The following is a 576716-nucleotide window of genomic DNA, read 5'->3' as shown; positions in this document are numbered from 1 at the left end:
CCCCTGACACTAGTGTAGTGATAATTGCTTGAATTTGCAGAAATTTTGGAACAATTGCTTTGAAGTCTGAATATCCTGAATTGATAGATGCTAACTCCATGTTACTCATACAGAGCAACCTCATTCTTTTTTTTCATCCATGACATGTACAATAAGGGGTCAAGAAAAATAAGAATGGCAAGCATTCATACTCATATACAGAGCACTGACTTGTCTTTTCTTTAGATTCATCTTTTTACAAACTAGCAATAGCATGATTTTTAGTACTGCAAAGTATTATTATTTCTCTTTATGTTCCTCGTTACTCATGTGGGTGATTTTAGATTTTGGCTCTATCATCATGACAGCATTTTCCCTTATGTATTCAGTATGTGAATGCCATTTTGTACCATCTTTTTTTTTTGTTTTTAAAAACATCCTCTCTGTCCCAATTTGTTCACAATTATGTGAACATTAAAAACCAGTGGTACAGCATCGCAAAAATACGTAATATCTTGTAACTCCCAAGATAATGAGATTAACCTTAATCAATAGAATTTTTAACAGAAAAGAGTTTCAGAATTTTAGTACTCCTGAAATTCTTGTTCAGCTGCAGACCACAGTATCTAAAAGATAACACAACCATAACAAATTTCATTTCCCTTCTGAGATAGCTTTAAGTGAAACTGCAATAATCTTCTTGGACTACATAAAGTCTTTTTGATCTACCAACAGTACTTGAAAGCTGGCTTATATCAACAAAGTCTCTTTATTTCTCAGAAGGTAGTCAAAACCTGGGATATCCAGCACAGAATACCATTGAGTTGAGATAGACAGCTCTTGAGCAAGTATTTATTTACTTTCAATGCATAAATGAAAGAGAATAAATAACAAAGCATCCAAGAAGATGGAAAAGTAAAACAAAAAAAAAAAAAAAAAAAAAAAAAACAGGTAAAAAAAGGGAAAAAAACATGACTTTTTTTTTTTTTTTTTCTTGGAGGGGTGGTGTGTGAGGGGAAGGGAAAATAAATTCGAAACAAATAACTACAGGCAAATGACCAAGGCAGATCCACACCCCGACACATAAATAACCAGACAAAATGATCTCTGGATCTCAACATCTTTTACCTGATGAATAGAATAACTTCTTTGTGATGCATCTAACAGGGCTCCTACCAATGGTACTTCAAGCATGCGGAACACCAAATTGTTTCTTCTGTAGAAACAACTGATCAGTGACTAGATTGATCAGTGACTAAAATACTTACAGACCACATATGGGACATGACAGTAGAACATGCTAGGGAAGACTCAATTATATTCATAATTTTCCTGAGAAATTGGTAGATGATGATCATACAACAGGCAAGCATAAACCTTGAGGTAAGTAGTCCTACATCAATTCTAAAAATATTCTAGTGATGAGTATGTATACAGACATTTACCAAATTCAGAAATACTCACTCTTCTTTAATAATTGCAAATGTGATATAAGTAACATGCTAAAACTTAATTTTAGCCACTTAGAAGCTTCTTCCAAAAATACATTGGTTGAAATATGTCACATATGGTTATCCATGATGCCTTCAAAATAATAACAACCACCACCACAAACAGGAAAAGATCTATCCATTTTTTGAAAGTTGAGCTAGTGTTTAAGGATAATTTTGCTAAAAAATTATTTTATTAACACAGTTTAAAGCCCATGGTATAGTGCACAAAGTATTTAGAAGACATCAAGAGTTAAATACACTGAAGACTTCTCCCCTCCTGGTACATCAGTTCCACCCAGTAACACACCTTTTACAAACACTATACCTGTTAAACCTAGCTGCTTACACTGCTAGGCTTTTGCAGAAACCTGTGCCTCTGACAGTTAACAATCTTTAAATTTATTTCCTGCTTATACCCACTTTTCCTTTGTGCCAATGCAGTTCCTTAGTCCATTCATCGCAAATGTTTACCTTCTTGGTGTTATAAAAGAAAACAACGTCTATTCTCAGCCTTTGTTTTTCTAGACTAAGAAGTCAGGCTCTTTGAATCTCTCCATAGAACATAGCTTTTTCTTCCTGCCACTTAGCCTAATATCTCTTTCAGATGAATTCAGATTATTTTATGAGGTCCTAAATGCACAAACTTGCAATTCTCACTCTTGAATTTCATTTCACCGATATTACTTCTCGCCTTAAGGTGATCCCATTTTCCTCCTATATTGTGATCTTTCTCTTCGTTGTTAATCTCTACAAATTTAAGTATCAGGCCATTCTCTTTCACTCTCTCTCTTTTTTTTTTTTCCTAGGGTCACTAATAAAAATACAGTAGGATGGACATTTAGAATACTTTTTAGTAGTTTCTGGCATGATTTTAAGAGGTATTTATTTCTGCCAAAAGAAGCATGCAGGTGCTTGCTAGAATTTTTAGCAGTGTTTAGATACCTAACATGGACTGAATTCTGTGACTGCTGTACTTTTGAATTCTCATTATGGACCCATCGGCTTCTTTAGGTCCTTACAGACAGATTGGTTGCAATTTGAAGTTTTTCTACAAGTTTTGAGAGGGTGGTCTTCCAAAGACCTAAACTGCTTAACTGCTCAAACTCAGGGATCATCAGTCTATCTGGAAATCTGATCCTGAACATGTGAAAAAAAAGAAACCCATCTTTGTCTGAATGTTTTCTAAAATGCCCCCTTTTTTCTTCTTTTTTTTTTTTTTTTTTTTAAGGAATTGGAGTGCACAATAGCAACTTTACCTGTCACTAGTGTGTTTCATAACCTGGTCATCCAAGACTTAACATGCACAGTTTGCAGGTTATTAGCCTGTTGCATGCAGCAACCAGAAAAAAACCCAAATAGTTCTCTCCTGAACAATGTACGTGTTCTGTAATGAAAGCCTTTCCTTGAAGACTGCAGCATGCAAAGGGGGACTACCACCGCTACTGCTTAGAAACAAGGGAAGCCCTGAACCCTCAAGGCTAAGCAGAAAAGACAGCATCTCTTTCTCAACTGAAAGAACAACCTTCTTGTCCCTTCTACACTCTCAAGATTTTTCTGAGACTAGAAATTGAGTTCCCTTGCTTTTAGGCATCAGAGGGGTGACTTGCTAAATGGATTCTACATTTAATGTGAAAGATGACCAATTTTTTTACTCAGAAAGCACGTACTTTTGTTTTGTTAAGAAAGAAATTGCCTGAATTGCCCCTCAATAGAAACATACACAGATAACCCATGGATTACATAATAAACATAGTTAACCCATCCGAAACACAAAGGAAAGCCAAAGAAAGACTGAAATAGGAGAGCTTGCATTCCTATCAATATTCTTCTTGTTACTACAGTAATTATTGTTACTGTGATGTTTTCCATAAATGCTCAAGTCTTTAGTGTACACTGCTAAGGCCCAAGCTCCCACTAAACCTGTAACTGTGGTAAAGTATTGGCTTTTCACCTGCTTTGAATCTGCCACATGACAATTGTTTCACACATTTTCATTCATCATATGTTCTTCACTTAAAGACTCACTGTGACAGTGACAGACTTGAAATTTAATGAGTTTCGTATAGCATTATTCACCTTCTTTGTGTTTGTGCCAAAGTGCTCTTACCAGTGATGCTGACAAATTGCACACCTGGAATTACGCCAACTTTGAGATTACAGAGAGTTGTTTTAAAGGCTCACTAACAGATAGGTAATGTATGGGGTTTAGACTGCTCCTCTTTTTCTGGCAACAGGAATTTTTTTGGTGTTTCATTTGACTGATAAACCAAAATGGTCTGGAGCCGGTTAACTCTTGGACAGGGAGATCTGTTACTACAAGGGTGCTGTGCCTGCGTTACAGTCACAGCATTCATCTTTCATAACAAGCCTTCAGCACCCTTCAAGGCAAGAATGAAGAATATTTCTTCTACTTAATCCTGAGTTATTTTGTTTGCTGTGGCTTTGACTGATAGGAATTCGAGAGATGACTGTGATGGTGGTGGAGAGAAGCATAAAAAGGAAGGATCTGCTTGGTCTCATTTTTCACTCTTAAATTTGGACTCCCACCTTATTTTGATGCTTGCAATTTTGTTTGTAAAACACTGGTAAAACCACAAAATGCCTCAGATATGAAGCAGCAAGAAGGAAAAAAGTTTACTACAAAAATTCTTACTTTCCTGTATGGTTTCTAAGTAAAATTGACTCACACACTGTTTCTTTCTCCTGATAATCCAGCGTCAGTGCTCCGTAATGTTATGTACTTGACCTGGATTTTATTCATCCTTCTGTTGTGTCACTCCCAGATGCTTCAAGTCATCCAGATTTAAAAAAAAAAACAAACACACACACAAAAAAGAAACACCAAAAAAACCCCAACAAACGGTACCTGCTAAGCATATGAAACCAATCTAGACTTTAATCTTTTACAAGCAAAGGAAGGTTGTGTCTGACCAGGGCCTCAATACAGGCCTTCAAAGGAAGAAAAAGAAAGGAGACATATGTGCCATCATTATTCGTCTCAAAGGAAATGTTCTTTGCTCGACAGATTCTTCCTGCAGTTTTGGCAAAACTGCTTTTTCTTCACCTCTTTGTTTTCTCATTAAAACAGAAAGAAACAAACCTAGTTTGCAATTCCTTCCTTGAATTTTAGTGAGAAATTAATAGACCACATAGGTAACATACAAACAACAGTAAGTTAACAATATCTACAGTAACTCTGACTCAGCCATACTGGAGAACTGCTGCGTGAACTTTGGGAATCTGGTTTAGGCTAGCAAAAGAAGTCGCCCCTGAGGACAGTGGAAATACATAGTCTCCTCCAGAAGGTTCAGAACATTCTGTGTGGAGCTTCTCTCCCAGCTTTTTTTTCCAGCAACTGAAAAGGTAACCTAAATATTGACAGTAGCAATGCTTTTCTGTCTGTGTATGTATCACAACAGCTCTTTCCTTGTCAACCAGTTCCCACTGATTATCACTGGTTTTTGTGGGGTAGCTTTCCCAAAGGACATCATGCCCTGGTGATCAAGGAGCCTCCCTCCAGTGTGTCAGTAAGACAACTCCAGAAAGACAACTGGTCTTTGATATTGCTGAAAGGAAAAGGATAGCAACCTGCCGCCAGCCTACTCTTACTATATGATTTAAAACAGAAGCAAACAAAAAAGTCCCAGGCTCAAGCAATCTGTTTATGCCTCAAGCTTGAAGGAGCCTGCAGCTCTTGAGAAGTTGCAAAGTTAAGAAAAACATCTGATTAGAGGTGCAGAAACCATGAAATAATGCCTAACTTTAAGATCAGTATATCTCAAGTAAATAAAGGAACTCCTGGGAGCCCTGTGTCTTTGCTAATAGAGCCATTAATTTAGATTCTTAATTATGAATTTGGAGTCTGCCATGGACACAGTGCTCCTGATCTGCTGAACTGCAAACTGCTTCAGCATTTCTAATTCCTCTTCTATGGCCGTGTAAGTGTGTGCAAAACTAGGTGACATAACAATAATGTTATTCAAACAAAATACTGCACACATGTAAATGAGCTCTGCCAGGACAGTAGGCAGACATTTGGGAATCCAGAGCTTAAAATGTAACAGAACAACTCTGTGGTTTATAAAAGGAATTTTTGTTAGCTATCATTATCTGTGGTTACTTGAGAATAATCACTTGATAAAAATCTGAGGTACTAACGTATACATAGCTTGATTTAGAAAATCTATCCAGTCATTAACCCTAAGCAATATATGCTTATCTTTGCTGATGATGCTGTCAGTGTTTAATTTCCTTTAGATCATTAATTCAATAGAGAATTGACAGTGCTGCCCCGAGTAAGTAAGAGAAAAAAATCCCTTTTAATATCTTATCTTACTGATCATTTTCTTTACTACTGAAACTCTCTGTAAGCCATTGGGACAGCAAGATCATTCCTGAAAGTGCCAAGAGGCATATGATTCATAGTGTCTTTCTGGTCAAAATGAATGGGGCAGGGAAGAAAATGGTTTTCCCTTTCTCTCACTCCCCTTTCTTAGATTCCTTGAATTTTCCAGTTGCTGTTGGTTTTATTTTGTTGGGTTTTAGTTTGATTTTTTTTTTTTCTCCTTATGAGCAAGTAAGTCCTACATTCTTCTGAAAGATTTATCTGCTTATAAAATGCTTTTCTCTGAGAAATCAGATTACTAACATAATTTCTCCTCCATTACTGGGAATTTAATGCAACTTCTTTGGTTCTTTGTTTTATCCAGACTGTTATCCAAACAATGATTTCCACTCTGTGTATTTAAATGGCCTCTTAGACCCACTACAATATCACATAAGACCTGATTCTGTTCTCAAAAAATCAGGTGTCTACTACCAAGATGGGGAACAATCCAGACAGATGGTGCCTGAGCAAAAGTCTAGGAAGGTGAAGAGAAGTCACTCCATTGACTCAGCCTCCACAAGGCATGAGCTGCAGCCTCCTATCAAACATGCTTCACTGAAATATTAGGGAATGGTCCATATGTCTAATGCTCTTGTGCTGGAGATCTGATAATTGGCATATGGCTTAACTTGGAGAGTGGATTCAAGTCTGGAAACTTCAGAGCAAATAGCTCTGGAGTTACCTACTTTGGACTTTAAGACTAAGCAATGTGTATCAGCCCTTTCAAATGTATATTCAACTGGAAACTGTCTGGCTGCTTTTGAGTTGATACATCTGTCAAGTGAAGAGAAATATCAAAATAAACAAACAAAAAAAATGCTGTGTTCAGAGACATCAAAATTATTGCCACATTCCTACAGGGCTATGTTTATAAACCTATGAATAGTTTAGCGACATACATAGTTTCAAAATTTATATAAACCAGCACTACTACTGCAGCAGTCTACTTCAGTATTCAGTACTGTACACAAAAGACCTCACAAAGTTTGGAGAGGCTCTGTTACACTAAGGCTTATTATCTCTAATGTTCAAAGGCTTGCAGCTTCACTGGACAGCAACTCAGCTGTTTTCTATGGGCAAGGTAGCCCCATGTAGCCTTATTAGTTATGTTTCTTATTCTTTGTGTTTTGTGAAACGAAAGTCTTAGTAGAAATTCATTGAGAGGAAGTTTGGACTACTTTGTAGTTTGCTGCAAAAGCCTACAGTCCAATTATACGCCTGGGGAGAAAAAAGTGTTTTATAAGCTTCAGTTGCAGGACAGCAGTGTTTAACCAAGAACAGTTCTTACTGCATCATCTCAATATGATTAATACTCATGAAACTTCTAGACGGGATTGGGATTTTCACTGTAGAAGAACTGTTATAATGATCCAGCCTGAGGATAATATCCTGCAGGGAACTCCAGATCTGCCTCTGAGTTATGTTTATTATGTACTTTACCTTTGACTAGAACCAGAGTCAACAAAACACCTTTTTCATGTGAGTAAGCACCACACTATTACTATGTTTCAAATACAAAATGACTGGTTCTTGCACCTTCAGAGCAATTACAGCATGCCTGTTGCAAACATAATGAGCAATGCCCTGGGTAGCTTTTAATGCATCTTGCATGGGTCTAGCCATTCTAGTTCTACAACCCGAATACACTGACTAACCACACTGACTAGAAAATTTTGACAAATAATATCCACACATTCACCTAAGAAGGAAAAACTTTTAGAAGATTGAATAGTTTTGTTTTTTTCCATCAGAACTCATAAAGCAGATGTGCAACTGATCCACAGGAACACCATGATCAGACAAGCTGGAAGAATAATAAACTTCCTTGGCATAAGGACATACTGGGGGGGTCTTCAGAGTGGGGTATTTCTATCCTCAAAAAAATTATTTCAACAAGTTATATCTTTTTTCAAAAGGGATGGATTCAGGAGTCAGTTTAAAAAAGAAGGACATAAATTCAGATTTCCTAAAAGCTCCTAAAATAAAAAGGGCAAATGCTATTTATGTTACTCTGCTGCTAGAGCTGGGAAATGAAAATCATAAACCTCACTGGTGCTATAGCTGGGCAGTGGGGGAGTCATCCAATTTTAGTAATGCTTCTTGTAAATAACTGCATGTTTGTTTGGGCACTACAGAGCTAGGGCTGTTGCTTTCAGAGGAACATCTGAGCAAAGGGACTACATTTTATGGGAACTCTCCAGCTTGGAAACAGTTGTGAAGCTGCCTAGAAATGAAGGACAGGGTATGTCAGCCATGGAAATGTCTTTCTCTGAGGACTCTTCAGTAACAAAAAACCTACCATACAGGACTGAAAAAAATTAAAAAAAGATTGTGTAATCCCTATTCACTATTACTCCTATTCATTCACCCATGATGATGGTGGATTGTGTGCATTGCTCTTCTCAGCAATTCATCACAGATGACCAGTTATGAAAGAGCTCTGTTCACTGCTGCAAGCCGCACAGTCACCTGAAACATGAATGAAGACAACAACAAGCTTCAAAATCCCAGAAGCTAGAGAAGATAAACCTGTAGCATGACAGACCACAAGGGTAAAGATTTACTGGCACAGCAACAGAAACATGTGCAGAAAGAGTGATAAAAATTAAGGCAGGAATGATGCTGCCCCTTGGTTTGTAAGAAGAGTCATATCCTTAATTTTTTAAACTGACAGGTTAGGATATATCTTGATGCATGGCAATTTGTTTTGTTTAATGGTGATTTTTTTTTTATCCTGCTGTTTTTAAGATGGTAAGTTATGAAAAATGGAAGTTACATAAGAAAAAAACATCACGGCTCCTACAGCATTTCTGCCAAACAGACTTTAGAGCCTAATGCAGTGCTGAAAATCTAGAAGGGACCATCTACATTAATACAGAAAACCTCAGCAGTTCCTGTCAAAAAAAAACAAAACCCACAAAGCCTCCATTAACTGTAACAGATGTTTTTAGGACAACAAACCTAGCTGACCTCAATCAAAGATAACACCCTGCCACACCCATGATAAATGGTAGGTCAGGATTACTGTTTTCTTGTATTATCTGATCATTCTGTATTTCTTTTCATCTGGCCAATGGAAAAGGTCACCAATATTTTACCATGCTACTTACATCCAACTATTTTGTAGATTGTGTAAATGATGCACGCTGCAACAAGTAATCATAATAATAAAATGGGGAATGGCTGTAGACAAGAGGAAACCACTGTATTTTATCAGAATCTACATGAAAAACATTTTTCACTTGGTGGCGTGTGCGTCCACTTCTTTTACTTATGTACAGTTTCCAAAACTGACACTTTTGTATGCAAAAATACAAGAATTCTCCTTATCCCGTCAAGGATATTTGCTTCGCCATGAAACCAGAGCAAGCTCACGAATCTCATAACTGTTATTGATTTTTGTGAGTGGTTTGGGGCCATCAGGGAGTGGGGTTTTTTCTTCACAGATTTTGAATTAATTTAATTTCTATTTTACAATTTGTTGTTAATACAATTACAGCTTCATTGTGCTTTATTTCTTTTGAAAGAGTCTATTGCGAGTGCTTGTTTGAACTCTGCACTTGTTTTATGTGTCCGGTTGTTTTAGGATCAACAAGTTATATTAGTAATGCTCTCATCTACAAGGAAATTAATCCTTTAAGAAAAAAGAATGTACTGAACTAGTAGTTTAACAGCTAAAGAGTCTGTATATTAGAATACACGAGTCTTATCCAGCTATCACCAAAAACAATCTGACCCCCTAATGCTTTATGCAATTCTGGTAAAACTATAGCTCAGGATGTCTAGGGTTTTCTTTGCTCCATATCACCAAGAAACAAGTGAAATAGGAACTGAATTCCATCCTATCCAAGTGATAGCAAGTTCCTCCTTTAGTTAAATCAATATAGTCTTTATTAATTGAATCTGTAAAAAAAAAAAAGATTACTCTTTCCATAAAGAATGCTGACTCTTCAGCCTACTAATGATTCATTTTTTTTAATTCAGAAAACTGTAGCCCTGTCAGCCCATCAACTGATTAACATTGATTCATGGACACCACTGAACATAAGCTAAAAATACTACACTGAAACTTATTAAAACATCAGCAAGGTATATTACTATTACTGGGATATTAAAAGTTTTAAAGCAGCACAAAGCTACCTAATCCCCCAACCCATGGCTCTGTCTTCACCATGCATGGGGCCTGAAATATATTTCCAGCTTATGCGCTAAAGATGACATTATGGGATATATTCCCTGGGAGCAGATGCTTGCACTACTTGCATAGATTCCAGTAAGTCATTTTCATACTTTCCTACTCTCCAAGATGTGCCACTGAGCTGGAAATGCCCCTGACAGAAATGTGGGTTTCTGACCATATTGATTAAATAAACATACTGAAATGTAATAAAATCTTTCTGAAGTTTTGAAGAAAACAGGGACAAAAGAGAACCAATACATTCTAAACACTCCTTTTACAGCTTCTCTAGCACAAAAATAACAGTGAAAGACTAGTACAGATTTCAGGAGGAATTTTTACTGAGCATTGTGCTTAGTAAGCTCTGGCTTGTCTAGGGGTACTGAAAAGAGGCAAGATACTGCAGAAATCTTTGACACAGTCAGGGGCAAGCCAAGGTGTTTAACAGAGCATTTGGTATCTCTATTATTATAACCTCTCAGCATGCTCCCTCTGCTTATCCATGGGCTTCAGGGCTGCAGCACAGCTTCAGCTTACTCCACAAAGGCTTCTGTGAGGCAGCAATTAAGTGACTCTTGGAAAAGATCAGCAAAAGATACAGAAGACAGAGGTTCGAAAAGGAAAATCCTCAATCACTAAGAGAACACATCTTTTTTTCTATGTATGTCCCCTACAAGGTAAAAATGTCATGAACTAATTGCTTATTTAGGTATTTACCTTCACAATGTATCTTCCAGTGTATGCGCTTGTGTGGCTCTGGTTGTCTATGGTGAGACTACACCTGAATAAGCACTTTGCTCTGAAGGCCAACCATTGTGAGCAATCAGTAGTGTCACATTTGCAGCCCATCTCCAGAAAATACATGGCCTGCCTGAGGCTCATATTTGATGGATTTATCCAAATAAATCTCCAGAAAATGCTATGATCATTCAGGAACCGTGTTACTCTGAGTAATCTTTGTCTGCTCTGTGAAGGATTGTTAGATCAGGACAGTTAGTACTTGAAGACCAGTGGCTACGACTTTTGTGTATTACCCAGCAGCCCTGGGCCTTCCCCCCCCTGAGAGGTGAGCACAGCCAGGTTCCAGATCTGTAGTCAGCCAGGACAAAGTCAGCTAGCAGTGGACCTTCCCAGCATCAAATTGCCAAGAAACAGTCCTCCCCACCACAGATGGCAACCTTCAGGACAGCTAAATGTCTGTTAAACACCTTACTGATCAGAAGGCAGATGAGGATAAGGCATGTGTTTCCACCACCCTGAAGATCCTCCTTCATGTTCATGCTTGATGAAACGCGATTGTCTGGCTTATCTGTTTTGCAGGGGCTTCTCTGCACCTTATACAGACATTTCTACAAGCTAAGACTTGAACTATAGCTCCCAGGATCTTATTAGAGCTTTTCCATATATTTTCCAAATTCAGTATTTACATATTTAAAAGGAACGTTTTCTCTCATGAATGCAAAAGCATCACAACAGAAAGACACATCACTTCCTGCTGCTATATGAAGTATCTCCTTAAACACTTTGAAATACATTTGGTCTAGCCATTTAATGGCAACTTTATGAAATCATCATAAAAGACTACTTTTCACAGGACAGATTAGAAAGCAAACTAGCTCCAGATTGTACATATTTCATAAATAATCCCTGTATTTTTAAAACAAATTCTGGCTGATATTGTTAGACAAATTTAATAAATTTTAATGGCCCTCATCTTGGTATCACGTTGGTCTCAGTCCTAACAGAAGCTACGTTCACAACCTGTTTTGTCGTCAGATTGGCACAGATTTCTGGATCCTCCTTTGCATCTATTATTAGAAAATCTCTTCATCATGCACAAAGAGCTAAAGTTTGAGAAAATTCAGTTTATATGAAGCACTTAAGCATAAGGGTATTAGATGATTTCTGTATAAAATGCTCTTTATCTCAAATAAAGCTGAATTTGGTCCTTTTCATTAACCAAAAAAGAACAAAACCCACCAACCAAAAGAAAAACAACCACCAAGACCTCCAAACAAAGAAAAAAACCCAAACAAACAAAAAACCCAAACAAAAAAAAACAGAAAAAAATCTGAACTTCTTACTGTCTCATTTTGAAGACAGCTCCTGGTTTTGTGTTATTTACATTTGTAGTTCTTTGACTGTAGTTACTTTGACTGTAATCTATAATACAGGCTGTAACTTTTGCTAATTGCCATCTTATGCGTGCTAATTATCCGTTAAAGACATAATATCCTTTATATACCTTTCTTGCTTAGGTATTGAAATGTTAAATCCTTCTTTTGGTTATTTAAATTTAAAAAGCACCTTATAATTTCAAGACATTTAACCCCACTAATACAACAGAATATCCTCTGTATAGTTTATGAGAAAAACTATTTCTTTGAAAGTGAATTTCTTTGACAGTGAATTCCAGTTAAACTCGTACAAAGCCCAACCATATAAGATTTTCTTATGTAGGATCTTAAAAAGGTATTTCTGTTGTCAGATTCATCTTTCTCAATTTCACACAGTACAAGAAGTCCAAAGACTTTCCAAGCATACTCCCCCAGCTTTCATGCAGAGTGGGGTGGCATTACCTATTGCACAGAGCAAAGTCGGTTTTACAGAGAATGAAAGAGAAGAACTAAAGGCTTAACAGGGATGAATTTAGTTTCCATTCTAGCAAGGAATCTGCTGAGGACACAGATAGGTAGAGCACCTACCTCCTCCATTCCCCAAAGTAAATCGGCCATTGATCTCGAACGCACATAATGCTCTTGAGTAGTACCTCAAAGTGCCATATGATGTCTTTAAACCATACAAAAATTTGTATTTGCTAGTTTAAAGGTCACTATGTCTAAAAAAGACAAACTTATAAATTACTTTTAAAAACCACTGCTAAAGTAGCTATTTACTGCAGTTCTGTAAAGCAGTGTCTTTGCAAGCACTTAAGAAGTCTTCTTCCCATGCTACCCATACATAACCAATTATACACAGTAGGAGTGATGTGCACGGCTGAAAGGAAAAAAGTCCCTGAATGTGGACTTCACAGTAACACCAGTACTGAAGTGAAGTGGACAGAAAGGTGATGAATGGATCATGCTGAGTTTCCCATAATACACGAATCCAAAGGTTGCTTTGCAAGAACAGAACCAGGATGAAAATTGTCCAGTCTTCATGCTCTGTTCAAAAGCTGATTCAATTGTTTGTTTGACTTCTAAATGAGGTCCTAACTGTGTGTTTCTTTAAATATCCTATGTACAAGACATAATGAAAGACAATAAAATTTGTCTGTTAAAATACCAAACCAATTCACTGTAATGCAAAAGATACATTGACTGTTTTAAGTATACAGTGACAGAAATAATTTTTCCAAGACACTTTTTCTGTGAATTCCTGAAAGAATATTAACTTCTTCGGCACTAAATGACACCTTAAACACTCAAACACCAGACTGAATCACAGAACCCCTCATGTACAAACACACAAAGAATCTCTTAATGGCATAAAGAAATTAGTAATAGCCAATAGCAGAACCTAGCTGTTTTTTGCAAGACATGCCAGTTATCACTTATCCCAGTCACCTGGTAATAGATCTTACAGAAGAAGGAGGCACAGAAAGAAAAACTCTACTAAATCTCTCATACAGTGTACAGAAAGTATCAGCACAAAAATCATCCCTTACAATCGTTTTGATCCTGTAAGAGATTAGGTACAGCATGCAGGGAAAATAAGAACAAGGTTTCTAGGTTTCAGTGCAGTGTGATAGGAGAAGCAGTACCATTACAGCTGGGCATTTGGCATAGCGGGATGCTGAAACCACTCACACATTAAGTCCCTTTCAATACAGAGAGCAAAGCAACTGAGCTGTAGTATGGCTACTGGCAATTAGTGGTGCTTCTACATCTCAAAAGATACTAGCTGTAATGTGATTCAGACCTCAGGCCTCCTGGGAACTGAATGGATGATAGCAACCTCCAAGGATTTTATACCCTGTCTTTGCTCCAAATTACAGCAAAACTGAAGCACTCCCAATAATCTTGTAAGGAAAATTCAAGTCTTTTTTGTTTATTTGTTTATTGTTTGCACTTGTTTCTAAAGAAATCAAAATAGCCAAAAAACAAATCCAAAGAATCCCTTCAGAACTAAGAATTTTAAAAGATGTATTCCAAAACATTAAAATGTGTAATGTCTGACAGCCTTTTTTATTTTTTTGAAACAAAAGTCTACTGCAGTTGACCTGCTTTCGTGAAGTATTTTGATTTCAATAGAGCTACATTTTCCAGGAGAGCTTTCACACCCCCAAAATTTGCAGATTTCTTCCATCTGTCTCTCACTTAGCCAAGTTAAGCATTTAAATTTTATTCATTTCTCATCTTCAGTTCATTAAACAACTGATTCTCATTTTTGCATTACCCACTGCCAATCTATTTATCTCTTGCCGTGTGATAGTGCATGGGTACAGAGTCTGCCAGATGCGTTTTCGGCATGATACCACACCTTGGCCCAATAAATACAGCAATGCACATAGAACATTCGCATTTCTGCAAACTTCTTTATAAACAAATACAAACAAGGGTCCAGGTTACATCTACCAGTCCCAAATAAATCCACTATTTTGTGAGCATTGCAGCTGGCATAGTATAGGAGAAGACCCAGTGAATTAAGTTCCACGTGTACTGTCCACTGCTACCCCTTGCTCTGTCATTAGGTAATTTCTTTAATTCCTCCCTGCTATTAATCGATCTGATCAAACTCTGCCACCACAGATCTTTGCACAAAATGCTATGCTTTTCAGACAACCACTGAAAATGATCTGAAGACACAATTTCTCATGACTCCCCAACCACTGCGCGTGCCCAAGGATTCTCCCTTGGAGGAAAGATCAGGCAGCAGCTACAGAAGGACTCAGATTTTTACTAACAGCACATGCCATCTGAATGTGGCATTCACTGCTACTAACAGGAATTTGTGTTTCTTGGGTATTCCAACTGACTGTTGAGCAGCAGAAAATGAAAGGCATTTCCCTTTCTCCCCCAACATCACAAGCTTGTTAAGAATTCACAGGAAGCATATAAAGTTAAGTACACCTCTGATACACAGAAGATGAATGACTAATACACAGTGAATCATAGAAGTGCCTGCTGGAACAAATCTCTGGAGGTCATATAATCTAACCTTCCACTCAAAGCAAGGACTATCACTAACATGAGATGACATCAGCTGTGACCATGCTCAGCTACCTAGAACATCTCCAGGGACCAGCAAAAAAACAAAATAAATAAATCTGATGGATATCAAGACCATCAGATACTTCAGAGTTAAGAAAAGGACAAAAAGCATAATAATACACATTAATAATAAATATTACACAATCACATTTGAAACAGCACTGCCAACATTTAAATTTAGGCTACTTGATCATCAGCACACCTGAAACCCAACCATGATAAAAACAACATGTCTAAAACTGGGAGATGTCATGAAGGGAGGTGGAGCATGTTCAAGAAGATAACAAAAGCAATGAGAAGACTGCGTGGATTAGGTATTGCAAAATAACACTTTGCATCTGGGTCATATGGTTTTAAACCATATGAGTATAAACACATTCCTCACTGTGGAATAAAGATGTGATAAAAGAATCCTGAAGTAGTGTGAGCAGACCTTCCTTTCATTGTGCCTACCTTCAGAAATAATCCGCTTCACGGAATTCACTCTGATATAGCTACACCAGCACTTTGCGCATACAACCAGGATAACAAAAAGTTCAGTCTGGAGATACATTTTCCTTTAATCTGCCTGGAAAATACTTCTTCTGGAAATTAAAGGGACTCTATTTCTGTATCTCAGTCCACAGAAATTCATCCAGAAGGGAGAAGGAAAGACACCATAAGCAGGACTTCTAGCTTGTCATGTGTCTTCTCTTTGCAGCAAGATCATGCATGTGCAATTGTTCTTATACACAATTCTCCATTCCAGTGTTCATCACATTTCAGAGGTGTTTTATTTGTTCATAGGTTTATCTGTAGCAGGGTAGCAAGAAAATGGAACCCAGAGGCAAGCTGTCTGGTGGCTACAAATAGTCTTGGAAAAAACTCTCCAAGTAAGTTGGCAGACTTTGATAGTGAATTGTAGAACCAGTGTAGAAAAATGCTTCATGAAAAGGTGAATAAAAGAGTTTTGAAGATGATAGAAAAAAAACTGAGCTTATTAGAAAAATTTAAAACGTTACTGATAATTTTTCATATTTACAATATGCATCTTGCAAAAGATTAGGTGAACCAGAGGTCTGAGTTAGGAGACTGTAGTACCTTCAAGCACCCAGCAGCCAGTAACTACTGGAATGGGCACTGCAGTTTGCAGGATCTGCTTGATTCTGAAGCCTACAAAACCACTTTTATTTAATTCCATTTGTCCTATTTTGCTCATACTGCTGCTGAGAAAAAAAGTCTTTCAGATCAGCCTTTCTCCTAGAATTCCAGCTCATTAGCTGTATTAAAAAAAAGTTGGTGGCCACCCCATTTCCTAGCATACAGGTGTCTCCTCCTACATGGCCTTTAGGATAACAACTTATTCAGAGGACAGGTCTTGTGAGAGGACAGTGGCATACCCACTGGGCCGCAAGGACAATTTCTTTCAGCTAGGACCATGAACCATCTGCAACGCTTGCCTGGGAGAAAGCCTGTAAGGCAGCTGGTGATCCTGCCCTATCATTAGACCAAAGATCCCTGCTTTCAAAGGAAGAAAACCCAGCATGATTTTAATCAAAAGCATGTCCTTTAAAGAGAGTAAATAGAACAAACTTTCAAATAATAAAACAGAACCTAGTAACATCATGAGCAACTGTCTTGAACGTGTTAGTGCATAGCCTATACTGTTATTTTTCACAGCATTTTAAAACATATTCCGTTTTCTTCTGGTTAGAATAGGAATCTTAATCACAGGACTGGTGACTGCTGATTGTATGATATCTGCAAAACTGCAGCCACACTCTTCTGAATAATCTCCCAGTTTAAAAAAAAACACAACTCTTTCAAATATATTAAATCATCCTTAAGAAATGCTAATGTTAACCAACATAAATGAAGAGCTGTCCTGAAGACGCTGAATTGTAATGACATTTCATTTATATCTACAAACGAAATGCTTTTCTCCTCTCTAAGCTTAAGTGTTATTATGCCTGATTACATTTTCAGACATTTTTTCCCTCTTTTGTTCCCCTATTGGACAGTCTGTTTTACAAACATGGTTAAGCAAAAACAGTTAACATTTCCATCACGTGGACACTCATCTCACTTAATTGCATAGAGTTCAAACATTTTGGGGATTACTAAAATGTGTATGACTTTGCTTAGTAATGCAAACTTCCTTGATCTGCCTGAGCACAGCCTAAGACACAATAGTGGTTTTGTTCTGTACTTTTAACAACGACAAAAAATTGGACAGATTTAGGTCAAAGAAAAAAGAGTATGCTAAAATGCTATAGAGTTAAAATTCAGCTGCAACAGTAAAAACATATCCTAATTAATTATAAACTTCATGAATACCAACTCAAAGATAATGTCAGTTATTACAGCATTATATTCTTTGCAATATTTTTCCTCAAAATAGTACCTCACTATTCTTAGTGCCTAAACCTGCAGTGAAATTTCCTGTTTATCTCACCTCGCTCATATTTTTCCTTTCCTCTTTGTCACAGTGAGAAGTGAAATTATCATTGTGGCGCTCTGAAGATGTCCTATTTTCTGCTGGCAATAATGAGGTTGACTCAAAACATCAGGAACTATATACTGAATATATTTATCCATTCCTGTTCCATTACTTTATTGTCAACATGTAGTCATTTTCAAAAGTATTTTAACAGCAAAATATCACTGCATGTGCCAACTTTTATACTGGTTCTCCCACAGAACTTTTTCCTCTTCAAAACTGGTTAGCTCATGACAAGTACACACATTCCATCATATATTTTTTTTACACTTAACCATAAAAATGATGGTGAAAACTGAAACTGTTTTCCTGCCTTTTGGATTAAAAAAAAAAAAAAAAAAGCAAGGAAAGAGGAAAGGGGAAGGGGAAGGGGAAGGGAAGGGAAGGGAAGGGAAGGGAAGGGAAGGGAAGGGGAAAAGGAAAAGAGGGGAAGAAGAAGGGGAAAAGGAAGGGGAAGGGGAAAAGGAAGATGAAGCAAAGGGAGGGGGAAGGGGAAGGGGAAAAGGAAGGGGAAGGGAAAGGAAGGGGAAGAGGAGGGGAAGACTGATCTCTGCTGCTGTTCATATTTTGCTGAAAATTCTATTTCCAAATCAAACCAAAGTGGAAAAAAAAAAATTTATTCAGAAGCTTTTTTTCATTGAAAACAGCAGCAGCATTGTTTTCAAAAAGAAAAGAAAAGAGCTATTATAGGAACAGAAAAGAGCTTCCTGCTCTGTGCAATACCTGTAAATCATACATCCTCTAGACATGTCTCTCGGCAGCCAGTTTGCCAGGAAATGGCACATGAAACAGAACAGGAGTTAACAAACGGCGTGGCTTATCAGCTCAGGAGCCAGGCTGGGGTTAGTGCCCTGCTGTGGCCATAGACAGGTAGCCGGGGAGGCAGAAGTGAGAGCACACGAGAGCAAGAGGAGCCAGCAGCAAGGCTTCTGCTCTAGGGTAAACTGCGGGAGAGAAGAGCTGTTGATGTTACATGTGGTGGGAAGAACTGCTTTCACCAGGTCAGTGATGACTGTGCTGCAGAGGAGACCCTTTCTCACTGCTCCTTGTGAGACAGTGAGAGCTGAAAAATCAAAACTCACCTCTTGCCCACATTACCCAAATGCACTGATCGAGGGACCAGCCTTACTTCAACTGGCCAGTGAAAAAAATGTTCTGAGTATAGCATAAACTGTACCAACCTGTAATTCCATGTTCTAGTAAAAGGAAATACATAAAAAATAGAAATATGCTTCAGTTAAATTCACTGAACATTTAGAAGAGGAGCTAAAATGAATTCAGTACTGTTCCCTGCCCTCTCCTAAAATAATCTGCACATCTCCAAAGACAAATTCATGCATTAAGACTGAAGAATGCTCCTAATCAATCCATCTGGCAATGTTAATTTCAGGACAAATCAAGATAGATTTCATGTTATGCTATATACCTAGCAAATTTAAGTTGCTAGTGGTTACAGAAGAAGTACTAAATCCCTGAGTTTTGTCATTAGGTGTTGTCATTAACTATACTGCACTGTGATGCTTCTGAATTTCACTGATGAGTTAAGACTTCCCCAGCATGGCAGATGAAGAAATGCTCCAAATAAGAGTAAAAATCATCAACAAGCAAAGAGATAGGTGATGAAGAATTAAAGGGGAGCTATGCTTAACATTTTTTTTCAGCTGATTGCTAAACTTTCAGAGAAAGGATAGAACTGCAACTCCTAAATTGGTCAACAGCTCTATGCAACGATATGTTTCACAGAAGCTTCCTTCAAGAAAAGGCCACGCTTTCTACGTCATTTAAAGCACAGGACATTAGAAATAACTTGAACACAGTGGTCAGGAAGAATGAGTTTGACAAAACTTGTCAGAAGTTCAAACGACTACCTAGTAGTTAACTTCTGAATTCTTGACAAACAGGATACCAACTTCCTCTTACAACTCTTAGCTCCAGTGTATAGTTTTCAGCATTTCTCACAAGAAGATGAAAAAAGGAAGAATAAAATCAAACAATAAATACATGAAAGTGGTATCTCAAAGTCGGTATACCCTATCTGGGTGCATTCACCAGGGGAGTCACAGCAGACTGACACGAAGGTATTATTAGCTAGCTGCATGAACAAGGTTAGTGAATCAGCTCATTTATCATTACAGTGTTCTAGCCTCTGGTTCACCTAAAATACTGTTTTCCAGGATGAATCACTCAACCTGAAGTATCACTTCATAGTACTCAGATGGATCATAAATCTGCTCTGTAGCAAAAGCTGATCCTTAACCAACAAACCCACCGTATGTAACTGATACTGTCTCTAACAGCCCTTCCCCCCAAAAAAGACAATAAAAACATTATTACATATTAAAATTATTGAGAAACATCTTTTAAAGACACTCTAGATCCTTGCACTTTATCTCAAATATCATTCTTAGCTGCATCTGATCTCCTGCTACATTAATATGCTGTCCACTGCAAAACTTCTTTAGAGTCACTGAAATAGTATCCAGTAGCACAAGACTAATACAGTAGGGAGACAGGTTGTGAAAACTCAGATGAGGTACCCGACCAGATATTAAATATAAACTGAATAAGAACCCTAAAAGCCATATCTAACAGCTCTTCTTGAACTGCCAGTGAAACCTACAGCCTCAGCATCACTATGACTGAATTATGCTACTGAGCCAAATGTACACTGAAATAAAGCATGCCGGCATGAATTATTCATTGTCCTAAGCAGTGTCCTAATATACTCTGTAACCATTACACTGCCTAAAGATTTGAAATAGTGTAAGAATATGAAAATCAAATATTTCTCCTTTGAACAGAGGGTGGACATATATTCAGGGCAGAATAATACCTAATCAGGTGTACAAGGATAAGTAGGAGCAGTAACAGTAGTACGAAAGATGATGCACAATTGCAGGAAGGTTAGTCTGGGAAGGGAAATAATTTATATTTGCATTAGTTCAAATTAGACTCGTCTTAAGACGTTAAAAATGAGAGGTATAAGAACAGGAAAAAAAATGTCATTCAAGCCAATGAATCATTTTGAAATATTTTTAGCAAAAAAATTGTTGGGTCCCATCGCCACCTTTGTTCTGACACAGTCAACAGGACACATATTGTCAGCTTGACTGAAAGTTTCAGGACTTGACATGCAGTTTCAATGCATCAGAAACATGAGCCATCTCAATTACAGAGGGCTGAATATGTCAAAGATTAATATTCTGATGTAAAGCAAAAAAAACCCTCCAAACAAAACTCAACCCAAAGAAAGCATCAAAACCCACTTATATCTTCTATAGGTCACCTCAAAACATATTTAACCAGATGTTCTGCTTTATGATCCATATTGTCCTTTAAAGAAACACTTGAAGACAACAGCTTTAACCCTTCCCTCCAAAAAAAGTTTCAAAACTTTAAAGAAGTTGTGCATGCACACTATCTCATGGTGCAAAAATATTACTTAAGTCTTGAAGTTACAATATTTTTTCTTTTTTTAAAATACTACAAATAAACAAAAGAAAGCATTTATAGATGTTAAGTAAATATGTGAGTAGCTGTTATTTTTATTTATACATGTTTATTTTACCAGGTAGAATAATTTAATGGTTGTCATGGTGTAAAATAAAAAATAAGTGTGAAAGCACCAAATGAGAACCAACGTGGATTTGATTGATTGAATTATAATGATTAATATTTTTCTGAATACACTTAGCTATTTTAAAAGACTGTACAGAATGTGTTTAGAGATAAAACTCTACAATGTAAATGCAGAACTAAGGACTTAACTGCTGCGTTTCTTCACTAATTTCTCAATTCAGTTTTTTTTTCCTTGGTTTCTTAAACTTACTGTTAAGATTTATCTAGGTTCTGTTACACTTACTTATAATCACATCATCCAAGCCATTCCCCCCAAAACAAATCATAGAATCATATAATCATTTAGGTTGGAAAAGACCTTTAAGATCATCAAGTTCAACCATTAGCCTAGCACTGCCAAGTCCAACACTAAACCATGTCCCTAAGTGCCACGTCTACAATGTCTTTTAAACACCTCTGGGGATGATGATTCAACCACTTCCTTGGACTGCCTGTTCCCCAGTGCTTGATAACTCTTTCGATGAGAAAATGTCAGTTACTATTTTATTGCTAGAAAACTAAGGCATGATGCTCATACAAAAACAGCCTGTGACAAAAGTAGACTACAGACCAGTAACCATATCTGCCAAGATTCAGGATCTGAACCATGCAACCATCTCTGGTTATTTATGAGATGCACCTTCCATCCTCTAAAGAAGCATCAGCACTGCCTCTATCATAATTCCCTCCTAAGGAGTTGTAATGATGAAATATGTAATACAATAGGTTCATAAAGAACTTCACTACAAGTGGGAAGATTCAGTGCTCAGAATGATTAATGTTAATTATCATTGTCAATGACCTTCATTCAGTGGATACTGGAACAGCTTACTGAGGTGTCTCACTTGATTGAAACACATATTTTAACTGTTTGGTCTACAGTGTGTCTTCCCTTTAAATGAAATCAGTTTTGGAAGGGGAAAGAAAAAGCTTGTCACTGAAGTTGTCCATTGACTTTGTTAATACCTGTATACAAACACACACTGGTTTCAGGAGACATACTACATCCCAAATCAAAGCAGGATTTTCACAAGAACAGCTAGTCTCTGGTGGGTTCAACATCTGAAATGTTAGTATGTTCCTGATGTCACCTGAAAACTTGCAATTGCTCCCATAAATGCCAGGGACCAGCAGCCCTGATTTAGTTTTGAACCTGAATGCAGAACTCCTTGCCTATGTAGGGGTTATCATGCAGCAGAAACATGAACTACATTTTTTTTCCTGTCAGCACTTCAGTGTAGCAGCACAGCTACCCAAATGCTTTTGTAGGTTTAGGATAAAGAATGGGAGAATCATAGGAAGATTTCAGAAACTTTCTGGATGAGCAAAAAGACTGCAAAGACAATCTGTAGACAGGGTTAGAGAAAAAGTGAGCCACATGAACTCTGACCTTACTTTTTTCATTCTTGCATTACATATTGATGATCAAAGAGAGGCCTCTGAGAACTGAGAAGGGAAACTGGCCAAGAACAGTTCACAGATTTAATAGCCTACAGAAACTACTTCCATGAAAATCCAATGGGTTGATGAAGTGCCATCCCAGAGGGAAGTATCTGTCTCCTGAAGAATTTCCTGGTCTATTTCTGCAGAATAAATCTATGGAGCATGCTTTCACAGCAGTTGAGACCCCAGTTTGACTGCTTACTTTCATGTCCAGCTTTTTATAAAAGCGCACCAGAGTAAGCCCTGATCTTAGACCATGACACATGAAGAGGTTTTAGGTCTTAAGCTCCTTTGAAAAACTGACTATGTGCACTTAAACCTTTCAACACACACACAGTGCACACACCTCAACAGACTAACAATTTGCTCAAATAGCACACCTACTGACTGCTTGCCACTCCCTGCTTTAAGAAAATTCAGGGGTTTGAATCTCTCACCTCCATTAAATCACACCACTCACACACAGTCAGGGTTTATTCCTAGAAGTTATTTCATTGAGGAAGTCTGAGTAGCTGATCAACATTTAAAGGAAGCCATTAACAACCTGAAGAGGAGCCATTCCAAGCGATCAATCTCATCTTCCTCCCCATACATTTGCTCACACAGTTAATGAGGTTTTATAAAAAATTATAAGACCAGTCCATAGCATTTGGTTATTACCAGGTTACCATACCCTAAAAGCATTTCAGAGGCAAAGCGCTCTGGTCTGCTGCATAATTTGAATGGCATATCCATGTGCTAATAAGACAACACATGAATTTGAAGGTCTCCATTTATTTCAGTAGAATTAAACAGCCATTTACAAAGCACACACAAAGCCTGACTCAGACTCCAATATTAAACATTTCCTGTTTTCCAGTTACTAGACATTTGACTTCTTAAGACAACTGCAGTCTCATCAGAAATGTTTCCATGCTCCTGAAGAAAAATAAAAAAAAAAAAAAGAAAAAGGAAAATCAGACCTTTTCAAACTTAGTGCTTGCCCTGTTCAAACACTGGAGATGCAAGATATGGGTGTGCTACCCTGCTGAGTATCTAAAAATAAGGCTCACAGGCCTGCCCTGGCAAAATTCAGCCAGAATTCAGTAGAAAGGCTTGGCTTTTTTAGTCTGTGTATGGAAAAAAAAAAATCTAGGCAGTACTAAATTACCTGTTCTAATGTTTGCTTCTAGTAAAACTAGCTGAATTTCTAGTTAAAAGTTTAAAACCCATAATGCTTCATAAGCATAATTATCACTTCAGGTTAAACTAAATATTGGGATTGCTGTTTTATTTTCCTTTGTAGATTTTCATTTTCTGAACCAATCTTTTTCTTATTCTTCCAGTTCATGTAGTCAATAAAATCAGCTGCCTGCATTGCTCTCTCTACACAGTTCTCCATAAAGTTGCTAATGTAAATTGTGCCTCTTGACTAGTCATGAGAACCTCAGGCAGGGTAATTGTGCACAATTCTGAATGAATGAAAGTAGGAGAAAGGGGAACACTCTCCAAGCACTGCTGGGCAGTAAATAAAGGTGAATCAGTGATCCCTTCTCTGACAGTATGCCTTCAAAACAAATCCTCCTGCAACACCTGATTAAATGCTCCTGCTGCTTTCACTGACTGTGGTCTTCTGAGTTATGCTGCTTCTTTACACATTTTTTTTGCTAGCATTCATTGCCATAAGTGTGAACCCAATGAGCTCAAAGAATCAACCTCTTGAAAAGTTTCACTCTTTACCTACCAGGCAATCAGATGCTACAGTCTTACACACGACTGCAGCTCCACACTCCAAACTTCTCATTTCTCTCTCATAAATGTAAGAGACTGGAAGACCTAACTCAGAAACTCAGAACTATTTCAGGACAATTGGTTTTAGGAGAAATGCAGCTTCAGTTAGCCCCATGAAAATGTAGTCGCATAGGAAACATAACTCCCAGGAGGAAGTGGTGTAAGATCATTATGGTCTCTAGACGTGTGTACAGGACACCTTATAATTTTGAGATATTTAAGGAATATCTTTGTTTGCATCATAATTTAGAATGTTTCTTCAACTGCTAATATCATTTGGCTCTGATGCAGCAGCTCTCTGTGGTTTTCAATGTTTTTTATATTCCCTGATATTTTTCTCTTGAATGAATGGATCGCTAGATAGCAAAATTAAATTTCCTACCAGTGAATTGCATTGCTATTGTTAATTACCTTTCACAGATCCCTCAGGAGTAGTCCAAAGATGCCTGGGGGTCTGTAAGATCACATCTAAAAACTATTATGATTCATGCAACAATTATTATTTATGTTCCCACAGAAATGCTACTTGAGACTTTGCAGGACAAATTAAAACACTCATTTAGCAGGAGCTATCATTATCTTAAAACTGAGGATAACTCAATCCATTTAGTAACTGAATGGCCCACTGGAAGTTAACAGCTTTATTCTTTGACTAACAAATAAATATGCTTAAGGCAGCTGCTCAAGAAACTAAAGAAGGGAAATACATGACCATATAAACAATGGTTGGCTAAACAGGTTTCCCATCCTAAGTTGCATATCCCATTGATGCTAAAAGAAATTTTCTTGTTATAGATGCTGGTTCACAAAATAGTATTTCATTGCAGTGGTTAAAGCTTAAGTGCATCAGTTCAGGTTGGTTTACCAAAAGGGCAAGACTGAGATATTCAAAGGTATTTATGTGAAAGCTCACAGAACACTTTGCGGCAGTTTAGTGCCTTTGAGAGCTTGGATTCTGTATGCATCCTTTTAGGTAACTCTAAACACACAAAGAATTACACAGGTTATGATCAACACAGATTCCTACAGACATTTCTGAGGCATCATGTTAAACAAAACAGTTTATTTTGTACCACAAGGTTAAAAATTAATCAAGAATATTGATGGCTGGGCATCAGCCTCTGAAAGAACTGTCTGCTTGACTTCTTGTGGCACATGCTTTGTGAAAACACTGCTAGGAACTCTGCTTTTATCCAGAAAGAGCACAGAGCAAGAGCAAGGGTATGAAAGGTTATAGTCCTATTAGTGGCGCATGTCTCAAACTATTCATGTCTAAGGTCTTAAGTTTCAGTTGTTTGGATTTTTTACACTTTCTTTCAGAATATTAGTTTTGTTTTGTTTTAAAAAAGGGAGCAATGTGCTCCCTTTTTCTAAGTGTTTTCTCCCTCTGTTTCCCTCAGATGCCAAGCACCAACACACAGCAGGAAATGGATGCTGAGCAGTATAAAAAAGAAGACTCTGGAAAGAAGGATATAGGGGTACACATGTGGTAAGAAGGTTTGAAACGTGGTTATCTATAAGTCTGCTTTATGCATATATGTTTTTGCTAGACATTTAATTGCAAATATTTTACAGGGTTTTTAAGTGAGAATGAGAAGCTGCACTCATTTATACTGCAGCAAGGCAAACCTTGTGTACATTCTTGTAGAACTAACATATGTGCTTTGGAGTGCTAATGTGCTTTCTCAATTGTTTTGCTTTTTGTTAGCTCTATTGACAGTAAGATTTGTGTAGTACTGTTGTACCCAAAGGTCATTATTCAAAACATTTTTACACAGCCCCTACCTTCAAATACAGTTAACTCAACATATGTTGACGCAGCTTCTATGCCAGCTATTGCGCCACAAATAATAGACAATTAAAAAGTTTAAAAATTAATAAATAGTGAACGGAATCTTCAGCTGCAGTTATTTTTTGTCTATATCCACATGAGTATTTGAATGAAAACAAGCATCAGAACAAGGTTACGCAAGCTAGCAGCACTTCTCACAAACAAAACCCTTGACTTTTTGAAGGACAAACAGAAAAAACAGAAACAAATGTACACTACTAACATCAATATTTATATAACTATTGCATTATTGAGAGACCAGATGGGTAATTGTTGTAAGTTTTTATCCTAGATTTCTTGCATTCCTATAAATTTGGGCTGAGAAAAGCTTAAAGGATTAGAAAGACAGTTATGGTGAGGCAATCAGTTCATCTTTATTGAGACAGCTAACAGGGTGTTGCTTCCCTATAGCAAAGTTGACACTTTAAGGGACCTAAAAAACTGCAGTACATTAACCTATAAAAGAGGTGTGAAAAGTTGAGCCCTCTTTACATCCAGGTACAATGCAAAGACAAATACTTAAGACCCAGATTCTGCCTAAATAATTAGCGTAGTAAGAACATTCACTCCTAGGTATGGACTAAAAGGCAGATGAAATTGCCATCACTGCAGCTGTGAAGACATGCACAAATAGAGTCAGATTGCTTCCTCAAACAAAGCCTGCAGTTCAGTTGCACAGGCATTGCAGGTGAGCGTGAAATGGCATTTTCATCATAATGATGAAGTAGGAAGGCATGATAGCCTGGCAGAGGAAGGAGAGAGCTAAGAGCAGATGTCCTGCTGCATAGCTTCAAAAATAAATATGAAAGGAACAACATCAAGAAAGTAGTGGCTCTGAGCAGGGTGTCTTGAGTACCTTCTTGCAAGTCTGAAATTCTGGCATTCACTAATGCATGAAAACCCTTCTGACAGTAAGCATTGAGCAGGTATTCTCCATGTAGGCAAGACTGGGAGTTACTGGGGAACCCTACGGATCAGCTTCCAGGGCTCCCAGAGTGAAAAACCTTACCTGGCATGGAGCACTGAACAGAATCACAGACTCAGCTGGGCTGGAAAAGACCTTTAAAATCATCAAGTCCAACCATTACGCCAGCACTGCCAAGTCCACCACTAAACCATGTCACTGAGGGCCTCCTGTACACAGTTTTTGAACACTTCCAGGGATGGTGATTCCACCACTTCCCTGGGAAGTGTGTTCATGAGACTCTCTGGAAGGCTGTAGGTGAAGTACACGTGCAGACACAAGAATACTTGTTTCACTTTAATTTCCCATTCCTGCCTTGCTCTATTCTGCATTTGTCAAGGTTGGGGTATTTGTGACAAAAGCAGGAGAATACTATTGGGTTATGTGAATTGCTGTGTTCACTATCCCTGAGTTTCTTTCCACAATCTCTTAGGAAAAGTCAATGCAATGAAGACAATGTGTGTCTCCTATTTTCTGGTGAGCACCATCAAGTCTCCAATTCATCAAGTCTGAGGCAGAGAATACCTACCCAGGGCATCTGAAATGTTGCTACCTGGTTATACTGTATGACTGGCAATACTCATCAGCTCTCATCTGAATGTACTTGAAAGAAGAGAATAATTGGTGGTAAAGAGGTGTCTTTCCACACCTTACTAATCAATTGATGAGGAATGAGACACACAATGCTAACAAGATAAAAATTGGTCTCAAAAAGAAAAAAGGAACATTCTAATCTATGGGGAAAAAAAAAACAACCAAAAAACCCCAAACATTTTATCAGAAACCTTTCTAATACCAAATAGCATTGGGTAGAACTCAGATTTAAAATATGCAGACATGAAAATCCAGACCATCTCTAGCTTTGATGTGATTTTTTTCAGTTGTAGTCAAGCATGTATTTGGGACAGCAGCAGTTTCTCTGATTTATGAAGCCTAGGGTTTGGTCCACTGGCTTCAGGAGGAATTGATGGTGGCTGAGCAATGTTAAGCAACCTGCAAAACTGAGCTTTCAGAGAAGAGTTGAAATATACACCAGTGAGGCTGATTTTTCTCTTTGCCAAGTATACTCTATCTGTAATCTCTGCAAGCCTGAGGCTGTTCTCATTCTGGTTACAGAAGCGTCTTCCAACTGGATGGAGTTCTGAAGTCAGGTTCACAGGAACAGGAGTGAGGGCTGGTCACCGAGCCACAAATGTGGCTTCTAGGAATCAAATCCCACAGCTTGAGACTGAGGTTCAAAGTGTAGTTTTTTTCATGGATAATTAGCTTTAAGACCTTCCACTGTATCAAAGCACAGGACGTTTCCCAGTTCTAACTCATCCTCTGTTTCTAATTTCTTGACATACTGAAAACAGAAATCTGTTTAATCTAAAGTTCCTTATAAAAAATTGAGTAAACTTCTGTAAGAGAGGCATCAAGAACAGCAATGCATATCTAACAACAGAATCAAGTGCTTTGATGACTTTAACTTGAATCACCATGTTGATTGTTCATAGCTTGATCACAATCAGCCATCTGTAGTCATTTTGGAGGATGGCTTTCTTAAGTAACAAAAGACATCACATCCAAGCCAGAAACCCCCAATCAGACTGCAGTTAGTCGTTGGAATTAAATGGTCACTTTATGAAACAAGCACACAGTTTTTTGGAAGGCACAGTATTTTATTTCCTTAAATACATTTATTCAACAAAAAAGTTCCCATCTTTGAGCTAACTAACAAAACCAGTAAGGTATAAAATCAATATTTATACACTGAAACTGAAAACTAAAGGGTTTTTAGTATGCTGAACAGCAGAATATAGGTCCTTTTTATAAACAATTCCTACTGAAAAAGTGACAGCTCTGGCACAACTCACAGTAGGAAGGGGGAGAGGTAGGACACACTTTTTTTTTGTTGTGGAGAAAAGTAGTCTTGCTTTGAAGAATGCATGTCAGAGAGATCATCCTTTGAACTTGCTCTTACAGAGCCATTTAAAATATTTCTGCGCAGCAAAAGACTTGTGGTGGAATATGTTAAAGTGCTCAGAATGGTGAAACAAGTAAGAGGGATTTTAACACTGATCTTACCTACACAGTCAGAAGGAAAATTGGGGCTGTTCAGCCTGGAGAAGCGAATGCTGCATGGAGACTTCATAGCAGCCTTCAAGGATCTGAAAGGGGCCTACAGAGATGCTGGAGAGGGACTCTTCATTAGGGACTGTAGTGAAAGGACAACTGGTAATGGGCTCAAACTTAAACAGGGGAAGTTCAGATTAGATATAAGGAAGAAATTCTTTAATGTGAGGGTGATGAGGCACTGGAATGGGTTGCCCAAAGAAGTGGTGAATGCCCCATCCCTGGTGGTGCTCAAGGCCAGGCTGGACAGAGCCTTGGGTGATATGGTTTAGTGCAAGGTGTCCCTGCCCATGGCAGGGGGCTTGGAACTAGATGATCTTAAGGTCTCTTCCAACTCTCTCTATTCTATGATTCTATGTTAGCTACTAGGGTGGACTCTGAAGCAACTATACCAGTTGAACTAAATTACCCTGAATGGCAGTATCTTAGTAATGCTTTCTATTTTATTCCACTGGTTAAAATTTCTGTAAAAAAGGAAACTCAGTATTACTTTAAAGTTTATAGATGAGATTAGGCAAAACCAGATGAGACTAGCAGACTACCACGTCTCATAATAAAACTCCAGCAAATCTGTCTGTGAGAAGTTCTAAAATGAAAATCAGAACCACGGAAGACTCTAACTACACTGGAGTTTGAATAAGGAAATTGAAACCTCATTCTCTACACAGAATATACAAATGTATTTCCATGCAATATCATTGCAGAGAAATAAAGCACACAGTGCTTGTACCCTTATGTGCATTTCTCAAGCTTGAATTCTGTGAAAACTGTGAATATCTAGGCAGATAGCAGATTGAAAAAATCTCAGTTGTAATTGAGCAATTACCAAATACTGGCCTGGGTTATTCTTCTTCATAATAAACTTCACAAGAACAAGCTCAGGAGGTGGAATTTTCTTTAAGCATCTATATGAGGCACTCTTATTCATTAAATCTCCCAATTTATATGAATTTGACTACCCAACCTACTCTCCAACCAGCAGAAAATATACTTCAAGCATTAGAGGAAGTCTCTAGGAGCCCAGGCAGGATGGCAGCCCTCCCTGAAAGAAAATATAATGAAAATATATTGAGGTGACTCCTACACTCACCCATATCCAATTGCATTCTTATACCGAAAAAAAGGAGGGAAACTGCAAATAACACTGCTTATTACACAACAAATATTTGAGACCAAGGTGTCCTACTATCTGCTCTCACAACCCCAGCATAGGTCTAATTTGCATCAGCAGCTGTAAATAACAATATGCAACTAGATTTTTTGAGTGACCCCTTGGTTTCTGCACAGGAAAGAACCTGAGCATAAAGCCTGACTCCTGTTATCTTTTTTGGCCTTGTACCATTGTTTGGGGACTTCAGAAGGGCAGAAAAGAAATTTCCTGTATATATGGTCTGTGCTGATGAGGCAAGCAGGACAAATGAGAAGGGAATATATCTTTGCTGAAGGTGGAATATTATTCTATACTTAGTTCAATTCCAACTTCACATCATCATCTGTGGCCTTAAAAAAGGATAAATACTTTAATAGTCACACCAACCATAGAGTTAACAACATACTTAAGTACGTGGATTAGGTAAAGCCTAGAAATGTTAAAGATGGAAATTAAAGTCAGCTGTATGTCAGGCAGGATGCTCTATAAATACACGAGATCCCTCAGCATCAGACTGCTTCATCCTTTCTGCCTTCCTATAAAGATATCAATAAGGAAAATTCAAAAGAACAACAGATATTCAGAAGTACAACTTTATATCAGGTTACTACATTTCTCTGATTTCTGATATCTGATTTTGCTTTTATTTCATCAGCATATCTGAAGAGCCTTTTTGCTCTTCTGCAGTACCATAGTATGAACAGATAATTTAGTAAGTAAATTAGAAAAAGAGATTTGCATGTCCCGTAATACCAGTACTAGCCTTTAAGACATCTGTCTTCTCTCTCAAATATTCCGATTGGCTGATCACATTTCACTTTCTCCAAGGCACAAATATTTTGGGGCTAATTCCTTTCTTTTTCCTTTAAATCAGATGCCACTTTGCTTTATTTTCAGCCTCCTTAAAGTGCCTTGTACCAGAATTACTTGTTAACTTAAATGAGTGCTAAGCAGAACAGGACATGGCTTTCTATTCTCTCCCCCACCACGTTTCTCCAGAAAGCTGCAATAATTTATTGGTCTGTGACAACAAACTCTTGCAGTGTGTTGAAAAACAGGTATTTATTTATTGAAACTGATCCCTTCCCAGTAAATATTCGATGAATTGGTAAATTGAAGTCAATAAGCAAGCAAAAGCTACTCTTACTTGTACACTTCTGATTAATTCTCCCCATAACCACAGATATTTATTTTGACCCAAATGCTCTTAGACTGGATGAGATACAACCACTCTAGTAAGAAGGGCTTGGTTTCAAGTGCTGTACTCTCTCCCATTAGAGGAGGTGCTCTTGATCATCATCTAACAGTAACTGCTTTCAGCCCTAGCTTAACAAGTTTCCCCTAGAAAACGTGTGGTTGTCAATAGACTGCCAAAACTCCCTTTATGCCATTACTCCTGATTTTCACTGCCTATGTAAACAAGCATCAATTGAAAGCCTATCTGGAATGAAGAGACATGCACCAGGGAAGCGCAATTCCTGCCTTATTCACTGTGGCCAGAGTGGCTCACAGGCCTGTTAGCAGACTTCTGTAGGAAGGTCTTTTGCACCATGGAGCAATACACTTACAGGCCCTAAATCTAGCATATGAGAGTGGCATTTCCAAGCAGGCAGCCCATTCAGGAAAGGCCAATTCAGTGCTGCCTGTATAAAATTTGCTGAAACATCATCTGAGGGTTCAGCAGAAGTGAAAGCGTTAACCAGAAATCTTGTATAAATCACATTTTGCAGGAATCACTCTGTTACAACAGATTGTGCATCACTATTTTTTCCCCACTCTTTCTGATACAAGCACCCTAGGCAAACTTTCTAATTAGAGCAGCAGATGTATGCAGTGCCATGTCTTTGTGAAGTTATTATGCCCAAACCAAATTTTGTCACTAGAAGCCAATAATTCGTTTGTCTACGAAGGGCTTGAAGTGGCTGTATCAATTATTTAAAACATACTAAGAAGAGGAATCCATTTAATGTCTTCTGGGAAGCCCAGTTATAAACCAGTGCATGTTCAGATTTCATTCACAATATTGTCTTTTTAAAAATACAATATTACTAATTAAGGCTTAGTGCATTAGGCCATTAGAACTTGAGTGATTCATGACAGCATAACGATCCTGCTTATCATTTGTGCTTTAATTTATGGGGTACTAAGAAAAAAACAAAGGAAAAAAAAAAACAAAAAACCTAAGTAATTTGCAAAATTGAAACTCATCCAAAAATTGCTTGCAGTAATTTCTCCTGAAAAGTGATTTCACTGTGTCTAAGTGCTATGCTGGTAAGAAAATGCTTCCTATCAATAATTAAAGTATAATGAAAGTTTCATGTGTCAGAAGACACTCTCAAAATAGGGCTACAAAGAAGAATGTTGCTTTTCTTTCAGACCTTCCACATCTTAAAGCTCACAAAAACACCCTTTTCAAAGAAGCTTTTTAAATAAACTATTTAGAGAAATACATGACTATTCAAAGCACACTAGAAGTTGTAACAACAGTGAAAATTAACACAATTCTAACAAAAGTTGCAGCAGAAAATAAATGTCTATACAGTGCCAAGCATCCCTAACTGCCAAGGGTAGCCATGAAAGATGTGGATAGTTACCATATGTCACGGTTATGAACAAAAGCATTACAAAGGGCATTAAAGAAGCCTGTTTTTCTACAAACTTGGGTTAATTTCTAGCATCCTAGCTGTCTACAAAGGTCCAGCCATTGACTGACTCCTGTGGTTGAAGGATGTCAAAGGTCTGCCTAAGGCTCACACCACAGACAATCTGCCGTTTCTTCCTTAGGGTCAGTGTCCTCCTCATCTGTCCAGATGAGGAAGAAACTTCTAGGGACTGGACTAGAGCTTTTCGGCCTCATGGTAGACGTGGCTGATGTCAGCAAATGGACACAAGAGTTACTGGGGACAAGAGGAGGAAGAAGCAGAGTGCCCTCAGCTTTTCAGAAAAAAACAGTTTAACAGTAATTTTGCACACTGATTTAAACATGTACATCTAATACTGACAAAGGCAGAAGGTTAGCAGGATTTTCAGAGAGGTCCTTGGCATAAAATCCTTTTTAATATTGACAGAAGTTAGAGTATGAAATGTGTTATAGAGGGATTTCCCAACAGGTCTAAGTTTTCAGACATCTGATCCCCCTGCTTCTTCACTCTAGTTATTATTGAGCTTCACTGTCTTCAGTGAAAGCACTTATGCTAGCAGGTGGAGGACCATCCGATCTCATGATGGCCAGGTCTGCTGTATCCCGCAGGAGGAACAGTCCTTCCAGTGCCAAGGAGGCACCTTCACCACGACTTTGCTGCTCAGAAAGTTTGCAAACCAGCTTGCAAGTGAGATCTAGTATGTTGGATCAAAATCTTAAGCAGGCTAAACAGCAGAAAGCTAGCCCTCAGAACATGTAGGTACTGTGAGCAAACTGCAGCCAGGACAGCTCAAGGAAGCCTGCCACATTGCTGAATCACTACGTGGAAACACTATTGCAATGCAAACTCTGCATGTTTCCAAAGGGATGCTGGGCTCAGCATGAGTCCACCTAGGAGGTGCCTGCTTCAAAAATAACTGAAGCTATTGTAGCCTGAAGAAGTAACTAAACCTCTAACTAAACATTTTTTATACTTCCATTTTAAATTACTTAATATTACGAAGCTACTCTTCTAAGTGGCATTTAGGTGAACATCTAGATTGATGGGACTATTTATATAAAAATATTTCTCATTGTGGTGAGAAACATTAAATTTGAACTAAACTCTCTTAGTCAGTCTCCCTTGTTCTGGCTATCTAATGGACAGAATCAGACTGGATTCTCCTGTATTCAAAGTCCATAACTTAGGAGGGAATCAGCAGTCCTTTTGAATTTTTTCCCCCAGCATCCTATTACAGGAATAGGAGGTTAGCCTTGCTGCATGGCAAACCCACTCTTTTCTAACACTGAACAAGGACTCCTTGTTCTCCTGATCTTCCCGAGAGCCACTACCTGTCATCCCCTGTGACTTCAGCTGCTCAAACAAACTTGGGAGTCTCTGATCTCTTCTCCACCTCTTCCCATGCGTATAATCAATCTGTAACTACAGTTACTGTTTAAAAAGTGTATAAAGTAGAGCTTCACCTCATGTGAACAGCTTAGGTCATCATATTTCAAAAGCTAGGTAACTTCACTAAACTGAAAACTCTCTTTAACAGCATCTCTGTTTAGCAGGCTGTGGTACACAAGTACTCTTGGTAACGGAGTTGCAGCAATTAGGCCTGGAGCCATCTGAAGATGTCACCTTGCTTTCAATACTCAAATACTTTGATCAGTCTTTACCATGTAGGAGTTTGGCATGCCATTATAAGGCCATAGCTGGCATTTCCAAGTTCTTGCATTCATCCAATTTTATCATGACTTGATCCTAAAAGTCAAAGTGAGTAAACCTTGGTCCACATCCTCCCTCCCTTCCCACTGAAAAAGCTGGAAATCCCTTATTTTGCTTTTCTTCATCTCCATTATCCCATTACATTTTCTTCTGGCTTTTTCTCTTTATATTATTCCTCCTGATTTATAGAACACCTAAAATTTTCCAAAGGAGGTAAGAATTTGCTTAAAGTTAATACAACCTTGTTGACAAAAGTGTTGACTTTCTTGACTTCTTTTTGCCACAAAAAATTAGTCCATAAATAACATGAGAGATGCCACCCACAGTTTGAAAACTCTTTTGACAGGGCTTTAGTAGAAACTCCAAACTGACCTTGTGCTGTCCCAGGAAATGCAAAGCTCTTACAAACAGATTATCTGTTATGATATTACTTGTTATGATACCTCTCCCTGACATGCTGATTCTTACCATAGCAACAGTTTATGGGAAAAAAAAAATAGAAAATCGAAAAGCATCCAAAGCATCCTAGGAAAACATGTCACACTCTGCCTTGACATATTATTTTTCTTTTTGCCAGATAAATAGTTCCTTTTTAATAATAAAAAAATAAAAAAAAAAGAAAAAGAAAGTTTGGTTGTGGAGGTTTTGGGTGTTGTTTTGTTTTTTGATAACAATAACATAAACAACAGTTTTGAGTGCATTGCTGCATTCTTTTCTGCCAGCATAAACATTCTGTTTTTCTGTGAGTTTGTACAAAGGACTACAGGCTTTTTCCTAGCCCCAACCTTTGTGCATCCACACGCTAGCAATCTACTCCCCTACACAGATCTTGAACCCCTTCCACACCCAGGTCTGCAGACAAATATGACTCAGAGCTTACTCCTACAAACACTCAAATGAGAAACTACAGCCCTGTTAGGTTAAATAGGACAAATCTAGTGCGTAAAGATATTTGCCAATGTAAGTATATATAAAACTTAATGCTGTGACACACACCCTTTTCCATGAAGGGATTGTCTACATCAGGGTTAAAGGTTTCTCATTATGATAACATGCATAGTCATTCTGCAGGTGAGGCAAATGTCAAGAGGCCCAGGTGAAAGCAGAAAGGACTGTCTGGTGTTGGGCAGATAAGTTACAGTGCCAGCTGCTTCATTCACTGTGGAATTTTACTGGTTTAGATATTGCTTATTGTGGTATTACTGTAGCATTGCTGTATTAGATAATACTTCTTGTGATATTTTTAAATATTTAATAAATAACAGAACTGTATCTTATTCATCCACATTAATCTTCAAACAGAAGATTAATGACCAGTAATATAGAAAGGTGGCTTTTTTTAAAACGACAAATGCAATAATTCCACATTAGGTAAATACTAACCTCTATGTATAACACAGTAACGTATAAAGTAGTTGCATATACCTAAACTTGATAAACACTGATAGTCATATCAATCTAACTATACAGCATTCACCCTTCCACATGTAATGTTGGTTAAAACATTTCAAATATAGGGACAACGACTTCAAAGTTGCAAATTATTTAAAAGCTTAAATGTCATGACTTTACCGCTTGGGTTTTTTTTGGAGAAAGAACAGAAAAAGTGAACTGAAAATATAAAGAATAGAGTTGAATCGAGTCAAATCAAGTCAAACAAAATGGAATAAACACTGTTCCAGTGTTTGACCACCCTCTCAGTAAAGAAATGCTTCCTAATGCCCAGTCTAAACCTTTCCTGATGCAGCTTTGAGCCATTCCCATGCCTCTTATCACTGGATACCTATGAGAATTGTGCAGGACACCCCCGCCCCCTCCACTTCCTCTTCCAAGGAAGCAGTAGAGGACTACCCCCCTCAGCCTCCTTTTCTCCAAACTAGATAACCCCAGTGTTCAGCTGCTCCTAGCAGGACATTCCTTCCAGCTCTGTCATAAGCTTTGTTACCCTTGCCCTTCTCTGGGCACATTCAAGGACCTTTACATCCTTCTTAAATTATGGGTCCCAGAACTGTACACAGTACTCAAGGTGAGGCTGAACATCACTTTTCAAAATAAAGCCATTTCAAGTAAACTAGAAAAGGACAGCCAATTGTATTTTCTGTCCCCTGTTTACATTATATTTCAAGGAACAAAAAAATTAGAAAATGAGTCCAGAATCAAAACTTACTAATTTCCATCTTCCCAAATGAAGTACAAGTGGTAAATCCACATGAAATTCAGTGCATTCTTGATTAGGACTATCAGATAGTCTGATTTGAAAATAATTTTGCTTAGAGCATAATGGCTACCTCCTATTTGAAAGGTTAATGCTTAGAATAGTGTATCATCTGTTTAAATGTTAAAGTATCAACTCTCACCAAATGAAATTTAATCCAAATGAGAAACAGGTTTGTTTCTTTTTTTTTTTTCAAACTATAGACAAAGGTTCCTAAAAGGTCGTACTTGAACTATTTATAGTAAGAAACCACAACTAAGCCAAATGAAAATGAGTCTGCAAAAACTCCATGGAACATTACACACTGGAAGACCAAACCTACCCCCAAAGACAAATATGGGTAAGGCAACTGACATATCCCTCACTCTCTGAAGGTCAGTACTAAAGACTGGTTTCAGATTAGTCATCACACGAATGACAAGCATGACCAGAACCCCACTGTGTTTAACATTACACCATTGTCTATCATCCACAAGAATTTAGGAGTCCTCACTAGACCTGAGCTCTGTCAGGCAATAACTGTGCTGTTTAAGCCTAACACAGGAAGACAGCAAGCAGGACTGCTCCATACCTTGTGGCAGTTAAAGGCCACTGAAGCTCAAGTACAAGATCAGACCAAGAACAAAGTAATATAAGCAAGCCATGAACATATTTAAGGAGAAACCAGTTTACTGAAACAGCTTCCAAAAGGTAGTATGGGACCTAAAAAAAAAAATCCCTAAATAGTTGTAAGAAGGAGTTTGACCAGTGCATGAAAAGAATTATATGATATCTTGGCTGCAAGAGAAAGAGACTGAAGTGGATAACCAGAAGAATCAGTTATATCTTCTTATGAGTGCACAATTCTCTATAGGTATACCTAAGGGGAGAAAAATAAGCATTTAAAAAGTATGCTATGAAACAACACCAGAACCCAAGATAAAAATAAAATCTAAGATCATCAGCTAGCACTGGTGATTTAGTAGAATTTCAAAATATTTTATTTAAATAAGTTAGCTGAGATTTTAAAAAGTGCATCTTTTATTCTAGTCTAAACAGCTTTGCTTCATCTGCCAGCATTTTATTTCTCACAGGGCTGGGTAAACTATTCTATTTCAACCCTTTCCTTCAAAGAGTGAAATCCATAATGTCATTCTCTGTGTGTGTGTGTATTTGAATATATTCTAATTTCCCCATTTAATATAAAAAAGAAAAAATCATTAAAAAGATAGTAAATAAGACCTAGGAGCTTTATATTTCATTCATACAAAACATTTTCTAATCTCTGTCTCATTTTCTCTGAAAGCATTTTATTCTGAATGTCTTTTTATTTCTCTATATTGTTTCTTCTTTTTCCAAGAGAAACTTGAAGCATACATTACCATTTAAAAGTAAGTTTAACACATGCTGCACATGCACATTGCAGGTGCAGTTATGAGCAAAAAGAGGGAGAGTCATAAATACTGGATTAATAAAAAACAGTACAAGTCAGTATGAAATATGCTGGAGCCCACAAAGGAGGATGTGAGTCCCAGCTACCTTTGGGACTGCTGAGCACTGGACTTTGTCATTATGACCCAATGAGGTAAAGTAAGCTGCACGTCACAGGCACTGCTTTGCTCAGCAGGGGACATGAGGGACATGGTATGGTACTCCTGGAGCCTCAACCACACTGTTCCAAGGGAAAAGCACCCAACTTGATCATTATTAAGGACTACATCAGCAGGCCTGCCTACGGATGCTGAATTAAATACACTGGCAACATAAATAGTGGATTTTGTAACTTTAAAATGTTTGAGTTTTGCCTCCTAAGTGTTTTGAGCATATTTTTACTTTTGCATGCAGCCATCTAAACAGCTCACTCTAAATCCTGTCCCAGGTGGTTTCTTTCTCTGCTTTATCATTCCAAGTCCTCCTTGCCAGACTCTCTTCTAAATAATTCCTAACTCAAAATCTCACCAGAAATTTCAGACCCAGAACACAGACCCATCATAAGTGTAAGCATTTTATGCTGCCTTTTCTTCTGTCTGCTCCCCGCCTCTTTGCCTTGGCAGTTGTAAATGTTGATATGAACAGTTACGTCAGCTGGATCAAGGACCTGATCAGGATAAATACTTCTTTTTTCATATTACCAGTTGCAGCACATCATTGGGAGGAAGGAAGGAGGAGTGTGCAGGATTTCCTTTGCAGAAGCAGCTGGACTCTAAACCTACTTAAGCTAATCTTGAAACTATTTAAACTGATATTATACAGCTCCCTTCCAGCCTGCCTTTTTTGTCTTCTACCATTAATTGGGCTGTCTTTCTTCCAAACCAGCTTCTCTCTCTTATACTTGTCTTGGGCTTTTTCTCTTTTGCATTCTGTTAATCTTATTAATTCCATTTCTGCACAATGCCTTTCCCTCTTCCATCCTCTCTCTTGAGAACTCTCCCATTCTTACTTTTTTGCATTTTTGCTTAGAAATGTACTTTGTAACCCTGTTGCTAAATCCTTTCCTTGATTCCAGCTACTTTGCTATCCTTGATTTTGCCTCCCATTGCTTACATTTCCAGGCTGCATGTATAGGTGCCACATACAAGGAAAATCTGAGTGAGAGTGCAAATTTAGAAGCTGGTTTTAAAATTCTGGCCTTGAAGATCTAGCCTGAGCTTGCCTTTGCAATATGCCCTGGAAACATCTCAGAGGAGTGGATGATCTGATATTATCCATATGGCACTGCAGATTCAAAAGAATCACAAAATCCTCTCCTTCCCAGATTCTTCTGTATTGCCAGGCAAAGGAATCATGCCAATCACAAATGCTAATACAAGCACCAATTCCCAGTCAAAAAGCATAAGCAGTCTTAAAACTAAGCCAGGAAGAGTCAAATGTCTAATACTTTTCCACTCTCTAGCCTACAATACCACTGAAAGCTTGCTAAAAAAAGAAGAAAAATATATTATCCTCTCCTAGTCTCTCATTTTACTATTACTGCTGCTTAATAATTTGTTTATGTACTACAAAACCCAATGGGGTGGAGGGGGAAGGAGGTAGAGGGAAAGGCTGCTGTAATGGCTAACTAGTTAATGTGTGTAACACAGAATCATAGAATGGTTTGGGTTGGAAGGGACCTTAAAGATTATCCAGTTCCAAACCCCCTGCCACGGGCAGGGACATCTTCCACTAGACCAGGTTGCTCAAAGCTCCATCCAACCTGGCCTTGAACACAGCCAGGGATGGAGCATCCACAGCTTCTCTGGTCAACCTGTTCCTGTGTCTCACCAGTACCTTATCTCTGACATGTAAAGAATTACCTATGAAGTATACATCTGCTTCTAGAATTTATAATGTATTTTTATATTATGTGAAAATCAAAATATAGACAAAATAAATTCTTGCACATAGATGGACATCCAGCTAAAACATTACGTTTGAACTATCATATACAATTAATTTATATAAAATGTTCCTATATTTAACAACTTCTTTATTTAGAACTCAGAATTTAGAAGTGAGTTTCAATATATTTCATCCTGCCACAGAATTGAGCAGTGGCGTGTTGCAGAAATCAAGTGAAAGTGCCAAGGAATTTTGGTCTAGTGATGCAGACTGCCTGGAACATGAGCCATCTCATACAAGATAGGTTTCTCTGAGATAATAAAAAAATAATAATGATGATTCTTCACACCTTCCCTGTTGTCAGTGTTCAACGAGCCCGTTTCTGAGTCTCTCACTTAGGCAAGTAATCCCACTGAAGTTGAGAAACTATTTAACATGAATAGAAATTGCTGAATTTAGCCTTAACTACACTATGTGTTTCTACAAGTAGCATCACACAAACCCCACATTCAGTGCCACTTTAGGAGATGTTTGTTGAAGCTACAAGAACTCCCAAGTCACAGATTGTGCCTCTGCAATGATTAAGTGCAAGATAAGCCTTAACTTTGAATTTCCCAGGACACCATATTTTCCTTGTATAAATCATTCCCCAAAAGGTACACAAATGAAACAAGACACTTCTCCATTGGTATCACAACAGGAGATGGAACCATTCACAATCTTACCTAAATAAGTGTAACACTTGCAAAGTTCTCCTTTCCTACTCCTGTTCCAGCCTCTGCTGGACTATATAAATTTCATTAGGATTGCACACTGCTGGTAAGCCCCTGGGATTCTGTTATGTACAGAAACAGCCCTTAAGTCCAAGGAAGCTTAGAAGTACATCATGGACCCATGCTGACCTCTCCTCCAGAAAGACAGACTCGTATTTCTTTCTGAGGGGTTTTCTGAGCCCACCTGAGCGCCCTATTTACTTCCTTTTTACTTCCTGTCTTTCACCACACTGTCATTGAGTACTGGTGTATCTCTACCCAGATGACTGGAGCAGCCATCATGACCTAAAGGTATTGCCCCAGATTGCTAAGGCTAACGTGTAGGTGTTTTATACTGAAATCACCCAGGTGAAATGATGGCAATGGTATGACTGATAAGGAAACCATACATTTATGGCTGGTTTATTCTCTACCACTTTGATTTACTTAAAATTTTCATATTTTCACTGCTTTACCTATTAAACTGTCTTTATTACAACCCATGATTTTTCTCACTTTTACCCTTCTGATTCTCTCCCCTGTCCCACTGGGGAGGGAGTGAGCAAGAGGCTGTGTGGGCTTAGCTGCCAGCTGGGGTTAAACCATGACGATATGGCATTTATATTAACGTAAGAATGATAACAACCAGTCATTAAGAGGGCTAAGTTCTCATCATTCCTCACGTGGTCTACCCTAAAAGCTCGTTATGAAACTAAACTTTTTTTTTTAAATGCATCCAAAGGAGACCATCCAAAATTATTAATAATAAATCCCTTTGTAACTATTATTAAGCAAACTAAGAGACAAATTTTAGTCAAATAAAGTGTAGTCCTGAGCAACCCACACCCCCCAAAACCAAATGAAAAGAACAAATTAAGGGTTTTATCTGTCAATTACAGAAGATAAGCATTTTGATTCCTTGTAGCCTATTAAGTGTCCACTGCATTTAAATATATCTAACACTTAGATATATTAGATAATAATGCATGGATGTTGCAAGGTAAACAGATCCATAATCGAAATGACTGGATTCATACACTCTGTTAAAAGCATTGCCTGTTAGCAGAAATCAATTGTATGTTATATATTTTGCCCTATAAACAAAGCTTAGTTACTGATACCACTGCAGAACTGGAAGAGGTACCCAGTTACAAGCATGGAATTACAGCACTGGATCAAATGGGGTCTCACCCCACTTCAACCAGGAATTAACTGGGCAGCTCCAAGCAGATCCCAGAGGACAGAAGTGGTCATGGGCTCTTACGAATACTGAGTCTCATTCCAAAAAGAGCATTCCCTTTGAATTACTTCTAAAAATGTTTTTCCTCTCCAGAAGTATGAAATCTCATATTCCTGTCAAGCAAATTCTGACTGTTTTACCTACAGTGCCACAGCTATTCTTGCATTTGGTTAGAGTTAGTGGAAGATGTTACACTGTCTTAGCCAAAGCTAACAATAATATTTTTTTCCCCCTTTCTACAAACACTTTCTCCACACAAAGCAGCCTCCAGCCTACACAGGCAGGTAGGGTATAATAGCTGGATGCAAACCTAGGGAAAACTGTTGTAAATGGAAATATACTACAAAGAAGAAACACGGTAGCTGGAGACTCTCCACAATTATTTTCCATTTGACCTCCTACAAACAGTTGTCATCAGGGAGCTGTGTTAGCATTACCAGACTGTAATTAAGTCTCCCATATCTAATACAAAGGGAAAACCAAGCAGATCACTGAACGCAAACTACAAGACAGAGGTTTTTCATACTGTTACGGGTGAGGAAGTGACTTGTTTTTTTTTAGCCCTGAAGTACACAGCCACTCCAGCACCAGATAGTTAGACACTCTGCTTTCCCAAGAGCCATGCTCCTCCTTTCCCTGCCATGCTCCAGCAGTTGTAACCCCTGACACTCATTCGCATTCACTTAGACTGGGAAGGTAACTGTTTGTAGCTCAGCACCTGGCTCTTCAGTTATACACGGCTCCCAGGAGGAAAACACTAATTTTCTTCTGTGTGTAAGGAAGTGCAGCAGAAAAAAAAAAAAAATCTATTTTATTACAAAAACTGTATTTCTAGCAAACAAAAGGCAAATAAAAAACCAGCCTCGCTTAAAGTAACCTCATTCACCTAAACATTTTAAAATTACAAATATACACTCAGACTGAAACTCACACGTAGCACCATTTAAAACTGGTAAAGAAAAAGGGATTTACAAAGAAAAAATGGATTAATTTGTTGTCAGATGGGTTATGCCACTGCTTTTTAATGTATACTGTGATTAAATTCTGCATGGGTATAGATAACACTGCCTCACCCCATCCTCAAAAATCCCAGGCAGCACTGTGATAGGCTTAGTTTCCTTTGTTAAAAATTTAAGAAAATCTGGGATCAACACAGCCTCCTCAATAAGTATGACCAAATGAAACAGCAATTTTGCCCTGCAACAAAATGATACTGAAACTGATAGGTATTTGTAGTTTAGGACAAGACAAAATATACATGTTCTGCCTCTGTAGAAGCACCACATCCACAGAATAAAAACTCCTTGGAATAAGCATTACAGACCAATATTGCAGAATAATAAAGTACAATAATACAAGAAAATAATTTCAGCTGGCAAGCAGTAGAGAGATCCCACCTTACTTTTATAGCAAAAAAGCTCCACAAAGAGAGTGACTTCTGAACTCTCTCTCCATTACTTTGTTTATAGCAGTTCACAGCTTTATCAGGCTTGTTTCAAGAGGAAAAAGAAAAAAAAGGCTTTAGAGGTGAATAAATCCAAGGTTTGAGGTTTTATCCAAGCCTCAAAACATAAATCAAAGGGATGCTTAATCCAGGGTAGTACATTACAAAATAACCTAAGTGTTGGTGTGCTGCCATTCATGTATGTGGGAACGACCAACAGATCAAACTCAGTGTTAACCTTGGTTCAGCATTTTCATATCCATCTGAAAGCGCTCTAGTCTTTCAGTTGTTATGACAAAAAAGCACATGACTTGTTCTTATTTCTTTTTTCTTTTCTGTATAAACATTCCACCCGTTTTTTTCCTTCAGCAATGTCAATAGCTAATCAACCAGTGTAAGGAACTTAGTGCATAGCTTTTAGAAGTGAACACTGCTTTTCATAAACAGCTAAAGGATACCAAGAGAATTCTCTTTAAAAGCCCAGGAGAAAAAGAATGCTAGAAGTTTTCCATTTCCTGACACATTTCAATGTTGCTGTGGTAAAAGAAAACATTTACTTGTAAATACACTAAATGCATCCAATGTAAAATCTAAACAAAACGAGGCATTGCAGATCTGTTGTCAATTGTGTCCCTTGGAAATATCCTAAATCCTGACATGCTGAGGTTAAAACATCTTGATGAGTGCTGAGCAAGAGTAGCTCCTAGTGACTTCAGTAGTTGTGGGTATTTCAGCCTTCTCTGGATTAAAATGAGGAGGCATGATTTTTATCAACAGAACAAGAGCTCTCCTGTGCCACATGTGAATTTAACAGCAAACTCTTATCAAATCAGAAAAATTGGACCACATCATGTGTTTAGCCAGTAGTCAGGGTTCACCAGAACAGCAGCTGACAGGATAACGTGCATCACCCTCATTTATTTATTAAACTGCTAACACACTGTGCTGGTTCTCCATCTCTTTTTCTCAATCCTGCATAGCTTCAGGGATGATGTACAAAGCACATCAGGTGTTTCTCCCCTTGCTGCTATCAAGCATTAGGAATGGCACAACTCACTCAAAGCATGCTTCCTGCTTTCACTACATCAATCAGCCACAGTAGAAAAATAGAAAAATCCCAAGGCAAACTTGTGTAAAATTATATATTTTAATTTAGGCTAGCAAGAAATGATGGAATGACTTGATAGCACATGACTACTTCCATGACAGCTCTTTTTTGCTGAACGTCATCTATGCAGCATGTGGAAAGATAGGTTATTTCAGAATTGGCATTAACTAGACAGGCAACATGCATGTTTCCGTATCCATACAGCATGAAGACCTCCAAACGCAGATGACAGAAACCTTTTTAGTGCATTTGTAAACTTTTAGATGCAAAAATGATTCAACCTGCTAGAAAACTATGTATAGAAAGTGCTCCTCCAGGTACTTTGGAACCACTAGCTTTCATAAACAAATTCAAGTTTCACAGAGGAGTGTTATAATTGAGCTCTGAATATTTGACACTGTGTATCATTGCAAAGCCAGTTTTCCTCCCAAGTTCTTAAGCAAGATCCCGTGTGCTTTGCAACAAGCAGGGGAAATGGGAAAGATCCCTGAAAAAGATCCATGAAAAAGAGCTACGGGCTGTTTTTATTTCTTTATATTAAGTGATATTTTGCAAATGGCACCCTGCAAGTTGTGCCTTAACTCCTTGTTAAAATTCAACTAAAATCTGTATTACCCCACTCTATACACATAGGTAAAATACACAGTTGAAAATCTATGAAACATATATTACTTGATTGATGCTGAAGAATAAAGCATTCCCCAGCAGATTTATTGGTTTACTGTACATCCACAGGACCAGTTAGCTGGAGAGCTGAAGAAAGAAAAACTGTCTAAAACAACTTTGGAATTGGGAAGTAAACCAGTCTGCAATGCTGCTTCTGGATGGCCAAACTAATGTTTCATCTTTTTCTCAGTGAACACTAATATGCGACAGCAAATGATCCATTAGGTCTGGATCACAATGCTATTTTCCCCACTTATCCCTGGAATAACACTGTCTCGGACTGCTGGAGGAACAGAAATGCTATCAATTCACGTTAGCCCTAAAGTTTTCCCTCACAGCACTCCTCTGTTGAGAAGCCAGGAGACGAATGAGAGCCATCACCTTGAAGGTGCCAGTAATGAACTATGGAAAGATGTCCTGAAGCGCAAGGGACCCAACTCTGTGGAGAGCTCTGTAGCTTTCCTACATCCCTGACCAATTTCTCCGTCAGCACTCCCTGCTGCGCTCCTTGCACTATGTACAATGACTGTTTTGGAAGCTTTTATCACTCACCATCCCATAAACATACAATACAAATGCACTTCACACATACATATGCACACACACTCGAGACACACATGTACACGCACACTCGCTCCCCGACATCACATGCAATTCTTCCCAAGTCCCCTGTGTATTGCTTAAAAACAGAAACCAAGCACACACATACTAACATCCCCCCCCCAAAAAAAAAACCAAAATAAACCCCAAACAAAACAAAAAACAACCCAAACCAAACTAACCCCAAACCCCCAAACCAGTAAACAAAACCAACAAAACACACCAAAAGGAGGAAGGAATGGGGGGGCAGAGGGGGTAAAGGAAAAAAAAGCTTTTTTTTTTTCCTGCTGTTGCTGTGGCTCCCAAGCATGTAATGCTAAGGAAGAGTAGTTCCACACTTTCATCAGCTAGCTACATCCTTGGGATGAAAGGGAGCAGACCGGAATGATGCTGAGGCTGCATAAGGGAAAATAAGGTTTTGCAAACATGCCTGACTCCCAGCGAAATTATCTCCTCCACATCCCCTCCTCCCTAAAACCTACCCTGAACGCGGGGGGGGGGAACAAAACAGAACAAAACAAAAACAACACATAAGGAAAAAAGTGATGAAAAGACACAACTCACCTTAACAAGGGGTGTTGGATGGGGTCAGAGAGGAGGAAGGGTATATAAAAAGATCTATTTTTAGCAGAGGTTGTGATAGTATTGAAACACACAGACACAGGGTTTGGAAGCAAGGGAGAAGAGTATAAAAAAAACGAGGGGAAGAGAAATTATCAAGAAGGTGCAAGTCGGTCTGGCACGGGAGAGGAGAATCCCCAAGGAAAAAATAAAAATAAAACAAAAAAAACAACCACAAAATGCCAAGAGGAGCAGGAGGGAGAGCGTGGCGGTCCCGGGGTTTTGTTTTGTTTCCCTTCGCTGGGGGCGGGCGGAGGCGGCGGAGAGGGGGGGGTCGCGCTTTCGGCGAGGAGCCCCTCGCTGCCTCCCCGCGACCGTCTCTCTGCCCGGCGGCTCCGGGCGGCCGGGCTCGCTCCTCGCCCGGCTCCGGCGGCGGCGGGCGCGGCGCTCTACTCCCGCGGCTCGCTGGGGCTCTGCAGCCGCGTTCACGCCGCCGCCGCCGCTCCTCGGCCACCCCCGCGCACCGCGCTCCCGCCGCCGCCCGCGGGCGCCCCCCGCAGCCCGCCGCTACGGGCCGGGGCGCTGGGACGCTCCGGGGCAGGGGCGGGACGGCAGCGGTGGGAAGCAGCGGGCAGGGGTGGGGACACACACACACACACACACACACACACACACACACACACACACACACACACACACACACACACCTCTTCGCGGTGGGTGCCGGCCGCGGAGAGGGACCCGCAAGGGGTAAGTGCCGGTGCGGCGCCCCAGGGACCCCGGTGTGACACACCCCCGGGACCCCCGTGTCCCTGCCCGGCGCCTCGGTGCAGGAGCCAGCTCGCCCTCTGGGCTGTCGAACACCCTCCCCTCGCCCGGCGCCCGCGGGGAACGGGAGCTCAGGTCTGGGGAGCGAAACTCGGGCACGCTGAAAGGCGACGGGCGTTTTATCAGTGGCACATAAGTGTCGCTCAGTGTCATTGAGAGAAGCCCCAGCAACAAGCTGGGAGCCTGAGAACTGTACTTCCATTAAAAGTAGTAAAACTGCATCCAGCTTTGCCTGTCATACTGAAGCGTGGTTTACAGGTAGCGGCGCCAGGAGATGATGGTCATTTCGTGATCCAGCTGGTAGCTACTCCAAGGATTTTGTTGATAAGGACCATCAGAGGGTCACTTTGTCTTAAGCAGCTGCCAAAATCCAGCAAACATTTAGATGTTACGGAAACAACCTTTTACCGGGCTTATCACCCCCAGGAATACTCTCCAACTAAAAATAAATCCTGTGAATGTTGTTTTTAAGTAGATAAATAGAAAAACTTCGTAAGTCCATTTGCGTTTTCATTGTCTAGGTTGAAACAAGTCAGGGAATGAAGTGGAGAATTTAAGTGCAGAGAAATAAACGGGTTTTTAAAAAGTATTATATTTATCTATGGTGCTATTACCAACCATATGTAAACATGCCTGTTTATGACTTGTGATTCGGAATTGGCATTGTCCCATAAATGATGAGAGCAAATGCAGGTCAAGCTGTTGGGTCCACAGCTTGCAAATGATATACAAGCTGTGCCTCTGCACCACTGTTACACTGAGATAAGCAGGAGTACATATAGTAAATAGTAGAACGATATGCTCCTGTATGTAAATCGATGCTAAGAAAGAAAGACACTTCCTCAAAATAGTACCATTTGTTGATGACTGGAAGTAGATGAAACTATGTGGAATGAGAGTTTGGATGTACTGGGGTAGGCAGTGGTTGCTTCTAATTACTACTAGCCTTGGTACCCACAGGGAGGACAGTGGATGAACCAGCTGGCTACAAGAGGACTGCAGGCATAAAAAAAAAAAAGACATAACAATTTCATTATCCTGTATTTGAGCTCCTTTACAGCAGAGGAACTGGAGGAATAATGAGCTTTCCAAATCTCTCATATGAAGTAGAAATAAAAGAAAAGTATGTTGTTCCTTTAGTGAGCTTCTTACAGGAAGTGAGCTTCTCACAGGACTCAGAGGAAGAAGATCTTCTGTCTCAGTGCAGGTTCAACTTCTGCCCATTTCTTCTCCAGTTTCCTCTGAGAGCCCAATTGTTCAGCACTCTAATGACTGCACCCAAGAATTTACAGGGTTTGGATCACATTTCTCTTTTTAAAAAGTCAGATATCTATAGAATTATTCACAGCCACACAAAGGGGAGTAAAGACATTGGAAATAAGCTCTGTGCTGCTTGAAGCCTTGATTTCCACAATAACGAAGTTGGGAAAATGTTTTATAGGTTAAAGTGGAGGTAATGTTAGTGAATATTTTCTTTAATTTCAGTTCATTTTCAAGAAGCTGCATCTCAGTTAACGTGCATTTACATGAACTCTCATTGACTACTATTATTTACGAATCAATTTGCACTGTTGCAAAAGTGCCAATTTACTGTAAAGCACAGGTCTATCCAGGATGAGGGGCAAGGCTCTGAGCGTTACCAGTTCTCTGAGCCACTCTATTCCCGGTAATATCAGGGCAGTTTTTACTGTCAATTATAACTCGTGGCCTTACTGACTTTCCCATATTTGCACAGACCTATTATTTTTAATTCCACTTCTCTGGAAAAATAGCGCCCTTTGATGAATTGCTTTATAGTTGGATTGTGAAAAGCACACACACTGGTGGTATTCGGGAACACCAAAACTCAAAATGCTTAAATGCCAGCGTATCTTTTTAAAACATACATTTTAGTTGTCATGTCACAGGCTCTGCATATTCAATATCTGATTTACAAGCCTAACTTGTCACTCAAGAAATTTGCATGCTTGGAAAGAGTTTTACAGCTTGAACATACATTTAAATGGATGGAAATCATGACAAGGGTTAAAATTGGAGAATTCGATTATGTAAAGAGCTCCTGTAGAAATCCTTTTTCCGGAAGGCAGCATACCTGCATTATAGATAATTGTCTAAATTGCTCAAATCCCAAAGGTAGTCAAAAAGGTTATTGAGAGAACAGGACAGAGCATCCAAACTGACATAAACAAAATCACTCCTCACAGGTCATTATGTTGCTTCAGGGTATCACTGTTGCAGGAAACAGTTAATGCTGGGCACCTTTCCTCTGGTTTTCATTCAGGCAGTCTACAGGAAGACACATGTTGTGTTCGGTTCATTATGAAACACACAAATCATGTACACTGACAGAGCAGCAAAGAATCTTTGAGGAAGGGAGATAAAATCTTCAGTTTGGGTAATGAATTCAGTGGCCTTATGCTGAGAGGTATGAACCAGGTCACCATGAGCTCTTGCCTGCCAGCAGTTGTCTTTAAAATCTCTGCTCCAGGGTAGACCCAGGCAAAGAACAGCTTGCTTCCCCCTCAACCTGGTGAAGATATCTGCAGCTCTCTACTGCTGCTATAGTACTGTTCCCCCAAAGCTATGCTGTAGCCAACAAGAGGTGAACCTTTGGTACAGCCTCACTCTGAGTACTATGTACAGTTCTGGGTCCACAAATCAAGGTGGATGTGGAGGTCCTTGTATGCATCCAGAGGAGGGCAATAAAAGAACTGAAAGGAATGAGGAACAGCTAAGGACTTCAGGCTTATCTAGTTTGGAGGAAAGGAGGCTGAGAGGTAACCTGATTGGTCTCTGCAGCTTCCTGAGGAGGGGAAGCGGAGGAGGAGTTCCTGAGCTCTTCTCCCTGGCATCCAGTGACAGCATGTACGGGAATGGTTCAAAGCTGCATCAGGGGAGGTTCAGACTGGACATTAGGAAGCATTTATGTTTTTAATGAGAGGAAGGTCAAACACTGGAACAGGCTTCCCAGAGAGGTGGTCGATGCCCCAACCCTGGCACTGTTTCAGAGGCATTTGGATAGTGTCCTTAATAGCATGCTTTTACTCCTGGTCAGCCAGTTGGACTAGGTGATCACTGTAGCTCTCTTCCAACTGAAATACTGTTTTCTCTTCCTTTCCCTTCCCTTCTGTTCCCTTTCCTTCCCATTTTCCTTCCTTTCCCTTTCATCTCTTCCTTTTATTGTTTCAATTTATTTGAGATACTCTGACTGTCCCTCTTGTCTAGACTTTTGTCTGCTTCACCCAAGAATGGTGAAGTCCACGTCTCATGCCCAGGTGCGATGGAAGTCCACTCACCACTTCACAGGTTATGGAAGCTTTAAACAGAGCATGTCAAAGTATTCATTTAATACACTCCCAAATTTAATATGGACGTGCGAGTAATAAGTAGTACTTCAAGATGGTTGGGAAGTCCTGAAAGAGATCACATATATGACAATTACTTCACACTATGCCTTTTAAAAAATTATCTCCTGGTTATCTATTACTGCGTAAGGGCCTTGCAACACAAGATAGAAACTTAGGTTCCATGGGTTTTAGTAGTATGATTTACTGCATTTGTGAAAGAAGCTATTTCACAAGGGTGTGATGTTAGAGTTCCAAAAATGTGACAGGGAAATAATGATAAAACAGGTTTTTAAACTGAACAAATATCAAACAACACTGAAACGAAACACTTCAGGCTAGATAACCAACCTAAATAGTCCTATGGTATTGTATATTATTGATAGTTTTGTTAACATTTTCATGCATTTTAAACTTACTGTCAAAAGCTTCTTTTAAAAGGTTTGTATTATACTAGTCGACACGTCTTTAAAATTCTAAACATTCCTAATACTGTGTGATGTTGAATGAGTTGTGTTTGCTATTTGACTGCAGTTCGATGCAACTGACAGCAATTTTAAATATCTAACTACTTTTTAATAGAAATATGTCATGCATTATAATTTTTCCTCTTAAATTATTAGCATTGTGACAGATCTGGATACAATTTTGCATACCAATTTGAATTAACATAAACCAGGCTAATAATGTGCACTTGTGAGCAAACCTTTTGTTCCAGACTGAGGCACAGCAGCTGAGCTAGAAACCAGGCAGACAAATGATGGAGTTATGAAGGGAAATCCCTTCTCCTTCTGCAGAGAAGTAGCTGATATCTGATGTTCCCTATTAATATGAAAGTTTCTACCCTCTAGCAGAGGAGCCTTTTGTGATCACTAGTCCAGAGTCTCAGCTGTATTTAAGTGTCTGCTTCCTGTCAAAACTGCTCAAAGTATTAAGGATTACTTGTGATACCTTGGTTTTGCAGAGGGATGTCATACCGAGCTTTGTCAACATTCATTTATACTGTAGCCATTAAGTCACGAACAGTCCTTTCTGGGCTAAATTGGTAAATATATATATCTAGATCACAGTGATGAGCACTTTCCCCTCCTCCCAGTTAATTGTTTTGTACTACTGAGTAACAGCAACAGTCTATTTATTTTGTGCATCCTTTCAAGAATGTCACACAAGCCAGCACTGATGGACTTCTGTGAAAGCTGTATTACTCCAGTTCACTTTCTGTGTTTCAACAGCTATGTCACAAACTTGCTGGAAGCTATCCAAAGTGACTTGTCTCCCACCACCCAATGTACTTCTTCCAGAAAACAATCAACAAGTTCTCAAAATGACCTTCCACTGCAATGATTTCTGAAATTACAACTGCATTTTAAAAACTGAGCATGGTGCTTATTTTGGCACCTGGCACCATACCTACAAGGCTGACCTCTATGAGCTCTTTCCACTGCGTCACAATGACACTAGCTTTTTCCCCATACTATTAGTTTATTTATTCAACTTTGGTGGCTATCTATTCAGACTTATTGGTAGCTCTTATCTGACCAAGAAGATTATTGACAGGTTCATTCATTTTAAAAGGAGACTAGAATGGATTTCTCATTTGGCTGTCAGTCCGTGTTCTTCATTTGTCAGAAAAAAAGTTAAAGCTTGATCTTCATTTGTCAAATCTGTCTTTCCCATCATATACAGTGAGTCAGAGATTACAACTCATCTCAAGTACTTATAGTAAATAAGCTGTGAACAGTAAGAATAGGATTGCTTGACTTTGAAAGGCATGTACAGTAGCTCATACAGGACACCATCGGTAGGATCAAGCCAATAAAACAGAACAGCAAAATTTAGCAGACTCCTGCTCCACTCATAGGTACACAAGCTTTCCCTATTTGGTCTTGCTTTATTTGTCTCTGATGCTTGTTACAGAAGGACATGAAGTTTCCTCTGTTCTGGCATCATACATGTAAAAAACTATCAATCAGCAGGATTTTCTTAGGGAATCAGTTGTTTGTGTTTTTTTTTTTTTTAATTCTGGTAAGCTTTTTAGATTTTTGCATCTCCATGATATTGATTAGTCAGAAGGTTGTTTGTTTGTTTGTTTGTTTTTTATGGAAGTAGTTCCTTAACCTCTAAGATAAAGCTAGATTTTGTAGAGGATAAGAAATATCCTAGAACTCAACAGGCCAGGTGTCAAGGAGCAGTAAGGACTGGCAGCTCCCTCAAGGACAGGGAACAAGGAGCCAACGGGGATAAACCCTTCTCACACTGCAGCACTCAATCCCATAGCACCCAAATGAGGTGAACAAAACAGGTGTAGAAATTATGGTCAGATTGAAGCACGAGTCCAAATCATCAGGCAAGTTCACTGTGAAATCAACCTGATGAGATCAAGTCCAGTGACTGCTGGGCAGGTTTGTCATGCAGAGCAGCTCTGAGATAAAGCTGGAAAATTAGGCTGCAGATCAGAACCACCCATGGCCAGGCATAACTGTGATGCTCAAGAACAGTACTCCTGTAGCATAGCTGAAAAAGAGATTGAAGGCACTGGGCTGAGCTTAAAAAAGCCTCCGTGTCCATGGGTAGTGGTGTGGATTGAGGTTGCAGGTGAGGCTGGTTAGTGCCAGTAAGGCTTACTTACTAATTCATTCAGAGACAGTGAAAGTAACAAAAGAAGTGTTTCTACTTGCCTTTTGAGTGTTTATGGAAATAAGGGAAAAGTTTATTAAGTACTTATTTTACCTATTCTGGGGGCAGCTGGAGCTTTGTCCTTATAACTGTGCCAAAAAGGGAAAAGAAAATTTTGGTCTTTCATTATATTTCATCTTTTTGCTCTCTCTTTCAAGTTGCCTTCATATTTTGTGTTACTTCTTATTGTCCTCCATGGTGCTAGGGTCTCTATTTCCCCTGTGTGTCTTTCAGGTTTCCTATGAAGAAGGCTATTTCTCCTTTTGCTTCTACCCTCTGCTTTCTAATTTCTATGCCCTGAGCTGTGCGAAGAATTCTTATGGCCAAACTAACATGCAGGTGACTGCATTTTGATTTTGCTTTACTTAGGTATGCATTTGGCTCACTGTACTCTATTAGGAAGTGGTTTCTGACTTAACAGCAGATCAGACTTTGAACTTACCTGCAGTGACATGAGTGCGGTTGTACACCAGGGAGCTTAGATCAGATCATCATTAATTGTCTCTAGTAATTTCTCAACCCATGTACTCAAAATGCTTCTTTTGGCTTGATGATGCCACTTCCCATTTCATGCATCTTCAGCCCTTCCATCATCAGTCCTTATGATATTTTTCTGTCAACTCAGATTTTCTCCATGTCATTTTGCTCCTGCTTCCTAATCATAGCTTTAAGCACAATTCTCACTGTCCTTGACAACCTTGGACCAATGAGCAATTTCATAAAATGAGAATCAATTCCAATATAATTTTATACTCCTACATTTAGAAGTATATTTTAAGATAAATGTAAATTCTTGTTACTCTGTTGTGTTAAAATATCTGACAGTGCCTCAATATTTTACATTATTGTACCTTTTTAATATTTCATGATCTAAATCCAATTAATAAACAGAATATTAGGAAAAACAGAAAACTTACCAAGACCTTTACAAGAGAAGAAATTACTCCTAGCTCTGATCGCAGATTCTTTTTGCATGGAATTTCACATCCTGCTTTCAAAATAATTGAACCACAGCATGACAGAAAATATTACTTACCAGGACCAGTGAAGTGAAAATGTGAAACACAATAAAAATATCTCAGTGGAACGTACATATTACTTAATGGCTGCACACTTACATTGTGTCCTCTGCATGGACAGTCACTTCTGACTATATTTGAAAAGAGATGGCTATCTGTGAACTAATCAAATTCTACTGTATTAAGTGTAGTTTATCCTTATGCTTATAAATCTGACCCATAGCCTAATTTACTCCCACTCCTATATTTAAATTCATGCATGATCTGACAGATCTGATAATCTAAGTTGCCATAATGAATTTCTCCCTTCAGAAAACAAAGCATGAAGCATCAAATTTCTGGAATTGACCTCAAAATTTTAAATCAACTCTCATATAACGGTTTTCAGGAAAAACACAACTTTTTATTTTTAAACTGACATGTGGAAGGTTGATTGCTGTTTCTGGTATGTGATAACAAGAACAGACAGGACACAGTCCTTTAGTATACAAATGGGAGGCACATTCCCAAGTTGCTTTGATTTTAATAATAAGAAATTACATTTATTATTTGAAATTGTAAAATATTGAGTGTTGAGCAGAGAATTTGCAAAATGGATTGAATTAATGAATCTATTTATATTATTTGATTATGGCAATGAGGAAGAAGCTGCTTTCTGTAAATAATTTGAATCTTCCATGTTTTTGCTTCAACCAACAATGAAAACAATTTTTGTTTTCTACCTGACATACCAAATTACATCAATATTTCAAGAGTTCAACCTGAGCCCGATTCCACAAGAACCTTTATCCACCAATTTGACCTTCTTCAGACGGTTTTTTTATTGTCACTTAATATGAACTGTTTTCACCTGTGACTTCTCAGGCAGAGGAATCAAAAGTCAGTGCCCTTTGAGAAAATTACTGTCTTTGTTCATTTAGGAATTCTTCCAAGAATCTCATTCATGCAAACAGAGGCTTCCAACTATGTCATAGACTTCTTCCATTGTGACCCTGATCCGCAGGCAGGATCAGGTCCTAGGGCGCCAGGGGACAGGGTGAGAGCTACCAGCAGCAGCAGTGAGCACTTCCTAATTTGCAAGATCAGCAGGGTTAACATAAACAGTTTAAATGCATTTTCCCTCTTGCGAGGTAGAGCCTGCTCCTATGAACTTTTCCACCTGAAGATTAGTGACTGCAGCAACCCCTAACAGGCAGGCATTGCTACACAGCAAGGATTAGCAAGGGGCAGTTTCCTCCATCTCTGGCAAAGAGGGGTGTAAAGATTAAGGTTCAAGTGAGTGAGTAAGTGAATGCACTTTGGCACAGTGCACTTGTGCAGACTTCTGGATAGGATGGAATAGCTCCTGCTCTTCTTGCCTTAGATTGTACTAGGGCTCCTAAGTCTGCCCTGTGAAATTTTGCACCCATCTGAGATGGTTGAGTGGTTGATGGATTCAGAGATAGTAAGCAGCAGGAACTTCAACGCGGCTTCAAAATCACCGCAGATAAGCTATAACCAGCACTTAATCTACTGAATTTGATGAAACTTTAAACATTTATTTGCCATTCTAATTTGCATTTAGTCCTTGTTCAGGAAATGGTAGGGGTAACTTTTCCCTTAATAATAATTAATTATTATTATTATTATAATGGGGTAATAAATAATAAATTAAACTGAGGTTATAAATTACAATGCAGTAATAAATAAGAGATGACAACTATTTCCTTTCCTTGGGAAAGTCAGTGGTGGAAAACCATCAAAAGCTTCTGGGAACATGGAACACCTCAGACTCGGATTACATAGAATGTGACCATTTCTTATCTGGAAGAGCCCTTTGTGGAGTTTCTGAAAAAGCTATTATGGAACAGGAGTCATGAGGAAGGAATGTGAAAAATTGATTTGGAGGTTTTCTTAAGACACAATTTTTCCGCAAACTTTCTGTGCCTTCGTATTTCTAATAAGAAATGTATTAATAGTATCAATGGAAAGAGTAGTATTTGAGGTGAAGCTCTTTTACCACTTCAAAACCACCATCACCACCAAACAGCATAGAGTCCAATTCAGAATAGTTTCAGGGAAAACAAAGTAATGAAAATGCAGCAGCTCTACTATTACAGAGCTGTATGGACCTTTCGACGTTTCTGGTATGAACTGGTCAATGGGTTTTATGCAGAAACCTGTAATATGCTGTGCTGGTCTTTAGGAATTTGGGTATGGTAAGAAACATTTCTTTGTTAAAATCCTTGGCTCAGAGTGACTGATGGACAGCACATTGTGCCAGAGATAAAGGAGATTTAAAATAATGCCGACCAGTAGCGAAACTCTGGAGTGAACACCACTCCACATCTGTAAGTCGAGCTGTAGGGAAGAAGTCAGGTGCAGGTAGCTCTGTTTCTGATCATAGCAGATTCTGAAGCAGCACATTTTATAGTTTTCAAGTATACCAGACAGAAGTGGCTGGCTATGAAACTGGACTGCAGAAATCTGGGGAGTACTGTGTTTATAGACTCACAGGATGGTTAGGGTTTCAAGAGACTTTAAAGTTCCGGCCCCCCCTGCCATGGGCAGAGACACCTTCCATTAGACCGGGTTGATCAAAGTCCCATCCAACCTGGCCATGAACATTGGCAGGGGTGGAGCAGCCGCAGCTTCTCTGGGCAACCTGTTCCAGTGTTCCACCTGAAAATGTCTTAATGCATTTTAGAAATGTATTTTAGCAGAGATTACATAAAGGAGAGAAAAACATAGAGGACTTTTTGACTGATATAAGACTGAAGAGCTAGACTTGAAATATTGAGTACCTGCGTCTTGGGTAAAAGAACAGGTCTTGAAAAGAGGAAGCAGAGCATATGCTATGATTAAAGCAAATAGAATTTATCAAGCAAAATGAATAAATGTAATACAAGCCCTTAATTTGTGGATGGTGTGCAGGCTGGACATGACAGGAAATCAAAAAAAGTGAAGGAATGGAGGGTTTAGCTAGAAAGGCATGAAAAGCTCAAATTGAGAGCTCACAAATAAATACCACAAGAACAATACGAGCTAAAAGAAGATGAGACATTTCGCACTCCTAACTGCAAAATAGGAGAGCAATTAATGAGCTGTCAGAAGCAGTTACTTCCCAATTGAATGAAAAGCCACAGGTAGTGGAAGCTAAGAAAGTGAAAATCAAGGCTTAGGGAAGGAGAATTACCCCACTAAGTGAATTTATCTTCTGAACATGTGGCTAAATCTGTTAACAAAGATGAAGATTTTAATAGTACAAGGGAAATTTAATATGCCTTCCTGTATTAAAAATGGGCTGAACCCTCAACCAATACCTGAGCTAGTTCTGAGCAAGATATCCCATGCGCCCTACAATGTTATAATGTCATTGTACAGAAATAAAATGCCTTTTGTTTTGTTTTGTTAATAAAGCAGCTCAAGGCCCATGACCCTGAACTGTTTTGATCCAGGGTGGTGGTTTTGGCATAAGCTTGGACATCACTGGGTAATTACTGAAGTTGGGGTAGGGGTGTTCCTGCTTTGCGAAGTGTGAGGCTCAAGGAGGTGGCCCAGGGCAGGGCAATAGAAAGTACAAATCAAAGCCAGGAGGTGAGCAAGGTCATTGGAGGGGAAGATTTTGCAACTTTCCTCACCTCCTCATCAGCAGATTTACCTAGATGCCTCTCTTGGGATCATGGAAACAACCAGGGCTCTTTCTCCCTTCCTGCACATCCGTGCCATGCTCCCACATTCCACTGACTGTGAGAAAGATGGGGGATCTAGAAAGTGGCAATATTTATAGCTACTTCAGTGTGCAGGCTGTGTTTTAAGGTCTTGAAGAAGGTTTGATTGCTACTGGTTGGTGCATTCAAAAGTTAGTAAGAGGTTACCTGGAGGACACAACCACACCAGAGTGTGATTAAAGTGACAACACTTAGGAAATCAGGGTAGTAGACAAACAAAGAAAGAGTCTGCTTTAACCCAAACAATCTTTGCACTCCTAATTTCCTCCCTGCCCCTTGTCTAGTCTCCTCTGACTGACATGTATCAGAAGGCTTAAGGTCAAGTTAGAAACTGAGCACATATCTCCAGAGTCCACCACTTCATTTAAGCTGAAAGAAGTGCTTCTTACACCACTGCTGTGTCATTGCTATGAATTATGGGGGTTTTAAATAAATTGTATTCAAACTCCAGATAATTATCTTATAGCTGCAACTGTTTCTTTCAAAATGATGTTTCAAGTATCTTGTAACCCACATATGTATTTTCCCAAAACTACCTCAGCTCCTTCAGTTTATACACCTCAGTCAAGCATAAAATTAAACAAAAGAAAATTATGCTCAAAGAAAGAAAAAAACATCTGGAAAAACAAATCATCCTATTGTCTTAGTGCATTGTAGTTAAAGGCTGAGAAGTGGAAAATAGAAATCACACTCCACCTTGTGAAAGCTCCAGTGCTGGCAGAGGTGAAACTAATAAGGCTGGTAAATCTTTATTATAAATACTTAATAAAACTTCACAGGTGTATGATTTACTGCATTATAATTCATTGAAGAAAGGAAATAACTAAGACCCTATACTTGCAAAGACTGTGCATTTCCTTTAATATTGCAAACCACAAGCCTCCCCACTGGTCACAGATATGTGGGTGTAAAATGGAATTTTCCTCTATTTTTTCTTGGCTGTAACCCATACCTGACCAGCACTTCCTAACCTAAAATGATGAAAAAATGTGAAAATATCTCCATATTGGAAAGAAAAAAAGTATTCCTGAAAAGAGTAGGTGCTTTTTAGAATGTGAGGAAGTTTCTTGGTAGAGAGGACACCTTGCTTGTAAGTCATAGATATTGCTCTGCTCAGAACAGTCGGAGTTCATGGAGTTAGCACGAGCCTTTATTCCTATTTTAACAGATCTTCCCTATGCACTAGAATGTAATTTCCTTAGATGACATCACTTTATTAATTTGATGTGTACATAAACTTATATTTTTTTTGCATGTAATTAAAAGATTCAGTGAGCAAATTTATTAAAAAAAAACACCTTACAAGGTTCCATATCTCTAAAGAAAAATGGTCAAAGTTGCTGTTTTAAGCTTCATTATGATTCTTATGAAAAAAAAAAGGGGCTTCTGGAATTGTATGGTTCAGTAGAAAAACTTTGATATACATGTTAACATCAATTTACGAGTAGGTTTTAGATGTCTGTATACTTATAGGAGTATTTCATATGCTCTTTTGGAAAGGAGAGTTTATTTAAAAGACTAACATGGAATTAGTTGATGAGAAAATGAACATGGGCCGGCAGTGTGTGCTTGCAGCCCAGAAAGCCGACCGTAGCCTGGGCTGCATCGAAAGGAGCGTGACCAGCAGGTCGAAGGAGGTGATCCTGCCCCTCTACTCTGCTCTTGTGAGACCTCACCTGGAGTATTGTGTGCAGTTCTGGTGTCCTCAACATAAAAAGGACATGGAACTGTTGGAACAAGTCCAGAGAAGGGCCACGAGGATGATCAGGGGACTGGAGCACCTCTCGTGTGAAGACAGGCTGAGAAAGTTGGGGCTGTTCAGCCTGGAGAAGAGAAGGCTGTGTGGAGACCTCATAGCAGCCTTCCAGTATCTGAAGGGGGCCTATAGGGATGCTGGGGAGGGACTCTTCATTAGGGACTGTAATGACAGGACAAGGGGTAACGGGTTAAAACTTAAACAGGGGAAGTTTAGATTGGATATAGTGAGGAAATTCTTTCCTGTTAGGGTGGTGAGGCACTGGAATGGGTTTCCCAGGGAGGTTGTGAATGCTCCATCCCTGGCAGTGTTGAAGACCAGGTTGGACGAGGCCTTGGGTAATATGGTTTAGTGTGAGCTGTCCCTGCCCATGGCAGGGGGGTTGGAACTAGATGATCTTAAGGTGTTTTCCAACCCTAACTGTTCTATGATTCTATGATTTGTATGTAAGGAAACATCATTTGGAACCTTTGCAAGACAGTCTGCCTAAAAGAGGCAGCTCTCGCTAGTGATTAAATACATGAATTTCCCAAAAGTGCAGTGATTCATGGAAATGGCTGGTATTGCTTTTTTACCATACCACTCATTTCCATGGATTGATTTATTGGTGGGTTTAAGCCCATTAATAACTATATTTGAAAACTCCTGCCTTGTGTGTATTCACATCGTATTAAGTAGTGTTGAACTCCAGCAAAAAAGGCATTTTCTAGTTACTTTCCAGCAAGGTAGGGTTTGTCATGTTTCTGAACGGCCAGAATACTGTGAGGGAAGTAAAAAATACTATAGAAAAGAATAAATGCAACATACTGCTTTTTTATCACAAAGTTGATGGGGAACAAGACTGTATTCTGCTACAACCTTGAGACACTGTGAGGGAAAAATATGAGAACTATAAAAATAATGCCAAGTGACATTTTCTCCCAACTTGCACAATAAATACAGTGGTTGTGTAGTAAATACACTGGCTGTGGAATAGCTAGGTGGGACAAAAACATGTACAATGCTTATCTGCTGTTAAAGAAAAGCCTATTTTTGTCCTACAGAATGGAGAAACTGTTCAAGAGTAGTTCATCTATGTGAAAATATGACCCAAGAAGGCCTACCAAGCAAGGTCAGTTTGTCCTAAAATGATTTGTTAAATAAATTCAGCCCTGAGGTGCTGACAGCTACTTTAACGAGCATATCAGGTCTCTTTTCCAAAACCTTTTGAAACAGCATAGGATGGCACAAGGCATGATTAAGCAGCAAGTCTTTCTCCCACGTTTAACTGGAGAGATACCACCCCTGGCCTATTCCAGACAGTTCTGCATGTTATACTGGCACAAAGAAGGAAACAGAAAAGGTATAAAAAAAAACTTCTAGAAATTTTTCTTAGTTTAAGATGTTGAAAATCCAGGGCTAGCTTACAAAGAGAATACCAAATTAGCTGGACTTTTGACTGCTCTTTTCCCCTTTTCCTGAAATTTCTATTAGAAAATGTGCTCTTTTGCTTTTGTGTGGATTTTGCTTTAGCTGTTTGTCCTGGGTTTAGCAGTAGCAGTCAATTTTTCTCCTTCTTGGTAGCTGGTGCAGTGCTGTGTTTTGACTTTCAGCCTGGGAACAGCACTGATAACACCAATGTTTTCAGTTGCTGCTCAGTAATGTTTACTCTGACCAAGGACTTTCTGAGTCTCGTGCTCTGCCAGGGAGGAGGGGAAGCCGGGAGGAAGCAGAGACAGGACACCTGACCCAAACTGACCAAAGAGGTATTCCATACCACAGCATGTCATGCCTGGGGAGGGGGGTGTAACTGGGAGTTACCTGCAAGGGCAAGGGTTCTTCTGTGTTGGGCTCATTTCCGCGGGTGGTACAGTATTCTCTTCCCTTGTTATTTCCCTTATTATTATTATTATTATTGGTGGCAGCAGCAGTGGTTTGTGTTATACCTTAGTTACTGGACTGTTCTTATCTCAGCCCGTGGGAGTTGCATTCTTTCGATTCTCCTCCCCATCCCTCTGGGAGCGGGGAAAGGGGGAAGGAAGGAAAGAAAGAGAGAGGAAAAGGGAGTGTGAGTGAACAAGCTGTCTAGCTGGGTTTAAACCACGACACTGTTAAAACTCACGTCCTAAGCCTAAAAATAAAAGTCAGTCTCTGCTGGCATTTGCAACAAGGCAGCAGGTTTGAAACAATGATCCATAAAGTTCCTTTTAGTGTTCTTTTCCTATTTTAAAGCAAACCTTCCCCAAGAATTATGATGAACAAGTGGAGGGATGCATTCAACAGCAGGGAGTCACTAATGACCATTTCTGTCCTCACCAGTAAATGGCACAGCAGTTAATGGAAATTACTTTTGAGTAATTCTCAAGATAGCTGAATGAAGAAGCCAGCCAAAGAGACATTTAAATCTCCTCTCTCTTAATTAACATGCATCTGGTAAATATATAATACTGTAAATACCATATTATCTCTGATACTGTAAAAGAACAGTGAGAGGATTGATACTGATATAGATAGATAAATTAGATTGTTAAATGGTCTCCTGGTGTTTGTCACTCCCAACCACTGCAATTATAACTACATTTGAATACTTGACAGTATGCAAAACACAATTTAAAGTAAATAGTTTAAAATACATGTGTCTGAAGTAACCTTTCAAACAGCATATTCCAAGAGAGGCAGAGAAAGGGAAAAGATTTTATGCACTCACCAAAAATAGGGAAAAAATACTGTAGGAAAAGCAAAGTGATAGTGCCCCAAAGTTTTCACTCTCCCTTCCTCTTTTTCAATTGCCTCTTTTTTTTTATTTCTCCTTTTAAAACTCTTTTCTTCTTTCTGTAAGAATAGATTTCTAAGGTAGATCCTCAGTAATTTTTGAGGAAATTAATTCTTTACAGTCTTTTTTATTAAGCACCCATAAAATGGAAACCTCCAAAACTACATCACTTTTGGAAACACAGGCCTATGAGGACTGCTGAACATAAACCCCCTTCAGACATGACCTTCAGTGCAGTGTAAAATTCTACTGATTTTCCAGTCCAGCATTGTTGAAATGCCCTGGGCCTTAAGAGAATTAAGTATGCCACAAAGTAAGTCTGGGATGGTGCCACCTGTACTGGGGGTTTTAGTCCAGGCATGGTGTGAGGAACAGAGCTGGAAACTTACCACTGGCATGGGACTTATAGCGATGTGACAATTAGCTCTGTGTGATTGGAAGAAGTCCTGAGAAAATGAAAGAGTGATGAGCATTCCCAAATCATGTGAAAGTTTGCCTGCAGATGGGTATAAATGGATGTCACTCTGATGGAGGAAATAAAACTAAACTAATGGGACTAAACAAGACTATAGATAACCCTGATCAAAAATGAACTTCTTAGGAGAAGGAGCAGACAGCATACATGCAAATAATTTTTAAAAGTCCTGTATTCTTTGTGCACCAGAAAGAACATTAAAAAAAAAATGGCTTCTATTCAATGGTTGTTTAAAAACAATTTTTCTTGTGTCCACCAAACTACTCTGGGCAGAAAAGTCCTTCTACCCTTCATGTATGTGTAGTGTCCATCAAAATGGAAACAATATCTTTAGACTTTGGTATAGTGGGACTGATGTCCCACAATATTGGTAGATACAAGGTGATGACAGATACTGTGATGACTCTAAGACCTGCTTCCAAGACTCTGTCCAGGAATTCCAGGCACTGCCTTCCTCTGGCTACAGATCCTACAGAAACCCCTGTGGCTTCCCCTTTCTACTACCATACTACAACTGCCTTATTCCTGCTATATTCCTGCACAAGCAATGCTGACATACTGATGATCCTTGACCCCTAAGGCCCAGCCTGACTAAATCATTGTCTGGGGCATAATGACACTGGATTAATGCAAGAACATCTTTAGATGCCCATGTCTGTGGGAACAGCAATACTGTTTCCACTGTATTTTCCCATCCGCGATAACACACTCTTGATAATGTGCTGTTTTCTTCTACCTTACAGTACCAAAAGTTTCTTTGTGCCTGGTGCTATTTTTTTTTCCTTCTCCTCAATACAAAAGCTAGAGATTAAGTCATCTCCATTAAAATAACAGTCTCCTAGGCTACCTTTTCCTCTAACTGATGTCAGGACCTGGGTAGACGGGTTTTTTTTGCACAGGATTTGCAATACATTCACTTTTGATTATGCCGTCAAGCCTTGACAGATCAAGAAATCCTCTTTGAAAAAGGAAAGACCAAGAATTGTGACTCTGGGGCAATTCATGTGACTCTCTGACCCTTAACCGAAGACTCCATGGTCCTTGGTGTCCCTCTTTAGTAACCTTTCTAGCTTCTTTCCCCAGATTCACATGAGAGTTTGGACTGTGAAGGAGCCAGCACTCAGCAGTCTGAGGTCAGTGCTCTTTGAACTTCCAGGTTTCTGGCTGTCCACTCTTTTATTGGATGGTTAACAAGGCAGCTTTTCTCCAGCTGTGTGGCTGGTATGCTATAGGTGAGATGGAAGTGCAAGATCTTACAGATCTCTGCATGCAGTCTGCCAGGAAGCCTTCAGAGAAAACAAACAAAGGTTGAGACCTAGCTCCCAGCAGGAAGCTCAAGACAACAAAACCCAGCTCCTGTCTAAAATATGTTCACAGATACAGGTTGGGCTGAGAAGTGATTCAGAGCAGCCATGTGGAGAAGGACTTGGGGGTGCTGATCGACAAGAAACTGAATGTGAGGCAGCAGTTCCAGAAAAGCCAGCCCAGAAAGGCAGCCGTATCCTGAGCTGCATCAAAAGGAGCGTGACCAGCAGGTCAAAGGAGGTGATCCTGCCCCTCTACTCTGCTCTTGTGAGACCTCACCTGGAGTATTGTGTGCAGTTCTGGTGTCCTCAACATAAAAAGGACATGGACCTGTTGGAACAAGTCCAGAGGAGGGCCATGAGGATGATCAGGGACTGAAGCACCTCCCATATGAAGACAGGCTGAGGAAGTTGGGGCTGTTCAGCTTGAAGAGAAGGCTGCATGGAGACCTCATAGCAGCCTTCCAGTATCTGAAGGGGGCCTGTAAGGGTGCTGGGGAGGGACTCTTCATTAGGTACTGTGTGATAGGACAGTGGGTAACGGGTTAAAACTTAAACAGGGGAAGTTCAGATTGGATATACAGAAGTTCTTTCCTGTTAGAGTGGTGAGGCACTGGAACAGGCTGCTCAAAGAAGTGGTAAATGCTCCATCCCTGGCAGTGTTGAAGACCAGGTTGGACAAGGCCTTGGGTAATATGGTTTAGTGTGAGGTGTCCCTGCCCATGGCAGGGGGGTTAGAACTAGATGATCTTAAGGTCTTTTCCAACCCAAACCATTCTGTGATTCTACTGTTCTATATAAGTTACATGGATGTGCTCCTTTAGAAGTACCTCACTTAAAGAAGCAGTTAAGTAACAGTGACCAGAGCATCAGTATTATGGGAACTGTTGCTGCTCTCTTGTCATTGCAGGGCTTGGCAACATCATTCCACTGCTGGAAAAGCACATTACCAACTTTGCTTTTCCTGCATTAAGCAGGATAAGTTTACCATGTCCCCCTGCACTAAGACTGCATAGTAGTCATAATGTAATTCTGAATTGAGTCCAGAGAGAGGATAACAGAATTTCTATCTAAAAGATTGACAGTATTTTCAGTATTTCTTTTGCTCCTAGTCTACTTAAAAGTCTCATTTGCATTGTTTTTAACTCTTCTGACTAGAGGTTTTCATCATGTTCCTTTTTCCTTTTTTATGTATTTTCTATAGCTCTTTGTTTCTAACTTAGATTATTTATATTAATTTAATTCTGGCCATAGAGCCACACTGCTCCACTTAAAAGTCTTACTTTCACTAAGTAAATGCTTATTTCATAAATATTAAACAGAGAAATGAATAGTATTCTCATCAAAATCTTATTATGAGCACTATGTTGAGAGTTTTCCCCATGTTTATACACATTTTAAAATAATGAAACACAGTCAAAACACTTTGAGTACTTATGGATATATTCCCTGTGTTCCATTTTTAAAAATCTTATACATATGTATATAAAGTGAAAACAATTTTGTACCTGTTTTTTTTCCCCTCACTAATTTTCTCTTTAGGCAGTGTGGATGTTTTTCCACTTTCTGGAACAGTGCATTTTAAATATGAAGTTAAATAGTTCCGGTCGTCTCTCAGATATTTCTCTTTATATTTTTTCCCTCAACTGAGTTGATTCATAATTATTTTCAGCGTTTCTAAGTTGGGCCTATTAAAACACCAAGTCTAGCACGTACTAGTTACACAGTTATATATTTGAGCTTGTTTCTACATAAGAAATGTAAATCAGGCTCCATCATTTCCATTGAATTAGACACCACTAGCCTGATAATCAAGCACTTTTTGTCATACACAGTGCCCCCATTTCAAACACACTTACATGTCAGGAAATATTAATCTATAGTTTGACAAGTTCCAGGGGCAGAACCATAGTTTTTGCTGCAATATCTGTCAGTTAGTGAGAAAGCCCCCAAGTTAATTACCCCAACCCACATTATTAAGGAGCACTTTTTTAGCTCACCCTGTGTTCAGATTTGATGGAAGGAAGAACATGCCTACTATAACCATATTGTGATTTTTCTCTTGGAATGGGCGTGCATGATGATTTTAGACCTTTTGGTCCCAGGCAGTCAATGACTTGGGAGTGGTCAATGAACAAGAATACACTTCCTCCATTGCTTTTGCTGCTTCAATTTCTTCTAATATATCAAGATTTTAAACATTCGATTAATATGCCCTCTTACTGCTTCAGTGAATGAGTGAAATGTATGCTTATAGGCAAGCAGTCTGAATATCTCTCACCTGTTGCCTCTACATAAAGTCAGGATATAAAAAGTCTCCATTTCTTCTGGTGTTTTGACTCATTTTGTTCTCAACATTTAGATTTTGAACTAAATAGGAGCTGAAAAAAATGTTCCACAAATCCCAAACCATACTTTCACATATATTAAAATCTGTTAAAATATAAGACTGTGCCATTCCCCCCCCCAAAAGAAGTCATAACATTTAAAGAATGCATTTCAGAATAATAATACAAATATGCATTTCTGTATATACATATTGTTTCTACAAACCTGTATACATGTAGGGCTCTAAATCTGTGTTTCTTGTTATTCCCAAACTTGTATTCTCTCCTTATAATTTATGTATCCAAGGAACAGGGTGATACTTGCATGCAAAAAGTGCCAAATGAGCTTCTAGAACTCAATGAAACGAATACTACCTACATGGAGCACACATTTAGGATGCTAAATCCATAGATTTCTTAGAGCACAGAATGCTTTATATATAGACTTATTTAATTAAAATCTCCTTCAGACTGTTTCAAAATGTCTTCCTAAATGCAATGAAGTCAGAGAGAATGGATAATGAAGATCAGGGGGACACAGAGCTTTATGTTGACAAAAAGTGTAAAGCTAAAACTAATTTCACTCACAATAACATGATACTGTCTCTGCTCACGGTAACACCTTAATCATTTGGCATTTTTGTATTTCCTAGTAAAATGAAGACCCTTGCAAAATTCCAATTACTTACGCTTGAAAGATTTTCATAGCCGAGCTCAGATAGATTAACATTGATGATTTAGAAAATATTACGCATAAGTAATGAAATGTCGTAAAAACTTGCAGCCTGGGGGCTTCCTTATGGGGCATTACTTTATATAATGTGTGTAAACACAGTAAACTCTTAGAAGTACATAAAATGAGGCTTTGATGACAATTTTACAAAACATTTTGATATTATTTTTTATGAAATACGCATTTATTGAATAAAAACAAGTCTCTAGGAAATGCAGTGTGGTGCAGTGGTAAGTATGAGTCAGAAGTTTGCATTCTATTTCTGGACGTGCCAGAAGGCTTTTTCCATAAATATCGGCATCTATATTTGTCTCTTTTTTCTCGCTGTCTTTTGTCGTATATTTGGAAACTCACAAGAAAGACAAGAAATTATTTTTAAAAAAGGGTGTCACCATCCATTTTGGGTTGTGTCCTGACACTTGGAGAAAAGTATAAGTTGCCTCAGTACTTTCAAATCTTGAAATATTACTCCTTTCTGAATCCTGTTCATTCAACTGTATCCACATAGAATACCAGGATTTGGGTATTCCTGCTGGCTCCTGTACCTTCAGCAACTACTTCATGCATTGAAAATTTTTTAAGCCAAAAAACCTTAACCAAAGGTACAGTATTCCAAGTGAGAATCTAAGAAAATCTGTTCATATTACAATAGATATGTTTTTACCAGTAGCTGAGAGATGGAGAAATTTGTAGCTATTCTTATTCCAGGATAGAATGAACAGCTGAAAGCTCCAGTGAATTCAATTAAATTCTATTAAGGATTTCTACAAAGTAGGATTCATTCACCACAAAAGAAGTCAGATGATTATGATTTTTAAATGGGATATCTGGTGGAAGGGGAACAAAAATCAAAACATCAGCTAAAAGTAATAAACTGCACGGTGCTAAACTGAAAAGAAAAATTCTCTATGACATTACAACAATCAAATATCTTTTCAATGATGCAAGCACAATGGGAACAACAATGTTATACCCACTGTTGCATGAAATAACAAAATTTATTGGGGCAATTTATCTTCAATCTGTGTTGTACGAATAATATATTGATCAAATGATGGGCGTAGGCAGCATAGCTTCAGTTATATTTTGGAAATTTCAAACATCTCTATTAGGACAGAAGAACCAGACAGGAATAATTTAGTGAGACATTTGAATATCTTGGTTTACCTTTGGTACCCTAACCTTCATATGCAGCATAATTCTAAAGATATTAGTCCTAAAATCAAGATCAGTTACATAGAGTGGAACATGGGAAGAATGACCAGAGACAATTTATATGATCTTTCAGGATTTTTCTTCTCTTAATAACCAACTGACAAATACTCGCACTAGAAGTAGGCTTTAAAATGTTAGAGTTACCACTGTGTTCCATATGACTAGGTTTTCTTTTCATTTTTTAATTGTAATTTTGATGCACAAATGACGCTGATGTCTACCTTAATTTAAAATCAACACATGCTCCATTTGTGTTCAAGCTACTATTCAAGTTGCTAGACCTAATTGTCCCACTAGAAAATCCTTAGCGATGCTATTATGATCTTAATTGTTGCTGAATCCTTTCCTTTCTGAAGAATATATATAGACTTCTGTTCTTATCAGTCCATTTTATTCTTGTTTACAGCCTTTTGGAAAATTATTTTGTTTTTCACAAATGTAGCAAGTCTCCAAAAGCAGGTCACCGTTTGGTCTGTGTTTACTTCCACACTATGTGTCTGCTCTATTTTTCTGTTTATTTTAGATCTTGGAGCTAAAGTTAAAAAGCAAAGAATGAGACTTCTGGTAGGATTCTCCATGGGTGCCATGCCTAAGCTCTAAATGCCAGCTTTGTCAAGTATCTTCAGCCTCCTGGTGGAAGATACACAGTACTTACAACACGATGGTCCGAGTCAGTCCCTTCAGTCTTGTACTTCACAATATGTCCCAGGTTTTAACTTCTGGACAGTTTTACACAGTTGATGGTGTCTTTTCGGGCCCATTCTGATTTGCTTGATAGGCTTAAAGTGCAGTTTTTTATTTCCTTCCTTTGGAGACGTACCTGAAAAGGCCTCATATTTCTCCTGCTGATTTACCTCTACTTAGTAATTGCTGCAATGAGTGTGCAGGTAACATCTTCCAAAGATGTATTTGCCTTTTGCACCCATGTTATACTGTTTTTTACATTTTCTATCCTATGGATGAAAAAGCTTTAACTTATATTACCTTTTATCACATAATGTGCTTCATTTTCTCATGGTTAATAAAAGAATTCTATACACTTATTAGCAATAGTGACTTCATAAGAGGACCTCCACTTCCTACTGAACTGTATGAAAGTATTTTGTGTAATTATTATAACCATTCCCTGAGACTCTGTGGCATCAAGCAGGGATGTGAATTTCTTCCTATGGGTTTTGAAGTTTTGTTTTTTAAAATATTTTAGCAACGCTTTTATAAGGGCAATTCACTGTGGGTGCCTCAGACACTTGAGCATTTAAAACCTAATTGTTTAGCAGAACTACAGAAACGCTCTTAACAAATCATGTTGTGCTCCATTACTTGTCACTACCTCACTTGGTATGCCATATTTAGCAGATATTGGTTTTACATGCGAAGAAAGAATTGAAACAGCACAGAATTAGTGTTCAGAGTGCTATTTCTGAAGAAAGATATAATTTCAAAACAATGTGTAATATTTCCCAGTGTAAACAAATAAATAAATGCCAGACTTTTACACAGATCTGAAGTTTCCTTTTCTTTGGTTTTGTTTGTTTTTTGGTTTTTTTTTTGCCTTGAACGTTTCTAAATGTTCCACAACATTTCAAATTTTTTTCTCTATGGATTTTTTCTCTTTCCTGGGGAATTTAGTTTTTCCTGTGAATGTCTACAGTTTTTCCCTGTCTCTTTTTTTTACTTTAAGTTTTGGGTATTATTTCTCTCAGCCTCCTACAGTGAAAATTCTTTCAGGAAGACATAACATATGTGAATGAAAATTGTTATCATACTGCCAGGTTTCAGTGTAGAAATGCTGATTCTCTGAAGATAACCCATGCTAAAAGGTGTGTTTAACTGTACAAGATTTAAGAGTTATAGAATCATGGCATACCCAGTTGGAAGGGACCTCAAGGATCATCTGGTCCAACCAAAAGCACAATCTAGACAGCATGGCACAGCACCCTGTCCAGCTGAACCTTAGAAGTGTCCAATGTTGAGGAATACATCACTTCCCTGGGGAGATTATTCCAATGGATTCTTATTATGAAAAGTTTTCTTTTGTGCCCAGCTGAATCTCCCCAAGAGTAACTTGTGCCCATTTGCCCCTCATCTTACCTATGTGACTCCTTGTAAAAAGGGAGTCTCCATCTTCTCTGTAGCCACCTTTTAAACACTGGTACATGGTGACAAGGAGCCTACTTTTGTTTAGACTGATCAAACTCAGACTTTCCTCATGCAGCAGGCTGCCCAGTCCTTTGATCATCTTTGTGGTCCTTCTCTGGACCCTCTCCAGCCTGTCCATTTTGGAGCCCATTTCTATGTTTATAGCAGCATTTAAAATGTGTATTTAAACAAAACGACATTTGCAGCAAGGGGTGAATTAACATTTAAAGGTAATTACTTAGTTATGTTTTTAAAGTAACCTTTCTAATGAATAGATGCCACAATAAATCACATTTATTTTTTAAAAGAGTCAAACTACTCTTCATAGTGGGATAATGGATGCCTGTAATGACAAGTTATGTAGCATGCACATTCACAAATGAATATTCATGCTGCAAGCGTTCACAGATACTGATAATATTTCACTTATTCTATGAGGGAACAAAACAATCATGTATCGCATCTAGTGAATAATCAAAGAGCAAGTAGATCAGAGACAAATCAGGGGATGAAACTTTTCAGATAAGTCAATTGTTAAACAATTACAACTAATGAGCATATTCATAAAAATCAGGCTATTCATTGGTAATACATCGAGTGACTAAAAGTCTATGTTTGATGGCTACATTATTTGCTATGAATAGTTCACCCATCTTCAACTGCATGGCTTTAATTTTTAAGTGTGAACAAATGCATCTGAAATTATCTCTGAAATTTGGAAAAACTGAGCTTTCTTCCTTTTTGTGCCAGCAGGCTTCCTACTTGACTTTGAACAAACCATTTGTAGTCAGAGCCTGCTGTACTTGTTCACAGTAGCCAAGATTCCTCCACTGTTTTGGCACTATTTATGGTTTTAAAAAGATACAGGGGTGTGTGATATCCTTTTGATGGCTGTGCAGGAGGGTGGACTCAAGTTACTTCAGTTGTTTGAGCAACTGATACGCAAGCTGTCTGCTCTAGCTTATGCAGGCTCCTATCCAGTCTTGTCTCTGCTCTAGCTTATGCAGGGTCCTATCCAGTCTTGTCTACTCCATTCTGTCTCAGCAGCCTAACTCTCCAAGACCCTTTTCCTCCTGTGATGGAGTCTGCTGGCATTCTTGTCTAGTTCTGTTTATTCCAATACAGGGATCTCACTTTTGTAGCGAGATCCTTAGAGTGAGATGGTGTGGAAGCAGTGGCCAAGCCTTCTGGGACACCCACTGAAAACCAGGTAATGAGCAATTTTGGGCATGATGCATGCCAACTGCTTGTCAGTGAAGCTTTCAGAATTGAGGCATACCCTAGCCCTACGTGTAAGCTGCCTTGCTTAGAGAAGCAGCTGACACATGCTAGATTACAACTCGGCAGGTAAACAGTGTGTGTGTTGAGCAGGTTGGAACTCCAGTTTGCGTTCTAGTCCCAAATTAAAACGGTGACACTGGTGTGTCCTTAAATCCCAGCTTCAGCTGGAAGTTGTATCATGTTGCCTTAAACTCACCTTTCCAAACCGTGATCTTCTCAATTTCATCTGGTTTCTGTTGTCAGCTAGAGAGCTCGCTTTAAAGCCAGAGCTGTGAGCCACGTCCTTCCCAGCTGCGTTGCTGCTAGCCAGGCTGCCACTTGCATTGACAACATCCCTGCAAGCCCTTCCTTTGCACAGAAAATTAGTGGTGGACTGGGTGTAGCTAACTTATTTGAAGCCTTGAAGACAATTTGCATCAGAGAATAACAACACACATGGCTAGCAGGAGAACAGGACCATCTGGATGTGCACGTAGGCTTGGGCTGAGAATTGCAGGTTTAGGAGAAATTAAATAATTGAATTCTCTGGCCTTGAGAGTGGGATTCTCACTCCTTCTGTGTGAAATGAGGCAAATGATTGCCAGCTGGAGGTCACTCCCTTTTTCAGATCCTGCTTCAGCCTGTGGGATCTGGTTTGCAGATGTGCTGAATATTTGTTATTGTGCTGAATCAGTGGTTCTTGATTTCAAACACCTGCAGAGCTAGCCAATAGATACCAGCCTGTATGACAAGGATGGAGTGTATAGTACAGTGTCAAAGGCAGGATGTGTAAAGGAGGCGAGAGGTTAGAACTGGAAATAAGCTCATCTGAACTGGAAGCAGCACACAAACAGCGCAGTATGCTTGAGCCGCTGTGGTCAGATACACAACATGTTGGAGAATATAGGAAGAATTGACACATGGGTTTGTAAGATTTCTAACAAGGAGTTTGAAGAGAGATATTACGTTACAGGTTTGGGCAGTATAACAAAATAACAAACAGTAAAAATCTTTGAGGCAGGATGGGTATTGTAATGATGTTCATGTATTTGGCCTCCTAAGCATGGTATGTCTTTGCAGAAATATTTGTGGGAAGAATAATTAAAAGCCTAAAGTAAGTGAAAATGGGATAAAATATAACTTGATTCCACTGAAGATGCCTTACAGTATACTGACTTCACACCTTTTGTAAGGGAATTGATTTTATAGATTAGAGATACTGCATTGTCTTGGTCTGTCTTTTCTTCAGCCTGATGTCACATAGGAAACTATTAGTTCAACTGTAAAAGATGAAGTTTTCAAGGAAGAACTGTAAGATTAGTAAGGAAAAAAAAAAGAGAGGGAGCTCTAGATTGTACTAAAAGAGCATCTATCTGGCTGCAGAATGATTGCTTCTCAAAGATCAGTCTTGAGACAGAACTCATTAAATATTTTTATTAACGATCTTGACACCAAAAATGACAGTGTGCTAAATGTGCTGATAACAAGTAGTTGTGAGGCATTGACAATATTCAAGAAGAGTTAGACTATAATTCAGGGTACACTTCAGAATATCACTGGCAACTGGAGTAGCACAAATAGGGTTCAGTACAGAAGCTGGCAGGGGGATTAAGGATGAATAAGACAAATTCCATCAATAAGTTTTGAATTTGTCAATTCTTATAAATTGATGAAGATAAAGCAACCAGCAGTATTAGTCTATTATGAGTATATATGAAACATCAGTCTGACATAAATAGCCTCAAAAATATGTGTGAAAGTTTAAGACGTAGCATCTCCAGTACAGAAAAGAAACCATTAGTGCTAATGTCTAAGACCGTGTCTGCAATATTTTATTCTATTCTGAATGGTTATGAAGATGAATCCAGACTTGAACAGGTGCAGAGCAGGAGGATTAAAATGAATTGGTAATGGAAAACTTTACCTAGAGAAGGGAAATTACAAGAGCCCAATTTATTTAGTTAGAGCACAGTTTATTTAGTTTAGTAAAAATTAAAAAGAGGATGTTCTTGCTGTCTGTAAGTAAATCAATTAACTTGGGGTGGAGATAATATTGGTACAAAGGAAAAGTGTATAAACTGAACCTGGTTAAGTCTGTTCTGGAAATTAAAGGAGGTCTGGATTTTGATCTGGTTTAGGAAGTATGCTTCAGTAAAAAAAAAAAAAAAGACGTCTGGGCTGTGAGATCCATTCCCTTTGTTCCTGTGGGAAAACTTTAGATATAAAATCCTGCAGGACACCTAGTTTGGAACTGGGTATAGAGATAAATTCTGGAGACAAAGACTTCTTATGAGGCTTTAAAGGGATATTGCCATGAGGTACTGGTGAGGCTAAGTAGTAGAAGATGGCACATGGATAGAGGCAACAACATATGGGGGGTGAGATTCTGGACATCTGGTGAAAGAGTGAAATGGGATTGAGGAGACTAGCTGTATGAAATAAGGATGTGGATAATCAGTGTGAACAAAGAAAAAGGCTGTGAACAAGGATCTAGAGGTGGGAAAGAAACTGGGAGCAAGACAGACGTCATAGATTGTGGCCAACATTGACCAATTCTCCTCAGAGCCCAGAAAGGAACCAGCAGTTCCCAAGTCCTGCCATTCCTCTGTTGACACAAAATATCTGTGAAACATCATGTTGCTTCATGCTACACTACAGGTCTAATCTAATATTTATTATCACCCTTAGTCCCAGAAATCTGGCCAAGAACCCTTGTTTGCCTGTCCCAACCAGTGAACACAACAGTCAGTTCAGTGCTCATGATTAAAAAGATATATCTGGGTAATACTAAGAAATGGCAAAAGCTATCAGTAGACTTGTGTTAGAAATTAAGACTAGGAACCCTGTAGTAGTATACTGAATAGTGTAAAGGATGCTCTGCAGTCAGGGTGGTCCAAAAGAGTCCTAGGCATTGGGGAAAACCTGGTATAAGAAAAATAACTCTCAGTTAATTCTGGTCTAATTAAATTACTGTGGAAAGTACCAGTTTATTTTCAACGTAACCATAATTGTGTGAGCTCAGGAGAAAATCTGTCTGTCAAGACTGAGAGAGTTGGGTGTTCGGGTCCTATTTTGTTTTCAAAGCAAAAACACTACTAAAATGATCTAGCTTTTATTTGCACTATTCAATGTTTAGATTTCTTTAGTGCTACTCTGTGCCCTAAGTTTGGATCTCCTAAAATAAACTTAATTAAACCCACACAATTTTCGTGGGGCATTTAAGTTCTACAGATGATCCAAAACGGATGAAGTCTGCGAAAGAATAAGGTTAGCTGCAATTTAGTTCAGGATTTTTTCTGAAAACACAAATTTACTACAACATAAAATGACTGACACAAAAATATATATATAAAAAAATAATTGGAGGGATAAAAAGATGCTGTAAGAATTTTGAATGTTCAGATCTTACTGCATTTTTATTCAGTGCTTTAAAAACATTTGAGACATTTAAGGTTTATTGTTTTTTATTTTCTACAGTGCAGGCAATATCAGCAGGTTGATAAATCTTCCTAAATTCCAGCATGTCTATAAATAGCCACAAGAGAACTACTGAATATTTCCCTTAAAATGATGACAGTCTATCATAAGTCAGCATCTACCTTCCTTATGTTTTCTGTCTTTCTAAAGAAACAGTGGTTTAGCTAGCTGAAAACTGACAAATTACTTGATGAACATTTGTCCTTCATCCAGTGCTGGTAGCAGGTAAAAAAAAAAAAAAATAACATTTTGGGGATCTAAAGAAACTGTTACATTTGTGTTCAGGCAGACCAGGTTCTGATATTAAGGATCAGCTTTATGCATTAATTTTCCTTTGAAGTTCTTTAATCCCTTTGATAATCTGACTAGAGCTTGACATCTCTCATAGAGGGTGTATTCTAAAATAATTTTATTTTAGTTCTGTTTCTATCCTTGCACTGTTACCTTCCTTCCATTTTACTAATCTCCACGTACTTATGTGAGGCAGTTATAATTTTTCTAAATGATTACCTGGAGCGGAAAGGGAATATCTAGTTGCTGTAGGTACCCATATTACCTCTCTTGTGCATTAAAATTCAGGGTAAAACATCATACCAGGAACACTACACCCCCACCCCCCCCCCCCCCAAAATATGGCCTGGAATGTTTGATCACTGCTTTCTGGAAGGGGTGGTTTGCCCTCTTCTTTGGTATAATCTGTTCTGTTGCACAAACTTGTAGTTATTCAATGTTACAAAAACAATAACAAAAGGCATTAAAAAAACACTATGCGTATGACGATTTATCAACATAAAGATTTATTCTCACAAGATCATTATTGACAAAAGCTTCAATTTTGGAAATACTTATTTCTTGGTTCAAAAAAAAATCTGATGTTCATCTCAACAGATGCCAATTTCTACTTAGTATTTAGACACATCCATTCGTGAAATCCAGTATTTCAGAAGAGAAAGCATTGTAAAGACAATAGCAGTGATCATGTTTTACATTATCATTCCTACTGCGTAATTTTTCAACAGTGAAGGCTCTTAACAAAGCCTTTTGAAAAATTAATCACTACTTCTGTTCTGTGCATAGATAGGATGAGTTTGAGAAAATTAAACCCTATGAGTGTCCCACTATTTAAAGAATGGCTATTGAAGAGCATGGGATAGAATATGTAGTCATGTCAAGGGATACACTTATCACTACTACTCTCAGTGTAATCACATGTGGTATGGAAATACAATTAACCATTATGGAGTTCTGCTTATTTTTGTCAAAATTATTCTGTTTTTCCAAGAAAACAGTAAACATGACCACCCATACTTGGAATCAAAATATAAATTTAATATGCCTATAGAAAGTAAACTTTACCAACGTGGGTTTTATATAATATGTATGCTCCATCCCTGGCAGTGTTCAAGGCCAGGTTGGACAGGGGCCTTGAGAAACCTGGTCTAGAGGATGTCCCTGCCTGTGGCAGCAGGGTTGGAACTAGATGATCTTAAGGCCTTTTCCAAACCAAACCATTCTCTGATTCTATGATTCTATGATAAATTACAGAGAGATACACATATGTTCACTCTGTAATATACATCAACAGACATCCACAAAAGTGGGACAGACTCGCATCGTGGCTATCAGTAAAATAGCATCAGTGACTGTTTTTTAGTTGTTGAGATTCTGTTTCATTGTCCATCCAACACACGTTGCCAAGTTTGAGTGGAGGAAGCAGTAGTGATTCAGGAAGTTAGTGACAAAGATGGAGGGACTCTCCCCTTCTTCCTTCAATATTCAGTGAATCTCCTCTTGAAAAGTCCTGAAAAGAAACAGAGCAAGGAGAGACAGGCATGTTCACACACATGCATGTCTTCCAGAACCCAACTTCATCTGAAAGGCTGGATCCTAAGCATCTACCTCAAGACATACCTGTACTGTGTGAAAGTCTTTACAACATGTAGGTTGCACCTTGGCCAGCTGAAAAACATACTTAAGCAAAAAAATCTCATTTCCATCTATGCTATCTAGAAAAGAAATGTACAAAAGTAATTTGTACTGTTTGAGGCTTGAAAATAGCTTTTCAGTCCTAAGCACAAAACAGACAGTAGAGATTTTACAATATGAGACTGAGATAACAATCTTTCTTCTATGTAGCTGGTAAGATTTGTCTGATGCTATGCTTATAAACTTAATTACTGAGGCACATGCAAGTAACTTAGTCACTTGAAGAGCTGAATCAATGAATGAATGAACGAATATAAATGCAGTGGTAGCATAGCTTGGTGAATTCAACTTTATCTATTGTTAGGCTGAATGCTTTTGAGAAAATTACAAGACAAGCCAGTGCTGGATTAGGCATCTTTTGCTGAAGATCTCTGCACTCTTGAGAAGGCTGTGATACTGAAAAATGGAAGGGTCTACAATGAGAAAAAAGACATACAGACCTAGAATGAGACAAATGGTACCACTGTAGTTGCAGCACCATGAAGTACTTTCCAGTTCCAGCTGACCACTGTAAATAGCAGTCTCCTATGTTAACACAGTACAGTTACTGTGTTCAACTTGTTCTCTGATAAACTGTCTTGCCACATCTCCAGAAAGCCATGGGGAGAATGTTATGGTCTGAGCAGAGCCTGAAGACTTTCTTCCAGCTGTAACTTCCAAGAAGATAATAATTAATTCTCAATGAATTCAAGAGAAGTGGCCATTCATTTATTTCTTTTAATCATAAATTTTGCCAGGATTTGAATTTATGTTGTACTCCAGGACAGAGCTTAAAAACTTCTACCTTGTTTTTATAGGAGTTTAACAAAGAGCTTGTTAAAACTGTGTGAGCTGTTCTCGGTTTTGGATCAAAGTCTAGTTTAATGCAGAGTTACAGGTGACTAAGGATGACCAATTCTGTCTCACATATTTAGAATTTACTCAATTGCTTTAATTTATGCAAAAATTGGGGAAAAAAAGCAGCAGACAGAAGTAAAACTTAAACGGGAAATTTAGATTGGATATAAGGAGGAAGTTCTTTACTGTGAGGGTGGTGAGGCACTGGAATGGGTTGCCCAGGGAAGTTGTGAATGCTCCATCCCTGGCAGTATTCAAGGCCAGGTTGGACAGAGCCTTGGGTGACATGGTTTAATGTGAGGTGTCCCTGCCCATGGCAGGAGGGCTGGAACTTGATGATCTTAAGGTCCTTTCCAACCCTAACTATTCTATGATTCTATGATGACAGACCTTGGTTTTATCTCAGTACTGATTCTGGAATGCTGCTTTTAACCACATGACGCTATTTTTTGATGACTATTTTTCTTGCTACGGACATACGGTACAGTTCAGGAGGACAGTGTACTCCAGTTTGTTGCTGAAGTGGGAATAACTGGAAGTTTAACAGCTCCATTAATTTCCCACCAGTTAGGAGTAATTCAAAGTTCTGGACCTCTTTTTTTTTTTTTTTTTTTGGTAGCTGACCTATCATCAAAAAAGTGCTTGAGCAAAATGATAGCCATCCCCACTGGTGAAAATATGTAAATGACACTTCATTTTGGTACATTATCTCTTATCCAGACAAGATGAGCTATTAGGTGAAATGCACGTCATACTGAAGCTTTGCACTGCACTGTGCTGAGCACAAGGGTCAGGTCTAAGCTCCAGGTAGCAATGCATTATGAACAGCAGCAGTAATACATTATTCTTTTTGGCATTAGGATTTTAGGTCCAAAATGTGAAATCTCTGGTTATTTTCCCAGTCTAATCCTGGAGCAGAGCGTCAGCAAGGCTTTAAAAAGTCCCAGTAAACTTAAGCCAATGGGGAGCATAGCCAAAAAAATCCCGTTACTTATTTATTGCTTCATATGTCTTACTGAATAAAGTAAAAGTCACTTGAAGTATAAGCAATCACATTCAGTATTGCTGAAATACAGATTGGTGAAAAACACACTGGTAACATACCTTCAAAGTAAGCTTTAATAAGTATACAAGTTTCAGGATAAACATTAGAGCAGGGCTGAGATTTGCTTCACTCTGAAAAGTCATCCATCTAATGGCTGTGACTCTGAATCAGATATTTTAATCCTCTTAGAAGACTTAAAATGATCCATTCTGAAAGTTACTCTGATATTTCTATATTTAACTAATGGCAAAACATTAATAGGAAATCTGTACTGGTCACAAAATTCTGATCATGAAGTCTCTTAGTGAGAGAAATTTGTCCATTTTATCATGAATCAATGAAATAAGACTTTTAAAGTTTAGGTTAGGAAATCCATCACTCATCTTCAGCAAGATGGGTGAAAAAACCTTTTTGAAAATCTGAATAGTTTGATATATATGTAAGAAAACAAAATATGAAACTGCATGGACTTCTCGTTCAGATATCTCTGTGCTTGACAGAGCAGTCTCCTACATTTATAAGCTTTTTAATATTGCTAGTATTAACATGGAGGTCACAAATGCAGTGACGAATATAGAATAATTACTATGACATCCAATTCCACTTTGTCCCAGAACCAAGTGATAACTCGACACAGACAAGCCACCTTGCTCAGACTAATGGATTTTACTCAAGTCCCTGTGCACCCTTCATGATGTCCACGTTGCTTGTGAACATTTACATGTGCATTTTGTTTTCCAGAATAAAAGCATGGGAAGTAAGACAGATTCGACCTGCAATGCAAAGCCAGCAACTAAATTTTTTCTTCAGTCACTGACATTAACAGAGCAACAATTTTTCTAGTAGCATATTCTTGGTTATACTGTCACTGTACAGACTTTACTATCACTTAAAATAGCAGCGTATGCCAGGCTCCTGACCTACAAACCAGGACAGCAGTACCTTTGATTTTGCACTATTGATACACTAATGTCATACTGTTATTTTTAAACACTTGGAACGTACCATGACACGCAGTCTGGTATTAGCAAATCTTGCCTAGGTGTTTCCTTTTCTTCTGCTGCTCCACTAGAGCAGTTCATGCTGCTTTTTTTCTGTCTTTATCATAGCACTAATATTTGAGATACAATCAGAAAAAATGTGGTTTTGTTTAAAAATGTGTTTGAGTTCTAGATATTTTTAAGTATGGTCATTAAGAATTATTAAAAATAGCAGATATCTTTACAACATAAACCAAATAAGGTCAAATAAAGGAGAACATTTTTCCCCTCTTTGAGAGAGTACTAGCTTGACCATGGAAGTAGTACAGCATTCTAAGAAAATGATGTAGCCTTTTGTATGTTACTTACTGAAGCCTGAAGATGATGCAGAGATTTCACATATCAGTCTCTGAAAATAAAGTTCATGATCATTCAAATACAGGTCCATGATGCATGATGTGTTTACATAATTTGAATAATATTCAATTGGTGCATACAATTTCTGACCATTGATTCACAGCCAGACCTGGTTGGTTAACTTGTAATGACTTTGTCAGCAGAACCATAATACACAGACCCCTTTTCTCTTCAATTAAAGAAGCTAAAATACCCCAAAACATAGAACTAATGTATGACTGATGCATTGCTACACCTGTTTACAAGCCTGACCTCAGCCCTGTCTCTGGCACGAGCAGCACTCTCAGCTTGGTTTCCAAAAGTGGCATCCTCAGATGCACTGAGTCATCTCTGAACCTGTGGGTGAAGATGACAGTGGTGATAGTGCATCTGGAAGCATTTCTAACTTCCCACTCAGTGAACAAAGTTCTCTGTTTCGTTTGGCGTGCACTAAGCAAGGTTACATTGAACCTCAGGGGAAGGAGGCTCTGGAGGGCTCACATTTTCAGCAAAAATGTGTGGTTTTCTTCCCATCTCAGAGAGGTTTTTTGAAGCTTTCACCCATTCACCCTGCATGCAGCTCTGCTTTCTGTGACAGAATTAATCTCTTGCTTATGCAATAAGAGGTTAGTGCTCCTGCTGAAAGAGTTGCCTCCCTTTTGCACTGATCTATACTCCCACTGGGGTCCATGAAGAGGATTTACCAGGCAGAAAGCCCAACAACCCCTTCCTTCCCTTGGCTGCTACCCTCTTCCCCCCATTTTCAGTGCTGGGGAGGCCCATCATGGTATACAGCAGCTGTTCACATTGCACTTTGCGGAGGTGAAGATAGTGTATCTGCATGTAATGGGCAGATAAGCATCTCAGGAGAGGGAAAGATGAGCTGCAGGGAGAGACCTTGTTACCTTCCTTCACAGTCCCCTCAGAATCATCCCTCACAAACATCCCAGGAGTCTTGTAAAATAGGTAGATCATTACAAGCAGCCTTGGACCACAATCATGATCTTTTTTCCACTCTCCTGATGAGAATGGCAAGTCCTATGTGGTGGCTGTTTCTACAGCAGTAGTAGTTTCCTTTCTTCTTGCATTCTTGTTGATGCTTCTGCCTGCTGGGTTTGAGGTTGCCTCTTTCAAATGCAACACCTCAGCAGAATCAGTTTTAGTTCCATGGTTTAAAGCATTCTTGCCAGCAGTACCCTAAAGGCAAGAAAGACTACAGTTTGCAAATCACCATTGCAGGTTTTAATACTGCATTCATGCCACTTGCAAACATGGGACTTTTAAATGAATCACTAAAGCATGGTAAAACATCCAGGGACTGGAGAAATCTAGGCAGGAACTGCAGCAATAAAAAAAATCACATAGCTTGTCATTTTATAGTCTCCGCAGTTTTTGTGGCATGGCAAAATACTCTTCATGTTGATAAAACTTACTTTAAAAATGACACCCTATTTTTGTATAGACGAAAAAGCTACAGCCCTTTTAGATTTTTCTTGAAACAAGTTTCCAGTAAGAAATTTGGAATATGGTCTTCACATCAGCTTTACCTCAGCTATGTCTGACTCAATTGTGAGTCTTAAAGATCAGGCCTTTTTTTAGACATCTTTCCAATGAAATAATTGAATTAAATGGAAAATGTCGTATTATTGAGGTCATGCATTGCTCTACCATGACAGTAACTTCACTATCCATCAAAGTATTGACAGTGGATATCCAGATAAACTTTCAATAGACAGATGTGCTCTGCTTGCTGAAAGACTGAATAAAATACCAGTCTATGTCTCCTCTCTCAAAAATAGGGAGCTTCTCACACTTGGTCAGATATTTAGTGCTGATGGAGGAATTACACAGAATAATTAATGTAATCAGACTTATATGGCAGCAACAGCTAGGGTTCCTGAAATAAGAGGGGATGCTCAATGTTCCATGTGAACTGCAGAAATACAGATTACTCCAGATAGAGTGCTCTCAAATGTTCTCCACCATGTACAGGAAAACACAGGATGTCAGAATTCCCTCTCAGCAAAGCAAAAAGGGTGGAGGACTTTGTACTTAGTCTCTCTTTAGAAAATATGAATGTGTATAAAATCTCTCACTGCTTGTGCTTTACCCACAGGGCTTAATTAGATCTGATGAAGGTTAATAACCAGGAATAGGTAAATCTCAAAGTTTACAACATCTAGGTTTTATCTGAATTATCATCTTTTATTCAGAGGACAATTATTCTGCTCTCCTAAATGGAGATTAATTGGGTGACTTGCTCTCAGGGCATATGCCCGAGTGACCCCTGTGCTCAGCCTTGAAAGGGCTGTCTTCCAGGATGCACCATGAAATCCCTAACTGCAATCTGCTGCTGTTTAGTTCTCTGGGGAAGGGTTTCATAGCATTGCTGTGTCTGGTGGAACGAGTTTTCTCATATACCCAGCATTTTAAGTATGTTATTTAGATGGCAAGAGCTGCTGTGTCCTACTGCACCAGAATAAGGGAATGAACTTTCCTCTTTCCCTGTGAAGAGCTTTGCCTTTGAGCATTTTCACAAGTGATTTCTTTTCTAATCAAATGGGTTTTAGTAAACCTGTTTAAATTCATTGCTTCCCTTTCATATATAATGCTGAATGCCAGAAAGCAATTGGTGTCAGTGGCCTCTGTCCTGGACACTTAGTACTTTCATCCATAAAGCACTTCACAAACATCAGCTAATCCTCATAATGTTCTTGTAGGTAAAGCATTAGAGCTAGGTAAATAACTCACTACCAACAGTTTTAAAGAATTAACTCTCATTTTGCATGTAAACTATTGCAAGACCCTCTGTGATATTTTCTTTTCCCTCCAGCCCCCAGCTATCCACTGCAGAACACATGGAATTAGGGGGGTCCGATACTCTCCCTTGGGAGACATGGCACTATTTGATCCATCGACTACATACAGGATTTTTTTTCCAGCTGGCACAAGGGAGAATACGAGACCTGGATGGTCAAAAGAGATGCCAGGCAGTGAGGAAGGGCCAGCAGTGGGCAGGAAGACAGCGTCCCTTCTGAATATGACTCCCAGTCAGGTATCCTGTGTGGCAATGGGAGCAAGCAATGCTTTTGTATCACTTCCTTTACACTGATGGGGTTGAGTGGTCTTAGTGTTGAAGAGATTCATGGAGAAAGAGGGAAATAAAGTAACAACAAAAAAAGGGAAAAGATTATTATATTATTTGATCAATGGTCTCTTAGCTCATTTTTAGAAGCAAGAAATGGCATGTTGTACTTTTTATTTAAGGAAACACTGGCATCTGCTGATTTCCCATGACCATTCAATTCCTTTGCATTGCACCACTGCTGGTAGTCTTCAGACAGAAAATTCACAAATTCAATACAGACGGGACAGTCCAGAGCTGAATAAAGAAGAAAGCAGTGAAGTGGATAATTTCCTAATGACTCCTCATCATGTTGTAAATATAATTGAAAATCTAAAATGTAGTTATGCATAATGTGGGGCCAAATAACTATTATCTATTGCTCTCTTTAGGTTTTTGCATGAAATTTTATTTACTTTCCTGGCTTATCAGCAAAAGTGCATGCAGAAAATAATTTTGTAAATCATGCAGCCATTGCATGACAGAAAAATACTCAATTATATATTACTGCAAATATGTTGCTCTGGATTGATTGCCTTGTTTTGGAAAGCACTTGTATATGAATTATTTGATGAACAATAACAATAAGAAGCAGGCAAACCAAAACCCAAGAGAAGAAATAAATCTGGAGGAAGTAGAATGCACCAAATAAGGTACAGAAAAATAAAAGAGCTTTTGTCTTTAGGAAAAAATGGTGTATCATCTTGCTAGTCAGTTGACTCAGATCAGATTTTTATGGTGGTTATTATTTGATTCAACAAGATGCTTAAACGTGTCCCTCTGCATCTGAGTAATCCCACTGGGACTACTTACATATTTAAGTTAAACATGTATTTAAATTGTTAGCTAAACCAGGACCACCTTAAAGATACAGTACATAAGTACTGAGTAACAGTTCTTGAGGTGATGCAAAAACAGCCACATGTTCTGTGCCAGATACAATTCTTAGAACTGCTGCATCTGGTCACATATGTATGTTCTGTTTGTTGTTTTTTTGGGTTTGGGTTTGGTTTTTTTTACGTGTTTTTTTTTCCTGCATTAACAGCATCTGCAAATTTTTCTCCTTTTGTCTGGGAGTGAATCCAGGACTCTATTTTGGGAATTACTTTGCTGCCAAAACTCCCCTAGCAAAAACTACCTTCATTCATAACAGGAGATTTCAGATTCTGTTCTTCTAAACTTTTTCTTAATTATAAAGAGCTTGAAACTCTTTGAATGGTACTATTAAGTCATTGAATCTCACTCTTTTTCAGCTAATTACTAACATTATTTCTATTTTGGGGGGGTGTATTTTAATCTTTGGAACTCAGTCAGATTTTCTCCTATAAAGCCAAGTTTCATCATTATTCTCTGCTAAAGGCTGAATTTTGAAGCATGCCAATACAGCTGGCATGACATTGGCCTTCCTAATTCAATGACACAAAGGATTACCCTAAACCATATGCAGAAAAAATCCACATTTATTCTATTAATCAAGATTTTTCTCTTTTGTTAAACAGGATTCATACTTGCCTCACAGCTAGGTCTCTGAGCAACTCAGTGCTTCCTGGAAGCTTTTTTTTCACGAACAGCTAAGCATCGAGCTATGCAGTTCGTCACCTGCCACACTATTTACAGAGCCAATGGATAGGAACAAAACAATGCAGAGCAGCAACTGTCAATAATTCATCTAGTAGTGACTGCTGACATATAAGATATTACCAGGACAACTTCAGCAAAATCCCATCATTTCAGTTTGTAAGCAGTAACTGTCTCTCTTTCTCTCAGCCCTTGTTTCCTCCACAGATTTTTTTTCAGCTATAAAAAAAAAACAAATAAACAAAAATAAAGTAAAATGAAGTTATGGAAAAAAATGCACTGTGTTCCCTACAAAACGCATGGAATTGTAATGTTTGGTGTGGCAGGAACAACGGGGATCATGGCTTGAGGAACAGAAAAAAACAGTGGAGCAAATAGTTCCTTGGGCAGAGGAAGCAAAAAGCCTGGCTTTCAACACACCTCTTTCTTACTCTCTTTCTCTCTCAACTGTTTGAATCTCTGATTACCTAAGAACAATAAGACTCTGATCTTACTCATCTTCTTCACAGTGGGGAACTAATGGCCCCTTAGCTTGCTACCTTGTTTTCACCAAACTCACGGAATCTTTGCCCAAATTGATTGAAATTCAGCGATTAGAAAGCAGGAGACAAGGTTGTACCTACACGTGCAGAATACATGATAAAACAAGCCTTATTTCAGTGGGGAATGAAGCTAAAATCCTTCCACTCAGTGAGGAGCCTTTGAGATTTTACTGTAGGAATTGAGGCAGTCAGGTCTGTCATAGAGAAAAATTTCAAGACCAAAACAAAACAGAAAATGTAAACTGAGGCAGCCCTTTAATTCATGAATTGAATATTATGGGTATGAAAATCTGCTGGTGAGGACAAACATGCCACCTCACAGCACTCACAGCAGCATTTGTACCCTGTAGTGTGTGGGCACAGCTGAACGCATCTGAGGGCAGCAGGCTCTGTCCTCCAGGGTTGCCCACGAGGGATGTCAGCATGGAGTTTGGGTGCTGGAATTGTTTGAGACCACAAGACCACAAGACCACAGCCCCTTACATTCACACAAGACTTGCCAAACCTTATCGTCATTTTCTGACAGTCTTTAGTTTAATAATGAATTTCAGACATGGCTTGAATGAAAGATGATTTCTAATATCCTGCAAAGTCCTGAGTGACTCCACTGAAGGTTTGATGATATCTTTGATGAAAGGTCCCTGGCTATGTAAAAATCTTTCTTGATTAGTGAAGTCAGCTGCTACTGAAATGATTTGGGTGGATTTATTTCTGCTTTTAAATTCAAATTACCCCAAAAAAAGTTTTCAAGGCACTACCTATAGATTAAAGGATAGGAGGAATGTGACACAGAATATTTCAGTAGATCTTCCTTAGAAAACTAATCACTTGGGATTCTGGTCCTGCTAAATGGATTATCTGAACAGGCCCAGAACTTTTAGCTGCAGTATACACCTGGCCCAAAAAGTTACTGAATACAGGCAACATCCCATAGAAGGCAGTACTCAACAAAGGCAGCCTGTACCTCAGGAGGAGCATTTGTGATCCTAGAAATTACATCTCTTGCTCTCTCGTGCCTAACCAATGGCCCAGCCTTCCTTCTGCAGCATCCAGAAGCATTTTCTCACTGATACTAAGGAACAGGAGAGGCTCATCATGACTTAGGAGATCTCAAAGCTGGTTAGTGTAGCTGACTGTCCACCAGCAGCCCTCAGTCCCTCATTCCCAGGCACTTGCCAGGATGTATTAGCTGCTGCAGGTGTAAAAGGAAGGGCTCTGCTGCAGCTGATGGAATGCCTGAAGACAAGAAAGATCCTTGGCAGATGTAAGAAAAGTGTGGTGGCAGAGGAGCAGGGGGAGATACACATGTACCACAGCAAGGCAAATAAATGAAAGGAGGGAGGATGGTAGATCTCAGAGGAAGAAGATCATGCAGAGAAACAGCAGAGGAGCTCTGCAGGCACCTGGAATGGAGAAAGCAGATTTAAAGATTCACTTCTTTAGGGACCTGCATATTCCAGTCTCAGACTTATTTTGATTTTACAGCTTTTGGAAAGGCAGAGCTGTGAATAAATTGCTATACAATGCTCTTCTAGCTTCTTGATTTATTTTCTTTAAAAGAGAGGTTTAAAAAAGACATCTCTTTCAGCACTTTGATATGAAATTGAATAATTTAAGAATAAGGAAGGGCTGCATCGAAAAATACATTCTAACAGAAAAGAGGTAGTAAATAATAAACACACCCATAGGTTTGGGCTACCTTATATAATAGAAAAATTGTGTACATTTTTGTATAGTTCAAAAAGAGTGAACTTTATTCTATTGTAAAATTCTCTTCTGCCAGTTTAAACACATTTTATGAACTGATTTTAGGGCTCTATGTAAATCTGCTTAGAATTCTGAGCAAGGAGAGCATTATTAATCTGGAAAAAGTGTCTTTGCTTAGAGCCAATCTGTTTAAAACTGGAATTTTTAACAAGAGAATAGTATTCCCTCAGTTACCCTTAGATTAGCTTCCTTCATGGGTACTGGGCAGAGTCAGTATAATTTCACTCCCGGAGAAAAGTTTTACATCCCTGAACAGATATTAAACATGATCATCATAACATCAGTGAATTTGATGAGATTCATCCCACACAGTTTGTTCCTCCAGAGCTGACAGAGCTTTTGCTAGCCCTTATATCCCAAACTAATAAAAAAGAAAGACCGAATGAACTCCCACGACTGAAGCAAATAAAGCCAAATACTAGACAATTTTAACAAAAATAATAAGGTTGCAGTCATTAGTGAGCATTGCAATTCTGCTGAAACGAAATGTTCAAAATATGCTTAATTTAATATTATTGCCAAATCTTCACTGACTATGGTGAACCCTATCTTCAAATGTTTGCATCTTACTAGTCTATTCCAACCTCATGTAAGGATACTAGCAGTTGAATTATATTGCAAAAGTACTCACTTTTAAGGGGTGCTGCCTGTGTCAGGTAAGAACTTCCCTTTCTAAAAACAAAACAGTTGTCATAAATCTGAATATGTTATGTTGACTTGATGATTTCAAATTTGAGTCAAAGGATCTAGCAATTTCTTTTATATTGTGGCATGATTTAAAATATTTATTAATTTACTTACTGAAATTGGAATAAATCTGCTTGATACTATTTAAGTTGAAACATTTTAATGGTTTATTTCATATAATGCAGGCAAATAAATGGCTTTTAACACTTCCTTTGGATCCTTGGCATTTGAGGCCACTAGTTTCCCACTCCTGACTGTCATGCTGGTAGCTCTCACAATGTTGGCTGTTGTGTAATGTTTCATTTCCCTTTTAGTTTTTCCTCAAGCCAAAAGCTAAAGGGTATGCAAGAGGTAGAGGTGTACCAGGTCATAGCTCATTTCCATGCTTTCTTCAGGCCAGAACCACCCTGATCACAGAAGTCATCATAGAGTAGGAAGGCACTCCGAATGGCTTTAAACTTAAAGAGGGTAGATTTAATTAGACATTAGGAAAAAATTCTTTGCTATGAAAGCGGTGAGACACTGGCATAGGGTGCCCAGAGAAGCTGTGGCTGCCCCATTCCTGGAAGTGTTCCATGCCAGGCTGGATGGGGTTTTGAGCAACCTGATCTAGTAGAAGGTGTCCCTGCCAGTGGGGTTGGAACTTTAAGGTCCCTTCCAGACCAAACCATTCTGTGATTCCATAATTCTGTGACCCATACCTTGTACTCAGCTTGAGTAATCGCTTTGATTAGCGTATGTTCAGCCTTTATCCTCACTTTTCTGTCCTTTTCATATTGCCACCTTATACTCATTTTCAACATTACTTTCCTTTCTCAGTGTATCAGTGCCTTGTGCTATTCTAAGACATGTCATTCAGGTATCCTTTTCTGTTCCAATTCCACAATGGTAGCTGAGACATTAATATTTTTACCGTGTTTTAACATTTAGAGAACATGTCTTACTTTGTGCCACATCAACTTCACAAAGAAGCGTAAAACCTACTTGCTGCTTCTCTCTGCTCCCTCTTCCTTTGTGAGATCTTTACAAAGGTTATGGCTAACATATTCATTCTTACTGTCAAGTATACATGGCTATGTATAGTAACAGTGATATTTTGTCTGTTATATTGCAGAAAAACTAATTTTAGGGTGCTGCTGAACCTGTGAGAGTAAGCATTTCCTTTTCTACTGAAATCCATGAACAGGTTATCATTAAATTGTTGAAGACTTGCATAGCAACAGGAATTAATTTTCTTTTACTCCTTTGTTCACAGCTGTAGGATGTTCCTTTATGAAGGCTAGGTCAGGTGCAGCCCCTTGGAGGGTGAAGCAGATGGTTCCTGTCTATCCAGCAGCTGGGCATACATGGGTGTATGCAAAGTTTGCAAGACAGCTGAGTATGGCGCATTGAAGAGTTACAGCATAGAGCTGGGAGCCTGCAGATCTGGGGAAGCAGACAGGCAGACTTTGGAAGGTAGCGGAAAGGGGGGATTAGTCAAGATTGTGACAAACTTACTCAAAGCCAAGCCCGGGGAAGACATATTTAGAAAACCTTTTTTTCTTTCTATTCTGCTTGAATTTGTCATTTTGAGATTTTTCTATTCCTTTTTATTTATTTATTTTTTTTTCATTTTGGTTCAAGCACTAATAAAACATTGCTTTCTGAGTTTCACCGACTTTTGGTCTTCTTTGGGGATCTCATTATAAAGAAAAGGTCTAAGCAGTTCCACTGCAAAACCTTGGCTGACTTTGGCTTCTGTCACAGTTAGGTAGTTACGAGACACTAAATATCTCCCTTGCTTATATGCTTTAAACTGCTGATCATAATGAGTGCAACAAAAGACAGAATTTGGTGAAATTCAGTATTTTTATGATTTACACACCTTAATTATACTACCTTACAGGGCCACTGTGGACTGAGCTCTATTCAAAAATCTGCAACTGGCAAGAATTACATCAGTAATGCTTTTGGACTATCCAGTCTGTTTAGGATTTGGAAGTTTCTGCAGTTGGTACCTCAAAAGGAGTCTTGGTCAATAGTTAATGTTCTTATCTAGATCACAGCCTTTGGGGCTGGCAGTAGCAAGCCTTCCTGTTTTTTTCCCTAATAACTATGTGTAGATAAACATGATCCAGATAGTCATAGCCTAGTTGCTCACTGTGCTTTCAGACGGCAAATTTGCCCCGATTGGGTGTTTGCTGCTTGTCCTGGATCCTGCAGTGTTGATTTAATCTCCTGGTATTTGAGTGTTGACCATCTCCTTGGTTTGCTTTCTGGTTTCATGTTGTAGCTGGTGGTCCAGCCACCACCAGCTCTTCCTGTCATGCAGACTGGTGTCTCTGCAAGGGCCTCAGGATCTTGCCATGTCACTCTGATCTGCACACTTCATAGGCTAGTGGATGACAGGTAGACTTAAACAAATAAATAATATTTTAATAATAATAAATAATACATAGTAGAATTCAATGTTTTGTACATTACAGTGAAAATTCCCCATATAGTTCATCGTTAGGATATTTATGGAACACATAAATAGTATTTTCAAAAAACCATTCATTTTATTATGCACAAGGTTGCCTTCCCTCTTTGGGGCCCAACCACAGTGTATAGCTGCTGATTCACTGAGGGAAAGATCAGTTTCTCAGATTGAGAAGCCATCCCTTAGGGGTTGACTTTCTTCTAGTGTGCTAGTGAAAAAAGAAGCGACCAGCCCTGAAATAATTAAACTGGAGCTTTGTTTTCAAGCTCTCAGCAAATGGTAAGGAAGGTGATCCATAGAGGCTTTGTAAACATCTGGTAAAGAAAGAAATGCAATGCTACAAAAATGGTAAATGATAATAGGAATGATAATATCCAGGTGGCTCATCTAAAAATGATATGTTTGCAATCTGCTTTTATGTGATCCAACCCTTAACTGAAGGACAAATAATACAAGCTAGGGATTCTGCGGAATAAAGGCAGCAAATGTGCCATGACTGGAAACAGAATAAAACAAAACAAAACAAAACAAAACAGAACAAGAAAGCTCACCTACAGAATGAAAAGCTGTAATTGATCCTTAATGCATCCTGCACTGTGAGATTAATACTGGTTATAATAAATGGAAGAAGAAGTATATTTCTAGCTGAAAGATGGTCAGAACAGAAGTGGATGAGTTGAAAAATGATAGGTAGGTAGGTAGGAGGTAGGTACATAGGCAGATAGGTACGTAGGTAGATACATATGTGCATTGGCACACATGTACAGATACATCTGGCTAGATTTCTTAATGGCAATCTGCTGTAGTGATGTGTCAGTGGTCTGTACTGTATCAATTAAGTCATACCAAGATACATGTGCACTGAGAAGCACAAGAAGCGCTGTGTGCTGAGCTTGGAAGAATCCATTCTTTGGTTTGGAATATGAATACTTTGTGAGTTTTTCTTTGTTATGCAAAGACTCATGACAAGCTGTGCTGGTTCATACAAAAGCTACTTGAGTATTCTGTCACAGCAGTGGCCATAAATTGACTACTAGGGAAAGTACAGGGCAAGCACATGTTATTTACCCTCATATTCTCCCAGCATTCAACTATTTGCAGCTCTGAAGATTTCTTGAGGTTGGTAAGCTTCGGTGCAGTTTTATTCCAAATACCTGTTTAGGCTCCCCTTGTACCGACATAAAATTTTTGGCATCCAAAATATCTTTTGGGAAGCAGTCTGCAGACTGCTGCATTCTGTGTGAAGAGCTACCTCCTCTGGTTTGTTTGCATCAAGCTCCTATCAACTTTGTTTCATTATCCCAGTTATATCACTGATGCCCAATACTATCATCAACTTTTTGATAGTATGTATAAATATATATATATTTATATAAAAGTATGTATAAATATATATATATTTGCAACTGAGCCCAAACTGAGCCAAAACTTGAGACCAAACAGAGACCAAAATGTTTGGACCCACCATGTGTGTCAGAAACAGGGATCCAAGTATGAAGCTGGGACCTGTGGGTTGTTCAGGCATCAGGCAGAGAAGTCCTATTGAAAAATGTCCCAGGGACCAAGAGTTGCTATGCAGATGTTGCTGCAATTCAGAGTCTCTGAATTGTCCTTGAATGTAGGTTTAAGGAAATGACTCACCTGCAAGGAAATAGTGGGGAAGAGGAGTTATTTGTGAACCTTTTAGTTTAATTGCTAATATTTATACTCCAGCTGGCATAGTCACTTTGGATTTCCTCTCTTCAGAAAAGTTAAGGCTCTTAGTTAATATTACAGTAAAACCTGGCTTTTTTTGACTTTAAAGCTTTTTGTCTCAAAGGAAGGGAGAGTTCATTGGAGATGAAAGCCTGGTCAGATCCACGTCAAAGCTATGGTCAGTATCTATCTCCTCAGCAGCACTTAGTTGTACTGTATCCTGCTTTATCAAAAACGGCCCAGTGTTCCCCACAAGGAGATCCCTGACATTTTTTGCTTATAGGTTTTTCTTATATAACTTCTGCTAAAATCTGCTCATGTCAATCAAGTTATAAGCATTTAAAATACATTCTCTTTAAATACTAGGATTTTTCCAAAGGCTTTGTAAAGAGTATGCTTCCTCTTGAGACTGAGCATAAATTCCCTGCACTCACATTTCTCTATTAATGAATTGGAGTGTGATATATATAATGAAGTATGGAGTAAAGATTAGAAGTGTTCTTTGCTTTGGCTTCTTTGTGTCCCCTTTTCTTTCATAAAATAATATAAAATATTCATTATTTGTAGGGGTCAGCAGGCAGTCTATGCCTAGAGGCATAATTATCTTTCTCATCTGTGATTTAGCAATTAATATAAATGTTACTGATGACATTTTAAGGTGGAACAAATATTTGAATTGAAAAGTAATGATCAGAGAGTGCCAGCCCAACAGAAAAGTTTTGCTCTACAGTACATAAGGCCGTTTCCAAAAAAGCTCATCTCCCAAATGCAGTCCCCAAGTTAAATCTAGAGGAATATAAAAGGCCAGCCAAAACATATCATAGAATCATAGAATAGTTAGGGTTGGAAAGGACCTTAAGATCACCTAGTTCCAACCGCCCTGCCATGGGCAGGGATGCCTCACACTAGACCATGTCACCCAAGGCTCTGTCCAACTGAGAATGTAAAAGCAGAAACTTTGCAAAAGAGGTACTGTTCATAGTCAATGAGTATACAATAAAAGGTTCCAGAAAATTCTATGACTTAAAAACTCTAATGTGATGCTTGGTTGTATAGATGTGTAAATGTATGGGGAGTCGGTTCTATTTATGTGCAATTGGAATACAAATTGAGAAGTGGTTCACAACCGTTCTAGCGCTAACAGATCTAAGCCGATATGATACTAAATAATATTTATTTGGTTTCATTTAGATGAGTAGTATCAGAGTGATACTTATTATATCTTTTATTTTTTCATACATTTCTAGATATTTGTCTTTGTTGCCAAGCTTTCTAAAAGTTGAGAAAGCTTTTTTCCCTTATTTGGCTACTTGCTGAAACCATGGCTACTCTTTTCCTTTTTTTTTTATTGGATCTCCATGTTTGCCACATTCTTGGCAGATAAAATAATCCGTATTTTTATTCAGCTCTAGAATTTTTGAAACAATTCCAAACTTTGTGTTTTCAACACTGTGCCTTACCTTTATGCCCCATTCACATCCACCCACTCTGGGAATAATTTCTGCAATGTATCATTGTCGTATCTTTCCTTATGCTCGCATTTTCTCCTCAAACCTTTCACTTGATCTTTAGATATCTCACTCCCTTGTGAGATCTCCTAAGTGTTGAAGTTTCCAGGTGGTGTTCCAGACTTTGTTTTGAGCAATTATTTCTACTTTGAGCAGCTAATTAATCTATTTCCTTACATACGTATACCTTTTTGTCTCCTTAGGTATTGTCAATGAGGCTGTGCACTAATGGCTTTATTTCTTTGCAAAGAGGTCAATTCTGCCAAATGCAGGTTGATGCTCACTTCTGGGCTTATCTCTGTCCTCTTCACATTCTTTGTTCCAATCTGGAACACACTATTTCTTCTTACAGGTTCACTTTTATTTTGCTTCTGCATATATACTTGGGTTTTGGTCTATTTTGCTTTTAAACCTAGTCCACTGTGGCACCAAGGAGCAGAAAAAAAAAGAGAAATCAAAACTTGTAATCTGATCTGATTACATTCTGCAGGCTGGCAAGTTTCAGTTTCTTATTCTGTTATTTGTAAGCCTGGTTTCAAAAGTATTTTTTAGCTCTGTCCCCTGTCTCTGAGGCCCATTATTATCTGATCTGACATTAGAGATTGTACAAACCCTCCAAACAACATGTCAGACTTGCCAAACTGAAGCCTGTTATAAACATTTTTTTCTTTTAAAAATTTTTTCTTGTTTTGATTTCACATATTTAGCTCATTGTCTTGCAAACAAGTCACTCTTTCTAGGAGTGGAGTATTTTCTGTGTCTGTGTTGTGGCTTGTTCTCTTTCACTCTGTTTCACTATATGAATGAAAATGTGCCCTGGATCCTGCCAATATAATTTATTTGGCTCCAATATATTGATAAATGTAGACCTTCATCTCTCTCTGCTTTTCCACCGTTTCACTTCCTTTTAGAAGAAAGGCAAATTCTTCCCTGAATCACTTCCAAAATACAACTTCCTGTTGCATTTTGTCATTTGACACCTTTTGTCTTGATTCATGATGCTTTGCCCCCTGCATTGAGCATGATAGCAAATAATTATTGGTGGCAATGTATAAACAGTCAATGTCAGACCATGCAACTAATAGTAGCTGAGGCTGGAGCTGGGGACAGAGCCCAGGCTGCAGCTGCTTTGTGTGTGGACTCATATGCAGTTAACAGATTGGCTTTGGAAAGGATAGACCTCTTTGTCAAAACTCACTGACATCCCAGAACACACACCTCAGTGGACTCAAGAGCACAGGCACTAATGACTGTACTTGTCCACAGTTAAACAGTGTGTTACAAACCACCTAAGATCTGTAATTAGCTCCATGTGAGGACTGGAGATCAAGAGCCTCATCTTAGCCAGTGAACCCCATTATACCTGTCTTTTACCCAGATTTAAAATAGGACCTTTTTTCAACAAGTGAATAAAGGATAAGGCAGAGTCAGGAGACATTCACTCGTCCTTAAAAATAAAACAAAAACCCCAAAAGGAATTAAAAGAATGTTGGTTTGGTTTTTTTTTATTAACAGATATTAACCATTATCTGCATAACCATGATCAACACAATGGCTTTGATTAGACTCAGCCCACACAGTTTATTCCTCCAGAGCAGGCCGAGTTTTCTGCCAGCTATCCTGCATTCATTATATCCCAGCCTAATAAAAAAATACTGAACGAACTCTCATGATTGAGCCAAATAAAGCTAAATTGTTTTTACAAAAGAAATAAAATTTCAGTCATTACCAGTCACTGTTCTACTGAGAGTGAATATTCTCAGCAAACCTTATGGAAAATATACCTAAGCCACAACTCTTCTTTTCTTTCTTTGTGTTGGCACCTTTCAAAGCATCCTTCAGGAACTCTGTGCAGACTGCCATGAAGCACAAATTATTCTGTAATATGTTCTGCTCATTCTCAGTGTCAGTATAGCCAACTCCTGCATCTCCATGGGTGCTTTCTCTGAATTTTCTTTATAAACTGTAACATAAATACCTAGACTTTTCAGTTGGCTCTGTATAGGTCAGCTCAGGTTCAAGCAGGGTTCATATTCCTAGTGGAAACTTGAGCATAAGCTTGTGTGATTTGAGCAAAAAAAAAGGTAAGGTAACTTTAGGAGATAGAAGCCTCTAAATCAATCCCAAAGCATGTTGTCAACAGTTTCCTACTAATGTGTAGGTTTAATGTTGGGCAAGAAGGATTTGAGCAGAGGGAGACTGATGTCTAGCAACACTGATGCTAATATATTGCTTTACTCATGGGTTATTTCACTTTGTATTTTATTATCAGTGGAGCGGATAGCACTGCCTATTATTAAAATTGGTGGATGTTGCCCTTGAAACTCTTCTCAGTTTCTTACAACTTTGTCAAGCTTTTAGCTACTAATGTTTAAAGCTTTTGAGCTGATAAGGTGCCTGTCTCTGGCTGCTTTTGTAAGGTTTATTTATTTTCAATACATTCCAGCTCTTTTGAAGAATAATGCCTGAGAAACATAGGTTATTTCACATAAATTGAAAAACAAAATGGTACTTGACAGTGTTTTTCTTTAAGCAGCAGTAATATTTAGTTTCTTTGTCTCCTAACCTGAAGCAAGGTCAATTGGTTTGCTGGGGGGAGACTGTTAAGACAAGGAGGTGCATTTTGTATTTGTGCAAGGAGTAAACAGCTTTTAAATTGACTCTTTAAATATTGTCATTGCTAAAAGGTAAAATTCCCCAAACTTCCTATCTATGATGAGCACAATCCAGAGTGATGTTGTACAATGTCTGCTTGGCAAGTATGGCTGTAAGCAGCAGCGTGTTAGCTTCATTTGGCCAACTGGACTATGAGTAACACGGCTGTTTCAGAGCTCTCCACGCCATTGTGCTGGACCGCAGAAGAAAAATCTACTTCATCTGAAAGCAAGTGAAGAAGAAACCAAGCCTGTGGAGAAAAGGAGAATTTGTCAAGTTGCTCCTTAAGAGAGAGAAAGAGGGGAGGAAGCTGGCAAGCAATAGAAAATAAAAAGATTTCATGAGCGGGATGCAAACAAGGACCGACAGAGCTGGATGAAGAAGGTGAAGGAGGTGGGAAAATAAATGCAGAAAGGTCTTAGGATGCAGAGAGGAAAACTGAAATTTAAGAGCAAAGAAGCAGGAAAAAGGACCGCAGACTGTGCAACTTTAAAAACAGGTTTCATATATGTGTGTTTAATTGCCTTGTGACGTTTGCAAGGTCTAGGTTTTCCATTTCATTAGAGTTTTTGAAATTCCATGATTGGGGCTGGAAGGATTGCTCTGAAAAAAACAAAAGAAACTGAAAAATTGAAAGAAAAAAAAAAAACAAACAAAAGCCCACCCTACTTTTTGGATTAAATTGTGGGGAGAAAAAAAAGTCAAGCCAGGTGACAAATTTCTACCTCACACTGTTCGCAAAGTTAGATATAGTCTTGACATTTATCCTTTTAAACATTGTTACACCATAAAGTAAAATACACCTAAAATAAGTTCATTCTTCAAAATTACTTGCTTTCAATACATCACTGATTTACAAGACAAAAATTTTCATATAGGAAAGCATCAACGAGTTTTAGGTTCAATTTTAAGTTTCCTAGTGCTGTGCAATTTCTTATGAATGAGGCTTCTTTTCCTATAGGATGCCAACCACAGAATTTGAGAGACAAGCAAAATTTGGAAGAGGTGCAATTAATGAAGAAAAGTACTGCAGAAAGAAAATACAGAAAAAAGCACTACTGAAAGTAAATAAAATGGGTATTTCACAGGTGGTCTTTTTACTGTGTTTGCTTCATTTTTGGGTATCTGATTTGATACCTCAGGGTCTTATTTGCAGAAATAGTGATAACTTTCAAATGCTTTGAAATCCATGGAAACTGCCTTTTGATACAGTTGCTGTATACAGTAAATCCTTTAAAAAAGTAGGTCCAAGGTATTTCAAACAGAGCAACCAGAATTAGTGGGTATTTTTTGCCTTAATCTCTCTGGTTTAGGATTTCCCATCTGTAAAACAGTGATACTGATAAAGCGATGCTAATGTGTGGCAAATGTGGAATCTCTTACTGCTGGAATGCTGAGCTGTACAACTTCAGCAGTTTTCTTTCAGCACAAGTTTTCTTTTCTGGACTGAGTATGAAAGAGTAATTGCTTTCTTTCTATGGTGATAATTCTGTGGGGGAAAGTCATGTGAACAATCTCGAGCTTCTCACAGAGGAGGCTTGGAATATATTTTTAAACTACTGAACTCAAGTCACTTAATCTTTCCTGCTTACTGCAGTATATTGAATTTTTGAGACCAAACAGTGTAGACTTCAGCTAGCTTTATAGTCTTGGTTGTTTATACAGCATTTATCTGAAAAAAAAAAAAAAGAAAGAGAAAGTACTGCAAGTGCTTCTTAAATTTACCATAAAATGAATAAATTTATAGGAATATTAAGAATAGACATGTGGATCTATTGCATAATGCTTAATCATTCTCCATGAATGACTAACACGACCTTTATTCTCCAATTAAGTGAATACATGCATAAAGACAAAATTGCAAGAGCTCTGCAAATAAAATATTTAACTTAAATATGAAATAAGAACCTTTCAGATGTTTAACAATGGGAAAACAGAGTCTACTCTCTGAAAAAAATGTAAACCTGAAATATGAGAGAACATCTGAGCATTGCATTTCCCCCCAAAGGAAATGTTCTTCTGTGGGCTGATAAAAAAAGTAAATGATACAAAATGCTGTTGCCATAATTTTTCTTCGTATTCTACCCATGTAATGCATTAAAACTATCAGTAATGACTCTGAAATTGTAAGAAGTAAGGCTAATTTGTGTTTTTCAGTCTTCTCAGTTGTACAAATTGCTGTGACATACAGCTTAAAACTTTTCCAATTACAATCCATATTTTCTACAGTAAGCAATGAAGATGGAGGCTTGATTGCTTCTGACTTAGCTCCCAGCCCTTATCTCTTCCTTCTGCTCTATCCCTGTGGCTGCCTTTTAAAAATTTCTTTTGGATTTGTATCAGCACTCCTGGTACCATGTAAAGATCAGTAATAACTCTGAGCAGCTGTGTTACCTAGAACAACAATAAGGGCCTGTTCTTCAACTCTCTTCAGCAAGGAGGGGACCATGTGACAGCAGCACTTTACCCTAGAATTGTCTGCCTTTCTCAGCATATTGAAGCACAGTGCTATTAAACATACCCCTCATCTCCAAGGCTGGCTGGTGTTGGAGCACAGTCAGAGAGCTACACTGGTTGCTAGTCCCTTCTCACATGATGCAGCCATCCTGATTCACCGAGTGGGAGGACAATATCCATCTTAGCTTGCATGTATGGCTCATCGGGTAAAAATGCACAGGAGTGCCCCTGTTTTATCCCATCTGCTCATGTGTTGCTAAGACACTTTTCAAGAAATGCCATTTATTACTGGGGTTTGTTTATTTGTGGTGTGGTGTTAACAAGAATCGGGAGATTCAGACTCATTTGAAAAGTCTGAGCAGCCAGAACAAAGGCAGAGTCTACAGGCAGAAAATGCACAAAGTGATTAAATGACTGGTGTGTGGTCCCATAATCAGTCAAGGTCCGGGACAGAAACAATGTTGTCCAACAGCCATCACTTCCACTTACCATCACACTACTCACTGGCTAGTTTCAGAGGATTTGGACATCTCTGTGGTTTCTTATGTAAAACTACAGTGGAGCAAAGCAAAGACAGCTGAATAAGTATATCTGGGAACAAAAGAAGTTGGCTGCTACATTGACACAATACCTATTAAAATTGTTGCCTGGGGAGAGTGTGTTTGCAGAGTGTGGCAGCAACAGATTCTGCAAGACAAAGTATTGCACATTTGACCGCTATGGTTGGCAGCTCTTCTGTCAAGTAGGCACTGGCAGAGAATACAGGGTGCATCTCTGAAGAGCCAGACCTAGGACAATTTTTCCCCTTCCAGGGGGCTCATGAGCTGCTCAGTGCAGTCCTGTCAACATTTTTTTCCATTAGGACACTGCCTGTATCCAGTAAAAACAAAACACTGTGCAAGTCCCAGCCAAAAGATAGACTGTCTGATTCAATTCATGTTATGACCCACTGCAGCATCCTATCAGTTTCAGGGAGCTATGAACAGATTTATGTTTTTCAGATACACTCTGAGGTCCATTCATACATGCAGCAGAACATAAAGCAACCTCAGGGCAAATGAGAATTAAGGCCATTACTTCTGTCTGTCACAGTCCCTTCATGACTCATTTTTTGTCTTTCACTTCTTTGTGGAGAGCCTTCATGTGCCTCAATGACTCTGGAAAACACGTGTGGCTGCCCAGCCAAGAAAACAGAGATCTGTAGTCATCTCACCGTCATCAAAGAGAATGGGCTAAGACCAAGTCATTCCTGTTTTGCCCACATATTTTGGTATGGCTTAAGTAATGTCTTTATAAAGACAACTGACAACTGAAGGCTTCTCTGTTGGTGGAAATAGGCTGAAGCTGATCCCTAAGGTGGATCTTTATTACATTTATGAGGAAAATTAAGAAGTGAGTGAAGCAGAGATAGGAGAAGTAGAAGATCCACAAGTTGCATCCTCCTTTGGCAATTTACACCAATGGGCAGGAACAGTAGCTGCTTCAGATCTCAATGCTTTGTTTCTCACTGGCTTTGCATGATGATTGCAAAGGCAGAGAAAGAAGGGTTCCCCACAACAGCAGTAGGATCAAAGTCATTCTGACCTAAGTAGGAGACAAGTCCCATTTTGTGAGATGAGCTTGCTTTGGGCTTGGACATGTGCTCCCAACATACCAGGCTCTCATTCAGCCACTCTGGCACCCGTTCTCCCTACAACTGGGCTATGCTTATAGATGTGTTGGGGATCCGTTTCTGAAGAGCTGCTTGTTTTAAATCCCACGTGGAGCTTACTGCTTGTAAGCAGACAAGTACTGATCATTTTTGAGCAGTCCCCCCATTGTATTTTAGGCTAGACACCATAAAAATGAGCTGATCTCCTTTTTTAGGACTTAGAGGTTCTGGGTTGTTAATAGAATTTCAGGGGCTGAGTGGACTTTAACGGATATATTACAACTAGGACAATGTTTTCTAAACTGCCTATATATATATATATGCAAAGATCCATGAAGGTTTTTATAGCCTTGTCCATTTTTTCTGTTCTGTTCTTTTACCCCATCAAACTTCTATTTCTGCCACTGTTCTGCCACTTTTCTATCATTTTGACGTTTCTAGCTAGAGAAAGGACTTGAGTAGGATGCTTATCTCTGAACTAACAGCATCATAGAGCTCTTCTAGTCAATTCTGCTCTTTTACAAATGCATTTCATGGAAAACAATATAGGAAAAAGAAACGTGCAGGTGCATGTTTTCTGATTCAATATGAGAAAAAAGAAGTACATTTGCATGGTATATGGTTGCTGATGAATGTCTTCAAAGGAGATTACACATGAACACAAAAACTAATGATGTGGGAAAGCATCAGTATAATTCCTTCCAGTTTCCTATGGACCCCCTTTAGATCATACCATTTTTCTTTGTCCGCTTCTCTACATTAATACAGTTAATAATCCTCATCTCACATTTATCGTTTGCAGAAGAGAGCAAAGATCTCAAGGCCATACCTGCATGGAGGCACGGGTGATTCATTAGAAGGGTTTAACCAGAGCACCTCCCCATGAAAGCTTTTCCTTCAGTGGTACTCTGTCCTCTGACAGTAGGTGGTTTCTTAGTTCTCATTGGAGCTCCTTTGCATGGTATGGAAAAATTAAATATTCACCTTACAAAGAGGCTCTGGCCTGGCTCTGTTGTTTAGTAACATGGATTAGGGAAAGCTGAGTGCCATTACCCACAAAAACAAATGCTTTATTTACTTTAATACTAAATAAAACAGTATAGGTTTCAGAGTTAAAACAGCATTCATTGTTGTCTAGATATTTTAGACATGCCACACAAAAGGGAGAAGTCCCACCAGGGATAATGATTAACACTCCATGGTTGGCTACTGTGTATAGTATAATGGCTAGCAGTTGCCTAGATGTGGACTTAGATTTCTTTAGAAAGAGGACTAAATTCAACCCATGTCTCCTATATCCAAATTTTCTAGGTGTGGAGCTGTTTTCCAAAAGCAGAAGGCTGCTTCATGTCCCCTCTCATTTTGAATGGGGCCCAGCTGATCGGGCAGGATTGGCAAGGAAGTACCTGGTTTGAAAATTACAGCATCTCAGGGTGCCCTTGGCAGATCTGTGGGACCTTTGACAATGAGAAGCTGACTCTTTCTGGGTTTCAGGTGTCTTCAGGGTGATTTGGCAACTTAAGCAGGATGTATGAAGTTTCAGTTATGGCTGTAGGTGATCCTTAGGTAGTTTGGAAGACCCTTTTGCAGGCTAAACAGCACCTAGACATTGAGAAGCTTGCCCATTGGTGACACCAATGAGGTTCAGGACATGTAACTACCTTTGCACATTTGCACCATAGCCTCAGGGATGGGCTGTGCCTTGTCAAAGTTGTTGGCACTCATCACATCAGGGCAGGGTGAGCCTGCATGCCTCGTGGCTCACACTCTCTGCCCAGATGCCTTTGGTGCTGCGATATGGTGCCTCTGGTCAGGGGGATTTGAAGCAAATACTGAAATTTTGCAGTGCTGTCACTTAAGCTTCAGTCTTTCAAAGTTATGGTCATTATAATTCAGTTTTATTTAATCAAGTACCTGTATCCAGGCTCCCATACATAAATCAGACAATATCAGCCAACATGGTAGATGCTGCAGGTGAATAACTTAACTCCTGACACAGCGGGGATTTGAATCTCCTATTCATCCCACAGATCAAGGCCTCCAGCTTGGCTGTACAGTGCATAACATGCAACAACAACAACAACAATGGCTTTCTTCTCTAGATTATGATGTGCAATACTTTGAACTATTTAAATTAATAACTGTATTTTCAGCTTTGTCAGATGCATCCTGTACTTCAAAGACACATCTTCACATTTTACATTTTCCAGGGAAGTTGCTTATCAGGCATGTTGCCCCAGTTGCTCATCAGGTATGTTGCCCCACACTGACCTGTGATAGAGAAAGAGAGACCCATTGAGCTAACCAGGACTGCAAAAAAGAAGGTAAGAGAAACCCCTGACCCAAAAGACTGCTTATTGATGGGAAGAGAGAATAGCTAGGCACAAGCTGTCCTGTTTGCATAACTGCTGCATGCTCTTTGCAGCATGTGGGGAGGAACAGCTGAGCTGGGCAGCCCAGCTTTATCTGGACTAATGTCCAAATAGACTTCAAACAAATCCCACACTTGTAAAAGCTGGCTCGACTTCCACTGATCTTAATAACAGCTACAAAAGAACATCAAAAGAGCAGAATTTGGCCCCATGAAAGGCAAGAAATAACCCATTTATGGGTCTCATTGTAAGGTATTAGCAGTTTAAAATTACAGTCATTGTGTGGCACAAAGAACATTCTGAACAATCCATTCCCTTATGGATATGATTTAAAATTAATTCATTCTTCCGCCTCACTCCATTATTGCCAGCAAACCAGTGATGTGGAATTACTTCTAAGCCATATGGTCTTTTGAGGACAGATACCTCCTTAGCTTATTCTAATTAATACATTTAATGTATCAGAAGTTCACTCTGATTTTTAATTTTTTCTTAACTAGTCTGAACAAAAAGAAAAGTCAATTTTGCAGTTAGAGGTTAGGGAGAGTTTTGTTGTTTTTCTCATTTCCTATTTAGTTTAAAATGAAAGGAGCTTGCATCCTGGCATGTCAGTGCTTTCTAGCAAAGCATTACAGTATGTTGGAGAAGAGATCAAATGGTGTTAAAACCCAGCTTTTGATTTTCATGTTTCTACCTAAAAAATGTAATTCTTTAACAGGATTTCTCATGACAGAGTCATTTCTGCACATGACTGAGTGAAGAACAAGGATCTAGACCTTGCTTACTCATTTAGAGATTTCTTGATTTTCTTAGCAGCTCAGGTTTTGTTTTGTTTCTTTCACTGTTTTGTTTCCTGCTGTCAAGAAAGCAAAGACTGTAGCCCACTATGCCTCATCTGCCCAGCTGAACTGAGGCAGGCATAGTAAGAGGGGCAAAATGTGGCCTTAGCAAGTTAATTCATAACATTCTCAAAGACCAGATTCAATGTCCTGAATTATGGAACATTTGAAAATTATTTCCTGAAAAATATTTTTACGTTAAAAAAAAATCTGCGTGATACTTGGTCGGATTTTGGTGTTATAATACTTAGCATCCTGTTAAAATATCAGTGGATGTGTAAACCAGATCAAATATGTCCCACATAAATTCACACATTCCCCTTCAAATGTATTTTGCTACCTTTCCACTATTTTACATCTCATTAACCGGGTACTGTTTCCATCTTCCTTTTTCTTTAGCTATGTAATTGTCCTCTGTGGGAGTATACTGTTTCACAGAAGACCTTTCCCTGGCACTCGGCAGTAGTGACATCCCATTTTGAAGGTTATGCCAACAATTAGGGAAAATGAGAGGTCCTACTGGAACTGCAAATGGACAACTACTCTGGATTTCCTCCATACCTTTTCTTGCATTTATGAAAAATCTGTTTGATGCTTGTCTGTATCAGCTACTTCTATAACAAAATGTAAACTGGAAGGAAAAGCCTTCTATATAGAATCTGTTAACCTTCACTACCAGTGAAAACTAAGCCTCCTGAAAGGGCATGAGAATTGTGCAGAGGTTTGAGTGTGCAGACAGACATTTCAGACCTCTCCTCAGTCCTGCATCAATATTTACTTATTTATTTATTTATTCACTTATGTATTTATTTTAAGGCAATTACTAGTTCCACATGCATGCAGAAAGCCTTGAACTGTGACCCAAATAGATGAGTCTTGAAAAAAAGTCACTTTGTTTAACTTTGGCAATTGCACTGAAGAGGACTAAGAGCACCCACTCAGTCTGTTTATGCAAGTCATCCCTGCAACTCATAACATTCTTTTTGAAAGCAGTGGATGCTGATATCATTCCTTCTCAGCCTCCAGCAGCTCTTCTGGTTGACCCCAGAGCAAAAAATTCTCCCTCACTTCAGAATATGAATGCCCACAGAGAGAGTTAAAGGAACTGAAATAATGCAAGCTAAATTTCTATTGTATGTGAAAAAGGCATAACCTCCCAACATTGACATGGCCCTATAACACATCCTCTTCCTGCCAGCCCTGTGCAAGGATTTTACACCCCATGCCTTGTGGCTATCATCCCTCCCTCTAATAATTCATTCTCCCACAAGGCCTAGGAGAATACTAATTAATTTAATATTAAGAAAAAAACTGTGATACCAGAACCTGCAGGGAAAGAAATCATATAGCTTAATGTGTGTTTGGATGCCCCAAATGATAATCATATGGTCATTCTGATAAGCTGAATACATGTGCATATTTATATTTGTTAACTTAATTCCCTTAGCTGTTCAAAGATTGTAGTTAATGCTCCGCATTTCCTTAAAGAATAATTTATTTCTAGCCTTGAGGCAGGCTCACGAAATAACTGATAGCTTTCTGTATATCTGCAATTTACTTAGATTATAATCCCATTTTTAGGAAGCATCTCTACCAATCTCAGTATGTTCATTATGGTGAAATAACTATGATAGTATTAAAATTCATCCTTTTCCAGTAACAAGCTGCAGAAATCTTGAATGCTCCCTAGGCTAAGGTTCACAATCTGTTTAAATTGGCTTTTCATTGCACAAGTAAGCAGCTTTAATTATCTGGGCAAATAATCAGAGTATTCTTAGTTCTGTGGGTGAGGTTATATTAATCATATCTTACCTCTAGAGAAGGTCCAATTCTCTCAAGCACTTCATAAGAAGGCAGGCGTACTTACTCCATAATAGCACTTATTAGCCTTCACATATTATAAAAATATTATAGGTGCCATAATGTCTATTCTGTGAAGCTGGAGATTCCTAATAACAAATTACTGAGGGTCAGTTTATGCCAATGAGGAAAAAGCACTGAATATGTGTTTACCACCTGCATTTGTCACAGACAAGAGCTGTCACTAAATAATGTATTTACAGTACATACATCTATGATGCATATCACACGCCAGAGGCAGGTAGACCTCTTGTGTAACCAGTTAAGTAGCTTTGGACTTACCCCAAACAATCTGGAAAAGAGAGAGGCCATTGCACCATTAAGATTAATGGTTGGAACTAAAAACCTTTCGTCAGTTCTCTCCCTTGCCCAGTAAATCTGCCCCAGAACTCATTTGCACAATATTTAAGCAGAGGAAATGGCATTGGTCAACAGGTACTATACCAAATCTGAGATTTATTGAGGACTTCATTTATGGTTTTGCCTTGTCACAGGCTTCCAAATATCTTATGCAGCGCTGTATCTATTCCATTACAGGTCTGCTCTAGCTTTCCTGTTATTTCTATTATGTGAACTCAGAGGAGAAATAAGGTAGAAATAAATATACCGTCACTTCCCAGACAAATTGCTCAAAATACTAAACTTGCTGCATGAAATTTATGGCACTGGGAACTAAATTACTTAATAATATAAATTTGGCAACATGGCTTTTTGAACTTCATATGTTGTAATATACTGCCTTGACAGCATCTCTGTGGAGTTAAAAAAATAACCATGTTTTTATATTACCTGTAAGAACTTTGAAAGGAAATTTAGTGAAATGTAAATTCAGCATGTTTGAATTAAGGTGATGATTTATAAGAAGATGCTTTTGTGATTGATAATAAATGGCTGGGTGAAACCTCCGTTCCCCATCCCATTTTTTCTTGACTTCTTTCATGGAGAGGCTGGGAGACAGAGATCCTTATTTCTTTTACATTAGATTTTCAAAGGTCTTGTACTCTTTGGTAGGGACAGATTTTTGAAGTATTTCAGAGCTTATATGAACACCTAATTGAGAGCTGTTCCTTCACAGGTGCTTTAGTCTTATTGCTTTCAATTGTGGTGGCAGACTATGTATGAAGACGGGAGAAAGCATGGAGATAAGAGGGTGTTGACCAGCCCTGAGGATTCACATCTTTGTTCTGGCAAGCTCTGCAGCCTGCCTCTTTTTCCTAGATTTTCAAATTCATTTTCCACCCAGTAACAACTGCTTTTAAAAAACACTCCAGTGGTTAGTCTGAACCTACATTCCTTTTCATACCCAACCTGACTGCAGGCACTGAACACTGACAAAAATCTAGAAGAAATGGTAGATTGTAGCAATTTAACCTACATCCCTAGTGGAGCCAAAACAACTGATGACTACCTCTACAGCACTCAAATGGAGTGGTCTCCAAAGTGGTCAGGAGCAAAGCCCTCTCCATTTCAGGCAGCCCATGTCAATGGCATCACCTGTGAGGCACATGCCTGCTTTGCATAACAGGGCCACATACAGCCTGTGATTCAAGCCAGATCAATGGGTTGGGTGCATTGCTGGTCCATGTAGCTGTTCTTGAGCTACTTTCAGCTTGATAGACAGTCAAACCCACATACCTGGGCACCTTTGAGCATCTGCACTTTAGCCATGAGGCAGAGAAGAAGGAAGCAAAAAGCCCCAGGGTGGTCTGCGAGACACATTCCCTCCCAGTGTGCCCCTCCCTTGTCAGGAAACTGGTGGGATAGCAGCCACTGGGAAGACTGGGATGCATAGGTAGCCTGTTCCAAAGAAGTGTGTGTGTATGAGCCCATCCCTTCTGTTTCCTCATCCACACCAGCTTAGGTTCACAGCAATTCATGGACACGTGATGAAAACAATACCCTTCATATCACAGGGACCTTACTCGGGCTTTCCAGGGTTACCTTGTTCACTCCTTTACTTCCATCAGCTATGTACCCACAGTAGTACCACAGTGCAATGGTCTGGGTCCAGAAATAAAACAGTGAAATTTTGCAATATCAAAAATCTACCATGCCTTCTTAAGGTTTTCTCTGATCTGTCACAGGTAAACAATGGTTTAGGAATAAACATTGAACATATCTTAAATATGAACCAGAAAAGCTATTATTTTTGGACAGAAAATTCTTAAGATCTAACTCAAATCCCTCAAGAAGGCAGACTGGTTTCATAGAGATAGGAATTATTTCACAAGTGGCCTTGTCTTATTAACTTCAGATGTGTTACTGTCCTGGGTTCAGCAGTAGCAGTCATTTTTTCTCCTTCTTGGTAGCTGGTGTAGTGCCGTGTTTTGACTTTCAGCTCGGGAACAGAGCTGATAACAAGCGATGTTTTGGTTTGGCCAAGGACTTTGTGAGCCTCATGCTCTGCCAGGGAGGAAGGGAAGCCAGGAGGAAGCAGAGACAGGACACCTGACCCAAACTGACCAAAGAGGTATTCCATACCACAGCACGTCATGCCCAGGATGTAACTGGGAGTTAGCCGGAAGAGCTTGCGGGGTTGGCGGACAATTTCCTTTATCATTATTATCATTGGTGGTAGCAGTAGTGATTTGTGTTATACCTTGTCTCATTAGTTGCATTCTTCAGATGTGTTACGTACTTCACAATGTGGCTTGTGTTCCTTGATACTGCTTGTGTTTCATAAAGCACGAGCAGTCACATGGCTGTATACAAGTACTCACTTCAATTCCAAAAAACTTTCTATCTGTCACAATTTTGAAAATTAACATTCAGAAGTCATGAAAACCGAGGGTAAATGCAAACCAAGAAACCAAACCCCACTGCCTGATTTGATTTAGATTATCATGATTTCAAAAAGCAGTCTCAGGACTGATATGAATCCCTTGGCTTTTGAATGTGTAAAGTTGGCATCTACTTGGAACCTGACCAAGGTGCAACAAAAGTCAATAGAAAAGAGACCTGGGAGTTAAAAGTAAGTGTGGTTCAAAGTGATGAAAATATAGATATCAGATTACTAAAAATTGCCAAATATATCAGACATGGAAAACAAAGACATTATACAGATTCTTTATTGTTCAGCTTCTTGCTTGTTCTAATGACCTTCCTTACCAATCCAAACTGTACTGTTCTGCTGCTTCTCAGTCTTAAATAGTGAACTGTCCTTAAGCAGAGGGAATAAGGAAATTGAGCCCATCTATAACACATTTCAATAAAGTGTGAAGATGGCATTGGTTCTGTCACCTGTGGTTTAAAGTAGCTGGTTTCGTTATAATTTGATGGCATTTTGTTCTTGTTCTATTATTTCACCTTATTTTATTTAAAAGAGAAAGAATTGAAGATATTTAAAAATACATTGCCTTTGTAGAAAAAGGCAATTACATTAGCTTTCTGCTGCTGTACTTCTGTTTTAATGTTAAAATTTCTCAGGTTTAAAGTGGGTTTTACTTTTCTCTTAAGAGTGGGTATAGACTTTCATTGAATAACCTGTGGATCCTCTTCCTGTTGTTTTTGTGTTTATATATTGCCACCATAGGAAATGAGTGTGAGAGCAAATGATGAAATGCCCATTTATTTCAGTGGAACAATAACATCTTTTCTGGGTTTAATGTTTACTGCCTGATATTCCAGAGGTGTCTAAATTTTTGTGAATGGACAAAGTGATCCATATAAGATTTCCTCTTTGATGACTAAGCTGATGATTTGGTTTAGTACTTAAAGCCTCTTGAGAAATGCCAAGAACGACCTCATTCAAAAGCCTCTTGAAATAAATGGCAAGACTCTCCCTTACATCAACAGACTTAAGTCTAACCCTCACATCTATTAGCAGCATCAGAAAGAGTACTAGACACAAATTTACAGAAATTGGTACTTCAGAACTCATTGCAATGTATCTCCAGATACCCAAGTCAATTTTTCCTGTGGGCCGTATGAGAAGTTGAACCAAGCTATTGTCATTATCTGTTCCTGTAAATTATTGATATCTGAAATGCTGATGCTTCAGGCTGTGGTTACAGTAAGCATTAAAGCTTCCTGCAGTATTATTTTCCTTCTGGCTCTTTTCCCATATTTTGGCCTTGTCCACTTCTAGAACAAGTAGTAACGGGCTGTGACTGAGACATCACTGTTGTCTTTGTATTTATGATTATCTGCATTCATTTCAGGAACATCAGAGAAAATCCAATCTTAATTATTAATTTCAAGCAGGAGAAGGCAATGCTTCCTTTTAACAGCAAAAAATCTTTATGGCTACAATAAGTTTTACTTAAAAAAATTGAAAGCATGTGTTCACCTATCTGCACAAAGCCAGGAATGCTTTTGCTAGGACTCAGGAGCTCTCTCACTCTTCTCTCCGCTGTCCTGATGCTCAAAGAGAAGCAACAGCTACGGAATTCTCTGCTGTTAGTGTGGAGCTGAGAGCAGTAAGTCTGAGCTGGTTGCCTGGGTCAGGAAGGAAGGAATTTCTTCTGCTAGGAAGAGAACAGTTGCTGCAGACCAGGGAGGATACTCCCTCTCACAAAAAAAACCAAAAAAAAACAAACAAAAAACCCACAAAAAAAAAAAAAAAAAACAAACAAAAAACCAACAGCAAACAACAAAGCAGAGCAAAGATTTCAGAGCCTTTCTGAAATGTGCTGTTGACTCGTATGGCAACACCAGAGCTCTGAGACAGTGCATTGTTACTCTTGTGGAGGGTAAAAGAGTATGCATGTATGAGAAGACTGAAAGCGCAGTAGTAAATTATTATGTGTAAAGCTTCTGGGACAGATTACTCAACCCTATTTTCATGAGGAATTTTATCATCTCCTGTGAAGGAGAACATATTACAGAAATACAGGCCTCTGTGTGCCTGCAGACTCCTTCAATAGATGCAAAAACTGAAACTGTGGAATGGTAGGGTAGTGAGCAACCCATTTCACCCAGTGCACATCAAGATTAAGAGTGTTTGCATCTCAAAAGCTCAGGCTCTGAAGTGATTTGAGGTCATACTGAAGCCTGTAGGTGAATTGATACATGATGTTTATATAAAGCTAAAGCTGCTGTTATGTTAGGCTGTCCTTTACCTGATAACCCATGCTGAAGAGGGCAGGGAGCTCCAGCCCCCTCCTAGCAAAGTATTGAAGTACAGAGCACAGTATGAACATAAAGCCCATAAACACAGGGCTTGCCTTAGTAATTCCACAGGGATTCAGATTACACGTGAGTTTTGCTGTAATTGGCATGTGATGGGATCTTCGCTCCTGGTTATAAATGCAGGGAGAGGTACTTACAGTTCTAGAAGGAAACATGAAATCAGCTCCAGAGTGCTGATAATCTCCCTGGAGGTTTTGAACGTTTTGGGGGTAGCAAGTTGTCTATGTACATTCCTGAAACCCCAGTAATGTCGTTTCAAATACAACATTATGGTCTGTCTGAGGCTCTCCATATTCTCTCGTTTGAAGCACACTGCTGCCAGGACAGTTTGGATCCTTCCCTTGGCATCACCCTGCCTCCTGCTCTCCTGCAGCTCCGTGCCATCCATCCTGATCCAGAATCCCAGTGAGCTCTATCTGTGGGCTACAGGGGAAGGGGGAACATTGCTGTGGAAGTAACAGCTCCTGACATTCAACTCGAGGAGTGGGAAATCTGCCACCACACCTTCTGCTAATACAGAGTGAGCTTTGAGACTTGAATTACACTCTCAGTCCTTAATGTCAAGCTTGAGAGTCCCACAGGAAGCTGACATGGACCCCATGATCACAGTACAGGAAGACATCTCACAACGCAACCATATGTTTAAGTTGATGTAGTGGCTTGTGAGGCAAACTTCTCCTAAGGAGAGTGGCAGATATCTTGAATGATGTCTAAAAGCAGTCAGGTTTTAGCTTATTAATCTTACAGAACACTCACTAACATGTGTTGCTTTATTTGTGATAATGGAGCCAGCCTTTAACTCATGCTGATGATGCCAGCTGTCTGGATATGCCAGCCTGCTTTTGACCACTATTTAAAACATTCCATGCTGTTCTTTTTCTCTCCTAACTTGCTCATACTTGCTCCTGTATATGATTATAAAAAGAATTTCCTTCATCTTCTATTAATCTTTTAACTTACAAGAGCCAAACATACTTGCAAGGATCTGGGTCTTTCAGAACCAAAAAGAAAAAAAAAAAAGGTTATTATTTACTATTCTGATATCAGAATTAAACTGTGACTTGCCAGGCTTGCTTAGCTGGCACTAGGAAGATTAATACACCCACATTTGGCTTACTCAAGTTACAGACTGTTTACGCTAACAATTTGGAGAAAATGACACCAGTGGTCTCCAAGAAGTAAAGTGCCAGCACAACAGATTTTAAAACCTGCAAGAAATAAAAAGATGGGTCTCAGTAAGAAGTGGAAGCCTTGCATGCTGGATTAATAAAGAGGAGACTGTTCATGGTATATAAAATACAATGTGTGCAAGACATGCTTGCTAATCCAAAGCTATACCGGAGCTAAAGAGTCTGGTTTCTTCCATTGCTAAATATCTAGGAAACCCAGATACACTACTATATTAAAATGTTCTGCAACATGGCATTTCCTTGCGTATATGAAGGTCCTTTGCTAATCAAATCTCCATTCAAATCTACATATTGCAAATGCTTCTGCACATGCCCAATTCAACTTGTGTACATAAATACTTGCAAGATTATGGCCTGAAAGTATATCATTCTTAACCTTTTAGCTCTGACCTTGGGTGAGGTGAAGAGTGGGATTCTCAACTGTGATTAAGCAAGTAATGTATGCAGTTCTCCTCACTTCTCATATTAGGGACCTGATCCTAAAGATCGTTTAAAAATACTGACCAGAACACTTGAAGGAGGAAGAGAGTGTCCTTAACTGCAAGCCTGAAAACAGTTTTTAAAGAAAAAACAATACTGAAGGAACCACCAAGGGAACAATAAATAACAGTTGTGACTGCAAGATTAAATAGACTTGAGTAAATAGCATAATTGTACATAGTAAGTACTCCAATGCAGAACATTTATTTATATAATCATGTAGAGAGGGGAATGTGTAGTAATGCCTCACCCTCACTACCAAGTGCTTACAGGCCTCACACCATGTTTAAATCTAAATTATTATGATCCTTCCAATAGTCTATGAAGAATATATCCTTTGCACATGATGATACAACTAAAACAGGGGGATGCAAATTATACTTATTTTTATTTGTAGTGAGTTTTCAAAGATCGAATGACCGGTTTCTCAATAGTGTCCATACCACTTGTTTGAACACTATTTTTCATTTATCCCTAATCTTTAGCTCCTTGGAGGCAGTGAAAAGACTTTCACTGAGAACAGCACAGGCACAATCAGCTTCTAACATTCCCATGCTATCCCATGACCTGATCAAAAATAAGATACTGAACATCTTGAAACAGCAATAGACATTCATACCTGTCTGTTTAAACAATACTGAAATGGAAGAGAAAATATATAGAGAAAAATCCACAGCATATGAATTTAGCAGATCTTGCTGAAATACTGTCTTGGGTACTGGCTGGGCTTAAACCATGATAAATACAAACTTGAAGAACAGAATGAGGACTGAATTCAGAAGGAATGCAAATCAAGGTGGAGTTTAACATGCTTTGGGAGAATGACTTCAATAAAAGTTGTAAGATTAAGTAAAACAAAACCTTCAAGTGCATTTTCATTTGGAAAAATGGGAGCTTAAAATGCTCCCTCTTTTTCTTTGCAAATCTTTGCATTGAAGTCTCTGTCTGCTAATTTCACAAACAAAAAAAACATACTGCTTTATTCTCTTAGTATTCTGGTACATCTGGCCTCCACTGCACATCAACAGGACTTATTAACAGCTGTAAATTTTACTCAGTGTCACTGAGAACATAACTTGATGACAATAGATGCTCCATGGATATAACAGACACCTCAATTTATGTCACAGAACTTTGTGTGGAATAACCTTTCCTTTGTTAGAACCCTCAGAAGCTGGTTGAGTTTACAAGCCTGGGATTTAATACCAATAATATATGAACCTAAAATACAGAAATTGAGAGAAAATAAATGTTTGAGATTTATTTTCCAAGCACCTATCCTTTGAACTGCAAAGGAACAATCATACTTAACATATATATGTAAATATAACACAAGTGAGCCAGTGATGTTGACATATTTGAATGGAAGTTCTGGGGAAGTTCTGGTAATTAAACAGCCTAATAAACTCACACAACTTTTATCTCCCCATTTACATTTGATTTTTTTGGCTAGCTTAGATTTATTTAAGCTTTGCTTTTTCCATGTGTTTTTTCCCTTCTTTCTTTAGCACTCTTTTCTGCTTACTTCCTAGACAATCCCATAGCTAGCAGGTCTCCCACACCTTCATGATTCTTGATGAACTGCCTTTTTTCCAGATCACCTTTTCAGTTCATTTATAAGACAGAGGCGATATGTTCTCTCTAGAATCAAATCCTGACAACCAGTTGCTCTGACAGCTCTACCCACAGTGCACATTTGAGAGCTTTGAGTCTTAGTCATAAGGTGTACAGTGAAAAGGTGCTTGAGCAGGGAGGATAACAATGGATCAAAACAACACATGAATACTGCGCCAGCATAATACGAAAAGCAAGAGTGATATTATGTCACACTGTCTCTTTTATAAGTAAGAACTCATTGTTCTCACAGAGTTTCTCACTCTATAATGGATACCACCTTTTTTGAAAGACAGACAAATTGAAGAAAATTTAGATAGCAAAGCATTAGTAAATGGTCTGTAAAATAAGAATGTAGAAGGAAAAATCAGAGTTGGGCATGTCTGGTAAGGAAATAAAATGATCAAGGGAAGATATAATTTCTACATTAAGCATGTTACAGTCATGGATGATTAATCTACAGAGGAAGATAAGAAGCCAAAGGCCTCAAGCAGAGAGGGAAAATGTAACTTTGATATTAGGAAAAGCTTTCTAGTACAAAGCAAATTTGACAAAGAGCAAACCATTTGGAGAGATTGCATAGATTGCTATCATTGTAGAAGCTCAAGATCAGATGAGAGACCCTTGTGCATTTAAACATCAGTTAAGGAGAACTAAATCTTATCTGCCCTTTAGGAGGACGATCCAAACCACAGCCTTCTTCCAAAAGATTATCTTCAACAATCCTTGCAGGTCACCCATCTTTTTTTCTTAATGTAAGCCGTGTGTTTACCATAGGATTAAGTGTTGGGATTTGTAATGCTTAAAGAAATTAAATATTTTCTCTATTGAGACACAGGAACCAATGAAATTCAGATAAATATGCAACCCCATAAACACTCAAAAAGAACATCTAGCAGATGAAGAACAGCACCGATAGCAATTCTTGAAGTTGCTTAGTGGAGTTTAACTACAGCCAGCCTACTTGATAGATCACACCTGACCAATCTCTAAGCTTTAATACAATGCAGATGGCTGAGAAGATGTAAGTGCTTGTGGTGGTCTCCTCTACTTTCTTAGCACTGTGGGCCTGGTGTTAGGTTTTTGATAGTTGTGTTACTTGGATGAAAGTGCTACTCTGGTTTTCTTTGATACAGCAGCTACCCATCTAGATGATGTTTGCTTTATTGCCTGGTGGAATTTTGTTCTCCTTTGATAGGTAATAGTTCTCCTTCCCATTATTTTTATTTATTCATTTTGACTTGACTTCCATAGACTTACAGTGAAAGGGTAATACTGTCTTTATGTGTAGGCATGCCTGGTCATGCCCACGTATCATCAAGTTTTCCAATTCTGCTTAAGTGACCCATGCTGTATACTTTTGTCACAGTTTTGAGGTTCAGATACAATTTCTGAAAGAGCAATAGAGAGAGATATGCTTTTGCAGATGCAGTATACACAGGTGTGCTAGCATTTAAATATGTGTAGCAACTTAAGAAGCAAACTAGCAGAGGAATTAATAGTTTTTGCCTAAGTTACTCACAGGATTCTAGGTATCTCTTATGATGCTATCTCTGCATTGAAACCTTGTTTACCAAAAAGCTAATCCAAATCAGCTGGGATATGCTCTTATTCAAACTGACTATGAACTGTTAGCCAGTTAGTGTAAAGCTTTCCTAACCCTGAGGCTTATTTTTGCAAATTTATTTCTGGAAACACAGAAATCTGGCCTGTGTCAAATTAAAGTGAAAGTCTGTATGTATGCTGAATGGTATAGAACACTGCCCTGTCATCTTTTCATGCCTTTATGGAAAACAAGCTTTCTATCCTCCCCTATCTAGCTTTTTATTTAGGTTTGAAATTTTGAGTCAGACAACACATGATGTTTCAGGGCGATCTAATTACAACCATTGACAACAGGGCAGACTATAAATTCTGTAAGGGAAGATGGAAGTCACAAAGTGTTAATGTCCCAAAGATGTTATAGGCTATCTTCTAATTGAACCCTGTTGGCCCTTGAATGAAGGTAGGAGGAGCAGGGCTAAGACAGGTGGTATTGAGGTTTGTAGTGGTGTAGGAATGAATGTGGATTTACCTAATCGGATGGTTGTGTTTCAGGTGCAGAGAGACTTGACAAGCAGCTAGAGGTTATGCAGTGAATTAACCATTTTACAAATTGAATTAAGGGGTAAGTCTTTCATGCTGAAGGAAGCCTTTTTAGATTGCAAATGAATCATTGAAATTTTACTTGTGCCATTGTGTATCATGTGCTCAGCCTTGTCACCCTGTCAGTGCTCTGCCCATCCTTTCAGTGTTAAACCGTCCTGTACCAGCTGCTGTGTCAGAACTTAGTGTTTCAAGTAAGCAGGGTCAGTCTATGTAAGACGCTGTGGTGTTCACTGACAAAACAGCACATGAGCATCCATAACTAAAGTGAAAAGTTAGTGTGATGGCAACTGTGTGCAAACAAAAGACTCCCCCAGACTGATCTACTTCTCCTCCAGGGAGAAAAAGGCAATTTCTCTTCAAAACTCTTATAAATTTTCTGTTAGGTTTGTGGGCTGAGATCTTTTCTTTTCCAGTGTACTTTTATGAATTCCAAGGTCAAATCATGCAGGTTGAATTAGGTAACGGTGTCTAGAGAGAGGATGACTCAGTTTATTTGGGCTGCACAATATGAGCTCCTCATAGTCCCAAGAGCCACTCTCAGCATGTCAGGGATTTGCAGGCAATATTTATGCTTGTCTGTTTTCTCTTGTAGATTTTCATACTGGAAAAATATTCATAATCTCCACCTGGTTTATTCTGGGAGAGGGTGTGGAATTTAAATGGTTGTCAGTAATGCTGGAGAGAGGTTTCTGTTTTGTGAAGTATTTTACTTATTACTGATTACTTAATGAGCCTATCTGAGTCATAACTCAATACTCCAATTGTCTCATAGTGTCTGTCTTTCAGGTAGAGTGTGATGGAGGCCATGGGTTGGGTATCAGGGGTGACTCCAGGCTGCAAGATTGGATTGTACCTTGTAGCAAGTGTCCCTTGACTTCAGCCTCTCCAGGTAGGTGATGCAGCAGCAGGGTGCCTTTCCCCCACCCTTAGGTCACTCACCAGGCTTACCAGGCTGCTCTGTCCCTCTGTGCTGGGGGAGGCTGGCCTAGCTTCCAGGGAGCTTGAAACTAAAGTCTGCATTAGTGCACGAGGAGGGAGGCAGGTTGTCTTTAGGAGAGGTGGCACTGCCCTGCAGCAGAGACACAGATGGAAGCCACCTTGGCTAATAAGCACATCAGCTGCATTTGCTCTAAGCAGTGCCTCCTCATAGGGGTAGGTGATCTGCATTAATAGTGGCTAAAGCATTTTATTTTGTCTCAGGAGGCAGATGTAAGTATATCTTTGCCTTTTGTGGTTCACAGTTGCTAAATGCAGAGTAGACTTCAGCTGCTTTCTCACTCAAGCCAACCTGGAACTTCCTTTTAACAGCCTAACACAATTAGAAGCTTGCTGACATTTTTGTTAGGAGACAAGCAACCCAATAAATAACCTGGAGAGTTGCTCTATGATAGATTGAGTCATTGCTTTCTGAAATAAGGCAAAGATCATCTAATTTATATGCCTGATCTTCCATCTGGCTGTCTTTGAAACACTTTAAAACTTAGGCTGCAAGACAAAATACGCCTGATCTCATCTTGGTTCTGAGCAAACAGTTTTTATTCCTGGAATTGGTCTCACCATTTAAAAAGGTATCTGATTTTCTCTGAGAGCAGAAGAGGTAGAAGGGGGTTTAAAAGTGGGCATAAGCTTATTGCCATGTCTTATATTTTTTAATATTAAATGCATATCTGTTGATATGTATTCACAATTTATATAGCCATAGGAATAGGTGAAAAGAGAAAGCTTGTTAATTCAATAATTTATTTGCAAAAGCTTGTCATTGATGTGCTTTTTCACTACTGACATTCATTTTTCTTGCGCCTGCAATCTGGCTTCTTTTTGTAAGTGGAGTTAGAGTCTCAGCCTGGATTAAATCTTCTCTGTCATCAGTTAAATATCCTCTACCTCATATTTATTGTAGCCCTGTGATTATCTTTGAAAAGGTTTTTGTGCAGAACTGAATTTTTGTCAAAGAAGCCCTTGATAAATATTTCTCTGGACCCTTTCCTGAGAAATGTCTTTGGCATGTCCCACACTTACCCCAGTAACTTCTGTGACCTTGCTAAGCATGTCATGACAGGCTTGGCTGTTTTGTTTCTTAAACAAAAATCAAACAAACACACTCCACCCCCAAAACCACCCCACAAGCTTTGGAAGCCTTGTCTGTGAGAAAGACATAAGTGGGTCATGGTCACGGTCATAACATCCGTTATAGCAACCAATTTATGTCCTTCCTATTCAGCTCCAATAGGGTTTTCTAAGTTCACATATACTCAGCATCTTTTAGAGTGGAACCCTACCAAATAAAGAAGTCAGTCCTTTTTTCCATATTAGTTATCTCTATTGTGCTTTGTTTTCCTCTAGTAAGCAGAATTTACTTGGACCATTTATTTCTCATCTGTTGGTTTGTTTATTTAAGAATATTAATTTTAAACTTCATATTTTAACAAAATGAAAGTTTTGGCTGTAAAATTGTGAAAATCAAACTGAAAGAACCATTATCATGAAACCAGTAGGTTGTGCTGCGGTAATAACTGGTGTCCTACATTAACAGGAGCTAATGCAATGATATCTTCCTGCCTCCTGGATCTGCCATGGGATGCTGTAATACTTTTCACATAAGCAATTTCCAGATTTTTAGGACATTGTGAGTGGGGTTTCTGAGCTGCAGATGAACCTACACCCATTCTGAACTCCTCAGAATGTAATAAGAGAACTGAGTTTCTAGTTAAAGATGAAAGTCAGTAAAAAAACTGATAGGTTCTGAGTTTTGGATTATGACGGCTGTTCTGTTAATCTGACTCTTTGGATTTCTGAACTGCCAGCTTCTCCCTACATTAAAAATGGGAGGATGGAACTTCCACTTTAGCTCCTGATTAAATTAACATAAAAATGTGACACAACAGCTAAGAAAGCCAGCTGCAGAAGAGGTATTATTAAATATATATTAAAAAAATATAAAAAATGGAAATGTAATGTCTAATACCTTCAGAGAATTAAAGGGGACCTTTAACTAGTGGAGTTGCTCTTGTCCATTCTCTTACTAAAGGAGTAAAAAAGGATTTACTGTAACGTGTCTGATGTATTTGCCATAAAACCCTAGTAACTCATAATTAAAAAGAAAATTGGGAGGGGGGGTATCTTTGCTAAATCACAGTTTTAGAGGTCGGTGGATCTTCTGTACCTTTTCTCCTTGACTTACTGAAGGAATGGCTGTTCCATGACAGTTCATTTCTTATGGTGGCAATGCAAACTTTTACATGTAACTCACACAAATACATTTTCTAACTGTATTTTAACTGGGGTAATGTTTGACTCCAGAAATGGCATCTCTTTCACTTGCAAATTGCATTGTAGGTACAAAATCAGATTTGTTTTACTCGTGACTAAAAATATCATTCCCAAAACTTGAATAAAGTGTTGGCCTATAAAGAAGGCATAAACTAAATCAAATATATTGCCCACTTTACCTGTGAATACAATAGTCTTCTGGTAAATAGCTATTTTAAAATCTAAGTTAAGGTTTTGTCCAAGTAGCTCTTCTGAGTAGATGTGTTACCCAATTATGAAGCAGCCTATTGGGATCTGCATCATGGAGCTAAGAACATGTATGATCTAGCAAAAGGAAAGGAAATGAGAAAAATAGGAAGGAGTTGCTTTTTAAATACTGGAGTTTGAAGTATGCACCATTAGCACTTTCCAAAACTGCAAAGTAGAATAAACCCAGGTTTTAAACTGATTTATTATGCCAACAATACCTCTGACCTAGATGCAGAATTTTTCCTCCTCTTGATAGTTCTGCAGTGCCAGAACATCAGCAGAAGTCACTAAAATGATTAAAGCTTTCTCTCTAGATTCCAGGGGGTGACTAAGCTATATTACACCTGTGATGGACAGGAGTGATTTGTACCAGCTGTGATAAGCTTGATGTGAAACTGGCAAGCCACACTTTCATTGGCTGAAATAAACCATAAGAAAGATCTTTGACAATACTAGTGTGGTCCTGAATGAGAGAAGGGATGTTTTTACCATCTTTGTAACAAAGGAGAATAATTTCCATTAAAACTAGGAAAAAAATCTTAAAAACAAAAAAATTAATACTTTGGAGCTGAATCTTTTCAAATTAAGATTCCTTTCCCTCATGCCATGCAGATACTTTGTACACTGGGCAAATCTTCTCTTTCTTGTTATTGGCAGAGCTGCTGCAATATGTAACACCATTTTTTAACTCCTCTTGGTAAGCTTAGAACTCTTTTTATGAAGGATCCACCATGCTGTTGCAAATCAGTATGTGCACACCATAATCTTTTGAGAAAACAAAACTGGGAATGAACTAAAACAGATTATTGGTGTTTGCATTGCTTTGTATGTTTAGTGCAACCTTAAGCAGTTAATACTGGAAGACTACTCCTGAATTTCAATGATAGTTTACATCTGTGTTACATTGTTTTAAAATTGATTTGCTCAGTTGCATAAGCAGTCAAGACGTGGACTAGTAAATAAATACCCAGTGAGGTTCCACAGATTCCTCCCCTCTCTGCTGAAGTGACCTAATTGAAAACACTATATAGGTATTGACTGGGACACCTAGCCACTATGTTTTAACAGAACCCATAAAACCAATAATGATTTAGTTTAATAGATCAATACAAAATTTACTAAAGCTCTGTTAAAGTTTAAGCAGTTAAAATCAATAGTTAACCTACTGCAAACAGATACGGAGAAGCCCTTGATTCCCAACAGAGCTAAATATCTCTTTTCAAAGGAGTGGTGGATAGCAGGCATACTTGTCAGGGTCATGCTGTTTCTAGAGATCTTATTAGGAAGAAATGCATTTGAGAGCTACTACGCTAATCTGATTTTACAGAAAAAGCATATTCAAAGCTGTGGGCATCACTGGCATTTCAGGTTCAAGCACAGACATCTTATCCTGCCCACTGCTCAGCATTTCCAGGTGCAAGTCTCCTCTTATGCTGTGGCTGCAGCTCTCTAGGCCGCTCCCCGTTCTGTCACTTCTGCATCTTTAAACTGAATCCAAATCCCAGCCTGACACATCACCATAATTTGAGAAGGTTTGATCCTGTACTTGAACATAGTAGCTTAAACATGTGTCTCCAATGTGTGCTATTTTTAATTCCAGACTTTTTTTTACTTAAAGCCCTAAGTACTTGGACATGCTCACAGTGTAAATAAAGTAGTGTCAGAACTGCATTTTTCCATACATTGCCACCTGCTGTACCTGCATTGCTGTGAAAGGTGCTGTGTGCTCATCCAGCTTCAAATTAGAGTGGATTCTTGCAATACTGCATATTGCAACCCAGGCTTTACTGTAGTCTGCAAAGAGTCATTCTGAGTGAACTCTGTGCTGCGGGTATTGCACCAGTATCAGTGCCTGACCTCCTTAGTTTAAAGTTGGTTTGGGTTTGTATGCGAAGCTTGAAGGAGTTATCTCCATGAGTTACAGACTGAATGTGTCCATTCTGAGGATCTAAGTTTTCACTGATTACAACCCATAAATCACAGCTTGTAAACTGTCAGTAATCACAAATGCTGTCTTGGTTGCCCAGATATGGCTTTTCACAGCATTTTTAAAAATCTTCTGTTTCTCAAAATCTTTTAGTTAAGAAACTGCCAGGCAACTTTTATTTAATGCTAAAAGGTAGGCTTAGCTTAAGCAACGAATGTGTTGGAGTCTCTAGTTCTAGAATCTGCTCGGTGTTGGTGGACCCTGTGGTCTCCATGGAGACCTGTATGTTTCCCTGTGGTACAAATCCAGGTGCAGGAGAAGGAGGAGGTAATTTAACAGTAAGGCTTGAGCTGGATCTATGCAAGACTGAAGGAGAATGTGGAACTAAGAGATGCAGTGCCTGAAGTGGGTACGGTAAGGGTACTGTTCATAACAGAGGAGTATCCAACTCCAGTTAGATAAATTAACTCATTCAGAGAGTTGTCATCTTAAAGCCAAAGGGCAATTTGGATCCCCACAGCCAAATCAAGAGTCCCCAGTCTTGGTTAGTGTAATTAGCCTTCTGCCATGCTGAATAGCTTCATAATTCATGGAAATACTGGGCTGCAGGAATAGAGGGAATTTATTATTGAGGCTTCACCTGGGGACAGCAATGTTTTGGGGGACTTTTTTTAAGGTTAATTGTGTGAAACTAATGATACATGTTTTATGCCCTGCTGGAAAAGATGGGTTTATATAATCTGGTCAGCCAACCTTTTAGGGATTCACTCCAGTATGCCCCTGGATATGTACACTGTAACACAAATGCTGTTCTGCTAGGCTGTTGTATGGCTGAAAGCAGAAACTTGCCAACAATGAAGAAAATGTGGGTTGTAACAAAGTGATGGGACTCTCTCCCTTACTGTTAGGTGTCTTACAATAATTGGAAGAGAAATTCTTATTCCCCGATGCATATTAAATCTTTATAATAAAACCAATTTTTGTGGTTAGTTACAATTTAGCTCTAAAACAAAGCCCTGACACTAATCACTTTCTCAAATCCTTTTTCTAGGGCTTGAGTCAACTCCTTTGAAGTCAGTGAAAGCCTGAATTTATTTAGAGTTAGTTGAGGCACCCACATTATAAGCAGGACTTGGTTGATTTGATTAAAAAAAAAAAGCGCCCACTTATATTAGCTGCACTTACAGCACTGAAACTTACAAATAACAGCCTCCTAATAAAAATCTTAATTTCTGGAACATGTGAGCCTAATTATTATTCATCTGCACCCGCATGCTGTGCTACCTCTTGCAAAGCTTTCTGCATCATATATCATGTTGTAATTAGTAAAGTGGGAAAACTCATTCATCTCTTCTTCAAAGCAAAAAAATAGAAACTCACACTTTAATCTTAAGTACATTGTAACTGGCAAAAGGAAAAAGGGTGTGGGAGGTATCTGCAAGTACCTCAAGAATTTTGCATGAGCCAACCTTTATGGCAGGGCATTGTAGCTGCGTAACTCTGCTGTATTCTTATTGTAAAAAAGGGAAAGGGACAAAGAAAGAAGCACAAGAGGAGTATGAGGAGGGAGAATCAATGCAGTTAAATTCACCCTTCATGGGGAAAACCTGTTCACCCCTTCATTTAGGAATAAAACCCTGTAGGCTGTCAAATACCAATGCTACTGATCTTGGTCGCAGTGCTGTCTGCTTAACGCAGCCAGCAGGCTGTGGTAGTATGGCTTATGGAACCACACAGAAAAAAGTGTTTGGGTTTTTTTTTAACTAAAATTCAGATGATGAGGCTGCATGGTGGTCCAGGGGACATTCTGGTGGTGAGCAGAAGTCTATTGGTCTAACATTTGGGAAATTCTGGTTGAAGAATTGCTTCTTGGCAAAAACTTCCAGTAAGACAAAAATGAAATGCATATTTTTACAGCAATGAAACAGGAAGATGTTCAAATCTGTCCCTGTAATAGGCTTGAATATTGCCAGGAATTCAAATGTATAAATCACTTTGGGCTGCAATTTGATGTTGCTAATTTCTCTGATCTAAACACAGTACTGTAAAATGATCAATTATCTGTCTAAGGAATATTCAATTAGGCTGAATATTTAACAATAAGAGCATCAGGGGATACGTATTTTTAAATAGTTTAAAATGAATGCAAGCTAAAATATTACCAAAATGGGAGTGAAGAGTGATACAATATGCTTCCCTGGTGTCAGTTTACTGAAGATCCCAGAATACTTTAAGCAAACACCATCTGAGACTACAACCAACAAATTCTTTAAGCCTTATAATGTGTTACTCTGAAAAAATAACAGTATTAGTCTTGATTTAGGTCTAAGCTTGAAACAACAGGAAGGTGCCTAGGAGCCTAGATTAGCTACCAAGAACCAACATTTTTGTTTCAGGTGTCTTGCCCAAACTTAAACACGATGTTGTCTCAGTTGGAAACACGATTGTTAGTCTTCCATCCTTTCAAGTCCTGAAATGCAAATGTTATAGGACAGTGCAAACTTTGCTTCAAGCTGTGCTTAGTGAGGTTTATATTCTGGACTTCTGGAAGAAAGAAGCAAACTTCAGTGGACAGAGTTGAACGTCTGCTTAGCACAGTAGATAAACTGACTTTTTCACACAGGAGTGGATTGAAAAAGCCCCCACTTCAGACTTCATTTTGTCTGCCTTTTAGCTTTCCAAGTCAGCAATTTTAGCAGACTTCCATCCGTTATGGATCTGGCCCAGTGTTCTCCAGCTCTTACATTTCAATCATCTTTAAAAAAATAGTAATAAAAATCTACATTTGCAGTCAGGTTCTCCCTGGAAATATGTCAGTTTCCACTTAAATAGTCTATGGAGCTGAAAGAATTGGGCAGAAATTCACCTGGAAGGAAAGCCTCAACAAATGAGTCCCAAGGAATTGGCGTGTTCACTCCCTTTGGATGTTTAGTGTTTCCATATTATAATCAGGACTTTGTGGGCATAGGGTTGACTGCTTTACATTGGTTTTAGGATGTTTTCTTGTAAATTCTTTGTTTAAAAATCTATGACTTTGGGCAAACTACTCAGTTGTTTTGCAGCCTGTGAAATCTGCATAACATTTCTGCTGCTTACCTATATTTTATGAAGTGTCAGAAATGTTTGGACAGTATTCCAGTATGGAAGTGGTAGGTGACATAACTATTTTGCTGCACCAGAGTGCACACTTCTCGGAAGAAGCTAGCGTATGATAGGTATTAGCTGTGTACTAAGGCTGACAGGAAGCCCTTCTTGCCTGACTCAGAACATCAGAATATTATACTTTGTCTCTTTTCTGTTTGCTGTACTGAGCTGAATAACTTGCATTTGATTAAATGTATGTTGATTTGTTGAGCAGCAGGCTCGAGCTTGCTTTACCTGTGCTTTGTAAATGTTGTAGTGAGCCTGTCCCACAGCAGCAGGATACTGAGGTGTGCTTGTAGGACAGCAGCATGTAATGGTGGTGGCCTGTGTGCTCTCAGGAGGCTGGTGGACATTGTGGGGTGCCTCCAGGCATCCCTCTGAGCAGTGATGTTCTGCTTGACAGTGATAACAAGTGAGGGTGAAGTCACCTCTCCTTAAAATTAGTTTTGATAATTGGCCAATTTTCAAGGAACATGTTAGTTCAAATACAGGTTTGTTGAGTATCAGCTTCCAGGTATTGACCCTTTCTTATTTCTTATCTTGGCACCTCCTTAACTCTTTTCTTTTCCTGTAAAGGAGATAAGACTGTGTTGTGAAGCTGTGCCTTACAGTTCTTTCTGATATTATAAACTGATGGACTCTTTTCATTGAAAGGCATTTTCTCTGTTCCTTCACTAATTATTTTTGTGCTTCATCTGCTTTAAATTTTTCATTATACTTTTTAGCAAGTGGACACTAGAACTAGAGAGGGATTTTAAAATGGAAAATGATAGATTTGTGGCTGTAATTCAATATATACTATGTGTTTTGGTCAAGAATGGAGCTGCTAGGCAAGAAACATAAGAATGTATAGGTTAAAATATGCAGCATTCTCTGGTTTTCCTGCCTTAACACTCTCCTGTCTTCGCAATAGGTAACTTGCTTGACCATATAACCATTGACCAAATGCTAAATTACATGACAGTACCATGCACATAGCATTTAGTTCTTGGCTCAGTGAATCTTGGTTACCAGGCTTACCCTTTTAACAGGATGACTCTCGTTGTGTATGAATATCTTCATTCAGTAAAATAAAATGAATCAGTAAGTTTTAGCTCATTAGGCAAAATGTTGCATAAATGAAGAGAAAAAGCCTATTTGTTGCTATAAATGTTTCAGGAAGTAAATGTTAAATTGGATTAAACATTTAATAACAGTAACATCAAGGGTTTTTTTTAGACTGTGCAGTATAAATATATTGAGGCACAAAGCTGGGAGCTTTGATTTCACTCCTTTGTGAGGTGTAGAATTGTGAAGTAATATCAATGAGGTACAAAGGATAAAAATATGCATACCATACACCTGTACATCAAAACCACAATGTACTTTGTAGCAATTCAGGGGAAATTACTTTTCCTGGATATTTAAAAAAATGTTGAACCAATTTGCAGGGAATGATATGCCAAATGAACCCCAAGCTTAATTCTTCACTCAACTGCCATGAATCTGTCTTTATAAAAAGTTTCATGTGTTTACAACCACTCTACAAATCTGCCAAAACTCTCTGGGCCAAAATAATGGTGGTTGCAGCTTCCTGTCGTGGGGCTTCTCTAAGTGGGTTTCAGAAGATGTCAGAATTCAGTGGTCTTGGCATGCAAACCTGGAAACCCTTGCCAATGGCGTTTGAAATCAGATGAGGCAATGAGTGTGGATAGCCTTGCCCTAACTGCGATTGCAGGAAATATTCTCAGAGAATGCTGTAAGATGGACCTAAATCTTTTATAACTTTTCTCTTGAGTACTGGCCCACTGGATGGAGTCTTCCTAGCAGTGAATATGGATGTTGTTTTTGTATGGGGGAAGAGCTCAAGTTCCATCAGACATCAGCTCCTTGCACAATGCTGTGAGGTCAAGGAGTCAGGAAACTGGGTCTGTTATGAGTACAGCCCTTGAGCTTCACAACTTTGTAGTAAAGGAAGTATCAAGGAAGTTGTCTGAAAGCAATAAAACAATTAAACATTACAGATTTGATTACAGTTAATTTATCCCACCTTTAAAAAAAAACCACAGCAAATGTTTGACTGGGAAATAAACCAAATATTAACATAAATAATAACGGGTCCTTATTTCCCCCAGGGGGCACAGATATTATAGAATCATTATCATGCAAATGATGACAAAAGTAGAGTTGATGAGAAATGACAAAAGTTCTATTGTTGTGGGAAAGTAGCACATTTATTGCTTACTGACTCTATTTGGGGGGGGGGGGGAAGGGGAAATTTTTTTGAAGATGATACCACAGAAATATAACTGAACACTTATAAAACTCAGTGGTAATCACCTAAATCTTGATTGAACTGTCTCATCCTCTCTTCAATAAACAGAGTTTTTACCTTGCCCTAACACCTCTACTATTTATCTTCTGTGCTCTCCCTGTTTTCTTGTGGTTAAAGAACTTCTCTCTGGATTTCAGTGCTTAGGGTGAAGGGCTTGCTCTAAAATGTAGTCTTTCCCAGCACAGCCATATGTTCTCACAGCTGTATTGGTGTATGTAGGAACAGGCTGGGGCCAGCTTTGCCACAACATTTTGTAGAGAAAGCTCAGAAAAGGTTATTCAGGGTCACAACCTTATCTTTCTTACTGTGGAAATCCTAAGGATGCTTGATTATATAGTAGGAGTTATGGCTTGGACCAGAAACACTAACATATAGATGTAACTAGATGAGATTTCCATAGGACTAATGTCCCCAGTGGCAGCAGCATCTAGTAAATCTGTCCCTTTCAATCCAAAAAAAAAATCCACATCACACACACAGGGCAAGCCGAGATGCTATTTTTAAGATGACTGACAATTGTTACATTTTTTGGAACCTAGTTTTAGCAAACTGTCCTTTGTTAATCAATAATAGTGACGCCCCCTGGTAGCTGGAGTTCAGATTTGTTCTAATGAGAGATGGAAATCATTTGTGAGGCTGTCTTTCACTGAGCTGCTGTCACTGAATAGGAAACTAAAGGATCATTTCTGTTGACAATACAAGATAACTGTAGTGCTGATCATATCCCAAATTCTGAGATCAACACAGCATTTCTCAATGCCCTGTCTACTGCCCTGAAACTGTGCTGAGCACAAGAAATGGGAAAAGTTTTTGCTGGTGAGAAATACTTGGTGCCTATTGTTGAAATTGCTGTTTTGCTGTTCTGTGATGGCTGTTTTGGTAACCTCAGGTTAAAAATAGGTAGCTTCTGTCTGCTTTAAACTCTTTAAAGCTGTCCACTGGTTTCAGCTTTCGAAAATTGATGTGAATGGCCACAGAAGTCCCTGTGTGTGTAGGAGTGCGCATGCACTGCCTTCTCTGGAGTCTGGAATACAAACACAAGTAGTACATGCTGGAGGGAAGCCGACTGCAGGAGGAGCAGGAAGAAAATGCTGATTAGCTTATTTCATATATAGATGCTTTTCTTATTCTAGCAAAATTTCTTTGGTAGAGAGGAAATATACCTAATCTGTGATAATATAGATCTGCCACATGACAGATTGCTGTTCACCAGATTGAGACACGCTTATTTTCATTTCTGTTTAAAACAAAAAAGGTCTAGATTGCCAGTTGAATGCTTCTTGAATTATTATATTTTCTGCATGTAAAGCAGTAACACAGAAGCCAGACTGTAAGATAGTATGTTCAGTATGCCATAATCAGATGAGACCAAATGTGTTCTTAGCAAAACTCTATTAATTTTGGTGGGCTTACAGGAGAGAAAAGCACAGACCATTGACATTAGGTGGAAAACTTTTCCTGGATAGAGAGCTGCAATATCTCTATAGGTAATACTGATGTGATTGTTCTGTGTCTTGGAGGCACAGTCATTACAATTAATGGAGTGAGTCAGCATGATATACAGCACTTTGCTGTATGTCTTTTTTCATTTAGTAGGCTTATACTACGTTTTTACGTGCACTATTTCTGTTCAAGAGTAATAGCCATGTTTTCCATGCTCTCACTGCTCAGTGTGCAGTCCCTGAACTGAATAGTGGAGTGTTTCTAAGGAAATAACATTACCCAGGACAGTAACTGCTAACCAAACAGTACAGGTGGATGTGATTTGCTGCTGACCAAGTCTCACTTGAACTGTTTGGCATACCTCTAAATTAACTGAACAGATGGACTTTTAATTAGTTCTGTCATTTCATTTTCTGCATTCTTAATATATGTCAAGCCGTATGTCAGGGAGTATTAGCATCAATTCCAAGTGACACAAAAACAGTCATAGCAAGAATAAGCTGATAATAACAATAACAAAACATAATTAGAGTACAAATTGGGAGGTCTGTAGCTTTACAAACGCGGTAAACCTAGATTTATGAGACTTCAGAGATTTGTTTAAAATGAAAAATGCATGAAACTTGCTGCAAGCCAATTAGTTCTGTGCAGACATAGAGCAGGATTTTCTAGCTTTCAGTTAGTGGGATGAGCCTTGCTCATGTGACTTGGCTGTGAAGAGCTGGTGAATTTGTGCAATTGATTTATGGGGTTTCACCTGCCCCAAAGAGCATGAGCACTTGCCCGGGCACTAAAGTGCCTTTTAGCTTCGGAGACAGTAGTAAAAAATTTAGTTATTCTTTCCTTTAGACCAAAGTGATATTTGCCCAAATGCAAAATCCTTTCTTTGCAATTTGCAGCCTGGCTAGTTGGACTGTTTTCAAGAGTAAGGTAGCAGCAAAATCTACTCCAAGTGTAGTAATACTGCAGCAACAGTTGCACTACTATATACAATTTAGTGATTTCTGCGCACAGATAAAGCAACAAAATATTACATACTTGTTTTATTAAGACAGTCTTTCAGAATACTAATGATGTTTATATGATGGTAGTTAATGACACAAAGTGCAATCTACATAAAAACAAATTCCACACAACTGTATAGAATTATGATGTTGCACTGTTCATATAGTTTAAACTACAAAGATTGGTTTTTATGCATTTGTAATTTTTCATGGCAAGCTATGATAAAAATACTAATTTCCTCCAGATTTATCTCTGTAAGGAATACCTTAGAATTGTGGCAGGCCCTACATCACAAGTAGGTACAACATCTAAGATAAAGCAAATAACTTTAATCATAGATATCCAAAACATCTTCCTCTTTGGATCTGCAGAAAATAGCTAACATGTAAACAGTCCTAATTAGTGCAATAATGTTTCCAGCAGCAGGATCCTAGAGAAATTAAATAGAAGGCACCTCATCAAGGGGATGTAATGATGCCTGGTAGAATCTCCATCCCTTGGCACTTTTCAACAATATTGCGCAATATGAGCATGGTGGGAACTGTTTTATTTAATATACAACATTAAGACTCTCATGACTCATGTTAATTTAGGAATAACTTTTGATGGCTTCCAATTATCTGGTTAAAACCAACACAGAAAATTGTTGGCTTTTTCCAAAGAATAAGGAAAATATTTTAAGCCTGAATGACTTTATGCAGGTTCCAGCTATTACCTGGATTTCTTATTCAGTCTTAGCCCACTTGCTGTCCTTTGAGCCAAATCTCTGCTTCTCATGAAATGCAATTGCCAGAAACAAGAGATTCTCTTTGCAAAGCAGGCCATACGCTGGCTACTAGGAAATGCTGGTTTAAAATCAGAATTGGGGGAAACACCTAGGTCTTTCCTGGGGCTAATCATAAGGGTACTGGCTCTTCTGTGGTGGGTTTTTTTGCACGACCTCTTTTGCTATGGCCATAGTCAACATCCTGAATATGCTGCAGCCAGCTTTTTGGTTTTGTGAGATGTTTTGTTTCAAACAACAGCACTTTGCAGATTTTGAAAAACTTACATGTGGAAATTTTCCAGTCAAATCTGAGGCTGAATAACCTTAGCTGATGCTTTGTATTGTCAGAGGACATATCTGGCAGTCTTTGAACATAGGAGGGGTATGCTGACCCAGCCCTGAGTATTTCACACATATTCGTGCTGTGATAGATGAGAGCCTTGTGCACAGCTTACCTTTACCCAGTTGAACAGTCCTAGGGAAGTCTTTTCAGGATAGGGACTATTTCATAGCTGATGCTTTAACCTACAGTGGCAGTGCAGGATCTTGTCTTCATCAGCTTTGCTGCCCAGAGGGTTTGACAGATTGATCTGTACCTGCAGGTGAGTGGGCGCGGGTGTTTCTGCTCTGCCTCCTCTGCAAGGAGCGCACTGTACCTCTGCAGTACTTTTCAGTCTGCAAGGTATCCAGAGTCATCTGAGAGAACCAGTCAGCCTGACCTCCTCCTGGGCAGATAAATGAATGTTGCTGTTTTAATGAGGTTTGGAATTTGTATGCTTTGAGGGGAGAGGCAGTGTTAGGGAAACTGTCTTTGGCTGTAAGCAAAACTAATGCTGAAAAGGAATAGTTAGAGTCCTCATATTAGAGCAACAGGCAGGACTTCAGTGTAGCCCTGCTATCACCTCCACCCAGCCTGTTCTTGTACTGTCTGTTTGCCTTTGATAATACAGAGATGACAATGAACTCATTTATAACATCCATTGCGATCCAATATCGTTGTATAAAAGTCAGCTAATATTTATTTTTACAAGAATAAAAGATTTGTGTATACAAAGACTATAGGACATCAAATAATATTAACACCAGCCAGGTTCAAACCAAAGATTTGCCCTGTTACACAGCCTATGGTTGAGCTCTGGAACACCTGGCCACAGGGTGCAATGGATCCTAAAGTTCTCAAAGTTTGAAAAGGAAATGGGTGTGTTACTGACAAGACACTAGTTAAGGTTATTAAATATTAAAAGAATCATCTCTGCTTCAGGTATCACCTGAGGTTAGGAGACGATGCTAAGCCAGTGTTGCTATGTTGCCTCTCTTAATTATTCTGTGGGCATGAGTTATTAGCACGTGATAGGAGGCAGGTGCTAGGCTACACAGACCTTTTAGTATGGACTTTCTTATATTTTTATGTGTTCTCATGATCACTGATTTCCAAAAGAAAATTTTAGGGCAGGGAATCCTTTTGTCTTGTCAAAAGAAGGAAAAATTTGGAGAACGAGCGAACAAAAATCCTTGCAAGAGCGTGCAGCCTCTCTCTTCTCACAATCTATTCAACTGTGAGAGCAAAAAGACAACCAGATGTTGTGAAACAGAAAGTAAAAGTGAAGAAGAGACAACAGGCACTGGAGCTGCATGCTTGCTTCAAATTCTCAATACAGTCAAAATTGTTCTCATCAGCCTGATAGCTAGGACCCTTGATGGAAACAGAAGACTACTTCAGTTGTGACTAACGGGTTACTGAGGTAGCAGCCAGACTTATCACCTCAGTAAAGTGCACATTGCTGGGAAGACCTGCTCCACATTATTTGTGTAACATAAAAGCAGATTCTGAATAATTGTGTTGTGCTAGGCTCAACATCATGTTTGTAATGGTCCGAGGCCGGAGTGAGTGGAAAGATATTTCAAAATATTTTGTAGCAGTAGGGAGGAAGATCCTTATGGGCCAATAAATACTGGATGAAGGAAATGTAGGTTCATCAATGCAAATCTGAATAAATAGGCTTGCTTCATTCTGCGGCTGTTCTTTAACTGTATTATTTGTTGTTTGTGGCAACTGCAAGATACTGTTGAAAATGCTCATGAGCTCTGGATGATTCACAATTCCTTTGTGTAGGTGTTTTTTCATCAAATGGTTCTTGCCAGAGGTGTATTATTTGTTATTAATTCAGTATTTGCTATTTATTGCTTTGTTGTCTTCTGTTTTTAAAGTTTCAGGAAGCACAGATAGTGTCTAGTAACCTAGGACTAGTTATGAACCATGAAGAGCAAGTAGATAAAATGGTACAGTATGCTGACATCAAAAATAGTATGTCTGAACTAGTAAACGAATATCTTTCATTAAGGAATATGTTAATAAAAAAGAATACTTGCTCATAAACAGTTTGAAGCAGAAAAAAAAAACTGATTCTCAATCAATAAACATTCACCTGGTTTTAATTAAATACTCTTACGAAATTATTTTCTTGTTAGAGGTCCTGGAAGACAGTGTTCATGAAAACAAATGTGCTTAGCACGGAGAATAAACAAGTTAGACATGCACACGTCTGCAGGGCTATGATCTTACTGGCATCACGGAGACATGGTGGGATGGTTCCTGTGACTGGAGTGTTGGAATGGAAGAGAAGGAAGGGGTGTTGCCACCTATGTCAGTGACCAGCTGGATGGTGCAGAGCTCCACCTAGGGATGCATGAGGAGCTGACCAAGATCTTAGGGGTCAAGATTAAAGGAAGGGTGGGGACAGGTGGCACTACACTGGGGGTTTGATACAGGCCACCTGACCAGATAGACGAAGAGATGAGGCTCTCTATAGACAGGTAGGAGCAGCCTCATATTCACAAGCCCTGGTCCTCGCGGGGGACTTCAACCACCCTGATATCTGTTGGATGGACCACACAGCAGGATATAAGCAATCCAAAAGGTTCCTGGAATGTGTTGATGATAACTTCCTTCTCCAAGGGGCAGAGGACCTAATGAGGAGGGGTGCTATGCTGGGCCTTGTTCTCACCAACCAGGTGGGGCTGGTGGGGAATGTGAAGCTGGAGGGCACGGAGAATGGAGGGACTGGGAGAATGAAAACCTGCCTGCACTAGTTAACATTAGATTCTATCCTTTGCAGGTGGACTGATGTTTCTTTTTCTGTTCCTTCCTACTCTCTAGTCAGTGACAGGACTTTGGTTCCTCACACAAAGCACTAACATGACATAAAAAACACTTTGCTGAAGAAGTGTATTTTCGTCTCTTCTATCCTGTGTCCTCCCCCTCCAAAACAGCATGTAGCGAGATGTCCTCACTTTCTTGAAACAGGCCAAGCTTCAAAAAACCTCAAATGTGAAGCACTGCAACTGGGCAATTCTAAGGCTGTCACTAGAGAGCAGCACAAGTGAAGTCGTAGACAGAAAGTGATGTTGTGCCAGTTTTTGAACAAACTGTCAAATTACAAGAACACAGGTAATGAAAGTTCTACCTCCAGCAAAGAATGAGAAGCAAGAGACCTCAGGATGCATTGATTCTGATTCCTGACTTTTCTCTCTGCTCAGTTTCAAGCAGACGGTGAAGTATCACGGATATCTAAACCAGCTTATAAAAACCTGATCTTTCAGTCCTGTGATTAATAATCTCTCAGCTTCCATGCACATCCAGTTAACATCACTGTGGGAGGTGCTGATAAGCATCTTTTGCCTTTCACCCGCCTTGGTGATGAATGCTAGAAAATTCTTTGACTTTGAATGTATTTCTGCCATGTAAGACAAATGGTAATGAGAAGTTAAATTCTCCCTCCAGTGAAGAATCAGTCTTCCTGCGCATACTTAGAAAATCTCTTTTCTCTAGTAAATCTTTCATTTAGAGACTACCTTTGTGCTCCAATAGAAAATGATAAGGCTGCGGGTCACCTTGGGAACCTGCCCTTCAGAAAGAGAATGATTTTTTACAAACATGTGCTTTAAATTAGTTTTGCTGTGACAAAGTGGAGAAGCAGAGGTGCTGGCCCCACGAATCTAGCTGCAACGCACTTGTCTCCAAAGTTAGGTATTTGCAAGTTGTGAAGAAGGTGCATCAACTGCCACTGCCTCTTACTTATGCTGTGATAATCTTTTTAACTGGTGGGATGCCAGTGGTGGCAGAGATGCAACTGCTATCAGAAGCAAGAGATTTGTGGAAAGAGAAGTAGAAAAGCAGCGTACTTAGTGTGATGTGGTAGCAAGAGTAAGGTAACACTTTGGGGAGCTATCTGTTCAAGTGGGATCTCCTAAGGGTTGACAGCCTCAGCAAGGATGCAGGAAGATAAAGGGGGATGTGAAGACATCAGATTTCACAATGACCTGCCAGAGCGAGCAATGATTGGTCAACAGGTATTTATTAAACATGTTTTTGTCCACTTGTGTGAACTCTTTCTCTCCTCCAGCAACAGAAACGTGGCAGCAGTGGTATAAACAGAAACCCTTGAATCCAAGAGTGACTATCACCAAGGTATCTGTCATTCTCTTTGTGTAGGAAACATGAACACAGAGATTAGAGGAGGAAGCTAAATATGGCATTAAGTATAACTCTTTAGAGAATGAGATTGTCAGTATGTATATGAGAATAATGTTTCGGAGGGTTCAATTTGAAGCATTATATAGGAAAATACAATATGGAAAATATTAAAACATCCACCCAAGAAAATTTGTGCAATGTTTTTATTATTAACTTCTTTCCCAAAGCTCTTGCAGTTAATGTCAGTCTAACTGTATAAAGGAAAAAAAAAAATAGACATTATTGTAATGTTGAAGTGGTAGGGTATTTTTATGTACGTGTATAGAGAGCCATATTCAGACTGAATTTAAATGGTATACCATAGTCTAAAAGTCATATTAATTGTGTATATTTTAATTATTGTTTTATTGACTCACATTGGCAATAATGTCTTAATAATTCAATAAGCCTCAATTCAGTAGTTCAGTCTTAAATCTTGGACAGCTGGTGGAGATTTTAATAGAATTCAGCGATTTAGTCGATATATGAGAACTGAGATAAGCAAATTAAGATCTACCAGAGATCGGATATAAAATTAGAGACAGCATAATTTTTGATGGGCCATGACCTCAGCAGCTAGGGATTGTCATTTCTCTGTGAAATTAGATTAAGAGATAATGAGGCAATTACCTTGTGAACTTCGAAATGATAAACAAACAGTAATGCTGCAGGACAGGCAAAGCAAGTTATTTCCACAATCAGGAGAACCTGATGAAATTTATCTTTAAATTCCATATAAACTGTTTAAATCTGCATATATTAGTATAAATATAACTAAACTCAAATATGACTTTTTATTCCTCCCAAAGGCATGCACATTTCTTAGTGACACAGATATGAATAAATAAATATATTTATAGCAGATTAACAATTGCAGTCAACCAAGCTGTCGTATGATTTATGTATTGAATTCAGGTGGCCAAGTAATTAACTTTATCATATTTATCTCATTGATATCTGAGATAAGATACACCTTTATGTTTTCCTTAGTTTTCAGTGAAATGACTGCTTTACTTCAGCAGGAAATTAACAGCATCAGAAAGATCTGAATGCCTTTGTACAGTGGCTCTGTGAATATGAAGCTTGTTTGCTTTTTCTTTACCTTGGGCACAAATGTGCAGTCAGCAGATTCATTTTGAGCTTGTCTTGCTGAAATCTAAGGCGTGAGAACGATGCTCTTGTAAAACTCTGATGGACAGGACAACTGGCAAAGTCTGTTATTCCACCCTGGAGGGCAAGAGAAAGATGTTGAGCAAAGGACAGGATAGGCAAGTAAACTGCGTTTTATCCTGTTGTGATTTCAGTAATATAGACTTCATGCATTTTTCACTCTGTGCAGCAGTTGATTTTGATTGACATATTTGTGCCAGTTTTAGACACACTTTTATTGCAAGCAGATTATTTTGGTTGTCTCTGTAGTCACATATGCATTTTCTCTGAGTGTGTAGAAGTCCTCTACTATAGGTGAATGTTTATTTAAATCTTATTTATTGCATTATACATGTACTTAATGAAGTGTGATCTTTCAGTAGGTGCTTATGATAACTATTCCTCCAGCCAGGCAGTAACACATTTGGTGATCACAATTATATTTACTGTCTGGTTCACTCAACTCTGGAGTTATCAAAAAGGTGGGAAGAATTGCATTACCAAAGTGGTAAAAAAAAAAAAAAAATATATATAAAACCTAAATATACTCTATAACGCAATTTCAAACTACAAGGATATCAGTGATAGAAGGCTTATTTCTTTGACTGGGAAAGGTGAGTAGGGTAGGGAAGATAGGGACAGCATTAGAAGTAGAGGAAAAACCTTTATTTGCTTGTTCAAAAACTTCTTGCATATTATAAGCAAAGCAAAACTGAAACTCAGACTACAGGCAGACTAAACAAGATTTCCTCCTCTGAACCTCTTAGGACTCTTACACTGTCTTTTTGAAAGACTTTTATGCTGTGTTACAGACAGTGTCTAGAGGAGATGAATATAAAATGAGGAAGTTCTTATCACTGTTACTAAAACTTACTCAAAACCACAACAAAACCCCCCAGCAAATTCTAATACTGCGTTGCACCACTGCTATTGATTACCTTTGTACTTGTTAGCTATTTTTTATGGGTAGATGCTTCAATCAGTGAAGAGAATGGAAAAAAAAAAATCACTTTTTTTTTTTACTTAGTTTTCCAGTTAGTTTACTTTGTTTACTTACAGTTTCTATCCTGTCATGGTGCTGTACTCACTGGATTGCAAACATTGTGAGGAATCATTCTGATGCAAATGAAGGAATCCTTATTCATTTGCTGAGATGGAACAGACTTTTGGTATTGTTAGATCTTGTAAACTCTAAAAGAAACTTAACTTTGAGAGTAAACCAGCAGTATGCCACCTTACCGGAAGCCATGTGATATATATACTGCTAAGGAACTAAAAATATACAGTAGTTTGGGATATTCATCTTAACAATATTAACCTTTCTCTACAGAGATGTTTCAGTCTGTTCCATCTGCCTATATCCATTTTTATCATACTCATTCCTGTTTCTAAATTGAATTTGGCTCTCTTATTCTAGTTTCTTTTTATTCCTAAACCTAAATATCCATTTAGCTTCCTATGCAAAATTCCCATTTATGTGAAGAGCTCTGTATTACCCCTTAGTTAAGGACAAATGTATCAGATTTATCCCATTACTTTATAATTTCAAGCTACAGTAGGGCATCGCTATTTGTTTCAAAGTTTCAAAAGCAGCTGCCTTCTGTCCAATGAGAAAGTATATTCCATGTATATGGGAACCTGGGTACATAATTTTGACATCCACATGTGTTTCCATCAGCATTTAAATCCTCCTTTTATAGCACAATCCACCTTTTATATACACCACTTCTGTGTTTATAAGCACACAGATGATGATGATAAGGAAATAAATACCACCCCAGTAAATGTTGCTTACCCAACAAACATCTGTATGATGGAGAAGTATTTATATGATTGATGAAAAAAGTTGCTTCAACACTTTTCACAAAGACAGATTTCACTTGATCTGCAGTAGACTGTCTGGAAAATGCTCAGCAGTATCTAGTCTTTGGTGCACAACTCCTGACCTTCATCCTGTGCTGCTTTCTTAACATCACCTTCCTTTCTTGACTTTCCTAACTCTGATGTGCTGAGTATGATTCAATAACAGAATAAAAGGTATTATACTACAGTTTCAAATAACATTTCACAGTGGATAGCTTAAGCTGTGAGTTTACTGTGGAAACAAAAGGAATCTGTTACCTAGCTGGGCAGAAGGGAGGGAAGCTGCACAGTAGCCATGCTCTTCATCTCTTCATTGGCGAAAGAGAGTTTTTTGCTCTCTAAGGGTTCTGCAGATGATGCAAATGAATATAACTCTAACAGATTACACAGAGCTATGCCTGCTTATCCCAGCTGAGAATCTAACCCAGCACTTCATGAGCCAGTTCTTCATGAGCCAGTTGTCTTCTCCCAGGGTTTTCTTTCTTGGCGAGGTTTTGTCATTATCAGTGATGAAAGCACAGTGAAGGAGGAGAGGAGAAGCTGTACAGTTCTTGAAGTACCAACCAAAAGGAGATGAATCCCCAGGGAAGCTACAAATCAGGGAGGGCAAGCTGCCACCAGTGAGGTTGAACTTTTGGCTTGCAGTTTGGAATACATGAATATGGTCTTGACCGAGGAGTTTACAGATCTTATTTACAGGAAACACTCATACTAAATCTTGCACCTTTAAGTGCTTAAAATTCTCACCCTGGGAACCAGATATTTAGGAGAATTGGCCATCTTCATTGCAGTGAAGGTGGAAGTTTTTGCCATCCCTTCCTGATTAAAGTGATGGCCATTCCGATTAGCAACCTCCTGCTCTCAAGTTCATCTGGATATAATAAATGCAACCTCTAGTTAAAGAAATGAAGGGGAAACATTCCTGGGAATTGGACAACACTTTCACTGCTAGTATAAGGCTCTTATGAGGGGAGCAGTATGAGTCACTCACAGGTCCCTTGACAGAAAAGCAGGACCATGAATCTGTGAGGTGTGAAGGGGCTGCCTTATGCCTATGTGGAGGAGATACAAATCTTCCCAGGAAAAAGATGTATTTTCTCACAGAAATATGAAAATGACTAAAAGCAGGTTCACATTTTACTTTTTGGTGCCTGAAGTCTGCATCCCTCAAGGCATCTGACCCCACAGTATCACAGGGGCTGAAAGCTGTTTTGTGCAGTTCCCAATTGGACTTTGATATACTGCTTTTTCTGGTGACTTGGATCATTGGTTTGTTTTGGGGTTTTTTGGTTTGTGTGGGGTTTTGGGGGAAAGAAGGGCTGTGGTTTTTTGGTTGATTGCTTGTTTTTTTTTTTCTAATGAGGTAAACATGTTCCCACCTTCAATGAAACTAGAATGACCCTGTGATGAGCTGGTGTGCAGTATTGAAAGGAGGAAATAAAACCTGGGAGATTTCACAGCATGTCAGTACATACAAAATGAAGATTTCTCTGATTACAAGATAAGGAACAAAAGAAAAGCTACTTAGTTTTTAAATCTATAATATTGATTAAATGATCATAATTAAAGGTTCGTGCTGCAGCAGCTTAGACTCCACAATGTACTGTAGTTGTAGATAAAGGCATACAACAGGCATTTGAAATACTGTCCTAACAAGTAAGTAATACTATAGCAGCTGGCCTTTATTACTTCAAATATTTTCTTTTATATAGCTAAGAATAAACCAAGAAACAAAGGAATAAACAACAGATTAAAATAATCTTTTCATAAACATACCAGTCAGCGTAAGGTAGTCGCAGAACTGAAATAACACTGATCAAATGCTCCCCTCTGCTTCTGCATGGCAACAGTATAAACTCCCTGCCAGGCTCTGAAGTTCCCCACCCAGAGCAGACACATCAGCAGACACTGTGGCTCCACTTGATACATGCTGTAGCAGGTTGAAAGATGTTTTGGAGGGCAAAGGAACACTTTGTGGATGTAATTCTTTGTTTTTAGTTTTTTCTTTTATCCTCTGAAAAGAGAGCAAGCTGTTATTTAGACATTTTAATGGGAAAATCTTTCTACTTTCATAAGAGTAAGTGGAATTAAAAAAATACCCGACTTCCTGTATCAGCACCCTTGGATGTCCCACTTTCCCTTTTTCAGGATACCTTTATGGAAAAGCATGGGGTTTTTCAATCATATCATTTTTTGAAGAAGAGAGCTAAAACCAGTTGAGCTGATACATAGCTCCACATCAGAGAATTTTTCATAAAAAAATTGTCTTTATTTTTGTTGAAGTGCCCTATATTCCTCTTGAAACCAAGGCTTAAAGATTCCTAATTTAAGTTACTCAATGAAAAAGGCATTTCTCAGCTGAAGCACAGAGGCTGACTGATTTTTTTATTTTTTTTCCCTTCTGATTTGGAGAACTGCGTGGTAAGTCTTGCAGAAGGCAGGTGGCTTTGTACCACACACATGCCTGATAAGGCTATCAGATTCTCTAATCTCAAAGAATAGAGGACAGCTCTCAAAATTGGAAGAAAAAAGTATTATTGGCATTGCTTATACTGTATATTTCCACTCCTAATCAATCCTAATATGTCTAAACAGATATATATGAAAAGAACCTATGAAATTTAAATGACTACAGACCAAATCCAAATTAAAATAATTATGGTAACCCCTTATATTTCCTAATAATTAGGAATGATGTATTGCTGTGTATATATTTATAATTACCTTCTTCATGATGGCATTATATATCATTGGCTTGAAATTTTGAAGTGGAATGAAGTAAGATTGGATCTCTTGGTGGGAGAATAACTTCCAAATTGAAAGATGTCTGTCAATGTTTAAAATTTCCATCCACCTAGAATACTTCAGGATGGATCAACTGAAGCATTTTTGTTAAGCTCGAGCTTTTCTTTTGATGTCAACCCTATGAGAAACAAAGGAAAATTTTAAAAATAAAAATTATTTTGCAATTTGAAGTGAAAATTTTTCATTAGTGTACGTTAATCCGCCCTGTGCTTCCTAAGTATGGAAACTTGTTACCCAGGCAAGTGTCCAAAAAGCACACTTGAGAAGTTCAAAACTTTTAGAGAAACAATTTTTTTCTCCAGAACATTTTTCATGGCTGATAAGGATCCCCCAGGGGTATGTGAAAATTAAAGCTGTCCAGAACTGAAGTGATCTCAAATTCTATTCTAACATGGCTGTTTCTAAAGCAGTCTTTATTATGATATTTATGTGCTATATATGTAAATAACTTCATGTACTCTTGCTGGAGGTAGAAATAGAAGCTGTCTATATTAAGGTCTGCCTCTCAAATTCTATTCTAACATAGCTATTCCTAAAACAGTCTTTATTATGACATTTATATGCTATAAATGTAAATAACTTCATGTACTCTTGCTCGAGGTGGAAATAGAAGCTGTCTATATTAAGGCCTCCCTACTACCCTAGATCTGTGATGAACAGTCCTGTTAAAATAAGCAAGAATTCACTAAATCTAGAGCATGTTAATGAGGATGGTAGAAATAGATGCACTGTTGTTTTGCTGACCGGGAGCTTTTCAGGGATTGCTTTGAGGCACTCCATTAGTGTTGCCTCACATGCTTCCAAAGTAGGTTGGTGTTAGTGTTGGAGAAATTAGATCAGTCTTGAGAGATGAAGGAAGAATTGTCTGTTATGACAGTTCTTTCAATTGGAAAAGAGGGAGGAGAACTGCATTAAGACAGATTTGTGTCCTTGATAGGAACTACAGATAGGACATCAGCAGCTGATGATACAGTTGATTGTTAGTGTTGATTGTTAGGGACCTCTGGAGGCTGTTTGCTTCAACCACTGCAAAAGCATTGTTTACTTAAACCACATAAAAGCATGTGTCTCCAACTCTGGAGATTTTAGCAATGGTTTTATGGAGCCAAGTATAAAAAAAAATATAAAAAACCCAAAGCTGCCATCATCTCAAAAAAATAACTTATTCCACTCTGAAAATAACTTATTTCAGTGTTGTGTTACTCTCCTACTGAAGAATTTTTTCCTGTATGCTTTTTGAACTTATCAAACTGCAGGTTTTGGCCATTTCTTCTTATTTTATACCACCTGCCATTGCTGAGAAGAGTTTGGTCCCATTGTCTTCTAACTCCTTCATGCAATTTTAGGTTACTGGCAAATTACCCCTTAGTCTTCTCTTCATCAGACTAAGTCCAGTTGTCTTAGTGCATAACTTCTGAGGAGCAGCTCTGGGACACAGCCACCTTGATAGAAACCTACTGGACCCTCTCTAGCTTTTCAACAACTTTCTTGAAATGGGGGGCTGGAATCAGGGCACTACCCAACTGCAGTCTCAACAGCAATAAGAGTAGAGCTTCACTTTATGTAGCCCAGCACCAGCCTCCTGCATTGATGATGACAGCACAAAGCTGGCTCATGTTTGACCTCATGTTTGCTGCAATCCCCAGGTCCCTTTTTAGCAGGGCTGCTCTTCAGTCAGTTGTCTTCCAGCTGTGCTGACACATGTGGTCACCTCATCCCCAGTGCAATACTTGGTAATTTTTGCTGAGCTTCTTGAGGCTCCCGTTGGCTCAGTCCCCAAGTTTCTCAAGGTCCTTCTGGACTGAACCTCCTTGCATATCTGCTGAGGTTGTGCTCTGTTGGTATCAAATCTGCTGATGAAGATACTGAGCAAAATGGGTCCTGCTACTTACCTGTGGCATACGCTGCTGCTTAATCATCATCTCAGCATTAAACTACTAGTTGTTTTGTTTTGTTTGGTTTTGTTTTGGTGGGTTTTTTCTTGTTCTCCTTTCAATTTGTTGTGGTGCATCCAGTTTACAATCCAGGGTCAATATTAGAGTCAGTTAAAATACTGCTTTTGTATTGTCTTTCTCTGTAACATGGTAGTGATATGTCACTGGTATCAGATGAGTTAAATTACACAATATTCAAATCTGAAGACTAACTGGAGTGGTTTTGAGTGCAGGTGAATATCATCCAGTTCTACTATTTTCTTTCTTTTTCTTTTTTTTTTTTTTTAAATCATGTATTAAGAAAGCTTATATCTGAAATACTATTGATTAAAATTACTGTAGTTAAGCTTCTTCAGTGTACTTTTATTCAGACACCTGTCCAGATGTTTCCCAGGACTTCTGTGATGAAACTGGCAACAAAATGAAGCACTTCTTACTAATTTTTGAATAACAGGCAAGAAGAAATAGCAAGCAAAAGAGATCTTTCTGAGATATGAAATTCAGGTTACCCTATATTCCACTTCTTCCAGATTGTTGAACTGGGCAATTTCTCCCTCTTTAATGCTGCTGAGACAGAGTTCAAATTTTTATGCCAAGTACGATTTTGATGCCACATTTCACATCATTCTTGGGCAGTAACACAGAGGTCTCAAAGGCAATTACCCTATTTTTTTTTCCTTATATTGGCTATGCTTTTGAAAAAAGGTAATTATGAACTCCAGAAATAGTTGTGTTTAGTATCAATGCATGTACTGTTCAAAGGAATCATGTATCCGTTTTCTTTTTTTTTCCACTTCCACCTGTCCTTAAAAAATTGCAATCTATTAGTGTAAGAGCAACTTTTACGAGCCTAAAGATAGTAATTTAGACCTCAAGAAACACATTTAGTGGGATAGAGTTATTTCGCCTAAAGTATAGTGTTTTTCTGAAATGAGCCTACATTAAAGTGGTGGTTTTTCTCACCATCTCTCTTGCAGAGCACTTTCAGATTCCCATCTGCTAATTTGAGTGACACAAACACACGTTTACTGTGCTTTATTCCTGTTTGCCCTGCAGAGGTACCACTGCAGAGAGACGCTTTGATTTCTTTTTCTTGTACTTTATCAACAGAATTGTTTGTTAAGAACCATTCATGGAATATATCAAAGGCAAAAAAATAGGATAACTGTCACAGAAAGCACAATCAGAAACCTTGAGGCTATGCAGGAATACCTCAGGACAAGATCTGGCAAAAAACATTTATAACTGAGTATTCTTGAAAAAGAGCCCAGCAGGATTATAAAGAATTAAAAAAGGAAAAGAGCAAGGAGAGATTATTTGCAAACCAAACAAGCCTGCAACAAATTTATTGAGACATACTAAACAGAGCAAGTTGAAGAACAGAATGCCCTTTTTTTGGCAGGATTTATCAGAATTTAATTTCTTCCCACATCAGGATGAGAAATTTAAACAATGCAATCCACAGTGAAAATGTCTTTTTGCAAGTAAATGTGCATTTTACTTTTGTTTGTGGTTAAAAACAGACCATTCCAACTGTATCAAGATATCGTGATGTTTTTTTTCAGCATTTTATAATATTACTGTATGACAGACTTCTAAATTTTATTGACTTGGCATCTTTCAGTTGAAAATGACTTCCCTGGAAGTTGTTTAGTCAGCCCATACATGAAATAGCAGCTGAAATAGTGCACTATAATTTTTTCCAGTTTCTTTGCATATTTCTCTATATAGTGAGTGTTTGTCTCATCAAAATCAGGGAACTTACTCTCTTATCAGTATTGGTGTTCTCTTGGTCTTTCCTAAGCATCCTGCTTTACCCTCACAGATGATTCAAAGGAGGTGAGGAAATATTAGGCTCCTACAGTAAAACTTTTTAAGAATAGGCATTTAGTAAAAATGAATCAAGAATTCCCTTTAAGTACACTAGTAGACCTGAACGACTCCTAGAGGATGTAACTGTCTTCTGTCTAGTTAAGTGACTTTCTATTTTAACATAAAGCTGGCCTTCAAGACTAGAGATCCAAAGAACTTGTGTGCTGTAGGTCTGTTCTGCCAGACAGCTCGTCAATGCTGACACATGCTGCTCCTATTGTTAGGAGCTTGTCATAAAAATTAAATCCTTCGGCTCCTGAAGGTTCAGAAAAACACTGAGATTGGAGGCTGCAGGGATGTACTTCCCCAGATTCAAACCCAGAAATAATTATCAAAAGGAAAGACTTTATTCTTACAGCAAGGATAAAGGACCATTTGTTTTAAACTTGACATTAGTCTTTACGTTCCTGGACTTTTTAAAAGAGCTCACTCTCTTCAAACCAGGAGTGGAGTTTCATGACTCTGCTTCACTGGCAAGGGTACGAATTAACATTTCCACTGATGTTCCTGATGCCTGGTTCAAGGATACATTGGGCTTAATTTGGAAACCTCTTTTGTCACAGGTTTCCTGGAATCATAAATATTAATGGAGTTAATATTTCATATTAACTTCAGTTCACAAGACTTCTGTAAAATATTTGTTATGAAGCAGCATCTAAAGTGAGTTGAAAGATGAATGCTGTGCTAGATGGGATGATAACAGAGGCAGCATCAAAGATGACATTTTCCTAAGGGTTCTGATTGTTCATGTATTTTTTTCACAAGCAAAAAGACTAAAGGTCTTGCTTATAGCATTTAAATGGCACTAAGCTATGTAGAGAGTTTTCCTGAATAGTATCTCATCAGTATTCAACAGAGCTTTGTGTTTAGGATATTTTCATAAGAATATGATGTTTGGAAGATTAGAAGACTTCTTCAAATATAGACATTTTATCTATTAAATTAGGATTGTAATATTACTATGTGCATTTTGGAAAATAGCAGTTGTACTTGATTGTAGTCTATTATGCTAGAGCTGATCCATTCTTTAGTTTTTACCCATGAGGTCATTGGGAATTGGAACAATTTACCAAAGGTTGCTGTAGCTTGCCCAGAACTGAAAGTTGCCTTATCAAGATTGTGTGGGATTTTACTTTCTTTTGCCACCCTTCCTTTTCCCTGTTCAGAGAAAATTCCCCTGGCCTGCATTGCATAGTATCATAGCCTATAGTATCACTGCCAGTTACTTTTGGTCTTACGACCTATTAATTTACAGTATATTAGGTGAACCTATACAATTGGCAATACAATCAGGCCTCCCAGAAAGTTCCCTGGTGACTTTGAAATGTGTTGTACAGTAGTAATGTCCAATTCTTCTCAAAGGATAGTTGTGCTGATGTTTATAGTGCCAGCATTCATAAAAGATTTAAAAATCCTTGGATTTGATTTTGTGTTCCTGTAAGTAGAGGAGTGGTATAACTTAGTTGTGAGTGATACAACTTAGTTACTTGGAGTTATCAGTAGGCTGTGAAAGCTTTTTGGAAAAAAAAATGCACAGAAAGTTGGTGAGGGATAGGACGCCTTGCTAACAACCACTTCATTTCCCAATCTTAAACCCAAACTGGAGTTATAACCGCCTTTCACTAGCTTTTATCCTCCTGGTTTAAGGAGGTGATAATGAAGTTGTAAAATGTCATCTCTGGTTTGTCTTGCTATTGGTGTCACAGAAGCGAAGGGAGACTATTCCTTTTGAAGGATTTATAATAGCATTTTAGGGTAAGACAGTGGAAAGATTAAACCCTGTGTTGTCAAATTCGCTTGTCTAAAACAAGATACCGAAGTGTGTGTCTGTGCTTACATATAGACAAGTAAATAAATAGCTTACTGTTCAGAAGTGCTGAGCACATTCAAAAGCAATCAAACTCAGTGGGATTAAAAATATTTGCTGCCTGCATTACTATTTTAATATCTGTTTTAAATCCTTCAGGAAAAATTTAGGATCAGGCTTTTATGCCATCCAACTGTAAACTTTCTTGTCACAATGCAATCACATCCCCAGTTGTATTCCATCAACCCAAGAACCATAGAATCATAGGTCACAATAGTTACTGTTGTGCTAGAGTCCTGGGAATGAACAACTTCCTTTCATCCTGAGAAGATAATCTCCTGTCTTCCCAGATATTTGTGTATCAATCTCAAATATTTGTCAAGGTTTCTGGGACAAGTTGATTTTACAGATCTGAATTGCAACTAACCTCAGGACAAGGTGATTGCTCTCCCCTGGCTTTACAATTAAAGCTTCTCTTAAGGCTCAAGGAGGCTACATGGTTTTCTCCAGACTGCTGAATTTCACAGACCAATAGTTTCATGCATCTTTTGTCCTTTACTGTGCTTGCAGGTAAAACTCTGCTAACACTGATTTTCATTGATTTATTTTTTCTGATATTTTAATAATGCATGGAAACCTAGGTCCCAGCATGCAATGTGCAATCTCAGCTCATCAGCATGAACATGGGTGGTGGCTGGTTGGTACAGAGCTTGTGGGTCACCTGAATACACTCTTGTGGAAACATGCCCCTAAACAGCCTGATATCAAGCCAAGGGCTGCCAGGCTTAAAACAAGGAAAGCTTTGGTGGAAGAGATGATGGTAGGGGTGTGTGGGAAGACCAAGTGAGAGACAATGTATTTTAATTTTTGCATGTTGCCATCTCAGTTCTCAGTGTGACAACTCCTGCCTGAGATTTCAAGCCTCTGCACTAGTCAGATGAACTTTAACTTCTGCTTTGACTTTACTGTCTCTTCTCAAGAGGGGATGTTTCACTTGGAAAAACAAAAACAACAACAATGTAAAACAAACACACCCCCCCACCCCAAAGCAAACAAATACCCCCCCATGAACTCTCCTTCCAAAACCATCAAACACCACCACCACCACCACCACCACCAAAAAAATCCCAACAAAAATACACCCGATAACAACAAAAAACCCAAACCCCCAAACCCTACAAGATTTAGCTAAGCTTTGCAAACTTGGAACTCACAGCTTCATTTAATTTTAATAACAGTTCACGGAATTGTTTCTTCCTGGACAAAGTGATGCAACTTCCCAACCTGATGCTGGAGTGTGTGTTGGCAAATGCTTGCTGTGTTTCAGCCAGCATCAATAACAAAAAAGCAACACATTGCATGCTGGATAAGACTTCACTGTTTCTAAAGTCGTTTGATACACGCAAATATATGCAAGTGCATGTGTAATCTCCACCCCCCTATGTTTGCAGATAACTGGATATTGCCATGTTATTTTTCATGCCACATTTTGACTGCTGTTCTATTTCAGTCATAAGAGGCTTGAGGTATGGGACTTAGTGCCTGTTAAAATTAATTACCCTTAACATTATCATCAATTAGCCCCAATTAATGTCAGACAGAAATGCAAAAACATCGAATCATTTTCTGTGATTCAGTACAGATGAGTTCAGGGGAACTGGTAATGATATCTTTAGGCTGTGCATGAGAAACTCAGGCTACCAAAATATTAAAAGCTTTCTTCTAGGTTATACACATATATCACTTGGTATAGGAACCTTTTCCCCTATAGGTGTTGCTTATGGAAGACAAGCATTTGATGTTTTCTGTCACCAGGTCATCTGCCTCTTCAGACTGGAGGGGATATGGGTTAGAGAACGCAGTGGGCAACTTTCTCCAGCATGGCAACATTGACAACCTTGTTAGCATCTTGACACAGAGGATGTGCTACAGGCACAGCCTTTGTTACTTGGCAAATTTCTCTCCAACTTCCAGCATTACTGAGTAATTATCCTAGCACAAAGGACTATGACAAAATCTTCATTCTACAGCAATCTGATAAATATTTAGTATATAATGAAACAAATGTCATTGAGGCTTTTCAGGTTTTGAATTCTGCTCTTCCAGACCAGATTTTTGATGTTTGCTTCAGGCTATAGGGTCCTTTCTGAGTAAGGACTAAGCCTTCTGCTTTACATGACATCATTGGAAATGATGTCAGTGTCCTTGTCCCTAGTCTGCTCCTCATCTTAGTAAATGAAAGGAAATCCAAATCTGTTGCAACGTTCTGTGTGTATGGTGAGCACCTGTTGAGGGAAGGGCAATGGCTGTGAATCAGGAATGAGATCAATTCAGACTGTCTGGAATTGTGCTTTAAAATGAAAACGAAGGAAAAAAACATTAAAAAGAGGAGTAAATGGATTCTGCCAGTTACTTCCCCAACTTGTTTAAGAGCCTGAATTAGCTAATCCACTAAACAATAGGCATTATGACATTCGTGTTTACAGTTTTGCCACATATGCTTTTCATACATAGCTTTGCTGTTGAACTAAGAATGGGGAATGGGAGTCACTTTTACAAGATTAACATTATGATATTTATTATAGCCGTTGTATGTAACAGCATGAGTGTAGTAATGTTGTTGGCTCATGAATGCCAAGACTTACCCAAGATTTAGAGTCCTGGCTGTGGCTCTATATAAGGAGTTTGCTCATAATCTTCACATTTTCTGCAACATTTCCTAAATCAGTGGCTTTATCCTGGCTGCAGTATGTACCTTGGAAACCTAGGGCAGAGCTGTGCATTACTGGGGTAATGCCCTGTTCAAAACATCCACTGACTATATCTGCCAGTATAGCTCCTCTGCAACCCCTAGCATCACTCATCACTTTCTGATTCTTTCTATTGATATCACCTACATCAGGACTTGGAAAGCTTTCAGGGATAATTGTTGCATGTGTGCAAGCCAAAGACGATTGGTTTTCATTATTCTGTTAGGACGTAGCATGATAGTTATGACAAATACTGTGACAACTAGATCTCTTTTGTTATTTGAACAGATTTAATTCTTAATAGAAGGTGAGAAGCCTCCTTAATTTTTCATTTTTTTGTAATACAGCAATGAACAACAGTAATTAAAAAATTTAATATTTTTCTAATGTCAGAAAGTGTTACATGAAATATAACACCAAATTTTTGCTTTATCTTGGTTTTCTACTGTAAGAATGGAACTTGCTTCAGTTCACAGCAATACACAGCATTGCTAGTTATGTTATGGAAGATTACAATAAAAGAGAATAATGTACAGGTCTTTGAAGTATATACATAGCAATACCTCATTTCTTCCTATGCTACAAATAGCCCTGGGCTACAATATTTTAAATCACAGCTGTGAAACTGCTGAATGGCATTAGGCTTTAAGGAGCACAAGTGTGATCTACTAGCCAAAGCACAGGACTGAGATAGGGAAAAATTATACTGTAGGTGTGTGTTTGTGGTGGTGTTTAAATCATTGTATCTGATCAACTCAAAGGCAGTTTGGTTATATGCAATGGTATCTCAGCCATATCTCATGGCTTTCCTATCTAAAAAATGGAGTAGGAACAAAAATCGTTATCTTACTGACCAAAACATTGTTTGATCCTTAAGAAAGGTCAGTAATATATGTTCCAAAGAAAAGCACAAGAATACTAAAGCAAAGAGGTTTTGAAATAATAATTTGGAGTTTCCCCCTCCTGGTCTGTTTTTTTTTTTTGCCTCATATTAAGGCTGGTATATGCTATGGGGTACCAATGTTTTAAATCTCTGCCAAATGTTAAGATTTGCAAAGTATTTTGATAACTTCAGTTGAGCAGCACTATATAAGCCAAAGCATGATGATGATTATTATTAATTGTTTTATTAGACAGTACACATAGATGTTGAGAAATACTTTTTTTTTAGCAGCCATAAGCCTAGCGGGGTTTCCACAATGTGGAATGACAGACTTGGAGTTTTTATTTTTCTGTGTTGTCTGCAGAAATATATGCTTCAAGAATTTAACTTTTCAGTTCTTGCAGCATGAAAGAGATTTCCTTCTGTATCATTGAGATAAGAGCAACTATCACTTTCTCCCCACTAGAAAGGGAAAAAAATATATGAAGTGAACAGAAAGTCTGGCTTTGTCTATTGCCACCATGAAGCTGTCTCTGCCTCTTGAGATGTGTGGGGTTTTGTTTTGTGGGTTTTTTTTTTCCACATTTTATTACTGTCTTATGTAAAAATAAGGATCCTATGCTTGTATTTGTCACATTGTCCTACCTGAGCTTACTGACATGGGAACAGCAAGATCTCAGATAAGTCCTGGTTCTGCATTGCACAGTACTTTACTTATCTCTTTGTGTAAGCATCTTGGTTTTTTTTTTTTACTGTTCATAAAATAAATAGAAGTTTGCAAGAGTAGAACAAAGCATGTATCTGCTAAGCCTTCAATACTATTTTACATCACAAAAATATGCACACCCACCCTGCAATAAATGACCTGTTCTGCTCTTGAATGTCAACTTCACCTTTTGCTCAGTGGAAGTGGTGTGGTCCTGGTCTTGATTCCCTCCCCTCTCCCTTCCAAGTCCCCAGATCCTGTAGATTGCACATTCTTATGATAGAGGTAATGGTCCTTTTGGCTTTTCCCTTCTAGCTTGCTTAACAGTTTGTAGGAATGCCAAGAAATTATTTTTGCCTTCCACAACCCCTGTTTTGAATTCCTGAAAGACCTCATATATTTTTGTAGTATTCCTAATCTTTGTTGGCCTGCAAGGTGAGAGACTTGAGATTAGGAAATATAACCTTGTGTATCTGATTCTTTGAAGTGGTGGGCTTTTTGTGTTGTCAGCACAGAACTGTGAGTGAGCACTGCTGCCAGACCCATGCAGCAAACATGCTGAGATTGCCAGCACAGAGAAATTTATCTATGCACAGTTTTGGTTAGCTACAGAAAAGCTGAGGCAGTTTCAGGTATGTCATTGAAAGAGAAATCCCAGAAGTAACTGCTTGTTGCTGTGGGAAAAAGTTTTTCATTTATATTCATTCCATTCATGTCACAACCTTTATGAGATTGACTTGATTTCCCCCCTTTGTCTTATTTACAAAGCTTCCCTTTCTATCTATTTCTTCATTTGATACTGTCTAAAAGGGCCTTGAAAAGACAGAAAATAAAAAAAATAAATAAACCTGAGCACTATCAGTGTAACAAATTTCTGACTTGCCTGCCAAGGTCTGACATGAACTTCTTTTGCTTATGTGAGAGCTGGCAGGTAGATCTCTCTTTGTTGTTTAAAAGGAAGCGTGTTTTTTATTTCTCCCTGGCCTTTCGCTTTTATGCAAAATTCCCTTATTTCCTTATGCTATTAATATTTTCTCTGAATTTGAAGGAAGCCAGAAATTGCTCCTCTTTCATTTCCTTTTCACAAATCTCCTGATTCTTTGTTGTGTACTATAAATACCGTCTGACTGTTTCCAGTGCTCTACCCGGATATCTCAGCAAGCTGAAGAGCCAACTGAGGGCTGCTGCCTGCCAGTCAGATGCTGTAGGAGGATGTGTCCACGTGCCCAGGACAAGATGAGAGACATCCTGGCAGGGTTAAGTGTGCATGTTCACTTTGCCAAGTGTCAACTCCAATTACAGAATGCTACCTCCCAACATTTTTAAGAATGTAGCCCCTTCTAAAAGTTCATGGAGTACTTCTTAATTGCAAGAAAACTCTCTTACTTTTAATTTTTTATAATGTGAAGCATAAAAAATTTAACTCAAAACTTTTAAAGGGTGTAGCTTGAAATGTAAGAAGGTTTTGAGAGTTGCTGCAACACATCTGACTCCATACCCTGACTGTAAATTGGCACAACTTTTATTGTGCAATAGTTTATGTCATTTCCATTATATATCTTCTTAGATTCAAGAGAAATGATTATTCCTTTCTTAAGCTAGGCAATGTATCCTTGACTATTACAAACCACAGACTTGACTCAAACTCTGAAGACATTAGACAGAGTCCACAAAAGTGTTTTTAATGACCCTCACTGATGCCAGTGATCTTGGGACTTGGATCTTTTTTTTATAAATGGTACAGTCCTTTTCTACCCCAAAATAGGTAATGCACGAAGTTTAAAATGTGTTTGGCAGAAAATATAGACTGAGAAATAGATTCAGGATATACAGTGCTCTGGAGTCAGATTCACCAGGTTTACTGCAGCCCACTAAGATTAAATATTTTTACGGGGTATGTAATCTGTCCCCAGACTATAAACGCTAAGGGAACCTCCACTGCAGAACACCCAGTGAATCTGGTATTTGTAGCAGTCCTGTGCAGCATGCTTTAAAGTCCCTGTTTTGAATTAGGCATTTGGACACTCTGCTGTAACCCTATAAGCACTAACTTTCAGGGTTTGTCACTTGCCAGTGCATTTGCTCACAACAGCAACCAGGGGAGGCAGTTTCTTTTCAGCTGGGCCTGAGGCTAGCAAACTATCTGGACAGAATTTAGTTCCCTATAAACTTAATCTCCCCAACTTCTGTCTGTGATTAATTCCTATTAGTTTAAATTGCTTCCTGACGAGCTGATTTCTGTGACTTTTTCTTTAATTCTGCCCATTGAATGTTAAAAGAAAGAGCCAGTAGGGATATTCGGAAGTAACACTGCCTCTAAGAGGCAGAAGCCTGAGATGACCACTGCCCCGTATTGAAATGCCCATGGGAGCAGAGCCTTTGTGCCAGCCAGAGGTGGATGAGCCGTCTGAAGCTTCACTAGCAAGTCAGACCACCACTTCTTTTCAGCAGTTTTATAAACCATTGTGCTGGTCTAGACAGCTGAGGTTAAATGTCATGGTCGATGGAAAATCTGAGTGAAGATAGCACTTACACAACTGCTGCTGTTCACCAGCTTTCAAACATTTCCTCTGCACAAAACAGCAGGGTAACCAGGAGGGTTTGCTATCAAAGTCTGCTCTGAAATACTTCTGAAGATTCTCTGATTAAGTGAAAATATGCCAAAGACTTACCATGTATTTAGAAACTCAAAACTTCCATATGCTTTTCTAACTGTATTTACAGAACATGAGTCATGGAGGTTTCTGTTTTCAGAGGTGCTCAATTGTTAAATATGAAATCCATGAGAAATGGTGGTGGTCAAGTATTTGGAACTGTCCTTGTTTCAGCTGGGATGGAGTGTATTTTCTTTCTAGTAGCTGGTATACTTCTGTGTTTTGGATTTAGGGTGAGAATAATGTTGATAACACACATTCGATAATTGCATTTACAAAACGATTGGAAAAGTTGTCCAATCCCTCAGCCTCTGGAGGCAACTCCTGAGAAGCATGAAGGAAAAGTATACCTTTAAGGAAGATGTCATGTGTCACCCAGGCAAATGGACCACCATAGAGAGAGGTAGCCAGTACCTAAGGGAATTATCTGTTCTGGAGATGATTTATGATGATCTGGACAATGAGTAGTTATCCAAAGATCCAAATGAAGTCAAGTGTACATGACCTGCATGGCAGAAATATGTACAGAGCCCACCATTGTCCAATGCCAACTCAGTGGCAGTAATGACCTGAAAAGATAGAGAGGGACAAACGATGTATGAATTGGCTGGCCAACTCTGGCAAAACAAAGTCTCTCTTCTTCCCTATGGACCTGCATCTTGGTTATGGAGAAACTGTCCCAGGAGTTTCAGCAATTCAAAGAGGATATGTCCTACTCCCCACATATATGGACTAGTATCTCAGCTCTTAGGGGTAAGTGTTCCTCTTTAGAGAAGAGCCAGCCTGTGGTTTTACCTGGGGGACCACTGAGAGGGCATGAAGTGGTACGGAAAAATCTACCTCAACCCTAGTGGCACAGGCATGTGAGTTGCAAGGAAAAACATTCCTAACCTACTGTGGAAGAGGGAGCAAGTGTCTGTGTGCTGTTTAGTTGCCTGCTAGGTTAAACTGCAACAGGAACCTAAAACCTTCCCTTTTTTTGTTCTTACAATTATTTTGTCAAGTCCTGGTGCCTATATCCCTTTTCTGGTGATATTTATTTCACTGTGCTGAAGAATTACAGGTTCACACTATTGTACGTACTAATATTCTATGTTTTCTTTTAGTTCAGTTTTACCTAATGGATTGCTTACAGGTGAGTGAAACCCTGGCCACAAGTCAATGATGTTCATAATCTGACTTACTGAGCGTTGCTGATGGCATGCATTATTATCATACATAAAGTAGGACTCATAAGCAGTATTTCCAAAGCCATGAATGATGACAACTGCAGTGACTTTCAGAATTTGGTATAGAAGAAGAATTACAGTTAGTTGAGACTCCATCAAAGACAAGACATAAAATGCATTGGTTTTTTTTTTATTTGTTTATTTTTGAATTGCAAACTAGTATAAGTCTCTTTGGAAAAGGCCCAAATTAAAAAGACCAGCAATAATCACTTCATTAAAGCTTCTGGTCCCAAGCTGGAAGTAATCTCTTCTTACAATGTGTTTCCAACATTTTCCAAGGAAAAGAAATTAACACTTAAATCTTATGTCAAATTGTCTGTGTAGATATAGTAAATATTTTTATTTTAATAAGATGTCTGCTATAGCCTGGAACCTATCTGCAAGCACAGAAAAGACTGTCAAAACTCACCAGGAGCTGGATTATTTTAAATTAACAAAGGTGATCTTAATTTTTCCCACCACCCATTTTCACTTCCAAAACTAAGGGTAAATGTGTCTTCAAAGTGAAAGTTCTTGTGTTTGGAAATGCTTATTTTTACATGGAAGATTTTTTATAGCAAAAATTTCTCATGAAAATCACTATTTACAATACCTTGGTGTGCTCCAGAAGTAGCAAAATTGGTCAACAGCATCAAATATACTTTAACTTTGTGTTTGGACAGAGGTGTCAAATATATCATCTAACAGACACAGTGAGTACCTTAAAAAATGAAAAAAAAATAATTCACAACAATATAGTGAAAATTATGAAGCTCAACTGGTAACAACAGCTCATCATCTGTTGGTTTCATTTTGGTTTTTATTCTGCACATGATTCTGAATTTTTTCAAACTGAACAATCAAATAATAATGGAAAGCCTTTAAGAATGGGAAGTGAGATGAGAAACATTATTGCATACTTAGGTAAGTATTTATGTTTGCAAAGCTATTTCAAAGAAAGAAATAAATTTCGGACAAAGTTGCCAGCATGTTAAAGATGAACTGCTGGGAATGTTTTTTGGTAGCTTGCAGTAACAGGCATAAATATAAGTTTCATGGTTATAAACAACAGTATGTGGATGTGTTGCATCTATTATGTAGTACAGAAATCTCTGCACTCCTGCATGTGGATATATCTTGAATATATATGAAATATCTTGGATTTTGTAATTGTAAAAAGCTGTTTGCCATTTAAAGTCTGTATCACTTAAGTCCCAACCAGCAAGATTATAACTCTCCAATCCACATTAATAATTCAGTGTGAAATATCTCTGTGACACTTGCAGCCCTGTCAGAGATCGTAAGTGTTTATGTTTTCTGGATACGTTATATTAAAGCAAAAAGCATTAGTATTCTGCATACATCTATAAGTTCTAGTCATGGTGGATATTCTATATTATGAAATCTACCATTTTTAACCCAGCCCTGTGTTATCACTCATGCTGATTTCTGTGCACAGTACTGATTTGTAACAGGCATCTCATGATTAAACTACCCTATCTTGGGCAGGTGATATGGGTGAGGACAAGCAGTAAAGCCCTGAATCCCAAACCAGATTCACTTCTAGACTCTTTATGGGGTATGAGGTTCCTCAAACATGTTGAGTTTGGACCCTCTTGTTAAAATAAAATTTTGTTTCCTGCTTTCTTACATCCTTTAGCTCTCCTCACATTTCCACCCAGTGCCTCCTGCCTGACTCTTAGGGTGACAAGGGGTGCATGCATCTGTCCACTAAAATTTGCTTTAGCCAGAATGACTTAATGGGATATGGCCTAGCTACTGTTTGTCAAATTCATGCATGTCACACTTACAACACAGTCAGCCTCTCGAAAGTAGAGGCTTATGTGATCAAGCCTTCCTTTGAACTTCTGGATTCTCATTAGCAGCACAAAGCTTCGTCATGCTGTTGCAGTAAATCATATTTTAATAACTGTTAAACCCTTTGAACATAAAGTTTATTAATAGTTAAATAGTTAAATAGTAACACTTGCAAGAATTAAGTGCTTTCATTCGAGGCTTTCGACACTGTCCCACAAGACATCCTTGTCTCTAAATTGGAGAGACATGGATTTGACAGATGGACCGCTTAGTGGATAAGGAATTGGCTGGATGGTCATGCTCAAAGAATTGTGGATAACAGCTCAATGTCCAAGTGGAGATCAGTGATCAGGAATTGGTACTGGGACTGGCACTGCTTAAAGTCAGGCACTGCTTAACGTCAGACAGTGGGACTAAGTGCATCCTCAGCAAGTTTGCCGATGACACCAAGCTGTGTGGTGTGGTTAACACGCTAGAGGGCAGGGATGCCATGCAAAAGGACCTTGACACACTTGAGATGTGGACCCATGAGAACCTCATGAAATTCAACAAGGCCAAGTGCAAGGTCCTGCACCTAGGTCAGGGCAATCCCAAGCACAAATACAGGCTGGGCAGGGGCTGGATTGAGAGCAGCCCTGGGGAGAAGGACCTGGGGGTGCTGATTGACAAGAAGCTCAACATGGGCCAGCATTGTGTGTGTTTGCAGCCCATAAAGCCATCTATATGCTGGGCTCCATCAAAAGCAGCATAGCCACTAGGTCAAGCGAGGTGATTCTCTCCCTCTGGTGAGGCCCCATGTACAGTACTGTGTTCAGCTCTGGGACTCCTACCATACCATAAGAAGGACATGGACCTGTTAGAGTGCTGGAGAAAATCCAAAGGAGACCACAAAGATTATTAAAGGGCTGGAGCACATCTCTTAGGAAGATGGGCTCAGCAAGTTGGGCTTGTTCAGCCTTAAGAAGAGAAGGCACAGGGATAAGCCTTTTTCTAAGGAGAAAATGTATATAAGCCTTCCAGTATTGAGGGAGGCCTAGAAGAAATCTGGAGAGGAACTTTTTTATAAGGGCACGTAGGGATAGCATAAGGGTGAATGGCTCTAAACTGAAAAAGTGTAGATTTAGATTAGATATTAGGAAGAATTCTTCACTAAGAGGGTGGTGAGACACTGGAACAAGTTGCCCAGAGAAGCCGCCCCATTCTTGGAAGTCTCCAAGGCCAGGTTGGATGGGGCTTTGAGTAACCTGGTCTAGGGGAAAGTGTCCCTGAACCATGGCAGGGAGGTTGGAACTAGATGATCTTTAAAGTCCCTTCCAGACCAAACCATTCTATGATGATTCTATGATGGAGCATCAATACTTAGGGCTTAAACCCATTAGATGCTCACTAGCTATTCCCTAATGTGGGGACTGGTGTTGGAACAGGGCTGATTGTTTTGAATACTGAACAAATGCATTAAGTAATAGTAGAAATAAAGGGTTCCTGTCCCAGAATTTACATTTTAAGAACACAGGCCTGAAGAGGAACATCGAAATGAGGCAAAATACACAAACTGTACCATCACAAGATTCCTTTTCCATCTCATGATTGTTGCTATTTTTTGAAGGGATGGGGCTCTCTCTTGGGATTCAGCATTGGCGGGCAAGGATAAGCCAAATTTAAAGACAACTAGAAAAGAAGGTATACTGTAAATGGACTGGATGAGGCAGGTGTTAGCAGACACAGATTGAAGCTACAAAAGAATGATGAGCATTAGTGGAACAGGGGAGCAGAAGGGGCAGGGAACTGAGAGAAAACTGTCCTGCTGGCTGCCTGGCTAGTCCCACCAAATCACCACACTACCTGTGTTTCTGCTGAAGCTCCTTGCTCTGCTGCCTCAGGAGTCTTCTCAACCCGCTGGTCCGGGTTTGTTTAGAAATGCTGGCCCTCATAGGGGAAGGAGTAAGCAGAATTGTTGTGTGTCACTGGGCTGTACTGCCTTGGAAGCAGTTGACCACAGTGGGCTGGAGGATGCAGAGGTTTAGAGGGTTATGACTTTAGTGGGGCTGCATCTTTACAACTGTACCCTGCAGGAGTGTGAGGGGGTTGCTTTCCTGTCTGCTCTAACATTCCCTTCCTAAAATGCTTCACATCAGCTATAGAGGAGGCACTAAGCACCTAATGGGTGCCATTAGTCACAGCCCTAACAGCGTTGGAGGACACACAGCAAGCCAGCAGACAGGGACAGCTGTCTCTCTGTGATTCTTCTGCTAATAAGTTATATAGGAGCAAATCTCAAGTCCCACTGAAGTCCATGGCAATGCACTTGCCAACCTACTTAAAAGCTGGAGTTAGTCCTTTGAGTGCCAAGGCATATTCTGTGATTTGAATCAATAGCCTCCTTCCACTTACACCACCAAAACTATATTTTCATGTTTGGTTATGCTTATGGAGAATAATTGCTGAGGGCTCATGTGTGTCAAGGGCACTTTTTTTTTTTGTTTTCCCAAGTAGATCACCACACATCAACAGTCTAAACAGTTCACAGTGATAAGCCCTAATTCTGGGGAGAAATATGGCTATTTTCATTACTAAAGACAATGATCCATGTCCAAAACAGAATATTGGATGTCAGTGGGAAAATATGAGTTTGTTGGGTTTAGGTGTTTTTGTTGTTTTTTTTTTTTCTTGTGTATAGAAAAAGCTGGTTTAGGTTTTTTAATGTTCAAAGGGATAAACTAGGATTTGTAATCTTGACTTTTGTCATACATGCTCTAGAAGCATTTTATAATTGGTAGTTTCAAAGGTCCATATAAGAAGTAGATTCCATATAAGAAGTAGATTTCTTGTAACTAATTGTAAACATCTGGTGAATTAGATGAAGTTTTCTGTATAGTCAATAAATAACTTTTTACAGTCGGTAAGCAACTGCATTAGAGTTTCTGATACTGCACATCTTTTCAGATCAGTTAACTAATTAGAGACAAGAGCAATGTGTGCACACTGTGCTTGTGCCGACCTCTGTGCAATGATTTAATAGCTGTGGCATTCATTTCCACTAATGCTTTCAGTGTCAGTGGAGGATCACAGCAGAATCTCCCTTTCTGCTAGCAAAAATTCTGCTCGAGAGCAAAACCGCTTCTTTCCAAGACCCTTCTTGCAGTTTTCACATCTACTGCATGATATTGGTTCTTAATATTCTGCATGCTTTGTGTTAAGTAATTCCAAACTGTTTAACCCTTTAATACAATATCCAATCATGTCCATAAGGTCCAAGATTTCATTAATGTATACTTAAGGCTACTACAGGGAAGGGATAACCTCTCCTGCTCATACAGTAGACCAATGGCAGAGATAAAGCCCAAGTTCATGGCTTTCTACAGCATCAGTCTATGCATTTTATACTAGCCTTGTCACTTTATCAAAAGGGAGGCTGTAAGGTGTGTCTTGTGCTAGTCATGCAATGGTAAAGCAAGCTGATGTGACAGGGTTCAGAACTGGAAGTTGGTGATAACTAGGTTTATTGTGAAGTGCAATGGTTTTTGTATAGTAGCTGTCAATTGCTGTTATCATTATAAAAGATGTGATTGTTACTGTAGATCCTTGGCAGAATGGTGAGTAACCACAAATAAAGGGACTGGTAAGGGGTTGGAATAGGTGACCTCTAGAGGTCCCTTTCAATCTCAACTATTCTGTAGCTCTGTTTTTTAAATAATTTGGACAATATGAATAATCCTTTGCTTTATCTAATAAGCCAAATAGGGTATTGTTTTTTTTTTCTCTTTGAGCAGAATCACCTTTATTGCATATTTGCCACTGGTAGAGATCCTGCCTGCATCCAGTACTGTTCAGTTGGTATATATATAGGTAGGATGTATTAGAAATAGTTACAAAGTGTGCTGGAGGGGACAGAGAAAGGTTATGCAATCCATGTTCCTGCCTTAGGACAACCTTTTCTTGTTTGCCAAGCTATCTGAGAGCTGGTGCTAACAGTCAAACATTAATTGCTCAGAAATATTTTGCTGATCATCAGAATTAATTATTATAGAACCACAGAGGTTGGAAAGGACCCCTTGATGTCTGTCCAGCCTCCTTCTCAAAGCAGTTTCAGCTGGAGCAGATTGCTTAGAGAGATGTCCTAGTGGGTTCTGAATCTTCCTAAGGATGGACACTCCACAGCCTTTCGAAGGAATATGCTCCAGTATTTGATCACTTTCATGGGAATTTATTTTCTTGGTAAAGTATCTATTCAGAATTTTCCTTGTTCCAGCTTGTGTCCATAGTCTTCTGCCCTTCCAACAAGCACCATTTTCTCTATCCTTACCACCATGTAGTTGTGTTATGATGATGGTTTATTACTTGCATTGAAATAGACCCCAAAGAACCAATACTGCAGTCTCACTGCTCTTCTGTAGAGCTGCAAGAGAACAGTGCAACCCCTTTATAGAGAAGTGTATTGTTTTTTAGTTGTTATAGAGAAGTGTATTGTTTTATAGTGCCTTTGAATAGTTGCTAGAGAAAATAAAAGAAACACTGTCACACTGCAGTGAAGGGATTAAAAAACCTTTTCCTATTTTGTAACATTTTCCAAGGAATGGCAGCGTTACACATTAACATTTATGAATCAAGAAACCTACTTAACTAGATTACCTAGCAGCATTATTTCACTCTGCTAAAACTTGGAAAGAGCAAGTTAAATTGCTCTGTTTCTATTACTGAGCCTCCATTAAGGAAAAAACCTGCAAAACTCTGCGTGTGTGCATGGGCTGGGGAACGGGGAGTTTAATGCACGCAATTTGTGTGTCTGGTGCATGTGCACAGTAATCCTTTCACTTACAGCATTTTATCACTTTATAGTTTTGTGAACATGACTCTCCAGGCATAACTGTCCATGAGTGTATATAATTTAATGTGCTTACATGGGCTGATCTCCTGGCTCCCCTTAATAACCATAGAAGAGGAAAAGTTACTCTGTAACTACAAATCCCTAATGTGCAGATAGAAAAAATGGAAGAAATTCCAGGAAATCTCGAGCTTTTACCTCAGTCAGCAGTAAAACCTAGTTAGATTTTACAAGTCATGCTAATTTTCAAACACATACTGACAATTTTCAATCTTCAAACTTCCATACTGGCACAGATTGACTTTAATGCCTCTTGTTATTCAGAAGGTTCTCTTGGGCTTTTACGATGGCCCTGTGTTAGAAATCGGTGGCTCCCCAATGATCAGTGATCTCCAGGTTACATGCAAAGTACAGAGTACATTCTCAATTAGCACTATATCTATGCACATGTTGTTTCCAAAGGGCTAATCTTCCAAAATCAGGAAGGAATGAAGAAAAATGGACGTTGATTGCAAAGAACCATTTTATATAAAAAATGTGAAAGGAAATTAAATCTTTATGATTATTGTAAAATCAGGAAGCTGCATTCTGTCATCAAGAAAAAAGACTCTTCATGGGGAAAACTAGTCTTGGTTCAATGAGGAAATAAAAATAACTATTTGACATAAAATATGAAAATGGTGAGGGAAATATGTGTAGTGATAAATATAAATAACTTACTTTGGAAATCGATAACAGGAAGCTAGAACTATGAGGAAAATTCATGGCATTTCCTACATATACTTGCAGTAAAAACAAAAACACATAGTGATGGCATAGGCCTTTCTAATTTGCAATGCACAAATCATTAAAATAAAAAATGTATTTGGTGCAGGGTTCTAGTCATTTTTTTAAAAGTGACTTCAGGAGATTCAGCTAAAAAAAAACATTCTTCCACTTGATGGCAACTGTTATTTTTCAACAGAGGTGTTTTCATCTGGAGGGAAATGAGTAAGGTACAGTTCATTTGGTACCTAGTTTTGGTGAGATCATCAACTAGGCCAAAAAATATACTGCTATGTCAGGGAGTGAGATGCAGTATTACGTACCTGCCCCAAGCATGAGTTGGGAGTCAGGGACAAACATACTCTTATAGCATTACAGAAATACTCCTCAGCACCCTGGAGCCAGGGCAATACGTTTAACTGGGCTATAAAGTAGGGAGTATTTCATGTCAGGCTTATTTTTTAATTTTCTACATGGCTTTCATTCAGTACTGCTTTGTAACTGAAAATCTTTATGGTTCAATTTGGGATGAAGTATTTTCTGGTAGTTTCCCATTTCACTGATGACCAAGTTATAGTCTTTCAAACAATCTAACAAAAGAATCTGCCTCACCAGAATTTTGATGCAGATCCATCCTAACACATGCAGTTCTATTTCAGTATTGGACTGGGGGGTCATTTAACATTCTGCAGATCGCAGAGCTGTGAGCAGAAAAATCCCTCGCAAATACTATGTCTGGATTATTTTTTATTTTTTTTAATATATAAACCCAACAAAACAAATACCAACTCTCCCCCCACAAAAAACATTCCTTTGTCTATGATGTTTTCTGTATATTTATGGTTATAGTTTATGCTACATGGGTGGCTGCCATTCCCTCTACACCTGATGACCAGCCCATAACAGCCCCTACGCCTCTGGCCAGCCATGGTCCTGTGCACTAACCACATAGCATCTATGGGCAGCAGAGCTAGTTAACCCTGATACAGGTGTCACAAACCAAATGCAAGGTGTGAGAGAATGACTTCCACTACCTAACAATGGATAGCATCATCTAGGGGACATAAGGAAAATTTGAACACTGAATTTGAAAATTTTAGGGAAGAGAGATTTTCATGAGCTATTGCTATTTTAAACAGCATGCCTCAGTAGGAGAGGATGCGAGCAGAGGCACTCTTGTTACTGTGAACACAAACCTGGTGTTTGTGTGCTTCCAGAAACTTCATGTAGGACTGGCTCTGCTTGGGTCCGTGGGGGTCTTGCCTGCATGGTTATCCTGCTCTAGATGACTGCTGCCGGGTGGCCGCTGGCTGGAGCAGGGCAAATTCTTTACTGTCAGGGTGTTGAAATAGAGAAGCTGTGGCTGCCCTATCCCTGGCAGTGTTCAAAGCCAGGTTTGACGGGTTCTTGAGCAACATGGTCTAGTGGAAGGTGTCCCTGCCCATGGCAGGGGGGTTGGAACTTAAGGTCCCGTCCAACCGAAACCATTCCATGATTCTATGACCGGTCCAGGCCCTGCTCTCGGCCCGTCCAGGCAGAGCACCCCGTACCCGCCGCCTGCCTGCTCGGGAGCGGCTACCGGCCCAGCTGCCCCCGGAGCACAGCGGCCTCTGTCCGGCTCCAGCACCGCACTGTGCCGCCGCGCCCGGGGCAGGGCGGGCAGGCGGAGCACGGGCAACCCGGCGGGGGCGGGAGGCGGGAGGAGCGAGGCCGGCAGGGCCGGGTCGGCCCGGGCTGTGCGGGGCCGGCCGCAGTGCCTGCCCGCAGAGCTACCGGCCGGGAGGCTCCGTGCCCAGCAGAGTCGAGCTGGTGCTTTAGTCAGACTTTCTCTGCCCCTCTTCTCGCCTGCAGCCCTTAGCATGGCCGGGGCTCCGCTGGGGGACCTGCTTTCCTTCCGTGCCTTCCGGGCCGCCTGCCCCGCCGGGTACGAGTATGGGTATGGGTACGGCGGCGGCCTGTCCGGCCTCCGGGAGCGCGAGTTCCCCCGGCTCCGAGGTACCGCGGGACGGGCACAGCCCAGAGGGGCGGGTGAGGGGCGGGTCGGGGGCGGGGGAGGCTCATGCGGGTCCTGGCTCGCCTTGTCGCCGTGCAGGAAGTTTCTGTCATGAGGCAGCGGAGGCAGAAAGCACCGGTGTCACCTCCCTGCAGGGAGCCACAGGGCGGAGGGGCTAGGAGCAACCCCGCTTCTTCTCTTTCTTCTCCTTGTCCTTCTCTCTGTTCTCCGGCACAGTGCCTCGCAGGTGCCATGAGTTCAGTAGAACAGGATTTAGGTACAGCAACAACACTCAGAGATATTGGGACGGAGGGAGGGCAATTAAATTGGTAAAACAGCCTCTGTCAAGTAAAGGTTTGTGGTTAGATAGGTCTTTGTAAACTACTTTTGCAGGTTAGATTTCTGCTGCCCCCAGTATTAAACATTGCTTAGGCATATTACTTCAAATCTTCTAATGGTAATGGGTATACTACAGTAATTTATTTTACTTGAAGAGATAGCAATGCCTGTGATAATAGCACTTCAAAATACTTAGGGGTAAAAACAGAGTAGGGAGCAGAGTAAATAGCATCAGTTTGGATGCCCTAAGACTGTTATTTAGGCCACTTTCCTATCATGGTTCTTTTTTGTTATGTCTTTGAGTTTTGGTGGTAAAATGCAAAGCAGGCTTTCTCTCCCATGTATTTCTAAATGCACACATGAGTATCTACTAAAGAATGGAGTTTCACTTTGCCTTTGAAGGGATGTGGAAAGAAAAACTTATTTACAAGCAACAGTTCAAGGAACTTTAATATTCAGTAAGTTAATTTCACAGTCTGCTATTTGTCATACCAGTTGCATCACCAAAAGTTTGCTAACAAGAAACTGCTTGTCCTTACATTCAGGGCAGGATTCTGAAAACTGGTTATTTGTAACTGAAACAGTTAACTGGAACATTGTTTGGATGTTTAAGCAGATGACTTTTCACAGCACCTGAGGATCAGGCACATTTATTGTGAGGCTCCCCAGTTTTGAAGCAAAGTATATCTGCTAAGGAATGGTGGCTGGTATGTTAGCCAGGGATCCCAATGGAGGTCACTGCAAAAGCAGAGCCTTAGGAGTTTACATCCATGAAGAAGATCAGTGTCCTTAACTGATTGCTGTACTTACATATGGCGTCCTTTATGGGATTTTTGTCGTAAAAACAGGGGCATATCTGTAGTCACAAACTTGCATCTTCAAGTGTTACCAGTAATGCCACATGAAAGGTGTCCAGAGACAGATTCCTGGGCCAAGAGTGTAAGGCTAAGTGTCCCCTGCCTTACACATCTGTTTGTCTCACAGCTGACCAGTTGGAGTAGTCCAAGACAGAGTCCAGGAAGTGGCTGACAGCAGAGCAGTGTGGATGAGAAACATGTTGTTCATACTTATTCCTTGGCATCCTTTTATTTAGCCATGTAGCTGTATCCCCACTTGCTGAAGGTCTAGACACATTGATGTTGGTGTCTTAAAGCTCTAGCTCTTTGCTGCCTTGCTGAAAGAAGGCAAAGGAAAGGTGGCTGACGTATGGGTTAGCAGCAGCAATTACTATTATATATTACTATTCTGTATTTCTATATAGTAAAGCACCTTCTCCAAGTGACTTATAAAAAAATTAGCGGGCCTTTCAGGCATTTACTACTTAAGCATTTCCAGTGACATTCTAGAACATGCAGGCTGGGGGATGAGGTAGGAGTTTTACACCTCTGATGGCCTTGGGTCAACTTTATAGGTGAGTCCTGAATGTACAAATGATGATTCACCAAGGAACCTGTAGCTGTTCATGAGGTTGGTCTCTGCTGGGTGTTTCCCTGATGTAAAAAGATGCTGCAATTTAATCTCTTCTAGTAAAGAGCAAGCTTAACTAGTTCCACTAGGCAAAAAAGAATGAACTTTATTTGTAGGTAGCTAATAGTAATGCCTTGCTTTGTCTATTTGGGGCATGCCTCATATATCATTTCCATCATTTCCATCATCTCCATCATTTCCATCCGCCTGACCAATTTGGTGGCCTTCTATGATGGGGCTACGGAACTGATGGACAGGGGCAGGACAGCTGACATCTTCTACATGGACTTGTGCAAAGCGTTCAACACTGTCCCACATGACATCCTTGTCTCTAAATTGGAGAGACATCAATTTGATGGATGGACCACTTGGTGGATAAAGAACTGGCTGGATGGCCACATGCAAAGAGTTGTGGTCAATTGGCTCAATGTCCAGTTGGAGACCAGTAACGAGTGGTGTCCCTCAAGGACTGGTGTTGGGACCGGCCTTGTTCAACGTCTTTGTCGCTGACATGTACAGTGGGATTGAGTGCGCCCTCAGCAAGTTTGCCGATGACACCAAGCTGTGTGGTTCGATTGATACGCTGGAGGGAAGGAATGCCATCCAGAGGGACCTTGACATGCTTGTGAGGTGGGCTGATGCCAACCTCATGAAGTTTAACCATGGCAAGTGCAAGGTCCTACACCTGGGTCGGAGCAATCCCAGGCACAGCTACAGGCTGGGCAGAGAAGAGATTCAGAGCAGCCCTGCGGAGAAGGACCTGGGGGTGTTGGTTGATGAGTAAATGAACATGAGCCGGTTTCAGTGTGTGCTCGCAGCCCAGAAACCAACCGTAGCCTGGGCTGCATCAAAAGGAACGCGACCAGCAGGTCCTGCCCCTCTCCTCTGCTCTGAGACCTCACTTGGAGTATTGTGTGCAGTTCTGGTGTCCTCAACATAAAAAGGACATGGAACTGTTGGAACAAGTCCAGAGAAGGGCCATGAGGATGATCAGGGGACTGGAGCACCTCCCGTGTGAAGACAGGCTGAGGAAGTTGGAGCTGTTCAGCCTGGAGAAGAGAAGGCTGCATGGAGACCTCATAGCGGCCTTCCAGTATCTGAAGGGGGCCTTTAAGGGTGCTGGGGAGGGACTCTTCATTAGAGACTGTAGTGACAGGACAAGGGGTAATGGGTTCAAACTTAGACAGGGGAGCTGGTGAAGCACTGGAATGGATTGCCCAAGGAAGTTGTGGATGCTCCATCCTTGGCAGTGTTCAAGGCCAGGTTGGACAGAGCCTTGGGTGATATGGTTTAGTGTGAGGTGTCCCTGCCCATGGCAGGGGGTTGGAACTAGATGATCTTAAGGTCCTTTCCAACCCTAACTATTCTATGATTCTGTGGTTAAAGTTGGATAAAAATCCAGATATTGCATCTCACTTTTTATGTGAACAGAATTTTTTAGAGTCCCTCACCCCCCATGAGTTAAGCCTAATGCTCAATTTTGGAAGTGTCATCTTTGTATGAGGAGCATGTGATAATAATAATTATTGCTTATCAATGTAATTACTTCTTCCTCATATTTGGTGGCATCTGCCAAGGATATCTTGTGCAAATGGTGTTCTCTGGGGAATTCAGAAACCTTTTCTGTGTTATAAACCTTTACTTGCATGGGGCTTGTGCTCTTGTTATAGCTCTAGTGTGAATAATTGCACAAGTATCTGTTGAGAAGGTACTACAGATGCTTGTAGGGAACACCAGTTGCTGGACATACTATAAAGCTAGGATTTTTCAGAGGTGGTCTACTGGTGGTCTTATCAAAGTCTGCAGGAGTTTCACTCTTGGCTCCATCAGAAGTAAAGTTAGTCTCTCAATATGTGTGTTGGAGATTTTCCCTTCAGGTTTTGGGAAGGGATAAGAGGAACTACTTTACTTCCTTGAATCAGCAGGGGTCTGTCTTTTTTTGTCACAGAAGCCTTACATTTTACCTTTTAAACCAAAGTTTATCTTTACTTTTGTAATTCAAGGGCTGTTAGCTGGTGGCTAGAGCAGCCCCTTCTAAAAATATATGTGGAGTCTGTGAAATGGATCCCTGTTTCACAGGCAGCAGCGTATGCACAATATGTGACCTTGACTTTAATCTTGTGAGCAGCACACCCTTATCTGCAATGTAGGACTGTAAATTGTGCTTTAGAAAAGGATAAAGAAATCAGCGGGAGGTTATAGGTTCTGTTGTTAAGTAATAGGAATGAATGTGCTTCTGTGATATTTATCATAGGAAATAAAAAATCAGCTTCAGTTTGTATCATGGTTTTAAAAAAGAAAAAGCTGGCATGTGATTTTCAATGCAGCATTTAATCCCAAGATACCTTTCCAGTTTCGGTTGTGTGCCAATATTCTCAGCTCAGATAGTTGTGTCCATTTCAGCGGGAGCTTTCCAAGAGTGATAAGCAGTGGATACCCATCCCCCAAATAAAAATCAGTGCGTATTAGTGATCACATATTCTTTAAGGCCTGCTGACTATTTGAAGATAGTCTTTAACAGAGGCAAAAGGCATTGTCACATTTAATTTCAAATCTATCACTGTCCCATACTTCAACAAGAGTAATTTGGCAAATCATGTGTTACTTTAGTTGTATGAATATTTGTGATATGTGTGATTACATACAACTGACAATAATAATGTAGCTTTCCTGTTAAACAAAAAAGAAAGGCAGACTAAGCTTTGACTAAGAGAATCAGCCTTTGTTTCTTTGAAACTCAAATGATGTTCCATGAACTGGTCACTGGTATGACAGTGTATTCTGTTCAGGTAAGGAATAGCTCAGTATTGGATCTGCCCTTACAGATAAATAAGACTTTTCACTTACATTGCTGATATTTATTTGCATGGAGACTTTCTTGTAAGTAGGAGAATGGGAAAAGCAAGTCTTCTCCATGCACTTCAATTAGTCCTCAGTGGCTCAGCTAGCAAAGATCTGTCTTCTGAGAACAGAAAAGCCTATCTGTTTTGTCACGTTTGGGGTAACCTGGTGTTTTGGCTGAATTTCAGGAGTAGGAAATGCATTCTGGTATGTCAGCTCAGAGTAATTTTGTTGATAGGTAGCCAATGCTCACATTTCATGAAACCTGTGAAGAGGAGTGTACTCCAAGCTGAAGACTTATGTTCATCTCTTAACAGCAAACATAGGCATGACCTCAGTTTCTCTACTGTTTTGCCAGTTTCCTTGCTTTGTCAAACCAGAAGTTTTACCAGCCTTGTGTCTGAGGGATTTTTTCCTTTTCTGAAAAAAAAAAAAGAATACTGATTTTTGTATTCTAACGTAATTTGATTTTCTTTTTTTTTACATCTTTTTTACATCTACAGAGATTTGAAGGTTTTGCATTTTTTTAAGATTTTGTTGTTTGATCTAGTAGCTGTATTCTACTTCTGCTTGTTTATGTTATCTTCTGCTGATTTCCTAATTATTATTTTTATCTCTAGATGAAGCTTTTTTTTTTAATCTGTTTTTTCTTTTTCTTGAAAATTAAGTGCTGTGTTCAGTAAAACCTTTTACATTTAGGTTCTTTGAGCAACGCTGTTCTTTGAGCAATTTAGCAATATTAGTCTCATCATGCTATTTATAAAGCAGTTTGAAAATGAGGGATAAGTTTGTTTTGATTGATTGTTGTCTAAGGTCTACGCTGAACCAGAAGTAAGGCATGTGCCATTTTATGGTCAGGTACAATACTTGATTGTGAGTTCCCTAAAGCCTTCCCACCCATTGCTGGCAGAATTAAGCTAGGCAGCTACATTCCTGGGAGAGACAGCATTTCCTGGAAAGGTAAAATGATTTCACCCACTTGCAGATATTTCATATGTTAATCCAGTGCTTACATCTCCTATGCAAAGGCAATAAATGCAATGTGTAGGGGAAGGGTGAGGCTGCTTTTGTTGTCTCTTTGCAAGATTCTGAGTAGCTAGAAGAGCTGCTAGTAGTGCTGGAGATTAAGTCTCACTGAGTTACCTCATCTCTCTCTCATCATGAACAGAGAAGAAATTTTCTAAACCTCTTATTTTCGTGTCTGAAGCTGAGAGCTCCTGTCTACCACTTTGAGATCTCTGGCTGGTAACCTGCTCCTGTCTCCTGAAGCCCCTCTGTTACAACAAAATTTCATTTTATGAAACACTTTTTTATTATTATTTTTACTTGGGGGGAAAAGGAAGCAAAAGAAATTATATTTATTGAAGTAGGCTGCTGGTGGACAGTTTAAAATCCTAGAAGACATCTGGGAAGATGCATTTAGTGTGTGGGGAAGGTATCATAAGAAGCAGCTGTGGTATGGAAAGTGTAACTGCATAACCATATGACAATTGTTTTGTAAAAACCAACATAAATGCTCATTTAAAGTCTTAATGCTTCCCGTCGATTTCAAGCCAGCGGTACTTATCTAAATAAGCTATTATAGAAAGAATTGATATTAAAGAGGAAACGTGCGTGGAACATAAAGTGATTTAGTACCAAACACAGTTAACATCAACTGTGTGTTAGTTTCAGATGTTTTTCTCTGCCTTTATAGAAGTAACTGTTAAAGTAACATAGAGGTAACTGTTGTAGTACCCATATAAAGATGTTCACCGCACCATTACACTGGCTCTGCAATCCCCTGTGTCACGAAGTGCAAGACATTTAAAACTCTTGAATGCAGAAATGTAGAGCAAAAAAGCAAAGTACTAAACCCTATAAACGTGATACAGTTGACAAACTCATAATTTTCAGGTGTATCTTAGAAATAGTTGATCAGTTGAGACTAGGTTCGTACAGCAGGAAATAGTCAGCTGTAGACATTAGATTTTTTTTAAATCAGCATGTAGATATTAAAAAAAAAAGAAAAAAGATTTGGAAAGAAACTTTATGGAACTTCATAGATGTTGCAGGGTATCAGCCACCCATTAAAGAAAAAAAAATGCACTTTTAATTCATAGAATCACAGAATAGTTAGGTTTGGAAAGGACCTTAAGATCATCTAGTTCCAACCCCCCTGCCGTGGGCAGGGACACCTCACACTAAACCATATCACCCAAGGCTTCGTCCAACCTGGTCTTGAACACTGCCAGGGATGAGTAATTAAAAGATACATTATCTTTAAAATTAATGTCTGCACAAGAAGTGTATTAGTGTATGAAGGCATTGAAGCAGGCAAATATTTTATTTAGAAAAGCACAAGATGCTTTCTTATCTCTTACTCAAAAATTGGAAATGGACCAAAATCTTATTCCTACAGAATACTGCATCAGTGGTGCTGTCTTCCGTCACCTTTTCTTCCTCTTAGATTCTCCTGTTTGTTCTCTGTTGCTACGATGTTGCTTTATGTGAAACGTGTATTGATTTCTTCTCCATTGTTTTCTGTATATTTCCTTATGGTGTATATCTGACTTGGTTTGGCTTGGTTTTTTTAATATGAAATATAATTTTATTAATTAAAGAGTAGATGTAAATTTTCAGGCAGATGTGATCTGCTTCTTATTTCCCTTCACGTATATTGGAATTTCCTCTGCAGCATCAGAACTTACCCTGTGACGCTCTTGAAATTTCCATTACATGTTATGGTAGCAATTCCCATATCTGATCTGCTCACCAGAATTCAAGGGTACTCTCAGTTTAAGGACAAAAAGATAAACAGAGAGGTGAGAGGTCTGTTTTTTTCTGATCAGCTTGATTCATTGCATACTTGGTATCGGAGAGATTCTGCAGAGACATCATTTGAGTGTGAAAAGACTGTCATTGAACTCAAGAAGACCATACTGCATAATGAAAAGCACTGATGTGAGAGACTGATAAATGGCTAGACAGCACAATATATTTGCAGAGCACGGAGGTTAGTGGGATGTTTAACTCATAGATGATACTTAGGAAGTAGTATGGTGAGCAACCAAATGTCTTAGGCTTTTTATAATAGGTTATCTTGGCTCAAGCCATCAATGCAGATATTCTCCTTTATGTGATGCTAAGTTCTAGTAAGGTGGGGTTTGTTTGTTTTGGGTTTGGTTATGGTTTGCTGTTGTTGTTTGGTTTTGCTTGTTTGTTTTTTAATTTTTATACTTGCCCTAACTTAAAAACAGAACTAAAATTAAATAAATAAATGACGTTTTCATAAGGATATATCAGCTTGGTGTATTTTTTTTTTCTCTTCCAAATTTAATCATGCTGATAGTGTTACCATGTGTGCATTTTGAGAATCACAGGCTGGTTCCTGTCATGTTTGTTAGGAGGAGATGTGATTTTCTGGAGGTATTATGAAAAAGATGATATCAAGAACTGAAGATGTGGGAAAGGAATGCCAGTGTTATGGGGAAACATGGGTATAGTAAGGCAGGAAGGCATAAAGACAGGCCACAAAGGAGTGAAATGTCACACTTAATTAGTTTCATTGCTAATGAGGCAAGTTGTTAACACCCCTGGCAGTATTTGTAGCAGCCCGGTTAGACCCAGTGCTGTGATGCTCTTTACCCCTTCACCTTCTGTCCTGCTGTAGAGAAGCAATGGACTGCCAGGTGCATATGATGTGACAGAATGATCTACAGAGGTCCTTTCCAACCCTAATGATTCTGTGATTCTGTGATGTGACCCCAGGGAGGCAGCTGCTGTGAGAGTGTCATGCGGTATAGTGTTAAGACACATTTTTTTCCTGGTATGTGAAGTGCCCATATAAAATGGGAAGACATGTCTATGTGAGAGAAATCTTTCCCTTCCTACTATTTTATTTCTCCCTTTGTGCTTTTAGGATTGTACTGACTCATTCCTTTCTTGTAGGAGCCAGGGGAATATGCCTTTTACAAGAAAAGTGAAAAAGATGTAGTTTCTGTGCTCATTCACGTTATTTCCTGGAGTAACAGGATCAAAAATTTTTTTAAAAGAAAGCTAAAAACATGACTGGGCAAGATTTATTTGTCGTTTATGGTCTTCTTAAAAGAGAGAGATACCCAAGAATGTGATCTTTTGGTGACATGGTTAGCTGAGGAAGGACAATTGCACAACTAAGCTTACTTCCTCTGGCAATATGCAGAATAATGTCCTAAATTAAAATTTGGAAAGATGACAGGAAGCTCATTTGAGCAAATATTCATTAATTGAATTAATGTTGTGTGAATTTATTTCATTAATGTAATATTAAACACCAAATATCACTGCTGTTTACAAACTTATGAGCAGGACAGGTGTTGGTAGAGAAAGTCATGGAACAGATGATCCTAAGTGAGGTCATAAAGCATGTGCAAGAAAACGGAGGGCTCAGGCCCAGTCAGCATCAGTTCATGAAGGGCAGATCCTGCTGGATGAAGCTGATCTCCTTTGATGATAAAGTTGATGAGGAAAAAGCTGTGGACTTTGTGTATTTGGAATTCAGTAGAGCATTTGACACTGTTTCCCACAGTGTTTGCCTGGAGACACTGCCTGCTCATGGCCTGGGTATATGGGTTCTTCACTGGGTTGGAAACTGGCTGGATGACTGAGTCCAAAGAGTAGTGGTAAATGGTATCCCATCTAGTTGGTGACTGGTCAGTAGTGCTGTCCCTCAGGGCTCAGTGTTAAGACCCTTGTTGTTTAATATCTTCACTGAAGATCTGGATGAGGGGATTGAGGGCATGCTCAGTAAATTTGTGGACAACACCAAGTTGGGTAGGAGTGTTGATCTGCTGGAGGGTAGGAAGGCTCTGCAGAGGGATTTGGGTAGGCTGGATTGATGGGCTGTGGCCAACGGTATGAGGTCAACAAGGTAAAGTGCTGGGTCCTGCATTTGGGCCCCAAAAGCCCCCTGCAATGCTCCAGGCTTAGGGAAGAGTGGCTGGGAAGCTGCTCATGGAAAAGGACCTGCGGTTGCTTATTGATGACTGCTGGACATGAGCAGCTTGTGCCCAGACAGCCAAAAAGGCCAAGAACATCCTGGCCTGTGTGCCCGTAGATGCCCTCAGTAACATAGTTTATTGGTGGACTTGTCAGTGCTGGGGGTAATGGTTGGACTTGATGATCTTGATGGTCTTTTCCAGCCTAGCTGATTCTGTGATCATCAGAAATTTTGTCCTGTAATTTCTTCCTGAGGAAGACATTGACGGCCAGGATTTTCACATTTTTAAATGTATGCCAACAGTGCATTAATTATGTCATAATTCAATAGTTTGGAACTGATGGTATCAGTAATGGGTACAAACATATGTTGCCTTTCTTTAAGAGAAGGACTTTGTATTGCTGTTGAGTAAAATACACTGCTCATCTTCTGTGCCATTCATTTTCCAAGTAACTTGTTAAGGAGTGTAAGTTATCGAGTAACTTATTAAACATCTGACTGAGAGTCACGTTTTTATTATTTGTGTATCTGCCTCTAATTTATTATAATGTAAACAATTAGAATTGTCACAAAACAAAATGTTACTGAGCTGCTCTGGTAGTATGCAACTTTTTAAATCTCTGCCATTGTCTTTGATTCACCACATGCAAGGAAAACGTTTTTTACAGGTTTAATTAATTTAGGAATGTGTAAACCCAGTGAGTGGAATGGAACATTCCTCTTAATACCCTGTCTGATCTCAGTTGTGATGGACAATTTGCTTTGATAATGCATGTTGCCTTCTCATAAGACTGGATAAAAGCAGACAAACAGAAGTGATTAACCTGCAAGAACTCCTTACCCGATGGACTGAATGAAGTATAATTGAAGACTGCACAGAAAAGGAGCCTCTGCCACCTGTTGACATACTACTTTCTCCCACACATGAACTCACTAGCATTGAGTAGCTAGGAAGCTGGCTGAATTGATGTTCAGACAAAACTGTACATAGATTATTGCACTCCATTTTTACTTAATCATAGAGTTTGTGTTCACGAACAAACAAAACACTTGATTAGTGATAACAGCTTTTAAATGCATTCTTTTAAGAATGTGAATACCTGAGAAGCAACATATCCTGGAAGGTGGTCATGAAGTGTAGCAATATGATAATTGTCCTCTTTATCACCTTAGCTGAGATGTTTAGCAACAGCGGCCATGCTGCTGAAAAAACTTAATAGTACAAATGCAGGATGACTGGTTGCGGTTCTAAAAGGGAAATAATGTAATAGTTGTATAAGTGAAGAAAAACATACGCCATTTAAATTTATTAGAAGTTAACTGGAGCAGGGGAAGAGTGTAAGGAGTCCTCCCCTGAGAAGGAAGGAACGGCAGAGACAATGTGGGGTGAGCTGACCACAACTCCCATTTCCTGTATCCCTGTGATGCTGGAGGGAAGGAGGTAGAGAACTCAGGAGTGAAGTTAAGCCTGGGAAGAAGTGAGGATTGGGGAGGGAAGGTGTTTTTAAGATTTGGTTTTATTTCTCCTACTCCAATTTGATTTGGTAATAAATTAATTTCCCTGAGTTGAGTCTGTTTTGCCTGTGATGGCAATTGGTGAATGATCTCTTCCTATTCCTACCTTGAGCCCTTTGTTACATGTTCTCTCCCTTGTCCAGCTGAACAGAGGAGTGATAGAGATGCTTCGGTGGGCACCTGGCATCCAGCCAGGGTCATCCCACCGCACCTTGCCCTGTTTTTTACTGGTAATGAAATTAAGCCTTCTGTTTTAAAGACTGTTAACTGTCCAGTTAATGTTTTATCAGTGAACTGTCTTATTATCTCTTCAAACTCACCAAGAGCAGAAATATAGAAGGGAGAAAAACTATGACACTTGTAATGGGAAAATCACTTGCTGTGTATTGGCTGAAAAGCCATTTTAATTTGCTCTCTCTGCTCTCTCTGCTCCCACTCTCCCCACTTCTCAGAAGCTATCTTTGATATAGGTTTTGTTGAAACCATAGCTATAAATCTGTCATTTTTGGGGGGAAATGAATTGCAGAGTTTAGTGAAAATATTCCAGATTCATGCTCAGGTGAAACTTTTCTAAGGTGGAATTTGGTAAAAAAGTCATGGCGCTAGCAGCTTTATTTGCTCTTTGTCCTTCAGGGTCAGTTCCTGAGTAACAGAATAACTTCCCTAAACAATTAAAAAATGAATAATTTGTTTTTCTTCTGCAGAGTGAAGGCTCTAATTTTGGATTTCTGTGGAAATTCAGCTTTTCATTAATTAGAATAGCAGCTATTGATGTACTCATACGCATCTAATGGCTCTACAGTGCTGAAGGTATACTGTGCATTGAAGTAATTCTCCTATGAACAAACCACTGAAACTGTAAATCCAGCATAAAGGAAATCTATTACTTTGGAAGCAGCCTTTTATTCCCTTTTCTTTTTTTTTTTTTAATCATAGCTACAATTTAGGATTTGATACTGTGAAATGCTTTCCTTGAGAACGGTTGATCATGAGTTGAGATTCTTACTTCAATCACATTCTTTAAAGCCTCTCCAGTGTCAATAAAACACTGAGCTGAAGGCAGATGTGTGGTATGAAGAAGGGAAAAGAAGCAGATGTCTGGGGCAAAGAGTAAGCTTCTTTAATATTCTTTTTTCATGTCACAGACAGTTATTTCAACAATAACTTTCATAGCTCATTGTCAAGTTTACTTTTAAACTTTCCATTTTTCTGTAGAAGCCTAGGTGGTTGGGTTAGAAAATAGAATTTAATGTGATCTTTGGGTATAAACTACTGCTTGGAAAGAAACCAGAGTTCTGGGAGTGAAGAAGGAAGTAATGATGATTTTGTTAGGAGCTGCCTTATGTCCAGGATTGGTGAAGCTCATCTGCAGAGCACAGAAAGCATCACTGCACCACAGGGCTGTGCATCCAGGACTATCCTCTAGTTAGGGCTACTGTGGCCCTGGCTTCATCTGGCCTGCTGGGAGAGATGTAGGGACAGAAGACAAAGCCTTCCTGTGGCACCATAGGAACCTTCCTTGAGTTGCAGGCTGTATAAAACAAACCCTCCCTCCACCTGCTGTTTTTCAATATCAGTTTGCACAGAGGGTGGGACTAGTCCAGTGAAATGCTTTCTGAGGGCTGAAGCCATCTATTTCTCCCTATTATAACTCACGCTCTACGTTATTCTTAGAAGTCTGTAATAGTATGAAGTTGAGTACTTTGTGACTGATGAAAAAGTGTAAATCCTAGTGACTTACAGTGGTTTTCTTTTTTTTTTTTTTTTTTTACTGAGTTTCCTTTCTATCTGGTATTTTTCAAGAGTTGGGAGAAACTGAGAAACCTTCCCCTGCCTGCCACCCAAATGTCAAATTTAAAACCACCTACTTTTATCAGAATATTTATATTCTGATTAGCTCTAATGAAAGGTAAACCTAAACCCAACTTTGTAGCTCATGGGGGCTGAAGCTACCCATTAAAGAAAAATTATGAAAACCCCTGTTCCTTTGAATGTGTGGACTGTTGCAGAGTTCAGTGGGTAATGCTTGTTTGAAGGCACTCAGTCGATTCTCTGAGCTTTGCATCACTGAGCGTGACAGCTCCTGAGAGATTAAATAGCTGTTACCATTAGAACTTTAATCAGTTTTTCTTCCATTTCTGCAAGTACAGAGTAGGATAGGTGTACTTGTAAAGTGGTGAGAGGATTACACTGCAGAGCTTCCTGGATAAACTTCAGTGACACTGAAGTGGAGGAAGCAGTACCAAATAATCTCATGACAGCTGTCATGTTTCCAAAAGTGTCTGATCAGATCTTCAAATCTGAACATTAGATACCTTGTGGGTACATCCATTGTCTAATATCAGTCACTTTTGCTTCGGTTTCCTTCCACTCTAGTGGTGGAAATGTGATTATATGCTAAACTAATCAAATAACAGTTAATTTTCAATGATCTCTTTCAGTTTTTGTATTTCACTGTTATATGTAGAACTAATGAGCGGTCTTTGGGAAGTTAGAGAGGAAAACCTACCTTTGGCTAGATGTCACTTTTTTCAGATGCCTGATAAACTTTCTGTTTGTTGATAAACTATTCTGTCTTTAAAGATTATCTGGGTTCTTACATGAGTTGGATTGAAACAGCATGAGAATTTCTCCAATGAGTAAAATTGGTATTTGTAATATAGTTACTAAAAGCTTCCAAATATGAGGAGTGGGATATGAGAGCTCTCTTGTTTTTTTCTTTTAGAATAAGAGATTATTTTTTATACTTTTTTTTTAAATAATCTATCAACATGAGATCTTTCTAGTCTTGCATCTACTTTTTTTTTTTTTTGCTGTAGATTTAATTTCTCTGTATTAAGAAATATCTGAATGCAACGAGAAACTTTACTGTTTAAGCTCTTAATCTAAATGGGTTCCAGCCAGTGTTGCATGCATTCAATCTACTGCACTATGTGTTCCTTGTGGAATAACTCAGAAGAAAACAGCAGTCTAGTTGAATGTGTATAGTCTCAGGATATATATTGGTTAGGGTTTCCAGCTTGTAGACAGGAATATGCTATAAGAAAAAATGAAACACTAGAGAAAAAAATCATATAAGGAAGAACCTATTCCTATCAAAACTGATTGTTTCTTATTGCCTTTCCACTGAACAGTCATTACAGTGGGTATATATAAAAATGTAAATAAATATAAATAAATGGTTTTTTAGGAATTTTTAGTCTCACTGTGGTGAGAACATGAAGTGCTTAACAGTAACCTTTCTTAGCAGAAGGAAATAAAAGTATCTCAAATTGGAAAGAGGGTAGGCAGAAAAAAGGCATGTCATGGGCATGGGGACAAATTTACACTTAATGTCTTTCTTCTGTCCCTCTGTCAGCAGAAGCTGGGAAAGGAAAGGCTGTAGTTTGCTGGTGGGGGGGAATCATTCCCATTTTGGTATTTGTAGAAGACATTTGGAGGGCAGTTCTTAGAAGTGAATGGATCTGAAGTGAAACACATAGAACCAATTCCATGCAGAGTTAGATGCATTCTTTGTGTTACTGGATTGGAACAGTCTGACCAAAATTTCTCCAACCCTCCTCCCCTTAACTGTTTGAGTTTTGGATACTCTGATTTGAAAGGTGGTGGGGCAGATTGAGACATCTGACTGAACCACATTTAAAATGAATGTGATCTTGCAATTGTTTGAAAATCAGGTCTTTCTTGATTAACTTAACTGTAACTAAGGACACAAATGAGGACACCCTAACATACTGATTTTAAAATTTTTTATTTAAACAACTTGATTTTTGTGCTTCCTTTGCTTAGTTATAATATTTTCCCTTTAATTTTCCAACCCCCTGATCTGCACCTTGGTTTTTCTGTGCTCCACTAGGAACCTTTACTGTTTCAGAAGGTGGTTTTTATATATTTAGGTGTTTCATTTTTAGATTTCCTGGGTGATCCTTTTAGTGAAAAATGATTGTGGAGTTTTGCTAGAAATAAATGGGAATTACAAAGTAATTGCATCTTAATGACAAATAAGTACCTTTAAAATGCAGATGATAAGAACCAAACATACTACTGTTACCTTAAACATACATGATTTGGGGGAATATGGTAGTATTATGCCCTCAAACACAAATTGAACAAAAAAGGAGAAATTTTCAGGATATAATTAGAGTGGATTACAGAAACCCAGTAGTATTCTATCATGTTACTTCTAGTTAGGTTTTTAGACTAGCAAGTCTGAGAAGTAGTTGAAAATGAACACTACAGAAATTAGCTCTGAAATATTAGCAAATTACTATTTTCCATTTATAATAATACTGTTATTAATTTGATCACTCATTGTCACAAATAATGTTCACCTCACTTACAGTTCCTCTCCATCCTCACTTTCTGCTACAGATTCAATTCCTGAATTTCTTAGCTTGCATAACTCTCTACTTGCCACCTGACATCCTTTGCCCATGTAAGAATAGGTGTATTCAACAATCTTGTGTTTTGTACAGTGCTGGGGGAAGTGGTCTATAGAGAACGACCAAACTTTATCATAGGTGGGGAACTCTTACAACTCCAGTACTTCAGTGTGGTTATCATAATTATGGAGGCTCTGGATATGAAAATGGTCCTCAAACTCAGTATCCAATCCTGTAGTAAGTTCTGGAGGCAGAGTATCCTATGTGTGGGTTTACATAGATAGTATTTAAAAGTATCTTGTGTCATAAACTGAGTAAGATATGTTTTATGAACGTTGTGTCTGGTTTTGTCATTTATTAAAATGTAGAAAGATTATACAATTTGTGGGGGAAGACCTTGATTTTTAAATGCATAACATTTTCTCATCTGCATTGAGACAATATGTAATAGCTGGTATTGTGACAGAGTTGTGGTTTTTAAACTCAGAGTTCAGAGATTAGGGTAACTGAAATATTTGTTTTTCATACACAACCTTTTTTATTCATTCTCAAAGCTAGTCTAGTGTTAATGAGGCCATTTGTATTTAGTACTTTGAATAATTTATGTTGAAATTATAATTCTCTTTCATTTCTAATGTCGTTAGTATTGAAAGAAGCCCTTTAATTGAGAGGAATTATACCATGATTTAGCGAAGCACAGCAAAATATTCTTTTGGTGTATGGATACAAAATTGGGATAAAGTTGTAATTGCTTCATTGCTGGGTCTATAAGAAAAAAAAAAGGAGCAAATGCAGAGACCCATTTTTGTAGGCAAAAGTATCCACTGGAATCTCAAACATGAAATTCTGTTCATTTATATCAGTAATGTCTGTCTTTTATTGGATTTATGATACTCATATATTTGTAGTCTCTTAGTACTAGCATAAATTGGATTAACTTCACAGGTGCCCCAAATCCTCTTTTTATTTAAATACAAAGCATCCTCATTAACCAAGTTAAGTTGCAAAGGGGAAGAGTAGTTGACTGAATGGACTTGCATTGAACTCAGCACTAGAACTCAGTTCCCTGTACTGGAATTCTCTAGTGAAGGCAAATTTATTCAAGTTAGAAGCTTGCCTAACTGTCTTCAAAGATACCCACCAGTCACTGTAGTTAATGTGGATATTTTAGATACCTTTTTTTTTTGGTCTGTCCTATTTGGGTTAGAGGGAAGGGGCACTTAAGATGAAGTATCTTTAACAAAAGAAGCCAAGCCTTGACAAAAACCCACAACTTTGGTATGTTACCAAAAGTTCGTATTGTTTTTGTTGAGTGTTGATGCTGTTCTGTAGATTTTAATTTTGAGATGTTAATTTAAATGAGACTGAAAGCAGATGTGATGGCTTCTAGGTTATCACTTTGCCAAAAGTACCAAAATATACAGTTAGAGAAGTGGTAGAGAAGAGAAAGTGTAAAAGAGCTGTAAGGGAAGTCTCCAGATTCACATCTGCTTTTCTTATGTTCTGCTACAAGAAGCAACATGAAAACACTAATTATCTTCTTAAGGGAATACTTACATGCATGTATTTGTATACCCATCTCAGTACTACATACACAGGCATATTTGTGCATATTTATAAATAAAGTTGTATAATATATGCTTGGAGGAAACAGTCACCTGGATGTGCTTCTAGAGTAATCCTTTCTTTGATGTAACTGACTCTAAGTAAGCTGATTTATGTCATTTTCAGATTCCATTGCTGTTGCTTATGTTATTATAGCACTCCTACTCCTTTTGTAAATTTTAAAATTATTAAAAATAACATTATTTTTATTATTAATAAATGTTCTCTTTATTTATGATATAATACAATTTTAATAAATTATTTAAAATGCTGCACTTTTTTAATTGATGCCTGGACTTTGAGAGGATGCGTGCATACCCCAGAGACTGAAGATGTGCTGTAGGCATTGTTTGAGGAGATAGCAATATGAGAGGCCTGGTATTTCTTATTCAAGAAAGAAGTATTTCACTCATTTCAAAGGTCATTTAAGATTCTGTGTGGATCATAACTCATGGTTTTAATGTGGTCTGGAATCAAAAAGGTAATCATTGCTGTATGTTTAGGAACTGCTGATTATAGTGGATTTGTTAATGGTTTAACTCATACAGAGTTCAGCAGAGCCTCATAATTAATTCAAAGGCTTCGAATCAGACCTTGATGCACATTCTTATGTTTGAATGGAGATTGCTTCTTTTCCTCAGAGGTGAGGTCTCTGTGACCTGAAGGTAAAGTTTTGCTCTGGTTATTCCCTGTAGTCCAGCTGGAAACTCAATTAGACTTGGCTTGGGCTCCTTTTGATTCACTGGACCTTGGAAAAGACTTTTTGTCCCATTGCAGCCCTTCAGATGTCAGAGAACCTGATCTCTAAAATGCTAATGTCTGTACCCAACACAAGGTAACATCTCTTGAAGAGCCACAAACTCCTCCTCTTAAACAGCTGTAGAGCAGTATCCAGCAGTAGTTTTTTGTTGTTGAAAGTCATATTCAAAGAGCAAACTTCCAAAAGTTGTGCCTCATATTGACAGTTCCTTAGAAAGAGGGACATTAACTATGTACTTGTGCCAACAGCACAAGTGATTTTTAGTTTTCGTTTAGTAAGCTGTAACATGCTGGACATCAGAGAAGTTAAAAAAAAATGCAGTAGTTGGAAGCTACATGCTGTTATTCCTGTTAAAAGCAGGAATCTGTTAGGTAGGATTTCTCTCACATACTGCTGCATTCAGGCCTAGTCATTAGGAAGCTGGTGTTTTCTTACTTTTGTCAGAACTAGTTAACAAATCTCTGCAGTTGTCATACTGGATTAAAAACTGTGGTTTGCTGTAACATTATTTTTTGTTAAATGTACTTTTTCATTCTTAGCACATTCCTGGAAATGGCAGTTAAAGGCTTTGAATTTATGCTTGGGAAAACACTTAATAAAGGGGAAAAAAGCTGTAGAAACTAATTTAGGTCAAATATAATAGGGTATTAACAGAACTTTTATGCCAATATATAATTACCTTCTTATTGATTTATTGACATAAATGTGTTTGTGTCTGTTAGATTTTTTTTTTTGAGTGAGACTTTTTTCTTTTTTTTGTACTGAAGTATTGCACTGTTTGTGAAGGTATTAGGAAATTACAGTCAGTCCTGAAAAAAATTACCAAATAATTCTCATTTCTAAAAAAATCCCCAAAAAAGAAATAAATTTATTTAATGAGTTGTATTATTGATGTCTTTAATACAATCTGTGAAATTCAGTAAAGGTAAAGCAATTGAGCATAATCTTATCATATAGATTGGTCTGTTTATAGTTGAATAAGTTTCACTTGTGGTAACAGCTTTGGATCAAGTTACTACAAAGTAAAATTTAAACTGGCTTGCTGTGTGGGGAATTAGTGCCAAAAGATTTTATGGTGGAATAACGTTTAGATTAAGCCAATACGTATGCACTGGAAAAGCCTATACCTTGGTTTTCATGCATGCTTACTATCTCCCTAATAAAATCTCACTTCTTCTCTGTCATTAAAATTAAATTCCCACAATACATAGCTTGTTTGATGAGTGTATTTACCAGTTGTAACAAAGGACAGCCTACTGTGGGCCAGGATAATCTTCTCAGACTTCTCATCTTATAAGAGTGGGGTTTTGGCCAGCAGTCCTCACACCCTTGATTTTGTAGTCTTTGAATTTACATCCAGTTTCTACTTGTAATACGGTTCGTTGGTTTTGTATGTTTGTCTCTGACAGATAGTCCAAATTCATGCTGAAGGGAAACTTTTATTTGTTGCATATCCTTGAAACTGATCTTCACTATCTGTTCCTGGCAATGGACTGTTTGCTGGATGCTATCAGTAAATTAAGTAATTGTCTGTGGGGAACGGTATGTGAAGAGGCTCCACTAGAAAATAACTACTACTGGTTTGCAGCAGCAGCATCTTCTCTTTGCCAGAAAAAGCCAGCAGAAGGAGGTACTGTTGCATTTTCCAAACAAGGCATTACACCTCTTCTTGGCATCAGGAAGAAATGATGGCTGGGAAGTACTTCTGTAGGGCCTCAACAGTTGGGTTAACTGACTTTTTGCTGCCTGTCATTCAGCATTTACCAGTTCTCATGCAGGTGTTTAATTATTGCTATGGTTGCATGTTGAACCCAAGCCTCTAGCTCCCAGGAGCTCATAGTGATTTGAGTATTTCTGTGTAGCAAAATGAGTTTTAAGGGAAAGGGGAAGAAAAGGGTTACTTTTCAGTTTTCTTTTATTTTGAACTTAGTTTGTCTTCTGTGTTTTTGGAAACCATAAAATCTTTTAAAATGCTTCCTATACATCACTGCACATTTCATTTGATGTATTTTGCAGTGAATATTTACAGTCACTAATTTGTCCTAGATTTTATGTGAATCCAATTAATTCAGGTCACAGAGAAAGAAATAGAACTGAATAGAAAAGTCAGTTTCAAACGTTATCATGGTATGTTGTTGTAAGCCTGTGGCTGTTTTATGGGAAGAATGGGAAGAAAAGTAGAGCAGGAAAATTCTACTAGAACATTTATCTAATGACTGCTATTATAAACAATTATTATTAAGATTCCTTAAACATCACCTTTTGCCATCATGTTTTCTTCTCCAGTGGAAATTCTGAGTACCTCTTTCCTTCTCAAAAAACAAATGTTTCTGTGAAAGCTTCAGCAAAATCAACAAAAGTACTTTCCAGTTATAGAAGAACAGGGAAAATGTTGTTTTTCAAGTCTTCTTTTGTTTGATTAATTGCATCAGAGAAAAATAAAAAAATAAAAAGGAAACTGAGAGATGGCAGTGTCTTCACTAGGGAGGTATGAAAGCTAGTTTCAGTTTGGGTGAGTTACAGTTGTTTAAAGACTTGCGTAAATATGAATCACTTGTGATTTATATTTCATCCAAAGGAGATGAGACAGTAGGCTGCAGTATGTTATTCACATGTAGCTGAGGTACCTCTGATTCATGCCTATAAGTAAGGCACCAGCTGGTCTCACACAACCCATTAGTATCTGTGGAAATAACATCACTGACTATAGTCAATATTTAATCACGACCCAGTAAGCAAAAAGTGGGCACTGAATAAAGCAATGTCCTACAGGTAAGCCAAATGGACAAATGTGGTCTCATTTAGCACAGGAGCTTTCAAGTGATGAAATTTGAAGGCATGCAATTTTATTTTCGTAGCTGTGAAAGATACGTTTCATAGGTTTGGATGTAACTTCTTAATAAATGTGAAATCCTGCTTTATTTTCCACTCACATAGGCCTCAATATCAGCAAGCTGTAAACTGTGAGCTGCAAGTAGGGGCTCGTGTTCCTAAAATAGTGCCAATGCTTACTGGAATAACCCTAGCCACCTAAACGGCTTTTATGGAGTCAGTGCGTCCCTGCTGAGGAGTACAGCAAACAAAGAGGGTGTATGGTATCGACTGTAAACTATTTCAATGTTCTGTTGGCTTTGCTGTAGGTAATAATGCAATGAGAGCAAATAATGGAAGCTAATAACGTGGAAAAAATAATGGGAACCTATTATGGATAAATTTAATTGCACATTTCATGTTTTGCTTTTTGTAATCAGTCCTTCAAGTCAAACACTAAAATGCATTAATTAAACACTATTTTCCCACAGAACTCAGTAACTTGTTAGTGGCCCTTAAAATATTAATACCATTACCCAGGTTGTTCGCAGTCCAGTATGGATCAGCATTTGGCAGTCTGGTCAAGCTGTGATTACTTCAATTAATGAACTCAGTGGACTGGCAGTGGGAAGCAGAATGCACCCCATAGCTGCAGGCTGATCGCTGCATTATTCACCAGGCCTGTAGCAACTAAGTTAAATCATGCTGAGGAGCAGTGTCTCCTTAACTGCATATTAACTGTTCAGGCTTGGACACTATGGCCTTGTCCATGCCTATGCTTTTGTGGTCATTTGAAGAGTTCCCTGCCCCTAAGCAAGGAAAATCTTGTCTAGCAGAGCAGGAGTGTTTAGGTGAGAGGCACATTATTATATAAAACATACTCTGGTTTAGATAGCTTTTGTCTAAATTGATGCCAAACAGGAACTGAAAGTACAGATAACAATATTCATTAAATGTTTAATCCAGAAAATATCCAATAAAAGTAAATCTCAAGCCGTATTAGAAGGACTTTTTTTTTTCTTTCAATGTACTTCAGCAATGGGCTTACAGAACCAGAATCCTTATCTGTCTGCTGTCTGTCCAGTGTGTGGGCATATCATGCCCTGTATCATTCTGGGATTTCAGGAGCTTTTATAAAGGTTATATGTATTACATAGCTAAAGCTATTTTTGACATTTAATTTAAGAACATCTCTGGGAGTACCTAAGTTCTTATGCAGTCAATGGAAAAAGGGAGCTGCCTCTATAAAGGGTATCTGACTTGGATGACTAAAATGACCAGAAGCTCCCAATGTGATACTACCTGTTAAAAGCTCACTGCTTGTCCAAATGATATCGCTCTTGTCTACAACTTCTGTAGACCCCTTTTCTCCCTATTTTGTGTAGACCCCTCTTCTCCCTATTTTGTCACTTTTTGTTCTTTTGCTTCTAGAGTTCTGGTGTATGAAAATCTCATATTTATCTTGTGACAGAGAACGCTTTATTTTGCCTTCAGCTTGTTTTCATACAATCTATTTCATACTGGTTTTGTTAATATTGCTGTACTTAAGACATATACTGTCTCCCCAGGGCATTGGCTGTATCTACTTTCCAAGTAATATTGTGCTATAAACCTACTGAATTGTAATTATATCCTCCAATCAAAATTCATGACACTGTACAGTTGTTGCATTGTAAACTGCATTTTTCATTTTTCCTTATGAAACTTTTGGCAAGGAAACTGTCAGCCTGTAATCAGCCGGCCTGCATGGGTTTACAGGCGGGGTGTGAAGAGGGAGAAAGCGTACTCTTATCTGCTGCGAGGCCGTTGCAGGAAGTGCTTCCATGGCCCCTCTGTGCTCCTCCCCATCTAGACAATCCTCTTGATGGTAGGCATATGAATAGTTTAATAATTACTAAAAGATTTAATAAGGATGTAACCACCTTGTTCTACTCTCAACTCACCAACGATGTCTTCAAATTTCTTCAAAGTCAGGTGGAGTCACCTTTTATGAAAGTGTGTTTTTGTCAGAAGCAGGTATTTCAGTTCCAAAAGGTAGTAGTTTCTTTTATTTTCCCAGTAGTTTCTTTTTGCCTTGCATGTTTTGCAGGCAGTCAGACTATGTACAGTTGACTGTTCTCTCCTGGTCTTAAACTCTGATTTTAAAATGCTCCAAATTAAATTATCATTTATCTTTTTTCATTAAGAGATAGAAATGTTTAGTTAAACTGAATGGTCCCCTGGCATTTCTAAGGCCCTATGTGCACATGCAGTCAAGATTTACAAAGAGCCAAGGCAGCCACACAGAGATGGCAGATGCTTTATTAAGAGGTGAATTGTAGCACAGAAAGAGAACAGAAAGCTGGGCTGGGGTTTTCTTCAGCAACACCGACTGGCCTGCGTTGGTTTCCAAAGAGTTCTCCATGTAAAATTAATCTGCAAGAATATTAGCATATGAATATTACAGCTTATGAACCAATACTCTTGTTGAATAACTTTCCATAACTAATGCCGACACACTGAATGGTTTTCGATACTCCTATAAAAAAACCTGCTTCTGAAATGTGATTTTATCAAATAGTTGTTATATTACTAGATCAATGAAGTCAGTTACATATTCCAAACATAATGGTATGTAAATTAAACTAAAAGTTAATTTTACATTTTCCCTGAGCAACAAAGTGACGTCCTGATGGATTTTCATTTTAATTTTCTTGGTAGATCATATTATATTTTCTTTCCCCTGTTACTTCCCGTAAACAGTATAATTTCATATTGCTGACAGCATATATACTAAATACCACAGTGAACCAGGGAGAATTGTATTATTCTGTATATACTGACAAATCTCTTTGGTTAATGTGCATTCAATAAAGTTAAAATAGCAAATGTTATTAAACTAGGGGAAAAGCACAATGAATGTTATTAATGTTCTTTGCCAGTGTTATGCATGTGCCGCGTTTTTTTCTTTCCTTTGAAAATAATAGTTTTTTTGAAATAAGTAAGAAAAAAGCCTACTGAATGAAAGTGCAATAGCAATAAAGATATTTGTTTCAGCACAGTCTCAAATTATAAGAGAGCCTATTTCTTTTTGGGGGACAGTGGAGAGAGGGCATTAAATGCTGTTCTCCATTTCCAATTAAACAGCAGCATTAAAGATGAAATAAAAGTTTAAGAATCAATATTTTTTCCTTCCTCAGCCAGATGTCCCCCCATATTTTTGAAGTCATATACCCATAGGAAGAATTTAAAAAATGACCACCTGCTTATTTTACCTCCATTTCACAGAACTGAAATATTGTCCTTCATAAGGAGTTATGTAACAAACCAAAATTGAAAAACCACTTCAGGGAGCCTTTAGCTAAAGCTCTCTTAGTCCCCATTGCCTCACAGGAGCGTCAATCAGTATGGAAAGTGCCCATCCCCTTGTCACTGAATGGTTTGTGTTTGAGAAGCCTCAGCCAGGTGTTTAGTTTTTGCTCGTGCTGTAGTTGTGTTATCATGTCAATGCTGTCAAACTCATTGACTGATCCTTCCAGCCCCAACTTCCATAGGCCTGGAGGTATCCCAAAACAGTGGTTATCTGCCTTTGGAGGAGTATCATGAGATTGTGCTTGTGGTGCCCATAAGAGCTAATGAGCCAAATGGCATCTCTGTGGGCTTTGTTGAGAAAGAGTGTTAGCTGGGATTATTGCCTTCAGTACAGCAGTCTTTCTGCCCTATCTGTTGCTCAGGGCTGCCTCTTCCCTTTCTCAACTCTAAGCCTGCCTTTCCCAACTCTTCCAGCTGTAACCAGTGACCCTGGGTTGTTTATAGCCATTGAGCTGGGCCCCGGTGTTGGTGTTCATTGCTGTTACTCCCGCTTCAACTCCACCTCATGGCAGAATTTTGTGCCAAGCCATTAGCTGCATGGCAGGCCCTGGTCTCAGCACAGCCTTGGTGAGCATATGGCTTGATGGAGGAAGAGTGGCTGTCCCTTTGCTGGTGTCCCCTTTCTGGCAAAGGACATGCTGCTGTGCTGGACAGGGCTGTCTCCTGCCATGATGCAGTATGTGTCTGTCCCTTCAAACCCCCTGCATTTCAACCATGATTGGTTTTATCATTAGCACTGCCTCACATTTTTACCAACTGAATCACTGCTACAGCAGCATAATATATAATAATGTGTAGTTCCAAGTGCCAGGGCTTCTCGTTTAAAGCTTAACTCAGTTTTAAATCCCTTTGGAAAGGCAAAGCCTTTAAAATACTTAATAAATTCTAATCTTAATCATATTCATCATTATTAAAATTTGAAATAGGTTGAAATACTTAAGGTAAGTGAAATGAAAAAACTAATAAAGGGCATGAAACACGCTGGAGAAATGGAAGAATAATTGCTAAAGATTAGGAAATCTAAAATGACCAAACATGAGAAAGCCTTCATTTCCAATAAGCATTTATTTAAAAGTTTTGCAATAGCTTAATAATATAAAAGGAGATTTTAAAAATGAATTGAATGTTAAGTGCAGCAGAGTGGCAAGAAATATTTAAATCTATCAAAACTTAAACTAGTCCTGTCTGTGGGTTTCATGCATGATTTAAGCCTTGTCAGTTCTTGCGAGAGTTGATTCATTTGTCATCAAGGAGACAACACTACTGTTGTTGTTATTAATAATAATTATTACCGTAGTGGTAATCATAGTTTTCATAATTAGTGCCTAGGACTAAAAAAATACTATGGCTGAAGACAATAGATTACTTAGTCTTATAGAGGCAGAACAACAAGATTTTTTTCTTCCAATGAATATGTAATCTAAACATGAAAGGAAGGACCTCTTAAAATATTTTGGTTTCAATTAAAAGTTCTAAAGGTGCAATTGAAATGTCAGGCTCTATTGTATCCTTTTTTTCTTTAATGTTAATGTGCAATTGAAATGTTTTTTAGAGCAGGCTCTATTGTATCCTTTTTGACTTTTTGAGTGGTGTACTTTAAAAATCTATTAATTTTATTTTTATTTTAGGAATTACCTACCTTGACCATGCTGGTTCAGCACTTTTCCCAGAGAGTTTACTTAAAGCTTTTACCGATGACCTCAGAAATAATGTTTATGGTAAGTGCAAAACAGGGTTCCCATCAGCCTTCTCAAGTTTCCATCTAAATAGATCAAAACCATGCCTCTTGTATTGTTGGAAGAGTACTTCTGTGGGTATTTTAATGCTGCTACAGAGCACTTGGAAGACCAGTGATTCTGTAAAGGAGTCATAGTTCCTTTACATTACCCTTGGCTTTGCTCTTTGGTGGTCAAGGACGTGTCTGTATTGGTGAATCAGAAAAATCAAAGGGAGCATAACTCTGCTGCCCAGGGGTTAGGGGACCCTGCTGGGGTAAACAAATACAACGTAGCTCTGAGAACTCTTTGTTCAGTCTTTTTTTTTTTTCTCCCCCCACAGAAAATGCAATAAAACTAATTTCTTATGAAAGGACCAGAATCCAGAACCACCCCCTTCTCAATGAGAGTCATCACAGGGAGCTTATACTGTGGCTTAGTACAGAAGGAAGCTTAGCTAAAAGATGCCAAGTGAATTGGTGCAGGGAATAGGTGCTATACCTCTCCCAGACTATTAGACTGATGTGCATAATCACAAAAAGGATGTGTATTGCCAAAGCAATCTTGTACTTTAAAAAGTGAGCAAAAATATCTACAGAATTGTGTAGTATCTTGGTATAGATTTAGCTATTGCAGCTGTGAATGTGGACACTTTAGCACCATCTATAAGTACTTTGTCCCTAGATCCTCTACTTAAACCTTTCATCTCTTTCTAACATTATTATCTAGCTTTTGCAAAGAAAGGTTGGACCAGATGATCCTTGTGGTCCCATCCAGACTGGTATTCTGAGGCTATGAGCTAAGAACCACACACTGAATGTGCTTTCATACAAAGGCAGCAGCATCCATTGTTTAGGAAATACTGTTACTGTATGAAACAATTTGCATTAGAGTGATACATGCTGAACCAGAAAAAATATATGCTGTTCAGTATTATCTATATATTCTGTTACTAGTCCTACTGAAGAAATCAAGATTTCTTACTGTGTTACTAATCTATGGGCTATGTGTCTTTTTTGCTAGTTTTGTGTCTATCTTGTGCTTCCTGATACCCGGAGCAAAGGGTTTCTTCACTTAGAAACTAGATACAACTGTTTTAAAAGAAAACTGTTCACTGAAGCACTGGCACACTTGAGCTTATCACCTGGGCAAGCCACTTGATACTTCTGGGTAGTTTTAATTTTCAGGGTGCCATTGTACTTGTCATTTCCCTCTCTTTTGTTTTCTGAATGCTGGGAAGGCCAGGATCCAGAGTGTGGATCTGTTCCACTATGAAATAGATGTTGTTCTTGATAGGAATAGGTTTTTTTGCTGTTACAAGATACGTTGATTCGATTACATTCAAAATCTTCTATTCGAGTACATGTCAGTGCTATTAAAATTAATGTTCTGTCACTACAGTCATTGTAATGTGGAATGTACGCATTCTGATTCTAGTTATTTCAAACAACATTGGGCTCAACCCTTACGATAAGTAAGTGCAATCTGTGGCAGAAAAATAAATTAATTTGTGAATGAATTGAGTGCTTGTAAAAAGGAATAGTAGTGCTGCCAGTTCAGAGCAGATTTGCATAGTACCTATAATGCTATGGGAGAACAAACTATAATTTCTAATACTGCATTCATCTAAAATGATAATATGAGCTCTAGTATGGTCAAATCTCTTTTTTTTTTTTTCAGTTATATCTCTGATATGCTGAGGATAGTAAAGAGTTAATTTAAAAGATGCAGATGTGAGTGAGGGGGGTTTGACTTCCAGCTCTTTTTATTTTTTATTATTCTTGGTGCTAATCCACAGGCTTGAAGAAGTGCAGTTTAGCTGTTGCATGTGCAAATGAGGGAAAATAATGCAAGTAAGAGAGATTCTCACTTCTAAATTGAGAATATTTGAATTGGAAATTACAGAAATGCAACATCAGACATGAAAAGTCTAAGTATTAGTTTTGGGTTTGAGCTCTAAATTTATTATTCTTTTCAACACCTTCACTCAATAACTTTCAGCAAGGTGATTTTGAAATTTTCAAGAGTAGCTAATATTGTAGCCTACTGATGAAACTATATTAATATAGCTTTTTTTTTTTCTTGTTGTCTTTCCAAACTTTTTAGGCATGTTCTTTGAGCATTTACTAATAGGAAAGTGTGCTGTGCCTGTGTCGATATTGCTGTAATCTTTTCTGCTCAAGAAGATAAATTCACGCTGTTCTTATGTGCTGTCTTAATTATTAATACGTGCTTGTGCTGAGCTGTGCTAAAGTGGCTCCTAATTTTGCAATAAAACTTATATTTTCATGAGCTATTTAAATTTCAGACACTAAAAACACCAGGGTTAATCCTGGTGTCCAACCAGGAATATCTGTTATCTCTAGATGCTGTCTCTTCTAAATTGCTTCTTAGCTAGTGTGCAAAATATATTTGTGAATGTGTATTCTGTCTGTATTTTTTCATTGTATGTTTGTGCATATGCAATTGTGTTGGTTTTTTTTTTAAGGGAACTATCTAAGTATTAGTAGCTGAATTTTCAAGGTCTGTCATAATTGCTTTCTTCTGTTATATGTCCTTTCTCTTGACTAACCACTCAAAGCAGCTTCAGGGCATTGCTGTGAAGTATGTGTTAAATCTTTCTTTGTCATCTTTTCAGGCTGGCTTGGTGTAATACTTTCATGAAAGAAAAAATTAATAGCAAAAATGTGATTAATGATTAACTTCCATATCTTTGTTGTCTCCTAGGCAACCCTCATAGTCAGAATATCAGCAGCAAGCTGACGCATGACACAATCGAGCATGTCCGATACAGGTAGAATAATCTTTCTTTCAGATGTTGCACGATGCACTTCACAGTTTTCTTTTTGATTAGCCTGTGCTGTTTTGATGACTTTAATGAGAGGTCATTTTCTGAGGGTCATCTATCACATCTAAAGAAAACACCTCACTTATTAAGCACAAGGTACTTGTACAATCAAGTGTTGGACAGTCAGTTCTTTTTCTCCCAGATGCCCCAGTTCTCAAAGTTGTGGAGTTAAATTAGTGCTGTAATATAAGTCTACGGTTTTAATTAAGATATAGAAGTTGCAGTCTCCAAAGTGATTATTGGTAAGATGCTGTGGTAAGATAGTAAGATGGAACAAAATACAAGGGCATAGTTAAAATTCAGATGAAATTAAATAAGTTAAAATGGCTTGTGAGAATTTATAAAAAGCTTATGGGAATGTGTACACTGTTTAACAGCAGGTACTTCTGTTGGAGTAATAAAATACCTGTTAATGTAATTTTAGTGTGATTTTTAAGAGCAAAAAGAAAAAAGGTAAAATTGAGTGTTGGGGCTTCTGTGTTTGGCAAGCAGGAGAACTGTATCTCTAAATAAGGTATTCCCCTGAAAGTTTGGGATAGAGTATGCTGAAAGTACAGTTCTTGCCATTAGACACCATGAAGAAATATACAACTTAGGTACTTTGTTATTGGTTTTAGGGGGTTGTTTTAACTAACTTGCTATTTTATAAAATATGTCTTTATTGAAGGACATGCGTGATTTTAGTTTGTTTGCCTGCTTTTAATGTCACTCTTTGTGCATAAAAGAAGTGTCATGGATTCCTCTTTGTTTTATCATCTTTCTTAAAAGCAAAGATTTCTCCAAAACACATTACAGAATTCAGATCAGTAGTGATGGAGCTATGGCATTGTAATGTTTATTGTTGTAATGAAGAAAATGTGTCAAACACCTTTCTGCTGCTTTTTATCTGACTACGTTTTTATGAGGATGTGAAAAAAACCCGAGATTTCTAGCTGGAAGATGCTTCTGGCTATAACCTGTTTTCACCTTCCCACCCGCACCCCCTTCCAATTTTCTCGAGAACTATTTATTTTTGCTTCTTCTGCAACCCTCTCAATATGCTTTGCAGGCTGACAACCTATTAATGTAGGGCCAAATGAAATGAGACTACCTATAAGGAAGAGCTGTTTCCAAAAGCAGACACTTATAGCCAGGTACAGCAATCCCTGCAGCCCTGCAGAGTCTCCTGAGCCTACCTGTGTGCTCACATGCAATGTTAGCATTCTGGTTTTCATTTACTCTCAGTGGTATTTCAGTGTTGCCATTTCATCATTCTTCTTATGAAGGCACAGTAGAAAGTGTAGCTGTTTCTAGAATAACTACTATTATACTCTGTTCTTCATTTTTAGGGAGTAAGGAAATAGACTTTCACCATGTAACAGATTACTCTAAAAGGGCTGACATCTTCATCTTGTTTTGTATTGGATCCTGCTCTAGAAAAGATTAGGACTTCTATAAGACAAGGATGCAAGATGATAAGAATCAAACCAGAGGGTTTTTTTTTTTGGTTGGTTGTTTTTTGTTGTTTGTTTTTTTCTTTTTAGGGAGAAAAGCCCCCTGCATCCAAATGAACACCTTTAGTATTGCACATAAAAGAATTTGTCACCTATCCCTATAGAAATTCAGTAATTATTCCTCAATAAAAATTTTAAAAGCATAGTCATCAAAAAGTCATACTCATAAAAATTCAGGAAGAAAATGCCCCCAAACTAGTCAGTAAGTCAGCTACCTAAAAGGCAATAAAAGTATATTAAAAATCTATATTTCCATGCTGTTGGAGCTAATCAAAATAAGCAATACGGCAAGAGAGGGAGACAGACATATCTGTCCTGCTTCACAGTGCATAGACTGGATTTCCTTAGTGAAAGAATAATTTAGTGGCTAGTTTCAGAAATCTTCAAACAAATAGCTTTCATATAAATCTGCTTCTGGCACATGGCTGCAGCCAGAAATATGGCTTTTTCCAGTGTTTGACTCCAACATAATATGGCTTTTTTTTTTAAATAAGAATTAATTTGATTTTCTGATGAGATGACACAAGCAACTAATTAAAAACAAACACAAAGCTTAATTTCTGATTTATATTAGTCAATATTGGTGATAGTAGCATCAGAATAGACTTTTTAGTCTGGCAGTGTACACTGTTCCACAGTACAAAGCTGTATTATTCGGTTTTGCCTTAATATTTGCTTGGTAGACAGAATTGACTATTAGAACATGGATTTGCAAGAAAAGAACATAAACGATTAAACATTTGAGTCAATGGATGTTTTCTATCACTTAGGAAATTACAATAATCAAAGCATCTTACCTCTTGATCAGCTGAAGTACAATAAGAGTAAAATAACTATTTTATTCTTAAAAACATTGCTTCTCTTTACTTGAAATGACCTGCAGAGATATTTTTAACATTGTGTGTATCTCTACTTAAGCATGAGTGATTCTGAGAAGAGGAAGCAAGAACTGTAGCAAACCTTACTAAAAAATATTAAATGTATGCACCAAAAGTTTATAGATCCTTTTTATGACTTTGCTTACAGATGTATGGAAATGCCACTGCTCCACTTCCATAGAGCTAAAGAACAGAGCTGTAGTACCTCCTTATGATGCTGCAGATAATGCAACTCAAGAATTCTTTACACTGAGTATTAAATAACCCTTTTCCCATATGGAAGCATTTTAAAATGCTAGCTTTCTGCATATTTTAAAACGTTGTCCTTGTAGATTTTACAATATCAAATTATGTAGCAGCGTCTTCTAGCCAGAGCCAGACTGAAGTTTTAGTGTTGTTTTATGTTTGTGGTGCGTTTAAGATATACAAGAGGACATTTTTCATTTAAACACAGTTTTGTTGAATTTAATAGAGTTTTAATGTCCATCCTTGAACTTTTAGGTACTGTGATATGCTAAACTTAAGCATACTTTGCGAGTTCAAATATATATTAAAAAAGAACCCACAAAATTTCAACTAAGATTTCACTGCCAGTCATCTAGTCTGTGGCAATATGTATCATAGAATATTATAGAATTTTCTCATTGAAGCCAAAAGGATTTGGCATTGACCTAAATGGGATCAAGTTTAAATATGGAACCAAAACATATATTTCTATAAATGCCTCTCTCAAAATATGCCATCTAAGTGAACTGTAAGAGGAGAAGAATCTCTGTAGCCTGTGCATACAAATGAAAAAAGGTGCAGTGGGCATATACAAAATGAATGTAAATGGTTTAGTATTTTAAAAAGTATTTGCTTCTGTGGTAAAACACATAGGTGATACTGGATTTTGCTAAGGAAGCAGTCTTATAAATTCTGTTTGCAATTTCATTTACTTTGTATTTGTACAGAACATTTCATGATAGCAGGGTAAAGCTTTACATTTCCTCTGTAAGCATCCTACATTGCTTATGAAATAAGTTTCCATTCCAAGTCTAATATTTTTTTTTATTATAACATATTCTGAAATGGTGCTATGCACAAGATAAGATTTTATTTTCTTTTATTCCCAGTTTTAAGCAGTTCTGTGTCTGAAAATAGTAACATTAAAACTGGTACATACATGAAAATTGGTTGACCTTTCTTACACAGGAAGAAATAGTAGATACAGTATCTGCTTAGTATTGATTTGTCCTTTGCAAAGGTCATCAACGGGAGACCATACAGATGAGTGACATCTGAGTGCTGCATCCTGTCCTCCTTAATGGTACCTATCAACTCGAAAACCTTGTTTCAAGACTGGGATGGTTCAGCCCTTTTGCATTCTTGTTTTACAGTACCATTTACAAATGATGTTTTCCTCATCCTACTGCTCAGCAGGGCAAGTCTAAAATACCACAGTCAGTGAAGTCTAGCAAAAGGAGTCAGTGCTCACCAGGGTGATGGCTTATTCTGTACATGGCACATGGGAGAATCATTAGAGGTTAATTATGAATAATGGATAGTTTTTTTGGAAGAGCTTGATGATAGGCAAGAGGGATAAACTTTTTCCTCATGGTTCATGAAATGATTTTATGTCGGTGTACAATGAAACAATACCAGTGTGCCCACAGTGAGCTGGCTGATATCGCAACTCCATGCTCTGTTATGCACTGCACAGCAACAGAGCAATGTCTTTAGTGCAGGTGCTTCTTGTTTTCTCCTTGGCCACACCTATCCTGTTCTGCAGCTGTAGGAACCTTTTTTTTTTTTTTTGGTCTCCTTCTTAGCAGTAAAAGGAAAAAAGCTAGTCAGGTGAATAGGAAACTTAAAATGAAGACAAAATTCTCCATTTTATAGACAGTTGTTTTGAGGAGTCAATCCATTAATTTAGGTTGGTTTATTCTTTGCAATCCTATGCAAGGTAGTAAAAAGCTTCTGGACAGGGTAACAGGGACTGTTATTTTTTAATTAATTAGGAGACTGGTTTAAGGACCAATGAAATCAGTCTGTTTTATTTTTGAACTTTACTCCTGGATTTTTCTCTCTGTTTTACTAAACTCATTAACATGATAAACTAAAGCTTTAGAAAGGAATTTGTTAATACCGTTACTCTTCCAGTAGTCAGTTTTATACCTTCACAGTTTGTATGAAGAGACTGCAGTAAATAAAAGTTGTGTATTGTGGTCATGCTCTTTGAGTAATCTCTGTTGCAAAGAAAGCCAAATCTGGAATGCTCCATTTAATGAAAGAAATAAGTATTTCAGTAAAATAAATTAAAAACTGGAGGTCAGGATTGCTACTTTATAATCACAAAGGATTGAATGCTTCTGGGCAGTTCTGAGTTTAATTTGTATGGGTGCTTAGAGGGTGTTTTGCAGAGTTCTGAAAAACAGTGAATACAACCTTTAATTATTTTCCTTCCCAACTCAGGAAAAAACCTCAGGAATCTGCTTTTATAATGTGGCTGTGACAAAGAAGCAATGGAGAATAAGTTTAAAAGCAATCTTGCTGTGCCATTGCTCTCTAAATAGCATTCAGAGTAGGGAGAGTGGTGCAGGCTTACTTGGATTTAGGCCACCATCTCAGCTCATATTTTTTATGTGCACATAACATTGCTGCCTCCTCAGCTGCTCTTTTTGGCAAGGACCTGATGCCCTCTATGTCTGCTGGGAAGGCTGGGAGAGGGCACCTAAGGTGATGAATGAGCTCTTCCAATTGGAGCAAAATACATTGATAAAAGTAGTGAAATTTCCCCAATGCAAATTCTTCTTTTCCCTTATCTTCAGTTCTTTGTCTCTTTCAGGGTTAATATGGAGGCTTTTTTGCCTCACAAGGCTGTACAATACTTGCAGATGAAACACAGTGTTTCTCCCTCTTCTGGATTTGCAGTTACTTCCTAAGAAACAGTATAGTGAGACACTGGTCTGTGACTTTTCTGGGAACACTTGTTGCCCGAGCTGTTTAGTGAGTAGACACATAGTCCTGTTTAGCTGTTTGGAACACTAGCCAACTCCAGGGGAATCTGACAACTTCATTACTGGCCTAGATGATTATTTACATTCTAAATAAGATGGAATATTTAGCACAAAAATAATTTCTGCCATCCCCTGTGTGCACCTGTTTGTGCTTGACAACTTTGTTTTGACTGCTGTGTGCTTCTGTTTCTCAGCATACTTATATAGCGTTGAAGAGGTGCTTCATTTGTTCAAGTCAAGAAATTTTGAATTCCATCTTGAGTTATGCATATTGTACAAAATTCAGCTGATTTTTTTTCTCTTGTCTATTTTTTTTCTGAAGACTTCAGACACCTTTTGTTTTGCTCCACCATCTGAAACTGACTCAATAACCCTCTACCAAGAATCGCATGACAGATGAAAGTTTAACCTAAGACTATTGCCTTTTATGTTATATTTACTATCATAACCCTGGGAAAGACTAATTCATCCATGTTTTTAGAAGCACTGAGATAATTTTTTACTGCACCTTTTTAAAAAGTCTCTAAGAATCTTTCAGTGAAGTTAGCAAATCCAGTATTGAGCTCTATTTTGAATCTTACTCATTTCACTTATAAAGCAGTCTGAATATCTGTTGTTACAATTAAACTGTTGAAGAGACACTACAGCATTTCAAAGGGTGGCATCTGTGTCTCAACGAATCTGAAGTTTCTGGTGTCACTTCTGCTAAAAGGCAGATCTTTTTGCACAAATCCTTATACTTGCTACCTGCACTCCACCTTGCTGCAGTTTTAACCAGCAAACTTGAGTCCTTAAAGGATCATCATTTGCAGTATGAGTCTTTTCCCCATCCAAAAGCATGTAAATTCCGACTACTTACTGTTCTGTTTCCTCAGCTGTTTGGTACTGTTCTTGTTACTCTTCATGATCCTATTTTGATTTTTAGCACTTTAAGCAGCAGTATCCACTGAAATGTTTTTAGTATAAAGTCCACATAAGTGAATAGCTATTAGTGTTGCTTGTATTTTTTATCATTATGAACAGGGGCTAGCTAGTTCATGGCATACTATTTACATTTTGAATTTATATATATATTTCTAAACTATTGGTTAACTTCTGACCTCCTGAATTTAGTGATATGTTCAGGAGCTTCAATTATTTCTCCAGAAGCAGATAAGATCTTCAAATAGTAGTAACCTTGGGGGAAGATGACTCTGCAGTGTTTGAGTGATTTCATTACATTTTTTTCCTTTTAGTTGTGATGTTGCCTGAGAATTATCTCTGTCCCTATTATATCAAGTGTTGCTGTGGCTGCCTTCTCATCTCTGATAATGCCATTGGCTTTTATGTGTTGTTGTAGACTATGTGTAGCTCATCCAGTCTTCTTGCAGACAGACAAAACGCATTTACTTTTCCAAACAATGGCACACACCTTCAGGTCTCTCTTTCTCTAATGAGCAGGCTATTTATGGTGTATCCATGCTAGATGTTGTAGTCCTAATGCTGGTGGATTTTTTTTCTGTTTTGCTGCCCTCTGCAACCTTTTGTCTTGCTGCAAGTCTCAGTTAATATCCCACATCTATTAGTAGTGGTTACCTTTTTTTGTCTCCCCTCAGCACTGAAAATCCACTTGGCCACAGGCAGATGCCAGCTAGCTTTGTTCATTAAATATGTAATGGCTGCCCTGCTGAAAATTTGAACCTTTCTGTGGCAAAAAGCAAGGCAGCTGCCCAGGTCATATGTTAACCAAAGGGACTGGAGCCTGGGGAGTACTGCACCAGCAGTGCTGAGCAGAAGAAACTGACAACAGGGAGTGAAGAAGAATGGGCGGTGGTGACTGGCAAAGGGTAATGATGTGGTGCAAACCAGCCAGCTTAGCCCGAGCAGGAATGAAATGAGAGTGTGAAGTCCCAGTAAGGATTTTAGGAGGTTTCAGGACAGCCAGGTCATAAACGTATCTGGGCTAGTATGGTTCAAGAGTATGGAAATGCATCGAGAATGAATCTCCTTTCCTGCTATTACAGGGTACTTTTCATCTACTATTGGTGATCTTTTCCCACTGGGAGGGATAGAAAAGTCTCTCTTCCACTGGATCCTGCAAAATCAGTGTTCTTTTGTTTCTGCACCAGAAATTTTTGTTGCCTATAGGCTTTTGTGGTCTTTTTTACCTTTACCACCTTCTGATGCATTTATGTAGAGGAGGCCTGTCCCGTTCACCCATTTTTGTAGGCTGAGCAAGATAAGCTCCTCTAGCTTCTACTTCCAAGGTGTACTCTCATCCCCCACCCCAATCTCATTGACCCTGTCTCTGGGCTTGTTCTGGATTGCCTTCATCTTTCAAAAATGTGCAGCCAAAATAGAATGGGGTTGTTGAAGTAAATCCTACAGCATGGCAATCAAGACTATGATAATTAAAACAGACGAAAAGATTCATTAAATGTAGGTGTGGCCTGATCAAGTATTCTGGGTTCTAGGAGAAGACAAAAAGTATTGTAAAGATAAGGAAATGGTAGTGGCATTTCAAATGAATAGGGGAAACCTACAGGCACAATGAATTTCCTGGTTGAAAGAAACTACCTCTTTGTGGGGATTCTTCTAAGATATGATAAATTTGTTGGAAGATGATTTGTCATGTTTGTTTTTGTTCTGAATTTTCATGCTAGGCTGAGAGTGATAATGTGGTCCATAAACTGGTTGATACTGATATGAATGGAGCAAAAATGAAAGAAGACCATGAGATTTTGTACAGGGAAGTGTTATGTAGGAAACTACATTGACTTGAAGGAGAACAAATTATTTGATTATCTTGATAATTTTGAGCATCTAGTTTTTTGAAGCTAAATACACTAGTTTTCATTGGTAGTTTAAAAATATGCAACAAATAAGTGCCTAAAACTCAGAAAGACGTTTGTAGTATATGTTGGCAATATTAATGAGTTCCTTCTAATTTTATTTATTCTTTCATTTCTCTGCTTATTTCATTCAAGTTTCTCACCTGTTTAAAACTTTATTTCTAACAAGAAAGTTGTAGGCAAAGATGTCCTTGAAATTAAAGGGTGCCTAAGAAGCAGCATAAGTCATGGTAATATACAGGAATATGAAAGATAAATGAAGCAACACTTTGAACAGAACTATCTTCTTTATATTAAAGTTAAAAACATCTAATGAATCCAGGTTTAATTTGTTAGATTTTATTAGTATATTTGATCTGTGTCAAGGAAGAAGAAAATTGCATCATTCGTATTGAGTGCCAGTTCAATAACATGTTGCTAATACTTTAGAATTTATTGCAATCTTCTGGATGGTGAGACTGTTTAAATGAGTAAGATGTGTATACTTTGGATTTTATGAAGACTCCCTAGGCTTGTAGTGAATCCAGTGTTCACAGTCAATAACGTTCAGAATAGCTTTTCAACACACAGGCTTTTCTCAGCCATACTATTACCACTTATTTTAGTTTGTGTTTCTTTACCTTTTTTAAAGGTTTTTAGTATTTCACTAGTTGTTTTTTTTTACAATACAGGTTACACAATAAGGAGTTTCTAGAGGTAGGAGTCATTTCTTGGAAAATCTGTCTCTGTTCACATACCAGATTTTTCTGACTTGTGAGTAGACTATGTATGAAAACAGTGTTGTCTTAGAGGAAGTGAAAGAAACCAAACCACCAAAAGATGAAAGATGATGAACAATACTAAAACTGACCTCTGGAATATAATGCTGAGGCTTTTGTGCTAATAACGGAAGCACTGTGCTTTATTGGTGCAAGGCATAATCGTAGTTGATTTTGCCCTGCTAAAAAAATTTCACTGACATGTTGGTTTCAAAATCCAGCTGGAAAATCCTGTGTGGTGTCTACTTGGCCATCTCTAGGAGGCTGGCTCTCTGGTGAGCCTTATGTGAAACCTCTAGTTCACTTGCTGTCCATTCAAGTTCCTTGCAACAAGGATCTTCCTGACAATAAGAGTTTGTTTGAAGATGCCTACAATCTTGCTTTAAATCCATAAAAGCTGAAGGTTTTTTTTATTTCACACAGATTTTTCTTCTTGTGGAAAGTGAAAACTAGAATCCAAAATGTTCTGTTAGACAACAGCTGCTCTGCTAGCCTTTCAAGGCTGGAAACCGTTTAGTCCCACACTGGTACACTGCAAATCCTGTAGTCCCCTTGTACAAGCCTATTGGAAATTACCTATCTGGTCTTCCAGGGACAGAACAGTGGGCCCCATATATTTAACTTTAATTATGCAAAAATGCTGAATGTGAATTCTGTTAATATCATACACACAGTATAATGTGATTTTCTTAGTAACATACTTGGGAAATGTTTCCACCCCTGCAAAAGGTATTTAGGAATGATTCTGATCACTTTATCTGAAATCATTTAAGAACACATTTCCAGTAACTGTATTACAGTCTGCCTTTTTAGCTCTTCAGGTATTACCATGCTTTCAAACTTGAGTGAGATACTACAGACCTCTGAAGTGTGGCTGAGACAGTGTGTGAAGGCAGTGACTGAATCTGGGTCAAAACAGACCTCCTAACTCTTCTTAGTCATGTTCCTCCTATGTGAATAGTGTGGTACAAGTGGATAATTTCTGCACTATTGTCCATGACTGCAGCATAAACTTTGCCTATGTTTATTTGTGATGAGTTAAACACGTTACCATAGTAAATTGAAAGGACTTTGTAAATTTGTCAGCAACTGGTTACCTTATCTAAGGAGGAAGCCTGAACAACCATGATATAGATCAGGTAACCAAACTTGCCTGAGCCAAAACAGGTAGGAGCAGTGCCTCTCCTCCCTCTTACTTGGCAGATATAGCTGTTCAGAAGAAATAGGGAGGCTTCCCCCCCAAGCTTTCCAGTAGCTCTTTCCAGCTGTCTTGATAGTTATCTCAGTAAATGGGATGCTGTTTCTTCTCTTCAACTCTCCCACTTTCTTCTTCAGGTGGGAGAAAGTTTTACCATCTGCCAGCCTTACAGGGTACAGTCTGAGCCATATGCATCATCTGAAGACAGTGCACAAGGGTAAATTTCTATCAGTCAGTGAGAAATCCTTGCTGTGTGGGATATAGTCCACTAATGAGTATAATATGCTGCTTCATCTGTAAGGAAAATAGTGTAATGTACTTTGTAGGCACAGGTACAAGCAACAAAATTCTGTACTTTTTCAACACTTTGAACTATACCTGTGAAAATTTAAAATCAAGGATACATAACATAACTCACAGTAGCAGGTTAATGCAAAAGACTTCATCTGAAAAAGTGTAAAGCATTAACAAGCTGCTCCAAGTTTATCTGACCATGTTTGCCTATTTAAACATCCAAATGGGATGAGATTGCTATAACAAATAGTACTGGTATTTAGCATTTGTAATGAACTTCAGAATGAGTTTGATGAAGTATGCTTTTAGTATAAATTGGAGTTAAGCTATACTGCCAAAATGTGATATTATAGGTGGTATTCTTAACAGTGAAGAGCAAATGAAATTCTGCCTGTTTTTAATTAAATAACCACACACTTCACTGAGTTTTGGAAATTTAATTCTCTTAATCTGAGGTCTCAGGCCCCGAACAGCTAATGTAATTTGAAAGATAGTGCTGATATGTTTCAAAGCTGTTTGTACTTAACATAATATTCATGGTGTTTTCTTTTGTAAATTTGGGGTCCTTTAGATTTCTTCGGGTGTTTTTTCTATTGTGTGAAAAGGACTGAAGATAACATTTTTCCTGGTTGTGGCCATGAAAGTCAGAGCTGAAAGCTATGTATCAATGAAGATGGAGTCAATCACGAGTATCAATGAAAGGGCTAAATCATCTGGATTCTGGTGTTTCTGCTGAGGGGTTGTTGGTTGTAGTTATTCCCTGTGGACAATATGATGAATATGTCTGGCCTAGTGGAAGGTGTCCCTGCCCATGGCAGGGAGGTTGGAACTAGATGATCTTAAGGTCCTTTCCAACCCAAAGCATTCTATGATTTCTACGTACACCAGGAAGGCACTCCTGGCAACTCAAAGCCATTGGAGGCCTTCCAAAGTGGGAGGGATTGACCATAAATTCTTGCTGGGAAGGGTACCTGCCATTTTTAAACTGCATGGGTTTGACAAAGCACTGGAAAGACAGGTAGCTGAAGATACTCTTGTGGACAGGTCATGAAGCTTAGAGGAAAGATATTCCCCTGACAAAGATGCCAGGGATGGATGTAATAAATTTACACATACCAGTGTTAATTACTTCATTCTCAGTGTTGCAAAGAGATCTGCAGAGCTTATTGCATAGAGGAGAAAAAGGAAAAAATAACTTCTAATGTTCATGTTATACTATGCTTTGAGTTATGTGCCTTTTTGAGAGAAATTAATATATGCTTCATCCTTTTCTACTCTACCTAATTACATTATCATATGATTCAAGTTACTACAAACTAAGCCAAAGATGGATATAAAGTCATTTAAGAATGAAAGTATAATTTTACTTAGCAAGGATACATGATCTGAAGGAAGGTCTAGGTAATTAGATAGTACGTAAAAAATGTTGATGTTTCTTGAGTTCAGTATAGTCAAATTTAAATGTTTTGGTGGTGAGTTTCTCATAAAACGACCACATTCAAACCATTTCAGAACTATATATAGGAAGTAGCAATCTTTTTGAAAATGTTTGTATGTGGTTTAAATGCTCTGGAGTCATCTCAGTTTTATTTTCACAGCCTCAGGTATTTTTTGACCTCCATTATAAGTAATTTAAAAACAGTGGCATATCACATTTTCTATGTCACTTCCTTGACTTTCATTTTCAAATCTAATTGAGGTTTACTTGCAATGAATTTGAGCTCTCAAATCACTTAAGCCATTACTGTAGCAGAAGCACTTTGCCTTTAGGGTGTACTTATATTTCTACATTAGCAAAATCGTGTTTTGTACCTGTACAGTGAAATTCCCCATATCAAACTCAAACAAGAGAAATAGAGATTGAGATTAAATCCTATTTCTACGTGGGAGAATTTTGCTGAAATGGCTGTATCGATTTGTTATCATATACCTGACCAGTGTAGTAGCTATGGCAGTAGAATTAGGTAAATGTGAAATTAAGGATTTGGGAAACTATATTCAACATAACTTTTCAAGAAATCAGAGTTATAGTGTGCAATTAACAGCTTAATGGACCTTTACCTCTTCTAGCAGCTCATTTTAAATGAGACAGATTGCTTGGCAGTGTTTAATAAAAAGTTTGATTGCATACAGTGTGTAAAATGAAGACTTTAAAATTAAGCATGTTAGAAGTAATTTCTCTCAAGCACACGTGGGTTGCTAGAAAAAGAACGTGTATGAACTTGGTAACTTAGAATATAATTACTGAGCTGCAAAACATTGTGAGTCATTTCAAATTTGTGAATGGCAGCTCTGTGGGAAGGTCCAATCACAGCAAAATATAAATGTTGCTAAACTTATCTTTACAACCACAGTGAAAGAAATCACCCTGGTGATTTGTTCTGTGTAGCATACAGATTAGTGCCACTTTCTATAAGGAAAAGTAAAACCAGCAAAATCTGCGCAGAGGCTAGCAGATGTATCTTTCATTCATTCTTATATGGCAAAGCTTTGAAGACAGCTTTTAAGGGAGCCACTAGATGAGTCGAACCACAGATCATGCTCTAGCAGCTTTGGCTGAGTGCTACTACTCTCCCATAGCGTCCTTCCATGCCTCTTCTGGAGATTCGCCCTTGTTACTGGAACCAGTACACTTGGGCTGCTGACATTCCTTTTAAGTCCAGATGTTGAATGTGGAGCTGAAGCAGAAGAGAAACTCACAAACACTTGGTGCCAGCTGTGACAAAGATGGGTAGTTTTTGGCAGGCATCAGGGCAGGCAAATGAGGTGGTCAAAATCACTGCTGTCTGACTCCCAGCAGCTCATAATAATGGCTGCAGCATGGGGCATGCCTAAGGTCCCTGCTAGCCTGGTGTCCTCTCTCTGAAAGTGAGTATGTATGATGCCAAGTACTCCCCTGGAACATGCCCTTCTCTCAGTGCTCTGAGTGGATGCTCAAATTATTTGAGACTTGACTTGTGCATCTGGGGCTGAGAAGTCCAGGATCCCGGGTATCACTTGGCAGAGAACAGCTTTCAGAAGGTTCTATGTCTGGGCACATATTTCTCAACCTATCTTGTACTTTACTCCTACCGTTAAATGTGTCGGTGGGGAGTTGTAGGTGGCTTTCAGCTGTATGTGACTTCTATGCTTTTGGGTCTAGTGCAAGCGTGCTGCCAAGGCAAAGCTACTGATACAAGGTAAAGAAGAAAATGAGACTCTTAAATTCTTCCTAGAAATTTGTGAGATTATTACTGTGTTATGCAACACTTTAGGGTCTGTTAGACCTATTAGAAAATGAATACGTTTCCCTGGTGCATTGGTAGTCACATTGCCACTGAACTTTCTGAACCTACAGTGTTTATAGTTTGATAAGCACAATCTGTTATATGCTAATAGTGTTATATTTGTTTGTTTACAGAGGTAATTTTAAATGTAGCCTCTCATCATTATGCCAGGTGCTTTGCAGAAAAATTAAAAACATAAATTACATAAGCTACCTGCAGTGGGTACAGTAAACTAGTGCTGCTGATAAAAATGACCGCCAAAGAACACAGCTGAGTTATCTGAAATAAACACAGAGAAAGAGATGCAAGTCAGATGAGAAGAACAACTACTCAGATGCCGAATTAAATAGTAGGACTTTTTACTCTTCTTTAGTTTGTACTAAACTAAACAGGAACAGTTTGTACCAGGCCAAAATTACTAATGAACTGGAAACAGGGTTCTAGTAAATTTAATTGTATATTTTCTACATTTCTTGAATAGATATTTGTTTCTTCCCTTTTCTTCAGCCACTGCTCTAGATTTTCTGCAGGTTTATCTGCTGGCTCTAGATATTTGCTACAGGTTTATCTGCTGATTTAATAACAATGGAAAGGGATTATTATGTTTTTCTTCTGCTAACATGGACAGATGATACAGCTATAGGGAAGAGCTTTGCAAGGCAAAACAGCATTGCATCCAGAACCCTATTTTTGTGTTTTTTTTATATGTTGCTAGAAGACTGGTAATGTGAAGGAAAAAAAAAAACCAACTACCAAACAGATTCAAATCTATGGGTGGTAAGCTACTGGCAAAGTAAACTCTTTGGTCTTTGCAGATGCAATTTGTCTATTTCTGTGGAGCAGGCTGAGATGAGAAACCACAGAAGGCTCTCTTACTGTTACGTGGTTGCCATGATTTTATTTTTATTGCTTTTTTTTTTTTTTCCCATCCCCTAGCCCACCGTTTAAACCCGCTTTTTTAGAAGAAATTCTGGAAAATTTGGATGAGAGGTTTCTCAGACATTTTCACAGCATTTTGCTGCTGAGCTCCAAATTTTAGGACTTCTGACATTATTTTCTCTCATCTAGTTTTATTACACAGGATAAGACTGATCTCATACTATTATTGTCCAGGAAAGAGTTATACTTTAAGGAGAAAAGACATCCTGCCATTCATTACTATTTTCTGTGAACTTAATTATTTTCCTGCTTGTTTTCTATCTAAAGTGTTGTTTTCTCATTTCACAGGCTACACTGGTTTTACCTGAATATTCTAACTCCTTGTACCCTCTTCAGTGATTTGAATGTCAACTGCATTACTTTGAGATATATTTCCCAGTTAAGAATAGCTATACGAGCTTGCTTATGTCCTGATATTGTCTGTGTAAAATAGATCTTCAGATCTGCCGTGCTGCTTCTGAAGATCTGCTAGAAAAGCAGCAGCCCCTAACTTCTAGCCAGGTAGCTGCCTTGAAAAGATTTGAGAAGGATGCTATGGACATCAGCAAACTTTTAAAAAATACTCTGCATTGAATAATCTGCAAACCAAGCAAGAACAGAACAAACCCAACCCCCAGAACAGAATTTAAGATTCCTGCATTTCTACTTCTCTGGAACTCCAGGCCTGGGCCTAGGTCTGTGTTATGTCTGTGCAAAGACCTGGCCCTTTCTTATCTATGAGAGGAACACTACTTGCACTGACTGTGAAATTAAAATTGTGAGACCATGAGTGTTAGAACCCACAGCTGTGACTTATGCTTCCAAGAGGAAAACAGATGTGGTTGCTGTAAATACCGGGAGACTTGCAGTATCTCCATTTTCATTTTTGAAAGCTTCTGGATTGACAGTACTAGTGAAGTGTACAGTAGGCTTGTTAGGTTCAAATGGACATTTGCTTAACTGAGTAGTGCTTGTGTGTGCCTTGGCTTGTGGTAGATGGCATGCTTCATAGCAGCAGCCTGTCCACTTTACAGTGTTACCAGAGGTACTTATTTGGGTCTATTTCAACTGTAGCTGGGAAACTCAGCATCTTCTTTTTGCTATACCAAAGGTCTCTGAGACCTCTTCCCACCAGTCAGACTGATTCAAAATTTGGCAACATCCTCAGGAGGAGCTTGAGGTAAAGGTGCTACAAAGGTTGTGTCATGGCATAAGGTTACTCTGCATCCTCCCAAGAGGCTAAATTATCACTGGAGTTTGGCTTTTTGATCTGTGCATTTTTACTTTGACAATTTGCTTGTAACAACAAGACGAGAAGTTGCACCAACAGTGGAGAGCTGTGGCTGGATAATCAAAGGGAAGAGAATGCATGAAGTTGAAATATAAAGTACATCCTATATGAACATGTCTAGTGGATGTCCCAAAAAATATTTTTCTAAGCAGTCTTTTCTGCCTGATTGGACCAAGGATTTGAAACTTCTTTTTTTTTAACCCTGAAGATGCCACTAACCATTGGTCAAGAGACTTGGTCCCCTTTCATCCAATTTATCTTTATTATATGGAAAACAAAGTGGAGGAAGAAGATAGACCTACTGTTGTGGGTTTTTTCTTCCTCTCTCTCATCTAGATTGTGTGATACTGGAATTTAAATGAACCTCCCAGTCTCAATCTTGAAGACAAGGGAATTAAAGCTGAGTCTTCTGCATAATAAACACTGTGGTTCATTTTGTAATGGGTTTTTAGCTCTTCTGGGATTCCCCTTTACCTCTCCTAGCATGTTTGGGTTTAAGCTGTGTTCAACATGGAAAGCAAAATCACAAACACTTGTGGGTTCAAGAAACCCTGTTCTCCTCAAACGCTTTCCTCTTCAGCATCTGGTTCTGTAGAAAACCAGGAAGAATTAGCTGTGAAATTTTCTCACTGCGATAACTTCAAGGACTAATACCACTCCCTGGAGGATGTACCCCTTTGCAACTTGCAATATCAGAGTTATTTTTTTTCTGCCTAAGTCACTGGAATTGGTTTACTGCAAGCACAGGAAGATGTACACTGTTGTTCTGGTGAAATATTTTAGACCCCAAATGTACATAACATTATAACGCCTTTTTTAATAGTGGATTCATAAATTGGTACGATGTCTGGGGTTTTATCCAGTGAGAATTAATCTAAACTTGTCTTCTTTTTGTCACTGATTTTGAATTCAATTATCTATATGTAAGCATCTTGGATTTATTGCACAATATAAATGCCACACAGCTTTGAGAACAAATGATTAGATGGTAGCAGTTGAACTACTTACATTATTTGATTATAGCTGCAAGTGTGTGTGTGTAAATCATGAAGAATCCACATTCTTGATGAGAGAAGTTAATTTCTGGTTCTATAGTCTATTGTATATGTATAAAATTAGAGAGACTGCACTGCTGTAAGTGGTCTCTGATTTCTTTTGATAACTTATATGTTCAGTAGTCAGACAGTATTTCTTTTTTTATGTACCCACTGCAGTTTGGATATGCTAGAAGAGGTGGGGTGGGCTATTTCATTTAACTTTTCCACTGAAATCCGTGCAGATATTAAACAATGGATTATCTCCCAGACTGTGTGCTGGTGTGTTGCCATTACCAAATATATACTAATATCCTTTTCCTGTGGTCTCCTTATCTTTCATAACCTCAGTGACCCAAGAAGGCATTTCTTTTTGCAGGAGAACTGAAGCATAAGAGTTCCTATAAATTATAATAATTAATTATACTATATAAATGAAAAAAAGCTTGTTATTACCATAACCAGGAAAGCAAGCAACACCACATGATAAATGAATGCACAACTATATGCATTATCTGAAAATACTTTCACTTCCTTGTTCCTGTACAATATTTGAGTTGATTTGAGCAAGGAAGAAGATGGAATATTTAGCCATGTGGACCAGTGCTGGAGAGTTGTGGAGATAGGGGTTGGAGAATCTTGTTTTCAAAGAGGATTTTGCAGAGTAACAGGAAGACTAGGGTATGTTTTACTGCTAAATAGTATGTTAAGTAACTGAAATGCTTAATCACATTGTATTCATATCACTTAAAAATCCTGGCCTAGATTTAACTTTTCCCTACAAATCTTGAACAATTTAAAAAAGAATTTGAAATTATTTGACTTGAGATGTTTTTGTTATCTTAAGAGTGAACCACGGGATCATAATTTTTAATCATGAAAGTGAAAGCATTCCCCACTGACCTTCCAGACAGAATCTAGTCTTGCACAATGCTGTGACACAGATGGAAATAAACCCTCTGTGAGCTTCCCTAACCCTGCTGCACACAGAGTTAGCAGCAAATCTGACTGTTGTTTGTTGATTTTTGTGTAGAACTTTGTGAGTTTCCAGTGTACAAGTATGTGCGTATTTCCCATCACCTACCTGAAATGTGAAAGCAATTAATATAAAAGCTTTTGCTTTTTTTTTCACATCAGAACATTAAAAAAATCAAATTAATTTGAGACCATTAAATGCGGGGGGAGTGGAAGTGGAAATAATTTTTGTCAAATGCTAATGTTGGGGTATTAACATTTTTTTGTGTGACAATCTGATATAATTAGACATCAACTGCAATAAACCCTCTTATTTGTTGTGACAAACTTCTCACATCATTTTGGCTCTATTCATGTACAAGCTAGCCAGTTTAGTTAGCTGTTTTAACTGCCTCAAGTTCAGATTGGTATCTGAAGTAGCTAGAATAAATAACTTTTTAGAGGTGACTAGTATAGGTTTAAATGTTAAACTTAGGTGGAGTGAATCCAGTCACAGAATCTAAGAAACATGATTTACTGTATGTATTTCTGATGGTGTAAGTGAACTTACTGAAGAAAATATATATTTTATTGAACGCCTGATCCAGAATTTGTAGCTTTTTAATTATGTAGAGTTTCAGTGCAAAAGCAGGATGGTGGGGAGAAAGGTGATGATAAGAAATTTTATTTTTTTTTTTTCAATGGTAGACAGAAATGGTTGAACCAAGGCCAACACTGGCGGCTGTTATTACTGCTGTAATGGTGAAAGAGGCAGAAATAATCATGTTACTGTAGTACAGTAGCCTGAGTGGAGCAGTAACTTACGTGAAAGAGTCTATATCTGAGAAAAGAAGGAAAATGTCTCAGAGTCTTCAATGCAAAGCTTGCCTGTGTTTCTAGGAGGCACTCATCCCAAGCACCATTACTGCTAGCTGAGGATCAGAAATAGCTGATTCATTATAGTCAATGAAAACTGTAAGAAGTTGGTAGGTTTAAGTTCAATGTTGCTTGTTTTTGTTTTTTTTTCAAGGGGATGGGGAGGGATAAAACACTGCTGTTCTTTGTCACTATATTTCTTTTCCTTTCAACTGAGGGCCAGTAAGATTCCCATGATAAGTATAAACAACTTTGGTACGGTCAATATCAACAACTATAGTACATGTGGCTGGAGACAATATGTAGCGTGTACTCTGTCCTTCACAAATTACAAGGTTGGAATGTTATTTAATTTGGAATCCAACTTTTAAAAAGGAATAGGTTTTGCTCACCAAAAAGCATGTGTGTTCAGGAAAGTGTAAAACTAGAGTTTCATTCCATTTCACAAACATCCTTAAAGCTTACTTTTGCAGAGGCTGTGAAATAACACATTAGTAAGAGACAATATAATTCTCATTGCAGAGCTGATGTTTTAAGTAGCTAGATAGGAATATATAGCATTACCATCCACCTCTCTGCTGAGTAAGTGAAAAAAAGAGAGGTGCTCTTTTTTGTAGAAGCCTATGAATTGTTTTTGTCTGTTTTTTAACCCTTTTAGGGGAGAACAAGTGGTGCTAGCAGCATATTTGGTTGTTTCACAGCCTGCTTCTTGGCTTCTTCTGAATTTACAAATTTTCAGAGAAACTCAAAATTGTTGGAGAAATAAAACTAATTATTGAGAGCATATTATTTAAGTTTTAAGACAATCAGATGCATAGTTATTTTTATACATGGTTCAGTATAGATGTTACAGTTCTGGAGAGAGTTTCGGATACAATAAAATATTCCTTCCTTGAGAGAATATGCTGGATGTTTTATTAATGGTGGTGTAAGATGAGGTTAAGGGCTCTTGTTTTGTAGTTACCCACAGCTGTTCAAGCCGTGAAATGGTAAAACTTTAGCCCCACCTGTCAACAGTGTAAACTAGACTTTAGTATTAAAAATGAAACCAAGAGGTCTGCCTGCTCACTTCTTATTTTCACAAATGCCTTCCTCACTGCAACTTAAGCAAGCATGTATGAGAAAGAGGAAAGACAAATTCACCTGTACTGGGGCTCCCAGCATGGTTCATAGATCTACAGTTCAGCCAGTGTTAATTAAACAAGGAATGCTACAGATCAATCTTTCATTTGCACAGGACAGCTGTCTTATAAGAAGCAAAGAAATTGATATATGCAATGAATAATATTTCTCCATGTATTGGCATAGGAGAGAGTAAAATTTTTTTTCAGAGAATTCTGGGAAGAAATTTTATAGAGGGAATATATTTCTCACCTAAGAAAACTCATTAAAGGAAAATATTTAGCAAGTGATCGTGAAGGTGCCCCAGCTGCAGTGGTGAAATGTAGAATAAGAAATATTGTACCAAAGGAATTGCACCCTCATCCAGTATTCTGCCTAATTAGCATTAGACATGTTTGTGCGTGTAAATATAAGCTTCCCTCATGTATACTTTGCTGTTCACACTCAGGGTTAAACTCAACCATGGGACAGCTACAAACGTGCCAGCTGCATCATTAGTACATTTGATACATCTAAAAACATAATGCGGAATGTACTTCAGTGAATAATAAGTACTGAAGAGGTAGGGGAATATGTAGGTTGTATTTTTATTAGCATACTCCTGTCTGAGGTGTTCTTTGAAAATTTGGTAGTAGCAGAGTCTAGTCCAGCAGCACTTATGGTGATCCACAGGTTAGACTGCTCAAAATACAAATTTAGGGTATGTCTGAAGTTAAGACACAAACCAGAAATGTGGTACTGTAGGTAATATAATCAGCACAGCAGTGCAAATGAAATTCAGCATATTTTAGTTTGGCAAGTGTACACTTCACTGAGTTGCTGAAATTTAATTCTCTTGGATTAAATTCACAAAACCTGAATAACTCTTGTGCCGCACAATTAAAATACTCTCTTGTTATATTCTTAAGTGATGTTTCCATATTGAAGCAGCCTTGCTTTTTGTAGCTTTCTAGGTCAAATTTTTGAATCCTCTACTTATTAAGACCTTTTGGGGATTTTTATGTTACATTGTCCCTTAAATGTAACACAAGATAGTTTAATATTATTGGTAAGATATCTTAAAAGTCTGCAGATTTTACATCTCTGTGTATGTAACCTTGTAATATTCCAGGTACTGCAAATCTGTGAGATGTTGATTAGCAAGGTCAAAACATTAGTTATATTGGAGATTAGAGAGCTAATCACTTGTTTCTAGTTTGCTAGAATTAGAATTCTTCCTGATACACCAAATTATGTGATGCTAGGTGTTTGGTTTAGCTTCTTGGAACATGTTTCTTGCTGTGAAAATGTGAAAATAATATCTCACTGAGGTATTCTAAGGCTTAATAGGAGGATACTTTGTATGATTTTAAGACATCTGGGTGGGAAATATTATATTGGAACAAATTCTTAAAAAAATAAATCCCGAAACCAACCAACCAACCAAATAAAAAAAAAAAACGACAAAACAAAATCCCAAGATTTAGTTTTGGAAGTAGTGCAGGCAAACTTTATAATGATCAATGTTATAGAAGGAATCTGACTCATCTTTGGACAGATCAAAACCAAGGTTAGAGACTGACATTTTCTTAGTGTAAGAATGTCTCTCATGCTTATACAAGCAGCACATACTCCTTCTGATGATTTGCTCTGAATTAAACACTGCTAAAATTCCCTAAGGTCTGCACACAAGTGCAGTTAATAAGGCCTAGGGCCCTGTCTGCACTCAAAATTTCACTTTATATCATTTGAAAGTGTGCTACACCATTGTAAAGCATCAGACATATAGTTGAGGTTTAGACTGTTCTGGTGTTACTACTGTTTGTTCTTCTGAAATCTTGTTCACAACCAGTGATGTTTTTGCCTTCATGAGAGCCCTTCTGAAATATTTGCTTGAAGTGGTGATGAATGAGGCATCCAGGAGGCTCATGGAAATGAACCACCATTTTCTGAATTCCCTACTAGTGTTCTAACTCTTGGACCTTGCTCCCTTCTCTTTGGCTTTTAAGCTAGCAAATGCTAACAAAGTGTGTGCAAGTTTTACTTTATTTTAATTCAGCCTTCTAAATAACTGTATTTAAAGCTGTGTGCCTTTGAGTATGGACAAGATATGCAAAGCATATTGGCTTGCTTTTTCTTTTCCCCATCTGTGAAATTTTGTTCCCCTTCCACACCTTAAAAAAAAATAAAACAGCCTTAAGGGATTTGCAGTTTACAGTGATGCTGGCTGGGAGGATCTGTCTTGTTACTTGCGCTGCTGAAATGCATTACATCTTTTTTTTTTTATAGCCGTTTAGGGGGAAAAACCCCACAGTCTAAAATAGCTCTTTTTTAGGTACTTTTTGTTCTTTTTTCAGCTTATGTAGGAGGGAAAGGTGCACAGGTACTTGGGATCTATGAAAGCCTCAGCTTAGAAAGAATGGTACAAGTTAATAATTATCAGCCACATGGCAAATAACAATGGTTTCTTCATGAGCTTATCTGCATGTCTCTGTGACCTGGGCATTTTGGTCTCGGCAACGAGGTGAGGTCAGAGTTTTGTCACCAGGACCTCTTGTACCTTGATTTCCATTACTTAATGCACTGACTGGATATACTCTTTACTCCTTTCATGTTCTTTCCCTTCAAAGGGTTAAGTGAGACAGCTTGCATTGATAATTTCTAAATAATTCAAGTCTGATTGCACACATTGTGAAAAATGCTGGATTTTAAATTGCACACATTTGGAACTAATTTCTCCAACACACAGATGGTTTGATAGACAAAAAGAAAAAGTGAACCTAATAACTTATTAAAGAAGAAAATATGTACAGTACCATTCTGACATTTATGTTGTTTGTTGGGGGACTCCAAAAGTGTTATTTAAAATGCCCAGTCTTTGAACAGTTTAGAAGTATTCTGCTGTGAAGCTCAAGTAGCTTTATACCAGTTAGCTTGGCATCTGTACTGAGATATATATGAAAGGTTCAATCAGTGAAGTATGAAAGGATAGCAACTTTATTAATGTAAATCAACACGTTTTCATGGAAAACATCTTATTTGCTTGAGAACATTTTCTGAATTTAATTGTTAGAAAGATATAGTAGACTTTTGATAGGCATTTGACTTAGAACTGCACAGTGTTTTCATGTCTTTATGATTTAAAGGTTCTGCGCCCAGATATGAAAAGCAAATTTTCCTTCTACAAACTAAAGATCTGTAATTTGGAAAGACTCAAAAAGGTTTGAGACGCATGAAAATAATGGACATATGCTGCACTTCTGCCACTAGCATGTATAAACAGGGGGGATTTTAATCAAAAGAGATTGTTCAGCCAGTTGAGGAAAACTGGCATGTGGATATGCCAGAAAGAAAAGATGCATGTAAAAAATTAAAGTGTACATTTTTGTTTGTTTGTTTTCAACGTAGGCAGTTTTAAATAGCAGCAAAGAAAGCTGAGTTTGCAGGATGCGAAATGGTATGTAGGATGCAAAAGAACCATGGCATGGACTGAAATATACTGAAACTTGTATAGTAGTGAATATACTCCCATGGAACACACACATTTATAAAAAAAATATTTTCTAAGATGGGGAGACAGCTTAGAGGCCCTGACACACGTTTTGTATGGTTTGCTTCTACCAATAGTTCCCACTGAAATCGATAAAAATGCATATGGACCAAGATAATACTCAATATAAGCTAGAGTGTCTTAACCCACACCAGTACAGATATGTACCATATGAAACAGTGGAAAGTACAAAGCTTGTTTGTAAGCTGAAAAGGTCAAAGTCTCAGATCACCTCCTTAAGCCATATGTGTTTTTTTCCTCTTCTTAGATCATTTAAACTGTGTGTGGTTTTTCCCTCCTGGCAAAAGAAAACATATATTATGATAATTCCTTTCTAATTTTTTTCTTTGAATTACAGTGAGGAGTGTGTATAAAAATATAGAATCATAGAGTCGTAGAATAGTTAGGGTTGGAAAGGACCTTAAGATCATCAAGTTCCAACCCCCTGCCATGGGCAGGGACACCTCACATTAAACCATGCCACCCAAGGCTCTGTCCAGCCTGGCCTTGAACACTGCCAGGGATAGAGCATTCGCAGCTTCCCTGGACAGCCCATTCCAGTGCCTCACCACCCTTACAGTAAAGAATTTCCTCCTTATATCCAATCTAAACTTCCCCTGTTTAAATTTTGACACGTTACCCCTTGACCTATCACTACAGTCCCTAATCCTAATCCAGCATCCTTATAGGCCCCCTTCAGATACTGGAAGGCTGCTGTGAGGTCTCCACAGTTCTGAAAGTTAATCCTCTGAAATGAATTGTGTTTTTTTCATATGGCCATCAACAAAGAATCTTCTCCACCAGGAAACATGCTCTGTATCTGTTGCTGAAAAATTGCTATATTCTGAAAGTTGGGCAAAGCTTCTTGATTTACTCAGGCTATCTGCAAACGACTGTTGAGAGGATGAAAAAAGAAATGGTGACCACTGAAAGCCCCATGGCATTCTGTGACACCTGAAAAGTTGTTTTTCTTAATGCCTTGGAGATCCTCACAACTTTCTCTTCCCAAAAACTATGTACCTCTGTGATACTTGAGGCTTGACCTGGCTTGGTTTTTAACAGCAAAGAAGTAAATAAATAGAAAAATACTATTTTCAGGTGACACCCTGAAACCATTATTTAAATATCCTTAAAATCCCAAGAATGCTCTCCTTTGTGTGGAAGATGACAGATTACAGTGCACTCTTAGGAAATATTTTCCTTCTTAAACAGCTATGAGCAGTAAGATTTTCTCTTGATTTGTTTCTAACAAATTGCTGGAAGTGTCTCTTTGGGTAGCATAATTGAATCATTCAAGATAGAAGGAAGACATTGGCTGGGAAAAGAGCATAAGTAATACTTGAATTTCAGTCCAATTTGAATTTTAGTGGCTTTGGGTAGAATGATAAGAAGTCAAAAATTGTCACCTTTGCAAATAAAGGTGATCCATATTCTTTAAAATATTTCTGTTTTCTAATCATGTCTATTTACATGAAGTAGGTTTTATAGTTCACACCTTATGTTGTGTCCAAATATCTTGTTGTGAAAATCACAGTGTCCTGTTGCATCAGGAGCTGTAAGTAAGCAGTGTCTTTTGGCACCTGATGAGGATTATGTTAACTGGAATTAAAAACATATTTCAAACATTATGTGGGCATGTCTGCTTATAATGACACAGGACTTCCATTTCCTCAAAAGAATTTTTAGTTCTGCTGTATCAGGGAAAAGTGATTTTGAAGTTCATGTTCATTCACAACCAGCATACATCTAATTCATTGCCATTTGTTACTTAGATGCCTAAGTAACAAAAAGAAGACAAAATACCTTTAAAATTTGAAAAGCTGCCTTTAGGGCTCGTCTGTATCATGAGATTACATTTTATTTGTATGTACAATTGTTTGTTTATTTACAACAATGCAGTGATCTGTTACTGCAAGGAACAGATGTATCTCCATGAAACACTGAAGTCTAATTGTTGGCGATACGAGTATTAGATGTTGAAAAGTTCTCAATTTTGTTTACTGAGCTGGAAATTAAGAGTTTGGAATTACAGGCAGTATTCTCAGGTAGAAGCAATTGTTTTTCCACCCCTTCAGTGAATCTCAAGACGCTTTGCTCACTTTTCACAATGATCCAAATAGGAATTTAGAGCTTTTATTAATTTGGGCGTTAATAAAAAGCTACCTTTTCTCAGTGTCATGAACTTCAGTGATTTTTGAATATGGCACTTGGGCAGAAGTCAGTGCCACTGTTCTTACTGATTTAATGGTTAGATGCTGCTTTGGCACTATTTATAGGAATACAGTCTTTTTCCAAAGAGGGAAGGATTTATTCACATATCTGCCTTGACCTCATCTTAACATTCACTATAGTTTTCAAGATGCAAGACATCAGTGTTGTTCTGAGAGGTTTTTACATGTTGAACAATCACAGAGTACATGTGTGAGTTTTTTATCCCATTGAAATCAATACATCTTGTCTAGTTTTCGTCACTCTGTAGTATTTAATTATCTACAAGCAAGTCAAATTGATTACACAATATAAGAATCTTACAGCTTTGAACAAAAATGACTGAGCCTTTAGATGTGGCTAGGATAGCTATCAATGCTAGCGGCAAAGTATAATTAATACCATTTATTAATATTTTTGATTGGGAAGAACAACTTTAACAGCTTTGGAGGACTTTATATAGCTGTAGCTTAGAATTAAAACCCATGATAAGAGCAAAAATCATTGTTAGGGGTTGGTGGGGTTTTCTAGGTCTTCTGTCCTGCGTTCTTCATTATTAAAGGTTCTGGCTCACATATATCTTCTTTATATTTTGCACTTAAAGGAAACAGTCTTACAGTTTGGTCCCTTAATTAAACTTTTGTGATTATTGGCAGAGGAGGTTTTAAGCTTCGGTCAAAAACAGAACAAAGTATCTGTACATATGTACCTAAGAAAAGGGTTGAATGAGCCCTATTTGCAAACAAAAAACGTACAACTTGTATACAGTGTACATACATGCATGAAATCTCTAGATACTAATAGAAATCCTTCAGCTAACCAGAAAAAAAAAAGTAGATCTTGTCCCTTGTTTCATATATCCTTACAATGAAAGTGAAAAAGAAGCCTGTTTAAGGTAAAACCTAAACATATTGAAAGGAGAGAGAGAATAAAGGTCATCTAAAATGCCAGTGCAGCAAAATGAAGTAAATTCCAGAGGGAAAGAGGATCTAAGGAAGGAAGGAGAACTCTTGGTCAGGTAACAGATGTTTTCCCTCAAGGTTAGTGATGGAATAGACACCAGAGGAGCAAAAAAAAAAATATAATCCTAATGAACAGCAAAATTATTTTTTTTTTCCTTCTACTCCCAATGTCAGAACGATCTGCCCAAAGAAATGTGAAAAGGACTGTCTCCTTCTTTGATATTCAAAGAGTATCTAAGCAAACAGATAGTTAATTTCAAATTTCCATGTAGGAAGAGATGAAATTCTGCCATTAATCAGATGACTAGATATATCAAGGGAAGATCTATTGCATTTAGTTGAACCACCTTTAAAGGGAGTGTTGAATGGGCCAATACTGATCGTTTTCTCCTTTACATAGCTACAAATAGAAAAAGTAGCATCAAAACGCTTTACTCCCTAGAATGCTCACTAATATAAGATATTAGTAGAATATTTATTAGCAGTTTATCTACATTTGTGTTGTGCAGGATACTTAGGAATTTAATGTGCCTTTGGTACTTTTCTAGTTATGTGTTTTATTATCAGGCTCCCTTGCACAGCCTTCCTTTTTGCAGTTCCTGTGCACTAATTTGCAGAAGAAGTGGATAAATGCATTTAACATGAAATAACAGACTTTGACATTTAGCATGCAGAGGTTTTTTAAAAGGACATTGCCAACAATTCAGTCAGTTTCCATGTGAAAAAAAGCATTGTTTCCAATATTAGAAGAATCATCAATTTATCAGAATAAAAGGTCATCACTGAGTCAGACATATACCCATGAGTGCATGTCTTTTTCCTTTTTTACTTTGTTTCCTCCTTTTTATAGCAGCCACTAGTTAATGCAACGGTAAGCTGGGAGCCAAATTTGCCCTTTGACACAGAACTCCTGTTGGTTAGAAACCTCTGGAAGCCATATGCTTCAGAAGTTAAAACGTGTTTCTTTATGTTTATGCTGTTTTAATGTAGGCTATGATCCTGCAGTCATTTATGCAGTAAAAATTCCCATCAAATTCAGCAGCAGCATGAGGATCAACAGTGGCAATTTTCTCTTAGTAGGGCTTCCAGCAAGAGGCTGCCTGCTGCTTCCAGCTATTGCAGAATGCAGTCTCACGCTGCTCATGGGACTGAGCAGCTGTGATCACATTACATCCACCCAGCGGTCTTTTCACTCACTGCCTATGAAATGACAATGGATCAATTTTAAACTGACCCTGTTGACTTTTAAAGCCCTTAGCGTAAAAGGAACTGGTTTTCTGCAAGCTTCCCCCATTCATTTGGCTCTTGAGTCCTCTTAGTTTTCTTCCAGTCAGAGGTTGTTTGCCAGAATTTCTGTTGTTGTAACCCCAATGGTTTTGTAACTTGTTTCTTCTCAAACACCTGTTTTTTCTCCTTCCATCCTTTTAAAAACATTGCAGGAATCCGAATTCCTGATACACCGTTTTCCCTCTCTGCCTCCCAGAAGTGTTAATTTCAATTGCTCTTCTACAAAGCAGCAGCAGCCTCTTGTCTCCATATAGGTTTCATGATTTTGTGTAGTTTCACTTTTAAAATACAGACTTATACAATAATTCAAATTAGAAGAGATCTCTGGAGTCAATCAGGTCTCAAAAGAGGGCTGGCTTCAAAGCTTGGTTACGTTGCTCAGGGCTCTGTGTCCAGTGGAGTTCTGATTTATCTCCAAAGGTGGAGATTATGCAGCCTCTCTGGGAAACCTGTTGCAGTGATTGACTGAGCTCATGGGGAAGACTTTCTTCTTTATGTTTGATCAGAATTTTCCTTGCTCAGTTGTGATTGCTGCCTCTTATCCTTTGACTGTGTAAACCTGAGAAGAGTCTGGCCCCGTCTTGTCTGTAACTCTCCTCTCTTTGAGAACTGAAGACAATAATGAGGTCCCCTGAAGCTTCCTCTTCTCTAGGCTGAGCAAACACTTTAGTCTCTTTGTAGGTCATGTGCTTCAACCTCCTGACAATTTTAGTGGGCCACTGCTGAACTCGCTCAAGTATGTGAAGACTAAAGACAGACACAAAACTGTAGACAGTCTTCCAGACATCTTTTGAGTGCTGGACCGTAGGAATAATCCTGCTATCCATACTATTAATAGTTCTGCCCAGCATGTGGTTGGCATTCATTGCCACACAAGTGCACTGGTTGCTCAAATTCAACTCTTCGGGGACCAAATGGTTTTCTGCCTAGTCAGCTGGTCCTCAGTCTGTGCTGAGTTGTTCCATTTCAGGAGCAGAACTTATTTATCTCTGAATTTTGTGAGGTTTGTCAACTTGTTTCCTCAGCCTTTCAAGGTCCCTTTGAACAGCAGCTCTGCTCTCTGACCTATCAGCCAATCTGTACTACAGTATAATTCATGAGCTTTTCTAAGGGTGCGTTCCATCCCACTCTCCAGATTTTTGATGAAGATGTTGAACAGTATTGGTGCCAATATATTCCTTTTTTCATGTTTCAAAATGTTTCCTTAGAGTTGGGAGCACCTTGGTAGGAGAAAAATAGATTATTTATAGTAATGTTAATCTTGTAGCAGTATAAAATATAGCAAGTCTTACAAATGTTGGAATACCATTTTATGATAATGTGTTGGATATATCTCCACCAAAACCAGACAAAAAAGAAGGTTTGTCTGAATATTCCCATCCTGGGGACACACGGCTGAGACCAGGCTTTTGAGATAGGACCCACTTTGCATTAGAATTTTGTATGTATTTGTGGCTTAAAATGTGGCTGCTTAAAAATTAAGAAGGTGGCAATGATTCATATTGCAGTCACTGATCCGCAACACTTGGACTTGGAGATGGGAGTCTGGCTACTATAAACATTAATGAGATATGATCTACTCTCTACTCATCAGATAGAGAGTATGATGCTGATAACAGAGTAGTTTTTAGGGGAAAGCAGAAAGAACATGTGGTTTGTTCAAAGGTGCATAGGAAATTAAACTTGCACTATTTGACCTAAATTTGATCATCTGAGTCCCAGACCAACACTTTAATTTCAGCATAAGGCATTAGCACAGCATCAGTAGCAGACACCTAGGGAAGAATAAGAGGATAATTTTGTGGTGCTTTCTTTTATCCAGTATCTATTGACCTCTGGCTCAGAAACTCTTGGGACAGATAGGGTGTTTTAGAATTTTAATACCTTTTTGTGTTTAGTGGTATCATTCATAGTTAAATAATGAGTTGATTTCAAAGAGCTTTGGCACTTGCACCTCCAAAGTCCTTGTTAAATGGTAAGGTACCTGGCAGTGGATTTTGAAGTGATCCTGATGTTAGGTACCTGACAATTGAATCCCACTGAACTATCATGTCTCATGTCAACTGAAAACTAATTTTGACAGATATTGACGTCTCTGTCTGTGCTGTGGTGATGTGTCATTTAATCACAATCGCAGCAAACAATGAACATTTTTGTTGATGTTTGCTTCTCTTTTTCTCATACAGTCTCATTGGTTTTGCTGTCTTTTTAGTGTTTGTTAAGAGTTGAATTGACTGTTGCTGTTTGCTCAGAAGAAAATTTCCACCTGATAGAAACATGAAAACCATGGGGCAGTATTAGGAAGAATTACTCCCTAATAGCCTGCAAATTCATCTTGCTGGAGAGAAAGGCAGCACCACAGAAAGGGTTTCTATGACCATTCTATAGTGTTTCCACCTTTATTTGCCTCTTTATTCTTCTTGCCCTTGGTTCTTTGTTCACATGCAGTAGAAATGCTGCCTGTCATGAATCTGACACTGAGTGACTGAGTTCTTCAAAATCAGAACGTTTTAGAATTGTATGTACAGGACATTTAATTAAACACTTGAAAGATAAAATGAAAACTTGTGCTTTTTGTTTCAGTATCTCAAAAGCGAATTTCAGCTCAGGAGACCAGGTTCTGAAGCTCTCACCACACCATACCTTCTAGGCCCTTAGTTCTCTCTAGAAAGAATCAAAGGAAAAGAGGAACATGTTCTTGGTTCTTCTTTTTGTACAAACGGTGGTCACACTGTGTAAACACAGCAATATGTCCACAGACATAGTCATAGACCCTGATTATTTTTTGCTTAGCTAGATGATTCTTTCCTTTTTTGAAAGTGTAGAGTCACTGTGGTTGCTCAGGTGGCTGAATTTAATGCCATGAGTAAAGAATAATGGAAGAACTTATAAATGATAAAGAGAATTTTTGCCATTTACAGAAATCTGTTCACATAAAGTATGCAACAATTACTTGCAAAAAGCTTCGATAAGCAAACTCAGGAATAATTTATAAACAGACTTTGAGGAGAAAATGTGTTCTTGTCAAGCGTTTAACTTGTAATTACAGATCCTGATTGCTTTATTGATGATTCTAGGGTTAGAGTTCCAGGTAGCACCAAAGGAATGGAAGTAGCATTTGATGAGAAACGTACATTTGCACTCAGTAGGAACATTTTCTCCCATCTATGCATTGGTTTGTGAGCCGGGGTATGCTGAAAATGTGATTTGCGTTTTCTTTCTTGTTTGGGAGTGTGAATGTTATTCTGTGTTGTGAGTAATACCACTGAGAAATAGCAGGGGAATGGTGTATTCCTCTGTATAGGGAGCTGGTAGTGAGCATATACCCACAGTTCTGAACAGCTTCAAAGAATGGAGATGTTTTGAAATCAGATAGTCCTGTTGTTTCGGACAAGTAAAAGAGGTTTCTCAGGCAGTACACTGGATCTTAGTGCTGGTCAGTACCATAGGCAGGCAAGTCCAGAGCTTGTTCTTTTGGTGTAGATTGCCTATACATGAAAAAGTCTCTAAGACTCTTAACAGCTTGTCCTGCTTGGTTGCTGTGGAAGTTTTGCAGGATACTTTTGGCTACATATACATGTGCTAAAATTGACTATACAAGCACAGTAGCAAAGCTTAGCATCTTTATGAACCTTTTTTATTATTACTTGAGCAAAATAAATGGCTTTCTGTATTATGCATGAGCATGCTGTGATGCTGCATTACTCTGTCTTCCATCAGTATGTCTTGTTCTTTTCTTTTCTCAGCTAATACTCATGATAATTCCAGACATACATCTTAAAGCTCAACCAAATGAATATCATAACCCGAACAGGTGGAAGAACATGATATTAGACTGTTGAATATTCTAATACATGAAACAGTCAGCTGTATAGTTATGTTTTAACAACATAATCAAAACAGAGATTTATCTGTGTAATAAAATTGACTGTTGCTATAACCAATAAATTTAGAATAATTACATGATTATAACAAAAATGTGGTGGTTATTTGCTAATTAATTAGCTGTTGATTTAATATTATACAAATGTGCTTCCTTTCTAGTAATCATATTTCTTGCTCACATTTCCGAATAGGACTATCAATTAGTTAAACATGGGTAAGCCAAGGTGTTGATTATAGGCAGAACAACAGAAGGCAATGGAATGGGGCTTCATAATTTTAAGCTGCCAGCATGTACTATCCAAAGCATGTTACTGTTAATACGAACTTTTGGTTTTATTATCAACACCTTTTAAATAAGCACACATCTTTTGTATCCATGTCACAGCCAAAGTTGCTAAAGAAAGAGGTGTTTCTTCCCTATGCTGAACTTTTCTGTGAGATCCTATATTCCTGTATCTACGAACAAGTCCAGCTTCCAAAGCACATGCAGAAATATTTAGTGGTTTACCCCACTCCATTTCAAGGTGAAACCGAGGGAGTTTTTTTGTGTTTTAGACTTTATTACCATGTCATGATGTCTCTGTAGGTGTAGAAAATTACTTTGACTTAATGAAAAGATAAATAATATAATTAGAAAGTAAAAAAGTGTCCAACTAAACTTTCTTCTTGAGTTGAACTTTCTCAAGTACACAAGACACAGCTTACCCTATACTAATGGGGGTGTTTCATAAATCATCCTCATAACAAGGATGCTTGCAGAATCCCTCTGCCTCTTGCTTACCTGTGCAAGCCAAAGACACATCCTCAACTGATAACAGGGCCTGCTTTCAGGGAGGATTAATTCTAAAAACTTGCGTTTGACTTGCTGTATCTGAGGACTAGACCCACAGGATTTCCGTCTGTAGTGATCCTGCACTTAAGTAAAATTAATGAGCCTGAAAACTGACATGTTTAAACACATTTTTTTGCTTCATTGGTGGATTCCTTAAATAAAAAAATGAATTCCTTGATCAAGTTTCTTTTTCGTGGTGACTGTACAACCTCTTAAGGTATAAACTGGAGGTGATTTGGAGATTAACAGTATGTGGTGTTTGCTGTAGATGTTTTTTCAAAAGAATCTTTTCTTGTGCCATCTCTTGTTTTCCTTAATAACTTTCGATCTGTCCCCAAACCACACAAAGTGCAAGCCCTTCTGTCCTCTCCAAATCTGTAATGCTCAGTATTTAAGAATTAACTTGCTACCAGAACTCCTCATCTTGCACATGCAAAATTACCATGTTTTTTTGTATCTGGTTTCAAATTTTCACAGTCATAAATCACAAACTCATACACAAAACTGACGCAACAAATCCTGGGAAACTGATTAATGCATTAAAAAGCTATTATGCAAAATATGGTTTGGTACCAGATTTTCTTCATTGTTTTATTAGTTCAAAACAAGAATTTCCTCTGAAGGACTGATTGATGAAGAAAAATATGCTCACACACAAATCGCAGGCCATAGAAAACTTAATTCCAAACTCTTTTGATTGGATTTTGTTCTTGGCAGAGAGAACTAAAGCCATCAGAAAGGAAGGAGGTAGACAAGAAGTGAATAATGATTTTATATGCTGTGTTTTGGAAGGCACCAGTGGAAGACTAGACCCATTGGTCTTGGTCTTTTTGCTGCCTTCTTTTTTCTCCTGTAGGACTTCCAGGTAGCTGTGGTGGTAGATGCCAGAAAGATGTAGACAGATATGGACAAATTTTAATGAGCTGCTGCTGGCCTACTTAAAATTCCCTCTACCCCAGAAAATAATTCCTTTTATTTGTTGCTCTCTGATACTATTCATAAGCACCAGTTAAAATCTGAAGCCTCTTCTTCAGTGGGACACAAGTCCCCATTTAATACTTTGCACATGTTTAACTGCTGTTCAGGATAGATTTTATTATTGCAAGCAGGCTTTGTTTTTTGATTACACAAGACCAAAGAAATACAGCATTGGGTTGTTTTTTTTTTTTGGTTTTGTTTTTAATTTCTGACTTGGTTTACATTCTGGTAACTTAACTTAAATATTTTTAAACGAGTGGTTTGGTCATATCATAGTGCCAGAGACTTCAAGATTTTCTAAGTCACTCCTTAAGTACTTCCTCCACTACACGAACACAATTTATTATTCCCTTTGCTAGTAAGAATGGTGAGTAAAATTGTCTGTTCTTCCCTCTGCATTATTGCGCTTTCTTCATGTCATCTAACAGCCATAAGGGTGAGTGGATGTCGAGAATTGTCCGCATGCTTGCTCTATCAGTCAGCTTTGAAAACAAACCAACCAGACAGTGGCCCATCCAGTTGGAGTTAGTAGCCAGATTTCAGATTCTTAATTATGTAATACTTAACCATTTTTTTTTGTTGTTGTTGTTGTATGGCAGGTATCAAACCAGTTTTCATACTGAAAGGAGGATAGCAGTATTTCCTTTGGGAGGCATTTTTGCTCTTGCTTCTTGCTTTCTTGTTTCTGCAAAGTGCAAAAAAATCCAGCCAAAAATATCGTTATCCCTTGTGCTTTAAATGTAGAAAACCTTGACTGAAGGATGGAAGGAGAAGGTGTTTGGTACGTGGTGAAAATGGTGGGACCTGTACTGAGGAGGAGGAGATAAGGATGAAATGAAGAAAGTTTATGCTGACTTTTTCTTAGTCACAAGTTAGTTCAGGTTGGAAAGGATCTCAGGAGGCCTTTATTCCAACCTCCTGCTTGAAGCGGGTCAGCATATTAAACTAGATTGCTCAGGGATTTATCCAGTTCTTGAAAGTCATACCAATTCGAAAACCTCCATGAACTCCAGACTGTTCAATACCTCTCAACAGCCCATTTCATTGCTTTACTGCCCTCATGGTGAAAATGCTTTTCCTTCTATAGAGTTGGATCCTCTCTCATTTAATTTGATATCTTTTGCCCCATATCATCCTGATGAAAAACTGTAAAGCGCCTGGTTCTGTATTCTTGATGATCTCCTCACAGGTAATGAAAAGCTGCTATTAGATTCCCCCTAAAGACTTTGCTTTCATAGGCTAAAACCCTCTCCCTGCAGGGCAATGTGTTCCACCTTGATGTCCCTTCACTGAACTAGCTGCATTTGATCATCACCCTTCCTGTTCTAGGGGCCTAAAACAGCAGTACTCCTGGTGTGGTCTAATGATTGCTCAGTACAGGAGGATGATGGGCTATGCCTCTGTTAATCCAGCCCCAGATGCTGCTTGCATTATTAGCTGCTGGGGCATCCTTCTGGTTTATATTCCCTTTTGTAGATTTTTATCTTTATCTGAAAGGGAATGCTACTCGATTAATAAAACTTTATAGAGCTAACCAAGTCCCCAGTGATTGGAGCTGGTTAACTACTTACATTTGATAGAATTACCTTGGCCTCACTTAGCAATAAAGTGCTCAGTTATTCTCTTAGGAGACTTGGCTGACCCTGGCACATGTAAAGACTGTGCAGTTTGGTCTGTCGTATATTTGGTGAATTGTGAATGTTCTGAGCTCATTTTTTCCCAGATCACCTGCTAATCCCTGGTGACGGTGGCTTGCTATTTTGAGCATGGGGTTGATGCATTATTGATTAATCCATCTTAGACAGCAATTAAAGTGGTTGTATTTTAATTACATTTGGTATCTAGAAATAATAGCTTAGCATTTCAGAGGCTTCTTGGAAGAGATGGGTTTTTGTAGACTGCAGAACGTTTCTTCTGATGGCATTTTTTTATCAGAAAAAAAAGTTTATCTATTAATGGAGTATTAATTCTTTTAATCTGGTTCCTTTTCTATTGTAATAATAGAATCATAAAATGGTTTGGGTTGGAAAGGACCTTAAAGATCATCTAGTTCCAATCCCTTGCCATGGGAAGGGACACCTTGTTTCTGATCCACAACAGGGACACCTTGCTGTCCAACCTGGCCTTGAACACTTTCAGGGGAGGAGCATCCACAGCTTCTCTGGGCAACCTGTTCCAGTGCCTCACCACCTTCAAAGCAAGGAATTTCTTCCTAATGTCTAATCTAAATCTACCCTCTGTCAATTTAAAGCCATTCCCCTTTTACTCTCATTACACGCCCTTGTAAAAAGTCCCTCTCCAGAATTCTTGTCAGCCCCTTTTATGTACTGGAAGGCTGCTATAAGGTCTCCCCTGAGCCATCTCTTCTCCAGGCTGAACAAACCCAACTCTCTCAGCCTGTCTCCATAGGAGATGTGCTCCAGTCCTCTGATCATTGCAGTAATTTATCATGAGAAAGCTTCTTTTTCCTATGGATGTCTTATTTTTAAAATACAATTTGTTGCTTCCAGAGAAAATAATGCATCAGTTGAAACCAATATGCTGTAATTTCAAAATTAAGATTTGTTATTGAACCTTATCCTTTTTTGGTCAGTTGCTCCTGTTTTATTATTTCTGAATTCTTTTATAATAATTTATCTTCATCATTTCTGGTTGCTCCCAGTAGTGTACTCTCTTGCTTTTTGATATTGAGAGCGAAAAGTACATGATGTAGCTAAGTTTCATGATTTAATAGATATTATGGGTCTCTGGGTGGCTTTCACATAAAAAGGTTTTATATTCTTTTCTGGGTATTAATAAGTAGGTCTTTAGCAACATTCTGATTACGAAACATTTCAGATTCTACTGCTGACAGAAGCGGGCTTTATCTAGAAATTTGAAGAGAGGAGATCTACATTTACACACATCTTCTATGTGATTTATTAGATGAATCACTTCAACAAAATTATCAGTAAAAGTAAGATCAGTTTAAAATATAATCAGTTATTGATTAAAAAGTAGCTAAACGTGTTAAGCTGTTATCAACATTAGTAGGTACTAGAAGTATATTGCTTGAGCCTGAATCTCAGAGGGGCTACCAAATCAGGCATCCTGAATCTTCACATTTTATATCATTTTAGATTGCATTCAAACATTAAGGTTACAAATATTTATCATATATCTCTTTTAATTTGTGCTCTGATAGTGCATAAAATACCTGATGCATGCGGTGATATGTGGCATGTTAGTGTCTGGGGAATGTAGTCTCTTTCCTGAAAAATTTATTATCTACATTCAAGAGCAGAGACCACAGGTGGGCACAGTGTTTAAGGGAGGATAGTAGACTCAGTAAACTAGATGAGATCAACCTGGGAATTAACAATGCCAGTGTCCCACTTGCTGAAAGAATATTTATTCTGGGGAATGGCAGGGGTAGAATGCAACAAGGGGAACTTACAATCGAATAACTGTAAGTGGATTTTCCACTAATAGATGTTTGATACAAGGTTTTTCTAGAGCAGAAACGGGACTATTTGAAAATGTGTGAGTAAGCGGTGAGGTTCATAACACAGAGCCAAAAGTCAAAACCTTGGCAATGGATGAGAAGTACAAAGTAGCAAGATCACAGTTACCCCAGAGAACCAAGTTCAGCTCAGTTGAGACAGGTGAGAGATACTTGAGGACAATGAGTCCTCAAGTAAAAAGTGCCAAGGAGGAAACTGTTTCTTGTGGTAGAATGTGGAATAGTGGGCAGTGGGAAAAGGAAGTTGTGGCAAAGGCAGGGGAGAGCATGCCAAGGAAGTTGTGTTATATTACAAACCTTGCCCTTGTGGACAGGTAAAGACAAGCATGCCTTGGAACATTATAGTAAGTTGTGTAAATTTAATCTAGTTCAAGCTCAGAGGAATTAAAAGCAGCATTTTATTTATTTATTTATTCTTAAAAAGATTTAGTGGAAAGAAATGCTTGAAATGAAATAATACTGTTAATTTTGGGGGGACCAAAATAAAAATATCTGATCGTACTCACCAAATTTTTCTTACCTTAGCAGTCTTTATTTGGCACAAATTAAGTGGAATTGCTAGCAAGAGTGTCAATTTGCAGGACCTAGCTCATGGCACTTGATAGAACAAATGTCTAGATGTTACCACCATGCAGAGAAAAGGCAAAGAAAGACTTTAGTCTATGTGAGGACTTCAGATTGCAGCTTTATAAGAATAGCAAAGGATCAAAGTGCAGCATTCCTTGGTTGCTGTAGGTAACAGTGGATGTACAAGAGCAACAGAATATGTGTGAGTACATTGTAATGCTTCTGTTTTTCTGCCCTCAGTTTCTGAGCATCAGTTACCTTCTGCAAAAGCACAAGGGGGGGAAAGAGATCAAGGGGAGGAAAAAGCCATCCAAATTGTTGCACTCCTGATTGTTCACTCATTACTCAATATATAAGGTAAAAATGCTTACTGAGTTATTAGCACCTGTGTATTGTGACTTTCTTCTCTTAGATGGATGGCCTTACAGAGCTAAACAAGCTCCATCTGCCTGTGTTTGAAGTTAGAGTTGTCCTTCTCCTAGGATGGTTGCCCGAAGGCTAGTGAGCCCATCCTGCCCATGGGCACACTTTGTCTGACCCTTCAGTTGAGACCTGCCTGGCATGGGAGACCCTATCGGAGGCATATGCCACCACCAGCATAGCTCCCGACCTCACAAGGGCATGCAAGCTCTTTCCCCACAACAAGGGGCTGTTCCCAAATGTTCGTTTGCGGAGTCAAGCCATGGTGATGATGATGGTGATGATCGTGACTTAAACCTCTGTTTCTCATTCAGAATGATATAAGTACTTCTGTTGATCATGAATACAACTTTGTGGCAGGTGCTTATTTTTTAATTCCTTTGTAATATTGCTGAGCAGTATTGAAGAATAACAGTAAGCTTAATGCTTATGAAAACAAGGACAATAAAGCCACAAATGATATCTATGTGTCTGTATGAAGTCTTATGCACTGAATGAAGTAGACAGCATAGGAGTGTAAGTTTTTACTTTCTCTTAAATCAACAGTCAATTAACTTTGCCTGGGGAGCACGTAAATCTGTTCCTTTGCATAGTTGTGTTTTTCAAGGTTGTGCTATAAACCTGGATGATATAAACCTGCAGGACACGCAAACTTTCCTGGGAATCAGAAGGTGACCAGGGCCATCCCCTAGTTCTTTGGGGAATTTAGTTTGCACTGTGTGCATACAGCATCTGTCATAGTGCCATCTTCTGGGTGAGCTGAGCTTCTTGTGTATTCAAAGAATGAAAATAATGAAAAAAACAGTGACCACATGGGTCTGTACTACCAATTCATAGCAACAGGAAGTGAGATTTTGGGAGGTAGTTTTGGAGGTGGTTCTTTATGAGTCCTTATGTGTTAAACTACGTATGTCAGATGAAGGATGAAGGCAATGGAAACAGTTACCATTTTCAAAAAGCTTACAATAAAAAGTAAATTAATATAAAAATATAATATTTTATATTAATATAACAAATTATTAAAATAGTATTATCAGCTAGTGAATGGCATTATTTTGTTAAAAATTAACTTCAAATGTTGTATTTAAAGAAATGTATAGGCACAGAGATCTTAGGAGACATCTGCACTGCAAATTAAAGGAATTTTATAAGCAAAGTAGGTTTTTTTATCTAGAAACTCTCTACCTGTGTTCCTTAGAATCCTGCACAAGAGGACTTTCATGCAAAGAAACAAACAAACAAAAAAGGCCATGCCAAAAGCCATTACGAGTTTGCTCAATATCTCCCTCCTCACTGTCAACCTGCTGGCAATAAAAGGAGCAACAGCCAACTTTCATGTTGCTGCTTGACCTGTGGCTAAATAAAAATAATCAGTATGACTCAACACTGAATACATAAATGTTGAATTGCTTATGAAATTGTTATGAGATTTAAGACATTTGACTAATTTGGGGGCTTTGAGGAAGTATGAGGAGAAGCTTACGTGTAGTATCTCAGTTCAAGAACTTTTTTACACATATATGTAATTGTAAACAAATTTAAAATAATGGATAAGCATCAGGAGTTAAAGACATGCTTAAATACTCTCCTGAACCGAGGCTTAAGCACCCAATAAATCTGCAGTGATCCTGTAGTACAGATATGTCATGTCAATACTCCCTTACTAACTTTAGTGAAGTGTTATGGGTACATCTGCTGCTTTGAGTGAAAAATAGATGGGATTTGAAGTGATAACTGTTGCTGCAGGGGGTTTCTGTAATAGCTGCCAAATGGGAGGGAGGAGGGGAAGACAGCAGCAGAGGAAAGAGTAACCTTCCTGTTTCAAGAAAAGAAACAAATCAATCAGTAGCTCTGTGCAGAGAATTGGAGAACCTGGCCAGTATCTGTCAGATTAAAACTGACACACTGCAGCAGAATCTGCTTTATGACCAACCGTTGTGGGTGTGCTGCCTTCAGAGATGTATTCAGAGCTCTATATGGAGTTCTTTACATGGTACAAAGGTGGGACATCAGCAGTAGTGCATCCTTGCATAAATTTGCAACAGTACCTCAGCAATAAGTATAAACAGAGCTTTATATCTTTCATATTCTTTTGTTAAACTCTTGTGTCTGGATTACTACAAGCAATGTGACACTTTGATATAAGTGGACCTCTAATCAAAGTGTACAGCAAGTACATCAAAAATAGCAGTGGTTGTTTCAGAGGGAAAAAGTGGTTTAGAAGTATACATATTCTCCACAGTATGCAGACATTTCCCAGCTCATCGTAGCATGTAAAAACACCCCATTAACCTCAGGAGGTCTCTGGTAATTTCAATACCCTGGAACGGGGACATCCAGTAAATGAATCCCACTGCTTCTGGTTTCTGCTGGGAGGGAGCTGCTTTATTGTAAAGATAACTCCTTGGATTTTGGCTAGTGGAAATGAAAAGATGAAGGAAAATACTGTAGGTTCCTTTAGAACAGAAAGATTTAGCGTGCAAGTGGGGCTTTTAGGTTCCTGCCTCTAACCGCAGGAATCTAACCAGAATGCACTGAAGTCTCAGCAATCTTTCTATAGGGCCAGTAGTCTAAACAATATTGTTAGACAGGTGAATGGCTCTGATTCCCAGTTCTGACTCTTTGCTGGTGAGCCTGATAGCAGCCTTCTAGTAAGTAGCACAGATTGAGCACCCAGGAGTAAATTAGCCAAGGCTACTCTAAGCCACACAGACTTGTAGCAATATATGCAATGTCAAACATACTGTGATGAGCACTGTCTCAGTGGTCAACATCTGCACATCTTGAATGACAAACTGATTGATGTCTGCCTAATCTCAACAAAGCAAGGCGTTGCCTTATATTCTGGGCTAAGTGAAGATGTTTGCTTTCTTGAAGGTTTTGTGCAACAGGCTGTCACAATACCTTTATTTTTATACTGCTATGAAAATATTGTTATGCAAGGGAATGGCAGAGTTTCAATAGGCAGGGTGATACAAGAGTTAAACTGCAAGTTTGAAAATATATATGCGACTCTTGCCCTTTTAAAAAGCTTGTTTAAAAATCATGCATAATCAGAAAGAGCCCAATAGGCCTATCATGTGAATAAGCAATAACAATACAAAGTATCTTGTACCTATCACATTTAATTGCCTTTGAATCACAAGTGAAGTACATTTGGAAAGAGCTCTTCTACTTTTTATAGTGGACCACTTACTGTGTCAGTCTCCTTCTGCTAGTACTCATAGGTAACTTACTTTGACAATTCATGCATCTACCTTTGTTTTAGGCGCGTGCAGTGTTGAGCCAGATGGTCTAGACAGATGATAAAGAAGCATGAAATGATACACCAGAGCACTTATCTCCTGCTGTCCTGTCACACTGAACAAACACTTAATGAAATCTGAAATTGTAATAGCTAAAAATACATACTGCAGTAAAATGGGTTTTCACACATCCCTCTGGGATTTAATTGTCTTTTAAATATGGTTTCTGCAAAAAAAGTTTCCCTTTGGTGTCTGTTTCTGGGCAAATTCCTAGTGAGCTGGTGGCAGTGAGCTGGAGAAAGGACACATTTATTTATTCTGTGTTAGGAATTCCATATCTGTGATTCTGGAAATTGCTCAAAAAATAGACTGCTTTTCAGTGTGGTTTGTTATTCACCAAATAATTTCTGCTGGCATGCTTGTTGGATGGAGTCCTTGCCAACGATTCGTTTTGATGACACACAGGGTGTGTGTTAAGCTTCTGCCTTTGGCTTTAAGAACATGGCCCTTAGAATCAGATTTCTAGTGTACAATTACAAGTTCAATATTTACTTTCCCAGAACATTCTCTAATCATTCATACTCACTGTACATTTGCTGGGATGTTTGCAGAAAACAATGTACAAAGGGCACAGACATACGTAAAATGAGTGTCTTCAGAATTCTAAATAAATATTCATCAAATATATTCTGCGCTTTTCATTCTGGTCCTCGTGATATTAGAATTTGCCAAAGCTAATATCAAAGCATCAGAGTTGTGACAAATCTGCAGAAACAGTGTTGAAATCATGATAAGTAGAGTTAAAAAGTACATAGAGCAGAAAAGTCAGTAGATTTTATCTGAAAAACCTTTGTAAAGTAAACATCTTGAAATGCTGCTCTCCCGCTTTGTGGGCATGAAATCGGACTTCATCCTGCTGGCATTTTAGGCCAGGGCTGTGGAGAACAGCTTTGGTAGATCTCTAAATCTCTGATCAGATCATACTACTCACATCCCATATGATTTATATTTAAGAAGAGATCACTTTCACAACAGTTAGCCTATTGTAATGCGATGCTGCAGTGCAGCACAGAGGCTACTGCAATTTCTAGGTTTTGTGGAATATTTTTTTTTTAGCCATTAATAAAGCTTTCCAATTTTGTGATTTTATAGAAAGCTTAAATTCACTGATGCAAAAGGGTTATAGGTTAAATCCATGTTTACTGTCAGATTTATTCACTCAATATTTTTTTTTCCCGAAAGTGTTTAATCACTGTACAAAGTAATGCGTGAACGTACCCAGTCTTTTGTTTTAGTTTGAATACACTTTCAGGACTTTTGAATCCCAGCAGCAATAAATTCTAGACCATATTTTTCCCAGAAAGTTAATGAAGGGTACAGGGCTTCCTTTCATGAAACTGTGAATATGTAATAACACATGTGCCCCTACACATGCATACACTGGTAGGAATTGCAGTATTGATGTCACAACTATTCTGTTGCAATGACCACGAATTTTCCAGTAAAACCAAGAATAATTAATCCCTCCCCTCAACAACAACAAAATTTAAGAAAATCTTGTATTGAGGAAAAATTTATTTCACAGGGATTTTTGATGCATGATAACGGACTGACTATTATGAAGTTAGCCAAGTCTGAATTTGGTAGTTTCTGTGTATGTATGTGTAATCGAGAAAGAGAAGTTTTTTTGCTTTCCTAGCTTGACACATTTAGGTTTCAACTGAAGTACTGAAAGGCTACAATACAGATTTCAGTTGCGAGCTGCAACATGTTCCTTTTTGTTTTGTTTCCCTAAGGTACTTGATATCTGGAATCAGAAAGAATTCTGTAAATGTTCTTAACTGTTTATCATCCCACTCAACCATTCAAAGAAGTAAACCATGATGAGGTTTTTCCATCCTAGCTTTTTTAATGGCTTTATTCTGTAAAAAATCTTGAACTTAAAGAGCCAACTTTACCACTCTTCTGAAGGTGTGATCTGTGGGTCTTTTCTCACAAGATGTTACGCATTTTGTCTCAGCTGAGCAGGTTATGTTATGCTGTACATGACTATATACTATGCATATGGTAGTCCTCTGCTCACTTTGAGAATCTTTCCCTGACTTGTTTGTTTTTTTTTCTGGGGCTTTCCTATGCAGGGTGTCATACTTGAAAAGTCAGAAACAGGTTCAAAAGTATTTTTCCTTACCTGGTGCAATAGGCTCTAGTGAGGTTGTATTGTTACCCAGCAATGTTGAATTTGCTCTTCAGAGTGTTTCCCAGAATGGATGGGTTATAGGTGTCTATTCCCATACGGTCTGACCATCTCACGTTTGGATTTCCTGACCTCCTGGGTCAGGTTTGTATCTTGTAGGAGACAGAGAGTGAGAAAAAGAGAAATCCAGGGCAGCCATGTTTTCTGGCTCAGGTTTTCTGCCTAGTAGCTCTATACGATGAAGATGCAATGTAAAAAGATTATAGGAAATGATGGTTGTTAGTATACTCTTAAGTTACTTTTGATTTCATGAGGGTTTCTGCTGCCAGGCAGCACAAATTGCAAAAAGGAAAGGTTACTTAATGTACATCCTCTGGGGTGAACTTTCTAATCAATAGCGGCCTTACTTTATATCAGAATTAACTAATGGGACACTTTAAACAGCATTACTTACTCTCAGTTTATAATTTCCGTGTCCATTTCTCTAAGATCTCTCTCACATATGCAGTGGCTGAGTTTGATTAATATTTTCTGTTTAATTAGTAAAGCATTGTCATTTATATGGAGGTTTCATGTTGCTCTGGGTTTTAAATTGTCTCTAAGCTGCTTTTCTTGTACAATTCTAAAAATGCCACTGGTGATCTCCTTAAAATGTTTTTATTGTTCCTTGTTCCCTAATGTGTTTGTTGTAGATTGCTACCAGGTTCTGTTTTAAGTCAAGCCAAGAGTATCCCTCAACAGTCATTTATGCCTTGTTGTATCCATCACGTATAGAATAATTTCTCCCTCAACTGCCAAGATCACTGGAAGCACAGTTGTCAGGATTTAAAATGAATGAAGAGTAACTTGACAGGCAGAAATTACATTTCCCATATGAGCAAACATCCATTCATAGTTTCTGGGAAATCTTGGGTCTGTTTTAGCCAAAACGTGAACGTGGCTCAATGCAAACAGAATGCAGCAAGGACACACTGACACTGAGAATCCTTTGGTCAGCTCAACAGATAAACAGAAAAGACTTTTTCTCTTGAGTATTTCTGCAATTATGGTCATTGGGGTAGTTTTACTAACAGTCATGGTATCATGTTATTTCTAACTCATAAGTTAGTGCATGAGGTAGTGCACTGTTTTACCAAAGTGTGAGGGTCTGGCAGGTTTCAGGAGCAAAATATGCCAAGGGTTACTGGCTCTGCTGTTCTTGCTGTTCTCACTGCCCTTCATACTGATAGGAGGGTTTTTTTGTGGTTTTGTGTAAAGTGCCTCAGTGCTCTTTCTAGAAAGCAAAATGAGAGCTACACTGCTGAGGTGGGCCATCACACCATTTGAAAAGCAAATAAACTGTGGCCAGCAGTCTTCCAGACTCCTCTCTTGTGGCTTTTCGCCAGAGCAAGTGGAAGTACAAACTGCTTTTGAGGATTTGTCTAATTTGCCTGGGATACCTATGCCATGTAAAGTAAAATGCTGTTGAAGTGCATTAATGGGTTTATGTAAGCCTCTGTATTTTGAAAGCAGACTGAAATGATTGAGGATTAACATCTCCATCTAAATCCACTTCCAGACAAAAGCATAGTACTTGAAAAGCAACCCTTGATGAAATAAGGCTCATTTTTGTATGTGTTTGCTGTAGTCCCTGTCACCATAGTAACTGAGGCACAAATTAACAAAATAAACTAATTCCCATTTAAGCACCTGAGTACCTCTGAAGTTCTGGGCTTAAGTGTTTCCCAAGTAAATGTAAAGTCACTGTACAGGTCATTTATGAGTTGCAAAAATTGATCCCTTCTTCATTCTTTCTTTGTTTTTTGCCTCCCATGAACAAGAAAGTTGTGGGTAGGGGTGTGCTGATATTTTGTAGTTGGGCCATCATTCATACTGTGGAAATACGTTGAAGAGGTGGATCAAAAAGGTTATGCTGTAAATGGTCAGTTTCTGAGCTTCTGGACATGTGAATCAGAGTACTTCATCACTGTCTTCCATCCACTTTATGTAGATGGCTGCTTTTGACATGAAAGTGTTTTGTCTTTGTCTCCTTTCACCCTGCATTTTGCAATTTTTTTTCCAGAGGAACAGGTTAATATAAAAAGTCAGCAGTAAATATGTAATCGCTGATATAGTTATCTTTATTTGCAGTTGGTATGTGTCAAGATTAGGTTCAAGGCTTTGTTTCAGAGCAGGAATAATTGGAGTAGGAACCATCAGAGGGCTCTCAGCATTGAGAAGATGTCTGCCACGTGGTGCATCCTACCAAGGATGCAGGCAGCTATACTCCTCAAAGGCTATATAAGCTCTAATGTATCCATTGTTTAACCATAAATAACAGTGATTGAGGCTTGATGTCTCAGACCTGTTGTCCTGGGTTCAGCCAACACATGTGAGTCTTTAAACTTCAGAAAGAAGAGGGTAGAAGAAGGTTGCTAGCTGTCTGGGAGTGTTTGGGACAGGGACACCTTGTCACAACTGCTTTGATCCCCAGCACAGCACAGGAAAGGACTTGCTTAGAGCCAACATAGAGAAGCTCCCAGTACACAGGAGCTGCACAGGCTCATCTACACGACTGCTTTCCTGCTGCTTCTCAAACCTACTTTAGTCCAGGCAATACCACCCCAAAGTAAAAATGCAAAGACTAGGTAAGTAATGGAAGAGTTAGTAAGTAATGAGCATATGAATGTACTTGACTCCCACACCACAGAATAAGCCTAGCTGTTGCTGGATAGTATAAGAAACATGGGTCTGTGCTTTAGAAGCTATGCTTGGTTACTTGCTTGTTATATTCCAAAATACCAGGCAACATGCAAATAAGCCAAACTTACTCTAGTTTAGATGGCAAATCCATTTTGTAAATGGGTCGTAGACAGTTACTAGTTGTCAAGTCCATCCTCTGGCACTAACAGGGAAAAGAGATCGACTAGGGTCACAGTGTCCAGACTACATGATGTACTGCTTTAGGAAAAAAAATTGCTGCATTTTTTTAACTGGTTGCAAAAGCACTGCCAAAAAGCCCCACTCCACCACAGCTGGAGAGATTACATAAATACACAGTTTAAAGGCCAAAGCTGATCTAGAAACAAACTCATGTAATGAAAAGTTAAAGAACTGGGAATGATGGCATATTATTAAAAAAAAAAAAAAATGTGTCTTTTATGAAGGTGTTTTTAACACCTTAAAGAAGATGTGATTTCTTATCTGGGATTACTTGAAAGGTAAATCTTGAGAGTATGGAACTATTGGAACAACTAAGTGTGCTTCTTTTTTTTCCTTTTCATTTATTTTAATTTTTTTTCTGAAACAGCCTTTACAACTTTATGCTTGTTATACTTCTGGAAAACAGCCAACTGACATGCTCTGCTTTCCAAGAATCAGAAAACAAAGTGAAGTAACTGCTGACCAGTTACCAGCAAATATCCCTATGGGAGGTTGGCAGGCCTCAGGCCAGTGGTGCTTGTTGGCATTAGCAGAATTTATTAGACACTGTATCACTGAAGAACTAATCTCTCAGAACTTGCAGAAAGGTTAGAGATTAGGACTCACTGAGTAAGACTGGGAAGAGGGACGATGATGCTCCAAAGGTACTGAAGCTGAGATAAGCTTCCATAGATACTAATATAATTCTTATTTATTAAGCTAGATAAGAATAGCTGTGTATGATGCACAAGGCATTTAGATGCCTTTGGCACTCAATGGAAGGAATTGGACATGTCCAGGATGAGACATCTCAGCCTGAGGTAGACTAATACCTTAGGTCAGATGAGTTGTTTGATGTAGAGCATGTGGCTTTTGAGTGTCTCTAAAGGGTGATGTTCTCTGTTGTCCACAGTGTAGCTGTCTTGAGGTGGTATGAATTTATATACACCCCCCTGTAATTTGCTCACATAGCTTGTGAATAGGGTATTGCACTTACTACTGGTAGAAATTATACCTCTGGCTGGTAGTGTGCTGTCTTGAGTGTTCACTGTTGAAGTCAGTGCATTCTTTGTTTCTGCTAAATAAAAAACTTGTGGTCTGTGATAGGTAAGAGAAGTTTGGAAAGGGAAAATACAGTGACCTTAGTTTTTTGGTCTATCATATGAAGAAAATACTGTGATGAAAACATCCCATGCTGAAGTTGCCTAGACAGCAGCTGAGGCAATATTCTAGTCTATGTATAAAATCTTCCTATGTTTGGTTTTGATTTTGCTTCCTTGTAGTAACTGCTAAGATCTGCTGCAAAAATTACTTTGAATTCTAATACAAGAATTATTTACAAACTGATTCAGATTTTTATTTGGCAGTTAATTTGCGCAAATACTGCTTTGGAATGGTTTGTTCATGAGCTGTTTGCTGTTCATATGTAGTCCAATGGTTGCCTAAAATATGGTTTATTTTCTTCATTTCCTTCCTGGTTGACTTGAATAGCAGGTGGTGAATTTTTATTTGAAGGACCTATGATATAAATTTTCAGAGTCATTTCTGTCCTAATTAATGAAAATACCAGGATTCACAACTGTTTTACAAATATTTGGCAGTTGTTCAAGCACTGGAGTAAAAGGATCTGGCTGGTCTTACTCACAAAAAAATATCCACAAAGTGGTTTTAAAACCATGTAGCTATTGATTGTTCCTCTCTACACAGAAAAATAACTATTTAATTTCAAAGGAAACAGTTACCCAGGGGTTTTTGCCACATCTAGAAAGTTATAGAAGTTATAGGCTCTGTCAGCGAGAGGAGTTATATTTGTGTGTTAGAACAAACTGTACCAACAAGTAGCCCGCAGTGTCAGATTTTATGGTTTTCATGATTCCTTCCAACTGCTTCACTCCTCTGGTTATATGCGGTGCCATAATATCACCCTGCAATTTTAGTTTGCTCTGTCAGTATGCCTGCTGTGACACTGAAGGTTTTCTGGATACGTGCTTTGTAATGAGGATCAACACCTTTTGGACAGGGTGTGTGCTTTTTATAGGCTTTGTTCATCACAGCATCTTTTCTTGAAAGAAGACATTTTGTAGCCATTAAAGAGTTTCTGCTCTTCTAAAGATGTTGTGCAAAGAAAACTCAAGGCATTCTGCTGTGCTGTCAGCTTTGCAGAATTGGAGAAGGGATTTATTTGGTGAAGATCAACTATGACCCTTTGTAAGTAAACGGGTATTTCCAGTTTGTCTCCAGTGAATTGGGCAATGCCTAGCAGAATAAATGTAATGTATTATGATGCTTCGATTCAGATGGCTGAGCATGAATGCCTAAAGCAAGTAATGTTTTCAAATAGAAAGGGAGAAATTTTTCCATCACATACCCATGCCAAGTAGATCTTAAGAGGTGCATTCCAGGTAATCATTTATTTCAGGGAGCTGATTTCAGTGTTACCATAAGCAGTAGTTGTGTAAATGAGTGAGATCCTAATCACTCTGATGCAAGCAGAAATGGGAAGAAACTGGGTTCAGAATGTGTGCCTTTTGAGTAAAATGGTCAGAAAATAAGTATATGTGGATATAACCAGTGAGGATAAATAGAGCAGTGGGTACCTATCTCATAGTTAGCATGTACTCTGAAAGGTTTAAATTTGTGTCTTGTCAGTATGAGAAAGAAAATTGAAATAGAAAAGGGGACTGAGTGAACTTTGGGAGAGAACTATAAATTCTTATTTATCCCAGTGCTCTTATGCAGCTATTAATCCATGGGCAAATCTTTCAATCTGATGGACCTCTGCTGGGTTAGCTACACAGGTTGAAGAAATGATATGGCACAGATTTCTGCTGAAAATTTTTCTTTAAGAGAAAAACCCCAAAAACCTTTACAAAGGTTTTTTCATTAAATTAATGCTTTGCTGGAAGAGGACAGACTTGATAGATTTTTTTTTCCCCCCTGCTTAAATACATTTGATCCTTAAAAATATTCATAGATTTCAGTTTGATTTTGCTTGGATTGGCAAGTGAAAATGTGAATTTGACTTGGTGCTGTAATATGCTGGTTGAATAGACCTTGTCTTTACAAAACAAAATATAAGATATTTCCTACCCAGAAGCCTTGTCTTTTTAGTGTGTTAAACCAGAGCATTCCCCTTATGGATGTAGCTGTAACTAGTTAAGCTAAGCTGTCACTTCTGTCAGTGAGAGAATTTAAGAAAAATTGGTTTGTATGTTAAGCAGTATGTGCTTCTTTACAGTACCATTCTGTGTTGGCTTGAATGAGGATACCCACATCTTCTGTTCTTTTTTCTGCATATGCCTAGAGAGAAAAACATGTTCAGAAGAACTACTGCTGTACATTAAGTTAAGCCTGAAAGCGGGGTTCAGGTCCTGGTGTCTGTATCAACCACAGCAGTTTACAAGACCTTAAGATCCCTCACCAAAATTGATGGAAGTTTTAAAATTTACTGCATTGATAGCTGGACCTGACTCCTAATTAATAAATGAGGAAGGTTAAAATGCTCTTACTCAGAAATGTAAATGCAGCCACTGTATATATTCCTCTCTTGTACTTGTGTGTGGAAAGAATTAAAACACCAGTTATGAAAAGTGTTGTTAGCCCCTAACTTAAAAAACAGACAAAAAAGACAAAACCTAGATCAAAATCAAACACTTTGATTGACTCAGAAGTCTTTTTTTATTATTATTATTTATTCAAAACCTATTCCTTAAACAATGTACCATCTTTTCATAGTTTCTGTAGAGCAGAAAATGGTGTGATGAAATTTTTGAGGCCCAGGCTAAACACCTCTCAGTACAAGTCCAAACTGGATTTGTGCTCCTGAGTAACACAACAATGGAAAAAAATTATAATAAGAAATAATTTTTATATATAAAGGTGCAGCTGAAAAGTAGCCTTTATGAAGTGCTACCTAAACTTGTACTGTTAAATGGATAAGTATGCTTCTGTCTTCAAATCTGAATCTCTTGTTACAATGGCAGTACTTAAACTTTTAAAAGGAGTCTTTTTTTAGCTAGGTAGGCTACTGGCTAGAAAATCACTGTAGTTACGAAAGTTCACATACAATCTAAATAAAAATGTGAATACAAATATAAAACGTGAAAATTAGAAACTCCTTGGCCATATTTTGATGTTGCCAACTAAAAACTGAAATGTTTGCATCAGTTGGAATGAAAGTGTGAAAGGACCCAAACCTAGCAATAGAATTTCTTGTTCAGCTTTTGTAGGTGTTTGCAAAATGGTGATTTTGAAGAAAGTGGAGAAACTGATACAAAGCATATTTTAGAAGTATTTAAAGCTTAGAATCCTGGAAGAAAAGCCATATAAATCAACTGAATTTTAGGTGGCTGTAATGGAAATGGTATAACATGGACATCTGTGCATTCATGGGAGCGCTACTACTGATCTGCTACTGAGAACCACAGATGAAGAGCTAGTGCCAAGGAGGAGCATGGGGTTTCTTGCATGAGGTAATAGCAGCCAGACAGCAGGTTTGGAGATCACCCCTTTCTTCTAACTTCAGGTGACACTGTGTACCTAAGGTAGCTGAACAAATCAGTAGCCTTTACCTTCCACAGAGCTGTCAGTAGCAATGTGAAGTATCTAGTTCTAATTAAACTATTAATTCAGGCTGTTGAGTTAGATGGGTTAGATACTAGAACTGCACCCTCAAGATATATGGCTTGATTATGCATAGGTTTAAATATAAACCCCATTATTAAATATGTGTGCATTAAGTGTATAAAATGAGACAGGAGGCTTGGTTGAAATTTAATTGGTTTTCGCTAGCAATGTTTACCTTAGTTTTGGCTCAGCTGCAGTCATGAAGATACAAAACTTTCATGGCAACATTTTAAAAGTATTAAACACCAGCTAACAGGGAGGTCTCAGGATACAAGCATGCCCAGGGAAGTATGGTCAAGTGGGGGCATTTTCAGTGGCTTCTCCCTGGACAGGCTTCTTGGCTATGCATTATTGACCTCCTTGTGTTGTGATCTGTGTGCTCTTGGGGAGCATTTGAGGAGGGGGAGAAGAAGTGGCCAGTCATGGTGAGTCTTTGATATAATGCAATGATGGAGCATGCAGCTTCCTTCCCCTCCTTGCCAGTCTGAATGCAAGGAACTGGGTCGAATTTCTCAGCCTTTGTGCCGACTTCCCCGTGATGGCACATATCAGTATGTCTAATGAAACAATTATTTTTTCAGTCTTTCGTTCCAAAGAATCCTTTGAAAAGTGGAAATTTGTAATACTATAAAATACCTTTGCTGTTTGCAGCTGTGAGCTATAATAGATCAAACTATCAGTTTTTCATTGCAAGTCTTTAGTCCTGCTGCCAAGAACAACCTTATATATGGCTATAAATCTTACAGGAGTGCAATAAAGGTGAACTGCATTTCACTGTAATAAGGTATGTGTTACTCGCAGGCAGAGAGCATTAGGAACTGTGTGTAATAGCCAGTGCTTCCCAGTATTCATGTCAGAACAGAGGATATAGTACTGTGGGCTGCAGAAGTCATTGAGATGTATTGCAGGTTTCTAGCCCTGAGTACTCTGACTTCATCATAACACTGCTGCTCTGTTTCAGGAGTTTGTGGTATTCATTTTATAAACCTTATTCTGAGGTGCTTGCAGCTCTTCTGCTCTGCACATCAGAAGTCATTCTGAAGAAGGAAATTTCCTTATCTCTGTCGCTATTGCCTTATTTATTTATTTTCCTTTTTTTAACATTAGAAATAGTTCAATCAAAATGTAAGTATGACATTGTAAATTCTAACTCTTTTTCAAGTACTGGAATCATAGCAATTTTATGATGCATTTAGAGACCCAAAATGCAAATAGGTACCTAATGAGATTCACAAAGGAGCCTGCTTCTTATTGAAGGTAGTTTGAAATGTAACTTCATTGTTTCTCTGACTTTGGGAACTTAAATATCTTTTACAAAAAAAAAAAATGGCTCTAATTCATTTGGGCACTTTTGAAAATCTTATCCTAAAGCTTTATTTTTTTCATGTGAAAATCAATGTCTGGTACTGAACTGAATAGATAAATATATCAGTGTCATGGATTTTATTTCAGAATCTTTCAGCTGCTTCCAGATTTGCGTGATTTAAAACTAAATACAGTTGAAATACTATCAGCATGCATAAGTTTTGTTCTTTCACTGTTTGTGAGCTTAAAGAACCCATGCTAATAGTTTTTATTTTATAAAGTTGGGAAAATGTTTGAAAAAGTACTCACTGGTTCTGGTATTCATGGTTGGGCAACAGCATCTCATTATTAAATCCTGATCACCATTCCTGTATTCCAGCTGTTGTCATCTTATGGCGTCTTTTGGTCAAATTAAGTGCTGTGGTAAGCGTGTACAATTCCAATGGAGAACTGCAGGTTGTTATTCCTGAGCAAAATTTGGCATTTTGCCTAGATGTGTCTCAACTCCCACTCAGCTTGCGGGGAGGAGGGTAAAGAAAGCATAGAAGAGAAGCAGACTTGATAAGTCTTCACAGTGGTTTTTGTTGCTGCTCTTGTCAGCTTGCTTATACGAAAAGATGTTAAGTATTAAGAATTTGCTTCTGTCACCTACGTTATTAACTCAAAAGGTGTTCTGTGTGTGTTCATACATGTGAATACATAACTTGGCCTAATGCTTACAAAAGTTGAATACTTAATTGTTGATTTTTCTTGGAATTGCGCATTGTTGTAATTTGTGTTTATATTAGTGTAATGATTCCAAAACCTATCCAATATGACTGTAGTGCATACAAAAATAAGCCACATCATAAGATAATGCATACAAAACTATGTCCATAGCCAAAAAGACCCAGCCCCCTTATTAATCCACTTTCCACAATTCCTTTCCCCTAGAAACAAGAGTCTAGTGCTCTCCTATTCTCTCCTTGAAGAAGTTAGGACTCTTGCTTGCCTTGCTTTCCACCTTTTCTGTATCGAGGTGAATGCAAGAAAAGGAGAATAAAGGCAGAAATCTGTAAGGGCTGAAATTCATGTCATGGCTCTGACTAGTAACCCTTCACTTCAGTAGAGGCTGCTGTCTGGATTGAGTGTTTCTGATTTGTTCAGTCAGGTGCCCTGTAGGGCAAAAGTGTGCTTCAAGCTGCAGTATGGGGAGTGGTGGGAAAGGCTATACAGCTCATGGCAGGGGAAGGGGGAGTACGTGATTCAGCAACTAGACAAGAGCAGGTCACCATGATGAATGAGGCAGGCTGACAGTTCAATACACAATACAAAAACTTCACTCTTTGTTCCCATCTTCCTTCCTAACATGGTTTCTAAAGTCTAATGGAGAAGTTTGGTTTCTCTGAGCACAGCCTTTGAGAATTATGTCTGGAGGTGTTAATGCTTGCAACATCTATTCCCTGGCAGATCTATTTCAGAAAGATCCTTATAAACGCTTTCAAATGGTTTCTCAGAATGTTTAAAGCTTAAAACCATGACCTGCTGATGTCTTTCTTAAAGGCTGAAATTCTTTCTTCATTTCCAGAAGACATAACATGCGTACCAATTGCACCAGATTTTAAAAAATTAAGTTCTGAAGAAATCAAGATTCATTTGAGCTTATGAATCAATCTGTTGCACTCTGTACTTCCCAGTACAATAAGACTTTCCTTCAACTGAGAAAAATATTAACAGTATCATTTCAGTGGGCCTTTACAGGGTGGTTTTTAGTCCTGATAATCACAGTCACTTCACTTTTCCAGTGTTTAATCTTTGGCTGCTGCACCCCACACACCCAGCTTTACCACCCTTTGCCTGTAGCATTTGTGTTTCAGACTAGATACATAAAACTTCCAGGCATTCCTCTCTGCTGCCTTATGGCTCAGGAAAATTTAGCTTGAATTTGTCACGTAGCCTTTTGTGTAACCTACATTTAAATTCAACTGTGTCTTCAGTTTCTGCCTGCTCCAGTAAGGGAATCTCCTGTTACATAAAACATGCAATCTTTTAATGGTACACATTAGGAACCAGTGTTCATAGACTCTCCAAATGCTGGTCTGTACCTTGGAATTAGGCAGATCAGAGTGTCAGCTGCTTGAGGAGCATTGATACATTATGCTGCTCACAGAAGCGCCATGCCGCAGAAGAGATGCACTGAGAAACCCTGTTACCTCTTACCTTCCTTTAAAACCACACAGCATTGCTAAGCAGTAACATTTATGCCCCAGTTCAATTTTGTTTGCCCTGCCCCACGCACTGAAGCTGGTGTCTCTCAGTTGGTTGTAACATTTCCTGTTAATATTAGTAGGAGTTTTCTAAAAGTTAATTCAGAGGAAGTTCATCACTTGGAAAAGAGAAGAAAGGTGACTGAATTAAAGCTGTTCCTCAGCCTCTGAGAAGACCCATCTTGCAGGCTGCAAAACTGTAATTGATGCACAAGCTAGCATTGGCACCAAAAGGTGCTTTAGATGGGGTTCACAAAAGGTAGTTTAAAGCCAACGAGGTGCTGTCCAGGCATCAATGAGTGCGTAACGTAGACTGGCTTGCTTAAGTTTTCATAGTCTGGCATGTTGGAAGACATTAAGTTGCTACTGGTTCTTTGCAGACTACAAGTTGCTACTGGATCTTTGCAGACTACAGAGATTACAGCCTTATGTGCATAAGACACAGAGGAAGCATATGTTGCTTCTCCTGTCTTCTGTTTCTATTGTTAATATAAGCAATGAGAAAAGCTGTATGCTAAGGTTTTCCCACTGAATCCTGTGGTCCTTGATTGGGATGCCCAATATTTAAGTAGGTTATTTTGTTTTAACTGAAATATACTTTGTCTGCCCCAAATCCTTTGTAAACTAAAACCCCTAACGGTTTGTAAATAAAACTGGGTTCTCTCAAGGGCAATGTAATTTTAATCATAGGCAGGCTTGATTCTGATCCCACTAAGGGACCAGACTGGCCAGTCTATTCAGAGCCAGGCAGAACTGGCTTCTACCCTTGAAAACACAGCCTTATTCACTTCCGCATTGGAAAGAGTCTGTTGTGGGCAAAATGATTTGAGCTACACTTGTTGAAGTTTATTGTGCTATTTGCCAAAACCTGTCTACTTCTATTCATATCAGGTGTCAGAGTAGAAGAATATATGCTGGGGAAAAAAAGTATTTATACCACACAGCAATAAAATAGAAAAATCAGAAAATAACTGGTTGTTGTTTTTTGGTGTTTTTTTTTTTTTTTTTTTTTTAATTTTTCAGAATATTACAACACTTTCACACTACTCCTGAAGACTACACCATCATTTTCACATCTGGATGCACAACTGCACTTAAACTTGTAGCAGAAGCATTCCCTTGGATACCTGGAGGCACAAAGCAGCCCAGCAGTCGATTTTGTTACTTAACTGACAGCCACACATCTGTGGTCGGTATTAGGGGGATAACTGGCTCAATGAATGTCTCGTCTGTTCCAATAAAACCAAAAGAAATCTTGTTATCGGAAAAGAATCGGTTGTCAGCTGAAGAACAAAACTGCACGACGCCTCATCTTTTCTCTTATCCAGCTCAGAGCAATTTTTCTGGTACCAAATATCCCCTTTCATGGATACAGGATATAAAATCTGGAAAACTTTGCCCCATCAAAATACCAGGGAAGTGGTTTGTTCTCCTAGATGCAGCTTCGTATGTGAGCAGTTCTCCATTAGACTTGGAAGTTCACCAAGCTGACTTTATCCCCATCTCATTCTATAAAATCTTTGGATTCCCAACTGGCTTAGGAGCACTATTGGTAAACAACCGGATTGCCCCCCTCTTGCGGAAAACTTACTTCGGAGGTGGAACTGCAGCTGCCTACCTTGCAGGAGAGGATTTTTATTTTCCAAGGAAATCTATAGCTGAAAGGTAAGGTTTTGTTTAACAAAAGGGAGGGGTGGGTTTGCTAATACTGTTTGTGTCAGACAAGCGTCTTAGGGTTGGTGCATGCACTGGGCTGTGACAGCTGTATTTCCTTATTGGAATAGTTGCATAGATGTGCCACATCTAACTGTCTTTTTTTAGTATTAATTTTTCCTATCTAAAGAACATAATCTGAAATATCTACCTTCCTTCCCTGATCTAGTCAAAACTAGTAAAAATATAAGGCTTCAGTCAGTGACTTACAGGTCAGTACATGCATTTTTTAATTTATATTTAAGGTACCTCAGTGGAACTGTGATTTGGTTTTGGAGCAGCCAGGCCAAGGTTGATCACGCAGTATAATGACCCTCAGTGAAATTGGAAAGTAAGGTCCATGTATTTCACTGGAAAGATGGCATGCTTTACCCTCAAGAGAAGCTATCAGAAGGACGTGCATTAAGATAAATAACCTAAGACAAATATTTGTGGCTCTCTTATTAACCTGACTGAGGTTCTGGAGAAGCTGTGAAGCACTCCTACAGGAAATAGAGGACACCTAAAGGAGGTTAAGCATACACACATAAGGAAATGCAGGGCAATTGATATGTTTTCTCCTAGTCCCTTAACACATTGAAATGCCACTCTTAGTGGCACAAAGGAAATGCTTAAGATCAGCCTTTAATATTTAATTACAGTACTTTGGGAGAGGCTAGAGGTGGAAAGAGGAATTGATAAGAAAAGCCATTCATGCCTTGCATTTGTTTATGGATGTACATTCAGCAGCACAATATTCTACATCTCCCAGGATGAAAATGTCTGACCTTTCACTGTACATGTAGCAATGCATAATGATGCTTCATGTGTGTGCACCTCTTCTAAGTGTGTGTTTTGAGCATTGCCGTGGGGTTTTGATTCTGGACTAGTAAATGCAGAGACGGGCCACATTAGCATGGCTCTTTTGCCAAAAGAAGCCATACATTATTTCTGAAATGGAAATTGGTACAGTTAATCTTTCAATTTAGAAATAAAAACATCAGGGAAACATTTGCATTATGACCACTGTTTCCGGTTCTTCAAACTGAAAAGGCTTTGAAGTGCAGCATTCACAGAAAGCCAGGATGAAAGGACATAAAAATCATGAGATCCTAGAGTGCTCTTGAATCACTTTCAAACCAAGGAGAAAACCTGCTTTAATTTGACCTGGGCAGGCTCTAATTTCTCAGTGGCTTTTCTAGAGATAATTGACACATGACCCCTGAGATTGCATAGCAGATAAAACTATCTGAAACACAGCTTAAGTCTCAATTCTGCTTTTATAGGTTTTTTTTTAGTAAGAGGGGAAGTGTATGTGGGAACCTGGAAGGGAGCACTACCTCTGGTGTCTTTCTCAGGAGTTTTCAGAGGTTGATACCTTTCAGGTATCTGAGGTACGCACTGCTTTCAAGGGCTTTTTTTACTGGATCAGAAGGGCCTGCTTCAACCATTTTATACCATTTTTATACCATTTTATAAACAAAGGGATTTGTCCAATCTAATTTCTCATTCAAGCTCAGTACAGACTGTCTAATCTTGGTTTGAGGAAACCTAACTAAAATAGTCAAATCTGACAGCTGGATACCCAGGCATGGGACATGAGTTCTTATTACACACCAAAGTGTCAGGCAGAGAGTTTGAGTCATTGTATGTACATATATATTTACAGTTGTCCTCATCTTTGTTTTTTATTTGTAAACCTAATATTTAAAAGTTCATGTTTAGAGTATTATTGATGCTCTCTGTAATCTCAGTGAACTGTGGATACTTAAATCCTACCTGGAGATGCTTGAAGTTTACAAAGATAGATTAGGAATGAGGATAACCACTTACTTGAAAAAACAAAAGCAACAGCTTTGAAATTTTCCCTCAATTTCCTCCAAACTATGTCATCCAAATTTGTTTTTCTTTTTCTCTAATGTTACGGGTTTTTTCCTTTTTATGCTTTAAAGTGTTTTCCTGAGAATAAAATACAGAGAGAGAGCAGTTAGGAACAGAACTACTACACCTGAAATGCCAGGCCACCGTGGCCAGAGCTAATATGATTACCTTATCTGTGGGCCATGTTTCCATTTCTTTGCCAGTGACTGAAACCTGGGTCATTATTTCTCATATAAGTAGCAACTCTACCTAAAGCCAGGTTTTATCCCTGACAAATTACAGTAAGGAGTCTCTATCCCTAGAGGTATCCAAACCCAACTGGAGAAGGTCCTGAGCAACCTGCTTCAGCTGGATATGCTTTGAGCAGGAGATTGGAGTTGAGATCCCTAGGGGTCCTTTACAGCCTCTGGGCTTCTGTTGTTGATTCTGTGTACCTCTGCCAAACCCCATCTGCATTCTCTCTTTAGGCATGTCTTTGTGATTTCAAAAATTTGGTTTCTTAAAACATTTTTTTTTAAAAAAAGCTTGTTTTCAGTGCTGGATTAGCACTGGGATTCAATACACTGGAACATGTCATTTAATGTGGTTATTCATAAGGAAATGTGAACTCTAACAAATACTATAGAAAAGTGAATTACAATATGTGTATCCAAATACCCTTAGCAGAAGGTATTCCGCATCTATGCATAATCAAAGTGCAGTGCACTAAAGGAATTAGATTTTTCTAAGTCAAGTTGAAACTTGAGTGGTGATGTGTAATGAAAGGGTGTTTCATCTTTCCTTCCCAGGACTGTCAAAATGGTTACCTTTTGTCTTAATAGATACAGCTTTTCTTAGTGTTTCCTCTATTTTATTTTGTTGTTCTTGCTATATAAATTATTCTACCATGGTTTCTTTTACAATCCTTTAATAACCTTAAATCACTTCCACATTTTCCCACTTCATAGCAGTAGCCAGTCTTCCTATATCAACTTTTAAAATCATGTTTATTGTATTTTCATCCTTGTATCAAACAGCTTGACAAATTATTATTATCATTCACAAATCTAGCCTCATTTCCTATCTTTTTTTCTGCACAGCATGAGATAATAAAATAATATGATTATGTATAGCAAGAATTCAGCGATAAAATATTCATCATCTGCCCTATTTTTCTTTTGTATCTGCAAGTGCTATTCAGAATCTGATCATCCTGGAATTTACGACTAAGGGAAAAGAGGCTGTTGTGTTATCTGTAAATTGGATATCTGCATCTTAGTCTACTGGTGTGAAATATCTAGTGCATTAACTGTTGTGTGTTTTTCATTTCCAAATGCATTTTCAAAAGCTTTGGAAATCCAGATGGCATGACTTTGTCCCTGATGAATTTTAGTAGCTGCTGCTTGAATGATTTGACAGCCCCAAAGCAGCACCCACACTTTTATAGTCTGTGATGGATTTTACTTAAACAAAGCAGGTTTCTTTATTCTTGATGCTGTAGCTTTTTATTTTTGAAGTGATTCCATGGCTGATACTTTTGACCTGCAAATGAAAGATTAGATCCCTGAAGCTCTGCAGGAAATGTCCTTAATTAGGGCCCACACATGTACTATAGTGCAGAACTATGCTAGATTTCCCCAGCAAATTCTGCACATGCCTGTGCAGGTATATGTATAGAAGCATGGTTTGGATCCTCAATTACTTGCTGATTTTGTGCATGCTGATGGGAAGGGAGGGAAGGAGTGGAAAATGAACGCAGAAAGATAGGGATGAGAGCTTTCGCTAGGAACCCAAGATCTGGAGCTGGCAACAAAATCCTGAGGCAGTGTAGTGGATGTGGAGCATGGGAAATCCCTTAGCAAAAAGCTGTTCTTCAGCTTGAAGTTGTTTCTTCAGCATTACTGCATCTTTCTCTCAACACAGAGAAAAAGAATACAGTGACAGGTGCTGGTTCTATTCATAGTGGAAACTTTTCATAGTGCTGAGAAACTACTTAAGGGCTGGACCGTGTTTAGAAGAGCACAATACTTTTGCACATGCTCACCTTGTAGTCCAGTGTATGCGCATTCATTACACATTCAAGGGTTCTGTCCATCTGCCCATGATTACTTTAAAGTGGTAAGTGGGTTAAAATATCTCCCTGTTGACTAGTACCTTTTGTTCAGGCATTTTGTTATGCTGCTTCCAAGTGTTATATTATGCCGCTAAACATGATGTTTTGATATCTCCAAGCAGTACTACTTCCTGGGAAATATCTAAATCTGTAAAATTCCTGTAAAACCTGTTTTGAGACAGCCTTTATTCTCGAAATTTTGTTTGAGCAGCTGGTGTTGCAATTTTTTTTAGCTACACAGCTGGAGAAGATTGGTGGTTAAGGTCTTCCAGGTTATACAAAACCCCAGTTCAGTGTTACCCGCAGAGGTTCAGACAGACACCTCCTGGAGTACAAAATCAGCTGTAACTACCAGGTTCTTCCAGCACAGATTTTGGGGAAAAAAAGAGAATAAGCTTCCATTCAACTCTTGAACTGCTTGCTCCCATGTTTTACAGAGTCCAGAGACATAGAAGAAGGTGTCACCTGATTAAGCTCTTCAGTATGTCCCAGGGAGAGGTTATTTGAGTTGTGTTTTTATCCTTAGTTGCACAGTTGGGAAACCCGAATCTGAAGTGGGTCATATGTAGGGCTTAGAGTTGCAAATGTTAGGAATGAGCCCAAAAGAGGGGCATCATATTGGTTAATGCCTAAATGTTTGGGTCTATCACAGCATGCAGTTCCAGTGCACAGATTCCCAAACTACTTTTAATCGAACCAGTTCAGGACCCCAGTGCAATGTAGCCACAGTGCCACAGACATCCATGCTGGGCAATTTACATTGCCTCTGAGGAAGATAATACATTTAGGCACACTGGAATGTCTTTGTGCTAAGCTTCCCCTGTATGAAAATACATACAGGGGAAAGTGGGGTTTTTAGGCAGAGGAGGTAGTTGACTTTGCACACTTTTTAGCAATATTTACCAAAATGAAATTAATAAAAAACATAAATGTAAATAATTTTAAATGCTACTGAGGATTCTTATATTTGGAAACAGACTGAACTAAACTAAACATTTTTCTTCTTTCATTGTTAAAGACTCGCTGAAAGCCAGTAGTAATCATGATGTGCCTAATGCAGTCACATGCCTAGCGCACAGAGGTTCATGTAAGTCAACTACATCCCAGTATATGACTGGCAACAAATTATTGACTTATGAAATAAACCTTATAAATTGCTAGGAGGTTATAATGCATGCATTTTTAAATAAAAGAAAGAAATTTGGAGCTCATTATAAAATGCATTTTTCTTAAAATATAAAATGTTTTGAGAAGATAGCAAGAAGGAAAGTAATTCTGTTATATACCAGGACTTTGATCAAATACAGAAAAAATTCTGCCTGAACCAGGATGTACCTTTGCAGTCATTGTGGCTAGGACGTTTTCATGATGTAGTTTTACCCTAGAGAGTTCTTATATTCAAATATAGAATCAAGCCTTTTTCCTAAGTCTTCTTCAAGAGGTTTTGTAAATTTCTAGCATGAGCGATTCAGATTTTACAGCATTTGTTTACTGTTGATAAATCTATTTCGCACTTTCTATTGTGCTTTGTAGGTTTTATATTTGTGATTGATTAACCTGTTTGATATATGAGGAAAAACAATGGTAACTTGATTGGCATAAAAACCCAGGTTTTTTTCTTCACTATTTATACTGTGTATTTAGAATATCTTGATATTAGCATGTAAAAGGGTGAGGCTGGCTTTTTGACCCAGGCAATATTTATCTCATACAAGTCCTGCTCAGATAATGTTAAGGGATTGATTTACTTCAAAGTGCAGGAATTAAAGCTTTTGCTCTCCCTTTTTACCTCAGGCAGTTCTTAGGAACAGGAATTGCTGTAAATACTCCATGGTATAGTATATAATTAGTATAATGCTCTTCGTCTGACTCCTGAATTCTTAGAGAAAAAAAGCATGAGCTAAGGTAGACATACAGAACAGCGGTAACTAGTATCAGGGGGTCAATTTTGATATTTAAGATTATTTTAACCTAGGTTCTTTTATGCTCTGAATCTTCCAGCATGAGTGTGTGCATTTTAAATACTTTCACAGTGATGCTGAAATTGTTCCGAGTTGGCTACTGAAACTTTATTGGCTTTTTTGGAGTGAATTTAATCTTGGTTTACAGAGTGCAGCCGGAGATGTGCAGGAAGCACTGAACCCGGGCACAAGCGTGTGCTGCTTGTGGGCCTGGCCTTGCATGGGACATATATCCCTATGCCTCTCCAAAACCAACCAAAAAGGGGTGAATCTTTCTCACATCTTCCCTCCTGCCCTAGGGAAGCAATTACTGCTCTTTCTGACCTTGTGGAAGGGGTGTGTCTCTTCTCCTTCCTTGTGCTATAGTAGCTCTGCTGCCCAAGCAGGCGAGGAGTGGTAAGAAAGTCATCCGGGTGAGGAATGACCATGACAATGGGTTTATTTTTTCCATTTGGGGATTTCTTTAAAGCATGAAATGATGTGAGAGGGAGATGGGTATGAGAAATGAGAAAAACTACAATGAAGATGACAAACATGGAGGAAAGGTTGAAACAACATGTCTATAAGGTTGGTCCCCCAGGCCCCAGATGTGGTGATGTGAGATTGCTACTGAGAGGATGGCAGCTCTTCATGGGGAGAGGTGGGTCTGCTCCTGGAGCTGACCCAGCACACAAGGGCTCCTTCAGGCAGAATGGGGGGCACTGCCTTGAAGGGGCTTTCTTCATGAACCATTAACACCAGGCAGGGAAATGCCTGACGCATTCTAGCAATATGGCTCAATGTCTCCATCTTTTCATGTGTCCCAAATCTGCACATGGGTAGGGACAGGTCTTTCTGTTTTGTGGAGTAAATGAACCCAAACTGCAGAATGCTACTGCGCTCATCTGCTGTACTGCCCAGGCCCTCTGCCAGCTGAGTGGACTTTGCACCACAGACCGAGATACTTGGGTCCCCATGTGGAGTTAGGGATCCCAGCTGTGAACATGAAGTTTAATTTCCCATGTCTGAATGAAAGCTAAATCCCTTATGGCTCTTTCTGTTGCCAGGTAGAGGAAATTAACTGAGGTCATGAACCCCATATCAGTCCATTTGCTAGGTCTAATGGTGAACTGATGCCTTTGCAGCTCCATATCAGGCCATGGCAACCTCTCCAGAGGCAAACACTGGTAGCAAGGTTGTCTGGCTGCATAAACCCTGCATTTTGAACCATCTCAATATCAACACTTCTGTCATTTTCCTGTTGGAACCTGTCTCATGGTAAAATCCCATCCAGCTCTGCCGTGCATCTCCCTGAGCTGAGTTTCACACAGAACTGAGGTATTTGTGTTGGGTAAACCAAGGACTGTTTTGGTTTTGTAGAGGGGAAGGTATGGAGGGAGGAAAGCAGGCATCACCCTCCCGGGCCTCTCTGGGGGAGTGGTTACAGGGAGCAACTTTTAGACTTAAGAAAGAGATCTGAGTTGGGGTTTAAACCAGAGTAGTGCAGAGTGATGGAAGTGGTGGGGAGGGGAGTATTGGTGTCTGTTCTCCACTTCAGAAAAGGACTGAAGCATATGTATTTAAGTCAACCTCTACTTCAGAAATGTCTCTGAGCATTAGTGATGACTTCAGCTTGTACTAGAAGTAGAATAGATTTATGTTAATTGCAGTGCTGTGTTTTTTGTGTGGATCCTTTTGGAAGCAAAGCTCTTACAAAATACTTATTTTCTTCCTTTACAGCAGAGCCTGTCTCCTTTTTACTTGTGTCAGTTTGGGCTATTCTTTTTGGAGGGCAGGGGGAGGACAGAGACATAGTGGAGTGTGCGGCAATTAAAATTACTGGCTGAATGCAATACAAATTTAGTGTGATGGGTCTAAGTTTTTTCCTTTAACATTCTGTCCTTACTGCAAATAACCATTATACAATGAAAAAGTGTACTTCCTTGATAGAAACTGAGACTAAGTTTATGTCAGGAAATGACTGACCACAAATAGCAAGTCATCTCCTCTACTATAACATACTAATGCACTATAGCGTCATATGAGTTGATGTTAACTGGTTTTGCTTATTTTTCAATGCCCTTTTCAGTAGAAGGTGCTAAAAATCAGTGGTGTTCAGCATGTTGTGCATGGATCCTTTGAGACCCATGAAATCACCATAAAGGCTCCACGAAAGGAGACCAAGGCACCTTCATATATCATGTAGCAGTCATGTGCGTGACATTTCAAAAAAGATCTTCACCTTCACTGGATTTTTGCAAGTCCAGTGACTTCCATCCACTCAAAATCATGCTTCTAAAATCTTTCTTGGAAGTTATTCTGGGTCAGACATATTCTTGTCCATATTATCAGAGACAAGTCTTTTAAGATAAGGATGTATTTCTGCAGCCTGAGTAAAGTCAGAATACAAGAGAGTGAGCTGAAATGACCATTGAGGCTTGTCTGTTAATAGCAAAAGACTCACAAATCCATGTTAAATTTAATGACTCAGATTATGTGACTTCCTATGTGATACCCATATATTTTAATGATCACTGGCTTCCTAGTGAGGAAAAAGAGAGATAAAGGAACAGAGTAGTTTAAATGTTTAGATGATACCACTCAGGCTTTACTGGAAAATACCAAGTACAAGCATGGGGTTTTGGTTGGGGTTTTCCATTTTTTTACTAGCCAAATATATGCAACAGTGCATCTGGTAGTTGTGCTCTTGGGAACCCATGAAAGAAACATCTACAGGCTTCTCAAACAGATTTAATTCAGAAGAAAAAGGAAAATATTGATGCTCTTGAGAAAAAAAAAAGGTTTTACAGTCTATCTGTCTTGACTTTCACATATAAGCAACAGTTTCCAAAACAGGAAATACTCAGATTTGATTAAATACTTGGCTGTCACATCTCAGTCTGTTCATGTTCAATTAAAAAATTAAGAGGGATTCTCTAGCATTATTATAATCTACTTTTTCCATATCTAGGCATTTATAATATCAAATAACATCTGCTACGGCTTAATAACTGTGTCAAATTATTGTAATAGCTTCATTTTCAGTGAATTTTATGATAAAAAGTTTTAGAGTTGCAGCAGGGAAAGTACTTATGCTGAAAGGATTGTGTCTCCTATTTCATACTTTGTGGCAGAAATTGTGCAGTGATGTTTTCAGGTAGTACTTTGAAGTAGCCCTTTTATTCTTTTTTTTATTTTTTTTTGCTACTGATACCAATTTTGATACTTTTGTAAGCTCAGCGATACAGGTGGAATTGCTTTTCTTCATATCATGCAGTGCTAAAATGAGTTTAGTATGAATCTAATTCTTATCACTCACTTGGGCTTAAATTAGAGGTATCTTGGTTGATCTTAAGTTAGCTACACTAATAGATGACCAGTATAAGTGAGAAAAATGTCACGCTTCTTTTCTCAGTGACAGATTTAGCATGGTCTGTCCTCTTTTTGAGAATGATAAATTCAGGCTAAGTAACAGTAACCCAGTTAACCCTTCCTACAAAAGCGAATGTTGGGGTTTTTTTGTTTTTCTTCTCTCAGTATATACAAATGAAAGCAGATCTTTTGAAGTCCTCATCAGTGTTAAAGAAGAATTTTGTTCATGACAAATTATGCTTAGATCTTGTTTGTTTTGTGTAGCCATTTTTCCTGTATTTTGTCGTGATGGGTTAGTTTAGGACTTAATCAAAATAAAGAGCCAGGGTCAGAGTTAGGCTTAGATTTTCTGACTTTGTCTTCAAAAAGATAAAAAAGCCTTGCATGACATATTATCAAATTAAACACAACATGTGTATACATATAAGAAATAAAATCATTCTCTGTAATGGCTGAAAAAGGTATGCCAAGGGGAGCACGTCACTGTGCCAGCATTGCTCCTTTAACAACATTCTCATTTGAGACACCCATTTTGGTGGAGCATGTCAGCATCAGCAACAAGATGCCATGCAAAAAATGGTGAGGGTTAAGCATAGGGTTCAGAAAGACAAAAAACTACAGTGAGAGGGACAGTGGTGCTGTCAAAGCATACCAAGGGGAGCTTGGCACAGCACCAACATTGCTTCTTCCACAACTTTCCCAAGTGGCCCAGTCATCGTGCTGGGGATGTAGGCATCCCCTCTGTGGTGGTGGTTAAATTATGTTTAGGGTTACAGATAAGATCAAAGTCCAGAGATCCAAAAGGCCTACAGCTCCTGGGACACTGGTGATACCAAGGGAATGCCAAAGGGAGTACGCCACTGCACCATTGCTCCTTCAAAACTTTTCTCATCTGGGACACACATTAGGGTGGAGGACGTCAGCATCAGCTCCAAGATTCCATGAAAATTATGTTAGGGTTATGGATAGGATCAGGTTTTAGAGAGAACCACATATCCTACAGCTCCCAGGATACTGAGGTTTCCAAAGACATGCCAAGGGGAGCTTGGAGAAGCTCCAGCATTGCTCCTACAACACCATTTTCATCTGGGCCACAATTGGTGCTGGGTATGTAGACCTCACCTTGGTGGTGGTGGCTAACACTAGTGTTAGCTTTAGGGTTAGTCTTCAGAGAACCCCAAAACCTACAGTTCCAGGGACACTGGTGATACCAAGGGCATGCCAAGGGGAGCACAGCACTGCACCAGCATTGGACCTTCAACAACTTTCTCATACAGGACACACATTCATCTGGAGGATGTCAGCCTCAGCTCCAAGATGCCATGCAATTAGGGTTAGGGTTGGGTTTAGGGTTCAGAGAGACACAAAACCTACAGCTCCAGGGACACTGGGGCTGTAAAAGGCATGGCAAGGGGAGCTTGGCACAGCATCAATATTGCTTCTTCCACAACTTTCCAAAGCGGTTCTGTCATGGTGCTGGGGATGTAGGCAGAATCTTTATGGTGGCGGCTTAATTTAGAGTTAGGGTTAAGGTTAGAGCTCAGAGATCCACTAAGCCTATGGCTCCAGGGACACTTGTGCTGCCAAAGGCATGCCAAGGGGAGCACGGCACTGCACCAACATTGCTCCTTCAGCACCTTTTTCATCTGGCACGCTTATTTGGGTGGAGCACGTCAGCCTCAGCTCCAAGACGCCATGCATATTAGGGTTAGGCTTAGGGTTAGGGCTGAGAGAGCCAAAATGCCTGCAACTCCAAAGACATTGGTGTTGTCAAAGGCGTGCCAAGGGGAGCATGGCACTGCACCAACAGTGTTCCATCAACACATTTCTCATCTTGGAAACCCATTTGTTTGGAAGACATCAGCCTCAGCTCCAAGATGCCATGCAATTAGGTGTGGCGTTTCACAACACGGACTCAAATTGATGAGGAGATTCAAATCCAACTTTATTAAAACCAAGCCCTTTTTATCCCCCTGTTCAGTACTTTCCCAACCTGCACGAACATGCCATGTTCAGTCTCATTGACCCCTGTAAAAACCTCCAGGTAAATAGTCCAATCACAATGCTGCAGACCCTCTCACAACCCCCACATCCTCTGGCCTCCAACTGAGATTCCTGCCAGAATTACATTCTGGCCTATCCCCCAAAGCTTGTTTTTTGAACTTTCCTGTCCTTCAACATTCCAACTCATTGTCCCAGGGTTTGTAAAGCACCAAGGCCTCAGAGCTCATTCCCAAACTCTTTTTCACACAAATCTTATCACCTTCACTCCCCACAATTAGGGCTAGGGTTAGGGTTAGGGTTCAGAGATCCACAAAGCCTACAGCTCCAGGGACGCTGGTGCCGTCAAAGGCATGCCAAGTGGAGCATGGCACTGTACCAACATTACTACTTCTACACCCTTTCCATCTGGGCCAGCCATAGTGCTGAGTATGTAGACCTTGTCTCCGTGGTGGCATCATAATTTGGTATTAGATTTAGGGTTTGTCTTCAGAGATCCACAAAGTCTGTAACTCCAAAGACTGCTGCAGTCAAAGGCATGGCAAGGGGAGCTCGGCACTGCACCATCATTGCTCTGTCAACATTTTTTTCATCTGGCACACCCATTAAGGTGGAGGATGTCAGCCTCAGCTCCAAGATGCCATGCAAGTTACGGTGTAGGTTAGGGTTAGAGTTAGGGTTAGGGTTGAGTTTAGGGTGCAAAGAGCCATAATGACTGCAACTCCAGGGGCACTTGTGCTGCCAAAGGCAGGCCAAGGGGAGCACAGCACTGCACCAACATTGCTCCTTCAACATATTTTCTTCTGGTCCAGCCATGGCGCTGCTGGGGGCTGTAGACCTCATCTGCACGGTGGTGGCTTAATTTAGGGTTAAGGTTAGGGTTCAGAGATCCACAAAGCCTACAGCTTCAGGAACACTGAGGGTATAAAAGGCATGACAAGGAGAGTATAGCACTGCCGCAACATTACTTCTCCCACAGCTTTCCCAAATGGTCCAGTCATGGTGTTGGGGATGTAGGCATCAACTCTATGGTGGCAGCTTAATTTAGGGTAGGACTTAGGGTTAGGGTTCAGAGATCCACAAAGCCTACAGCTACAGGGACACTGGATATTTAAAAGACATGGCAAGGAGAGTACGGAACTGCACCAACATTGCTCCATTAATAAGGAGGAAATTGCTCCATTATAAGGAGGAAATTCTTTCCTGATAGGGTGGTGAGGCACTGGAATAGGTTGCCCAGGGAGGTTGTGAATGCTCCATCCCTGGCAGTGTTCAAGACCAGGTTGGACAAGGCCTTGGGTGATATGATTTAGCGTGAGGTGTCCCTGCCTATGGCAGGGGGTTGGAACTAGATGGTCTTAAGGTCCTTTCCAACCCTAACTATTCTATGATTCTATGATTCTATGATTCTATGATTCTATTCTATGATTCTATGGTTAGCACCTTTCTCATATGGAACACTCACTTGTCTGTAGCATGCCAGCCTCACCGCCAAGATGCCATGGAAATTAGCTTTTAGGTTAGAGTTAGGGTTAGAATTGATAGAGCCAAAATTCCTACAGCTCCAGGGACACTGGTGCTGCCAAAGCCATGCCAAGGGTACCACGGCACTGCACCAACATTGCTCCTTCAGCACCTTTTTCATCTGGCACACTTATTCAGGTGTAGCACATCAGCCTCAGCTCAGAGATGCCATGTAAATTAGAGTTAGATTTAGGGTTCAGTGCCACAAAGCCTGCAGCTCCAAGAATACTGGGGTTGCCAAAGACATTCTTATGGAAGCATGGCACAGCACCAGCATTGTTCTATCATCTACTTTCTCTTCTGGGACACCCATTCTGGTGGAGGACATCAGATGCAGCTCCAAGGTGGCATGCAAATTAGGGTTAGTCTTAGGGTTAGGGTTCAGAGAGCATTAATGCCTACAGATGCAGGGATATTGCTGCTGGCAAAGCCATAACAAGTTTAGCATAGCACTGCACCAACATAGCTCCTTCAACCCCTTTCTCGTCTGGGACACCCATTCAGGTGGAGAACATCAGCCTTCAGCTCTAAGATGCCATGCATATTAGGTTTATGGTTAGGTTTCAGACACCAATTTATCTCTAATAATTTCTTTATTTCTGATACTCATTTGTAACATTTTTTCTAATGTCACCTTGACTACTTTAGTGTAGTTTTAATCACTCTCTGTGACAGAAATCCTTCAAAATATTTTTCCCACATCACTTGTTTGCAGATTAGGCTGTCTTTCTTTTAAAGAAATAGGTTTCATACTGATCTGACTGCCAGTATAATTCAAAATCATTGAGATATTAGCATTTTGATCTCAATGTTAGAGCTTGTTTTGTATAAGAAGAGTACAAGAATGTTGTGTGTTGTTTTGTCGAGTATCATAAACTTAGCTTTGTCTCTGTCTTTGGATATTGCACATCTGAGTAGGGAAGTCTCCTCATTATCTAGCTTTTCACTGTTACAAGAATCACCTTTTAGAAGCACAGGAACAGGCAATTACACTCTGTCTTAATTCAAGCACATGTGGCAGAAGACCATCTTTGCTGAATAGGAAACTCCTTTTGGGGTTCAAGAAGGAAAAGAAATTGTATGATCTCTGGAAGGGAGGTCAGGATTTGCAGGAAGATTACAGAGCTGTTGTTTGTATAGGCAGAGGGAAGACATGAAGGCCAAAGCTCAGAGTCAAAACTAGTCAGTATTTTTTCAGATAATAAGAGCATTAAGAATGCCAACAGTGAGAGGGGGTCTAAAGAAAACACTGGACCAATACTTGTTGAAGCTGAACCTCTGACTAATAGGGATGAACAAAAAGCAGAGGCATTTAATGCATTTTTTACGTCGGTCTTCAATAATACTGATAGACCTTGGGCTGCCCTGTCCCCTGAGTCGAAGGATCACAATCATGGGAACAGTGACTTTCCATTTGTGGACACTGAAATTGTAAGGGACCTGCTGTACCCTCTGAATGTTCACAAGTTTATGGGGCCTGATGAAATTCATCTCAGAGTACTTAAGGAGCTAGTGGATGCTATAGCAGGACCCTCGATCATTAGACAACATTCTTGGGGGTTCGGGGAGGTCCCAAAAAGCGAGCAAATCTATAATCTACAAAAAAGGTCAGGAAAACTCAGGGAACTACAGACTTGAGATTCCTAACCTTAATCTTATTAGTCAGACATCAAATTTTTTGGATACAGTTGTTTGTTTCTGCATTATATACTGAAAACACATGGACATCTTTCTGAAGGTATTACATATTCCACAAACAGCATCATGTTTCACAGAATCACAGAATCCCAAGGGTTGGAAGGGACCTCAAAAGATCATCGAGTCCATCCCCCCTGCAAAAGCAGGGTAACCTAGAATACATCACACAGGAACTTGTCCAGGTGAGCCTTGAATATCTCCAACGTAGGAGACTCCACAACCCCCTGGGCAACCTGTTCCAGGGCTGTCACTCTCACAGTAAAGAAATTTTTCCTGATGTTCACATGGAACCTCCTATGCTCCAGTTTACACCCATTGCCCCTTGTCCTATCACTGGACATCACTGAAGAAAACCTAGCTCTATCATCCTGACACTCACCCTTTACATATTTGTAAACATTGATGAGGTCACCCCTCAGTCTCCCCTTCTCCAAGCTAAAGAGACCCAGCTCCCTCAGCCTCTCCTCATAAGAGAGATGTTCCATTCCCTTGATCATCTTTGTAGCTCTGCGCTGGACTCTTTCAAGCAATTCCCTGTCCTTCTTGAACTGAGGGGCCCAGAACTGGACACAATATTCCAGATGCGGCCTCACCAAGGCAGAGTAGAGGGGGAGGAGAACCTCTCTTGACCTACTAACCACACCCTTTCTAATGCACCCCAGGATGCCATTGGCCTTCTTGGCCACAAGGGCACATTGCTGGCTCCTGGTCATCCTCCTATCTACCAGGACCCCCAGGTCCCTTTCCCCTTCACTACTGTCCAGCAGGTCAACCCCCAACCTGAACTGGTACATGGGGTTGTTCTTCCCCAGTTGCAAGACTCTACACTTGCTCTTGTTTCACTTCCTTTTTAAAAGTTATTCATGGAGTTGCCAGAATATTAGGTTTGAGATCTTATAATTCTGAAAATTGTTATTTAAGTCTTCTGTTGAAATTTTGACTGCAGTTTCACTAAAATGCAACTATTTCAAGAGAAAGCACTTTAGGTGACTTCTTAGGGAGACATCTTTCAATCAAAATACAATATTTGGTTGAAACTTCATGGTTCTCCATTAATTCACATGTAACTTGTATTTTGTGTAAGGTTTAATACTTGGTCATATTTGCATGGCTAACATAAAAATGTTCAATATTTACTAAGAATTTCATGCTGAAACTTCTGTAGTGTTTGCAAAGTCGAAGTAATTTTTTTTTTGTTGGCATGCTTTAAACTGTGCTGCTGATGTAGGTTCACAACAGAGCACAGGTAAACATCATTAATGGAAATGATGTAAAACTTTGACTTCAGACGAGGCATCTGAATGTGTTCAGCTTCTAAACAAAATGTGAATCAAATTGTGCTATGTTTCTCTTGCTAAAGGAGAATGGTCTTCTAAGTTGTTCATGTGGCAGTTTGCAGCAGACATCCTAAATATTATGGAATAAACTATATAAAGATTAATGTCCACAGCACAAATACACCTGCAACCTTCATTTATATGAAGTGTATACAAGAATGTAGATATATTCATTGTATGTTGCCTAAAAATTTCTCTAATACCTGCATGCTGTTAACATTGTCACCAAAACTTAATGTGATAGTATGCATTCCTCGGTGGATGTGCTACCTTTTAAGATCAAGTATATGAAATTTTCAGAAATTCAGATATTTGATGAATTGAATCTACAGTATAACTACATTTAAAGTATAGCAAATATGGAGTTTATTTCAGTTCCCCGTGTGCAAGAAAATGTGAACTGACACATACTTCTTCCATGCAGAGAGCTCTGAATAGTTCTCATTTAATCTCCCTTTCTGTCTGATGAACACAAATGCTTGGCAATCAGGACTATGAGTCAAAGATAAAGGAAGATTTCTTATCCTAGACTGGTTTATTTAAATGATGAGCTAACAGAGAGAATGTGAATCTTGAAGAGATCATTTTGTAGTTAATGAGGCAGTTATAACAGCCAACGAGACCTACCTTCAGCTATTTAAATGGCTGCAGGAATGTTAAAAATTTATATGATCATAAGAATTCTCAGTAGAATATCTTATTTAAGTAAACTTTTCTTATCTTTGCTGCTTTCCCATGTTAAGGATTAATAATCTGTTAATTTAACAGTTTTGAAACTTTTTTCCTCAGGTACACAAAGAATTTAACAAGGAAAACCTAACTGTCATTAAATAGCATTGGGGTTCATTCAGATACTTTTTAATCTATAGTGGCAAATTGAAGAGGTGTGAAAATACTTGACAAGTCTGTCAAATGTGCTTTTGTGTGGGTGTCCTGAAAGAGGTGGAGGAAAAGTATTATTCCTTCAATATATTAATGTCTGCAAATTGCACTGTCAACACACTTTCAAGTGCAAATGACATGTACGAAAAGGAAAACTGCATACACACAAACAAGAAGGAGAGTATGCCTCTAGAGAGTTTTTTCACTGAAATACTGAGCAAACAATATCTAAGCCGTAAGTATGGATGCAGCATATTGCATGACAAATATTTTTTCCTGCAAATTAAATCGGGACCTCTCTCTTCATCTCAGCATAATGGAGATTGAAGCCTGTAGCTAATATCCAGAGTAATCTAGGCATGGGACCCCCTGCTTGTGACAGGTTAATTTTTTTATTCTGCATGGTGCTGTGTGAAAGAGCTATTTTACATCCTTTGCCTTTAAATTTTAGCTGGCCAAACAGCATCTCAGGCAATGACCTGGCAAAAAATACTGATCAGCGTGCAGGGTGAGCAATAGCTGTGATGTTGTATTCTTCACTATTTCTAATTTTATTAGCCTCTTTACCGTGCCTTGCTGTCAGCATGTCTGTAGATGTAACTGTACAGAAGTGAAAACAGAAGCCACGTCTTCTCCTCACTTTTTCTCTGGGCTGTGCTGAGATGCATATTGATTATAGCTACAGATTAAAATTTAGAAAACATCAGAACTTGATGTTATAGAAAACACCAGCATATCAGCTCAGTAAACTTGTAATGACACGACTGTTCCAGGACTCCTCATGACTCAAAAAATCTTTAAGTGATGATGTCCTTGGAATAAGTAATGTGGATCTTATTTCTTGCTGTAATAACAGCTAATTAATCACTTTTAATTTCAAACTGATAACTTTGCAGGCATGTACTGCCTAATATAAGATTATTTACACTTCATTTGTGCCCACTTAGTTTCCACTGAAAACCTAAAGTCCATGACGAATTCTCTAATCCAAAGTTTTCATTCAGGGAAGAGGCCAAAACCCATCAGTTTTCATGTCACAAACAAAGGAGTAGCAGGTTTCAAGCCTGCTTCTGTGGTCCAGGATGGCCATGGCACTGTAACCTGAAGTGTTCAGCCAATTTCTTGCCCCTGAGACTTCGAGGACATTGGAGTTGTTGTAGTTATAATAGTCTAAAATGCAGGTGAGGCAATGCTGATGAGTTGCAGTAACCTAATTTATTGGACCAACCACTACAGCTGTGAAATCTGTTTAGCTGTCTTTATAAAACTTGCCTTACAAGGTTTAGAAACCATTATATTAGGCAGCATTTGCTGGTATTCCATTGAAAATAAAAAGATACCCAGACACTGTCTCCTGCTTTTTGCCTGTTTCTCCTTAAGCCAAAACCAGAATTCTAACTAAGCTTAATTTCTAGGGAATAGTCTTATTGTAGGGATGAAATTTGAAATAAAGCACAATATAACTTCATTTCTACCAAAACATAAAGTTATCAATTGCAACAGAGAGTTTCTGGCTTCATATACCACAGTGATTTGACATCCCATGGTGATATAATTACTATATGCATTACAGATCTGCAGGAAAAAAAGAAAGCAATGACAGTACCATTTGTCTGGTTTCCATAGGGGAAAATATCTTTGGCATCTGTTTCAGTTTGCAGAAAAAAAAAAAGGAAAAAAAGAAGACTTTGTCAGTCTTTGTTTGACATTAAGCTAAACAGCGCAGTAAAAGCAAGATAATCTCCTCCTTAATACAGCTTTCAATAAACCCTAATCATAAAAGGAAGAAAAAAGTTGTTACCATTTTAGAACTATGGGGATTTTTTAATTTCACTATAACTAGTATAAGTGAACACTGTTTAGGTTAGTGATTGATTTTAGACAGCATGTTGCACTCAAAAATGAACTTGATTCTCAACCTCAGGCAACTAAAATTCAGTGAGGCGTGGTGTATACCCTGTTTTCTCTATCTAATAACGTACGTACCTAGACAACCCCAGTTAGGTTTGGAAGTTCAGCTCCCTGCTGGGTCTGAGAACTGCCCAGTTCTATCTCCACCTATTTCCAACATTCTCTCTTAATATTTTTATTTCAGTTGCTTCCCTAATTGTGGGGGAAATTTAGTCAACAGAATGAGAAAACCTTGAATCCTTTTCATCCTGGCAATTCGATTACCATTTAAAATGAGAATTTCTTTATGACTGAAAAGTTCAAAGTTTGTATTTTCCCTTTTAGCATTGCCTTATAGCAGCATCCTAAGAGAATAAGATCATCTTGGCATATATGAGAAGTATCAGTAATAATCCTGTTTGCAGAAACCCTGCATTGGAAGAAAATGTTGACATTCAGACTAAATGTGACAGTTTTACAGGTTTTTTTTTATAAATTATATTTTCATGATCTTCCTTGTAAGATTATCCCAGTGAAACATTGGCTCATTCTGTTTTCACTCCATTGTTTTTCTGGTTTTGTTTTGCAATCCCTGATTATACTTGACTCTTAAGAAAAGCTTTAGAGAATGCCCTGTATTTGCAGTGTGAATTACGATTGTGCCAGTGTGCATAACAATTACATTATAAATATTTCCTCAGCCACTTGATAAAGACTCAAATTAAGAAAAATAATTACCAGTACAATTACAATTATATATAATTACTCTATATTCAATTTAGTTTATCTCTAACCTCCTCTTGCCATAATGTGTTCATTGTTGAAGAATGAGATTTTAGCTGAATGTGTTGGAAGTAAACATGAATTTTTCTGTGCTTTATGGCATATTTTTATTAAATGAACACTCTTATCAGCATGTTTTCTCACTGGAAAATAATGCAGTTTAGCTGGTTCAGCTTCAAAGCAGCCTCCCAGATGAAGATTTTTTTCTTAGTGATCTTCCATTAGACTAGAGAGACTATTTCCTCCTAAATATGCTACTTCCTTAAATACAAATTATTTGTATCTAGGCAATCATAGTTAACTTGCACTTAGCACAGTAACAGAGATGTATGGCCACTGGAACATCAGATACTTTTCCAGAGAAGCCCAGTCTTCCAGAGCATTGTGAACCCTGTGTTTTGGAGAGGGATCAGTGCAAAGTCTTAACCCTTATTTAGCATAAATAGTAGCCCTTGGCTAATCAGTATGTGTCAAAACTCCTCAGGAGGTAGAACACCTAAGCTGTGTAAGCTTACTTTGTTTTAGAGCATGTACGTACCTGCTGTTCCCAAGAACTGCACCTACACTGTCTTGCTTTGGAAGGATTCATCAGCCCTTTATAAAAGAAAAAGAGAACAAGTGATCTTGAAAAGAAAGGACTGCTTATTTCGCATCTTACAAATTAAGAAATACTCTGTGGTACTCCACTGCCGCTCCTTCTGACTCAAAATACTCAATAGGTATTAACAAGAGCATGTTATCTGGTCATATGTCTCTCAAATGGTACACAATTTTTCTGGTAAGAGGCTAGGCAGAGCATAGTCTGTATGGGGGTATTGTTGTCTATAATGCATTTTATTTGGTTTCTTCTTTATGTTGCTTTCAAATAGTCCCTTGATACATTAAAGCAATCCTCGCATGTTAAGCAGTCATGTTAATTGTGCTTTTCAGGGACTCTGAGACTAAATATTTTTTCTTTTTCTACTCACTTTAGGGGATTCTTGCCCTATTCCAGACAAAACCCTGGTCTTAGACAGTCTCTCTGTGCAGCTCTGTGTCTTAGATGTATGTAATACTGATTACTTGCTGCTCCTTATCCAGTATACAATCTGCCAGTGTACTTTGACTCCATAAAGGAGTAATAGCCTATGATTAAAGGAAATTCTTCAGATTTAAGATATCTGAATCATATTTCTTTTTCGAGTTACATAAAATTCTTATTTGTTTGAATTTAGGCTAAGTATCTTTGCTGTTTAACACAATTTTTGAAGGTGGCTGCCGGTTTTATTTCCCCAGCCTGTGTTAAACTCAGAAAACCAACACTGACATTAGTTGGCAGAACATTAGCTCTTCCCAGTGCCTGAAAACAGAACCCGTAATGCCTCAAAATAGGACCTGCAGCTCTTTTCTTTTTAAGCTGCAGGTCACCGTCATAAAGCAGGAGAGCAGTATTTATCTTCTGTATGTGGGTACTGCAAAAACATCAACCAGAGCTGCAGATTTGGTTTTAAATAGTGACTGAGGAAAACATGCAAAAAAGATAATAAACTTACAGTTGCATTTATGTTAATGTACATTGCTTGTTTTTCATTATCATCTCTTTATGGGGATGTCCATGGTAGGGCAGAAGGTATTAATTTATAACCTGTTAACTGTAGCTAGTAGCATTGAGCTGACCACAGAGTAGCTGACTTAGTTGAATGGTTGAATGTATTCCTGAACAGATGCTTGTAAGCAATAGTTTGGCAAATGCTCAATATACTCTAATCAAGATAAATATTGAGGATATATATTGAGGATATATATCTCATAGGAAAGACATCTGAAACAACTCCAGTCACTCTTCATATCAGTGGATGATTTGCAGGGATTTAGCTTGGTCAATAAACTGAACTAAGTGCCACATATCTGCCCAAAAGCAGGGAAGTCAGTCAAGATGACTCCCTTAACATTAATCAAAACATTAAATTTTATTTTTTGTTAATTAGAAATTTCAGCTTCCAGTTTTTGGAGGAAAAAGTGGAAGAAAATGTAACATAGCAGGTGGCATCTACTGAGACCAACGGAAAATGCAAGATCTAAAGGACAGAGAAGTTGCATATAGGCACCAGTATTCCATAAGGACATCCCATGGTGATAGTTGGTAGTGTGTCTTGGCCAGTCTCCCCAGGAAACCAATCAAGCACCATCTTCCCCTGCAGGCACGCATGCTCTGAGAAACAAGCAGCATGCTGCTCTTTCCTCAGCCTACCTGCACAAAGACTGCTTGGTGACATCCACCTATTAGTGTAGGGAGGAGGTCAGGCAGAAAAAGCCACAAATTTTGATTACAGTCCTTGTTAAATTAGCCTACAGAGCTTGCTGCTGCTAGCAGGAGTGCCATTAGAACAATTCAAAAGCTCTGGGGCTCACCTTTAAATGAGTAGCCAGACTCTCCACCTGGGACCAAGTGCTTCTTGAGAGTCAAATTTTACCAGGATCTCTCTGGCTAATCAATACCCATTTCTATGGATAATCAGTGTTATCTTCAGTCTATTCCATCATTTGCATTTCTTATTACGGTGACAGAAGGTGGTAAAAAAATGCTGATTCTTTTCTCATAGATTAAAACTTTCCAAGCTTTTTGTGATGATGGATGTGCCAATATCAGATGTTGTACTTCTTAAAAATCATCCACTTCCCTCACTAATGTATTCTGGTTTTCTCAAAAGAACCTTTGAAATGGCTCCAGTGAGTTTGAACACCAGAATTTTAATAGATGGAATGATAGCTAATTGAACAAAAATATTAGTCAAGTTCTATTAAACATGGTATTTGCAGAACTCAATTCCAATAACAAATGTATCTTTAAAAACATTAGTAAACTCAAAATTGCATTAGGCAAAATGTTCTTAACATTGTATTATCAGGTATATCCCTTCTCAAAAAGAATATACAATGTCAGACACAAAATACCAGAAAAAGATCTAGTTTGCTAGACACCTTAAAATTTAAAGAATATAGTTGTCATGAAAACACAGATGATCAGTTATTTTAACAGGTTACAACCGAAAAGGAATTACAGATAGGGTTTTTTTTTGCATTTCAGATGTAGCAACAAGATGCTACTAATATTTATATGCTTATACTAATGAATGATGGTTTAGAATTGTTTCCACAAGAACGGCAAAACTGGATGAAAGATTATGTGTGTTTTATATCTCAGTTGAGCTGCAAATACTTTTAGTATTTGGTTTGTTTTCAGAAGGATTTGTAGAGAATAGTGACTTTTAATCAGAGACTAGAAACTTATTCCAGAAGTATATTTAACTTCAGGAGTATAGAATTACAACGTTAGTAAATTGTACGTGCCATGTCATATGTGCACAGAATGCTACAGCACAGTGAGAAACTACAGCAAGAGAAACAAATTCTGTTATGAAGTTTGAACTTTAAATATGAGTTTTCAACATGTCACAACTTGAAAACAATATCCCAAAATAGACTGATTTTTCTATATACCTGCACAATTTTCCTTGATCTAGACCTTGCATCTAGATTTAAACTATTAGATCTTTTCCATTTTAGTCATGCTAACTACAAAAAAAGACAAGATATTATTTGCTGTTGCCCACCCTGCCTGATATTTTCCTGGTAAAAATATGTAGCAATCAGTTATCTTTGTTTAGTCATCACAGGCAACACATGTAAAACTATTGCTTTCCCTTCAGATCTGAGGTCAGTGAGAGCAGCTTTGTGCTGTACTGGGACGCAGCTCCCCAGGGCGCAATTGCACGTTCATTCATTGCAGAAGAAAGCCTAAGGCCGGAGACAAGATTCATAAGCATACAAAGGAATATACAACAGAGACCCGCTGAGATCTGAAAATTCTTTAGAGCTACACCTGAGCTGAAAACAAAATTAATTTAGTGGCTACAAAGAGAAAAAAAAAAAAAGAAAACAAACAACAAACCAGGACAGTTAAGACTTACCTTAAAATACCCTAAGCTGTCTGCCTATGGTACCCAAAGTTATTACTTCCCCCCCCCCCCGGATCTTAGGTTTCAATTTTTTGTGTGTATGTACATATTGAAAAGGAAGATCTCTCTTCTGAAATTATATGAGAAAGAACAAAGACTTTTTTCTTCACATGGTTGGGCTTCCCTATTAATGTCAATTCTTAATTTTATCCTTTGGATTTCTCATTAGCTTTACAACATGTCTAGATTATTTAATTATTATATTTCAGCTTGTAGATGACATAAGATTTAAGAGCTTTTGCTGGGCTCTAGAAACTTGTCTCTACATTTTGCCTGAAGCTGCTTTTGTATATAATAATCTTCCCCTAGTTAGCATTCAGGATAATCTGCAGAGCATTTTAAGAAGACTTAAATGCTAAATAACTGTCACATAGTAAGTCTTAGTATTATTGCACTAAATTACATTGCAAGCAGTGTGATAAACAACGTCATAATACTTTGACACATTCATCATCAATTATAACTGAAAGCCAATCTCAACTGGACTTTTTTCAGTAATTATATCAAGTAAAGCAAACATTAAGCTATATGGGGAAGGGAGGGTGGAGGAAAGAAACCTTCTGAAAGCATGGGTGATATATTAAAATACTGAATGGCCTGACAAGTCTAATTAGGTTTTATATCGGGTGTTCTACTTATGTTAAGGGATTAAAATATCTGAAATATATTTGGAATTCATTATGTGAATAATTGTTTTGAATGCAAACCTTTGCAGTGACCTACTGGTTATGTCATTTTAAGGTGCCATGTGAGACTGTCATATGGAATCCCAGATTTCCAATCTGTAACATAGAAGACTAGTATTTAACTAAATTTAAAATCATGGATTCCTCTGACCACCAAAAAAATCTGGATGGGTGGCATTTAGGCTTTACACCACTATGCTTTCTGTATTTCCCTAAAAACTGTATATGATATTTGCGAATGGCAACTCCATGTACCTTTTGTCTTCAAATTCACTTTTCCACTAGGGAACTTTCTGAAGTCATGGAGCTCCCATTCTGTTAATGCAAGCTATTTTCATTTGTACCAGGAAATTCAAGAGTCTAGCAGCCAAGCTGTGGGCAGCAATGCTGTGGGCTGCTTATCATCACACTGTGATACAACACCCCAGCACCCTTTTGGCCAGATCAGAGTCTATGTCAGCAAATGTGAATTTTCTTTTTGCTTTGTTTGCTATCTTCCTAAGACTCTGTTTTTTGCAAAGTGCTTCATTGTTTGTATAATACTAGGCATACTTTAAAGTGCAATTTTATTTTCCTCTGTATATTATTATGAATTCCCTGCATGCAGAGCTACCTGTTTTCTGCCATATTTAGTTCTCTCCAGTGGTTAGCAAGTCTAAACAGGCAGTACTATATTTAGAGCAACCTCAGCTGGTTCTTTTACTGTATTTTTCTACTTCTACCAGACATCTTCACTGCCTAATATTTTACAAGCAGAGTTACCTGGCTGCATGTCCCTGAAATATCTACATACCGCACTTGCAACATCATAGCTGTGGAAGAGCAAGTAGTTCCATCTCAGCACTAGTTAGTCTTTGGTTGATAAATGAACTACGAGAATCTCTTCTTCGGTGGGCTTTTAATGGAAAATATATCTATTTTTCTGTGGTGGGGGGATGCAAATGTCTGAAACTTGCATACAACCATTTTCTCTTTTACTTACTGGTAGACTCTCCATAGCATATAAAGAAACTCAGTATATTTCCAGCCAGAAGGATTATACACTCATTGAAATCTGAATTTTGAAAGTGTTTTTATTGATAAGAGATAATAAATGACTTGCTGTATTAGTTCATGTTGAGTTTTTCAAATGGGTACTTTGTATTACAATGTTACCATACATTTTTTCTTTCTTAGCAACTCTTATGTGTCTAGTATGATTGAGGCAGAGAGTTTTTCTGTGTTTTTAGATAAAAACCAAACATTAATGGAGGTGGATATTTCTATTTTTACTGTGTTAACATCATTTTATAAAATCAGTCAACTGTCGAGATCACCTTCTACTTCCATGAAAATTAATCTGTATAAAATTATTTTTCTTTTCTTCACCGCCATCAACAGGGACCCTCCTTACTGGAAGCATATGAAACTAGTCAATATGCCCTGTCAGGCTGATAGAATTTACGTGCAAATTTATAAGAGAAAAAAAAGCTGTTTGTTAGTAAGTGGATTTCTGTGTGCAGAATAAGGAGGAAGCTTTTGACAAAGGAGAGGGAGCGGATGTTGGATTTGATTTGTTCCTGCTACTCCTGTTGGAGAACTGTTCTGTCATCTAACATCTTGGGTGGATACAAGACTTCTGCTTTGCCGTCTGTATCATCTTGTTTTCAGTTTGGTCACTTATCTGTGTTTTGTGCTGTAGCTCTTTTTCCTCCCTGGTTATTACTCACCTTTCTATCTCTAGAAGTACCAAGAGCAATTCTAACTGAGCTTTGAATTTCCATAGTAAGTGAAGATGGGTTTTCCTTTTCTCTGATCATCCTACACAGCATACCACAGAAAATATTACCAGACCTTTATTAATGGTGTTAATATTTTTCTATCTCTAAGTTCTAGCATGTTTTCTTGTCTGTCATGCTGATGGCTGATAACTGATCTGATCAACTAATAAATCTGACGTTTGAGATGATGCTCCTCCAGTTCATGGTAGAAATTAATGTCGGTAATCCCTAACTGCATAATAGGGTGTCGTGGTTTAAACCCAGTCAGGCAACTCGTTCACTCACTTCCCCCCCTTTCTTGCCCTCCCCCTGCTCCCGGAGGGACAGAGAGGAGAATCGAAAAGAATGCAACTCCCACAGGTTAAGAACAATTTAGTAACTAAGGTATAACACAAATCACTACTGCTGCCACCAATAATAACAATGATAAAGGAAATAACAAGGGAAGAGAATACAACACCTCAGCACCAGCCGACCGATGACTTGCGCCCCCTCAGCCCGACCAAGCACCGACCGATACCTCCTCTAGCCCTGCAGTCTCCCAGCCCTTCCGGCTAACTCCCAGTTACCTCCTGGGCATGACGTGCTGTGGTATGGAATACCTCTTTGGTCAGTTTGGGTCAGGTGTCCTGTCTCTGCTTCCTCCTGGCTTCCCCTCCTCCCTGGCAGAGCATGAGGCTCAAAAAGTCCTTGGCCAAACCAAAACATCGCTATCAGTTCTGTTCCCAGGCCGAAAGTCAAAACACTGCACTGCACCAGCTACCAAGAAGGAGAAACATGACTGCTACTGCTGAACCCAGGACATTATCCACCCCTTATTCCATACCATTCACGTCATGCTCAGATCCCCCATTTTCAATATACTCTTATCTTAGTGCATAGACCAGTCCCTATAAAGCTGCTGAGTCCATCTGGTCCATGATGTCAGGCTCCATCTCTTGTAACAGTCAGAGCAGGAGAGACTGTGTGCAGTGTTCACACTCGTGAATAACCTGGGCAATAGTGTCCATTGCTAAGTCCATCCCTTGATCATGAGTCCATCTCTCTGTTGCATCTCTGTTCTGATGGCCTGAAGTGCCATGGGCCCACCAGGCTCAAAATAATTCACTGTCCCCTTCAGCAGTTTCTGCAGCTTGTTGCTGGGGACTCCATACAGCTGCCTTCCATCTCCGATGCTTCCAAAGCACTGGAGGGGCCCAGTGGACTAGATACTTGCCCATGCTGTCCCACACACCCTGCCACTCATCACTGTCCAGCCTTGGAGAAAACCTTTTGGTCCCCCTACATCCTCGTCTAACCCCAGACAAGACCCAAACCTGACTCTGCTTAACTTTTGAGATCAGGCAAAATGGTTGTGGGTAGAACACAGCCTGTGTGTGTGCCAACATGCTGATCCCCATCACAATCAGCAGGCAGGTCCCAAGGACACCCAAAGCCCATTCAAAACCTTCAGAACTCTCAAACGATGCTGCTGTACTTGTCACTGGGGCTGCTGTAGCTGCTGTACTTGTCACTGGGGCTGGTGTAGCTGCTGTACTGGTCACTGGGGCTGGTGTAGCTGCTGTGCTTGCCGGCTCTCCCACCGCCAGCTTCTCTTTTCCTGAGTCCAGCTCTTCCTCCTCTGCCTTGCTGGGAAATGCTGCGTGGTCTCCTGCATCCTCCTGGGGCTCGGCAGGCGGCTTCCGGGGGATGCTCTCGTCCGTCGCGGGGCTCGGCTCGGCCGCGGGGCTTGGCTCGGCCGCGGGGCTCGGCTCCTCCGCGGGGCTCGGCTCCTCCGCGGGGCTCGGCTTCTCCGCCGCCTTCTCCCGCTGCTCGGCAGCCGCTTCCTTCCTCTCCTCGACCGCCCCGACCTCCTCCACCGGCAGCCGTCCCCTCGCGGCCTCCGGCTGCGCTCCCGCCACCGCTTGGTCCCCGGGGCCGCTCTCCCGGGCCGGTTCGGCTGCCGCCGGCTCCCGGGGCCGCTCCCCCTCAGCTCCCCGCAGCCTCACAAAGATGGAGAGTAGGGTGAGGGCCAGGACGGTGAAGAGCAGCCGGACGGCCAGGTACAAGTCCACGGCCACGTCCGTCCCGCCCTGCTGCTGGAGCCCGCCCGTATTACAAGTCATTGCCATAAAGCACAGTGAGACAAGAACCTTAGCCCAGGCCCCACACTTGATAAACACTATCACAGCAAATACCGGCTCTACGTAAGTTACAACATTCTGAAGCTGTGAGATCAAGCGAAACAACTCTGAGAGCCAATAAATCAGCATTGTGACGAGTGACTATTAATCCAGTCAAATCTGTCGTTATCTCAACCCTTCGTGCCCCACGTTGGGCGCCAAAAAGAACTGTCGTGGTTTAAACCCAGTCAGGCAGCTCGTTCACTCACTTCCCCCCCTTTCTTGCCCTCCCCCTGCTCCCGGAGGGACAGAGAGGAGAATCGAAAAGAATGCAACTCCCACAGGTTAAGAACAATTTAGTAACTAAGGTATAACACAAATCACTACTGCTACCACCAATAATAACAATGATAAAGGAAATAACAAGGGAAGAGAATACAACATCTCACCACCAGCCAACTGATAACTTGCACCCCCTCAGCCCGACCAAGCACCGACCGATACCTCCTCCAACCCTGCAGTCTCCCAGCCCTTCCGGCTAACTCCCAGTTACCTCCTGGGCATGACGTGCTGTGGTATGGAATACCCTTTGGTCAGTTTGGGTCAGGTGTCCTGTCTCTGCTTCCTCCTGGCTTCCCCTCCTCCCTGGCAGAGCATGAGGCTCACAAAGTCCTTGGCCAAACCAAAACATCGCTATCAGTTCTGTTCCCAGGCCAAAAGTCAAAACACTGCACTGCACCAGCTACCAAGAAGGAGAAACATGACTGCTACTGCTGAACCCAGGATATAGGGTTTATGCATGATGATGTACCTATCAAATATTATAGCATATTATACATTTAATCTTGTTTCTGTTTTCAGGGTTTTCAGCATTATCTGTTTCTTACTGCACATAATATACAGCCCCAACTTCTGCACTGACTATCTTCAGATTTCATTTCAGCAGCCCGTTTTATCTTCACATTCTCGTCTTTTATGCAGGATCATTACTAAGATATTACTAAAAGAGATACTTGTCCCAAAACCAGTGCTTGAGGAACTGAACAGGTAACCTTTTCCTAGCTTAACAGTTCCCCTTTTAGCATAATTTCTTAGCCTACTGTAGCACTCTTCTAATATTCCCTGCTCTGTAATAGCTTCTCATATGGCATTAGAGGTAATGGTTTCTGAAATCCAGATAAATTAGTTCAGCATTTCCTTTGCCTAGCAAGATAACGTGCTTTTAAAATGGCAGCCTCTCTGGGCTTGATTTTCCATTGGCGTAACCCGTGGTGCATTTGAACATTATTTGCTCATTTAATTGATCCATTCATTCAGAATTTGTTTTAAGGATGTACAGAACACTTAGGACAAGCTAACAGATGTGTTGCTGGCTGGGTCTTTCTACTTTCTTCAGCAGAATTATTGTGTTTCCTGTTTTCCATTCCTGATCTGACAATTTTTTTTTTACTGGCCAGCATTATTGGACTTGGGAGATTTTCATGCCACTTTCTTACTATTCTCAGACATAGTTGGTCTGTCTGCCTGTGTTCAAGTACATTAAATCCTTTGAAGTGAGTTTCTACACCAGTAGAAATAACTTCTATTTTCACACTTTCCACAAACTTTCAGACATGACACACCCTGTCCTGACCTGTTTTATTCATGAGAGTACCAGTTAAAATCTCAAGCTAAGTATTCATTTGGTTTTGAGACCTTTTTTTCTTTTCCATCTCTTTGCTTCTTGAGTGACAGTCATTGTCATGAAATCATAGCATCATAAAATGGTTTTCGTTGCAAGGGACCTTACTGATGATCCATTTCCAACCCCTCTGCTGTTGGCAGGGACATCTTCTATCAGACCAGGTTGCTCAAAGCCTCATCGAGTGTGGTTGTGAACACTTCCAGTAATGGGGCAGCCACAACTTCTATGGGCAACCTGTTCCAGTGCCTCATGCCCCTCACACTAAAGAATTTCTTCCTAATATCTAATATCCAGATATTCCTAATATCTAATCTAAATCTACCCTCTTTCAGTTTAAAACCACTATCCTTTGTCCTATCCCTCCATGCCCTTGTAAAAAGTCCCTGTCCTTTCTCTTTTTATTTATATTCCTTATTTCATTATATATTGTGTGTTATTATTTATATTTTCCTTTGATTTTATATGAAGAAGAGTTTGCTGTTCAGTTATTTGCTTTGTCAGAGCTTGGTTTTGAGGAATTCTCACTATATCCCTGTACTTTCTCTTTCCGACAGTAGCTTCCTTCACTGAGCAGCACTTTTTCTGCTTTTATGTCAGCTTTTATAAGCAGTGCTAAAACCTCTCTTCAGAGGTTTATTTTGAGTGCAGGTTATTGCTGAAAGCTTTCTTTAAAAGTTCATTTTCTTTCCTTTTTCATCATTTTGCGATGAAAATTCCATGCATTTTTGATCCTTAACTTCAAGTAATTTTAGGTCTCCTCTATATTTAAGTACTGAAGACTTCAGTTAGTTTTCCTGACCAAGTAATTTCACTTATATTTCATTTTGCCCTAATCATATTCAAAACCTCAGTTAAGGTGGCTTATCTGTCTATGCCACATAAACTAGAAATCCCTCTGAACAGGGTTTCTATCAAAGTCTTCAATTATGACTTGTATAATTGTTTGTAAAAGCCAATTTTCAGATAACTATTTTATTTATGGCAGGTTTTGTTTGGGTTTGACTCTGATGTTAAGAAATAATTGAACTCGACCATTAGTTTTAATGTTACCTTGGTATTGCTTGTAGGAAAGTTAAGGTAGTATTTATTTCTGTGAGAATGTTAGGAACGTATCTGTTACCCAAAAATGTGTTTTTTAGCTATATAGGCTATGGCAGAATCTCAGCAACTAGTCCTGCTTGCTTGGAACGCCTGACCAATGATATTTCAATTCAAAACATTTCTGTTTCCTTTGCCACCATCTCTCTTATGTGTTTACTTTTCTTTAACAAGTGTTTTCTTTAGCAAATGTTTTCTATTTGTGACTATTTTTCTACCACATAGTGAGTGTCATGCAGAAGCTTTAATCCCTCCCACATACTTTGTCTTAACTTTCAAATGTCTCTGGCTTTTTTACCCACTCATTATTCTGTTTTCTATTTGGATGATACCTGGGATGATATTACTTACATAACAAATACTTATATGAATATTAATCTTATTTCTCTGTTGATCCTAACCCTCTGCACATACTCCTACCCTTTGCTGTTTCTTTACCTTGCTGTTTCCTCACCTTGCTGTTTCCTCATCTATCTGACTCCTGCTCTTTTTTTGTCAGAGGCAGACACGTGAGTCATCTCTCTGTGCTCCCTATTTCAAGCATCAGCAATGCCAGGTAACATGCTAGAATTTTACTTGAAGGAATCATTAGTTGAGGTGATCCTCTTTCTTCTAGACTTGCATGACTGGGAGGCCTCCAGAACTTCCTCCAGTTACTGACCTTATCTATGCAGCTCCAGGACACCTGTGACACCAGCCCCTACCTTTGTTTATAGCATGAGTACATGATATTCCTGGGCTCTCCATCACTGCCCTCCTATTGAAGAAACAATTGGACAAAAGGGTTCTTTCCTTTCTGCAGTATAAACTGCAGATTGCTATTATACCAGTGAGAAAATAGGAGTACTCACTAGTTCAGTATCATTGTTATAAGTTTAATTTTCCGGAAATCTGGTAGCACACAATATCCAGACCAAGCTTTACAAATAAGTCAGAGAAGATCCTTGGAAAGAAAATTCACTAACTTCAACTACTGTGTTCTCATTTTATGAGTGAAATGCTACCAGTTAACCTCACAGGGTAGTGTGAAGTTTTAGGAAGTTGCATAACAATGCTGGAAAATGTAAAATATCATTGGAAGAAGGCTGCATATTAGTCTGTCTAGTAGTAATGAGGTCCCAGAGTGGAAAGATAGCCTGGTAGGTTTTGAAGTAATAAAGCTGATTGCCAGGATGCAGCTGGTTTGGTGTAGCATAACTTTCCATGCAATATTTTGTTCAAGCATGAGAGTGGGGCAGAAAGAATAGGTTTTTTTCCCTTGTGAAAATCTCAGTTGGTTGCAACCCCTAGGGCTAAAAAGGTTACATGTATAGCTCGGAATGCCTTATTAGCTGTCTTCCTTGTGTCTGTCTCATTCTGCTTTGACAATTTTCCTGCTATCACAAAGGTCTCAGCATGCAAACTAACTAATCAGACCTTATTCTGAACCTAAGTTGGTTTATAGCAGTAATTTAATAATGCCAGTCCTATTAAGCTGCCAGCATTTCTGAATACTTAGGGTGTCGCTGGTACATATGTCATACATTAAATGGATTTTAGCTGCTTAGTGCTTACTTGTTACTACTTGTAGTTGGCATATGCCACCAATTACAAGGTGCAGCCTTTTCCTGGTTTCAGCTGGGATACAGTTAATTTTCTTCCTAGTAGTTAGTCTGAGAGCAATGCTGATAACACACCAATGTTTTAGTTGCTGTTCAGTAGTGCTTACCCTGATCAAGGACTTTTCAGTCTCATCCTCTGCCAGTGAGGAGGGGCACAAGAAGCTGGGAGCATCTGACCCAAACTAGTCAAAGGTATATTCTATACCACAGCATGCCCAGTATATAAATTGGGGGAGTCACCCAGAAAGGAACAAATCACTGCGCATCAGGATGGATGTTGGTCAGTGGGTGGTGAGCAATTGTATTGTGCATGACTGTCATTTTTTGTTTTCTCTTTTCCCATTTATTTTTGTATCTCTCTCCCTGTTATTTCCATTATTAGTATTATCATATTGTACTATATTTTGCTTATTAAAATGTTCTTATCTCAACCTGTGGGTTTTACATTATTTCAGTCCTCCTCCCCATCCTATGTGGGGAGGGAGGAAGGAGAGGGGTGAGCAAGTGGCTTCATAATATTGAGTTACCAGCTGGGTTTAAATCATGACAGGCCTCTCCTGTGCTGAGTATAGTGGAGCAATCATTTCCCTGTTCCTGCTGGCCATACTGCTGACACATGCCAGGATGCTTTTGGTCTTCTTGGCTACCTGGGCTCACTGTTGGCTCCTATTTAGCCAGCTGTTGACCAACATCCTCAGGTCCTTTTCTGCTGGGCAGTTTTCCAGCCACTCTTCCACAAACCTGTTTTTTGTGGCCTAAGTGCAGGACTTCACTTTCTAAGTGCACTTCACTTTATTGTACCTCACACAGTCGGCCTCGGCGCATTGATCCAGCCTGTTCAGAACCCTCATAATCATGAACACATTTTTAGCCTCTGTCTTATTGACAGTACCAGCATTTGAAATTCTTTAAGTTAGTTTTCAGGTTGCCATGAAGGAAGAGTAAGTCTGCCCCAAATGGTGACTTAACATGAAAGGGGCTTAATAGTGAAGAACCTGTTTTCATTCACAGCTCACAATGAATTCTGCTAATCTTGGGTATATATTGCCTCTGAAAATTAGGTCCAGAAAAAAATTTTACTTCTAGAGAAATAAGCTTTCTGGATGGAATCAGAGAAGTGTTTTCACATCTCTAACTGAGGAAATACAGTGCTCAGAAGTTTCGCTTTTATCTGCAGTGGAAACAGGGCTTGTGTATTGCAGTAACCCCTGTTTTGAGGCGCAGACCTTTCTGTAAAATGGAACACACCCATGGAAAGCAGTCATAGGGATTTTTCTCTATTATCAGAGGATAAGTTGCTACTAATAGTACCCAAGTGTTTGATCTTGGTCTGGCACACATGATTAGCTAGCAGTATTTCTATGTGTGTTTAAGAATATATTCATGTTCAAATGGAGTCTTTTTTGTCTGCCAAATTTTAAATTGATTTGCCTTTAGCAGTTCATTACAAAATTATTCTTTATCCCCAAATGCACTTGTGGAAGGATGAAAGATTGCATCTCAATCTTCATGAGAAAATAAACAAATCTGTTTATACTGAGTATGGACAAATGATTACAGCTGGTCAGGTTATTGCCTATGAAAAATTTATCTCCAAAATGTCTTTCATCCTTTCTTTCCTCCTAAGGAGAAAATCAGAGAAAGGGCTTTGAATTTTTATTAATGATTTATTACTCATAACTGATCAGTGAACAGTTTATGCAAATACACTTTGCAAATTGCTCATTTTAACTACTACTTGGAGTTATATCTGGATATTAACCATCCCATGGGAAGCAGAGGTGTGAACATTTGGATTATTGATATTTAATCATAGCAGAATGACACATATCAAACGTTAAATAGACAGATACAGAAATCATTTGCAGTACCCTTGCTCACACGGGAATGCACCTTAATGGAGTTCTTGTTGACATTAATAAGTTAAGATGAATGAATATAAATTGCAGGGTAACTAGCTGACGGTTGAACATATTATTCTTTGAGGCCAGTTAACCAGCAGGCCCCAAGTTCCTGCAGGTTAAATTTAATGTACCTCAAAGAAATATCCCTTTGCATAACGGAATTTTAAAGAGAAAGATTATTTTGTTTACCTCGCTCCTCCCTGTCAGTGCAATGAAACCACATTGGCCTGTTTTGGGACTTGTGGAGGGAACCTTTTGCCAAGGCCAAAGGCGGTGCAGGTTTTTTTGTGAGCAAAGACTCTTCTTGGAGGGGAAGAGAAGTATTTTTATTATTATTTGACTTTTTAGGCGTAGGGGCTGGTGGAGGGAGTAGTTTATCCCTGATATGTAACTTATTAATTGTTTAATGAATTTAAATGCTTATGGGCAAAGCTCTTGTGTAAATGTTGTGTTCCTATATTTTAAAGCATTTATAAAAAAAATTATATTAGTAGAAAAAATCTATTTCTATTTAAAAATTGTGTACAGCTGAAAGTAATTGTGATATATAGTTGTCAGAAGTGTATTTTTACTGAAACGCAGAGACCTCAGAAAATTATAATCTGCAAAATCAGAATGTGTGATTCAGATGGATTTGAGTACACACTCAAGGATTGCTAATCTTTTAGTGGAAAAGTGGAAGATTTTTTCAGATACAGGTAGTGAGCAAAATTGCCAGTTAGAAGCTCACAAAATTGTACATAAAAGAGAGATGCACAAGGACATTTGAGAAATAAAAATGGGTTGGTTTATTCATTCAATTTTCTCCTCTACAAAAGGCAGTTGTTCGGGCACTGGATAAGCATTCTTCTTTCATTGTGTGAGAACAGTCATCACTCATGAACCACTAACTCATGTGCCACATACAGAGGTAAAAAGGAGTTGATGAAGTAGTGAGAGTAGGTGTTTTATTCAGAGGTCTATGATTTATTACTGCCCTCCTAGTATTTTAATTTTTGGCTTACTGTAGTATGCTCCTGTGCACACAGTTACACACAAGTTAGATTATTATGAAAGCATAGTTTAATGACAGCACACATGCCCATTAAAACAGGCTATCTATCTCCTAATTTTATTTACTTGATTCAGTGGCATCTACCATGTGAAGCAAAGATATTTAGTCCAAAGGGAGTGTGTGCCTGAGGTTAGTGGTTTAGGGCTCAGATCCTGTTTCAAAGGTTTTTACTAGTAGAGGATCAAAAAAGCACCACGGTAAATGCTTGGTCGTGTGTCATGTTGCCTTAAAAATCAGCTGTTGGTGTCAACATGACCAGGTTTTCACTCACTTAAGAAAGTGTCTCATATGGAAAAATATCAGACTGCTAGAAATGAAGAGCATCATCTGTGGGAGACAAAGCCAGACCAAGGGCAGTATGTCCCCTGGAGAGCCACAAACATCCTGGAAAGGTACCTGAGAACTTGGTCTCAGGAGCTGATAGATGTGCTATAAGAACAAAACAGGGCCCTAAAGGTTTCATAGACCAGTAATGATGCATTTTAAGTTCAAGGAAAGCAAAACAAATACAGTTAATTTTGAAAATGTTGTTTTTTGATGTTGGAAAGCAGTGAGACCAATTAACATCCGTTCCCCTGCTAATATCAGAGATGGCAATTACTAACCTAAGAACTTGACAATGACTGAAAACAGCCTGTTCCTACAGCCATAAGCTTGACACTGTATACCCTTAGTGCTGTTATAATTACAGCAAATGTCAATTTAGAATAAACAAGTAAATGTAGAACATGTAAAAATTAAATTTTGCCAAGACAGTTTATTCATGTAGAGGTGATACGGAATATCTCTAAGAGGTGAAAAATAGGATCTGAGTGAACTACTTTTAAATGCACACCAAGAACCTCTTTGTGTTGTTGTACTTCTTAATTAGATGAAAATAAATGAATTGAAAAGATGAAAGGAACTCATGTAACATCTCACTTCAAAGGGCAACTCAACTCTTGAGAAATGTTAAAAAAAAAAAAAAAAGAAAAGCAGCTTATTCAAGAAATATGCGTTCTCTGTGGATTTGGTTTCATTTTTACCTGCTTTAGACACTCAGAAATGACTTCTGCTTATTTGACCTAAATGGAGTCATTACCCCACTGTAAAGGAGAGTGGAAGCTGGCTGGCACTGATGGTCCCCCCTGCCATGCTCCTTCATTGCACTTTGCACTGGCTCAGTAATGCTCTCAAGTGAGTGGGATTATTTTTGACCTTGTGATGTGATTTTTATCAGTTTCAAAGCTCCAGGCTATATTCTGGTTAGAAATTGCACATGTACAAATGTTCCTTAGCTGCCTCCCCAAATGAGAATGAGAAGATTAACCACCTCAAGTGTATGTGTACCAATGCATGCAGCCTGGGGAACAAACAGAAGGAACTGGAGCACCATGCCCAGACAGAAAGTTAAGATATCAAAAGATAACTGAAACTTGGTGAGACAGCTCACATGACTGGAGGATCATGATGGATGGCTACAGGCTGTTCTGTAAAGAAGACAGGGAAGAATTCTCTTACGACTCAAAGGAAATATTGCTGCTTCTAGAAGCAGAGATCTTGTGTGACTTGAAAAAGAAGAGCAGCTCATCAGCTTCATAACTCCTTGATAGATTTAGGCAGGCTGCTCTGTTTTTTCTTATGCCATGAGCTGTCAGATAGCAGGTTGACGTGAAATGGTATCAGCTTCTCGCAAACACAATCAGCTAAGCAACTGAGCTCATCCCAGATGTGATTAAGTAGGATCAATTATAAAAGGAACTAGCTAAGAGAGGTAAGCTTGTTTCTTGGGTTGGTATTCTGGCAGTATTAGCCTTTGTAAGTATACTTCATACATAATCAGATGCCAAACCATTATTGCTTCAGGAAATGGCTTCTAGACCAGCATTCAAATGAACTTCATCCTAAATTGATTATTCTAACACTGAAACTGACATCAAGTGGGGAAACAATTTATTTGAAGCATCAATTGCATCTAACAGAAAAGTAGCCGTTGAAGTCAATTTTTTTGCAATGCAAGTAGCGTGTTTCCTCTCAAACAGAGTTAAACATTCTGTGAGAGAGCTCTTTGTGTCCCAAGAGATTAATAGCTACCCTTCATGGCATTATAAGTTTTGCCGTGGTACTAAGTAAAATTGCTATAGCACGTAATGCTTAATTTGCTAAATATCAGAATTTACATATTTTTCCTGTAAAATTTACATGAAATTGCACATCAGGTGTTCAGTAAATCTGAAGAATATATGTGAGAATCAAGTCCACTGGTGTCATGGTTTAAGCCCAGGCAGCAATCCAGAACCATGCAGCCGCTCACTCACTCTTCCCCCTTCCTCCCCCCGCTACCAGAGGGATGGGGAGGAGAATGGAAAGAATGTAGCTCCCACCGGCTAATGTAAGAACAGTCGAGTAACTAAGGTATAACACAAACCACTGCTGCTACCACCAATGATAATAATGATAAGGGAAATAACAACGAAAGAGAATACAACTGCTCACCACCCACCGACCGATACCTAGCCCAACCCGAGCAGTGATCTAGCCCTTCCAGGTAACTGCCCCCAGTTTATATAGTGGGCATGACGTGTTGTGGTATGGAATACCTCTTTGGTCAGTTTGGGTCAGGTGTCCTGTCTCTGCTTCCTCCTGGCTTCCCCTCCTCCCTGGCAGAGCATGAGACTCAGAAAGTCCTTGGTCAGATTAAACATTACTGAGCAACAACTAAAATCATCGGTGTTATCAGTGCTGTTCCCAGGCTGAAAGTCAAAACCACAGCGCTGCTCCAGCTACTAAGGAAAAAAATAACTGCTACTGTTGAACCCAGGACAGTATCCACCCCTATTCCATACCATTCACATCATGCTCAGATCCCACGTCTTTCAATATGCCATCACTCTTGTCTCAGATATAGACAGATAGATAGATAGATAGATAGATAGATAGATAGATAGATAGATAGATAGATCTGTATACATGTACACATCTACACACACACAAAGAGAGAGAGAGAGATCATTACTTAGTGCATGGACCAATCCCTAGAAAGCTGCTGAGTCCATCCAGTCCATGATGTCAGGACCCATCTCTGGTAACAGTCTTTCAGAGCAGGAGAGGCTGTGTGCAGTGTCGGATTGTTGCCTGCTGATGATACCGCAGAACTTGTCTGGTTTCATCAAAGTTCGTTCTCTGTTGGGCTGATGGTCAGAGGAAAGTCAGGGCCAGTCACTGGTGACCTGAAGGCATCTAGTTGGTGGGCTACAGAAGTGCTGCATAGCAGGCAACAGCATATAATTCAGTTCATTGGCTGTTTTCCCCTGAAATCAAATCCCCTTGAGGTATACATCGGACTTCCCCATCTTCCTTCATTAGCCAACAAGTATGCCCTGGTCCCTGAGCAAAAGCAATCTCATGAGTGGGTTTGGCTTTACCTGAAGCAGGAATAACCCAGACTGTCTTCCCCAGCAAATTCTTTATGTGCACCACTGGAACTTTATCCCCCTCTACAATATGTAAGATTTCTGACTGGGCTGGACCAGCCTTGTTGGCAGATCCTTTGGTGTTGAGCAACCAGGTGGCTTTTGGTAAGTGTGTATCCCAGTGTTTGAAAGCCACACCACCCATTGCTCTCAGTGTAGTTTTTATCAGCCCATTGTGCCGTTCAATTTTCTCAAAGGTGGTCCATGGGAGGGGATGCAACATACCAACTCAATGCCATGCTCTTTGGCCCAAGGGTATATAAGGCTGTTCCAGAAATGAGTCGCATTGTCTGACTCAGCTCTCTCTGGGGTGCTGTGTGACCCCAAAATCTGTTTCTCAAGGCCCAGGATAGTGTTCTGGGCAGTGGCATGGGGCACAGCGTATGTTTCCAGCCACCCGGTGGTTGCTTCCACCATGGTAAGCACATGGTGCTTGCCTTGGCGGGTTGTTGGTAGTGTGATTTACTCAATCTGCCAGGCCTCCCCATATTTATACTTCAACCATCATCCCCCATACCAAAGAGGCTTTAAACGTTTGGCTTGTTTAATTGCAGCACATGTTTCACACTCATGAATAACCTGGGCAATAGTGTCCATTGTTAAGTCCACCCCTCGGTCACGGGCCCATCTATATGTTGCACCTCTGCCCTGATGGCCTGAAGTGTCATGGGCCCACCAGGCCAAAAATAATTCACCCTTATGTTGCCAATCTAAGTCCATTTGTGTCACTTCAATCTTAGCAGCTTTATCCACTTGTTGGTTGTTCTGGTGTTCCTCAGTGGCCTGGTTCTTGAGTACATGAGCATCTATGTGGCATACCTACATCACCAGGCTCTGCATCTTGCCACAGTGCAGCAGCTGAGATGGGTTTACCTCTGTGTTGCCAGTTCCTCTGCTTCCATTACTGCAACCACCCTCACAGGGCATTTGCCACCATGCATGTGTCAGTATAGAGATAAAGTACTGGCCACTTTTCTTGTTCAGCAATGTCCAAGGCCAGCTGGATGGCTTTCACCTCAGCAAACTGACTCAATTCACCCTTTCCTGCAGTAGTTTCTGCAATTTGTCATCAGGGACTCCATGCAGCTGTCTTTTTATCTCTGACACTTCCAAAGCACCGGAGGGACCCACTGGACTAGATACTTGCCCATACTGTTCCATACAGCCTGCCACTCATGACTGTCCAGGCTTGGTGAAAATCTCTTGGTGGTCCTCCTCTATTTTCTTCTAATCATAGACAAGACTTGAGCCGGACCCTGCTTAGCTTCCACAATCAGACAAGATCGGGCGTTCTCAGGGTGGTGTATCTGTAGGCAACACATAGAGAGCATATGCAGCAAACAGCTGTCTCCCAGCAAAATGAGCAGTGTGCTTTCAAGGGCATTGAAAGGATATTCAGGATCTTTAAATCTTCCAGTATCTACTCCCACTGTAAATAGTCTGGTGGGGGAGCAGAGTGTGTGAGGGAATATCTCCTTCATAGGTTGACCACCCAAGGATGGGAAATAAAGATGTGTAAATGCTATACACTTCTACTATATACCTCCCAAAGTATAGAGGTGGTGACCACACTGGGAACACGAGCCAGATCAGTTTCCTGATCAGAGTCTATTGTATTACAAGTCATTACCATAGTACAGTGAAACAAGAACCTTAGCCCAAGGCCCCCAGGCGATAAACACTAAAGCAGCAAATACCAGCTGCAAGTAAGGTACCACATGCTGAAACTGTGAGATCAAGAGCAACAGCTTTGAGAGCTAAGAAATCAGCATTGTGAGGAGTGACTATTAATCTGAAACAATGAATGGTTATCACAAATACAAACAGACACACTCTGGTCAGATCTGTCATTACCTCAAGCCTTCATGCCCCATGTTGGGTGCCACAAAGAACTGTCATGGTTTAAGCCCAGCCAGCAACTCAGAACCACGCAGCCACTCACTCAGTCTCCCCCCTTCCTCCTCCTGCTACCGGAGGGATGGGGAGGAGAATCAGAAGAATGTAACCCCCATGGGCCAAGATAAGAGCACACCAGTAACTAAGGTATAACACAAACCACTGCTGCTGCCATCAACAATAATGATGATAAGGGAAATAACAAGGGAAGAGAATACAACCACTCGCCACCCACCAACCAATACCCAGCCCAACTAGAGCAGTGATCTAGCTCTTCTGGGTAACTGCCCCAGTTTCTATAATGGGCATGACATGCTCTGGCATGGAATACCTCTTTGGCTAATTTGGGTCAGGTGTCCTGCCTCTGCTTCCTCCCAGCTTCCCCTCCTCCCTGGCAGAGCATGAGACTCAGAAAGTCCTTGGTCAGACTAAACATTACTGAGCAACAACTAAAATCATCGGTGTTATCAGTGCTGTTCCCAGGCTGAAAGTCAAAACCACAGCACTGCAACAGCTACTAAGAAGGAGAAAAATTGACTGCTACTGCTGAACCCAAGACAACTGGAAATAGCATAAATACACGTATTATAGGTATAACTAAATAGTAGTGCTTTCTTTACCAGATATAGAAAGCTGGTAATGTAGAAATAGAGGGAGTCACATGAACATACAAAATCAAAGAGAGGAATGTTGCAAAATAGTCCATATCTAAACTGTAAAATGAGAGAAGTGCCAGTATCTTTGAGCAAATATTTTTATCATTACTTTCAATTCTTTCATGGCTTCTAGTTTTTGCAATGGAGCTCCCAGCAGGAATTTTTTTTGTGATACAGAAAGAATAAATAACAGGTGTCTGACAATGCAATGCAGGATGTGGCACATATTGGCACAACAATTGTGCTGTTCTGAAGCATAATGATTGACCAAAACCCCACAACTGTGTTTGCTTTCTTTTTTTCTGAATGGAAAGAGATTCCTAAGCTCTGGCCTATTTCCATAAAAATCTTTACGATCTTACAACAGTAAGATGCATCTATTCTATTGCTTAGCAATTGATGTACTGCAGATGTCTGCTTAGTTAATAATCACATCTAATCAACAGAAATCAAATTTTCATTTCTGTTTTAATATAGGTAAGTTTCAGAGGCCTTTGAATATCTAGGCTGGCACCTGTTTTACCCTTTCAAGTGCTTTTCTATTTTGATACTGATAAGGTTGTTGAGGGTTGTGCAGTCTTCTTGATAGGCCCAGTGCCAATATCTCTGCTCTGGTGTTTAGTTGTCATTGTTTTATTTGCTTAGCTCGCCATTGCCAGTAATGGAGCAGGGCAGGTCAATTCACCCTCACAGATCCTTTCTGTAATCTCTCCTTGGCAGCTGTGTGGGACCACAATTTTTTCAGACAGTGCACATTTTTAATATTTTTCTTGCATTTTGTTCCAAAACCACTGTTAGCCTCTGCTTTATCTCTTCTTCCTCCTTCTCCCCCAGTTTTTCTGGCTGTTAAAGTATTGCTTCCCTCAGATACTGATCCACAGGTCACTTTGAAAATACTCCTGGTGTAAGGTGTCTTTCAAATCACAAGTGGACATTCTAAATTTCATTATTGGCAATCAGTGATGTTTCTTCCCTAAAGCTCAGAAGCAATAGGCTTTGCTATTAATTATTACTAGGCAAGATGCAGAAATTCCTGAGAAGGATTCTGTGGCCTATGTTGTATAGAGATACCTGAACATGAGTGTCCTTTTTTGGGCTATTCATCCTTGTAGTAGTCCACCACTTCTCACTTATCACCTAGTTTATAATTATTTGCTGCCTTTATCTCTCTTCTTTCATCCCAGCTGAACATATTACCAATATATATACACAATACTCTTGCATTATTCTTTTGTGTGGATCTTTACTAAATATTTTTGCAAGCTTATGTCCTTCACCTGACAGTATCACTTGCAGTGTTTAAATTGTTTGATAGCTATAGAAAAATGAAAGAGAAGATAAGTAAGAAAAATCACCGCAGAAGTGAGACCTATTATAAAATTCTATTGAGGTTTATTTTATTAAACACAAAGCATTTGAAGTCTGACATTTTTAACCTTTGGGCCTTTTTACAATGCATACTTAATTGTGGCACCAATAGCTTTTTACATACATTATGAAAAATTATGCATCCAGAAAAAAAAAAAGTAATCCCTTATTTTCTTCTCTGTGTGCATGTAAAGTATTTTTGCCCAAGAGCGCCTCTTTTATGCTCAATGCTGTCCACTGATTTTTCAATGCAAACATCATCAGACCTTTCTGAGAAAGACCCAAGGAACACCATGTCCCTGGGAAGTCTCATTCTCATGGTCAGAGTTTCATTTTAAACTTTAACCATGAGATCTTGGGCTGTTGCTCCTGGGTTCAGCCTGTGCACTTTTGACTTTATCATTTGTCAGCATTATTCTGCATTCCCCTTTGTGGTGAAGCAAGCTGAACACCTTAAAACCTCTTGTGCATTGCAGTGCACATAAAGCCTAAGTAAGTGTCCCTTCTACCCCCTTGAAATTCTCTTGGGCACCACTTCCTGCATACATTTCATCCTTGAAGCTGCACTTTCTCCTTCTGAACTGAGGGAATGGCTGCCGTAGCTCATCAAATCCACCATTTTCATTACCATTTGGTGTTTCCTTTAAAAGATATTAGTAGGGGTGCACCTTTTCTCCCACTTTGTACAGTGCTCTTGTTATAGGTCAGTTATTTTTGATTTCGGGAAGGAGCACATGCAAGGAGATTTGTTGGTGATCATTCTCTTTGCTCCAGGTAAGGAAGGTTTCTCTTGCCTTCTAACTCAACTGTAGTAGATGTAATCACTTTGGAGTTGGGGGACAAGCGCAACGTCTTCGCTTGCCTCCTCAGCTATTCCCGATATTGTCAGAAGGACCTTGTGACATTAGCTCATAAGACATAACTGTTACCCATTACTTTAAAAATCTAAAAACCACAAGTAGCCCATGCAAGGGAGAATATAACTTTCTACATGCAAGCAACTGTTCATGTGAACCTCTATAGCTTTGAAGAATATATATTTGCTTCACAGGACACTACAAGACTGGAAGATGAATCCCTGAAGGAAGAGTTCCCACTTTGCTAGTTAGATTTGTTGAATACAAAATAACACTCAAAATAGATTTAAAGTCTGTACTGTGTCTGCGTGATTGTTTACTGTGCTCATTTATTCCATTCTTTAGGTTTGAAGATGGCACAGTCTCTTTTCTTGATATCATTGCTCTGAAACATGGATTTGATGTTCTGGAAAAACTCACAGGTCAGTTAACACAACTTAATACTGAGGAGTGAAGTTCTAGATTTATACTCAGGGCACAAGACTGATCATATTTTCTATGGCTGTAGCTTTATTTTCCTTTCTAGATTTACTTTCCATGTTCAACAGTGTGAAGATTAGACCTTGGTGTAATTGTTTTACTCAGGTCTTATGTATTGGATTATTCCAGCTTAGTTTGGAAGAAAAAAAAAAATTATACAGACTTTTCTCCACAAATGTACACACAAGACTTGAGTATATTGAACACATCTATTCTGCCTTACCCTCACAAAGACGCAATAGCAAAGTAACAGTAGAAAGTAGCTGAGTGGCTTCCACTGTTTGAGTATCTTTGAAGCCATTAACATGGAGCAGTTTGTTTACGTTTCAAAACATTTAGCCCTTCAATTTACATTGGTATTTAATATACCAGTGCCTGGCATGACCGATGTGACAAGAGATTCAGTGCTTTGTAACTGCCATTTTCTCTTGCCATCCTTTTCTCCCTTTTAAGGTTTACAGGTTATTTAATTTCTGTCAAAGGTCCTCTGTTCTTTTTGAACAGAGATTATTGGCAATTATGTGTATGCAACACAGCTGTTGCATGTTGTAGAAACACTTCATAATCCAGAAGGACTGCAGATTTGGTTTAAGCCACTTTATGCATATGTCTCCCACTGTTAGTTTTCAGTGGCAAAATGCTCTGTCAGAGGTGAACCACTCCCGAATCTCACTTTGCCGTAGGTCCTGGAGTACTTGTTTGCACTCCCCCAACACAAATAATGATTCTTATTCTAGGTTGGAAACGGCCTGGAGTGGAAACAAACAAAATAAACTATTATTGTTATTAATTGTATCTTTCTGTGTAATAAAAGCACTGCTGAAGTTCTTTTGGGATACACTGTAGTGGGGTTCTACCAGTATAATTATTGAAGGTGGGGAGGGAGACCGCTAATGGAGGGTGAATCAGAAATTCAGTGTTAGGCAGTTTTGTGAAGAAGAGAGATCTGTTTCTGAATCTGATATCATCTGACTAAATTCCTGACCTGTCTCAACTTTCAGTAAACAACAATACATATTTCATGACAGAGTTACATCATGATATGTTTGTGTATTTAAGCCATTTTCAGGGGTCTTGCATCTATGTGATTTTTAAACTTAATCTTAGTGGTATGTATTTTTCTTAGTAAATTTTCATCAGTTTTACAAAAGGTAAATTTGCAATAATATTACAGGGATTACTTTAATTATAGTGGCTGTTCAGGAAGCATTCATTCACTTCACAAGAAAATATGATATGTATTGGAAAAAAGTTTAAAATGCAGACTAGGTCTCCTAAAGATGATGAATTGAAAGTTGTTTTTAAATTCACTGGATACTTGGTTAGTTGCTAGAGAGTAAAGGTTGCATTAGCTTTCATAAAGGTGATTGTATCATATAACAGCCAAAGCATCCCAAAGTGTGGGATGCTAAATGGTGAGGCTAACTTTGATTTTTAACTTGGTCTTTGGGACTTCTGGCTTCTGTTTTGCCCTATAATAATTTTTACCATCCTCCGGTACATTAAGGACTAGTTGCAGCCAGTGATGAGATGTGGGGCAGCCTGTATTTAGTGGTATTGCACAGATTCTCATGCGTGCTGTGTTTAAACTCTTAGGGTTATACAAGTCATCCAGTTTAGGGACAGAAAAGAATTTCCTCCTCAGTCAGATTGGCAGGGATTACTGGGATTTCTTCTCCTGTGTGGAGTTTGTGATTTCATTCTGCCATTGTCTGGGCATGTCACCTAAACTTGGATCGTGGGTGTGATGTTTGTGAATTTTACTGCTTTCATCCTTGGTGCTGCTTTCATTCATAATTTTAATGGATTTGTGTTTTTCTTTTAAAAATCATAAGATTAAAGGTGACATTAATAGATGTGTTCTGGCTTGTGATATATAGGTGTGTTGGAAGTAAATGCTCCATTTTGTCTGACATTTATGATATTCTTCATTTGGGGGGAAATTCTTCCCTTGATTTAAAAGAGATAATGAATCATTGATGAAAATTTTACTTTCTTAATGCCAGCTGTTTGCCACAAGATGAGCATTAGCATAAAAGAAAGCTGGGCAATGTATACTAATATCCTCACCTAACTGCTCATAATTAGCACCTTCTCTAAATGTACTTGCAGGAGAGTTATGGGTTGTTGTTTTGGGTTTTATTCCTCAGGAAAAGGTTTGATGAGTTAACTAGGGAGAAGATAGATGCTGCATCCACACTCTTAACAGGAAAATATGGATGCACTAAAGAGAAGGCATTGTAAATTCTGGCATCAGAAAGAAGAGGTTGATTTCTAAATGCAAAGGCAGTATGTAAGAGCTTAAAATCCAAAATTATTCTGATGCCCAGATAATGACATTATTGGTATGTCAAAACCCAAAAATCTCACCTCTCCTTTCACGGATAGTGAGGTGACTGATTCTGTTTCTAAATTTCTGTCTCAAGATGAACTTGGCTTAGAGAGTAAACTAGAAAGAAAGTTATTTGTTTGCTGCTAGCAGCTCTTGCTGCGAGCATGTTACGTCAGTCCAGGTTTTCGTCTTTCTTTTGTGACTTGACTAATGTGAACTAGGCATCATTTGTACCCTTGAAAGCAGAGAAGAACAGCAAGAACATGATTTGAGAAGCTTTGAAAATATGAGTTGCCAGAAGAAATCTGGCAAGGCTATCTTTGCAGAGTTTAATCTGAATATAAGGTTATTTTCTGGAAATAAAAACTCTTTATAAGTTTGGGGTTTTTTTTTAGTATGCATTTGCTAACGTTGATGTGGTTTGTATTCCCAAACTGCCTAATCTGTGAAGAGGCCTTGAAAAGGACCAAAAATATTAGTCATTCCTCAGACCTGTGGAGATAACACAGAAAAAGTAGTACTGCAGATAAATGTTTTGGAAGTTTTTGCATAATACAGCTAGAGAGAAAAATATGCTTCTTGGGATCTAAAAGAAGGGGGAAATGCCTTTATTAAAACCTGAGCTGATGAAGAAAAAGTGCAGCACTGTTGACAAGAAAATATACTCATGGCAAGAGATAATTGTTCTGTGTTGAAACAAAATAACAAGACTTTTACAGTGAAGGCATTTGATGGCATCCAGTGTTATTACAGGGGAGAAATTTGTAGCAAACTCCTTTCATGCTTGGGAGATTTCTGGAAAGAGCAGCCTGGGGCAGCTAATAACTGGGGAATCCCCACAGGTGCTGTTGCATATAGCTTGCCAAGGCAAGAAATGGCAGGGAGCGTCAGTGACCAACACTGACAGGCTTTTCACTCATCCAGTGATAACTGAGCTCTTGAGGTCTCTGCAGCTATTGAGAACTTCTGCATTGGCAGGGCTGTGTACATTGCAGATCCCAAATATTAGAGACTGCAAGGAGAAACCTGAGACAATTTTGCTTTGAGGTGCCTTATGTGTTTCCACATGAAAAGATGATGGAGTCACTGATCTAATTTTTCTCAACAAGGAAGGCTTAACCTCACCCTGTTGGCAGCAGGAGAGTATCTTTTATGCCAGTTAGTGTGGCCTGTGCATGCCTTTCCCCTTCCATCCTTCTTAAATAGCAAGAACAGCATTTGCATGGGGAATCTGACATCTGCTGAACATGTTAGTTTTCTCAGCTATATTGTGTTGTGGGTCACAGTGTTGACTTTACTAAAGCCAGCGGAAATGCTGAAGAGCCATTGAATTTAAAAGAACAATTGTTCTGGATCCTAAAAAGTGGCAAGCTGCACTCCTACACTTCTCATTCCCAAATACAGACTTTAAGACAGGAATAGGGTCATTAGCTTCACATTCTTGTCTGTTTTCTGTCTCTGCTAATCCTTTTTTTTCCCAGTGCGGATTGGTAACATAAGGATGTGGATGTCCCCATTGAGCTGGGCTTAGATATAAATCAAACTCTGTTGTTAATAAGCTGGTAAGAGTACAGTTTTCCCACGTTGTTTGTTGTTCAGGTTCTTTGAGGTAGTGGGTGGTGATCTAACAAATATGAAAAAATCCTGGCCAGCTCTCTCCCTATTACAGAAATCAGGAGAGGTATACAGTAGCACTCAACCAGGAAAGCAAGATGGAAGAACATTTAGTAAACTTCAGTGATTAATCTATTTCTATATCTACTCTATTTATTTAGTTCAAAATAAATCATTATGTTCCTAACCAAGGAGATTGTCTTTTTTTTACAGTAGTACAGCAGATGACTAAGCAATCAGCATATGGTTTTTTATTACATTGTATATGAATGCTAATTATCCCTGACTTGAACTGTGAATCCTCATTCCTATTCAGATCATCCACTGAACAAGGTTTTACTAATGTGAACAGTCTGAATTTGTTACGATTCTGTGTACCTTACTGAACATGGGATAATATAAGAAATATATCATTTCTGCCTTACATCAGACTGTTTCCAAAAACTAAGCCCTGACCGACAGGTGAATCAGAACCTCTACAGAGTAATTACTTGCACTTGCTTGCTTTAATGTTTGCAACAAGAAATTGCGTTTCACTGCAAGGACTGTGTATGCACTCTTATGAATGCTTCCACAAAAAGAAAGCTAATGTAATGTTCAGGGAGCTAGATGAGGACTTGGGAGACTTGAGTTTCTTTCCTCAGCCACAAAATTTACTTTACTTTTAGTAAATTGCATAGATACTAATCTTCAGGAGAGCAGGGAGTTAGATGACTAAATGTATTTCCAGACCTACATTTTACCTCTGGGTGGGATTTACCTTATGTTGCTGTCAGCACCTACACCTAAGTGACCATTCAGATTCCCACTGCAGTCAGTGGAACAGACAGTACTTCACCAGCTTGATCCCTGTGACATTTTCTGGAAATTCAGGACAGGAGGAATTACAGTCGGCAATACCAGTTCTTCTCATTGTCCATTAAAGGAGCTTAAATGATTAGCTTAGTGTGGTATAGGACTTTTAAATAACTTTCCTGCTAATGATCCCTTTGGGAATAGAAAGCTGAACTGTCAGATTAGTTGAGGTGGAAATGATGTTTTAGGTTTTTTACCTTTCCTTAGATCTGTGATTTGTATTGGGCAGGGCAGGTTCTACATTTCTTGTGGTTGAAATAAACCAGTAAAGCAGAACAGGGAATGCAGTGGAAGAACCCTGAGGAGCACAAGGGTTCAGCATCAGGTTTTATATTTGTGAAACCCTTACCTGGCCATTACTCTGTGAGTAATTTCTGATGCTTGAAGTCCAGGTTTATTCAGGTGGATGTTGCTTTTCCTGAAGGAAAGGGTCACAGTCTCACTACAGAAAAAGATATCTTGCAAAGGCAAAAAAAAATTCTGTCTAAAGGATGAGCATGTCTCTGTTATGGTAAAACAGTCAAAAAGATGTCTTATATAAACAGCGTGTATGTACAGCTGACTTCATGAGTCTGTGATCATTTTCATTTTCAGGTGGCTGGTTAAAGAGGATTGTAAAGAAAGCTCAGTGGGTTCTTTTGCATTAAAAGAAGGTTGTTGGAACTGTGGTTAATTTCTTAGGATAGACATGCTCAACTGAATCCACATTTGCTAATGGCTGTAGATGAAATTAAAACAATTAAGGAATAAGTATTATAAAATGAGCAAGTAAGTGAGGCAGTCTTGCCCAACTGTCTGGAAGTACAACCAAACACATACAATGTATTTAGAAGGCAAGTCTGAATTAATGGATGAGGCTTACCTTTTTTACTGTAGATACAGAATTTATTCCCAGTTCTGCCTGAGATAGCATTGTTAAATTTGTCACTTTCAATAAATAGTCTACATCAAGACGAAATGGGAGTAAAACCAAGTCTTCAATAAAGGCTATAGGAATATTAACAGCAGTCAAGAGCAATGGAACTCAGATCCCCTGGTTCCTACACACTGATCCATCATTGCCAGCGCATGGCCAAAGGATATCTTGGAGAAGAAACATTATCTGAATGCAGTACCTTTCTCTCTAGATAATTTTCTGTATCAAATATAGTTAGGATCTGAAGAATTGCCATTTTCAGTGCAAGGTTGTCATAACTGCTAAGTGACAGATACAAAGTCCTATGGGACTGTGGTTTTCAAAGGAGAAGCAAGGGCTTCTACTCTTGGTTGCTGACCTTTCAAAGACTTTTATACCAAAATTCATTGATTTAGCTTAGGGTCCTTGTTATATTTTGAATACCCTTTTAAAATGGGGAAAAAAAAATCTGGTTCAGTTGTATTCTTAAGACCTGTATAAAAAGTACTCAAGAATTGTCTCTGTATAGACCCAGCTAAAAAACAGAACTGAAAGGGACTTGGAAAATATATATAAACTAATTCCATTAGGTTCTAAACAATATAATATATTGCTAATTAATTTTGCCACATCTTGATATGCTAACAAAGAAATAAAATGTTACTGTGTGGATATTAATTTCCTTGGATGATGCATGAACAGTTTTCTTACCAACATGCACCTGGAAAATGAACCTTGATAGGGCAGTGAAATAAATTTAGTTATATGCAAGAAAATTAGGGAGCAGCATTATGGCTTTTGTGGAAGAAGGTCTGGCTGGCATTGTCGGTGCGCAGACATCCCTCTGCAGATCCCAGGGTACCATTCTAGTGCATGCTGGTTACCGTGGCAAAAATTGCCTTATTTCATTTCCAACATTTTTAATTTTGTAGCTAACTGGATCCAGCTGTTTCAGCCCTTCATGCAACACAGAGATTTTATGCTAAATCCAAAAAGGCTAAATTAAAGCAAAAGGAAATTTGCATATTGTGTAAAACTCTACTTGTTCAGCAGATCCAGATTATACAGTGCTAATCATAAGCACTAGATAGAGTAAATCCTCTTGAAGTCACCCTGGGGTTAAGTCAAATGCTTTACACTCTTTGACACATACCCATGAAATATGTAATCAAGTCTGTTTGACGTCCTCTCCTAATTACGTGTGTGTATTTTAAGCAGATGCTTTTCCAGCTGATCTGTGTCTTTTGAGTTTTTTTTTCATTATTAATCAGAAAATCACGCTGTATGTTAATGGCAAGTACCAATTATGAGAATCTAATATTAGTTTCTTTGCTTAGAAGCTGGGCTTTTGCAAATAAGACCATTGCCAAATAACATATAGATGTAAAGAAAATATAAGAACCTTGGAATTTTATCCATCAGGGGCATAATTATTCTACTATGCACTGCAGTATTTCAGCCTAAACTGAAAATTTATTCTTCCACATACTGATTTTTTTTGTTTGAGGAGAAATATTAAGTAAAGAAATTTTTCTGTTGGATGTAGGAATAGATTTCTTGCTTTCACATAGAGGAGAATTTAAATGATAAAAATATTTTTCCCCCAGGATTCTACATTCATAACTTCTGTCAAGAATATTAATACATAAGCTTAAACTTTTGTGAATTCTTACTTAGTGAGATAATATCAGGAGACAATATTTAATTAACTTGGGAGTCACTGATTTTAAAGTAAACCCCATTTTTATTGTGACTATCTAAGAATAGTCTTCAAAAATTACTAATGACCTAGTTGGTTTTAACCCTACTCTTCAGTTGAAGGATGCAAACTGTCACCTGCGTTTTTGCTGATGTTTTAAACCGAGTATGTTCCTTTCAGTGTGTTTAGCAGAGACATCTACTGGCAAAATGTTAACTAGCATTCTCTTCCTTGGGTCCTACAATGCCATTCTTTACACCTCTGAGGGGAGACCTGCTAACGTAGAAGTGACTACTTTTAGGCTTTTAGATGTCCTGGAGCATCAAATCTATTATTTGGGAAGAAACATTATGTAGCGTATCAACAGACACAAAATTAGTGAAAGGAAAATGCATTTTTCCTATTGTCTCGCTAAGGTTACTTCCTGTTGATCTACTGCACTACTTTTGGTGGAGATCTGCATATCAGAAAAGGAGAGAATAAAAGAGTTTATGATCCACTGTATTTGAACAGGACTAATTTCAAATCATGGCTGGACTTTATGTCTCAAAGGTCTTTTCCAACCTAGTTGATCCTATGATTCTATGTATTAATCATAGTCTCCACTAACTTTGATTTAGTCAATATAGAACGGAAAGAAATATAGGATATATTCAGAAGAGCTTTTCTGCCTACAATGGCTGGTTTCACATCTAATGCTTGCTCTATACTTCCAGTTTGTTTTTAGATAAACATCTGCTGCAGCTGTCACCTTTGCTGAATCTTTAATGGCTCACAATAGAGCTGTTGTAGACACGGTTTCAACACTTGTACACTAGCTACTCTAGTTGTGGTTTAAACACTTAGAGTTGGTGAGTGGTGGAATGAGCAAATGGCTGGCGCTTGCACAGATGGAAGTGCCAGGAAGGCCTCCTTCTGCTGAAGCCCTGGAGGAGCCCTGGCAGTCCACCCAACAGCCCTGCCTCTTCTTTTCTGGTCCAGCCTTGCTGCCCTCCCTGGAGGCATCCACGTACCTTGGGGTGGGCATAGCCTTGTGAGGGTGGAAAATCAGAACTGAAAGAATACAGATGATTACAGGTCATTAAATATTTAAACAAAAGGTCATTAAATATTTAAAAATGGGGCTTGGCATTTTCAGGTAACCTGTGGATTCAAGACACTAGGAAGCATCTCATCCACCTAGTTGGAACGGGCATATTTTCTCACAATTGTTACTGGTAATATATTTTTAAAAGCATCTGGCTTCTTATGTTTGTTTTTCAGGGGCAGTTCAATCATTTTAAATGAGCCCCTCTTATAAGAGTCCTGTTTAAAGCAGTGAAATTTTTCAGATCAACTTTATTTAACTGAAATATCACTATTCTCTGAGGTTACTGTTCACCGAATCAATTTTGATCACTTCATATGCTGCATTCCTAAAGGTATGAATTTTGTATCATTCTGGGTTTATATGCATTTTCAATGGCCATTTCAGGTCTGTTATGCTTTCAGGTCCATGTGTGCACCTTAGCCAAACTCCGGGTCTAAGATCCACACATATTCTTGCTCATATCACACTCTCTACTCCCCCATTTTCATCCACATACTGATTTCCATGAAAAAAAGACTTCACTGGGCAAAGGATCTCCACTTATGAGCTGCTGTAATCACAAATGTTGCAGTTCCATGGCATCTGGAAAAATATTTTTATAAGTTTTTCCTTTGCTCCTCCTTTCTTTTCCTCTTCTTTCTCTTTCTTTTTTTCTTCTTATCCATTTATTTTAAAGAGCTTACAAGTATTTTGTTAAAGCATCTTACAAACTGTGCTTAACTGTACTGAATTTAAAACAAAGTTTTGAAATGGGTTGGTTTATCCTGGTTGTTGCTTATTTTCTCTTAGCACAAGTGTGTTGTCTCGAGGTGATGCTAAAATTTCCATTTAATTTCTGTTCCGACCAAGAATTACTACTTTTTGTATTTTATTCACATTATCAACTGAAATCCCAGGACACTAAAATTTCTGCCTAGTTTCTCCTTTGAAGAATAAACTTTCAAATCAGCTCAGACTTTGGTTACCTTCCTACTGAGCACTTCATAAGTTTTTAAGGCAGTCATAAAAATCAATTTATTTTGTAAGTATTAGGCTAGTGTCAATGACACTCTCATAAGTATCAACAAAAAATGGTGCTGAGCAAGAAAAATTCTGCCGTAAGATAGTATTTCAATGAAAGACACGTTTAGCTTTATAAATTGAGGGTACAGCAATGTAATATAAACTTCTCAGGTTATCCAGTCCATGAAAGAAAATTTATACTCCCTTAAAACATAAGGATTGAATGAGCAGATTTCTAATTTTAATGTATTTTATCATTAGTAGTGCAAATCACAGGGATTTAGAGAGATAAGGTCGCCAACACAAATTTTCTTATTTTAGCTATGTGAATTTTTTAGAGTAGAATGATGTTGGCATAAAGTCTGCAAGTTGTATGTACTTATTTCACTGGGCAAACTTGGTTGAACTGCCGTCACAAGAGCTGGTGTAAACCCTCTGTGTTAGAAGGATTTTGATACCATAACCATACAGACAAAACCTTTAAGAAATAAAAATTTGTTTTCTTCTGAGTGTCTACCAGCACAATTCTATATTTCAGGTAATTCCAAGTCTGTGTAAAATAAAGTGAAAATGCTGCATTTCTGATATGGCATCATTTTACACCCCTTTTCTGATGACCTAAACAATTACAGCACTGTGCAAGGCAACCAATATTAATGATACTGTGAGAAGTCCTCACCTGATAAAAGCTGTCATTGTTTATTGATGTTAGTAGAGATATGAGAGTTGAGACAATATCTGCCCCAAATATTTAGTCAAGATCATAGAGACACTGTTTGAAAAGCTGCCATTTATAGGTGGATTTGAGAAACATTTTTAAAGTACTGACCTGACCCTTAACAACTGTGCTAGTTTCACTCCTTGAACATGTTTAGGAGTTCACGCCATAAAAGAACTTAATCCCAGAAATTACAAGGCAAGGCTGAGATCAGAATTATTGAGCCGGTTTTATTTGTATAAATAATTTTTCATAAATTGGGGCTACACTTTGAGTGATATGATTTTCTTTCCATGCTGTATAAAAAAAAAAAAAAAAAATAGAGCAAATTGATTCTAGATGAGTGAGCAGACGACAGGGTAGTTTGGATGCTCATAGTTATGTCGTGTTTGAGCCTGTGTGGGGATAGAGGAAAATGTTTTGAAAGGCTGCTTTTTAGATCCCATAATTGCAACAGTAGTTTTTTTTTTCTTTCTTGTGACTGTATGATGTTAAGCAGTGAAACCCAGCTTCTAACTAGTAGAGAGCCTGATCCCAGTTTGAGTAAGCTATTTTCTTAAAGTATACCAAAATTATGTTATGTGAATAAGTTGAAAACAACAGGCCAGTGCCTTTTCTGAATGCTTCCATGCACCTGTTTTAATTTCTTACTTTTATTTTTCCCCTTTTTTTTCTTCACATTAGTGGCAGTTTTGTTGTTGCTTTGCTTTTTTGAAAAGAGGATCATGTCTGTTCATGGAGGTGTTTTCAACCCCATTTCATTTAGAACAAGTATCACCAGGTTTTTTGTTGTAATTTCTGTCTTCTCCACTGTTTCTATTGGTATGGCGTGAGAATATCTTTTTATTTTTATTTTGAGTTAAATAAGATGATCTTCTAGAGGGACAGGAACCTCAGTTAGATTTCACTTAGGCTGTTGTTTGCAAGATCATCTAATTTTCCATCATCACTGATTAAGTGATTAAAAGATTTCTGTTTCCAGGCATCCACCTCAAATCTTGGCCAGAGTAGATGCCTAGAGGCTGAGTAGTTGTTGTACATACCAACCTACTAACCTAAGTTTTACCTGTCTCCATGAATAAATATTATGAAATGCTGTGGCTGAATGCTTGAATTCACAATCCTTGTTAGGGCTATGAGTTTGCCACTACTGGTTTATAGCCCCTTCTAGGGGCACCATATTGTGTAGCCTGACAGAAGCTACTAAACAGAGGACTGAATTTCATATCAATACAATCTAAAAAACATGAGTCAGGTCCAAAGGTATTTGGGATATAAAATCTCCCATAATTTTACATTAAGATAATATGAGTGGAGGACAGAAGCTGCATGGACTATCTGGAGACTTAAGTGGAAAATACTCAAGTACCACCCTGAAATCAGTTGTTTCTTATAATCCAAAATATGTAATGCAGTCCTGATTATCTCATCACACGAGTGAGCCCACACAATTGGAGGGTGATCAGTGATAAGCAGCAGCACAAAAGATTGCTTATGTGAACAGGGACAAAAATAATCAATGGCATCCTTTGGGGGTGTGTCTCTGCTGATCAAACAGAAAAAAAAGAAAAAAAAAAAGAAAGGAAAAAAAAAGAAAAAAGGATGTTTTGTATGGATTTTAAACCCTGCTTAGCAGAACACAAAATGTGTGTTTTCCCAAATGTTTGGGTTTGCAGTGTTTGCCATGTTTAAAGCATTCCCATGGTGACGCCTGTTACTGCTGTTCCACAAGGCCTTTGCTATTCTTATAAGCAAGTCATCAGGGGAATTAAACTAGTGTTTGAGAAAGAGGGGGAGAGGGGGGAGAATGGGAAGGGAAAAAGAAACTTTGAGGACAATCCAATTGTTCCTATGCCACTTCATTCAATAAGAGCAAAAACAGTAAAAGGATTGTAAAAGGATTTGGAGGCTGCAAGCTGTTGTTGTACTGACTTATTTACCATGTGTGCAAAAGATCAATGAGGAGGCCTTGAGCTAGCCAACATGCACTCTTGATCCAGGCAGTCAAACTGCTGAATTCATCCAATTATTAAGGAAAACAATGAAGTTCAGATTCCAGAATATCTTTTTCTTGATGTGTGTAATGCATTTGGATGTTTGGCTTGTGCTAGTTTAATTGCAAGAAATGTAATGCAGAGATAGTAATTACCCATTTCAATGGGTTGACAAGTTTCTGTTAATCACTTCCATTAAATTACTAAGCCATTTATCTATCTCTAGCACTAATATGCCCTACATGACTAGTGGACATTATATTGATAACAAATATAGAAGGAATTTTTACCTTTTTCAATAATTATCAGCTAAGCAATCTAGATACCTTTGCACAACCATCATGTACTGATAATGCAAATCACAGCTGGGAAGGGTGCCCATGGGGTTGTGCAGTTCAACACCCTCCTCTTCACGCTCTGAGCACAGGCACAACTGGTTCAGCAGAGCGTCTGTACTTGGGGTGCAATGCTGTGCCTTCCCCTGGATTTCTATTTCCAACACAACTTTGTGTTCATATCTTTTCCAAGTACAGAAAACAAGGGTTTCCTGCTAGTTAGTTGGTGGAAACATTATCAGTGGGAGTTTTGGGATGGTATAACAAAGCAAAAGAGATTCTCAAGTGCTTCCAAATAGTCAGGGGGCAGTAAATATGTCAGATATTCAGATTAGAAAATTGATATTTAAAAGGGTATGAGTAGAGGCAGCATTTTTTGTTTAGTTGCCATTTTTGTTCACTTTTTTTTCAGCAAATTCCAGAGAAAAAACTTGCTGTGATTTGATGCTCATAAAGCCTAAAAGCAGTGGGGGACACAATTAACAGATCACTGCGATTTGGGAGGTGAAACAAGAGATGAATTTGATTCATGGGTTTTAGTAGCCCAAAGATATTTTTATGTCATCTTTTCTTGTGTTTGTGATGTTTGATAAAAGCTACACAGAGTGAGATAAAGTACGGTAAATTTTCTGCTAGTGCAGGAACTGCTAAAGGAAGCCTCTGGAAGAGTATAACAATATAGAAGCAAAGGACAAACAATGCCAAGAGCAAATAACTCCAGAAGACAACTCAGGCATGTGGTGTTTAGTATAAAACATTGTAGGTAGAGCAGATGCTGGATAGAATGAGGAATATCAAGATGGATCTGAATAAAGCTCAGAAATGAAATCTGTTACTATTTCTCTGTGGTCGTATTTGCAACATAAAGTCAGATCATCAACTGATGTAACGTGGTTTATGGCCTAACAATATTAATGCAATTAGGGCAGCTGAACACCATTAGGAATCTGACTGCTGAAGTTTACACCCATCCTGTAAAAAGAAGACTGAATTCCCATTGTCACATTAAGCTTGCCTAAGCACTGTGCATCACCCAAATGGCAAGCAGTGACTAAGCAATGTCATGTTTTAATGAATATTCAAATGCAGATACATCATTTTATTTCTGTTAGCTTTTTAATTTTCTAATGCTTTTTCAAGGTTTGTGCTTTTGGGAGGGGGAGGGTGACGTTTGCTCTTAGAGGAGAAAAAGGCACATTGCCATTTCATTTCTTAATAGAGCTTCGTAATGCGATTACCGAAATGTGAATAACAATCAAATAATGTAGAGACTGATTCCCTATGGATAGAAAAAATAAATTTCAGTCAAATGTTTCCAGCAGAAATCTCAAATTTGTCATGCAAAGTACTTCTCTGCATTCAAACATAATGTATTTATGTGAGTCAGAAACATCAAATATTAGGATAAATAGCCAGATTAGAAGCACAGTCTACTTATGAAATGGTTGGAATAGAAGAGCAATTAATAAAACTGGCAGAATGGCTATGAAGCAGTGTTAATGCCTTGAGATTTAAAGAAAGCACCTGTATCTGCTTTACAACATGGGGTGGAGGAGATACAGACTGCTTCCCATTCTCCCCTGTTAACAATCTTTGACTACCTTTTCATTTTTTATGACTTACATTCATGTCAGAAGAGAATTAGGACCAGTTTTTACAAACTTCTCCTGGGCTCATAATCAAAAGGGGAATGAGGCCTGGGAGGCCAAGGGAAAGAAAACAAAAAGATGGACAACATTATCAGTACTTTCTGCTTCAAAGGCAGTGTGACATGACATGCTTATACAGAAAATAAGGAGAAACAGAAGTAGGGAAAGATGATATGTGCCTAGGTCTGACAAAAGTGCTGCTATGATCTCCCAACTTTCCCACCTCTAGTGACCAGTCAGAAGTGTTCTCTAAGTTGCTGCAGGTCTTACTTGCCCCCAGAAGAGATAGTAAAGCTGAGATAGTGGTAGCTTCTGTCTGCTCTTCTCATTTGCTTTCTCCGCATCCTTAAAAGGGAAGGGATATAATCTGAGATACCTGGGTTGGATCTGTTGACGTTTATGGGAGGTTAGATAGGAGTGACATAAAGCATGTTACTTCATTGAAGAAGCTATGAGGTTGTTTAAGCATTATTTCCTCTTTGTAAATCCATGCTGATTACTCCTGATCAGCTCCTTGTCCTTCATGTGTGTGAAAATGATTTCCACATTCACTTATCACCTTTTCAAGGCCTGAAGTGAGGCTGACTAAAAGTCTGGACAAAACTTTTTTAGGGCTTTGCAGCTTATAAAACACTTGTTTTCTTCAGATGCTTTTGAACATACCAATATATATTTTGACCAATGAGGTTAAAATGATAGTCAATGTAATGTTATGAGTCTTTTAAATGTATTTTTTTTTATCCTCAAATGTTCATGTTTTAAAGTTATTTAAAGTTTTTGGCTGAAAACTCAAATACCTCGTTTCATGTTAATAAATCCAGTTGTCAATTGCATAGTGTCATGTTTCAGTAATTTCAGCTACAACTACAAATTTCCAAATATAGTAATAAAAAAAATAGCAGGGAAAAAAATTTAATGTTTGCAGAGCAGAGGAAATTTTCTGCTGGGCTCCAGAGCCAGGGAATCCAGTAGCTGGTGTAGTTCTGCCTTATGGTAACAGCAGAATCTGAGTAATTGAGTCATTCACCTGTATCCTGAAGATGGGATCAGCACTGTCCAAGAGGGTCCCCTCTTTGGGAGCTACCACAGCATCCAGAAGGCAGCCCTTCATCCATTTCACAAGTGGAAGGAGGCAAGTTACTTTCCTTTAGAGATGCCCAGCACATGGCTTGGCATTCATGTTATGCCTTAAATGGGAGAATTTAAGCCTAATTAAACAGCAGTTGTTAACTTGCATGTTCTGTAATAGGCATGACACCATTTGTTACTTAGTTGTGGTGTAGCATCAAACAGCTCCCTTCAACTGCAGATCTGAGGCACAGCTCAAAGAATAATTGCATTTGCCTGCAAAAAGCCGGGGACTGGCTGACAGAACAAGTAGCATTAGCAAGGGTGGAGACTGCCAGCATCAATAATGATTCTATGTATGCGCCACTTCTGCCTGTGATGGTCTGCCAGCTTGTAAGTGCTGAACAACTGAATGACCTTGGACAAACCCTTCCCAATAATGACACATTTGTTTTAATATGAAAGTGACAAGAAGGAAAAGATCACAGCATATTTTTCTTTCATGCAATCCCTCTCTCCAAAATGGATGCATCTCATGTGAGTTTAATAATTCGTTTCATATGCAAAGCCTCTTTCTCTGGTATTAAGAACATCTTCATTTCAAAGCTTAGAAAAGTTAAAGCAGACTGAAAGCTGGAGTCAAAGAAGAAAGATAGTTCTTATACCTGGCAGTAGCTGTCACTTGCTTAGAGATAACAAAAATATCCTCTGAAATTTAAAACTGTACTTTATCTCAGCATAGGTACCTGCAAACTTTTTTTTTATTCAAATCCATATTTTGTATTGAGACAAGTCAGTTAATGGGCTAGATTGCTTCTTTGATTAAAGAAAAAGTATAAAATATTGGCAAAATATTTATGGCAAAAATATGAGCCAGAACTAATCTTTTTTGGCACAGTTCTGGAAAGTTTCTTTTGCTCTTAAGAGTGGAATACCTGCAAACAGTGTTTGCATAAAACCTGTCTAAGCAGAAGAACGAAGTGTCCAGGATTGACAAAACTGTGTGAAGAAAGCTAGCTTCAAAATATAAGCTGCTCCACAAATCCTGGGGGAGTGAGGGTAGACGGCAGAACACATATATAACAAGTTACTCAAAGCCCCTAAACTCTCATTCTCAGGATTTCTTCAAAACCCTGACAAATAGCACAGCTTTAATATAAGTTTTTAAAATCTCATTCATCTTTTCCTCATAAATGTTCAATTTCTCTTTTCAGCATTGTTCTTCTGTTTCCTAGTCAACACAAGAAAGCATTTCTTCAGATACAGTCTGTGGGACAGTGGATAGAGCTTCAGCCCTTCTTTCTCCTTTTATAACACTATTTCTTCTGAAAACCTTTATTTTTAACTAGAAAAAAATGGTAGCTTCCAGCCCATGATCCAGCAAAATCCAGTATTTATCACTGTCACAGTATGAGAGATAATGACATCTTGAGTAGGAAATCATACTTCCAACTACTTTTAGAAGTTCAAAGTATCATATTGCCTCATGCAGATCTAATGGCTTCCAAAAAAGGATGGTTCTGGTCCACCTTTTTTCAACACATTCTTCTGGTGAGATGTTTCTGAGGACTGGGGCTGAGCAAGATGAGCTTTTGCAGTGGAATACAGCTGCAGTCCGACTTGGGTGCTGAGAAACTCCACTGCTGCGGTCTTTTTTTATGTAGGCTTTGAGCACCTTATAAAAAGGGCAGTTTGTTTGTTTTTTTTTTGTAATGAAACCCTGCATTCTTATATTTATTAATTGTGAATATTAGTTTAAGGTATTGAATTCTTTTGGTTTCAGAAACAGTTTAACAGATGTGAGACACACAAGTGAGCAGACAAAAAATGTAAAGCTACAGAACTTGCATTCTTTGGAGAAGCATAGGGAAGATGATTTACCTGTGAATCATGGAAATTAGAGCCTTACTCTCTTTCAGATTTTCATGCTTGTCCAAGATACACAGTGCAGCTGTGGTCATAGTCAAGCTGAAGAAGCTGGGTGTGGCCTGCCTTTGAACATGTCCAATTCCTATGGCATTCAGTGGGACCTACGTGCCCCGGTAGAAGACATAATATTTCACTGCAGTTTCATTCACTGCAGTTGTTTTAGTGAGGTTAAGAAGAGATTTGTCTCAAATATTCTTGACTTAAAAGCAGTATTCTTTGGAGGTAGAAATTGGAAGCTATCTTGTAAATGCTTTACATGTTAAGAGAAATATGACTATGAGTTCAGCACCATATTTTAAAAAATTATTTTGATTAGGTATTGCATAGTATTCATTAAAGAATTTGCAGGGGTTTAATAAATGTTTTTGGGCACTTGCTTATGGTCACATATCTTCCCTTTTACTTTAATACAGAGAAGAACCAGAAATCTCCCTCTTTCTTACAGTCCCGTTTTCATATTTATATAGGAAACTGCTTGAAGCATCCAAGTCTTCTGGTTTGAGAGACCTTATGCTGTTATAGAGGCACCAAAATAAAGTTGCAGCCTTCAACCTGTGAGCTGTCCCAGCAGGGACAGGGAGAATAAAACAAAGTTATCACAAGCACCAGGTCAGATTGGCCACTCTGCTAGGAAGCTCTTTTCAGGATAGTGGTTGGTGGTGCCAAGGTGCATGGGTGAGCTGGGCCAGGTCAGAGCTGCTGACTAGTACCCATCCCATTCCATCCCATCCCAGATCATGCCAGCATTTGTGACTTCCTGTAAAAAGGAGCTCATAGCCAAGGAGGACATAGTGAACTGTTGCAGGGTAGAAGCCACTGTGTATGTGTATGCGGTTTGTTCTTGGGTTGGGTTTTTTAGTTTAAAGGTCTTTTTTAATATTGCAGAATAGATATAAATATGCATAGTCACAGTTGTGTTAATAGGAATCTAAGAACTGTTTTGAAGCTAAACAAAACCCTTGTATTTGATGTCCATCTTATGCAAATGCTGTGTGTTTTTGGGCAGCGCATGTTTCACAGTGTGCTTGTAGAGCACCTGTGTTAAGTCTGGTTAACTGCTACATCTTGTGAGGTTGTCCCTCTATTCCTTCCTTTCATGTCTCAGAGTTTTCATCTGCCAAATTCCCAGCTGTTTGACAAGGCACATTTGATTCGTCAGCCAGTGCAAAAGAAATTATTCTGAAACTCAGTTTAAGTTTGTATGCTTATTGGGTATTGTTTTGTGTCTCTCTGCTTCAGCTTAGTTTATGGGTTTAATAAAGCACAAGCTATGAAATTACTAGGTATATATTTATATGTTTGAAGTAATGGACCAACAATTTGAGAATGCTTTCAAAAGGAGCGCAGGTTCACTGATCTCAGCAGTTCAGATTTTTTCCCAAGTCTGAAATAATTAACATTTTCATTAGTCATGTGACTAACTAAAGACTCAGTCAAAAGCTCAGTTTTCTAGTTCATTGTTTCAGAGAAAAGCTTGAAAACATAAACTGTCTATATTCAGAAAGCAGAAAACAAGAAGTAACAGCAAGCCTGAGGATTAAAATTTATGAGTTCTGCAGTGCACTGGTATTAATCTCATCTCTTGGACAACTAAACTGGAACTTAGATTTTCTGATAAACCCTTTTTTTTTAAGGGGAATTGTCCTGTTACTTCCCACTCCCAGCAGCAGTGTGGTCACATATTGCTAAACAAAAACAATCAGAAGATTCTGAAATTACTGAAATAGTTCCAGATTTGGAACATTATTTATCATTCCTGTTTATTCCTTCCCAAGATAAGCATCTAAAAAATAACATTTCAAGTAGTCTATGAATCACCTTGCCACCTGAAAGTTTCTGCGTTACAAAACTGCATAGCTTTAGCAATATAGAAAGAATGAACCCCATGATATAAATAGGAAATACAGTTAAGGGAAAATCAGTAAAGGAATACATCCAAACTTGTGTAAATAATTTAGACAATTAATAGCCTACATTTTGAGTGGATTTAGAATAATTGTATGTATGTTAAAGTATCTTATGAATGCAGTAGAAAATAATTATAAGGTTAAATTGGACTGATGAATTTCTCTAGATTTATACCACTTTATATGAGAATTCAATGTGGGCTTGTGTGAAAAGACTGTGATCTTTATTTGGAGGAAGTCCCATTCTAAAAGTTATGGGGCAAGCCAGTTATGGTAAAATATAGACTATGCCTGGAATTTCTAATTCTCCTACTATTCTCCTAGTCTTACACTGTGTGGTATCTTTCCTAAGTAGCAAACACCATCCTCAGAATTCTGAGTATGAGTGGTATTTAATTTTATTGTGTTAGCAAGAATACATTTCTTGTCTTTGTGCTTATAGAAAATAACTTGAAAATAAAGATTTTTTTAAACCTTGATGTTCTTTATTTCTATTATCTCTCTGCTGGAAAAACAGTCTTGATTTTATAGATATTGGTCCATCTTTCAAGCAAGTTTTTAAACGTTCAACAGGTGAAAAAGTGAATGTACATACATTTTGCAGACACACGTTTCAGGTGTTGACCAAGGGACTGAGGAGGGACCTCTTCAGAGTTTCTGACCCTACTACAAGAAGAAATCAATTCTTAGTTACATGAATGGATTTGAACTTAATTTGTGAGATCTCCAGCTCTGGTTTTAATGTATTTGTGCAATCAATATCTCCTTGTCAGGTTCAGAGAAAGTGTCATTCTGTGGGTATTGTTCATGAAGCATGAATTCGCAACAGAACCAAGTAGGCTCACCACTGCTGGTTCATGAAAGGTCTAGAGAAGTACACCAGTGCAAGAACAGAACAAGTAGAAAAAAACATGAAAATGTTTGAGCTAGAGGGAGAGAAGGGGGCCTGGCTGAAGAAGAAACTCAACACAAAAAGTCATATGGCTGAAAATATAAAATCTCCCTGGACTGTGGCAGCTCCCCTATTAATCACAAACCAGAAAATGATTTTTAAAGGAGTCTTTCTTCACTAAAGCCACTAATAAGACTTTTTTTAAATTACATTTTACTCATTAGGCCTTCATTAGGACTTACATTACATATTTTTTGACAGATAGTATTTTATTGACCACGTTTAATGTGTTTTTGTGTGGGAGTGCATGTGTATGAACTATCAGACAACTTTTTGCTTCTGGTTTTCTTTTTGGGCTGCTACTTTTCTTTCCAAGAATTGGTTGAACTTATCACAGACATAAAAAAAGAGTAGACTCCTTAATAAACACAAGAGTTATTTAAAAAATAGACAAAAAAAAGACAAAAAATAATATAAAACCAAGCCAAATTTGAGTTATTTCTGGAGAAGTAATTTCATATGACCTGGACATCTCCTTGAAATATAAAATTAAACAAAAAGGGTGGATATGCTATTGCAGATGTCTAAGGAGTAATTAAGTCTCACATTCTAATCCTCTTTTTCCTAAAATAATGGTTTCTAAATATAAAATAATAGTAACAATAATAATAAAACAGCTTTCCCCCCATTGATTTGCTCCATCTTTTGAATAAGCAAATGTACTGGGAGGGAGGGAGGGACTAAAAGAAGTTATAATTTTCACTGGAGAGTTGTCTAAGGGGACATCTGTCTTGCTGAAATCTGTTTATTTTGATCTAACATTTTGCATGAAAAACTCTAAATTATACTATCAGACCATCTAGATATAGTACTTAGTATTTCTTTCATTGTATTTTAAATGTATTACTTAATACATCCTGCATTTCAGTATTCGCAAAAGTTTTGACTGCATGGAAATGTAATTTTTGAATATCTTAGAAATAAGCATTCCTTTGAGGTTTTATTAACTAGGAGATCTGGATACTTCCGCGGTTTTCCTGATATGATATTTAGAAAATATCACAATCATAGTTTATAGTGAAGCAGAATGCCGTTTTCCAACTGCCGTTAACTAAGGGTGAGAATTCTGTGTAACGATAATGGATAAATTTCCGTCTGAAACTAATTAATGGCATATTTTAGAATTTTAGCACATTTGATTTCATTGCTCTCACAAAAATGGACATGCCCTTAGACTGTTCCGATTTCCAAATAGCTGACCCTCACCTTTAAGGCAAAAATGAGCACACTATGTAAAATACAATTCAGTGTAACTGCCAGAGCATATTTCTGATTTTCTTTGATAATCTATAAAAGCTGGAGGTTAATAAAAGAGGAGCATGAGAACAAGAAAAGGGTAAACTAAGGGTAGAAAAAAGAGGCTGAAAGTTATATAAATTGGAATTTGTAATATGAGAGTGGCAATAGCCATCCATTAATTGAATAACATCATAGGTTTTTGAAAGCAATATATTTTTATGGCTGTGTTAAGGGGTTTTAAAGACATATTTTGCTCTCCATTTCATAAATTAGTCTTGAAAATGTTTTCCTGTTCATGAAAGCAGAAGTTCTTGAAATCTGTCTCTGGGCATCGTGCCATTATGTAGTACTAATAGATCATTCTGTTCTGACAGGAAGAATTCTAAATAAATGTCTGCTCAACAAGCAGCTGTGTGAAGCAGGCTGATCATGCCTCTGTCTCTGGGTCAAATACTATCCCTGCTGCAAAACAAATTACAAATAAATAAAGAACTAAAGTCTGATGGAGTGCATTCTGTTAGCATGTGGAAATCTCAAAATTACTTGAAAAGGATGGTCCATATGTCATCAGCACATAGGGTATGGAAAGATGTTATTTCTATTTGCTGCAGGAGAGCTTTACAGCTGCAAAGGATCCTGCTGGCTTTAATAGGCTCTGAATACATTAATGACTAACCTGGCTTACAAGCAACTGACATTAGACTGCCTGATGTCCCTGACACATGCCTTTGTCTCTTCCCTGTGTATAGATTAAAAGACAAAATCTATGGAGGAAACTAATACCAGCATACTCAAAAAACTAAAGTAGCAGAGCAGTATAGAGATATGTTTAATTTATGTCTTACAGAATATCCTCACATAAAATTACAAACAAATCACACATACCCAAGTTCAGTGAATATTATCCATAAAGAGCTGTGGAAATGAGGAAAGAGTAAAATCTGGATAAGATGTGGAAAATGAATTAATCTTTCATGACAGAGCTCATCATGTGTTACAAGAAAGTGTGGTATGAGCTGATTCAAAGTTAGGTAGGTTGCAGAAGAAAATAAGGACTGTGGTTGCTTTCTCTGGCTGTTGAAAAAATGACCCTTCAAGGTTCTACTTTTAGTCAGACATAATCAACACACTGCCTTGTTACCAACACATCTTGTTATCTGCTCCGGTAGAGAAGGATCTAAGACTTCATAGATCACACACTGAGCTTGACAGCATCATTCCGATAAAAGAAGAAAAAAGGGAAGAGAGTAATGAATGCATTTGGCAAGACTCATACTGTCAAGGCCTCAGAAAGAAAGCTTTATTTTTTGATTGATTGATTGGTTTGACCTGATGGGTTAGCCAAGTCTGGCAGAACCATAAAATTAGAACATTTCTGACCCTTCGATTTATAATGCCTTCCTTTTTCCTTTACTCTTCTGTGTCAAGAAAGGTGAAGTGTTCCAACTTCATCACTTCTACTCTTCCTAGAAAAATCATGTTATTCATCATAACTTGAGGATACCAATCTATTTATTTCTTGCATGCACAGAGACACAGAAGAAGTGCATAAGCCAGCATTTATTTAATTATCTGTTTATCTATCTCTTCTCCAGCTTTACAGGGGTGACTTAATCCTCTGAAACATGTCTTGAGATGGCATGTGACATAGTAGAACATGGGACAGTAAGAGAGTCTTAAGAGCAAAGTGTAGGTTTTACGCACTTCTTACATTATGTGAAAGTTGTGATATTAGAATAGCTAAAAAGAATTAAAAGGAAAAAAAAAAGGTAAAACACAATACTATTAGAATAGAGAGCTAAGCTCCTCATACTCTGGAGAGCATGGTCTTAAAAGTAGGTAAGAAGAAAATAAACCAAAACTGCTGCTCAGGGCAAAAAACCTCCCAGACCAGTTCCAGACACCTGACGTTTCAGCGGCTTGCTGAAAAAGGCTCTCTGTGTAGCTCTCAGTACTGCTTTGTGTCTCCTGGGGAGTTCAAGCTGACTACCTGCCATGGCCACAAAAGGCCAGCTGATTATGCATCTTTCTGATCTCTCTTCATAGCTTTACTGATGCCTTCTCCTTTGAAAAAGCTCTCTGGTGAGAGTCATAACGGGAGTTATAATGAAAGGGAAAAGGAAAAAGCCGTGTTACTTTCCAGGTTAACATCATCTGATAAAACTTCATCTGATCATGGTGTCACTTTAGGACACTCAAAACCAGAATGAGACACTAAGATGATGTACTAGCAGTTGCCTTTTGGTCTCACTGAATTAGTAAAATTTCCCTCTTGAATACTTCTTAGTAAGTTCAAACCATTGTAATAAACACTGAAGGTGTTCTTGAAATTTTGAACATTATTGATGAGGAAATCCTTGAAAAAATGCCACTGAGTACCAGTAAAAGATTTTTGTGGGTGGGAACCCACAAAATATTGTGGGATTGTTACTATTTACGTATTGCTTTCCCCCATATCCGGCCATACGCAGGAAGGCAGAAGAGGTTCAGGGAGGTAAATGAATATACCAGTTCTGCATGAAATGCACCCACATGAATATTTGATACACGCAGCCTTTAAATGCATTGTCATGCATTTAAATTCACACTTCTTCTTCGAGTTTTCTTCTTGGTTTTGCAGTCAGATGTTTGAACAGTTTGATCAATCACTGCAGTCCTAAATAGTCTGTAGTAAGCTGCTGTTTTGAATTTGGTGTCTTGTATCTCTCTCAAAGTACCACGTTAGAGGGATATAGTTCCTGTAGGATTGTGTCCTAGAGATGTAAGGCCACCAAAGGCCTGATGCCATAGTCTCAGCTGGGATAAAACTTAACTTTCTTCTTTGTAGCTGGTGCACTGCTGTGTTTCGGCTTTAATCTGAGAACAATGCTGATAACACATCAATGTTTTAGCTGTTGCTAAGTAGCCCTTATCCTGATCAAGGACTTTTCAGTCTTTCATGCTCTGCCAGTGAAGAGGGATACAAGAAGCCTTTAGGGAGCCAAGACAGGACACCTGACCCAAACTAGCCAAAGGGGTATTCCATACCACAGCACGTCATGCCCAGGATATAAACTGGGGGGAGTTACCCGGAAGACACCAATCACTGCTCTGGCTGGGATGAGTATTGGTCAGCAGATGGTGAACAACTGTATTGTGCATCACTTGTGTTTATTGGTTTCTCTTTTTCCTTTTTCCTATATTCCTTTGATTCTCTTCCTCATCGCCCCTGGGAAGGGAGGAATGTGGGGATGGTGAGCAAGCAGCTGCATGGTACTTAGCTCCTGGCTGGATTTAAACCATGACACCTGGTCAGACCAGAAGAATTGAGTCTAGAAATAGGAGAAGCTTGGGCAGCCTGAAATCGACATTCTGGTTAGTTCAATTCAGAAAGGGTATCTGTTGCATAAAGTCACTTAATAATTGAAATACACTAAATAATCTTTAAAAGGATTAGGTCATTTCAGTTGCAAAACAGGGCTTCTAAATGCTCAGCTAGGGAGACTAAGCCAAGCCAAGTTTATCTAAGAAGAAGTCTCATTGTCTACAGTTGAAGATACTCAAATTGTCCCATTTAGTTAAGCAAGATGGCAATAAGAAAAAAGTATTAGATGAGCATATTTCAATGAGTTTTTGTAATTCAAGGCTAAAGTAGCATAACAGAATCTTTGCTTCATATTATGGAATTCGCATATCGCATGTTGTGCTGCATCTCTGCGTAGCCAAAGGTCATGTAGTTAAGCTTGCGTCAACTTTCTTTGCCAACAGCACTAGAACTCAGGGTCTGGTATAATAGCTATATATACTGTGATTAATGTATAAGCATTTTTATTTCATGATGCTTTAAATATGAATCTCTTTTCATGTTCCTACTTTTCTTGCAGAAGCAAGACTGCACTTTTCATTTGTAGGTCAAGAATGAAAAAGAAAATAACAAGGTTTTTCTGTGTCTTTATTTCCTTAAATTTATTTGTTCCTTAGTAAAACTCTCAATATATACTGAGTATTTCCATTGATTAAATAATAAAAAGGGTGAGTTTCTGCATTCTAGATGTCTTTGGCAAATATGCGACGTCAGAGAAAGAAGGAAGTGTATGGCAGTAATAACTAAATAATCAGAAAACACAGGAAGAACTATATTTCTGATTTTTCCCTTTATTAGAACCAGCGGTGTTCTTTAACATCTTAAAATATGGATCTCATAGAACAGTCTGAATAACAGTAGCCAATATTACCACTTTAGTAATGTTGTGTCAGGATGCAAGAAAGCGCATTCCAAAAAATTGAGAGCTCCAGAGAAACCAGGGAAGTAAAATGTATTGTTTTATTGTTATGTCTGGTGACAAACTATAGAGTCTGAAGCACCTCAAGGGAAGAGATAAGTGAATCTGGGCTCCCACACCCCTTGTGAATGTTATAGCTTCATCCTTACTTGGAGGGAGAGGAACATCTGATGTCTTGCCTTCTCTCCTTCACCTGAAAAGTTGAGCAGTGCCTTGAGCTAGACCTTCTTTTCTAAAGGAATATTGTTAAAAATATCTGAAATGGAAATGATAGGGAAAATGTTTTATGGGTATTTTTAAGCCATTTTTTTAAATCTTTTGTTAACACCTTAACTGCAAAGTCCTTCATTTGACACAATAGCAGCAGTCCCTACTCTTCTTCCTTCACTTCTGCAGAGCTCAGGTGTAATGGGTTGCCATGTGAACAGGCTAGGGCTTCCTAAGTGCATGCTGCCTTGCTTCTCTTCCCTGACAGTGGCTCTCTCCAAGCTGGTAGAATTTATCCTTCACCAATGGCTTACTTGGATCAGTGTTTTCTTTTAACCTTGTCTAAGTCTGTCTCCAGAGGCAGTTCTCTGTTTTACCACAGATCTTGATTTACAGCATGAGCAGCAAGTGGTACACACAAGAATTGCTCATGTCTTGAAATACTTCAGCTCCTCTGAACTGAATCTGAAGTACAAACTCTGACTGATTTATGGGGTTACATCTTATTGAAACTGATATAATACCAAAAGTGGTTATTTTTTTCTGAAGCATACTACCTACAGTCTTCAAAAGAAAGCAACAACTAGAATAAATTACTTTATAATATTCATATTTCCTACCTTAGGTTTCTCTTTCAGTTTTCTGTTTAGGAGATCTGCACTCTGGGTGTGCTATTTTTTAAAATAACTAGCCTGTGCTTACAAAATTACAGATGTTCAGTCTTTATCCACCACACTATCTTATTACTCATCACTCCCATGACTCGGAGAGCACACAGTATTTTAGGTTCAGTGGATTTCAGAAGCTCATAGCAACGAGCAGTGTAATGACAAACTGCTGAAAGCTAATTTATGCCAGCCAACACTGCAGGACTTTCTGCTAATAAAACCACTGGTACTGTTTCACAGAGGTTATTGCTGAATGTCCCTCAGCAATGGCTGTGCTTTAAGAAGTACTGTCAGCTCACTTTTATTGAACAAACTCTTGAGAAGTAAGACTGGGACTGTAAGATCGCTGCTCTAACCTGTGTGTTGAGAGTGTATAGCATTGCAGCAAAGTAGCCATGTTTTGCTCTCAGTTTTTCCTTTCAATATCTGTGAAATGTTATTGTGTGTTCACACATCTCACTGTCTCACAAACTTCGCTAATAACTTCAAGAGGTTATTATATATATAACTTTTATATATATATATGTGTGTATATATATGTATATATATAAAAAACTTCTCAGCCTGCCACATCCAGGCAGAAAAGATGGCCACATGAAGGGAAGTGTCTCAGCAGGTCACCCTTTGGTCTTCACAAGAATAGTGAGTGATGTAAAGCAGAGATAATGCTGTGACTTTGGGGGAGTCAATAAAAACAGCAGCAAAAAATTAAAGAATTCAGGGGGTTCTGAAATGTAGTTAAACGTCTCTTTTGTGGTATTAATGCAGATATTGAGTAAAAAAAAAAACATTTCCCTGTTTAAGAAGCTTTGGAAAAGTTCTGGTATAATTCAGTTTAGGAAAAGGTCCAAGAATCCTGAGGACTTTTCAATACGGTGAAAGCCATCCAGCTGGCCTTGCACACTGCTGAACAAGAGAAGTGGCCAGTACTTTATCTCTATACTGACTCATGGAAGGTGGCAAATGCCCTGTAGGGGTGGTTGCAGCAAGGGAAGCAGAGCAACTGGCAACACAGACGTAAACCCATCTCGGCTGCACTGTGGCAAGATAATCACTGCCCAGGTGCAGAACCTGGTGGTGAAGGTATGCCTCGTAGGTTGCCCAAAAAGAGTCAGACCACTGAGGACCACCAGAACAACCAACAAGTGGATAAAGCTGCTAAGATTGAAGTGACACAAATGCACTTAGATTGGCAACATAAGGGTGAATTATTTTTGGCCCGGTGGGCCCATGACACTTCAGGCCATCAGGGCAGAGATGCAACATACAGATGGGCCTGTGATCGAGGGGTGGACTCAACAATGGGAACTATTGCCCAGGTTATTCAAGTCTGTGAAACATGTGCTGCAATTAAGCAAGCCAAGCGGTTAAAGCCTCTTTGGTATGGAGGATGATGGCTGAAGTACAAATATGGGGAGGCCTGGCAGATTGAGTATATCACACTGCCACCAACCCGCCAAGGCAAGCGCCATGTGCTTACCATGGTGGAAGCAACCACCGGGTGGCTGGAAACATACGCTGTGCCCCATGCCACTGCCCGGAACACTATCCTGGGCCTTGAGAAACAGATTTTGGGCTCACACAGCACCCCAGAGAGAGCTGAGTCAGACAATGTGACTCATTTCTGGAACAGCCTTATAGACACTTGAGCCAAAGAGCATGGTGCTCAGTGGGTATATCACATCCCCTATTGTGGACCAGCCTCTGGGAAAATCGAACGGCACAATGGGCTGATAAAAACTACACTGAAAGCAATGGGTGGTGGGACTTTCAAACACTGGGACACACACTTACCAAAAGCCACCTGGTTGGTCAACACCAAAGGATCTGCCAACAAGGCTGGTCCAGCCCAGTCAGAAATCTTACATATTGTAGAGGGGGATAAAGTTCCAGTGGTGCACATAAAGAATTTGCTGGGGAAGACAGTCTGGGTTATTCCTGCTTCAGGTAAAGCCAAACCCACTCATGAGATTGCTTTTGCTCAGGGACCAGGGCATACTTGTTGGCTAATGAAGGAAGATGGGGAAGTCCGATGTATACCTCAAGGGGATTTGATTTCAGGGGAAAACAGCCAATGAACTGAATTATATGCTGTTGCCTGCTATGCAGCACTTCTGTAGCCCACCAACTAGATGCCTTCAGGTCACCAGCGTCTGGCCCTGACTTTCCTCTGACCATCAGCCCAACAGAGAACGAACTTTGATGAAACCAGACAAGTTCTGCGGTATCATCAGCAGGCAACAATCCAACACTGCACACAGCCTCTCCTGCTCTGAAAGACTGGTACCAGAGATGGGTCCTGACATCATGGACTGGATGGACTCAGCAGCTTTCTAGGGATTGGTCCGTGCACTAAGGAATGATCTCTCTCTCTCTCTTTGTGTGTGTGTAGATGTATACATATATATAGATCTATCTATCTATCTATCTATCTATCTATCTATCTATCTATCTGTCTATATCTGAGACAAGAGTGATGGCATATTGAAAGACGTGGGATCTGAGCATGATGTGAATGGTATGGAATAGGGGTGGATACTGTCCTGGGTTCAACAGTAGCAGTCGTTTTTCTCCTTCTTAGTAACTGCTGCAGTGCTGTGGTTTTGACTTTCAGCCTGGGAACAGCACTGATAACACCGATGATTTCAGTTGTTGCTAAGTCATGCTTACTCTGACCAAGGACTTTGTGAGTCTCATGCTCTGCCAGGGAGGAGGGGAAGCCAGGAGGAAGCAGAGACAGGACACCTGACCCAAATTAGCCAAAGAGGTATTCCATACCACAGCACGTCATGCCCACTATATAAACTGGGGGCAGTTACCTGGAAGGGCTAGATCACTGCTCTTGTTGGGCTGGGTATCGGTCAGTGGGTGGTGAGCAGTTGTATTCTCTTTCCTTGTTATTTCCCTTATCATTATTATTATAGGTGGCAGCAGCAGTGATTTGTGTTATACCTTAGTTACTGAACTGTTCTTATCTCAGCCCATGGGAGTTACATTCTTCCAATTCTCCTTCCCATCCCTCTGGTTGCTGGGGAGGAAGCGTGGGGGAGTGAGAGAGCGGCTGTGCGGTTCTGGGTTGCCGCCTGGGCTTAAACTGCAACAACTGCATGCTTCCTTATGATTAAGGCATCAAATCAAGGAAATTTCAAAGCAGATTTTAGAATTCATTGTTGCTGTTTTTTAACCCTGTCTCATGAATGACACTGTTTGCTCCTTCCATGGTAGCTATAACATTACACAGCAGACTTAGCTTGAGAATGCATAACAAGTGGCTAAGCACGCTTTCAGGCTGTCAAAAAATTTTTAATGTCAATAAATCCAAAATTTCACTAATGAAAATATTGTTCTTTTAATAATAATGGCTAGAGCTGATTTTGCCAACTTTCGATGTTCCTGAAGTTTACAGATACAGAATGGAAAAACTGAGTGTATTTATTCCTTATTCCATCACTAATCAACATCATAACTTTGAATTTGTTGTGTGGAAACTTTTCTTTTTCTGTGTCGTCTTTCTTGGGTTAATTAAATGAACTTGTGGTATTTCCTGTGTTGCTGTGATTGGAAAGCTCTGTGGAGCCTTAGAAAGAGTGGATACAAAGGCTCCACAAGAACAGACATGGAGCATCCCCATTACTTCATACACTGTCAGACAGAGCCGTGGTTCAGAGATTGCCAGAGGAAAAAAATAAAGGTGTTCATCCAATATTATCAGGCAGAGAAAACCTGGACTGCAAATCAATATGCTGCCTTGGGTATCAAAGCATTTCACCAACAAAGAGGTTCCAGAAATATTATGTTAAAAGGATTGCTAACGTAAAACCTGTAGGCAGGTAGAGTCAAACTGGTGGGTACTGAGCTGTGAGGTTTCTGCATGTGATTGCCCATTCTTCACTTAACGCAGGCATGGTGAGCTTTGAAAGAGAACTGATTTATATCCTATCAAGGATTTAAATTGGGATCTGTCATCTTGGAAAGAAAAAGAAAGAAGCTGGCTGGTTTTTCAGAATATTTTAAAGGGTTCTCTTGATGCCGAGGGAGAGATTTCCTCCTATGAAAAACACATTTGGATTTGTCTTTATATTGAGCTTATTTTTTGTGCAAGTTATTTGTCTCCATTGGTCTGCATCTTGCCCCAGGGGAAAACAAAAACAAACAACCCATAAAAGTGCAGAGCCATTAGGAAGTCATGAGACCACCAAGTTGTACTGGTGACTGGGTCTTATAGAAAAGTTATCTGAGGAAAGAATCATACTTAACTGCAGACCTATGATGCTATCATAGTCCCTGTTTGAGCAGAAGGTGGGAAAGGTTTTCCTTCTACTGTATTAAAGTGATTAAAAAGTTGTTGCTAACTCGAATAAATAAGTAAATAAATAAGTGTTCATGCAAATTCAGTGCTGAATTAGTCTTACTGACTTGAAAACCTAAGACTACTGCCCCATCTTGCATCTTCTAAATTCCCAGGACAAAGAAAGAATTTTATGTTCTGCCTCATATTAGCATCTCTAGTTGTAAAGAGTTAAAAATACCAGGAAAGAAGCAGTAGTAAAGCTTTCACATGCTGACTTCAAGGAGTTCTACATAGCAGGCTTCATTAAACAAAGACAGAGCCACTTTTATAATAAGCAGAAAACAGGCCTGTATGTTACATTCAGGTTTCTAACAGCTACCAGGAGAGTTCGTGTGCCTTTATTGTACAAGCTTTGCTTGCATTTAGTCCTTAATGTAACAGAATCATAAGCAGAAGTTTTTCTGCTGGACTGAGAAAAACCTTGGGAGACAAAACCTTTGGAGGCAAAAAGCAAGTATCACATAAATATGGATTTTCAGGGATGATTCTATTGTTCTCACAGAAGCCTCTGTGAGTTCATGTCATCCAGCACTCTGGAGATGTAAGCTGAATGCTGCTTCCATGAGGTGTGCAAAACACTGCCTTTTCAAGAAAGCCTCCCCATTCATCTTTTGTGTTGCTGGTTTTATGGTTTGAAAAGCCATCCAGAAATCATTTCCTCTGCTGAGAGTATGGCTTGAGCTCATGGAAGACTAAAAGGATGGACAGACACACAGGCATTCCCCTGGTTCAAAAAAAAAGATCTCATAACAGCAGCAAACAGTAAATTAAATGTATCTTCTGTGGAGCTTATTTGAATTCTTAGACAGTTTTCAGTCCAACAAGCAGTTAACCAAAATTGAATTGTACCTGTAATTAAAATAGCTATTCTAAAAGTGAGTCAGCCAGTTGGCGCGTACAACTTCTCATATAGTACTCCCAAGAAGTAAAAATAAAAATAAAAATTTCTCATTGTGATTTTTGAAAATTAGGAGCTGTTTCTTCAGACTGCGATGCTCTTTTTATTCAGAACAAAGCCTTCAAACTTCTCTCAGTGTGCAAAAACAGAGCTTGAATTAGCTGCTCTAAAGAAGTGGGAGATGGGGCATCAAAGAGCCTTCTGTTCATTAAGATAAACACTGAATATGTGTTTCATGTTTGGTTTTGGTATAATATTCTGAATAGAGGATAAAGCAGTTGCTTCCCACAGTCTTAAACTATTGAGATGGTGTGGCAGAAGGAGGAGAATAAAAGGGTTTAAGCTATTATGCAAAGAGTTAGTGTTGAGAGAGATAAAGATCCCCCTATTAGTCACTGAATTCTACATGGATTTAGTAAAGTTGAGAGTGTTACATGGCTCTCCATTTTGGACACACAGAAAGTACATAATCGAGTTGAAAGAGTCCATCTCACAAGATCAGTGCCCAGGACTCTTGCAATTTGATCATGTAAATTCAAATAAAACTGTGTACTTTTAATAAAAAAAAATACATCTTTGTAACTGAAATTCTCCATGTATGGCAAGGTATTAATTTTTTGGATGTAGAAATGACATCTGGGGACATAAATTTTTCTCTTCTTGCTCACAAATGAAGTCACCTCAGTTGCAGAAAGGGTCATGGTCCACCCCACTTTGTGTTCCTCAAGTCAATTTTTATTACATATGTTTTATGGATCAAGTTGATTGGACTGCTCATGTGAGTTGCTGTGAATAAGAGGTCTGCAATCTGTCCACGGCTTATGCATTTTCTGTGAGTGTAGATGATAGATGGTTTTATGAATTTGCTGATAAGCCATTTGCAGGGTTGTATTTTGAGTTTTAATGAATTAGATTTGCTAATGGTTATGACCAATATTGTAATGCTATTATGTTAGAAGAGCTACTTTCTGTTGACTCCAAGGAAACATTAATGTATTAATTTTAATGCTTGAGTTCCACAAGGGGCTCTTATACCCTTTTTTCTATTTTTGAAAGTAACAATTAGTTGCTGTTAGTCAACCTGTAGGCTCACTTTCATGTATTTCTGGTTTCTATCCTGTTTAATCTTTAAACTATCAATTGTGGCTGCTTAGAAGTTACTTACTTTTTTTCATATATTTTTTTCCTCCAGGCATCTGCTGCTTCTTATTGTGGCAAACAAGCAGTAGCTAGAGTTAGGACAGCTGTTTTCATAATTTAGGGAAAAAAAAACCAAACCTTCAGGAATGTCTATGTTTAATATCTTTATTGATGAATGTAGGAGACATAACAGAGGATGAGTGATCAAGCTTTCTTACTAAGTTGATTATATTTTCTTCTCATTATTTGCTCTTCTAGTATTGTATTTATAACATTTCAGGGTTGCATTGTGGGACAGGTAGTTGGATCATCTTATGAATGTTTCATTTTTATGTTTGAGGTGTTTTTTTGAAGCAGGATTGCTAAAAAATAGCAGTGTTTAGAATACGTTGTTTAACATGGTTTTAAGCCAAAGCACTCAAATTTGCAACAGAGATATATGAAGCTACCATTACCAAATTCATCCTCAGGAGATGTTCTTTGGGAGAATAAAATTAAGTAGGTGACAGACTTCAGTCAGAGACATTTAATTCCACACATAAAAGAACACCATATTAAGAAATTAATGTATGCTTCTTGGAAGAAGTGAAGGACTCCAAATGTTGGACAGGATTTACAGGTTCCATGGCTTCATTAGCACATTGACTCACAGCTCCCACGTGGTGATCTGTCTTGTTTGTGACTTATTAGAAGGTGGCTCCATCCTGGTTTCTCTCCCTGCTGATTGGCTTCCTGAGATTTCAGTTCATCATTTCTCTGCCTTGCTCTCTGCTAGGCAATGATGAAAAATAATGAAACCCATTGATCTTTTTCTTATCCAAAGATATATGTGATTTTGGATTTACTGGAGTAACACAGTATTTGTTCACTTAAACCTCATTTTCTGTGTTTTTTGTTCACAGCAAGTTAGAACAATAACGGTATATTTGATTCATGCCTCTCATCTTCCTTATCTCCAGTATTTAATTTCTCATACTAAGACAGATAAGAAATGTATTTGAATGCAGAGCACAGAAGTTTCTGAGCACAGCCTGAAAACCTTAAGCACTAAATCTTTCATTTTAGAGGCTCAATTTCAGGCTCTTCTTTATGTTAAACTCTGTATTCAAAATCTTTTATAGATGTTGACACATGCCTACCTGACTACAGTTCTTTCAGGAAGAACTAACATTTGAACATTTGAGCTACTGAATTCATGGTTGTTTCAGAGAGGAGTTTGTATGCCATTAAATGTTTTCCATTTACGTAATGCGAAACTAGGTGTATACTGACCCAAAGACATTACTCAGAGGTAATGCAAACGTTATCACTAGACAAGCCAAGCAGTGGATTAACAGTACCATGGTGACAATTGTGGATAGTTTAAATGCACATAGTTTGAACTGTCTTTTAAATATGAGATACCTTACCCTTCTCTTCCAGATGACTGAATGGTTTCTGTGGTTAGGCACATGCATACATTCAATTCCTATGGAAGAGCTGACATTATAAATTTATCTGTGGATTATCCAGTGCACTTGAACTATGAATTTTCCATACTGGAGCAATATCCATTTCATAGCAATACAAACTGCAGTATGAGATGGGATGGTAGGTCTGAGATGGTGCTAACCTGCCAGGATGTTTTAGTGTGCAAACATACATCAGGATCTCCACAGGTTTACTGGAGTACTTTGACAAGGTAGTTTGTACACAAAAGTATAAGCTTTCTTTATCAATCTCCTCTGCTCAATAACTTTGCCACTGCAGAAATATATGGCATTCATTGTGCAACCAATAGTATGAAAAATTAAGTGGTATTGGGAAGAAGAATTAATTGCATGATAATGTTTGGCTTAATGTAAAGTCCAAACATACACATGGGACAAAGTAATATAAAAGTATTAAGCCACAGAAATGCAGGTGTTTCCCTTTTAACAGGGAAGTCCTTGCATTCCTGCCATAGATAGAAGTCATTACTGAGTGCAAATTGTGGACTTTAAGCATCCTTTGTGCTGAACTTGTTCCTACAACATAAATACAGTGAATGGTGTTAGATAGACTTTATCTGGTGTAATTCAGACTACTTCAGATTCATTCTGATCCGAATTATAAAATGCATAAATTGCTCTTCATTTTAAAACCATTTTAGGAGCAACTAGCTGCAATTCACCTTAATGAAACAAAGCAGTGATAAGGAATAAAATCCATGAAGTAAAGAGGGTGTCAGGGCACTCGAGTCCTTCCCAGCATCTTCTTGAGATGAAGTATTGATGATTGTTCCAAGTATCCAAAAAAGTTTAAGGTATGCTACTTCTTTTATCCCAAACAGGCAGCTTGGGACAAGTCTCAAAGTATTCAGAGGCAAGGAGCAGGTCATAAAAGCAGAGTTCTATATAGAGAGAAGGTAAAATGCACAAATGCAATAAGCTAATAAATACCAAGTCAACCATAATATAAGAAGTTACATTCGCATTTAATTGAGGCAGATTCAGTCAAGCAATGGGTTTTTTCTCATCCCCGTATATGAGACTAGGTGCAATAATGCAAACACTTAGATCATGTTAGAGACCAAAGATTCATTCTGGTTTTTATTTTCTCATCCTCACATTCTTTTCCCTAGTGGGAAAAGTGAGATGATTTATGTAGGACACAGTATAGATTATTTTATTTAACAAAATAAAAATAAATCAAGACTATTTTCTGAATATACCCCTTTTTCTGTCAGAACAAATTTCAGATTGCTGGCAGTTGCTTCATAAGGTTTTCTGTGACATCAGACCTAATCATAACCTATTCTGCTGCTAAAAATATGGGACTATGGCAACACAACTTCCTCTCTCCAATCACAAGGCAGCAAAGCAACTGCAGGCTATTGGATTTGGATTTGTCAGAATAAATAATTAAGAAGCTCATCAGCTTCTCACTAATGAACAAGGAAATGTGATTAAGCAACTTTAAAAGAGAATGGCTGAAGACAATATAGAAATGATAGCAGGATGATTGCTGTGAATGAGAGACTGAAATTTCTGAATAAGAGGTTTCTTCAACAAGACACAAGGACAGTAGTTTAGTCTTCCATTAAAAGATTCCTGCCAATTTGGAAATGCTCTGAATGAGATTACAGACAACTTAGAAGCTGATAAGAAGTCTCTTAAGACAGCTACTTTCTAGCAACTGCTGAGAAAGACCTTTATTTTTATTATTCTTAATAGTATTTCAAGACTGTTAACATCTACCAAACAATGACTAGGCAATCTTTTATTCTTAGAGACTCAGAAAACAAAAATTATGTTTCAGACCAAAATGTTCTAGAGGCGCTTGCCAAGTGTACTGTGGCTAACATCTAGAAATTGTACTGATTAGTTTCTGGCAAAATTCCTTGAAAGTACTTTGTGTGTTAGTATCTCATTAAATATCTTATTCCTCTTTATTATTCTTTAGCATCACAAAAATATGCTTCTGCCTTATATCTAATCTGTTTCTATGCTTTTACTGTCTGCTTTCCTAGTTTATCTAAAGGAGATATCACATAATATAGAAGGTTGAAGAAAAGTGAAATAGCAGAAGTTGCTGTAATTTTTCTGTATGTCAGGGGAAGGTATTTTTTTCCTTTATATACGTTCATAAATGATACAGTATTTTTACCAGTTAACAAGTTAACAAACAGATTACAAGATTTCTCTCCAAAAGCTCTTATATCAGACTGTAGAAGTTTCCAGATATTCAGATATAAAAGTCCTATACACAGAACTGTGAGAGTCATAGTTATGCAGTTAAAAAAAAAAAAGAAAATTTCAAACATATTTTTAGTTGCAGAAATGCTCATGCACTTCAAATAAGATACTCAACATTATAGAAGATACTCTGAGTCTAAATCCAGGCAGAAAAATACTATTATACTTCAAGGGACATTTGAGGAAATTTTTCTTTTCTTTTCTTTCCCACATGATGTAGGCCCACAATAGTGTAATGCATAGTGTGCATGATAGAAACTACTTTGGATTTTTAGCCAAAATTCCAGCTGTCTTCAGTGGAGATTTGATTGGGTTTAAATATGTTGTTAGCCTTCTGTGTTTCCTACAGTACCTTAAGATCATATTGTTATCTTCTAACTGTTTTTATAAAGATGCAAATTCATACGTTTTCAGTTTCTGCTTTGAAAATTACTTGTACTTCTCTTGTTCCAAGTCATAGATTACCGTTTCATTAGGGTTATTCCTTTTTTTGTATTTATTGTCATACCCAGTTACTTGTCCCCTGTCAGCAGGTTATCCCAGTGAATATCAAAACCTACCTCTTCAACTTGGATTACATATGTTTTTCTTTGACTGAAATGTCTGGTTTTGTACCTGAAGCTTATACTTTAGATTCCTTCATGCTTTCTCAAGGCCAAGTTCTTTGGAAATTTCTCTGCAAACCTTCTCTGGAGCAAATAGATTTCATGGGTGTAGTCAATGAGGTGTTCACCACATCCTCTTTCTTTTCTTCTGCAAAAAGAGCAGACCTGGAAGAATATTTCTTCAGTATTCAAGTAAATTAAGCCTTGCAGACTGACATTTGTATTTTGTCATTACATTTAGAATTTTGTTATTTTTATTTTATCTTAAACATAACAATTTGCTTTCTGTGCTGTGTTAGGATTTTTGCCTCATTCCCATGATTTCCAAAGCCAGATATTGAGCAAAACTTGCTTTTCAAATTAATTGTGCCAGAACATCTTAGTGATATTTATAGACTGGAACTATCAATGTTGTAATGCATCTGAATATATTTCAGTGTGACTTTAGTTTCTACAGTAGATTAATTGTAGATAAATCCTAACAGTACTACTGAAGCTTATGTATGATGAAACAAGCATTTGCAAATTGTGTATTTATTTAAAGGAACCCAAAACTACCAGTTTTCTGCTAGTTCCCTTTCAGCTACACCATTCTGAAAAATGCTCCTTTTTTACATTTCCATGAAGATACAGCATCTGACATATGCATGCACTTTTCTTTTGTAGGAGGAATGGAGAAAATAAAACAGCATACCTTTGCATTAGCTCACTACACCTATAATGTGCTGTCTACCTTAAAATATGCCAATGGGGCTCCGGTTGTACGTATTTACAGTGATACAGATTTCAGCAATCCTGATGTCCAGGGTCCAATCATCAATTTTAACATCCTTGATGAAAATGGGGAAGTGATCGGCTTTTCACAGGTATGTTTTTCTCTTGCCTTAGCTGAGTGTCATATTCTTATTTTACGCATATTCACAATGAGTTCTTTCCTAAAGGAAATATATTGTCCATAGTAGTCGCTTATGAGGTTTTTGTTTTGTTTCTTCATAGCTCTGCACAATATATACACTCTATGAAGTAGTACTAAAACAATGCAAAGTACATAATAGCCAAAGCCGATGTTAAATATTTAGTACTCTACAAATAAGATGTTTGAAAGTGGGTTGTTTTAAAAGGATGCATTGACTGGGCAATTTGGTTTCTTGCTGACTTCCTTTTCGAGACTACTCAAAACTGTGAACTGAAGAGCAAGTTGAGAAAAGCTGGTATAAGAGACCACCTTGGAGCTTTGAGATACAAATGAAATCAGATCTCATAATAGTGCAGTCACCCATGAAAGAGGAGTCTCTTTTCCCTTCAGTTCTAATAATTACATTCTTGTAATATCCCTGAGGAAGTGTGAAGCAAGTTGAATGATCAGTTTAAGGAGTGAGATTCAACCTCAAAAAATACTTAAATGCTGTCATTCTCAACAGCTTTCTCTAGCTTTTTCTATCAGGTATACCAAGTACCTCTAAGATGAAACTTTATGAAACTTTTTTACCTTTAGTGGAGAGGCAGTGGTGTACGACCATAATTGTATATGATTGTGCACTGTGTAGGCAGTGAGTAACTCAGTGTAACGTTGGCTCACTAGCTCATCAGCAGAAGTCAGAAAAACCACAGTGCTCTATTTTGACTTAATTCTTGTTATTCATTGTCTAATGATTGAATAAGCTCACAAGTCAAAGTGTATGACCTTGATCTTTTAAAAAGCTGTCAACAGCTGACACCATCTGTCTCAGTGGCTACCTCCTTCTGCCAGCAGGAGTGACAGAGCTGTGTTGCTTTTGGAAACTGAGAGCTCCGGATCATTAGTGAGAGAGCAGGAGCTCTGCAAAAGGTGTTCCTCAACACCCCTCTGAAGGAGATAAGAACCAGATAATGAGGGGAACACAGAGACATGTCTATGAGAATAAAAGTGAAAGTCCTTTTTTGGACTATGCTACTCAAATATGTGGCATATTTCATTTCAAAGAATTTCACATTTTAGGAGTGAATTAGCCATATATGTAGTTTTGAATAGGTGTGGCTGTATTAAGGGAAGACTGGAGAAATTAACACAGCTGGGTTGGTAAAACACTCTAGAAACACTCTGATGTTGCTTCTGTCCTTTGGTTATAACCAAAACCTTTATTTGCACTTCTTATTATCACTATTTCTTAGTAAAAATGGCTTTTGCCTGTTTCACTTTTTTAAACTCAACTGTACCCTCAGAGAAAAAGATATTTATAGTCTTATGCCTCGATTGTGCCTGTTTGCTGCAGTGGCTGCTCACAAAAAGCTTTTTTATTGATCTGTATCGTCTAGATTGTGCTGTTCACCAGGTTCTTATCATTTCTTGTGTGAGTATGTAGAAAAAAGAACCATAAAGTTTTCAAATGCACAACAGTCGCATCTGCAGTATCTGTTAGATTACTTTGTTTAATTAAAATAATGTACAATTTAATGACTTTTAGAAATTAACAAGCAACAGCACTATTCTTTCCAAAGCTACAATATGTGTAAGATATACATAATTGGCTTCTTTATGGAATGAAATTCTTTCATAAGCATCTTATAGCAGTTATGGTGGAGAAAAATGTTTGCTGCTTCTTTATGATTACAAAAAATATACAGCAGATTAAGCTTCATCAAAGTGACAACACAATCTCATCTTCATACCTGTATGCATGTCTAAAATTAGATAGGCTTATTCAAATCAAAGTTAAATCCAATACTTCCATTAACGGTTTAGAAATGAAATAGTGTCCTATAGCTTGGTCATGTCTGTGATCTGCACGTTCCTGTAGATTAGGGGTTAAGTCTTCAAATGCAGTCTAGCAGAGTTAGGAGAACGCAGTTTCAGAAGGCTCCCAGAAAACATTTTAGGGAATTTTTAATGAAGGCAAAAAATTGGATGACATTTCTATCCTACATATCTACTACTAAGGGACACCAATTAGCAACTCAAGTTGTATTTTAGCTAGTATATTAAAAGAGAAATGACAGAATGTCCTTTTCCTTTATGAATTATATCCCTTCTATAATTAATTGCATCCAACCTGTTCTATTTGCCTTTCGGACAGGCAACTGCTATGTGTCCATTGCCTATTAGATGGCACAGTGTGGCTGGACAATAGCATCTGGTAGCCTGAAAAGGGCAATCTAACTAAACTGATAGCAGAGAAAATATTTTTACAAGGTTTGGAGCAGTTTTTTTGGAACATTTGAGATTGGCAAGGAAGAGTTCATAAGTAGACAGTATCTTCAGAGGATACCAAGCTTACGTTTAAGCCTCAAGGTTTACATAATTTACAAGATATTCAAAACTGAACTAAGTTCAAGATATTTAGGGTGTGAAAGGCATGTAGTGAAAAACATGACATTTAACATTGCCACTGGAAAAATTAAAGCAGAGAAAAAAGTATGTCTTTCATCTGTGTAACATTTGGGAGGAAAGTTGCTCTTATGTGGTTCTATTATTGAAATCCATTTCTCACTGATATCAGAGTTTAATTACCAGATCTAACAAAATTGTGCCACTAAAGACAAACATGCTTGAACTACATGCATAGTGGCCTGGCTTTGGCTGACATAGTTAATTTTCTTCACACGGCTGTGGTTTGGATTTAGTGTGCGAATAATCAATAGATTAGTGTGAGAATAATCAAAACCATCAATGTTTTAGCTGTTGCTAAGCAGTGTTTGCTCTAAATCAAGGTCTTTTCAGTCTCTTACGCTCTGCCAGTGAGAAGAGGCACAAGAAGCCAGGAGGGAGCACAGCCAGGACAGCTAACTCAAACTAGCCAAAGGGGTACTCAGTACCATCAAACATCATGTCCAGTATAGAAACTGGGGTGGGTCAAAGGGGAGGTTGGCTGAGAGGGGCTGATCACTACTGGGCATGACCTCGGCATCTGTCAGTGGATGGTAAGCAATTGTATTGTGCATCATTTTTCTTTCCTGGATTTATTCCTCTTCCATTTTTGCTCTCTCTCTTTTCTTCTTCATCACCACCATCATCATTTCATTTTACTTTATTTCAGTTGTTGAACTGTTCATATCTGAGCCCATGGGTTTTTCCTTTTTCCAGTTCTTCTCCCAGTACCACTGAGACAGGGTAGGGGTGAGAGAGCAGCTTCATGCTACTCAGTTGCCAGCTGGGGCTAGACAATGACAGTGAGGTCAATTGCACCAACAGGAAATAGCTATAGTCTCAGGTTCAGCCTGGAGTGAAGTCTTCATTGCAGCAGTCAAGATCAAATTAAAGGATTTCATTAGAGTGAGACACACAGATTATACCATGCCATGATGGCACGCTCAAGGATGGCAGCTTTTCTTTACAGCCATCTGTCCCAATATCTATGATAAAGAAAACTTGGATGTTAGGAAATTACAAGGTGGCAGTGAAATAATTAGGAAGTTGAATAGCTATTGCTTTCTCATTTCAGTTTTATTTTGTGATAGTTGAAGGGTATCACTGGCTTAGAGTGTTATATTTGGAATAAACTTGCTATGTATACAATATGTATAGTTGGTCTAATTGACATTTTAATTATTGGTTTAGTTGTTTTGCTCCAAATGGCAATTAAAACAATTAAAGAAGAGGAACTTGCAGGCTCCAAACACCAATAGTCACTCAAAAGTTTTGTTTTTTCTTCAGATTTCTCATGAAACATTTCTATATCTAGAGATAAAACTGCTATAGTTTTGAAAGCTCCGTAAACCTTTTGTCTTTGGGTAGTAAAAATACATAAAATTTCCTCCTTTGAGCTGCATCAAATACTTCTCATGAAAATTATTTCCTTCAGTAAAGCTGTCTTGTAGACTATTGGTAGTAATTTGTTCTTGAAATTACTTAGGAGAATACCTATATTTTTTTTTCATGCAACCTGCCTGTCCTCTGCAGTAGGACTTCTGTCATTCTATGTTACTTTTTTATGTGCACTGCAGAACCAAAAAGACCTGGTTATGAACAGGGTTCAGGCCATGATGAGGGCTCAACAGGTCAAGCATGTAAAGATGTCCTTTATGCCAAACAGCTTCTTCATATATACTCGTCTAGTTAATTCTCTGGCATTATAGTTTTTGCCATTAATGAAGTGTGGACAGAAGACAGGCTGGTGATTTTGAAAGGTGAGAAAGTGCAGGGGTAGAGATGAAGAACTTCTGCTAATCAGTGGTGCAGGATGGAAGTAGCAGAGTTGACATTAATGCAGCAAGCTGTCAACATTCTACTTCCTTGTGAGGCTACCAGAAAAAGAAGCAGTTAGCCCTAGATATTAAAGATATTAAAGGGGGTTGTGATGTCATGAAAAAGGTAGTATGTATATGCTCAGTGCTGAGCTAATATTGCAGACCCTTCACATAGAGATTCACTATCAGCTCATTTATCAACAGTGAGTATCTGCAGTCTTCAGCAAGTATGAATGTCAGGTGTTTATATATCCCCACGTCCTTCTAATCTCTAAAACACTGTTTGACAGCAATGATTCAGCTTCAGTTTTCATCTTTGCCATCTACTTTTATCAAAACCTTGCATATAACTCTGTGCAGTTCCAGCCTAGTTTGAATGCCAAAGAGGAGGCGGACCAGCTGTAAAGGATCAACATTGATTTGAAATAATCATATACCAAAAAAAGAAAAGTGTATTTCTCACAAATCAGGACAAAATGCAAAGTTCTCTTCCATTTGCAGATTAAAACAAAAAAAAACAAAACAAAAAAAAACGCCACTATCTCTGCTATGAGGAATGTTTTGTGCTGCAGTTAAGTTTTCCTCTTTGTTTTACTAGGTTGAAGACCTGGGAAATGTTCTTTGTACAATCAGTGGATAATTACAGAGTAATTTTATAATCCTTTTACATTTCATTTTGTAAAGTCATTTTGGAATCTGGAAGAGGAGAAAGGGGTAAGAGACAGAGATGGACAGATGGAATTTCACCCAAAACATGTGTTGAATTTTATGCCCGGGAGAGCTCTTACCCAGTCAACACCTTTCAATTCAGTGTTTTCTATCCCCAGTGACAAACAGCACTCCCTTATCAAGCTTATTCTTTTTTCACTCTGGTCTTCTGAAACAATATTTTTTTTAAACTCCTGTGTGTCATGGACTTAAAAAAGTGAGCAAACCATCATAGCTATCTTTTGAAAAATGGCTATCATTTCAACTGTGGATTACCAGCTCCCTTTCCCACTCTGTTTTTTCACACTGCCTCCTTTGCCTGGAGCCTGAAGCTAAACAGAAGTAGCTTGCCGTGATTGTCTCACCTGCAAAAGTTCCCTTGGTATCTATATACGCTTGCCATGCCTCCTAAAAATCCTGTCAGGGAGCAAACAAGCATCAGTCCATTAGCAGTCTCATCCTTCTTGCCTGCCACTTCACACTTGCGTGATAGACAAACTGCTATAACAGGAATTGGCTGCCAAAGATAGAGGATGTAAACAATTTGGTTTGCCTAAGGAAGGTTCTTCTGCAGTGTTGCATATGGATGAGTTTTGCCTCTCAAGACTGAGAACCCTGCTCAGATTGTGATCAGTTTTGTCTAAGAGCCTACATTAGCATGTCCCAGCTCACTCTCATCAATCCATATAGAGTGAAGAGAGGTCTAGACTTTGAATTTATCTTTCTTCATCCATTTCTCAATAAAAAACTATTAACAATTCTGAGCAGATAACTTCCAGTTTGTGCCCCTTCAGCATAAATCTATAATGCGATTTTATGACTGCTTTTATTATGGCATCTGATGACTGTCTTACTTCACTTCTGTCTCAACCTCCCTTGAGTTAACTTAAGGATAGACTCAATGACCCACTGCTGTTTTTTTACTTTCCTTCCTTTATGGTCTATCATTCTGAAGTGAAGACCAGGGTGGCCCCAACTAACTTAGATGTAAGAAAAGTCACACAGGATCTCACCATTAGACCTTCTATACACTGATAGCCTCTTTCTGCCACATGCTAGCATTATAAGAAGACAAAACCAGAATAAGACTCCCCCAAGAAACAACAAAAAAATGCTTTCATCTTAACCCTGTTTATCCTTCCGCATCCAAAGTAACCTATGGCAGTGAATTGTCCTGTGAGCAGCTTAGCAGCGAAGACAAATTCACCCCTGTGGTTTGAGAAGACATGGAGGGGGAAAACAGATCTTAGGATTGCCAGGACCTTGAGAGGTTACTCATCAACACTGTGTGCCAAGATTAGATCATAGTTACCAGAACCGTTCAGCAGCCTCTGGAGGCAGTTTGTTCTAGAACTTAGCTATATGCAGTACTGCAAAATATTTCATAATGATTAATCTAAATTTCCCACTGTGCACCTGAAGTTCATTGCTACATGGGTTGGGTAAAAAAAGAGACACCGGTTTGGGCAAAAAAAGAGACACCGGTTTGGGCAGGAAAGCAAAAAAAAAAAAAGAAAAAGAGATTCCAGCCATGAAAAGCAGAGGAGTTGGATAAGCTGTCTGAAAAGGTGTCGTATGGGAGAGGTTTGACCAGGAAGAAAAAGAGCAATATAAGCAGATAGAAGTTATTCTTTCTTTTTGCATTTGGACAGGTCTGCAAGTCCAATGAGGCAGGATGGGAAATGCACATAAAAGTAGTTGTGCAAGGAAAATAAAATGGTGATAGTCAGTTCTGGAAACACTTTCATACTCCAAGAACGCTGACTTTGCATTAGTTTCACAATATTCTCTTTTAAGAGCTTCTTTTTCCTTTGGTGATGTATTAATGAATTGCTTAGGTGGACCTAGATCAGTTGCCAGGGCCTAGCAATGGCCAAGTGAAATCCCCTTCCTTGGTAGTCTTTCAGTGTCACCTTGAAGGATTCACTATCTGTCTTTCCCACTTATTCTAACCTCACAGGATTGGAGAGAAAACACTGGCAAATCTTCAGATTTCAAGTGGCGGATACATTTGTATATACACACAGCTGGCTGCATACATATTCATATCACTACTCAATGTTACATGATAAAAATACCTGCAATACCTGAAGTGGATAGATTTCTTGAAATAATTGCTGTTTATGTCTTAGATGATACCATGAGTTTTACTAGTAGATTAGTTCCAATGCTCTGTACATATGGTATATACGTACAGAATTAGAATAATGACAACATGTGAATTAGAGGAGTGGAAAAAAGAATGAGCTACAGCATTTCACAAACTTTACCAGTTCAACTTGATCAAACTACTGACCAAAGTCTGGTAGTAGCTATCAGTAGTTACCTAGAAATTCATACTATATCCCTATAGGAGAACGTGGGTTGCTGTTAAGCAACGAAGGAGAGCTACTTCTACTTTATCTAATCTTTAATCTTCATAGAAAGCTGTTAAACAAGAGTTCTTTGTTGTTCTTTAAACTTTAATCCTTTTGTTTTTTCCAGCTAATATTTTTACTTTTGTGTAAAACAACAATTCAGTTTGGCAAGTGGAGAAGTGCAGCATTTTTTAATCTGGGCCATAGAAAATGGAAATCCAGCATTTGTTAATTCCAGCTAAGAATGTCTTTGCAGAGATGGTCAAATGACTCTGAGCTAGTTACACTAATGCATTTAGAAGCATAACCACTCATTATATCAATTTTGATGACTCAGGGAAAGAAAAGTGTTCTTAACTTGCCTAATGGGATTTTTGGCCATCTTCCCAATAGCTACCTTAAAACTGCTGAGGTGATTGCTCACTATTGATTTTAGCTATGGATTTAGCCATTGATTTCAGGAAGCCAGAGATGGCAGATAGACCACTACAATAGAATGCAAACAGGATTACAAGGAGAAAAAGATTGTTGTGAAGATTTCTGTTGAATGTCCACTAATTTCCTTGGTTCCAATTAGTTTTCGATAGCACTGTGGATGTCTTGTAAGCAGGGAAGTAGCAGCAATGCAGCAAACCACACTGTCTTGTCAGTAAATGGCACTTTATTGCTTCAAACTGTCAAGAAATGTCACTACAGTCTGGATCTTTGCTTACATTTGAGTACATGACACTGGGAACTCGAAGGCAGCCCTTACAATAAGGAGCTCACAATACAGGAGTCAATTTCAATGATCTGGGTAGCGGATCACTGACTGACCATCAGGCAGTGCTGTACTTGAGAGACTCAGTGTGATAAATGCAAACCTAGTTAGTAGGTAATGAAGCTCTCTTCCTGCCGAGGAAGCAGTGACAGAGTACAGGCTGACTTGCTTTCTGTAATATCTCATTACAGAGGGACAAAGACACATGTGATACAGTATGCTTGAAATTGCCTGCTATTAAATTGCTCATCAGAGCTGGTCAAGGTTAGAAAGCTTCATGAAAGCCCAGACTGAAGGTGTTGCTTGACAGTGCTTCTCTGGAGTGTCTTTGCATGTTGCTAAGGAAACTGGAAAGGAGCTAAAATAAAGATGCTCACAGTTGTTCAGATGAAAGAATCTTGGATGAATGAGGGAGGGTAAATATTTTCTGTTTAGTAACAGGGACAAATTGTGTCTCTAAACTGCAGACCTCATTACACAGGGGAGAAATGTGAAAAGAAGCCGCATGGTAGCAGCAAAAGGGCTGCACTGAGAGCCTCTGCTGGGTTCCTTTTTTCTTGATCTGCTTAAAAGCAGATAAGCTGGTTTTGGATGCATGCAATGTCCAGTTTCAGTCCACCATCTGAATCCTTCAAAGAGAGCCTGCTCCCTTCTTTATTACCTTGCTTGCATCTTCCTATCCTTCTCTCTCCCCCTCCCTTCTCCCCAGATCCTGTAAAGGACACTGTATGGCCTTAACTAAAGTAATTTTTCTACACAGTCCGTCATGGGATTTTAACCCCACAACGTCCTTGTGACCTGTTATCCCATTTTCAGGGGATAAATACAGACAATGGTAGATTTAAGTGATTAAAGAAAAAGAGGAAAAAGTATAGAGTGATTCGGTTGGGACATGAATTAAATCTGAACTGTACCTTTTTATTCCTAGACATTGTTTCCACTTGTATTAGTCTGCTATATTCCCAGTTATCCCTTCATGATATGAGTTATGGCTTAGTCTTTGGTGTTGTTTGCTTCTGTCTTCCACTTCTCTGACTGGTAGTAGTCTGACCCAAAGCCTTTTCGGTCAAAAAACAGCTAAGGATGCTCAGTGTAATATAAAGTACAGTCTTTTTCCTATGACTCACGATGGAATGCTCTGTTAAAGTCAGAGTTAGGAAGCCCCAAGAGGGCTTGGGTTCCTTTGCTTCGCTTTTCTTCCTGGAATCTATCCTTTCCCTGATGTCATTTTATCAAATCAGATCTTCATTGTCAATGAATGCAGTTTAAAAGAACAAAGAAAGCTAAGAAAAAATGACATTGATTGGAAGGAACTGTGGTAATTGAGATGCCAAATCAAAGAAAACAAAGGTGTTTATCCTACTCATCAGCCTGATCAGTTTCAGATAGCAGGACCTTGGACTTATGAAGTTTATATATGTTTGAAATAAGTCCAATTCCTAATTCACTGCATGTATTACAGGGAAGAAAAAGGCAGTTGAAAAAATGTGAGACCACCCATTAACAGTCAAGACTGTGTTTCATTTCTTCCTTATAACCACCCCACCATCGAAGTGTCTTCTAGCTTTTGAATCTCAGAAATGTAAAATTATTGTTAATCCCTTAAGTACGAAGGACCTGAAGTTTGCTGTGTATGGCATCTTCTAAGTGAGAATTCCTGCAGAATGGCAACCTGCATATTCTGAATTATGCTGATGTTTCCAGATTTCTTCTCTCCTGTGCAACCTTCCCTGCTATTTGACTGTGTTTGAAACTAGCAGAGAAAACTGTCACATCAACTAGAAGGTTCCTGATAAGCAAGCATTTCCACTATCGGGACACTGAGTTTGAGAGTTTCAGTAACTTTCAGAATCTGTCTAATCCTTCACTGCCTTCTACCAATACTTCGTTATCTACTGACCAAAGGGATTTTGGTCAAAGTGAGTGATGAATGGGTGTAGACTGAAGAGAAAGTTAGATCCACTCTCCAGTTGGAGATCCAATGAGAAGCAGAGGATCAGATTCACCAATATGGTGGGAACCTGCCCACACAGACATTTTTTCCCTGGGATAGTAAAAAAAAGCCTCTGTTGCAGGAGACCATGCAGTTACTCCAGTTTAATGATACTGTAACTCAGTTAAAATGCTTTTTTTCATACTAAATGATTCAGAAACAAGTGCTGATTTTTTTTTTTTCTTCCTTCTGACCTACTTATTAAACTGTGTTAAACAAGATTAAGTATGCGTTTGTATCAGAAGCAACATTTCACAGTCAAATGCTGGGTGACAGAAAGAGCTAGCTTACTTTCTCTTCAATTCCATGCTATGATTCAGTGAATTAATTTACCAGTGGATGTGGAGAACACTGTCATGAAACCTGTTTTATAACCAGCCATCAGTGTTGTGCAGTGCAATTCCTGTAATGAGCAAATCTATCAGACAGACAAACTTCTCTGAAATTTGGGTATTGTAGCAAGTAGAATGAGAAATCCCAATCCCAGTTCCTGAAGGACAGTACCTGCCAGTATTGACTTATATGATTTTCAGGGTTTTGGGACACTTCATGATTTAGTATAAAAAGTTCCTTTATCATATGAATAATTCTTGTAATACCCAGTAAAATAGCTTGCACAAATAAGAAGTACATGCTTGAAAAAGAGCTACAGAATTAGATCCTATGGGAACAACTTCAGCAGGAGTCCCTAAAAAATCTGTCATTTTTATTGAAAAGCATAGGCTTAGTTGATTAGAACTTATCTGCAAAATATGCCCCTTCCCTGGAAGTGTTCAAAACCAGATTGGATGAGGCTTTGAGCAACCTAGTTTAGTTGCTCCCATGGCAGTGTGGTTGGAAATAGATGATCTTTAAGATCCCTTCCAACACAGAATATATGGTGATTCTATGAGCTATTTGTAAATCTTTACTATCACTTAGTTTATCTCTACCTACCTATTATTCTCAGACCTATTCAAAGGATCCTGAAGTCTGAGAAAAGCTTGCACCTCTCAACTGACTGTCACAGAGGCCCTGAAGTGAATGGGTAGCATAAGTCAGTCATTTAGCAAAGGCAGCGAAGCCAGCAGGCAGCTGTGTGACAGGGAACAGGCGATCGAGCACACCAGGATCATCTTCCTTTCGGAGCTGTCCAGCTTCTGGGTGTGAAATAAAATACCGGATATCCAAGAGGGGATTATTGTAGGATAAGGCATTAAAACCAGCAGGAAAATCCTTCTCCACTTCAATGTTCTTTATACTAAAAATTTCCCAAAATTTTCATAATATTTATCAGAGAGAGCACTGAAAACAACTCTGAATGCGAGCATTTTGTCAGTCTGGCAACAGTAAAGGAAGTCTCACTGAGGGAGGCAGCTGTGCTTAAAATAGAAATTATCTCTGAAAGAAAAAAAAACAAACCAAAGCTGTTTTAAAAATTGGTTTAGATGAACTTTGTTCATGTGTGTTTATTAAACTTGAAGACCATGGCCTGGCAATGTGGAAAGCACCTTTTGCTTGTCAAGTATCAAGACACTATGATGCCAGAAGCGTTGGGGTGTGAAGTAACTGACAGGGCCTGGCCCACAGGAAAGAGCTTCAGGAAAAAGTAATGAATGCCAACAGGCTCTAAGGGACAGAAGCTACTCTCGGATGTTGTGATGACTTAATCACCATGTCCTCACTGACTGAAATCAGTAAAAATACAGCAAGATTTCTGCATGTGTTTTGCAGTTTAATTGTAGTCTTCAAGCTCTGAAATACTAAGGCACAATAGTTCCAAATATCAGACCCAGGGAATCACCAAAACTGACAATTTGTGATATTAAGCTGTGTACTTACCATTAGTACCATTCATGCTTCTGTGCCTTCATTGGTGAACATATTCCTGGCTCCCAAAAGTCAGCTGCTGCTGTTACAGACAGATCTGCAAGCAGTGTTCTGTATTTCATAACCCTGAGCTCAATATTCATTATTGCTCCTTATGGCAATTTTAAAGATGCGCTTTGTTTAAGTAAGCTTTTCTTCATTGAAACAACTGTAGCAGATGTTTTATGTTCTATTTGGTTTGCTATGTAATAGCACTGCAGAGAGAGATTAAATTAACTCCCCAAGTAGCATATTTCTGGGGTGAAACTAAACAAGAAGAAATCAAAGCATATGTCCAAGGGAAAGTCAAGCATGAATTCAAGGGACAGATAGATTGGCAGCACTGCCCTTAATGATTCTTTACATGGTGTCATTGTTTGTGATGAGAAGTGTGCATCACGTTCCCAACACCTGGGTGCATTATCACATTGGTTATAGCAGAGTATGATTAATACTAAAGCTATGGATAACTTATCTTTGTTCTCCTGAACCACAATTCCCCATAATCCTCTAATGCTCATACATCTTTATGTAGCAATCATTCTTGTCTACTGTACAGATTAATATATATCAAAACATAAAGTGTTATTGGAGAGTGGTATTGGGTCACACAGCTAGAAAGAAATTACTGTTCATTAAAGAACAGTAATATTTTTTTTGACAAAATTAAAAAGATTTTAAAAAAGATCTCTTTAACAATTCCTTGAAGTTGTGTCATGGATAATCCATTACACTCAATACACTTTGATAAGCAAGGCTGCCCCAACAATGTTTCTCCAAAAAGTAATAATAAAAAGATGATATATTTAAAAGTTTTTTTGTATATTGAGCAAATAAGCCCAAACACTGTAAGAATTCAGCAGTGAAATATCTGTCACGGTTCTTTCTTTGCTTGTCATCATTAGCAGAATGATAGATCCACCCACAAGTCACTAGAACCATGACAAACCATGTTATGCCAGGATGACAACTTCTCTTATCTAAATGAAAAAAGAAGTCAAGAAAATGTCACTCTTCCCAGATTGAAGTTTTCTGACAAAACAAAGCTACTGACACCACAACAGTCTTTCTCAGTAGATGCCTCTTACTATAACTTTGATTTGAGAAACATGCTTTGAGCACAGGATATTCTCCAAGGCATTAATCATGAATAGGAATCTCAGGACTGATTCTATTCTTTGCTTTCCAAGTCTGGATATATAAAGAGTAATTTTGATTGTATCTCCATTTAAGAACTGAATCATTTTGAACTGAACTAGTGGTGCAGAACATAATAAGTTCTTGTGCACTATAATAATGAAGGATTTCTTTTGGGTTTTGTATACATAGCACATTTTTGTGAGAGTAATTTATGCCCCACACATGAGAAAAAAATAAATTCTGAATTATAGGCTGAATTTTTTTGGCTATTATCCTATTTTCCTAAGAGAATCTATGTTAAAAATAATAAATACCAATAAAGATTAAGCTGTCTAGAAAAGCTGGATTGAATGTTTGCATTGATACCTCAGGCAGATAAAGCATGAGCTCACAGTTAGGAAAGTGCATTACCACACATTTAGGCTGAGCTCTTGCTCTGCGTGTAGCTGAGACTGAGCTCACTGTGAGGAGGATTGTGTTACTTGTACTGCTGGCTCCTCGCAGTCTGCAGCACGGTTATTCTCAGAGCTCTCAGCTCTCTATTTCACAAAAGCATTGAGGTTAATGCAGCTTGTGCAAGGCTGTTCTGGAAGTTTGTGGCAGAGATAGGATGTGCCAGGTTTCATGCTTTCTTTCTGACCATTTAACTGCCCTCTATCCCAGTCCAGACTAAGAATGTTCATCATTTGTTGTCAAAGAAATAACTGGTGGTAGCTATACCTGCTCAGCTAACCTTACCAGATGCTGTTGTTGCTTTTTGAAATCAACATAAAGTGTTTACAGACCCCTTGAGTGTGCTTCCACGGTTTCTTAGCTGTGCTAAGAGGATCCCTATAGTGCACTTCCATTTTTTCTTAGCTGTGCTATGAAACCCTGACAATCCATATGTCTTCTCTGCAATGCCATCCTACCACTCTTGCCCTCCCAGTGCATGTGTTATGTGTCTCCTTCCAAAGCACACATAGACGTGTGCCTCAGTTCTTCTTGCACATCCTTTTCATTCCCTCAAGTAATTTATTTATGCCAGTTTGTCAAGTATTATATTTCTGCCTATTCATTATTTAGTGGACAATAAGGAAATCTTATAACACAGAACAACACAGCACAGCACAAGGAAAAGTACACCTGGAACTTGGTAGACTGTGTGGTTGTACAAGGAAGACTCGAGGTATTCCAATTTAGTCCCTGCTCTGTCAGATGTTATTGTTTACTGGGGGATGATTATTCAAGCACTTGCCTGCCAAAATCCCACAGATACAGTCAGTTTCTGTAATGAGAACTTGCAGTTTCAGATCCTTGGAGAACAAAGTTTTCTTCAGCTAACCAAACAGGTGCCCGAGGCCTCTCTTCAGTCACTGCAGAGGCAGTTGTAGGTGATGGTTCTGTCAAAACACTGAATGACACTTGACTGAAGGCCTGCGGTTGGCACTACTGATGTGAATGAACCTGTTCATTGGTTTAAAATTAAGCACATGTACCAGCATTAACAAGATCAGGACCTGAACTGATATGCTCTGTGTGTGTGTGTGTTGTGTGCTCTCAGTGCCAAGGTAAGCATTTCTGCCTCTGTCCTAAATGTTTATGAGAATGCTAAAAGCTATGGTAAGTTGTTAATAATTTAGAGAGGTAATTTACTTCAAATTGATTTGTACCTTTAAAACATATTGTCTTGTTCACCACAACTCAAAAATGTCTATTTTTCTACTCTCCTATGTCTTCTCTCCTGCTGAACTGGAAAGGTGGACAAGATGGCAAGTCTTTACAACATACATGTCCGCACAGGTTGCTTCTGTAACACAGGAGCTTGCCAAATGCATTTGGGTATAAGCAATGAAGACATACAAAGGAACTTGCAGGTTAGTGTCTGAATGAGATTACATGGAAAATACCTATATTCAGTGACCCAGGTGACATCTTCTGACTCCCAGTTCTGAATTTCCTAAAGACAGGAGCTTTGAAGGGGAAAAGACAACCTGTCTCTGCATCAAAAAAAAACAGAATCCTAAGCAGTTAAAAGCTAAAGTAGGTGTATTATCTCCTGTGGTTTTGAGTCTCTGCAACTTTAAGAATAATGGTAAATTTTATTTGCTTTCTCTGACCTTTCAACTCAATTGCCATGTTAAAGAACTAACTGAACTGGAATTCAGTTCAGTGAAATGGGGTGTTGAAGCAAAATCATGTGATGGACCCAAAGCAGTATGTGTTGCTTGTCTTTATCTCACTGGAAAATATGAAACTGTGGGTTCTTGTTCTGATTTGGAATTACATGAAAACAAGACCTCCTGCAGAACAGAAGTTCCTGAACAATTCATCTCATGTTGATCCTTTAGTACACTTAATTGTACTTAATATCATTTAAGTATTATAGACCTATTGTTGTTGGATGTTACAGTTTAAAAGGCATACAAAAATTGGATAAGAAACAATAAATGGGAATACACAGTGAATCTCAAAGGGTGTAGTAAATTTAGATGACGTCCACCTAGCTAACTGGTGAGTTAGATTGTTAGAACATGAATGTAAAGACTGTTTTCTAGATGACTAATATTTTCCATAAGTTGTCATTAAAAGACGTATGACAGGATATATCACAATGAAGCGGGGGAGGCTTCATGTCTGTATATTTATCAGAGTTTGAAATTGCAGTAAATTAATGCAGAGCAATCCAAAATTTTATTAATGGTATTCTTCAAAAGGTGAAAAATTATAATGGCTGTATTGATATTGTAGCTCCCTTACTATTTCTTGGAGACATTCATATAACTTTTGCAAATACATTTACATGCAAGACTGATCACACAGGTTCTTAAAGGGGAAGAGCTCTTTAACACTTTCCTTGGCAAAATGGTACTTTGATTTACTATGGAACCTCTCTCCTCTGAGAAAGGAGAAAAAGGTTTATCCTTCTGCTGAAGTGCAAAATGCCAGATGACCAGCTGTGTGGATTTCCTTATATGCTAAGAAGCACTTGGCCTCCTGCAGGCCTGTATCATTTAAATGGGGATAGTCTAAACCTAAACTTATAAAGAGGTGCTTTATCTGCTAAAAGTTGTATGATGAGGTGGTGCAGTCAAGCAGTCATTATTTTGGGATGCTCCATTCCCATCAGTCCTTTAAGAAGGATCTGAATGAATTATTGATAACATTTCTGTATAGGGGAAGGCACCTTTTGTCACTTTATATGCACGTATACTTTGGTTTCACTTTTTCCCAGGGTGCTGAATGTGTGTTCTTCCTTCCTTCAGGAAGACTTGCAAGTATAGAATGCCTGTGAGAGAGGACTTTCTGTCCTCAAGGGTCCTTGGAGAGGTGTGGTTAGTTTTCTTAGGATGTTACGTAGGAACTCATTTACTTATTTGTACAGCAGGAACCTCTCCTCAGTCAGTCAATCAATACTTGACAAAGGGTTACATATATATTAACAGATGCAACCTAATTTTGCAAGTAGTGCTTCTGCTCCATTGTCAAGGATACAAACTACATCACACTGCATTAAAATATTTATTACCGTATTGCATGCTATGACATACAGGGTTGGGTTTTTTTATTTCTCCTTGCACAAATGGCATCGATGTTCATTGAACCATTACATTTCTTGCTTTAAAAATCCCTCATGTAAATGAACTATTTACATTTCCATTTTTATGTAACAGAAAATGCATAAATAAATAAATTCTGAGGGGAAAAGAAAAACAACTATGCTGCACTTATAGGAATAAGGATACTGATTTAGGACTAAATCTTGTGTCCATTGAGTTAATGTTAGATGGATGAACAAAGGCGTTCTCTAGCTTATCTCACTGGAGGTGAGTAGCAGCATTCACTGACCCACTTACTGAAGGAGAAACTGCTTTAAGGGAGAGTTTTCCAGCAAGTGCTGTATGAAAGACTTATCAAATAGAGGGGCACCTACATGGAGGTCACTATTGGGGTATCTGAGGGATTTTTCAATCAAAATTTTTTGAGTGGAAGCCTGTATTCTCCAAAGGAGGAAGCGCTAGGGGGAAGGTGAGTTCCTCCCTTGTGAAAGCAATGTGCTAACTGGGTCAGCAAGACAGATTTGCTGAACATCCCAATGACAAAGGATGTCACTTTGGGTGCTGGAACTCTAGATGCAAGTCTCTGCTTTGCTAATATCCCAGACCAGTTCTCAGATGTATAGCTGTCCATTGGATTATTTAACACAAGCCTCGAATAAGCCTCTGATAATATAAATTGGAATTGTTCTGATAGCAAATATGAAGAAAACTGCAACAAAAGAATCAGCACTCTCATGGTTCGTTCACTTCTCTGAATGTAATATCCCAGTTTAAATCACAGTGAACTACGTAGATGAGACTAGAATATACCTAGAGACTACCCTAGCTAAGAGGCCATCTTAGGGCACACAACCTTTTTGTGATTCTAGATGTGTTCTTGAAAAGTCTCTTTTGCCTTAGGGTAAAATAGGACAAGCAACTCATAACAAACTTCTTCTCAGTTTGAATAATAATAGTTGGGATTTTTTTCTCCATTTTTAGCCTGTACTCATGAGTTAACTTTGTATATTTTAAAACAGTTTTTCAGGTTAGAATTAAGAAACTTATGAATAACTGTAAAATTAGAGGGAAATAAAGCACAGTCTGTCATAATAGCGCTTGGGTTTTCTTCCTGTTTCAAACTAGGCTGGCCATGTCTGTGGAGATGATATAGACCTAGTCGATGGACGTCCCACTGGTTCTGTGAGAATATCCTTTGGCTACATGTCTTCTTTTGAAGATGCACAGACTTTTTTGAAATTCATCATAGCCATCAGACTTTCCAAATCAGATGCTGAGATTCCTTTCCAGTCCTCTGTTACAACGCTGACGACAGAGTCTGTCCCAGATGACCGCCCTTCCTTTAACAGTGCAGATAAATTGTCTCCAATATCACACATCTCGGACACAGAACTCAGGAATAACTCTTCTGTGACAATGACAACTGGCAGCAGGCAGCCACCACAGGCAGAGGCAGAAAGCATAAGGGCAGCTGTTTCTGAGACTGCAATACCAACATATAGAAGAGGTGGCAAGCCCATCACTGTCACCAACATTTATCTCTACCCAATTAAATCCTGCTCTGCATTTGAGGTATGCACTTTGAATCATTCTTGAATACTCATCTCAACCTTGTGTTTTATCTTACTCTTGTCGGATATGTCAACCAGGAATACCATGTGCATGAGATAATAGGAAGCAGCGAGTGGCTACCCATTTTTCCTGTTTTCCAATTTTGATCAAGTCCTAAATGCTAAGGTACTTTAAAGGATTTCCAATTAGGCTGAAGTTGCAGGATGCAAATGTATCTTCTACTTTCCCCTGCCTCCCAACAGACAAATCTGCACGTAATGTGCAGTCTTGAAGAAAACAGTTGGATTTGCAAAACTTGACTAAAATATAATCAAGTAATTAGTATGCTTTTACAGAATCATTTGTGATGGACTTGTAGGCATTGATGGGTAAGCAGCAATTGAGAAAAAACTTGATTAACATGCTATAATTGAGAGGAGGCTGATTTGCATCACAAAGAAATGTTATCATTAAAAATACATTTGCAACAGAAATATGGCATTTAAGTGTTGCTACAGTATTTGAAAGTTCACTCTTGGAAGATTTTAATTGCTTTTTTACCAAGTTAATAATATCGTCACCTTAGCTGTGACTTTTTCTTTTTTTAATAATTCAAGATGAAATAGGTGTATGGCCCACATATGACCTAGAATGGGACTCTGCTTAGTGCCATACTGGGAAGTGATTTAATGAATGTCAATAGCAGTATAACTTTCCCTATGAACACGTACTGGCGTAGGTCATTGTCTCACATCTCAGTGAAAATTGGGGTCAAATCCAGTGACAAATCACCTGCATTTAAAATATGGCTTCTCAGCTGAATTGGTAATGATTTATTATTTTTGTTCTTAATGCAAAAAGGGATGAGGAATTAAGGCAGACACTGCGAAATGATCAACAAAACATCTGTATTTTTGAATTTGGTTTGGCTTGTGATGTCTATAATTCAGAGGCACAATCTTGGGCATCAAATGAGACTGGAACAAACAATATCCACCCCTTGTAAACCTCCCACTAAATCAAACTGTTTTGAAAATCAAAGTAATCCCACATTTCCTGTGAAAATGTTTTAACTTTCATTATATTGTTGCAGTTGTTATAGCTGTACTGTTATAGCTGTATTACAGAAGCCCACTACAGAAGCTGCTGAAATATGCTGTAGCAGTATTCAGGCCCCTTTGGGGTTAAATTCTGTTTTTAGCTTTCAGGCTGGTGTTGTGAGATACATACCACAACATTCAGTTCTAGGAAGCCTTTGAAGTGATTGTGCCCGTGAGCAGGTAAGAGGTACCTCAGCATGAAAGAAAGCTTATGTTTCCCCACAAGCTGATCCAGGTTTCTTCTCCTTGAGCTCTGCAAGGGGGAACAACTCTAGGTGATGTATTCATACAAACCTGGTACTCCCTGGCAGACAGAACTGCAATTTTATATGGAAAGGGTAAAATCCCCATGCCTCATGCATACTTCTTGTGCCAGGCATGTGTTAATGGGCCCGTTGTGAAAGCAGGTCTTATCTTACCTCAACTTACCCCTCTAAAGTTAGATAGTATTCTGTAAGCAGTGAGGCTTCTGCAGTAGGAAATATTAATTGTTCCTGGATACTTCTGTCTCTTTACATTAACTACATGAGGAATACAAGGCAACTTGGACTGCACAGCTAACACTAGCTGATTTGAATAGTTTAAAAATAGATATTAAAACTGTAATTACATTATGAGGTTTAGTTTTGCATGCCTGGAGTGAAGTCAATGCTTTTTATCACAAAGCATCAGCCATGAAGCTCAGCACTGTCAGAGCTTGTATTGCCAAAGTGTGACATACAATTAAATATATACTGGATTTAGTATATGGTATTGGAAGGGACTGGAAGTTCACGACAAATAGCATTTAGTTCTCCTCCTCTTTTCAAAGAGTGTTTCTTGCGTATTTCCACTTGTTTCAAAGAAGATACATGAGTACATGTGAAAGGACAGTAAAGTTGACCTAATGCATGCTCTGACAAAGACCTTTCAATGCATAAGGAGAGGAGGCCAGGAGATGGAGTCAAAAGTATTTTGATTCTCAATATTTTCTGCATTGAAGTAAACCCCCAAAGAAAGTGTGTTTGCTTTTGTGATTTTCTACCTGTCCACGAGGCATTCTTCATTTTTTTAATTCCCAAAGTCTGAGTGGCATTTCTACACCTGTCATACATTTATAACCTGTCAGTCTCATTGTCTGCTTATAGAGGAGGTAAAAATGGTAACATACAGCCCACTATTTGTAATGAGCTTCAAAATTCAGTTCACCCCATTCCTTATCAGGCAGTGGCTTGATCTCTTCCCCACAGGTACAAGTGGAATAGAAAGCCATCACTTCCAAGCCCACACCATTGCTAATTGCAGAGTGCACCAGCCTCCACAGATATATGTATGTCATTACTTCAATTTCAGCCTGTACCACCTTAAAACAGGAAAATAACCTGTGCTACATGCACTGGAGTTTGAAGCAAGACATGCTAAAGAAACCTTGCCACAATTAGATGACATCAAATCCTGAAAATCATTTTGCATTCTAAAATACTGATTATACCAACATCTCTAGGCGTGACCATGAAAAGGCTGAATACTATAGAAAATTATTCCTTTGCCATTCTCTTAGTGGTCTTTGTCATACGGACTTCACACTTAGCGTTATATTATGTCCTTACTTTAGCAGACTCATAAACCTCTGTAGTAATAATTGTGCAGCTTGTAGTTTCCTTGTTCTTTGTTTAGAATCCAAACATTGAAATTCATTTCCATGTTTTAAATCTAAAAAACGTTTAGATGCCTTGCAGTTGCTGGAAAATTAAGGAAGTATTTTCCCAGTCAAAAAATGTATCTCCATTTTTATTAGTTATAGGGCTCTAAGCTAGCTGCTGTGAAAAGGGGAAAGGGGTTTAGATACTGGGCAGCAATAAATTCATTCGTCGTGTGATGCTTAGATACTTGAGATCAAATCTCATAGATTTTTAAGTTCAAGTGCAGGCCTCCTGCTGGTATGGGAGGTCAGACCATTAGCATGTGTATTAAATAGGCTTTGTAAGTACATGATCACTTGCATTTGCCTAAAATAATATGTGCAGTGGAAAATTCCAGCTCACTTGGGTGTGCAGTACCCAGCCCATCTGCTGTTGAAATCTGCCCACTAACCTACTGGTTGCAGAATAGATGACTTCATTAGTGGCAGCAAGACAAGCTCGATGAGGATGTGAGTATAAACTCACAGCTGTTTGATCTCCTTTTTGGAGTCAGATCGTCTCCTCCTCTTCTAAACTCTGATTTCTGTCTTCACTAAACAGTGGTTTGGTATGGGAGGCGCTTGACCTCCAGAGACAATGAGAGTGCAGCATGCACTGGCAGCTGGGAGGATGAAGCTTGGCATGAAGATCAGCCTTCTGCAAGTCACTTAGTTCCTACAGCATTTTATAAAGTGCTCCTGGCCATGGGACCATCTCTGTTCAGTGTTGTGCCATGGGGTTTGTACACATGGCTCAGGAACTGGAGGGCAGAATGTTCTAACTCAGCTTCTTAAATACACTTTCTTTTCCTTAACAATTCTTTGTTAACTGGGCAGAAGTACAGAAGAGGAGTAATCTTTATCCCAGAGTACTTTTTTCTTCTTTCCAACAGAAAACCGTGTTTTAAACATGCATTTTTAAACATGAACATCTCTCATGTCAATGAATTTTGCATAATTACATAATGCAATGTGTCCAGTGGAAAAGGTTAAGACTTTAAACATTAATAACTTTATTATTTTTCCAGTAATTTTCACAGTACAAAAATTGCATCTCAACATAGAAGACAAATTAGCCTTTAATTTAAAATACAATGCAAATTCCTAGTAATCACTGGATAAATTATATGCAAGACCACTAACATTTTTAAACTTACATAATTTAAAACCTATTCAGTGATTCCTTCAATATGTTCAAAAATTGTGTTAGCCTTCATGATGACATTGCTATGAACTATGGAGCAATACAGCCCAAAAAGTTTTAAAGAAAATTCTGGAAGTAAAATAAAATAAAACCCACCATGTTTTTGCAATGGATATTTTTATATTACAAGAAGAAAAAGGGACTAAAGCAGACAGGAAAAGACCATGTATTATACAATGATCCTTGTTTATGGCAGGTTGAGAAGAACTTACGTTGGATGATTAGCCCACCTGCCATGCTGGGAATGAAGGTGTATGCTAACATCTATCAGTAAAATGATGGTCTCCCTTCTTTCTTTCTGTTTCCCTTTTTGATCTGTCTCAGTAGTCAGAGATAGTCAGACAACTTCAGGGAATCAAGCTAGAAGTTACGTATTGCTTACTGCAGTGTATGCTAACCTGTTTTATTTTACTTCACAGTAAGCTTCATTGTTTTCTTTACTTTATTGGTTGCCTGAATATAGGTATTTAGTCACTTTTGAGTGCCCTGCCTGACCTCCTTCTGCTGATCTACATGGATGTGGATTGTCTTTACAGCCTGTGTCATATCTGTTAGCTTTGAGCAGATATCTCAGACATAATCTGAGGGAGCTGAATTGAACCACTCTTTTCGTGTCTCACATGAAAGCAGAGCTGGCAGATTTTGTCTGAACTGCTCTATTCAGTTGTGTGTAACTATTTAACAAACCTTTCAACCTCTCTGAATTAATAGCAGGAGACAGTCTACACAGGTCACAAGCCTAAGTACCAAGAATAGAAATACATATGTTCTTCCACGCTCATCTCCAGTATCAGTATTAGCAATAAACCAGCTCTGTTTCATGATCGTCTGTGACAATCTGTCCAAGGCAGGGTACACAGTTCTTGTGTTGTTGCAGCTTTATTTACTGGGGTCCTAGCAACACATGTGTCATGGTTTAAGCCCAGTCTGCAACCCAGAACCACGCACTCTCACTCCCCCTGCTTCCTCCAGAGGGATGGGGAGGAGAATGGAAAGAATGTTAACTCCCACAGGCTAAGAACAGTCCAGTAACTAAGGTATAACACAAACCACTGCTGCTAACACCAACAATAATAATGATAAGGGAAATAACAAGGGAAGAAAATACAACTGCTCACCACCCACCGACCGATACCCAGCACGACCAAGCAGTGATCTAGCCCTTCCAGGTAACTGCCCCCAGTTTATATAGTGGGCATGATGTGCTGTGGTATGGAATACCATTTTGGCTAGTTTGGGTCAGGTGTCCTGTCCCTGCTTCCTCCTCCTCCCTGGCAGAGCATGAAACTCAGAAAGTCCTTGGTCCTTGGTCAGTTAAACATTACTTAGCAACAACTAAAATCATTGGTGTTATCAGTGCTGTTCCCAGGCTTAAAGTCAAAACCACAGCACTGCAGCAGTTACTAAGAAGGAGAAAAATGACTGCTACTGCTGAACCCAGGATAACGTGCAATAGAGTAAGTTGAAAACTGGAGAGGAAGTAAGGCACTCGACAGTGTACAGAAGGACTCCCATGAGAGGTCAGAGACTCAGTGCAGGGTACATGTGTATATGATCTCACTATTATAGCAAATAGCCAGAGGAAGGGAAAAACTGGGCTGAGGACCTATAGTCATGTGCTGCATCTTATGGTGGAGCCTTGAGTTCGTGGTTAAGTGAATTAGTTATTTCAGACCTACCAGAGGTATTTTGAATGGAAGGTGTTGATCATTTCCAGCTATATGCTACCTTAGTTGTCTGGCCTTTCCCCACAGTGCCTATCAGCATGTAAGAATTAGCAGAAGTTCTGATTAAAGAATGTTTTGCTTTGCTCATAAACCTCTTGCCTTCAGTGAAGGGTAAGCAAACACGCTATTTCCTGAACAAGATTGCTGTCCTGAAGTGGAACCAAATCAACTGGACGTTACAATAGGGAGATAGGAATCTTTGTGCTCTTTTTTCCATTTTTCTGCTCTTTTAGTTTATTCTGCTCTTTTTATCTTGCAAATACTGTAAAGACCTGTTTTATCCATGGAAAGATGTATTAGTGATCTTCTGTTTTGGAAGGAAGATCTGTTAGCAGGAAATTCTTGAAGCTCGCGGATGATCACCAGCTGTTCAAATGAATTTTGTAATCTAACTATATGGGATAACCAAGAAATACTGGCCTCTCCAAATATAATTTTCAGCAAGAATTAAAATCTATTCTTCATCTAATATTGCAGTCCTTGGGCTATCATTCCTCTTCTAAAAAGACAGGGCAAAGGTTCACATCATTTAGGTGCTGACAATCAGAAGTGCTTGGACAACATGGTTGCAGATGACACTGTCAGACTAATTGAAGCTAAAGTTTCAATTTTTGACTGAATTTTTCATCCCTGCTCATTTAAAAACCTGCCAAAGAATATTATAAATTAAGTTGATAAAATATGTTTCTTCTCTTTAAAAATTTCCATGTATTTTCTATATTCATTACAGTTGATATCACTAAAGCCAAGTATTCGGAGTTCAGCTTTAATGCTTTCATTTTTCAGTTTCAGAGCACCTGCCCTCAGCTTTCCATAGTCAGACCATCAGTGTCAATCTACTGCTGTAGGCTCCTGTAAAACCTGGAGAAGTTTATAAGGATGGGCTGTTGTGGGTTCTCCGAGGTTTTAGATAGAGCACATGTCAAACAGGAATGTGATTTTTACTTAATCTAACCAGTGCTTCCAGCAATGCTTTTCTTCAGAGCATCAGGCTGTGCTTGACATATCTTTTGCACAATGCTTTTTGCTAGTCTTTTGCCAGATAATTCGTGTGAGCTGCACTAAGTTTTTCTACAAGAATTCAACAAAGTTCAGCTGTAGTTAACTTTTCTCCATATTCAACCATGACTAGAAAGTATACATGAGCTGAAGCATTATGTTTAAATGCCCAACTTTATGTTGAATGGTATTAATATTTTAACATTCTGAAGGAGAAAGCAGTTATTAATATCACCCAAAGGCATTACTAAAATTGCTCTCTTTTTGGATTTCATGATTACCATCTGTGTAGCATCAGTAACAGATGTTCTTTTCACCAGAAAAAATGTACATGAAAACAAGGACAATATGCTTGTATGGGCTATTGGATGTAAAGAGTTTTATAGAAGTAGTGGAAGAACAGATAGCAAAGAAGACAATGTGCTTTGTTGTGAGGAGATCCGGAGAAACTATTATGCTCCTAGCTAAACCAAAAGTGTCAGTGGTGGAAGTTTTCTCAAGTGGATTCATTGATAAAGTGGTTCCAGTTTTATGAAAAATAAGGTTTTTTCGAATTTTGCATTTCACATTTCTCTTGCTTTTTTGTTTGCTTGGTTTTGCCTGAATTCATACAACTCCCATGAAATGCCCATGCTTTGTAAATTAAAAGAAAATTGCTGAGGGGAGAGGTCCTAAAAATGGATGAGTATAAGACTGAAAGCAGTTTTCAGAGTGTTTCAGACATTGTTCATTCTTATAGCTCTTTGAAATCAAAGTGTATGATAATATGTAACAAATTCTATTAATTCCATTTTGTCAGCTTTGTGCAGTGATATATTTATCTTTGATTTGCAATTAAGGCTTCTTTTATTAAAGGCTGACATTGGCTTGCACAAGTTTCCCTGATTTCAAAGAATTTCTTTAGAGGTTTCTTTTCCTTCTTTTTTCTTTTCAGCATGAATCTGTTAGTGCAAATAACATTTTCTAAACCTGATACTTTCTCAGGTTACAGAATGGCCAGTAGGAAACCAGGGTTTGCTCTATGACCGAAACTGGATGGTTGTAAACCAGAACGGAGTCTGCATAACTCAGAAGCAGGAGCCAAGATTGTGTCTTATAAATCCCTCAATTGATCTGAAGAAAAAAATAATGGTAATTCAAGCAGAAGGTTAGTAAACGAAATATATTTTCCATCTTCATTATTGGTGTCAAATTTCTAGGCAGAGACACCTGCATGTACCCAACAAAATATTGAATGCTGTGTATTCTTCTGAATTCAGGGACACATTCTGCTACAAGCTGTGGATGAAGAAAGCCCACAGTGCAATATACCCACAGTGCAATATACAGCCCTGGGTAGTTTCCTAGCTTGTTTTTGGGACAGGTGGCGAGTAGACAATGACTCCCTATGTGCAACCATGAAGTGGATGCTCCAGGAAAGACTAATGAACTGACAGATGTGGAAACCTACTGACTAGTGTATCTATCCAAATCTTGAAGTTCACCAACCTGAAGGGACTATTATTGGCAAAGGAACAGCAGCCTAACATCAAACAGCCTGGCCAAAGACCTTCTCATTTTATAGCTCTCCTCCTTCCAGATGTGGGATTAGAAGGCTAGAGTCTTCAGTGGAAATTAGTATCAATTAAAATGAGGACCAGGCAATATTTAACCCAGTTAAATACTTGCACTAGCAGGCAAATATTTCAGGGTGTTTGGACATCAAAACTCTTTTTATACTATGCTGAGGGGAAAAAAAGAACAGAAAAAAAAAAAAAACAAACCTTATGGCAATCATTATGGGAAGCCCTTTTTAGCTGGGGGTACAATTTATTTATTTTGCTAACAGTGCTGTTATCACTGGGCACTGGAACAGGTTTGTATTCCACAAAGTAGTTGATTATGCTGAGTTTGCATGTGTCTGAATGCTGTTCATCATTTCCCAGGGGTCTCACATTTACTCAGCCTGTATGTCTTAACCATTAATAATATATATGCCTACATTTTCAGCAGCAAGAGCAAAACAAGGGAACCTATATTCACATTTTTTCTCTCTCTTAGAAATCCGTATGAGTGGATCTGTAACTATGATCTCCTTTCTGTTTGTACACTACGGTTTTTGTCCTCCCCAGCTGTCTGAGCACTGTTCATAAAATTGAGGCTGACCACTTGATTTCTTTTGTCTGGAATAGATTTGTAAAATGAACACTTAAGTACTTCCAGTAGTCTCCTGCAATTCTGTGTGTGTGTTTCTGATCCCAAACACAATCTAGTTTCTTCCTGGGTATTGGACTGGCTCATTGGAACACATGCTGCTATTTTCTGCTGGTCCCTCTATAATCTTTCTTGGAAAAGGTATTGTTAATTCATTTCAATTCTGTGTGGATCACCTTGTACCTCAAATTTTTGTAGTACAGATGCATAGACAGCCTTCCCTCATGATGTTTAAATTGCTGAGTGCTGCAGAGCATATTATTTCTAGAAATTCAGTTCCTTACCACCTCTCTTCCTTTGTGCCTATACCTCTTGCTTTCAGACACAGCATGAAGTCTTGTCCAAACTTTCTCCATTTATCCTTCACAGTTTTAGAGGCTTAGCTCTGTTAGGTCTCTTGGTTGTTTTGTTCTGCTCTTTTAAACATGTTCTTCATTTTTTCCCTTGCTAGTACCACATTGTTCAGACAAGTGGATATCCATTAGAATGTTTGCCTGTCAATAATACCTGCACTGACATACTTCAGAGGAAGTTTTCTCAGGCAAAACTGACAGTCTGGGTACCCATTTCTCACTGAGATTTACAGTCTCTTGCCATAGTTAGGGCCAGGTGAAATTCACCTTTAAATCCCACATTTTACTTTGTGTCATTTTGGGAGTTTTCATTGTCACTCACCTTCTTTCCGATGAGAGTGAGAAACATTTCCACCCAGAACTGATTGACCACATGTGTGGATCATTTTTCTGCCAAAAAAGAAAAGTGATCGGATTTCCAGTACACTCTAATAGAAAAATGCTCAACATTTATTTATAGCCTGCTTTGGTACAGCCAGTGTGTAATAGTGGAGTAATTTTATTCTTTGTTTAATGACTGTAGATACCAATAATCCTAGCCCATAAACTGGTCTGGGCCCTTTTTATAATAGTCCTGCTATTTTTCACTGTCAAGACGTTCTTGCAACCTGTGGCATTTTTTTCTTGCTCAACAGTGAGATAATGGCTCTCATTTTCTTGGGGAGACTATTCCATAGGTTAGTGGTCATAAGATAGCACAGTGATGGGAACACATACAAACCGGCAGGGTAAGACAAATCTGTAGGAAGTTGTTCCAGGATTTATTCTGTTTTCTTTCCCCTTATGTGCAGACTAAATGCACAATTTGTTTGTTGGTATTAAAATTTTAATTTTGCCTTTTACCCCTTCACATACATGGGCCATTGCTGTATCTCCCACTTATTTCATGGCAGACAGATTTAATTTGATAAGTTGACTCTTTCCTTGCAAATCGAGTGTTAATCAGTATTGGTTTTGTCACCACTCTCACCAACCTGTCAGTAGTTTGTTGCTAATTTAGGACCTGAAGCTGAAAGCGTATGTGTAGCTGGAGCAGTGATCAGTGTGGTGAGGAGCCAGGTTGGTTGTTCTGCAGCACAAAGCCTTCATTGGCTTATGTTGGTGGCTAGTGTTATTTCTGATTTGTAGCACTTATCCTGCTGAGTACAGCCACCTCCAGGTCTCTTCCAGCTTTGTTGCTTTATGAGTTATTTCTCCCACTGGATGCCTCCCACCCAAACTGCCTTTCCTTAGCTATAATATAGTGCATCCTCCCAAGATGAGTTTTATTTCTCCAATTCCCCTTCTCCTCCCCCTGCCCTCACAGTCCCCATGCAGAGTTTCTCTGTTCTTCTCAGTGTGATGGGGACATATATATGGTCGTGAAGAGTGGGTGAGGGAGGTGGCAGCAGTGGAAAAGAAAGACAAAACCTTTAGGCTGCCTATTTACTGATTCCCTTCAGTCAGATGAACATGAAAATCCAGCAGCTCCTGGCTGAGTGGGTGATAGCTGCTGTGAAGCTAGCTGCCTTCCTCCTGCTCCTCTGCAAGGAGGCTGTAACCACTCTACTTTCTCTACCAGTTTCTCTGTTATCATCTGCACTCTTTGTGAGAGCCGGCTGTGGCAATGATTTCTATGTGGAGCGTGATTTGCTGTGTGTAGATGTCTCCAACAGAGGGAGCCCAAGGTAACTGTGCTGCTGGGTTGGGTGCCTCTGATAAACGCCTTGAGACAAGGGGGGTGAACCCCACATAGCTGAAGCGTGCAGCATTTTTAAAGAACATTTTGCTGATGCGGTATTAGCTGATGCTGAAGACTTTATTGTGCCACTTTTAAACACTCATGCGTGTTCACTCTCCCCCTCCAGGCACATGCTTTTCTCTCCCTCTAGAACTTTTCGTTAGTGGAAAATGTGTTTATGGCTCTTCTATTTCAATATGGTTGATATTCTCAGTCTTCTCTGTCCAACAAAATAAAATTGCCAACATGATTTAGTGTGACAGTAACTACTTTGACGCCTTTTGCTGAATCCTCCATGTGCTGAGGCATCACCTTAAGTTCTTTCTTTAATCCCTGCACATTGGGTGTCTCTGTAGCTTGTCTAACAGCAAGCCTGGGATGGGCAGACCCGCTGTCTGCCTGAGCCAGCTGTGCTATCCTGCAGCCAATGTGGGTAGCAAGGACATCAGACTGGGGCTCTAGATAAGAGCAAACTGCTTGAAGGCTTATAATCTTTCCCTGGCATGCCTCCAAAATTAGTTGTCTTGCATAGCAGCTGAGGAGCTCCAGGCATTCCCCTGATCCCCAAGGAAGTGGGTAAGTGAGCAGAGGCAGGGGAAGGGTTTGTGCTTGGTTTCTCACTAGCTTTACTTCACTTCAGTAGAGGGAGCGAGATTTTAATTTTGAGAAACTGCATTTATTAATTTTGTCAGAATTATTTTCTTAGGCTACATGGCTGTTAACAGGCATCTCCTATTCTGTTTGACTTGAAGAGTTCAATGAACCTTTACAATCACAGGACCGGACCTAAGAAAATCAGTGCAACTCTAAATAAGCTCCCATGGAGAAAAACAACTTCTTGTATCTCCACTGAAGCATTTAATGGTCAGGCTCCCAGCAATGAAGATGGGCAGGAGAAAGCACCTTTATTTCTAGAAGCCCTATCACTTGAATGGGAATCAAGAGAAATCTTGTCCTGCTCGATGAAATAACATGGGGGCACAGATTACACTGGGTTTCTTCCTAACCTACGCACAAGTCAGTCAGAGTATTTGGCTGAGAGTACATTTCTGTAGAAGACTAATTTCTCTCTTTCGAATTCAGCTGACAATCAGCATTATTCTGACAAGTTGAGCATTGGTTTGTCATTGCAGAGAGGGAGAAATTCTGAGTGTTGTGAAGGCCCTTTAAAGTTGGAGTAGAAGGATGTTAGCAAAACTGAGCAACTAATTACACTTTATGGAGTTTATTGTGCCTTCAAATAGTCATGTGCTACTGCCAATAAAAATAATGGGAATTAAGTGCATACACTGGTGAAAGAATATACATGAATAGTTTATATTTCAGTCTATTGAAATAACAGACCTCTATTTTTTCCCATTGACTGAAAATAGGAACTATAAAGACAAGAATAATTTTTTTTATATTAATACTGTGAGCACATCTGTGAATTTTATTATCAAGCCAATGACCATGGAGAATGACAGCTTTTACATTTTAGTAACTGGCAATATTCTGCTTTATTTTTTGCCTTAAGTTAGAATAAAATTGTAATTAACAATGTTCAACTGACCTAAACATCACTGTAAAATGTGTACTGTTCAATAAAAATGTGATACAGTTGCTGGTGTATAAACATGGGGCTTTTTAAAGCCCCAGAACTCTACTTTAAGAAATTTTGTGAGTATGCCTTGCTTAGAAAGTATTTTTAAAAGATACAACAGCTAAAGATGCATCCAGGATTAAACCTTTTATCCTCTTCTTTTCCAGAAGGAAAGATGCTAATGTTTATTGTCTCAAAGTACTAGAGTGTTAGTTTTACTCTATAAAGTGATAACATTGGCTTCTTTTTCAGGTTGCTGCGAGTTCAATGCATTTACTCCATTTTATTTTCCTAAATGAGCCTATCTTTTCCCTCTCTGTCTTCACTTCTGAAGTATGCAAACATCATTAACTAAGAAAGGAGTAGACAACTTTGTTTTGTAAAATGTACATGGAACAGATCTGATAGTTGGGGTATAGTGAACCAAAGCTACATTTCATTACTCTCCAGAAGAGAATAAAACAATTTGATTTCACCATATCACAGAGCTGGTAGAGCTTTATTCTTATTTGTCCTACAATATAAACAGGAAGAAGCAGGTGAAATCAAAGTATGTTTTTATAAAGCTGGGATATTGGAGATCTAAGTCTTTGCTATATGTTGCAGTATAATGGAAAAGAGTTTGAAGTCATTGCAGCCACACACTAAAACTCTGTCATTTGAAATTACTGCTTTCAGCTAACAGAAAGCAAAATAGTATAACTTTTCTTTTTGCTTCTAGTAAACCACAGTAGCCTTTCCATCTCTTTGGCTGATTCTGTTCAAGATAAGAAAACTAGGGAAGAAGTTGTTAACACAGATCATTACCAGGGGTTCCTTATCTGCTTTAGAGATGGATAGATGAGAATAGCTCTCTCATTAGTGGTTTCCATACACATTAACTTTAAATTATTGTAGTTTTATACGATACATTATATTTCTTTCCTTGACCAGTCTGTGCTTATTTTTTACCTTTCCCTCCTCCATCTTTCATCTTTCATCTTTCAGATCACTCTATCCCACCACTCTAAAAAAACATCAATCTGAACTCATCTCCTGATTTGCTAGAGGGGCCACAACAGTGATAAACTCATCCTTTCACTGAGACAGGAATTCAGTGCCAGTTTCATTGTCTGAGATACAGAGAGAATGAAGTTACTCAAAGCTGAAACTGTATATCCCTTAATGTGGCTTGCGTACCCAGGTCATCTACAGCCTTTGTTCTTTGCATTATCATTTGGAGCCACCTGCAGGCAGAGAATGTAATTCTAGCAAAAAGAAAAGATTTTTGTCATGCTATCTGGGAGGCTGCTGTGATTGTGAACAGGTGCGAAGATAAGAACTTTTTGCATGACCCTATGATTTTGCATGAATGTTTTAATTAAATATGGCTTGTTTTTTGCCCATCTAGGCATGGACCCAATATCCGTATCACTAGAAGAAAATACTGGAAAAGAGACTGTGATCTCTGAGAGCAAAGTCTGTTCACACAGGTGAGAACAGAGAAGAAACAAACCTGAAAATCCCTGTAATGACACTGAGGACACGATTGGGTGGACATGCAGGGGCAGAAATCCCTTTTTTTTTAAAGGGGGGAGGGATGGAAAGCAATGAATGACTTGGTGGATCAGGAGAAAACAGATTTAGTAGACGATTTGGCATGTCCAGCGCATCTGGTGGAAAACAGTAAAAAATAATAAAAAGGAAAAAGGGGGGAAGGATGCTGTAAGAGACTGTGACTACTTGGCACTCACTTGAATAACGGAAGGAAGATCTTTTCTTTTGTTATTTGCTCCAAGGATGAGAAGAGGGAAAGGTGTCCCCAGGTACTTCCAAATGCCAGCTGGATGCTTCAACAGAACTTGAATTTAATTCCTTCATTTGACAGTAATGATGAAGGCAACTTTTCCCATTTTGTGATGCACAGATTGAAAATTGCTAGAACCTGCTGAAGTTATAAGCAGCTTTCCATATTTACAACCCTTTTTAATTTTGTTTTGACCATCCATGTTGATCAGTGTCCCCTTAACTATCTTGGGAAGATTTCGGGTAAGCATGCAAAATAACATTAACTCTAATCAAGAGACATGCCACTTCAGGCAAATATAACATTATGAATAAATTGATATCCTTTTGGTGAACTGTTTATCCATCATCTTGTCTAAGTACTTCCCAGTCTCATTAAGTTTTCTGACGGGCAGTGTATCAAGCGCCTTCCTAAAGAACATTTGCATTATCACTGTTTCTTTTCACCAAGCTCCTTGGTATGTCCACCTAAAAGAGCCATTTACATATTTATGTTTTATTTCAGCCAAGGTGTACTAATTCTTTGTAATACTCTACATTTGCTTCTCTGAGGGTAACACATAAACAAACAAGCAGAAGACCTGGCCATTTTCCCCATGGAGACATGTAGGAAATGATCTTGTCCTTCTTTTCTACTAACTATTCAGATGATAAAGAGGATGTTTTTTTTCAGAAGTGTATTTTCCTCAGGTAGTGGAATTCACCCAAGAGTCATTTGTTTTAACCATCTGTCTCACTTCCCTTCTTGTTGACTCATCCTTAGGCTCCCCATGGTCAGCCCATCTATTCCAGGCTTTAAAATAGCCTAGTTTATCTTTCTATGTTCATATAATTTACTGCCATGCTATTTATTGTAGCATGTCTTTCGTGTCACTGACTGTACCATTTTTACTGTAGGAAGTAGGAAATTTTCATGGGAAACTGCTTAGAGTTCTGAAGAAGAAGAAATAGATGGAATCACAAAGAAGGGGGAAATGTTAAGACAAATTGCATAGAATAGACTGTGATTAGAAGGAAGTAAGGCAGAATGAGTGGACAACATTGATGAGGCTCTGAAACTCCAGAGACATTCAGCAACACTTGATGATAGGTTCCCGTGTTTCAGCAGAAAAGACTCTGGGGCCAAAAAAATGAGGAGCAACACAGGGCTTTGCAGTAGGACAGGAGGTGATTTCTGGTCTGGGGTCTTTTCTGAAAATTGCTTTATGTAAACAGTGGACAAAAAATCTTTGTTAAAAGACTTTTATTCAAAAGAAACTCCTACTAAAGGCATTTCCCACTTAATTCTGCTCTCTGATGCTGTGATTTCATCCAGTTCTGTTGGCTTAAGTAGTTACTCTGAATTCACACTGAGATAGCTGAGAAAAGCACATGATGTAGACACATGATGTAGAATCTGCAAGCAGTTAAGTGAAGAAGTTTAATTTCCCAAAAGCCATGAAAGGTTTATGAGTTCAAGTTTCTCTTGTGAAGCAATTCATCAGTGTTAGCCTTCATCTCGGTGGGGGCTGTCCATCAGCATGTGCTGCTCACACCAGAAGGACAAGGGTTTTTATATATCTAACAGTGGACAAATGCAAGTAGAAGCTAGTGACGTTAAGGTTATTGATGCTGTAGAAAACCCTAAATGCTCAAGATTAGTTCTCCACTGAATTAGGCAGGGACACAGCCTCCTCTTCAACAGGCCACAATAACAAAGAGATCAAGAGAATGATATCAGTGGTAAAAAAAGACAAAGGCTTACTTAAAAGAAGGTGAACTAAGCCTGCTGCGTGTAAATGTGTGTATTACATCCCTTGGGATCGATATGCAGACTTCATCTGTCCTTGTTTCTTGTTCTGTAAATTACCTAGCTAGAAGGACCAGGTGTAATGCACTGAAGCTAAATGACAAAACAGGAAGATGAGTGGGGAACTCAAGGCAAACAGCAAGTCAAGTCTGACAGAACTAGGCCCTCCTTTATAAATTGTCTGACATATCCCAAATGAAATGTAATGCTGACAGATGTAAAATAATACCCCAGAAAAATAAACACAAGCAAAAAATGAGTAGAATTGAGCTACAGCAGAAGGACTTTGAATGAGACCTTGAAGAGATAATGGTGCTGGCTCAGAAAATGGCTTGACAATAAGGAAGAGCAATTTGAAAGCACAGGATTCTTGGAATACAAAAACTGCACAATGACATTTGATGAAATGCTAAGAACACCGTGTGCCTCTAACTCAGCCACTCTCCTCAAAATAGTTAGCAAATAAAAAAGAGGACAAAATTTTGTTCCTGATTTATATGCTATTAAGCCCTAGCAGGCTGCTAAAGGCAGTTGGCTCAGAAGAGAATTTAAACACCCCTAGCAGCTCTTTTTAGGTGGGAGAAAATATTCTGGGAAATTGTTTCACCTGCACTGTTACCATGGAGGATTCATGCCTTCTCATTAGCAGCATTCTCCCTAACACAGTGACCAGCTAGGACACAAGAACCAAGCAGCTCAGACTATGAAGTCTCATGTGCAGACACACTTTTTGGCCTTTTTCTTGCCACACTGCTTGCGCCTCATAGTACCAGAATTTAATTTCAGTTATAGGACTTCAGTGGCTAGATGGAGCTGTCCAGTTAGGGCTGCACTCCAATCAACATGCAGAACAAGTGCAGGAGACACCTGATCCCTACAGGATTATAAAATCTCTTTGATTTCACTTCCCCTGGCTTTCTATGTCTGTATCTCTGTTGAACCTACAAAGCATTTCGTAAAGCCAAGCCACTTCATCTCTCAATCCTAGGGCTTAGCATCTTTTGTTGTGAGGAGCTGTTTTGTTGTTTCACAGAGCAGGTGTTTTCCATGCAGATCAGCCTCTTTGGCTGGGTAGGACAACAAGGCAAGCATAGGACTACTGCTACTTCACTTTCCTTGCTACAAGAATCCTACCTGGATCAGCACGGGAATTTGCATTCCTCTTACCTGTTTATGGCATTTTAATGTTAAGTATCAGTCTAATCTCCTTTTGTAGTCAATAAAGAGAGTTAAATACTACCAGAGTGTCATTCCATCCTGACATTTAAGGCAGACAGGAACTAGTTACCTCTTTCCGCTATCTGTGAGGGTAACCCAGAACATTAACTTAAACTAGAGGCCTGGTTTTTAAAAGATCAACGTTAAAGATTACTCAGGGCTGAGGAATCCCATGGCAAATAGGATCATTTCCCAGTGGTCTGATCTGTGCCCCTGCTGAACTGAGACAGGTGATCTCAAAATCCTTCTAGGAGTGGTTGCATCCAAGTAAAGAAGGCAATTCTATTGCCAGCCTTGCATAACTCACTAGGCAATTTACTAGTAATGGAAATCATCTTTAGATAGAGAGATACTTGAGCTCTGCTAGTGGACCCATGTTTTAATGTGGAATGTCTGTACTAACATGAATTAAATTAGGAAATTAACATCATTGTACTTGATGGAATCATTAAAAATTAGATACAGAGTGGCACAGTGGGGCAATATTAAATTCAGCTCAGATCAATCCTCTTTGTTTTAGCACAAAGCACAGACCAGAGAGTAACTTTTTCATAATACCATACTGTACTTGAGTCAGTGTCTTGAGCATTATGATTATTTAATCCTTTATTCCACAGTAATTTTCTGTATAAAACTATATTAGAGCTCATAAATGTTGACTTCAAGAGTAACAGAGTAAAGCTAAGAAAACTGGGAGATAAAATGATGGAAGAATTTTGCATCAAACACTTATCAGACAATACAGATACTGTATTTTGTATTGAAAGAAGCAGAATACACATCTTTGTAATTTGTCTTCAGTTTTGCAAATTAATGTTCAGGCAATCAAATTTTAAGTTACTCTTACCTTATAATAGGGTAAAAACATATGACTGTGGAGAAAGAATTGCTGTCTGGTTCTCTATGATTCTTGCTCGTCCATGTCGCTTGATAAGACAAAGTTCAGACATGTCACATCAGAAAAATACAAAAGGTATGTTGTCATTCTTAACAATACAATAGTTCTCATTCCTCAGCAAACATCAGACTCATAGACTTCATACTGTGTATATAATTACCCTGATAAAGGGTGAAAGAGTCATCCAGTTTGAGGCTTCACACTTATATCCGAACTGTGTTTACCTGCTACTGCTCATGTTTGGTGAAAATGTAAAGCTACATCAGTCTGGGGATTTTATTTTCTTTTTAGCACTATGACCATTTTTGTCTGGAAACTCAATGATCATTTTGAAAAATTAATACGAAAAATCTATAAACCAAGAATTTATTCTTAGACTAAATGTCATTATAAAAAGGATCAAATTGAAAGAGCATCAAAAATCCATGGATATTGCTCTTGCAAATTGTTTTATAAATTTAGCAAAATCTCAGCTCTATCTTAATTTCTAAATGCATTGCATCATCATCATTTGCAGGTTTGAGGAGATTCTTGGAATCTTTCCTTAGTGTCTGGAGCCAAATGAATAATTTTTTTAATGAGAATGAGTAAGAGGTCAAAGGAAAGGTGAGGTGAAATTGCTTGTATAATCTTCCTGATTTTTAACAATCATTTTGGAATGTTGGATTGATTTTTTTAGGTCTGGCATCTGCTACAAACATTTCACTCTCTCTTGTGAATGAAGCACAATACCTCCTGATAAATGTAGCGAGCATTCTGCAGCTGAAAGAGCATATTTCTGCAAGGTAAGATCCTCCTGTCTCCAAATGTCTCTCGGCAGTCTTGGATTCCAGATTTTTTCCGTAACATTCCAAAGTAACTGTTTTATCTAGAAATTTAGAGATAGCTATTTTAAATGTTCAATAAATACATAGGTATTAAACTGCTCATAGGTACTATGAGTACATATGTATTAAATTATTCATTCTGCATGACTTCTGAAAATTTGGATTAAATACTTGAACATTGTCTGCTAGTCATCTTTAGGGAAACTTAAACAAAATTCTTGTCAAATGATTAGGTGGCAGAAGATTATTAGGAACCAGCCAACCTCTATTTGTGGGAGAACAAGGACAATTACATTTTCTCAACATAAATTAGCTGGCAGGTGAAAATACAAAATCTGGCCTCTTGCTGAGCTATTCTTTCCTATGGGAAGGAGTAAGATTTACATTCACAACATTCACAACAGAAATATTTTAAAACTACCTTAGGATTCATTTCATTTCTTACTTGAAATTGGCTTTACTTGTACAAAAGTGAGAGAGAAAAGCAGCAAATTAAACACTGACGCAGCCCACAGTTCAAAGATAAGGAACCCATTACCCACCAGATTTTCATATACTGGCAATATAAAGTTGTTTCTTGAACATAACTATGACTGGCTCAAATAGCACAGAAAATCTGCTCTCAAGGCCTCAATCATAGCTGTGCCACAGCCCTGGCATTCATCTCTGATCCCCCTTTTCTGTTTTGCCCAACTTCCCTGCCTCTGCTTGGAGTCATCTTCTCTCCTTTTAGTTAGATGCAATGCAAGATGATCCACTGATTTTACACCTCTTCCAGTACAACTAGGCTTGTAATGTCCTTTTCCTCAAAGGAAACTCCAGATGTGACTGAAGCAGCCATGCTGCCTGAGAAGCTTCTGGCTTCTCGTTCTCCAGCACAAGTTGGAAAACTCGTCCCTGTTTCACCATGCAGAGCTTTCTCAGGGTGCTGGGGAAATGAATTCAGCCCAGATATACAGCATCCTCATTCTGCACTGGTACTAAATCACGTTGTACCAACTTTCCAAATTCTGAACTCTGCAATGTACTTTCAAGAATCTGCATATATGGGTCTTTTTAAAATGTTTTTCTTCTTTTTTTTTAGAAAGTATTATTTAGCTTCTTGGCATGTGGGTTTGGTTTTGTTTAATGGAAAACTGCTAAGATTTATGAAACAATTTCAATCTTCAGTCAAGTTTTAACAATTTCCCTTTTTCTGTTCTGTAAGTTAAAATTAATCTTCCAGTTCGCACTTGGCTCTTGAGAGGTAATCTGAAAAAGAAACAGCAATTTAATTAAAAATGACCATGTAACATACTGTTGGAGAGCTACATGTACATAGAGACATCCATCACTCTGGTGTTGCTGTTACAGGACTCCTCCATGGAAATCCATGTGGCCTGGCCTTATGCTCAGATGTTCTTGTTAGAGATACCCCCCTGAAAATGCAAATATTCATTTTCAAGTTTGCCTGTTAAATATATGTAATGCATTCTGCATTGGAGGACCCACTACTGTGAAAAGTCCAAAGTACCTAGTCTGGCTTTGGCAAATCCCAGTGATTTTCACAACAGACTCTTGTTGAGATTTGCAGGATGAAGGTGCCTCTCACTCCATCCACCCAATGCGTGTTTTGTTTTAAGGAAGGAGAAATAATGGGAATTTACCCAGACACACTCTGCAAAGTAATTAGAAGTGGTTCTGAGGGCACAAGAGAGGTGAGGTATTTTGGAGGTGAGCCTGAACAGGTTGAAGGAAGAGGGACTGGGAGTAGGGGCACTGCAGTCTTTGAGGACCAGCACCAACAGGTAAAATAGTAGAAAATCATAGAAACTCAAAGCAGCTGTCTGCAGCTGGCTCAAGATGCAGCAGGCCCTTTGTTACTGGGGCCCTTAACGCCCCCTCTGGTTTTGGCTGGGGTTGCAGACACTTTTGTAGAAAAAATTCAGTCAAAACTTGAGGCTACACAGCACTCAAACTCCAAGAGCCCACAGCAAAGTGAGGAAACACAACAGCATAACCGACCTTGTTCATGACTGCTATTTTCCTTCTTGTCTGAATGTCAGCATAACCTACGCCTTCTGTTGGCTCTGATCTCTCTCAGTCATTACAAATTGTGTCTCAGCCATGGTATTGCTTGTGGGATCCCAAGGGAAAACCTGTAACCCTTCAGCTTCCCATCTCACTTTCTACCCTCAGACTTCTGGAGCCCTTGTGAGCAGCAAAGTCTTGGTGGAGTTGGGCTTGTGTGGTTTGACTGAAAGTCTGCACAGGCAGTTTATCCTTTGCACATTTGTCTGCTAAAGATCATCCAGACTGTTTTAAATAACATCAATCTCTTTTCTTCACCTAACAGGCCTCCTTTGCCAAGACTGCTTGATGTGAACAGTTTTCCATGCACCTTGATTTTACATGTTTTTCCTCAATTTAATTAAAGCACATTTTAAACTGTATGTCCTTACTTTTTTAAAGGGTTTTTTTGGAGGGGGGTTGGTTTGGGGATTTTTTTTTTCCCCTTAGGGCAGAAAATTCTCTCTTCACTACTTACCCAGGTTTCTGCCTCTGCTGTAGGGTGTCGTATCTCAAAGTTGTCAGACCAAGGCTGATGTATAAGAAATTATTCATGCTCATAATAGCTAGTGCAGAAAGAAATGTTCTTCCCCACTAACAATGCTGCTGAAAGAATTCTCACAAATTTTAAGGCTGTTTTTCTGGTACTGGTCCAGTTCTCCTTTGGAAGAAGAGTGAATAATGACAGCTCAAAGGTGCAGCCAGATTTCAGATATTTGTATGCAGTCTGCTGCTCTGTCTGTCTCATATATGTTCTCCACACTGACACAAATCTGCACTCTGGCAGTTCAAATGCTTGTAAAGAGGTGGAGATATCACCACACAGAGATAATTTTTTTTCAAAACATCTACCATTTGATGGACTCTGATGCATCCCAAAGGCAAATAATAATAATAATAATAATGATAATAATAATAAGGAATAGATTCTCTCATAAAATGCCTTTACTGGCTTTTTCACCTTCAGCATCTGCTGTCTTTTTCTCTTTTACAATTGCAGCATGTGAAGAATGAGTTTCTATTTGCTTTCTTTTTAGAAGTATTTAACGAGTCAAATGATTGCTAATTCAAAAGATCTTTCCATTTGTTACCATTAGTCTTACATATGATCACTAATAAGGAAATAAATGACAATACACATTGTTCACAATTGCCTGTCTATGTGTTTTCATACCTACGGTTCCAGGTTACACCTCTGAGGAAGACACCTAGAGGATTACATATTATAGTTGAAGGGTTACAAGCTATAGTTAAATACCTTGTGTCATTTTCATAGCCTTTGTAATAAAACTTGGTCCAGGTTATTCCGGAAAAATATTTGCTGAATCGTATTAGCCACTAGATTCTTCCAACATAAACATCTGGTTCAGAACTAGTTAATAAACCCTATTTTTTGGTTTTTTCTGTCATCTCTATGAGACAGATTAGAAGAGCCATTGGAAATGGAGGAATTAATCCGGCGCTTCCGTGCCAACATTGTCATCAGTGCACCAGAGTCCTTTGAAGAAGAAGAGTGGGCTGAGATTTCAATAGGTGCTCTGCGATTCCAGGTACAAACAGATCTCTCTTGTCTATCACAAAGTATTTTGATCGCTGGAGACAGAGCAATTTTTGCAGGGTTTTGACTTCAACATAGGCGGCACAGTTTGTGCAGATGAAATTTACGGAGTATGTAAAAAAAAGCCATGCTGTGACCCGTAGCAAACATGCTTCAATATAACTGAGAGGTTTTGACATATTTCTCCACACCTCTTTTTTTTAATTTCATAATTCATAAAATTTCCCACCTCTATCCAGCTGAGCAGAATAATAATCACTGTTCTGAGGCAGAGTTGCAGCAAGTATTTAGCCAGTATTTTCACAAGAGAATACTGGTTGCTGTTAAGCATAATAGTACAGACGTAACCTAGGACTGCTGCACATCAAGCAATGGATTGCCGAAAGACCAGACATGCATACAAGTGAACAATCTATTGCCCTCTGTTATACACATTTTGTCTTAATCTCCAGTCAAGGCATGTTTTAAAGTATAGCCTGGCAGAGTTTTTTCATATGTTGTGCTTTGTATCATATCTAACACCATAATGTGCTTCGTACTGTGAGGAAAATGCTGAAGAGTCAAACTTTGTTGGTCAAATACGTTCTTTTGAGAAAATATTCAACAAAGGATCCATGAAGAAGCTACAGATGAACCCTACTATTCTCTTAGGCATGATAATGAAGGTGTGAATAACAGAAGTGCTAAGGTCAAATCTAGAAGCTGTGGTGGACATCACTCCTATTTCTTTCTGTTCAGCATACTGTAAGAAATGAACAAGTAATTTTTTCTCTAAGGGTGGAAAATATGACTTATCTGCTCTTTTTATGGGTACTTTTATCCGTAAGCTGTAATAAGACTTAAAGAATGTTGAGGAAAAATTCCTTTAGGTAGGAGTTGAAAAACACAAAGGACAAAATCCTTAGTGTATAGCCTGTTGGAGGCTGGAGTAACACTAGGGAACTCGTCTCAGGATTCTGCTGTGTTAGATACTGTAAAACTACAAAATTAAAAAGGTACTCCTCTTTCTGGCATTGAAATGCTTTAGGAATACAAGCCAAAAATAGAAAGGCTTATGCCTTATGCAAGTTGCATTGTCTTTTCTCATTTCTGCCAGGACCTTATTCAGATACTGATGTGGTAACGGTAGACATTATGTTAATTGTTGAAGAAGCTGTTGAACAAAGCAGGGAAAAATATTTCCTTCTCTGTGTTATTTTCTTGTTCTTTTGATAAAATATTAAAGCTGTGGAAAATCATCTTCTGAAAAAGCTGCCAAATGTATGGTTTTGATGATTACACTGAAGAGCTGTAGAATCAGTTCTAGATGTATCTCAAAAAAAAATTAAATAGCAATTCAGATCAGCATATAAAAATGTTGGCAGCATAAGGTTTAATTATTTGCCCTATTTGAAATTTATAACACATTTTACAAAAGTAGAATGTATATATTGGGATACTCTAAGAACAGTTAATTTCTACAGCGTACAGATTTGCTAAAGTTAGGGATGCAATATTAAACGAAACTGCAATATGTCTGCCTTCTTCATTTGAATGCTTTAAGAAGAAATCTGTCCAGGGCTTTTTTTCCCTAAAAACACACCCTATTTCAAACAAGAATTAACTTTAAGATCCATGCTCTGGTGTCAGAATAGAGGAGCTCATTATTCCTTCTGATTATGTAAACTTGTAAAAATTCACATTTTGCATTCTGATTATCTACAAGTGCCATGCATATATGAAAGACATTGCGCATTTCAGCTGCACTGAAACAATGTAAAGCAAACCCAAGAAAATCTTCCTTGGGTTAAATCCTGAGGCACTGTCTTGATTTTGTATTCAGTTCTCCTTTGGGCAAGTAGCCCTGCCAGCCCGTAGGTGAAGTGAAGACATCAGGAAATGCAATTATGTAAATGTTTGGTATTTCTCAGATTTCTGTCTCTGGGAAAGTTTTCCTTAAAAGAATAGAAAATAAAAGAAAAAAGTGAATTAAAAATTCAGTGAGACCTTCAGAAGCAGACCCTTTGAAAACGTACCCACTATATTAGGTGAACAGGCCTGACCTGTTGCATTAAAAAAGCATAAAAGAACACAAGAAAGGTACGTGAAAGGTAATTATTTAAGGTATTATGATGGTCAGAAGCTTGTACTGTTCTGTGTTGTACTGCTTTGACATACAGCTGTCAACCTTCTTTAATTAGGTTGTGGGTCCATGTAGCAGATGTCAGATAATCTGCATCGATCAACAGTCTGGGGAACGAAACAAAGAATTTATGCAGTCTCTGTCTGTGGCCAGAGGTAGAAAGGTCAGTACAGTAATCTAAAATAGCTGTATAGAAAGTTGTGTTGACTTTATTGCATGCATAGTGAAATATCTGCTGAGAGGGTATTCATGACTAAGTTCTTATGCTAATCCATTTGATTTTCCAGTAAAAAGAAGATGCACTTACAATCCAGATATGACATTGTTTATTTCCATTAATTGCTCAAAATGTTTTTATTTATGCATTGGGGTTTTTTTCTGTGCTTGCTTTTATTCAGTATGTACTACTTTACAATGATGTGTTTATTTTGGTCTCAAAAAACAAGAGCTGATGCACTGATGTCATTCAAGAAGACAAATCTGCAGAAAAAGAGTATTTGATATGATACAGTTAGCTCATATGACTAAACTCTATTCTTACTGTGAGAAACTACTCAACAGGAAAAACAGAGCAGATGTAAGTATAGTCAAAGCTAAGAGTAATTGATTGACTGGAGAATAAGTGTGAAAAGCAGACGTTCATTGGAGTCCTTATGCTTCCAGAAACTGCATTGTTTCTTGGAATTGAGAGTGCTCAGACAGTGGCTAGACACTTCGGCATCCCAAAAACTTCACAAATCTCCTCATAAGTGTTTATTTATCTGAAAAATCCTTACTTTAAATTCGTTGCTTCTTGTTCATTAAGCTTCTGTTGTAAGAGTTCATTAGCCAGTCAGGGCTCAGAAGCCTTGCCAATACCAGCCAAACACGAGAGATGATTGGGCACAGCACAGGGGCCAGAGCAATGACAAATAGGCTGAAAATCATTCACCTAAACAATGCACAAACAAGTTCCAAATAAGGCATTCTTTGTTTGGAAAAAGAAAAAAACAAAAACCAACATTGATTCGTCTCAGTGACTCATTAGGCAAACAAAGGGCTATATTTTCAATGGATGTTATCCTTGGTGAAAAGCTCTGCCGACTCTTGGAGCCAGACACCTGGTGCAGAGTGAGGTGGGGAGAAGGGAGAAGGCGGGGGCCAGCTGTCTAGCCACAGCTTCCCAATGACCTGAGATGACTTTGGGTTGCATGGCAGGCTCTGTCATCCAAATTCTGCCTTTGTGAGATGAGCTCCTCGCCATGGTGGATAGCCTGAAGACAAGAATTCTCTCCAGGCAATGTTGACCTACAGATGGAACATCTGGGACACTTTAAAGAGCATTCTGGCACTCTGGGCAGTGATGCTGCCCAGCTGCCATGTATGCAGGGGTGTGGTATGCCGAGGACTTTCTCTAGGCCCATATGTTCTACTGGATTATGATTTGAATTGTCTGTAGAAGAAAAGCACTCCACATTCAGGGACCATCCCAAATGGCAACAAAACCTTACCCAGGACATAGATTCTCAGGAGAGGCAAAACATCTGCATGTTTCCCACAAGAAAAGATGAGCTCCTCTTTCATTCTGATTAACTCAGCAATGGAAAGGTTTTCTGGATACAAGCACTCCTAGAACCAAGTAACTCGTTCAAACAGAACTAAGGCAATGAGAACAATCCAGCCTCTCAAGAACAACCTGGCACCAGATAAAAGACACATAGCAAGGCCAGGCACTGCTTGGCAGAGCACAGTGCTGCTATTCACAGTGGGGGAGTGCTCTGCTTCCCTCAGCTGCACAACCATAGTCTTGCTGCAAAGAACCAGGCCTTCAGCTTTTTCTATTTTTTCCCAGTGTTCAGCATTGCCAGCTGATGGGATCTTGTGAGTACGCCCTGCTCTGCACAAAGTCCTCTGGGTTAGCTTGGCAGCCAAAAGAGATAGTTTGAACTGGTAGCTTGGCTTGAACTGGTCTGAGAAGACCTCAGAGCCCATCCCTCCTGCAAATAGTCCGTGTGGTGATGGTCACCAACTGGCTATCGGTGAGAAGCACCTGAGGACTATGGCATCTTCAGTGTGCTAAGCAGACCTAGCAGGGGGCATTGATCCAGACAGACCTTTCACAGTTCACGGTGGAGAGAGAGAAAGAACATCGAGTTCATGTGACTGTGTTAAATTGCAGAGTTAATCCTTCAGTGACTCATGTCTCTAGCTTGTGCTTTTCTGTTAAGGAGTCATCTAATAGACTTCTTTTTCTTTTTTTATCAGATACAGATTCAGTGAAGGAATTTAGCACTGTTTGTTCCCAGCTGTCAATAATGCAATTCAAACTACAAAAAACAAGCGCAGCAAAATAAGTTTTAAACTTAATGTTCCAGTACAAGGGGTACTGATATTTTTGAAAGGCTGTTGTAGTTGCTCGATTTCCAAAACTGCACATACAAATGGATTTCAAATCGTGAAAGCTTAACAAGAGAGCCAGATGTCAATATTTACCGTTTTGTTTTGTTTTTCCAAGAACACCAACCTGGAAAAAGATATCAAACTTTATCAAACTGGTAGCCCAAATAACAGCACTGCAGATTAATTTCAATAATACAGTAAGGCTTGTACAATATTTAGTTCTAAAACCATGTATTTCTCCCTCCTTCTGAGACTCTGAGAACCTGATGCTCCAAGTTGAAAAAATGAGGATTGCGTAGATGGATTGCAGCTGAAATTCAGAACCAGCTACTGTAATTAGATATTTGCATGTTTCCTATTAAATGTAAAGCAGGGTGCTGAAGCCCAGCCAGCTGCTTTTGATGAAACCTTTCATCACATTGTTTGAAATAAAACACAAACACCTCTACAAAGCAAACTTGAGCTCTGCTGCCACCAGTTCTGAAAAAATATTCATTAAGGATTCCTTCTGTAAATTTTGACTGAAAAGGAAAAAGGGGCTCTCCTGCGACAGAGCTCTCTCTGTCATTGCAGGACACTGCAAAACACTAGGTAACTGCATTAAGCAGATAGCATAAAAATAGCCATACGCTGTTTCACATGCTTCACCACCTGATGCCAGGCACACATAGACAGAAAGGAGAGAACATTGAATTCTTGGCTAACATCTTCTGTGTTTTGCAGATGCAGTTTTAAGCTAACAATAGCGGAAGCCCTGTGGGTAGATTTGCAACAGTGCTATAAGCTGGGACTTGCTGTCATGGTAGCAAAGGGAACTGCATCAGCAGTCTGCCCCAGCATAAATGTCTGGATAGCAGTGCATCAAGAAAAATACATTATGTTTGCACATGCCCTCCTATACTAAAGGGCTTGTGTTTTTTTCCTGTAGGCTGTCGATCCTCCTTGATGTATCTCATAGTGCCTTGGGAGAGCTTTTTTCCCTGTTGGATGAGATGCCATGCCTTTGGACTGCTTATTGAAATGTTAGCAAGGATAGCAAATTACTTCTCTTATCTGATGCATCGTTATCATAATTTTCATCATAATGTGGGGCTTTATACTCTGCAATGCTTTTCATCCAAAGATCTGTAACATTTGCAAACACTGATTGATATAATTAATAGACCTCTGAAATACTACCGTTCTCTTTTCTCATTGGTGGCTGAAGTAGAAAATGTGTATATTTAAGGTAGAGCAAAAGAACAACAGTTCTTAGAAAAACATTCTGCTGCCCAGATTTTTTTAACAGAACAAAATGGGGACTTTCGACACCAAGTTAAAGCTTTCCTTTTTTTCTAATATAAAAAAACAGCATGCTGAAAGTGAGTACTTCCACTCTCCTACTTTTACTAATAAGTGTTGGTGAATACAGAGCTAAGAAAACATCTTACGATAAAAACAAAAACAAACAAAGCAAAACAAAACAAAACAAACCCAAACTTAAATAATTGTATCTCTCAAAGCTTTGCATGGGAGGGAGGTTATGTTATTGTATTAATTAAATCATAGAATTATAGAATCAGCTAGGTTGGAAAAGACCTTTAAGATCATCAAGTCCAGCCATTACCCCAGGACTGCCAAGACCACCACTGAACCATGTCACTGAGGATCTCATCTACATGGTTTGTGAACACTTCCAGGGACAGTGATTCCACCACTTCCCTGGGAAGCCTGTTCCAATGCCTGAGCACCCTTCTGGTTAAGAAATTTAATAATATCCAGCCTCAACCTCCTCTGGCACAGCTTGAGGATATTTCCTCTTCTCTTAGATGAGCAGAAATGAACAAGTAAATTCATCTGCTGGGACAAGGCAACCAAGAGCTACATACAGGGGCAAAATTCAGAACTTATCCATCCAAAGCTTTATTTTAGTGCGCAGTATCAGTTATGGGCTTGTTACACATTCTAACAGGGCATTTTCCCGACCAAGAGCTAGTCTGAATTAACTCATTATTTAGGAGCTGTAGCTTGAAGGCACTTTATCTCAGCCTTTCTCAGATGTAACACCTCGGGTTTCTACCTTACAGAAGAAGATACTACACCCAGGATATTTCTGCCAGTGAATATCTAAGCAGTGCATATTACTGTTGATCCAGTATAAGTACTTGAAACAACATGCAAGAATGACAGCATTTTATAGCTCCGCTTTTAAGTGAGTGTGATGACTATCATATGATTCACTGTTGGCAAGAATAAGTACATTTTATCTATTTTTTCCAGCAGTGAAGTGTTGTGCTTTTTCCTAATCATGAGCTTTACATTTTTTGTCTCTGTGAAGTTTAAGAGTGATGGGAAGAGCTCCTACTGCCATCTGACCAAGTGGATAAAACCACTGAGCTCTCAGCCCAGAAATCCCTGCCCAGGTCTTGGTGTGTCCTGGGGAGGTTATATGCAGAATTAAATACCCTTGAAGTCAGGAAAAGGTAACAACAACAGAGAGAGATTATATGGTTCACTGTAATAACTCTGCAGGCTGCAATCTCCGCGTCTGAAAGCTTCATTTTTCATCAGTGAAATGTGAGAAGGGCAAATTTCTATCTTTTTCTTGAAACAGAGCTGAAATGGCAGGATGCACATCTTTTGTGGTTGCTGCAGGGCTGTTGCTATTATCAGGACTTGCTGAGTCAATAGTTGTAATTATTGAAAAAACAAGGAAATTCACTTAAACGATATTAAATCCAATTCTATTAATCGCAAGCTAAATTTTGGTCTTAAGAACATTCAGAAAAGAAAAAGGTCAGCAATTCCAAGCAGGTCTTAGTACTAAAATATGTATACCGTCAATATACCATCACCTTGAAAATTCCATAGGCATCACCCAGTCTCAGCACTGAAAAAAAAATACTATGAGACTTTAGATGCCAAATCAGAGTACGGAAATACTAAGGACCAATATTAAATAGCGTATGAGAACTTATGAAGATAAAGTGTGTTCACACACTTTTTCTTAAGTAATTCTAAATGGTTTAAGTTGATTTACAAAATAAAAAAAAAGAAAAAAATTGCTAAATGATTCACATCAATAGAAAAATTGGTAAATCAAATTCTCTGCAGTGAACAAACTGCCCAGATGTATTTTAGTCTCGTTTTAAGATAAATTGAGATGTCAATACAGTAAATATAAATAAAAACTTCTCATGTGTCAAATAAGTTCATTTACATGGATGAGTTATAAAATTCCTCCCTGTGTAAAGTGTGCAGCATGGACTAATATTAATTTTACAATATTTGTTTTATGCTTGTCTGTTATAAAAGAACAAATTTATGACAACTGTCCTTTTTGCACCAGGGGATAGGAAGTAAATCCAAGTTACTAATTACGAAGCTGAAAAACACATCATTTATACCAACACAGAAAACACAACTTGACAAGAAACAAGAGAAAAGCAAGAATGAAAATATAATACTGTGTAGTTTAATAATTTAAATGAAACTGTTACTAACTTACCATTTCAGTGTCACAGAATCATAGAATCATGGAATTGTTTGGGTTGGAACGGACATTAAAGATCATCCAGTTCCAATGCCCCTGCCATGGGCAGGGACACCTTCCACTAGAGCAGGTTGCTCCAAGCCCCATCCAGTCTGGCCTTGAACACTTCCAGGGATGGGGCATCACAGTTGATCCAACACAATCATTATGCTAAAGGATTGGGATCTTACTGTCCTGCAGTCATTACATACTCAGCATTAAATACTACAGTGCTGATAGTAAGGATCGCCTGGACACATTCCTGTGTAACCTTATCTAGGTGTTCCTGCTCTCGCAGGGGGATTGCACTAGATGATCTTTCGAGGTCCCTTCCAATCTCTAGCATACTGTGATACTGAGGTACTGTGATCTACCCTGTGTCCACCACTGTTGACACCATTATGGTGACAAGTATCAAAAATGTGTCATTAATAGGATAAGCCTGATCAGGAGGAACTCTTACCACATATATGTGAAATGCTAGGGAGATGAAGCAAGAGTAGAAGTAGCCAAAAAAGCTCTGCTTGTTTTTCTTTTTAATGGAGAAGGAGAATAAAGTTTTGTTTTTAATGAATTTCATCTGTTTATTTATTTATTTTATGCTTTAGAGTGGCTGGCACATTTTGGCTGTAGCCTACCAAAACAAAATACTTCTTATTGAAACCTGTGAAAAAAGACTAGAAAATTAGTATTGGGTTTCCAAGGTCCTCAGTTTGAAGAATGAAGACATTCTGAAGTCTACATATCAATTACCAATCTGACATGGTCTTCAGCAATCCTTTATTTCTTACTTTACATATTTCTTTAACTATTATCTAATCATTTGGAAAATATTATTATGAGATTGTGAGTCTGCTTCTTGTGCACTTCTAAACTCTCCGCTGTTGGAAAACAAAACCATAAAACCACACCACTCTCTTCCGTGACCTTTCCAGGTCGCACCCAGCTGTTCACAGCTACAACTGCAATATTCAACATGCTTAAGATCAAGACCACACATAAATGTTCAAACACACGGCTCAGGTTGTACGGCCACTGGGTAAAGAGGTTATTTACTTTCTTTTTTCTTCAATATTCATTATCATGATGACACATATCTAAGTATTTTTAATATTTACATAGTAATAACAGAAAACAACTGGTAGACTTAATAAAACAAACTTTCTGAATATTTTCTGTAAAATATACTGAAATGTTCATAAAAACAAATGAAGGAAAATTCACAAAGTCTAGACAGAGCAAAGTTCTGCTAACAAAGTGAATAATCCATGGTAAAGGATACAAGACTTTTTCTCACTCTTTGAACATACATGCATTCTCATGTTGCCTAGACCTTATTGGTGGTAATGCATTAACTGTATTTGTCAAGAAGCCAGAACAGTCATTAAATGACAAGACTGTGAGGGAGTGTAAATTACATACATGATACTATGGAACTCATGATGAAATACTATGTTATTTATCTTCTCACTTCTTGAATAACATGGGATCAACTTTTGTTTACTAGTCTATTACAGTTAATCAGTTAAAAATGTTCTTAATTACATGGAGATAGTTCAGATCTCCTCATTCTTAAAGCAGTATTGTTTTTTCTAAACATATCTGGGTTGTGGGACCCTTCATAGGTCTGATTACTTTAGCATGAGTTGCGTCTTAATAAATACTTTGCTTTTTTCAGACAAACTTTGGCATATACCTGATGAACCAGCCCTTACATTCATCCCTTCCAGATATGTTATCTGTTGGGTCTCAAGTACTTCCAGTGCTGAAAGAGAATATGGAAATTCAGCCGCCAACATCCAGTGAAGAAAAATGTTCAGGATAGATTCTGTACTAGAGATGAGGTCTCCATGCAAGTCCAGGGAAAAGTTAGTAGTCAGTTACTAAAAAAAAACAAAAAGCTTCTACTTGCTTGGCTCTGATTTAAGTCTTTTAATTTTCTGTTTGCTGTAAATGTTATCAGATGGCAGAAACCTCGATAATTACAGCTCACCTACATGTTTATGCTTGTGATTAGGTTACAGCAGCCATAAGTCTGTTTTGCTCAATTGCTTCAGGATGCAACAAGTTTGATCAAGTTTTACTGGTGGATGACTCCCAAAGCAAGCACAACATCATTGTCAGAAACCCACATCTCAATGAAGGAAAGTAAACACAGCAATGCACTACTTCCTTAAGTTGCTTAGTTAAAACCACAGTTAGAAGAGAGGATGCAGGACATATTTTAGAAACAATGTGGGTGGGATGGGAACAGTGGGAGAGCAGCATGAAAGTAACCGCTTACCAATTCAGTCCATTCAACTTACCAAAAATGAAACTGAAGGTGATGTGTAGATAAGGCTGAAAGCAATAGAGAAGAGGGAATTTTATTGGGAAATCCATGTCTACCTCTTCAGAAGTGGTGTGTGAGGATGCCAGAAAGGCACAAAGATCAAGGACTATTTGGTATGCCATTTGCAAAACACTAGTTTCACTCTGTGAAACTATTTCACGCATTCATTCTCAACTTTTCTCTCATTCCCATTTGCTACTTTTCCATCTGATTTATTTCATGTGATGAGTTTGCCGTTTCCTTACATATTTGTGGATGTTGACACATTTTTTTCTAATTGGAGCTCTTTCAACTAAAGCAATCATGTTTTCTATCTAAACTTTTTTTATCCTCAGTGGTGTCTAATGGCCGCTTAATAGAGCTCTTGAAACTTTGGATAGATAGAAGGAAAGTTCCTTCTCCACCCTGAAGACCTCAAAGCACTCTTTTTTCTTATTCTTGTGCATTTGATAATGTCCTTCTTAGGAGTTTTTTCAGTTCTTCATTCTTCTAAATGTGACTCATGCTTTTTGAGTTCTGAGAACAGATACTTGAAAGTAGGACTTTTTGTCTGAAATATGAATTAATGTGAGAAATAAAAAAATAAATAAAGCAAGACACACAGTAAAAAAGCACATGGAAAATCAATGTAATGCAAGACTGAACACACTGAGGCCAGGTGTTTTATGACCCCCTACATGTGTCCAGCCAGCCACAGGGAGATTTCATACTTTCAGGAAGTCCTTCTGGCAAAGGAAATTCTCCTAGATTAGCTTCTCTATTGCCATTTGGAAAGTGAAATTTTGACCTGATTAAAAGCACTGTCAGAACTCTCATCCAGTGTGATTTAGGTCTTCCTTGGGGCAATTTTGGCTCAAATTGTGTGAAAGTGCTTCTGGCTGAAGCAATCCCTGAGTTGTTTGAGTATATCCCTGGAGGGGAGCAGGCAGCTTTGTGAAAGAATTGGTCAAAGAGTTACTCTGAAAGGGAAGCAACTACCACAGAGTGGGGTACAATGGGAAAAAGGAAGCGCATAGCCCAGTGTGTGAGTCGGAATTCGAAGATAATCTTTTTTCTTTCTCTGTTTTGCTTTTTTTTTTTCCTGGTTACTTCTTGCTTTCTTTTTTTCTTTTGAAGAACTGGTTTTACTCACTTCAACTGGAACAGACTCTTATTAGTCTCTCACCAGAGCTTTGTAATGGAAATGAGAAGAGACATTATCTGTTTCTTACAACCTGCCATAATACATGGAAAGAAAGAGGTGTTTCATATGTATGTAAAGTGAGGATCAGTTTTGAGAGTCGTACCTTCCACTTCAGAGCCCAAGCACTGCTCCTTGATGTCTGCTTTGAAAAGCAGAAGCTTTATCTGTCTAATAGTCAGTTATCTAATGTTGTAATCAGCAGGCTTTTTGGAACCTTCAAAAACAGTTTCCTGGTATCTAAATCTCTCAACTGTTTTACTCTGCCTTTCTGTTATGCAGAGCATTGTTTTATTGGATAGAAAGCCAGCACAGCTCTGGCAAATTTAATACAAAGAGACCTGCTGTATGCTGACCTTCAGGTGATCTCTGGTGCTTTGCTCTGTCCTCTTCACCTCACCAGTATGTCATTTGTTTAAAATGGCACAGAAGTTAGAAAAGGAAATTGAAAGCAAAGCTCAACAAGCTCTCTTTCACTTGTTATTAGATTTACTACAAAATAAGTCACTTTGGTCCACAGTGGCTTGACAAATACTGTTTGTGAATAGCTTTAATGCAATATATGATAACGAAGGATGAGAGGATTTGAACTTTAAAAATGTCATGCTTGGTCATTTTGACCTATTATTTACAGGCAATTACACTTTCCCTCTGCTATGGGTTAGCAATATTAGATCAAGAATAATTTTGTCATTTTACAGGGGGAAAAAAGATTTTCTTGATACATGAACATGCTCATTAGTATGTTCTGTGCATTTCCCAGAAGGCTCATCCTTGTGCTACAGTGATAGGAAATGTCACAACACTTCAGATTGATGGAATACACATAAGGAATCTTTCACCTCAACAAAGGATATTTCCCTTCTAGTAAGTGGAGTGTTCCTGCCACTATTGATATGTCTTCCCATCAGTAACGACAAATACTTCTCAGTACCAATACTCTATGGAGAATCTTGAAGTAGGAAGTCACTTTTAAATGACATGCACTGTAAATCTGTAGAAAGAACATCTCTCTCATAATGTGAAAAAGATTGAAAAAAAGACAAAACTTAGCATAATGCAAACAAGAGTATTGCCGGAATGAAAATGGCATAAACACTTCAAAACACTGTATATATTACAGTTCAAGATTATAATGTTCTATAAGGGGTGACTTCTCAATCAGAGTATATAGAAAAAGGACCATTGCATATGAATATGGGGTCCTTCATCTAAGTTCTCCCATTACTGCAAAATTAATTCTTTGGACTAATTGCAGATACATGCTTACCTTATATTGATAAGAAAGGTACTTAATACTGTATTTCCAGAGTGCTGTAAGTAGAAAGTCCTCTATGTATTTGAGAACTAAGTCCATATTTCCTTACAATTAATTATTCAGACACATTCCATTTTCCATGAAAGTTAACTCCTTCTCAAATCTCAAGACAAGAATGGTGATTGTGACAAGCTCTAATAATAGCCAGGAGGCTGAAATCACAAACCAGAAATCAGCATTTCTAGGAGAAGACTCTGAACTGTGTTCTCTGATAGATATTTCAGATACAGTTTATGATTTATATGCTTTCAATGACATCCATCAAAATATAGTCAAAATTTTGTGTCATCCTTCTGTCAAAATTATACACTAATCAAAAAGGAGAACTGCATAAAATGTATGATTATTGTTCAGAAATTGTAGAGATTATGCTGCACATTTCTTCTTCAATCTGGTTTTTAACTTTCTTGTAAATGAAACCAATAAAATATATATCATGCTTCACATGTCTACTGTTGGTGGTTGCATTCTTGACCTGTGAACTCATCAGATGCTAAGTTCTGCTTGAAGGCATTACCAGGCTCATGGGGTGAGTATGTGGCTCAGGATTGAAACGATGCCTCATCTCTGCTGGAATTCACATGTGAGGTGATCTCCACTTATTATGCTGATGGCCTCTGTCTGTCTAGTCAGCATGCCAATCAGTTGCACACTCTGCTCAGGGCCTGCACAATATGCACTAATAATCACTGGTTTCCTTTAAAAGGTATCCAGAGGCAGTCCTGTTGGAGCCATCTCTATTATCCAAAGGTTGGAGGTCTCCCAAAGAGTGATGGACAAAAGAAGGTTCTTTTCCCTCTCCTTTGGCTAGAGGGATCCAACACCATCTTTCTCCGCTACCTAACCCATCAGTCAGTTGGTAACACTAAGGACTTAATAGGACTGTGTGTGTGGAGATCACAGGGATTGATTGAAGGGAAATCCCTCCCTTCTCATGAAGTTTACATGGAAATGATCTGTGATTCACTGGGCCAGAGAGATGGGGAGATGGGCACACTGAGGCAGGATCCACGCGTGACTCTGAGCTACTCATTCACCCTGACTTGGATTCATTGAGACTGGGAGGGGAAGAAGAGCATGACTTTGTAACCCAACAGGTAGGTCACTCCTATGGAGGTGAAAGATGTGGGTACATCCCTGTCTCTCTAATTATATAACTGTCATGAGGCAACTACTTGGACAAAACATAGACACAGCCCCCAGAGAAGGGAGGACAAGGCAGAGGCTCCACCTCTCTGCTGGGCATGTTGCGTCTCCTTCCTCTGGCCACCAGCATTTAAGTACAAGGTGGAACTTCAGCAAAGATAGAGGACAATGTTCCAAGCCTGTTCTGGAAAATGCCATTAAGTGAAACTTGAGTTAGTGTCTTCTAAAAGCAGAAATGACAATGAACTCAGGCTTTTGCCTTCTTGCTATTTACATCAGCTGCAAGGTCAGAGTGATAAGGAAAAAATGTGTAAGGGAAAGCACAGCAGCATCTCCTACAGTCAAAGTTTAAAAGAAAATAGTGGTACGCATGCCTTTGCCACCCAGTTTGTAATATTTCTTTAGGAAAGAAAGGATGTAGGTATCCTCAGGCCCATAAATCTTATTCAGAGAACTCAGAGTATGTCATCAAGAGAGGTGCCTCTTAAGCAAGGTGCCATTTAAAGGGCTACTCTTCCCTCCCTTTCATGTCAACTAGCTTACTTAGCTGCTCACTCAGTGTGAAGGCAGTTATGGGTCCCTTCCAGTGGAAAAAAAAATAAGCAGGTGCCTTACATAAGGAGTAAAGTGACTCACTTAGGACAGCAGACAGGGATTGATGTTTGGTAGGTTTGACATGGGGAATCCTTGAGCATCACTGCCATGTGCAGAGGTGCACCAGAAACCTCTGTGTAATAATCCCAGAAATATGTGTCACAAAACAAGTTAGTCATTTTCCTGATGATGCTGTGAAATCACCCCGATGGGTGATGTTTGAGAATTGTGCTGTTGGGGAACAGATCATGGCAAAGGCATGATGGGGAAAGGGCACAAACAACAAAATGTGTGTTGTAGCATTTGCCACTAAAAATTGCGGGGTGGGGGGGGTGTCTCAAATACCCACCAAGTAAGATGAAATGTCAGAAATGAGGGAATTTGATTTGGTATAGCAGTTCCATATCAAATTTGAAATGACATTGATCTCAAATGAAGAGCCTCTTTGCCTTGCGTGGCTTATGCATAGCCTGTAATAAGGTGCATTTCTACGTTAACCCAGTTTCTTCTGTGAGCTGATCTATTCCTGACCTGCAACCAAAACTTGCCAACACACTGCAAGCAGGGACAGCAATGCCAGCTTCTCCTAGGTAACCAGTATATTCCATCTTTAAGCCCATCTCATGCTTCTTGCTGTTTTTCAGAGGTGAGTTTCCCATCTGGATTAAAGTACTCTGGCCAGGATTGTTAATAAAGAGATGATACCTCAGTCCAAAAGTGAAATCAGCTTTTGGTTTCTGAAAGGGCTGTGTTTGAAAAGCCGGCCATGAGCCAGTGTCCAGTCTGTTGTTTTCTGATACTTCTAATAGATAACTCGGGTAAAGCCATTGAAAAGTATGTGAATTATTACTTCACAAAGCAAAACAAAGCTAGAAAGCTACAGAAGGCTCTGCACTGCTGAACCAATTTGTGCACTTTTACAAATTGAGAAGAGCCTCTGAGGTATTCACCATTTATGGATGTAATTCCCAGTGAATCATGTATTAGACATTTGTAATTTTACTGGTTTAGCCAAATGCTTTCGACTGTTGCTTATCCTTGGATACTTGTATTTACTGCCATATTAAAAAAAGATTTTTCCAGCAAACATTTCAATACTGAAATGAAATTGAATGTCTTATGTCAAATGTTTGTTTTAAGAAACAAGAATGTAAGATTTCTTTGTTTGACTTGCTATCCAGAGTTCGATGTGATGATTTAATACACCTGAAAAGAGAAGGTTCTTGTCTGAGTTGCTTTATCTGTCAGTCAGTACTTGTAAAAAGCTGTGTTCCTCAGTAACATCTAATCAATTAGAAAAAAACGACCTAAGCTACAGGAGGTGGACACTGCTTCCAAACACTCATTGTCTAGGAAAGTTTGCATTTACCCGTATATATATATATATATATACATACATATGTTCAAGCACAAGAAGTCAAAACAGTCAATTATTTTATTTTAGTCTTGGAAAATACTCAGAAAAAAAGCATGAACAGATTTTCTGAGGGAGCACAGGATTTGGCACCACGTTTGTTGTATCAGACCTACAGCAGCACCCCTTACAACCAAACAGCTGCTGTCCCTGCAAACAGAACGGCTCTTCAGACATTTAAAAGTGCAGGATTAAGTTTTGTAATGCAGCTTTGTGCCCTCTCTCTTTCATCATGCACTAAGGAGCAGCTTACAACAGATTTGCTCACTGAACTCTGAGCAGCTCCAGGGACTGAGGACCTGTGTCCCTCCCCAGGAATAGTGGGACCTGCCTCCACTGTGCCCTGCTGCTGCTCTGTGCTGTAGCCACAGAGTTGTGTATTGTATGTTGTAGTCAGAGCCTCTTAGAACAATTAAAAGGCAATAGACATTGCTAATTTAACTTGCTAAACTTGGAGGACTTTTTGTGAACTACTTGTGTGCAGGTTTATCTGAGAAAAGTACTTTGACAGTTCTCATGCTATTTTATGTTGTGTTGTACTGGCATCATGGAATCATTTGGTATTCGTTCAGTCTCACATGCCTTTCCCACTGGCAGGGCATGGTAATTTGGGGCTATTTACGTGAAAGTGAAGAGTATGTTGAGGAAGAGAGAATCTGACTTTTCGTTGAATGGGTAACCTGAAACAATTGGTTAAATTAGTCAAGCAAGATTGAGAGCTGTGTTTATCAGAGGCATGCATGAAACATTAGGGAAAATGCAAGTGGATTCCTAAAGACCTTTTTTTCTAAGGGCGAAACCAGCACAGACAAGCAATCGTGTATTTAAGAAGCTAGGTAATCATGTATTTAAGAAGTTGTATATGATCTAAATGAGATTGGCAGGTATTGCAATTAGCACATTTATCTGCAGTTATAAATGTTCTGCTTCAAATAAGAACATTTGGATTGGGAGGGTCATTCTCTCCTGTTGTATTTCTTCTCATTTCGTCTATCAGCCCAAAAATACTAATGGGTAAAATATTAAAATAAAAAAAACATAAAAATTCCCATTTTGTAAGAGGAATTTCACTTTGAAAATGCCTAACAAGACGCATCTTTCTGAGTTGAAAGACTACGAGTTAGCCATATAGTAATATTATAGGGCCAGTCATCTGGAAAAATGGCCATGACTATTGTCAAAGAGAAGAAAATCCAATGTTTCAGCAGTTAGAGGCAAGGCACACAACCAGGCACCACATTCTGTGTGGAGAGGAATGCTTGCTGGAAGACAATTTCCTAAACATATGCACACATATCTCTCTGAAATTGCCCATGTTAGGACATTTTCTTAAGTATGTATTGTTATTTTTCTAAAATCTCTGCTGACACACGTTACGCCACAAGGAGCAGGTAGACTGAGAGGCAAAGTAGTATCAGATGGCAAGTGCCATGAAACAGTGTAATACTCTTGCTGCCTACACTATTCTCTATAGGCAAAACCCCCGTTGCAATTCAGTTTAGAAAGAATATTACAACAAATATAAAAGTGAGTTATGAAACTAAATAAGATTATCTAAGCCATCTAGAGAGCATTAACATAAATAAATTTCTAGGCATGTGAAGCTCCATACCATAGTTCATCCTGCCAGTTCTTGTTATTGCAGCCCACTAACTGCTGGATCACTGAAATCACGGTGTTAGCTTCTTCTTGAAAAAGAGGCTCATCCTGAGTAAGGACATGGTGATAAAGCCACTAATAAAAGTAGTTACACGACAAAGTAAACCTAAAAATCATAGACCTTAAAATCATATCTGGATGCAGAGCTGGGAGGGGAAGGCCCCACAAAGGGACACACTTTTTCTCAGAGAGAGGAAACTTCTGACCTTAATCTTGCAGTGAAAAGCTGAAAAGCTTTCCAGCTGCAGCAAGAATTACTGGTTCAGAAACATGATTTTTTGCCTTCTGATGCTGGTTTTATTTTGATGTACATTCAGCCTTTCTTAACCTGGATTTTCTGTGGAAGTAATAACTGCAGCTGTCAGAAAGAGGATATGTGATCGTGAATGGCTGAGAAGATGAAGCCTCTTAAGAGGCTGTCAGTACAACAAGAGACTGTGACTTCCTGCTGCTCTTTGGGCAATAGGAGCCACGAAGCCCAGAAATCCAACTGGAAATACAGCTACAAATTCATGAATGGACTTGAGAATTGGGAAATGCTGCCTTAAAAGTGAGCTCTCCCCTCCAACTTTCAGTTATTTTTCATTTCTATCTAAAAATAATGCTGCATGGACACCAATGTCATCCAAATAAAATGTAATTCCTTTTCATTCTGATGAGTTGTTTTCCCAGCCAAAAAGTACATTGCAATGCAATAGCAACTTAATATGATTTAAAAAAAAATAGTACGGTGGGCTTTAAGTGAATTCCTTCATGTGAAATTTTGTTCTTAGTGCTATTAATGCTAATTTCTGGTTAGCCTTTTGGTTATCAAGTTGTCAAACTGTGTTTGAAGGGAATTCTGAAGGTACCCTACGGAATATAGTTCAAAATGCTGCTCCAAGCTTCAGGGCTAGATCAGGTTTCTCACAGAATTATTAGGGTTGCAAGGGACCTCTGGAGATCATCTAGTCCAACATCCCTGCCAAGGCAGGGCCACCTAGAGCAGGTTACCCAGGAACACGTCCAGGTAGGTTTTGAATGTCTCTAGAGAGAGAGACTCCAAACTTCTCAATATCAGTCAAGTTCCAAGTATCTCTGGGCGACCTCTTCCTGTGCTTTTCCACAGGAAAGAGGAAATCTTTCCTTAGATCCTCTCAGAAATTCAGCTTCTGACTGTTGCTTCTTATCCTTTCACTGTGCACCTTTGAGAAGACTCTCTACCTCTCACGCATAGGTAATTATACTCCCTGCCCTTAGCTTTTTCTTCTCCAATTTGAAGAAAGCTGCTCCCTCAGTCTCTCTTCATACATTACGTGCTGCAATCCTCAAACCTTCCTCTCCAGTGAGAAGTATGATGAGTGACTTCAAATATCTTTTGCTGAATGCTGGAAGATTTAAGCCAGAGAACCCAACACATTGCCCTCTGAGCTACAGGGCTGAACAACATTCTGCTCTTGTAGTGATTAAGTGGGAGGTCATGCAGTTCATGCACGTACCATTTCTCTGGCAAGCTGGGTCAAAATGCTACATTATTACAGGACGAGATTCATCGGTTTGGAGACTTGGTTGTGGTACATCCACTTTTGGTCCTCAAAGACTGGCTCTGAATTTAGTTTTAAATGAAACCTTACAGTGAGTTCAGTGGGTAAATTTATTAGCAATGATTTACTGGCTGAGTCCTTTTTTGACTCAATCGAGGAAAAGTTTGTTTTTCTAGTTTTGGGGATGAGGGGCCTGTTTAATACATTCTTTGCAAAGCTGGAATGCGGTTGAAGTCTTGGTCTGAGGGAAGTCAGCAGCAGAATTAAACTCCTTTCTGCTGGGTAAACTCCCTTCTCCTCTAGAAGGTTGGAGGTAATCATATTTGCTTCTCTTACTATGGTTTAAACAGATCTTCTTAATATTCAGAAAACTGCTGTGTGACTGAAGCATTTCCACTTCTGCATGCCCAGGTTTGGATACTTAATAAATTTGGTTTTCTAGAAGTATGAGCTGAACACTCAATAAAAACTGGGTTGAATGAACAGTCCAACAGCCAAATATGTGTGCAACCCAAGTATTTCTGAAGTTTTAGACAAAGATGTACCACTTCCTAATTTACTAGATCAACTGCACTGAAAGCAGTTAATCTGCTTTTTCTTTGCCAACAAGCAAAAGGAAATTGACAACTATTGGTGACTGTGTCTTTGTGTTTCCTCTTTAGCATATACAATGAAAAAAGCATAAATGAGACAGAAATAGGTAAATGAGATTTTCAGACAATCATGGGAATGAAATAAGGGTTGAGCCATTGAGCAGCTTCATATTTCTTTCTCTCCCTGGTACCTGGCATGCTGCTTTGTCCCAGTGCAACCCATGTTTAAAAACCATAATCGCATGGGAGGAGAAAATCATCCCTCAGTATTATTCTGAAATCTCTGTGCTCAGGTGATTAATAACCTACATGAATCCCAAGGTGATGAAGAATCCGAATCAGCGGGATGGTTTTATTGGAAAGAAGTTGTAGAGCAAAAAATCTTTGTCTGCTGAGACCGGAAAGCTCAAACCAATTTCCAACTTTTTTGGTTCCTTTTTCTGTTGTGAAGCATTACAAGGTATATGTTAATTTTGCTAACATAACAGCTGAACTTTGTGAAAGTGAAAATATGGTAGGGTATCCTTGCATCCAAGTCTTTTATAACGAGACAAAGGTTATAAAAGCAAGTCAGTCAACATTTCTTCCTTTTATGGACTTTTGTTTGATGCTATATCCTCATATGCATATTAGCTAGCTGGACTACGGAGGAGCTGCGCATAGCTGGGCTATTCTAGCAGATGTCTCGGAAGATTCCCAAGAATTCAATATTTGCAGTGAAATGCAATTGATCTCAAAGATGAACTTGAGTACATTAGAGAAGGATAGCAAAACGGAGGGAGGAGGGACCTTGAGAGGCTATCAGATCAGACCCTTAGCCCTAATCCAGTGCCATATTTATCTGAACAGATCACAAGAGGTGATGAAGGGATCAAAAAGGATCCCTAATCCTAGCACTGTTTACACATGATCCATTGCAGCGTAAGAGAAGGCTGGATGGGGGGCCCAGACGGAGCTCAGCCAGATCCCTCGGGTGGGCAAGGATAGTGGGTGTCCCTGGGAGGCTGATAAGGACAACTCAGTGCCTCAAGGCCTGCACTCGGGTGAAGTGCCCTTTAAAATACACAGTTGACTATGGGACACTTGGGATCATTTTCTATCTGGGACAGAAAGCAGCAATAACTACTTTGATTAAGTGGTTGATCTGCTTCTGTACAAGCTTGGATGGCACCGTCAGTCAGTTCCACTGTTTTTCTCCCTGTGTTTTCTATCTGCCAAGCAACTGAGGTGGGTCAAGGACCAAAGAAATTCCCCCTTTCTTGCTTTTCAATAAATATCTGGACTTGGAAACTTGGAAACTACTGTCACCTGTGACACCTGACACAGTCATGTGCGCAGGCTATTGCAGACATTGTGTTCAGAGGCTTATATACGTGTAGGTTAACGTGCAAAGGGCAGCTCTTGATGAAAAGGTTTTGCTGGTCTGGTCAAGTAGATTTTATCATCACCACCAAGCTGACAGAGATCTGAGAGGTTTGTATTACTGTGTTCCCTGTACTTGTAATTTCTCTGATGAAGGCTGTGGATTGCTCATCCTTTATCAGCAGAGCTTTAGCTGTTCTTAAAATTTCCAAGGTGGAATATAAAGAAGAAAATTCTTGTCAGACAGATGTTTGCCATCACTGATTGATGCTCTTGCAAGAGATAATGTCACCTGAAGGGGATCAATTGGCAGCATTTCTCTTTCTTTCATCATAAATCTCAGTAAAGCAGGAAATAGTATAAAACTTGAAAGAAAGATAAATGAGACTCATTAGGAGGAGTGAGGTATGATTAAACAATAGGGTTCAGCAGGGTGGGTAACATATCAGGTCAGCACTGAACAGGGAAGGATTCATCTAATTGTCACCAGCTTCCCAGCCCAAAGGAGTGGTAATTCAGAAGTTAAACATAGGTCCTGAGGTACGCCATCCAAATGCTAAATATTACGGTTTGGGCAGAGCCCTAGAAGTGAACGCAGAAGAATCCCTGAACTGATGAGCTCATAATTAGCCTGAGGGATGACAGCTCACGATCGGTCGTGCTTACCCCTGGTGTAAGCCCATAGCATCTCACTGACTTCCACCGAGACATGATGCTTCTGGTGTCAGTGTGCCCATGAAAAGACAAAAGCACAGCAAATATTTTTCTGTTTAATTTCTGTAAATGGCAAAACTCCTTTTGATTTCAAAAGAAGCCGAACAGAGGTGTTTGCTTAATTATAATAAGTCCTCCCTACCAAGTGTAATGGAAATTAATGTGAATCTCTGTTTGCTGTTTTACCCTGCTGTGCCTGAAGCTGGAAGGAGATATTACTTTCCATCCAGTGAAATGAGAGTGGCACTCACTCTCCTCATAATCTCTTTGAAGCACCTGTGCTTGAGGCAGAAGCTAAGGTCTGAAATTGAGGCATTTTAACAAACAGTGTCAATGACCTTGTGCCCAGCACCGTGCCTAGACAAATAATTGCATCACCATGCTCTGCGCTGGTGCTTACCTAATGCACTCTTGTGCAAGAGAAAGTAGCTGAGAGTCACTTTGCATGTTTGACAAGGGTGAGTGGCACAGCAGCCTCGGCTGGATTGCACACAAACAGGGCAGCTTGCTTTCACCTGAAGAGCAGGAGACCTGATTTCCCGTGGCCTTGATGCCTGGACACATCCATGTCTGCCCACCACGGTCACCTTCCTTCCGCTCCATCCTGCACATGCTGCTGCAGGATTGGCAATCCCATCAGTTTTATCAAGCAAGTGAGCCACATGCGCTACTCTGCAACTCCCACTGAGAGGTGTGTCCTCCCCAGGGACTGCAACGTGCCTGTGGGGTTTTGCCACACCATAGCAGTGCCATCTTTCCCTTGCTTTTTCAAAAGCAGTTTTAGGCAGCTCCAATACCTTGCGGCTTGGATCCCTTTCTGTTCCTCAGTTCCTGATTGAAGCAATTGTTCCATAACCTGCTGTTTCACCTGTAGCTCTCGTTTTCTAGCTTCTGCCCTTTCCACCCAGGTGCAGAGCCTTGTCAGAGTCTCCAGGGCTGTCCCCTGCAGCTTAGTCAGCTTGTAGCTCCTCTTGGAGGTGAGTGGGATGCTAAGGCTGATGAGACATGGTAGCAAGCTCCCAGGGGAGTGTCTAGGCTGTGCAGTAGGGCACTTCACAGCCCTATTCTCCACTGAGTAACCTGTTTCAGAGGGTAGGTTACTCAGAGCTGAAGTCTTAGTAGTTAAAGATCTTGGCTAAGAGCTATAAACTCCATGTGATCTAGAACCCATTCCATTGTGGATCTGGCTCTGAGGGCTTTTTACATGTTTTTTTCCTCTGCTGTTTGAGATAAAACACACAGGTGATGGGACTTTATTTCTATTTACTTAGAGGTCAATGAGGCAGGGTGTTCTTGTCCTTTGACCTTCTCCATGGTCTAAAGACTCTGTCTTTCTATGGAAAGCAGAAAATGATGTCCTGGAAAAGGGAGAAGTTGATATTTCAGTTCCTTGAAGCAGATGAAGGAATTGAGTTGTAAGCTTTCATACTGTGTGTCGGTATTGGGAGTGGCAAACTCTGCAAAAGAGGAGCTACTCATGTCTCTTGTCTACAAAACACCCCCAGGGCTCTATCAGACCATGGGATAACTCAGGTTTGCCAGGACTTCAGGGAGGGCATCTTATCCATCCCCCAGACTTCACCCCACCAAAATGTCAGGGCAGAGATTCACCTCATTTGTCTGCCATCCCATCTCATTGTTGTACAGAAAAGGGTAGGAAGGGGACATCATCGTTGCATATCTGGGGTGGGAGAGGGAGAGATGGAGAGGGGGTCCTTCTACAAGATGGAAAAAGAGGGATAAATTGGATGATAAAAAGATTAAATTGAAAGCAGGTCTCCCTGGGCAGGTCTCCTTATCATCTTGTTTAAAACTGTTAGTTGACTAGTTACAATCAATACCAAAAGGCATTGCTTGCTTTTATTGGCCTGCTCCTGCGCACATGAACAACTGCAAGAACAGATTCAGTAGAAAGAAAACTGGATTTCAGGACAGTTCCTCTAGATGGCAAACTTTATCTATTCTATTTATCTTATCTATTCAAAAGCAGGTATGTTCAGGCTGAGCCACACTGGAAAAAAAGCATTCTACACTACCGGGACCATTCAGTCAGTTCTGGAATATCAGTTCCTAAAGCGCTAAGCAAATTGTTACAGGGAAACAAAATTATTGGTGATGCTCTAGTCCTTGAGAAATGTGTTTACTGGTGCAATATGATTTGGAAAGTACAACAACTAAACTTTGCTTGAAATATGACATATTTGGCAAACCTTCTTTTGCACCTAACAATGAAGATGTTGCTTACTTTACTTCCAGAGGCTGAATGCACTGAAAGTGAGGGAAGTCTCTTTCTTTCTGCACAACTTCTTTAGATATTAATGCTGACCATTACTTTCACTGTTGCTAAGCCAGTGGGGAATGGGTGTGAGGAATCTGAAATAGAATGAGGAAATCAATAAAATTGCCTCAAGAGCTGATCCTGATCTAAAGCCTGTATAATTGGTAATGACTTCAGTGGACTTCCTGGCATAAAATTGCCATAAGTCTGGTCTTGCATGCATCCAGTATTTAAATCTTAGAGAAGAATGACAACAAAGATCAGCTGTTTTGCATCCTAGGTTGTCTTATAAACAGCATAAAGTGAAAGTAAGTGTGATGGTAATGTTGTGACAAAGTTCAAAGTGTATTACAGACTTCATGGTATTAAAGGTTTTACTGGGAAGCAAGACAGCAAAGAATCAAGCCTATATCTCTCTCTGGAAATCAGAATACAGTCCCAGCCTTTATGCTTCATGCAACAGAAATGGAGCTTCCAAAACCACTCATGGCATTTATGAAAACCCCACTCTACTGATATATCATTGGTGTAATGGGGCTTTATATGACAGAATTTGTCATTCTGCATTTTCTGTGGATAAAAGAAACAAAGTCTGCAAAGGCTGACACCTGTGGCCAGCACTCTGCATTGTTCCTGCATGCTCCTTGCTGAGACACTGCCTCTGTTCCTTTGCCTGCATGAAACAGCTTGTGAATGCTTCCAGGGAGAGAACTTCATTCATTTCCCAGGTGATACTATAAATGGCATTTTGCTCAAGTGTGATAAATGGAGTATTTCACCAATATTCTTAGGGATTTTGCTATGGCCCTAATGATCTATTTGAATTTTAACTTTCAGTTTGAGTTTGCCCTGTCTTAGTTTCAACACGTTACTTATAATTATATCCCCCAACCTCCATTTTCATTCCTTCCACTCTTGAAGTTGTGCACCCTGTCAAGCCTCTGACTAGTCTGTAAGCATCTAAGGCCATGGATTTTTACTTGCTCTATAAAATTTCTGAGCAATCCTTAACTACTGTACAAACACATAATGATCCTAGACAAACTGCTTGCCCAGCCTCAAGTGATTTGTCTTCCTTTCTTGTCTTTTCACTTATCAGTCTTATCTCAGAAATTGCCTGTAGCTTAACCAGCCCCTCTTAGTTTTCCTCAAATTGGTCATCCCATCCAGGAGATGATTGCGGAGATCACTTCACCTCCCTCTGACTCAGGATTTGCTTTCTAGCAGAGGGATGCACAGACCTCTGTGAAGTTTTGCTGATCACACCTTAGCCAAGTCACCCCAATAGAGTTTCTCATCTCACCTCTTTGATGAGATGCCTCTTTGGTCAGCTTCGTTCTGCTGCCACGCTGCATTGCGCACTCATGTTCCTGACACCACCTCTTCTTCTTGCCTTGAGTTCCCCGCCTTTCACTTCCCTGGTGACTGTGCCTGTCCTAGATAATGAAGTGGTTTGTGCCTGTTTCTTGTATAACTATTCCAGTCAGGGCACCAAGAGACCTGTTTTCTTTATTTCCTCTGCTTGGGGTCACCATGCGCATCTGAACAATTTGTGATCAGGCGTCAACCACCTCTCAAAATAGCAGGGAAGTGGATTAATCTAATTCCTGTGGCTTTTACTGAATCAGAGGCATCTGTTGACTAGGAGAATGTGCCATGTCCTTAACATGCCAATATATAAAATGCATGACAACATAATTTAGGCCATCCCTATCAATAAACATGACTGAATCCTTGTGTTGTCCAGAAGAATTAGTTCCCCCTATTTTGACAAGAACGCAATAATAACTTAATCTGGCTTGATTTGAGCAAACAGATTTTTCTCTGGATTTTCCCCCGTTTTACTGCTGAAGGAGAAAAATAAAAATCCTGACTGGCTTTGTTTGTAAGCAAGGACACAGCAAGCATGATTCAGTGCATGTAGTGTGCTGAGGAGCCTTCTTCTTCCTCTCTGAGGCAATGGCACAACACAGCCTTTTAGAAAGTCCATAGATAGCCAGTCTTTGCTTTTCCTATAGCATCTGATTTCATATCCTTTGCATATATTTAGTATATCTCTTTAAACTGACACAGGGTGATGAGAAGCCCTGTCTTTTAGCTCTCAGCTCCTCAGTGTGACTGACAAATGACAAGTTGACCCCTTCTACGAGGTGTAGGATGGAGATGAGTTGTGGTACCGTATCTTCCACAGGTACTGAGCTACACCCTTATGCAAGATGGCCTTGGTCTTACCTCATGGCAGAGAGGAGCAATCAACATCTGAACTGCCTGTTTTCACACAGCAGGTATTTCTTTCATCCTAATTAAAAGATGTCCCTATCTGATAGATGCACGTAGACCTTCTCTTTCAAGGTTAGAGCCTCCCAGAACATCCAAATAAATGGTGGAAAATCTTTTGGAAATACATGTGTGTAAGTGCTGAGAAAAATGATGATGCCACTGACCCTTATGCTGAATAAGCAGTGAAGCAAACAGTGGCCTCTGACAATGTGCCAGCTAGGGAATTTGAGAAAAGGATATATTTCCTCACAGATTTGTATGTGAAATATGCCGTGGTTGCTGTGTATTGCAGCCAAGCATTACTCAAGTTTAGACTCTTCTTCATTCCTTTTTTTAACACTGGTACTTTAGATGCATGTGCAATTATCCATGCCTCCACTTTTTAGGCACTTTTATTTCCTCTCTTCTTCGCACCATTTGGAAGTGGATCTCTGAGTGGTGCTTGAATATTTATTTTTCTTGTATTTTTAGAGCACCTCCAAGTAAGAATCAATGGGAAGACCCTGAGGAAATTATTTTTGGCTTGTTTTTCTAGTTGCAAAGGAGCAGGTCATGTTAACTAAACACAACCCCTCCATCCTTTACTCCAGGCTATTTCCCTGGGCTGGAATAAACCCAGAGGGCCAGATCTCTCACAAGGAGCTCACTGCATGGAGGCTATATTATCCTTTTGTGAGGTGCATAAGCACCTGCTTAGGTAAGTTTTTCTGCCCAATAGAAAGTAGGAGGAATGAAATGGGAGAGAAAGTTACAAACCTCTTCTTTTTCTTCCAGTGGGCAATGAGTCTGGGATGATTGGGTTCTTGTTTTAACCTCCCTTGCGTTGCTCTAACTGAGGAATAGTTTAAGCACAGCATAAGTAAAATCTGAGTTCATGTTCTGCTATCTCCTTCATTAAATGTGCAGTAGTGTGCAGGTTTGCAGTTCTTCATGAGTTCATCATCAACATTTTGGTGAAATATAAAATGCATGAGTATAGATATGAGACTTCTCACAAATCAGAAATGTCTCATTGTGCTGATGAAGCTTTGGAATAAAGAATTTCTTTACCTACATCAATAACAAATGTGATGGATGTCTTACCCTATCCTACACTGCAGTATACATTGATGGCTGTGTATCATGCTTCTAAATGTGAAGACAAGCTAACAAATTCTGTGCCTCTGGAAAAGCTACGCTTTGTAAGTCTAGCCTATATATAATGTGATACTGTGTTCATGCTGGTAACAAATACTAAGTGTATTTTATTACAAAGAGGGTGAGAATGGCTGCGGGGGGGATGGCATTTTCAAATGATGCATCCCTAATCTGCTCTTCCAGAGCATGACCCACATCTTGTTGCTATCGTTCTCCTTTTCTTTGAATGATTGCCATGAAACTTTTCCAAGCAGGATCTATCCTTCAGAGTGCCTAGTAAGTAGCACTTACTGGGTGCTGGTGTTCAGCTTCCTTGCTTCCTAGAGCAGAACCATCTAAGACCTCCTTAAAAACAGCATCATAAACTTTAACCTGAAGTCCCAGGGACGCGATGTAATACTTTATTGGAAAACCATCAGTCATTGCACTACCACAGTCATACATTTTCCTGTACACAGGGATAAGTGGGCATCACGGGCAAGAGCTGGCATCTAAAGGCCAGTCCAATATTCAGAGCAAAGCAAAGGCTGCCAGGTATCACTGGAGATGTGAAAAGAGGAAGAGATCCACAGCTAATGGCTAGCAAATGGTCATAGCCCAGCCTGGCCTTCCTTTGTAAAAGGTTTTTCTAATGTAAACAGTGCCCTTTAGGTTCCCAGGAAGCCCTGGGGAAAATGGCTGGCTCTACAAACGACTTTTGTTGTCGCCTGACCAGTTGGCTCACTCAGCATCTTACGTCTCGCCACTGCCTTTTGGTCAGAGTCATGTTATTATGAGTATATAATTGTGTATTTAGCTGCTAGCTCCTCTGTTAGAGCTACAATTTAAAATAATAAAGGAATCTAATTTATATCAGTGATGCTCCCCGTATGTGCTCAACACAAGGCTATAATAAACTAATTTATAAATGACACATATTTTCCCCAAAACCAGACAAAATGAAAAGTAATAGTGAGAAGGACTGACTAGTTACGTGCTCATGAGAGCTTGTTCCAAAAATAGGTCTGAGCTGGTTAAAAATGCATTTGCTAAAGAGTACAAGCAATTTGGAAGTTTCTTTATATTTTTCACAGGAAAATTAGCCCAATTCACAAGTAACTGAGTCAGAGGGCATTTCTTGTAGCAAGAGTTAGAAGTAACATTTGCTTCACACACACTGTTGGCAAACTGATTTTAATAGTTTGCAATTTGATTTTTGAGAACGAGTCAAGCTGAGGGTTAAGAAAAGGCTCTTAGACACAGGCAGACTTCCAAAGCAATCTGAGACTCTTCACTAATTGAAGTCAATATCTGGGAGCATGTTTTAACATGACCTTCAGGAAGTTCTTTAATTTGTTGTTAATATATCAGCCTTCTCTTTTCAGTATAAACAGCAGGTTCATACAGCTTGCTTTATTTTCTTCTTCACCACACCTCAGCAAGGGCAGGAAAAAGAACTGCTGACACTGAACCAGGAGAAATAGAAGGTGGCCATTCCTGGAGAAGATGCCTGCCTCTCCTTAGCAGCCTAACACAGCAGGGTGGCTGCCCACAGATTAGCAAAGTGGTTGAAAGCCTCAGCATTACCCAAGTGAGGTTGTTGTTTTTGGGTTACCCAAAGGGCTGCAGCAGGTCAGTGCTGGCACTTCCACTCCTACTTACCAGGAGTCTGAGTCAGGCCCCCTCTAGCTCCAATCATGCCATTGCATCTCATGTGTTCATGACATCAAGCCTCAGCTGTCTTTGCTCGCAGCAGGGCGATAAAACACATGCTACAATTTCTCTTGGGTTGCCTTTGCCCAAACCATTCAGCTAAGCATTTCTGCACTAATGCTGAGCATCATTTCCACTTCTGGTCCTTGTTTCTTTGGGGAGATCCCTCTCATCATCTTTTCCTCAGTGTCCCAGCCAAAATCACAGGAGAGCTTTGTTTCCCTGGAAATGTTAACCTGACTTCTGGTTTAGGTAACATGCCAAGAGGAAGAAACTGAGCTAAGACAGTGCCCAATAAAACCAGAATGCCCACAAACTGATGGCTGTAACTGGGGTCAAATGCAAAGCCTATTCATCACCCAAGCTTCCTCACAAAACCGCTCAAAACCTTGCACAGACATTTTGTACCAGGACAATATTCAACTTGTTATATAAGCACTAACTTGATTGTACACACTGCTATTCATCTATCCTAAAAAATGCACCATAGCATCTTCTTATTCCTGCATGGGAACAGCAGTAGTAGGATTAAAAAAAAACTGTGCATTTTTTTACCACATTTAAAGTGGTGCAATCCAAATAAATTAAACACTATAAATCTTTCCACTTCATTGGCAGAGCAGATGAGCTCCGTGCTCTCCGAGGTTCACACACCTTCATGTTAATTGTTTCAATCCACCTCTTTCAGGCTGACAACAGAAATGACCATCTTTTTTTACCTTGGGAGGAGCCCAAATGCTGTAGGTGGTGGCAGGACATCAGGAGAGGAAAGGAAAGGACTACTTGCTCTTCTGCATGCTCATCAACACGCTTCCTTGGAAGGGGCAGAGCCTGGCACCAATAGGAAGAAATTTGCTTTCCTCTGACTCTTTGCAAATGCACAAAATTCCATGACTACAGAGCACTGTATCATTTGTTCTGGGAGAACAAGCTAATGGGAGCAAAAGTGAGGCTCCTCGGGCATTTACCACAAATTCAGATGTACAGTCTAATTTTCTGCTGCTTTTTGATGGAAAATATCAACTCACAACAGACTGAATGATTTCTAGGTAGCAGCAGCTACCGAAGTGGAGTATATAAGTATGTTACAAAACCTGTGCTCGGCTATATCTGGTGTACTAGTGCCAGACCACCAATAGTTGAAGAGAGCTTTCTGGAAAACGAAATTTAGTCACAGAAGAAATTCTGATATTTCAGAAGTATGGCAGATTTGGCATGGATTTAGACGAAAACTTGATTTTTTTTCTTTTTAACTTATAGGCAAAATATTCTCATTTAGAAATTGAAAATTGACTTTGAAACGCATCTTTTATAATGTTGAAATACCCACATTATTAGTATAGTGTACAGTAAAAGCTAAAATACGTAAGAAATTGGGACCAAGTCAATCAAAAAAGCTTCCAGGCTCCACACAATTACCTTCAGTTACCCAGTACTGAATTGTTTCAACCACTCTCTCATGCCTTCCCTCCAAAAATATTGCCTGTTCCCCAGAGCATTTTATTTTTATGGAACATATTCTCCAGGAGACAATGTGTTTTGATCACCAAGAAGCTTTACAAAATTTTACCAAAGTAGTAATGCTGAGCACTCTGAGGCCATGTCTACATTTGCAATCTGTTCAGAGCAATAGGAGTGGCTCCACGGATCATACCCGCTACCTCTGTCTCAGGGATTTTTTCACTTGCTGGACTGAATGCCTATTTGTGATTGAAGTTTGATGCAATTCACACTCTCTTAGGCCAAACCAAAGCACACGAACTGGGAGAGTCACTTCAGCACACCCTTCTGATCTGCTAATGAAGATGCATCATGAATATGAAGCTGACTCACACTAGCCAAAAGTCCCATCTTCTTATACCATTAGCTGTTGAATGACATTTATGTGCTGAGGTACTACTGACTGATGAAATAAGGTATCCAAAGCATCCTATAAAAGGGTTTGTTTTTTGGGGGGTAGTGGATCTTTGCTCAAAGACAGGGTACCAGTTGAATTCGCTATTTTTTTTATGTCTAGTTTTCTATCACTCTGTAAAAATTGTTAATGGAGCAAGTATTACTTAGATGTAAACAACTGAACAGAATGTCTGGGCTTAAAAGCAGAAATGCAAAGCACATGGTGTTAGTTCACACTTCTTACCAAAGCCTGTGTGACACAAAGAACTGGGTTTAGGCTACAGTAATCACTGGTATTTACATCCAGCAGCAAAGCCAGGAAAAGATCCCCCTTTCTCAAGACATACAATGTATGCTAAATAAGATCAATTTCCTGTTATTTACTTTATCTCATTCATTCACTGAATGACCAGTGGACCATAATTCGACTTTTGTTTTTCAGACTCACTCAAACACAAACTGTACCTGGTCCTTAAGGGTATATCAAAAAAGGTCAGACTGTAAAACACTAATGATTTAAATAATAATAAAATTAAATAGTAATAATAAAGCCCCCCCCCTCAAAAAAAAAAACAACTTCTGGAATAACAGGACATCAGCATTGTCACTTTAAGAACAAGGTGCTGCTGAAAATTACTGAATAGAGTAATGAAACACTTCTATCAGCTCACACATTTACTTGTGTTATCAGCTATTTTGGTTAGAAGCCATGACAATGATTTTCTGACTTGAACATCATAAAATGGTTTTATTTAGAGTAATTATACTGTTAAGACCATACTTACTTAAAGAGATGAAAACACCCCCCTCTGCTTTTACAAGTGGGCACGTGATGTCCTGAGCTTCCTCAGCCTAACAGTCTATTTCAGTCATACTTACGAAAAGACTAAAACATCCAATTTCATCATGTCAAGGCAATGTCTCATGATGCAATCATCTTTGGTTGAACTTCTTACTGTCTTTGGGTTAAGTGTTTAGGCTTAATGCTTAAGTCAGCTGATGCACTGTTTGTGATGATTAGTAAAGTTTTATGTGCTTGTCTCAGAACTAAAGTCTGTTTTTTTAATTCCTAGTAGTTCTTACAAAACTAGTATAGCAAACTGAGCTAAAGCCCATTCTTAATTATTTGTATGTCAGCAGCAGCATTATTAAGGAAGATTAAAACAGTTCTACAAAGTCACAAAAAAATCATACTGTTCGAAAGGAGCAACTAAAGGGACCACTTGGAGCATGTCATAGACTGATTCAAAACAATGTGAAAATTTCCTAATTTTCATATTTTGAATGACTTTTGCAATACTAAGTATTTTTAAGATGAAGAACATATTGTGAGAAAGTGCATGAGGACAATGTATTTCAAACTCTTCTATGTTATATTTGTGCCTTCTTTTTGAGGCATTCTCTTCAAAGGCAGAAAGGTATCCTTGTGTGCATAATAAGCAAGTTTGAATTGTTTTCCAGGAATTTTTAGCATCCTCTGCTGTAATGCCATTCTGTTAGTTTCTAAAATGTAATCTACACACAGAATTTTAGAGAACACTTTTAAGACCTACCAGCTAATGTCTTTAATCTCCATACTGGTGTTCATGACTTCATCAAGAACAATAAGACTTTAAATCATGGCATTGGTGCAGATTTACAAGATCAGGGTAGTTAACAGCAGAAATAGTGAGGGGCATATGTTGGCATTATATCACAGACATCCTTTGATAAGTCATGAAGGGATGGCATTTTTTGGTAATTTGAAACATCATATTAGAACTGTATATATGCATGAAGTAATGTAAAAAATAGAACTGTAGCTTTCCTTATTTTCTTCAGTCAAAAGACCATACTGGAAAAACAGTATGATAATTGTAAAACTGAATTTTAATTATTTTTTTAGTAAAGTTAAACTGAATAGTTCTGTAAATCATTATTTCATCTCTTGAAAGTTAATGTTCTCTTTAAAACAGTCATGTTTACTTAATGATCTTGGACATCTTCTGGAACAATCTATTCTATTGTACAACATATTGAACTTTTCCATCTAAGTTATGTGAATGAAGAAAAAAGAAAAGTCGAGCCTAGACTGTATCTTTTATTTACATCTTTAATCAAATCTCCTGATCCCCAGCAAGTAGAGCACAGGTGCCAAAGAAATCTGTAGCAGAGCTGATAATATGCTACATGTCATCCTCTGGTGCAGAAGGTATTTGGGAACATAAAAGGATTCTAAAAATCTCTTGGCTAGCTGCAAAAACATCAATAGATATAGTACTTCAATGTGCTGAGTTATTAAACATATTGCACTTAGATGTGAGAAAGCTGGAGTCCTGTGCATAAGATGAAGCAGCATCTATACATAATGAACATATGAGGAGACTGATTAAATTCAGCAAACATATCTCCAAAAATCATCATCTTGAAATGTTAATTCTTTATAGTGTTAAAAATAGTTTCTCACTAACCTTCCGTGAGCTAATTTGTACCCAACATGTTACTTCCTTTCACCTAAATGTAACAAGTATCTCACTGAACACTTACCTGATTTTTGGAATCACACCAAGAGTTTGTGCATTTCTTAGTAGGATGATTAAACAAAGGATGCCCCATTGCCTTGCTGTCTGAATGAGGGACATTTTACTTTGCTGGTCTACATAGACACATTTGGCTCCCTCTAGAATGGAGTTGCTTAGGTGCATTTCTAGCTCCTTTAAGCATAAAGCTTAACATGTTTGGAGCTTCAAATTCACTACAACTAGTGGATATGCCACAAATAGTCTAGTAGGGTTAAAGCTTTAATCAGAGATTGCCTAAATTTGGGTTACCTCTACAGGGCCAGTTGCTTAGGCTCTTTTGGTGGCCACATTCTTCTGCATTAGGTTTTCTGGAAATACACTTAATAGAGGCTGGCTGCTTACAGTGGGTGTGCAAGAGTCATGCTTGTGAAAAGTAGCAGCAAGACACAAGAAATGATGGCATTTAAAACTAAGTTAGGAAGGAGGCATGCTTCTGAGGTTTATACCTGCGGAAAAGAAGCAAAATGCCACTCCATGACATTATGGTGTCACACTCACTTGCCGGTAACATAGCCATTTCTTTGTTGACAGTTTGTGTAATGATAACTTGATGGTGACGACCAGTCACCATTTGGCTGCATGAAACCATGTGGCTGTCACTCAGAATTTGTCTACCCTAAGGTATTTACTAAATACAGTGAAGCTTACGCATATCCTCTGGTCAGCACATTGAAAAGAAGTCAAGAAGCTTACTCATCCAAGAAATGCAACATAATTAAACCCTCCAACTAACTCTGAGCAACCTCCTACACCCCAAATAGTCAGTTTTATGATTTTTTTAAACAAATGTTTGTTTGCATCTCCCACACCCCCACTCCCCCCCCCCCCCCCCTCTCTCAATAATCCCCCTTTTTTCACTTCACACATATACAATCATACTAGGGATTTTCTGTATATTTAATACCTTCAATGTGCCTTCTAGTTTTAACCTGTCATTTCCAGAAAAGATTAGAATTATCTAATCTTTTTATGCTTAATTATTGTTTTCTAAAAGAATTTGGCTTCATGCACTGACTAATAGGCAAGACTATCCTCTTCCTCTCGTTATTCTACCTTTCTGGGGTTTTTTATTCCCAAACAAAAATAATTCTCAGCACCAAGGGTGAAGAAGTCCTAGTTTATGCTAACTGTGGTTGAAAAAAGATGAAAATCCAGGCAATCACATAAAATGACAGTGAGAGGAGGAGGTGTACAACACTGGGTTTAAGTCAATTTGCTTTCCCTTAACCCAGCACTGCTCAAAGAGCCTTCTGGCTCCTGATGTATATATTTAGATGCTGTAAGTGGTAGAGCTGTAACAGGACACTTAACAGAGGGTTTCCATAACCAAGGGAACTATCCATGCCCTCTCTTCTCCAGCAGTCCTCCCTCTTGAATTAAATTAATCGCACTTCCCTACTCCTTCAGTTTAAGGTGATCCACAGAGGTTAACTGTGGAACATGGTCCAAGCAGAATGATTCTTGGAGACTGTGCTCTCTAGCAATACATTGTGAATGGAAGAAAATAAAGCAGTCTTTTCTGCTTCATGTAAGAGCATTAAAAAGGAATTTATGTATTGCCTTTTTTGTCATTATAAAGAGTTCTAGGGCTGACACTTGGATATCTATATTTCCCTTTATTTTTCAGCAAGAACAATATTGACCTGCAGAGTATGATTTTCTGACCCTAACATGGGATTTTTGCAGCTTATATCTTCTTTTATCCATATGGGTCTAAGAGGAATCACTAGAACAGACCTGAGTGATGTTGGCCCACCAAGAATCTCAGTGCACCTTCATCTGTTGTATGTGGGTGAATCCTTGGAAATCCTGAATCTGGATTCAAATCTGCAAATAATGAAGCTGGTCAGCAAGTCTTTGAGGTGACCTACTGCAGATGCAAGTGTGTCACAGAAGCAGACTCTGAGTGCATCATACCTCTTGCTTAACCAGCCCATCAATCAGCTACTCACACCATGATGTAACCAAATACAGAGAGAAAACAAGTTGGAAAGAGAACTTAATAATTAAAAAACAATCTTCCAGATTGTGCCCCCTCCCCTTCAGCAGGCAGGATTAGGCAGTGGAACAGCACACAGAGTTGACTGGAAATCTGTGTGTGCTGGCAGTAATTTATGACTAGATTCATTATGCTGCATGGTTTTGCCTTTGCAGCTGCTGCAACCATCTCCTTTTTGCCTTATGCAGTCTTTCTGTTTGCCTGGTTTTAAGTCTGAGGTTTTGAATCAGTTCACATCTCCTTTGTTTAAACACATCCCTCATACCTTCAGGTGTGTTTGTTGATCCCTTGAGCTGAAGCTAGGGAAAAAATATAGAGCTGGATTAACAGCCCGTTGCATCACCCTCAAAGAGAGTGGGAAAGCGCATCACTTCCTTGTAGCCTTTTGTCCTTGGATCCCTTCAGGTTTCTGTGGCAGCTTGGCAGACTGATTTCACTCCCATGGTCTTTTCAGCCTAATGGGGTTTCTGCTCATTAATCTAAAGGAACTGACAGTCTAGGAGATAAAAAAAAATAGATAATAGTGTTGAATGGGCAAGTATTTAAAGCTGCATTCCTTGAAATTACTTCTGATGAAGTAGCCGAAGTGCCAAGTCATCTTACTGCTGTTTGCTCTGCAGAAATCTGCATTGGATATGACAACGGATACATGTCACACAGAAATTACCCTGCCAGCAGATGCTTTAATTAGATTTTTCCTAAAAATATGTGATGGCTTTTGATTTGTGATCATGAGAAAACAAAATGTTAAGTCACTGTTTCACTTAAACTAAAACATTAGAATAGTTTGATATCATCTTCAGGAAATCTTGTTCTAGGATAAATGTCAAGTGTTCCACACAGGTCTTCTACTTTTCCTTCCAGGCAGTGACATGTACAGCAGTGGTATTCCTGCGTATTGACTCCTCTTGCTTTTTTGGGTCCAAGCAGTAGGTCTCAGGAGGATGAAGTATGTCATCCTTGAGTCCCCAGGGCATAAGCTAGTGGAAACTGTTCAACCCCTGTCTGAGAAAAGGAATGGTAAAGCGAAGCTAGAAGACTGAATGCAACCTATTTGGTTTTGTGTAGTGTCTGAAAAGCAGAATTTATCTTAGTAAATGTAGAGGCTTGCCTCAGAGCTGGTCACAGTAGGTCCCCTTTATGGACAATGGTAAGCAAGTCAGTACAGAAAGGGATCCTCCTGAAAGAAATGTCTGCAACAGCTCACATGACTCATGTCTTCAGTGTGCCTAGTTCTCTCCACTAACTTGGGAGGCAGCCTGGGCTGACCACCTCACATACACAGATCCATACCACAGATATCTGAAACTCAGTGTGAGGAAGCAGCCTCTCATGCCAAATCCATGGATGCAACAAGCTAAAGCCTTTGCATATAACAGCTCTAGCTCTAGTGTGTATGGTGCCTTTTACCTCCATGCACTTGCTGTGGATGCATACTCTGCTAACACCACACTTTGCATCTTTGTGTTTTATAACTTCACAGCTCACTGCTCTCAAGTTGAGGCAGCAGTTTCAGCACCATTTCTACACAGGCAAGCTTCATCCTTTTCAAAGAGAGCACTGGCTTCCTTTCTTCTCCTTGTCCCAGTCCTGCAGCACTTTGCTGTGCAAGTGGCAGATGCTTTGTAGTAATACCTAAAAGCCTTTTTCAAACAAACACTGTTCTGCTGAATGAAGCATTTAGGGTCCTTTTGTTAGAACAGAAAAGTAAAGATTACCCAAATCATCTGAATGACACCATCACATGCCTCTGTGGACCAATATATTCAGGATTTCATCTACACATCGCACGGGGTAATAGAGTTATTACCTGAAGTGCTGTTTAAAGAAACAATTGCTTAAACCTGTTCCATTTTATGCCAGTAAGGGTCCACCCTCAGGCTTTTGGCATATTCCTAAATCAGCCTTGAATTGGACAACCTTTGATCAGTTCCACGGAAAGCTAATGCCACATAATGGTAGGTTATGGCCAGATACTGAGGTGAGGACAAATGCAGCAATATAAGGAAGCAGATGTGAGCATGACTGGCTTATTTTGTCGCTTCAGTGACAGAAGTGGAGTCAAGCATCAATCGTGAAGTTACTGTAAACCTGCACTGTTTTTTCATACAATGATTATAATTATAGATATGAGCTTCTTGGAAGATCAAGCACCACAATTACGGTATGTTTGTCATTTGAACACTCTGCAATATCTCACATACAAATGTATGCATCAGTTTGAATGCTTGGAGTCTGTCCAAAGATATAAATGGCTGATATCACTTCATACTTTAATTTCATGATTACAACAAAATGCTCTTGTATGTAAACTTGACTCTTCCTAGTCGTTTTGCTGCAGTTGACAGTACTGGTTGACTTAGCTCATTAGACAGTTTTCAGATTTTTAGGATTTGATGTTAGACCAAATGTGTGCACTCATCCAAATGTTAAGCACCAAAAAGCCTAATTTCAAATGCTATTTTTCACCTCTCTGCTGTAAAAAGTTGGAATCAACTCACACTGTGCCTTCTGTTTCCAAAGGCTGGGTAACAGCTTTAATTCCTGATCTGTTTCATTCACAGGCAGAATTACATTTAAATGCAGAAAGAGAAACTGAAAGATTGAAGGATTTATTTTTTTATAGTATCTTTTTATATTATCTCTACAAGAAGCTTTACTTTTTTCATAACAGTCCTTTCCACTGAAATTCAAACCAGATCATGCTAATATGATACCCAGTATGAGTTTGCTAATGTTGTAAGAATGTGATTATTGAGAAGTCACCTACTGCAAATGTATGTATTCAGAAAATACAAATAAATGCACATGCTTCTGCAAATGCACTTCCAAGGGTTTCTGAGCTTGCAGCTCTGAGTGATTCACTTCTTACTATAAATCATCAGTGCAGTAACCTTAGGACATCTTAGAACATGGCTCTGAAGTTAATGGATTATGGAGTAAGAAGCAAGTAGGTTATATATTTACCATTCTCCTGGTCTGTAATAAACCTGGCTGGCCATGTTAAGTCATGTAGAGAATTATGTTTCAAGATACAGGTAAGCTTTCAGAATGTGCCAGTATTAATGTGCAATCAAGAGGCATTTCACAAAAAGCTGTTTTCCCACAGCCACTTATCTTCAATTCATCATTGCTCAGCTTAATCACTGGGCTATCACCCGTGTTAAGAATTACCTAGGATTTTAGTCTAAGCAGGACAGTGGATAAACAAATTTCTATTGAGAACAGTCTTATAGAAAAAGGATGCAGAGGGAAAAAAGCAATAACTTGAGGTCTTCACAGACAACGCTGACAATATAATTCCTGAAGTTTGTCTTAGTTTTCAAACTTATAAGCATTCTCAATATATCATCTCAGGAGTGTTACCATCATTTGATATGTCTTCAGGCTGAGTGAAAGCACGTGGATTATGGCAGCAGAAGCAGAGGCAGAAAAGCCAAGGCAGCTCCATCCTACAGTTCTCACTGTTCAGCAGCTGCTGTCTTCTCAAGTAGAGCAGGTGAAAAATTATTTGCTCTAAACTCCATGCGAAAATGAATTCACTATCATGCCCTTTACAGTCTTCCTCATTGAGGAAGTCCCCTCAATGAGAAACACTGTAGAAATGGGGTGAATGCACACAGAACCATACAACAGTTTGGATTGGAAGGGACCTTTAAAGATCATCCAGTTCCACCCCCCCTGCCACAGGCAGGGACAACTTCCATTAGACCAGGTTGCTCCAAGCCCTATCCAGCCTGGCCTTGAACACTGCCAGGGGTGAGGCAGCCGCAGCTTCTCTGGGTACCTCTTTAATTTTGTTCACTGAAGTATTAAAACAAGTACAAGGCTCCCATGTGAGTGAATTCAACCTCTGGAAAACAAACCTTTGCGACCTTAAGATCATCAAGTTCTAACCCCCCTGCCATGGGCAGGGGCACCACGCACTAAACCATATCACCCAAGGCTCTGTCCAACCTGGATTTGAACACTGCAGCTTCTCTGGACAACCTGTTCCAGTGCCTCACCATCCTCACAGTAAAGAACTTCTTCCAATATCTAACCTGAACTTCCCCTAAGTTTGAGGAGAAGCATAAGTTTGAACGTGTTGCCTCTTGTCCTACCACTACAGTCCATGATGAAGAGTTCCTCCCCAGCATCCTTGTACATCCCTTTTTAGACACTGGAAGGCTGCTATGAGGTCTCCATGCAGCCTTCTCTTCTCCAGGCTGAACAGCCCCAACTTTCTCAGCCTGTCTTCATATGGGAGATGCTCCAGTCCCCTGATTATCCTCGTGGCCCTTCTCTGGACTTGTTCCAACAGTTCCATGTCCTTTTTATGTTGAGGACACCAGAACTGCACACAATACTCCAGGTGAGGTCTCACAAGAGCAGAGTAGAGGGACAGGATCACTTCTTTCGACCTGCTGGTCACGCTCCTTTTGATGCAGCCCAGGATACGGTTGGCTTTCTGGGCTGCGAGCACACACCGAAGCCGGCTCATGTTCATTTTCTCATCAACCAGCACCCCCAAGTCCTTCTCCACAGGGCTGCTCTGAATTTCTTCTCTGCCCAACCTGTAGCTGTGCCTGGGTTTGCTCCGACCCAGGTGTAGGACCTTGCACTTGGCATGGTTAAACTTGATGAGGTTGGCACCAGCCCACCTCACAAACGTGTCAAGGTCCCTCTGCATGGCATTCCTTCCCTCCAGCGTATCAATCGAGCCACACAGCTTGGTGTCATCAGCAAACTTGCTGAGGGCGCACTCAATCCCACTGTACATGTCAGCAACAAAGATGTTGAACAAGACTGGTGCCAGCACCAGTCCTTTAGGGACACCACTCGTTACTGGTCTCCAGCCAGACATTGAGCCATTGACCACAACTCTTTGCATGTGGCCATCCAGCCAGTTCTTTATCCACCGAGTGGTCCATTCATCAAATTGATGTCTCTCCAATTTAGAGACAAGGATGTTGTGAGGGACACTGTCAAACACTTTGCACAAGTCCAGGTAGAAGACATCGACTGTTTTCCCCCTGTCCATCAGTTCTGTAGCCCCATCACAGAAGGCCACCAATGGAAAAGTTGGCCTTGGAATGTACTGGAAGTACAACGTAATGGAAGCACTCACAGGCTGCAAAATGAGAGATTTTATTTACTCAGGCTAGAGAAAAGCAGGAAATTGCCATATTATGTCATTTTCCACTGAGGAACCTCTGGTGGACTTAATGTTTCCAGGAGGGTGTGATGTTCCTAGAAGTGAGAATTGATTTAGATTTTTCTCTCAGCATTCCAGTGGGAAAACAGAAATTGAACTTTTGCCAAATTCTGCAGGATTATTTTTTGTGTGTGTGTTATTATTACAATAAGGTCATGTTCCTCTTAAAACACAACATTTTACATGCATGGAATCTCAGATGTTTGCTCCTCATTGTCTGCCCCATCCCAGTATTTTACAAGTGTGCAATAATGATAGCTTCCTCTTTCATGCTGCATTTGGTACACAGGTTTCAAAGCATTTTCCAAAGAAAGGGAACTATAATTATCCATACGTTAGAGATGGAGAAACAGAAATACTGAGAGGTAAAGCAATTTGCCCAAGGTGACAGGGAAAATTAGAGGCAGAGTCAGGCTTAAATCCTGCGTCTCTTGCTTTTTGTTTCCTTGATAATCACAGCCTTGCCTGCACTTGACAGTGGTATCAAAAGCTTGCAAGAGCAACAGTAGTAGTAAGCTGCTATGGGGTTCTATGAGATGCCCCCCAGTGTGAAATTGATACAGGTCTTAAGGAATGCCCACCTGAAATCCCTCTTGGTCATGGGGGTAACAGATAACTAGAAACTGAGCTGCGAGGGACTTCCAGGGCAGTGCTAGGGGATCCTCACTGAGTCCTGGATGGGTAGATGGAGGTTGCTGAAAGGCAGAGCAATTATCACATTTGCTGCATGGAGGAACCATCTCTGCAAGCACTGAGGCACCATTAACCTTGCATTTCTGGGGGTGTATCTCTCAGAAATCAGGTTCATACAATTTGTTCAAATCAGTAGCAATCAGAGCTGCTATTCACAGAAGCAGAAGCCTCTGTAGATGAGACGTAGAGTTGTTTTGTCACGCAAGAAATTGTGCCTTGGGAAGACACAGTGGCAGCCCTTGCCACCTTGGTACACAGCTGAAAGATTCTTGCTCTCCCACAGTGCAGGAATGCCTGAATTATACCGCTAGCTGTGGTTTATTTGGCTTGCAAGATTGATTTTAAATTATTTCCTGTATATTCGCAAACCCAACAAGTAGTTTCCCTTTAAAGTGCACCAGCTGTGACATTCCTTAGGTTCTGTAATTTCAAATGAGGCGCTAAGAGACTACTCCTTTCAACTTTTTTTTAATGAGGGTGGGTACCTGTTGCAATGAATCAATTAAAGCTCTTCTGACACACAAGATGTGTGTTGCCAGACCTGTTTCACAGGTTTCTCAGGAGGGAGGATAACATGTGACAACACACAGAAGCAGAGTACTGGAGAAGATCAGAAGCCTGCATGAGTGAGCTTAGTCTTGCAAAATATATCCTTAAAGCTGTTCAAAAGACCACTGACCTCTCCAACAGACAGCACCATGGTGGAGCAAGAGATGCTGCTGTCATGTGCTTATCCTCAAGAAAAGTGTAAGTGACCAAATATGATTTTGTATAAAAAATGAAAACAGAACACTGGGAAGGAAATTAAAGAAATGATCTAGTATAATTGAAAAGACAGAGGGAGTAGAGGGGAAATGCTAAAATAAGGAAATAAGGAAGTTATTAACTTTATATTGTAGGCATGCAATTGAAATATGATTAGTGTACTTACAAGTGAAAGAAAGGATGCTTGTATGAAGAAGTCTGATATAAAAGCATCTTGTAGAAACTTGCTTTAATCTTTGACTTTCCACTTGTATTTGAAAAGCACTGTGGCGTGGGGTTGCTTGTGTGGTGGAGAATGTGAACAACGGCCTTTGATTTAGTAACTTGAGTGGCAGACTGGTAGACTGGAGTGCTGTGAAAGCATTTTCTGGGAAGACATAATATGATTAAAAGCAATGTCTTTTTTTGTTGCTGTTGACAATGTAAAGCGCCTTTTTTCCTAAGGCATCAGCAAGCTTTCTAATATTTTTCCCAAATGCCAGCTGAGAGTTACAGTACAGCACCAATGTTTCCAAACCCATCCCTCTTTCTCCAAAGGAAGCTGTCACAGAACTTCTTAGCTAACCAGAAATTTTATTTGTATTACTAGAAAATGTAACTCAGGCAAGAAAAAAAAAAACAACAGCAAAACAAAACCTGTACATGGTGGCTTTTAAAATTATTAGGAATGTTTTAAAAGACTTCTGAAAACACCAAGTCAGATTTCCAGTATGGCAAGGATGGGTATGACAGAAAGGTAGAAATGCCACTGCCTATAATGAAATCAGGTAACTAAGTCTGGACTGGACTTGTCTGACAAAATAGTTGGGCAAAGGTAGAAACGGAACTAGTATGTCCTGAAGCCACTTCAGTACACTGCCAGAAAAAAGTTCTGTGCAAAAAAGAAAGCTTCTCACTTTAAACTCAAGAAACTTTGCTTTTTGAATGGCCTGGCTCATTTTGGCAGAAGCAGGAGGGTATTATTTAAAATTTACCTCAGATAGAAAGATTGTATTTGTTCTGAATGTAAAAATGTCACTTTGCATGGGGCTTTGTGTTGGTTATCAAGAGGGGAATAGGACAGGGATGTCAGCAAAGACGCAGTTTACCCGTGGAGAGATGTTTCCTACTATGTCTTGTTTTCTACTCCCTACAAAGTCCCATGTGCAAAAGGTGACAGTTAAAAATCTTCTTTGCATACAGTGTCCTGCTGAGTTGACTTACAAACCAGCCTGCATGTAACCAAGTGATAGTAAGAATTTAAAGGAAATCTGGAGTTATAATATCTGTGCTATGAAAAAAAAAAACAGTGATGCTTTCCTTTCTGCTGCCTCATGTCTTATTAAAGGGCTTTAGAAAGCAGGATGTCAGTAACTGATTTTTAGCTTTGCTGTAACCTAAGCAATATAAATGAGCATTTTTCTCATTTATGGACTAATTTCCTTTTTGTTTTTTTTTTTCTTGTTTACTTTAATGCTAAAAAAAAACAACAAAAAACAAAAACCAACAAAAAACAAGTCATACTGGGTTAAAATCATCCAATTGCCTTTTATGGAAGACATAAAAGGTAACTGGAGTTCTTAAACTGCTCAGGTTTGCATACGAAATACAACTTCATAGAGTTATTGATTTTGCATGTGTGTAAGAGAGAAAGGGAGATTTCTCAATCTCAGTTTGACCCCAGATTTTGCAGAAATGAGCCATGCACTGTAAAGGCTGAAAAGTTTGCACAGGGAAATCAAGTGAAGCCCAGGGGAAATAAACCCATAGGAGGAAGGAATACATGCAATACCTCAGGATGGACAGTCAAGACCCCCTAATTACATCTTCTGATGGCATGAATCAGAAGCGACCCCCCCCAAAGCCAATCAAGGTAACCCCATGGACTGAACAAATGACAATGTGGAGGATCAGCCTTGTATTTACAGTATTAAACACTTGCCAAGAACAAGTAACGCATGTAACTGATGCGTTAAAAAGAAAAATTGAGCACTGAATAGGTCCATTCTAGGTGTAAAGGGTCAAATTGTGCCCCAGCAGGCAATGCATTTCAGCTCAAAACTAAGTGCTTTCTTGGGCTGGTCCAAAAGGTCAACCTGCTGCACATTTTAGCTTATAAATAAAAACCTAAGTCTTTTAATAAATCTTTTCTGTGAAGCAAAATTAGCATGGTACATCTTTTGTGAGTCTGCAGCTACTTGTTTGGGGCTGTTTGCTTTGTATCTGTTGCTATGTGAAGTCAGCGAGTATCTCAAAACTTGGACTTATAGGCTAGCTGTCCATGACAATGAATTTCCACGTGTCTTCTGTTTAATGTCATTTCTCTAAATATCTTTCAAGGTAAAAAAAGGCATTTATGTTTGGGGATTTTTTTTTTTCCCCTCCAAGACGCACCAGGATGGTTACAGCATTGAAAAAATTAGCCCATAGTTAGTCATGGGACATGTTTTCCTTAGGTCCATGATGGTCCAATATTTTAGTGCCAAGGTATTCACTCCACAAGCGACTACTCTTTGCTTATGATTATTAGGTGGGATTTTCTGTAGTCTGTCACTCTGTTTCCCCAGGCAGTTGGGGCAAACTGCAGATTAGTAATTTCTGATGTCAGGTATCCCTCCAGGAGGCTTGTCTCATGAGAGATTTGACAAGACCAGGAAAGTAAAATGTCCTGAAACAGCAGCATAGAGGTTAAGATTCTACCATCTCTTGCTGCTGTTGCATTTTGGAGCTGTTTTTTCTGTCTCAAAAACTATAATTATCAAAACAACGTTGTGGGAGGTGTACATAGAGCATACAAGCACAGCTACGTAACTAGGCTCAGTACACCTTCTTCCTCATCAATCTTTCTGAAGCCATTTGAAAAGACACTCTTGGCAGAGATGGTTTTCAAAGGAAAATATACAAAATTAGCCATTGCAATGGATTTTACTCCTCTTAGAAAGCAAAATCTATGTAATAAATGCAATTTCTTCTAGAATAGTGGTAAACGGACTTCTGAACTATGTGGCATAGTCCTAGATATTCCTAAATAGCTGCTTGCAAATGCAAATTTCAAAGGAAAATAATAGAAGCTAGCTTTTTGCACTTATCCTTTTGTTATTTTTTATTTTAATAATGGTTTCACAATTTTTCATGTATTTTGAATATAACCTGTTAGTCTGCTCCTCTTGGCAGTATTTCTATATTCCCAGAGCCCAGATATGTATTTTTTATATAAGCTTAGAAGAGCATATAACAAAAGTACATTAGTCTCAACCAGTAAGGTTTTATTTGTCTGCTTGTGTTTTTTATGGTTATGTTTTCCCAGCCATGAAATGTCAAGCATACACTTTCAGGATGGCTTAATTAGATTTCAGATTTGAGAAAACATTCTAAAGTTAATATAATCCATTCTCACTGCTTAAGAGCAGCACTGTGGTATTATGTGAGCACCGATGGGAAAATGTGGTAGGTCTCTATTCTCTATGTGTCTTGAGAAGACAAAAATGTGGTGACTGTCTAGGAGGAGTCTTTAAAAAGTCCTTCTCTGGAACATTTTCCCAGCCATTTGCTCGTCCTCAGCATCATTTCTCTATTTTCAAATATAAAATCTTTTGTTTGAGTATATCAATGCATTTTTTCAGACTTTGACCATTTAAACAAATGATCACCCTCAAAGCAGGAGTGATTCCCTACTAACAACCTCACTTATTTTTCGAATCACCTACCAAATTTGCCAGTAAAGACATCAGATTGTTTGTTTGTTTAGATTGTGGATTGACATATTAAAACATGTCAGGATAAGAACTGGTCCCAGGTGGACTACAAGAAGAACAGCCCCAGCTATGTCCTTGTGGACAGCTACCTTGTAAAAATCTACCAGAGGATCAGTTCTTAATCAATCTAACGCATACCCTATAAGTTCCAGTAAGTGCACATTTTAAATCAAAATGTCATGTGGTGTTAAATTGCGTGCCTCGGAGAAATCAAAATATACTGTCCCAATACAGCTCCTGTTCATGAACAGAGTTGTCATGTTGTCAAAACAAAAGACTTATTTAAGAAAGGCTGTTTTCCAGGGAACTGTGCTGCCTAACTGTCAGCTTTCTTGGTTCTGATTTTTTGATATCTTGCCAAATTAACACATCAGTGTATGTCAAGCCAATCTGTAGCTGTAGTCAACTAATAGAAAATGATCTCTATATCATTCCTTACATTCTGAAGATCATATATGTCCAAAAGAAGGAAAACCAAAATGAAAACAAGGCAAAAGTAATCCATGTAAGTCTTCATATGCTCCTCATCTCAGTACCACATTGCAGGATATTTCCATGTGAATTTCTCTGTGTTGACCTATCTCTGGAAGAAGGGCTTATGCAACGCAAGGGTGGAGTCCAGGTAGAAATATAAAATAGACATTTGTACCAGTCAAATGATACCGAGAAATGTATTTGGGGAAACAGCTTAAGTTATGCTCACTCTGGGCCATTATAGTTCTCTTTAAAAAAAGCTCTTAAAAGTGGGTATAACCAGTGCTGTCTACTTGTTTTGCACACAGATGATCCTAGTTGTCCCATAAATGTGCCAGGCTCAGCTGGAAAAGGAGCTGGAGGAAACACCCAAGTTCTGCAGGCTCCTCTGGGGCCTGGCAGCTGCATAAAGGTTGCTCATGAACCCGGAGGATGCAGAGACTTTGCCCACATGGCATCCTTGTTTTGCTGTTTCTGCTGCTGTGGTAACGTGGGTGGGAAGGCTACCAGCAGCTGGAGGCACTCAGCTCCTCATGCAGGATGATGGGCTCTGAGGGACAGTAGGCAGATGGCCGAGGCTGGCTTTGCAAGGAAGGGAAATGATGTCGAGGAAGAAAACAGAGAAATGGACTTTGGAATACGGTTGCAGTACTGCTCAGCATACACTTTGCACCTCAAAGGTACTCACACATACGGTCCACTGAGCTCCTGGGTCTGGAAAGATTTCTGAGTCTTTGGAGAGTTTTTCTTTATCATGTCTGCGAGGTTTCTGCTGCGCTGATTTCCAGGGGATAGAGACTCTACTGCATTGGCCATACAGAGTTCTTGGTAGGGGTGGGTCTCCTTACTCGCATTTATCCTCCCCATTTTATAGCATGGCCTTGCCTCTAAATGAAAAGAAAACCCAACCCAATTCTGCTATTATATTTTTGGCCCAGTTATGCCATCCATCACCATGGAGTCAAAGTTGTAATGGGATAACTGACAGCAAAACTTTGCATGGTGTTCCAGACTGATGGTTTATCTTGGAGCACTGCAATCTGCAGGGGGCTCTGTCCCTTGTTCACAGGAAAAGGAGCTAGGTGTCAAATCCATACAAGATTTTCTGACCTGGGACTTGACACAAATGAGGCATTTAAGACCAAAATCCCAAAAAAGCTGGTGGTGATTAAGTTCAGGGACTTACTTGCTCTTAGGTTTACCAGAAGCTTGAGCCATACTTCTGTGCATGTCCTGAGTTGTCTCAGTCTTGGTGGAGTTGAGTGAACAATTGAAGGCTTGCTTTGTACCTATCCCTAACTAAGCATACTGTGGGGACAGTCAGTCCTGCGAGTGTCCTCAGAGGACACTCAGCTTCCAGGGGTCTGTTTCTTACTTTATCATGTACAGTGGCTGTTGCAGTCTGCAACTGAAATGCAAAATTCCTCTCCTCTGCCCAAGCACTGCACAGTAGCCTGATTATTTACTTAGAGGACTTGGAAGTTTTCATTCCTTATTCAAATAGGGAATATTCAAATATATTTGGACACAAACATATGTAGTTTCAAACCTATTATGTCTCTTGAGAGAAAGCCTGGCCAGCAGAAGTGAGGATAATCTGGCACTGGGCAGTGTCACCAGCCTGGTTGTGGTTACAACACTCACTCCAAGCAAAGCTGGACAGGAATTAGTTTTAGTTCCCCTGTTGGGTCCCTTTTTCTTGCAGTTCACATATAACCACCACTGGTTAACACAAAGAAATTCAAAGGTAGACAAGGGCCAGAAACATGGTTGCCCTCATGCCAGGTGAGTGTCCTGAGCATGAGGGAACATGACTTGGTTGCTTAATAGGCTGTTTCTCTTTATGGACTAATGAATCTTGAATTGTTTTCTGCACAGTTGCAGCTGGAGGATGAGAAGCATATCCCTCCAGCCCACTCACACTGACCTACTTTAGAGATGCTAATTGCATAATCTCAGGGGAATGGGGGAGTTGCAGCCCCCCTCCCACACACTGTGCAGCCAAAGCAGGAACCAAGCTTAGGACATCTGCTTCCCAGGTTACAGCTTTAGCAGATGGACATTAAATCAATGTGTGGCAGTCCTGGCAAAGGAGGAACATTAAAAAGCATTAAGGGCTGTTGAATTCTCTGAAAGGAAACAAGAAAAAAAAAGGAACACCCCCTCCCCCCCCCAATATTTTGGAATATATTTATAACATATTTTTGGAATATAGGATCATGATTGAATGCAAATATCTCCTTGCAGGTCTGCCAGGTGGGTTTTAAGGTTCCTTTCCCACCCAGTCAGCTTTATTGGTTAGGTCTAAGCAGGTACATGCAAAGCTGCTTGGGGTTGTTATTGCAAGCACCTAACACTCGCTTTGTGCACTTTATAGATCTATTGCTCAGGATTCAGGCTCTGCTCAAAGGCCTGAGATCTTAAATATGGGGTATTACACCAACTTATGCTGAGTCACCTAAGCCCTTTATTGAATCTGGCCCCAGTGCATTTTTCAGGCTTATTTGCAGAGCAGCAGGTATTATTACCAGCAGTAACTGGGTTAATAACAGGGCCTTCAAGAGAGAAAGCAATTTGTAACACCTGTGATGCTTTGACTGAAACATGTTCATTATCCATGTTCCCAGTTATGTAATAAGCAGAACAATAAAATAGGGAATAAAAAAAAAAAAAGGAATTCTCTTTGCAGAAATCTCTGCGGTGCCTCCTGCCTGTATATGGCCACTGTATCCTGTTCGCTTAGTACTTACACAGTTACAGCTGCCTGGAGCGTCCTCGGCAGAATGCTCCTTGTGTATCTAGGCATGGATTAAAAAAAATAAATACAGCAAATGCCAAAAAATAATAATAAAAAACCCCTAGACATTTATCTTCACTGTGGACAGACAGTTGTTATTGCACACTTGAAGCCTGACAGATGTGGTTTGCTGGCGAGCGGGTGAGAAAAAAGCAGTATCTTAATTCATGTTGGGAGGAGGCTTTACTTCTTCAGCTAGAGAGAATAAGGTCTGAAAACATTCAAAGTTTTTCTTAGCAGCTCCATACACAACATATGGACCTTCCTGAGCTTTTGACCATTCCCATTGTGGGACTCTGCCAAATGCAAGTTAAACAAAAGTTACCCTTACAAAAATATTTAGGAAGCCCTGTTTTAGAAGTGAGTGCACATGTTGGCTGTGACTCAGAGCACACCCACACACTGGGTAGACAGATTAGCATCTAAACCACTAGGCAAGTTCCAATTCTTGCTCAGAAGGTCAAAAAAGCCTGGGAAATGGCCATTGCTCCCTTTCTCCTCAGCACAGTCATTTTTTTTTCCAGATTACAAAGTCATTTTGGATGGCACAGCAGCAGTGAAGTCAACTGATTTATTGTCATAAACAATTGCGTTCCAAGTTGGGAACCAATTCTGTCATTTCTGGACAAAAGAATAAAAAGGAGATAAAAAAAAAATCGAAACCCAATGCACCAAAACCCAAACCTTTTCCTTTGAATTTGTTTCTTTTAACGTTTGTTTCTGTTCCACAGAAACCACTGGGATCTGTAAAATGCTTACTAGGGAGGCACATATTAGACAGAAGAGAGATAAAAGCCCAAAGCCTCCTTGATAATAGGTTTGTTTGTGCAGAACCAGAGAAGGTCAAATCTGATGCTGTTTGCTCTTTTTATTTTTATTTGGTGTTTTATTATCAGAACAGAACAGCTCAAAAGACCAAGACTGCCATATGCATTTCACTTGGCTTCCACATACAGTAGGTGACCTGTTTCCAAGCCACCCAGGAATAAAGACCCTGCAGCTCCTCTGGTGTTGCCAGGAAGGTAACTGATACCCACCCCCTCTGCTCTCCTTCCCACACTAAGATGACACAGGGATACAGTTTGGTGTAGAGCTAATAGCACCAGGAGCCTTTATTAGGCTAAAAATTAAGTCATCTTGAAGTCTGAGGTACCTCCTATCCAGAAAGAAAGAAAAAAAAATTATCAACCAAAAACTTGGTACTAATGCATGTTTTATGGATTGTTACTAGAAAGGGTTTAATATAGCGCTGGAAGTCTGTGAGTTGTCCTGAAAACCTAGGTTCAGTCTTTTCTAGAAACCTCAGACATTTATGCAATGTGACCCAAGAATATTTGTGAGATCAAAACAAGTGAATAAAGCTCAGCTTCTAGAGGTGACAAAAGTATATAAACAAGACAGAGGTAGAAATGAAGTCAGGATAAAAAACAATTTCAAGATTTCTAACAATGGTATCAAATCAAAATCTCATTGCAAAAGGAAGCTGGCTAATTAGGCGATATATGACATTAAGTATTTTAAGTTAGCTGCAAGGGGTTTTGTCTGTGCTTTGTTCAGTACTTTTACTGCCATGGTCCAGATAATGAGGGAGGCAGATAACATACAGTGAGCATGGAGATTGACAGCAGGGTCTGAGCAGAAGAAACACTTTTTCATTTTTCTTTTTAATGATAATGGAGGAAAAGGGTCAGAAAATCACAATGATGTGAATTTCAGTAATACAGAAACAGCCTAGAGCTATAGTCACTGCTGCAGACTTGCTGTGGAGGAAATATAACAGATCTACAAGATTCAGGGCTATTATTAATATTGCAGCTGCACAGGCAAAGCAGAGCTTAGTTAAATCTTTATGAATACCTAATCCCTTGCAAAACCATGGGTGGAAATACTAACTCACCTTGCTGGCTTGCGGTTTGGATTTCTCTTCCCCATTCTGGCTTTTCATTGAATTGCCTGTTGATCTCTGTGCTTCAGAGACAAATGGACTTAAAATCCCCCTGGAGAATCCTCTGCCAATATTAAAACCAGCAGGAATGAGAGAGAGAAAAAGTAAATGGCAAGGACGAGATGGTTTTTCTACCTTTATTCCTCCCAGTGGTGCTGTGTCAGAGGCAGTCCAAGACTTAGACTGCAGATCTCTCTTTATTCACATTTAAGAGAAACATCTACAGAAGTGTCTAGAAACAGTTCTTGGTAAAACCTGCTTTTCTTCTGCGTTTGCAGAGCCATTTCAACAAGCTAGATCTTGTTCCTTTTTCCAGAGTAACCATCCCATATTCAACAAGGAGGGTGCTCCTGCCAAAAAGTTTTTCTTATGAGGATTATGCTTTTGCAAGATGATATGTCAAAGAATCTGTACGAGTAATCTTTTGAACTTTTCCTGTTAATAAATACAGAATTCTTTCTGACTTCAGAAATGGTTTACATTAACCTTTTTCCTTTAACATTGAGTGTAACTTTTAAAGTTTATGAGAATTATTTTGGAGATTTTTCCTATTTGGATTTTGCCTTTTAATTAAAAAAAGACCAAATAAAAAACCCCACCAAAACATCAACACTTTTCATTAAGAATCTTTTTTATTTTTATTCAATTTTATCTATTAAACAAATAAGGGCAGGTCCTTTCCTCCTATCAATCCTGAGAGATGGGGCTACGCAATCTTCCTGCAAGTAGTTAACGCTCAGAGAAAGCAATATAGGGCAATTGTTTTATGCTGCATTAAAGAGAAATTACCTAGGAAACAAAAAAATGCATTTCTGTAGGAGTTGCTGTGCTATCCATGGGGATCATCTTTGGTAGCAGTGACATTCCTCAGGGGGGCAGGGTGACATCTGCTGTGGTCATGACCCAGGAAGGGATGGCAGTGCCTGTGTCCCTGTTTTGTAACCACCTCAGATGACAGGAAACTATTGGCCATTAAGTCTGTTTTAATAGCTAGTAGTCACAGCTTCTATGACTTGAAAAGCCTATGGAAACTGTGGTTCTGCTCTACCTTTTCATATTTTGCCTGTGGCATTTTTTCATATGCTGTGGGAGGGCTCAGGCAAGCTGTCTTCCTTCCTTCCACACCTTAGTATCATAGTTCGTTTGCTGTTTTTTTCCCCTGCTTCCTTGTTAGCTCTTATCCTTTGCAATATCCGCTTGCCCTCACAGTCAATCAGAGAGGGCCCTGCTCTAAGCCATGGGAGAAGACCTAGCATGGGGGCTGGTGGCCAGCTGTCTAGACACCTCCCCTTCTCCTAGAAAGGCTGGAATGAAGGGATGGATGGGATCTAGAGGGGTGGCTTCCATGAGAAGCTGCTGGAAGCTTCCCCTGTGTCTGACAGAGCCAATGCCAGCCAGCTCCAAGACAGACCCATCACTGGGCAAGGCTGTGCCCATCAGCAATGGTGGTAGCACCTCTGGGGTAACATAGTCAAGAAAGAGAAAAGTTACTGCGCAAAGGGAACTGCAGCCAGAGAAGAGTAAGGATACGTGGGAGAGGCAGCTCTGCAGACACCAAAGTCAGTGGAGAAGGAGGGGAGGAGGTACTCCCGGCACAGAGAACAGATTCCCCTGCAGCCCATGATGCAGACCATGATGGGGCAGGCTGTGCCCTTGCAGCCCATGGAGGTCGGTGGTGGAGCAGATATCCAACTGCAGCCCATGGAGGACCCCACACTGGAGCAGGAGAAAGCCCAAAGGAGGAGAAGTTTGTGGAACACTGTCTTTTCTGGGAAGGACCCCATGCTGGAGCAGGGGAAGAGTGTGAGAAGGAAGGAGTGGCAGAGACAAATCCCATTCCCCATACTTCTGTGCTGTTCAGGGTGAGGAGGTAGAGAAAAATTGAGAGTGACTCTCCATCGGAAAACCCACTGTTTATCAGTCAGCTTCTAGTATTCATAGCTAAAGTGCCTTGGCCAACACAGAAGAAAGGTGAGCAGGTTTCTCCCCAGGCATCTTCTCAAGTGAGAAGCTTCCTCTTCTTTTGCAGCTCAAGCTCGCCTGCCCCACAAGTCAGCCCATGGAAAGGCGTTCCTTGCAAAGTGAGGAAACCAAAAAGTTTCCTTGCAAAAGTGAGGCTACCAAATCTATCCCCTTGGCCAGACCTGACCTGACAGAAAACTTGTGGAGAGGTGTAAGTTGCTATGTCATAGGCATGTCAGAGTGGAAGAAAGCAAAGGCTCTTGACGGCAGAGTAGAGTGGACAGCTGTTTCCAGAGTCCAGATTAAATGAATATCACTGTAATTTGATTTGCTGCTCTTTGTTTTTCTCTGCAGTAGCAACTACCAGACAGAAATACTCTCTGCTCTTGCTGGGAACATATAATATACGTGTGTAGCGTGAAATGTTATTTTTCAGCTCTACAAAAAGCAAGAAATAGCCAAGTAGCCAAAACAAAAAAGTAGCCAGAATGAAAAAGTGGTTTACCAATCTGAAGTGTACTCTTATTATCACTAGAGCATGCCATTTTCTTAAGTGTATTTGATTCCATTAAGCTGGACCTGATGACACATTTAATGCGGTGTTTTTTTGAACAATAACTTTTATTGCTATTCTGGTATTACTGCTTGAATTTTTAAGGAAGCCAATGAACCTTTATTCATGAGATTAATTTCTCTGAAGTATTTTGTCAATTCTAGGAAATGAACAAAAAGTTATTATATAAAAGAAATACAATGTGTATCTGAGAGCTGAAGAAGAGCATATTAGCAATAATGAAGTTTATGCTTATTATCTTCACAGCCCCACTGGTGTGCATGGTGCTTTGTGGGCAAATATAATGACGAGCCTGTTCTTTTTTTCCACTAGGCAACAATCTACTGGGTGACTCATTCTGTCAGCTTGATTTTATAGGCTCAGATAACCTAATATTGAAAACCTGGAAAGATGCACCGGACTAGTTACTGTGATGAGTAAGCAAACAGCACACACCACATGCTGTCAGCAAAAAGGCAGGGCTGTGTTTTAATCTCAGGTACATGGTTTGGTATTTTTATACCATATATTTCTAAAGGTAGCCACCGTGCATTTTACTAGATTAAATCTTGCTTAACTAGGGAGGAAAATGGATCTGCAAAGCATTGTTTGAATCAAATACGTCCCTATATCCACTGAGAACATCAGCACTGTAACCAAGTTCTTGCAAATTCTCCCCATAGCCATAACCCTTTCCTAAACTGGGAGTAGGTGTTTACAAAACATGAGTGTTGATTCCTAAGAGTGATAAGGAAGTGAAAGACAGCTAAAAACTGACAGCAGAGTGCATGTCCTTGACAAGTTCTGTGAGCTTGAAAGAAAGACAGCTACCAAACTGGACTTGATACACCAGCTTCTTCAGAAAGATGCTTGCATCTTTTCCCACTTCTCTGCACAGAAAATATCTGCTGTGTTGTGTCAGATAAAATGAGTTAAACAGAAATCTGATTCATGAAACTGGAATCTTGAGAGGATGAGCTTTCTGGCAAAAGAGACTCCTCTCCTCCCTGGTCGGATTAGTACAGACGATCCTTCTGGGAAGGAATACTTAATAAATAACATAATAAATAACATACTATGGTTTATAGAGATGCATAGGTGTAGTGGATGTTACCATGGCGCCCTGGGCACAGAGGCAGTGCAGCCTGCATGTGTTAAGTGAAACAGGGCAGATCCTAGCCCAGCATTTCACATGACTCTGTGTACACGGAAAAATTGCCTTTGTAAGGACATGGCAAATTCCTTCCTTGCTTTTTGTGCCACTGGATGTGTCTACTGTCTCCAAGTGGGGTGTAGTGATTTTCCTGAGTCTGAGCCACAAGACATCTGCCGGAGAACTAAAGGGAGGAGAATTTCTGCACATAATTGGTGGTGACGGAGGAAAACAGCTTCTCCAGGGCTGTGGGCTCTTTGCCATGCGAAGGGGCCAAACCAGGCAGGCAGCTGAGTCCCAGCCCAGCTCAGCAATACCACCTTCAAAACATCATGTGCTGGCTTCCTTCCTTGTATCTCCAGGGTTTCACCCCCACACGACTGCAAACCTGCTGTCAGCCATGGGCTCTACCATCTTACAGTGGAGAAGCTCAGGGAAACCCCTCATGTAGCACTCCATATGCAGGCTGTCCAGCTCACAGGCTGGGCTTCCCTTCTGAGCCTCTGCAAAGACAGGGCCAGGATGCTGGCTCAGTGCTGGCTTTAGAAAAGTTCTGACAATGTCTGGTATCTCTGGAAACAGTCCTGGGTAATTTCTTTGTCATATTCAACAAAACACCTGTAGGCCATGAGTCATAGCATCACAGAATGGTTTGGATGGAAAGGAACCTTTAAAGATCGTCTAGTTCCAATGCCTTACTGTAGTCAGGGACACATTCTACTAGACCAGGTTGCTCAAAGCCCCATTAACCTGGTCCTGAGCACTTGCAGGAATGGGGCATCCACAGCTTCTCTGGGCAACCTGTCACAGTGTCTCACCACCCTCATAGTGAAGAATTTCTTCCTAATACCTAATCTAAATCTATGGATATGTGACATAGTAAAGAATCACAGGTATTTTGTGTGATCCATTGTCAACCAGTGAGCATAAAATGCACCAAGTTGCATAGTTTTTTTTAAGTTATAAGCTTAGCTGAAAGAGCTAATTTTTTGAAAACAAATGACATGGAGCTGTTTGTACAGTGGTTACAATTCAGAAATGGATTAGCGGCTTTTAAAAGAAAGTCCACTGTGACTGAAAAATAGAAAATAATAGGAAAGAACAGATAAAGCAAACAGAAAGGAAAGGCAAAAGATGCTACTTTCATTTTCTGGTAGGGTGCCAATTTGCAATTGCTAGATATTAGCAAGGTGAAAGGTGTGAATTACAATGACAAAAGAGTCATTAAGCCAAATTTCAACAAATATCTTCAAACTCTGCCTTGTTTCTGATGTAATATAATCTCATTTTAGATCTATGTTTATGTTTAAAGAGTGAATTAACCCACTTGGTAATTGCAGGCTAGTTTATCCTGCTTTTGCTTACTACAGGAGAACAGTGTCACAGGGCAGTTGCCACAGAGCACTTGGTACACCCTAGTTGTTTATGTTGCTTTGTGCAGGCAATCACACTGTCACTTGGCTCTTTACTGCCCCTAAAATCATAATCACAGAACGGTTATGGTTGAAAGGGGCCAACCCCCCTGCCATGGGCAGGGACAGCTTTCACTAGACCAGATTACTCCAAGCCCTGTCCAAACTGGCCTTAAACACTGTCAGGGATGGGGCAGCCACAGCTTCTCTGGACAACCTGTTCCAGTGTCTCACCACCCTCACAGTAAAGAACTTCTTCCTAATACTAACTAAATCTCTCCCCTTTCCCCTTGCCCTTTCACTACTTGTTTTTTTAAAAAAACCTTCTCCAGCTTCCTTGTAAGCCCCCTTTATGTACCAGAAGGCTGTTCTAAGGTCTGTATCACAATAACTAGCAAACTTGGGCAGCAAAAGTGCAGAAGAACCACTTATGGAGCAGAGTTTTGTTTTGAAGAGAAATTAGTAGGGTGAAACAAAAGGCTGCTCAAAAAAAAAAAAGACTTGTTTTCTGTATCAATGATTTTAAGAACTGTTTTTTAAATTTATTTTCTTCTAAAATGTCTTTTGGCTTACCACCATGTTTTCCTCAGGCTTGTGGTCCAACCTGTGCTTTCTTTAATCACTCCTCTCAACTTGTGATCTTTACTGATCCTCTGCCTTGGGCTGCATGATCACCTAGTGCAGCCCCGACTCCTAGTGGGATGCCGGTATTGCCATCCCCTCTCCATCCAGTTCACAGAAAAGCTCAGCTGCATTTGAAGGTTTATTTCTGTGGAACACAGTATTAGTGATTTAATAATAACCTGCCAACAGCTTTTTCAAAACATTACTGATTCTTCTCCTCATATTCACATTGAATTATAGCAAAGGATGAAACAGGTCCACTTCCCTACCTCTGAATATTTGCTTGAAAACACACATATGTCGTTTCAACCTAGATCCCCCTTACTGGCTGGAAGCAACCTGCTGTGTGATGGGCAGGGTTTTTCTTCAGTTCCAGGACCTCCCTTATTGTACTAGAAATTTCTCTGTAATACTCACAGATCACCTCAGTCTCTGTAGATTTCTAGATACAGAATGAGGCAGTAGTTGGGATCATCCTTATTTTTTTCCTTTAATTTTTCTTTTTTTTCACTGTGTTGAGTGTGGGAAGACAACATCCTTTTAGAGCATTCCCAGCTGAAGGCAATTTCTGTATATTTGGCTTCCCCATTATTTCTTCAGAGCCTTCTCCTTGCCTCTATTTTGCTGTTTTCTTGTTTCTTTAAAACTTTTGCTTTAACCCTATGCATTCACCCAGGAAGCCATCATGCAGACAGCCTGAACACCCCAACAATGGTAACAAGCTGTTCTGCCAGTGGTGGGACTGTAATGAGACAATGGTACAGATTCTCCCACATTTAATAAGAGATATATTTGTTTTTCTGTCCTTAATGGTGTATTAATAGGATTTATTTTCCAACCTTACCAGCCTGCTTTCCTGAGATTGTAAAGATTGCAGAACTTTCTGATTGAAACTATGCTGAAAGCCTTTTGGGGGTGTAGGAAGAGAGGAGGAGGACAGGCAAGCAGAGAAGCAGACTAAGAACATGGTAATCCTTATTTCCTTAGGACACCAGACCAAATCATATCATAGATAACTTTCTCCTCCTCCACAGTATTCCAAAATAAAAATAGAGTGAATCTGAATAAAATGCCAAAATTTGAGTTTGTTGAAGGGAAAAATTTCAGTGAGTCCAAAACAAGTGATTTGGAACTGACTTTTGGAGAACTTGGGAACATTGCAGCCTTCTATTCTTAAGTAAAATAAAATTTAACGGAGGACCCTCTCCAAACCCATGCAGCCTTCTATGGGGAAAAAAAAACAAACAAAAAAAAACCCCCAAAACCCCAAACCAAACCGAAACCCACTGACTGCTTTTTTCCTCTTCTAATCCCTACTAAGTACATAAAGGAATCAGATTCATGCATCAAGTATGTCAGCTCAGAAGATAAGCATTTTCAGTTGTTGTAACAAAGCACTATTTGCTCCTACAACTTCCCAACATCTGAACAAATGCAGGTCTAGCAGTTGTTTTTTTTCTTTTCACATCATCTCAAACCTCTTGACTAATTTCTTATCCACTGGCCAACATTCAAGAAAGCACTTAGATGAAAGCAGGGAAATTCAAAATCTTTAGCTTATTTAAGTAAAAGGATCAAGTCCCTTTTTTTTCTGATTATAATGCAAAGACTGTAGCTGTTCCTGTTCATCCATGTTTCCAATGCAAAACTGTTCTGGGTGTTGCTCTTTCTAATCAACACCACAATTCTGCTGTTAAGAACAGAAAGCTCCACAACTTTCCCAAGCTGGCGATGCTACCACTGTTTGGGGTTTTTGGTTTTTTGTTTTTTTCTTCTTTCTTTCCAATTTGGACTTCAGTTGAAGCTGATTAAAATGAAAATTCCTGTGTTTACTAGAATACAAACAGTCTGAAAAAGGACAAATATTTCACTGTAAAGGGAAAAAAAAAAACAGTGTTTCAAGATCTGTCACAGTAGAAGAAAAAAATGTTCTGAAACCAACAAAAGACTTATTGTTTATGAATGAAATTGAGCTTGAAAAGTCCACTTTCCACCACTTCCATATGGCTTTTAATATCCAGTGACAGGAGGCACTAGTTGTGAGACAGAAGTCTCAGTGAAGCTAATACCCCAGAGTTACCAGACCCTTGTTTCTGTGGCAGGAACCTGATGTTTGGGTATTTTTTATTCCATGTAGCAAGGCCATGGAGGAATCTGACTGAAAACCCCACGAGTATTACAAGCACTACAAGCTGTGGGATCACCATAGCCCCTCAGGTGTCTTCTGCTCAGGATATCTTGTTTCTTTGGCAGCTTTTGGTGTTTTGTTTTTTTAGCAGTTACACTTTGGAGAAACATTTTAGTTCTCAGAGACTGAATGTACCAGCAGAAAAATTTGTTGGAAAAACCCCCAATCACCCTGACTTTTGCTGCCTTTATCAGACAAAACCAATGCTGAGACAGAGGATTTTTAGGAACAAACAGGGTGTAAATGTGGTGGACATGGAAGAGGTAGAGGGCTCATTACTTAGACATCTGGAGGTTGCACTGTAATGGGTGCTGTCCTACAGGGTGCTATGACTACATCTTGTGTATTATACAGGTTTAGCCACATTTTTGTGAGCTATTATTAATGCTGACTTGCAGCATACGCCTTTGGAAGCAGTACAGTCAATGCATACCTGCTTACAGTGGGAAACTCAAAAGCCTCAAATTTCCTCTTGGCTGGCTCCTTCCTCCTACGCCCAACTCAGTGCCATTCGAAAACAGCAGTTGACATCAAGTTATTTTCTATTGTTGGAAAAACACTCATGGGGAAACCCACATCCCCTGTTGTAAAGGCATCGGAAGGTTGTGAAACAGGTAAATTTGGAGATTGCTTCTTTTTAAGATTGTTTGCAAATGTGTCATCTCCATTTTTTTCCCCTCATCTACTATTATTTTTGCAGCTGTAGCAGGAATGGGCACCTTAGCCACTTTCTAATCAAATTAACCAGGCCTCCTCCCACTCATTGGAAGTCTGGTTGGATTTTCCAGCTTGGATTTATACCCTATGGACATGAGTTAGAGGCTTTTTATCCGCTCCCATGGCTTTAGTTGTCTTGTTGCTGAAGTAGAAGTACTGCAGTAGTTATCAGGGTTGCTTTTGCACAGCTGCACAAAGTTGGATTAGCTACTGTACAAAAAAAAAAAAAAAAAAAAGAGGTATTTAACTCAGCCAGTATGATCAGGCTTATTATTAACTGCAAAAATCAGACTTAAAATGGGAACCATAGAACAGGATAGCAGAGTTACCAAGGAAAATGCCTGCTGGATTCAGACTGGGCTCATTTTAGTATAAGGAGGAGCCACGTGGAGTTTGAAATACCCATAGAACAGGCAGGTGTCAAACTGCAGTTCTCTTCTGCGCAGAAACCCTGATGGCTCAGGCACTCTGCTAGGATTTATCAGTACAGCTCCAGTTATCTCAGCAATGCTTTGCTACTTCACAATAATTAAAATATTTTTGGTTAAGGTATGTTTCATCTCACAGTCTTAATTTTGCAGATAGGAAAGATTATTTTTAAAGCAGTGCTTATATCCCAGAGTCTAACTTCTGCTTTATGTCTATAACTGAGAAAAATCAGACTTTTTATTTTATATGCTTGTGTTCTAACAGCTGCATTGTATCTCTTTTTGTACTAAAATTATGCTAATTTCCAGCTTCATTAATTAATTGGTACCATGAGTGTTGTGTTTGTAAATGAGGAGTTTTCTAATGATCCCTTTAGAAATGGTCATACTTAAACCACCAGGTATGTAAATCCACCTTCCTGTTTGAGATGGATTCACAAGAATCCCTTTTCAATTAAAAATTTCTTTTAGAGTTTTTATTTATTCATAATTTTATAATACCTCTGAAATTCATTAGGATATGGACTTCATTTATTAGAATATCCCTGAGCAGGAGCAATAATAGTAAGGTATACTTCAGTAAAGACAAATGTAATCCTTACAGTAATCGACCTACTGTCTACAGCAAAGAACTTCATTAGCCAATATTAATTTAAGGCAGAAATCTGCAAAAGTAAAAAAATCCCCAAAACCTAACCTCAAAGTGAAGGTTACTAAGTTTCTTTTGTCCTTTCCTCCCTAGTGGCTTTGCCATTCTGAGGTTGTCTTTCCACATATCACACAAGAAGAAACCATGTGAATCATCATGGGCTTCAAGAAAGTTGTCATGGGCTATGGTAGCTGTATGTCTAATCACGGCTGTTGTTTTAACTTTGGGAAGATTTGGGATATTCCAGTCACCACTGAACCAGTCTTGGAGTCATTGTGCAAAAAAAAAAATACATCTCTTTTTAAAAATATATCTTTTTTTATATCTCTTTTATTTCAAAATATATTTCTTTTAGAAAGAAAAAATAGCTGTTTTCTTAAGGCTACCCTACTAATTCACATCAGTTCATCCTGAGGATCAAGTCCTATAGACAAGGTGAAAGGTGAGGTGTGTTCTGCACCCTCCCTTCCCTGCCTTCCTGGAGAAATGCTGGAGGCTTCAGTGCTGTAATTTCCTTGAGTGCACTTCATGCATCCTGCCCCACTCACTCCCTCCAGCACTAGGGCCCGAGCTGGTGCAGGGCAGGAGGAGGAAACTACAGGCTTCCTTGATACCTAGCCCTGCAAAAGTTCATACTTTTAGCAATGTCCTTTCATTTCCAGAAGGATAGGATCTGGTACACGGCTAAATCCTGCTGCTTGCACCATCACTTTGCATTTTTCAGTTGTCTTAGGGATGAAGCAGTCACAGAGTTACACTATCTCTGTGCAGCACCTAAATCATCATTGTCCTCGAAACCCAGTCCTCAAATTCACGTATTGTTTGCTGATTAACAGTTGGTTTAGATCTTGAGGAGGCCTGCACAAGCCTGAAGAGAATGTGTCCCTAATGAGAGAACTGGGCTTGTTCAGCCTGGAGAAGAGAAGACTCAGGGGAGACCTTATAACAGCCTTCCAGCATCTAAAAGAGGCCTACAAGAAATCTGGAGAGGGACTTTTTACAAGGGTACGGAGTGACAGGACAAGAAGGAATGGCTTGAAACTGACAGCGGGGAGATTTAGGTTAGGTATTAGGAAGAAATTCTTTACTATGAGGGCAGTGAGACACTGGAATAGGTTGCCCAGAAAAAGTTGTGGCTGCCCCATAGCTGGAAGTGTTCAAGGCCAGGCTGGACAGGGCCTTGAGCAGCCTGGTCTAGCGGGAGGCGTTAGAACTAGATGATATTTAAAGGTCCCTTCCAACCAAAACCGTTCTACGAATCTATGACTGGGCAAGTCCATGCCAACTCATAGCTTCCAGTCACCATCAGGAGTTTCCACAATCCTGCATGTGAAGTAGCAGCCCAGTGTTCAGTGATGCTTTACCTTACTGGGTGTGAGTATTGCCAATGAACAACCTGCAGATTAGCCAAAAAGCAAAGCATTTCTACAGTGACGACCCTTTTCCAGAATGGTATTTCAGGTACTTAAAGCTACTAAGTGCCTCCAGAAAGGTGGTTTTGTTCATTTTTCTGATCAGAATGTAGAAATCCAGCTGAGTAACTGCATACTATAAATATTTCTTTACAAATGCTTTTATACTGTTACAAATATCGGCAGATTAATGAAAGTTGTGCATGGGAAAATAGAATTATAAATGAAATCTTGCCATGATTAACTTTGGAGCTCCAGATTGTATATCCATAGGTTTGGGTTTTAGTATCTCAAGGGGCTGGGTACTTGGTGTATTGTGATTGAACGCTGAAGACATTTAGCACCATGAAGAACTGGAAAAAGCTGAAGCCCTTGAAACAAAGTTGTGCCCAACTCACATCAGGCCATATATTGTGGTGAGGAGATAGCAAACCCTGTCTTTTGATCCCCAAAACAAAAGCAGACAGCATTACAGCCTTATGAGTCTGGAGAACCCAGGTGCATGATGCTCTTGTGGATTTCCCTTTCACCTGAGCACAAAATCATTCCAGTTCAGGAAAACTGTAAGGGAAAAAAAACTGTAAGGAAGACCCCATGTTGTGATGGCATCTTCCTTCAATCAGGCAATCTCTAAGACGCCATGACATTTACAGTCTTGCTCATTTTTGAACTTCAACAGCCTCTGCTATTGGAGCTCCCTGTGACTCACACAGTTCATTTATCCCAAGAGGCATTATAGATTTGATACTTACTTCAGTTCTGTTGTGGATAGTGTTGCTATTAGACTTTCAGTTTTATAAACAGCTGTATGCAGATGATGAGATATCCAGGCTTATTGTTGTTCTACATGTGTGTAGGGCAGTTCACCGCCCAGTCACCCATCACAAGCCCAGCAGGGAGGCAGGGATCATCAACAGCAGCACTTAACATCAGTTTTCAACAGGGCTGCTGCCAGCAAGGGTCCCTGTCTGTTACTGTTTGATAGGGATGACAGGGGCAGAGGAAGGTTGCTTGGTTTTATCTCTGGAGATCATTGCTGCTCGGATGCTGGCACCCCGTCACAGTGCTAGGTTATCTGAAGCACGGCTTTCTAGACGACACCTCACCGCTTTGGGAAGCTATGGCTGGCTGAGTCCACACAGGTCACCCAGAGCTCAGCTACAGCAGTAGCTGCAGTAACGGCAGTCCCGCCAGGCCAAATGGCACCTTACCAGCATGTCACCTACGTTTGCAAGCAGATTGCAAGCAGGCAGAGCTCAAGTCACTACCAGCATGGGCAGTGCACAGCACACCCAGGGAAAACAAGGGTAAACCCAGATCCTGAATTTCTTTCTGTGGAAACAACTACATTTCAAATGTTGCTGCAAAACAACATTGGTAATGGCATGAGCTGACTGAAACTGAAGTTAATTATGCTTTGCTTTCCCTCTCCTCCAGTGTCAGAACTGGAATAATACACTTTCTGCCTGTGATAATGTTTCCTATGTTATTTTTTCCAAATTATAACACACTTTCATTCATTAAATTTCTTAAAAAATGGAATGTTTACTTGCTTCCTGCATTTGACATTAGTTAATGAAGTACAAGCAAATGTTAACTGAATTCTCAAAGATGTGTATCTGTTCTTTCCTTTTTCTAATTAAGGTTCAACACAGCCAAAAGCATGTGGGGAAAATCTTATTCCTATGCTGGAAACAAATACAAGACTCAGAACCAAATAAATATTAATTTTAAAACTGTTCATGGCTAAAAGTAGAGGAAATGACTGTTACCTCAGAATCAACAACTGGAAGAGCTTAAAATTGAAGTTAGGTCAAAAATCTGGAAGTCAGCAGGGTAGCAAGCAACCTTCTAACTGTTCATGTCTTGCCAATTAATCTCATCCTATATAAACAGACTTTGTATGCCTTGATGTTTGGGCATGGATGAAAACAGGTGCCCAGTTACTCAAGTTTCTTTATTTCCGTGTGAAGTAAGAATCAAAATTATGTTTGCATCGAAGTTACAGACAAAATTCAACAGGAATGTTTGAATTGACTGTGAGATTTACAGTTGAAAGATAATTTCATTGAAGGTGTTAGGGATAAATGAGTGTTTAAACCCCATATTAAATAAATGCAATACACAAATAAGAGGTGGAAAATTTGTGCTTGTATTGACCATGTTCCAATTCAAGGTGGAAATATAACTAGAAAATAACAGTGACTGTCATAAACACTTGTTCAAGCCTGTTGTTGATACGTTTTGCTGATCCAGCTGTGTTGCATTAAATGTCACAAAAGAATATCATTTTTATCTAGCTGTGATGATTTTAATGCTCACTGGTAAAGGACAACTCCTTTATCCAGTGTGAGGGAGGGAAAAGGCAGTGAAAGATTGTGTTGTGTGTATTCTCTCTCATTTTTCTTTAGCTAGATCTATGTAGCTCCTTTGCAATTCTAGCACTGTCAGGAAGAAATTTTCTATTACCTCCAGAGAGAGACAGATCTAACCCCAAACCCTCAGTCCAGTAAGCCCTTATAGACATTGATAGCTGGATTTCTGATCAAGGAGCCAAATGGTTACCACAGTAGGAAATGCCAAGTTGAGGCTGAAGAACTGAGTCGGCAGCTGTGAGAAAGCTAGGAATCTAGCATCAGAGAACAGTATGGGTCGGAAGGGAGCTTCAAAAGTCATTTAGTCCAACCCCCTGCAATGAGCATCTTCAACTAGATCAGATCACTCAGAACCACATCCAGCCTGGCCCTGAATTTAGCTGTTGGCTGGAAGAATTACAGCCATGGACTCTGTCCCGGATATAGGCATATAAGTCAGCTCAACTCTTTACCAAAAGTGAGGCACAAGCAGTTATAACTTGCAGGCCTTTTGAGTTTCTGCTCTCAGTTTACACAGGAGTCTGATGTTTGGGATTTTTTCTCAAATATGCTTTATCTGGAGCTAGGATTTGAATCTCCTGAGAGCTGCAGGGGAGGCAAATACATGGTCCTATCAGCAAGGTAGATGGAGCAATAGCTAGCCTTGCAATCTTAGTGCATGTGGCAGACACTGAACTGCGTGGCATTGCCCAAACCCAGATACGCGACTGATGAGCTGCTCGTCCTCCTTAGACTCTGCACTTTTATAAACAGTAGGGAGATGGAGACAGGACTATTGTGTAAATAACCTCCAACTTACCTGTACGTGTCCAAACATAATACTGTCACTGGATAGCAATATATTTGGACCCTCTCCCCTCTCAGTTGGATTCCTAAGAGGGGAGAAGGTTGACATCATATGAGATGAGGCAGAACTAGTACCCAGGCTGCAGCACTGAATAATTTAGACCAGCTTGCCACAGTGGCTTGAAAACTAAAAGTAAGACTGCACAGCTTTATGGAGAATTCCACCAATCTGCACCTGCACAAAGGTACTGCCTGTAACAGAAGTGGTAGCAGCATTGCTCATGTCCAAAGGCAGATGAAATCCCCTTTGTGATAAGTTTTTGTTTGTGCAGTTATGGGTGTATCTGTAATTATAGGCAATGAGAAAAAGTATGGCTTGCTCAACAACACAGACAGGTACATGCCACGTGAGTGGTCACACTCTTATTCCTCCTCCTTCTCTCTATACTATTAGCTCCCCTCTTTGCTATTAAGCCCTCTCTGTTCAGCTCTGGTTTGGAGCTCTGCTGACTAGCTTCAGCAGTTCAGTACACGATGTGTATCATATGCCCTTTCTTCCGTTTGCCCTGATCTTAATTTACATTACTTCCTCTCTGCAGGGAATCTAATACAATCTACATCATAAAGCTCAAACGCACTCCTAAAAGTGCATGATCATAGCAAAGATAAGTAGCAAGGAGATGCAGCACGTTCGGGAGCACCCTTGGGAAACAGCTGTTTTCTGTGGAAAAAAAGGCAAAACTCTTAAAGACAACCTCGAAAGAAAGAACTGTGTATTGGCAGGGTTGTAACACACATCAGAAAGGTATTTGGAGAGAGAAGAAAGAAAGAGCTACGGAATGAGATCCCTAGATACAGGATTTGTATTTTGTGCTTCACTATTTTGGCTGTTACCACACATGATTTCAGTGTCAACACACCAGAAACCACAGGAGCATAAGCAACAACAAACTCTCAACTCAGTTTACCAGTGTTAGTACATGTGAATTCCACTGTTTTCTTTACAGCTAAAATCACTTCACTTATACAAAAACAACAACAAAAAAAAAAACCAAATGGAAAGAAACACCCAAATCAAAACCCCTTCATTTCCAGAAGCTGTAAATTATGATTACCATGCCATAACCTACTGTAAACATGTTCCTGGCCCAATGACTAAGGCTGGTAGGCTGTCCTGCAATGCAACCAGCAGCATGGACATCTTCCAAAGGTGTTGGATGTGAGGTTCTGCTGGGCTCAGAGTCCCAGGCATCTAGCTTCTTGTTTGACTGAGAGCTTCAAGACTGGGGCATTTCTACAGGAAATGGAAAGCTTGAGAGCTGCAAACGCAGAGTTTTATGGAGATGACTGAGTTAAGAACAGAGGGAACTGAGGTTCTGCATGCAGGTCCGTTTCCACAAGGCAACAGCTTCAGCCAAAGAAGGAATGCCTTTGTCAGGGGGCACAAGCCTTTGTAAGTGCCACCCAGTGGAAGCCCAGCAGCTGGGGCAGGACCGACACCTACCTCAGTGAGGGTGATTTTGTGCCACCTCTCCCGCTCCCTGAGGCGGCAGCGGAGGGGCGCGGGGCGGCCGCGGTCAGCAGGGGGCGGCAAAGGACCTCACAGAGCGCGGCCCTCCCGCGGGGCGGGGCGGCGGCCTCCGGCACTCGCGGTGGTAAGGTAGGAGGCGAGTGCGCTGTGCGAGCATAGCCGGGGCGTGGGTCAATTAGGGGTTTGTGCGGGTTAAAAGCGAGTTTGGGTTTTATTGTATGCTCTCATTCCCTTTTTACAGGGGAAAAGAAAAAGAAGCAAAATTTGCAGCAGCACTGCCATAACCTCACGGACTTTCGGAACTGCTAGGGCTCTCAAAACGTGTATTTTTTTCCAACTGCCTTTGAGAATGACCATTTTGTTCAGGACTGTCTTACGTGCTTTTGGTAACTCAGGCCGTTTTTGCAAGCTTGGCTCTGAGGTCTGACATCGCAGCTCTGATTTGCGAAGGGGGGTGGCTGTGGATGTTCGGAGTATTTGGTGTCGCAGACATACATACTGTTAAAGGCAGTTTTAATATGAAGGCTTTATGCAAATTAAACTTCCTGTAGGTTTGTCACCAGAGTTGCTCCGGCTGCCTCATCTGTGAGTTACCCACCTACAACTATGCACTCCCTTCTCACGTCCACACACCGAGTTAGTCAGAAATACCTTTCTGCTATTGTTCACACCCTCTCTTCAGCTCAAGTGTTGACTTTACTCAGCAGGTATTTCTGTTTGTGTCCAAAATGGGATTGTACTGTTCTTTGTTTCTGCTAGTGCTAGAAAGCAAGCAGGGCTGAGCAGGAGCTTTATCCTGTTCTGTTAATCACAGAATCACAGAAAGGTTTGGGTTGGAAGAAACCTTAAAAGATCATCTAGTTCCAACTCCCCCCCATACTGTCAGCAGGAGCACCCTCCACTAGACCAGGTTGCTCAAACCCAATCTGGCCTTGAATGCTGCCAGGGATAGGGCATCCACAACTTCAAGAGCTGTAAATTACTTGTAAATACAGAGTTAAAATCTTTATAATGCAGACAGGAATGGAAGCAATGACTTTTTTTGTTCAGAAGATCTTTCCTGTTCTGTAGACCTTGCTGGTATATGCTACAGCCATGATATTCCATAACCAAGCACAGGATGCCTTGACCTTTATCGGTTTTTCTGATAAAATCTTACTTTTCTCTACAAATGCTGCCTTCTTGAATTTCACCCTTCAGAATCCAGTAGAAGCCTGTAATTTTTGCAGCTACCCTATGCAGTGCACCCATTTGACTGGATGTCGCTGGCTAGTGATGTCTGTGAGCTGCCCTGTCTCCTCCGCACCTCCATTCCTCAAGCATCCAGATCATTAGTTTTTAGTATAGACACTTACAACTAGTTGTCAATAAAAATAAAAGTCCACGATTACATCATGAGAAGGGTATTTTTGGCCTCCAAGGAAGCAGTATATTGACTCATCAGTATGGTCTGCTGGCCAAGTAAGTATAGCTTTATTTCTTACCTTTTAAGTTAAAGTACTGAAAAGGCAAATAGCCAACAGGAAGACAGGGAAAATGTGGACTGACACAAACCTAGAAAGACAAGGTTGGCAGAAATCCACATTATTTTTGGCTGTAAATGACTGGTAGCTTTCCTGGCTCAAAGTCCTTCAACAATATTTAGGACGCTCTGAGATTTGTTTCATTTTAGGTTTTTTTTCTTAGATCTTCATGCCCTTTTGGTTCCATCATAGGGAATGCTATACTACAGGTTCACACATGCTTCCTAATTTTTTTTTTATTTTTTTTTTAATTACTATTCCATTCTGGTAATTTTTCCTCTTTCCAGTATCTTCCATCTGTCCTCCTCCAGAGTACTGAGAACATAGGAGGCACTTTTCTGAAGGAGAGGATTTTCTGAAGCGTTATCACCTTATCAGATTAGTTGCTAGGCTTTTTCTTTAGCCATTTGACTGCATGTAAATTGAAGCAGGAGATCACACATAACTCGCCACCAAATGAATTAACAAGAAAGTAAAGTGATGCTTGTAGATTGTGACCTAATATAATTCTGCCATTATGCATAGAAACTGAATCTTCAATTTTAAACATTTCCAGCTCCTATTAAAATTATAGCATTATATTTATATTGAAACTATGAAACAATCACAACAGCCTCTCTGTGGTGAAGGAGAAGAGCGGATGGGAAGAATGCTTCATGTTTGAGAGCAGGGAACTAGTCCTTTAAAGTGTCATTCCTTAGATTAGACTTTCAATATGGATCATTAGTAGGGGCTAGAAATTAGGACAAATGACTTTCATATAGTTTTGCTTCAATTTTTTTTTCGTATTACTGAGAGGTCTTCAAACTGGGGCAGAGTCAGATAAAACCTGTCTCCTCTGAGATGGCTAATAATAGCAGGTTCAGGGATTTGCTTCTGAAGCTCACCCCCAGCCACCAGAAAAAGCATTCTTTAAATATAAACTATTTTCTCATTCTCAGCTAAATGTATGATCATATTAAAAGTGTTTTCCCTTCTTTACGTTCCAAACAAACAGAATATAGAATTCAGCTGCAGTTTCAGAATGGAAAGTTTTATTTGATTGATCATACCATCTTATATTAACTATACAGTCAGTTCCTTTCAGAAAAAAAACAAAACAAAAACAAGCTAGAATTAAGTTTAGAACCCTACTCATTTCTGGGTCCAATTGGCTTTTTCCTTTCAAGCTACTTCTTCTGTAATGGTGTACTGTGTAGTTTGTGGGCAGGCATGGTCTGCCTCCATTTTGAAGTGGGCTATTAAATCACAAAATCTCAGGTTTTTGTGGAAAGAAAATTTTTGGCATTACTATTAAATAGCAATGCATGCTGATGTGTTTTTTGTTTGTTTGTTTGTTTGTTTTTAAGTAGATTGTACCATTGCAAAACATCAAGGCCTGGTTTCCCAGGCAGTCAGCATCATGGAAACGTTTGCTCTGATTCAGCTTGACCAAGTGGTTTGAAGTCAGGCTCAAGTTACTTTGTTGCATTTATCCTTTTCAAGTTGTCTTCAGAAGTGACTGACAGACAATGCTTTCCAATGCTCAGAGCCCCAGTGTCACTTTCTAAGCTATACTCTCACACTGTCCCCTGAAATCCAGTCTGGAGGAGTGGATTAAAGATATTGAAAGCATATGTCCCACAGTAAACTTCTCATACAATTGGACTGACAGTGATTTTTTTACTTCCTGCACTTCATTTCTCTTGCTGTGATGTGTAGAGTTATAGTGCAGTTTTCTCTAGTGAAAAAGATTTAAGGTACTGAATGCTCTTTCAATGAAAATATAAGTGTAAAGGGAAAAATATGATGGATCCTAAATGCATTTGTTAAGCTAGCCCATCAGTTTACAAGTGCTTAGGAACAGGCTTCAACTTTTATGTGTATGAACAGTCCTCTTTAGATCCCATGGGACTCTTTATGGGCACAAAACAAAGCACATAAGCATGTTCAGTCTAGAGTCCCTAAGTACATACTGTGCTTTGTTATAATATCCATTTCAACACAAAGGTGTTAGTTTTGTCACCAGGAGGCTTCTTATTCCCTCCACTAGAATAGAAATAAATAACAAGATTTAAATGATTATTGGTTTGTAGTATATACCAAGGTCTGCTTGGCTGAAAAAAAATCTTGAAAATCAATCTTCATGTCATGCTATGTTTTACACCCTTGGCAGAATATTATTTTCAGCAGTAAAGTACTGCACCGAAACAAGTTCTCTTTGGCACACAAAACAGACAACAAATATTTCTAAGGCATCTACTTTTATATGAAAATGGCATAAGTTTTGCTCCAACTGTAAAGAAATTACTGCTGTCAACTTCATACAATTCTTTAAAAAAACTTTACCAAGCTCCTCATAATAATCCCATCAAAAAAATGACAGTTGTAATATTTTACATATGACATTTTCCTAGGTATTAACTATAAAAAGTAAATAAATACTTCCAAATTTTCACATGCTTTTGATGTTTGATTTTGGTGTCTGATATTGAGGGTATCAACCAAACTTTTGCATCAAGTTTGATCTTGTAAAGATAATGTCAGTAGCATTCTACATTTAATGTCCCACAAACCAGTTCATGTCCTAAATTCTAGCATGGACTACAAATTTTATTTAATTCTACACTAATCTGTGAGCAATATAAAAGCAGGTTAGTTGAAAATGCATGGTTTTAAAAATACTAGGTTTTTCATGAATAGACGTCTGACCATATAATGCACACATCTTCCATTGTGGCAACTGCCTCGGTGTGTGGAAGAGACAGCAAGAAACTTAACTGCAAGGAATCCCTGGATAGACTGATGAAGCCCCTAAAAGGCATGCAGAGCTTTCAGATGAAAGGATGCATCACCTTCTCTGCCACAAATCTCCAAAGACTCCCAGATACATGTGACTTGCAGGAAATGCCGAGTTGTTGTTAGGACTCATCACATAAATAAGCATGGGGAAATGGTAAGCTCTTCATCATTTCCTTCAGGCCTGCTATATCTCTTCCATTTCTCTGAGCTGCACTGCCAGAATTTCACAACAGATGGGAGAAAAGATTTTTTGGATGTATGGCCTGTAACCCTAATGCTGAATGTCAGCACTGTTGACAGGGTTGAATTTATTGAGCACTCAAAGAAACTCTGTACATGCAACAGTTGTCTTGATTTTGATAGGAATAAATTAGCCAGACCTGGACACTCTCACACATAATACTGTTATATTTCTGGACTACTTTTATCTATGAGCTTTCTATTTTTATGTGTATGTTTTCAAGATGAGGTTACATACACACCGGATGATCTGAATAGCAACAAAGGACAAGTCAAATTCAGGTACAGTTAAAATATTCTCTTAATTACTCCTTTGGTGTGTTTATAACCAGTGTAAATGGTGTTGTATTAACAAGCTACCTGAGAGTTTATAAACAGCTTTGTGCTAAACAAAGGATTGAATGGCAGCTTAAACTCTGAGCTCTATTGCTTTGACAGGATGAGTTCGGGCAATGGTGCACAGCAGTCACCCACGCAAAGAGGCAAGCCCTGTGCTCTCATCCCATGCTCACTCCAAAGAGTGAGCCAATTTATTTGAACTATAGACATGAGAATGGCTGGCTAGGATGGATTCTTAATAGCTTTTACATACCAAATGCTTTCTGTGGTTTTGTATCAGTAAATGATGCCAAATTTTTCCAGGGAAAGAAGGTTGCTCTCTATTTTACTTATTTTGAGAAATAAATCATTGTTTTTCTCTATGGACTTCTGCAGCACAGTGGTAATGAAGTTCATTCCTCTTACCTCTTTATAAGTATGCATACATGGTGCAGGAGAGGGGAAATGGGAAAAATAAGAAATAGGTTACCATTTTTTGTCGTTATTTGAAGTTTCCTTTCACTTCTTCAAATGTGCAAAGAAAACCTCTTCAAGAGGTGAGACATACTTTTGCATATAAGCTCTCAGAAGCAACACATAATACCCCAAACCCACAAACTTTTTAGCAGGCTATCTGAATTACTTCTTCACTTCATGCAAATTGTAGCTGAAATTAGAACTGACCTTCAGAGACAGCACTGCAAGTGATAGTAAGCACATTTGCAATATGGTCTCTGGGTTTGTGTTTCCAAAGGACCTTGTAAAATTCTTCACTTCCTTGCCTATGCTGTTTTGGTGGCCAGCGGAGCAGAGGTCGTTTTGTTTGTTTTACCCCTCTCATGTCTTTGCTTTGCCAGGCATGTGTCTGTAAGACACATCACGGCTCTTTAAAAACAAATTATGTCATGTAGTAAAAAGATTACTTTAAAGGATTGTGTCAAAAGCTATTTCTGTTCCCAGCTGTTAAAACTGTAGCACGACTTTGCTATTTTATTTGCCTTTAGAAAGCTGCTGATCTTATATTAGCAAGTGAGCCTAAGTTTACAATTGGAACAACTGATGAAATACGGTGAAATCAATAGTGACCATGTTAAAATAAATATTGTGCAGAAGAATAAATGTTACTATTTATGAAGCAGGAAAGGTCACAGGCTATAGAAAATAATGAGTGCATTTATCTGAACCACTGTATCACAGTCAAACTGAAAGCCCTCTGATCAGTGAGTCATCCCTTTGCAAACGTTTTTCTCTTACATCACTTACAATAGAAACCACTTGTATAGCCTCTGCCTTTGTTGTCAGTGTGAAAATCACTGAGGCATGGCTGCTGCAGGACCCCATCATATAGCTCATGCTCCTCTTTAACTCAAGTGGAGCCTTGTTTGATGATAAAACTATCGCAGCAGGGAACTATATTTAAAACTTGGTTACTCATTCATCTTATGAGTGTTTTTTGGAGTCGTTAGTGGGTCACATAACTATACATATTTCCTTCAAGTTCCCATTATACTTACTACTTATAATTGTAGTTGTTTTGCTCCAACTAACTCTCTTAATAGAACTGCAGTCTCTAACCCACTGTATGCAATTCCCCCTTTATTCTGCTCTTTGAGAGTTTTATGACAGAGTCTAATCTGAATTTCCAGATAGTAGCAGTAGGTTACAGCAGTGTTTGGCATTTGCTACTTGGAGCTACTGACTCCTAAAAAAAAGGTTTGAAGAGAAGCATCAGGAATCATACAGTTCTGTTGTAGCAAAATAACTGATTTTTTTATTTGCGTAAAGGCCAAATAGTCTACTCTTATCAGTTTAATTTGTTTCTGTACTTAAAACAGGCTTTCAGCAGTTAGGATATTTAAAAAATTCTTTCGCTTTGCCACTTCCATTCAGGAAAGATATTACTATCTTTTATTTTATTTTCCCTTTTGAATAGATATGAAAACTTAAGATATATCTCAATAGCAAGCACAGTTTATACAGAATCTTATCATGCCAAAACATCTTTATGCACAAGCATCAGCAATGAGATCGGCTCTGCTTTGAAAACAGTTTTTGTTAGCTATTGAGCTTTACAGAGATAGTAATGTTAGCAGCGGAAGTGTTGGTGATTATGTCATATCTATAATTCCACATTTATAAAAGTCCCATATGGAGTGGAAGGCAAGAAAGGAAGAACATGTGATGGCACTATACACTTGTTTATTTATAGAAATGGTAGTTAACCAAAAGTACCCAAGCTGTTCACATCAGCAAGCTAGCTCCACACAGGATCCACATGCATCTGAGCGCTGAAAACTGCAGTTCCCAGTGGAACTAGGCACCCACTGGCATCTAAAATCCTTTTGTTCCTACTTCCTAATAAAAATGGCAAAAGATCCATATGTGATCCTTCAAAATCAGTATGCATTCCCCCCACGATCCTGAAGATTACAGAGCCATTAGATGCCACTCTTACTACATGTTTAATCCAGAAATGCTGGCATTGATCCTTTACTAGGGAAGTAGGAAATAATGTTTTGACTTCTTTCTCTAACTAAAGCAATTTTAAAAGGTTGCTTAGGTACCTGGCCACCCTGGGGAATGTGTCTTGCTCTGCTTGGAATAATTAGGAAGGAAAGCACTTGACTGCAGTGCCAGGACCTGGAGAATAAATTTTCTTCCTTTTTACTCTAGAAAGGAACAAGTCAGTCTAAGGATCTGAAGTACGGATGTAAGAGTCTAAAATAGCAGTAAAGCACTCATCCCTTGGCCCACACTGTACAGAAAAGCAATAGGAATATTCATAGCAGATTAAAGACAACCAAACCTCTATTATGCATGAACAAAAGAAACAGCCAGTGACAAATAACATCCCCATTCCAAACTACTTAACACAAGAAATTTCAGAGGCTGTTATCCCTTCCTCCTATTTCCTTTCCCTGCCCTCCCACTGCTTCTCATTACCCAACAGACTTCTAAATTCCACAGGCATTTACCCAGCACAGAGCGAGGGCAGCCGAAGCCCATCTAAGGACAGGCTGTGATAAAACTGTCTTTTCCTTCTCTCTGAACATGTTTCCCTATATTTCCCTTGCAAAGACATCAGGGTCACCAAAAACCCCATTACAAAGTGATTCCTGGAGAGGAAAACTAATCACTATTGTCTGGGCAGTTTTGTACTGCCCCAAAATCTAACATTTGAGAAACCATGATGAACTTGAGAAATGGTTTTGCCACAAAGAAGAAAAAAAATCAGGAGGTTGTATTTCTTCTCAAAACTGGCCAATATTTTTAAAAAGGTATAATAACCCCCCCAGAAGATAGCTTTGTGACAAGGAATATATAGCATTCCAATATTAAATGGGACACTGTGGTTGAGAACTTTGCTAACTTTGCTAGAAAGGCAGAATTATAAATCTGTGAATGATTTTAACACCGATATTTCCTAATGTGGGAGAGCATGACTCTGCAGGCTTTATGCTCTCTTTTAATTCTTATTTATCTGTGTGTGTAATCCAGGGAATGCTGATAGCCCTTTCAGACCTTCAGATAATTTCTCATGAAAGCCAAGATAAGTATGAACAGCATGAAATGCCAGATACAACATGGTGTTTAAAAGCCTAGAGCGGGACTTGGACTGAATTTCAACGTACTGCATTATAACCCTTAGTGTTTACAAAAGGTACTATCAGAGGTTTTAGGGGCACCTTATTTTGGTTATACACAGTCTATGTTCCTTGGGTTGGACCCCTGCAGACACTGACATTTGCACCAACAGGGCTGTGAAACCACAGCTCACAAAATACCTGGTCCTGATTAGAATCCAGAAATAAGGGACATAAACCATACCTATGTTCAAGAGCACACTTCCAGGAAATAAATCCCAAGTGAACATCTGTGCCTCTTGGAGCACCTGAAGCAGAGATGTGAGACTTAATAGGTACCTGCATAGGGAGCGCTTCTCACTGGCAACAGCATCTCTCTGCTGAAGATGTTGACCAAGCACTCCTAATTCAGTGTGTTGACAGTTCTCCACCACAAGAGCTGGAAAACTTTTCCTGCATGCTCTGTTGAAGCTGGCCAAGAGCTGCATGTAGGAGTCCTTATTTTACTCCAGAGCCGAGCATCTGTAAATTCAATGCTACAACATCCAGCTTTTAAGTCCTCTGACACATTGCTTTTTGTGCATGTCACAACAAATAGAGACAGACATATACAAGATATGTGTGTAGGGTTCATTGGAAGAAAACCTCTCCAGCTGCTTTACATCCTTAATACCTGGAGCACAAGACCTCATAGTTACTGAAAGTTACTGAAATTTTATAGTTAAATTTAGAATTTCTTCTCCTCCTCCCTCCAAAACAGGGCCTCATTAGTATTTTCACTGTACAGATTTTTAAAACATCAGTCTGGAAATAAATTAGTCTAGTCAAGCTGTTGCCTTCCCTAGACTCCAGACCTAATTCTTTATGTCTTTTACCCTTAGGTACATTATAACCCTGTGTGCTACTGGACTGAATTGTGCTGAACAGGAAAATGCTGAGGCATTTGCACATTTTATTAACAACCTCTTAAAAGAAGTTATAGCTAAGGTTTTATATTTTTGCATTAATTGTGACCTTCAGAAAGAAGCTGCTTTATTACTAATCTTCTGAAACATACAGTTTCCTTGTCAGGGGGTGGGGAGTGGGTAGGAAGAGGGACCGATTTTTTTTTATTTCTCCATTTTTGAGAGCATTAATGAACACTGCTGTATAATAACATGAGCAAAACAGAAGCCATTTGCTCCATTCATGTAGGATGCAGAAGCACTAATGTCATTAATTGGCCTTTATGCCATATGTTGGAAGGTGCTTTTGGTTTTCACAATGGTCAGAGCAGTATTACCAGCAGTGCAGCAGGCACAGTTACCCAGTTAAACACTCTGGGCAGAAATGTTTCACCAAAACTACAAGCATGGATTTGTTTTGCTTTTCTTTTTTGTAAAGAAAGTCTGATTGCAGTAGATGTGTGTGTAGCAACAAATGAGGAGACTGATTCAACCCTTCTTAAATAGAATGCTATGATAGGAAGTCACACAGCAGCAAGACACGGTGCTGTTACAGAAGCCAGCCTAGGTTTGGCATACATTACAATGTAAATCAGAACAGTAAAATAGGCTTTGGGTTGTTTTCCTTTAGGGGACATCTCAAGTCTCATCATTAAGGTTTGTTGGTTGTCTGCTAAATTCGGAGCAGTATTTCTCAAGGAACCACAAAAGTGACGTGTTAAGTTTAAAGACTTCTAGCTTGTTCATATACATGTGAATCAGGAAACCAAAAAAGAGAAGGTTCTTACTCAGTACAGGAGACTAATGATAATGTATTGCAGCATCTGATATTCTGAATTGACTTAAATATTGCACTTTTGAGAGAGTGTAAATGATGCTATTTTACTTATTCTGGCCCGCAGCACAATATGTCTTCTAAAGCTTGTATGCTCGCCCCTCACTTTAAAGCTGAGCTCGTACTTCACTTTAAAGCTGACACAGCCTGTACAAAATTAAAATGGACAGCCTGATCAACAACATTCCCCACCCACATAATGCAAATCAATCAACCAGAATGACTAGAAAAGTGCCCAACACTCCCTGAAGGCTCAATTCTGTATCTTTCAAGCTGCAATTAAAGCAGCTTTCTTCAACGTTCCATCTCAAATTCAAATGACACATAACTTAAAATGGGTTCCTGTTATACTTTAGGGAGTGGCAATCTTGAAAGAAACAAAGTATGCTTTACAGAAAATTAGCATAGTACCATGTTGTTTCTCTTGTGCAACTGTATTAAATAAATATACTCTGTTCATCTAAATATGCTTTTCATGGTTAATTGCTAAATGTAAAACATTTGTAAATTTAGACAAACCAAAAATTATCTGACACTTCTTTCCTATGAATCGTATTTTTTAGCTTTAAAAAGATATATCCTGAAGTAGGGAAAATACTGTTGCAGGTGAATGCAGGAAAAATATGTGACTTACAACAATATCTCTCCCTCTCTCATAATTTAAAATAATTATATATTGCCACTCAAAGAGGAAACCATTGAGTGGCCACAAGGAGGAGTAAAGGAAGACCAAGCCAAAAATGTAATTTGAGACATATAATTGCTGGTGACAAAAAGACCAATATTCATGTAAATACATATTCACCATACTACTGATCAGATAATCAAAGTATAGATAAAAATGATCACTTAATTTTCTATAAAGTGTATGCACAGGGTACTTTCCCAGCAACATATTTTAATCGACAGTGTTCTGCCTAAATCTAGATGGTTTAGTTGATTTCACTCTTTCCCTCAGAAATGCATTTTTACAGTCTGGTACATTTTCACTGTTTAGGACTTTGTGCAATGTTGCAGGTACACCAAGTGTCAGTTTTTTCATGTACCCTTTCACTCTGTTTAACCCATATTTCATGATGCATATTTCAAGTATCAGCACATAATATTACTTGCTTCATACATGCTTGCTTGTAAGTAAATGCAGGCACTTTTGACAATCTCAGCCAAGGTGTGGGAAGAGAGTAACGTCCGTGAAGACTGTGCAAGCACTTAAATTACTTTGGCCAGACAAGTTGATGCGTAACTGCTGAGCAATGTTCACTGCCTGTGTGTACTCTACCCTGTACCCTCTTAAACTGGCATTTTGTGATAGTGTGAACATACCATAAGCCCCTTAGGTTTTTTTGAAAGTTCACTGTTGGTTTATGTTTTTAAAAGACTGAGACTTCAAAATACATCTCAGGAACTTGTGATAAGAACGGTTTTCAGAACTTCAGTGTCTCTGAAGTCAGTGAAGCTTATCCTGTGCATGCATATGCAGATCTACCTGTAAGTAGACTGACCATGTCTACAGCTCGGACTGCCAAACATTTTCCTTATAAAGATCCAGTTTCAGTTACAACTGTGCCAGGATTTAATTATTTGGGATGAAGTTTCCCACCATGAGCTTCTGCCTCAAGCAGTTTAAGCACAACTCAGCCTTTTTAAGAAAAAGAGTTAAGATAAAGAATTACTAACTAAAAACAAATGGACAAAACCCCTCCTTGTAACTATTTGTTGAGAAGTTTTAGCATGTCCAACATTCTGACAACAAGGAGTCTTTTGCTGACCTGAATGAAATCCTCTTAAATTTGGCTGATTAACTTCTGAGAATCTGTGTGTGCGCACATATATATACATAGATACATATACACACACACATACACACAGAGTATATATTTACTCAGTAGAGGCTTCCTGGTCTTGACAACACAAGCCTGAAGCGTTTTCTCTCCATAGGTCACACAGACTACAGACATGGATTGACAGAGGCCTCAGGTACTCTTTTCCTTTACACCTCTCTAATAAAGGGGTCAATCCTTAGATATAGAATGTTTACTAAAGCTGCACTTAAAACATGGGAGTGAAAGAGGTTCTGCCATTTGCCTAGGTGGCTTGGTTTATGCCTAAAATTATTTGTTTTAACATGTAATTGCAGTCTTTGTTTTGAATGAAGCTGTTTGCACTTCAGCCACAGCGGATGTTGGACATGGCTGAAGACAGCTGTGTCTTGTGCCCATCCCTAGCCTGTCAAAATCTTTAACTTCTCCCTTTTAGACTTGTTCCCTAAACCAGTTATTCATACTTCTTTCCTCTAGGTTGTCCAAAACTGGATACTAAGTGTAACGGAATCATTTTATACCTCTCTTAAAATACGGTCTGTGCTTTACCTCCAAGTCACAGCCCAGCAGTGGTCAGGACATTTTCCTGCTAATCTTTCTCTGGCTACTAATCCTGAAAAAAGAAAGCGAGTCTAAACTGTGAAATCAGACTATGGTTTCATGAACTCACTAAGGGGTAGCATAAGCTGGCTATTCTGCTCAAATAAGCAGCCTTCTCTTCTCCCTCAACTTTTTAAAGTGCTACACTTTTCCTCATATCCCTACAGGTTAACCTAACTGGAGAATTTATCTGTATTAAAAGTAACACAGCTCACAGTTTTTTCCTTATCTAGTTTTATTGAATACCTGTTCCCTGGCTGGGCAGCTGTACAAACTGCTGTCAGAGATGTTTGCTGCTGCCACAGCACTTCTGGGTGATGCTGAGGAAGTTACTCAAGCAGGACTTTTCCTCTCTGATCAGTAACTGAGTGCTTTCCTTTTCTGAGTAAACTGAACAGAGGTTCAGGTTGTGATTTTTTTATTTAAAGAAGTGCTCAGAGATGTGAATAAACGTGTTCAGACTCTGTGAGCTGAAAAACTGTGTTCTGCAGTTCTTCAGCTGGATACTCAACAGGATGAGAGCAGCCATCCAGTTTTTTGGTGTTAACATGCGCACTGAAGGCAGCTGTTCAGACATGCAGTAAATGGGAGACAATCCTGCAAAAAAATACTTTATGTAATTACAGAAAATAAGAATGTACCTTTGCCACAAAAGGGGAAATTAACAGAGACAACCTTTATCCTATTTTATTTTTTGTTTGTTCTGGTGATGCTTTTTTTTTTTCTTGGGGGGGGTGAAGGGGAAGAGGTGGTTTTTTTTCTTTTTACTTACAAGCTGTTGTTTTAAGGGATTTTTTTGTCCACATTTTTGGTTGTGGATAGGAAAATGACTTAATGAATTTGTATTTACCTAGCTTAGCCCATTTTTAACAAATAGGTGATGTGTGGAAACATTCACATACAGAAATGTTTTTGAAGCATCACTATTTTGTTATTAACAGATATTTCATTTGGTGGGAGAGATCATGTACAGGTGGGAGAGATCATGTACAGGTGGGAGAAATTCACTCGCACTCCTACTGTATCCTGTATGTGGCAATCATAGCTATTATATTCCTTCTTCTTTTCCCTGCTCTTCATCAGTATAGGATTCCCTGTCTTTCCAAGGAATTTGGGAAGGTGCTTTCCAACAACAGAATTTTGGAGCTGTAAGTAACAGTGTAATAAGAAAGCTGTTGTTTGTTCCTATTAAATCTGCAACTCTCCATCAACAAAGCAGGGGATACTCTTCTTTGCTGGTATGACTGATACAACAAGCAGTGTTTTTAACGCATGGGAATACTGGATTACATACTTACTTTAAGGTCCAACAGTATAATTTCTCATGTTGGAATGAAAAAGCTATCTATTACACAGCTTTGGTCCTACTGGAAACATAGGAATTGTACAACTAAATCAAACTCTAATACAGTCACATCTCATCTCTGAAACTCATCAGGCCCTTACTAAGATTACTTGGAATGTGTTTGCTATCATGTCACTAAGTTAATGCTCATATAGACTTACATGGGACTATGTGGAGCGCAAAATGCAGTAACTTTCAATATGGGGAGAAGCAGTGTGGCCCTTGGCCATGTGTTGATAACTTCATGTATCTGTTATGTACCACACATTACTGCATTCCCTCTAAAGGAAGAGGTACTGACCATTGCTTACAAAGTACTTTGGAAAATGCAGAGTATCAGTGGAAAGGTAGTATAACTGCCTTCCATGGCACACAAAGTGTTAGAGGGGTCTAATCCTCACTCATTAAGTGGGAGAGGTTCTGGTGGAAACACACCCACCTAATGGTCTGATCTGGGATGGCAATGTCAGTGCCCTTCTATAAACTATCATTCCAGAGGTGAATGTTCTCACACCCTGGAAGAATGTTACAGAGTGAACAAATGAACTTGTTCCCACCTTGAGTCTCAGAACAATTAACTAGAATGAAGCCTGCTGACTGAATATTTCATTAGGATTTAAATGTGTGGAAGATCAAGTCTATGTACGTATTATAAATGACGAGGGATTAGATTATTAGCTGGCTTTCTCTATCAAGTCTTTTGGATTGATCCCTGGAGGTGTTCAAGGCCAGGCTGGACAGAGCCTTGGGTAGCATGGTTTAGTGGGAGGTGTCCCTGCCCATGGCAGGGGAGTTGGAACTAGATGATCTTAAGGTCCTTTCCAACCCTAACTATTCTATGATTCTATGATTGATTTACTCTTCAGGGTAGGTATTAATGAACATGTTTATGAGGGTAAAACAGAACTGTCCAGAGGTCCTCTTGGGAAATCTGAAAACCCCTGTGAATCAGCCGTGCTGAGCAGCAGTGTGCATTGTCCCTGGTGGGAAAACGTGATACAGCTATGCTCCTCCTTCCAGTACTCAAATTTAGACAGGCAGTACTGCATAGACATATGCAAACTGGCTCCCATTCTTCTGCCTTCACTGCATCTGGCATTGCTGCCTTCAAGTTACTTTGCCCAAACTATAGCCAGCAAAGTGGTGTACCAAAACATGGCTTATGAGATGAACAGTACAGAGCAAGCAGAACGCAAGAGACAAGTAGCATTTTGGAAAGCCACATCGCCACTGCAGGCATATTTATACTATGTAATGCTGCACAGAGGTCCCTAAATTGAGATTGTAAAGGGTAATTTTGGAATTTGAAACAATATAGCCGTGTCAAGGAATAGTCCGATATGCTTTTCCATGGTATGTCTCTGGTTTTCTCAGCATCTGCCTCTCGCTCACAAAGCTTCTGGCACAGCAGCTCACTCTCCCCCTGCTTCCACCCCGCATTTGTGTTAACAGAGACGCCTGTTAACAGGAGCCAAAGAAGATCAGGAACACAACACCCAAGTTTCACACATATTTTGAGGGGTTTTGGTGTATCCTTTAACCTGGACTGTTTCACCGATCTCATGTACAACTGCATTAGCACAAGTGTGCCGCAAGGGCAGGAACAAGCATCTCGAAATTTCTTTGCCACTGGAGAAAAAATACAACCGGTTGCTTGGCCATTGAGGTATTCTGCTTCAGCTAATTAGCTCCGCTGAACGGCTCAATTAGCATGGGTGTAGAGTTGCTCTGACACAGTTACACGGCTTCCAACACCTGAGCTAACCTCTGCACGGTGCTGCAGGATGCCCTGTAGGAACTAGCGAAGCAAGAGGACAGGAAGCATGGCACACCTCCCTCTGCCACCTTCCTTCAGGAGTAGCGAGCGGACAGGGTGTGTTATAAACTCGCTCTGTGACAATACTTCGCATCTCTCTGCATTTGGCTCTTTACTAACCCAGGCTTTAATGCAAGCACACACCAGGACCGTGTTTCCCCACGCAGCCTGTTAGCTGGCCGAGCCTCAAGCGGCTGAGGCAGGCCCCGCCAATCCCGTGCTAATCACCTCTGAGGCGGTTCGCTGTAACTTCTAAGTGCCCCGCAGCCAGGAGGCACATCCCGCACACCGCGCTGCGGGAGCAGGGACCCGTGAGAAGCCGCAGCCGCCCGAGCCGCAGCCGAGCCACCCCTGTCGCGCCCGGACAAGCACCCGCGGGGCAGCCCCCGCCAGGGCGCATGCGCGGCAGCCGCGGGGCAAGGGTAGAGGATGTGAAAGAGCACCACCACCACCCCGCCTCTCCCACTCCCCCTCCAGGAAGCGGCGGAAAGTGCCGAAAGCTTCCGAGTGCGGCCGAAGAGGGGAGGTACGGCCGGGCCCGGGCAGTCGCTCCCTCCGCTAGGGGGCGGGCGCGGGCGGGTGGGCGCGCTCCTCGCCGCCCCTCCCCTTCTCTCCCCTCGCGCCCCGCCCCGCCCAGCCCGAGCGCAGGAGCCGGCGGCGGCGGGAGCGGGGTGGTCTCCGCGGTCGCGCTGTCCGCACCTGTTCGGCTCGGTCCGGTCCGCGCGGTGGCGGCCGCGGCGGCCTTTTGCGCCCCCTGGGGGAGCGGGGCGGCGGTGGCGCGGCAGGTACGGGGCGAGGCGGCGGCGAGAGCGGCGCGGGGCGCGGAACGGGGCTAAGGGGAAAGTTGGCGAGGTAGGGGCCACCCCTGCGCCTCCCTCCTCCTCCTTCTCCTCGGCCGGCCGGCGGAGTGCCCGGCGGCGGGGGCGAGGGCTGCTCCCGGAGGCTGGCAGGGCTGGCGCAGGAGACGAGCGGGAAGGTGAGCGGCGGGGCCGGGCTGGTTGTCAGCCTGGTAGCCCGCTGTGCCGTGCCGTGCCGTGCCGTGCCGGCGGGGAGCGGGCGGCTTGGGGCGCTCCGGGGCGCGGCGCTCCTCAGCCCCGCGGGGTCCCTCCTTTTTCCGTCCCCCTCCGCGCCTTGTGTTTCCTGCCCGTACGGCGGGGCAGGTGGGCGCCGTCGGGTCCCCAGTAGAGGGACGATGGGGTAAGCTCCCGTCCCGTCCCCGCTGCGCTTGCCTCTTACTGCAGGGCTGGTTTGGTTCCTTCCCCCATGCGACCTTTCCTGCCTCCGAGTCGCTCGCGGAGCACCTCGCCCCGGAGGTTTTTTCCAGCCCGTCCGAGCACTGAGCGCCTGGGGCGGGTTTAGGAGGGGAGCGCTGAGGGCGCAGGGCGGCCCTGCCCGTGCTCCTGCCCGCACGGCCGGGAGGCACGGGTCTGCCAAGGTATCGGAACTCAGATCCCGGACGTAACTAGTCTGTGGTGCCGTTATCAGCAGGTACTGCACCCCAAAGGCTGCCGGGTCTCTGCCGTGGTTACTTTCAGAATTTTGGGTGCCGAGTTACAGTGTGGAGATACGAAGATCTCCAGTATATCATATATCCATACCTATAACATTTAACCTAACGTATTTATAATGTATTTATAATACATACATATATATGAAGTGTGAGAACAAGTTACCTTACTGGTATTGTGAAGCAGATGCAACAGCAGTAAAAGATACTACTTTGAATATAAAATTCCCATTAACCTACAGCATTTCTCACTTCCTCTCATTACTGAGATTATTTGAAGTAATTAGCCTCTCCTTCTGTTGCTCCTTGCCTTTCTCTTTTTCGAAGATGTAGAGATTTGTTTGTGTTTTCCCTGCTGGGGTAGTTGCTTCCGTCGTGGCTGTACAGCTTGTCATCCAAATTGATCGCTACTGCTCTAATACCTGCGTAACAGAAATCAGAACAAATTAGTGCTTTGGTAATGTTAACTACTGATGCTACTTTGATCATCTAGAACTGTCTTGGTTTTGGTAGAAATATCTCTATCACTGAAGTACTAATTGTGCACAGTATTGCATAGAGAAGTTATTTATAGGAAGGGAATTTAGATGTGTAGAATACTTACTTAGGTTTGGAGGGGAGTTGCACTTTCACTTTATAAAGTTTGTCTGAAACTAATCTGTAGAAGAAACAAGTTGTCCCTATTACCTGGGTAGCTTAGATCATAAAGGAAACCGCTAACAAACAGGGAAGAAAGGTCTGCTTAGTTACCATATCTGGAAAAACCTGCTAATGAAATACAAATACTACATTTTTATGATGCTGACATTATCTGGGACTGTCTTGTAGCACTAATGCCTTGATGGTTGGTGACAACTGTCTAATACATCTTTGGTCTTTAAGAAAAAATATAATATTCCATATATTTCAAAGTACACTTAAGAGCTTGTTTGAATCACTGTCTTGTGTTGATAAGATTTATTTCCTTTCATTGAACACTCTTAATATTGCTGGCAGTAGATTCCTGGAAAAACTCCTAATACTTGTCATCTCTCTCTGTGAGATGACAAGGGTTTCTTATGTGCCTCTTACCACCTTTTTGCATGTTCTTTGACTGGAACAGTTAGTTCATGATTTCAGGGCAGAAGTTTTGGGTAATATCACAGTGATGTGTTGTACTGTACAACACTTAACTTGTTACCCCCCGTGCCTCCAAAAGACTTCTAGCACAAACCAAGACTGTAATAAGACTATCATTAAGTGAACTTTGTAATTTAATAGCATATTGAGAAAGCTCCGTAATTGCTTCTTAATTAATGTTTGTATTATTGGTGTGATATGCTTAATGCAGAAGATGATCATGCAAAAGCTAGTGTGGTAGTAACATCAGCTTCTTGCATATGTCCATGACTTGTCATGTGATAAATCATGTTTTTATCCAGTCCAGTGGTCTAAAATAGTAACTAATTTCTAAAGGTCTTGGGTGGTGTTTTTTTAATAGTCATTATAGCAGAGACATAGCGATAGTATTATAGCAGAGGCAGTGTCCATACGTTTCTAAGCTGTGACCTACTTTTTGTACTGATGGGTAAATGATAGCTTTACATAGGTGCAACACTAGGAGTGTTATGTACAGAAGTCATTAAGTTCTCTAAGGTGGTCTAAATGCAAGTATAGTGAGCAGTTCTGTTCTATTTTGTTACTTTGTGTTTTCAAATAATTCTTGCTGTGCTGGCATCTATACATAGGGCTACTTGTTCATTACAAATTGAGCAGTTAAAAGTAAACTTAAGATTAATAGTGATGAGGACTATTGATACAATATGTTATTTGTAGCACAGTAAGTGTGCATTGTGAGTTTTGTAGGACCTTGTGGCATGTCTTTTTGAGTGAGAAACAATTCCATAACTACAGATTTGAGTATACTAAACAAAAATGATTTGTTTTCTGCTTGTGTTAGTTGGTGTTACTTGTAAGTTTTCTCTTATCTTCTGACTACCTGTATGTAGCAGTGCAATGTATGCTTTGTTCTATGGTGTTAAGTGTATGAGGTTAGTCAACAAGGAGGATTTGGCACAATGTTGATGAGCACTAGCGCACCCAGTTTGCAGGTGTCAGCCTTGTGATGAGTATCCATAACTGATGTTTCAGTCCCTGATGGTAACACTGGATACCTTGGGCTAGTACACAGGATGGCTTTCACTTGAGTAGGAAGCTACCCAAATCAATCAACAGGTAATTCTGGGCTGGGGTTGTCTCTTAAGCCCACAGGAAAGGCAGGGTTTAGGCAACTTGGTTCAGGCTACATGGAAACGTCAGTATTAGCCAGGAACAGTCTGCCTGCAGTTTTGTTTTGTTTTTGGAGGCTTTTCATGAACTATATTGTTTTCTTGTTATCAAGGACTAAAAATCAGAAGGTATATACGGTCTTACCTCATGACAAGTGTGAATTAATGGGAGGTAAGTTATTCTTCTGTCAGGGTGTCTACTGAGGGGAAAGAGCAGGCACAGAGGCAGTTGGAGTGGAGTAACAGATGTGCTGCAAGTTCTATCCTGACTTACCTTGAGATAATTTATTCTAATCTCCCCATAGCCTAAGATACCGTTGCCTTCATATCAGCATGTACTGAACCTTACTGAGTTCTTATTTCTATTATTAGCATTGTAATATGAAACTCAGTCACATGTCCTGTACAGGACTTTGTATTCCTTTTCTTTCTTCTTCTCATATCCCTGCACAGAAAATACTTAATGAAATGCTAGGAAATAGTGTAATATAGAAAACATTCTCCAATAGCTTGCTTTATAAAGTTCTTTTTGGTTTTAATTTTTCCTCCTGTTGCCAACCTACATACAAAATCTTGGAGCCTTCTCTCTAAGCAAAATATTGATGCTTCTGTACATATTTCAGTCACTTGAGCTGTGCTGAAATCACCATGATGCTGATGTCTGGTCATGTTTATGTGCTAGATTTTATGTTTTAGATTTTTAAACATTGCACGTGAGTAATGGTAATGAAGGGTTCCTGTTTGCATGGCCAGGAAGAAGATGTTAGAGAAACTTCAAAACCTAGTAGGTGCTTGGTGCACTGCTGTATTGTCGTTCATCTGATGAGTCCCACGTGCTCTTGGTTTGCAAGTTGGAGAAGTCCAAGCAAATTCTGGGCTCTGAGCATACATTTGGAATACAGATTCTCCATCTGGCACTCCTCAATAAGATGGGAGGTATTTTTAAATCGGTTTCCAGAAAAAAAAAGAAAAAGTTGGAAAAGATACAGGCAGAAATGTATCTGTCTTTTCACCATTCTGACAGTTCCTCTGGATTTAGCTGGCACACTTAGGCAGTTTGAGGGCCTTCTCACATGGCCTTGTCTCATCTCAGCATGCATCTTCATCCAATAACAACACCTCTCCTTTTAATAAATGCAGTTCTTCCATCCAAGAATCCTCACCATTGATTTAACTGAAGAGGGATCTCTGCAGGCTGTAGACCCCTTAGTCTGCAGCCAGCACATTATCCTAATTGCCTCTGTTTGAAATGAAGATCATCAGGATTGAGCTAATCTGATTGATTTCTGTGACTAGTTTCCCCCTGTTAAACTTCTGCAAATGTCTCTTCAATATGAAGATGAAACGGTAGAACATTTTGCAGACAGAACGGAAGTCACAAGAAACTGAAGCTTGCATGTGGTACAGGCATATGTTAATCTGTCATATTGGTTGTAATTTCATCAGTTCCCTCTCTTGACAAGTTTAGGTTTCATACAAGCACTTGCAGCAACTTATGTTGTGAGGAGAGAGAGTGTTCCCAGCTGTGAAGCACGACTGAAAGCCCTTCTGGAGAAACTGCATTTTTCAGAATCTGGAATTGAGAGGAGCTCTTAAAGTGAAGTGGTCATAATATCTTTCCTAGGAGAAGGAATTTGGGGCTTTTTGAAACGCGCTGCTTTGCCAAAAGTGAAACTGATGCTTTTCCAGGCATCATGAACTACAAATAAAGCCAAAGTAGTATGTTGTGTACTTGCTTCTATTGACCAGTTCAGTACGTTTTCAAGTTGTAATGTAGTAATCCTGGTCACGGCCACCTACTTGCCATCATCTTTATTGACAACCAGCTTTTTATGTTCCTAACTTTGTGTAGTGGCCTGTGTGCTTTGAAGTTGGTTGGATAACTGCAGTTATCTTAAACGATACTGTGTGGTATTATGGTAATAACTTACCAGTCATAGGCATAACTTGTTTTTATTTTTAGAATTTCTCCACTAAGATTTAGTGTTGACGCTTATAGAAATCCATGCAAAATGGGAGTAAAAGCCAGTCCTTAATTCAAACTTGTACATATGTGTTATTATAGTGGGCAGTTTTAAAAGGGGTTCAAGAGGTTTTTAATCATTTGAGGTGAAAATAAATTCAATTTTTTTTTTTTTTAATTCTGTACAAGAAGAAAACTGGATGTACAGAAAGTGATTCTGCTTCCACTTGCTCTTCTATTGTAATACAAAGTTAATTACATACTCTTCCTCTTAAGGTTACGTGACCTTTCAAACAATCTAGAATGTTTAATTTCTGAAATGGTAAGGTGGACAGTACTGAAGTGTGCTTCACTTTTACTTTTTCGTCTTCTGAAAAAGAAGAAATGGTAAAATTGGTGTGAAATCATAAAATGCTTCAAGGTTTGTAGCTGGCAAAAGCATTTCCTGTGTTTTGGTAGCAGCTTTAATGTTAGTGATTCTGACACATGCCAGTTTTATATATCAAATAAAACATGCCATGTGCCAAAAGTAAAGCTAACTTTTATTTTGTGTGTGTGTGTGTAATAAGAAGCAAAAAGCTTCTTTTCAAGTCATTTATTATTTATGCTATTAAGCAGTTGTGTGTTTTGTTTTATTTTGTTTTTGACCTAAATGAGACTTTATAAAATAGCTTTGGAAAAAGAGCAGTTGTAAGCAATTGAAATCAACAGTAAAGCACTTTATTACTAAGTCATACACTGTTCTGTTTGCACTTTAATGTACCAAAGTAGTTACGGTTTGACATCTTGTTCATTGATTTCCCGCTGTCCTCTCCCTCCACCCCCAGACAGATTTTAATCTGGTGTGTGTAGTGTCATGGAAAGCAAGTGGTTCATAGCACCAAGCTGTGATGAGTAACCATGGCTATTTCCCTAGCAAGTTATGTGATACAGTTACGCTCTGTGGAATGACGCATTTTATGAATCAAAGCTGGGAGCCTGAGCTGTGACTTGTATGCGCGTGGGCTTAAATACTGTAGTGTTGTTCTTGTGTTGTTTTGCCTACAGTTGTGTGAATACGGATCCTGTTGTTCAACATAGGGCATCTCCCAGGGATTCTCCCTGAGTGTTCAGAGGTCTGATCTCTGCTCTTTAACTGAATTCTTTTTTTGAAGGGTGGGAGTTAAAGCTCAATATTCTCATTCCAGGTATTGGATGTATGTGCAGTTGGCTTCTATTTCTACAACTGTATCAGTATAAAATGTTTTTCATAATATTTGCAATTTTCTGGTTTGCTTTTTTTTTTTTTTTTTTTTTGTATTCTTACATAGATGTGAAAGGACTACTTGTACTGTAAGAGTGCAGCTAGAGGCACAGCTTTTGGTTGTAGGCAAACTTACCCATGTCCCTGAAGGATTGCAAGGATTTTTTTGATTGCTGTGGTTACTTCAATAGTGATTTATCTGGAAGAGGGTAACCTCTTCAATGTGTTGCCAATGTTCTAGATAACACATTAAAAATCTCTAGTCTGTAGATAAAGCAGGTTGTACTTTGGTCAAGTTGAAGAGCAGCAAGCACATGCTAAAGTACAGCTTGCCTTATCTTCATGTGGTTGTGGATTGGCACATTCTGAAATGTTTACTATAGGAAAGAAAGGCGTCTTTGAGCAACCTAGTGATCACCGGTTGCTCCGATTAGCTTTCAGTGGTTGTTACAGGATGGGCCAGCTTTTAGTTTGTGCAGCCATATATATAAATACACATATATATGTACCTATATATATATGTAAAAATAAATATTTATTTAAGCCCAGTTGCAATTTCAGTCCCTTTTCTGCTCATTGCCACCTTTAGCTGTGCCTTTCTTAGGTGCCTGGTAAAAATAGTGTCACAATTTTTGGTTGATGGAAACTCACTGGGGAACTTTAATTTGAGTAAAGCCACTCTAAATTATCTTGCACATTATTTTACTGAGTATTAGTGTGAAAAGACATGTCTTTTTACAGCAAGATCCGATTGTATTAAGGATCATAAACTTTTTTTTTCCTTCAAAGTATGTTTCTGTAAATATAACTTGGTTTGTGTGACATCTGAAAAAGTTATGAAAAATTTAGGCATGTGACTTTGAATACCTCTTAAATCATCCATGTATTTAACAAAATAAGTAGTAATAGAACAACACAGTGTAGGCTGCTTATCAAACTATGCAGCATTTGATGGCTGTTTGTTACAATGTTGAATGCCAATGATGTAACTACAATTATTTTTGTATTATTTGTAATTATGAAGAATAGTGAGAGGAAGAAGTCGATATTTCTCATTTTATGCCAAAAGTAATAAGCGATTTGTCACTGAGAAAATTCAGATTTGTAGATATTGAGCAAGTTTCATGTGTGAAAATACTTAGGGTACTGTACTTCAGGTATATTAAATTAACAGTAGTTTTTAATAAAGCTGCACACAAGTGTGGATTTTTATATATTTACAGCCATAGTGGACACTTTTTTATTAAAAACAAAAAACCTTCAGCAACTGATTCTCCTTACTTGCAGATTTATGTGACTTTAGCAACACAGTTGTTCTTTGAAGCACTTGCCAGAATGTTTCATAAGCTGAGGGAGTTTGTGGGACTGTACCAGTCAAGGCTCACTACTGATGTGGCAAGAGACTAAAAATCTCTGACAGGTTTTAGAACTCCCCAGCAATACTCCTGTAGAAAAGCAGCTGTCTTAATTGTAGCTTTCGTTCATTAAATTCAGTGGATTTTAAGTTTATTCTCAATCTTTGGTTATGTGTGTTCCCTATTCATATTGAAAATGCACACCTGGAGAAAAAGATCTCTATCTGAAGGAAGCTGGTGGTTTGGCACCTGGGAGCTGATAAGGCCCTAAGATTAAGGGGAACGAAGTGACTTTTTTGGTAACTAGGAAGTGATTCAGTGTTTAATAGTGGGAAAGGTTGCACTTTCTTTTGTTTTATGCCTTTTCTGAACAGATATGACTTTATTATTGTTCAGATAAAAATGTAATCTTTTCTTTCATTCTGTCCTGATGTGTGGTACCTTTGACCAAAAGTGCCAAATAACTGATGGAGCACGTGAGTGTGCCATTACTATTCAGTTAAGAAGCACTTAATTGACTCACAGTATTCTGCTTCTGGCCACTGCACTGTGTCTATCAGGTGGTATCTCCCTGGAATAAATAGGGAGGATCATACTTCTCTTGTACCTGAATGCATAGGCTTGTAACATCATGTTTTTTCCAAGTGTGAAAGAAACGCCTATCTGCCAGTGTAATGGTAATAGCCTGCTTTTGTTAATAGCATGTGTTTTTATGGTACGTTATTATACAATAGTTCACTACCTGGATGAATTCACTACCCTTCCCCAACTGGCTATTTACAAGAACACAGTTGCATTTGGCATAGAACCTTTGACATCTTGTAGTGACACTATGTGCTTATTAATAATAAGGGAGGGTTATGTGTTGGGATATTACCCTTTTGATGCAAGCTTCACCTGTTTGGAAAATGCTCAAGAATAGATACAGTGCTTTGGATGCTTTTTTCTTAATTTCCTTACAGATTTAATTCCTTATCAATATATGCCATAATGTGAAGGTGAATTCACATGCTTAATTTTGAATTCCTTAGGTAAAGATGGGAGACTCTTTGTTTTTTCTTTTCTGTGCAGGTGTTTCACAGAGCATTCTAGGGAGAAGTCTGTTGCCACTTTCCAAGGATTTCTTGCTTTATTATCCAAGTGTAGAGCAAAACTGCTAGAAGTCCTGCTCCGGGTTTTCACTGTAGCCTGGCTGTTGAAACACCTTCTTGCCTCTCTCACTGGGGAGGCATGTATTTTATTTTTTTTTATTATTATTATTTTCTTTAATTATGAAATTCTTGCATTTTGATGTGATGGAAGTACTACACTTAACTCTGTTCTGTAATATAAAATTATTTATTTCTCCTTAACAGTATGAACAGAATAACGTAATTGCAGAGTTATTTAAAATATGTGGTAAATTGGTAAATCCTATTTATTACATGTTAATCATATAATTATACATATGTATATATAACATAAAATAAAATAATTATGTTTTATAATTATTTTATGCATATATAATATAAAATATGGCATATATTCAGCTGAGTATATTGGTTTCAGATCTGACATAGCAGTACATTTGGTTTTACAGTGTCACTATCTAACTAGACTTGGTCTCTGAACAGATATATCTGACTTGTGAGGAATTGAAGGTTTTGTGATAGACAGTGTGATTCAGTGGAATATGAAGCTAGCTATATTCAGAATAGACCTATTAACAAAGGTAATTAATCACAAGAATAAATTGGTGTTATTTGTGTTGATCTGGATTCTGAAAACATGACATGAATAATGTTTCTTAAAAAAAAATCCAAAACATCCTCTTGGACGAAAATGATTGTAGGGGAGTTGTAGTCTTTTTATATAGGAAATCAAGCTTACTCATGTTACCCATTTTCCTTAGATTGTGAAAGAGGACTCTGACCCTTTTATTAAATGGAGTTTTGGTGGATAATGTATTTTGCTGAGATTAGTAAAGGAGTTGAACTGAGGTCTTCACAAGTGAGCCTCTAGAATCTGATGTAGCCGGCCCTAAAGTTAGCTCTGTCATCAGGTACTCCCAAGAGGAAGAGATTTTGTTACTATTATCAGTTACAAATTCTGTTACTTGTTAACCAGTGTGTACTGTGTTTGATTGACTTGGAGTAGTGTCATGTTGCACACTAGTGTCATCTGTGTTTATTTTTTTCTAATTACCTGGGAAGTAAATCTTTCCCAGTATAAGAGAATAGGTTTAAAATTTCTCTGGGTGTCAAAGCAAGCAGCCAAAAACAAATACAGTCTGTGTTAAGCTGATATGTTGTTTAGTCTGACAAGTGTCCAACACTGTAGCTTTTTTTATCACCTCCCTTACCAAAAGCAAAAGCTTTTTATTTTTTTGACCTGTTTTTCCCTCTGCCTCCCATCCTTTAGGCATTTGCAAACAGAACACATTAACTTGGTTTCATCCCTTCTGCTACTTAATGAAGTACGATTATTTCTAAGCCCTAGATAACATGCTTATCCTTACAACTTTCTCTACAAAAATAGGTTGTAGGCCACATGCTACAGAAGCTTTGAAGAAAGTGCTCCCATAGGTGCCACCTCAGTTATGTGTATGGTCACAGCACTGGTTAGTCCTGTGCTTATTGATGGTCCCCAGCTGTGAAGTGCACATGCCAAGAATTGTCTAATGGCTTTTCTGTTAGAGATGTGCATCATTCACTGAAGCTCATATGCTTTTCTTTCTGGCAGCGGGGAGAAAAACTGGCTTTACAACCATTTGCTATATGTTATAAGGCAAAGTTGAACTCAACATGGGTAATAAAAAAAAAGCCTGTTTTACTGGATTGATTAGATGCAGCTTCAAGGCAGTCAGCAACGTGCTTCTCACCAGCAGATAAGGTCAGACAGTGTGTCAAGCCTGTCTTTATCAGTGTCTCTCCTTTCCATTTGTTGAGATCCCTTTTGGCAGTTGATGTGTGAAGAGTAAAGGAGGTGAAAGTTTCTTCAGTACTTCCAACATTGATGTGCTATCAGGTGACCTAAAGCAACACTGGATCAAATGTTCAAATCCTAAGCCTATTTTGTTGTCTGAAGATCATACCAGTAATGTTCAACTGTTGGTTAGTTTGCAAACATGCTATAAAAAAGAAAAAAATAAGATGTCTTAAAGACATGAAGCTCTGAACTATATAAAAAGGTTAGTGCCTGCCCTAAGGATAGGGCTTCAGTGTGAGACTCAACAGGTATATATATTGTTTTGCCCACAGGGTGATGAATGAGCAGGTGCTTGGCTTAGGTTCAACCACTATGCCTTACTCTACATCCTCTAACTAATGGTCTGGGAGCAGAAGAGAGCAAGAGCTCAGGCTTGTAGAGATAGCAGCCTAGGATCCAAAGAAATGTGAGCAGTCATTACCTACATGATCAGAAGCATCTTGGCATGCTAATGTGACTGTGAATGGCGCAGAGATGATAGCCACCAAAAGGGATCACTGGTATATTATAAAATTCTTCAATAATAAGTTATTTGAGCTGCTACTTGAAATAAATATTCTGCAGACATTAACTTCTAATGCCTGTCAGTTCCTGCTCCATTGCCAGTGTTAAAACGTGACAGTTGTCCAGTGTTGAATAATTTCTGCAATACAGAGATTTCAGTCTTTATTGTGTACTTAGGTTATATTATCGAACAACATGATACATTAGGTTAGTGTCTTGAAATTTGAGGATGAAGTTGCTAGTGTCCTAAACTACCTGTTTGTTCCTTCTTTTGTTTGGAGGTTTGTGGTTTTTTTTGTGTGTTTGGTTTTTGTTTGTTTGTTTGCTTTTTGTGTTGGTTGATTGGTTTATTTTTAAATTAGATGCCTGGGTACAAGGGAAAATACATCTTTACCTTGAGAACTGTTAAACACTGGAACAGGTTGCCTAGAGCAGTGGTAGAGTCTTCCTTGCTGGAAATCAAGGTTTGACCTTATGGGACCTTGGAAAATCTATTTTAAAGCTGTGCTTTCAAGAACGGTTAGGCCAAATGATCTCCAGAGATCCCTTCCAACCTAGTTTTCCTGTAATTCTGTGATCTAGGTCATATATAGCCATGCTTTCTTAAAATACTGGTGAATGCTTAATGAAAATAATGTTAATATTGTTAAAATAATGTTTTTTTTTCCCTGCTAAAAATAAATGTGGGAAATAAGTTAATGCATCAATGCAAAACATTACCACCACACAATGATACTATTAAGGGAGTTGAGGCTTGTTCTATATGGAGAAATAACTATAATAGTAGTACTCCATTATTTACATGAACAGAGTCTAAACTGAGGCAAGAGCTCTCAGTCAGGTTGCCTCCTATAGATTTTTTTTTGATGCACACCATACTGTTAGTGTTTAAAAACTAAGTGTCAGATATAATCAGAAAGCACTTAACTAGTAGTACCAAATACCTCTTTTTTTTTTTGTTATTGGTTACAATGGTAAATGATGAATGCCTGGATGAAAAAAAAATTATTGCATAGGGTGTATCTAGAGAAACACGTTCTATACTTATTGGTGTACTTGTGCACAAATTGAGTGTGTTAAAGTATACTTGAAGGTAGTTGAAATAAGTATGTTTCAAGACACTTTGAAGTAGAAAAATTCTGATGTGGTAGTTCTATGTGTTTGATTGGTTTGTAGGTTTGATTGGTTTGTAGGTTTTTGTTTTGTTTGGGGGTTTAGGTTTTGTTTTGGGGGTGTTTTTTCCAACTCTAGTGGTTGGCCTTCCTGCGGCAAGTCTCTTTAAGGTTTTTTTCCCAGCAGTTTATTGTAGAAGCTATTCAAAAGTCAATATTCTCTTTTGAAATTCCTTTTAACAGCATGCTAACTTGTCTTTCAAATTTTGCCAAGAAAATTTGGTTGTATACTGACTCAGGAAATAGCTCTAAGATCTGTGTTAGCATGGAGATGTCTGTGAATGTAATGCCTGAAATGCAGAAGAAAACCTAAAAAAAAAAAATGAGCCTTGGCTTCCAGAATGGAACGTAAGTATCTCTTGCTAGAGATAATGAAGTCCTGTAAGCTACTTAGTGGGAAAAGATACTTAAATATTCAAAACCTTGTGTGTTAACCTGTGGCAAACTTGCATGTCAAAATACCTATGGGGACTACATGGCTACATAGTCCATTCAGGTTGAGTTTATTTAGCAACTTGTGGATACTGTTTCAAATACTTAACTTTACAATCAAAGCCTACTAGGTATATATGGATATACTTTATGAACCTGTTTTATAATGACTCCCTTAGCAATGAATTACAAGGTCAGCATTACTCTTAAGCAAAAACTTTCTGTTTTTTTACCTCTTGATTGCATTTTTTTTTTTTTTTCTGTTTGGTTTTGTTTGTTGTTTGATATCTAGGCTGAGAAAGTTGGGGCTGTTCAGCCTGGAGAAGAGAAGGCTGCATGGAGACCTCATAGCAGCCTTCCAGTATCTGAAGGGGACCTATAGGGATGCTGGGGAGGGACTTTTCTTTAGGGACTGTAGTGATAGGACAAGGGGTAACAGGTTGAAACTTAAACAGGGGACTTTAGATTGGATATAAGGAGGAAATTCTTTCCTGTTAGGGTGGTGAGGCACTGGAATAGGTTGCTCAGGGAAGTTGTGAATGCTCCATCCCTGGCAGTGTTCAAGACCAGGTTGGACGAAGCCTTGCGTGAGATGGTTTAGTGTGAGGTGTCCCTGCCCATGGCAGGGGGGTTGGAACTTGTTGATCTTAAGGTCCTTTCCAACCCAAACTATTCTGTGATTCTATGATCTTTATTTTTCTTTGCATTTAGATCAACCATACTTTTTTTTTTTTTCCCCCCAGGCACGTAACCACTTTAGAACCTGTTTTTGAAGTGAGAAGCAAGGTGTTTTCATTGTGGTTGCCTGTGAGAAGGGATGTCCAATGTAGATGTTTCCTGCTCTTCCCTGACTCCTTAGCATAATTGCAGCTGTCAGAGACAATGTTCAAACAGATAGTACTGCTATCCTCAAATGGACTAGCCCTAAAATAGTTTTGGTGGTTTTAAATACCCACTACTGACAATGAGTCAATTTTCTCCAAGCAGGCAGACCACAGGATTCGCTTGGGGTTGGTTCTTCACAGTGAGGCTGTGACCCTTCTGCATTGCCAAACCTTTCAGGTGCTCTGGAAACACCATCTCTTGGCATTGTTTGTGAACCTGCTTCTCCTCCCCTGGCAGGGAATTATGGCTACATGATTAATGAGTTGCTTGAACCTCCAGGTTGGGTTTTAGTGGCAGCTGTGCAGCACAGTTTGATGATCTGGGGCTGGTGCTGCTGCAGTGTGGGCAGGGGTGTGCTGGAGTTTGGCACCCTTGAGCCTTTGACTTTGGGGAAGGTGGCGGAGGCCCAGCTTCAGAGCCTAGTTTGTGGTCCTGTTTTAGAGGTTTGCAAGGCTGGAAATGGGAGGGAAGTGGCCATCTGAAACCTACGTATTGCATTTTTGAAAAAGGCGTGTTTTACCCAGTAAAAGAAGAATTTTTTTGTTGTGTGGAGGTTTTGTTTGTTCATTTGAATCTTAAGTAATGCTTCAGATGAGGTGTTAGTTGGCTATAGTAAAACCAAATTAACTTTTATCTTTTCTTCCTTTTAATTTCCTTTATTTTGGCTTTCTGTGTTATTCCAAAAAAAACATGACTCCTTTGCTCATAATGATTATTTTATCCTTTCTTTACTGCATTTGTAATGAGACATGTATTTCAGTACTGAATTTTTTAGGTTTGGTAACAGTAGAGTTGATGAAGAGGGAACTGTAATAAACTTATTCAGCAGTAGCTGGACTCATGAATTCAGGAAAAGGTGCTAAAGCCTCATAAGGACTTAATTTTACTGCAACTGTTTTGATATCCTGCTCTCTTTCTTTCCAAATGTCTGATTAGTTATTTCAAACAGTTAAATTAATATTGTTTTTCTTATAGAGCAAATTACAGTGTGATTCCTCTGAGTCAATGCACTCAAGAAAGAATAGACATAATCCACATGCATCTACACATTTATTTCTCACAAGTTTAGTACACTACAGTGTAATAGTTTAATTTTGTACACCTTTGACAATATTGCCATTTTTTTCCTTAATAGTTCAGTGTTGGTCATAAAGTTCTTGGCGATAGGAAGGTGACAGTTTGCTGAACTGTTGTGTACTGAAATACGGTTGAAAGCTTGCAGTGGGAAAAATAATCAGTACATTCTGTGCCGATGGTTGTAATAGTGCTACTAGAGTTGTCATCTTGGTTCTGAGGTTTTAATTTCCTTCTCTTTCTGGCAGTGGTAATAGGGTGAACCTGAGGAGTTGGTCTGGAAATGTTAGAAGTGAATGTTTTAAGCTTCAGCAGGTCAAACCTTTATCTGTTTAGAAAACAAGATCTCTAAACATAGTACTGCATGTCTGGCAGAGAAGGTAATGTGTGTATATGGTCAATGTTAGTCAGCTGTCTGTAGACTACGTATTTGAGTAATTCTGGAGAAAAAAAGTGGCAAATTCAGCAGTAAAAGAGTGCTAAATAGTTGAATGAGATGCCTCCTTACTCGATTGCACAGATAACATTGTTTGACTAGGACTAAAAAGCAACGCTGTCAAGGAAACCTTTCAGGCTCAGCATGAAATCATAGTATCTAATATTTATGAAGGGGAACTCACAAAAGATGCCAGAACTTCAAAGGGCATTTAAAAAAACTCTAAACAAACCCCCAAATCCCAATAATAAACCCCCCACCCTAACCCTTCCATCTTGTGTGTCACAGTAATTGATGGTCTAACCCTCCCACATTTTTTTTCCCCCTAATGGTGCTAGTAGAAATTTGTACAAATGACATTACCCATCCTAATTTTTTTCCCTGTCTCTGATCTAGTTCCTTAGGAACAAAGTTATTAATTATTTTAAATATGTCAGATAACTCCCACTATTTTATCTAATTTCTTCTTCCTCCATCTCTGCATTGCTGTCATACTCTTCTTACTGTTTGCTTTGTTCCAACCCATCCCATTATGCTTTTATTCATAATGGGATCTTCTGCTTATTCTGCTTGAAACCCCCTATACTCTTCAGAGCCTGCGCTAATCATTGAATCAATTAGCTTTATCAGTTCTGATTTATTTTTTCATTTGAACATCATCTGATATAATGCTTTTGATATTTATGGAAAGGGGAGCCCCTTTTTTTTTTTTTTAATGAATGCAATAAGAATTAAACCAGAAGGTGTTACCTTTTGATTTTTTTCCTCAAGGTTTTGAACTGTTTCCCAGACAGAGTTCTGCTATGAAGTTTTCTTAGACTTCCCTTTCAGGCATGCTACTGTGGTTCTCTTCGGCCGCTTTGTGTTTGCTGGCTCAAGGTAGGCAGCCAGCTTGTCATTGCATTCAGTTCCCAACAAAACTGTTCTACCACTTACTTTGTCTAGTCATGCAAACTGCCTTTACTGTGAAAGGGTTCCTGTTCTTGTCATTGCTTCAAAAGGGGGACTATATGCTACTGAATGGTTGAAGGTTAGATACCTTGCTTATCAATTATGGTGATGTTTTGGCTAGATTTGGCAGTTCATGCTGCACTTGAATCCCCACCCCATTTTTGCAATGAACTAACTTGCTTGGGTGAAATTCTAGGTTTTATTAACAATAGGAAAGAGTACGTGGAACAGACTAGAATTTGTACTTTGATTCCAAAGATCGGGGGAGGGTTGAATGCATTCAACATGTGTAAATATTGATGTCACATTCGGAAAGGTCTTGTGGGCAAGCAGACTTCTTCCCTCGTCATGACAAGGTGTATTTTGCACTAGGAAGGCAAGTAAGTTTAAGTAAACTAAGATGAGTATTTTTATAGAGGTGTAATTTAGGGTAGACAGTCTGGAATAAGGGTCATTACCTTTGTAACTGATCACATCATAAACTATATAAAGGTTTAGCTAATAGCTTTCAAAATGAAGTTGTAAATCTACTTTATTCAGTTATTTAGGTTAAATAAGCTTGCCAACATTGTTTGTAGAATTGATTTCAAATTAATTTCTCCTTTAAGGCTGTCATGACAATCGTTTTTTTTCCAGGGAAATGTGCTGTTTTGTCAGTGATTTGCTGTATCACATGGTTTTGGTTAATTGACTAGTTTTAAGCAAAACCAGAAACACAGTATTATATTTTCAAGTAGTCCTTGTTTTGATGTTTTCCTTTAAAATATACTTCTGGTGCATGGTTGTGAAAGAAACTGCAAGGAAAGAAAGCATTAGTGATTGTAGATTTCTGTTTCTCAGTCCAGCTATGATCATAGCTCTAACCTGATAAGGTGCTGCAGTCAACTACCTCTTTGCCTTTCCCAGCCTTTCCCTGTTAAGTTTTGAGGAATTTCCTTACTTGGAGGCATTACTCTTTATCACTGCCATGGAAAAGTACCTAGTGGTGGGGAAACCAGAAGAGAGATACCAGATCTCAACACTGTAAGCAAAGTTCTCCTTTTTTCGCTCCTGTTTCAGTAAAAACCAGCAGTGCTGGCCTAGTGCCTGCATTCCTCTGTAAGCATGCTGAGATTGCTTTGTGGGAAGTAGATAAATATTCTACCTGCCAGCCAGGAATACAAAAGCTGACATAGGAAGGAGTGGGGAATGTCAGATCTACTTGGCAAAATTTGGCTCTGTGTGTGTTTTAAGAAACACCTGGTGTTGTCTCAGGTATTAAGTGATTTTAAATTTTAAAATCAAGCTATCCTCCAAGTTTAAAACTCTGAAAAATAGCAGCAGTTTATATATATTGGGTAATAGAGATGCATTCTCAAACATTTAGTTGTTTAATTCTGTAAATTACAGGAGCCTGGCTGTTCATGGGAGCTTTAACAAGCTTGTAAATTCAAGGTTCAAGAGACTTGCTTTACTTCAGATAGCAACAGAAGCTTTGTTAAAATAGTCATTTGTTGGATAGCTGTGTTAAAAATGAACAAAACCCACATAAGTGGGTTTGAATTACTTGTGAAGGCACTATATGTCAGTAGGAGAGTTGAAGAGAAAAACAACAAACGCAACAAAACACCAAAAAAAATCTAAAAGCAAAAACACAAACCCAAAGGAGTACTCTTAAGAGCAAGCAGCTTTTTACCAAGTCATCTTTCCAAAATCGCACTCTATCCCACTCCATTTTACAACCCCAGACTCCAGTCATGGCTTTCATGACTCCTGCTTGCTGTGGATGCAGGCTGCCTTCTGCTTCCTGGTGGGTATCCCCTTCACTGGCCTCAGATTTCCAATGTCCCTCTTGGTTTGGGGTTGGAAACCAGCTGTCAGAAAATCACCTGAGCCTGGTCACATTGTTTGTAGCAACTGGAATAGGCTGACTTACCTCCGTGCCAGTTCTGTGAAGAAAAAGCTCACACAATGTGAGAAAGAAGTGTTGTTGCTTTGGTAGCTTTGTGGCAGAAGGTTTAGCAGATGTTTACCTAAAGGCTGGCCCAATGTTCTGACCCACCTTGTGATGTTGGAAGGGTGCTCTGCCTGCCCTGGTGCAGGGAGGTGTTCCATGCCACTGGGGACCCTGCTCTCCAGCTACCCCGCCTGTATCTAAGCTTGGCACTCAAGCCACGTTGCATACCCACCAAGCCACTGCTTTTTTGACTGTTTGGGGGATTTAAATGAATTAATTTGTTAAAAGGAAGGAGCTGAGCAAAAGATAGCTGCCACTGCATTTGCGGTGGGGAAAGACACAGGAGCAGCTATTTTAGGTGGATGCTTTTCAGAGTGGCTTCCTTATGGTGTGGTACACTGTGGTCACTAGGTGCATGTTGATCTTGTAGTGTAATGAAAAAATTGCCTAACAGGGATGTAAAGATGTAAATGTTTAGATTTCACTGGTCTAAAACATACACTGTTTAAATGCTGATTGAAAAACAGCACAGATTGTTTGCAAGCTAGGACATGTCTGTCATATGTTTACTCTTCTTTTTTTTTTTTTTTTATTCACTGTGTAGGAAGTGCTTTCCTCTTTTAAACTGAGGATACCCAGGCATGTGCAGAGACTGGAAAAATGGCTAGCTGTTTCGGGTGTCAGTGTTACTCTTTTTTCAGTTACCTGTTCCCTTGGTGCAGGAGGAGAACTTGTGCAAAAGCCATATGCAGTCAGTGCCACTGCAGATCCTGGCAAACAGTTTGATCTCATCAGATAGAAAGAAGATAACAAATTGATGTGATCCTAGATGTTTTGAAGTCTCTGAAAAAACAGAAAGGGGAAGAAAGAGGTGTGCTTTGGTAAGCTTATAATAGGAATCTGCCAGCTAGTCATAAATGAGGAGGAATATGAAGTGAAGATGAGAGAACTGTTCTTCCATGACAGGTTTTTCCAAAGTGCAGATGTTCATAGGCTGGCTTTTCAGTGTCCATTTGCTTTTTCTTCTTGAAGGCTTGGAAAACATGACGGTTGTAAACTTTCTGAAGAGATTCTTCTGCCCTAGTTCCCTTGCATGGCAAATAAACTTCGTACATGAGCACCTTCAGTTTTGCTAAACTGAACATGTTATGATCAATGTTATCAGGAGATGTTTTAATTTTATCTTGTTTAAGTTCTGTCTCTGAATTGCAAAATTTTTGCAAGGCATTTTCAAGTTCTTTCCTGTGGTTTGAGAGGCAGGATCTGGTGTAATTCCTTCAAACAAACTAGCTTTGTGAGACTTTTGGATCTATTGAACTTGTGTCATTTTGAACAGTCCTGGAGGATAAATTGAATACAACCACAGTGTCTAAAAGAAATTATTTTTTATGTCCTTATAGCTTGAAGTTAGGTTGTCAGTTTTAATTTCCCTCCATAAGAGAACAACTTTTATTTATTATTTTTTTTAAAGGAAGATTTACTGTGGCCAGGTTATTCTACCATCTTACCTTCTTTCTGTGGTTAACTGCACAAATTCCAGTGCTTTCTTCCAGGCCTCTTTGAGGACCTTTTGTGGTTGTGAGCTTTATAGCAGAAGTCATCTGTTATGCTTGAGACAATATATTTTAAAAGTATGTAGCAGAACATGGATTATAAAATAAATGAAGCATGAATGTATAGAACGTAGATCCATGAAGTTTCAAGCTTTAAGGTCTGAAATAAAAGTCTGCATGTGGGAAGATAATTCATATTAATTCTAAAGACCGTTTTTTTTCATTAGATAGGCTTTCTTTTGAGATTTGGATGTTTCTCCAGCAGGAATGTTTTCTTGCAAAACATGTGGACTGAGTTTTTTTTCCTGCTCATGATGAAACTTTTTCTTCTCAAGTTTGAGTAGCACACCATCCTGTGTTGAGGAGCAGATAGAGTAATGACCATGAATGAAAAACACTTGGGTAACAGTGCAAAACTTTGTGTTTGTCTACTATGGGATCAAGAATTCTAATGAAAATCTAGCATATAATTAAAAATGGCTTTAAACCTGTTTGAGTGCATCAGCTGACTGCCATTTGCAGCAGAAAAATGGTGTCATCAGTCTTGGCTATTGCTTGCCTGCTTCTGAGGCTTGTGGAAGCAATAAGAACTGTTCTAGCTAATGCGTGAGCAATATTAGAAATCTTGACCTGCAGCCATAGTGGATAGTGTGACACTGGTGTGGATAATCCCTATTTTATTTTTTTCTGACTTTTTAAAATCAGTAGAAGTAGCATAAGTAGTTCCTAGACTGCTTGACTAGTATCATACTATGGGTATAGTAAAACAGTGGAATTTTCCCTTTAAAAGTATATTATGTATATATCTGTTTTAATCCTTAGAGGGAGTGTTTGGTTATTTTTTGTACACCCCTTCCTGAATCTGTAATGCAGATTAAAATTATGCTTAATTACCACGATTTCACTTGGTAGTAAAATGGACATGATGGTTCTCAGCTGTCATACAGTAGTTCATGAAATACAGTTTATTGCCTACTAATAGAATATGATTTCTTTTTATATTTCAGTTTTGTTATGGTAATTAACTTGATACCTGAAGTTTCAGAATATTTTAGTAGCTTGTTTATGTAAAATTCAGCTGTGAATGCTTATATGGTTTTAAAAATTTGAAGGCATAAATCACTTATTATATATAAACCAATGACATTATTTGGTTACCCAAATGATGTAGGTGTGGACACAGCTTCATATTTGATTTAACAATACGGCAGTTAGGTTTAAAAGAAATTACCTTTGTATAGCTTAGCCTATCCTGAACTATTTATGGGACATCTTTGGGCACTGCAGTGCTCAGCTTCCACTTTGACTCAGCTTTTCATTTCCTTCCACTCTTCAGTGTTACTAACATAAGATCCTCAAGCTGAGGAAGGTGAACTTTGACTTTCAATCTGCAGCTTCTAATTTGAGTTCATGCAGTCTTGTTTGTAGCCCCCCAAAAGGCTTTATTTAGGAAATAAGTTAGTGATAGATATGTGTTTTTTTTTAAGAGACTGTTTACTTTTGCGCTGTGGTGCTGTTAAAAAGCTGAGGCAGGCGATAGAGGAAGCCATAGAATTCCTGAATTCTTCAATTGGCACAGTGCAGGAAATGGAGCAATGAGTTGTTATTGCCCTGAGTGCACTGGCTTAAAGTGTTATTTTTTAAACGGGTTTTTAAAAATAAGCACCACAAAGATCTTTCACATGAGCAATAAAAATTACTGAAATGTGAAATCATTATAAATATGCCTTGTTCTTATAGGTATTATGTAGAACTTGAACACTGTAGAAAGCAGATATCTGCTATTACTTCAGTTGCTTTTTCCTATTTATTTTTCTTTTTTTATTCATTCTGCATGCAGTAGATGGTATCTGAACTACTGCTAATCCAGTGTCCAGAGTCTTACAGTAATGCTTCACGCTGTGTAAGATGACACATTTGATTCTGCCATGACTTAGCTGCATGGTTTCATTTTCTGTGTGTAAAGCAGCATCAGAGAAGCTGGCATGACCAGATTCACACCCTTGAAGTTTGGAGGGTGGTTCATACAATCTGGTTTTGTCTTTTGCAAATGTGGCAAAAGTATTTTTCTTAGAAGTTGGATTAAAGGATGCTAAGAACCCGAGTAGTGAAATCGATGGTCAGTATTGGTTTTCTACCAATAAGATCTTCTAGAATTTAATTAACTTTAGGTTATCTGATTTCAAGATTAAGTTTTCAGATAACTAGTCTTGCTGTTGAACATATCGAGAGGCTGCAATAATTCTTTTTTTCCCTACATGTAAATATTATGACTATGTAAAGAATATGACTGTTTTGGCCAAATAATTTCTGTAAACCTATAATAGCTGCCTGTCCTGTTTTATTATTAGCCAGTCTTTGTCCTCTTCAGTCTTCAGAGGAAAAGTGTTATGCCTCAAGCTGTACACATTTTAAGATTTTGCAGGTAAAAACCTGTAAGATGCAGGTATGTTAAACCTTTTGCTAAAAAAAATAAAAGTGAGGGTGAAGAGGAAGAAAGATCTCAGAAAAGCTGAAGTAGAGTCTTTGTCTCTAAAACTTGTCTCCATGAAAAAAAATAAAATATATATATGTAAAATTTTTATATATAAATACATACATAAAGAACAAACATTTGACATGAACATTCCTTTTTTTTTAAGGATAATTAATTTACTTAGTGTTGTTACTCTGTGACAGTAAGTGCAGCTCTGCTTTCTGTAACTTAACCAATATTAATGTATAATTAATGGTCTGAAGAGAGCAAAGCCTTTTCTGTTACATCTGTACAGTATTTTGAGAGCACGGAGTCTGTCGTCAGGTCCCTCTCTGCCATTCATCAAGAGACTGGATGGCTCCCAACAGAAGTGGTAACCCCAGTCCAGCTGTGTGAGTGTACATACGTACATAGCAGACAGCAGAACTGAATTAAGAATGGGTGGCTTACTGTGCTGCATGGCTTATCTCCACCAGGTTTTTGCAGCTTCTCACAGTGCTTGCATTGCCCTCAGTATGTTGTTGGCTTAGTGGGATCTTAGGGACATGTCAATCAAGACATACCGTGATGCTAGAAATAAAACTCAAGTTTATTTCCTCTCCTGGCCATCTTCTCCAGTCCATCTTTGACATTGTGTGGTCTTGCTGAATCCAAAGTTCAACATCGCTGGATTTTTCTTGAAAACCCTTCACAATACAAGTTTACCAGAGATATATTATAATGGAAAGCTAAGTGAAGTGCAGAGAAGGCTTGCAAAGCACTTAATAACTCAATCTTATGCATTAATTAAGCACCTAACCTCTTGTAGTGGTGTGGGGATGTTTTTGGTTTATTCAACTGCATATATTGGATTTTCTTCTTAGAGGCAATAACTACTGAGCAGTCAGTAGTTACCTGATTTCTAGACTTAGGAATGATCCTAATCTAAGGATCATTCCTAAGGAATCTAAGGAAAAGCTTAGATTTTTCTACTTACTTACTGGCTTTTGAAAGTAAAATAAAAAGTTAGGTTCTAATTTTGTGGAGGTTAGCAAAGGAAAGAGTATTCAAAATTACTTGTGGTCTGGGTTTTGTTTTTAAAGCGAAGCTTTTTTTCTTCATAACTACCTTCATTGAAGTTAAAATGCTTTCAAGTACTTCCTAAATAAGCAAATAGATAATATCATATACACGGTCTACCCTGAAGGCTTATTTGTGGGTGAACTCCAGCATAAAAAGCTGTTGGATGAAGAAGAGGTATCATTATATTTTACTATGGAAGATTTTTTTTCTTTACTCTGTAGGACTTCTGGTAAATATTGGGCTGGCAGTATGTGTGAGAATATATGTTAATATAAGTATTTTCATACCTATTTAAGTTCTAACTTTAAAATGCCTGGTGTTTTTTTGTTTGTTTTTTTCTAATGGGCTCATTTTCTCTTTTTTCTGGAAAACTTATGATGATGACTAGAATGACTGAAACCTTATCCATGCAATTTTTAATAACATATATTCTCAGAATGCTCTGCTAGACCTAGTCATTATATATATGACAGGCAAATAATTTTGCTATTCTGGAATTTATCACAGATGTTAGCCACTGAAAGCAAATATAAGAAAACTGAATTCTTAATTTTTTTAATATTGATTTTAGTTTGGGGTGAAGAGCTTCTGTTATAATGATATTGCACTCTGTCTTAAGAGTGACAGTTAGAAACCTTGCAGCTACTGCTTTGGATATTGTGTGTGTAAAGATACACACAGACTTTCAACATGGATATTAACCTTTATTCTGGTTCTAATTAAGAAGATGCTTCAAGAAGCCTTTCATTCTTTATATCTCAATTTGGAGACATTTTTACACTGTAAGAGGTAATGCTTAATCATCTAAGGCTTTCATGCTTGTTCTATGTTTAAAGTTTAATTGATTTTTTTTTTTTTTTGAAGTGATGCAAATTTTCATCATGTGATACTTCTAGCTTCCAAATTTACTTTATATATAATTTATGATCAATATGTCAGGAAAAGTTTGTGGGAAATAATTATAGGTAAGGAGCAAGTGATAACCTGCACACATTGCTCAGAATGTTTACTTCAGTTGTTGCTTTAGTAATGCCTTGTAATTTGTATGGAAACGTGTAAATACTGCATTGTGGTTAAACACCTCAAGGATTTTCCTGCAAAAAGTTAGAATAGAATTTTATATTCGTGGGTGACATCTAGTTTCTCATTGGGAATGTAGAAAAGGTAAAGTGTTTCCTCAGTAGAAGGTGAAAACAGAAATTGGTTTTCATAGATGTTGAGTTAAACTTCAAGTCTTCTATTCAGAAAATTTGGCTGGATAACTTAACCCTCATTAAGATTCATTGATAACATATATGGCTTTGAAAGAACTTAAAAAAATCTTAACTACATGGGAAGAAGAATCAGAATATAGATTAGTACAAAAAATACAGGTTGACTAAGGTTATTTTATCTGATAATAATTTGGGAGATTATTTTAACTAGCAAATAGGCAAAACTGATGCATGCTTAAGAGCATTTGTACTGGTTGTCTTAAGGCTCTATGTTGATACAAAACCTTTAATTTGTTATACTTCCTTTTATTCTCATTTACTTTATTTCATATCTTTGAAAGAAATCAGTAGGTAACTATAAAATGTAACTATTATTGAAAGAACAAACAAGACTTGCCCATGTCTTTAGTGCAAATTTTTCCCTTTAACAGTGAAAGTGGGTTAGAAGCACTATCCTTCCATAAATGACATTCCCACAGGTTCTGTAACATTTACAATTTTCAAGAGCCTGACATGTAACTGTACATTTTCAGTCATGACTAAAGAAACTCTGAGAACACTTGGAGTGCAGTACTCGCTTCTAGAAAAAGCAGGAGTGCACTTACTTGCATGAGTGGAAATTTCCCCATTTACCCAATGAAATTATGGTAATGAATAATTCATAGTAAAGTAAAAAAACAACAAAACCAAACAAACCAAAACCAACAAAAAAAAACAAACAACCCCAAACCCCACACAAAAACCCCAAACAAAACCCAACAAACAAAAAAAACCCAAACCTATTCACAGTTATATATGGTGTGATTATATGTAGAAGGTCTTTGAATTTATACTCAGCAAACCTGCACTTAATTTAATTCCTTGGTAACAAGCGCATTAATGATAGTTATTCTGAAAATCAGGTCATAGGTTTCTTTTACTAACTATTCATAAGCGAATTGGAAAGAAATTAAATGTTGGTATGGAAAAAGTCCTTTTAAAAGTCAGTCTGCAATACAAAAGATGAGAAAAACAAGTTATTTTTGTTCTGCTTGACTGCAGCGTTACTGTAGGAGAAGGCATGCATAACCAAACTTGTCCAGAAATGTGTTTAATGTACTTGGAAAACATTAACTTCTTTTTGTAGTTGTATTTGTTGCTCCTGTAAGCCTGTTGCATGGTTTGATTATAGGATAGAGTTCCACGTCTTTATTTTATACCCAAGGGTGAAAATAACTGTTTTGGGGTGGTTTAGCTTGTTTTGTTTTTTAAATTAAAATATAACTCTCAACTTTCTGGATTTGAGATGTTTATTTTAGGGAAAGGTGAATAATAATTAAACTACTCATTTATTGATAATGTTCAAATATGTCTCCGAGTTTTTTGTTGGTTTGTTTTGTGAACTACCTTCCTGCCCAAGGCTACAAAGTGGGAGCTATGATTTGCATGTGATGGCTGGTCCTGGTTGCTCATGACTAGAGGCTGATTGCTGGTGTTTAGAGCTGGCATCTGGTCTTGACTGAGATCTCAGTGACCCTTCGCCTGTCCCAAAAGCAGTTGCCATTGCGGGTTGCTTTGTGTGATTCCACGTACCCATTTATATTGCACTGGGTTGATAAGCCATTTCAGTAGCCTGGGTCTATTTAAAATACAGTTTTAAACACAGGTCGTATATGGAAGAAAAGTAGTAGAGCAGGTGTTAATAACTGAGCTGCTCACCTCTTCTGTTCTCCTTCCCTCGCTCTTTAGACTAGGGATTCACAGAATTGTTTCCTTACAGACTTACTGAGCATATAGCATGTTAACCTGGTGCCTGTGATGTGACGCCCGTAAAATAGCCCTTTCAGGAGCTTACTGTCTGCAAAGTAATGTTGAGGGTCATGAAGGTGGGAAGTAGAGGGTCTGGTGTTCCCTGCTCGAGATTCCCAGCTGGTGGCAGTTTCTTGAGGCTTGACTAGGCCATTTGAGCTCCAGTTGACCAATGGCTGTAGTGTCCAAACACTCAGCTGTTTATACCAACCTTGGCACAGTTTCCATGGTCAGCTGGCTCTGTCAAGGACAGCCTCAGCTGGGGCTCTTTGAATGCTGTAAACGCAAACCATGAACTTTCAATGTGTTACTGGTTTGATTTTACATAAAGTTGTAAAAATCAAGGAATTCCACTTTTTCATTTGTGAACTGCATGTGAATTGGTCACACTAGTGTGTTTGAATTTCTTGTGATGAATTTCCAAGTTATTGGTTCAGCTGGGGCATCCAGCATATTAAAGATATTAATATCTGAAGATATTAAACCAAAAGTAACTGTTTAAACAAAAGTAACTGCAAAGAACAAGCATAAAAAACAACTGTAACCTTTATCTAAAACTTAAGCATCTCTCTGATTTTATAATGAACAACAACATTCAAGTGCGTATTACTGTTAATTCTTGAGTAGTTTCTATGAATGTTGCCAGACAGACTGTTAACAGCTTTATGACATAGAAAACAACAGGTCTGACCTGCTGGAAGACATACGGGAGTTCAGCAATAAGAATGCACATTGTATGATCTCTTTGATAGCATTCATAATTCTTGTTATTTAGTGAAAAACTTCAAAACGGAATTTCATCCTTGTTGCAGATAGCTTTAGGATTAAATTCCTGTCATCTTCGGGATAGTTGACAGCATTTAATGGACACCTGGGCTTAGGTTTAGAGACTATCAGGGGCAATTGTTGAATTTCATGTAGAACTAGATACGTAAGTGGAGAAAACATTTTAGGGGTTTAAGTTATAAAGAACATAGAACCTAATCTGAAAATTAAACCTAGCCTACCAAGTCCACCTGAAGTGTGGGCTAGGTTATCTAGGTGACATGCTAGGCTTTCTACCAAGAGGGACCTTGGCATGAAATGGACCTGTAGTTACCTGTGCTACTATGCCCGGTCAGTTAAATAGAAATCATCAATTTGTTTATTTTGGTTTGTGGGGTTCTTTTTCACAGCAGTAAGAGTTGAGAGCTTTTTATGGTTATGGTTTTGGTTTTGGTTTGGTTTTGGCAGGTTTTTGTTAGTTTTGGTTTTTCACCAGGTAGAAAGTGCACATATATAGATGTTATTGGTGCTATTTTATCAGCTTTTATATTTGAAGCTTGAAAAGTGAATGTCAAGATCTAGCTGTATTATAACAGTTGAAAAAATAATGCTCTGCTGGAGTGTGGTTAGGATAAGGTATCAAAATTTCCACAGGGTCTCCAAGCATGGCTTATCCTACAGCACACTCTGCAGTAGAAGCTGGGGGGCTCAGTGGGATTTTCTTGCTTTCTCCAGTCAGATCAGGAGCTGAATGTTGAAGATACGTTGTGGTTGTTGCTCTCTGCTGCAACCCAGCTATGGTGGAAGGGAACATCCATATTAAAAGGGAACAGTGGAAGTATAAGATCAGAAGCACTCGGGGCGGCAAGTGAAAAGGGTTGGGGAATATGAGCAGAGTGGTCAAATAGCGCTTTCCCAAGAGCAAAGTCTGTAAGCTCCAGGAACGTTAGGCATTGCAATGTGGACTGAGCCCCAAAGGCCAGGCTGACAAAGCTTTGAATGTAGCTGCCAAAACCATTTTCTCATCTAGTGGCTGAAGAATAATTTTCTCCTCAATGAAGAATGATTTTTTCCTTCTGCCCATCAGTGGACTAATTGGTAGAGAGCTATTTCTGCAAGTGAAAACTTTCGGGGTTTTTCTGTTTGCTTTGGGGGATGGAAAGGGGCAAAAAGACTGTGCAGACTTGTGTAGTCACCTGGCTGTTTGGTAAAAGGTGAACACAGTGCTGAATAAGTAGTTTAAAACTTAACTGCCAGAAAATTAGAGAACGTGTGATTGAAGGCGTTGTATACAGTTGTAATCTGTCTTCACCTTCTGTATGAACCTTGTCATTAGATGACTGCATGTTTTAGTTATCAACAATCATTGCTGAATAAGAAAGCCCATTTCCTTGATTAATTAAAAAAAAACAAAAACAAAACATGGCAAACTGCAAACCTTATATCAGAACCAGTTTCAAAGCTATAGGAATATATAATGGTTTATATGGAAATACTGTTCAGAATTCACCTAAAGAGTTCACCTTTTTCCCCCTCCTTTAAAAACAGAAGAAAACAAAAAATGCCAAAGCAAACAAACAAACAAAACCCACACCTTTGGAAAATAATAGGAAAATACTGCTGATTTCCTCAGAAGAAATGCTGGCTAAATAAATCAGGCTTGGCAACTTAGAGTGTTTGTTTTAGAAAATACACGATAGCAAACTGTCATTTGGCTGTCAAAGAAAAGTATGAGGGAGTATTAGCTGAATTCTTTTGTGTGCCCAACTTCTGAGTTTTCTGTGAGAAGGGAATTGTAACAATTACACATTGTTACAGGAGGATGCATCACTGCACTCCTTTGTTGCGCCTGGTGCTCTGTACAATTTTGTATGTTTTTTTTCATGCGTTTCACGTTTGCTTTTTGTGGTGGGGTGTGTGTAGATTTGTTTCAGAATTTGTTTTATTCTGAATTGTTCAGCATCTTTATCTGCTTGAAAGAAAAGCCAGCCTATGTTTTAGGGCAGATACACAAATAAGGGGAGATTGCATAATAGTCCTGATGTTGGCCCTGTCTAGGTTGGCCAGCAGTCTAGGAAACACTCATAGTATGCAAGTCTCTTTGTAGTTAGCCTCTAATAAGTGAGGTATAATGTGATAATTGGTATGGTAATTAAGCTGGAAAACTATCCTCTGTTTTGCTTGCCAACTGGCTTTATATGCCCTGATGTTAATGGGTAAACTGATCCAGTGAAGAGAAGCTTGAAATGTTTACAGGCTTGACTGTATTTAATTACTCTCTTACTTCAATGGCTAGCTTTTTTTTTTCTCTTTGGGATTCATTTTGTTTTCTTTTGCATCCATAAATATAGCTGTTTGGTGTTCATGAAAATTTTCTCCAAAACAGGAAAAAGAAACCAAAACTTTTTTTGTGTGTGTGTATGTGTGTGAATGTTCTTCCTGGAATCAAATTTCTGACTTCATAAATTTATGTATGCCAGGCTGTAAAATATTGACATGTTCTGATGTTAATTCTGGTTGCTTTGCACATGGTGTTTGTGTATATATATTTTCCTGAAACAAAATGTTGTTTGACAGGATGTGATCTGTATTAACAACAAGCTGTTTTGTAAGTTAAGAGTAAACAAAGTTGTATGGTAAATACAGAAGTATGCAGGAAATCTGTAAGTGGGTGAGAGATCTACTGGCTACAGAGGATAAAAACTTGTCTTGACATTGTCTTCCTGGTTGATAGTAGGTGTTTGGGTGGGTTTTTTACCGATTTAAATTAAAGCAATGCCAAATGCCTGACATAAGCATAGATTTCAGAGGTTACCTGTGATTCCCTTTAGAATGTTCACATTTGGAACATGGAAGTGCCTCTATATATGCATTCCTGTTAGGGTATACAGCATGCTAATTTTACAACTTATTCTTTTTTATAACAAGCATTTGTTATTATAGGTATTTGGGGTGTAATAAAGTCTGCATGATGTGGATTTCTCTGCAAAACCATAGATGTAACATAGTGAATTATAAAAACTGCTGTTAAACATAATTTCTGTTTCGCAGGTTATTCGGCAATAGTTATGAACTCCCGTTTACGGGCCTTAGGTGGGAGGATAAATAACATACGAGCATCAGAACTACCCAAAGAGAAAACTCGGTCGGAGATAATCTGTAACGTCCACTTTTTGGATGGCTCAATACAAAGCTTCAAAGTTAACGTAAGTTTGGAAAACTACTTTTTTTAAAAATACATAGAAGTTTGCTTGAAAGCTAAATATCAAATGTGGGACCCTGTGGCATGAGATTTCCAAAAGATGGTGAAGATGAAGTGTTGCCATTACAAATTGCAGAATTACTGGTTCTGAAATGGATTTATGAAGTGCTACTTTAATTTTCTTTAAAGTCAACCAGCTGAAACATCACAAAATATTGCGTGCAGATTGTATCTGGGAAAAGGTCTTCTGTATGATATGGAAACCATGGAGAAACAGATCTCGTGATCATTATCAGCTATGAATAAGTAATTCATATTTAAAGGGGACTCCCAAATTTGAATGTGCTTCTGCTCTCATCAAAGCACTGGTAATGTTAAAATGAGGAGGCCTTGTACTGATGTCAGTACATGTTTTCTGAAATGTAAAGATGTGGTGAATAGTGAAGATGTCATGGCTTAGTAGGACAGATCTGTTCAGTCTTTTGTACTTCAGTGTAGTTTTTTTGGGAGCGGGGAGGGAAAGGGGATTAATGGAGGTTTGTACTCTACACTTTTACTGTATTTTATCCTATAGATATTATGGTTTGTAACCATTTTTTCTGCTTAAAATTATTAGTTAATTTTAAATGAAAACAAAGGAAATACTTTCACTCCTCAGTCAATTTGCACTATAATTATCTGACTATGCAGAAAACTGGATGAATTCAAGTAAATCATATGAATTTGTGATATGATACTTGTTTTAGCAGTTTACCCTATTTGAGAAGAAGCATTTTGCTGGGACAGCTGCATTGTTGAATCTCCTATGTTATGTGGTACTTTATTGTAGGAGATTAAAAACTTCACCTGAAAACTGTGTTTTCCTAAGTGTGACTACAGTTCTGTGTGCCGACTAATTTAATTTTTAACTCTATCTGTTGGATATTTATTGAAATAGAAATTATTTGGTAGATAAACAGATTTTTTTTCTAATATATACAGAATTAGGCTCACATTTAGTATATATTTTATCTACTATATATGTATGTGTATTGATATATGTTTGTGTGTTTGTGTGTTTTTGAAGTAGCTAACATTGGGGACTGGAGTACAAGGAAAGTAGGTATTTAAGAGAAAGGGCACCACATCAGTATACAATTCCCATTGTTTTTCTTCAGAATGCTCTAGAGGATTGCCTTGTCTATCACTAAGCTAGCATAATTGCCTTCCCCCTGCACAAAGATCTTTGAAAAATTGGGACTTTTAAACTTTTTGAAATCCATGCATAGTAGCCTAATTCTTCCTTGTAAACAAGTGTTAACACAGCTTTAGGTTTAGTGTTTGGCCTGAAGTCCAGCATTGTAGAAGTGAACTTTGTTTCTCATTTTGTCCTTTGAGGAATGAATGCAATAGGATAAATGCGAACCACATTGAAACTCCAGACCCAGCTGCCTTCAACAGGTGTTCCTGCTGGTTACCTCCTTCATTCAGGAACTGGAAAGGCCTCCTTTACTGCAGCTATAATGCTGAACTGTCATAGGGTACTGAAGGCCCCATTCTTGCTCAGTTGAAAAGAAGCAGGGAGCATGGCTACCCCACTGTGTTATGGGCTAATGCAAGGAAAGGATTTACCAGAAGATTTATGTTCCTGAGCTTTCTTCTCAGGACTGACTACAGAGAAAGCCTTCACTTATCTTCTAGGATGGCCTTTCTTGATTACCTCACCTTGATGACTGCCTAAGGACAGGCTTTGCCACAGTGGTTGTGTTGCAAGGTTCACTTCTTAAAAGGGCTTGAAGCCATCTGCATAAAATTTGTGTCCGAGTTCTGCTTACTTTAACAAAAAAATTCAGCATAGTGAAAAATTTGTGCTTGACTGAGCGTGTGTTTTTTATTTTAATTGCCAACATCGTTCAGTTTTATGTCTGTTAGCAAAGAGCAGCTCGGGTCTGTGGTCAGTCTGGAAATCAGCTAGGCACGTATCGAAGGAAAAATAGTGTCGCCCTGAACAGATTTTCCCTGCTAGTGTGAATCCTTTCTGTGTTACTGTAGAGAAACTTTTTCTCAAATCGAGACATTGATTTATAGATCTGATTTTGCTCCATACTGTTTTGCATCATCTTTGAGTTGTGCTTCTGTCTTAGTACCTGTGATTATTGCTTTTTTAACAAGTTGGCTTTTGGTAATAGGGTTTCCTTCTGGAAATAGAATGATTAGGCAGTAATAATGAGAAGAGCTTCACACTTGAAATGTAAATCATAAGGAATACTTTTCCTTCCCCACCGTCTCAGTTAAGTTTTTCCTTCCAGTATTTGAGAAGAAACATGATTTTTGCAATTAAAACCAACAGTTACTGTTGGTATGTTTCAAATTATGGGCAGAGATATGTGTCTTACAGGTTCTTTTTGCTTATGGGTGTGAGTTTTATAATTTTAAGCCACTCATAGTAAAATGCAATGATGTGGAATTGTTGGATCTCTGTCATTAAGTTTTCCTGATGGATATTGTTTGACAACATGAGATCTGTGTCCTTGCATATCGCTAGAACTTCTGTATGACGTTTCAGGCTGGCAACAAATATTTAGTTTTATATTGAAGCAGAGATTAGTATACTCTGACTGCAAAGCAGTAAGGCAGTATGAAATTTGATGATGCCTTTGGGGACAGTGAGAAAGTGATCTGACCTACAGCAGGCTTGTTAGTCTTAGCCTTTCATAGGGCCTGACTTCATAATAAATGCTGAAGGAAAGACTTAGTGGAGGTGAAATTTTTCTGAAGTTAGAACTGGAATGACTAACCTCATGTATATGTTGTTTTAAACCATTTTTGACGCAGAGGAAATGCAGTCGGTCAGAGCTCTGTGAGCTTGGATAAATATTTTGTATGACCTTTATATAGGAAAATACTACACTAGAGTGTATGGAATCTAAAAGAGTTATGGGAATAGCAGGGAGCTGGCTCAAGAGGTGGCAGTAGATCTTGCTGAAAAGATGTTAAAAGAATACAGGGATATTAATAGGGTTCTTGACTGTCAAATTTCATTAACATGTTGCTATTGAATCTCTTCCAATAAATCAAAAATGCAACTTTTGAGGCCTTAACAATAAAAAGGATACAGGAATCTGAGGTAGCAGGTAGGTTATCTTGAATAAAGAGTAATTGCAGTGAGGGAAATCAGTAATGTAAACTCGATAGCTTTCATAAGATGATGTAGTGGGGGAGTTTTAAGCTCTATTTTCAGTTGCAGACAACAGAGGAGAACACTTGTAGTTTGCAGGCTGAGCTGCTCGTGTTATTGTTCCTAAAAGGGGAGCACTATTAAGCACTAGACAGGAGTCTTCAGCCAATGTCAAGGAAGTATTAACAGTGTTAGTCTTGGCATTGAGGCAATCTTCCAGGGAATGTCACATATGGATCCTGGCTACTCACAGATGAAAGAGGGAAGTTCCAGTCAGGCAGGCAAAGAAAGTATAAGTAGGATGTTCTGCAAAAGTCAGGACCCAAGGAAAAAAGAGACTCTTCTGTTTATTCTAGCTAAACAAAATCTTGCATGCACTGAATAAGAGTATCAGGTGAGTAAATAAATTCCAGGAACAAAAAAGGACAGTTTGCAGAAGAGCAAATAAATTAGCTGTGTGTAAAATTAGCGTGGAAATTAAAAGAAAAAGCTCAGAGGCATATGAGGACCAAAGGACACAAGCTGTTTGGTGGTAGATGACTGTTACAGGCTAAATTAGGAAAGAACAACTTCAAACAGCACATGAGGGGCAACGGCTGTTGTGTCTGAAGTGAAACTGAATTTGCAAAAGCTTAGGTGGTGCTTAACTTTGAGGTTGTCATTGCCAGAAAGTGGAAGCAGAGCTCTTGTAGAGGAGAGGGACAAGGGCATGTGCTACAGGGGGATGTTGCACTGTCCTCTTAAAATGTCACTTTGTACCACTTACCTTCTAGAAGTTAACAAACTGAAAAGGATTATTTGCATATTTGCTCCTTCACATCAAAGATCTGAGAGTATTCAACTTAGGTTTATACAGTACTTAAAACAGTGGGTCTTGATCACCCCAGCTTCTAGGCAGTACTTGACATTAAAAATAGTGAATAGGTTCTTTCTCTTCAAAATGGTGTAGTTTACTAGAATTAAACTTGACTAATCTAAATTCCCTAAATACTGCAGGAAATTGTTGCGGCATAGGCAGAAGCTAATAGGTGTTAGTTATGACTTCTTTAAATATTAATTTTTGGCCTATCCAACATAAGGTGAAATATATTTCAAGGCAGACTGTAAATGAAGGTGAATGTGGTTATGTGGTGGTTGATGCAAGGCTTTTAACAGTTCGGAATAAGGATTCTTAGATGTCAGGAAGATGAAATAAATGAAAATTTCTGGTACAAACAAGCAAACCTCTTGGAAATGTTTCTTTTTAGTAGGAAAAAAAGACTTAAGAGCTTGTGTCACTGCAAGAGAATAGGCTAGTGTGGAAAGTGGATGTTGTCTTTTTTATCTCATTGTAGAAAGGCAGGAGCTTTATTAAGAATGCCTTAACTACTTGCTGTAATGGTTGACAGGGTTAAGGAGAATTTTCTTCTAATGTCCAGTTTAGCTGAACAGTGTTCACATTGATTTGCCTTTTTCCTATGGTGGAGGGCAGTAAGAATAGTGTGCTGTAAAGCACTTAACGTGTAGTATTTGAGTACACTGTCTTATGGAATGTATTGGAATGGATGTCAAGATTCTAAAGCAGCCATGTGACATGCTTGGCCTGCCTCACTTTACATCTCAAAACTGTTTACATGCAATATAGATTGAAGATTGTGTGGTGTGAGCTGTGTGGTAACTTTAAAGTGTATAGGCTGAAAAAATAATTCAGGTGTTTCATAAAGCCAAAGCTGAGTAAATATAGATTCTTCTTGAGGAAAAACAAAAATCTTTGGCTTTTGGAATTCGAACAACTGAAGAAGACCTTAACAATTTAAAATGACTTTTTGTACTTAACTTGGATTTCTGGAGTGGATACTTGATCTAGGCACTGTGTAAGAAGCTTTGTGCTTTTAATACGAGAGAGCAAGAGCTGGAGCCACAGAAAAGTACTGTTAGAAACTGCTTTTAGTAGGAAATGTGGAGAGAAGGAAGAGAAGGAAATAGTAGGTATGTAGGTGGAGGAGAATAGAACTGTCTGAGTAGCTGACTTTTTTTTTAATGTAAACTCACGGGAGCATTGCAAAGAGCTTGAGCTGCTGAGCAAGAATATTGTAGCAGGGAGCTTGCTTGTCTTCAAAAGGAAACAGGAAGCATAGCAATTCATGTGTGCTGGGGGGAACAGGGGGCATACAGTTGTGACAAGGTGGGGAGAGAGAGGATGGAGGTATCTGAAATGGGATGAAGGAGCAGAAGCATGAAAAATGAGAAGGAAATTAGGAGATAATGCTGTTGCAAAGAAAGGAGTCAGAAGTGTTGAAATTCAGAGAGAAAAGAAAATTAGCAGAAGAATCTGCCCTCTGTGGTCTTCTCCTGCCCCATTTGTAATGAAACTTGAGAAGCAAGTCTATGTCTCGTCCTCTCTAATTACTGGTTTTGATCACAATATGACTTCAGTTGCTCATTTAGCTCGTGTCAGAAGTATGCACCATAGATGTGCAATTATGCTTCTGAGCAGTGCTGGTGTCATGAGATGTCACCTGAAAGGATTTTAATATTCTGCTTATAGAAACACAACCCTGGGGAAATGAGTATGATATGTATAGTAAGACAGTGCTAAAGATGTTCACATGAGGAAATGCCCATTATTTCAGAGGATTAAGGTGATGTCTGCCCTTTTCATAGGGCCCTCTTGTGTACACATATGGTTAATATCTTGACAGCAGATCTCAGGTCTTCATAGTGGAGCCCACTTCATTGGTGGTGCTGAACAGAGCTGCAGGGCAGAGTGGCTGTGCATGACGAAGGATGCTTGGTTATGGGGTCCTTACCTGTCACTAGATCTATACTATTTAAGGAAAAAAAGGGTTTGATCAGTGTTGTGGTTTGAATATCCCAGAGAACAGTAGCCTGCTCGGAAGAAGGGGCGGGTGTAGGAATGTGCAGCTGGGGAAGGAGGAGGTGACAGAGATGGTGCTTTTGATGGCTGCGCAGGCTTACAGGCCTGAGTGGACTCACATTTATTGCAGGGCCTTTTGTTGTGAAAGTTAAACAAGATGGGAGACTGTTGGAGAGGAAAGGGTAGTTTCATATGTAGGACAGTCAAATGTTGCCTACATTGTTTTGTTCATACATGACTTTGATCCAGGAAAAATGGGCACAGCTTTCCACAGGAGGCCAATAGTTGGCTGTTACCGTAGCTTACATCTGGAGCCTGATGTGGAAACACTGAGCATTCCTATCACAAATGAGCTGCTGGAAGTTTTGACCTAGCAGTAGGAAGTGTTGGATAATATTCTATCCTCCAAAATAAGGTAGCCAAGTGGGTGTCTTGCTTGAATCTTTGTTCTTCTTTTCCCATCTTTTAAATAGAAAGTTTGCTTCTATGATAAAAGGGAAGATTATGGTATATGTTACTACTTAAAGCACTCAATTACAAGAGTGTGGTACCCTGTTAAAAAAAAAGATTAATCTGTCATCTTAAAAGAGCTTGAGTGTTGTATAATAAACAAGGTCTAGATAAAGAGAATTGAATACAATATTGGCTTATTAAGCAGGCATTCTTATGCACTGAGTAAGGCTGCGGCCATCCACAAAAATGTGGTCACTCTCATGCTTATACATGAGGTTCTTTGTTTCAAAAGATTAAGAAATTTGCTTAGAATCTATAGAATCATAGAATAGTTAGGGTTGGAAAGGACCTTAAGACCATCTAGTTCCACCCCCCCTGCAGGTTGGGACAGGGCCAGCTCACACTAAACCACGTCACCCATGGCTCTGTCCAACCTGGCCTTGAACACCCCCAGGGATGGAGGATTCACAACTTCCCTGAGCAACCCATTCCAGTGCCTCACCACCCTTACAGTAAAGAACTTCCTCCTTATATCTATATCTAATCTAAACTTCCCCTGTTTAAGTTTGAACCCATTACCCCTTGTCCTATCACTACAGTCCCTAAAGAAAAGTCCCTCCCCAGCATCCTTACAAGTCCCCTTCAGATACTGGAAGGCTGCTATGAGGTCTCCATGCAGCCTTCTCTTCTCCAGGCTGAACAGCCCCAACTTTCTCAGCCTATCTTCCTATGGGAGGTGCTCCAGTCCCCCGATCATCCTCATGGCCCTCCTCTGGACTTGTTCCAAGAGTTCCATGTCCTTTTTATGTTGAGGACACCAGAACTGCACACAATACTCCAGGTGAGGTCTCACGAGAGCAGAGTAGAGGGGCAGGATCACCTCCTTCGACCTGCTGGTCACGCTCCTTTTGTGCAGCCCAGGATACAGTTGGCTTTCTGGGCTGCGAGCGCACACTGAAGCTGGCTCATGTTCATTTTCTCATCAACCAGCAAACCCAAGTCCTTCTCCACAGGGCTGCTCTGAATCTCTTCTCTGCCCAACCTGTAACTGTGCCTGGGATTGCTCCGACCCAGGTGTAGGACCTTGCACTTGCCATGGTTAAACTTCATGAGGTTGGCATCAGCCCACCTCACAAGCCTGTCAGGGTCCCTCTGGAAGATTTCTGCTTCAGAAATCAGAACTTAAATCAGAGCTTAATTTTTAAGAAATTTGTTTCAGAACAAAATGCTTGTCTTTGCAGTCTCCTTAATTTTCCTTTGGTAATTTTCTTTTTTTTTTTTGCACATGTATATTTTATTTTTGCTTTTTAATAGTAAGATTTGGAAGATCTCCTGAACAATTAGTTTGCTATATTTTTTTAATAGTCCAGATAGCAAGCAGACTTGCCTGATTTTTGTTCTGTCCAGCAATTTCATATGTGAAAATCTAGACATAAAGTGCCATACAGCTTTGCAAACTGTTATGTATTAGCATATTTAGGATTACAATGTTCTTGAAGGGAGTTTGTTTGTTCCTTTTTGTGGTTGTGTTTTTGTTCTTTGTTTGTTTGACTTTTTAGTAGAATTGGCTGACAGTGTTCCCTGGCAGAATTTGATTAATCCACAATACCATGGCATGGAGATATTTGTTTGGTTTTGGAAAATTATACTATGCTCATACTTCTGGATCTCTGCTGCCTGTGTAATACGCTGTTGCACCAGGTCTTCTGTGGTACCTGCCCTGAGGGATATCTAGGCAGAAAGCACATACTGGCTGAATGGCAGCTGAGGAGCACGTGGGAGTTCAGGCTGAAGGACAGGATCTTATGGCTGGAGCATAGGATCCTACAGTTTTTTTCTCTATCCTGGTGTATACTTATTTTGCCTTTTGACAGCTGATGTGGAAAACAGCAGGGACCAGAGCAGCCCCATGTGGCTGTAAGCCACCTTTGCAGCCTGTTCTCTGTAGAACTAAGGCTATGGTCCAGGGAGAGGTTGCTTAAAACTGAGTTGTTGGATTGACCTCAAGGGCTTGTTGAGTTTATGTTAATTCATATTGGGATTTCACATGCTTAATGTATTTTGGGAAGGAATCCTCTTTAAAAAACAAACTAACTAAAGATACTTTTATCATAGTAAAGTTCTTATTGCTGGTAAACTTTGATCCATAGAATTAGCAGCTACTTTTATTCATGGGTTATTTAAAAAAAAACGCACAACATTTATTCCAATTAATTGTACCTTAAAAATTGTAAGTGTTGCAGAGGTTAACTTCTAAAGTTTTCTTGTTTTCAGAAACAAGACACTGGACAGATTTTGTTGGATATGACCTATAACCAGTTGGGTGTGACAGAGAAGGAATATTTTGGTTTGCAGCAGAATGAAACTTCAGTAGATTCACCTGTAAGTATAGTAAATAATATATGTGTGCATGTATATGTGTATATACGTATATATACACATGCATACACATGCATGTATACACACATATACATGTACACAAACATAAATTAACAGTATTCATTTGTAAATATTTTTAATCCATCTAATAGTTTTTCATTTCACAGCGATGGCTTGAACCAAACAAACCTATTAGAAAACAGTTAAAAGGTAAGACTTGTTTTTAATATTGTTTTTAATCTCGATTGTAACTGTGTAGTCCTGCTTTTCTTTGTTTTTATGACTAGAATAAATACAGTTCTTGTCAATTAGTGTGTCGAGATGGTAGGTTTTCTTTACAAACAAGTCTTATCTTTGCCAGTCTTTTCTGCAGAGCTTTCTAATCTCTTACTGCTAATTGAGTGCTAATAAGACCTGGTAGGTCTTTGACCTTTGATGCTGTAATAGCATCTATACCTGGCTTCTGAACAGTATTGGGCATTATGGCTGTGAAAGTAGTTGTCATGTCATATGGCGCCAGTAAATTCCTCCTGATAGGGACGATAAAGGAGTTTTGATTGAAGGAAGTGGAGCAAATTTCATGTATAGATTCTGACAATTTCTTGTCTCAAGTATAATAATAATAAAAAAAATGCTTGTTTTTAATTAAAAAAAAACTGAAAGAAAACCCCAGCCCTACACACTTCCAAGTGCATATGTTCTTCTAGTATCTCTTGTTTATAAACAGCTTTGTGTAATACAGAATGCTTACCAAGAAGGACAGGCTGGTCAGCATGACTATCAGACAGCAGTGTAGGACTGGCTGGCACTGTCCTGATTTGTGCTGTGACACTCGAGCTACATTTTTCAGTTCTCTCATTTCTAACATATGCTATAGATTGTGTACAAATTGAAATAAAGATACATGATGGTAACATGCTGAACTTCTGTTTTCTTGTATTTATATATAAGATAGAATTGTGCATTATCCCAGTTGAGATGCTTCAATGTATATACCACATTTTTCTCATCTAATACCAATGAGGTAAAGATAACTAACTAATGCCTTTTATGTAAAGTAGCATATACAAAGTAATTCAAATGAAAGCATCACAAAATCTGACAGTATTTTCTTTTCATAGTTGATGTTCATAGTTGGGGATCACGAGACACATCTTGTGGTTTCTTTTAGATTCATGAGAAAAACACAAGAGAGTTCTATGTGGTGCATTTATTATTTTTTTTCTGTAAATATAGAAATGAATTTTTTTTTTTTTAACAAAAATTTGATGTGCTCTTCTAAAATATTGCAGGAGGTTTTCCCTGCACCCTTCGTTTTCGTGTAAGGTTTTTTATACCTGATCCTAACACGCTTCAGCAAGAACAAACCAGGTAATTTCTGTTTGATGTTTGCTTCGATGACCTAGGAATATGTAAAGCCCTTCTTTCCCATCTCCACAGCTTGACAAACTATGCTTTCTTAAGTTGAAAACTTTTTATAACTTTATGTACTCAGTGTGTTTGGAATTGACAGCTTGATGTGATGCTCATAATCAATGGTTTCTGTTATACACAGCTTACAATTCCAAAATACAGCCAAGAGTATAAGCTGGTGCAAAGGTGGCAGTTAGTTTATTTGCATGTTGGATTCTCCCTACCCCCTTTTTTTTTGTTTTGTTTTTTTTTGTAACACTTTCATTACTTGAAGTACTTGCCTGTTGCCTTTTTTTTACTTTTCTTTCTGGATCCCTTAATTAATCAGATGCAAAGATTAAAAAGTAGGAAAGTTTAGTGATTCAGCTGTCTGTGTGCCCTAGGTCTATGTTACAAGTTTTGTATCAACACTGAGTCAGTTTTGAACATGTGTGGTGGATTTAATGTTGAGGGTGTGGGAGGGTGGTGTTTATTTTGTTTCAGAAAGGACAGATAACAGTACTTGTTTTCTAGTTTGTCCATTACTTGTAACATGTAAAGATCTATAATGTTTCACTTTATAGTAGACCTTTAAAATTTACTTTTGCAACCTGTCTGAGGTTTTGAGGTGATGTGGTACCTGAATTACAAGCAATTTTTAATTTACTTGTCACAAGGCTTTAACTGAACACTTGTTCAGTGCTTATCATTTGGAATTTAGAATTCAGATATGCCTATTACTCTGGCTTTTTTGTAACTTTCGTTATTCATTTCAGTGATTTGAGAATAGAAATAGTAGATCATGTTATAAGATACTTGTAGAAAACTTAGCTGTTGATTTGTTTTGGTATTTGCTAATCACATAGTTGTAGGCTCTTCTGCAATTTTAAACTGAAATTATTCAAAGACCTGCTCTGTATGGTTCCTCACATCCCAACTCCCCAGTATCACTATAAAGTAACATTGTCGAGGACACTAATAACAGCAAGGCTGAACTGTTCATGGACAACTGTTTTAGAGCTTTTTTGTCGGCATCTGCTATTTGAGAAATGTCTTGTCCTCCACTTAGTAGTTCTAAGATAGACTATCACAATCTGGGGTTGTCTTTTTTTTTGAAGTTACATCCAAGATGACTATTACTGGGAGTAAAAGAGCCCAGTTCCGTAATGGTTTGGGTTTTGTAGTGTTTGTTGTGGCATTAATGCTGCGGTCCTCGAGTTATAGTACAGACTGCCAAAAGACCTTTAAAACTGTTGTGAGAGTAAGTGGGTGTATGATTGCATTATTTGTAAATGCCACTAAGGTTTATTCATCTGTTTGCATAGTTTGCCAGGAAATCTTAGTAAAATAAAACTAATGCATGTAACCATTTAAACCATACCTTTAAAAAGTGAAAATAAACCTATGTCTGCTTTTGTTTTCAAAAAACTTTGTTCTAGGCACTTATTCTTCCTGCAACTGAAGACTGATATTGCGGAAGGAAGGTAATAGGAACACCAATTTCTCTAGAATTCTTTCTAAAATAAAATTAAATACCAAAACAAAGAAAAAAAAAATATCTGAGGGTATCATTGCTATAAAAATGCACCTCATGAAATATTGCTTTAAAAGAAAATAAAATTGCTAGGGTAAACATTACCAATTTTCGTACAGCTGAGTTATGAAGAACAGTTTGCAAGGCTGTAGTGAATGATCTGCAGGAGGTGCTGTGTGTTTGTAAAACATGGTGTGCCAAGCATAGTATTTCAAACGCGGGGACCCGCTGTCTAGTACAGTAATTGGGATGGAGTAGCAAAGTGAATTCTTGCTCTCATTTCTCATTATTTCAGGGTTATATTCCCTCTGTGGTGGGCATATAACCAGTGGTTCCTTTGCCTGTGTGTTTGTACATTTTTGAGAGGAAAAAGGAGGTCTGAGTATCTGCTGCCAAATGTAAATTGCCTTTAGGTGTTGGCTTTTTAATTCCATGCGGTCACTTTTGGTCATGAGATTGGAGCTGTCTTTGTGCTTGGCATTTGGCTAATTTTAGTGTTTGTGTCTAGTTTAGAGTACGCCAGACTGCAGCTATTAAAATCATGTCCAGAGCCCCATAAAAATCCCTTATGCTTTTGCTTTCCCAAATAAGCATCCAGCAAGAATACGAAGATGTCCTTTTATGTTTAGTTACTTCCATTCACTTAAGCTGCTGCACAGCAACTAGCTTTTAATGTCCAGTCCTACTGTGCTTTGACAATCAGACTTTGTAAGAAAAAATCAGATACTCTTTGAAGTAAATGAGTCTTCACATACTGAACTAATTGCGGAGACATAGTTAACAATATATTTGTACATTATATGTCTAAATAAAAACATCTCTTCTCTCCAGGTTGTCATGCCCCATTAATTCTGCTGTTGTCCTGGCATCGTATGCAGTACAATGTAAGTAATAACCAATTATTACTTTTTTTAATAAATATATTTGACTGACTACCTTCTCTGCTGCATGGCACTGAAATATAAGGAAAGATTTCTTTCCTTACATATGTGTGGAATATTCAAAATGCTACAGTGATGCTTTGTAAAGAAGATGCAGGTTATTATAAAGCCTTCAGTCAGTCTATATAGAAAAAGTGTACTTGTTAGGTCTTTAAAAAAATAAAGTTGATTCAAGAATAGCATTGCTCTTATTTATGTGTACTTGAACTGCTGACAAAAAAGGCAGGCTTTCATTGTCAGTGGAAACAAAGTAATGAAACTTACTGTCTGTTACAATAGCTATGGGAAATGTTTTCAGGGAAATAAATCATCATCCTGAGTACAGTTAGGGGGAGGGTAAACTCCTGATTAAGAAACGTCAATGTTCTTATGTAGTTTTTTTTTCAAGGAGTTTGAGTTGCTATGTAAAACTGTCTGTCACCTTGCAGTACATTTAAGGTGACTCTATGTACAAGAACTTACATCCTCCTTGTCTTCCTGCAACTGGCAAAATGAAACTAAGGGTGGTATTAAAAAAAGTCTTTTGTAGGGTAACCGAAATGGTGCCTGATCCCTGTGCCTTACAGGCATCCTAAACAGATGCATCTTCCTCTAGCTGTTTTTTACTTTCTCATTAAACAAACAAAAAACGAACCCCAACAGGTGGAGGGTTTAGTGGAGTTTGTCTGTTTGTAAAATAATAGCCAGAGGAAAGCATACTAGAATAGCTAGGCTTTCCTAACTTAGGATAGTGCTGTTATTACCAGTTTGGGGGGTTTAGTTTGGGGAGGTTGATTTTGGGGGGTCTTTTTATATATATTATATGACTGTGTGTATATATTTATATGTAAATGAAAAAAGGCAAAACCAAAACAAATGCAAAACAACTCCAACAATAATAATAATTAAAAAAAAAATCCAACTTTCTCTTTTTTGGCTAGCTGATGGCCTTTGTTTTGCTGTTTGTATGATTCTCTGCCTCAGCAAAGCATGAGGCATATGAAAGACATACTGTCTTAAAGGAAAAAGTTTTTTGTTTTGCTACCAGGTTGTTGCCATTTACTTAAAGGTGATGGCATAGGAAAGACCTTCTGAAATCAGATTGTATAGGTCTCCTTATCTAGTCATGTTTGCTAGGACTCTTGTCAGCTTAAATTGTTTTAAATAGTTTTCTTTTGGTGTTTCAATTTCTAATGATGCTTAATAAGGAGAATTAAAAGGTTTGGGATATGAGGCATCTGCTTATTAAAGAACCATTGTCTGAAGTTGGATCAGTTCTACCTGAGCTGTTTATTATTACTGCCACTTCTTGTGGGTTTTCAGGCTGTTCTCTACTTCTCTGACATCCCTGGTATGCAGAAAGGGAAATCATTATTCTCTGTCAAACTTATGTTTATTTATTTAAAAGGTGGAGCACTTGTCACTGGCAGGAGGGCTGAGACAGATGTCTTTCATTGAAGCTTGATGTTTGGTATTTCTGCTCTTGTTATTTTAACTATAATTTTCACATGTGGCAATTGTATGGTTTACCTTCTCAGACTCTTGAGTTTTGCAAAGAGGCAGTTGGTGGTGATGCCTGTGGTGCCTCTTGAGTGCTGCTTCTCTGCATTGTCCTTTGTGCAGGTGTTTGGATTCAGTACTGTGATTCTGAAGTAAAGCTCTGACATGCGACTCTGCACTGTTGTGGCACACCCTGTTGTCTGCTGGTGCTAAGTTACAGGAGAATGCAAGTGGGTGTGAATACTATGTCTAAGTAATGTGTGACTAAACTGGATTATGAATACAGTTCAGACACTTGAATAAGTTGTTAGTTTATTATCAGTAAATATGATTTGTGACAGAAATGATCAATGGATTTTGGAATCCTTTTTAAAGGAGAATTTATTAAGGTGTATTTCAAATAATTCCAAAATTGTTCAGTCTGAAGGATACTCATACTGAAAAAACAATCTAATGATAAATCATACATCTTCGTTTTTACTGGTGTAAAATGGGAATGTTGTATAGTCTATAAAATTAATAAGGGACCTATGCAGTGTATGCATCCATTTTTGTTTGTTTGTTTGGTTTGGTTTTTACTTAAAATCACACAAAGCTGATTTAGCACCACTTGTTTTCTATCACTTTGTGTAGGAAACTCACATTTCCAGAGCAGTATTTAAATGACTAAATATTGGTATGTAAGAAGTCCCATGGATTAGTGGGAATATGCTCTTATATGCATAAATCCTTTGCTGGGCTGGGACTTGTATCTAAAGCACAGCAACAAAGCCAAGATAAGATGTTATGAATACTTGCAAGCTTTCTTTTTCCTGAGCTTCAGTTGCTCAGTGATTCATTGTGGCTGGAGTCTTTCTTGTATCTCCTGTGTTACTGTTCCCCTCTCAGCTCTGCTTTGAGAGCCAGGAGGTTTTCTCTAGCATGCTGCTATCTGTCTTTGGGATTTCATTCAGGAAGTGGTTGGCTGGTTAATTACTTGGGATTCAGATGGACTTTAATCTCTTCTAAGAAAAGGATGGTGGGTGAGGATGTGGGGAAAACTGAACTTAGTGTGCAGGTCCCTCGGGAACTAGGCATAAGAGAGTTTGTCAGAATTTTGGGTACACCAAAAAGGCTGAGATCCTAGGGGAGGAGGTGGGCTTTAAGATTTAGAGGAACATCAACAGCAGCTCTACGTTGAGCGTTGCACCACATAATTCGCCTGTCAATATTCTTCTTGCAAACTCTTCCAACTTGCCTTTGTTTTGCCCCTCTCTTTTCTTACAGATACTACACCAAAACCTCATACTTCCTAATTTATGGCAACCTGTCTCTCTTCATAATATCATCGGGGGATATGTGTGTGTGTCCTCCCTGCTTGTGCTTTTGTAAAGCGAAATAGTGCACAGAAGGTCATAATTTAAACAGAGAGATTTGCTCAGAGGTCATTCAGGTTCCTGCTACTCTCCGGGGCATCTGTAGCTCTCATGGCTCAGAATCATAATCAGACTGGAAGTATAAAGATGACTTTCACTTGAATTTCCATTATCTGAATTTATTTACCAGATATGTTGAGTAGGTTGAGGATTCTGTGCATGTCCCATCTGTTCTTTTTAAGCCTGCATCATTGCTGTTCGGTCACAGGTTCCTTTGATCAAGTCTTACAGTACCTGTTGTCAGCAGTAGCAGAGTGTTACCTGTGTGATGGTGATGAAACTCCCAATAAAATCTGCTTGGAGAGATTCATTGTAATACATGCCCATTTTCTTTCACATGGTTCACTGTGGTCTAGATTGATTCTCAAGCTTGCTAGCATCTCTGTACAGCAGCTCTTCTAAGACTGTCCTGACGGTTCAAATACAGCAGCTCTTCAGCTGTTTTGGACTGTTTTCCCTTAACTATGTTTTATACTTGCACTGGGCAATAAAGGCCACTTCAAGGGATCATTGCTTTAACTATTGTTTGTCTGGTGTTTTTGCACTGTGCCACAAATAATTTTTTGAATCAATAATACTTCAAAGTAAGTATAATGCTATAATCTCTGGAGTGGAGCTCCAGATTAGGATATTGGTCAGTGCTGTAGCTGACTTTCTACAGAGACTTGGTACTATTCTGTAATTTTAAGGTGATGAAACTATTAAATATTTTTGTCTAACATAACTAAAAAGGGGAAAAGGATGGTTGCCCAAAGTCCAGGGCCATGGTAGTACAATGTTATACTAATGATGAAGAAAATTGTTGAATGCTGAGACACAACCTAGATGATAGAAGATCAGAAGATAGTTTTAAGATGCATTAGTTCTGCAAAACCTCTTAATGTTTTGGGAGTACTGATAACTATTCCTCTAAGCCTTTTATCCTCATACTTTTGTAAAATGAATACTCTTTGTACTTTGGATTATGCTTTGCTTTTATCAAGACTTTTTCTGATGGTGACTGGTTTCTGAACTACACACTGTATTTGAGATGCAGAAATAGCAACTTAGTATAACATTTTTTTAATTTGGTTTTTCCTTTTATTTGTGATTTTGTTGTGTTTAACTGTGAGTAGGTTTTGAGTTGCTGGGGTTTTGGTTTTGTTTGTTTTGCTTTTTAGTACAAGGTGTTACATTGACTGACTCATTTTTCATCCTGAAGTGGTGATAGGTAACTTGGAGACCACTATTGTGTATCTGTGGTGGGTTTTTTTGTTTGTTTGGGTTTTGTTCTTTTTCCTACAAATGTTCCTTCATTTTTATTAATGCCTAATTTCTCATTCTGTTTTACCACAAAGGGTCATTAAGTTGTCATAAGCAGCTACTTAGTCATCCCTGGATTGAACATTTTTAAGGTCTCTTGAGTCTGAATCATTTTTTTCCTTTACAAAACAGGTTAGTTTTATCCACGTGATAGTTAGTTCTACTTGTCCAGTAGAGACATCATGCTTGCTTGCTTACTTAGTGGCTGAGTGGGTTAGATTTCATTCTCTTGTCCTTATTTGGATACAGGCTCCACTTGTTGAAACGCCTTTCCTTCTCTCAGCATCCACTTAGAGGGTTTTGGTCCTTTTTGGAGTCCCTCTCTGATAACAGTTTTCAACATGGTGTCTTTAATCTCTACATCTACGTGTATTTTTGTCATTTCAGTGTCTACATTTTTATGTTAGTTCTTTGAAAGTTAACTTTGATGTAGTGGATTATTTTCTGAATCCAGAAGTGTTTTCATACCTAAATACTTTAGTTACTGTTGAGAGTAGCTTACGCTATGCAATGCATCATCTTTCTTCTGTTTTCTATTTGTGCCAAGAAGTGATAACTTAAAATGTATAAACTGATTGAACTGTACAGATTAAGAAATATCTTTTCTTTTTGTACCTCAGTGTTCATATGAAGAAAAAATTATCATTAGCCTCTAATATTATATCTCATGCTCATCTCAGCACATGAGTCATTACTGCTGTCCTAATTTGAAGGCCAGTCATATAACTCTATTTTAATCCTGGACTGGAATATTGTATCTGAGGATTTTACTCCTTGATAAAAGTTAAATTAGTTATACGGCTTGTCTGCTAAACTTGTCCCATTTGTTATTTTCTGTTCCACTGGGAACCTGATCTGTTTATTTAATTATCCTCGTTTAAAAACAGGCAATTCAGTTCACTTTTGTGCTTTATTCATGTCACCTAAAATAGGCAACCCTGCAAAAAGTTATGAATTCAATGTGAAGCTACTCAATTTTATTTTTTTTTTCTGGTACATTTTTTGGTCTTTAGGAAGTTGATATTAAATGTATTTCCAAGGACTAGCTTTTGTAAGCATTCCTTTGGATCAGACTGTCCATAATATCTGTGACTGATTCCCCTTCATGCTTGGCCAATAAGCAATTCATACATTTTCCATCAGACATCTGTAGTTATTTGGAGTGCCATATGGCGAAAGGGGTGCTGGTGCTATTGCTTTGTATGCAGATTTTTTTAATTATTGTTTACAAGCACAGTCTATATAGAACTGGAGACCAACTTGTCTTCTGTATCTGAAAGGATATCACATAGATTACAAGTAGAAATCAGTCACCCTTTACATTATACCAAGCTAAAGGCTTATCTTTTCTACTTTTGTGTTTTCTGGGGAAAACTGGAAATTGGGCCAGATTGACATGGTGGTATTTTGGTATTCTTAACATTCAAAATTAGCAACAAAATTGATTTCTGCAACTAGAACCAATCAAATAAGTATCTTGGTTGTGTAGCAGAAAGCTTGAATGTCAAAATTAGCTTGGTGTACGTAAGAACCACAGGCAAATTTAGCTTGGAAGGGGCTTATTCAAAGTCAGATCACGTTGCTCAGGGCCTTTCCAGTTCGGTTTTGCATTTCTGGTGCTGAAGTTTGTTGACTTTCATCTTTTTTGGTTTTTGACTCAAACAGGAGTCTGGTTCTGTCTTTATTGCACCCTCCCTCCTGGGTAGTGGAAGACAGAAATGAGATTAGTGCTGCCTTACCCTAGTATGTAAGCCAACTGACCATTAGTTTCTTTGAAGAAACTACTGAATAAATGAAATCTCAAAAATTACTGTAAGAGTTGTTGGCTTCAATGGCTTTTTTTGCTTCCATGTGTATCAGACCTTCCCTCTATAAAACTGCTCTCCCTATCCCCTGGCCTTAATTCAGCAATATACCTGGTACTCAGGTTTCTCTTTCTAGGGAAGATGCATGTGTACCCGCAGAATTCATACTGAAATTAATCTGTACTACATGAACACACTTGTTCTTGGTCTTCCCTTTCTCTCTATCTGAACGTTATAAAAATTGGGGGTGGGATGGGAAGGAGAGGTGTCCATTTGAATTAGTCCTTTTCTTTGGTGCCTTCCTGCACAAAAGTCTTTCTGCTGCCAGGAGAAAGAAACAAAAATATATACCTGTGACATTGTTCTAACTGAACAAATTCTTTGTACGTTCTGAAGAAAAGATGACTTGTTCAGGCTTCAGTAAGGCATAGGCAATTCACACCCTATGTGAACATACATGATGTCAGGATTTTTATTTGTTTTTTTTGTTTGTTTGTTTGTTTTAAAAAAAAAATTATGAATAATTACTGTATTGGGAGTTTGCACAACTACTGTTTTGGTATGTTAACATGGGAATTCATCCATGGAAAATTATTCTGTGGCTGCTTGACTATTGCATTATTCTTTTACTAAGAATTATAAAATAAATATCCTTTTAATTGAAGCTGACTTTTTAAATGAATGGTCCATCATGTTCTTATTTTTAAGCTTTGTATATTAGATATAGAACTCTAAAATACAAGAATCTGAAATTCAAATGAGTGTGGTTTGTGATTTCCCAAATTAGAAATAGGTCATTACTGCCCCTCTGTTGTCTTCTGGAGAAATCCAGTGAAGAGGTAGAAACCTCACATACGAGGTTTGATATGTCCTAATTTACTTTTTTTCCAACTTGGATAATTAAATTCTGCACAAGATCGTTAGTCCTCCAAGATGTCTACTAATCAGCATTTATAGTTTCTCTTCAACTGTGACAGTTGGCTGGGGAGCTGAAGAAGCAAATAGTACTCTAAACTGCTCCCCCTTGTTGACATGACCTCAGGTAGCTAGGAGGAAGAGGAAAAAAAGACCAGAGCACCCTCCAAATTTGGAAGATGAGCAAGAAGACTCTACCTCATAATGCATGAAGGAACAGCAGTTGCCCTCTTTAGAGAAGGTAAAACTACAGTAAAAACTTTTTGCCTAATGCAAATAAAATTGAAGTGGACAGTTACGTTGTCTTATTTCTGGCAATCTGGCCTCTTCCCGTTGACAAGAATGTAGTTCAAGCCTGCTGCGACAAGCCTTAAAAATGTAGACTGTGTTTCATAGAAAAGGTGGGTTGTGACAATCACTAATAAAGGAAAAAGTTTGCAATCAACTACTGTCATTGTGAAATTGTGTGTTTTATTTTTAAGCAGTTATTAACATACCTGTTTTGTTCAGAAAGTTTTTAATTGTTTTTACTGTTACAATAGCCTTAGTCTTGGCAGACTTGGACTTTTGTTAATATACAGATATTCCTAAAAATTATTTCCATTTCTTGTTATACTTCTGGATCTTCTGTCTTGTTGTTTTTGTGTTTTGTTTTCTTCTTCAGGTATGTTATTCAAATATTCAAATTCAGGTATTTATTCAAATACACGTTTTGGTTCTAACGGTAAATATTTAGTCTTTTGCCAGCCATTTTGTAAACTAATTTAAAATTCAGGCTACCTTTTAAAGAGAAAGGGCTAAGCTTTGCAGAAACATCTACATTCAAAATAAGTTATTTACTGTTTATCATTCCATTTTTTATTTTTATATTTCCCTTGAGGCTGACAATTAGGTGTGCAATTATAGTGGCTTTTGACTGCATTTGTCTGGGAATTGTTTCGTATCACATTCTGTTTTCTTGGCTATAAAAATTACGCTTTTTTGAATACTTACCTGGCAAATATTAGTTATCCCCTGCATTACAGATACTCCATAGTTATTGTAGCTGCAAGTTATGTCTAAAGTCCAGAACTTTTCCCACCCCCACCCCCCCCCCCCCCAACCTGAATCAGTTAAATGACTCTTTCATACTTTGCATTTTCTGGAAACTAATGGTAGTAATATTGTTCCTAAAAGTAGGCTCTTTAACTTTGATTTAGCTGAGGGGCTTTCTATGCTGAATTGTTTGCAGTCTGTTTTGTTAATTTACAAGTCTTATAAGTAACTTCTGAGAAGCTTTAATGCTTTATAAAACGTATTTTATGGTCCTTAGGGAACAAGCAGATTAGTACAGGTTTTAGTTACTTTCTTAAACATACCATATTTTTTTGTGTTGAATCTTAACTATTTAATGAAAACATAATTTGTGTTGAATTACTTGCTTAATCGAAGTTAGGTAAATTTGTGGCAAATAGACAAGTACCATATTTGCAGCAACCTCCCTGCTGTCCCAGACTGTGTACCTTTATAACAAGTAAAAGGTTTATGTATGTTTTCCAGGATATAAGCCCAACCTAGCTTTTAAAGAAAACTTGCATAGACTGAGGTTATAAACTTATGATCATATATACTTTCATTTTGTTTCAGATATACAACCAACTGTGGATCAGAATTAGTTTTTGTCGAGAAATTAGTAATTATTTCAAACCATCTAAGAATTAATATAATTTTTGAAGGTATAAAGTTTTAGGGAACTTTTTAGTTTATTTGGCTGTAAACATATATTTATTTTGGTAGCAGTTTGGTAATGTTATGTGAAAATCAGCAGTTATTTCTGGTGCTTTAAGTAACTCGGCTGAGTTCAGCTGAGGCAAAATAGACAATTTAATCATTAGGACAGATCCACAAGTGGTAGTGTGAACAGTTTTTACCTGACAGTGTGAAGAGTAGATGCTTTCCGAGTCAGATGTTGTTGAAGACTTCTAGTATGTTATAGTCACATGTATATCAAATTGATTTCATTTACCATCTCTTACTGAAGCAATTTGGTTTTCTCTAACATCACAGTAGTGCATGTCTGTGCTGCTATGCCATGTAATGCCTGTCTGATGGGGGTACAGCTTGTGATGCAAAAGGGAGGCTATATAAGTAACTAAAAGTAATGAGTCATTCAGTGTCTGATATTATCATTATAGTAAGCATATTTGGAAAAAAGCCTTTCTTCTTCCTACAGTTCCCTGCATTGAACACTGCCTGTCTGTTGAGAAGTAATTTGTAATTTTTGCACTTCCCTGTATGTGTTTTAATGAGGAGAAGGAATTTCTTCTAAATAATAATCAATTAACTATGAAAACTTTGTGTATCTGTTTTGTGTTTCCTAACAGCACAACTTGGAGACTATAATGCTGCAGTTCATCATCCAGGATATCTGTCAAATTACAGCTTTATACCAGAGCAGAACAAAGATTTTCTTACCAAAGTAGAATCGCTACATGAGCAGCACAGGTAACATTAACTTTTAGTTCTCCCTCACCTCTTGAGTTTTTAAAGATTAAAAAAAGGATGCCAAAATGAAGCCTAAAGATCTTAGTAGTTTCAGTACAAAGGCAGTTTTATTTCATATTGCTTCTGTTAAATGAAATATTTGGGTTTATCATGTAGCTGGTATTCTTATCATATGTAGAGTATGATGCCAATGTGGTAAAATGTTTAAATGAATTTCTAGCTATAACAACCAGTAGATCAGTTGGCCTTCTCCATTATTAATTGCAGCCATCTAGAATGCTGTACTAGATGGTTGAGGGTTTTTTTTGAATCAAGGACATTTGGCTGTTTTTTCCAATCCTGTATATTTTTCTGGTCTATCACTTGGGGTAAAAAAAAGCAAACAAACATGAAACGTTTCAATGTGCTTTCTCTCCACTCTCCTGAATGTAATATACAGACTACAATAGATTATTCCAGTCTGCTGCTAATTACTCTTTTTGACCCTGCTGTTTTGTCTCTTGTAAGACTGCAGCTCCAGAATTAGTGCTCTTGATCAGATACTTGTAAGCTGAATGCAAATATGACAACCTAAGAAATTATTATCTGTGAGCGTTTGAGCAAATGAAATCCCAGTCTCTCTGGACTTGTTCTCTCTGTCTGTATCTTTACTGCAACAGAGCTAATTCTCCACTCTCCTTTGGTTTATAACCTGAAATAGCTCCATATCTCCTCCTGATATTCCTTGACTTTTTTTGTCATCTTTCAGTACTGTCACCTCTCCCTCTTTTTTCTTTACTGCTAGTGGGTGTAGTGAGTAGTTCTGAACTTCAGGTGTGCTGCCTTGCTGTCCAGAGCATGCATGTTGCATTGTTATTTATGGGGCAAAAAAAGAGATAATCACTGAGCTCTAAATGCAGCCATTCCCTCTGTGTAGGTGCCTAACATAGACTCCTTTCCTAGCAGCTGATATTCTGGAATGCAACAGCAAAAGCCTCTACGTCCAAATTAATTAGCAGTTTCCAGTAGGCTCAGGAGTTTTAAGAGCGAGACTTGTAGACAGGCATGAATAAATCTGCTGGTCTTTAGGAAGCATCATGCTGAGACTCTGAAGAGTCTTGAAGTAGTTAGTTTGAATTCATTTATTTAGTGCTGTCAGAGATATAAAACTGATTGTGTCCTGCAGAGAAAATACTAGTAATTACTATTGGTCCAGACAGAGGTGTGGTGAGAGGTCTGTGGGAAAGACTCCTTTCTTTTCTGGGTCCTTTCAATAAAATTGATGCTTTCATTGAGTGGTTTTGGTAGAGTGAAGCCTTGATGACTGAGAGGTTTACAGTAGGTCGTGGTAGTTGAAGTTCTGAATAAAAATACTTGAGCAGACTGGAGTGGGAAAAATATTTCTTTATTGTTTTAACACCTTTTTTGAAACTTAGATCTTTAATACTATTTATTTCAGAGTGCAGGGAGAAGAAACAAATTATTGTACATCCTGGCAGTGTTTCTTCCTTCTTTGGCATTCATAGTGAATACTTATGTCTGAGACATTGTTTTGACTAGGTCAGTACCGGTAACATACCTGATGAGAATGGATTACTGACTGGATTCTTTGGTTTTAAAAACTTCTAGTAGATTCCATCTAGCCTTTCTGTGAAGATATACAATATGCTTATTTGAGGTATGGGGATTTTTGAGTTCTTGTTACTGGGGAACAAAATAACGTCAGAGTCATAGAAGCTTTCCAGAAGACCCAAAGATAGAATCCGTGTAAGTCTTGCAGCACATTTCACATCTAGTGGCAGAAGAAAAAGTATTTTAGGATTTATACATAGTAGATAAACTTGGATGGCTTTTCCTTTGTGAATTTCATAACCATAGCTTAATTTTCTTTCTCACCTTATTTTTTCTTTTTTAGACATTCTTGTTTCTAATCTTTCTTCTAAATTACCTCCTTCCGAGAGGCTGTGCAGTATAGAATATTTACAGATACATCTTCTTGTTACAAAGAAAGTTTTTTTTTGGAAATTGGTTGCTCATCCCTTTAAACAAAACACATACAAATGATTTTTCAGAAGATCAGGTCCAGAATGGCTAAGGTGTAACTTGCTCCATTTTTGAGAAGAGTTTAGGAGGGCCTTCACCACTGAGGAACTTGTGGCACAAGTTAATGAGGTTTATTTGTCAGACACTGGCCTGTGGGTTTCTTCTGGTTTCCCACATTTGAAATAAATATAATATCATGTCTTTTATTTTTGACTGTGGTAAATATATATTTCTTTTTTTGCCTTCTTTCAGTGGCCTCAAGCAATCTGAAGCAGAGTCCTGCTACATAAATATAGCACGAACACTTGAATTCTATGGAGTGGAATTGCACAGTGGTAGAGTATGTTTACATTGTGATTTTTTTACCTGGAAAAAAAAGTTGTGTGTTTTACATGAACTTAATAGCAGCAGAAGAAAAAACACTAGCGTTTAAGTATTGACTTTAATGTGTGTGTTGCTTTTATTTAAGGTTGGGTAATTTTTTAATACATTTTCAATGTAACATAGGTGTTGGAATTTCAACCATCTAAGCTAGATCTCCTTGAAGGAGTAATAGTGTATTTTTAACATAAATTGTTTCAATACTGCAATATATTTTACTTAATAATCTTACTAAAGTTTATGATTGTCTTAGCGTGAAAACAAATGCTCTGTTTAGTGCTATGATGTAGTTGACAAGTGTTTTAAGAGTTCATTTTCTCTGAAATTTCTGACAGTGTTAAGAATATAGAAGATGTGGTTGTGACTTGGGTTTTTTGGTTGGATGGGTTTGGGTTTTGGTTTTTAAGTTTATTCTTGTATTTCCTGACTTCAGGCTAAATCTAAGCAGTACTTAACAGTGTGGAAGATGACCACTAAAAATCAATTTGAGATCTTTCAGATACAGCCTGTGCATTGATAGGAAACATGTCCCAGTATTTTACTGGCTGCTGGAATTTCATAAAATCATAGAATCTTGGGTTTGGATTTTTTTAGGTATAATAACATCAGTGAATTCATTTTAACAAATATCATGGGAGATTAGTATTTTGGATTGGGGCAGAGGAGAGTGGGGAATGATTTTTATTTTTCTGGCAAAGCTCCTGGAGAAAATAGTTTAGCCTAAGTAATCCTTATCAAGTGTTTAGCTAATCCTTTATTTCTGCTAATGTAGGTTTTCAGATTTTTCTCCTAAAGCTGTTTAAATCGGTATTGATTTTTAAAGGTAGAAACCTGGAGTAAGCTCTAAGTGATAATAATACAGGGTTTTGCCCTACTTTAGGGTGGCTGTATCATGGTAGGGGCAGCTAACGTACATGCAGTTTATCACCTGAAATACCTTAGTTTTCTCCCCAAGTGTTAAAATAAAGGGCTATCAATTCTCGATTCCTGCACAATGCTGGCATAAACTGGCAGTTCAGGCATTTCTTCCAATGGAGATTCATCCAGCTCCTCTAGCAACAGTTCTTGGCTAAGTGGAGCAGCAGGTAGCTGAGGATTACTAATAATTTCAGCCGATTCTGGTCTATCTTGAGCATATTTGAGCTGCTACCTGCCTAATGATTTTCTTTTATTATACTCTCAGAGGCAGCACTGATATTCCTCTCATCTTGTCAGTATTCGGTATTAATGCACTATGTATTAAATAGATTGTGCTCATTCTCTATGTACTGCTGTGGTATTTCACTGGAGGTTTATAAATAATGCAAATTTTGTTCAGCTTCATTCATTCATGTGCCATTATCGTGCTTCTATGCAACTATTTTTAAAGGATTTATTGTAGACTTTCCATTGTATTATTAGAGCTATCTGTTCTATTCTTCTGTACCCTCTTAATATAAAGAAATTGGGATTGGATTTACAAGAAAACTGTATATTAACTGAGCACAGAGTACCATCTAGAGGAGCATCTAAGCTACTGAAGTCTTTAACAGAATCCATTACCTTTGGTCATCCTTAAAAATATAGTGTGCAACTACTTTTAAGTCAACCCTGATGTTTTAATCAATGGAGTCTACACTTACATGTGCATTTATGCACGTGTCCATCTCTATTTACTGATTTGTTAATAATGTATTCGTATGTGTTGATTACAGAGAAATAGGATGCCAAGACTTGTAACTTTTGTAACATCAGTTTGGGTTTAGACTCGAGTTGACAATTCGGTGTCCTCCCCAACCTTTTAATTCAAGCATTTGCTTATATAGAAGCATGTGTTTCCTCTTGAGTTTCTCAATACCTATAAAGGACTGTAAATGCGTTGATTAATTTTTCCAGATAAGCGTGTTAAGCTAATGGGCAGGTTTTAGTTTAATTAGCAATGGATTCTCTTTAGTGTATCAAATATCCATGTACACGTATATATTCTTCTAGCATACTCTCTCATATGCAAAAATGTGGTCATCTCCTGCCCAGTCTTTGTTGGCAAGACCTTTTTGGAAAAATAAGGAATTGTTTTCTCTGTCTTTTTAAGCAGCTTAGTCAGGACATTTGTGTTCAGTTCCCAAAATTCTGTGACATTTACCTTGACTGGTCTTCAGAAGTACTTCGACTTCTTTCCCATGGAAAAATTAATAAGGCTGGACTTGAAAATTTAGTTTGATACTGATCTAAAGAATATCTAGAGTAGTAAGACGAACATTATAACTTGTTTTATTGAGTGAAAGTTAATTATACCTGGTAGATAATATCAGAGGAAAGAGTATGTGAAGAGAAATCCAAATATGTGGTTGAACTTTTGCCTCAGGAGTAGCAACTTAAGTATAGAAAACTTGAAAATTAATTTATAAGTAGATAAGTGGGAATAACACAAACTGCATCTGTGTTCTTACAGTATTTTTCTTTTGCAGGATCTCCATAATTTAGACCTCATGATTGGGATTGCATCTGGTGGAATTGCTGTATATAGAAAACTCATCTGCACAAGCTTCTATCCCTGGTAAAATCCTTTACTAGTAAAGAAATATGTCTAGCCTTTTCAATCTTATTTTCATTTGCTTTAACATTTATTCCAAAGAAGCCTGCAGTGCATAAATTTCTTCATTATGGAATATCATTGTATTTGCTGGTATTGAGAGAGAAATTAAACCTGTTGCCTAGGCTTTTAATTTTCTAAGACTTTTGAACTCCTTGCACTATGTGAAGTCTTGAGATAATTCACACAAAGGTGTAAGTATATAATTAGGAGGACCCTGTGATCTTAGAGATTCACTGTTGTTATATGCACCAATATGTCTTTATAAATGAAACAAACAACAGTATTACTAGTAAAGCTTAACAGCTAATAGTCTGGGGTTTTTATCCTTTCCCTCAGCAAGAAGGTATTTGCTTCATGGAAATAAAATGTAGAATTACTGCTTTGGAGTTTCAGGTCTACTGGAACTTGGATAATATAGGCAAATTTTTGAAAGTCATCAAACAAGGCTATGTAACGTAAACAAGGCTTATGTTACTTGTTAATAGAACATTAACAGGTTTTGGATTTTCAGGGAGAGACCTTTGCATTATTCTGTGATACTGAAAATCTTAGAACGTGTCATAATGCTTCTTTGTACAGTTTATTTTTTACAGCCGTGTGTACAAGAAGTCTAACACAAATGACATTAGAAATTAGTTAAGCTATAATTATTTATAGTACTTATGAGCTTTATTAGTTATCCTAAGAATGATAACATAAAATTAGAAACTATATGGAGGCTGGGCATTTCCGTAAGGTTTTGTACTGGGTCAGAAAGAATTCTTTCCACTTTTTCTTATTTAAGATAAGTTGTGAATTTGTTTTGCATACTTTAGCAAGTAAAGCTTTATCATGTTATGCATGATTTCATTATGTAATTTGTGGCAGTTTTCCTGTAGAATAGTTTCAGTAAGATGGCTTAGTGTTCTTAATCATGACAGAAAAGTGCATTCTAATGGGTTGAACTTGCTTTTTGCCCCTTAATTATATAAAAAGGTCCTTTTTAGCGATATTCCTTAAAGAAACAGGTCATTCCATTCTTTCATTTATGAACCCAACCATATAGGTATTTCCTAGGGGAAAACAATAAAATTGGTTTCAATTTAAATTTTGGTGGAAAATGTACTGCACAGTCTCTGGATTTTTCTTTTATTTCTTTGCAGTGAGTTGTATTTCAACTCACTTGGATGTTCTGTAGCCATCACAAATGTCTGTCAATAATGCTTTCATACAGCACAGCAGCATGTTGTATTTTTCCATTTCTAATGCACACTAAGGGATAAAATACTTTTACCTTTCACCTTTGTGCCCTGAGCTCTGCCCTTTCATTTGTCAATCTCTCAGCTTCTCTAAACAACTGCAGGTTTTAAAAACTGCCAGCTGGAGGCACATTTTCTGTCTTCGGCAAGTCTTGCTCTGCCAACTTGGTGACCTCGGGTATGAGCAGATAATAGTTATTCCTGAACTCCATAGCAATGGCATTTTAAAATCCAGGATGATATGATTTATTCTTGCGAAGGAAGAGGGAGCTTTATAGCACATAAGACAGGAGGAATCCACAACTTCCTGTGCTTTTACTCTTGGAGAGCATAGAGAAATAAAATACAGAAGCTATATCAACATTCACAAAAACATTCTCATTTACAAAAAGAAATTTAGGGAATATAACCCACAGATTTTTCATCTTAGGCAGCAATATTTTCAGTTGACAGCTAATGCAATTGTTCCAAGCTTTCCTACTCTCTCTCTAAAAATATCTTCTCGAGAAGAACAAAACCTCACTACATAGGGGATAACTTTTTCCTATTTCTTTCTGAACGAATTAGTCTTATTTCTTTAGGTAGGAATGGTGTCCATTCCCTGCCCAGCCCAGTCTCCCTCACTCAAACAAGCAAACAAGGAAAATCACCAGAGCAGCCTACATTGTGCTGCATTTCAGTATAAACTTTCAATTTCTTTTTAGACCTCAAAGCAGGATATATTTCTGTAATGTCCGGAGTTTTAATGTGTCATGAGCTGAAGGTGTGGAGGTAAGGAGATTCTTTACAGAGCAGGATATGCCTGAAAATACAAAAAGACCCTATTCAGATAATTGGAATAATATTTAGGCTTTTTATGTAACACCACTTGTACTAAGTAGTTTCTCCTGTAGGCTGAGCAGGCTTCACCATAAACGTTGTGGAACTCAAGGTGGCAGCAGACACCATCGAAGCACTCTTTCCAAAACTTTTAAGTACTCTGCAGCATTAGTGCATGACAATACAACTATGCCATATGGTAGTAGTCAAAGGGGACCCAAAAGTTTTCAGGAACAGAAGCAGTGAGAGAGTACTGCCTTGGCAAAAGGCTGATTTTCAATCAAAGCAACCTACATAAAGAGCTGACTGATCAGTCAGAGGCAATCCAAGTCAAGACAAGTTTAAAAAATATCTCTGGATTTAATGTAGTTTTCTATATGCTCTGTAAAGTTATTCTTGGGGTTGCTTGACTGTTTTGTGATAATTTCCAAATGCATTTTGCAAGTAAAATATTATATTTATGGCAAAAACCATACAAGCACTCTCTACATAGGCAGCAATTGAGGTTATGCATTAAATGCCATTCAATGTGTGCAGTTTCTTTGCTTTGAAAACTTCAGAGAAACTGCTAGAGGAATAGTGGGTAGTGGGGAATGAACAATATGTCCCACATGATGATAGCAATGCAGAAACTGAAGTAAAAGCTAAGATGACCTTCAACATGGTTCATACCTGATGAGGACTAAGATGCTGTGAAATGTTATCAGTTGACAAGAATATTCTGAAACTTCTAGCAGCAACCTTCCAAAATATTTTCATGGTGGGTTTTTTTTTTTCCTCAGGCAAATATTAAATGGTCAGACCTTAAATAACTTTCCCAAGGCATCCATGTGATTCCAGCTGATCACAGATTATGCTGTTTTTTTTTTCCAAAATATGTAGATTTACAGTTATTGAAGTAGAAGTATTGCAGAGAAAATTTAGGTATTTTAGGCAAATCTTGTTTTGCTGTAGGAAGGTGTGTGGGTTCCTAGCAGTTTGTTTAATTTAGCAAAACTGATAAGCATTTAACTATATTGAAAATTGCTTGAGCACCAGTTCCAACTGTAATCCTTACCTTAGAAATTCTTTATTCATATTTATATATGTGTATATATGAGGTGTTTAGTTCTGTATAAAATTGTCACATAAGTTATGTAGGAATGTTAAATTAAGTGAAAAGTGTATTAACATTCATTATTAGAGTTTTCATCCTTCTACAATTATGATTTTAACTACAGTGTTTAGTTATTCCTACAAGTGCATGGTATTTTTCACATTATGAAGCCAATTCTGTGAAGTGTCTGGGAAACATCAGATGTTGTATGACCAACCTTGTCATGTCATTAGGTTCTTAAATTTTGTTCCTTTAGTCACAGTTGTCATATGATTCTTAAGTTATAAAAACTTGACACGCTTAACATTTGTGCAGCTTGGTAAAGGATGTCATCAAGTTTTTGATGCAAGAATAGATTTGGTGGGAGAGAATTGCTAGTGAACTATTTAAGGAGTAAATGAGGAAGAATCTTAATTTTAAAAAGGCTTTTCCTTTTTAGCTAGAACTTTTCCTTTGATTTTCTTGACACCTATTTGCTAATCAACACAGGAGATGACTATTATTCACTGAATATTTAATAGGTACAATCTTTTAGGTTTGCTGTATGTGGTATTATTTTTCATTGTTTTATCCCTCTTACTGTTTAGTATTTCACAGTCTGTTTCTTTCTTTTAGGGTAAATATATTAAAAATTTCCTTTAAAAGGAAAAAGTTTTTTATACAACAACGACAAAAACATGTAAGTAGTCCATTTTCTTTTGCTCAAGCAGTCATGTTCAATTTTTTTTTCCTTAAATGTGAAGACAATAAAATGTGGATGAGAAGGCTTTGTTGTGGTAACCTTCCTTTGAAATTCTGTTTTAACTTGGCCTTACTGTTCTGGTGCTCTTGTCATCTCTCTGTTTCCCATTGTTGTGTCCTTTCTGATACTGAATCCTTCCACATTCAGTCTGTTGGACTGTATCTTTGCTATGCAGGTTTCTTCTCCCTTGAGGACTTGGTAAATGCAGATCTTTAGCAACCTAGTTTCCCTTATCTTGTCAGTATCTGCTGTTCTGTTCTTTGATGCTCTTCCTGCCCTGTAGAGTTCCTTAGTGCAGTGAATCTACTAAACAGTTTAGGAGGACTTTGTGAGGTCCCTTCTGATTATGGGTCTCACTTCTGGGGGAAAGGATGATTCCTGAAGAAAGGTAGATCTCTGCAGCCAAAAGACATAAGGTTGGAAACGGGGATAGTGCTCCTCCTGCTGCATATCACATGGACAGCTTTAGAAGTTGGCAAAATAAATGAAGATAGCTGATAAAGCTGATGTAAAAGTTTTCTACTTTAACAGACATCTTCATAATGCTGTGTGCTTTTTACAGAACAGAAGTTCTGTATATTAGTCTATTTAATGGGGGGGGTGGGGGGTGGATCGTGATTACAATGCTGTGCTGCCACAATATGAACAGATAAATTTAAACATTCTTTTCTCTTTGTAAAAAGCTACCTGATGTTCTGGTCATGCAGAAATTAGTGACTAGCAGGTATACGTATATTTTCATTCAGTTGAGGATAGAACTTGAATAGATAGTAAAAGGTAAATGTTAAAAGAAACCTAAACTTTATGAAGTCTCTTTCCAGTAATAAATGAGCTCTTTAAACTGATAAAAGTTGTGTTACAAGAAGACTTTTTGACCCACACTGATTAGAAGGTCTGCTGAACACAGATTGCTATAGATGCTTTTTTCCTATCCAAAAGGAGAATGTTTTCATCCCCACCAACCCCCACACAAGTTTTGTGGGTATCTTCCAGATTTGACGAGTGTTCATGTATGAACTCATGCTTACTTTTCAGGGCTCATGTGTAAATGAAGTTACTATCTAGAGACACTGTTACTGTATGAATGCTTACACACATAGCATGCACAAATGACACTATTTTCTCTTTTGGGAGAGTATGTCCTAACCCACTGTAGAGGGATCTTAAGTTTTATGGAAGCTGTATGCTTCTGAATATACTGTTTCTGTGCAAACTTATCGTGTGTATTTCACTGTATGAAGAAGCGAGTGATTGGCAAACTATTCTATTAGCTTGTGAGTGTACTTGTATTTGAATTACACTCAGTGTAATTATATTACACTTGCAAGTATTACCCTTTAGATTTGAGAATTAAAAATTCACTGATAAGTAGTCATTTTAAATTCTAAATATCTTCAAGTATACAAATATGGGCAAGCTTATGGACAGCAATTTCCAAATGTGTCTGTGAGAATGAATGTAGGAACAGAACCCTCTCTGAGAGGATTAGTAACAGGGAATAGTAAAATGAATGTATTTACAGGTTTTGGTGTTTTTTTTGAATATGGAAGAATTCAGTGACAATGTATAACAGTCTCTGGACTTAAAATTGTGTACAATGTGTGTTTGTTGCATAAAGACTTGACTGCTGTCAAAAATGGAATTTCTCTTTCTGGAGACCTTTGAAGATGACAGTATTCTTCAAGCTTGCTCAATTAAGTGTTTGATAAATGGTAACAGTTCAAGGTCCTTGATTCTTTTAACTAATCTCCTTTTAAGTGATCATAGCTCTTTATTTCATAACCCTCTGAGATTACAGTAATGCACACTGTATCATGCTTAAAGATCTACAGAACTGTAGGAAAAATGGGGCCAGCATCATGACCTTTATACTCTTTCTCAATAGATATGAAAAAGCAGACCAGGTGTGCTGTTAAATCTCTAGGTATATCCATCCTTGACACTTAGCCTCCTTTGCTTGAAATTTAGGGCAGCTAGCCTGCAGTACTTCAGTGATACTGCTGGGATAAGCTTTCTCTTGCAGTGCAGTAGGAGTGGGGGCAGCTGGATTACTAGAAGTTTTCTCCAGAATGGTAGGTCACTTGGGGTTTGCGTAGGTAAATGAGGGTGAAAATAAAGAAGGTGGAAGAATGTGGAGAAAGCAGAGCAGATACTGCGTATTCATTGGCAAGATTTTATTAAAGTTCGTGAAAATGCTGTAACATTTCTGTTTTGTGTGTCATGTAGATTTCTTTACAGAATCTACAGAAACTTCTCAGAGGTTATGAATTTGCAGTCATCTGAGATGTGCTGTGTTTATTTTCCTTATTTCTCTTACTCCTTTTTTTCTTATGACCCTGTTCTGAAGAGTCAGCTTACCTTATTTCACTTTCTCCCTGCTCCTCACCTTCTCTTTTACCCTCCCACTGCTTCAGTCTGTTGATCATCTACTTGATAGGAGTACACAATATTTCTGTATCTACTGAAGAGCTACATAAGGACTGGGGAGCAGGACTGATGAATCAGTGAATGTCTGATGCTATAAAAGCTCATGACATGTAGACTTAATGAAGGGTGCAAGATTTAAAATAGGAATAGAAACTATGCGGGTTTACAGGCAACATTTTAAAGCTTCCAGAAATGAAACTTTATTTCAAATGTGCTTATCTAATGCTTAAAACCAACTTCATTTTCTGCATATTAAAATATATATTGATATGCTGTAAATATTTTCAAATTCTCTGTGAATTATAGAGGCATACATCTGATGCAGAGTTCTTCCCTGATGCTGAAATAGCAAGACACTCACTTTAGCTATTGGGATTTGTTCCCTTTACCTTGCAAATTTCTCTAATCCTCATTTCTTAATAACTATTAAAATACTGTTCTTTTTGAACTTGTTGGATGGACATTAGATACTTGGATCCTGCTAGAGCTGTCTTCACCTTTAAAACTGCATGGATTTAACAGCATGACTTGCAAGGTGGTCTGTTACTGAGCCAGATGGTTAACAAAATGTTTTGTTAATTTAAAAATGAAGTGCATCCTTCTGAAACTCCTGAAAGTATTTTTTCCTAATTTAAGTACCTATTTAGACTTTTAGCTCATTTAAAAGCTGCTATGAAGGTTCTGTGACAACAGTTGGGAAGAACACACTCTTGATGTAGAGAGCAAGATTAATTACTATTTTCAAACCTAAATTTAAGCCCAAGATATTAGGTGTACTTAATTCCTTATCTTTATGCTATGGCTTTACAGTACAATTGAGATGTTTGGATAAAGTAATTTTTTGTGGCAATTGAAATTTCGGTACTCCAGGCTAACAAAAATACCAATACACTTCCTTTTGTTTGTCTTTTGGAGTAGTAAAACACTTAAAGTAGCATTTAACCACCATAGAATGTGTCACAAATGCCATTCGTCATTACATCTTTAAGTGATGTATGTTTTTTGTATAGCAAGAAATTCTGAGTTAAAATTTCACTATGCTTGCACACTTTATTTTATATGAGCTAATTAGAAGCAACTGTGGCAAACTGACAAAGATATGAATTGATTCCAGTATGCATGAGGCTCAAATAAAAAACCCTGTTTCTTAAACAGAAAAACATTCCTGAAAGTTTTCATCAGGTAAATGTTTTGCAGTGCCTATGTAAAACCAAGAGGCAAATCCTTTTTATCTTTCTCTTAAGATTCTCATTGGTTTTCTAAAATAGTGACTTCAATCACAGATTCTCTGAACTAGTCTTAAAGTGATTTGCAGAATGCGACATTGTTCTCTGATACGGGGCATTTGTAAAATGTTGCCTAGAAATAAAAGGAATACAGGAAAAACAGATTGAATATTCCAGCCAAAATGTTCTGTAGTTACTTCCTAGCAGTATTGTTGCTGTGGAAAAAAAAAAGCAAAAGGACAATAGCAACTAGAAATCAAGGTGTTACCAGATGGGACCTCTGTTTCTTGCTGGACTGGATGAGAAGGCTGTATTAGGTCTTTGAGTCCTTTAATAAAATATCTTTGCAACATAAATCCTGACTTTCTGTGAAGTATGAGCTAGAAAGGGCTTTACCGGGTTAGTTGCCTGCCTAATTATATGCCAAGATGTCAAAATTCAGTCATAATTCAGAGCAGCTGGAAAAAGATGAGCAATGAAATTGAAAACTTGCTTTTTCTTCTCTAAAGTGCTGATCTGTATCAGCAATTAACTCGGGTCTCACATTATATTCCTTTCTCCTCTTTGCTTTACTCTTCATTCCACTTTCTTTGCATCACTCTTCATTCCACTTTCCTTGCATCAATAACTGTGTTAACTAACCAAAGCTTATCTTGTACAAAGATTTATCTGAAATAGCTCCACAAGTGCTACGGTTGGTGAGGGCATAAATATGGGTGGCACATTTGTGTTACAACAGTGTTTCACTGGCACTTTGGCACTGAAGTTACAAGTAAGAATTTGCACCAAGACACACAAGCTTTGTATTATGCTTTCTTTTAATTTCCTCAGTGGCCTCATGTTATCATCCAGGAAATATGATTGAATTTGGACAGCAGTAGCAGCAGCTTCGATCCCATCACAGCTATTTTCTTTCCCCCAAGATGGATCGCTGTTAACATCCTTAGTAATTTCTATGAGATTGTCAAGGAGATGATTTTTGCAGACTGTGGCTCTTGAAAGAACATTATTGAGGTCTTACATGAAGAGTTTGAATTTAAAGATTGGGGTTGTTTGTTTTTTTTTTCCTTTTCTACATTACACCCTTAATGTAATGTTTAAAAGAGGTTTTTTTTTTTTGCCATAGGGGCTCAAGATATGACTGGAAACCTGAAACTCTATTTAGCTACTTAATATTACACTTGTACACGCAAAATTTTTGCCATTCTAGACTTAAATATTTCCTTAACACTATAAGGATTAGAAACTGAAAAACTTAATAGTTTTCAATATTGCTTAAATTTGTGGAGTGTCCATTTTTCAATTTAGAATTTCATATAATCACAGGGCTATTTTGACTCTCTCCAGCTCAAAATCTACTAATTCTACTCAAAATTCTACTAAATCTACTAAAAATTTTTTGTTTCCCTAAATGCATATTTCCTGTTTAAGAGAAAAGTAATTTTATTGCTGTTTTATGAGCTTATTCTACTGTGTTTGATCTGCTTGTATATATTGAAACATGGCATTTCTTACTCTTACAGAATGAATCCAGAGAGCATATTGTTGCCTTCAACATGTTAAATTACAGAGCATGCAAAAATCTTTGGAAATCTTGTGTAGAGCATCACACATTTTTTCAGGCAAAGAAGTCACTACCTCATGAAAGAAAGATACTGTCAAATTATTGGACCCTGGGTTCTAGAAATCCAGCAAAGTAAGTATTGTGTGAAAGTATGTATTGCTTTGTAGTGTGAACAAAAGGATTTGTATCGGTGATAGCTCATGTTGGAGTGACAGATTTCGGTTCTGCATATAGCTGTGTCCCAGTCTGTATGCAAGCTATGTCTTCAATAATTCTTTTCATCGAAATTGTGTCAGCATTGAAGGAGGTTGCCTTCAGATTTCACCACCTTAAGTATCACAACTTTTTAATCAAGAATTTGTGGCTTTCTTGTACTGCATTCTCTTACACTCATGTGAGGCACATATCCTACTATTTCATCAGATAGTTGAACTCTTGGAACCCTTTAGTACAGTTTCTTATTTGCACATCTCTGTACCCTTCTAGGTTCTCTTAGCTTAAGGTAGTAGTGACATTCTATTTAAATTAGGCTCTGAGTTGCATAAATTGCCCTTAAACCTTTCTCTAAAGGCAGGCTGAATCGTATGTCCCAGATTCTGAGAGGTAAGTTCATTCAGCATTTCTGGACTGAATGCTGAATAACCTCTTCTAGGTGCATTCTTATTCCTTGCTGAAAATACAAAAAAAATACTTATTTTTTTCCTACAAAGGATAACCTTGATAATAGGTGAGAGCAAGGAACTGTCACCTCAAGATGTTACAACCCATTCCAGAAAGGCGTTGGCAGCCTTTCAGTATGTTGCTGTGAAGTATGCTTGTATTTGACATCTGAAGAACAGCTATTTGGATTTCAAGAGATTGTTCTGTACCTTAACTGAAATGTCTAAAGAATATATTGTTAAAGTGATTCTGTGGACAGGGTTAGGGGTTTGGATTAGGGGTTGGAACTCTGGCTTCCATCACACAAGTTACATTGCACCTCAAAAGTCACCTGCATTGGAAAAGGCATGAACAGGCCTTTGTAAGAAAAGGGAAGCTGATTAATGCAAGATATGTGGAATTCTTCAAGATGCATTTTTTGTAATAAATCTTCCTTTTCTACTCTCCCTCTCTGCTTCACCCATATAAGGCTTCTTTAAAAGAACTCTTTGGGTTTGTAGAGGACCAGAGAAGTTTGGTGGCTTATCACCGCATACAGAAGACTTACAGAAATAAAATTGGTAATACAGGCAAAAGCTTCTCATGAGTTCACGGACTATGTGTTAACTAAGATTGAAAATACACATGGGTAACTGATTTTGATATGTTGACACTTCATATTAAGTTTTCCCTCTTAGTTCTTGAAACTGGGAAAAGCTTTAAAAGTACATGTTTGGAAGATGAAGGAATTAATTTGCTTTATAAACATGAACAAGATATGTAAAATACTTCAGAATGTAAAAAGAAAGGTTTGGGTTCCTTTTACTTGTTTAAATGAAAAGCAGGACAATGTGAGGCATACTTAAGGTTTGATATTTGCATGAGTAATATCCACAGCATAAACTTTATGCAACGTAAACTTGATTGCATACTGTGCTATCCCAGCTGCCCATTGTGTACTGCACAGGACTTAGTAAGCCAAACGTGGTTTCTCAGAAATTGCTTCTTTTACATGAGAAATCTTAGGCCTGTAAACTTGAGGATGGGGAACTTATTTCCCTGCTTGTCTTGTGGAATGCTGTGTAAAAAGTTGTATAAAAGTTAGTTTATCTCAATTTTAATATAGTTTAAATTTTTCTTTATGCTGTATAATTCCATTATTAAGATACTTGTATTGCTTTCCTAGCTGAGGTTCAGGTTCTGATGCAACCCTTATCTTGTCAGGCTCTTGTCACAAGAAGTAGTGCAGACTTGGAGATCCAATTTTCATGTCAGATCTTTCTCTTATGTTTTATTGCTGTGAGGAACACATCACTCAAATTTGGCTTCCTTCTGGAAACAGTGTGGTCTGGTGTAGCTCTTACTTGGTGATACAGCAGATAGACGGTTAAAGTAGTCCTGTGTTCAGTGAATTAGTAAATTGTTATGCCTTTGAGAGTTTTAACAGTCACATGTAGAATCTTTTGCCTGTACTTGAACCATGTTTTTTTAGGCACTCAGTTCAGTGCCAATAAGACATACCAAATTTCCTGTTTTCCCCTCCATCTTCTTAAACACAACTGGGTTGAAAATAACTCTCAGGAAAAGTTATTTTTGCGCAGGCTTGTGATTAGCATTGTAGGAAGAATCAACAAATAGTTTTATTACCACAAGTGAAGGACAGCAAATGGCTCTGTGAGAATGCAAATACACAAATAAAGTGGGGTAAGCACAGGGGACTCTTTAAAACACATTAATTATAAAATTGACTTTGAGAAGTATATTTTATGTCATTTAATTTTTCTGCGCAAAGTAATTAATGCAGTGTTTTTTATTTCTTTTCAGGTCTGTAAACAGCCAGTACTGCAGAAAAGTTATAGGTGGGATGGTCTGGAACCCATCTATGAGACGATCTTTATCTGTTGAGCATCTAGAGACCAAAAGCCTTCCTTCTCGATCACCTCCTGTTACCCCTAATTGGTAAATCCAGTTTCAGCTTTTCCCACACCTTCCAGCCTCCTACCTTTTCTTGTTGTATGTACTCCAGCAGAATAATTATGTCATGTGTACATATACATTCAAACATAGTTATTCTGAGAATACATGTGACAACAGGAGAAGAGTGGGTGTCTCTTATCTCAACTTTAGCAAGGCTTTTGATAATGCCTGCCAAAACATTATAGCCAAGTTAAGACACTGTGTTCTAGAAGGGTGGATAGCAATACAGTTTAAAAAAATATAAATTAAACAAACAAAAAAGTATGTCTGGACTCAGAGGGGAGTTGTTTTAATGGGTCATACTTTGCCTGGAGGCCAATAACAAGTGGAGTACTTCAGAGGTCTGTCCTGGGACCTGTCCTGCTTAAAATCTCTATGACCTGGAGGAAGCAATGGAGTGCTTGCTCATTAAGTTTGCAGACACCAACCTGGAGGGATGAGTCAATATGCCTGGGGCAGGGCTGCTATCCAGTGGGACCTTGGAAGTCTGGAGAAATGGGCCAGTAGGTACTACATGAAATTCAGTGAAGGCAAAAACAATGGCCTGGGAAAGAAGAACCCAGTGCAACACTATTGTCTGCAATGCAGCCCTCTGGAAAAGGATTTGGTAATATTAGGTAGCAAGCTGTACATGAGCTATGTTAATACCTGGTGGACGAAGGGAAGTGGTTATCCCCCTTTTGCTCAGCGTTCATTAGACCTTATTAGAATGCTGCAGCCACTTTTGTGTCTGCTGTTACAAAATGGACACTGACAAACTGGAGCAAACTCAGCAAAACCCAGCAACCACCAAGGTAGCCAGGAGGCTGGAGCAGTTACAAGGAGAGGCTGAGACAACTTCACCTTTTCAGCCTGGAGAAGCAAAGTTTTCTCAAATGCCTAATAACATCCTAGCAATACTTAGGAGGAGGCTATCTGGAGGATGAGGCCAGATTCTTCAGTGTTGCATAGGGGGAGGATGAGGTAACACGTATGTATGTTGAAATGAGAGACTCTGGACATAATGCAAAGCTACTTCAACACAACGAGAGCTGAGCGGTGGTTGCTAAGAGAAGCTGTGAGCTCTCCATCCTTCCAAGTTTTTTGATATCTGACCAGATAAAGATTTAAGCAGCCTGCTCTGACCTCAGTTGATCCTGCTTTGAGCACAAAGTTGGACTAGATGACCTCTATGTCTCCCTTTGAACCTGAATTATCCTACAACTAGAACTAGCAATACAAGTAGCATTTTAGAGGGAGGGGAGATCTAATCAGTTCTGTGTACTGAACCTAGCAATGTATGATTGCCTAGTATACCATATTAGATGTTTAAAAATTATTTAGAGCAAGACCTATAGGCCTGTCATGAAGATTTCAGAACACAGATTTCAGTAGAATAGAAATTTCACTTGGATAAAGTTTTAGGAATTACTCTGATCTTCCAACTTGTGTTTGTGTTCCTTATTTTTAAGGCGGAGTCCTAGACTACGTCATGAAATTCGTAAACCACGACACTCATCTGTAGATAACCTTACAAATGAGATTAGTTATATTACTGAAACAGAGGATGTCTTTTATACGTATAAGGGCTCGCCAACCTCAAAGGACAGTGATTCAGAGTTCTCTCAAAACCGTAGTCCACAGAGGAGGTAAGGACATCTGCAAATAATTCATTGCCTGTTTTTACATTTTATAAAAACACCAAACAAAATACCAAGAGGCTTTAGTATAAAACAATCACCATTGGTTATAGCATTAAAATGAGCTCAAACAATGTTGGTTTTGCATAAGCTTTATTTTGACAAATTGCAAAACTCCAAATGCTGTGACACAAAAGACAGTTCTCAGTCATTGAGTTCTCAGTAAAATTAGAGATTCTGTTAAGGCATGCCTGTGCGTATCTGTAATATCCTGTTTCCTAGTAGCTTCTGCAACTCTTTCCTACCTGTTATAAACTTTTACTTTTTTTTTTTTTCCTGTTTTGGGGAGGGGAGGGAGGAAGACTTCAGCTCAGCACTGTCAGTTGAAAGAGTGTATTTGAGTGAAGACAAGAACATAATGATGCTAGCGGTCATCCATCTTTTTCTCTCTCAGAGGAACTGTAGATTACTGGTCTAAAGGCAGTGCCTGCCCTTTGCCTACAAGCATTTTTGCTGTATTCCTTGAGGACCAGATTTATTCTCCCCTGCAGCACTCTGACCACTGCTAGCTTTGCTTCCAGGGCTTGAAGCAGCTATCTTTGTGCACTGATTAATTGTTTTCTCATATATTACATCTCACATTTTACAGTGGCAGCTTAATGAGCAACTTCAGATTAACACAATATTAACTTCAGAATTAATGTAGAAAGTCATTGATTGTTCAGTCTCAAAGACAAAACCCAAACCAGAGCCACTTTAAAACTCTCAACTGGGAAAATACTATGTATTAAAATGCAGGTTCATGTGTAACGTTGCAAAAGGAATATGGTTTCCAGTGATCCCTAGTAACTTTAAGGCAAGATGTATTTTGAGAAGCAACGTATTAATGGAAGCTGATAGGACTTGTCTATCTCTGTGCTAGTGTGCAGCTGTTAAGTGTAGCTTTCAATAATGGATTTAAACTGTTTTCTTCAAATTTTAATACAGTAATATTGTTCTACGTTACAGCAGAGAGGTTTCTATAAAAAAAGGGAAAAACTATCATGGGTGCATATTTGGAGTTTGTCACTGTGGTGATTTAAATTGCTCTATTTTTCTGACTGGAAGTCAGATGAGCCTTAGTACTAGTAGTATCAGTAATAGCCATGATAATATATAAAACAATGTGTCTAGATGCTGTGAAGTCATAGCTAGAAAGCCATGTCTTTCCTGTGCTTTAACATTTACAGATTATACACTTTTAGTAGTATTTTACGAGTAAAAATAATGTGGCTGACCATAACAGGATATTATGAGGATAGAAGCTGTAGACGGAAAACTAAGTTGCCATGCTGTATTCTGTAACTGGTAGATTGTATCCTGCCAGTTAGTATGTTGTTGGTTTTTTTTTCATTTATTTTCCTTTTTCTTTTCTTCCACTGTATTTTTTCTCTTTCGTTCCTGTTTCACCTATTCTATGCCTACTGAGAATGGAGTGGGAAAACCTGTTTTTATGCAGTTTCTTGTACAGTGAAAATAGAATGTTCCAAATTTGAAAATAGCTACTACGCTGTATCTGAGTAATATCACTCACTGTGGGGAAGATGGCTGTTATTACCTCATATAAATCAAATTTTCTATATGTCTTCTCCCCAACACATTCTTGGTATCTTGGGTCTGTTTGTAATATTTAATACTATGCAGGTGACTGGAAAAATGCTTACATAAATCTAATGAATTTAAATTCCAAGTGTGTGTTTTGGAAGAAGAATGGGGTACATGGAATGAATGATCCTTTGTTGCACTGATTGTTAGACCTTTGCGAAGTAAAATGGTTATTAATACTTTCTTTTTTAACAATTGAGGTAAAATATACAGTAACCATACAAATAAAGAGTTTCTTCTCTACACTGATGTTTTTAGCAGTTCATGCTAGTCCATGTCCCGTATTTTCTGCTTTTATATTCTTACAGTACTTACTAGTTACCTCACTGCCCTTGTTGAAAGATGTAAAGTAAAATTAAGTATTACATGTGAAGTAAAGTCTGTCTTTCCCTGATTTTTTTATTGGAAGAGAGAATCTTATCCTTTCAGCTAAAGCTGGTTTTTAAGAAAAATGTTTAACTTGCCTGTCTTTGGTATTAAATGAGGGTACTTGTTCTGGACTTTTGCCACACTTCAGGAATATTTAGATGTTAACTATAGAACACCTCACAGTGTACTGTTAAGTCTTGACATGCTTGAAGCTTGTTATGGAAAAAAACAGATTTGCAATTTCAGTTTTTGTTTTTCGTTAGAGGCGAGCTGAACGTAGCTTCTTATAGCCCTGCTAATATATATTGTCTTTAGGGAGCTGTGGCTCTTTTCTGCTACTAGCCTGCTGTCTGAGACTATGAAGAAGGTGTAGTTAGTGCTAATTGTAACTAATGAATAGCTTTGGTATGAAAAAAATCTGAAGCATTTTTTGAGAGGTACTGGCAGTACAGGTACGTGTATGATGCTGATTTTTAATCGCTGAATTTTTATGCCTGGGACCTCAAATCTTAATTATAACCATGCAGGTGCTTCACTTTTGTAAACTAAATATGTTCACATCAGTTTCATTTACTGTATCCGAGGCTCAAGACTGCAAGTTGCAGTTAGCATGGCGTACGGCTTTTTTCTATTTTTTGGGCTGCCATCAGCATTTTTGGGGCAGAGGGATAGTATTCGTGTGTTTCACTTCAGCCCTTGGGTAATATCTTAAGTCCTTTTTGTCAAAATGACAAGTGGTCCAAGATAGACCTACCTTCAAACTGTAGTGATATAGTACTTCTTGAGACAAATATCTAGGGAAAGCTCATATGCCAAGACTTGCTGTGTACCTAATCCTACCTGGCAGGTGTCAGAACTATAGAAGCCACCGCTGCTGGCAGAGTACATCCACCTGCATTTATTTCCCTATGCACCTTTTCTTATCTCCTGCCAATACCAAGTGTAATAATTTTCGTAATAATCTTTTTTCTTCCTTGCTCTATTTACTCACTTAAGGAAATCAATCAAACTATTTCTGTAAAACATTACACAGTTTAGAAAACAAATTATGTGGAAGAGCTCTTAGTTTAGAGAGCATAAAACATGCCAATTGTTAACATTTCTTCTTCCATTTCTGTAAATATATTGTACTGTATCAACATGTCAACACCTAGAACTGTTTACTGCTAAATATTTTAAATGAGCATACTGGAGATGAGGGCCAAGAATATTTTGTATGTGTTATATTCTTTCCCTGAAGAACACAGTGATGTTTTTAAAATGTGCTTTGTGTGAACATTCTAGCTTCTAACTGAAATTTATGAGGTAAATCCTACAGGCTGTGACTGGAAAAAGAAAGTTAGAAAATAGAGCAAATTATGCACATAGATGAACTACGGAAAGCCAGGGGCAGACTTGTGGGTCTTGTCTTTCGTGTAGCTGGACTGCTTCTATGACCTAAATTACCTTAAGTACTTTCACATTCAAGTGCAATTTGAGGCTCAGACATAGTAAAACGAAGCAATTTTTCTCTCTCAGATTAGTGTCTGCAGAAAAGATTGGAGCTGTCTGTTACATAGGTATTATAGACAAAAAATTGCTCTAATCACGAATTAACATATATTAAATAGAGCTTTATTCACTGGCCATGAATAGGTTTGCCTATCTAAGCCAGTTATCTCAAATCACAGCTGCACACAAAGCCTGTCATCAAAGACTGTGCTGAAGAGGACTTCAAGAAGACTTTTGTTTAGGCCAGGGCTCCCTAGCCTTTGTGAAGAAAGCGTCCCCTGTCAGTTCTTTCTCCTCTTTTTTTTGCCCTGCTGCTGGGCATCTCATCTGACTGCTACTGCCACTGAAAAAAAATAACGCTAACACAGTTATGGAGCCCACACTGAGCCTTCTGATGTCTGGTAGGTTGTTTTCTATGTTATACCACATTTTGCTATGGCTGTGCCTCACCAGTTCAGAATAGGTAATCCAGTCTGTCTTCTGACTATGTGTTGTACTCTGTCACTGTATTTATCCTGTGTCAACATGCGTACAGTCATGATCCTACTATTATTTTGTTTTTTTTTTAATGATTTCAAGAATAATATTAAGATAAAACATAATTAGTAAGTGCTTTTTTGACAACTGTTTTTCAGTTAAAACTGGTTTTCCCTAGTCTTGACTTCTGGTTCCCTGAAGAGGTTTTCCTTGAAAAATTTGCATTTCCTCCATTGAAGCACTGCTGCTACTGACTTACTAAATTTCTTCTTTTAAACAAAGTAGAAAATTTCTCTCCATTCTGTGATGTTACATATCTTCAGATGTCCTTAAACACTGAGGTGTGCATTAGGGAAGACTTACGAATATGAAGTCTTATAGCTTTCCTTTAAGATAGAAAACAAGTTACATGATAAGGCTTTATTTCTGAAGTATCTGTGGAAAAGCTGCTTTAATTTGTTCAGGGGTTTTCTCAAAGATGTATCATACCAACAGGCTACCTGGCATCAACTTAACCTGACCATCTGCTATCCTCTTAAGTAGCTTGGATAAAGCTCCTGGAAGAGCTCAAAGTTGCCTTTGAGAAACATTTTTTTCCCTTCAATATAACAGGTTTAGACCACAGCTGGTTATTGTTAAAGGGAGGCTGGCAGGCTTGTGCAGGCAATTCTTTTAGACTGCAATTTTACTCTTTTTTAGCCTGTTACAGTACCTGATGATTACCACTGTTGCAGTCTGTTGATAAAGGTACCACTACAGTTTCCAACTTTCAAATAAGGAAAGCCTCAGTGGTATAGAGGAAAAAATCGTCGTTACTGATTTGCTTTTCTGTGACACTAATGTAATCTGTATGCTACTGTGTCATTTAAGGGCAAAAGGCTACAGTGAATATGAAGTAGTCATATTGAAGGCTGACATTTTTTCAAGACCAGGTTGGAAAATTCCAAAACATCTCTAATTTAAGCGCTAACCTTCAAAACTAAGTTGGTGTTTACTGGGGCAATAGACTGATTACATTTTGAGATCATGTACTCTGACATGTTTGATCTTGTATCAGATGTTAGGTTTTGTCTTGAAAGACTGCTCTGTTCATCCCCAGAGCAAGTTCTGATTCATAGTATTGATACCTGCCAAAAAAAAAGTACATAAGTGTAATTTAATGCTTATCACAACCAGAAGTTCATGGGTAGGTTTCTTCACCATTGAAATGTTACAAGAAGAGGGATGGGGGAAGCTTGACAGAAACTAGATACCCTTCATCTTCAGGTAAATAAGTGAAAATTTAAAAGACTAAAATGAGTTTTCTTGTTTCATTATGTTCAGGTATCTGTTATCAATTAAAAATCTGTAGATTTAAGTGTTTCAATAATACACATTTTAATCACTTGGTGGACTTAAAATACCAAGGTCGAAGGCTTGCCGTGAAAGCATAAAGACATGTAACCAAGTAATATTTAAGAAGTTTTGAACTTTTACTTTGAACCCCTGTATGGTCCTCTCCTTTTTCTCAAGCATCTTATGGTGCCTGAGGTGTGATACTGATGTTCACACTTCACAGTGCAATGACAAATGAAAGAGAATGAATGAATGACAAGAAAAACTGAAAGCCACTGTTTTTAATGCTCTTAACCTCAGAGAACCCAAATGCAGGAAGCTGCATGGTTTTCTGCTGGTCACTGTGAAAATGGAAGAATATTGTCCATTCTTTCCTATTCATGGATTTAAGGCTTTAATCTGGTTTTGTTGGAAGACCATGCATTGTTGCCAATACCCACATTTGCCCCCTAACTGAATGTTGTATTATTAAAGTAAGCTGGGCTTTCTTTCAGAGAAGAACATGTCAGATGCGAAGGGTTACTGAAACAAACACATTTCCTTGCCATTCAGGATAACCTTATTCATGTTACCTGTGTGGGACAAATTTCTCCTTTGTATGAGGAACAGAGTTTGCTTTTGACCTTTATACCGTAAGCCATTAAACCTGTAAACTCAGGTTTAATGTCTTGTGCTTTTTGAAATGTTTTTATACTAGAGGTGGAATAGTTTGGGGTGTAAATATAGCTTTTGCTTGCTCTCTTAATGCCTTTCTTCATGTTTTTGAACACACTTTTCTGAGTGGGAGGGGAATGTTAGTAAGAATAAATAAATTTAACTATGTATATAATGTACTAATTTAGGGGAAAAAATAACTGGCTTGTAGGCTTAGAAAAGTACCCTGATAAAGCTGTGTGGAGGGTCTTGCTACCTGAACAGTATTCAGTTTCTCTTGTTTGCTCTGTAATTAAATAAACGAAAGATGTCTGTCTTGTTTTCAACAGCAGACTGCATAGGAACAAGTGTTTTGGTAGTTCTCCAGAGCAGACTCAGTGCCCTAACAGAAAAGATTAGCTGTGAAATTTTCTGTTTAACCAGAAGGATTATTGTAAAACAATATTTCTAAGTGATAAGGTATAGTAGAACTCAGTAAGAAAAAGTTACTGACAGATGAGGCATTACAGATCTTATATTTAGAGTCATACATTGATTGGTGAGATAAATCTGGCTAGTTATTCATAGATTGGAGCGTATGATGTATGAGGAGAACCAGAAGGCTGGGGGGGATTGAGGAGGAGTTGGTTGCATTGTTGCCTTACTCTGCCAGAAGGGGGTTATGAAAATTGTGGATCCAACTCTTTTTGGAGATGCACAGTAAAAACATGTGGCAATGGACACAAGTTACAGTAAGGGAAACGCTCAAGATACTGTGGGGGTGAAAATCACACTGAGATTAGTTAAGTCCTTATGCATGTTGACAGAAAGATGGAGGTGTTTCCATCCTTGGAGAGCCTGAAAACGCAATGTGACAAGGACCTGAACACCCTCATCTGACTTTGATGTTGGCCCCGGTCTTTGAACAAGAGTTTAGGTGATTTCTCAAGATCCCTCCCAAACTAAATTACTTTGTGTCTACAATTCTGCTTGTTTTAAATGCAACATATTCCTGTATAAGCTTTTCTCTTAAACGTGCTTGCAAAGCTACCAACCTCTTTAATTTATACTCTAAAACTATCTTTTGCTAGTGATAAAAGAATAACATGAACAGTCCCGGATTTGGAGGGGGAGGGAAGGAAATGAAATGATGAACTAGTATACAAAAAGGAAATTCACTTGCACTGTGTTATGAATTTCTGGAAGTACATATATGTTCCTGGTGTAAGTGTGATGCATCATGGTGAAGGTATTGCACTGAAAATAGATTTCCTGAACGGATGCTGCATTTGTTCAATTCTTTCAGCTTACTATTTTGATAAACAATAAAGTGTAGCTGCATAGTGAGCTTTGGAGAATGTACTATTGGAACACATCATAATTATTTTAACTAAAATATGATTCATTTTGTGAACAAAGCTTTTAATGTGTTAGTGATGGTGAAAGTACCCTTCAGATGTATCCAGCCGCGTCCTACTAACTACTTTCTTGGTAGCAAATTGCAAATAAAAAAACCCCAACAAATTACACTGTTGTTTATCCTTAGATTTTAATTATGTACAGATATGATCAATTCCTTGGTATTAGGAAATCTGCTGAATTTTGCAAGAGTCCATTGTACTTGTTTCTGTACTTCAGTCTTTCCCAAAGATGTCCTTATTATACTAGGCAGTGGATCTGATAACTTTAATTTCAAATTAGGGCTTTTAAGTTTACTAAGAGTTCTATGAGTTTTACTCTGCTCTTCCGTTCAAATATACATGAAAATAGTGCATGTCTATATTTTGCTTACATGAAAACTTTTTTTTTTAATATCTATCCTTACTGAAATGTGCTCCACTTTATTTCCCAGTTCAACAAACATTTTGCATCCAAAAAGTAAGCCTCAAAGTTGAATTGCAAATGTGTAATATGTCAAATTTCAAGCAAGCCAAGCAGTTGCAGAGTATCAGACTACGTGAAACTTCTGTGGAAAGTCAGTAAACTGGAATGTGGTCAATAGAGGCAATGCAGAGTAGCTGAAAGTATCCTTTTATGAGTGATGGCACCAGCTTACAAATGTGAATGTTTGAAATTCATAGAAAAATCACTGAAAAATTTATGTATACCATGAAGTCCTCAAGTTTTTCTGTAATGGTACTCTTAAGAATGCAGCACAAAGTACCTACATTGCCTTCTTACACAGTCACTCTGTTCATAGAAATGCTGAATATCCTGTATATATATTTCTCCAAAAGGCAGCAAAAAAGCGTTGCTGCAAGTATCTTCCACTTATTTGGCTTTTGAATAATAATCCCACTTCTAATAGTCAGCACTCAGAAAAGATGTGATAATGGAAGTGCTGGCACACTCAGTCTCCCCAACCCTGCAGGTGTTACAATAAAGAAGCTTTAGGAACTTCAAGAACAGCACAAGGGCAAAACCTACAGATGTTTCCTTCAGTTGTTTGTAAAGGTGGAGTTTTGCTACAGTGCTATTGTTTCAGTTGTCCCTTTTCTCTCGGGGTTTTACTCTGTTGCAGTTTATCATCCTCAGTTCTCAGAATAGTAGATTCCCTGATAAGGCACAGCAAAATAGGGAAGAGGGGTCTTTCCTTAAGACCTTTCCTTTCTGTCCTCCTGACAGAAGAGAAAAGAGACTTTTACAGGCAAAGAGTTTTTTATCAATATCATCATCATAGCCATCCACAGTGAGTGAAAGGTTAAAATGGCAGTATTTTAGATATATTAAGGAATAAGGAAGAGAAATTACCTCCAGTTTTAAATTGTGTGCTTGTTAGCTACGCCAATGGAAAGCTTAATCTCCTTGCAAGGAAGAGCTCTCTTTCTCGATGAAAAAGTTGAATGGCTGGTCTGGTGAGTGTTGTCTTTTATTAACTTAAAATACTATCCTTGTAGTATGGTGTGCAATGAAGAAGATAGGTTAGAAAAATGTGAAATAATGTATAGCCAGAAAAGATCATTTAGTTATTCATGTTTGAGGTGCTTTATCTTATAGGTGAGTAATTAAATGCTAGAAATACTATTTTACTGATTGCAGAGCAAAATTCTGCAGGTGTAGCAGGCTGAGGTACTAAGGACTTTAGGAAGACACAGCTGTATTGTCCCTGATGAATTCTTTTAGGCTTTGAATGGGGTTATTTTTTAGGTCAAATTTTTGGTTACCTTTGTCCACTTAAAAAAGTTACAGAATGATTCAGTAACTCTTTCAGAATTAAAGTGCAGTAATTCAACAGATAAGCCTTTGGCAAATATTACTTAGAATTTATATCCTACATTAAAGTCTCCAAGTGTATTACTAAGACGATGAAAAATTCTCTGTGTATTTACACATAGTATATGAGTGGAGTCCCAGGTCGGTTATTTTTCCTGTCTCCACACTCTATTGGGAAGAAAGATGGGAGATATATAAAAATAAAAAATAAAATTTAAAATAGGACATTACATTGATTTGAATCACAATTCTATGTGTGTAAATTTTGGGTGAAGGCTTTTGAAAGTGCTAACTTATGGCAACTTGAATTCTACACAGATTTTGGTAATAGAGGTGTAGCTATGCCAAACATAGAAATGATGTACAGTTTCATTGTTCTTTGCCTCACAAGGAAATCAATTAGCTTAAACAAAAATAAATTCAATGATTCTTTATTTTTAGCACAACTTCCTAAGGAAATAAGGCTTATGTCATTGCACTGCCCGTCTGCCTCTGCTCCCACATAAGAACCTTTGGACAGTTGCCGTCAAATCTAATATAGGAGTCAAGTTTTCAAAGATGAAAAGTTTTCTACAAGATTAGTGAAAGTCAGTGACTAGGCAGAAAAAAAGCCCGCCTTAAACTGATATTCTCCTCTCACTGAGCAATTATGTTATGAGTTCAATATCTGTTCCATTTAGTTGTGAGCTGGTCATGCAGCAAGTGAATGTGCATTCCCAAAGGATCTGCTGTGCACTGCTGGCACTGAAGGGATTGCAAACAAGGAGAACCAGAGGTGGTTTTATGAGAGTGGGGTGGATGTCAGTGGAGTCAGAATTGAGGCATGACTGTAGTAAAAAAGGAAGAAATTTAGTGCTTTTAAAAAAAAATGAAAGTACACACAACCCCAACCTCCACAAATTCTTTGGGAATCAAACTTCACCGCTTCTGCCTCTCAAGGAAGAATTTTTTCATATTGCAGAATATATATAAGGAAAACTAATTAGACAGATGCTTCTATTTTTTACTTTAGTCTTGATGAAACAGTGCAAAATTCTTAGTACTGAGGTTGTCTTAGAGACAGCCATTGGAAATGTAACTGTATACTGTGAATTGACAATTCAACAGCTTTACATTCAAACCAAACTACTTCATGTTTGTATTTTTGCAGCATAGTCTTATATCACTTGAGGGTTTTTGGTCACTACTTAAGTAAATTTGGAAAGCTATCCCATCCGCCTTAAACTTACTTTGCTTTGCAAGCATCATTTTAGTAACTTTTACTTTCAACTTTATGTTAGTATCACAGCTATTGCTTTAGTTGATGTAATATAGTTTATCTCCCTGTTTCAGGTGAATTCTGATGAAGTTAGTTGAAAGCCTTCGAAAATGCTATATACTGAAAATTTTGATTTTTCTTCTGTTCTAGATTGTCCTCATCTGTGTACCACTTTTGCTTTAGTTATGCTTTGTCTTAAAATTCTCTGTCAACATCATTTGCTCTCATATTGTAAGAAACATCATGCTTCCAAAGCTGCTTGTGCTCATTTCTTGCTACCTATACATAAAGATTTTGCCACATTTGACTTCTTAAAAATACAGTTAATGATGCCTGTCATTGTAATCCACATCTAAGACTTTCTTAAAGGATGTAGTGGGTCCTCCTAAATAATTGCCTCTGTAAACTCCTGCATAATTTAAGTTGTGGTAGCAGATGTTTATTGTCTGTAGTTAGGCTTGTGCCAAAAGTAGAAGAGTGGAAGTGAGTGGTTAGAGCTGCCCTGGGATTTCTGTTGAGTGTTTCATGAATTCTATAATTGTCTGATTTCAGCATAGGAATAAGTATTCTTTAATTTACTGTGAGCACATATTTTGGCATTTATGCAGGCTTTTGTTTAGTTCTTACACATTTATCTTTTTTTTGTTTGGTTTTGTTTGTTGTTTTTTTTACAGGTCATCTGAACAAGAATCACCAAAGTGAGTTTTCTTTTAAACTTTCTACTCTGGAATCTCTAGCTTTAGGATATACAGTAAAATTCATAACAAACTGTTTTTTTAAAGTAGTGGTCTTTTATGGTTAAAGACACAAATAAATGTATAAATTAATGAAGTTTGTAAAGATTTGTTAAAAAAAAAAAAGTGTTTTGATCAGGATGTGGAAAGTCTTAAGGCCTAATACATCCCTAATCACTGTTAACTAAAAAGTTGGTTTAAAAACTGTTGCAAAAGTTTAGTGATGCAAAAAACCTGATAATTTTATCTGGTAACTCTTTATATAGTGCCAGAAGGCATTAGCTGAAATAATTTATTGTGGTTTTCTAGTATTTTTTTTTTTTCTGCATTGAAAAAATCATTATGATCTGTAATCGCTGGGTTTTTTTGCCCGGGGGGGGGGGGGGCGCACGCTTGGGATGTATTTATATATACAGCGTTCCTCCTTGCTTAACACTGACCTCACAGGAATCATGAAAAGGCCTGGAAACTATCAGATAAAAACCACAGTTTTGGCAGTGTAATTCCTTTAAGTGTCATTATTCAAAACACTAAGTGAATAAGATCTCCCAAACACTGAAAAAATGTTTTCTGTAATAACTGAAAATTCTGCAAATGCTGCACAGAACACTTCATTGCCAATCCCAAGTACAGGTAGTATGACTGAATGTCAGAAATAATATGACAAGAATACGTTTGCTTGATGGCATCTTTCAGAATGTTTATGCTTATTCCAGTCAGGTTTCCACAAGCCAAGAAATAAGGGTTTTTATTACTAAAGTTTGCTGCAATGTGAGTTCTGTATGTTAAAAGCCTAAGCTACGTTCCTCTGTAGTGTAGCATTACATCTTCATTGACAGCTAGTAGTGGCTGCTGGAAATGGTTCAGAAAAGCTCATGTACATAGCTAGACTAGTACGAGAGCAGAAATAAATGTTTGAATTTACAGATTTTAATGTCAGGGTTTACTTGCATGTAGTCCTGCTGCTTTAACCCTGTGAGAGTTTGATGTTGCTTTTAGGAATAAACTGCAATAAACAGCTAATAGCACATGTACTTCCAAAGATCAAATATACTTCATTGCAGTGCTGGTTTGTCAATAGCAGTGTAGAGTGTTCTTGCAAAATGATGATGTTATGTCATATAAGTGAAACGTCTGTCTGCAGTGGGGTACAGTAGCTAGGACTCAGGATTTGCCATACACAGTGCTGTATGATTGTGGTAGGAAGCTGAATCTGAGCTATACCTGAGCTTTCCCAAGACAGATTTTCACAAACTATGATGTAGTATTTATAAAGATGGACCAGTTTTATGGTATCTGTGAGTTTGGTCCAATTAAAGGAGAGTTCTAGGTGTATTAGACATCTGCATTTCATCCTTTTCATTAGAGGGTACGTAGCTAAATGCATTTTGGAAAGATTCTGGAGCACCACCAGGCAACTTGGCCAGTTCTAAGATTTGAAGTATTTAATTACTGACTTTAGTTATCCTTGAATTTTAAGGTATTTGAATCACTAGACCAGGTCTGCACCTCCATTTAATTCTGTATCCTTCTACATGCTGTATGTATTAATGTTAGGGTTGGCAACTGAAATGCTTTTTGCCTGAGGTTCAGCTCTTTTCATGTTATGATTTCCCACACCACTGCAACAGTGCCTTTCACTGCTAATATCTCAACCATTTTACTAAGAATGTTTTTGTTGCTCTAATTCTGTTTTGTTCATTCTCCTGGATATCCACTGATCAAACGGTAGGCTTAGATCATACTCCAGTCCTGTTACCCTGCACTTAAAGAAGCGATGTTAAGTCTAAGTACAAAGTTGGCTTGCTGTATGAACTGGGCAGTATGTTTGTATGGCTTACTATTTAATTTAAAAATCTGGATAACAGTACCTTTGTAATATTTATTCATCCTTTCTAACTAAAGGAATGTATTGGGAAGCAGTCCAACACGGAGTTCTCTGACCCGTATCTCACCTAAACCCTTGGTTCAATCTCCCAATGGAGTTGGTAACATTTCTGGCTCTTATCCATTGGAAGGGGTGGATAAACAGTTCTTAGAAACATACGACGTTACAAAAAGTAGCTCAATTGAGGATTCCAGTCAGTACTACTGCGATAAGGTATGTTCAACTGAGTGCTTTTAAAGTCAAAGCTAGTACTGAATGTAGCTTTGAACTGTAGATTGAGTGCATATCAGCTAAGGTTATAGTTCAGCATGAGCATATTTTATGCACTAATACGAGTAAATCTCATCTTAGTCAAATTTATCCAACATTGTGTATACAGTATGATAGGCAATTCTGCCAGCTGTATTGGTTTTTGTAGTGTCCAGGCTTTCAAAAGCATCTGCAGAGGAAATTCTTAGTGGAATGCGATTCCTTATTTGATTAAATCTTAATTCCTCCAAGGAGAAAGATGAACTAACTGAAGTTACTATATGTCTTGATAGCAGGCATGACTCTGCTTTATCCCAGGCATTTCTTCTTCAGGAGGGCTAAACATCATCCTTTGAATTCTTCACTTCCTTTAAGGCAGCTGCTTGCTGCTAGTGTAATGGTAGTGGATCGTTCCTCCCCTTTCCCCAGCCTTTTCCAGAGGGAGGCTGAACAGCTTCCTAACCTGCCTGTCCAGTGGCTGCTGCCAACTTTTAATCCTTCTAGCTTGTGGATTTCTTGCAGAAGATACCAATGCAGTCATTTACAGGAGAAAAATTGGGGAAAACGTAGTCTCTTCATAGTCCTTAGAGTAGAATTGATTCAAATGCATTGCATATAACATTTAGTAAATACAACATGTTGAAAATTTTAATAGGCGCTATCAGTTGAAAAAGCTGACAGTAACAGTATTGGAACTGAGTAAGCGGAGCATATATTTGCTGTTATGTTGCTACTTTTACAATCCAAAAGGTCACAATCATGAGTATATTCTGTAACCTTAGCTGATGCTTATTTTAAACATGAATTTGTCTTCTTGTTCAGTATGTTAAAATTTGGATGTACTATTTTCTAAATTGCTACTATTTCCTTTTAAAAATTAGAAAAGCTTTGGTGGTATTTTTTTTCTATATATTTCAGAATGACCTAATTGAGGGAGATTTACTTTTGGTGCGTATCATACCAGATGAAGATGGGAAGTTTGGATTTAATCTAAAGGTAAACTAGCAATCTTTTGTTTATTTTTAAAGACTTTTTACTTGCAGTATGCTTTGAATTTATGATTATTTTGTAGAATATACTGCTTTATCCAAAGCAGTGTATTCTGCAGGAATTTCTTATGGACTGAGATGTTATAGAAGTCTAATCCTTAAATGCTAAAGCACATTTACAGAAATACGCCTCTGCTAGTTCTCTGGGTTTTAGTTACATACGGCTATGGCACATTACAACATAAACTGCCTATTTGGCTGCTTAAATATGAACTTGGAAGCCTAATATAAAGCATCAATGTAAAGCCTAATATAAAGCACCTTCGGAAAATTGGACCTCTGTGTTATAAAAGAAGTTAAATAGTTTGTGCTGTCCAGTTGAATATATCTATTAAAAATCATGTCGGAAAGGTGCAAATTAATTTATGAAGAAAATGGAAATTGCTATTTGTAATTGGCTATTGTAAATTTTTCTCACTGAAATATTGTAAAGTTTCTCACTGAAATTCCATTTAAGCAGATGGAGTAATATAAAGTAGCCATAATATCAAAATTAGGGCAGAGTTTGATCTTTTCACCCTGGGCATTTATTGGTGGAGTAGTAATAGAATATGATGTGAAGAGAATAACAGAGTGCAGTTGTCTGGAACTTTGATCCTACCTGATGTATTGCAGGTTCATTGTGACATCTAAGAATGCTGTCTGCCTTTTGAGCTTAAGTGCTGAATTAGGTTTTCTTGAAGGGTAGGATTAGTATAAATGCTGCATTTGATCTGTTTATTGCCTATTAAAATATATGGCCAAGCAAAGGCACTGGATCTATTTTAGCTGAAATTGGTATATTTAAAGACACTGCACCCCACCCCCATGTACTGATGAAAATTCAATCTTAACAGCCCTGCCTATAATAGCAGAGCATAAAGTTTATATATATATATACACATATATATATATAAAAGCCAATTGCTTGTTTTAAATGCTGTTTATGCTTAATAGTATATTTATGGTTGTTATTTACTTGCCATTCCTCTAGGGTGGTGTAGATCAAAAAATGCCATTAGTGGTATCAAGAATAACTCCAGGGTCACCTGTAAGTATATTTTCAAGGCTTTTAATCCCTCCCTTTCTTACTCCCTCTACCACTCCAAGGTCCATACATACAGGAATTTTGGGCACCCATAACCAGTATGAAATAGCAGCTGAGCTGTTCTCTTTGTAAATGGATTTGACCAGTGGTTTCCTGAACCACAGATTAAAAGATCTGGAATTGTTAGCCAAACAGGATGAAGATACAAAAATTGTTTGTTTCCCTCTGTCATCTCAAAAAGTGCATCTTAAACTGGAAAATGTCTGATGAGGGACAAGAGTGATGCCTGAAGATATGGAATAGTGTTCATTAAAGCAGCAGGTAGTCTGAGGCCCTGCAGCCTCAGAAAGGAGAACTAGTTTTAAGGGGACTGTAGTAAGGATCTGTAAGATTAGGAGCACTGTGACTGAGGAATTCTGGCAGAACAACTGCAGGCTATCAAATTAAGTTAGCAAAGTCAAGTTCTTCATGCTTAGTCAAGTAGTTCTTCATGCATAAGACAGTAGACCCGTAAAACTCCCTGACAAAGGATGCTGCAGTTAAAATAATTTTGTGGGTGATCAAGAGAGGACAAATACTTGGGGGAAAAATCTGCTGACAGTTACTAAATAGCCAAATTGCAATAGGCTGAGGAAATCCTTAGGGCTAAAAATATTTATAGGATGGGAGAGTACTTGGCAGGGGAGGAGACAGAGAATATGTTTGCTCTGTTCTTATTTTGCCGTGCATTTTTGCTTATGAAGGTACTTATGGTCTAGATGGGACATTCATCATAATTTTTTCTGTTGAATTGTGAGATAATAATAGTAACAATGTCTTGGTAACTTTAAATAATTCCTACATAAATATGTGAGGACGTGTTATTATAAATTGTTTTCACTCACCTTCTTCTAAAGCGTATCTCCCAACTCCATAAAATAATTTCAGTGCAAACTTGATAGGAAATATTGCTGACTTAATCCCAGAAATCTGATGTATTCTGCATCTTGTAGACTCTTCTGAAATTTTATAAGCAGTCACAGGACTGATATCTAAATGTCATGATGTAAATCAAGCTAAAAACGGATTGAGAAGTTTTTCGTCACATTTATGATTTGTGGCTTGACTTATGCAGTGCATAGCACTCCTTTGTGAACTACAACAGTTAGAGAATTAAAAAGTAGTAAGAAATGATCATTATAACTTTAATCCACAAAGTGAAAATAAAACAATCCTTAACACATTTAATGGCCAATCTACCAAACTTCTTAAGGTGATTTGAAATGCCAAAGTTAATGTAAGGCAAGCGGGTTCATTCCCCAGTGAGAGAATCAAAGATGCCTCTTCAGAGGCAGTGATTTCCTTTGGAAAATTCAGATTATCTTCTGGAAAATGTTGATCTGTGGGTTTTTTTTTTTGGTTGTTTTTTTTTTTTCTCTTGGATTAGATAAAGACTGGACTTCTAACTTGCAAACCTCATTTGAGTGTCTCCAGTTAGTAGCATAAGCATAGACACAAGTGACCCATTAGCTCTATATCCTAGTAAGCCACCAATCAAGCAGGTTATCAAAAGTCAGGGAATAAACTGGAAACAGTTATCCAATCCAACATATTCAACAGCAGTGTTATAGAAATCCCCTTGTTACAGCAAGGGGAAAAATAATATACTTATTTTTAGAGCATAGCAGTATCAGAAGTGATTCTATTGTTTTTCATAAACTGTATTTCACCTGTTCTTCACTGTTTAATGAAATATAGCTGATACTTGAAAGATCAAGTTAAACAGTCTATGGAATGCATTTTTAAGTTATTTTAGCTAAATTATGCCTTTCCTTCATTGTATTTGCTGCTATTTTAACTTGCTCTAGATTCACTTATTACCTTGTAAATTGTCCTCAGGGATGCTGCTTGCTAACATGATTGGCTAAAATTATTTCTTAGGTTTGTATGTCACTTTTTGCCACTTACCTACAAAAAGATCTATATTTTTTGTGGAGGTGGGGAAGCAAACCTATGCACCAAAATAAGGCACTATTTTCCCTTTAATATCCTAAAGTTCTTTTAGAAATTCCTCTCTAATACAGCTACAGTCTAATATGCTGGAAAGACTGTAAGACAGAGTAGCCAAAATTGTTGTGGGAGAGCATTATGTGTAAAGAACAAGCATTTATTGCATAGTGTATTTCTTCTTTTTTTTAATTAAAGTCTTACCCTGATTTATTTATTTTTTTTCACACAAACAATATTAATGTCCTAAGGTGCTAAAGAAGTCATTGTGGTTTTATTTAACAGAACCTCTCATTGAAAAATAGTATGTATGCTTCTTGGAGCAATAGCAAGGTGATTAGCATAAAGTGAAACATTGGGTGTGCCAAGAGGACAGGAGGCCTTTGACATAATTAATTGTGTGGAGAAGTGCAGTATCAAAAAAATCTACAAATTGTGCTTACATAGAATGAATTAATTCTCCTTTAAGATATATTTTATACAGACAAATAATTCAAGTAAGAGAGCTGAGGCATTAACATGTCTCATGATTAACAAAGTTTCTTTGAGCAAAGATATTGATCTCCTTTTGTAATAAAGAGTAATAGCCAGCAACCAGACAAGAAATCTAAATTATAGACAAATTTAGGAGATCAGAAACCATTCCCCCCTGTTCTTGTTGACTTCTTAACTCTCCTAGACTGACCTGTTATGGTCTTTGTATCACTTTTCTTTTCAAATAATTATATTTCAGAGAGAATAATTCCTATCTCAGTAATATTTCAGTGATTAAAGCAGTCATTCACAGTTGCAGTCTTCTGCCTTTTTTAATTGTACAAAATATGATGAGAGAGGTTTTTAGGAGCTGTGAATACGTAGTTAAATCAGTGTTGAAGAACACCATGGCTATTCCTAATTCCCGTTCTTGTTCTGTTTACATTCGTCTTTTATATTAATCATTGGCAGTCTTCCCTATCCTTCATTATTTTCATGCCTTTTATCTCTGGAAAATGTTGGGAGAAACTATTCCTTTTCTAAAAGTTTTTAAGCGGCTTTTCTGCTTGGGATTTATTTCCTTTCGCATGTGTACATCTTTCTTTTCTCTCTCTTCTCCTTTACGTGCTTTATGGCAGTCATACATGTCTTAAATTTTCTTTCCTTTTACTTTATTCTCTGACACAAATGGCTCCCAATTTATTTTCTTCCTCATATTCTTGCCTCTTTGGGGTTTCTTTTACCCTTCATTTTTCTTATTTTTTTTTTTTATCACTTTTACATTTCTTCCTTCTTTTTTTACTTTTTAGTACAGTACAATGCTGATAATCTTGCTTTAGGAGCCATAAGTGCAAGGCATAACCAGGATCGGGTCTAATTAGAACATCTTGTTCACATTTGAGGAGTTGGTGATGGTTTCTTGATAGGGCTAATAACATTAGGTAAATAAAGTCCAGGTTAACAGTGCTGGCCTTAAGGAAATATAGGAAAACAACTATGAATACAGAGTAATGATAAAGGTCTATGTCTCATTCATGTAACAAATCAAATTGAATTTATATATATATCACTTTTGTGTAGCCAGGTGCTTCGTAGACAAAATAAAAATTAGGATAGCAATGAAAATAAAGTTATTACACTACTTGCCGCTCAAGGGTTGTAGAATCCAAAGCATTCATATTACAGAATTACACCAGGTTGGAAGAGACCTGGAGGTCATCATGTCCAAGCCCCTCTAGGCAAGGGTCACCTGGAGCCAGTTGATCAGGACCATGTTCAGGTGGCTTTTGAATACTCCAAGACTCTATGATGTCTCTGGACAATGTCTCTTCTTCAGGGCTCGGTCACTCTCACAGTAAAACAAGTGTTTCCTGACATTCACATGGAGCTTCCTGTGTTTCAGTTTGTGCCCATTGCCTCTTAACCTGTCACTGGGCACCGCTGAAGAGAGCCTAGCTCCATCTCTGCACTTTCCCTTCAGTTATTTATATACATCAACAAGATGTCCCTGAGGCTTCTCTGTGTTAAAACGCTCCCAGCTCTCTTAGCCTTTACTCATACAAAAGATGCTATAGTCCCTTCATACTATCATTGTGTTCTGGCCATAGCTTGTATTGCTTTGTGTTGGACTTGGAGCTAAGCAAGTAGTGCGGCAGACTAAAGTCAAACAAAACCTACAGTTCAGCAGTTAAATATAAGTTGCTGTATCCAAGACAAGACATAATGTAAGTTTTCATTTGAGATGAAAATTCTTTTGCTACCTGCAGCACAGATAGCAGAAGAATTTGTCCCAAATACAGGGTACCTTAACATCGTAGGTTGAGTACTTATCTGTATCTTCTTTTTAAAACTTTCAGTGAAGAAGAATGTTCTCTATTTGTAGATAGACTTTTATATCCTCCAAATAAGAATCTGATAAATAACAAAATTATGAAATGTGTATGGATTTCTTTAAATTTTTAAAAATGCATGCCTGGGGATATACCATGTTACTGAAATTATATTAATCAAAATCATGTTTGGACCTCTCAGTATTCACTGCATAAAAACTGTTGTGTTATGTGCCTGTAACACTTTTTCCAGAAATTCCTTTGCAAATGGCTATAACCAGTGGTTGCTGAGACTTGATGTCTGAAACGTAGATCTTTAAGAGCAATCTGGTAGTGGCTGTTTGATAAACACAAAGTCCTTTTATGGCTATCAGTATGCCATTTGAACTCTTTCTCATCTTCATTGAGAGACTTTGAAGCAAGGACAGCTTTAGACCTGAATCCTTTGATATAATTTCTGACACAGAAGATGAAACTTTGTCAGGAGAACTCTAAAGACTGCTTACATGATGAACTTAATACCCTGATTCTTGATTACATGACTGGATGTGATGACATTAATGTGTTTCTTTGGTCTTGAAACAGGCTGATAAATGCATTCCAAAACTGAATGAAGGTGATCAGATAGTATTAATTAATGGCCGAGATATCTCAGAGCACACGCATGACCAGGTGGTCATGTTCATAAAAGCCAGCAGAGAATCTCACACAAGAGAGCTTGCACTTTTGGTCAGGAGGAAAGGTAACTGGGCTTATTTTATTCACTTTTAATGTTTGAGACTGTCGCTCTTATGCTTGGTGGTATAACCTCTTCTGTTTACATATATGTGTTGTGAAACAAAGAATCTATCAAATCAGAATTTCTTCTTATTTTTTAAATCTAAGAAAAAATCTATGACAACAAACAGTCACTTGCAAAAGTTTTGGGTTTGTTTTGGGTTTTTTTGTAAACATAGTATAATTTCACAAATCCACAGCTGAATGTTTTCAAGTACCTGCAGGCTGTTCCCCAGCACAATTATACAATGAAGCAAGTCAAATAAGCTTCCCCCCCACCATGCTTATAATAGACATTTTGTGATAATATGTAATAATAACTTGAACTCTGCTGGCTACTAACAGGAGACAATCTCTTAAACATGCAGGATCTTAAGCCTGCATATTTAAAATATGGGTAACCCCTCCAGCTTGATTTTGCTTGCTCCATATTTAAACACATGTGGATCCCAAGAGCTTTCAGATGATGTGAAACTTCTAGTTTATTGTTTACTTTCTTTAAGAAAAGCACACAATTATGGAAGGGTTTTGCACAGAGTTTCTGATTACATTAAGGTTTAAAAATCTGACAGGATTATGCATCATTGGGAAACAGGAGGGAATGAAAGTGCCTAAATTATATGTATTTCTGTACCATTTACTTTTATTTAATTTTTTCCTGTGTTTCTAGGAAGACAGATGGCCTCTTGGTCTTGTTTTCCCTGAACAGTCCTGATCCTATTATTGTAGGCCTTTCCACTGGCTTTATGCAGTGTTAGGCTTCCCTTAACTTTTCTAGTCCTCTTTCTACGAGCAGATAAGAATTGTCTGCTCTTAGCTAAAGATAACCTGTGGCCTCAGGCCAGTCAGTTGTATAGATATGTGTATGAACAGCTCCCCATTTTCTGAAGTTTGGCAGGTATGAAACATTCAGATCATTGCGGAGCATAACCACAGCTGGTGGATACTTTTGGTAATAGCTTTCATAAAGACAGAACCGTTGTGTAAATTAATTAATTAATATTTGCCATGTTCTTGAACATGCTAGCAAGGAAAGTCATAGAAAACTCACTAATTCTATTTTTTTTTAATTTATTAATTCGTTCGATATTTATTAGCATAAGAAATTGCAAAAGATAATTCAGTTGCTTCTCTACATGGCAGGGGAGTACAAGGTAAGTATGTTTGTGTTCATTCTGCTGTTGTAGATCCAAACTTATGTAAGCTTCTCATTAATTATGCTCTAAACTTTTTTAGGTGAAACTCATCTGATTTTTACTATGGTGAATGTTGTGATTCATTTAGGCTATCCAGAAATCTGTTCTGTAAGACAGGATTGCAGCAAAAAATCTCTGTGCTTGGAGTCAAGTTCTTTGACTTCACAGATAGGTATCTTGAGGAGTTTCGTTTTCTGAAAGGTCACAAGGACATTCTCCTTTAAGTAGTTATGACAATAATGTAGTACTTAAAGGCAGTTAAATGTGCTGCTGTTCTTGCTTTCCTGAGGCTCTCTTTGCATATCTTGCAGTTCTTGCAAGCTGGGGAATTTCAATATGTGTTGCAAACAGATTAATGCTGTATGTAACTGATTTTAATTTTCAATATATCACAGTAGTTAAACAGTTTGTGGAGCCTAAATCAGAAGATGAAGCTGATTCCCACAATCTCCCAGAATCTCTGCTTCCTATCTGTTCTGAATATGGTGGTGATACACTGGAGGACTCTATGGAGCAGCTAAAAAGAGGGCTAGAAAGTGGGACTGTTCTTATTCAGTTTGAGGTAGGTAATACTCAATTCTCAGATGCCATTAATATAGACGAATAGCTGTGACCAGCAAGTAATGTAAAGGCTTAATTAATTGGAAATGTCATTGCTGCTGTTCAGTCTTATCTCAAGAGAGCAAGAATGTGGTTTGCCTATCAGTTTGAGCCTTCACTACTTAGAATAGGGACGAATGAGCTATTAGTTTTGCATAAATATCATCTGCTGAGAAAAATGTTTTAATTAAAGTGTTTCTTGTTCAGGTATCCCAAGCTCACTAAATATTTTTTTCTTAGTTATTTTATTGGATAGAATAGTGGGGTTTTGCCAGAGGTCAGTCAGTCTTGAACTTACTTTCTTTTACCATGCTACTTAGTGGCATTTCTAAATATCCTTTATACCTTAAGTTAGGGTTTCTTGTGTGGCCTGATTTCATGGAATAAAGGGAGCAACTTGACCGTTCCTCACATCTTCTCTTAGAAGTTCATATGAAAGTGTTGGAATGTTAACTTACATTTGGAGGACATTGTATTGTCCATTTCTGTGGTGTTCCTCCTTGGCAACCTAAGCACTGATGGTTACTTCTTGGGCAGATTACTTTATAGGTGTGATTCCCAGTATGTAAGATGAGACTTTGAAGAGCTGCTCTACAGACCGATGAGTTAACAATGTGTTAGCAAGGAATGTTATAGAAAACTGACTAATAAAATGTTTTTATTAAATCATTTCTTTCAGTGTTAGTTTAAGAAATTCCAAAAGATAACTCAGCTGCTACTCTAATAGCAAATTCTCTTAGGTAAATTTTGCAGATGGTTAGGAAAAGATATTAGAGAAAATAAGATATTTTTCCACTTTCTGTATTTTCAGTTTAATCTATTTAGTGTGCACCATCATATCCCTCAAAATCCTACCATTTTTCAATCTGTTTTGCAGCAACTTTATAGAAAGAAGCCAGGTTTGGCTGTTACATGTGCAAAAGTACCTCAGAATATGGACAAGAATAGATATAAAGATGTTCTACCTTGTAAGTATAAAGTACAGTTTCTGCCTGTTTTGCTTTATCCTCTAAATGATAGCTTATAAAACAGTTGTATGGAATTCTTCATTAAAAAATTCAATATATGATCAAAGTCATATAATTGTTCACTTTATTTTCTAAAAGGTAATTATTTTGGTTTATATTCTGCTGTTTGTGTGTCTGCCATTCCTCAGTTTTTTTGACTAAATAAAAGAGAAGCATGGCTCTTAATTATCCCCTCCTTCCCCCCCTTCTTCTTTTGGCAGATGATGCCACAAGGATAATTTTGCAAGGAGATGAAGATTACATTAACGCGAATTATGTGAATGTAAGTCGTACAGAGACCTGCATTTGCTGTCTTTCTATATTATAGTAGCAGGCTAAATTCAGCCTTTCTAAGCAATAAGGGTTTTCTGGGGATTTATAAACGTAAAAGATGTGAAGATTCATAATGCAAAGATTAAGTGTCTCTTGAGAAACAGGTGGCCATCCTGATACACAGTATATGCAAGCGATATGTGCAGTCTCTTTAACCAGTAAAAATTGTTTTACCTTTCCATATACTGCAAATGCTGAGGTTGTCTCCTATAGCTTAAAACTAAGCCTTTTCCCCCTCTAGAAACACTTATGGCCTATCTGCTATACCCTGAAGGGTCCTGAAGATAAACCAGAACTCTGCTTGCCCTTATCATGTGTGTTGACTGGGAGACAGGGAAAAGAGGGAAAAATATATATAATATTTGTGTCAGATACTTAAGTTAAACATGTAAATCACAGAATCAGCTATTAATGTGTCTAGAATCAGGCAATAAACAGCTTTTGCTAATGTATCTTTGGTATACCTTGCTATTTTTCCTTACTAAATATTAAAGAAAATTTAAAAAGCTTTGCAATTTCAAGTTTTCAAATATGTTTTCATTCTTAGCCATTTCTTCTTGTTCAGCTTGAGGGACTATAGAATCTTTAGTATATATGTAGTTTAGATAAATATTTAAAGGTTTTTCACGTAACAAATTGTGATCTTGATTGTCTTATTACTCAGCTTGCCACCTTAATCTTCCCTCAGAACCTTCTATTTGAATGCAATGTGAAATTAAAACACTATTGCAGTAGTGAGAACAAAATTTACATAGGATATTTCTTTCCCTTTATAGATGGAAATTCCTTCTGTGGGCATTGTGAACAGGTACATTGCTACTCAGGGGCCTCTTCCACACACATGTGCACACTTCTGGCAAGTAGTCTGGGATCACAAGTTGTCACTGATCATCATGTTGACAACTCTCACAGAACGAGGACGGGTAAGTGTTCAGGTTCTTTGTATGCTGAACAAATGTATAAAGAAATGTGCATTTAAATTTTTTTCCCATTGTTATGATCAAATAACCCTAAAAAAGGCCAGCTTATTCTGTTGAATTATTTCTCTGAAGTCCCAGCTTTCCAAGTTATTTAGAGGAATATGTACTCTGAAACTTTCTTTTTTGTTCTGCTTCTTTGAAAAGAAACTAGCTGTCTGATAAACAGAAGTCACTGCACTGATTTCTTTTTGCTAATCAGCCAGGTACTACATTTTATCCCCTGAGAACTGGGCTCCATGTGGCAGTTGCTCTCTTGATGGTTCAGCAGATGTTTGGAAGCATGGAGCAGGTTGAGCAAAACTTGCAAACCTGGCTTCAAGCAAGAGTCTAACATTACAGTGTTTACTAGTTTCAGCATGCTGGTGATCAGAATTTAAGTTTAAATTCATATATATCATATATATAGAATCATAGAATACTTAGGGTCGGAAAGGACCTTAAGATCATCTAGTTCCAACCCCCCTGCCGTGGGCAGGGACACCTTATGCTAAATCATATCACCGAAGGCCTCGTCCAACCTGGTCTTGAGCACTGCCAGGGATGGAGCATTCACAACCTCCCTGGGCAACCTATTCCAGTGCCTCACCACCCTAACAGGAAAGAATTTCCTTCCTATATCCAATCTAAACTTCCCCTGTTTAAGTTTTAACCCGTTACCCCTTGTCCTATCACTACAGTCCCTAATGAAGAGTCCCTCTCCAGCATCCCTATAGGCCCCCTTCAGATACTGGAAGGCTGCTATGAGGTCTCCATGCAGGCTTCTCTTCTCCAGGCTGAACAGCCCCAACTTTCTCAGCCTGTCTTCATATGGGAGGTGCTCCAGTCCCCCGATGATCTTCATGGCCCTTCTCTGGACTTGTTCCAACAGTTCCATGTCCTTTTTATGTTGAGGACACCAGAACTGCACACAATACTCCAAGTGAGGTCTCCCAAGAGCAGAGTAGAGGGGCAGGATCACCTCCTTAGACCTGCTGGTCACGCTCCTTTTGATGCAGCCCAGGATACGGTTGGCTTTCTGGGCTAAAAGCACACACTGCCTGCTCATGTTCATTTTCTCATCAACCAACACCCCCACGTCCTTCTCCGCAGGGCTGCTCTGAATCTCTTCTCTGCCCAACCTGTAGCTGTGCCTGGGATTGCTCTGACCCAGGTGTAGGACCTTGCACTTGCCATGGTTAAACTTCATGAGGTTGGCATCAGCCCACCTCACAAGCATGTCAAGGTCCCTCTGGATGGCATTCCTTCCCTCCAGGGTATCAACCGAACCACACAGCTTGGTGTCATCGGCAAACTTGCTGAGGGCACACTCAATCCCACTGTCCATGTCACTGACAAAGATGTTAAACAAGATCGGTCCCAACACCGATCCCTGAGGGACACCACTCGTTACTGGTCTCCAGCCGGACATTGAGCCATTGACCACAACTCTTTGTGTGCGGCCATCCAGCCAGTTCTTTATCCACCGAGTGGTCCATCCATCAAATTGATGTCTCTCCAATTTAGAGACAAGGATGTCGTGTGGGACAGTGTCAAACACTTTACACAAGTCCAGGTAGATGACATCAACTGCTCTACCCCTGTCCATCAGTTCTGTAGCCCCATCATAGAAGGCCACCAAATTGGTCAGGCAGGATTTCCCCTTAGTGAAGCCATGCTGGCTGTCACCAAGCACCTTATTGTTTTTCATGTGCCTTAGCATGCCTTCCAGGAGAATCTGCTCCAAGATTTTGCCCGGCACAGAGGTGAGACTGACTGGTCTGTAATTCCCTGGGTCATCCATTTTCCCCTTCTTGAAAATGGGGGTTATATTTCCCTTTTTGCAGTCATCGGGAACTTCCCCTGACTGCCATGATTTCTCAAATATGATGGCCAGCGGCTTCACAACTTCATTCGCCAGCTCCTTCAGGACCCACAGGTGGATCTCATCAGGACCCATGGACTTGGGCACATTCAGGTTCTTAAGATGGTCTCGAACCAGATCCTCTCCTACAGTGGGTGCAAGGTCTCCATTCTCACAGTCCCTGCATCTGCCTTCCAAGGCTTGGGTGGTTTGGTCAGAGCCTTTGCCAGTGAAGACTGAGGCAAATAAGTCATTCAGAACCTCAGCCTTCCCCAAATCCTGTGTAGCCAGTTCTCCCGAGAGCTTCCTGAGGGGGCCTACATTCTCCTTAGTCTGTTTTTTATTTGCTATGTACTTGTAGAATCCCTTCCTGTTATCTTTAATACCTCTAGCTAAGTTTAATTCTAACTGGGCCTTATATCATAGGTTCTTTCCTAGAATTGCCTGAAAATTCCTTTAAATCTGTTAAATATAACAATCCATGAATTTCAGAATAATATAGAATGGTTTGGGTTTAAAGGGACCTTAAAGATCACCTGTTTCCAGCCCCCCTGCCGTGGGCAGAGGCAACTTCTACTAGACCAGATTGCTCAAACCCCATCCAACCTGGCTTTGAAAATTAAAGCAATATCTGGTGTATTCTGGTGTATTTTGATTTACCCTATGCTTTATAGTTTTAAAGATGAAGCTTTTAGATTATTAATGTACAGAAAATTTTATGTACATATTAATGTACAAAAAAGCATTGGTTCTGACGTTTTAAAGACTGAAAACTGAACAGTTTGGGTTTTTCTGAGGTGGATGATGACTCTTAAATGACTGCACTTTAGTTTTTATCATTATTTTCTATGTAATCTATCCTATGCTGTCAAATTTCTGGCACGTCAGTCAAAAGCAATTTGTTTAGAAAGCAAGTAAGTATTTCAGGTCCTAAACAGCATAACAATTGAGAAATAAGTAAGGACAGTTGTGTATTCCTTTTTCTGCTCTTCTCTGTGTAGAATGGGTTGTCTCTTAGGGCTTCCACAAATGGAGCCTGCCTTGCTCTTTCCCTCAGCTGTGAGACTGCAGTGTTGGAACAGGGTGGGAAGGACTGGTACACACTGCTTTTCACATTCCAGCATGATCTTGCTTCAAGGTCTAAGACTAATTCAGTTTGAAGAGACTTGTGGAGGTATCACATGCACTCCTCAATTCAAAGCAGGGGCAGCTCTGAATTTCATGCAGGTTATGCAGTGTCATGTCAGTTAAGGTTTAATTATTTCCATGGATGAAGGTTTCACAGCCTCATAGAGCATCCTGTTTCTGTGCTTGATAACCCTCATGGACATCTAATAAAAATTTCCATTTTTCTATCTTTTATTCAGTTGCTTCTTGTCCTTTCTTTGTTCACTTCCAAGAAAAGTGTGGCTCTGCCTTTACTGTAACCTGCTATTAGGTGGCTGAAGTTAGTTATAAATTTGTCCCCTATACTTTTCTTCTTAAAAGGGAATAAATCCATCTGTTTCTCCTCCTATATTATGCCTGGAGAAGTCATTTTAGCAATTGCAGATAAGTACCAGACAGAAAGTATCTTGCATCCAATTTACCTGAATTTTTATTATGAATTACTAAAGGAAAGGTTTGTAGAGAATTTAGCCTATTTTGTCATGCTATTTTCCAATTTGGATGTAAACACCTGTTGTGGTTTAAACCCAGCCAGACAACTCATTTGCTCACTCCCCCCCTTCTTGCCCTCCCCCTACTACCGGAGGAATGGAGAGGAGAATTGAAAAGAATGCAACTCCCACAGGTTGAGATAACAGTCCAGTAACTAAGGTATAACACAAATCACTGCTGCTACCACCAATAATAATAATGATAACGGAAATAACAAGGGAAGAGAATACAACACCTCAGCACCAGCCGACCAATAACTCTCCCCACCCTACCAAGCAACGACCCATACCTCATTCAACCATTCAACCCTGCAGTGAACTGGCCCTTTTGGGTAACTCCCAGTTACATCCTGGGCATGACATGCTGTGGTATGGAATACCTCTTTGGTCAGTTTGGGTCAGGTGTCCTGTCTCTGCTTCCTCCCGGCTTCCCCTCCTCCCTGGCAGACCATGAGGCTCAGAAAGTCCTTGATCAGACTAAAGCATCAGTGTTATCTGCTCTGTTCCCAGGCCGAAAGTCAAAACACAGTGCTGCACCAGCTACTAAGAAGGAGAAAAATGACTGCTACTGCTGAACCCAGGACAACACCTCACTGACAAACCAGCATAGATTTTTATACCACTCCTTCAATTCTGTGAACCATAGCATAGGAGAGGAACCTAGAAACAGAAGTGCTTGTATACAGTCTTGACGTGTGCTTATTTTTCATTACAGACCAAATGTCATCAGTACTGGCCTGATCCACCAGATGTAATGGAATACGGCAGCTTTCGTGTCAGATGCCATTCTGAAGATTGTACGATTGCTTATGTTGTTAGAGAAATGGTGATTACAAACGTTGAGGTAAATACCTGTTATCTTTAATTATTCCCAAGGAAGCTGAATGAATACATATATAGATAGGTAGATATAGACCCTGTATCTGCGCATGAACACCTCTGAATGAGAATGTACATGGGTGTATGTACGTATACACACATTTTTATAAAAGAAATATGATTTTATTATATGAATCAACATTCATATAATTCATATAATCATCAACAGGATGATTATTTCTTTAGAGCTTCTTTGAAAATATGCTTTTTGAAGTTCTATAATACATTAATACATTATTAGAATACCAGTACAGCATAAGCTTTGTAAAGAAGTGCAGTGCTTTTCTGTAATCAGTTTTGCAGTCACTGACTCTTCACAAATATTCTGATTTTCAATGAGGGATTTATTCAAACTGTGTTCTTTTAAGGATGAAATTTGGGTCACTTGGTTAATGACACATGCAGCTAGAATAGCTAACAAAGAAGTGAAGCATAATAATGTTGTTTTGAGAGAAGATGCCGAATGTCAGCTCCTTTTCATTGTCTTCAGTCAGATTTTTAAAAAGAAAAAAAAATCCTTATATATCTCAACTGAAATGTGCTCAATTTATGTAAGGTACTTTTTCCATAGCTGTTAATAGTTTATGCTAATGGAAGGGTTATAAAGCAAAGAGAACATGAAATAGTTCTTGCATATCAGGTTGTGTTGTAAAATCGTATGTTCAGATCACACCTAGACTTCCCACAACCTGCGTATATGAGATTAGGGTTGGTTTTGTTCATAAGTTGTCCTACATTTCTTACACATTTCCCTTTTCATCTCTTCTCCTGAATTCTGTGGCCACAAGTATTTTCTAAGAAGGTTAAGGGTTTGTGCTATCGTAAGATACATGCATAAGAAGTCACTGTGTACTGACCAAATACTAATTTACAGTTCCAGTGCTATTCAATCTTTTAAACTTCTGTATGTTTAAGTAAGTAGATTTTACTGTTACTAGAATTGCTGGTAGTAAGAAAAAGGAAATAGCAGTTTTAAAATGTGACATTTAATTGGTGTTCTTACAGCAAGATGACCAATCCTTTAGTCTCATAAATTTTCTATAGAGTCACTTGGCAGTGCATCCATAGTTTCTTTAACATGATTAGAATTTCCTTTGAAGTCATGAACACCACATGTTTAGAGGTGCATGTACTTAAAAAGTTTTTCAGTTAAGACTGTTTACAGTTCCTAGATATAAGAAACTATCCAGTCAGGAAGCAGCATGACTTTTGCTTCTGTTTTTCAGCCAATTATCCTGCAAGTGATAAACTTGAATGTCAGCACAGAAGAAATTAACCTCATTAAAGCAGTACTGCAGTCTGTAGACCAACTTTTAGTCCCTGTTACTTAAATTCGCTGATTGCCAGTTAACTTGGGTTGCTAAGGCTTCATGTAAATACTAGTTTACTCTTTTCAAATACTTGTTCTTTTTCTTCATTAGTATTTATCAAACCATTACATAATTTTGAGTAAATTCACCAGTGACCATATTCAATATGGGTTTGGGTTTTTTTTTCACTTCAGGTGTGTCTATTAGCATGTGATAAGTCGAAATTCTAATGAGAGTAGGGCAGTCAACTTTATTTTTTTATTTCTTTTAATACAAGTTAATTATTTTTGTGATAAAGTATTTGTGAGAATATAGTGTGCCTTTGTAGACATGTTAACAGGTGTGAAAGTTACAGGGGTCTTCAGCTGTCTAAGTTGTCTCATGATAGCTCTCAGCTAGAACATTGTTTCTACAGCAAAGGCATATGCTTGCATGGATTTCATCTAGGTTAGCCAAAAGCACGGTAAAGCGAATCCCTGGTGGATGTGAGTGTATTGCGGTAAGGGCAGAGTTGTTTTGAGGGGGTCTTTTATTTTGGTTTATTTTTTCACTATAGGCAAGCTTATTTGTACACAAATAAAGTGGCTACACTCAACGCTGACCTGTCCACACGGTAAAAATATGACCCTAATAATTGATAGCTCTGTGTGCATTTGGCATTTCAGATGGCAATAAAAACCTTTGTACCTTGTTAAAACATACTGAAAGGACTCACTGAAACACTGAAGTATCTCCTAGTCTTACATGTCGTTTGAGTTTCTTTCTTAAAGCTGTCCATATGTGTTCTTCTGGAGGCATCTTGTGTTTGAGTAGACTTTGTATAGCTTTAAATGTACTACCTCTCACAGGCACAGTTGTTGTATTCTTTAAAGAATACATTAAAAGTCATCTGAATTCAAGCCAGGTTTTATTATTCCCTGAACTAATGTGAGCATCATTGGACTGGTCTTTTTGAATAAAAGTAGCTTTTAATGATAAGATGGATAAAGCTTTCAAACTCACAAGAGAATTGATTTCTGTTGAAAAGGCATAATAGTGAAAGAGTTTCCTGCAAATTAAGTTGCACAGATTTCACATCTGCGTTTAGGGGAAAATAGCTTGAAAGAGAAGTGTATGAAACGATGCCTTTTGTTCAGGTATGTTCTGAAGACTTGAGGAACTAAAAACTTCCTAGGATTTTTCTGACACAGTGCTTCTCTGCCTGTGATTGAGCATTCGCCAATGTGTGAAATATTTGTAACTGTTCTAAGCCTCATGAAATGAAATAAGGATTAATTTCTTACTTTTTATTTTCAAGACAAAAATTTAAGTCTATCCTGTAACAAAATGAAAGGAAAGTAAATAAAGCACTAATTTGAGGATTTTTTGAGGCTAGGTAGGTGATTTTTTTTACCTCTCAGAAAGCTTCAGAACACTTTGGGAACGAGAACAAGCAGACCAAAGGCAATAAATTCTGTAGTGTGATTGCAGAAATTCACTACACAATGCACTGTTTTGTAAGACAAGATAAATATTTCTTTTCAACCACTGAAAAAATAGCATGGTAAGCATGAAGAAAACTTCCATTCAGTTTGCTTTAAGATAGTTACCTCACAACATACCATTGCTTGTTAAATCTCACCAATTGCATCCAGTTATGTTATGAAAAAAAAACAAACTTTTTTTTCTGTTTTCTCTTGTTTAAGCAAGGATTTTTTATTATTTCTGTTAAGTGTGACTGGAACCCAGCCATGGAACTTAGCAAGGCTGTGGAGATGATACATGCTGGAGTGTATTACTCTCATAACTTTGAAGAACTGTAATTTTGCAAGGGTTTGTTGGGGGGGCGGGTTGGTTACTGCTTTATTTTGAATTCTGCCACATCTAATGTTTGTTACCACACCTTGTTGGTTGCTTCCAAAGTGCCCTGTTATTCTCCCACCTGATTAGTTTTATTAACTAAACTAAATCATTCAAAGAAAATGAAAAAGAAAAAAAACCCAAACCAATATGTTTAAAAAATGATTGAGTTTCAGTCTTTAAAGACAAGTTATACCATTGCTATGATGAATGAGTGAACGACATGAAAGAGCACTTACACATTATAAAAAACCCAGGTCAATTTATTTAAGGCAATTCCTTGTCATAATGCAGACTGTTTAGCATGATGGTGCAGACAATGACAATGCAAAAAGTGGGATTTGTGGAGATAAGCTGCTTTTTCATTTAAAAGTTGTCACTTTCCATGGACATCACAGTGGTGAAGGTGATGCTTTGAAGAAAAAGAAAATAAATTCCTGCAGCAATTCAAACAAATTGAAGATTACACATATTCATTTTGCTAAGGAATGATATTGCTGTTTGCTTAAGGGAGGACATAAAATTGCAATATTCAGAATGACTGGTATCTTTCTGTTTATGAATGACCAACATGTAGGCCTTCTAGTGACTATGTTAAATTGTTATTAGATGAAACAAAGACAGCAATGTGAGCTGAAAATAGAATCTCTGATATTTTTACACATCTTAATTGTTTGGGCTGAAGATTTCCATGCCATTTGTCTTCCTTGCCAGATACATGTCGTACAACTGTTTGTGGGGGGAAATGTTAAGTTTGCTTATGTTAGATTCTTAGATTCATCTCTGAAACTTTTGCTTTTGCACATTAAACAAGACCTTACTTTTTTTATTTCCAAAGAAATCTATAGAAATATGATCATATCGTAAACGTCTTGAATAAACGTGTCACACTGCAGAGGCATTTCAAAGGCTTTTCTGAAAATGGTCTGCACTAAATGAGTTCTGTTCTGTCAGATACTTGAGGTAGAAGAATACAAATTGATTTTGAATAGGAAAGAGCTGAAGAACAAAAGTAGATTAAAAGTGTTATGGCAAGAGCATACAGGAGCATAGTGGGGTGGGAACAGTGGTCCAACAAAAATCCAAATGCTACTGCCAGATTATCCTGCTCTTCAGAAACTAGGCTTTAACCCTGATCACTGAATCTGCTTTCAAGGTATATATTTGAAGTTCACTAGCAAAGAGCATACCTTTTCCTGCTTAGAAGATAACAGGACCAATTCAAGGTTAATGTAGTTCATGGTGAAATTTCTTTTATGGTAGATTATTATAACCTAGACCAAAAAGGACATTAAATAAAAAGGTGAAATGCAAAATCAATGGCTTGGATTTTAAGAAAAGTCAAAATTAAGGTTGACCTTTCAAGCTTAAATTTCCTTCTTTCTATATGAGTATTATCATTCTAAGCTCTGTGTGGTTTTTCTTCTTTAAAGAGCACTCAATTCTTTTATTAATCAGGGAGAATCATTTTAGGAGAATGAAACATGGAAGCCTGCCTTTTGATTTAATTATAATAAGCAGGGCTGCAAACTACAGAAAGATGAAGAATCGATATTTTTGTGGTTGAAGGTCTTGATAATGAGATTGTTTTGCAAGTGTTACAGCACCCATTTGAAGCATTACCACTGACAGCACCATATTTTGTCAGGAGTTGCAATCGCAATGACAAGCATAGTAAAGGTCATGTATCTTTACGCTGTGTTTCTGAGCAAAATCTAGGATGTTAGCTTAACCACAGTGAAGTTGCTTTTTGCAGTACGATGTCTTGAATTTGCACAGGAAAGGTAGGTACAAGTACATTTTATTTTTGGCAGTTACCTTTGCTGCAACAGCAATAACCATTATCAGGACACTAACAAACACCTTGGGGCATGTCTAAGCTTGGGACATGTCTAAGACTTCTGTAGATGCTTGCCAAGTGAATATGGTTCAGTGCTGTGAAGCAGCTAAATGGTGGTCAAGTGGCTGATGATAAACTGGGCAAATGACAATCTAGAAGTATCATTGGAGTCTGTACATTGTTTGGACTCATTTTTTTTAAATCCACCATTGTTAGGCTGATTTGTGAAAACACCAAATACCTAAATTCAATTGCAATCAGTCCATGTGCATTCAAAAAACATTAAATATTTTTTGAACAAGGTATATAATGTCAAGTTAGGCAAAAACAGCAACTGGGACATGAGCAGCTCTTGTAAGTCTAAACTTCCAGAAAGTGAGACAGCAGGAAAGGACTAATAGAGCCAGATTTTATAAAGATAAATTCTACATGTATCAGTCATTATGATGTTGCAATAATAACTTATTTAAAACCTCAGTCAAAAAAAAAAATGTAGAAAGGATTTAAGCTGACTTGCAGATGATAATGGTTTGGACAGCAACTGGAGTATAATGAGAAGCTACCTTTTCCACTACTAGCTTTGTACAAAGAAGCAGGATCTGGGAGAAAAAAGGTGTTTAAAAGTAAGTATTCGTAGTAGGACATATACAGTGAAGCTAGCTATGGGACCAGTAACTGTAATTCTAGCACTTTTTTTAATATATGAGTGCTAGATTTCAGTAAGTGTGGTGGTCTTTTAATGCAATTTATTTCCATGTATGGTGGTATTTGACTGACATTTTTCTGAATTTAAAGGCTGACTTTTATTATGAATGTAAAGACCACTAAAAATAGCTTTAAAAAAATCTGGACTTCTAATACCTAAAGGTATTAGAATTTGAAGAACTAGTTGTAACGTATATGAATAAAGCTGCCATTTACAATAGGCTTAGCTTTCTAATTAAAAAAAAATAAGTATTTTAAAATATTTGTGCATTTTGAAAAGTGAGTGATGGAAGGGTCAAGTTTTAACAATTGGAATCATCTCAGAAGAGCTCAACCAAATGAATCAAAACTCATCAAAGCGCTATAGATAAAACACAGGCAACTGGGAAATTATGCTGAAGCTTGAGGCATACCTGAAATAATCAACGAACAGCTATGGTAGTGTTTAGGGATGAGTAGGGCATTTAACAGATAATGAAGATGATCTCACCAAAAGGAGCAGCTCTGAGGATCAAGTGCGTGCTCTGACACGTATTCTCACTCCGAGTAAGTCTTATGTAATATGTTTGTGGCACTTAATGTCTATGAACTATTTTTTAAAAATGCAACTTGCTATATTTGAGTCTGAATTACTGACAAGTAAAAATTAAGTTGACTCCATTCTCTTTTCTGAGCTTGTAAAATGTAAAATGGCTTTTGATGCTACAGATCACTGTTGGTGGTTCTTACGTGTGCCCCTGGCATTTATCCATGATGCGTGTCTTGAAGTTCTTGATGCACATGAAAGGTCACTGAATGCTCACTCTTGGATAATTTTAGAATGACTCAAGTCTTTGTTTCACCTGAATGCTGTAATTCAAATGTCTTTGATTTAAGAGAATCAGTTTAAACTGCTGCATGTAATTGCTGCATTATCTCATTTCCGTTTGAAGATCTCCTGATTAAGCAGGCGCAGGTTTCCAAAAGACAACTTTTTAATGACGTTTTCTTGTTGTTTTTTTGGTATTTGTTTTTGATCTGTAGCATTTCAGAAAAATTTACAGTGTAATCATTTGATCAAGCTCTTAGCTACATAATGACAGCAAAGCTGACTAGAAAAAGGACATGCTTTTTCTTGCAGAGATCCTGGTCATTGTGAGGTCTTTTGGAGAATAGTTTGAAATGCAATTTGTATGACAGCAAGCTTGGTCATTAATGGTAGATTATATTATCCACTTGGGCCTATGCTAGACCTTTTAATAGTGATTGCTCAGATTCTGCCTTTAGGAAGCTAAGTATGAGCTGCGTTGTTTATCTTCACATCCCTGCAGGTAATTGTAAATTTCTGCAATTGCAATTACTTTGACTGGGATGAATGCATTTCCTAGAACACTGCTTGGTACACAGGCAGTAGTTTATCCTGTCTTCTGTATCTTACTAGCCTGCTCCCTGGGAGTGGAATAATTTCCTCAAGTGGAAGAGGAAAGCAAGCAGTTGAAGGCATTTGAAATAGGTCATATATTTCAGTAGTTTTGCACTTAAAAGGAAGAAAATACTTCTTAAAGTCACAAGCATCATGAAAACATTCTTGCGTGGAACACTAGGGAGAGGACAGTTTTTATAGACTAATACAGTGATAAAGGAGTTTTTATTTCAGTAGGGTGTCAAATGGTGTCTAGCAATGGACATCAATAAATGCCAGCCAGCAGCTTAACTGTTGCTAAATGTGTGGAATCAATAAAGGAGCCTGAAGACTTGTCTCAGTTTGTGAAGAGCGAGATCATTGTTGCACGATGCAGCAGAGCTCAGGAGTGTCTTAGGTTTTTTCCTTCCCACCTAATCATTGGTTATATCTGTAACATAGCAGTTGAGCGCAATCTGAATGCAAAGATGATTGAGTGATTTCATAATCAAAGTTAAAAAAAAAGCTAAACTGAAAGAACTTCTGTAAAGCTACTTTTTGAGGTATAATTGAATGAAAAAAGAGCTCTTCCTCCAACAGAATCTTTTAACTGATTTTATTGCTTCCACACATAAGTATCCTGTTGTGGGTCGTACTGAAGTCAATCATATATGTACAATGAACACGTATGTATGAGCTATATATATTGGTGTTGAACAGAAAAAGTATTTAGCAAATGTTGCAGGCAACTTTATAACTGAATCTGTAAGTACACAAAGATACATATTTAGAATGAATTATGTAGTCCCAAGACCCTGTTATTTTGATACAGTTCTTAGTAGTTCTCTGGTGTTTTCAGCTATTTCTTCCAACCTGTTAGATTATATAGTATTATTATGCTTACACCTCGTAGCATTTTACCTGGGGTGAATTCAAGGTATAATAAGTCAGCAGTCAATAAATTCAAAAAATTACAGTCTGTTTAGATCACAGAAGTTAAACTTGACACCTCATTTGTTTAGAAAATGTTATGCCTTTTGCGTGCTTTCTAAGAATTGCATGTTCATACTTTACTTTGAGTTTTAAAATGACAAATATTTTCTACATCATATGTGTCTTATAGCATCTGCAGAATATGCCTACTGTGAAAAGTATGACTTGTATCTAGTAAACATAATTAGAGGAGTCATAACACTGAACACTTTTTGAAAACCTTACTTTTTTTAGACAGAGCAACACCACACAGTCACCCATCTCCAGTATGTTGCTTGGCCTGATCATGGTGTTCCTGATGACTCAATGGACTTCTTGGAGTTTGTGACCTGTATGAGGCCAAAGAGAGTAAAGAATGAGCCTGTCCTTGTTCACTGCAGGTACTTGTGCTTTAAAATTCTGATTATAGGTTTGCTTCAGCCTTGGAATAAGCATTTGCTTTGAAAAGTTTGTCTGCAAGGCAGGAGATTCTTTTAATAAGATCAAAATGTTAAACTGTGTAATACCAGCGTTCACTGTTGAAGACAGAGACACTGGTGTTGAATCTAAAGTTCAAGTTTCTTTTCACTCCCTTTTTACTGCAGTCTTTGCGTGAAATGCCTTAGTCACGTAACTGTCACAGAGCTGGTAGTTTGCAGTGTCAGTTGTTCTTCATTTTTATCCTCTGCCACTGTTGTAACTTCATTTTGAATGGTACTGCAAAGGGTTTTTTTCAGCTGTTCAAGTGCCTGTCAAAAAGCAGTCAGTTAGATTACATTTTTTAATCAAAAATACCACCAAACAAGTGCATTTAGATTTGTAAGCAGTCATAATTGTTAAAAATCCATTTTCTTTAGGTGAGGTTTTAGTTTTATTTATATAAAAATTCTTTTTAATAACTGGCAGAAAATATACTGAACTTGCTTTAAAGATAAGCTTCACACTCTGTTCTAGTATTAAGGTCTTCCTGTAATTTCTAAGGCTCTTTGGCATCCTAGTATTAAGACCGTGATATGAATCTGGTGCATTGCAAAAACTAATTTATAGACTGTTTTTCTGTTACATTTCACAGCGCTGGAATCGGGCGCACTGGTGTATTGGTCACTATGGAAACAGCCATGTGCTTAATTGAAAGGAACCAACCTGTTTATCCCCTGGATATCGTACGAAAAATGCGAGACCAGCGAGCTATGATGGTGCAAACATCAGTAAGTGATAGAGAGGAAGCCTTATTTTCTGTACATATGTACTGCATTTGCTGAGCTGTGAGAAAACAGAATATCAAGGAGCTGCAGGTTAACATCTTGCTCTATCCTGGGTTCTCTACCACGTTCCCATTCCTGCATTCCACCTAGCCCCACTGCTCACACTTGATATTCAGCTTAAGGCTTCTGGGAAAGGCCATTGGGTGTTATTCAGATGTAATAGAAGGATTGTTCAGTTATGATAGCCTTCCCTGAAGCATGTTCAGCTGCCCTGTGGGTATTGTGTGTGTGCTTCAATTCTAAGATGATACACACAGCCAGAATCATATTGTGAGTTAGTATCAGACAGGGCATGCTCAATGAGTAAGAGTGGACTCATCAGAGCTATTAACTGGTCAGTTCAGTGGCTGCTGTTTAATCATGTGAAGTCTGTAGTTTCTCAAAGATCTGCAATCTTATCATCAGGAGCACCAAAACAAAAGCTTTGACCAAAATAATAAAGCTAAAACAAAATTTACGTAACAGTATGGCCTTTCATTAAAAAAATAAAAAAAAAGAAAAACTAACCATTTTGTTCCATTAAAGAGAAATTAAGAGATACTAACCAATACAGAAAGCAGTGCTATAGGACGTACATGGTAGAACTAGTTATCAGCTGAGTAAGCAGTAAGAATGCATGCAACAGATAAGAGCAAAGAAAACAAGTAGTCTGAGTCAGAGGAAGAAATGCTGAAGTGCTCATTCTTATTTGTTCAGTAACTTCATCACAGAAGTATTGAACAGAGAGCTAAATATCATACTTTGCTCATTCAGTCAGTAAAAAAATGCAAATCATAACAATAAAGAGAAAAGTCAAGGTAATTAAGAAATAAAGACAAAGGAAGAGAGTGATTTTTGAAAGTGGGAGTAATTGACTGAAGGGTTGAAAGAAAAGGTATGAAAATCAAGATGCAGAAAATTCATTTCCATCCCGCAGTTTTCCTGAGGTTTTCTGTACTTAAGAGCAAATGTATTGCAGGTTACAGAGAAGAGTAACATTTCTAGCTACTGGTATTTAAATGCAGTGTAAGGTCCTTGATGGTCCAAGTGCTTTTAGCCCTGTCCTTTGGGAGATATTGGGGGAATGTTTCCAGATGCCTCCAGAGAGTTGAGGGGAGCTGCCATACAAGGGAGATCATTGTGAAGATAGAAAAAAGGATTTAGAAAATGTGAAGCTTTGCTTCTTTGAATGTATGACACGGAGTTTTGGGGGAAGGTGTTCATTTTGGGGTTTTGACAATAGTGAAAAGTAATTTCGGAGAAAAGGTAGAGGAATCATCTTGTGTTCTTGGGATTCTGTTAATCATAGAATCATAGAATAGTTAGGGTTAGAAAGGACCTTAAGATCATCTAGTTCCAACCCCCCTGCCATGGGCAGGGACACTTCACACTAAGCCATGTCACCCAAGGCTCTGTCCAACCTGACCTTGAACACCGCCAGGGATGGAGCATTCACAGCTTCCCTGAGCAACCCATTCCAGTGCCTCACCACCCTTACAGTAAAGAACTTCCTCCTTATATCCAATATAAACTTCCCATGTTTAAGTTTTAACCCATTACCCCTTGTCCTATCACTACAGTCATAAACATTTATTCAGGCTAGGAGGATTTTTAGTCCTATTGCTAATGCCTTCTTGTATCACTTTTCAGAAGGAGGCTTACAGGCTAATTGGCTTTAGCAAACAGGTCCATCAACAGAAATAGTCTTTGCAATAGTATAATTCAGAAAAAAAATACTAATCTAGTTTATGAAGACTTTATAAGAATGAAATGAGCTCAGAATTTTCTGTGCTGGAAGAATTAATGTGGTTGCTATTCTTCAAAATTATGCATTCCAAAGTCTTTGATCCCATTCTGTTACAAACAGTGATTAAATTAAAATAAAGTGACTGCATCTTCTGCAATAGTGTAGGTGGTTTAAAAAAAAACCCACAAAATTTGTAGCAAGGCAGTTGGACCTGTATATCCTATATGGTAACTTTAAATACATTTTTAGTCATGTAACTTAAATGTGCCCAGTAATATGTAACTGCAGGATTGTCAAGGTTAGAATATACTTGTAATAATCAGATAGCTACCAAATAAATGGGTGAGATGTATAAAGAACAATAAAGAGATGTAAAAAGAATCTCATAAATTTGCATAGCTTTTACAACTAAATCCTATTTCCTGAAATTTAAGCATGTGTTCTTTTAAATTTGAGGGTTATGTTTTCCCTTGGCATGAGACTTTTAGTGCTTGTCCTTCAACGAATGTTACTTTTGTTTATGGAGAACACAGCTGGGAGAGTTGGATTTTCTCCTTCCATCTTTGCGTCTCCTCTCCTGTCCTTGTCGAAGAGAAAAGGAAGCAGTGGGACTGTTAGCTCTACCCAGTACTACTGTATAAGCAGGAGTTGAATCATCCATAAATGTTTGTTTTTTTTCTTTCTTACACAGAGTCAATACAAATTTGTTTGTGAAGCTATTCTTCGTGTTTACAAAGAAGGATTGGTTCGACCACTGGATTCCAGTTAGCACAGCACTGAAGGATGAATTTTTTTTTTTTCCTAAAAACACTGTTCTTTGAGTAAAGCAAGGGCTTGTTTCTGAAAGCAACTACAATGGACTTGGGAAGCCCATGAAAAGACAGATGAGCACATTTGAACTGTGGCACTTTAAATTTCTCAAGAAGATTGCTAAATCATGTACAGCATAATGAAGTCATGTAGATAAACATATGACAGCAATTGTGTGTAATATGCTTTGTTCACATAGACAACCATAAACAATCATGGGAACCTTAATACGTATCTTTTACTGCCTTAAAACTCTGTTCACTTTGAAAGTTAAAAAGGTCCTTGTGTTTCCTTTGAAATAGCAAAAAAGAAAACTCACAGTATTGAAATGATTCAGCTAATGTATTTAATATCTTGGTATGAAAGTTCATTGGAGGTGAATGTTTAAACTGTCTTACTGGGGCACTAGATACTCATGGAGATGTAACCTTGACTGCTAAAAGGTTGATGAAGAGCTTTAAAGGCTAATGTGTAAGTACTGTACATTAAGAGCTGGACAAATTAAGTATTCAGTTACCATAAATCTGTTAGTAAATATGCCAGCTGTTATAATATGCTTCTTAGAAATCACATCTACTGTATGTGATGTGAAAATAATGCTGCATTTAAGCATTTATGCAGATGGTACTGTCTACATCTTCTGTTGATCAATTGTAATTGCAACTTGCCCTTTTAACAGTGAACTGCTTCGTACAGTTTTAGTTATTTTATTACTTATCTTCTGTTTCTGCTGTCCATCTCCTTTATACTTGTTTTTCACTGCTGTTTTTTATATGTGGACTGAAAGCATTTTAACTTAAAAGAGGTTTAATTCTCTGTCACCTTTGTTTCCATGTGTATTTATAAGTTCTCATATGTAAATGTGGATTAATGTTGCACACAAGATACTAGACTTTTGACTTACTGTATATGCAAAGTAATCTAATCCAATACTGGAAGAAAAATTACTACTGAACCGGTCAAATACGTTGCTGCTATTTCAAGGTGTGAAGCTTCCAAGGGCACAGGTGTTGCTAGTGTTCTGATGGTGGTAAAATATTGACTTGCTGCCCTTCAGCAAAAAACTGCTCTTACCCAGTGAAACACAACTCACTCTTGCAAGAGTTCTGCCGGTTTACTGTGTTTCTTGCTTTATGGAAATGCAGCTAAATTCACATGAAGATTTACAAGGAAAGAGAATGAATTTGTGCATTGATAAATAATTCACCCTAAGGTACACTGGTCTCCATTTCATTTCAAATGGGAGAATTGGACTTTCTGAACAATACAACCACATTTGTATGATGTTAATTTATTTTGTGTGTGCTTTTTGATTACCCTCTCATAGTACTTCATTTTTGAATAGTGTTTAAATAATATTCTAAGGGACTGTTTAAAACTGTTATTTAAAAGATTAGTCCTAAATAAGGAAAAATTTTTATGGGGCATATTAGCCATATGTTTATATGTGTATAAAAGAGAAAATTAGATCATTTTCTTTTTAGATATATATATACACACATAATCAGATATATTTTAGAATTATGGTTTGTGTTATGGATATTATCATTTATATCTGGAGTTTCATTATAGAAACTGCCACAGCTGTATAGTATGCGTCTTTCATGTTACCGGAAGTTTATGTTTCTTCCCCAGGAGGTAGCTGAAAAGTGAACGTAGGATGTGCTAAATTGTTGACTCTTGCCTTTCTGTAGGCTTGGTCTTTTCTTCAAGATTGCATTATTAGTTATAGGTAAAGATACCTGACTACTATTTATTGATCAGAAGAATTTTAATTGGAATACGCTGGGTAGCTGGCAAAACGGAAAGCTTCTTGGTTTTGTTACATTACAGGGTGGATACGTTTGTGTTCATTCTTATATAGTGCATTCCAAATTTCACTTTCACTGAAGTTTTTGTAATACTTTGGATCATTATTCTCTTTCTTGCTTGGGCACAGATTGGAAGGCAAGAGACTGTAACTCTGTTTTAACTTGCTAAAGTGCATCTGGTCAATCTGTCTGTGACTCCAAACATAAAATTATACTGGACCTGCACATGTAGCTTGGGAAGCTTTTTTTTGAAAGATGCATGTGGAAAAGTGTTGTACAAGTTTAGACCACCTGCTGCTGTTAGAGAGGATATTGAGCACTGAAAAAACTTAGTAGCTCTTTCCCACCCAAGAAGTAGTGGACACTAAAGACTCTGTTTCTGCTGGGTGGTTAACAGAAGTCTCCCTTTTGTTATGTGTGTGCCTTGCTGTTAAAACATCTCTTTTCTTTTTCTCATTTTTTCCTTTTTCCTTTTTTTTTCCTTTTTCTTTTTTCTTTTTTCTGTTTTCTTTTTTTTTCTTTTTTTTAAGTTTTATTGTGCCCAGGTCCCAAAGTCATCCCTTGCAGCTGGCATGACTTGCAGTTAATAGTTTGTCAAGAAGTGAAAAAGGCAAGGAGGAAAAAAGCAAGAAAATAAATAGTAAGAAAATATTTAGAACATCTCTTTGTGACATCTCTTTCTTTCATAGAAGTACTTGATTAAACTTATGGTTTATTTGCATTCAAGGTTATTGCTATATTCCTATTGCTATTTATGTTTCTTCATATTGAATATGTATTTACCAAAACACTGTAAATTTATTCCTTACATAACTCCCATCTCAAGATACATGATATCGGTTTGACTTACACTGTCTGTTTCAATGATGATGGTTATATTGTGACATCAAATGCTGCTCCTGTTCTGGTAAACTTAGTTGGTTTGGGTAATACCATTCTTGAAGTCTTCCTTTGGATCTTAATAAGTTGTTTGAAATTGCTGGCCACTGAGAGACTACTGAAAATTATAAAAATAGTAAAAATAATAATCTCTGTAATATTTAATTGTTTTTGGAAAATCATAGAGCAGATATTAACTAGGCAAGTAACTTGTACATTGTGTCCATCTTTATTTCAGTCTTGCTCGGTTTTGCACAAGTACCTGTAGGGTCCTTAGGGGAGAATGAAGGGGTGTTTGTCCTCGATCTGTAGTGTGTGATGACTTTGCACTGAATAATGTATGCCTTAGATCTGATCTTGCAATGAGAGCATACTTATGAAAAGATCTTCTTAATGCTGGCTTTTGTTTCCACAGGAATTGGGGAATTAAAACCACGCTGAATTGATTGATCGGGGGAAGGGAGGGGGTTGGTAGAGTTAAAACTCCTAACACAAAATTTCTAACTGTCAGGCAATTGGCAAATAGCAGGAAATGCTGTGAAGTCAAGTTTCTGCATAACCTTCATAAACAGTTTAACCTCAGTTTTGCTAGTGTGGTCATAACAAAAGTATTCAGAAATTCTATCATTGCGGTGGATGAAGAGGGAGTAATAAGCCTTTGCGGTTTTCATCACTGTGAAATACAATAACATTTATTCTTCAAAACATCAATAAAATTAACTAAATGACTTTATATTTGATACAGAAGTAGCTAAAATGCCTATTCAGAGCATCTTCAGAAATATCACAGGGGAACACTTCTGAGGTGGAAATGGGAGGGACACATCTTGCCATGTATTGCAAATAAGAAAAATGGTGCCATAAACCATGAATGCCTTTGTGTAACAGGATGTATGAAATATAAATCATTAAAATACAACAAAACCTTGAACAGTGGTGGTGTTTTGAAAATGAAAAGAAAATGGAAAAAAAAAAAGTAATCCAGGGTTTTGCTTTCATGAATCCTGTCTTTTAGGTGTTGGTACTAAATTATATGCAATCAAAATGTACCTAAGAATTCAGCAATAGCTCTTCATATACACTTATTTTTTTAACAGTTGGTTCTCTATTTTTCCTCCTTTTTTCTACTATGCCATACTTGGTTAAGTATATATATATATTTCAAAAGAACTGTGGTTCTGAAATACCTAATGAACTATGTATTTGCTTTATTACAAGAATAATCTGATACTGTTTTACAACAAACGTTCTTCCCTGTAGATAATGTTCTTATGTGTCAGACTAAATGCATAAGTGGTCCACTGATTGAAGATGTTGAAAATAGACACACATGGTTCATATTCAGTCAACTAAAATTTAAACATAGTTATTTCACTGATAATGGCTTTATTGTTATATCCTGAAATGAAGCATTTAAGTGCAAGTTTATTTTACTCCCTCACAAAAAGCCTTTCCAAAGAGAACATGCACTAGGAAATGTTTGTGTTTTGATTAGTAACCTGCAATTAGTCTACTTGATTAAAAGCATTTATTAATTGAAAGTGTATAGAAGGTAAGGTTGTGTCGTAAAATACTGTGTTCAGAGGCAGTTGAAAGCCAAGTGAATGATTAATTCATTATATAAAACATAATGTTTTGATTAAATGGATTCTCTTGCATTTAAGTTCTGACACTGATAGTGTTAAGACATCTCAGATTAACAATAGCACTATATTAACAGTTTAAATATAGCAATCAAATGCAGTATGATTTAGTTGTGGTGTACTTTAACATATTTAAATTTCCAGTTATCCAGTAGCTGTACAAACTTCAAACAAGAGTATCCACAATCACTGAAAATTGCTGTCTTTAAAAAAAACAGTAAGCTTTTCCAAATTTGAAAAGGAAAGAGGAGCACATCATATTGATCACTTCAAGCATTTTTCAGCTTAGACTAACTCTGTGACAATAGTGGTCTGATTTGACCACTGATAGAGCAGTTGTTGAGGACCAAGCATATAATGGAAAAAACAAGTAAGAGACCAGTGACTAGTGTCTTTTTAAGACAAATTCATCTCAGGAGGTGGCATTGGGGGTGGGGAGTTGAATGTGCCTTTATTGACTCTCCTAATTTTGTTACAGACTACTTGGATAAGAGTCTTTGATTGTGTGTTGTTTTGAGCTTAGCTGTGGGGTTTGAATCTTTAAAGAAATTCTTATATAAAATATTAAAGCCTTGATTTTAATAGACATTAATGAAACACTTCAGTTTACTGTTAGTTGTTCAACTTCTCTTTTCTTGGCTTTCATGATTTCGTTCCATGAGTTGTCACTGTTTTAACTTACAAAAACACTTCTTGTGGTCTCCCAAAACTGTAAAGCTGGCTTTGTCATAGACAGGCTAAGTGACACTGCTGTTGCTTAAGATAGGATGGTACTTACACCTGCTGGTGGTGCAACATGGCCTTTAGCCTGAACTGAGCTCCTTTCTGAGGGACTTAAACAGTGCTGCTAACAGTGGTAAATATCATAAAGATGTTTCTAAAAAGCATGTAGAGAATGTTTTGTTCAGGGCAGATAGACCTGTGTTTTCTTAAAAAATGAAAAATTAAAAGTTGTGAGGATGAAAATGTTTTTAACAGATAAAGTAAGGGTGGGAAATGTACAATTTTCTTCCCTTTTGCAGAAAACACTTTCCTCACTTTTCTATGTTTCAAATGCATAATTTCTCTTGGCGCAATTTTACTAAGAAGCCCTGTTGTTGATGTGATTTAATTTTTGTCAAGCTGACTAGGAAATAATTTTGTTTAACTTCTTCCTCGTTTACTGCCTTGTGCTTTTAAGTAACATTGAGTTAATCTGAAATCTTTTCTTTCTAAAAATTATTTTGGCCGTTTTCATTTGGTGTCATTTACTGAGACATAGATGGAACCTGAATGTGTCTGCGTAACTACTGAGGTTGCCAGGCATGCAAAGAGGAAACAGATGCTTTGCTAGACCTATTAAATCCATTACCTAGCATCAGTTACCAACTGTAACCAGTGTAGCATCATATTTCTATCAGCCTTTTGCAGTAACTGTTTTGTAAACAGGACATCTTTGGAGCGTGTTCTCCCAAGCATTAGAAAGCCTCCTCATACTAAGGTGGAATTGATGCTTTAAAAAAAAACCAACATTAAAATCTGAACCTTCAAGTAAGGAAGAGCTATTTACCAAAATCTATACAAAACACACACCTCTTACAGGAAATAAGAGTTTCTCTGTAAAAGGAAAGCTGCTAGGAAGTATCTTCTTTGCTGTGGGTTCATCTTATGTAGTCATGCTCCAAACTAGCTCTCAACTAATAAGCAGTATTGCCACTAAAACACAGAAACATCAACATCGACCTAACTACCTGATTAATTTCTTCCTTGTGAAGAGTTGTTTGCAATCCTGATTCAGAAGTCCCTGCTGCAGACTGGAAGAAGTAGGAGGGGCTTGCTTCCTTCTTGACTCAAAGCCTGCTCATAAATCAGCTGTCTATATTGACCTCAGTGGGGTTGTATTTGTATTCTCTAACCTGAGGAGTCCAGTTTAAAGTACAGTCAGGTGTATCCACATGAGTTTGCAAGTACATTGAAGCCATACATTCATTTCAGAAAAAAAGCTCAGAGCAGCAGTGTTAATTTCTGTGGTCTTCATTTGCTTCAGTTAAGCAGCAGGTTAACATGGTGGCAGTTGAGTAGTTCGTGAGTAGTGCCCTTCTAATTCAGAGCTTTGCATACACAAATGAAAAGTTGGTAGAACTGTTGTTTAGCTAGCTTTTAGTACAAGTCAAATTACTGTCTGTAGAAATTAGGTGGGGAATTAGTACATGCTCTCAAACATAAATATAGTTTAAGTACAGATTTTGCAAAATAAATGACAAAAATCATTGCTTCTATTCCAGTGACCTGTGCAGTGAGTAGTAAACATGATTTATTTAGGTTTTCACACCTACTGGGTAACCTTTTGTGAGGTACAAGATAAATAATGGGGACAGTCCTGTTATGGCTTTGAAAATCTGCCAGGCACTTATCATAACAAATGTTGTATTGGTTAAAACTGACCTTTATTATGACTGATATGGAAGTGGGAAAGGCAAAGTTAGGATTTGGTGTTGTTTTTTTTTCTCAAGCATTGCAAAAAGCTTTATCAGATACAGAAAAAGCTTGGAAGGTAATATCCATTCAGTGACTCTGGCCATTCTTGTTCATTTTAATGTTTTTTTTCTGTAGCCCTCTATAGTTTCTTCTTTTGATATCTTAGGTGCCAGTGCATTAAAGGAATAAAAGAATGTATTTGATGTATTTGGAAGGTAAGGAAAGAGTTTATTTTGTATCCTAAGCTGTACTTTTAAATCATTTGAAATGTAAATTGATGTTGATATTACAAAGCTTAATTTATTGTTAAAAAATGTAGACACTTCCTGAAATGAATGTATCGTTTTTCTTTTTTATTTTTATAGGAATAAAGTATTGGTTAAATGTTTTCAGTATAGTTTTCTTTGGGTTTGGATCTGTTTGGAACAAAAATATAGCCACCATTTTCTGCATATTGGTTATATGGCTAATGGTTAAATAAAGCATATTTAGCTATGTGGGTTTACTTTGGTTTTATTCAAGAAGAAAATGAGTTGCATAAAAAAGTTACTGACCTTTTTAATCCTTTAAAAAAAAAATCACACACGGCTGCAGCTTGAATTTTATCTAAGCAAGCAAACGCATGGAAAGTGTCTGCTCCATATAGATACAATGTGTAGTTCTTTCATAAATAGCTCACTGGAGAAGTAAAGCACCCAAGTAATCCATAAATTCGTCTGCATATTTCACTTGCAGCAGTTTCTATGAAAAAAAGGATTGTTTTGATTAATTAGACCAATAAGTCTTTGCACTTAGGTCATATGAGGCCACATAACCATTTGAATGCAGATAGGGGTGTTTGGGGTTTTTTGCTACTATGTATAAAATGTGCAGGCTACCTTTCCTTTTGGTATTTCCTGTGTCCTCAGGGTACTCCCAGGATGCTCTGAGTAGTGGTATCTTCTACACCCTCCGCTGCTCCAGGGTGGTTGTCTCATTTTCACAACACACCAGAGCCCAGTGATGCTGGGTTTGAATTATTTCTGTTTACATGTGTATGTAAAATGCAAGTTTATAAGCTTCAAAATAGAAAACACTCTGAAGATTAAACTCAACACTGGCAGATGGATAGAGCGTTGACCTTAAAATATGTTTGGGATACAGTTAAGCACTAGGATGGTTTGTAGTAAGCACTTTTTGATGTTTACAAGACATGGCTCTGCCTACTGATTAGTCTTTTTAAGCTGGAGGCCAATAATCCTTCAAGATGTAGTTAAAAATTTACTAAAATCTTGGTGAAAGAAAGTACAAGGCCAAAACCAACCATCTGGGCGGCTCAGAGATGGAGTATGCAGGCAGGTTGAAATCTCTTGTAGGTGCATAGAAAGCTGCCAATATATGTGTGTTTTACTGGAAATCCATATGACCATATGGTACCAGTGTCTTTGCGACTTGTTAGCAGGATAGGGTGCAGAAGACCCTTTTGGCGGAGATAAGGCAGAAGTCAACTCCAAGCACATGGCTGTATCACCAAGACTTGCATAGCTGATTGCTGGTGTGGAGAAAACGGCCTTAACATGCCTGGTGTTATGGGTGACTTCAGACTTAATGCAATTCCGTTCCTACACACAAGGCAATCCTTTAGAGCCCTTACAGTACTGACAACCCCACAGAGAAACAGGATGCTCTGCCAGGGAGCCAGGAGTATGAAAGAAGTGTCTTTGCATAATTCATGTCAGGCAAAGACTCCTAACAGGCAGCCGCTGGTGAGAAAACCTGAATTTTGACAGTCATGCTTGAATTCATAATAATTGGGAAGACATATATCAAGCTGGCATTTCCCAATATATGTATTATTTCCATGTGTAACTTTTTCGTGCTATATCTCCGTGATATAAAAATTCTCTAGCAGTGACTCAATTTAGCTTCCTTACAGTACTTGAAGTATAATTTTTACAATATTAAAATATTTTGAAGTATCTGATTTCATCTTCATTTGGGTTTAAATTCTTTTTTCGGTCAGTCCTAGCATAATGTAACTAAGCTGATTTCCATGTGGTAAAAAATGAATATGAAATTTCTCCTGTTCTGTTCTTTTAGTTTAAGAAATGCTATTACGAGAAAATCTACTCCCTTTGCTTAAGTGATCCTTAGAAATCTCACTGCTGAGGACACTTGCATTTTGAATAAAGAACTCTTCTCCTCTGTGAGAATTGCTCACAGTAAATTTGCTGGGATACAGCACCTCTGCTAGTTCAGTAGCTCTGCCTGCTGCATGAAATGAGATGTCAGAGCACAGGTCTTGAGTCTCCAGCATGCAGCTGGGAATATACCACCTCTGTAGGAGCTCTTATTCAGTGAATTATTTTCCTGCTTTTGAAGAGTAAAGCAGGAACTGAGGAGACGCAGAACTTCCTGCTCAAGGAAAGGTAGGACTGAATGGATCCTAGATGCAGACCTAATGTGGTGAGCTGGAGAATTACTATTTTCAAGGAGCTTCTTCCTATTCTTTCCTTCTCTCCATTGCCCTTACATTTTTTGCCAAGGAAAAAAAGGCAGTTCAGCTACAGTCCCTGTGGCAGGGGGGTGCTACAGCCAGTCTGAACTCCTTTTGGAGTGGCAAGGGTTCTTCCCATTGTTCTGTCCCTGGTGGAGGTCATACTGTTATTTTCCCGTTTGACCTGTTATTCAACTTGACAGATACAGCAGTGACTACTCAGAAGTGGCCTGGTTTAAAGATCGAGAGCTGTGTAGCTAAGAAACCCAGTCTTGCAACCAATTTTACAAGAGGAGCCTTAAAGATTTGCTTAAATGGCATTACTTTCAAATGCTGT

The 576716-nt window shown here is 38.5% G+C and overlaps 2 protein-coding genes and 1 long non-coding RNA gene across 14 annotated transcripts; 2 read left to right on the top strand and 1 right to left on the bottom strand.

The window, feature by feature from the left end:
* Positions 1 to 131705: 131705 nt before the first annotated feature.
* On the bottom strand, positions 131706 to 163867 carry LOC134159724 (uncharacterized). Of its 3 annotated transcripts, none has more exons than XR_009963274.1 (5): positions 163735 to 163867; positions 156945 to 157036; positions 155747 to 155854; positions 136605 to 136729; positions 131706 to 131822 (listed from the first exon to the last, which is right to left on the bottom strand). It is a non-coding gene; the product is annotated as an uncharacterized LOC134159724 (long non-coding RNA). The 3 variants fall into 3 exon arrangements; XR_009963273.1 differs by lacking the exon at positions 131706 to 131822 and adding an exon at positions 134047 to 135309 and having other exon boundaries at positions 136605 to 137116; XR_009963272.1 differs by lacking the exon at positions 131706 to 131822 and adding an exon at positions 134047 to 135309.
* MOCOS (molybdenum cofactor sulfurase) lies at positions 156006 to 385542 on the top strand. Of its 5 annotated transcripts, none has more exons than XM_062610979.1 (15): positions 156006 to 156057; positions 190191 to 190280; positions 193005 to 193071; positions 248748 to 249389; positions 293278 to 293354; positions 331204 to 331403; positions 346246 to 346362; positions 349171 to 349617; positions 357271 to 357433; positions 363525 to 363606; positions 367784 to 367899; positions 368504 to 368609; positions 372124 to 372250; positions 374439 to 374543; positions 381949 to 385542. In XM_062610979.1, the coding sequence occupies exons 1-15, from the start codon at positions 156021 to 156023 to the stop codon at positions 382093 to 382095; spliced, it is 2523 nt and encodes an 840-aa protein (XP_062466963.1). In that variant the 5' UTR covers positions 156006 to 156020; the 3' UTR covers positions 382096 to 385542. The 5 variants fall into 5 exon arrangements, with proteins under 5 accessions (XP_062466963.1, XP_062466961.1, XP_062466962.1 ...); XM_062610977.1 differs by lacking the exon at positions 156006 to 156057 and adding an exon at positions 163982 to 164533; XM_062610980.1 differs by lacking the exon at positions 156006 to 156057 and adding an exon at positions 164697 to 164808.
* A 28869-nt stretch (positions 385543 to 414411) lies between these two features.
* PTPN3 (protein tyrosine phosphatase non-receptor type 3) lies at positions 414412 to 568403 on the top strand. 6 transcript variants are annotated; one of them, XM_062610971.1, is made up of 27 exons: positions 414412 to 414585; positions 485751 to 485905; positions 494643 to 494750; positions 494900 to 494957; positions 496040 to 496118; positions 497579 to 497623; positions 498505 to 498557; positions 507894 to 508014; positions 510289 to 510376; positions 512865 to 512953; positions 516761 to 516824; positions 522064 to 522236; positions 524568 to 524702; positions 526172 to 526348; positions 537434 to 537457; positions 539399 to 539594; positions 540549 to 540626; positions 541653 to 541709; positions 546581 to 546737; positions 548367 to 548530; positions 549446 to 549536; positions 549797 to 549858; positions 550685 to 550831; positions 555102 to 555230; positions 563568 to 563713; positions 564385 to 564520; positions 566995 to 568403. In XM_062610971.1, the coding sequence occupies exons 1-27, from the start codon at positions 414537 to 414539 to the stop codon at positions 567070 to 567072; spliced, it is 2859 nt and encodes a 952-aa protein (XP_062466955.1). In that variant the 5' UTR covers positions 414412 to 414536; the 3' UTR covers positions 567073 to 568403. The 6 variants fall into 6 exon arrangements, with proteins under 6 accessions (XP_062466955.1, XP_062466954.1, XP_062466956.1 ...); XM_062610970.1 differs by having other exon boundaries at positions 414414 to 414585; positions 548364 to 548530; XM_062610972.1 differs by having other exon boundaries at positions 414415 to 414585; positions 494915 to 494957; positions 548364 to 548530.
* The last annotated feature ends 8313 nt before the right edge of the window (positions 568404 to 576716 follow it).

Source organism: Pezoporus occidentalis, unplaced genomic scaffold (genome assembly GCF_034315485.1).
Source record: "Pezoporus occidentalis ecotype Australia unplaced genomic scaffold, CSIRO_AGI_Poc_V1 ctg15, whole genome shotgun sequence".
Lineage (NCBI taxonomy): Eukaryota > Metazoa > Chordata > Aves > Psittaciformes > Psittacidae > Pezoporus > Pezoporus occidentalis.
The sequence above is the reverse complement of the archived record's forward strand: the minus strand, read 5'-3'. Positions and strand labels throughout refer to the sequence as shown.

Bases quoted from the DNA above. Each gene is read 5' to 3' on its own strand.
- PTPN3 (XM_062610970.1), top strand. From the start codon at position 414,537: ATGGTGGAGCAAGAGATGCTGCTGTCATGTGCTTATCCTCAAGAAAAG. The intron at 494,958-496,039 runs GTAAGACTTGTT...AAAATATTGCAG, and splicing joins TATTAGAAAACAGTTAAAAG to GAGGTTTTCCCTGCACCCTT. The intron at 496,119-497,578 runs GTAATTTCTGTT...ACTTTGTTCTAG, and splicing joins CTTCAGCAAGAACAAACCAG to GCACTTATTCTTCCTGCAAC.
- MOCOS (XM_062610977.1), top strand. From the start codon at position 164,038: ATGACCGGTCCAGGCCCTGCTCTCGGCCCGTCCAGGCAGAGCACCCCG. The intron at 249,390-293,277 runs GTAAGGTTTTGT...TCCATTCTTTAG, and splicing joins AGGAAATCTATAGCTGAAAG to GTTTGAAGATGGCACAGTCT. The intron at 363,607-367,783 runs GTGAGAACAGAG...ACCTTATAATAG, and splicing joins AGCAAAGTCTGTTCACACAG to GGTAAAAACATATGACTGTG.